This window comes from Schistocerca gregaria, chromosome 7 (assembly GCF_023897955.1).
Source record: "Schistocerca gregaria isolate iqSchGreg1 chromosome 7, iqSchGreg1.2, whole genome shotgun sequence".
NCBI classification, from domain to species: domain Eukaryota; kingdom Metazoa; phylum Arthropoda; class Insecta; order Orthoptera; family Acrididae; genus Schistocerca; species Schistocerca gregaria.
In genome coordinates, this window is record NC_064926.1 from 535840990 (window position 1) to 536335344 (window position 494355).

The 494355-nt window shown below is 44.8% G+C and overlaps 1 protein-coding gene and 1 non-coding gene across 2 annotated transcripts; one reads left to right on the plus strand and one right to left on the minus strand.

The window, feature by feature from the left end:
• The first annotated feature begins 141942 nt into the window (after positions 1-141942).
• Positions 141943-486818, plus strand: LOC126281568 (FMRFamide neuropeptides). Its single transcript, XM_049980641.1, has 4 exons — positions 141943-142000; positions 463229-463537; positions 484650-484786; positions 486012-486818. The coding sequence occupies exons 2-4, from the start codon at positions 463238-463240 to the stop codon at positions 486163-486165; spliced, it is 591 nt and encodes a 196-aa protein (XP_049836598.1). The 5' UTR covers positions 141943-142000; positions 463229-463237; the 3' UTR covers positions 486166-486818.
• Positions 268325-268408, minus strand: Trnas-gga (transfer RNA serine (anticodon GGA)). Its single transcript is given in 2 exon segments — positions 268325-268359; positions 268369-268408. It is a non-coding gene; the product is annotated as a tRNA-Ser (tRNA).
• Positions 486819-494355: the final 7537 nt, after the last annotated feature.

Genomic DNA, 494355 nt, shown 5'->3' on the forward strand with positions numbered 1-494355 from the left:
TTGTGCTTAGCGGGGCGCTCTCTATTGGGAAAGTTGTGTACGCGCTGACTACGCGGAACTATGTACACAACTTTTAGGAATGTGAAAATCTCGCGTACACACGCATGACGCAAGTGACACCCAATCACCAGACCACGTTCGAAGTCCCTGAGTTCCGCGGAGCGTTTTATTCTGCTGTCTCACGATGTCTAATGACTGCTGAGGTCGCTGTTATGGAGTACCTGGCAGTAGGTGGCAGCACAATGCACCTAATATGAAAAACGCATGTTTTTGGGGGTGTCAGGATACTTTTGATCACATACTGTATATGTCTCAATCTTACTGTAAAAGGCGCATGGTACAAAGTTTGTATGTGCTGGGTGTACCAGTGAGAAGAAGATGGTAATACGTTCGTTTCACAACCTGCAACCTCCAGCATATTGTATCAAACGTTAATGGTGGTTTGTATAAAATGTGACTATTTTGCTAACTTATGTAATCAGTATTATGGTCTTACTAAACAGTGATAAGAGTAATGATCTCTTAAATCGAATTTAGTTTCCTGATCGAAATACCGTCGACCCCTTTTGTTGATCATATTACCACCACACTGGCAACCGCTGATTCAGATAGATCAGCAAAGAAACTAAAATAAACTAGTCATTATGTCAGGGTAATATTCTTAGGTGTTAGTTATGTGTTTTCAGACCAGACAAACAGGATAAAGTTGGAGGAGATTCATTACCAGGTAGCGGCTGCTCTGTAGGCATCAGTTAGCCGTCCTCGTGTAGTGGTAGGTAGCAGGTGCTGTGATTGGAGTACCTTGTTACAGAAACATCGTAATCTGTAATATTTTTTCAGTTTTTTATAAATCAATTTCATTTCAACTCTTCCTTCATACATCCTAATCTTAAGTCTACCTGACTGTCGGTCATAACTCAGTTATATCTCAGACTCCGCTTCTCCCTCCCCTCGCAGATCTTCAGACCCTTCGGTTCTGTGTAAGAGTGTAATAGTATAAGTAGTTGGGATTCTAAGGCTGAGACTGTAGCTTCTTCAGCTAAACTTTATGTACGGCGCAGTAGTGAGTAAGGGTGTCTTGTTCCTGAGTTTTGCCAGACTACCAATCCCAGTGGTCCTTCATCCAGATCGTAACCTGTACTTGGCAATAGGACCTTCCACGATCTTAATCGTGCCAAGGCCTGACCAGTTTGGTAAGACATGTGAACTTCTCTGAGTCTCGCCAGAGTGATACTGCTAGCACGCTCAACCCATGTGGATCTTAGAGTATGAGATCAAATCGAACACATACGTTACGTCAATATCATCGTGTAACAATCAGTCTCTGCCTGACAGGCAATACGTTGTAAGACGTGTATATTTCTAATGTCTATTGTCAAACCATAATTTATGAAAGATGTTTATATTTTATTCATAGGATTAAGTAGGAATAATTAATATTTGTCATCTTGGATTATATTGCAGTTGGTGAAATTTTGGAAATAATTGTGGTAGCAGGGAATGTCTATACCAAAGTATTGTTGGCGGGAGAGACTGCACATCGATATAATTTTAAAAAGGGCGGGAGAGACCGCGTATGGATACATTTTAAGAAAAGAGCGGGAAAGACAGCGCATTGATACATTTTGTAATGGTAGCAGAGATTTCCTGCACCAGCATCGTTGGCGGGAGGGAGCGCACTTTAGCATTCGTATGAAGTCAGTAGTAAGCGAGATGTGGAGCGAGTTGGTAGCAGGTCTGAAGCGAGAGGTTGAGAGGAGCGGTGTGCCTGCCAGCCACCAGCTATGATTTACAAGAGATTATAAACGGGTGTACAGAGACATCAGCTAACTATTATCATAAGAGGAACTAATATGATTGAATTAATTTTTTGAGAAACTCAAGACTATTGAAGGTATGTTTGCGCGATGCTAGTTGTGAGATTATTGTAAAAAGTAAGTCCCATATGAACGTTTGTAAAATCATTTCATTACCAACAGCAAATATTTGAAGAATCTTTTTCAGAATATAATTAATTTTTTGCCAGAAATATTGCATTACTGATTATGATCCATCCCAAAACCCATCAACGTAAAACTTTGCAAAATTTTATTGTTGTCAAGAAAAAGTTTAAGTGTGAATTACGTAACTTCAGACAAATTAATTAAAGAATAACGTCAGCTTTGGTAATATATACAGCCACCTATTATGACATCCCACCAGCAGCTGATCAGTATAGTAAATCAGAGTAAGTATATTCACGTCGCAGTTCGATGAGGCAGTCAGATGGCGATCCAGTAACAGTCAAAAAACGGTAAGGAACGGTTTTGGGTTACTGCAGGTAACGACTGAGGGCCACGACGACGACACATTCTATGTTTCGTCGAAATAATCCGAAAATAACTTTTAATAAGCTGCATTTAAATTTGTGTGCGAAGATTGAGAAAGAGAACTAATTTCAAAGGGAAATTTCCTTTTGTTATCATTAAGCAAGAGATAGAAATCCTAAGGGAAGGTGTCATAGGTTATTGTAGAAGGGAAGGTTGCGTAACAAAAGAGATATAGAGGAGACGGGAAGGTTTCAACGTTTAATCCAGAGAGTAGCAGATTTTGACACTTCAAGCTTCCTGCTACATGTTAAAGTGTATTTATTTTTGATAGCTACCTAGATGGCCATCATATGGATACTTATAGTGGCAATGTCATTTTCAATGACTAACCCAGTTTTTTGATTTCTTGTCAAACAGTATAAGGTACAAGCAGTATGTCTCTGGCTTTCTGGCGGATGACGATTCCATTATTCCATGTTTCATTCTTAGTAAAAAAAAGAGCATTACAGGGAAATAAAGATCAAGGTACATTTAATAAGAGTTTGAGGAAAACTGATTATAAAATTTAGTGGTTCAAATGTCTCTGAGCACTATGGGACTCAACATCTAAGGTCATCAGACCCCTAGAACTTAGAACTACTTAAACCTAACTAACCTAAGGACATCACACACATCAATGACGGAGGCAGGATTCGAACCTGCGACCGTAGCAGTCACGCGTCTCCGGACTGAAGTGCCCAGAACCGCACGGCCACCGCGGCCGGCTAAAATTTAGTCACTCAGCGCATGGTTCTGAGTACAGTTAATGGAAACTGACATAGCGAAATGTAAAGAATAATGGTTTCTTAGCAACAAAGTAAAATGCAATACAATGAAACAATTTGTATGCGCCCAAAATAAGAATGATCAAGTCCAAATGAACATCAGCTTGGACAAGTTACGTTACCTTAATTATAATGTATGCACGAAGTTACGGAGTCCCGTGGAGTTTTCCCCATCATTGCCAGTGTCGCTCGTACCGGCGCCAGCACCTGACGATGATAACTGGGTCAGTCAACGAAAACGTGCATAAGGCTTGAAATGTGCCATGTGTACCGAATTTTGTCTCCACTGCAATCTCATTCCTAGTAAAATTTTATGGAAGAACATATTGTTTGTTGTAGGTGACAGTGTTGAAGTGTGCCCAAGACAGACCAGCATTCTCTAGTTGGAGGACGAATAAACGTTCGCTTTCAACGTCACAAGTGGAAGCTGTTCATCACTTCCAAGAAAAATAACAGATCAGTGCCACCAACAGGTAGCTTCCTCTATACTACTTAAAATTCATGCATTTAATGAATACTGGAAAACTGCCTAGATTTGATTTTAACGTAGGAAATCGGTACAGAGAAGGTTATTGATTATCCGATTACACAAACGCTGAAAATGAAATAATCAGTAATCCTAAGAGATCGTACTGATAGCTCGGTATCAAACTATTCATCAATGTCGAACCTCTCCTTCTGATTCGACTAATTAAATTAATTAAGATGGAAAACAACAAGGGCCGCCAATATTACACCAGCACAAAAATTCAGCATAAAAAGATGTCATTAATTAATTTATCTCTATTTAGCACTCCTGTAACAACTATAGTTAAACGTATGATTTACAAACATGTATTATCACTTAAAATAGTTCCATCACAGAATTTAGCTACTCAAACTGATGGCACTAACGTGCTCTTCGTGCAACTGTTTCAGCATCATGATGGCCCTCATCTTAATGCTGGCGTGTTAAGATGTGGCTGGAGAAGGCACTGATGACGGAGGGCATGGCTCAGATTGCAGTGGTGCCAGTTGAGTCTATCCGTAGATCGGGTTTCACTAGGCATGGCCTGCACCTCAATAGGTACGGGAATGGGAGGCTGGCTAAGCTTATAGGTGACAGTGTAGTGGGTGGTGGTGGGATCACTCATGGAAAAAAATTCCTATGGTAGTCAGTGTCAGAGCTGCACCTGTTTTAGATTTTAGTCATCTCATAGGCACACCAACTTAAAGGAAGTGCCTCTAACAAGGGAATCACCTCCACAAGAGGTCAGGTATCCAAGTAGAGAAGAAATTAGCATATTTCTTCAAAATATTAGACGTATTAGAGATAGTGAACTGCTTAAGGATGTTGACTCTGACATTATTGGTGTATCGGAGCACCACTTAAATAATTTGACAATCCCAAGGCTTCCCTTACCAGGATGCAGATTAGGTGTCTGCTTTTGAAGGAATTCTTGGCGGAGTGGAGGAGTGGCCATGTACGTAAAAACAGTATTCCATTTGAGTCCGTGGACGTGTCACGCCACTGCACTGAACAGGTATTTGAATGTTGTGCAGGGGCAGTTGAATTTAGCGAAAGTAAACTTCTAATTGTTGTTGTTTATAGGTATCGTAACTCTGACTTCAGAACATTTCTGCTCAAGCTAGAGAGGATTCTTGGTCCACTTTATAGGAAGTACCAAAAATTAGTTATATGTGGTGACTTCAATATTAATTTTGTGTATGATTGTGCAAAGGAAAGGATGCTGGTAGATCTCCTAAACTAGTATAATTTGATATAGACTTGCAGACTGTTTTTCCAACCAGGGTGTAGGAGAACAGTAGCGCAACCATAGACATTATTTTTAATCATTCTTCATTATTAGATGGGCACTCTGTTAGTAAAAGGTTGAAAGACCTTTCAGATCATGATGCTCAAATGTTAACATTAAAAGCCTTTTTTACACAAACAAATGTTACATATAACTAGAAACAATATAGGAAAGCTAATCCAACGGTAAAAGATAGTTTTTAAACCTCGTTTAGGTACAAGAGTGATAGGATGTTTTTAGAGCCGATAACGTAGATGACAAATATAATGCTTTCCTTAACACATTTCTCATGCTCTGAAACATGCTTTCTATTAGAACGTTCTAAACAGGGTACTAGCAGTAAAAGGCAGCTGGATGGCAGACTACTGGGATAAGAACATCATGTAGAACAAAGTGGGAATTATATCAAAATATTAGAAATACTCACAATCAAGCTACTGTAGCCCATTACAAACAGTACTGTAAGGTAATTAAAAATGTTATTAGGAAGGCAGAGAGTATGTGGTACGCAAATAGAACATCTAATTCACAGGATAAAATTAAAATCATATGGTCAGTTGTAAAGGAAGTGTCTGCTCAGCAGCACAAGGTCGACGATGTAAAGTCAGTTCTTTGTCAAGATATTTCTGTTACTGATAAATCAGATATATGCACAGTATTTAATAATCATTTTCTGAGCATTGCTGGTGAATTAAATAAAAACGTAGTTTCTACAGAGAATCATGTAACTCTCTTGGAAAATGCCTTTCCGAGATTGATGTCTGAAATACTCGTCTGTGATACTGACAAGGCGGAGACTGAGTCAATTATTACATTATTGAAGCCCAAGGACTCGCATAGATACGGTGGAGTGCCTAGCAGAATATTAAATTATTGTGTTGCACATGTTAACCCTGTACTGAGCCATACCTGTAATTTTTCCTTTAAGAATGGTCAATTTCCTGAACCTTTAAAGTATTTGGTAGTAAAGGTTTGCTAAAGTTATTGAAAAGTCTGTGTATGTAAGTATAATTGATCATTTTATATCACACGATTTGCTAACAAATGTACAGTTCGGCCTTAGAAGTGGTTTAACAATTGAAAATGCTATATTCTCTTTTCTCTGTGAGGTACTGCATGGATTAAACTAAAACTTTCGAACGGTAGGTATCTTTTTTGATTTAACTACGGCGTTTGATTGTGTTGAGCGCAAAATATAGGTCCAGAAGTTGGACCATCATGCAATTCGAGCAGTGGCTCACAATTGGTTCATCTCTTACTTTAACAACAGACAACAAAATGTCATTATTCACAGTGTTGAGAATGACTGTGTTCTGGGCTCTGAGTGGGCCACAGTCAAATGCGGAGGGGGGGGGGGGTGCACTCCTGGTCCTTATTTACATAAATGACATGCCCTCTAGTATTACAGGCAACTAATTCTAAAATATTTGAGTTTGTTGATGACACTAGCTTCGTAGTAAGGGATGTTGTGTGCAACGTTGACTCTGTTTCAAATAGTGGCGTTCATGACATAAGTTCATGGCTAGAAGAAAATAAACTAACGTTAAATCACAGGAAGACTCAGTTTTTACAGTTTCTAACACACAATTCAACAAAACCCAATGTTTTAATTTCACGGAAAGGGCATATGCTTAATGAACCAACGTTTTAATTTCACAGAAGGGGCATATGATTAGTGAAACTGAACAGTTCAAATTTCTAGGTGTTCAGGTAGATAGTAAACTGTCATGGAAAGCCGACGTTCATGGTCTTGTTCAAAGACTTAATGCAGCCATTTTAACTATTCGAACGATATCTGAAGTAAGTGTTAGTTCGACAGCAAAAGTAGTCTACTTTATTTATTTTCATTCGCTTATGTCGTATGGTATTTTATTTTGGGTTAACTCTTGCCATTCTCAAAGGACATTTTTTGCTCAGAAATGGGCAGTTCGGGCAATCAGTGATGTAAGATTGTCGACTCCTGATCCCCCTCGCGCTACGTGACGTCACTCGGTCCCGCGACGAGCCGGAGCTGCTACGAGCTGCTCAACTTGCCTTCCGCGCATGCATCCGTTTTGGCCCTCGCTCATCGGTGCCAGCGGCCTTAGGCATAGGTATATAAGCGTGAAATAGTGCCAGCCACGGCTCTCCCATCGTCCTCCCTATGCCACCATTCACAATACCAATTTCCGTACCTTCTACCTTACTGTAGGTGTGCCCCAGGGTTCCATACTTCATCCTCCCCTCTATATCCAGTACACAGCTAATATGCCCAAACCATCGCCACCCGTCCATCTCCTTCAATATGCTGATGACACCGCTTTCCTTGCCCTATATCCTACCCTTCAACACTCCCAGCACTCCCTCGAAACCCACCTAAAACAGTTTGCCACTTGGTGCAACTAGTGGCTACTAAGAATCAATCCTTCCAAAATCCAGGTAATCATTATAGGACGAACCCGCCCTCCTTCCGGCTCCATAATTTCTACCTCACTAACTTACCCCACTTTGAAATACCTTGGCCTCACCCTAGGCTGTCACCTCACTTGGATTCCCCAACTCCTTACCACCCAACATAAAGCAAACGGTCCTGTCTGTCCGAACATGGAGCTTGTACCATCCTTCATACCTACAAATCCTTAATCCATCCTATCCTTAGTTACGCCTGTGTTGCCTGGATCTCCACCCCTCCTAAATTCTTTAAAGTCCTCCAAATCCTTGAACGCCATGCGCTCCCCATCAATTTCCATATCCGCCTCCCATCCTCCTTGACTTCATCCCATTCCCACATCTCCTCCTTCCTCCTGAAAACATCTGTGTCCCTACACCAACCATCGTCTCGATCCCCCTCACTCCCTGGTGTCTCCATTCCTCTCCGCTCCCCGCCTGCTGCCACGCTTTTACCTATGTTTCTCCCCCTCTCTCCATCTCCACACCCTCCATCTCCTCTCCTAAAGGAACTTATAATGTCACCCTATACCGGATGTCCTTACCCCTGATATGTATCCTTCTTTCCATCTATGACCCTGCTCTTCGACTTCCCTCCTCCCATGGGCTCACTGTCCTTCCACTCTCCCCTCCCCTCTGCTGTTTCCTCCCTCCTCCCCCCTTGTCCTTGTCACTTATCCTTTCTCAATCCTTGAGCTCCCTCCCTATTTACTGTCCCTTGGTGTGCTACTGCCTGCATCTGTTCCCTCTCCCCTCCTCCGTTAACCACCCATCTCTCTTTTCTCTTTCCCTCGTCTCCGACCTCCCCTCAGGCTCTTCAAATTTTAATGCAATTGCTTTATCATGTTTTAGTGCTCGCTGTGTAAGTAACATCAGTGCACTGTGTGCTCAGTATCATCATCCCATACTGTGAACATCGTTATTAATTGTGGTATTCGTGCCACCAGCGGTTATGTGCTATATCTTTATCGAGTACCATTTTAGCTGTATGTGGATTTTATGTAAATGTGCCTCGTCCAACTCCCCCCCCTCCTTTGGGTATTTTACCTCCAATTTCTTCCCCCTTCTCATGTGTACATTTCATCTCCTATTCCCATATTTTGCATATGTGATGTTCTCCTGTGTTATTTTATGTATCTTTTGGCTGAAGAGTGGTGAATTGTGCCACCGCCAGCCTACTCCCTGGCCTCATGGGGCAGGGAATGAAATGACAATAAAGGAAAAGAAAACCAGGCCCGGTAGTCAGTAGTTTTACTACTGACGACGATGGCGGAGCTAGCCTTCAAAAGCTCGAGCATTTTATTGGAATTGGCGCTCCTTCAAAACCGGTATTTTATCCAGAAACTCCATTCGTTTGCAATATCACATATTCCACGGTAAAAAAAGCCCTTGTTCTCTCCCAAGAGGAAAGACAGTGCACTCCATTAAAGTACGACATAAACCGTTCTAAAAATATAGAGCATATTACTCACCATGAAATTCTATACCTAAGGAATTATCGTTGTACTCCAAATAGAAAAAAATAATTCAAATGGCTCTGAGCACTATGGGACTTAACAGCTGTGGTTCTCAGTCCCCTAGAACTTACAACTACTTGCAGCTAACTAACCTAACGACGTCACACACATCCATGCCCAAGGCAGGATTCAAACCTGCGACGGTAGCGGTCACGCGGTTCCAGACTGAAGCGCCTACAACCGCACGGCCACACCAGCCGGCTCCAAATAGAACATTAACGTAAATACGCTATACAGCATTTACGTCTAGAACTTGAAATATTCACAAGTCTCTTGGCTAACAGTGTTAGAAACTGCATGAAATGACAAAAAGTACCTATGGCGGTCTCTAGCGCGCATCCCTACATGTGATTCTAAAACCAGTCACTAGGCTATAATACTGAATAAAAAAAAACCATTACATGTTCGTAGCTGCACTTTCGTCTAGGTGTAACACTCTCCACTACATGGTTTCCAGGTAACAGCTAATGGAAAACGGAGCCCCGTATCTCTGAAGTGCTGTCTTTATTACGCTGAGATTTACACACGTGGGATAAAGTCCTTACAAAAATTTTTTAGACCTCTATACAAGTACTGTTGTGTGTAGTGCATTTATCACGAAATAAGAGGTAAAGGAGGGAATAAACACGGAATACTTTCGTGTTTCAGAAAAAAACGAATAGTGAATTCTGAAGCTATAATGCACTTCACATTTGATACAGGGATATACAAGGTGTACATAAATTATCTTTAATTACTTTAAATCTATAGTAGTATAACTTTAAAGTTTTTCTACAAAATTGAACTTGAAGCCCTGATAAAATCTGAACGCCAACGAAGAAAACTCTGTGTGTGGGCTGGTTCATATAGACGACGTCGGATGCGCATCTGAAAAAAAAAAAAAATAATTTCGAACACGGTATGGAAAGAACCACCGTCCCGACCAACTATTCTTACTTCGCATATTTCACTTACGGAAACAGGTAGTGTTCTTCACAAAAAGGGGCCGGGTTGCCCATCTGTTTCAGACGCCAACGTGGAAGATGTAGGACAGGCTTTTACAAGAGTCCGATAAAACCGGTGGATACGACGGTCAGAGACTTGGAAATAAGAAGATCAACAGCGCACAATATTTTACTTAAGAGATTACGGCTATGCTCGTACAAAATGAGGTATCTTCAGGCTTTAAGGCAGATGGCCAAACCTCATCGCCATCAGTGCAACATTGACGCAAACAATGACTTTTGGGAAAAGATTTGTTTCTCCGAAGGGGCATCGTTTCTTGTATCCGGCAAGCTGGTGTTCACAGCATCCTTATGTTACACGTGAAAAGGAGAGACACAGTCAATGTTTGGTGCGGACTGATGCAGAGTTGCTTTCATTGACCTATTCTTTAACACAGATTGTGCTGTAAACGATGGTGTTTACCTGGACATGTTACAAGAGTTCCCTGTGGCACAATTGGAACACCTACAACCTGATGCCATATGCCAGCAGGATAACCCACTGGTTCCTAAATGTCCATCAGTTTCTAGATGGTAAGTTTCCGGATGGATGGATTGGACGAAATCGTCCAATTCTATGACTGCTTCGGTCCCCTGATCTCACAACACACGCATTCTTCCTGTGGGGTTTTGTAAAGGGCCTGGTGTAGTGAACCAAGACCTACAGGACTTGAAGGGACGCCTACATCAGTCTTGTTAATGAATCAACTACATTTGTAAATAAGGCTTTTGAAATGAATTAACGTAGGAATAAAATACACATAAGCAAAATAACTGCTTATCGCAATTAGGTGAACGAATTAAATACTGTTATCATCATATTCACCTTGTTTCGGAAAGTATTTTGCGCAGTTCTGGCGTTGAAGTGACGGAAACGCCGCGGGACCCGCGGAGCGGCCCGCGAACAACAACACACCGGGAGAGGACGGAGAGAGCAACGAAGGACCTTAAGAACAACAAAAAGAACGGACAACATAGTCAAGAAAACCAAACAGGACAACCACGTAAAGAAAACACGAAAGTAAATACGCTGTCGAATGCGAGGCGATATGTCCTGAGACGTACGCAAGGTTAGACTGGCAGGATGAGCTTTTTTCTCTTTTTTTTTCTTTACTGAGTTTCGATTCCCCCCGAAGGGCAGCAGCTTAGTATGCCTCTCTTCACCCTACAGACTTTGTTTTAAAAAGAGGAAGATAAGAAACAATAAAAACTGGCGATAAAATCGGAGACTTAAATGGTAACATGGTGGAAGAAATCGTGGAACTTAAAACATAGAAACAAAGGGATCATGATGGTAATAAAATACATATGAAGCAGACAGATAAAATAATAGACAGACAATTAAAAAACACGGCGACAGTCTGGTTTCTGTTTGCAAGAGACATAAATTTCACGCCCAGCGACAGCATGATTTCTGTTCACAACACTTTGGAGAGATGAACACACTGAACATTCACTTGAACACTGCACTAAAAAGTTGGCAAATATGACATACCACAGCAGAGGGCAGGTGGGGGGAAACTGGACAGGGGGGGAAAGGACCCGATGGAGGAGGAGGACCCATAAGAAGGGTGCAGGCTGAGCTTTCTTTCCTTTATTGTCATTTGTACACCTTATACAAAGGTGGGCTGGCAGCGGAAACAACTACTCCACTCTTCAGCCACAAGAATTACAATAATAGAGAAAACAGAGACAGAAAAGTAACAAATCGGTGGTTAAAAAACATGAGATAAAATAAAAAAAACATGAAGCCGTTCACACTCGACGAAAACACACTAAAAACTGTCGGCACTGCACACACTGACGAATGAGACGGTACAAGTGAACGAGGAGCGTGGCGGCGAAAAACAGTAACTCACAATCACGACGGCACAAACTCTAAAATGATGGCGATGATCTCCGGCGCGCGAATGTCCATTTAGCATGTGCAAGCCCGGGGACCTGCCAAGAGGGGAGGAAGGTGGTGGAGCAGGGAGAGACGAGAGCAGAGATGCCAATGGCAGGGAGTTGGAGGGGCAAGAATGAAGGTAGGAGTGGGGAGAAAGGGAGGAGGGAGGGGAGAGAAGGGAGAGAGGGTGCCCACAGGAACAAACACAGGAAGGGGGAGGGAGGATCAAAGTTGGTAGGAGGGGTAGATGGAGGAGGGCATCATTAGGGAGGGGGAGCTGGCGGAAGCCACCTTGGGAGAGGGTATGGAGAGTGGAGAGATGGAGAGCAGGTGGGATGTGGAAATACAGGCGTGGCAGCGGACAGGGACGGGAGAGGATGGGAGAGACCAGCAGGTGAGGAGGACCGAGTTTACGGGAGGTGTAGAGGATCCATATCTGTTCGAGGAAAAGGAAGAGGTGGGGGAAGGGAATAAGGTCGTACTGGATCGGCTTAGGGAGGGGTGACGGATGCGATAGGCAAGGCGAAGAGCATGGCGCATCTGAAGGGATTTGTAAAATGTAGGGGGAGCAGAGATTCAGGCGGGGAGGGTGTAGCAAAGAATAGGGCGAATGAGGCATTTGTAGGTATGGAGGATGGTGGAGGGGTCCAGACCCCATGTACAACAACAAAGGAGCTTGAGGAGACGGAGTCGGGAGTGTGCCTTGGCTTGGATTGTCCAGAGGTGGGGGGGTCCAGAAGAGGCGACAGTCGAGAGTGACGCCAAAGTACTTAAGGGTGGGGATGAGGGCGATAGGGCGGCCATAGACGGTGATATAGAAATCAAGGAGGCGGAAGGAAGGGGTGGTTTTGCCTACAATGATTGCCTGGGTTTTGGAAGAATTGACCTTAAGGAACCACTGGTTGCACCAAGTGGTGAACCGGTCAAGATGGGATTGTAGAAGGTGTTGGGAGCGCTGCAGGGTGGAGGCAAGGGCAAGGAAGCCGGTGTCATCGGCGTACTGGAGAAGGCGGATGGGGGGTGAAGGCGGCGGCATGTCCGCTCTATACAAAGGTACAGAAGAGGGGAGAGGACGGTACCTTGGTGCACGCCGGCGGAGGGGAAAAAAGTGTAGGAATCAGTGTTATGGATGGTGACGTAGGAAGGACGTTGGGAAAGAAAGGAGGCGATCAGACGGACGTAGTTAATAGGAAGGGCGAAGGTTTGGAGCTTGACAGGCTGAGCGACAGGCAGGCGGTTATTTACTCGATCGGGGACGCCGCTATTGGCCGCTGCAACCACGTGTTCCACTGTGGCGCCCTCACTCTAAATGCGGGCCAGGAGGCGCGCGCCGCCACAGCTTACGGCGCGGTGGTGCAGACACCTCTAGGGGTCTTCGACGTCCATGACGTCTGGCGAGGATTCAAATTCCGCGGCGCGCGCTCCCAGACTTTTTGTCTCACATCGTTGTGCACATAGTGACCTACCCGGACAGCTGAGCGCGTTTACACACCACTTACGGTATTCGGGGAAGAGAGCCTGGCCTGGATCGAATCCGCCTGAGGATTAACGATGAGGAGCGGTGTGCCGTCCAGGCAGGATGTCGTGTTCAGACAGTTTCCCACATACAGATGGGTGCACACCGTGGTCGTTCCCACGTCCCGACTCAGATACGCGCTACGCTAACATTTAGAAAACGCTCTCGCATTTGAACATGTGTTTTACTCCAGACGCAGACAGATGGGGTACAACGACTCCTTTCCAGAGGGAGTGTTCGCGTCAGAAAGGGCACCCGGCCACGAACTGTCAGTAACGTTGCCATAACACGCATTACAAAATGTTTCAAATGGCTATGAGCACCACGGGTTCAAAAAATAGCTGAGAATTATGGGACTAAACTTCTGAGGCCATCAGTCCCCTAGAACTTAGAACTAGTTAAACCTAACTAACCTAAGGACATCACACACATCCATGCTCGAGGCAGGATTCGAACCTGCGATCGTAGCGGTCGCGCGGTTCCAGACTGTAGCACCTAGAACCGCTCGGCCACACCGGCCGGCCAACACGCATTACAGTCCCGACCCATTTGCACAAACTGGAACAAGGAGAAGAACAGGAAGAACGCAACATTGTGGATATAGTGGCTTCTAAAGCCGTATGATTTCCATTGTACGAGTTTCTGGTAATTACGTGATGTGCCATCGATGGCTACCACCTTCCGTTAGATTAACCCCGATATGGAAGAAGCGTTGTCACACATGGACCTGGTTGCTGTGATTCTGATTGTGCTCGAGATCCAGTTGTCTACATACAACTCTGGTTTACGTAGCTGAGACTGAGGGCACTTCTCGTGGTAGCATTAATTGAAGTATTCAAACATTTCTAAAATTATTGTGGTGAGATTTAAGAAACATATGCGCTAAGTAGCCCCAATACCATATTTAAACTTTTACTGTCTAGACCAGTCGTCGACAAAGATTTTTACTCCAGAGCCAATATAAAGACGTGACAAAAGTGACTGGACACCTCCTAATATCGTGTCGCATCTACTGTTCCCTGACGTAATGCAGCAGCTCGACATGACATGGGCTCAACATGTCGTTTTAAGTCCCACGCAGAAATGCATTCGTCGTACGTACTTGCTACATTGATATCTGCGGTTACTTCACGCAGTGTTGCTTTTGTGTTAGCACCAACAACTCCACGCAACCACAGCTGCTCTCGGTCGTTAAGCGAAGGCCGTCAGCCACTTCGTTGTCAGTGGTGCCAGGTAATGAGAGAAATTTGATGATCTCAGCATATTCTTGACACTGTGGACATCGGACTACTGAATTTCTTAACAATGTCCCATGCGTCTAGCTGGAACTACCATGCCAAAGTTCAAAGTCTGTTAATTCCCTCATGCGGTCATAATCTCAGTCGGAAAGCATCTGAGTACAAATAAAATCTCCGCCAATGCGCTGCCCTTTTATACCTTGTGTACGCGACACTACCGCCGTCTGTATTATGTGCACATCGCTATTCCATGACATTTGCCACCCTAATGTAACGACATTGTATAGAGCGGAATCTCGGCCCGTATTTGTACTGATCTTAATATTGACTTGGAACCCACATAGATTAGAATTTTATGGGCTCCTAAAAGATCAGCTACAGCAAGGCCATGATCAGTTGGCCGCCAGCAACTAAGTACTGATCGTTAGACCTCGGCACAGTTTGTAATACTTCGTGTCGACTTTTCTCTCTTTCAGGTTTCTGCCGCCCGCAGGGACCTCAAAGATATGACAGTAACTGACTGAAGAGGTGGTGCCATGTTGTCTGTGTGAGCGGATGGTAACTGATTAATAGTAGTAATTCATTTAAATGAATAATGCAATATGAGACACGGTTAATAATGTTTACATGTTTCGAATGTCATATTGCTTCTGCTCACTACACAGTTTACAACAGCCTAAATTTAATTTCATATTCCTTGCTTCAGAAATGTACCGAATTTGAAGGTGACCATCTCCGTAATGTGCATTATCGAATCTACACTTTGTGATCAAAAGTATCCGGACACCCCCAAAAACATACGTTTTTCAAATTAGGTGCATTGTGCTGCCACCTCCTGCCAGGTACTCAATAACAGCGACCTCAGGAGTCGTAGAATAGGGCGCTCTGCGGAGCTCACGGACTTCGACCGTGGTCAGGTGAGTAGGTGTCACTTGTGTCACCCGTCTGTAGGTGAGATTTCCACACTCCTAAACAACCCTAGGTACACTGTTTCCGATGTGACAGTGAAGTAGAAACGTGAAGCGACACGTACAGCACAAAAGCGTGCAGGCCGATCTAGTCTTTAGACTGACGGAGACCCCCGACAATTGAAAAGGGTCGTAATGTTTAATAGGCAGACAGCTATCCAAACCATCACACAAGAATTCCAAACTGCATCAGGATCCACAGCAAGTACTATGACAGGAAGGTGAGAAAACTTGGATTTCATGGTTTAGCGGCTGTTCATAAACCACACATCACGCCGGTAAATGCCAAACAACGCATGTAAGGAGCGTAAACATTGGACGATTGAACTGTGGAAAAACATTGTGTGGAGTGACGAATCACGGTACACAATGTGGCAATCCGATGGCAGGGTGTGGGTAGGGCAAATGCCCGGTGAACGTCACCTGACAGCGTGTGTAGTGCCAACAGTAAAATTCCGAGGCGGTGGTGTTATGGTGTGGTCGTGGTTTTGATGGACGGGGCTTGCACCCCTTGTTGTTTTGCGTGGCACTATCACATCACAGGCCTACAGTGATGTTTTAAGAACCTTATTGCTTCCCACTGTTGAAGAGCAATTCGGGGATGGCAGTTGCATCTGTCAACACGATGGAGCACCTGTTCATAGTGCATGGCCTGTGGCGGAGTGGTTACACGACAATAATAGCCCTATAATGGACTGGCCTGCACAGAGTCCTGACTGAATCCTACAGTACACCTCTGGGTTGTTTTGGATTGCCGACTTCGTGCCAGGGCTCATCAACCGACATCGATACCTCCCCTCGTGAAGCACTCCGTGAAGAATGGACTGCCATTCCTCAAGAAACCTTCCAGCACCTGACTGAACGTATGCCTGCGAGAGTGGAAGCTGTCATCAAGGCTAAGAGTGGACCAACACCATACTGAATTCCAGCATTACCGATGGAGGCTGTAAGTCATTTTCAACCAGGTGTCCGGATACTTTTGATCACATAGTGTACATCAGCTAAGATTAATAATATGTCATGTAGGTAGTTTCTGCATCTACATAAATATTTTCCAAACAACCTTGAGCCCATTGACATTAAATACATCTTAAAATATTAGTGTCTATGTAAGTATCTATGTTTGCTACTGAGTAGGAAAACTACACTCATAAGAAGCTCTTAACGTTGGCTGACTTTGTGCATTCGACTGTCTCTTGCTAGATGCATCTGTATGTGAACCTGTAAATATACAAAAATTTACGTGTTCGTTTGTGTGTGTGTGGGGGGGGGGGGGGGGTTGTGCTCCACATATTCTGCTAAGCGAATGGATCCTTTTCAACCTCATTGACAGAGAGATGGGGAGAAGGAGATAAAGGGGGAGAAATGGGGAGGAGGAGATGGACAGAGAGAAGTGGAGAGGAGGTAGAGAGAGCAGTGAAGGAAGAGATGGTTTGGGAGAGGGAAGAGATGGTTCGGGAGAGAGGAGGCAAGGATTGAATGGAGGGAGAAAGAGATGAGGAGGGATAGGACTGAAAGGCTCTGGGAGGACCTGAGCAGAAGGAGAAGGAGGAGGAGATGGCTTAGGAGAGATGAGGAGAAATGAAATGGACAGAGAGATGGGGGGAGGGAGATGGGCAGAGAGGAGAAGGACGTCCATAAGAAGAGAAACCACATTTGTGTAGTCAAGGTGAGGACAGCCAATGATCCTTTCAGTGCGGATGCCAGTTCTTATGGGAGTCATCTAAATACCACAAGTAATGAGGATAATTGGTAAGGGGCATTACATTAGTAGTGGCTGGGTAAGTTGAGAATTTGGGCCTGACAGCATGTGTGCTAGGGTAGTCAGTGGAGATATGATGACAGCTGTGTCCAGATGGGTTAGTAACAGGAGATCCGAGATACCCGGGTTCGAATCCCATTCTGATTCAAATTTTCAACTTTCCCCATTGATTTAAATCAATGGACACTTCTGCCGATGTCTGTAATTCCTTTGTGTCTTAATTCATAGTAACTGCTGTGTCAATACTCATATCAAAAAATAGTTTTGCATTACCTCGGTTAAGAGAGTTCCAGAACCTGTACAGAAATTTGTAATAGAGATCAAACATCATTTCCGCCCTTGTTATTGCTCATGAAAACCACACATTGCATGTTATATCATCATACAGCGAGACCTTTAGAGGTGGTGATCTAGATTGCTGTACACACCGGTACCTCTAATACCCAGTAGCACGTCTTCTTGCACTGATGCATGCCTGCATTCATCGTGGCATACTATCCACAAGTTCATCAAGGCACTGTTGGTCCGTACTGTCCCACTCCTCAACGTCGATTCGGCGTAGATCCCTGAGATTGATTGGTGGGTCACGTCGTCCATAAACAGTCTTTTCAATCTATCCCAGGCATGTTCGGTAGGGTTCATGTCTGGAGAATATGCTGGCCACTCTAGTCGAGCGATGTCGTTATCCTGAAGGAAGTCATAGGGGTTTCTAATTGTCGTCCTTTAAGACGAATTCCTCGCCAATATGCTACCGATATGGTTGCGCTACTGGTCGGAGGATGGCATTCACGTATCGTACAACCGTTATGGCGCCTTCCATGACCATCGTTGGCGTACATCAGCCCCACATAATAGCACCCCAAAATAGGAGGGGACCTCCACCTTTCAGCACCCTCTGGGCAGTGTGTCTAAGGCGTTCAGTCTGACCGTGTTGCCTCCAAACACGTCTCCGACGATTGTCTGCTTGAAGACAACGTGATGCCAATCCTGAGCGGTCCGTACGGCATGTTGTTGGGCCCATCTGTACCACGCTGCATGGTGTCGTGGTTGCAAAGATGCACCTCGCCATGCACGTCGCGAGTGAAGTCGTAACACGACGTCCTGTGGCTGCACGAAAAGCATTATTCAACATGGTGGCGTTGCTATCCGGGTTCGCAAGAGTCACAGTCTGTAGGCAGCGGTCATCCACTGCAGCAGTAGCCCTTCGGCGGCATGAGCGAGGCATGTCATCGACAGTTCCTGTCTCTCTATATCTCCTCCATGTCCGAACAACATCGGTTTGATTTATTTCGCGAAGCCTGGACACTTCCTTTATTGAGAGCTGTACCTGGCACAAAGTAACAATGCGGACGCGATCGAACCACGGTATGGACCATCTAGGCATGGTTGAACTGCAGACAACACGAGCCGTGTACCTCCTTCCTGGTGGAATAACTGGAACTGATCGGTTGTCGGACCCCCTCCGTGTAATAGGCGCTGCTCACGCCTGGTTGTTTACATTTTAGTGCGGATTTAGTGACATGTCTGAACAAAGGGCCTATGTCTGTGATACAATATGTTCAGGAGTCCGGGAAACTGGGGGTGATGCAACAATTTTTTGATTTGTGTGTAACATATGTGAGTCGTTTTCACATTTACTCCTAAACTACTGGATCGATTTCAACTACTGTGGGGAACTACGTGCCTGAGTGTAGGACTGACAAGAGGGAGACATGAGCAGAGAGGGGGAGGAGGGGGACGAGTGGGGGTAGGAGTGAGGGGACAAGTACGGGAAAAGTGAGAGGAGGAGTAGGATATGGACATAGAGCTGAGGGTGAGGGATGTGTGTGCCGAAGGAGGGGGAGGAGGAGGCGGACAGAGAAAGGGTGAGAAAGAGATGGACAGAGGCAGGGGAAGGAAGGAGATGGTCACAGAAAGGGGACAGGGGGGGGGGCTGAGGGGACAAATACGGGAACAGAGAGAGGGGGAGTAGGATATGGACATAGAGCTGAGGGTGAGGGATCTGTGTGCCGAAGGAGGGGGAGGAGGAGGCGGACAGAGAAAGGGTGAGAAAGAGATGGACAGAGGCAGGGGAAGGAAGGAGATGGTCACAGAAAGGGGACGGGGGGGGGTGAGGGGACAAGTACGGGAGCAGAGAGAGGGGGAGTAGGATATGGACATAGAGCTGAGGGTGAGGGATGTGTGTACCGAAGGAGGGGGAGGAGGAGGCGGACAGAGAAAGGGTGAGAAAGAGACGGACAGAGGCAGGGGAAGGAAGGAGATGGTCACAGAAAGGGGACGGGGGGGGGGGGTGAGGGGACAAGTACGGGAACAGAGAGAGGGGGAGTAGGATATGGACATAGTGCTAAGGGTGAGGGATGTGTGTACTGAAGGAGGGGGAGGAGGAGGTGGACAGAGAAAGGATGAGAAAGACATGGACAGGGGCAGGGGAAGGAAGGAGATGGTCACAGAAAGGGGGGGTGAGGGGACAAGTGCGGGAACAGAGAGAGGGGGAGTAGGATATGGACATAGAGCTGAGGGTGAGGGATGTGTGTGCCGAAGGAGGGGGAGCAGGAGGCGGACAGAGAAAGGGTGAGAAAGAGATGGACAGAGGCAGGGGAAGGAAGGAGATGGTCACAGAAAGGGAACGGGGGGGTGGTGAGGGGACAAGTACGGAACCAGAGAGAGGGGGATTGGGATATGGACATAGAGCTGAGGGTGAGGGATGTGTGTGCCGAAAGGAGGTGGAGGAGGAGGCGGACAGAGAAAGGGTGAGAAAGAGATGGACAGAGGCAGGGGAAGGAAGGAGATGGTCACAGAAAGGGAACGAGGGGGGGTGAGGGGACAGGTACGGGAACAGAGAGAGGGGGAGTAGGATATGGACATAGAGCTGAGGGTGACGGATGTGTGTGCCGAAGGAGGTGGAGGAGGAGGCGGATAGAGAAAGGGTAAGAAAGAGATGGACAGAGGCAGGAGAAGGAAGGAGATGGTCACAGAAAGGGGACGGGGGGGGGGGGGGTGAGGGGACAGGTACGGGAGCAGAGAGAGGGGGAGTAGGATATGGACATAGAGCTAAGGGTGAGGGATGTGTGTGCCGAAGGAGGGGGAGGAGGAGGTATACAGAGAAAGGGAGAGAAAGAGATGGACAGAGGCAGCGGAAGGAAGGAGATGGTCACAGAGAGGGGACAGGGGGGGTGAGGGGAGAAGTACGGGAACAGAGAGAGGGGGAGTAGGATATGAACATAGAGCTGAGGTTGAGGGATGTGTGTGCCGAAGGAGGTGGAGGAGGAGGCGGACAGAGAAAGGGTGAGAAAGAGATGCACAGAGGCAGGGGAACGAAGGAGATGGTTACAGAAAGGGGACGGGGGGGTGGTGAGGGGACAAGTATGGGAGCAGAGAGAGGGGGAGTATGATATGGACGAAGAGCTGAGGGTGAGGGATGTGTGTGCCGAAGGAGGTGGAGGAAAAGGCGGACAGAGAAAGGGTGAGAAAGAGATGGACTGAGGCAGGGGAAGGAAGGAGATGGTCACAGATAGGGGTCGGGGGGGTGAGGGGACAGGTACGGGAGCAGAGAGAGGGGGAGTAGGATATGGACATAGAGCTGAGGGTAAGGGATGTGTGTGCCGAAGGAGGTGGAGGAGGAGGCGGATAGAGAAAGGGTGAGAAAGAGATGGACAGAGGCAGGGGAAGAAAGGAGATGGTCACAGAAAGGGGACGGGGGGGGGGGGTGAGGGGACAAGTACGGGTGCTGAGAGAGGGGGAGTAGGATATGGACATAGAGCTGAGGGTAAGGGATGTGTGTGCCAAAGGATGGGGAGGAGGAGGCGGACAGAGAAAGGGTGAGAAAGACATGGACAAAGGCAGGGGAAGGAAGGAGGTGGTCACAGAAAGGGGACGGGGGGGGGGGGGTGAGGGGACAAGTACGGGAACAGAGAGAGGGGGAGTAGGATATGGACATAGAGCTGAGGGTGAGGGATGTGTGTGCCAAAGGAGGGGGAGGAAGAGGCGGACAGAGGAATGGTGAGAAAGAGATGGACAGAGGCAGGGGAAGGAAGGAGATCGTCACAGAAAGGGAACGGGGGGGGTGAGGGGACAAGTACGGGAACAGAGAGAGGGGGAGTAGGTTATGGACATAGAGCTGAGGGTGAGGGATGTGTGTACCGAAGAAGGGGGAGGAGGAGGCGGACAGAGAAAGGGTGAGAAAGAGATGGACAGAGGCAGGGGAAGGAAGGAGATGGTCACAGAAAGGGGACGGGGGGGGGGGGAGGGGACAAGTACGGGAACAGAGAGAGGGGGAGTAGGATATGGACATAGAGCTGAGGGTGAGGGATGTGTGTGCCGAAGGTGGGGGAGGAGGAGGCGGACAGAGAAAGGGTGAGAAAGAGATGGACAGAGGCAGGGGAAGGAAGGAGATGGTCACAGAAAGGGGAAGGGGGGGTGAGGGGACAAGTACAGGAGCAGATAGAGGGGGAGTAGGATATGGACATAGAGCTGAGGGTGAGGGATGTGTGTGCCGAAGGAGGGGGAGGAGGAGGCGGACAGAGAAAGGGTGAGAAAGAGATGGACAGAGGCAGGGGAAGGAAGGAGATGGTCACAGAATGGGGAGGGGGGGGGTGAGGGGACAAGTATGGGAACAGAGAGAGGGGGAGTAGGATATGGACATAGAGCTGAGGGTGAGGGATGTGTGTGCCAAAGGAGGGGGAGGAAGAGGCGGACGGAGGAATGGTGAGAAAGAGATGGACAGAGGCAGGGGAAGGAAGGAGATTGTCACAGAAAGGGGACGGGGGGGTGAGGGGACAAGTACGGGAACAGAGAGAGGGGGAGTAGGTTATGGGCATAGAGCTGAGGGTGAGGGATGTGTGTACCGAAGGTGGGGGAGGAGGAGGCGGACAGAGAAAGGGTGAGAAAGAGATGGACAGAGGCAGGGGAAGGAAGGAGATGGTCACAGAAAGGGGACGGGGGGGGGGAGGGGACAAGTACGGGAACAGAGAGAGGGGGAGTAGGATATGGACATAGAGCTGAGGGTGAGGGATGTGTGTGCCGAAGGTGGGGGAGGAGGAGGCGGACAGAGAAAGGGTGAGAAAGAGATGGACAGAGGCAGGGGAAGGAAGGAGATGGTCACAGAAAGGGGACGGGGGGGGGGGGGGTGAGGGGACAAGTACGGAAACAGAGAGAGGTGGAGGAGGATATGGACATAGAGGTGAGGGTGAGGGATGTGTGTGCCGAAGGAGGGGGAGGAGGAGGCGGACAGAGAAAGGGTGAGAAAGAGATGGACAGAGGCAGGGGAAGGAAGGAGATGGTCACAGAAAGGGGAAGGGGGGGGTGAGGGGACAAGTACAGGAGCAGAGAGAGGGGGAGTAGGATATGGACATAGAGCTGAGGGTGAGGGATGTGTGTGCCGAAGGAGGGGGAGGAGGAGGCGGACAGAGAAAGGGTGAGAAAGAGATGGACAGAGGCAGGGGAAGGAAGGAGATGGTCACAGAATAGGGAGGGGGGGTGAGGGGACAAGTATGGGAACAGAGAGAGGGGGAGTAGGATATGGACATAGAGCTGAGGGTGAGGGATGTGTGTGCCGAAGGAGGGGGAGGAGTAGGCGGACAGAGAACGGGTGAGAAAGAGATGGACAGAGGCAGGGGAAGGAAGGAGATGGTCACAAAAAGGGGACGGGGGGGGGGGGGTGAGGGGACAAGTATGGGAACAGAGAGAGGGGGAGTAGGATATGGACATAGAGCTGAGGGTGAGGGATCTGTGTGCCGAAGGAGGGGGAGGAGGAGGCGGACAGAGAAAGGGTGAGAAAGAGATGGACAGAGGCAGGGGAAGGAAGGATATGGTCACAGAAAGGGGACGGGGGGGGTGAGGGGACAAGTACGGGAGCAGAGAGAGGGGGAGTAGGATATGGACATAGAGCTGAGGGTGAGGGATGTGTGTACCGAAGGAGGGGGAGGAGGAGGCGGACAGAGAAAGGGTGAGAAAGAGACGGACAGAGGCAGGGGAAGGAAGGAGATGGTCACAGAAAGGGGACGGGGGGGGTGAGGGGTACAAGTACGGGAGCAGAGAGAGGGGGAGTAGGATATGGACATAGAGCTGAGGGTGAGGGATGTGTGTGCCGAAGGAGGGGGAGCAGGAGGCGGACAGAGAAAGGGTGAGAAAGAGATGGACAGAGGCAGGGGAAGGAAGGAGATGCTCACAGAAAGGGGACGGGGGGGGGGGGTGAGGGCACAAGTACGGGTGCTGAGAGAGGGGGAGTAGGATATGGACATAGAGCTGAGGGTAAGGGATGTGTGTGCCAAAGGATGGGGAGGAGGAGGCGGACAGAGAAAGGGTGAGAAAGACATGGACAAAGGCAGGGGAAGGAAGGAGGTGGTCACAGAAAGGGGACGGGGGGGGTGAGGGGACAAGTACGGGAACAGAGAGAGGGGGAGTAGGATGTGGACATAGAGCTGAGGGTGAGGGATGTGTGTGCCAAAGGAGGGGGAGGAAGAGGCGGACAGAGGAATGGTGAGAAAGAGATGGACAGAGGCAGGGGAAGGAAGGAGATCGTCACAGAAAGGGGACGGGGGGGTGAGGGGACAAGTACGGGAACAGAGAGAGGGGGAGTAGGTTATGGACATAGAGCTGAGGGTGAGGGATGTGTGTACCGAAGAAGGGGGAGGAGGAGGCGGACAGAGAAAGGGTGAGAAAGAGATGGACAGAGGCAGGGGAAGGAAGGAGATGGTCACAGAAAGGGGACGGGGGGGAGGGGACAAGTACGGGAACAGAGAGAGGGGGAGTAGGATATGGACATAGAGCTGAGGGTGAGGGATGTGTGTGCCGAAGGTGGGGGAGGAGGAGGCGGACAGAGAAAGGGTGAGAAAGAGATGGACAGAGACAGGGGAACGAAGGAGATGGTCACAGAAAGGGGACGGGGGGGGGGGGGGGTGAGGGGACAAATACGGGAACAGAGAGAGGTGGAGGAGGATATGGACATAGAGCTGAGGGTGAGGGATGTGTGTGCCGAAGGAGGGGGAGGAGGGGGCGGACAGAGAAAGGGTGAGAAAGAGATGGACAGAGGCAGGGGAAGGAAGGAGATGGTCACAGCAAGGGGAAGGGGGGGTGAGGGGACAAGTACAGGAGCAGAGAGAGGGGGAGTAGGATATGGACATAGAGCTGAGGGTGAGGGATGTGTGTGCCGAAGGAGGGGGAGGAGGAGGCGGAGAGAGAAAGGGTGAGAAAGAGATGGACAGAGGCAGGGGAAGGAAGGAGATGGTCACAGAATGGGGAGGGGGGGGGGGGTGAGGGGACAAGTATGGGAACAGAGAGAGGGGGAGTAGGATATGGACATAGAGCTGAGGGTGAGGGATGTGTGTGCCGAAGGAGGGGGAGGAGGAGACGGACAGAGAAATGGTGAGAAAGAGATGGACAGAGGCAGGGGAAGGAAGGAGATGGTCACAGAAAGGGGACGGGGGGGGTGAGGGGACAAGTATGGGAACAGAGAGAGGGGGAGTAGGATATGGACATAGAGCAGAGGGTGAGGGATGTGTGTGCCGAAGGAGGGGGAGGAGGAGGCGGACAGAGAAAGGGTGAGAAAGACATGGACAGAGGCAGGGGAAGGAAGGAGATGGTCACAGAAAGGGGACGGGGGGGGGGGTGAGGGGACAAGTACGGGAACAGAGAGAGGGGGAGTAGGATATGGACATAGAGCTAAGGGTGAGGGATGAGTGTGCCGAAGGAGGTGGGTGAGGAGGCGGACAGAGAAAGGGTGAGAAAGACATGGACAGAGGAAGGGAAGGAAGGAGATGGTCACAGAGAGGGGACAGGGGGGGTGAGGGGAGAAGTACGGGAACAGAGAGAGGGGGAGTAGGATATGAACATAGAGCTGAGGGTGACGGATGTGTGTGCCGAAGGAGGTGGAGGAGGAGGCGGACAGAGAAAGGGTGAGAAAGAGATGGACAGAGACAGGGGAACGAAGGAGATGGTTACAGAAAGGGGACGGGGGGGTGGTGAGGGGACAAGTATGGGAGCAGAGAGAGGGGGAGTATGATAAGGACGAAGAGCTGAGGGTGAGGGATGTGTGTGCCGAAGGAGGTGGAGGAAAAGGCGGACAGAGAAAGGGTGAGAAAGAGATGGACTGAGGCAGGGGAAGGAAGGAGATGGTCACAGAAAGGGGTCGGGGGGGTGAGGGGACAGGTACGGGAGCAGAGAGAGGGGGAGTAGGATATGGACATAGAGCTGAGGGTGAGAGATGTGTGTGCCGAAGGAGGTGGAGGAGGAGGCGGATAGAGAAAGGGTGAGAAAGAGATGGACAGAGGCAGGGGAAGGAAGGAGATGGTCACAGAAAGGGGACGGGGGGGAGGTGAGGGGACAAGTACGGGTGCTGAGAGAGGGAGAGTAGGATATGGACATAGAGCTGAGGGTAAGGGATGTGTGTGCCAAAGGATGGGGAGGAGGAGGCGGACAGAGAAAGGGTGAGAAAGACATGGACAAAGGCAGGGGAAGGAAGGAGGTGGTCACAGAAAGGGGACGGGGGGGGGTGATGGGACAAGTACGGGAACAGAGAGAGGGGGAGTAGGATATGGACATAGAGCTGAGGGTGAGGGATGTGTGTGCCAAAGGAGGGGGAGGAAGAGGCGGACGGAGGAATGGTGAGAAAGAGATGGACAGAGGCAGGGGAAGGAAGGAGATTGTCACAGAAAGGGGATGGGGGGGTGAGGGGACAAGTACGGGAACAGAGAGAGGGGGAGTAGGTTATGGACATAGAGCTGAGGGTGAGGGATGTGTGTAGCGAAGAAGGGGGAGGAGGAGGCGGACAGAGAAAGGGTGAGAAAGAGATGGACAGAGGCAGGGGAAGGAAGGAGATGGTCACAGAAAGGGGACGGGGGGGGGAGGGGACAAGTACGGGAACAGAGAGAGGGGGAGTAGGATATGGACATAGAGCTGAGGGCGAGGGATGTGTGTGCCGAAGGTGGGGGAGGAGGAGGCGGACAGAGAAAGGGTGAGAAAGAGATGGACAGAGGCAGGGGAAGGAAGGAGATGGTCACAGAAAGGGGACGGGGGGGGGTGAGAGGACAAGTACGGAAACAGAGAGAGGTGGAGGAGGATATGGACATAGAGGTGAGGGTGAGGGATGTGTGTGCCGAAGGTGGGGGAGGAGGAGGCGGACAGAGAAAGGGTGAGAAAGAGATGGACAGAGGCAGGGGAAGGAAGGAGATGGTCACAGAAAGGGGAAGGGGGGGTGAGGGGACAAGTACAGGAGCAGAGAGAGGGGGAGTAGGATATGGACATAGAGCTGAGGGTGAGGGATGTGTGTGCCGAAGGAGGGGGAGGAGGAGGCGGACAGAGAAAGGGTTAGAAAGAGATGGACAGAGGCAGGGGAAGGAAGGAGATGGTCACAGAATGGGGAGAGGGGGTGAGGGGACAAGTATGGGAACAGAGAGAGGGGAAGTAGGATATGGACATAGAGCTGAGGGTGAGGGATGTGTGTGCCGAAGGAGGGGGAGGAGTAGGCGGACAGAGAAAGGGTGAGAAAGAGATGGACAGAGGCAGGGGAAGGAAGGAGATGGTCACAAAAAGGGGACGGGGGGTGAGGGGACAAGTATGGGAACAGAGAGAGGGGGAGTAGGATATGGACATAGAGCAGAGGGTGAGGGATATGTGTGCCGAAGGAGGGGGAGGAGGAGGCGGACAGAGAAAGGGTGAGAAAGACATGGACAGAGGCAGGGGAAGGAAGGAGATGGTCACAGAAAGGGGACGGGGGGGGGGTGAGGGGACAAGTACGGGAACAGAGAGAGGGGGAGTAGGATATGGACATAGAGCTGAGGGTGAGGGATGTGTGTGCCGAAGGAGGTGGGGGAGGAGGCGGACAGAGAAAGGGTGAGAAAGACATGGACAGAGGCAGGGGAAGGAAGGAGATGGCCACAGAAAGGGCGCGGGGGGGGGGGGTGAAGGGACAAGTACGGGAACAGAGAGAGGGGGAGTAGGATTTGGACATAGAGCTGAGGGTGAGGGATGTGTGTGCCGAATTAGGGGGAGAAGGAGGCGGGCAGAGAAATGGTGAGAAAGAGATGGACAGAGGCAGGGGAAGGAAGGAGATGGTCACAGAAAGGGAACGAGGGGGGGTGAGGGGACAGGTACGGGAACAGAGAGAGGGGGAGTAGGATATGGACATAGAGCTGAGGGTGACGGATGTGTGTGCCGAAGGAGGTGGAGGAGGAGGCGGATAGAGAAAGGGTAAGAAAGAGATGGACAGAGGCAGGAGAAGGAAGGAGATGGTCACAGAAAGGGGACGGGGGGGGGGGGTGAGGGGACAGGTACGGGAGCAGAGAGAGGGGGAGTAGGATATGGACATAGAGCTGAGGGTGAGGGATGTGTGTGCCGAAGGAGGGGGAGGAGGAGGTATACAGAGAAAGGGAGAGAAAGAGATGGACAGAGGCAGCGGAAGGAAGGAGATGGTCACAGAGAGGGGACAGGGGGGGTGAGGGGAGAAGTACGGGAACAGAGAGAGGGGGAGTAGGATATGAACATAGAGCTGAGGTTGAGGGATGTGTGTGCCGAAGGAGGTGGAGGAGGAGGCGGACAGAGAAAGGGTGAGAAAGAGATGCACAGAGGCAGGGGAACGAAGGAGATGGTTACAGAAAGGGGACGGGGGGGTGGTGAGGGGACAAGTATGGGAGCAGAGAGAGGGGGAGTATGATATGGACGAAGAGCTGAGGGTGAGGGATGTGTGTGCCAAAGGAGGTGGAGGAAAAGGCGGACAGAGAAAGGGTGAGAAAGAGATGGACTGAGGCAGGGGAAGGAAGGAGATGGTCACAGATAGGGGTCGGGGGGGTGAGGGGACAGGTACGGGAACAGAGAGAGGGGGAGTAGGATATGGACATAGAGCTGAGGGTAAGGGATGTGTGTGCCGAAGGAGGTGGAGGAGGAGGCGGATAGAGAAAGGGTGAGAAAGAGATGGACAGAGGCAGGGGAAGGAAGGAGATGGTCACAGAAAGGGGACGGGGGGGGGGGGGTGAGGGGACAAGTACGGGTGCTGAGAGAGTGGGAGTAGGATATGGACATAGAGCTGAGGGTAAGGGATGTGTGTGCCAAAGGATGGGGAGGAGGAGGCGGACAGAGAAAGGGTGAGAAAGACATGGACAAAGGCAGGGGAAGGAAGGAGGTGGTCACAGAAAGGGGCCGGGGGGTAGGTGAGGGGGACAAGTACGGGAACAGAGAGAGGGGGAGTAGGATATGGACATAGAGCTGAGGGTGAGGGATGTGTGTGCCAAAGGAGGGGGAGGAAGAGGCGGACAGAGGAATGGTGAGAAAGAGATGGACAGAGGCAGGGGAAGGAAGGAGATCGTCACAGAAAGGGGACAGGGGGGTGAGGGGACAAGTACGGGAACAGAGAGAGGGGGAGTAGGTTATGGACATAGAGCTGAGGGTGAGGGATGTGTGTACCGAAGAAGGGGGAGGAGGAGGCGGACAGAGAAAGGGTGAGAAAGAGATGGACAGAGGCAGGGGAAGGAAGGAGATGGTCAGAGAAAGGGGACGGGGGGGGTGAGGGGACAAGTACGGGAACAGAGAGAGGGGGAGTAGGATATGGACATAGAGCTGAGGGTGAGGGATGTGTGTGCCGAAGGTGGGACACTAGATCGCGTGTTGAGAAAGGGTGAGAAAGAGATGGACAGAGGCAGGGGAAGGAAGGAGATGGTCACAGAAAGGGGAAGGGGGGGTGAGGGGACAAGTACAGGAGCAGAGAGAGGGGGAGTAGGATATGGACATAGAGCTGAGGGTGAGGGATGTGTGTGCCGAAGGAGGGGGAGGAGGAGGCGGACAGAGAAAGGCTGAGAAAGAGATGGACAGAGGCAGGGGAAGGAAGGAGATGGTCACAGAATGGGGAGGGGGGGGGGTGAGGGGACAAGTATGGGAACAGAGAGAGGGGGAGTAGGATATGGACATAGAGCTGAGGGTGAGGGATGTGTGTGCCGAAGGAGGGGGAGGAGGAGACGGACAGAGAAAGGGTGAGAAAGAGATGGACAGAGGTAGGGGAAGGAAGGAGATGGTCACAGAAAGGGGACGGGGGGGGGGGTGAGGGGACAAGTATGGGAACTGAGAGAGGGGGAGTAGGATATGGACATAGAGCAGAGGGTGAGGGATGTGTGTGCCGAAGGAGGGGGAGGAGGAGGCGGACAGAGAAAGGGTGAGAAAGACATGGACAGAGGCAGGGGAAGGAAGGAGATGGTCACAGAAAGGGGACGGGGGGGGTGAGGGGACAAGTACGGGACAGAGAGAGGGGGAGTAGGATATGGACATAGAGCTAAGGGTGAGGGATGAGTGTGCCGAAGGAGGTGGGGGAGGAGGCGGACAGAGAAAGGGTGAGAAAGACATGGACAGAGGCAGGGGAAGGAAGGAGATGGTCACAGAGAGGGGACAGGGGGGGTGAGGGGAGAAGTACGGGAACAGAGAGAGGGGGAGTAGGATATGAACATAGAGCTGAGGGTGACGGATGTGTGTGCCGAAGGAGGTGGAGGAGGAGGCGGACAGAGAAAGGGTGAGAAAGAGATGGACAGAGACAGGGGAACGAAGGAGATGGTTACAGAAAGGGGACGGGGGGGTGGTGAGGGGACAAGTATGGGAGCAGAGAGAGGGGGAGTATGATAAGGACGAAGAGCTGAGGGTGAGGGATGTGTGTGCCGAAGGAGGTGGAGGAAAAGGCGGACAGAGAAAGGGTGAGAAAGAGATGGACTGAGGCAGGGGAAGGAAGGAGATTGTCACAGAAAGGGGTCGGGGGGGTGAGGGGACAGGTACGGGAGCAGAGAGAGGGGGAGTAGGATATGGACATAGAGCTGAGGGTGAGGGATGTGAGTGCCGAAGGAGGTGGAGGAGGAGGCGGATAGAGAAAGGGTGAGAAAGAGATGGACAGAGGCAGGGGAAGGAAGGAGATGGTCACAGAAAGGGGACGGGGGGGAGGTGAGGGGACAAGTACGGGTGCTGAGAGAGGGAGAGTAGGATATGGACATAGAGCTGAGGGTAAGGGATGTGTGTGCCAAAGGATGGGGAGGAGGAGGCGGACAGAGAAAGGGTGAGAAAGACATGGACAAAGGCAGGGGAAGGAAGGAGGTGGTCACAGAAAGGGGACGGGGGGGGGGTGATGGGACAAGTACGGGAACAGAGAGAGGGGGAGTAGGATATGGACATAGAGCTGAGGGTGAGGGATGTGTGTGCCAAAGGAGGGGGAGGAAGAGGCGGACGGAGGAATGGTGAGAAAGAGATGGACAGAGGCAGGGGAAGGAAGGAGATTGTCACAGAAAGGGGATGGGGGGGTGAGGGGACAAGTACGGGAACAGAGAGAGGGGGAGTAGGTTATGGACATAGAGCTGAGGGTGAGGGATGTGTGTAGCGAAGAAGGGGGAGGAGGAGGCGGACAGAGAAAGGGTGAGAAAGAGATGGACAGAGGCAGGGGAAGGAAGGAGATGGTCACAGAAAGGGGACGGGGGGGGGGAGGGGACAAGTACGGGAACAGAGAGAGGGGGAGTAGGATATGGACATAGAGCTGAGGGCGAGGGATGTGTGTGCCGAAGGTGGGGGAGGAGGAGGCGGACAGAGAAAGGGTGAGAAAGAGATGGACAGAGGCAGGGGAAGGAAGGAGATGGTCACAGAAAGGGGACGGGGGGGGGTGAGGGGACAAGTACGGAAACAGAGAGAGGTGGAGGAGGATATGGACATAGAGGTGAGGGTGAGGGATGTGTGTGCCGAAGGAGGGGGAGGAGGAGGCGGACAGAGAAAGGGTGAGAAAGAGATGGACAGAGGCAGGGGAAGGAAGGAGATGGTCACAGAAAGGGGAAGGGGGGGTGAGGGGACAAGTACAGGAGCAGAGAGAGGGGGAGTAGGATATGGACATAGAGCTGAGGGTGAGGGATGTGTGTGCCGAAGGAGGGGGAGGAGGAGGCGGACAGAGAAAGGGTTAGAAAGAGATGGACAGAGGCAGGGGAAGGAAGGAGATGGTCACAGAATGGGGAGAGGGGGTGAGGGGACAAGTATGGGAACAGAGAGAGGGGAAGTAGGATATGGACATAGAGCTGAGGGTGAGGGATGTGTGTGCCGAAGGAGGGGGAGGAGTAGGCGGACAGAGAAAGGGTGAGAAAGAGATGGACAGAGACAGGGGAACGAAGGAGATGGTCACAGAATGGGGAGGGGGGGGGGGTGAGGGGACAAGTATGGGAACAGAGAGAGGGGGAGTAGGATATGGACATAGAGCTGAGGGTGAGGGATGTGTGTGCCGAAGGAGGGGGAGGAGGAGACGGACAGAGAAATGGTGAGAAAGAGATGGAGAGAGGCAGGGGAAGGAAGGAGATGGTCACAGAAAGGGGACGGGGGGGTGAGGGGACAAGTATGGGAACAGAGAGAGGGGGAGTAGGATATGGACATAGAGCAGAGGGTGAGGGATGTGTGTGCCGAAGGAGGGGGAGGAGGAGGCGGACAGAGAAAGGGTGAGAAAGACATGGACAGAGGCAGAGGAAGGAAGGAGATGGTCACAGAAAGGGGACGGGGGGGGGTGAGGGGACAAGTACGGGAACAGAGGGAGGGGGAGTAGGATATGGACATAGAGCTAAGGGTGAGGGATGAGTGTGCCGAAGGAGGTGGGTGAGGAGGCGGACAGAGAAAGGGTGAGAAAGACATGGACAGAGGAAGGGAAGGAAGGAGATGGTCACAGAGAGGGGACAGGGGGGGTGAGGGGAGAAGTACGGGAACAGAGAGAGGGGGAGTAGGATATGAACATAGAGCTGAGGGTGACGGATGTGTGTGCCGAAGGAGGTGGAGGAGGAGGCGGACAGAGAAAGGGTGAGAAAGAGATGGACAGAGACAGGGGAACGAAGGAGATGGTTACAGAAAGGGGACGGGGGGGTGGTGAGGGGACAAGTATGGGAGCAGAGAGAGGGGGAGTATGATAAGGACGAAGAGCTGAGGGTGAGGGATGTGTGTGCCGAAGGAGGTGGAGGAAAAGGCGGACAGAGAAAGGGTGAGAAAGAGATGGACTGAGGCAGGGGAAGGAAGGAGATGGTCACAGAAAGGGGTCGGGGGGGTGAGGGGACAGGTACGGGAGCAGAGAGAGGGGGAGTAGGATATGGACATAGAGCTGAGGGTGAGAGATGTGTGTGCCGAAGGAGGTGGAGGAGGAGGCGGATAGAGAAAGGGTGAGAAAGAGATGGACAGAGGCAGGGGAAGGAAGGAGATGGTCACAGAAAGGGGACGGGGGGGAGGTGAGGGGACAAGTACGGGTGCTGAGAGAGGGAGAGTAGGATATGGACATAGAGCTGAGGGTAAGGGATGTGTGTGCCAAAGGATGGGGAGGAGGAGGCGGACAGAGAAAGGGTGAGAAAGACATGGACAAAGGCAGGGGAAGGAAGGAGGTGGTCACAGAAAGGGGACGGGGGGGGGGTGATGGGACAAGTACGGGAACAGAGAGAGGGGGAGTAGGATATGGACATAGAGCTGAGGGTGAGGGATGTGTGTGCCAAAGGAGGGGGAGGAAGAGGCGGACGGAGGAATGGTGAGAAAGAGATGGACAGAGGCAGGGGAAGGAAGGAGATTGTCACAGAAAGGGGATGGGGGGGTGAGGGGACAAGTACGGGAACAGAGAGAGGGGGAGTAGGTTATGGACATAGAGCTGAGGGTGAGGGATGTGTGTAGCGAAGAAGGGGGAGGAGGAGGCGGACAGAGAAAGGGTGAGAAAGAGATGGACAGAGGCAGGGGAAGGAAGGAGATGGTCACAGAAAGGGGACGGGGGGGGGAGGGGACAAGTACGGGAACAGAGAGAGGGGGAGTAGGATATGGACATAGAGCTGAGGGCGAGGGATGTGTGTGCCGAAGGTGGGGGAGGAGGAGGCGGACAGAGAAAGGGTGAGAAAGAGATGGACAGAGGCAGGGGAAGGAAGGAGATGGTCACAGAAAGGGGACGGGGGGGGTGAGGGGACAAGTACGGAAACAGAGAGAGGTGGAGGAGGATATGGACATAGAGGTGAGGGTGAGGGATGTGTGTGCCGAAGGAGGGGGAGGAGGAGGCGGACAGAGAAAGGGTGAGAAAGAGATGGACAGAGGCAGGGGAAGGAAGGAGATGGTCACAGTAAGGGGAAGGGGGGGTGAGGGGACAAGTACAGGAGCAGAGAGAGGGGGAGTAGGATATGGACATAGAGCTGAGGGTGAGGGATGTGTGTGCCGAAGGAGGGGGAGGAGGAGGCGGACAGAGAAAGGGTTAGAAAGAGATGGACAGAGGCAGGGGAAGGAAGGAGATGGTCACAGAATGGGGAGAGGGGGTGAGGGGACAAGTATGGGAACAGAGAGAGGGGAAGTAGGATATGGACATAGAGCTGAGGGTGAGGGATGTGTGTGCCGAAGGAGGGGGAGGAGTAGGCGGACAGAGAAAGGGTGAGAAAGAGATGGACAGAGACAGGGGAACGAAGGAGATGGTCACAGAATGGGGAGGGGGGGGGGTGAGGGGACAAGTATGGGAACAGAGAGAGGGGGAGTAGGATATGGACATAGAGCTGAGGGTGAGGGATGTGTGTGCCGAAGGAGGGGGAGGAGGAGACGGACAGAGAAATGGTGAGAAAGAGATGGAGAGAGGCAGGGGAAGGAAGGAGATGGTCACAGAAAGGGGACGGGGGGGGTGAGGGGACAAGTATGGGAACAGAGAGAGGGGGAGTAGGATATGGACATAGAGCAGAGGGTGAGGGATGTGTGTGCCGAAGGAGGGGGAGGAGGAGGCGGACAGAGAAAGGGTGAGAAAGACATGGACAGAGGCAGAGGAAGGAAGGAGATGGTCACAGAAAGGGGACGGGGGGGGGTGAGGGGACAAGTACGGGAACAGAGAGAGGGGGAGTAGGATATGGACATAGAGCTAAGGGTGAGGGATGAGTGTGCCGAAGGAGGTGGGTGAGGAGGCGGACAGAGAAAGGGTGAGAAAGACATGGACAGAGGAAGGGAAGGAAGGAGATGGTCACAGAGAGGGGACAGGGGGGGTGAGGGGAGAAGTACGGGAACAGAGAGAGGGGGAGTAGGATATGAACATAGAGCTGAGGGTGACGGATGTGTGTGCCGAAGGAGGTGGAGGAGGAGGCGGACAGAGAAAGGGTGAGAAAGAGATGGACAGAGACAGGGGAACGAAGGAGATGGTCACAGAAAGGGGACGGGGGGGTGGTGAGGGGACAAGTATGGGAGCAGAGAGAGGGGGAGTATGATAAGGACGAAGAGCTGAGGGTGAGGGATGTGTGTGCCGAAGGAGGTGGAGGAAAAGGCGGACAGAGAAAGGGTGAGAAAGAGATGGACTGAGGCAGGGGAAGGAAGGAGATGGTCACAGAAAGGGGTCGGGGGGGTGAGGGGACAGGTACGGGAGCAGAGAGAGGGGGAGTAGGATATGGACATAGAGCTGAGGTTGAGGGATGTGTGTGCCGAAGGAGGTGGAGGAGGAGGCGGACAGAGAAAGGGTGAGAAAGAGATGCACAGAGGCAGGGGAACGAAGGAGATGGTTACAGAAAGGGGACGGGGGGGTGGTGAGGGGACAAGTATGGGAGCAGAGAGAGGGGGAGTATGATATGGACGAAGAGCTGAGGGTGAGGGATGTGTGTGCCGAAGGAGGTGGAGGAAAAGGCGGACAGAGAAAGGGTGAGAAAGAGATGGACTGAGGCAGGGGAAGGAAGGAGATGGTCACAGATAGGGGTCGGGGGGGTGAGGGGACAGGTACGGGAACAGAGAGAGGGGGAGTAGGATATGGACATAGAGCTGAGGGTAAGGGATGTGTGTGCCGAAGGAGGTGGAGGAGGAGGCGGATAGAGAAAGGGTGAGAAAGAGATGGACTGAGGCAGGGGAAGGAAGGAGATGGTCACAGAAAGGGGACGGGGGGGGGGTGAGGGGACAAGTACGGGTGCTGAGAGAGTGGGAGTAGGATATGGACATAGAGCTGAGGGTAAGGGATGTGTGTGCCAAAGGATGGGGAGGAGGAGGCGGACAGAGAAAGGGTGAGAAAGACATGGACAAAGGCAGGGGAAGGAAGGAGGTGGTCACAGAAAGGGGACGGGGGGGGGTGAGGGGACAAGTACGGGAACAGAGAGAGGGGGAGTAGGATATGGACATAGAGCTGAGGGTGAGGGATGTGTGTGCCAAAGGAGGGGGAGGAAGAGGCGGACAGAGGAATGGTGAGAAAGAGATGGACAGAGGCAGGGGAAGGAAGGAGATCGTCACAGAAAGGGGACAGGGGGGTGAGGGGACAAGTACGGGAACAGAGAGAGGGGGAGTAGGTTATGGACATAGAGCTGAGGGTGAGGGATGTGTGTACCGAAGAAGGGGGAGGAGGAGGCGGACAGAGAAAGGGTGAGAAAGAGATGGACAGAGGCAGGGGAAGGAAGGAGATGGTCAGAGAAAGGGGACGGGGGGGGGGAGGGGACAAGTACGGGAACAGAGAGAGGGGGAGTAGGATATGGACATAGAGCTGAGGGTGAGGGATGTGTGTGCCGAAGGTGGGGGAGGAGGAGGCGGACAGAGAAAGGGTGAGAAAGAGATGGACAGAGGCAGGGGAAGGAAGGAGATGGTCACAGAAAGGGGAAGGGGGGGTGAGGGGACAAGTACAGGAGCAGAGAGAGGGGGAGTAGGATATGGACATAGAGCTGAGGGTGAGGGATGTGTGTGCCGAAGGAGGGGGAGGAGGAGGCGGACAGAGAAAGGCTGAGAAAGAGATGGACAGAGGCAGGGGAAGGAAGGAGATGGTCACAGAATGGGGAGGGGGGGGGTGAGGGGACAAGTATGGGAACAGAGAGAGGGGGAGTAGGATATGGACATAGAGCTGAGGGTGAGGGATGTGTGTGCCGAAGGAGGGGGAGGAGGAGACGGACAGAGAAAGGGTGAGAAAGAGATGGACAGAGGCAGGGGAAGGAAGGAGATGGTCACAGAAAGGGGACGGGGGGGGGGGGTGAGGGGACAAGTATGGGAACTGAGAGAGGGGGAGTAGGATATGGACATAGAGCAGAGGGTGAGGGATGTGTGTGCCGAAGGAGGGGGAGGAGGAGGCGGACAGAGAAAGGGTGAGAAAGACATGGACAGAGGCAGGGGAAGGAAGGAGATGGTCACAGAAAGGGGACGGGGGGGGTGAGGGGACAAGTACGGGACAGAGAGAGGGGGAGTAGGATATGGACATAGAGCTAAGGGTGAGGGATGAGTGTGCCGAAGGAGGTGGGGGAGGAGGCGGACAGAGAAAGGGTGAGAAAGACATGGACAGAGGCAGGGGAAGGAAGGAGATGGTCACAGAGAGGGGACAGGGGGGGTGAGGGGAGAAGTACGGGAACAGAGAGAGGGGGAGTAGGATATGAACATAGAGCTGAGGGTGACGGATGTGTGTGCCGAAGGAGGTGGAGGAGGAGGCGGACAGAGAAAGGGTGAGAAAGAGATGGACAGAGACAGGGGAACGAAGGAGATGGTTACAGAAAGGGGACGGGGGGGTGGTGAGGGGACAGGTATGGGAGCAGAGAGAGGGGGAGTATGATAAGGACGAAGAGCTGAGGGTGAGGGATGTGTGTGCCGAAGGAGGTGGAGGAAAAGGCGGACAGAGAAAGGGTGAGAAAGAGATGGACTGAGGCAGGGGAAGGAAGGAGATTGTCACAGAAAGGGGTCGGGGGGGTGAGGGGACAGGTACGGGAGCAGAGAGAGGGGGAGTAGGATATGGACATAGAGCTGAGGGTGAGGGATGTGAGTGCCGAAGGAGGTGGAGGAGGAGGCGGATAGAGAAAGGGTGAGAAAGAGATGGACAGAGGCAGGGGAAGGAAGGAGATGGTCACAGAAAGGGGACGGGGGGGAGGTGAGGGGACAAGTACGGGTGCTGAGAGAGGGGGAGTAGGATATGGACATAGAGCTGAGGGTAAGGGATGTGTGTGCCAAAGGATGGGGAGGAGGAGGCGGACAGAGAAAGGGTGAGAAAGACATGGACAAAGGCAGGGGAAGGAAGGAGGTGGTCACAGAAAGGGGACGGGGGGGTGAGGGGACAAGTACGGGAACAGAGAGAGGGGGAGTAGGATATGGACATAGAGCTGAGGGTGAGGGATGTGTGTGCCAAAGGAGGGGGAGGAAGAGGCGGACGGAGGAATGGTGAGAAAGAGATGGACAGAGGCAGGGGAAGGAAGGAGATTGTCACAGAAAGGGGACGGGGGGGTGAGGGGGCAAGTACGGGAACAGAGAGAGGGGGAGTAGGTTATGGACATAGAGCTGAGGGTGAGGGATGTGTGTACCGAAGGTGGGGGAGGAGGAGGCGGACAGAGAAAGGGTGAGAAAGAGATGGACAGAGGCAGGGGAAGGAAGGAGATGGTCACAGAAAGGGGACGGGGGGGGGGGGTGAGGGGACAAGTACGGAAACAGAGAGAGGTGGAGGAGGATATGGACATAGAGGTGAGGGTGAGGGATGTGTGTGCCGAAGGAGGGGGAGGAGGAGGCGGACAGAGAAAGGGTGAGAAAGAGATGGACAGAGGCAGGGGAAGGAAGGAGATGGTCACAGAATAGGGAGGGGGGGTGAGGGGACAAGTATGGGAACAGAGAGAGGGGGAGTAGGATATGGACGTAGAGCTGAGCGTGAGGGATGTGTGTGCCGAAGGAGGGGGAGGAGTAGGCGGACAGAGAAAGGGTGAGAAAGAGATGGACAGAGGCAGGGGAAGGAAGGAGATGGTCACAAAAAGGGGACGGGGGGGGTGAGGGGACAAGTATGGGAACAGAGAGAGGGGGAGTAGGATATGGACATAGAGCTGAGGGTGAGGGATCTGTGTGCCGAAGGAGGGGGAGGAGGAGGCGGACAGAGAAAGGGTGAGAAAGAGATGGACAGAGGCAGGGGAAGGAAGGAGATGGTCACAGAAAGGGGACGGGGGGGATGAGGGGACAAGTACGGGAGCAGAGAGAGGGGGAGTAGGATATGGACATAGAGCTGAGGGTGAGGGATGTGTGTACCGAAGGAGGGGGAGGAGGAGGCGGACAGAGAAAGGGTGAGAAAGAGACGGACAGAGGCAGGGGAAGGAAGGAGATGGTCACAGAAAGGGGACGGGGGGGTGAGGGGACAAGTACGGGAACAGAGAGAGGGGGAGTAGGTTATGGACATAGAGCTGAGGGTGAGGGATGTGTGTAGCGAAGAAGGGGGAGGAGGAGGCGGACAGAGAAAGGGTGAGAAAGAGATGGACAGAGGCAGGGGAAGGAAGGAGATGGTCACAGAAAGGGGACGGGGGGGGGGGGAGGGGACAAGTACGGGAACAGAGAGAGGGGGAGTAGGATATGGACATAGAGGTGAGGGTGAGGGATGTGTGTGCCGAAGGAGGGGGAGGAGGAGGCGGACAGAGAAAGGGTGAGAAAGAGATGGACAGAGGCAGGGGAAGGAAGGAGATGGTCACAGCATAGGGAGGGGGGGTGAGGGGACAAGTATGGGAACAGAGAGAGGGGGAGTAGGATATGGACGTAGAGCTGAGCGTGAGGGATGTGTGTGCCGAAGGAGGGGGAGGAGTAGGCGGACAGAGAAAGGGTGAGAAAGAGATGGACAGAGGCAGGGGAAGGAAGGAGATGGTCACAAAAAGGGGACGGGGGGGGTGAGGGGACAAGTATGGGAACAGAGAGAGGGGGAGTAGGATATGGACATAGAGCTGAGGGTGAGGGATCTGTGTGCCGAAGGAGGGGGAGGAGGAGGCGGACAGAGAAAGGGTGAGAAAGAGATGGACAGAGGCAGGGGAAGGAAGGAGATGGTCACAGAAAGGGGACGGGGGGGATGAGGGGACAAGTACGGGAGCAGAGAGAGGGGGAGTAGGATATGGACATAGAGCTGAGGGTGAGGGATGTGTGTACCGAAGGAGGGGGAGGAGGAGGCGGACAGAGAAAGGGTGAGAAAGAGACGGACAGAGGCAGGGGAAGGAAGGAGATGGTCACAGAAAGGGGACGGGGGGGGTGAGGGGACAAGTACGGGAGCAGAGAGAGGGGGAGTAGGATATGGACATAGAGCTGAGGGTGAGGGATGTGTGTGCCGAAGGAGGGGGAGCAGGAGGCGGACAGAGAAAGGGTGAGAAAGAGATGGGCAGAGGCAGGGGAAGGAAGGAGATGGTCACAGAAAGGGAACGGGGGGGTGGTGAGGGGACAAGTACGGGACCAGAGAGAGGGGGATTGGGATATGGACATAGAGCTGAGGGTGAGGGATGTGTGTGCCGAAAGGAGGTGGAGGAGGAGGCGGACAGAGAAAGGGTGAGAAAGAGATGGACAGAGCCAGGGGAAGGAAGGAGATGGTCACAGAAAGGGGACGGGGGGGTGAGGGGACAGGTACGGGAGCAGAGAGTGGGGTAGGATATGGACATAGAGCTGAGGGTGAGGGATGTGTGTGCCGAAGGAGGGGGAGGAGGAGGTATACAGAGAAAGGGAGAGAAAGAGATGGACAGAGGCAGCGGAAGGAAGGAGATGGACACAGAGAGGGGACAGGGGGGGTGAGGGGAGAAGTACGGGAACAGAGAGAGGGGGAGTAGGATATGAACATAGAGCTGAGGGTGAGGGATGTGTGTGCCGAAGGAGGTGGAGGAGGAGGCGGACAGAGAAAGGGTGAGAAAGAGATGCACAGAGGCAGGGGAACGAAGGAGATGGTTACAGAAAGGGGACGGGGGGGTGGTGAGGAGACAAGTATGGGAGCAGAGAGAGGGGGAGTATGATATGGACGAAGAGCTGAGTTTGAGGGATGTGTGTGCCGAAGGAGGTGGAGGAAAAGGCGGACAGAGAAAGGGTGAGAAAGAGATGGACTGAGGCAGGGGAAGGAAGGAGATGGTCACTGAAAGGGGTCGGGGGGGTGAGGGGACAGGTACGGGAGCAGAGAGAGGGGGAGTAGGATATGGACATAGAGCTGAGGGTGAGGGATGTGTGTGCCGAAGGAGGTGGAGGAGGAGGCGGATAGAGAAAGGGTGAGAAAGAGATGGACAGAGGCAGGGGAAGGAAGGAGATGGTCACAGAAAGGGGACGGGGGGGGGGGGTGAGGGGACAAGTACGGGTGCTGAGAGAGGGGGAGTAGGATATGGACATAGAGCTGAGGGTAAGGGATGTGTGTGCCAAAGGATGGGGAGGAGGAGGCGGACAGAGAAAGGGTGAGAAAGACATGGACAAAGGCAGGGGAAGGAAGGAGGTGGTCACAGAAAGGGGACGGGGGGGGGGTGAGGGGACAAGTACGGGAACAGAGAGAGGGGGAGTAGGATATGGACATAGAGCTGAGGGTGAGGGATGTGTGTGCCAAAGGAGGGGGAGGAAGAGGCGGACAGAGGAATGGTGAGAAAGAGATGGACAGAGGCAGGGGAAGGAAGGAGATCGTCACAGAAAGGGGACGGGGGGGTGAGGGGACAAGTACGGGAACAGAGAGAGGGGGAGTAGGTTATGGACATAGAGCTGAGGGTGAGGGATGTGTGTACCGAAGAAGGGGGAGGAGGAGGCGGACAGAGAAAGGGTGAGAAAGAGATGGACAGAGGCAGGGGAAGGAAGGAGATGGTCACAGAAAGGGGACGTGGGGGAGGGGACAAGTACGGGAACAGAGAGAGGGGGAGTAGGATATGGACATAGAGCTGAGGGTGAGGGATGTGTGTGCCGAAGGTGGGGGAGGAGGAGGCGGACAGAGAAAGGGTGAGAAAGAGATGGACAGAGGCAGGGGAAGGAAGGAGATGGTCACAGAAAGGGGACGGGGGGGGTGAGGGGACAAGTACGGGAACAGAGAGAGGTGGAGGAGGATATGGACATAGAGCTGAGGGTGAGGGATGTGTGTGCCGAAGGAGGGGGAGGAGGGGGCGGACAGAGAAAGGGTGAGAAAGAGATGGACAGAGGCAGGGGAAGGAAGGAGATGGTCACAGCAAAGGGAAGGGGGGGGTGAGGGGACAAGTACAGGAGCAGAGAGAGGGGGAGTAGGATATGGACATAGAGCTGAGGGTGAGGGATGTGTGTGCCGAAGGAGGGGGAGGAGGAGGCGGACAGAGAAAGGGTGAGAAAGAGATGGACAGAGGCAGGGGAAGGAAGGAGATGGTCACAGAATGGGGAGGGGGGGGTGAGGGGACAAGTATGGGAACAGAGAGAGGGGGAGTAGGATATGGACATAGAGCTGAGGGTGAGGGATGTGTGTGCCGAAGGAGGGGGAGGAGGAGACGGACAGAGAGAGGGTGAGAAAGAGATGGAGAGAGGCAGGGGAAGGAAGGAGATGGTCACAGAAAGGGGACGGGGGGGGTGAGGGGACAAGTATGGGAACAGAGAGAGGGGGAGTAGGATATGGACATAGAGCAGAGGGTGAGGGATGTGTGTGCCGAAGGAGGGGGAGGAGGAGGCGGACAGAGAAAGGGTGAGAAAGACATGGACAGAGGCAGGGGAAGGAAGGAGATGGTCACAGAAAGGGGACGGGGGGGGTCGAGGGGACAAGTACGGGAACAGAGAGAGGGGGAGTAGGATATGGACATAGAGCTAAGGGTGAGGGATGAGTGTGCCGAAGGAGGTGGGGGAGGAGGCGGACAGAGAAAGGGTGAGAAAGACATGGACAGAGGCAGGGGAAGGAAGGAGATGGTCACAGAGAGGGGACAGGGGGGGTGAGGGGAGAAGTACGGGAACAGAGAGAGGGGGAGTAGGATATGAACATAGAGCTGAGGGTGACGGATGTGTGTGCCGAAGGAAGTGGAGGAGGAGGCGGACAGAGAAAGGGTGAGAAAGAGATGGACAGAGACAGGGGAACGAAGGAGATGGTTACAGAAAGGGGACGGGGGGGGTGGTGAGGGGACAAGTATGGGAGCAGAGAGAGGGGGAGTATGATAAGGACGAAGAGCTGAGGGTGAGGGATGTGTGTGCCGAAGGAGGTGGAGGAAAAGGCGGACAGAGAAAGGGTGAGAAAGAGATGGACTGAGGCAGGGGAAGGAAGGAGATGGTCACAGAAAGGGGTCGGGGGGGTGAGGGGACAGGTACGGGAGCAGAGAGAGGGGGAGTAGGATATGGACATAGAGCTGAGGGTGAGGGATGTGTGTGCCGAAGTAGGTGGAGGAGGAGGCGGATAGAGAAAGGGTGAGAAAGAGATGGACAGAGGCAGGGGAAGGAAGGAGATGGTCACAGAAAGGGGACGGGGGGGAGGTGAGGGGACAAGTACGGGTGCTGAGAGAGGGGGAGTAGGATATGGACATAGAGCTGAGGGTAAGGGATGTGTGTGCCAAAGGATGGGGAGGAGGAGGCGGACAGAGAAAGGGTGAGAAAGACATGGACAAAGGCAGGGGAAGGAAGGAGGTGGTCACAGAAAGGGGACCGGGGGGGTGATGGGACAAGTACGGGAACAGAGAGAGGGGAGTAGGATATGGACATAGAGCTGAGGGTGAGGGATGTGTGTGCCAAAGGAGGGGGAGGAAGAGGCGGACGGAGGAATGGTGAGAAAGAGATGGACAGAGGCAGGGGAAGGAAGGAGATTGTCACAGAAAGGGGACGGGGGGGGTGAGGGGACAAGTACGGGAACAGAGAGAGGGGGAGTAGGTTATGGACATAGAGCTGAGGGTGAGGGATGTGTGTAGCGAAGAAGGGGGAGGAGGAGGCGGACAGAGAAAGGGTGAGAAAGAGATGGACAGAGGCAGGGGAAGGAAGGAGATGGTCACAGAAAGGGGACGGGGGGGGGGGGAGGGGACAAGTACGGGAACAGAGAGAGGGGGAGTAGGATATGGACATAGAGCTGAGGGCGAGGGATGTGTGTGCCGAAGGTGGGGGAGGAGGAGGCGGACAGAGAAAGGGTGAGAAAGAGATGGACAGAGGCAGGGGAAGGAAGGAGATGGTCACAGAAAGGGGACGGGGGGGGGGTGAGGGGACAAGTACGGAAACAGAGAGAGGTGGAGGAGGATATGTACATAGAGGTGAGGGTGAGGGATGTGTGTGCCGAAGGAGGGGGAGGAGGAGGCGGACAGAGAAAGGGTGAGAAAGAGATGGACAGAGGCAGGGGAAGGAAGGAGATGGTCACAGAAAGGGGAAGGGGGGGGGTGAGGGGACAAGTACAGGAGCAGAGAGAGGGGGAGTAGGATATGGACATAGAGCTGAGGGTGAGGGATGTGTGTGCCGAAGGAGGGGGAGGAGGAGGCGGACAGAGAAAGGGTGAGAAAGAGATGGACAGAGGCAGGGGAAGGAAGGAGATGGTCACAGAATGGGGAGGGGGGGTGAGGGGACAAGTATGGGAACAGAGAGAGGGGAAGTAGGATATGGACATAGAGCTGAGGGTGAGGGATGTGTGTGCCGAAGGAGGGGGAGGAGTGGGCGGACAGAGAAAGGGTGAGAAAGAGATGGACAGAGGCAGGGGAAGGAAGGAGATGGTCACAAAAAGGGGACGGGGGGGGTGAGGGGACAAGTATGGGAACAGAGAGAGGGGGAGTAGGATATGGACATAGAGCAGAGGGTGAGGGATATGTGTGCCGAAGGAGGGGGAGGAGGAGGCGGACAGAGAAAGTGTGAGAAAGACATGGACAGAGGCAGGGGAAGGAAGGAGATGGTCACAGAAAGGGGTCGGGGGGGGGGTGAGGGGACAAGTACGGGAACAGAGAGAGGGGGAGTAGGATTTGGACATAGAGCTGAGGGTGAGGGATGTGTGTGCCGAATTAGGGGGAGAAAAAGGCGGGCAGAGAAATGGTGAGAAAGAGATGGACTGAGGCAGGGGAAGGAAGGAGATGGTCACAGAAAGGGGCCGGGGGTTGAGGGGACAAGTACGGGAACAGAGAGAGGGGGAGTAGGTTATGGACATAGAGCTGAGGGTGAGGGATGTGTGTACCGAAGGAGGGGGAGGAGGAGGCGGACAGAGAAAGGGTGAGAAAGAGATGGACAGAGGCAGGGGAAGGAAGGAGATGGTCACAGAAAGGGGACGGGGGGGGGGGAGGGTACAAGTAGGGGAACAGAGAGAGGGGGGGTAGGATATGGACATAGAGCTGAGGGTGAGGGATGAGTGTGCCTAAGGAGGGGGAGGAGGAGGCCGACAGAGAAAGGGTGAGAAAGAGATGGACAGAGGCAGGGGAAGGAAGGAGATGGTCACAGAAAGGGGATGAGGGGAGGTGAGGGGACAAGTACGGGAAAAGAGAGAGGGGGAGTAGGATATGGAGATAGAGCTGAGGGTGAGGGATGTGTGTGCCGAAGGAGGGGGAGGAGGAGGCCGAGAGAGAAAGGGTGAGAAAGATATGGACAGAGGCAGGGGAAGGAAGGAGATGGTCACAGAAAGGGGACGGGGGGGGGGGGTGAGGGGACAAGTACTGGAGCAGAGAGAGGGGGAGTAGGATATGGACATAGAGCTGAGGGTGAGGGATGTGTGTGCCGAAGGAGGGGTAGGAGGAGGCGGACAGAGAAAGGGTGAGAAACAGATGGACAGAGGCAGGGGAAGGAAGGAGATGGTCACAGAATAGGGACGGGGGGGTGAGGCGACAAGTATGGCAACAGAGAGAGGGGGAGTAGGATATGGACATAGAGCTGAGGGTGAGGGATGTGTGTGCTGAAGGAGGGGGAGGAGGAGGCAGACAGAGAAAGGGTGAGAAAGACATGGACAGAAGCAGGGGAAGGAAGCAGATGGTCACAGAAAAGGGGATGGGGGGGTGAGGGGACAAGTACAGGAACAGAGAGAGGGGGAGTAGGATATGGACATAGAGCTGAGGATGAGGGATGTGTGTGCCGAAGGAGGTGGGGGAGGAGGCGGACAGAGAAAGGGTGAGAAAGAGATGGACAGAGGCAGGGGAAGGAAGGAAATGGTCACAGAAAGGGGACGGGGGGGAGAAGGGACAAGTACGGGAACAGAGAGAGGGGGAGTAGGATATGGACATAGAGCTGACGGTGAGGGATGTGTGTGCCGAATATGAGGGAGGAGGAGGCGGGCAGAGAAAGGGTGAGAAAGAGATGGACAGAGGCAGGGGAAGGAAGGAGATGGTCACAGAAAGGGGACGGGGGGGGGGGGTGAGGGGACAAGTACGAGAGCAGAGAGAGGGGGAGTAGGATATGGACATAGAGCTGAGGGTGAGGGATGTGTGTGCAGAAGGAGGGGAAGGAGGAGGCGGACAGAGAAAGGGTGAGAAAGAGATGGACAGAGGCAGGGGAAGGAAGGAGGTGGTCACAGAAAGGGGACGGGGGGGTGAGGGGACAAGTACGGGAGCAGAGAGAGGGGGAGTAGGATATGGACATAGAGCTGAGGGTGAGGGATGTGTGTGCCGAAGGAGATGGAGGAGGAGGCGGACAGAGAAAGGGTGAGAAAGAGATGGACAGAGGCAGGGGAAGGAAGGAGATGGTCACAGAAAGGGGACGGGGTGGGGTGAGGGGACAAGTACGGGAACAGAGAGAGGGGGAGTAGGATATGGACATAGACCTGAGGGTTTGGGATGTGTGTGCCGAAGGAGGGGGAGGAGGAGGCCGACAGAGAAAGGGTGAGAAAGACATGGACAGAAGCAAGGGAAGGAAGGAGATGGTCACAGAAAGGGGACGGGGGGGGGGGGGTGAAGGGACAAGTACAGGAACAGAGAGAGGGGGAGTAGGATATGGACATAGAGCTGACGGTGAGGGATGTGTGTGCCGAATTAGGGGGAGGAGGAGGCGGGCAAAGAAAGGGTGAGAAAGAGATGGACAGAGGCAGGGGAAGGAAGGAGATGGTCACAGAAAGGGGACGGGGGGGGTGAGGGGACAAGTACGGGAGCAGAGAGAGGGGGAGTAGGATATGGACATAGAGCTGAGGGTGAGGGATGTGTGTGCCGAAGGAGGTGGAGGAGGAGGCGGACAGAGAAAGGGTGAGAAAGAGATGGACAGAGGCAGGGGAAGAAAGGAGATGGTCACAGAAAGGGGTTGGGGGGGTGAGGGGACAAGTACGGGATCAGAGAGAGGGGGAGTAGGATATGGACATAGACCTGAGGGTGAGGGATGTGTGTGCCGAAGGAGTTGCAGGAGGAGGTGGACAGAGAAAGGGTGAGAAAGAGATGGACAGAGGCAGGGGAAGGAAGGAGATTGTCACAGAAAGGGGACGGGGGGGGGGTGAGGGACAAGTATGGGAACAGAGAGAGGGGGAGTAGGATATGGACATAGAGCTGAGGGTGAGGGATGTGTGTGCAGAAGGAGGGGGAGGAGGAGGCGGACAGAGGAAGGGTGAGAAAGACATGGACAGAGGCACGGGAAGGAAGGAGATGGTCACAGAAAGGAGACAGGGGGGGTGAGGGGACAAGTACGGGAGCAGAGAGAGGGGGAGTAGGATATGGACATAGAGCTGAGGGTGAGGGATGTTTGTGCCGAAGGAGGGGGAGGAGGAGGCGGACAGAGAAAGGGTGAGAAAGAGATGGACAGAGGCAGGGGAAGGAAGGAGATGGTCACAGAATGGGGACTGGGGGGTAGAGGGGACAAGTATGGGAACAGAGAGAGGGGGAGTAGGATATGGACATAGAGCTGAGGGTGAGGGATGTGTGTGCCGAAGGAGGTGGAGCAGGAGGCGGACAGAGAAAGGGTGAGAAAGAGATGGACAGAGGCAGGGGAAGGAAGGAGATGGTCACAGAAAGGGGACGGGGGGGGTGAGGGGACAAGTATGGGAACAGAGAGAGGGGGAGTAGGATATGGACATAGAGCTGAGGATGAGGGATGTGTGTACCGAAGGAGGGGGAGGAGGAGGCGGACAGAGAAAGGGTGAGAAAGACATGGACAGAGGAAGGGGAAGGAAGGAGATGGTCACAGTAAGGGGACGGGGGGGGGGGGGGTGAAGGGACAAGTACGGGAACAGAGAGAGGGGGAGTAGGATTTGGACATAGAGCTGAGGGTGAGGGATGTGTGTGCCGAAGGAGGGGGAGGAGGAGGCCGAGAGAGAAAGGGTGAGAAAGACATGGACAGAAGAGGGGAAGGAAGGAGATGGTCACAGAAAAGGGGATAGGGGGTGAGGGGACAAGTACAGGAACAGAGAGAGGGGGAGTAGGATATGGACATAGAGCTGAGGGTGAGGGATGTGTGTGCCGAAGAAGGTGGGGGAGGAGGCGGACAGAGAAAGGGTGAGAAAGAGATGGACAGAGGCAGGGGAAGGAAGGAAATGGTCACAGAAAGGGGTCGGGGGGGGGGTGAGGGGACAAGTACGGGAACAGAGAGAGGGGGAGTAGGATATGGACATAGAGCTGAGGGTGAGGGATGTGTGTGCCGAAGGAGGTGGGGGAGGAGGCGGACAGAGAAAGGGTGAGAAAGACATGGACAGAGGCAGGGGAAGGAAGGAGATGGTCACAGAAAGGGCGCGGGGGGGGGGGGTGAAGGGACAAGTACGGGAACAGAGAGAGGGGGAGTAGGATTTGGACATAGAGCTGAGGGTGAGGGATGTGTGTGCCGAATTAGGGGGAGAAAAAGGCGGGCAGAGAAATGGTGAGAAAGAGATGGACTGAGGCAGGGGAAGGAAGGAGATGGTCACAGAAAGGGGCCGGGGGTTGAGGGGACAAGTACGGGAACAGAGAGAGGGGGAGTAGGTTATGGACATAGAGCTGAGGGTGAGGGATGTGTGTACCGAAGGAGGGGGAGGAGGAGGCGGACAGAGAAAGGGTGAGAAAGAGATGGACAGAGGAAGGGGAAGGAAGGAGATGGTCACAGAAAGGGGACGGGGGGGGGGAGGGTACAAGTAGGGGAACAGAGAGAGGGGGGGTAGGATATGGACATAGAGCTGAGGGTGAGGGATGAGTGTGCCGAAGGAGGGGGAGGAGGAGGCCGACAGAGAAAGGGTGAGAAAGAGATGGACAGAGGCAGGGGAAGGAAGGAGATGGTCACAGAAAGGGGATGAGGGGAGGTGAGGGGACAAGTACGGGAAAAGAGAGAGGGGGAGTAGGATATGGAGATAGAGCTGAGGGTGAGGGATGTGTGTGCCGAAGGAGGGGGAGGAGGAGGCCGAGAGAGAAAGGGTGAGAAAGATATGGACAGAGGCAGGGGAAGGAAGGAGATGGTCACAGAAAGGGGACGGGGGGGGGGTGAGGGGACAAGTACTGGAGCAGAGAGAGGGGGAGTAGGATATGGACATAGAGCTGAGGGTGAGGGATGTGTGTGCCGAAGGAGGGGTAGGAGGAGGCGGACAGAGAAAGGGTGAGAAACAGATGGACAGAGGCAGGGGAAGGAAGGAGATGGTCACAGAATAGGGACGGGGGGGGGTGAGGGGACAAGTATGGGAACAGATAGAGGGGGACTAGGATATGGACAAAGAGCTGAGGGTGAGGGATGTGTGTGGCGAAGGAGGTGCAGGAGGAGGCGGACAGAGAAAGGGTGAGAAAGAGGTGGACAGAGGCAGGGGAAGGAAGGAGATGGTCACAGAAAGGGGATGGGGGGGGTGAGGGGACAAGTATGGAAACAGAGAGAGGGGGAGTAGGATATGGACATAGAGCTGAGGGTGAGGGATGTGTGTGCAGAAGGAGGGGGAGGAGGAGGCGGACAGAGGAAGGGTGAGAAAGACATGGACAGAGGCACGGGAAGGAAGGAGATGGTCACAGAAATGAGACAGGGGGGGTGAGGGGACAACTACGGGAACAGAGAGAGGGGGAGTAGGATATGGACATAGAGCTGAGGGTGAGGGATGTGTGTACCGAAGGAGGTGGAGGAGGAGGCGGACAGAGAAAGGGTGAGAAAGACATGGACAGAGGCAGGGGAAGGAAGGAGATGGTCACAGAAAGGGGACGGGGGGTGAGGGGACAAGTACGGGAACAGAGAGAGGGGGAGTAGGATATGGACATAGAGCTGAGGGTGAGGGATGTGTGTACCGAAGGAGGTGGAGGAGGAGGCGGACAGAGAAATGGTGAGAAAGAGATGGACAGAGGCAGGGGAAGGAAGGAGATGGTCACAGAAAGGGGACGGGGGGGTGAGGGGACAAGTACGGGAACAGAGAGAGGGGGAGTAGGATATGGATATAGAGCTGAGGGTGAGGGATGTGTGTGCCGAAGGAGGGGGAGGAGGAGGCGGACAGAGAAAGTGTGAGAAAGATATGGACAGAGGCAGGGAAAGGAAGGAGATGGTCACAGAAAGGTGACGGGGGGGGTGAGGGGACAAGTACGGGAACAGAGAGAGGGGGAGTAGGATATGGACATAGAGCTGAGGGTGAGGGATGTGTGTACCGTAGGAGGGCGAGGAGGAGGCGGACAGAGAAAGGGTGAGAAAGACATGGACAGAGGCAGGGGAAGGAAGGAGATGGTCACAGAAAGGGGTCGGGGTCGTGAGGGGACAAGTACGGGAGCAGAGAGAGGGGGAGTAGGATATGGACATAGAGCTGAGATTGAGGGATGTGTGTGCCGAAGGAGGTGGAGGAGGAGGTTGACAGAGAAAGGGTGAGAAAGAGAAGGACAGACTCAGGGGAAGGAAGGAGATGGTCACAGAAAGGGGACGGGGGGGTGGGGTGAGGGGACAAGTACGGGAGCAGAGAGGGGGGGAGTAGGATATGGACATAGAGCTGAGGGTGAGGGATGTGTGCACCGAAGGAGGTGGAGGAGGAGGTTGACAGAGAAAGGGTGAGAAAGAGATGGACAGAGGCAGGGGAAGGAAGGAGATGGTCACAGAAAGGGGACGGGGTAGTGAGGGGACAAGTACGGGAGCAGAGAGAGGGGGATATGGACATAGAGCTGAGGGTGAGGGATGTGTGTGCCGAAGAGGGGGAGGTGGAGGCGGACAGAGAAAGGGTGAGAAAGAGATGGACAGAGGCAGGGGAAGGAAGGAGATGGTCACAGAAAGGGAACGGGGGGGGGGGGTGAGGGGACAAGTACGGGAGCAGAGAGGGGGGAGTAGGATATGGACATAGAGCTGAGGGTGAGGGATGTGTGCACCGAAGGAGGTGGAGGAGGAAGTTGACAGAGAAAGGGTGAGAAAGAGATGGACAGAGGCAGGGGAAGGAAGGAGATGGTCACAGAAAGGGGACGGGGTAGTGAGGGGACAAGTACGGGAGCAGAGAGAGGGGGAGTAGGATATGGACATAGAGCTGAGGGTGAGGGATGTGTGTGCCGAAAGAGGTGGAGGACGAGGCGGACAGAGAAAGGGTGAGAAAGACATGGACAGACGCAGGGGAAGGAAGGAGATGGTCACAGAAAGGGGATGGGAGGGGGTGATGGGACAAGTACGGGAACAGAGAGAGGGGGAGTAGGATATGGACATAGAGCTGAGGGTGAGGGATGTGTGTACCGTAAGAGGGGGAGGAGGAGGCGGACAGAGAAAGGGTGAGAAAGACATGGACAGAGCCAGGGGAAGGAAGGAGGTGGTCACAGAAAGGGGACGGGCGGGGGGATGAGGGGACAAGTACGGGAACAGAGAGAGGGGGAGTAGGATATGGACATAGAGCTGAGGGTGAGGGATGTGTGTGCCGAAGGAAGTGGAGGAGGATGCGGACAGAGAAAGGGTGAGAAAGAGATGGACAGAGGCAGGGGAAGTAAGGAGATGGTCACAGAAAGGGGACGGGTGGGTCAGGGGAAAGGAAGGGAACAGAGAGAGGGGGAGTAGGATATGGACATAGAGCTGAGGGTGAGGGATGTGTGTGCCGAAGGAGGTGGAGGATGAGGCGGACAGACAAAGGGTGAGAAAGAGATGGACAGAGGCAGGGGAAGGAAGGAGATGGTCACAGAAAGAAGACGGGGGATGGGTGAGGGGACAAGTACGGGAGCAGAGAGAGGGGGAGTAGGATATGGACATAGAGCTGAGGGTGAGGGATGTGTGTGCCGAAGGAGGGGGAGGAAGGGGCGGACAGAGAAAGGGTGAGAAAGAGATGGACAGAGGCAGGGGAAGGAAGGAGATGGTCACAGAAAAGGGATGGTGGGGGGTGAGGGGACATGTACGGGATCAGAGAGAGGGGGAGTAGGATATGGACATAGAGCTGAGGGTGAGGGATGTGTGTGCCGAAGGAGGGGGAGGAGGAGGCGGACAGAGAATGAGTGAGAAAGAGATGGACAGAGGCAGGGGAAGGAAGGAGATGGTCACAGAAAGGGGACGGATGGGTGAGGGGACAAGTACGGGAACAGAGAGAGGGGGAATAGGATATGGACATAGAGCTGAGGGTGAGGGATGTGTGTGCCGAAGAGGGGGAGGAGGAGGCGGACAGAGAAAGTGTGAGAAAGAGATTGACAGAGGCATAGGAAGGAAGGAGATGGTCACAGAAAGGGGACGGGGGGGGAGGGGACAAGTACGGGAGCAGAGAGAGGGGGAGTAGGATATGGACATAGAGCTGAGGGTGAGGGATGTGTGTGCCGAAGGAGGTGGAGGAGGAGGCGGACAGACAAAGGGTGAGAAAGAGATGGACAGAGGCAGGGGAAGGAAGGAGATGGTCACAGAAAGAAGACGGGGGATGGGTGAGGGGACAAGGACGGGAGCAGAGAGAGGGGGAGTAGGATATGGACATAGAGCTGAGGGTGAGGGATGTGTGTGCCGAAGGAGGGGGAGGAAGGGGCGGACAGAGAAAGGGTGAGAAAGAGATGGACAGAGGCAGGGGAAGGAAGGAGATGGTCACAGAAAAGGGATGGTGGGGGGTGAGGGGACATGTACGGGAACAGAGAGAGGGGGAGTAGGATATGGACATAGAGCTGAGGGTGAGGGATGTGTGTGCCGAAGGAGGGGGAGGAGGAGGCGGACAGAGAATGAGTGAGAAAGAGATGGACAGAGGCAGGGGAAGGAAAGAGATGGTCACAGAAAGGGGACGGATGGGTGAGGGGACAAGTACGGGAACAGAGAGAGGGGGAATAGGATATGGACATAGAGCTGAGGGTGAGGGATATGTGTGCCGAAGAGGGGGAGGAGGAGGCGGACAGAGAAAGTGTGAGAAAGAGATGGACAGAGGCATAGGAAGGAAGGAGATGGTCACAGAAAGGGGACGGGGGGGGAGGGGACAAGTACGGGAACAGAGAGAGGGGGAGTAGGATATGGACATAGAGCTGAGGGTGAGGGATGTGTGTACCGAAGGAGGGGGAGGAGGAGGCGGACAGAGAAAGGGTGAGAAAGAGATGGACAGAGGCAGGGGAAGGAAGGAGATGGTCACAGAAAGGGGACGGGGGGTGGGGTGAGGGGACAAGTACGGGAGCAGAGAGAGGGGGAGTAGGATATGGACATAGAGCTGCGGGTGAGGGATGTGTATGCCGAAGGAGGGGGAGGAGGAGGCGGACAGAGAAAGGGTGAGAAAGACATGGACAGAGGAGGGGGAAGGAAGGAGATGGTCACAGAAAGGGGACGGGCGGGGGGATGAGGGGACAAGTACGGGAACAGAGAGAGGGGGAGTAGGATATGGACATAGAGCTGAGGGTGAGGGATGTGTGTGCCGAAGGAGGTGGAGGAGGAGGCGGACAGAGAAAGGGTGAGAAAGAGATGGACAGAGGCAGGGGAAGTAAGGAGATGGTCACAGAAAGGGGACGGGTGGGTGAGGGGACAAGTACGGGAACAGAGAGAGGGGGAGTAGGATATGGACATAGAGCGGAGGGTGAGGGAAGTGTGTACCGAAGGAGGGGGAGGAGGAGGCGGACAGAGAAAGGGTGAGAAAGACATGGACAGAGGCAGGGGAAGGAAGGAGATGGTCACAGAAAGGGTCCGGGGGGGGTGAGGGGACAAGTACGGGAACAGAGAGAGGGGGAGTAGGATATGGACATAGAGCTGAGGGTGAGGGATGTGTGTTCCGAAGGAGGTGGAGGAGGAGGCGGACTGAGAAAGGGTGAGAAAGAGATGGACAGAGGCAGGGGAAGTAAGGAGATGGTCACAGGAAGGGGACGGGGGGGTGAAGGGACAAGTACGGGAACAAGGAGAGGGGGAGTAGGATATGGACATAGAGCTGAGGGTGAGGGATGTGTGTGCCGAAGGAGGTGGAGGAAGAGGCGGGCAGAGAAAGGGTGTGAAAGACATGGACTGAGGCAGGGGAAGGAAGGAGATGGTCACAGTAAGGGGACGGGGGGGGGGGGTGAGGGGACAAGTACGGGAACAGAGAGAGGGGGACTAGGATATGGACATAGAGCTGAGGGTGAGGGATGTGTGTGCCGAAGGACGTGGAGGAGGAGGCGGCCAGAGAAAGGGTGAGAAAGACATGGACAGAAGCAGGGGAAGGAAGGAGATGGTCACAGAAAGGGGACGGGGGAGGGTGAGGGGACAAGTACGGGAACAGAGAGAGGGGGAGTAGGATATGGACATAGAGCTGAGGGTGAGGGATGTGTGTACCGAAGGAGGTGGAGGAGGAGGCCGACAGAGAAAGGGTGAGAAAGACATGGACAGAGGGAGGGGAAGGAAGGAGATGGTCACAGAAAAGGGATGGGGGGGGGTGAGGGGACATGTACGGGAACAGAGAGAGGGGGAGTAGGATATGGACATAGTGCTAAGGGTGAGGGATGTGTGTACCGAAGGAGGGGGAGGAGGAGGCGGAGAGAGAAAGGATGAGAAAGACATGGACAGAGGCAGGGGAAGGAAGGAGATGGTCACAGAAAGGGGGGGTGAGGGGACAAGTACGGGAACAGAGAGAGGGGGAGTAGGATATGGACATAGAGCTGAGGGTGAGGGATGTGTGTACCGAAGGAGGGGGAGGAGGAGGCGGGCAGAGAAAGGGTGAGAAAGAGATGGACAGAGGCAGGGGAAGGAAGGAGATGGTCACAGAAAGGGGACGGGGGGGGTGAGAGGACAAGTACGGGAGCAGAGAGAGGGGGAGTAGGATATGGACATAGAGCTGAGGGTGAGGGATGTGTGTGCCGAAGGAGGTGGAGGAGGAGGCGGACAGACAAAGGGTGAGAAAGAGATGGACAGAGGCAGGGGAAGGAAGGAGATGGTCACAGAAAGAAGACGGGGGGGATGAGGGGACAAGTACGGGAGCAGAGAGAGGGGGAGTAGGATATGGACATAGAGCTGAGGGTGAGGGATGTGTGTGCCGAAAGAGGGGGAGGAAGAGGCGGACAGAGAAAGGGTGAGAAAGAGATGGACAGAGGCAGGGGAAGGAAGGAGATGGTCACAGAAAAGGGATGGTGGGGGGTGAGGGGACATGTACGGGAACAGAGAGAGGGGGAGTAGGATATGGACATAGAGCTGAGGGTGAGGGATGTGTGTGCCGAAGGAGGGGGAGGAGGAGGCGGACAGAGAAAGGGTGAGAAAGAGATGGACAGAGGCAGGGGAAGGAAGGAGATGGTCACAGAAAGGGAACGGATGGGTGAGGGGACAAGTACGGGAACAGAGAGAGGGGGAATAGGATATGGACGTAGAGCTGAGGGTGAGGGATGTGTGTGCCGAAGAGGGGGAGGAGGAGGCGGACAGAGAAAGTGTGAGAAAGAGATGGACAGAGGCATAGGAAGGAAGGAGATGGTCACAGAAAGGGGACGGGGGGGGGGAGGGGACAAGTACGGGAACAGAAATAGGGGGAGTAGGATATGGACATAGAGCTGAGGGTGAGGGATGTGTGTACCGAAGGAGGGGGAGGAGGAGGCGGACAGAGAAAGGGTGAGAAAGAGATGGACAGAGGCAGGGGAAGGAAGGAGATGGTCACAGAAAGGGGACGGGGGGTGGGGTGAGGGGACAAGTACGGGAGCAGAGAGAGGGGGAGTAGGATATGGACATAGAGCTGAGGGTGAGGGATGTGTGTGCCGAAGGAGGGGGAGGAGGAGGCGGACAGAGAAAGGGTGAGAAAGACATGGACAGAGGAGGGGGAAGGGAGGAGATGGTCACAGAAAGGGGACGGGGGGTGAGGGGACAAGTACGGGAGCAGAGAGAGGGGGAGCACGATATGGACACAGAGCTGAGGGTGAGGGATGTGTGTGCCAAAGGAGGGGGAGGAGGAGGCGGACAGAGAAACGGTGAGAAAGAGATAGACAGAGGCAGGGGAAGGAAGGATATGGTCACAGAAAGGGGTCGGTTGGGTGAGGGGACAAGTATGGGAACAGAGAGAGGGGGAGTAGGATATGGACATAGAGCTGAGGGTGAGGGATGTGTGTGCTGAAGGAGGGGGAGGAGGAGGCGGACAGAGAAAGGGTGAGAAAGAGATGGACAGAGGCAGGGGAAGGAAGGAGATGGTCACAGAAGGGGGACGGGGGGTGTGAGGGGACAAGTACGGGAGCAGAGAGAGGGGGAGTAGGATATGGACATAGAGCTGAGGGTGAGGGATGTGTGTACCGTAGGAGGGCGAGGAGGAGGCGGACAGAGACAGGGTGAGAAAGACATGGACAGAGGCAGGGGAAGGAAGGAGATGGTCACAGAAAGGGGTCGGGGTCGTGAGGGGACAAGTACGGGAACAGTGAGAGGGGGACTAGGATATGGACATAGAGCTGAGGGTGAGGGATGTGTGTGCCGAAGGAGGTGGAGGAGGAGGCGGACAGAGAAAGGGTGAGAAAGAGATGGACAGAGGCAGGGGAAGGAAGGAGATGGTCACAGAAAGGGGACGGGGGGGTGAGGGGACAAGTACGGGAACAGAGAGAGGGGGAGTAGGATATGGACATAGAGCTGAGGGTGAGGGATGTGTGCGCCGAAGGAGGTGGAGGAGGAGGCGGACAGAGAAAGGGTGAGAAAGAGATGGACAGAGGCAGGGGAAGGAAGGATATGGTCACAGAAAGGGGTCGGGGGGGTGAGGGGACAAGTACGGGAGCAGAGAGGGGAGGAGTAGGATATGGACATAGAGCTGAGGGTGAGGGATGTGTGCACCGAAGGAGGTGGAGGAGGAGGTTGACAGAGAAAGGGTGAGAAAGAGATGGACAGAGGCAGGGGAAGGAAGGAGATGGTCACAGAAAGGGGACGGGGTAGTGAGGGGACAAGTACGGGAGCAGAGAGAGGGGGAGTGGGATATGGACATAGAGCTGAGGGTGAGGGATGTGTGTGCCGAAGGAGGTGGAGGAGGAGGCGGACAGAGAAAGGGTGAGAAAGACATGGACAGACGCAGGGGAAGGAAGGAGATGGTCACAGAAAGGGGGGGTGAGGGGACAAGTACGGGAACAGAGAGAGGGGGAGTAGGATATGGACATAGAGCTGAGGGTGAGGGATGTGTGTACCGAAGGAGGGGGCGGAGGAGGCGGACAGAGAAAGGGTGAGAAAGACATGGACAGAGGCAGGGGAAGGAAGGAGATGGTCACAGAAATGGTCCGGGGTGGGTGAGGGGACAAGTACGGGAACAGAGAGAGGGGGAGTATGATATGGACATAGAGCTGAGGGTGAGGGATGTGTGTGCCGAAGGAGGTGGAGGAGGAGGCGGACAGAGAAAGGGTGAGAAAGAGATGGACAGAGGCAGGGGAAGTAAGGAGATGGTCACAGGAAGGGGACGGGGGGGTGAGGGGACAGGTACGGGAACAGAGAGAGGGGGAGTAGGATATGGACATAGAGCTGAGTGTGAGGGATGTGTGTGCCGAAGGAGGTGGAGGAAGAGGCGGACAGAGAAAGGGTGTGAAAGACATGGACTGAGGCAGGGGAAGGAAGGAGATGGTCACAGAAAGGGGTCGGGGGGGATGAGGGGACAAGTACAGGAACAGAGAGAGGGGGAGTAGGATATGGACATAGTGCTAAGGGTGAGGGATGTGTGTACCGAAGGAGGGGGAGGAGGAGGCGGACAGAGGAAGGATGAGAAAGACATGGACAGAGGCAGGGGAAGGAAGGAGATGGTCACAGAAAGTGGTCGGGGGTTGGATGAGGGGACAAGTACGGGAACAGAGAGAGGGGGAGTAGGATATGGACATAGAGCTGGGGGTGAGGGATGTGTGTGCGAAGGAGGGGTAGGAGGAGGCGGACAGAGAAAGGGTGAGAAAGAGATGGACAGAGGCAGGGGAAGGAAGGAGATGGTCACAGAAAGGGGACGGGGGGGTGAGGGGACAAGTACGGGAACAGAGGGGGAGTAGGATATGGACATAGTGCTAAGGGTGAGGGATGTGTGTACCGAAGGAGGGGGAGGAGGAGGCGGACAGAGAAAAGATGAGAAAGACATGGACAGAGGCAGGGGAAGGAAGGAGATGGTCACAGAAATGGGTCGGGGGGGGATGAGGGGACAAGTACGGGAACAGAGAGAGGGGGAGTAGGATATGGACATAGAGCTGAGGGTGAGGGATGTGTGTGCCGAAGGAGGGGTGGGAGGAGGCGGACAGAGAAAGGGTGAGAAAGAGATGGACAGAGGCAGGGGAAGGAAGGAGATGGTCACAGAAAGGGGACGGGGGGGGGGGGTGAGGGTACAAGTACGGGAACAGAGAGAGAGGGAGTAGGATATGGACATAGTGCTAAGGGTGAGGGATGTGTGTACCGAAGGAGGGGGAGGAGGAGGCGGACAGAGAAAGGGTAGGAAAGAGATGGGCAGCGGCAGGGGAAGGAAGGAGATGGTCACAGAAAGGGGACGGGGGGGTGAGGGGAAGAGTACGGGAACAGAGAGAGGGGGAGTAGGATATGGACATAGTGCTAAGGGTGAGGGATGTGTGTACCGAAGGAGGGGGAGGAGGAGGCGGACAGAGAAAGGATGAGAAAGACATGGACAGAGGCAGGGGAAGGAAGGAGATGGTCACAGAAAGGGGTCGGGGGGGGGGATGAGGGGACAAGTACGGGAACAGAGAGAGGGGGAGTAGGATATGGACATAGAGCTGAGGGTGAGGGATGTGTGTGCCGAAGGTGGGGTAGGAGGAGGCGGACAGAGAAAGGGTGAGAAAGACATGGACAGAGGCAGGGGAAAGAAGGAGATGGTCACAGAAAGGGGACGGGGGGGTGAGGGGACAAGTACGGGAACAGAGAGAGGGGGAGTAGGATATGGACATAGTGCTAAGGGTGAGGGATGTGTGTACCGAAGGAGGGGGAGGAGGAGGCGGCCAGAGAAAGGGTGAGAAAGACAGGGACAGAGGCAGGGGAAGGAAGGAGATGGTCACAGAAAGGGGTCGGGGGGGATGAGGGGACAAGTACGGGAACAGAGAGAGGAAGAGTAGGATATGGACATAGAGCTGAGGGTGAGGGATGTGTGTGCCGAAGGAGGGGTAGGAGGAGGCGGACAGAGAAAAGGTGAGCAAGAGATGGACAGAGGCAGGGGAAGGAAGGAGATGGTCACAGAAAGGGGACGGGGGGGGGGTGAGGGGACAAGTACGGGAACAGAGAGAGGGGGAGTAGGATATGGACATAGTGCTAAGGGTGAGGGATGTGTACCAAAGGAGGGGGAGGAGGAGGCGGACAGAGAAAGGGTAGGAAAGAGATGGGCAGCGGCAGGGGAAGGAAGGAGATGGTCACAGAAAGAAGACGGGGGGGGGGGGGTGAGGGGACAAGTACGGGAACAGAGAGAGGGGGAGTAGGATATGGACATGGTGCTAAGGGTGAGGGATGTGTGTACCGAAGGAGGGGGAGGAGGAGGCGGACAGAGAAAGGATGAGAAAGACATGGACAGAGGCAGGGGAAGGAAGGAGATGGTCACAGAAAGGGGTCGGGGGGGGGGATGAGGGGACAAGTACGGGAACAGAGAGAGGGGGTGTAGGATATGGACATAGAGCTGAGGGTGAGGGATGTGTGTGCCGAAGGAGGGGTAGGAGGAGGCGGACAGAGAAAGGGTGAGAAAGACAGGGACAGAGGCAGGGGAAGGAAGGAGATGGTCACAGAAAGGGGTCGGGGGGGGGATGAGGGGACAAGTACGGGAACAGAGAGAGGAAGAGTAGGATATGGACATAGAGCTGAGGGTGAGGGATGTGTGTGCCGAAGGAGGGGTAGGAGGAGGCGGACAGAGAAAGGGTGAGATAGAGATGGACAGAGGCAGGGGAAGGAAGGAGATGGTCACAGAAAGGGGTCGGGGGGCGGGTGAGGGGACAAGTACGGGAACAGAGAGAGGGGGAGTAGGATATGGACATAGTGCTAAGGGTGAGGGATGTGTGTACTGAAGGAGGGGGAGGAGGAGGCGGACAGAGAAAGGATGAGAAAGACATGGACAGGGGCAGGGGAAGGAAGGAGATGGTCACAGAAAGGGGGGGTGAGGGGACAAGTGCGGGAACAGAGAGAGGGGGAGTAGGATATGGACATAGAGCTGACGGTGAGGGATGTGTGTGCCGAAGGAGGGGGAGGAGGAGGCGGACAGAGAAAGGGTGAGAAAGAGATGGACAGAGGCAGGGGAAGGAAGGATATGGTCACAGAAAGGGGACGGGGGGGTGAGGGGACAAGTACGGGAACAGAGGGAGGGGGAGTAGGATATGGACATAGAGCTGAGGGTGAGGGATGTGTGTGCCGAAGGAGGGGTAGGAGGAGGCGGACAGAGAAAGGGTGAGAAAGAGATGGACAGAGGCAGGGGAAGGAAGGAGATGGTCACAGAAAGGGGACGGGGGGGGGGTGAGGGGACAAGTACGGGAACAGAGAGAGGGGGAGTAGGATATGGACATAGTGCTAAGGGTGAGGGATGTGTGTACCGAAGGAGGGGGAGGAGGAGGCGGACAGAGAAGGGATGGGAAAGACATGGACAGAGGCAGGGGAAGGAAGGAGATGGTCACAGAAAGGGGGGGTGAGGGGACAAGTACGGGAACAGAGAGAGGGGGAGTAGGATATGGACATAGTGCTAAGGGTGAGGGATGCGTGTACTGAAGGAGGGGGAGGAGGAGGCGGACAGAGAAAGGTAGAGAAAGACATGGACAGGGGCAGGGGAAGGAAGGAGATGGTCACAGAAAGGGGGGTTGAGGGGACAAGTACGGGAACAGAGAGAAGGGGAGTAGGATATGGACATAGAGCTGAGGGTGAGGGATGTGTGTGCCGAAGGAAGGGGAGGAGGAGGCGGACAGAGAAAGTGTGAGAAAGAGATGGACAGCGGCAGGGGAAGGAAGGAGATGGTCACAGAAAGGGGACGGGGGAGTGAGGGGACAAGTACGGGAACAGAGAGAGGGGGAGTAGGATATGGACATAGAGCTGAGGGTGAGGGATGTGTGTGCCGAAGGAGGGGGAGGAAGAGGCGGACAGAGAAAGGGTGAGAAAGAGATGGACAGAGGCAGGTGAAGGAAGGAGATGGTCACAGAAAGGGGACGGGGGGGGGGGGTGAGGGGACAAGTACGGGAGCAGAGAGGGGGGGAGTAGGATATGGACATAGAGCTGAGGGTGAGGGATGTGTGTACCGAAGGAGGTGGAGGAGGAGGTTGACAGAGAAAGGGTGAGAAAGAGATGGACAGAGGCAGGGGAAGGAAGGAGATGGTCACAGAAAGGGGCCGGGGGGGTGAGTGGACAAGTACAGGAGCAGAGAGAGGGGGAGTAGGATATGGACATAGAGCTGAGGGTGAGGGATGTGTGTGCCGAAGGAGGTGGAGGAGGAGGCGGACAGAGAAAGGGTGAGAAAGACATGGACAGACGCAGGGGAAGGAAGGAGATGGTCACAGAAAAGGGACGGGGAGGGTGAGGGGACAAGTACGGGAACAGAGAGAGGGGGAGTAGGATATGGACATAGAGCTGAGGGTGAGGGATGTGTGTACCGAAGGAGGGGGAGGAGGAGGCGGACAGAGAAAGGGTGAGAAAGACATGGACAGAGGCAGGGGAAGGAAGGAGATGGTCACAGAAAGGGGACGGGGGGGGGGGGGTGAGGGGACAAGTACGGGAACAGAGAGAGGGGGAGTAGGATATGGACATAGAGCTGAGGGTGAGGGATGTGTGTGCCGAAGGAGGTGGAGGAGGAGGCGGACAGAGAAAGGGTGAGAAATAGATGGACAGAGGCAGGGGAAGTAAGGAGATGGTCACAGAAAGGGGACGGGTGGGTGAGGGGACAAGTACGGGAACAGAGAGAGGGGGAGTAGGATATGGACATAGAGCTGAGGGTGAGGGATTTGTGTACCGAAGGAGGTGGAGGAGGAGGCGGACAGAGAAAGGGTGAGAAAGAGATGGACAGAGGCAGGGGAAGGAAGGAGATGGTCACAGAAAGGGGACGGGGGAGGGTGAGGGGACAAGTACGGGAACAGAGAGAGGGGGAGTAGGATATGGACATAGAGCTGAGGGTGAGGGATGTGTGTACCGAAGGAGGTGGACGAGGAGGCCGACAGAGAAAGGGTGAGAAAGACATGGACAGAGGCAGGGGTAGGAAGGAGATGGTCACAGAAAGGGGACGGGGGGGGGGGGGGTGAGGGGACAAGTACGGGAACAGAGAGAGGGGGAGTAGGATATGGACATAGAGCTGAGGGTGAGGGATGTGTGTGCCGAAGGAGGGGGAGGAGGAGGCGGACAGAGAAAGGGTGAGAAAGAGATGGACAGAGGCAGGGGAAGGAAGGAGATGGTCACAGAAAGGGGATGGGGGAGGGTGAGGGGACAAGTACGGGAACAGAGAGAGGGGGGAGTAGGATATGGACATAGAGCTGAGGGTGAGGGATGTGTGTGCCGAAGGAGGGGTAGGAGGAGGCGGACAGAGAAAGGGTTAGAAAGAGATGGACAGAGGCAGGGGAAGGAAGGAGATGGTCACAGAAAGGGGACGGGGGGAGGGAGTGAGGGGACAAGTACGGGAACAGAGAGAGGGGGAGTAGGATATGGACATAGTGCTAAGGGTGAGGGATGTGTGTACCGAAGGAGGGGGAGGAGGAGGCGGACAGAGAAAGGATGAGAAAGACATGGACAGAGTCAGGGGAAGGAAGGAGATGGTCACAGAAAGGGGTGTGAGGGGACAAGTACGGGAACAGAGAGAGGGGGAGTAGGATATGGACATAGAGCTGAGGGTGAGGGATGTGTGTGCCGAAGGAGGGGGAGGAGGAGGCGGACAGAGAAAGGGTGAGAAAGAGATGGACAGCGGCAGGGGAAGGAAGGAGATGGTCACAGAAAGGGGACGTGGGGGTGAGGGGACCAGTACGGGAACAGAGAGAGGGGGAGTAGGATATGGACATAGAGCTGAGGGTGAGGGATGTGTGTGCCGAAGGAGGGGGAGGAGGAGGCGGACAGAGAAAGGGTGAGAAAGAGATGGACAGACGCAGGGGAAGGAAGGAGATGGTCACAGAAAGGGGACGGGGGGGTGAGGGGACAAGTACGGGAGCAGAGAGGGGGGGAGTAGGATATGGACATAGAGCTGAGGGTGAGGGATGTGTGTACCGAAGGAGGTGGAGGAGGAGGTTGACAGAGAAAGGGTGAGAAAGAGATGGACAGAGGCAGGGGAAGGAAGGAGATGGTCACAGAAAGGGGACGGGGGGGGGGTGAGGGGACAAGTACGGGAACAGAGAGAGGGGGAGTAGGATATGGACATAGTGCTAAGGGTGAGGGATGTGTGTACCGAAGGAGGGGGAGGAGGAGGCGGACAGAGAAAGGATGAGAAAGACATGGACAGAGGCAGGGGAAGGAAGGAGATGGTCACAGATAGGGGGGGTGAGGGGACAAGTACGGGAACAGAGAGAGGGGGAGTAGGATATGGACATAGAGCTGAGGGTGAGGGATGTGTGTGCCGAAGGAGGGGGAGGAGGAGGCGGACAGAGAAAGGGTGAGAAAGAGATGGACAGAGGCAGGGGAAGGAAAGAGATGGTCACAGAAAGGGGACGGGGGGGTGAGGGGACAAGTACGGGAACAGAGAGAGGGGGAGTAGGATATGGACATAGAGCTGAGGGTGAGGGATGTGTGTGCCGAAGGAGGGGTAGGAGGAGGTGGACAGAGAAAGGGTGAGAAAGAGATGGACAGAGGCAGGGGAAGGAAGGAGATGGTCACAGAAAGGGGACGGGGGGGGGGGGTGAGGGGACAAGTACTGGAACAGAGAGAGGGGGAGTAGGATATGGACATAGTGCTAAGGGTGAGGTATGTGTGTACCGAAGGAGGGGGAGGAGGAGGCGGACAGAGAAGGGATGGGAAAGACATGGACAGAGGAGGGGGAAGGAAGGAGATGGTCACAGAAAGGGGGGGTGAGGGGACAAGTACGGGAACAGAGAGAGGGGGAGTAGGATATGGACATAGAGCTAAGGGTGAGGGATGTGTGTACCGAAGGAGGGGGAGGAGGAGGCGGCCAGAGAAAGGGTGAGAAAGACATGGACAGAGGCAGGGGAAGGAAGGAGATGGTCACAGAAAGGCGTCGGGGGGGATGAGGGGACAAGTACGGGAACAGAGAGAGGAAGAGTAGGATATGGACATAGAGCTGAGGGTGAGGGATGTGTGTACCGAAGGAGGGGGAGGAGGAGGCGGACAGAGAAAGGGTGAGAAAGACATGGACAGAGGCAGGGGAAGGAAGGAGATGGTCACAGAAAGGGGACGGGGGGGGGGGTGAGGGGATAAGTACGGGAACAGAGAGAGGGGGAGTAGGATATGGACATAGAGCTGAGGGTGAGGGATGTGTGTGCCGAAGGAGGAGGAGGAAGAGGCGGACAGAGAAAGGGTGAGAAAGAGATGGACAGAGGCAGGTGAAGGAAGGAGATGGTCACAGAAAGGGGACGGGGGGGGGGTGAGGGGACAAGTACGGGAACAGAGAGAGGGGGAGTAGGATATGGACATAGTGCTAAGGGTGAGGGATGTGTGTACCGAAGGAGGGGGAGGAGGAGGCGGACAGAGAAGGGATGGGAAAGACATGGACAGAGGCAGGGGAAGGAAGGAGATGGTCACAGAAAGGGGGGGTGAGGGGACAAGTACGGGAACAGAGAGAGGGGGAGTAGGATATGGACATAGTGCTAAGGGTGAGGGATGCGTGTACTGAAGGAGGGGGAGGAGGAGGCGGACAGAGAAAGGTAGAGAAAGACATGGACAGGGGCAGGGGAAGGAAGGAGATGGTCACAGAAAGGGGGGTTGAGGGGACAAGTACGGGAACAGAGAGAAGGGGAGTAGGATATGGACATAGAGCTGAGGGTGAGGGATGTGTGTGCCGAAGGAAGGGGAGGAGGAGGCGGACAGAGAAAGTGTGAGAAAGAGATGGACAGCGGCAGGGGAAGGAAGGAGATGGTCACAGAAAGGGGACGGGGGAGTGAGGGGACAAGTACGGGAACAGAGAGAGGGGGAGTAGGATATGGACATAGAGCTGAGGGTGAGGGATGTGTGTGCCGAAGGAGGGGGAGGAAGAGGCGGACAGAGAAAGGGTGAGAAAGAGATGGACAGAGGCAGGTGAAGGAAGGAGATGGTCACAGAAAGGGGACGGGGGGGGGGGGGGTGAGGGGACAAGTACGGGAGCAGAGAGGGGGGGAGTAGGATATGGACATAGAGCTGAGGGTGAGGGATGTGTGTACCGAAGGAGGTGGAGGATGAGGTTGACAGAGAAAGGGTGAGAAAGAGATGGCCAGAGGCAGGGGAAGGAAGGAGATGGTCACAGAAAGGGGCCGGGGGGGTGAGTGGACAAGTACAGGAGCAGAGAGAGGGGGAGTAGGATATGGACATAGAGCTGAGGGTGAGGGATGTGTGTGCCGAAGGAGGTGGAGGAGGAGGCGGACAGAGAAAGGGTGAGAAAGACATGGACAGACGCAGGGGAAGGAAGGAGATGGTCACAGAAAAGGGACGGGGAGGGTGAGGGGACAAGTACGGGAACAGAGAGAGGGGGAGTAGGATATGGACATAGAGCTGAGGGTGAGGGATGTGTGTACCGAAGGAGGGGGAGGAGGAGGCGGACAGAGAAAGGGTGAGAAAGACATGGACAGAGGCAGGGGAAGGAAGGAGATGGTCACAGAAAGGGGACGGGGGGGGGGTGAGGGGACAAGTACGGGAACAGAGAGAGGGGGAGTAGGATATGGACATAGAGCTGAGGGTGAGGGATGTGTGTGCCGAAGGAGGTGGAGGAGGAGGCGGACAGAGAAAGGGTGAGAAATAGATGGACAGAGGCAGGGGAAGTAAGGAGATGGTCACAGAAAGGGGACGGGTGGGTGAGGGGACAAGTACGGGAACAGAGAGAGGGGGAGTAGGATATGGACATAGAGCTGAGGGTGAGGGATTTGTGTACCGAAGGAGGTGGAGGAGGAGGCGGACAGAGAAAGGGTGAGAAAGAGATGGACAGAGGCAGGGGAAGGAAGGAGATGGTCACAGAAAGGGGACGGGGGAGGGTGAGGGGACAAGTACGGGAACAGAGAGAGGGGGAGTAGGATATGGACATAGAGCTGAGGGTGAGGGATGTGTGTACCGAAGGAGGTGGACGAGGAGGCCGACAGAGAAAGGGTGAGAAAGACATGGACAGAGGCAGGGGTAGGAAGGAGATGGTCACAGAAAGGGGACGGGGGGGGGGGTGAGGGGACAAGTACGGGAACAGAGAGAGGGGGAGTAGGATATGGACATAGAGCTGAGGGTGAGGGATGTGTGTGCCGAAGGAGGGGGAGGAGGAGGCGGACAGAGAAAGGGTGAGAAAGAGATGGACAGAGGCAGGGGAAGGAAGGAGATGGTCACAGAAAGGGGATGGGGGAGGGTGAGGGGACAAGTACGGGAACAGAGAGAGGGGGGAGTAGGATATGGACATAGAGCTGAGGGTGAGGGATGTGTGTGCCGAAGGAGGGGGAGGAGGAGGCGGACAGAGAAAGGGTGAGAAAGAGATGGACAGCGGCAGGGGAAGGAAGGAGATGGTCACAGAAAGGGGACGGGGGGGTGAGGGGACCAGTACGGGAGCAGAGAGGGGGGGAGTAGGATATGGACATAGAGCTGAGGGTGAGGGATGTGTGTGCCGAAGGAGGGGTAGGAGGAGGCGGACAGAGAAAGGGTTAGAAAGAGATGGACAGAGGCAGGGGAAGGAAGGAGATGGTCACAGAAAGGGGACGGGGGGAGGGAGTGAGGGGACAAGTACGGGAACAGAGAGAGGGGGAGTAGGATATGGACATAGTGCTAAGGGTGAGTGATGTGTGTACCGAAGGAGGGGGAGGAGGAGGCGGACAGAGAAAGGATGAGAAAGACATGGACAGAGTCAGGGGAAGGAAGGAGATGGTCACAGAAAGGGGTGTGAGGGGACAAGTACGGGAACAGAGAGAGGGGGAGTAGGATATGGACATAGACCTGAGGGTGAGGGATGTGTGTGCCGAAGGAGGGGGAGGAGGAGGCGGACAGAGAAAGGGTGAGAAAGAGATGGACAGCGGCAGGGGAAGGAAGGAGATGGTCACAGAAAGGGGACGGGGGGGTGAGGGGACCAGTACGGGAACAGAGAGAGGGGGAGTAGGATATGGACATAGAGCTGAGGGTGAGGGATGTGTGTGCCGAAGGAGGGGGAGGAGGAGGCGGACAGAGAAAGGGTGAGAAAGAGATGGACAGAGGCAGGGGAAGGAAGGAGATGGTCACAGAAAGGGGACGGGGGGGTGAGGGGACAAGTACGGGAGCAGAGAGGGGGGGAGTAGGATATGGACATAGAGCTGAGGGTGAGGGATGTGTGTACCGAAGGAGGTGGAGGAGGAGGTTGACAGAGAAAGGGTGAGAAAGAGATGGACAGAGGCAGGGGAAGGAAGGAGATGGTCACAGAAAGGGGACGGGGGGGGGGTGAGGGGACAAGTACGGGAACAGAGAGAGGGGGAGTAGGATATGGACATAGTGCTAAGGGTGAGGGATGTGTGTACCGAAGGAGGGGGAGGAGGAGGCGGACAGAGAAAGGATGAGAAAGACATGGACAGAGGCAGGGGAAGGAAGGAGATGGTCACAGATAGGGGGGGGGTGAGGGGACAAGTACGGGAACAGAGAGAGGGGGAGTAGGATATGGACATAGAGCTGAGGGTGAGGGATGTGTGTGCCGAAGGAGGGGGAGGAGGAGGCGGACAGAGAAAGGGTGAGAAAGAGATGGACAGAGGCAGGGGAAGGAAAGAGATGGTCACAGAAAGGGGACGGGGGGGTGAGGGGACAAGTACGGGAACAGAGAGAGGGGGAGTAGGATATGGACATAGAGCTGAGAGTGAGGGATGTGTGTGCCGAAGGAGGGGTAGGAGGAGGTGGACAGAGAAAGGGTGAGAAAGAGATGGACAGAGGCAGGGGAAGGAAGGAGATGGTCACAGAAAGGGGACGGGGGGGGGGGTGAGGGGACAAGTACTGGAACTGAGAGAGGGGGAGTAGGATATGGACATAGTGCTAAGGGTGAGGTATGTGTGTACCGAAGGAGGGGGAGGAGGAGGCGGACAGAGAAGGGATGGGAAAGACATGGACAGAGGAGGGGGAAGGAAGGAGATGGTCACAGAAAAGGGGGGTGAGGGGACAAGTACGGGAACAGAGAGAGGGGGAGTAGGATATGGACATAGAGCTAAGGGTGAGGGATGTGTGTACCGAAGGAGGGGGAGGAGGAGGCGGCCAGAGAAAGGGTGAGAAAGACATGGACAGAGGCAGGGGAAGGAAGGAGATGGTCACAGAAAGGCGTCGGGGGGGATGAGGGGACAAGTACGGGAACAGAGAGAGGAAGAGTAGGATATGGACATAGAGCTGAGGGTGAGGGATGTGTGTACCGAAGGAGGGGGAGGAGGAGGCGGACAGAGAAAGGGTGAGAAAGACATGGACAGAGGCAGGGGAAGGAAGGAGATGGTCACAGAAAGGGGACGGGGGGGGGGTGAGGGGATAAGTACGGGAACAGAGAGAGGGGGAGTAGGATATGGACATAGAGCTGAGGGTGAGGGATGTGTGTGCCGAAGGAGGTGGAGGAGGAGGCGGACAGAGAAAGGGTGAGAAAGAGATGGACAGAGGCAGGGGAAGTAAGGAGATGGTCACAGAAAGAGGACGGGTGGGTGAGGGGACAAGTACGGGAACAGAGAGAGGGGGAGTAGGATATGGACATAGAGCTGAGGGTGAGGGATGTGTGTGCCAAAGGAGGTGGAGGAGGAGGCGGACAGAGAAAGGGTGAGAAAGAGATGGACAGAGGCAGGGGAAGGAAGGAGATGGTCACAGAAAGGGGACGGGGGAGGGTGAGGGGACAAGTACGGGAACAGAGAGAGGGGGAGTAGGATATGGACATAGAGCTGAGGGTGAGGGATGTGTGTACCGAAGGAGGTGGACGAGGAGGCCGACAGAGAAAGGGTGAGAAAGACATGGACAGAGGCAGGGGTAGGAAGGAGATGGTCACAGAAAGGGGACGGGGGGGGGGGGGTGAGGGGACAAGTACGGGAACAGAGAGAGGGGGAGTAGGATATGGACATAGAGCTGAGGGTGAGGGATGTGTGTGCCGAAGGAGGGGTAGGAGGAGGCGGACAGAGAAAGGGTTAGAAAGAGATGGATAGAGGCAGGGGAAGGAAGGAGATGGTCACAGAAAGGGGACGGGGGGGGGGGAGTGAGGGGACAAGTACGAAAACAGAGAGAGGGGGAGTAGGATATGGACATAGTGCTAAGGGTGAGGGATGTGTGTACCGAAGGAGGGGGAGGAGGAGGCGGACAGAGAAAGGATGAGAAAGACATGGACAGAGTCAGGGGAAGGAAGGAGATGGTCACAGAAAGGGGGGTGAGGGGACAAGTACGGGAACAGAGAGAGGGGGAGTAGGATATGGACATAGAGCTGAGGGTGAGGGATGTGTGTGCCGAAGGAAGGGTAGGAGGAGGCGGACTGAGAAAGGGTGAGAAAGAGATGGACAGCGGCAAGGGAAGGAAGGAGATGGTCACAGAAAGGGGACGGGGGGGTGAGGGGACCAGTACGGGAACAGAGAGGGGGGGAGTAGGATATGGACATAGAGCTGAGGGTGAGGGATGTGTGTGCCGAAGGAGGGGGAGGAGGAGGCGGACAGAGAAAGGGTGAGAAAGAGATGGACAGAGACAGGGGAAGGAAGGAGATGGTCACAGAAAGGGGACGGGGGGGGGTGAGGGGACAAGTACGGGAGCAGAGAGAGGGGGAGTAGGATATGGACATAGAGCTGAGGGTGAGGGATGTGTGTACCGAAGGAGGGGGAGGAGGAGGCGGACAGAGAAAGGGTGAGAAAGACATGGACAGAGGCAGGGGAAGGAAGGAGATGGTCACAGAAAGGGGACGGGGGGGGGGGGTTGAGGGGACAAGTACGGGAACAGAGAGAGGGGGAGTAGGATATGGACATAGAGCTGAGGGTGAGGGATGTTTGTGCCGAAGGAGGTGGAGGAGGAGGCGGACAGAGAAAGGGTGAGAAAGAGATGGACAGAGGCAGGGGAAGTAAGGAGATGGTCACAGAAAGGGGACGGGGGGGTGACGGGACAAGTACGGGAACAGAGAGAGGGGGAGTAGGATATGGAGATAGAGCTGAGGGTGAGGGATGTGTGTGCCAAAGGAGGTGGAGGAGGAGGTGGACAGAGAAAGGGTGAGAAAGAGATGGACAGAGGCAGGGGAGGGAAGGAGATGGTCACAGAAAGGGGACGGGGGGGGGTGAGGGGACAAGTACGGGAGCAGAGAGAGGGGGAGTAGGATATGGACATAGAGCTGAGGGTGAGGGATGTGTGTACCGAAGGAGGGGGAGGAGGAGGCGGACAGAGAAAGGGTGAGAAAGACATGGACAGAGGCAGGGGAAGGAAGGAGATGGTCACAGAAAGGGGACGGGGGGGGGTGTGGGGATAAGTACGGGAACAGAGAGAGGGGGAGTAGGATATGGACATAGAGCTGAGGGTGAGGGATGTGTGTGCCGAAGGAGGTGGAGGAGGAGGCGGACAGAGAAAGGGTGAGAAAGAGATGGACAGAGGCAGGGGAAGTAAGGAGATGGTCACAGAAAGAGGACGGGTGGGTGAGGGGACAAGTACGGGAACAGAGAGAGGGGGAGTAGGATATGGACATAGAGCTGAGGGTGAGGGATGTGTGTGCCAAAGGAGGTGGAGGAGGAGGCGGACAGAGAAAGGGTGAGAAAGAGATGGACAGAGGCAGGGGAAGGAAGGAGATGGTCACAGAAAGGGGACGGGGGAGGGTGAGGGGACAAGTACGGGAACAGAGAGAGGGGGAGTAGGATATGGACATAGAGCTGAGGGTGAGGGATGTGTGTACCGAAGGAGGTGGACGAGGAGGCCGACAGAGAAAGGGTGAGAAAGACATGGACAGAGGCAGGGGTAGGAAGGAGATGGTCACAGAAAGGGGACGGGGGGGGGGTGAGGGGACAAGTACGGGAACAGAGAGAGGGGGAGTAGGATATGGACATAGAGCTGAGGGTGAGGGATGTGTGTGCCGAAGGAGGGGTAGGAGGAGGCGGACAGAGAAAGGGTTAGAAAGAGATGGATAGAGGCAGGGGAAGGAAGGAGATGGTCACAGAAAGGGGACGGGGGGGGGGGGAGTGAGGGGACAAGTACGGGAACAGAGAGAGGGGGAGTAGGATATGGACATAGTGCTAAGGGTGAGGGATGTGTGTACCGAAGGAGGGGGAGGAGGAGGCGGACAGAGAAAGGATGAGAAAGACATGGACAGAGTCAGGGGAAGGAAGGAGATGGTCACAGAAAGGGGGGTGAGGGGACAAGTACGGGAACAGAGAGAGGGGGAGTAGGATGTGGACATAGAGCTGAGGGTGAGGGATGTGTGTGCCGAAGGAGGTGGAGGAGGAGGCCGACAGAGAAAGGGTGAGAAAGACATGGACAGAGGCAGGGGTAGAAAGGAGATGGTCACAGTAAGGGGACGGGGGTGGTGAGGGGACAAGTACGGGAACAGAGAGAGAGGGAGTAGGATATGGACATAGAGCTGAGGGTGAGGGATGTGTGTACCGAAGGAGGGGGAGGAGGAGGCGGACAGAGAAAGGGTGAGAAAGAGATGGACAGAGGCAGGGGAAGGAAGGAGATGGTCACAGTAAGGGGACGGGGGGGGGGGTGAGGGGACAAGTACGGGAACAGAGAGAGGGGGAGTAGGATATGGACATAGAGCTGAGGGTGAGAGATGTGTGTACCGAAGGAGGGGGAGGAGGAGGCGGACAGAGAAAGGGTGAGAAAGATATGGACAGAGGCAGGGGAAGGAAGGAGATGGTCACAGTAAGGGGACGGGGGGAGGGGGGTGAGGGGACAAGTACGGGAACAGAGAGAGGGGGAGTAGGATATGGACATAGAGCTGAGGGTGAGGGATGTGTGTGCCGAAGGAGGGGGAGGAGGAGGCGGACAGAGAAAGGGTGAGAAAGAGATGGACAGAGGCAGGGGTAGGAAGGAGATGGTCACAGTAAGGGGACGGGGGGGGGGTGAGGGGACAAGTACGGGAACAGAGAGAGGGGGAGTAGGATATGGACATAGAGCTGAGGGTGAGGGATGTGTGTGCCGAAGGAGGGGGAGGAGGAGGCGGACAGAGAAAGGGTGAGAAAGAGATGGACAGAGGCAGGGGAAGGAAGGAGATGGTCACAGAAAGGTGACGGGGGGGGGGGGTGAGGGGACAAGTACGGGAACAAGGAGAGGGGGAGTAGGATATGGACATAGAGCTGAGGGTGAGGGATGTGTGTGCCGAAGGAGGGGGAGGAGGAGGCGGACAGAGAAAGGGTGAGAAAGAGATGGACAGAGGCAGGGTAAGGAAGGAGATGGTCACAGAATGTGGACGGGGGGGGGTGAGGGGACAAGTACGGGAACAGAGAGAGGGGGAGTAGGATATGGACATAGAGCTGAGGGTGAGGGATGTGTGTACCGAAAGAGGGGGAGGAGGACGCGGACAGAGAAAGGGTGAGAAAGAGATGGACAGAGGCAGGGGAAGGAAGGAGATGGTCACAGTAAGGGGACGGGGGGGTGAGGGGACAAGTACGGGAACAGAGAGAGGGGGAGTAGGATATGGACATAGAGCTGAGGGTGAGGGATGTGTGTGCCGAAGGAGGGGGAGGAGGAGGCGGACAGAGAAAGGGTGAGAAAGAGATGGACAGAGGCAGGGGTAGGAAGGAGATGGTCACAGTAAGGGGACGGGGGGGGGGGTGAGCGGACAAGTACGGGAACAGAGAGAGGGGGAGTAGGATATGGACATAGAGCTGAGGGTGAGGGATGTGTGTGCCGAAGGAGGGGGAGGAGGACGCGGACAGAGGAAGGGTGAGAAGACATGGACAGAGGCAGGGGAAGGAAGGAGATGGTCACAGAAAGGGGATGGGCTGGTGAGGGGACAAGTACGGGAACAGAGAGAGGGGGAGTAGGATATGGACATAGAGCTGAGGGTGAGGGATGTGTGTGCCGAAGGAGGGGGAGGAGGAGGCGGACAGAGAAAGGGTGAGAAAGAGATGGACAGAGGCAGGGGAAGGAAGGAGATGGTCACAGAAACGGGGACGGGGGGGGGGGGTGAGGGGACAAGTACGGGAACAGAGACAGGGGGAGTAGGATATGGACATAGAGCTGAGGGTGAGGGATGTGTGTGCCGAAGGAGGGGGAGGAGGAGGCGGACAGAGAAAGGGTGAGAAAGAGATGGACAGAGGCAGCGGAAGGAAGGAGATGGTCACAGAAAGGGGACGGGGGGGGTGAGGGGACAAGTACGGGAACAGAGAGAGGGGGAGTAGGATATGGACATAGAGCTGAGGGTGAGGGATGTGTGTACCGAAGGAGGGGGAGGAGGACGCGGACAGAGAAAGGGTGAGAAAGACATGGACAGAGGCAGGGGAAGGAAGGAGATGGTCACAGAAAGGGGATGGGGGGGGGTGAGGGGACAAGTACGGGAACAGAGAGAGGGGGAGTAGGATATGGACATAGAGCTGAGGGTGAGGGATGTGTGTGCCGAAGGAGGTGGAGGAGGAGGCGGACAGAGAAAGGGTGAGAAAGAGATGGACAGAGGCAGGGTTAGGAAGGAGATGGTCACAGTAAGGGGACGGGGGGGGGGGGTGAGGGGACAAGTACGGGAACAGAGAGAGGGGGAGTAGGATATGGACATAGAGCTGAGGGTGAGGGATGTGTGTGCCGAAGGAGGGGGAGGAGGAGGCGGACAGAGAAAGGGTGAGAAAGAGATGGACAGAGGCAGGGGAAGGAAGGAGATGGTCACAGTAAGGGGACGGGGGGGGGGGGGGATGAGGGGACAAGTACGGGAACAGAGAGAGGGGGAGTATGATATGGACATAGAGCTGAGGGTGAGGGATGTGTGTACCGAAGGAGGGGGAGGAGGAGGTGGACAGAGAAAGGGTGAGAAAGAGATGGACAGAGGCAGGGGTAGGAAGGAGATGGTCACAGTATGGGGACGGGGGGGGGGTGAGGGGACAAGTACGGGGAACAGAGAGAGGGGGAGTAGGATATGGACATAGAGCTGAGGGTGAGGGATGTGTGTACCGAAGGAGGTGGAGGAGGAGGTTGACAGAGAAAGGGTGAGAAAGAGATGGACAGAGGCAGGGGAAGGAAGGAGATGGTCACAGAAAGGGGCCGGGGGGGTGAGTGGACAAGTACAGGAGCAGAGAGAGGGGGAGTAGGATATGGACATAGAGCTGAGGGTGAGGGATGTGTGTGCCGAAGGAGGTGGAGGAGGAGGCGGACAGAGAAAGGGTGAGAAAGACATGGACAGACGCAGGGGAAGGAAGGAGATGGTCACAGAAAAGGGACGGGGAGGGTGAGGGGACAAGTACGGGAACAGAGAGAGGGGGAGTAGGATATGGACATAGAGCTGAGGGTGAGGGATGTGTGTACCGAAGGAGGGGGAGGAGGAGGCGGACAGAGAAAGGGTGAGAAAGACATGGACAGAGGCAGGGGAAGGAAGGAGATGGTCACAGAAAGGGGACGGGGGGGGGGGTGAGGGGACAAGTACGGGAACAGAGAGAGGGGGAGTAGGATATGGACATAGAGCTGAGGGTGAGGGATGTGTGTGCCGAAGGAGGTGGAGGAGGAGGCGGAAAGAGAAAGGGTGAGAAATAGATGGACAGAGGCAGGGGAAGTAAGGAGATGGTCACAGAAAGGGGACGGGTGGGTGAGGGGACAAGTACGGGAACAGAGAGAGGGGGAGTAGGATATGGACATAGAGCTGAGGGTGAGGGATTTGTGTACCGAAGGAGGTGGAGGAGGAGGCGGACAGAGAAAGGGTGAGAAAGAGATGGACAGAGGCAGGGGAAGGAAGGAGATGGTCACAGAAAGGGGACGGGGGAGGGTGAGGGGACAAGTACGGGAACAGAGAGAGGGGGAGTAGGATATGGACATAGAGCTGAGGGTGAGGGATGTGTGTACTGAAGGAGGTGGACGAGGAGGCCGACAGAGAAAGGGTGAGAAAGACATGGACAGAGGCAGGGGTAGGAAGGAGATGGTCACAGAAATGGGGACGGGGGGGGGGTGAGGGGACAAGTACGGGAACAGAGAGAGGGGGAGTAGGATATGGACATAGAGCTGAGGGTGAGGGATGTGTGTGCCGAAGGAGGGGGAGGAGGAGGCGGACAGAGAAAGGGTGAGAAAGAGATGGACAGAGGCAGGGGAAGGAAGGAGATGGTCACAGAAAGGGGATGGGGGAGGGTGAGGGGACAAGTACGGGAACAGAGAGAGGGGGGAGTAGGATATGGACATAGAGCTGAGGGTGAGGGATGTGTGTGCCGAAGGAGGGGTAGGAGGAGGCGGACAGAGAAAGGGTTAGAAAGAGATGGACAGAGGCAGGGGAAGGAAGGAGATGGTCACAGAAAGGGGACGGGGGGAGGGAGTGAGGGGACAAGTACGGGAACAGAGAGAGGGGGAGTAGGATATGGACATAGTGCTAAGGGTGAGGGATGTGTGTACCGAAGGAGGGGGAGGAGGAGGCGGACAGAGAAAGGATGAGAAAGACATGGACAGAGTCAGGGGAAGGAAGGAGATGGTCACAGAAAGGGGTGTGAGGGGACAAGTACGGGAACAGAGAGAGGGGGAGTAGGATATGGACATAGAGCTGAGGGTGAGGGATGTGTGTGCCGAAGGAGGGGGAGGAGGAGGCGGACAGAGAAAGGGTGAGAAAGAGATGGACAGCGGCAGGGGAAGGAAGGAGATGGTCACAGAAAGGGGACGGGGGGGTGAGGGGACCAGTACGGGAACAGAGAGAGGGGGAGTAGGATATGGACATAGAGCTGAGGGTGAGGGATGTGTGTGCCGAAGGAGGGGGAGGAGGAGGCGGACAGAGAAAGGGTGAGAAAGAGATGGACAGAGGCAGGGGAAGGAAGGAGATGGTCACAGAAAGGGGACGGGGGGGTGAGGGGACAAGTACGGGAGCAGAGAGGGGGGGAGTAGGATATGGACATAGAGCTGAGGGTGAGGGATGTGTGTACCGAAGGAGGTGGAGGAGGAGGTTGACAGAGAAAGGGTGAGAAAGAGATGGACAGAGGCAGGGGAAGGAAGGAGATGGTCACAGAAAGGGGACGGGGGGGGTGAGGGGACAAGTACGGGAACAGAGAGAGGGGGAGTAGGATATGGACGTAGTGCTAAGGGTGAGGGATGTGTGTACCGAAGGAGGGGGAGGAGGAGGCGGACAGAGAAAGGATGAGAAAGACATGGACAGAGGCAGGGGAAGGAAGGAGATGGTCACAGATAGGGGGGGTGAGGGGACAAGTACGGGAACAGAGAGAGAGGGAGTAGGATATGGACATAGAGCTGAGGGTGAGGGATGTGTGTGCCGAAGGAGGGGGAGGAGGAGGCGGACAGAGAAAGGGTGAGAAAGAGATGGACAGAGGCAGGGGAAGGAAGGAGATGGTCACAGAAAGGGGACGGGGGGGTGAGGGGACAAGTACGGGAACAGAGAGAGGGGGAGTAGGATATGGACATAGAGCTGAGGGTGAGGGATGTGTGTGCCGAAGGAGGGGTAGGAGGAGGTGGACAGAGAAAGGGTGAGAAAGAGATGGACAGAGGCAGGGGAAGGAAGGAGATGGTCACAGAAAGGGGACGGGGGGGGTGAGGGGACAAGTACTGGAACAGAGAGAGGGGGAGTAGGATATGGACATAGTGCTAAGGGTGAGGTATGTGTGTACCGAAAGAGGGGGAGGAGGAGGCGGACAGAGAAGGGATGGGAAAGACATGGACAGAGGAGGGGGAAGGAAGGAGATGGTCACTGAAAGGGGGGGTGAGGGGACAAGTACGGGAACAGAGAGAGGGGGAGTAGGATATGGACATAGAGCTAAGGGTGAGGGATGTGTGTACCGAAGGAGGGGGAGGAGGAGGCGGCCAGAGAAAGGGTGAGAAAGACATGGACAGAGGCAGGGGAAGGAAGGAGATGGTCACAGAAAGGCGTCGGGGGGGATGAGGGGACAAGTACGGGAACAGAGAGAGGAAGAGTAGGATATGGACATAGAGCTGAGGGTGAGGGATGTGTGTACCGAAGGAGGGGGAGGAGGAGGCGGACAGAGAAAGGGTGAGAAAGACATGGACAGAGGCAGGGGAAGGAAGGAGATGGTCACAGAAAGGGGACGGGGGGGGTGAGGGGATAAGTACGGGAACAGAGAGAGGGGGAGTAGGATATGGACATAGAGCTGAGGGTGAGGGATGTGTGTGCCGAAGGAGGTGGAGGAGGAGGCGGACAGAGGAAGGGTGAGAAAGAGATGGACAGAGGCAGGGGAAGTAAGGAGATGGTCACAGAAAGAGGACGGGTGGGTGAGGGGACAAGTACGGGAACAGAGAGAGGGGGAGTAGGATATGGACATAGAGCTGAGGGTGAGGGATGTGTGTGCCAAAGGAGGTGGAGGAGGAGGCGGACAGAGAAAGGGTGAGAAAGAGATGGACAGAGGCAGGGGAAGGAAGGAGATGGTCACAGAAAGGGGACGGGGGAGGGTGAGGGGACAAGTACGGGAACAGAGAGAGGGGGAGTAGGATATGGACATAGAGCTGAGGGTGAGGGATGTGTGTACCGAAGGAGGTGGACGAGGAGGCCGACAGAGAAAGGGTGAGAAAGACATGGACAGAGGCAGGGGTAGGAAGGAGATGGTCACAGAAAGGGGACGGGGGGGGGGTGAGGGGACAAGTACGGGAACAGAGAGAGGGGGAGTAGGATATGGACATAGAGCTGAGGGTGAGGGATGTGTGTGCCGAAGGAGGGGGAGGAGGAGGTGGACAGAGAAAGGGTGAGAAAGAGATGGACAGAGGCAGGGGAAGGAAGGAGATGGTCACAGAAAGTGGACGGGGGAGGGTGAGGGGACAAGTACGGGAACAGAGAGAGGGGGGAGTAGGATATGGACATAGAGCTTAGGGTGAGGGATGTGTGTGCCGAAGGAGGGGTAGGAGGAGGCGGACAGAGAAAGGGTTAGAAAGAGATGGACAGAGGCAGGGGAAGGAAGGAGATGGTCACAGAAAGGGGCCGGGGGGGGGGAGTGAGGGGACAAGTACGGGAACAGAGAGAGGGGGAGTAGGATATGGACATAGTGCTAAGGGTGAGGGATGTGTGTACCGAAGGAGGGGGAGGAGGAGGCGGACAGAGAAAGGATGAGAAAGACATGGACAGAGTCAGGGGAAGGAAGGAGATGGTCACAGAAAGGGGGGTGAGGGGACAAGTACGGGAAAAGAGAGAGGGGGAGTAGGATATGGACATAGAGCTGAGGGTGAGGGATGTGTGTGCCGAAGGAAGGGTAGGAGGAGGCGGACTGAGAAAGGGTGAGAAAGAGATGGACAGCGGCAGGGGAAGGAAGGAGATGGTCACAGAAAGGGGACGGGGGGGTGAGGGGACCAGTACGGGAACAGAGAGGGGGGGAGTAGGATATGGACATAGAGCTGAGGGTGAGGGATGTGTGTGCCGAAGGAGGGGGAGGAGGAGGCGGACAGAGAAAGGGTGAGAAAGAGATGGACAGAGGCAGGGGAAGGAAGGAGATGGTCACAGAAAGGGGACGGGGGGGGGGGGGTGAGGGGACAAGTACGGGAGCAGAGAGAGGGGGAGTAGGATATGGACATAGAGCTGAGGGTGAGGGATGTGTGTACCGAAGGAGGGGGAGGAGGAGGCGGACAGAGAAAGGGTGAGAAAGACATGGACAGAGGCAGGGGAAGGAAGGAGATGGTCACAGAAAGGGGACGGGGGGGGGGTTGAGGGGACAAGTACGGGAACAGAGAGAGGGGGAGTAGGATATGGACATAGAGCTGAGGGTGAGGGATGTTTGTGCCGATGGAGGTGGAGGAGGAGGCGGACAGAGAAAGGGTGAGAAAGAGATGGACAGAGGCAGGGGAAGGAAGGAGATGGTCACAGAAAGGGGACGGGGGGGTGAGGGGACAAGTACGGGAACAGAGAGAGGGGGAGTAGGATATGGACATAGAGCTGAGGGTGAGGGATGTGTGTGCCGAAGGAGGGGTAGGAGGAGGTGGATAGAGAAAGGGTGAGAAAGAGATGGACAGAGGCAGGGGAAGGAAGGAGATGGTCACAGAAAGGGGACGGGGGGGGGTGAGGGGACAAGTACTGGAACAGAGAGAGGGGGAGTAGGATATGGACATAGTGCTAAGGGTGAGGTATGTGTGTACCGAAAGAGGGGGAGGAGGAGGCGGACAGAGAAGGGATGGGAAAGACATGGACAGAGGAGGGGGAAGGAAGGAGATGGTCACAGAAAGGGGGGGTGAGGGGACAAGTACGGGAGCAGAGAGAGGGGGAGTAGGATGTGGACATAGAGCTGAGGGTGAGGGATGTGTGTGCCGAAGGAGGTGGAGGAGGAGGCCGACAGAGAAAGGGTGAGAAAGACATGGACAGAGGCAGGGGTAGAAAGGAGATGGTCACAGTAAGGGGACGGGGGGGGGGGGTGAGGGGACAAGTACGGGAACAGAGAGAGAGGGAGTAGGATATGGACATAGAGCTGAGGGTGAGGGATGTGTGTACCGAAGGAGGGGGAGGAGGAGGCGGACAGAGAAAGGGTGAGAAAGAGATGGACAGAGGCAGGGGAAGGAAGGAGATGGTCACAGTAAGGGGACGGGGGGGGGGTGAGGGGACAAGTACGGGAACAGAGAGAGGGGGAGTAGGATATGGACATAGAGCTGAGGGTGAGGGATGTGTGTACCGAAGGAAGGGGAGGAGGAGGCGGACAGAGAAAGGGTGAGAAAGAGATGGACAGAGGCAGGGGAAGGAAGGAGATGGTCACAGTAAGGGGACGGGGGGGGGGGGTGAGGGGACAAGTACGGGAACAGAGAGAGGGGGAGTAGGATATGGACATAGAGCTGAGGGTGAGGGATGTGTGTGCCGAAGGAGGGGGAGGAGGAGGCGGACAGAGAAAGGGTGAGAAAGAGATGGACAGAGGCAGGGGTAGGAAGGAGATGGTCACAGTAAGGGGACGGGGGGGGGGGTGAGGGGACAAGTACGGGAACAGAGAGAGGGGGAGTAGGATATGGACATAGAGCTGAGGGTGAGGGATGTGTGTGCCGAAGGAGGGGGAGGAGGAGGCGGACAGAGAAAGGGTGAGAAAGAGATGGACAGAGGCAGGGGAAGGAAGGAGATCGTCACAGAAAGGGGACGGGGGGGGTGAGGGGACAAGTACGGGAACAGAGAGAGGGGGAGTAGGATATGGACATAGAGCTGAGGGTGAGGGATGTGTGTGCCGAAGGAGGGGGAGGAGGAGGCGGACAGAGAAAGGGTGAGAAAGAGATGGACAGAGGCAGGGTAAGGAAGGAGATGGTCACAGAATGTGGGGGGGGGGGGGTGAGGGGACAAGTACGGGAACAGAGAGAGGGGGAGTAGGATATGGACATAGAGCTGAGGGTGAGGGATGTGTGTACCGAAAGAGGGGGAGGAGGACGCGGACAGAGAAAGGGTGAGAAAGAGATGGACAGAGGCAGGGGAAGGAAGGAGATGGTCACAGTAAGGGGACGGGGGGGTGAGGGGACAAGTACGGGAACAGAGAGAGGGGGAGTAGGATATGGACATAGAGCTGAGGGTGAGGGATGTGTGTGCCGAAGGAGGGGGAGGAGGAGGCGGACAGAGAAAGGGTGAGAAAGAGATGGACAGAGGCAGGGGTAGGAAGGAGATGGTCACAGTAAGGGGACGGGGGGGGGGTGAGGGGACAAGTACGGGAACAGAGAGAGGGGGAGTAGGATATGGACATAGAGCTGAGGGTGAGGGATGTGTGTGCCGAAGGAGGGGGAGGAGGACGCGGGCAGAGGAAGGGTGAGAAAGACATGGACAGAGGCAGGGGAAGGAAGGAGATGGTCACAGAAAGGGGATGGGCTGGTGAGGGGACAAGTACGGGAACAGAGAGAGGGGGAGAAAGATATGGACATAGAGCTGAGGGTGAGGGATGTGTGTGCCGAAGGAGGGGGAGGAGGAGGCGGACAGAGAAAGGGTGAGAAAGAGATGGACAGAGCCAGGGTAAGGAAGGAGATGGTCACAGAATGTGGACGGGGGGGGGGGGTGAGGGGACAAGTACGGGAACAGAGAGAGGGGGAGTAGGATATGGACATAGAGCTGAGGGTGAGGGATGTGTGTACCGAAGGAGGGGGAGGAGGACGCGGACAGAGAAAGGGTGAGAAAGACATGGACAGAGGCAGGGGAAGGAATGAGATGGTCACAGAAAGGGGATGGGGGGGGTGAGGGGACAAGTACGGGAACAGAGAGAGAGGGAGTAGGATATGGACATAGAGCTGAGGGTGAGGGATGTTTGTGCCGAAGGAGGTGGAGGAGGAGGCGGACAGAGAAAGGGTGAGAAAGAGATGGACAGAGGCAGGGGAAGTAAGGAGATGGTCACAGAAAGGGGACGGGGGGGTGAGGGGACAAGTACGGGAACAGAGAGAGGGGGAGTAGGATATGGAGATAGAGCTGAGGGTGAGGGATGTGTGTGCCAAAGGAGGTGGAGGAGGAGGTGGACAGAGAAAGGGTGAGAAAGAGATGGACAGAGGCAGGGGAAGGAAGGAGATGGTCACAGAAAGGGGACGGGGGGGGGTGAGGGGACAAGTACGGGAGCGGAGAGAGGGGGAGTAGGATATGGACATAGAGCTGAGGGTGAGGGATGTGTGTACCGAAGGAGGGCGAGGAGGGGGCTGACAGAGAAAGGGTGAGAAAGACATGGACAGAGGCAGGGGTAGGAAGGAGATGGTCACAGTAAGGGGACGGGGGGGGGTGAGGGGACAAGTACGGGAACAGAGAGAGGGGGAGTAGGATATGGACATAGAGCTGAGGGTGAGGGATGTGTGTGCCGAAGGAGGGGGAGGAGGAGGCGGACAGAGAAAGGGTGAGAAAGAGATGGACAGAGGCAGGGGTAGGAAGGAGATGGTCACAGTAAGGGGACGGGGGGGGGGTGAGGGGACAAGTACGGGAAGAGAGAGAGGGGGAGTAGGATATGGACATAGAGCTGAGGGTGAGGGATGTGTGTGCCGAAGGAGGGGGAGGAGGAGGCGGACAGAGAAAGGGTGAGAAAGAGATGGACAGAGGCAGGGGAAGGAAGGAGATGGTCACAGAAACGGGGACGGGGGGGGGGGTGAGGGGACAAGTACGGGAACAGAGAGAGGGGGAGTAGGATATGGACATAGAGCTGAGGGTAAGGGATGTGTGTGCCGAAGGAGGGGGAGGAGGAGGCGGACAGAGAAAGGGTGAGAAAGAGATGGACAGAGGCAGGGGAAGGAAGGAGATGGTCACAGAAAGGGGACGGGGGGGGGTGAGGGGACAAGTACGGGAACAGAGAGAGGGGGAGTAGGATATGGACATAGAGCTGAGGGTGAGGGATGTGTGTACCGAAGGAGGGGGAGGAGGACGCGGACAGAGAAAGGGTGAGAAAGACATGGACAGAGGCAGGGGAAGGAAGGAGATGGTCACAGAAAGGGGATGGGGGGATGAGGGGACAAGTACGGGAACAGAGAGAGGGGGAGTAGGATATGGACATAGAGCTGAGGGTGAGGGATGTGTGTGCCGAAGGAGGTGGAGGAGGAGGCGGACAGAGAAAGGGTGAGAAAGAGATGGACAGAGGCAGGGGTAGGAAGGAGATGGTCACAGTAAGGGGACGGGGGGGGGTGAGGGGACAAGTACGGGAACAGAGAGAGGGGAGTAGGATATGGACATAGAGCTGAGGGTGAGGGATGTGTGTGCCGAAGGAGGGGGAGGAGGAGGCGGACAGAGAAAGGGTGAGAAAGAGATGGACAGAGGCAGGGGAAGGAAGGAGATGGTCACAGTAAGGGGACGGGGGGGGGGGGGTGAGGGGACAAGTACGGGAACAGAGAGAGGGGAGTAGGATATGGACATAGAGCTGAGGGTGAGGGATGTGTGTGCCGAAGGAGGGGGAGGAGGAGGCGGACAGAGAAAGGGTGAGAAAGAGATGGACAGAGGCAGGGGAAGGAAGGAGATGGTCACAGAAAGGGGACGGGGGGGGGTGAGGGGACAAGTACGGGAGCAGAGAGAGGGGGAGTAGGATATGGACATAGAGCTGAGGGTGAGGGATGTGTGTACCGAAGGAGGGGGAGGAGGACGCGGACAGAGGAAGGGTGAGAAAGACATGGACAGAGGCAGGGAAGGAAGGAGATGGTCACAGAAAGGGGATGGGCTGGTGAGGGGACAAGTACGGGAACAGAGAGAGGGGGAGTAGGATATGGACATAGAGCTGAGGGTGAGGGATGTGTGTACCGAAGGAGGGGGAGGAGGACGCGGACAGAGAAAGGGTGAGAAAGACATGGACAGAGGCAGGGGAAGGAAGGAGATGGTCACAGAAAGGGGATGGGGGGGGGGTGAGGGGACAAGTACGGGAACAGAGAGAGGGGGAGTAGGATATGGACATAGAGCTGAGGGTGAGGGATGTGTGTGCCGAAGGAGGTGGAGGAGGAGGCGGACAGAGAAAGGGTGAGAAAGAGATGGACAGAGGCAGGGTTAGGAAGGAGATGGTCACAGTAAGGGGACGGGGGGGGGGGTGAGGGGACAAGTACGGGAACAGAGAGAGGGGGAGTAAGATATGGACATAGAGCTGAGGGTGAGGGATGTGTGTGCCGAAGGAGGGGGAGGAGGAGGCGGACAGAGAAAGGGTGAGAAAGAGATGGACAGAGGCAGGGGAAGGAAGGAGATGGTCACAGTAAGGGGACGGGGGGGGGGTGAGGGGACAAGTACGGGAACAGAGAGAGGGGGAGTATGATATGGACATAGAGCTGAGGGTGAGGGATGTGTGTACCGAAGGAGGGGGAGGAGGAGGCGGACAGAGAAAGGGTGAGAAAGAGATGGACAGAGGCAGGGGTAGGAAGGAGATGGTCACAGTATGGGGACGGGGGGGGGGTGAGGGGACAAGTACGGGGAACAGAGAGAGGGGGAGTAGGATATGGACATAGAGCTGAGGGTGAGGGATGTGTGTGCCGAAGGAGGAGGAGGAGGAGGCGGACAGAGAAAGGGTGAGAAAGAGATGGACAGAGGCAGGGGAAGGAAGGAGATGGTCACAGAAAGGGGATGGGGGGGGGGTGAGGGGACAAATACGGGAACAGAAAGAGGGGGAGTAGGATATGGACATAGAGCTGAGGGTGAGGGATGTGTGTGCCGAAGGACGGGGAGGAGGAGGCGGACAGAGAAAGGGTGAGAAAGAGATGGACAGAGGCAGGGGAAGGAAGGAGATGGTCACAGAAAGGGGACGGGGGGGCTGAGGGGACAAGTACGGGAGCAGAGAGAGGGGGAGTAGGATATGGACATAGAGCTGAGGGTGAGGGATGTGTGTACCGAAGGAGGGGGAGGAGGACGCGGACAGAGGAAGGGTGAGAAAGACATGGACAGAGGCAGGGGAAGGAAGGAGATGGTCACAGAAAGGGGATGGGGGGGGGGGGTGAGGGGACAAGTACGGGAACAGAGAGAGGGGGAGTAGGATATGGACATAGAGCTGAGGGTGAGGGATGTGTGTGCCGAAGGAGGTGGAGGAGGAGGCGGACAGAGAAAGGGTGAGAAAGAGATGGACAGAGGCAGGGGAAGGAAGGAGATGGTCACAGAAAGGGGACGGGGGGGGGGGGGGGGTGAGGGGACAATTACGGGAACAGAGAGAGGGGGAGTAGGATATGGACATAGAGCTGAGGGTGAGGGATGTGTGTGCCGAAGGAGGGGGAGGAGGAGGCGGACAGAGAAAGGGTGAGAAAGAGATGGACAGAAGCAGGGGAAGGAAGGAGATGGTCACAGAAAGGGGACGGGGGGGGGTGAGGGGACAAGTACGGGAACAGAGAGAGGGGGAGTAGGATATGGACATAGAGCTGAGGGTGAGGGATGTGTGTGCCGAAGGAGGGGGAGGAGGAGGCGGACAGAGAAAGGGTGATAAAGAGATGGACAGAGGCAGGGGAAGGAAGGAGATGGTCACAGAATGGGGTCGGGGGGGGTGAGGGGACAAGTACGGGAGCAGAGAGAGGGGGAGTAGGATATGGACATAGAGCTGAGGGTGAGGGATGTGTGTACCGAAGGAGGGGGAGGAGGACGCGGACAGAGAAAGGGTGAGAAAGACATGGACAGAGGCAGGGGAAGGAAGGAGATGGTCACAGAAAGGGGATGGGGGGGGTGAGGGGACAAGTACGGGAACAGAGAGAGGGGGAGTAGGATGTGGACATAGAGCTGAGGATGAGGGATGTGTGTGCCGAAGGAGGTGGAGGAGGAGGCGGACAGAGAAAGGGTGAGAAAGAGATGGACAGAGGCAGGGGAAGGAAAGAGATGGTCACAGAAAGGGGACGGGGGGGTGAGGGGACAAGTACGGGAACGGAGAGAGGGGAAGTAGGATATGGACATAGAGCTGAGGGTGAGGGATGTGTGTGCCGAAGGAGGTGGAGGAGGAGGCGGACAGAGAAAGGGTGAGAAAGAGATGGTCAGAGGCAGGGGAAGGAAGGAGATGGTCACAGAAAGGGGACGGGGGGGGGGGGGGTGAGGGGACAAGTACGGGAACAGAGAGAGGGGGAGTAGGATATGGACATAGAGCTGAGGGTGAGGGATGTTGTTGTTCTTGTCTTCAGTCCTGACACTGGTTTGATGCATCTCTCCATGCTACTCTATCCTGTGCAAGCTGCTTCATCTCCCAGTACCGACTGCAACCTACATCCGTCTGAATCTGCTTAGTGTACTCATCTCTCGGTCTCCCTCTACGATTTTTACCCTCCACGCTACCCTCCAACGCTAAATTTGTGATCCCTTGATGCCTCAAAACATGTCCTACCAACCGATCCCTTCTTCTAGTCAAGTTGTGCCACAAACTTCTCTTCTCCCCAATCCTATTCAATACCTCCTCATTAGTTACGTGATCTATCCACCTTATCTTCAGTACTCTTCTGTAGCACCACATTTCGAAAGCTTCTATTCTCTTCTTGTCCAAACTAGTTATCGTCCATGTTTCACTTCCATACATGGCTACACTCCAAACAAATACTTTCAGAAACGACTTCCTGATACATAAATCTATATTCGATGTTAACAAATTTCTCTTCTTCAGAAACGCTTTCCTTGTCATTGCCAGTCTACATTTTATATCCTCTCTACTTCGACCATCATCAGTTATTTTACTTCCTAAATAGCAATACTCCTTTACTACTTTAAGTGTCTCATTTCCTAATCTAATTCCCTCAGCATCACCCGATTTAATTTGACTACATTCCATTATCCTCGTTTTGCTTTTGTTGATGTTCTTCTTATATCCTCCTTTCAAGACACTGTCCATTCCGTTCAACTGCTCTTCCAAGTCCTTTGCCGTCTCTGACAGAATTACAATGTCATCGGCGAACCTCAAAGTTTTTACTTCGTCTCCATGAATTTTAATACCTACTCCGAATTTTTCTTTTGTTTCCTTTACTGTTTGCTCAATATACAGATTGAATAACATCGGAGATAGGCTACAATCCTTTCTCACTCCCTTCCCAACCACTGCTTCCCTTTATGCCCCTCAATTCTTATTACTGCCGTCTGGTTTCTGTACAAATTGTAAATAGCCTTTCGCTCCCTGTATTTTACCCCTGCCACCTTTAGAATTTGAAGAAGAGTATTCCAGTCAACATTGTCAAAAGCTTTCTCTAAGTCTACAAATGCTAGAAACGTAGGTTTGCCTTTTCTTAATCTTTCTTCTAAGATAAGTCGTAAGGTCAGTATTGCCTCACGTTTTCCAACATTTCGACGGAATCCAAACTGATCTTCCCCGAGGTCTGCATCTACCAGTTTTTCCATTCGTCTGTAAAGAATTCGTGTTAGTATTTTGAGGCTGTGACTTATTAAACTGATAGTTCGGTAATTTTCACATCTGTCAGCACCTGCTTTCTTTGGGATTGGAATTATTATATTCTTCTTAAAGTCTGAGGGTATTTCGCCTGTCTCATACATCTTGCTCACCAGCTGGTAGAGTTTTGTCATGACTGGCTCTCCCAAGGCTGTCAGTAGTTCTAATGGAATGTTGTCTACTCCGGGGGCCTTGTTTCGACTCAGGTCTTTCAGTGCTCTGTCAAACTCTTCACGCAGTATCGTATCTCCCATTTCGTCTTCATCTACATCCTCTTCCATTTCCATAATATTGTCCTCAAGTACATCACCCTTGTATAAACCTTCTATATACTCCTTCCACCTTTCTGCCTTCCCTTCTTTGCTTAGAACTGGGTTGCCATCTGAGCTCTTGATAATCATACAAGTGGATCTCTTCTCTCCAAAGGTCTCTTTAATTTTCCTGTAGGCAGTATCTATCTTACCCCTAGTGAGATAAGCTGCTACATCCTTACATTTGTCCTCTAGCCATCCCTGTTTAGCCATTTTGCACTTCCTGTCGATCTCATTTTTGAGACGTCTGTATTCCTTTTTGCCTGCTTCATTTACTGCATTTTTATATTTTCTCCTTTCATCAATTAAATTCAACATTTCTTCTGTAACCCAAGGATTTCTAGCAGCCCTTGTCTTTTTACCTACTTTATCCTCTGCTGCCATCACTACTTCATCCCTCAGAGCTACCCATTCTTCTTCTACTGTATTTCTTTCCCCTATTCCTGTCAATTGTTTCCTTATGCTCTCCCTGAAACTCTGTACAACCTCTGGTTCTTTCAGTTTATCCAGGTCCCATCTCCTTAATTTCCCACATTTTTGCAGTTTCTTCAGTTTTATTCTACAGGTCATAACCAATAGATTGTGGTCAGAGTCCACATCTGCCCCTGGAAATGTCTTACAACTTAAAACCTGGTTCCTAAATCTCTGTCTTACCATTATATAATCTATTTGATACCTTTTAGTATCTCCAGGGTTCTTCCACGTATACAACCTTCTTTCATGATTCTTAAACCAAGTGTTAGCTATGATTAAGTTGTGCTCTGTGAAAAATTCTACTAGGCGGCTTCCTCTTTCATTTCTTAGCCCCAATCCATATTCACCTACTATGTTTCCTTCTCTCCCTTTTCCTACACTCGAATTCCAGTCACCCATTACTATTAAATTTTCGTCTCCCTTCACTATCTGAACAATTTCTTTTATTTCATCGTACATTTCTTCAATTTCTTCATCATCTGCAGAGCTAGTTGGCATATAAACTTGTACTACTGTAGTAGGTGTGGGCTTCGTATCTATCTTGGCCACAATAATGCGTTCACTATGCTGTTTGTAGTAGCTTACCCGCATTCCTATTTTCCTATTCATTATTAAACTTACTCCTGCATTACCCCTATTCGATTTTGTGTTTATAACCCTGTAGTCACCTGACCAGAAGTCTTGTTCCTCCTGCCACCGAACTTCACTAATTCCCACTATATCTAACTTTAACCTATCAATTTCCCTTTTTAAATTTTCTAACCTACCTGCCCAATTAAGGGATCTGACATTCCACGCTCCGATCCGTAGAACGCCAGTTTTCTTCCTCCTGATAACGACATCCTCCTGAGTAGTCCCCGCCCGGAGATCCGAATGGGGGACTATTTTACCTCCGGAATATTTTACCCAAGAGGATGCCATCATCATTTAATCATACAGTAAAGCTGCATGTCCTCGGGAAAAATTACGGCTGTAGTTTCCCCTTGCTTTCAGCCGTTCGCAGTACCAGCACAGCAAGGCCGTTTTGGTTAATGTTGCAAGGCCAGATCAGTCAATCATCCAGACTGTTGCCCCTGCAACTACTGAAAAGGCTGCTGCCCCTCTTCAGGAACCACATGTTTGTCTGGCCTCTCAACAGATACCCCTCCGTTGTGGTTGCACCTACGGTACGGCCATCTGTATCGCTGAGGCACGCAAGCCTCCCCACCAACGGCAAGGTCCATGGTTCATGGGGGAGGGGGGTGAGGGATGTGTGTACCGAAAGAGGGGGAGGAGGAGGTGGACAGAGAAAGGATGAGAAAGAGATGGACAGAGGCAGGGGAAGGAAGGAGATGGTCACAGAAATGGTCGGGAGGGGGGTGTGAGGGATAGCAAGGTGGTAGTGGGCAAGTGGGAAAGAACGCGGGAAACTAAACTATGCGGATAAACGGGCTATCGGCACGTGCTGCGCAACTTTACTCAAGACCCTGACGGAAACGTACGAACTGTGTCTAGTAATACACAGATATTCGGAAACCTAACTACCGAAGCGCTCAGGTGAAACTAAATAATTTGCCCCTGATTAGGAACTTGCAATATGTCACAATATCGGTTTACTTTCCGATGCAAACGAAAACGCAGAAACTCAAGAAACTAAACTGTTAAAGCATACAGATGATACAATAAAATTCGCTCCCGGTTAGGAACTCGTAAATGACACAAAAGCGGTTACTTCCCTGTTGCTGCGTCTGTCTCGGTTGGCTACTGCTGCCTGACTCTGCCTGACAATCTCTTTGTTGTCAACCTCTGATCCTTTCTGAGAGTGCTTACCTAAAAAATGGTTCGAATGGCTCTGAGCACTACGGAACTTAACATGTGAGGTCATCAGTTTCCTAGAGCGTAGAACTACTTAAACCTAACTGACCTAAAGACATCACACACATCCATGCCCGAGGTAGGATTCGAAACTGCGACCTTAGCAGTCAAGCGGTTCCGGACTGAAGTGTCTAGAACCGCTCAGCCAGTGGTTACTTCAATTACTCACACTTTTGGCCGGTACTGTTTCATTGTCGTTGGATACATGATGTACATTACTCTTCCCTGCTTGTACACCTCACATATTATAATACATCTCAATTTCAACCTCACAAAAGTTGTAATCCTTGAGGATTTCTATGAGAATCATTCCAGAATAGTACTTACTATCTTCGAAAGTTAAATCTTTATTTGGAACGAGTCCATTTTCTTTAATCTGAAAGTGGAATTATTTCTTCTTCGGTATTCGTCTTTACTATAAGTTATATTACTCCCTCACACCTTTTTGTAATTGGATCAGATAGAACGTTTATCAGATCTCTACCTTCATTCTTTATTCTCTCCTCCTTCTTATTTTACTATTCACCGGAACCGTCACACAAATGACCAAGTTCATTAAACAAACATCAACATTTAAGAACACGTTTTCCTGATACATTCTATTGCCACAAGAAGCTGCATCATGTTCCTCCTTCGGTACCATCAAACTAGTTCTACAGTATCATTAATTTTTCTTCTCGTCATATCATCCTCCTCATGTTCCGAGCGGTAACCTGTATCTAAATTACCTTTCTGTACGATTATAGCTGTACTTGGTGCTGTGTGCGTCGGTGTAAAGAGGTGGCTCTAGAATACATCAAATACACTAGTGGCCTTTAAAATTGCTACACCAAGAAGAAATGCAGATGATAAACGGATATTCATTGGGCAAATATACTAGAACTGAAATGTGATTACATTTTCACGCAATTTGGGTGCATAGATCCTGAGAAATCAGTACCCGGAACAAACACCTCTGGCCGTAATAACGGCCTTGATACGCCTGGGCATTGCGTCAAACAGAGCTTGGATGGCGTGTACAGGTACAGCTGCTCATGCAACTTCAGCACGATACCACAGTTCATCAAGAGCAGTGACTGGCGTATTGTGGCGAGCCAGTTGCTCGGCCACCGTTAACCAGACGTTTTCAATTGGTGAGAGATCTGGAGAATGTCCTGGCCAGGGCAGCAGTCACACATTTTCTGTATCCAGAAAGGCCCATACAGGACCTGGACATGCGGTCGTGTATTATCCTGCTGAAATGTAGGGTTCCACAGGGATCGAATGAAGGGTAGAGCCACGGGTCGCAACACATGTGAAATGTAACGTACACTGTTCAAAGTGCCGTCAATGCGAACAAGAGGTGACCGAGACGTGTAACCAATGGCACCCCATACCATCACGCCGGGTGATACGCCAGTATGGCGATGACGAATACACGTTTCCAATGTGCGTTCACCGAGATGTCGCCAAACACCGACGCTACCACCATCATGCTGTAAACAGAACCTGGATTCATCCGAAAAAATGACATTTTGCCATTCGTGCACCCAGGTTCGTTGTTGATACGATAAACCGCAATCGCTATAGGCTACAATCCGACGTTTATCAAAGCCGGAAACATGATGGTACGCATTTCTCCTTCTTACACGAGGCATCACAACAACGTTTCACCAGGCAACGCCGGTCAACTGCTGTTTGTGTATGAGAAATCGGTTGGAAACCTTCCTCATGTCAGCACGTTGTAGGTATCGCCACCGGCGCCAACCTTGTGTGAGTGCTCTGAAAAGCTAATCATTTGCATATCACAGCATCTTCTTCCTGTCGTTAAATTTAGCGTCTGTAGCACGTCATCTTCGTGGTGTAGAAATTTTAATGGCCAGTAGCGTACATGTATCTTTGACTGTCTAAGCAGTCTCTCTGTCTGTCTGTCTGTCTCTCTCTCTCTCTCTCTCTCTCTCTCTCTGTTCCGTTTGCCCTGGATTTCAACATTCACTAGCAGTTGTAGTAGCACTAGAGACGTAGAGTCGTGCTAGATTCGTGAAGCTCTCACTCACCCTGGGTGTAACAACACACTACGTGTATGCAAAGTAACGCTATTCTGTTATACACTGATTTGACAAAAGTCATGAGATGCTTCCTAATATCGTGTCGGCCCGCCTATTTCCGGACGTAGTGCAGCAGACTCAGCAAGCTGTTGAGAGTACCCTGCGGAAACGTTCAGTCATGTTGCCTCTACAGCCTTCCATAATTGCGAATGTTGCCAGTTCAGGATTTGTGCACGACCTAACCTTTCGTTTATGTCACCATTAATGTTCGATGGGATTTATGTGTGGTGATCTGGGTGACCAAATCATTCCCTCGAGTTCTCCAGAATGTTCTTCAAAGCAATCGGGAAAAAATGTGGCGTGGTGACATGGCGCATTGTCATCCATAAAAATCCCACCGTTGTTTGGGAACATGAAGTTCACCAATGGCTGTGAATGGTCTCCAACTATCAGAACGTAGCCATTTGCAGCCAGTGATCGCTTCAGTGGGACAATAGAACCCAGTCCATTCCATGAAAACACAGCCCACACCATTATGGAGCCATCCAGCTTGTACGGTGCCTCGTTGACATGTTGGATCTGAGGCTTTGTCGGTCCTGCGTTAGACTCGAACCGTACCATCTGCTCTTACTAACTCAGATTGGGACTCATATGACCAGGCCACGATTTTCCAGCCGTATTGGGTCCAACCGATTTGGTAACGAGCCTAGGAGAGGCGCTTCAGACGATCTCGTGCTGTTAACGAAGACATTCGCGTCGGTCGTCTGCTGCAGTGGTCCATTAACGCCGAATTTCGCCCCTCTGTCCAAACGGATACTTTCGTCGTACACCCCACATTGATGTCCACTCCGCGATTATTTCAAGAAGTGTTGCTAGTCTGTCAGCACTGATTACGCAAACGCCACTGCTTTCGGTCGTTAAGTGAAGACCGCGGCCACAGCGTTGTCCGTGGTGAGTGGTAATGACTGAACTGTGATATTCTCGGCACACTCTTGAATACTGAATTCTCTAACGATATATGAAATGGAATGTCCCATTCGCCAGCTACCACTCCGTGTTCAAAGTCTGTTGATTACCGTCATGCGCCCATAATCCCGTCGGAAACTTTTTCACATGAATCAGTTGAATGTAGACAACAGCTCCGCCAGTTCACTGCCCTTATACGTTGTGTACGCGTTACTACCGCCATCTCTACATGTGCTTATGGGTCTCCAGTGACTTTTGTCACCTGCGTGTACGTTGCCAGTGACAAATGATTGGCCCTCGCCCCAATCAGTGCACCAGCTATCAAATACAAATCTAAGGAGTGTTAAAACATAGGATTAAGAATAAACTCTGTCACTGCTTTGGAGAAACATTTTGAGGTCAAACACAATTTGTAACTGTGGATTATTTTACCTACTTCAGCACAGCTTCGCGTAAAGTTTTCACGCAAATTTTCTAGTTACGCGAACAATGTGTGGATGCCATTGTTGCCAAGTAATTTCAGTACTGTGTGGTCTGTTACACTGGGGACGAAGAGAGCCGGTTCGTCGCAAGCGCTGTAACCGAATTACATGCTTCAGCGTTACAGCGCGTGTGGTGGACACATCAAAGGGGATACCCTAAGTATACTGCAATGTATGCGTGACCATGCCTCAGCGGTTTCCTGTGAAGGCAGTAGATGAATGTGGACAGCACGGAACGGCTGTACTTTTGCGTTGTATTTTGGCATGACGTAGCTAAAGGAATATAGCACACTCTAGAAACGATCGTATTGGACTCGTCAGGCTGGAAAAGAAGGAAAAAGAAGGATATAAAAAACCGATTTACTACAGGCCGCACCCCCCCCCCCCTCCGCGTCCACGACTCAAAAAAATCCCGTGGTCTGATCTGCAAGCATTTGCGCGGATTTACTTGAATAATAAAACATTAAAATGCAGTGCAGTTGTATTTCAAGAAACTTTGTTCTGTTTTGAATAACATGGGCAACAGAATAATTATCGGAAAACGTACAGTTGCAAAGTAAGCCAAAGCCACAGCACACGCGTAAACATAGGGAGCCAAGTTTTCTTGTTCTGCCTTTTATATTTGTGGTCTGCAGTTGCAGAAGCAAAGGGGTAATTCAAAAATGTTAGTAAAGCTTCTCTAATAGTACATTTTTTTAAGCAATGTGAATTCGCGAACTCCTGTAGAGTTTACGTTAGAAAAAGTGCCTTACCGTATCTATTTCTGGAACAATAATTAAATTTGGTGAACGGCATATTCAGCTGGATAAAGCACACTAGCCCCCATACTGCCATAACCTATTTTTGTTGATCCTCGTGCATTTTTAACAATCGCAGATGGATTTTGTCACACAGAGTTCTAATACGCGTGATGCGTGGAAAGGTTTCTGGTTTGCCCATCCATAACCTGACTGAAAAAGACAACCATTAATTTTTGGACTAAAAAGTTATTTCAGGAGCTGCTTAGAAATATCCCAACCTGAAAACTATTCTCTTAAATTTCATTGTATGAATAATTCACAGGATACTAATAAAAAACAATATAAAAAAGAAATGCTGTAGCATGCGCAAAGAGAGAAACTTTCGAAAATACAAGAAACAAGTCTTGTTCCATATGACAGAAGATTCCGAACTTCTATTTCAAAATCTGAACATCTTCACTCACATTTTTCATTTGTTTTGCAAGCATTCTGCAAATGGAACCTGCAGAATTGTGCATACTGTTCTATGCACAGGTTAAGGAAGTACACCGGCGTGCAAAACTTAAAGTTAAATAGCTCTATAAAATTTAGACCGTACATAGAAAGGACTGGACAGTATAGTACAGAAGGTAATTGAAAGAAAGACGCAGTGAGATGAACAGGAATGACACTTTTATTCAAACACTTTATTACACTGAAGTCACTTCTATTAATGATGGCTCTTTGGACGTTACAAACGGTGGGACATGGTTATTAACAGGTTGCGTGATCACCGTGGTCGGAAGTGCATGATTTGGCGTGTGCTCCCATACTGGCGATGAGATTGACAAGGAATTCCTCCACCAGAGTGATTGATGGTTGTTGGATGGTGGTTGGTGCATGGGATATCCTCTCTCTCCAAGAAGTCCGGTCCTGAACTCTCACCCATAAAAATGACGTCAGAACGGAAGGCACCGCTTGAAAAGTCTCAATTGGGGAAGGAGTACAGTCTCACAATAGCGTTTAGAGATGAGCGTACCGTGTTCAGAGATGTGGAGATCAGTACCTGCATGGAACATTATGCTGCCACAAGCCATAACACGTGGACCTCCAAGACGATCATATTCGACAATGCTGGACATACCGTCATACGGCGAGAGGCGGGAAGACGTAACGCGCCCAGGAACACAGTCGAACATGCTCGTTATAGTAGTTCTGGTGTTATGAAGTGGGGAGGCATAGCATTGCGTGTGCGGACTTCCCTCCAATTCTTTTAACACGGTACACTGATCAGTCAACGTTATTGTGCCTCTGTACTCCTTCCCAATATGCGTCTTTGGGGTGCATTCGGCCCTGAGTCGATTTTAGTGGATGAGAATTCGCGACCACATGGAACAGCGCTCGTGGAAGAGCTCTTGGAACGAAAGGACATTCGGCGAATGGACTGGCCTGCCAGTTCCCTTACTTACATCCCATGGAGCACATGTGGAACGTGTTGGAGAGGTGAACTGCAGCATGTCCACATGTACCAACGACTATCCACCAGTTGTCAACCGCGCTTGTGGACGCCCCACCACAAGAAATCCTTACCAACCTTGTGGCTAGCTCGGGTGCACGTTACAGAACACGGACCGCTGACCGTTGTAATAACAATCCAATTAAGAACCATTTGCTGCGTTTTGCAGTGCCCAAAGCACCATCATAAATCACGGTTACTACTGTGCCATAAATATCTTTGAACAAAAGAGATATTTCTGTTTGTCTCAATGCGTATTTGTTTTAGTTACCTTCTTTACTAGACTGTACCAGTTCTTTCTATGCATGGTCCAAGTTTTAGCAAGCTATGTTGTCAAGTAAATTGGGGGTGAGGGGCCACTTGTACGTATGTGTTGGTTGCGACGATGACTCGTTTAGAGGATGCAGTTCGATTGCAGCTGAGATAAACAATGTCAAAAGTAAAATACATTATTATAGCTTATGTCAGTACACTCATAGAGTCACGTAGTGGTAGTCACACCTCTCCCGGCACCTGGTGGCGTTAATATGCTGCTCCGGCGAGCTGTTGGCCGGAAGGCCGTGATGTCTGGCTCCAGGAAGGCTGACTCGAGGAGTTTGTGCATCGAAAAGCGCTCCATTTAGACATAGCACAGCTGATCACCGATGGTGCCGTTAGCGCAGAATGCTGCCGGAATGAGATTTTCACTCTGCAGCGGAGTGTGCGCTGATATGAAACTTGCTGGCAGATTAAAATTGTGTGCCGGATCGAGACTCGAACTCGGGACCTTTGCCTTTCGCGAGCAAGTGCTCTACCAACTGAGCTACCCAAGCACGACTCAGTCCCCGTCCTCACAGCACACACAGGACAGGGCCTGAGTCGTGCTTGGGTAGCTCAGTTGGTAGAACACTTGCCCGCGAAAGGCAAAGGTCCCGAGTTCGAGTCTCGGTCCGGCACACAGTTTTAATCTGACAGCAAGTTTCACGACTGCCTGAATACTTGCTGTGGATACCAGCCTCTGGTGTTGCAACTTATCCCTGCGACTGGCGGCGTAACACTGCAGAAAGGTGAGCGGCTGTACTAGCCCAGTCTCGATCGGAAACCCTCGAGGGCATCAACCTGGCTGCTGTGGCGTGAATCCGGAGGTGGTTCACCAGTGGAAAGGCACCAAACCCAAGAAGGAGGAACTAGCAGCGTGTCTACGCTGTAACAAACCGCTCCGGCATCTAGCGTAGCCTCTCTTCGTGATAAGCACTGCTGCTGATATCTCTGCTAAAATTGACAGTTATTTATACGGCATAGTGGCCCATTTGTTGTGGCGACGACGTGCTTCCAGTCGCATTCGGGACAACAAATCCGTGTCTGGGCGACGTCCTGCAAGACCCTCGTCTTAACTGTATATTTTGGGATAAAAGGCATCGCAGACAACGGGGTAGGAAAGAGATAGGAAGAAAATAACTGCTTCTAGTCGCATAGAGCATTGCGCACTGCAACGGCGAGAGTTGAAAATTTGAGGTGGACCGGGTCTCCAACCCGGATGATCCGCTTCTCTAGAACTGTTGCGTGAATCGCCGGTCGGACACACAGTCCGTCAGACACAAATTCCCAACTTCCGGTTGGTCGTACCGCAAGGACCTTCTCCCGTAACTCCCTACTCCCAGATGTCCGATTCCCGTAGGATTTCGTATGTTGGTTGTGCATCCCCACCGAATCTTTTTCATCAAACACACATAACGCACATACTATTACAGACATGAGTTGTATCTGTTCTGTCGGACAATGGGCGGGGGCCGTTGTGGTGCGACGTTCGGAAAGATGGGAGCTGGGTCTGACGGACATCGTCTCCAGGTGGTTGAGACGGTAAGGCAACCGTCCTAGAGAAGCAAAGCACCCGTGTTCGTACAAATTTTCAACTCTCTACGTTGCGTTGCCGCGTTGATCTGTGAAGCTGGAAGCCATTATTTCCTCCTCATCTCTTTCTTATCATATTTCCTCTTATTTCTTTCACCTCTAAATATGCACTGAGGTCACAAAAACCATGGGATGGCGATATGCACTTATAGAGATGACGGTAGCATGGGGTACACGAGGTATAAAAGGGTATCAGATTGGCGCAGCTGTCACGTGTACTCAGGTGATGCGAAAAGGTTTCCGACATGATTGTGACCGCACGACGGGAATTAATAGATTGTGAACGCGGTTTGGTTGCTGGAGCTAGACGCATGCGAGATTCCATTCCGGAAATCGTTTGGGGATTCAGTATTCTAAGATCCACAGTATCAAGAGTGTGCAGAGAGTATCAGATCTCAAGAATTACCTCTCACCACGGACACGCAGTGGGCTACAGCATTCACTTAACGACCGAGAGCAGTGGCGTTTGCGTTGTGTTGTCAGTGCTAACAAACAAGCAACACTGCATGAGATAACCGCAGAAACGAATGAGGGTCGTCCGACGAACGTATCCGTTAGGACAGAGCGGCAAAATCTGTCATTAACGGGCTGTGGCAGCAGACGACCGACGCGAATACCTTTGGCAACAGCACGACATCCCCTGCAGCGAACCTTCTGGGCTCCCGAGCTTACCGGTCGCACACTAGACTACTGGAAAACAATGGCCTCTTCAGACGCGTCCCGACTTTAGTTGGTGTGAGCTGTTGGTAGGGTTCGAGTGTGGCGCAGATCACACGAAGCCGTGGGCCCCAGTTGTCAACAAGGAACTCTGCAAGCTCTATTAGGGTGTGGGCTGTGTTTACATGGATCATTGACTGGAAGTGATTATGTGTCGCTGCTTAGAGAACGCAGGGATTCATCGACTTCAAATTCCCAAACAACGACCGAATTTTTATGGATGACAATACACCATGTCATCGCGCCACAATTGTTCGAGATTGGTTCGAAGAACGTACTAGACAATTCGAAAGAATGATTTGGCTAGATCGCCCGACGTGGATCCCATCGAACATTTATGGGTCATAATCGATCGGTCAGTTCGTACACAAAATCGTGGATCGGAAGAAATTTTTGAATTATGAACGGCTGTACAGGCAGCATGGCTCAATATTTCTGCAGGGGACTTCCAACGTATTGTTGAGTCCACGCCACGTCAAGTTACTGACGTACGCCGGGAGAAAGGAGTTGTTGTTGTTGTGGTCTGGAGTCCTGAGACTGGTTCGATGCAGCTGTCCATGCTACTCTATCCAGTGCAAGCTTCTTCATCTCCCAGTACCTAGTGCAACCTACATCCCTCTGAATCCGCTTAGTGTATTTATCTCATGGTCCCCCTCTACGATTTTTACCCTCCACGCTGCTCTCCCAACCGATCCCTTCTTCTAGTCAAATGGTGCCACAAGCTTCTCTTCTCCCCAATACTGTTCAGTACCTCCTCATTAGTTATGTGATCTACCCATCTAATCTTGAGCATTCTTCATCTACATCCTCTTCCATTTCCATAATATTGCCCTCAAGTACATCGCCCTTCTATAGACCCTCTAAATACTTCTTCCACCTTTCTGCTTTCCCTTCTTTGTTTAGAACTGGGTTTCCATCTGAGCTCTTAATATTCATACAAGTGGATCTCTTTTCTCCAACGGTCTCTTTAATTTTCCTGTACGCAGTATCTATCTTACCCCTAGTGAGGTAAGCCTCTATATACTTACATTTGTCCTCTAGCCATCCCTGCTTAGCCATTTTGAACTTCCTGTCGGTCTCATTTTAGAGACGTTTGTATTCCTTTTTGCCTACTTCATTTACTGCATTTTTATATTTTCTCCTTTCATCAATTAAATTCAATATTTCTTCTGTTACCCAAGGATTTCTACTAGCCCTCGTCTTTTTACCTACTTGATTCTCTGCTGCCTTCAGTACTTCGTCCCTCAAAGCTACCCATTCTTCTTCTACTGTATTTCTTTCCCCCATTCCTGTCAATTGTTCCCTTATAATCTCTCTGAAACTCTGTACAACCTCTGGTTTGGTCAGTTTATCCAGGTCCCATCTCCTTAAATTCCCACCTTTTTGCAGTTTCTTCAGTTTTAATCAACAGTTTATAACCAATAGAATGTGGTCAGAGTCCACATCTTCCCCTGGAAATGTCTTACAATTTAAAACCTGGTTTCTAAATCTCTGTCTCACCATTATATAATCTATCTGATACCTTCTAGTATCTCCAGGCTTCTTCCAGGTATACAACCTTCTTTCATGATTCTTAAACCAAGCGTTAGCTATGATTAAATTGTGCACTGTGCAAAATTCTACCAGGCGGCTTCCTCTTTCATTTCTTAGCCCCAATCCATTTTCACCTACTACGTTTCCTTCTCTCCCTTTTCCTACACTCGAATTCCAGTCACCCATGACTATTAAATTTTCGTCTCCCTTCACTATCTGAATAATTTCTTTTATTTCGTCATACATTTCTTCAATTTCTTCCTCATCCGCAGAGTTAGTAGGCGTGGGCTTCGTGTCTATCTTGGCCAAAATAATGCGTTCACTATGCTGCTTGTAGTAGCTTACCCCCACTCCTATTTTTTATTCATTATGAAACCTACTCCTGCATTACCCCTATTTGATTTTGTATTTATAACCCTGTAGCCACCTGACCAAAAGTCTTATTCCTTCTGCCACCCAACCTCACTAATTCCCACTATATCTAACTTACCTATCCATTACCGTTTTTAAATTTTCTAACCTACCTGCCCGATTATGGGATCTGACATTCCACGCTCCGATCCGTAGAACGCCAATTTTCGTTCTCCAGATAACGTCATCCTCTGGAGTAGTCCCGACACAATATCAGAAGCTATCACTTGACTGTTTTCCCCTCAGTGTGTTTTTCCAGCTGCTTCATCGCGGGTGTCGTCTGTTCTGTCAGGCATATCTGACGGAACAGACTCCATTAACGTCTGTCACCCGTCTTACTGCTGCGTTGGCAACATTACGTTGCTTGGCCTAGCCCGCTCGGAATGTATGAATGGCCCTGTTGCTGCAACCAGCATGACGACACATTAGCGTCCGCCGCCCCCTATGGCTTCTTCAGCTGCTCCAGTTTACCTGCTGGTTCCCGCAGCAACGCCCTAAAAAGTTGTGGCGGTGCTGCAGTTACTTGGCAGTGACACAGTCTGCGAAAGTTACTTCCGTCCTTAAGTTTGTCATACGTGTATATTACAGCACAAATCGTTTATCGATGTGGTGTTACTGTCTGAATTTTATAACCAAACATCCTGGGAGGGAGTCTGTTGTGTGTGTTAACGCGGCAAGGTTAGAATTTCGGATGTCTGATCCATGGTACGCAGAAGGTCTACATCTACGTCTATATCTACATCCATACTCCGCAAGCCACATGACGGTGTGTGGCGGAGGGTACTTTGAGTAGCTCTATCGGTTCTCCCTTCTATGCCAGTCTCGTATTGTTCGTGGAAAGAAGGATTGTCGATATGCCTCTGTGTGGGCTCTACTCTCTCTGATTTTATCCTCATGGTCTCTTCGAGAGATATACGTAGGAGGGAGCAGTATACTGCTTGACTCCTCAGTGAAGGTACGTTCTCGAAACTTCAACAAAAGCCTGTACCGAGTTACTGAGCGTCTCTCTTGTAGAGTCTTCCACTGAAGTTTATCTCTCCGTAACGCTTTCGCGATTACTAAATGATCCTGTAACGAAGCACTCCGCTCTCCGTTGGGTCTTCTCTATCTCCTCTATCAACCCTATCTGGCATGGATCCCACACCGGTGAGCAGTATTCAAGCAGTGGGCTAACAAGTGTACTGTAACCTACTTCCTTTGTTTTCGGATAGCATTTGCTTAGGATTCTTCCAATGAATCTCAGTCTGGCATCCGCTTTACCGACGATCAGCTTTATATGATCGTTCCGTTTTAAATTACTCCCAGATAATTTATGGAATTAACTGCTTCCACTTGCTCATCTGGTATATTGTAACTAAATGATAAAGGATCTATCTTTCTATGTATTCGCAGCACATTACGCTTGTCTACATTGAGATTCAATTGCCATTCCCTGCACCATGCGTAAATTCGCTGCAGATCCTCCTGCATTTCAGAACAATTTTACATTGTTACAACCTCTCGATATACTGCAGCATCATCCGCAAAAAGCCATTGTGTACTTACGACGTTATCCACAATGTCATTTATGTATATTGTGAATAGCAACGGTCCTGACAGATGTGAAAATTACCGAACTATCAGTTTAATAAGTCACAGCTGCAAAATACTAACGCGAATTCTTTACAGACGAATGGAAAAACTGGTAGATGCGGACCTAGGGGAAGATCAGTTTGGATTCCGTAGAAATGTTGGAACACGTGAGGCAATACTGACCTTACGACTTATCTTAGAAGAAAGATCAAGAAAAGGCAAACCTACGTTTCTAGCATTTGTAGACTTACAGAAAGCTTTTGACAATGTTGACTGGAATACTCTCTTTCAAATTCTAAAGGTGGCAGGGGTAAAATACAGGGAGCGAAAGGCTATTTACAATTTTGTACAGAAACCAGATGGCAGTCGTAAGAGTCGAGGGGCATGAAAGGGAAGCAGTGGTTGGGAAAGGAGTGAGACAGGGTTGTAGCCTCTCCCCGATGTTATTCAATCTGTATATTGAGCAAGCAGTAAAGGAAACAAAAGAAAAATTCGGAGTAGGTATTAAAATTCATGGAGAAGAAGTAAAAACTTTGAGGTTCGACGGTGACATTGTAATTCTGGAAGAGCAGTTGAACGGAATGGACAGTGTCTTGAAAGGAGGGTATAAGATGAACATCAACAAAAGCAAAACGAGGATAATGGAATGTAGTCAAATTAAATCGGGTGATGCTGAGGGAATTTGATTAGGAAATGAGACACTTAAAGTAGTAAAAGAGTTTTGCTATTTAGGAAGTAAAATAACTGATGATGGTCGAAGTAGAGAGGATATAAAATGTAGACTGGCAATGGCAAAGAAAGCGTTTCTGAAGAAGAGAAATTTGTTAATATCGAATATAGATTTACGTATCAGGAAGTCGTTTCTAAAAGTATTTGTATGGAGTGTAGCCATGTATGGAAGTGAAACATGGACGATAACTAGTTTGGACAAGAAGAGAATAGAAGCTTTCGAAGTGTGGTGCTACAGAAGAATGCTGAAGATAAGGTGGATAGATCATGTAACTAATGAGGAGGTATTGAATAGGATTGGGGAGAAGAGAAATTTGTAGCACAACTTGACTAGAAGAAGTGATCGGTTGGTAGGACATGTTTTGAGGCATCAAGGTATCACAAATTTAGCATTGGAGGGCAGCGTGGAGGGTAAAAATCGTAGAGGGAGACCAAGAGATGAATACACTAAGCAGATTCAGAAGGATGTAGATTGCAGTAGGTACTGGGAGATGAAGAAGCTTGCACAAGATAGAGTAGCATGGAGAGCTGCATCAAACCAGTCTCAGGACTGAAGACAACAACAACAACGGTCCTATGACACTCCCCTGCGGCACACCTGAAAACACACTTATTTAGGAAGACTTCTCTCCATTGAGAATGACATGCTGCGTTCTGTTATCTAGGAACTCTTCAATCCAATCACACAATTGGTCTGATGTTCGATATCTCTTACTTTGTTCATTAAAGTTCTACGTGAACTAGCGCTACAAAACGTACTGCTGGACTTTTTCTCTGTCAAGAATGTCCTTCTTGAATGCGAAGAGCTAATCGAATAATGAGACGCAAGTATATTTACTTATCTTACGTATCGCTGAGAATTGTGTACCATAGATTCATTTCTATTGGGTCATATGTTGCTGTTGTGGTCTTCAGTACGAAGTTGGTTTGATGCAACTCTCTATGCTATTCTATCCTGTGCAAGCTGCTTCATCTCCCAGTAACTACTGCAGCCTACATCCTTCTGAATCTGCTTAGTGTATTCATCTCTTTGCCTCCCTCTACGATTTTCACAACACACACTTCCCTCCAATACTAAACTGGTGATCCCATGTTGTTTCAGAACGTAACCTATCAACCGATCCCTTCTTTTGGTCAAGTTGTGCCACAAATTTCTAGTCTCCCCCTTAGTTCTATTCAGTACCTCCTCATTAGTTTCATGATATACCCATCTAAACTTCAGCATTTTTCTGTAGCATCACATTTCAAAATCTTCTATTCTCTTTTTGTCTAAGCTCTTTATCGTCCATGTTTCACATCCATACATGGCTACACTCCGTACAAATACTTTCAGAAAATATTTCCTGACACTTAATTCTATACTCGATGCTAACTAATTTCTGTTCTTCAGAAATGCTTTTCTTCTCATTCCCAATCTACATTTTATATCTTCTCTACTTCGACCATCAAGAGTTATTTTGCTACCCAAATAGCAAACTCATCTACTACTTTAAGTATCTCATTTCCCAATCTAATTCCCTAAGTGTCATGTGTTTTAATTCGTCTACATCGCAGTATCCGCGTTTTGCTTTTGTTGATGTTTATCTTGTATCCTTCTTTCAAGACACCGTCCATTCCGTTCAACTGCTTTTCCAAGTCCTTTGCTGTCTCTGACAGAATCACAATGTTATCGGAAAACTCCAAAGTTTCTATTTATTCTCCCTGGACTTTAATTCTTATGCCAAATTTTCTTTTTTCTTATTGCTTGCTCAATATACAGATTGAAAAACATCGCGGATGGGCTACAACCCAGTCTCACTCCATTCTCAACCTCTGCTTCCCCTTAATGCTCCTCGACTCTAACTGCCGTTTTGTTTCTGTACAAGTTGTTAATAGCCTTTCGCTCCCTGTATTTTACCTCTGCTACTTTCAGAATTTCAAAGACAGTATTTCAGGCAACATTGTCACAACCTTTCTCTAAGTCTACAAATGCTATAAACGTAGGTTTGTCTTTCCTTAACGTATCTTCTAAGATAAGTTCTAGGGGCAGTATTGCCTCGCACGTTCCTACGTGTCCGTAATCCAAACTGATCTTCCCTATGGTCGGGTTATTCCAGTTATTCCATTTTTCTGTAAAGAATTCGTGTTAGTATTTTGCAGCCATGACGTATTACTCAGTGTGAAGAATGGTAATGGACCCACATATAGTAACACTAGTCTCACATACGACGTAAGAAAACTGGTACACCGTCTTGTTCGTTGAGAAGTGTCGTTGTCCAGTAGTTCACATAAGCACAGCAACCCACCTAATGCTGTAGCCACGAATGAATCTTTATTATCGTTTCATTACATTTTTATTTGTATTAAATGACTGAGTCCCTCTGCGATTTATTCAGCCTTCACTTCAGGGATGTGAAATAAGTAACTTTACATTTCATTATATGAAGTTCCCCTCTTCATTCGTGGCATCACGTAATACATTTTCAAGATGCCACTGAAAATCATCACAAAAACAGTAAACTCCTCTCCATACGTATTTGGGACATACAAAATGTCATTAAAGTGTCTGTTAGTTTCTCCCCATCCAGAACAGCGATGCGACTTGTGTTTGTGAAAATATCCTCACTTTAATCGCAACATCTTCCCGAGGAAACATCATACACTGAATACAACGTAGAGAATTGCAACTTCCGGCGACATTCTTTGTTCCTGCACTCGTCGAACTGGCGAGTGGTGTTAATCCTAGATTGCTAAAGCCTCGTGAAATTTACGATTGCAATTTGTACCAATTCGCGATTCCATTCAATCTGGTATTGTCAGTATTGGATGTAGAGAAGGACATTTTGTACTTATTTTGTATGTGACATACCACTGGCGATCTTATGATTGTAGTTAACTAGTGCATAAACTGTAAATTACGACTTACCTTGAATAAAGTATGAAATAAGATTTGTTTGGTAACAGTGTGACATTTTCCCTCTTTAGTGTTCCAGGGTTAAAGCGTGAACGCTCCCTGCCCTGGAGATTTTTCCCACTACCACATCCGTGTGTTTATGGTGTACACAGTTCACTTTAGATGGAACCATACGGTCTCTGTATTGACAGAGTTTTTGTAACGTATAGATATTTGAAAATTTCCCAGTACAGTTCACGTTAAGTATGCCGCCTTAAATGTATTATTCACTTTGGGTATATGGATGCTGTACTGTTGATCGAGGCATTCTGCTTTAACGTGCACATCAAAACATAGGCAAGCTATTCCTCTACCGCACTCACGCTTTATTTTGAAATTTATATCCTTATGCGGTTCCGGAAAGCCCTATCTGTCCAATGTTAAAATAGCGCTTATAAATTACGTGTTTTCTCAGAAAGTATTTGAGCTAGGAAATTGAACATTTTACAGGTTACTTATTGGAATATTGGATACAACTTAACACAGGGATTTTTAAATATTTGAAATAAGTTGTCAGAAATTAATATTTTCTTATACAATGAAAATTCCCTTCTTTCTGTGCCATTTATTGTTTATAAATTCAACAATATAAATGTTTTTGGAAAAAGGCTGTGTTAAGATACTCAGAAGGGACTGTGTAACATTTCCTGAAAATTTGAAGCAAAATGGTTAAGTAGATCCTGAGAAAACATGTAATTAGTATGAAAAAGTAAAACTTTCGGGTATGGAGCGACAAAGTTTTTATGCATTTTAATACATTCCACGTGCATAGGATGGATTATCTTCATCTTCTGCAAATTGCTCCTCCAGCATCCTCTTTGATCTCCTCCTGTATACTCTGTCTTGTGTTATTAGGCTATTTACAGCCCTTATCAGCAGCCCGAAGACGTTCCTTATCTAAAGCAAGCATTCTTCGTACCATGTTGAAACCTACCTACATTCCCATATTTTGAAATACTTTGCACCTCAGAAGTTGGAATCACTGAAAATAGCAATAACATCATACACAACAAAGTGAAGTGTTTCTGTTCCAGCAAACACAGTCCTGGGGATTCTTGACTATATAACACTATTTACATTTTCATTGGAGTTTTGAGTTTTTCCATGAATATACTTTTTCAAGAGTTCATTTGCTGCTAAGTCTCTGAAAACAGACTTTATTACCTCCAATACCGCATTAAGCAGACTATGTTTACAAGTGTACACTTCAGCAGCTATCAATCCCTTGTTGTACTTACACCACTTGTTTTTTGAAATGTTTCAAATGGTTCTGAGCACTATGGGACTTAACATCTGAGGTCATCAGTCCCCTAGAACTTAGAACTACTTAAACCTAACTAACCTAAGGACATCACACACATCCATGCCCGAGGCAGGATTCGAACCTGCGACCGTAGTGCTCGCACGGATCCAGACTGAAGCGCCTAGAACACTTGTTTTTTACTTTGGGACACAAATAACGATAGGAACTTTCATCGGCTGAAAAAGTATGAAAAAAAGAGCCCAAACAGCCGTCTTCTTTTCATCGACACTGTATGTGTTTTGCCTAAAAGCCATTCCAAAACAGTTCTGTATTTTGTCAATTACGCTGTCAGTTAACGTTCCCCTCCCATCTAACCCTTTACCATCATTGAGTTTTTGTTTTTTGCAAGAAGCTTTCAGTCGTCGAAATCTTGATCCCATTCGTTTTCTGTATGTGTCCAATACACTGAGATTTCTGCGCTACAACATCATCACCATAAGACTTCAGTTCTTGAATATGTCTGAAATTTTTAGAATCATCGTCACGAAGGTAATTCGCACATCACACTTTATCACACACAACACCGGTCACTTCCATTCCTCCACTACTGCCAGTATAGTTAACTGTGCAATTATTTCCATGTCGGCCTTTATTTTTTTTGTGGAAACCTACAATATTTAGATATTATTGCTACATCTAAAACTTTCCCTGTATATCTACTGGTGGCAGATACGACGCCATGTGGAGGTGGGTGTCCCCGTTTATGCCAGGTACCATGGAATGCTGCAGTCAAGTCTCTGTTACCGAAGTTTTCTATTACTGTCTCTTCTACAGCTTCCTGCGTGGATTCTATTCCGTCATTTACTTTAGACCTAATAAATCTGGACTGGGGGATTAATCATACCACAGGAAACGGCACCTGCAGTAGCACCATTACCAACTGCACACAAGGCATAAAAAAACCTAATTTTGTGTTCATAGATTATGCTACCATTTTTCTTCACTTGGAGCTACTGCAACACTGTTCCAAAAGGTGGTCACATATGAACACTTACCATACTTCAGTTATATTTTACAAGTCCTACGTGATTTATTTTTATAGAGAGTTCCATACCGACTTCACTACACTGAATATGTCTTCCACTGGTTGCAAAAATTCCGTTGAGAACTGACTTGTCAGATATTTCATTTACATCCGATTCGCCCATAAAAGGTTCATGCAATTCACTAACTGAACCAAGCTTCCTCCGCGAAGTACGGGTACTTTCTTTCTAACTCTCATTACAATGGGCAGGTGTACCAGCAAGGTTCGGTTTACACACTCGGTTATCGTCTTTATTGTTTACGGTAATATCATCTACCTTTGACTTCCCAATAGCTCGCGTTTTCTTAACAGCCTTCAGACGATTTCTAATCTCTTTACGTTTATCCATGTTTATCCTTCAATAAAAGAGAGACTTCAGTGAATAGAATTCAGTACGAATATTTTCAGGTTTACAAAAGAGTAAATAAACATGAAACACATCACAATCGATCGAGCGATAAATGTTTAACTATCACAGGTTAGTGACAACACTTATTTTGTAACCCTTATTTTCTCTCACATCACTGAAATGTACATGATGAGCATGTAGAGTCATGAGTACAACAGCAGTGAAACAGCGCTACAGTGGGTCACGCCCATGCATAACACATTTCAAAAATATTTTAAAAATGGTTGTAGTCTTCTGAACTGAATAAATTATGTATCAATTGAAAGGGGGAAGTCTGTGATTTTGAAAATGTGAAAAAGTAAAAATTGAACATTTCATAATTTTGAACCTTTTCGGAACCTCTTAACCAACATCGTAAATTATGATTTGGGAATGAATGGATAGTCTTTGTGATCCTGCAACAGTATCGCCGTTACAGCGCCCAGGGTATGTCTAATGAATATTCTGTACCAATGCCTGTTAGCAAGAACCGCTAAGGCAAAAAACGAAGATTCTGTACTGTTTGCCGCAGGAACATCCTGCGGTACTTCGGTAACAGAATCTACAGGTAAGTCTGTGGTAACTACAGATACATTTGCAGAAATTCCTGATATTGTACTCCTCCAAGAAAAGTCCATAATAATTGGGGTAATGGTAACAATGCCGTCACGCACGTCAATTGAGACACGACACTTCTGCTGTGAAGGTTAGTGACAAGTTTTTCAGCCACAGTCTTTGAGAGTTGCGATTATTATTATTTTGCAAAATACTTTCTATATGTATGAGTATTTCACTCTCCAGGGGAGCCGAGCGGGTTAGCCGCGCGGTCTCAGGCGCCTTGTCACGGTCCGCGAGGCTCTCCCCGTCAGAGGTTCGAGTCCTCCCTCGGGCATGGGTGTGTGTGTTGTCCTTAGTTAAGTTAGTTTAAGTCAGATTAAATAGTGCGTAAGCTTAAGGGCCTATGACCTCAGCAGTTTGGTCCCATAAGACCTTACCACAAATTTCCAATTTTTCTCTATGAGAATGTATGCCATTCTGAAACTTAATGGCAGATTACGACTGTGTGCTGGACTGGAACTTGAACCCGGGACCTTGCCATTTGCAAGAAATGATCTTACCGACTGACCTATCCAGGTACGCCTTAAGACCAGCCCTCACAGCTTCACATCTGCCAGTAACTACCTTCTACCTTCCAAACTCCAGAGCAGCTTTCCTGCATACATTGCTGGAAAGCACTGTCGGAAGAAACTGCGGGGAAATGGCCTAGCTATAAACAAGGGACTTGTTACCAGAATGGAAATTTAATTTGCTGTCGCTAGAGCACACTCAGACAAATGCAGACATCTCGAAGTTTCACAAATTACAATCTAAGTTTCAGGTAATGGACCATAACTCTCTACAAAATTTTCCATCATGCCAGAGAGCAACGACAGTGTTGCATATATTCTACTTGGGATATTACGAGATAGATTCGCATTCTACAACTATGCGTTGACATCAGCTGTTTGCGACACATGGAAATTTGTGCCGGACCGAGACTCGAAGCTGAATTTGCTGCTCATCTCGAGCGGTCACCTAAAAGCACTTCTTCGGCTATCGGAGCACACTTCATTGATGATTATAATATGTATGTTGATACGGTGTCTATATCTTTACAATGCGTGCATATCTGAAGGAACGGACATTGCGACCGTCAATGGTGTATAAAAGAAAGTTGTATACATGGAAGAATCCTGGAGATACTAAAAAGTATCGGACAGATTATATAATGGTAAGACAGAGATTTAGGAATCAGGTTTTAAATTGTAGGACATTTCCAGGGGAAGATGTGGACTCTGACCACAATCTATTGATTATGACCCGTAGATTAAAACTGAAGAAACTGCAAAAAGGTGGGAATTTAAGGACATGGGATCTGGATAAGCTGAAAGAACCAGAGGTTGTACAGAGGTTCAAGGTGAGCATAAGGGAACAATGGGGCAAAGAAACACAGTAGAAGAAGAATGAGTAGCTCTGAGGGATGAAGAAGTGAAGGCAGCAGAGGATAAAGTAGGTAAAAATACGAGGGCTGCTAGAAATCCTTGGGTAACAGAAGAAATATTGAATTTAATTGATGAACGGAGAAAATATAAAAATGCAGTAAATGAAGCAGGCAAAAAGGAATACAAACGTCTCAAAAATGAGATCGACAGGAAGTGCAAAATGGCTAAGCAGGGATGGCTAGAGGACAAATGTAAGGATGTAGAGGCTTATCTCACTAGGGGTAAGGTAGATACTACCTACAGAAAAATTAAAGAGACCTTTGGAGATAAGAGAACCACTTGTATGAACATCAAGAGCTCAGATGGAAACCCAATTCAAAACAAAGAAGGGAAAGCAGAAAGATGGAAGGAGTATATAGAGGGTCTATACAAGGGCGATTTTCTTGAGGACAATATTATGGAAATGGAAGAGGATGTAGATGAAGATGAAATGGGAGATACGATACTGCGTGAAGAGTTTGACAGAGCACTGAAAGAGCTGAGTCGAAACAAGGCCCCCAGAGTAGACAACATTCCATTGGAACTACTGACGGCCTTGGGAGAGCCAGTCCTGACAAAACTCTACCATCTGGTGAGCAAGATGTATGAGACAGGCGAAATACCCGCGGACTTCAAGAAGAATATAAGAATTCCAATCCCAAAGAAAGCAGGTGTTGACAGATGTGAAAGTTACCGAACTATCATTTTAATAAGTCACAGCTGCAAAATACGATTGCGAATTCTTTACAGACAAATGGAAAAACTGGTAGATGCGGACCTCGGGGAGGATCAGTTTGGATTCCGTAGAAATGTTGGAACACGTGAGGCAATAGTGACCTTACGACTTATCTTAGAAGAAAGATTAAGGAAAGGCAAACCTACGTTTCTAGCATTTGTAGACTTGGAGAAAGCTTTTGACAATGTGGGCTGGAATACTCTCTTTCAAATTCTGAAGGTGGCAGGGGTAAAATACAGGGAGCGAAAGGCTATTTACAATTTGTACATAAACCAGATGGCAGTCATAAGAGTCGAGGGGCATGAAAGGGAAGCAGTGGTTGGGAAAGGAGTGAGATAGGGTTGTAGCCTCTCCCCGATGTTGTTCAATCTGTATATTGAGCAAGCAGTGAAGAAAACAAAAGAAAAATTCGGAGTAGGTATTAAATTTCATGGAGAAGAAGTAAAAACTTTGAGGTTCGCCGATGACATTGTAATTCTGTCAGAGACAGCAAAGGACTTGGAAGAGCAGTTGAACGAAATGGACAGTGTCTTGAAAGGAGGGTATAAGATGAACATCAACAAAAGCAAAACGAGCATAATGGAACGTAGTCAAATTAAATCGGGTGATGCTGAGGGAATTAGATTAGGAAATGAGACACTTAAAGTAGTAAAGGAGTTTTGCTATTTAGGAAGTAAAATAACTGATGATTGTCGAAGTAGAGAGGATATAAAATGTAGACTGGCAATGGCAAGGAAAGCGCTTCTGAAGAAGAGAAATTTGTTAACATGGAATATAGATTTATGTATCAGGAAGTCGTTTCTGAAAGTATTTGTATGGAGTGTAGCCATGTATGGAAGTGAAACATGGACGATAACTAGTTTGGACAAGAAGAGAATAGAAGCATTCGAAATGTGGTGCTACAGAAGAATGCTGAAGATAAGGTGGATAGATCACGTAACTAATGAGGAGGTATTGAATAGGATTGGGGAGAAGAGAAGTTTGTGGCACAACTTGACTCGAAGAAGGGATCGGTTGGTAGGACATGTCCTGAGGCATCAAGGGATCACAAATTTAGCATTGGAGGGCAGCGTGGAGGGTAAAAATCGTAGAGGGAGACCAAGAGATGAATACACTAAGCAGATTCAGAAGGATGTAGGTTGCAGTAGGTACTGGGAGATGAAGAAGCTTGCACAGGACAGAGTAGCATGGAGAGCTGCATCAAACCAGTCTCAGGACTGAAGACAACAACAACAACTACATGGTGTATCCAAGGCTCGAGAGACTAAAATTATATAAAATTTGTCATGCTGTGGGGGAACTACGAATTGTGGGAGCGTAAGGGTTGTGACTATGTCAGATACGGAAGTTTTGATCGGTCCAGGAAGCATGCTCGGATAGCCGAAGTGGTTAAGGCGAAAGTGGAAAATTCGATTTCGAGTCCCGGCCAGGCACAAATTTTCATGTGCCGCATGCAGCTGACATCAATACATAGTAGCAGAACGCGAATCTATTTGGTAAGGTTTACCACAGCTGTGATTGTCAATAACATAGTCTGATCCGTCAGACAAGCGTGCTTGTATTTTTAAGATACGGACACTGTGTGAACACAGACATGGTAATCATCAATGACGCATACTTGAGATATGTAGCACTTGTTTTTAGGTCATTGTGTTCTTCGCAGCAGCACAGCCATGATAATTATTACTTTTCGTTTGAGATAAAAATACAGACTCACACATTTTACGCTGGTTTCGGTATCAGCCACAACGATGGAATCGAAGGAAGTTTTCCTTTGCCTGCACTCGTCAGTGTAGTAGGTCCACCAGAAGTTTGGTCACGTTCCCTTGTTCTTACCAACTCAGAAGAACATGGCTAATGAGGAGTGTATCCTGTAAATTAGCTATTCCATTTGCATACCACATACTCTTATCGTTCCTAATAACATCTTAAGCACCTTGCAATACTGTTTGTAATGGGCTACTGTAGCTTGATTGTGACTACTTCTAACATTTTGATATAATTCCCACTTTGTTCTACATGATATCCTTATCCCGCTAATCAGTCACCCAGGCTACCTATTACTGCTAGTGCCATGTTTAGAACTTTCTAATGGAAAGCAACTCTCAAAGAGCAAGAGAAATGTGTTAAGGACCGCATTATATTTATCATCTATGTTATCGGCACTATAAATATCCTGCCACTCTTAAAAAAACTCTCTGTTGCTGTTGGATTAACTTTCATACACAGTTTGTAATTATATGTGACATTTGTTTGAATACAAATGCTTTTTAGTGTTAAAAGTTTTGCATCATGGTCTGAAAGACCATACACCCTTTTACTAACAAATGAATTAAAATATTGTCTATAGCTGTGCTACTGTTCCCCTGCACCCTAGTTGGAAAAAAACTGCATCAGATCATATGAATTTAGGAGATCTACTAACATCCTTTTCCTTGCACCATCATACACAAAATTATATTGAAGTCACCACATATAACTAACTTTTGGCATTTCCTACAAAGTGAATCAAGAACTCTCTCTAGTTTGAGCAAAAATTCTCTGAAGTCAGAGTTAGGGGTTCTATAAACAAGAACAATTAGAAGTGTAATTTCACTAAATTCAACTGCCCCTTGCTCAACATTCAAACAATAGAAAATACGCGCCAATTAAAATATTGACGTGTGAATACTTGGCAAAAAGAATGGGACAGAAGTGATAAGGGCCGTCGAGTCTATTCATTTTTCCCCAGTACCTGTGAGCTACGACCGGGAAAAGCTCCTTCAAGAAGGGGACAAACCGTGACTCAAAATACTTCAACGTGACAGAAGCGCAATCATTCCGCAAATTGCTGCAGATTACAGTGCTGGGCCATCAACAAGTGTCAGCGCGCGAACCATTCAACAAAGCCCACTCGTGTGCCCTTGATGACTGCACGACACAAAGCTTTACACCTCACCTGGACCCGTCAACAATGACACTGGACTGCTGATGACGGGTAAGGAGACAACCTTAGGAATCCATGGACCATGCATGTCAGCAGGGGACTATTCGAAATGGTGGAGGCTCTGTAACGGTGTGGGGCGTGTGTAGGAAGCGATATGGGACCCCTGATCCTTCTAGATACGACTCTCACAGGTCAGGCGTACGTAAGCATCTTGTCTGAACTCCTACATCCATTCATGTCCTTTGTGCATTCCGACTGACTTGGGCAATTCCAGCGGGACAATGCGACACCCCAAACGTCCATGGTTGCTACAGAACTGCTCCAGGAACACGTTTCTGAGTTTAAACACTTCCGCTGACCACTCAACTCCCCATACATGAACATTATTGATCATATCTGGGATGCCTTGCAATGTGCTGTTCGAAAGAGATCTCCACCCCCTCCCACTGTTGCGGATTTATGGGCAGCCCTGCAGGATTCATGGAATCAGTTCCCTCCAGTACTACTTCAGACATTAGGCGAGTCCATTCCACGTCGTGCTGCGGCACTTCTGCATGATCGGGGAGGTCCTACACGACGTCAGACAGGTATACCAGTTTCCTTCGTTCCTCAGTGTGCGTCTACCGTTTCCGGCTTTCTTTTGTTCTTTTCCTGAAATATGCGATAAATTTATAATTTCCTAATTTCAAATTACCGTATTTTTCTTGAAAAAATAAGTGTATTTGCTGTAAGTAAATAGAAGATAATCTCAAGGAGCAGACAAAAGAACTCCACGCAGCCCCACCTCCACCTGGTGCTGTATGGGCGACAGTAATCTCAGCCTCAACTGTGAAGCCTAATTCTGCTTTGCGGCAGTGCCTCAGAGGTCTATGTGGAGCCCTAAGGCCTGCGTAAAGCAATAAGATGGTAGTCCGTAGTAGTCGTAACGCAACTTGAAAACATGGACCTTGATACATATTAGTACTGAGTTAAAACCGTGTACCAATCTGAGATGCGGACCAGTACCCCTGAATTACAAGGGCAGTACACTAACAGCGTTGTTTTGCGCGAAGGGTTCGGATACACGCTTCACATTACCAAACTCAGCCACGGTGATGACTTCAAACTTAGAAATGCCCCGATACCTTTAACGAGATAGTGGTACGTGCTCTGCTTCGTATGGAAGAAGTCTCTTGTTACCGGAAGGCCAAATAAGAATATAAACCATATTTCCTGACAGGCAGTGAATCATTACTTTATTGGTCACATATCATCGTTGGCTTTGGTTAATCTGTGATCGCAGGAGTACTGCTATATCACAAGAAAGGTTGGGAACCGGCGAGCTAAGGAATCGACAAAGCACTCTAGGAGTAGGGAACTAGAGGGATGGAAATTGGTCGTGTCCTTTTCAAGGGAATCGTCCTACATTTGCCTTAAGCAGTGTGGGGAAACCACGGAGAACCTAACTGGAAGTGGCATCCAACCGAATGCGCTAACTGTGTCTAAACCACATCGCCATCTCGCTCGGTGTTTATACACTGTAACATTTCTGGCTCTGTTAGCCATTACATTCACTCCCACACCTCACTTTGTAAATGAGAAAGTAAATTTCAGCTTATGTGTGACGTCAGAGATGGAGTGAGATCCAGACAAACTTGCGTTTATTAATATTTCTTTGATACTGTAAGTAGGCTGTTTAGGTTTTTATGTTGGTAACGCCACGTAGCGCTCTGTATGAAAATCACTGGCTGTGCTGTGTGCAGTCTGTGGCTGGTTTGCATTGTTGGAATATTCACTATTGTAGTGTTGGGCAGGTTGATGTTAACAGCGCGTAGCGCTGAGCAGTTGGCGGTTGGCGGTGAGCCGCCAGCAAAGGTGGATGTGGGGAGAGAAATGGCGGAGTTTTGAGAGCGGATGATCTGGACGAGTGTCCATCAGAGACAGTGAAATTAATGACTTTTGAACACTATTAAGGTAAATACATTGTTTGTTCTTTATCAAAATCTTTCATTTGCTAACTATGCCTATCAATAGTTAGTGACTTCAGTAGTTAGAATCTTTTATTTAGCTCGCAGTATTGGCGCTCGCTGTATTGCAGTAGTTTGAGAAACGAAGATTTTTGTGAGGCAAGTGATTCATGAAAGGTATAGGTTAATGTTAGTCAGGGTCATTCTTTTGTAGGGATTATTGAAAGTCAGATTGCGTTGCGCTAAAAATATTGTGTGTCAGTTTAGTGTTGATTAGAATAAGTAAAGAGAGTAATGTCTGAGAACTTTCAGTTTTGCTCAGCTGTTTGAAAAGCAAATAATGAAGAGGTTTATCAGGATAGTCATTTATAAATTTTTCTAAGGGGACGTTTCAATATTTAATTTAGATTTTATTGGCAACCGGTGGGGGTGCTCAGCTTCGCTCAGGGAGTTGGTATGAGACTGTATGGACGTTTTTATATTTTGAAGAACAAAATGTAAAAATTCGTACGGGGGTGCTTCCGGAGGCGGTAATCGGATTTTTCGATTCATGCAACAGTATCCTGTTGTTTCTCTCCTGAATTTTTTCACGTTGCAAAATAGGCAGATGTTCATCCATTGTTCCGATTTCGCCGTGTTAGTGTTTGTTATATTCTTTCGTCGGGGCGTAGTGGAATGCTTTATTTGTTAGTTTGTACTGATTACTTGTCCTCTTCCGTGCTTCTCGTACAGTGACATTTTCATGTCTGCCTTGAGTAAGCAGTATTTTATTGTAAGATTGTGTCGCGACTCTTGATTGCTCAATCCGTTCATTTCGTTATTCTTTGGTTTCTTTGCTTCTTACGGTTCTTATTTTCTTTCGTTAGGAAACGAAACGTGCTTGGCGCTATTCGTCTGTTTCGTTTTTCCGCTGTTCTTTTTGTTTCACAGTTTTGCTTCAGAACTGAAAGGATCTCCTGCTCGTTTACGTTTGGGCTTTGACTAAAATGTAGGGTAAGTCAGGGTGATATAGCGAATCGGGTGAAATGGTGAATTGCTTTAATTCTTTACTGGTTAAACAGATGTCACTGCACGTCTGCATGCCAACAGCCTCTGATCATCAGTGCAGTGTGCACATATTGAAAACCAGCTCCGTTTTAAAAACCGTAAGTACTTTGTACAGAACTGTTTTCGATGCTAAATAATTTTTATATGCTGCATGCATTTGTAGATGTTACTTCAGGTAGCGTAGTCCGCGGGGTATTTTTTGATATATTCTGCCTTCTTATACTGCTATGTACTACATAACCTAGAAATCGTTGCGTCAAGTGTTTTGAACTTCTTGCCGTGCTGTTCACCGTTTCACCCATAGCAAATGGGAGAAATGGTGAACTCGGGCAGGGATGATACGGTGAAGGACTTTTCTTATGTGTAAAGTGTAAAGCTTTTATTTAGGTACATCCGAACCAGGGTTTTTGACAAGTCATGAAATGTTAGCGTTTCCTATCCCATGCGAGAGTTTTATTTTATTTTATCCGACGTCTCAATACAATCGTTCATTTAGAAATTAGTTTTTATATGTTTTTGCGAGTACAATTTGGTTTGTCAGTGATTGAAAAAGTAAATGTTCTAACCACGCCATTGTTCTAGGCAAAGATGCCTACATTTTACAAAAGACAAAAAGGATCCAGCCATGCTGATTGGACAGAGGAGCAAATTAACGATGCCGTAAAAGCTGTGCAAAATGGAATGAACCTGAATAGAGCCTCAAAGGAGTTTCAAGTTCCATGGTCAATGCTGAAGAGACGATTAGCAAACGGGTCCTTTACGAAAAAACCTTTGGGTGGGCCAGCTGTACTAACACAAGAATGTGAGAAAAAGTTGGTAAAACATATCATAAAATTACAAACTTCGGATTTGCACCGACAAGGACAGAAGTACGTACCATAGTACATAAACTAGCTGCGAAATATAACCAACATCACGAATTTAACTGAGAAAAGGAAATTTCTGGAATGGACTGGCTACATTTATTCTTAAAAAGAAATCCGGAACTCTCAATCCGCAGATCGGAAGGAGTTTCACAAGCATGGTCAAGGGGTTTAAGTATGAAAAACCTTTCAGAATATTTCTCATTGCTGCAGAACACCTTGGTAGAGCATAACCTCCTTGATAAGCCGGGAAATATATTCAACGTAGATGAGTCCGGACTTCAGCTGAATAATAGACCAGGTTACGTGTTTGCAGCAAAGGGGTCCAAGAACGTTCCAGCTATAATATCCGGTGAAAAGGGTGAAACCATATCTGTAGTAGCTTGCTGCAATGGAGAGGGCATGTTTTTATCCCCAGCTTGTGTTTCGAAAGGAAAAAATGAAAAGGCCGAGTACAAGAACGATATTACGCCGGGTTCCACGATTTTCATGTCACAAAAGACGGCGCACGTAACAACTGATATTTTTATTCTGTGGCTAAGGACCCATTTTGCACCGAGGAAGCCTGAGGGAACAGTCGTGCTCATTTTGGATAGAAATAGCTCTCATTGCAGCAGCGTGGATACATTAGAGTTTGCAGAAGAAAAAAACATAATTTTGCTCCGTCTACCCAGCCACACCACACACTATCTGCAGCCGCTAGACAGGGCATTTTTTAAAGCTCTGAAATCCTGTTATTACAGTGCTTGCAATTCGTACATTAAAATGAATCCAAATAGGAAAATTTCCAGGCTAGTGTTCGGAGGACTGCTCACAAAGGCATGGGTACAAGCAGCTACGACAGAGAATGCAATATCGGGGTTCAGAAGCACAGGAATCATCCCGTTTAATCCGGATGTCATTCCCGAATACGCGTTTTTAACATCAGCTTCAGATCAACATCAGGAAAACAACGAACTTCATGAAAACAGACCTACTTCACCTCAAACCAGTTGTTCGCACTGGCAGGAGATACCTAATCCCTCGGAAGAAGCAACTGCAGACGTAGATAACGATCAGGGACCTGAACACATACAAGCTTCACCACAACTTGGCTGTTCGCAACGGGCGGAAAATCCACAGGAAAACATGCAATCTTCATCAGAAGCAACAGATATGACGTCGACAGTGGCAACAGAAGAATCTCGGATAACCCCTGGCAAACTCTTGGACCATATTGCGCAGATACCTATCCTAGATAAAGTTGCATCGGGAAGGAAGAAGTCCAGAGCTTTAGCTGAGGTTTTGACTTCTCCAGAAAACATCGAAAACCTGCGAAACAGAAAACGACAAACTGAGTCAGTGAATAGTTGAGCAAATGCTAAAAAGAGGACCAAAGGAGAAACCGTAACCAAAGGAGAAACTGTAACCAAAGGAAAAACCGAAACCAAAGAGACTACCAAAGGAATTGTCAAAAAGAAGCAGCCTAATAAACGAAAAGCGTCCACCACTGACACCGAATCCGACTCGTCGCTGGATATCCAATTGCAAGACGATGATGACGATAAGGATGATGAAGAGCGTTGTTGTGTAGGGTGCGGTGAACTGTACAGTTGCACCAAAAAGGATGTGGATTGGATCAAATGTATTAGCTGCCAACATTGGCTGCATGAAGACTGTTCAATATATGAGTCTATGTGTGACGAATGCGGCAAAAAGCAAGGGAAATAAGTTTACCATTTCACCCAAAGGGCATTCGCAATTTCACCCATATACATGGGCGAAATGGTGAATTTGATAAAAATAAGCATTTTTTAAAAACTTTTCTAGTGCCTTAAAGAGGATGTGATATTGTTAATTTGTTACTAATGGATTTTGTGAAAGGAGAGTGTTTTTATTTTGTTTAAATAAACAATTTCTTGGCTTCTCTCGAGGCCCAAATTTTTTGTTCACCATATCACCCTGATTTATCCTAAACCAAAATAACTTTTTATTAATCAATACACTAAGTCCACTTTACACACTTTATTTTCGATTTGCATTCAGTCACTGTTTTACATTGACTGTCCACACTTCACTGTTTGTTTTTACTCACTCATTGCACTAGTTTATCGGTTTCTCCCTTCGTCACTCATAAGAAATTGACGTTCGAATCCACGACGGGTCTTGCTTTATACACCCCCAACTAATAGGTAGCATCACCAGCGGCGGATTCCAGAACTTACGAAAAAGTCTTGGAATGGTACACAACGTTCCTGAACATTCCACAACATTCGAGTGAATTCTCGAATGTTACACAATGATCTTGGATATTCTGGGATGTTTCCAAACATTCTGGAATCTTCCTGAATATTCCAGACTTTTCCCGAACATTTCAGAACATCCCGGATCATTGTGAAACATTGTGTAATGTTGTGGAATACATTCGAATACTCTCCAATGTTCTGGAATGTTCTCGAATACTTTAGAATTTTCTGAAATGTTGTAGAAGTTTCTAGAGGACGAAACTTCCTAGTCCTTAAATCTTCAAAAGCGTGCACTTCAGGTATAAACGGGAACCTTATTCCTGGATAGAGGTTAGAGGGCTACTACACCACCTAACTCCCTTGATCGTAGTGGCACTCGTTTCTGAGTTCTAGCGGCACTCACGTTGTACACTTACTTTTGTAATATATAGTTACACACAATACCGACATTCTTTTAGTAACTATATTTCTTTAATTATTTTAGTATTACAAAATGCAGGCGAAGCAGTTCGTGTTTGGCTCGCCCCACAACAAATCGGACGAGGCGTTTCGGGCTGACCATAGTACAAGGCTACTCTAAATGACTTATTCTTTTTTAAAGTTCTGTGTTTTTACACGTACAAATATTATTGATGAGTGAACAGAAACGTAAACCCACCAAGTTGGCACCTCGTGCCCACCAGTTTGCGTTATGAGTTGCAGTATTTTGACAAAATGGCGACGAAGAAAGAAAAGGATTTTTGTGTGTTGGAGTATATGAGATGTTTATTACAACAGTGCAGCGTGTGTTCTGAAGGAATTATGGAAAAGAACGACCACTCAAACAGAGCATTTTGAGTTGGTATCGACAATACAGGGCAGTGATTGTCTGTGCAACAGAAAAGTAACAAACGACCAAGTGTGCCACATGCAACCGAAGAGAGGGTGAGGGAGAGTTTCGTACGCACTCCAAATATATCAACGATCAGTGGAAGTCACGAAATTGGAATACTGCAACAAACTGTGTAGAAGATTTTGACGGCAGCTACATTTCAAATAGTAACGTCCTTAAAACTGAAAGATTATGGCTGGCGCCTTCAGCTTTGTGTCACAACGGAAATTTGTGGTAAGTTCCTGTGGGACCAAACTGCTGATGTCATCGATCCCTAGAATTACACACAACTTAACCTAACTTAAATTAGCTTACACTAAGGACAACGCACATACCTATGCCCTAGGAAGGACTCGAACCTCCGACAGGAGGAGCCGCACGAACCGTGACAAGGCGCACAACCGCTCGGCTACCCCGCGCGACCGTCACAATGCAGGAAGCACTTGAGGATGCACATTTCACCTCCAAGCTGACATTAAGCGATGAAGCGACCTTTCATTTATTTGCAGTAGTTAATCGCCACAATATGAGAGTGTGGGGTACTGAAAATCCTCATGAAGCTGTGGCGCATGAACGAGTTTCGTCGAAGATGAATGTTTTCTGGGCAGTGTCACAGATGTAGCTGTAAAAACCATTTATTTTCTGGGAGAAGACTGTGACGGGGAACTCTTGTGTGTGGTTTTTCCCACAACCGAATGCTGATTCCGAGAATCTCATCGTTCGACAAGGCGGGGCACCACCTCATTGGAGCATCGATGTTGATCGCTGTCTAAACGACAGACATCCGCTTTGCTGGAGTGGATGTAGTGTTGAAGATGATATGGTTTCGTCCTTTTTCCCTACAGGTCGCCTTGTGACGTTTCCCTTATGGGGTGTTTACGTACCGCCCCCCCCCCCCCCCTTTGGCACACAGTGCCAAGAACACTCAAACAGCTTAGACAACGCATCAATGCTGCTGTGTTGACTATTGACACGATGTTGCTACGTAACGTAAGGACAAACTTCGCTAACTCTTGGACGTGTGAAGTGTGACTAGAGGGCCACTCATAGAACATGAGTAGAGCGCAAAAAGCAAAATAGGTGAGTTTCTGGTTCTATTCATGCATCAGTAGTGCAGCCTGAAAAACTGAAGTTTAAAATTTCATATATTCGCAAGGCCTATGTTGTGTATTTAAATATAAAAAACACACTAATTTTATTAAAAAAATACTTTCAGAGGTTGCTCAATGGCATACAGATCTTATGGTGCAAGGAAAAAAATCACTCTTGAGGAATTTGCAGATTCTGCCATAAGAGATGCTTCTGAAGAAGTTCTTTTCGACATTTGGATATAATGTTAAGAAGAAATTGTTTCTGCTCCTGATCTATCGTCAATATTTCATTGTACTTTTGGATCAGACTGATAGCGCATTCAGCTGTGTCATTTACTGCTTTAGTCTGAGAGCATCGATGACGATTTCTTAGATTAGCGGATAATTTGGCAGTTGTGTAGGAGGTAGCTGTAGGACAGACGCTGATTTTATTCTTCCTTCTTCAGCTAATGTATCGAAAAAAAAGTACTCTTTTCTGACAAATGGCTCTGAGGACTATGGGACTCAACATCTGAGGTCATCAGTCCCCTAGAACTTAGAACTACTCAAACCTAAATAACCTAAGGACATCACAAACATCCATGCCCGAGGAAGGATTCGAAGCTGCGATCGTAGCGGTAGCGAGGTTCCAGACTGAAGCGCCTAGAGCCGCTCGACCACAGTGGCCGGCACACTTTTCTGACAAGATTCTCTAATTACAGTTCTTCCAGCTCTGGCAGTTGATTCATTATCCTGAGTAAACGTGGAGTACCAGATATTCGGGTGCGCTGCGGTTTTTCTCCGTTTTCTATGCTTTCTGTTTCTATTCTGTCATCAGAGAAGACTAGGACAACCAAGTGCTCAAAGAGAAACCAAAGATACCTGCAAAGAATCACATATGCTTTATTAGCTACAGTCTTGCTGGGATAATTCTTGAAGATATCATTGATATCATTGTAAGGACGTCTGATACTAATAAGTACTATATTCAACAAGAGTGACAGATAAGGCCAAGTCAGTTAAGTTTTGGACATCTTGTTGTGTTAGTTTAAACCGATATTTGAAGAGAAAATATTTTCAGTGCTCAAAAGCCTTTCGCCATCCAGTGAGCATGATGTGTTGGACCAGTAGGTCGAAACGACTCGCTAGTCGACCTACACCTTCCACCACTAAGGACCAATATGTTACGGCGTAAAGTCAGCGCCAGCACAACAGTCGTCGGGAACGACAGAGAAGAGAAGGCTGTGAGAAGAGGTCAGCCAATCGCATGCTGACCGACCTCCTTCCAGGACGACAACGCGACATCAGCGGCCCCTTGGTGAAGACGACATAAGCACAGCGCACGGCTTGTGGCAGCCAAGTTCGATAGCAGCTTCAACGTTAGAGTTGTGTCTGTCTATTCTGAAGAAAGCTGATTATTTTGTATGTCGCCCTTCGCTTGCGACAAATCTATCGAAGTTAAGAAATGTACTTGTCTTGTTGTACTAAAACTCATTAATACGAGTTGTTTGATTGTTTGTCTAGAGAACTGAGTATGCAGGATTCAGAGACACAACATAACAAGGATAATTCTAAGAATTATATATAATGATTTCTTGGTTGTTGAACTCGTAGAACATGATGACGGCAAGCAGTCCCCACCAACTTTGTACCGAAAGTTTCCTGGATCTTTGTAGATGCTCCTTTGTGAAGCACTATGTTACTAGCTGTAATATCGAACACACGTCCTTCGACTTTTGACATCAGATTCCACTCTTTCCTTAAATTTTTGCAAGCCTGAGTCTGAGATTCACCAGTTCCTCGTTCTATTTTTATAACTCCTAGAAACTTTTCTTTTCCATTTCCAGTAACAAAGACAGGAATTCGGTCAATCTTTTTCTTCCGATCAGTAATATCTGGAAGCTTTTTGCCATACAAATGTGAAAGAAGAGGAACAACCACATTATTACATTTCTCTTCCTCTTCTGCAAGTGCTGGCCTCGTTTTCCTTCTCGGCTTCCTGATCAAGGTTCTAGAGATATTTAAATCAGAAAAATTATGACCTAGTGCCCGTGCAATGGATCCATCTACAAATACTGCTCCACGATCTTGAAGAAAGCACTAACAACTTTAGGTGAGTCAAACATATACGACTCACCTAAAGTACATTTGGTGGTATGGAGGGAACATCTTCAGCAGATGATGCTGAAGGTGAACTTAATGATTTGCAGGATCGATATTCTTCCTTGTCATCATCTACAGTGGGTGATGAACATGATTACGAAGTAGAAGAAAGGATGATTGCAACTCCTTTCAAGGATTAACTCATTTCTTGTTTATACCCATCTCGCTTTAGTCTGTCTCTTTTCTCTCACTCCCTGATCTTATGTCTGTTGCTGCAATCTTCAGATTAGCTGCTGCCTTACTGCAAGGACAGACATGTTCTCTTGATTTTGAAGAAACTACTTCTCACAGTAATGTCAAATATCTTGTTCAGATCTCTTTTGAATATATTTGGTTTCACTTTTTCCACGTTTATCTGCCTATTTGTCTTTTTCTTTAAGTTCAGATACTACTCATATAGTTTAGATAGCTTTCTAACACATGAATTTATTCGCCGTGTTGGAATCTTTCCACCCTTCGATATTGAAACTGCAGTTTCACAGGTCCGTTTGTAATTGCTTGGGGTGCCATGTGTTCCTGTAAGTGGCCGAACTTGACACACCTGAGCTTGTCAAATGCACGAGGCAAGCTTGCTGTTGACACCAGAGATAATGGCTTCCCAAGGTGCCAGTTCGCAGAAGCATCTCTCACAGCAGTAGCAGCAGTAGCCATATTCAGTTATTCATTCGCCTGAAATTAAAAAAGGGCACGAGTGACCTCTAAATGTAATTTCATGAAGCTTAAATTTTATATAGCAAATACAGCACTCTGGAGGACAAAAATAAGGTATGTGAAGCAAAGATGGGAACAATTTCAGTTTTTACCATACTATTGTCGACCACACAAATGCATCAGTTACATATGGCTGCGCATCTACTATTTTGGAAACTATAGACCTCTAAGGCGAATGAATCATTTATAGCAGTCCTGCAGCACAGCCTGGAGAGTCATCTCGAGCGTGTGCGGCCGTGTAGGGGCCGCTGGAGGGGGCGCTTGTGGGCGGAAGGACGCAACTCCAACGTCCTAGCTGCACGCCCTACCTGTAATTCATTACCGTAATGAGTCAGGTCTCTGCGAGCGATGTAGAGTAGAGCGTAAATAGGAAGTTTATTTTGCTATTCGAGTTCTGCAATGCATGTTACGTACATTCTAATCGTTACGGACTTCAACTGTATTTGTGACATTGTAGACGTCTCGTTATTACGTAATTTTGTTAGCAGTTTGTGGTTTTGTCTGCTAGGTGATCCGTTGGTAAAAATCCGTTGGCGTCCCTGGTTATTTCGTAGCGTAGAGAACCTTAGTCAACTCACTAGACGGATCCTTACAGCCTCACATCAGGAAACGAGAATCAACGACCTGAGGGTTTTCTGAGCGAGCACATCTGCAGAAGACATCAGGTGGGCTGACAATTAGAAGCTGTGTGTTCTGCCGTAATGAAGCGGAGTTTAAATAAGCCTCTTGCACCTTCTGCCGTCACAATATTAGCGTGGACAGGAGCGCGTTATCTATTGTAAGACATAAGATGGAGTACACAGGATTCAAAGAGCACTGAACGAGTGAACCTTGCTTCCATTCGGTTGCAAATGTTAATTTATTATTTTACAAACGGCTCTCCCTGTGGTATTGTTTCGCCACAACATATCATTTACCTGATGTCTTTGACATCAATTGCTTTTCTGACGCAGATTGTGGAGGATATTGTCGAAAGCTTAGAATTTTATCCAAAGTTGACACGAAAAATTGTACGACAGCATTCCTTATAGCCCAGCTGTTGAAAACCAAGCAACAGAACAATGTGACTTGGTCCGAAGAGCCTGCATTAGAATGTTTCCCATCTCAATATATGTACACGGAAGGGATGTGTGCCTTCCGCTCGGCCATTTAACTGTGAGGCTTGGTGAAACTTCTTTAATACTCTCGATGATAACATAAAGTAAAACTTACTCTCTATTTTGTTTCCATCGCCGTACAGTTTCGGATGTGAAGTCGTTTTCAAATTTATACGCGTGTACAACCAGCACCTCCTAAAAGAAAGACAGCGCGTGCACTACTCAGTGACATCAATGCGAGTAGTACGAGCCGGTGACAACGCAGCCCGTTTGGTAAAGGGACCCGGAAGTAAGAAATTCGTGAAAAAATCGATCTAATTCTCTGAAGCCTTATGGAACGGCTTTGAAATGACATATTTATTTATTGTGACATATTGCTGAATACTAAATGGTTTAGAAACAAAATGATGTAATAATTTATTTGCATAGCCATCTCCTGCAGTTGATCTTGTGTACCAGTTACTATTGTATATTCTCCGTCTTAAGCTTATTTCAATTTGCTTTTATTTACAAATTTATATTTATTGTTTTTTCCCATGTTAAGTTTACTGCAATTTAAAAGAATCTTTCGCCAGAAGTGTTCCGCACATGTAACCATTGCTGTTTTTTCCTCACGTTTACATGTTTCACAGTCCTTCGTTGTTATCGGTGGTTGGTTTCGGGAAAAAAACATCTTTGCACAATTGCTGAGTGTGGAACAGGTGAAACTTTAGTTTGAATGGCTATGAGCACTATGGGACTTAACTTCTGAGGTCATCAGTCCCCAATAACTTAGAACAACTTAAACCTAACTAACCTAAGGACATCAACCACATCCATGCTCGAGGCAGGTTTCGAAACTGCGACCGTAGCGGTCGCGCGGTCCCAGACTGTAGCGCCTACAACCGCTCGGCCATCCCGGCCGGCAAACTACAGTTCGATTCCTATGAAAACAGTTTCTGTGAAGTTCACAAAAGTGAAGTACAACGCAAAAATTTTCAAATCCCACAAAAGAAATAGGAGTTTCTATAAGTTGAGAAATCGTGAAAGACATATGTGCAGCCGTGTTTTTATCTACTTCAACCTCCGCTATCAGCGAAGGAAAAAGCAGCGGATGTTAAGAAATGTAAACAAGAGGAAGAGGCACCAGTGAACACAGAAGATGCTTTGTAAACATAAGAGAAACGCTTCTGGTGAAAGACTTAGCTTCAACTGCTGTAGAGGGAAGACGGGAAAACACAACAATAATTGCAAATAACGAAGTGATTGTTCCCATAGTTCACATTGCTTCCCCCTTCAAATGTCCTACTTATTGAAGACTCCCTGTTCTGCGCTCATAGTACACGTCCACGGCGGTGCTCGGGGGCCACAGCACATTTGCGACACCTGAGGATGGCCGTATGAGAGCCCGAAACCGATCGAGATAATAAAAGAAATTTACAACTGAAGCGGTATTCTCAACCTCTAGTATTCAAGATGAGTATATCCGTTGTTGCCAGAAAGGTGCAAGGAAACTACTTTATAAATTTCCTGGAATGCGCTTTTGTCTGTTAGTTGACTGTACTTCACTTAGTATCTTCAAATGTTGCCTTGTTTCAAATTACGGCTCATCAATAAAAATTTCACTGCTATAGATCTAATAGTTAGGAAAAGACAATGTTTTCTTTTTCTTAATGCTCACATAGTAAAAAATAAGGGAAATAATGAGTAGATTTATATTGTTCTAATTTTAGTTATGATGTATTGTTTGTTGACATGAGCAAATAATGTTCATTAAAAGCGTTCTTCATTACTGAAGTGTCTCTCACACTAAGGGTCGAGAAGGAATCACGTATTTGTTACAAATCAGTGACTGAGGAGATACCGTTTTCACAAAAACACCTTTACAGCACGTGGCTGCATTTAATTCAGAATTAGGTCAAAAGTAGCAACTAGAAAGTAACATTTAAGCACTATAATATTGAACACCCTGTGCCCTCTGTTGACTGACGTTCATACTTCGTTGTAACTTTGTGTCTCACACTGAGACTGAAATGTGATAATTTAGGTAGAGAGATGGAGAAGCCAATGAATGTGAATGTCAAATGAAGGTTGTGGTAACAGATTGACCTATAGCGTAGCCTAATCCGTACGTTCGCACCATGTTTAAACACACTGTACACCACAAAAACTGAAACTGCTAGGTAAATTCAGAAAACGTTTATTAGGTAATGGACAGACGAAAAACGCTTCTGTGTTCCTCACAAACGACACTAAACTGATGTTAAAATAAATTATGCCACCTATAACTTATAAAAATAACAAATGTGTGCCATTTCATTAAAAAAATTACAAAAATCTCGAGTTGTTCTTGTGTGAATCCGCAATGCGGTATCGAAGGGTTAATGAAATTTAGCATCTCAGCTGGACTGCACCGACCAAAAATTCAGCCGAAATATAAACGTATCCTACATTTGAAGAGGAGCTTACAGGTCTTGAAATGAACTGCTTTTTATAAGTTAAATGTATATTGTGATTGTTGGCGGCGTTATTTGATTCCTGATAGTGTGCAGTCATTGTTGAAATATATGACAATGGACAAACTGAAGATGCTTTTCTTGTGAATGACTAGGCACACAGGCATGTAATTTTTCCTTCAGATCTTATGGGCCAAATAGAAAATAAAAAAAGTCTGTACAGGCTGTATCGATTTCAAGGAACCTCATAAACAACACGGTAGGTTGCATATAAAGTCGGTTTTCAGAGATCAGTCGGAGACAGACCTTTAACAGAGGTACCTGCATTATCGGAAATGAATTCAAAATAAAAGTGCAAATAATGAAATGGAAGAGACAAGCCAATTAATCATGAAATAAATAAAAATGAAGCATTGGGAGGAAATATCTAGTGACTCTGAAAAGCTAGTTCATTCAAAAGGGTAATAATATTAAATACATGGCAAACACTGTGAGGTTTATCTTCATTGCTTTAGTTTTCATATATCAGCAGATTTTTTCAGTAAACATGGAAGCTAAAGACTCAATTTTTGGTTATTTTACTTACACAATGTCAAAATGTGATTTATAGCATAGTCATTTATAACTAGGTATTCAGAACTAGAAGGTAAAATAATAGAAATAATGTAACTTTCTTTACATTGAAAAGTGTCACTCAAAGCTGTTAAATATTATGACACAAAGAATGTAATATACTAAGCAAATAAACCTGAAGTAAAGCACCAGGTGTGGAAGTATTTTTATTTTTACATTTTATTTTTTGACTCCTTACCCTCTTGCATAAAGCAATGCAAAATAAAAGCCTGTATACTGAACGGTATGCAGACAGGCAACATTACAACTGCAAATCAACGGTTTATCTATCAATCTGTACCACCTGCATAGCAGAAAATATTTCGAAATAAAATGTGCTTCATTGCTTCTGAACTGAAGCTGAAAGCATCACCTTAGTATTTTTAGTTAGACAGACTGTACTGCTGTGGTACTGCTTGGTGTTTGTATTCAAGCCTCAGCATTTTTTGTTTTGGGCCTTCACATCACCTGTCTTGTTTTGAGAAGTGGGAAAAACTGTCTGAGAATAACAATGAAACTGCACCTGGCATCAAACGTGATTTTTGGAGGGGCAGTTAATAATTGTCCTGTCATCTCATCCCAGATTTGTGTTTACCAAAGAACATCATCGTTCTGAGTCTGGATATCACACACACACACACACACACACACACACACTCAAAACTCACAATCTCTGACAGTTGACACATACAGATATCTTCCACAGGTGCTGTCGTAAAAGAAGTAATGTAATTACAACTAGTGGGATTATGCAGCTATTAAAACGGTTGTTTATCTTATTTAACTATACACTGTTTTAAATAATACTGTGTTTCATGAAATATCTGGGAGGTTCTTTTACATTTTTGTTTTTCAACTATTATTTCGACGTCAGTGTCTTAATTCATACACAAAAACTGACATGGTGGAGAAAGTTAAAACATTACATCTTATGTGCTGCATGTTATTTATACCGAAATACATATGCACAGTAATTTTCGAACATTTTAATTATGTACTTATGAAGGAAGCGTAGGGCACTTACATATAACTTCAATTCAGTCCCGCAATTAAGACAGTTTGCAGAAAGAACTGATAAGATACACCAGCAACTTTTTACTCATTTGTTCACAGATATTTTTGTTTTTATCTGCTTCCGGCCTATAAATACCTGAAAATAAGAAAAAGGTTCCTGTACCTCCATCTGCTGTATTCACCTACTCATGCATTTTTCCCTTTCGTGGAACAGTATTGCTAGTTTTAAAGAAAAATGGGCAGTCTATTTGAGTATTAAAGATCAGAAGCATTTTTCGCTCATGGTGCTGTGCATTGAATTACTGACGTGGATCTTGAACATCAGATTGTTACAGGTAGCCTAATGTATGGGAGATGTACTAATATGGTAGCTACTCTCAATTTAATTTTCGTTTACTGGTTAGATCTATGCGAAATTTCTTGTTTCTCACCAGGAAACTTACTGAAAGTTTTTGTAGCAGAAAACAGAAATGGGTACTACAACCAAGCCGATCTGTATTATTAGCATCAAATACTCATTAGGAAATGTAGTGCCGTGTGAAAGTAAGGAAGCTAACACTCTAGAAGAAGCATGAGCATTGCAGTACAGTTAGAATCACTATAAACTGTGTCTTCGTCGTTAAAATTAACTTCTTTTAAGAACTTACACAAAACAAGAATTCACCCTCGAATCTGAACAAGGATTAAAGTTATTCCTGCGAATCCTTGATAAACATTTCTTCCTCTCTGCTCCATCCACCAAAAATAATTTTTAGGCCTCCTTCGTAATTTCTTAAGTGGAAATGGCATTTTGACAGTACAAAGAAGATCATAGTTCAATAAAACACACACAGATCTTCCAATCTAGTGCACAGAAAGCAAGTTACACTCATGAACGAGCTCAGTTACGATAAATGCTAATGTTCCTATGTTGCCTACGTACGACGCCATATTGTGACGTCATACACTACGTGCACAGGTTTTCTTTTCCTCAGAAGGTGTTGCTACGACCCACCAGAATGGCCATATTTGGGCCAGAGTTTAATGACTCATCAGTTTGTATATGTAATTGTGTAATAGCAGTAGGCTGGTTAAATTTTCCTGCGATTATACAATTACGTATGGAAATTGATACGTTCTTTGGACTCTGACCAAAGTGCAACCATTCTAATTGGGTGTACATGTGGATATGTTTGAAAACGGTTTCATAGCCGAAACTTGTGCCACCAGCAAGAAAAATTATTAATAAAATTAACAGGAGTAACTGACGATTCACAGATGAACAGCGTCTTCTTCTTCTGTTCTATGCACTATATCTTCTACATATATTGTGAAGTCTCCTGCGGCGATTTCTGCCTATGTGTTTGTGTTAATCTCAGGACCTACTGTAGAGATTTAGGTAAGATTTTTAATACTAGATCACCTGATTCACGAGGAAGGTTTTGATGTATAATTTATTACTGCTATGAAATAATCAGTGTGTATCATAGTATATTTATTTGTCCCATATTTAACTGAGGTTTTTAGTGACGTCTCTTGCCAGTGTCGGGAAATACAAGCTAATCAGCTGGAGAAAAGATGGTATATGGCGGGAAAAGCAGTAAAGTAACAGCCGCCCAGCCGCCGCATATCAACAGAGCAGGGAGACGTCTGATCTGGTGGTCTAGCGGTTACGTTTGTGCCTAGTACTGGGAGATGAAGAAGCTTGCACAGGATAGAGTAGCATGGAGAGCTGCATCAAACCAGTCTCAGGACTGAAGACCACAACAACAAAAACATAGGACTGAAAGGTAGCGACAACGAATTCTAGTTGGACAACAGGTTTTCAGTCTGTCTTTTAACTTCATGTGGGGATTCACCACGAACGACACGTTGTTCGGATTCCATGAAAACTGTAGGCCCTCTTCTCCCAGCTGGATAGCTGGGGTAATTTAGGGACACGAAGGTGTCGAAGAGGCCTACAGTTAAAGTACTTGAACCAGATAATTGACCAGACGTAATTATTATTGGAATCTATACATATCTTGTTCTTCAACACATACCTTATACAAAACAGTTAGGAGAACACGTATCAACGTCCGGTATGTTAAATATACTTTGATACAAGCGGTACTTGTGGTCTTATTGCATTGCCTGAGAGCTTTGATTTCATTGTAGGCAACAACTAAAATAATTCGCCAACTGTTAGCTGTGCTATGTATAACACTGTCAGGCGGTTCCTCAGAAGGAAATGAGTATCGGTGTCTCAGTGTTTTCTAGTCAGATACTCAGATAGCAGTTGTTATTTGTGGGCGTTGTACTTAACCATACACAGGCAATGGGACATCTTAATTCAGTGGAAATTGCAAAAAGGATGGACTTCCGACATGTTCCGGTAGATCCCAATGTCTCCCACTGTGTCATCCATAGGTTGTGGATATGTTTCAGGTAGACAGCTCAGTACATAATGCGAGTGGGACAAGGTTACCGACGTATTACAACCCAACGTAAATCTCAATGTTTGGCCGTCTCTGAGAAATGGCGTCGTACGTACGCTGCCAGAGCATTGCAAGACGATTTCAAAAGTGCCATGTAGCCGCTGTGTCCGATGAGACTGTAATGAACATGTTACGAGAAAGGACCTTACAACCTAGAGATGCTGTTTGAGTACCCCGCTTGACAAGAAATGATCCTGCAAGTCGCCTTCAGTTCTGCAGTCCCCATGTCAACTGGAAACTTCGACATTGGTGAAACGCGTTGTTCGCATACGGGTCTAGCTATCCCTTGATGCAAGGTGATGGTCACGTTAATGTGCAGAGACCCATGATGAGCGGAACCTACCAAAGGTTGCCCAGAAATCCATAGATTTCCCAGGTTCTGTGATGTTAGGAGGCTTCAGTATTGTCGTTGTCCATGGTCGGACAAATCCTGGAAGTCCAAGTGGTTGCTGCTTCGTACGGTGGCAGCCTTGAATTCCTTCTAAAGCCAGGACCTATTTAGAGGGCGTCGGGATGGTTTTGAGAAACCTGGACATTTAAATAATGGAATGGCCGGCGCTGAGTCCCAACCTAAACACCATCGTGCAATATGTGGGACATTCTTGACAGACGCTCTCCTTGTCGTCCTGTTCTAAGAACTCTCATGGGACCTGTGGATACGGCGTATACCGCGTAGGCTTCTGGCAGTGATAAACGCTCACGGAGGGCATACACTTTATTGAAGCTCTCAGAGTGCAATAAAAAGGACCCAGGATGAAGGGATGATTGATTGTATCCACTTTGTTTTCGACGCCTGTGGGACATTTCAATTCTTTTTATGTAAACGATCGAGGATAATGATGTTTTGTTGTTTACTTACTTTGTGAAAGATGAATCTATAACTCATTAACATACCCAGTGCTCAATTATTGCTCGGCAGAGTATGGCAGATGCCCAAAGACATATTCCCCTACTTCTTTAGAGCAGTTTATTATAAGTCAAAGTCCATCGCCGCGTTTTTATGTCTATGTTAGAAGGCTAATCTCAGGAAATACTGTAGGGGTTTTTATTTTTCACTCACAGGCAGACTGAATGACGAGGAAAGTTTGTGTATATAATATAACACTGCTAAGCCAGACAGATCTTCAGGCGGTAGATACGCAGTGTTTAACCATGCGAAGCCAGGGCGGATCGCTACTTAAAGATAAAGAAATGTACTTTGTTTATGCTACTGAAATATGTTTACCATTTAGATAAAAACACAATTACCTTCAAAAGAACACTGAGTCGGTAACAATCATCTGATGTACAGATCGTCTTGTGTAGCTGCTGTCAACGTGAGTCCTTGGTGTACGATACGTTCTGCAACTAACTAAATAAGTTACTTGTAAAATGGCAATTTTAGACTCCTCCCCGTCTTGGATAAGCTTCTGGGGACTGGCGCGGATTTCAAAAGTGTCGTTGTGGAAGGCATAGTTGTGAATAATTGAAGGGCTTATTTCAATAGTGGTACAAGTCAATTTTTGTTCATTTTGAGCTATAGAGTCCTAAAGTTAGATGAGCGCTGAAAAATCTGCAGTTGAGATACTAGAAATATTCAAGCATATCGCTTCTTCCTAGAGATGAACCTTTCATGTTTGTTTGGATCATTAATTTCAGAAGCATTATAGGCAAAAATGTGGAGGTAAAGGACTTGTACCACTATTGAAATAAGCCCTTCAATTGCTGTAGGGAACCAGTAAACTAAGTTTATATTGGGTGTGTCAGTTGCCCCTACAATTGTCGTTTTATGCAACCCGCAACGTTATTGCTGGCCTTCATATACCACACTCGAATTATTTATCCTACACAGAACACGGACATTGTTGGAAATTTAATGTAGTAAATTTTGTACTAGGATTGCTGGGTGCCATAGTTTCGAGTTATTAAAAAAAAGTACGAAGTTCAGCTGCATCTGCTCTCCAACACAAAGACCCCACTGGTCAGGATTTCTGGAATGTACCACTGTACCACTGTACGAACTGTTTCACACATTCGACTTTTTTTCTTCTTCATTAACTAGACTTGTTACCCCACCAGCCTAGACGAGAACCTACAAATTGTAAAATTGACGTTTGTGTAAATGTTGACTAATAATGTTGTGAACTTTGACATCATAAAGAAATGAAATGAGCGTGCGGCATTGTTGGCCGGGAGGCCCTATCTGGGGAAGTTCGGCCGCCGAGTGCAAGTCTTATTTCAGTCGATGGCACATTGGGCGACTTGCTCGCCGGTTTTTATTTAATCGTATGGTGATTTTATACAATATACAGTTTATACAAGGTAAGTGATTTTATACGATATACATATTATATAAGACAAGATTAAACCTCGAAGTCCCTGTTTTTAAACCAATTAATTAAGCTGGGTGTGAGAGTGAGCAAGTCGTCGGGAATTCCAGGGTATGAATGAAGTGGACAGCGTTGGACTAAATGTTCAGTTGTCTGCTCTTCTTGATTACATTCACACATTGGTGAACTGATCTAGCCCCATCTGTACCTGAAGTACCTACAACAACCATGTCCAGTGCTTAACCTGTTGAGGCCGCACCAGAGGTTCCTCGGTAGGTCAAAACCTTTTGGCTTCTTTGTGGGATCAAGGTGATGGGCTCTTGTTCCCAATGCTTTTGTTGTCCATTCATGCTTACAGCTTTCATTTAGATCAAAACCATCCGCAATGAGTTGTTCTGCAGTAACACTTGCTGGTCTTCTTGATCGCAGTCCTTGCTGTCGCGGATGACAGAATTCCTGGTGCAGTGGTAGAGAAGGTGATGCAGAGATTTTCTTGGCCTCCCTCAGTAGAGCTCGTTACCGCCTTAAGTGAGGTGGAGGGATGTGACTCAGTACAGGTAACCAGTCGCATGGGGTTGATTTGATGGAACCAATAATGCAGCGCATTGTTCGTTAAGTTTTGTGCCTACCTTCTTCACACGTACACTTTGCAACCAGACAGGTGCGCAGTACTCAGCAGCAGAGTACACAGGACTGATGCCAGTTAAACGCAGACAGACACCAGAGGTTCCTCAGGTTGTACCACTGAGCTTATGTAGTATGTTGTACCTTGCAGCAACTTTATGAGGCAGCTTGGTGGAGTGCTCTTTGTAGCTCAGGGTTCTATCTAGAGTGATTCCGAGGTATTTTGGGAAAGGATTGTACCTCAACGTTTCTCCATGGCGCAGAACTCTTGGTTTGTAGTTCGCAGCACGATTCGCTAGATGGAAACGAGAGACATCAGTTTTTGATGTGCTTGGGATCAATCTCCAGGTCTTAAAGAAAGTTGACATCTTCTCCAGATCCTCCGTAAGAATTCGTTCAACATCTTCTAAATTACTGCTCTGTGCTACCAGTGCGGTGTCATCAGTATAGATGAATTTAGTTGATATTGTGGTTGGTAAATCATTAATGTATAAATTGAATAGTGATGGGCTAAAACAGATCCCTGAGGTAGTCCATTATTTAGTTTCCGTTTGTGGCTTTTAGAGCTGCCTAGAAACACTTCAAATTGCCTTTCACTAAGCATGCTGGGTATTAGATCCACAATTTCTCGACTTGGTACAACTTGCAGCAGCTTGTAGATCAGTCCCTGTCGCCATACAGTGTCATACGCGGCTGTCAGTTCGGTGAAGAGAGCTAATAATTTCAGATGGCTTTGTAAACCTGCTTCAATATGGGTAGTTAGGGCAAGAACTTGATCGGTGCAGCTGCGTCCTTGTCTGAAGCCAGGAGGGGTAGTAGCCTCGACGAACGGTGCTATTCTGGTTAGGAGGACTCGTTCCAAAAGTCTGAATGTACAAGTGAGCAGTGCTATAGGGCAGTAGCTTTCAGGGCTGTCTTCAGGCATTCCAGGTTTAAGAGTGGCTATAACTTTCGACAGTTTAACTTGTCTGGGAAGCTTGTTCTCTTTGAGTATGTAAGTAAAGATCGAAGTGAGCCAGCGTATGCAGTGTTGGCCCGTGTTCTTAATAAATCCATTATAGATGTTGTCAGGACCAGCAGCCTTACTGACTTTCAGTTGCATGACAGCACTTTCCACTTCCGCTATGGAGAAGGGCCAGGAAAGCGGCTCGTTTCTTGGGGCACTGCGCTTGGGGTTAGAGAGTTTACATTTTACTGCTCTAGTATGTTTCTTGTCTCTCTTTGCACTTGTGAGGTCTGCGATCCTGTTGGCAATGAGGTCGGGACTCAATTTAGGATACGGCTTTTTGAGGTGTTCTTACCAGTTAGCCCATTCAAGACTCTCCATGCTTTCCTACTTGACTTGGCAAAGTTCATTTCTTTGAGTGATGCTTCCCATTTCTCTCGTCTGTTCTTGTATAAAGAGTGGAGTAGCTGTGATCCCACTGTTTGATTTCTAGAACTTTGGTATTCTTGATATAAAGCCTTACTTTCTTGGTACCAGCCAGGAACATATTCCTTTCTGTAACCCCTAGGAATGTTTGACTTAGCAGCTTTGATAACTAGTCTAACGAATTCATTGTAATTGTTTGCTGTAGCCTGTAAGTTCGTTATGCAGTCACGGTCTTTTGAGAATCCATCCCAGTTAGCTCGTTGCAAATTCCATCTGGGTAGGGGCATTGAGTTTACAAGGGGAATTTTTAAACCAATTTCTGTCAGAACAGGACGATGTTGGCAGTTTGGGAAGATAGACAGAACAGTACGAGTGGCGTTAAGTGGTTGATCTAGCTGATCTTTGGACACAAATACCAAGTCTGGGTTGTAATCCTTATTCCAGCGTGCAGAGTGGAAGGTTCCCTTGTCTTTCACATCGCCGGTGATGAGGACAACACAACACCCAGTCCACGGGCGGAGAAAATCTCCATCCCGGCCGGAAATCGAACCCGGACCCGCTGCATGGGAGGCAAGTATATAACCACTCAATTAAACAGGCGGACATAAAATAGATAATTACATCTTTGCATTTGTCTCGGTTTTTGGACTACTAAAGTACTGTGCTAGTAAGGATTAAGTTTGGATTGAATTGTCAACGTAATTAATGTTAGTGTAGCGTTTAAACAAGTTGTTTTTCGTTCATTACCCTCTCGGGTCCGTTTAAATTGTTAATGTTAAGGAAGTAGCAGCCTACTTTGGTGGCGTAGTAGCTCAATCAATGGAGAACGAAATAGGTCAAATATCGGAAATAGTTGGTGTAGCCGGAAATTGTTGTACAGTGGTAGGAGTGTCCCACGAAAAACATGCTAGAAATCCTGACTGGTGAGGGATGAGTGTAGGGTAGATCAACGTTTTAGTTTTACTTTTGTACGTTTTTCTTGAATACCTTGAAAATTGCCGGCCGCGGTGGTCTCGCGGTTCTAGGCGCGCAGTCCGGAACCGTGCGACTGCTACGGTCGCAGGTTCGAATCCTGCCTCGGGTATGGATGTGTGTGATGTCCTTAGGTTAGTTAGGTTTAAGTAGTTCTAAGTTCTAGGGGACTGATGACCACATCAGTTGAGTGCCATAGTGCTCAGAGCCATTTGAACCATTTTCAACCTTGAAAACTATGGCATCCAGAAAAAACGTATTCCACTACACAAATTAACTACATCAAAATTCCTACGAAACGGTCCGCCCCCGGTAGCTGAGTGGTCAGCGAGACAGACTGTCAATCTTAAGGGCCCGGGTTCGATTCCCGGCTGGGACGGAGATTTTCTCCACTCAGGGACTGGGTGTTGATCCCCATCGACGCGCAAGTCGCCGACGTGGCGTCAAATCGAAAGACTTGCACCAGGCGAGCGGTCTACCCGACGGGAGGCCCTCGCACACGACATTTCATTTCTTTTTCCTACGAAACGAAACTTCTTTTTTTGTCGAATTAATAGTTTGTGTGTAGCGAGCGAGAGAACATAAAAATATCGCGCGTGGATTATGAATGCCAGGTGTAACACTGCGGGCTGCATGAAACGACAGCGGCAGGGGCAGGTGACTGATACTAGCCAAAAGTAGGCAGGCGAGTAGTATTGGTAGAACTGGTAGGGAAAGAAACATAAGTGAGTGTTTAAGAGAGAAAATTGGAGCTGACGGCTTATCTTTGTTTCTATGTTTGTTTGGTTATCTGTATTGCTCATAATTAGAACTGCACATTATTCGGTGTTAGTTCACTGTATAAATTATATCCACACAGAATATACAGTAAACTGCGTTTTACAAGTAATAAATTTAACTGTTGTTGCTATTTTTTACTCTACATCTAAATTTATACTCCGCAAGCCACCCAACGGTGTGTGGCGGACGGCACTTTACGTGCCACTGTCATTACCTCCCTTTCCTGTTCCAGTCGCGTATGGTTACCGGGAAGAACGACTGCCGGAAAGCCTCTGTGCGAGCTCGAATCTGTCTAATTTTTCAGTCGTGATCTCCTTGGGGGGCATAAGTAAGGGGAAGCAATATATTCGATACCCCATCCAGAAATGCACCCTCTCGAAACCTGGACAGCAAGCTACACCGCGATGCAGAGCGCCTCTCTTGCAGAGTCTGCCACTTGAAGTTGCTAAACATCTCCGTAACATCTCCATAGCGCCAGCTCTGTCAATCCAGATTCGATGTTAATCCAGTTGCGTTTGTAAGACACCTTCGTTGATGGACTTCATTTTCTAAGGACTCTCCCAATGAATCTCAACCTGGCACCCTGTGGGGCGGCGGATGGAATAATAGATTAAATGTTTTGTATTTATGTTGTTTGCCGTTCTCAACACTGGCTCTCTAACTACAATTTTGGCAATCAGAAAGTGATTAGCAAAACGTGAAGCCTGTAATTAGAATTCCCACTGCCCACTTCATCTGAGAAATACATTTATAGCTACAGCTTACTGTTCTGACGAATTAGGAGGTTGTCTGGGATTCATAATTAAAAACCATTCTCTCTAAAATGTTCACTATATTCTGAAAGCCACAGACCAAAATGAATCCACACAATCCAACTACCAGAGGAGTTCAGAGTTTAATGCGCTGATGCAACTATAACTGTTCAAATTAAATGTTTAAGTGAATGCTCGCCATAATTTGATGATAGTGTTCATCAAACGCCACGCTAAATAATGGTAGAATGTCTGTCCTGGGGCGGCACGTGAAAATACGACATACGCAAACTAAAGATTGATCATTAACGTCATCCCAAAATTAACACTTCACTCGAAAACGATTTCATGGTTACGCGTATCCCAAGTAACTTATTACTGCATCCGAGGCTGTTTATATCAACGATACGGACGCGACGCGACTCCCGGCACAGGCGGTGCGCTAATCAGCTTCTGGAGAGAACTGGGGCCTTCTTTCCTTGCGCAGCGTTCTTACACATAAGGCCGCAGTGCGGAAGGCTAAGGGAACGCCTGATCAAATCTGCTCGCCCGACTATCCGCTGGGCTAGTAATGCACCACTTTAAGTTATCGAATAAATCATTGATTCCTTTGCTGAAGGCCGATGGAGCTTACAATTTAATTGTGCAATCAGCACGCAAGTAAGTAATCATAATAAAAGTCTGACATCGCTAAGTCAAATATTTTGGGAGAGAGAATTAATTTGATTACACTACACGCAGTAGACGATCTCTGAACTTGCTCTTTGGAGACACGCTATAGCTATAGTTTTATAGTTATTCTGTTGAAACTACTCACATTTTTATGATTATAGCGGATCTCCCTTCTACTTAAATTTAAACATCCTAGCTTTATTTATTCGCCTACTTAATCAATCTTGCTTCCTTAATTTCTAAGACAAAAACCAGAAAATCATGAATTTCAACTAAAATTTTAATTTGTGAGATCCAGAATACTGTTTCTACTAAATTATTATGCAAAAGGAATCTAAATATAAATTTTTAAGTTTCTAGCTCTTTTCTGTTGCGCCAATGATTTTTACAGAAAAACGTCCAAATTTCGAAAATGGTTAAAGTTATTGAACTGATATTAAACACACTATGATTTAGTATTCCTCCTGACATGCTAGAAACGTTTCAGGTTATTTACTTGATTTTTAAAGTATTCCGCAATATTTATGAAGTCAGAGCTAGTTACAGCGGACTGGCTGGCACACAATGGAAAGACTAATGTGAATTTTATAAGGCGTGAGTAGGCTGCTTCCCTGCAACCCACCTTTCCAACAATTAATTTTATATGATCATTCCACTTTAAATCGTTCCTTACGCATACTCCCGGATATTTTACAGAAGTAAATGCTACCAGTGTTTGTTGCGCTATCATATAATGATACAATAAAGGATCCTTCTTTCTATGTATTCACAATACATTATATTTGTCTATGTTATGGATCAGTTGCCACTCGCTGCACCGAGTACCTATCTGCTGCAGATCTTCCTGCATTTCGCTGTAATTTTCTAATGCTGCAACTTCTCTGTATACTACAGCATCATCCGCGAAAAGCCGCATGGAACTTCCGACACTATCTACTAGGTCATTTATATATATTGTGAAAAGCAATGGTCCCAAACACTCCCCTGTGGCACGCAAGAGGTTACTTTAACGTCTGTAGACGTCACTCCATGGAGAACAACATTCTGTGTTCTGTTTGCTAAAAACTCTTTAATCCAGCCACACAGCTGGTCTGATATTCCGTAGGCTCTTACTTTGTTTATCAGGCGACAGTGCGGAACTCTATCGAACTCCTTCCGGAAGACAAGGAAAATGGCATTTTCCTGAGAGCCTATATCTAATATTTTCTGGGTCTCGTGAACAAATAAAGCGACTTGTCTCTCACACGATCGCTGTTTCCGGAATCCATGCGTTACTCAATACTCAATGGAACATTCTTCATCATGATAAAAAGCAAGAGTTTCATGTTAGTATTGACAAACGCAGAATTTGTTTATGAACAACAACAAAAATGGCTCTGAGCACTATGGGCTTAACTTCTTAGGTCATCAGTCCCCTAGAACGTAGAAGTACTTAAACCTAACTAACCTAAGGACATCACACACATCCATGCCTGAGGCAGGATTCGAACCTGCGACCGCAGCGGTCACGCGTTTCCAGACTGTAGCGCCTCGAACCGCTCGGCCACTCCGGCCGGCTATGAACAACAGAAATATATTTTATGTAACTACGATGAATTATGGAAATGATGGTTAATGTACTTTTATTTCGCAGTTTTTCCTCTGTTACCTTTTTGTTGAGGAAATTGCTTTCCTGAGCTGTGTATAATAAATCTGTACTGTATTATTGGTCTCTTTCACATTTGGAGTAAAAAATTTTCGAATAAAACCGGAATCAAATATTTACAATTTCAATGTTGCTATAAGTATTGTTTAATCTTAAGTAACTGACAGGATAACTACGTAGAAAAAAGATGGACCGTGGGTTTCCGGCACTTTATACGTTCTCAGTCGGTTTCTATAAGATTCACCAGTTCCTTTTCAGGGGAATTTAGAAAGACACTGATCGCATACGTAAAAAATGCGATAGTTATTAAGTAACTCTGATAGGTATGCAGCACACTTAATGCACACGTAATGCAGGTGCAACCATAACTGAGCGAAGGTACTAGGAAAACTAACATAGTCTACAGTTACTTATGGTAGACTACAGTAATTTTACAACTCTACCCTTTACACATACATCGTGCTATCACTTACAACAGTTGGTGGACAAGTGTAATTACCATGTTGTAGACACGTCATGAACAGTAAGTGAATGCTTTGTTTGTGTGTCATACATGATCAGCTGTAAGCTGTCTCGCTTAAAAGCTTCATCTCCAAACAACTAAATAAACATTTTCCTGGAGACATATAAGTCTCTACTTTATCTTCGGTAGGGAAAATAACTGAACCTATTAATAAAAATTTTTGACACAACTGGGACTTGAATCCAGGTCTTCTGGTTACGAGGCAGATGTAGTAACCATTATATCACTTAGAATTGTGGCTACCATAGTTGCACTGACTACCTTAATCCAATAAATGCCCTCGCCAACACAAACTTCAGTTTACCTATTCAGCCCATTTTCCTTTTCTTAAATCTTCAGTATTGATGAGGCTCTCTGACATTGGAATAGCGCCCCAGGTTTGTGCGCAACGGGGAAATCCTGCCAATATTTTAGTCTTAGGTGTTCTATTGATATGACGTATTAAAATTTCATGGAGACATACGAAACAACTTTCTCTTCGATAAGGATAGAAGCTGAAGTAACGAAACAAAATTTGTGCCATTGCTGGGAGTTGAACCTAGGCGTCCTGCTTACTAGGCAGATGTACTAACCGCAACTCACCGTAGAATTATGGATACCACAGTAGTTCAGTGCCGTACCCTAAACAAACTTCAATTAACATCTTAAGTCCATTTTGCATTTCCTTAATCGTCACTGTTGCCGAGACTCTCCTACATTACAATAGCATCCCAGCTTTGTACGTAATGGGGAAATCCTGCCAGTACCTCAGACACAGGTTTTCAAAAAAATGTACAAATGTGTGTGAAATATTATGGGACTTCACTGCTAAGGTCATCAGTCCCTAAGCTTACACACTACTTAACCTTGTACTTAGGATTAAGGACAAACACACACACCCATGCCCGAGGGAGGACTCGATACTCAGCTGGGACCAGCCGCACAGTCCATGACTGCAGCGCCTTAGACTGCTCGGATAATCCCGCCCGGCAGACATAGGTGATCTACTGACTTGATGAAATAACATTTCCTGGAATCTCAATTTATCTTCGGTAAGGATTAAAGCAGTAGACCCAGGTTCAAGTCTCGACCGTGGTACAAATTTTAATTAATTGATTCAGCTTCTATCCTTATGGAGAACTAAATAAACTATGTAAATACGTCAGATTCAAAAGCGAGAGTTTATACGGATAAGCCGTGGGCGTCAGTGGCAGTGGCGGCGTCGCGTCGCTAATTGACGCCCGGGCAGAGCACTCGCTCATTACGGGTGTCATTTGCGCGGCATTACCAGAAGCCGACACCCGGCGGCCGGCCGGAGCTTTTGATTTACGCAGCGGCGGACCCGCGCAGACGGCGGCGGTGGCGGCGGCGGTGGCGGCGGCGGCGGCGGGGGCGTGCGCCCTGGCGGCGGCGGCGGCGGCGGCGGCGGCGGCGGCGGCGGAGGCGGCGCGGGGCTGGCGGGTATATAGCGGCGCGCGCGGCCCAGCCACAACAGGTAGCGCCTGCCACGCGCGCAACACGCAACTCGCCTCTGCCCGCTCCACACACCCTCCACAGGTGAGTCGCGTCCAGCATCCGGCCGTCTGACTTTTGTGTTCCCGCTTAGCTACTTCCCAAACTGCAGCCCTCTACCGTGCACTTTACTTGTCACAGCCGGTGTGGTTTCTACTCCTTTTCATTATACTCGCATATTCCAGGTTCAGGTCGCACAGATTGTATCATACCGGTGGCGACTTACTACCATGTCTTCATCAGATGACGTATTTAAAAAGGAGAACATGGGGGAGGGGAGAAGACAAAGTTACCACGAAACCAAATTAAGTGCTCACTCGCCCGCACACACACACACACACACACACACACACACACACACATATACACACACACATACTGAGAAAGAGAGAAAGAGACAGAGAAACAGTTGTGAAATGTACAGAACGGTTCCCGTAAAAAAAAAGCTTTTTTCGAAGTATTTTCCGATCTATCACGAAGTCTCTCCGCTTTTTGCCTTTCTCATTTGTTGGACTATTTTTTCTTTCAGCTTACTCTTGTCTATTCCTAGCTTGAGATCGGCCGTTTAGCGTACACTTGCGACCACCATCTGCGAGTTTGCTACTCGCTGCAGGCATGCGTCATCTATCCCGCCTCCAGTACACCTCTATCTTATTTACACCACTATTAAAGTAATTTTGTTTACTGGTTTTCATTTTGGGAAGGCTATCTCACTATTAGCGTTACATTACACATATTTTTGTTATTTTATTTGCCATTTAAGACTTACCAACTGCACATTATACTTAATTAACCGTAGCCTTCTTTTCGAATAACCAGAGCGCAGAGATGTTGGGATTGTGACCGTCAGTCCGGGGCTCTTGAGCAGATAAATTACTGTGTACCGTATTCAGTTACGACTAGTTGTGTTATAAGTTCGATTTCTAATTTACTTCTCTAGTAATGTACATCATCCTTTTTCCTTACCTTTGTAATATATCATCATATGATGACTTTCTAGTAATTCGTGATTGGTAACGATACCATTTATGAGATCTCAGCCGGAAAAAGTTTAAAAATTACGAGGTAGTCACTGTATTTTCCTACTCTCTGTGAGTGCGGTTCTCTTGCATGTTGTGAACGAATAGTGTATAGAGTTTACTTTATTCTTCCATTTAGAATTTTTTATGCCATTTAAGAAGTCAGGTCTTGAGGTTAGATCCACCTCCACGTGTAACGTGGCACAGCACTTCCTCTGAGCTGTATCAAACAATGACGGACGGTTTAACCGAAAATCGTCTTTTCCTGCCTCCATGTTCAATATGTGGCCGCTCAATACTTTGTCTTTAAGTTTATCAGTAGTTATTGCTTGCCTGCATGAGGTTTCTACTACTGTTACTAGATAAAAGTTATACATAGATGTTGAGCAGTGTCCTGATGAATAAAGTGTGGTGGAAATTACTTTAATGAAATGCTAAACAGGCATCATTAATTTAAATGATCTACGAAAGTATTATTTACTCAAAATGTTGGGAAAGCTGATTTGGATATACATGAATACGACAAGCAGGATCTTGTCAGTTACACAGGAGTTACTCTCTGCGTACACAGCTTACGACGGACTTTTGCATAGCATGCCGCTAGGAATTCGTTTCACGCATGTGGTGGAAAAGTGTTTAAAACTATATAATACGAAAAATAGTATATCGATTACCTAACAGTATCGCAGTGATGTTTTTCACGTATGTTTGACATTAATTATTATCGAAAAGATGTAATAATGTGTTGAAAGAACATTACATACTAATGTTCATAAGTGTAGTATTTCGCAGGTGGAAGAGTGCGTCAACCAGTTACCTTTCTTATTGATCACAAACCCTTTGAACATCCAGAATGAATTTTCGCTCTTCAGCAAAGCGAGCGCCGAATAGAAAATTCCTGGAAAATTAGAAATGTACGCCTGACGGCGACTCGATATCTTAAAGGCAAAGGAACCAGTTTGGAGTCTCGATGGGGCACGCAGCTTTAATCTACGAGAAAGTAGCTTTTAGTATCCTCTCCCAAGCTTCTAAAAAAGCACGAGACATCAGAGTCAAAAGTCTTTCCTTTCCCTTATCTGTATCTTAGAGGGCGGTGACAAAAATTTCACATCGATTGAGAGCCTACCTACGCTCTTTTAATTTACCGGCTGTGCTACAAATTGTATATTGAATGTTACCCTGGAGGCTTTCATGGCCACTTCAACATGCATCCTGAGGTCATATTGCTTGGACTCTTGGCCGACGATTGTCTGACTCATCACATGACTTTCAGCAGTTCGAGTAGCTGCCATTCTGAAAGAATTATCCTCCGTTGTTCGTACTGGACCAAAGTCTGGTGAAGGTTATACGTCATTGTGGGGATACTGTCAGAGCGGCTTTTCGTGATAATCTAAAGTGTGCCTTCCCTCTTGTTATCCTGTGGTCGTCGCTCTCTCCAATACAGAAACCTAGCATTTAGTTAGCCACTTATTGAAGCTGTTATCGTGAGTGTAAATCTGAAAGGATACTCGGAACAAACTGGTATGGTAATCCATTTTTACAGAGGATGTTTTCCGGCGTTTCGTATCACTCATCGGGTGGTACACTGCGTGGTTTAAGGGCCTGATGTAAGTCTTTTAATTGGCGATTTGCGTATCCCGAACCTACCCCAGTGACACCACCGGAGAAAAGTGGATGCACAGTTTAGCGTGAAATTCGAAATCATGTGGTTCCTGTAATCCCTGGTGAATCTTCACATCCGTGAGGAGGGAAAGGTGGGTTACGACCTGGCTGAAAATTCCTTGCTCCCACGGGGGGTCGATTTTGTGACCTTTCGCTTTCCAGGCGCCACTACACTCGGCCCTACTTTGCATTCGACATATCTCTGACGGCGGTGACGGCTCCCGCCTGTCCCAGGCAGTTAGTGATGTTCATGGTCGGTCTGTGTTTGTGCCGCGCTTATCGAGTATACGACCAATTCTGCCCGTCACAATGGGGATTTACGACAAAAATGACGTACCTAGAATTTCTTGGGTAAAGTTATAATTTTTCCGGCTGTTGGATTTTATGACACGTTCGAAGGCCTTTGTGGAATATCTACCGGTCCTCAGGACAAAATCCAAGTGTTCTATCTCGCGCCATATATGCCGGTTCTCTCACATTAATTTCTTTTAACCCGGATGACGATTCGAAGGCTTATGTAAACACCGACTGTCGCGCGGAGGTGTGCGTTACATCGTAGGAAAAAGTTTTCGCCTTTACTTGTAACTGGTCCGCCAACGAAGGGTTCCGCTTTGTCGTTTCCTACGTGTTTAGTACACCGGATGTTGGGATAGAGAATGCTGCTATCAGAGGTTCCATTTTGGTTCATGAAGTCTAAACGTTCAGCGCGTTTCAATACAAGTCTCGACTAGAATCTGGATGCGATTCGTGTGCTGCTGATACAGATTTCTCGGAGCTCATAAGTCTTGGCTGCTTTTCTCTTAACACCCTGACTCACTGTGGTCGTGTATTTCCTTTTGAAGTATACGCGCCCAATTAGAAGTAGGGATGTTAGCCTTAGGGGTACCTCCGCATATTTCCTGAATGTGATTCTCGGTTGTGTTTTTTTTTATTTTTATGCCCCATTTGTACACTAAGCATTGCGCTTTATCGCGGCTCTAGATCCAGCAACATCAGTTTTACGTTTTATTCTTTATGCCGTATCGGAATGTGTTAAAAACTAACTCGTGAAGGGAAATCGCAACAAGCCACAGTCTTTGGTTTGTCAATGGTGCAGAACTGTTTTCGTCTTGTACTAGTTTTTCCTCTCTCCATAATACCACATCCCACACACTCGGTACCTTTCTTTACAAATTCCTTTCTGTGGCTACCCTCACTAAGATTGACACTCCTCTTTCTCCTGTTGCCGGATAACGGACTGCCATTGACTTGACACATAGCTTTACCTCAATTTGGTAAACGTTTCCCGTATTTTTCTTTCGTTGCCTCTGCTGTCTCTTTATGCTGCTGTCTGTCCACTTAATTTTTAACCTTATTTTGCAGCATCACAGTCCAAAGGCTTTGAATTTGTCTGCTTTTTCCATGTTCTCACGTTATCTCTAATGTAATGGGACTTTCGGTTTCAGATTTTCGGTCCTTTTCGCACACCAGTATCCGGGGCAAACATAAAGAAAGTCTTCTAATATTTACCTTGTTTCATACATCTTGTGTAATGTTGCTTTCTACACAGAAAGATTCTTTCAGCTCTCCGTTGACATTTTTCCTAACTATTCACGTTTCTACCTGTTTTCACCAAATTAATGTATTTATGCGTAATCATGATGTTGTTTCTGTATGGCTATAATCTGTTGAGCTCGTTCAGTTTTGCAGTAAATCAACCAGCCGCAACTCGTAAGCAGTTAACCTTAAGTACGTATGGAAGGGATGAAGAAATTGAAACAAATGTTTCAACAAGAGATTTTTATCTACCAGCAGTTTAAAGGAGTTTTAAACTTTTTAGCGATTTTTACGCCTTGAAAAGAAGGGGGAGAACTGTACAATTATCTCCAGTAAAGGACGGAAAACGAAGATAAACGCTGCTGGCACAGGGCTACTGTACATCCATTGTCACGAAAACATCGACAAACTAAAAGCGTTCTATGCTATGATGCCTGTTTGACTTTCACATTTAGAACAATACACACTTCTTAGTCCAGGAGGTTTCAACGAAAACCACAAAAAAGTGTCACATCCGTATTCATCTGTTTCAAGGGTTGTCCAACACTGTCAGAAAATCGCACATTTTCATTAAAGAGGTACTTTTGTTTCAACATGTCGCTAGATAGATCTAGCTATCACGAAGTATTCAGCTAAATTTCCATCATTCGGCGTACTATCACACTTTCAACATGTCGCTAGATAGATTTAGCTATCACGAAGTATTAAGCTAAATGTCCATCGTTCGGCGTACTATCACCCTTTCGTCATCACCGGCCTAGGATATATACATGCCAAGTTCGGAAACGTGCTGTTTGAGTGTGATACAAGTCTGAAGATGGGATGACTTCCAGATCTCCCGCATTACACCAAGTGCGCTGCAGAGACAGTGAACTGTGGACCCTGCGCTCTTCAGAAGACCATGGCATGGGCGATATTTCGGGCACTCGCCTTTGGATTCTCTTCTGCGCGAAGAGGGACTTTCTACTCAGAGTCGACTGTGCGGTGCGTCCGTGGAGCACCCCTCATCGTTGTGGATATACCAGTTTCTGGCAGCACATTCGTATTCGGAGCAAAATTGTGTATGAGGTCATAATTGGTCGTTCATTGAACCCTCTGCCAAGCACTTTATTGTGCATAGAAGAGTAAGTCACATAGAGGTAGATGTAATTACAGCAGTGATTTACGACAGTACCAGCTTCTCATTTTGTGTGCGTACCGCGGAGCGAAAGTGATCTCATCTTCAAACTTATTTTATATCCAAGCTGTGCATGTACGGACATGGGTTTCTTACCAGCATTTTATCTACTGTGTCCCTGTACAGCTCTCAGAAGTCTGTAACAGATGTTGCGAAACACCCTGCGTGAAGAAAACGATCTACGAAATTCATCTTGCGTACCTAATAATTTGCTGAAGCACTCTGCGTATCTTGTTTTCTTATTAGTACAGCTATTACTAGCAACTGAACATATACCAAGATTTACAAACAACAGTTCTTCAGGAAAGACTCTGCGTATCTTGTTTTCTTATTAGTACAGCTATTACTAGCAACTGAACATATACCAAGATTTACAAACAACAGTTCTTCAGGAAAGACTCTGCGTATCTTGTTTTTTTATTAGTACAGCTATTACTAGCAACTGAACATATACCAAGATTTACAAACAACAATTCTTCAGGAAAGACTCTGCGTATCTTGTTTTCTTATTAGTACAGCTATTACTAGCAACTGAACATATACCAAGATTTACAAACAACAGTTCTTCAGGAAAGACTCTGCGTATCTTGTTTTTTTATTAGTACAGCTATTACTAGCAACTGAACATATACCAAGATTTACAAACAACAATTCTTCAGGAAAGACTCTGCGTATCTTGTTTTCTTATTAGTACAGCTATTACTAGCAACTGAACATATACCAAGATTTAGAAACAACAATTCTTCAGGAAAGACTCTGCGTATCTTGTTTTCTTATTAGTATAGCTATTACTAGCAACTGAACATATACCAAGATTTAGAAACAACAATTCTTCAGGAAAGACTCTGCGTATCTTGTTTTCTTATTAGTACAGCTATAACTAGCAACTGAACATATACCAAGATTTACAAACAACAATTCTTCAGGAAAGACTCTGCGTATCTTGTTTTCTTATTAGTACAGCTATTACTAGCAACTGAACATATACCAGGATTTAGAAACAACAATTCTTCAGGAAAGACTCTGCGTATCTTGTTTTCTTATTAGTACAGCTATAACTAGCAACTGAACATATACCAAGATTTACAAACAACAATTCTTCAGGAAAGAGTTGAAAAACAATAAGCAGTCTACACTATTACGCTATTTCTCAGCAGTAATTCCGAGAACGTGTTGGGGCGCGGGGATTGTCACGCAGTTTATTTAATGCGCCTCGAATACATCTGATAAACTTGAAGCACACGTAATGAAATTAAGTTAAGATATCGTTGTTACAAGTAAATTCATCACTACTTTGGCTAACGTTAACTAATACAAGGGCTTTTCGGAAAGCAAGGTCCGATCGGTTGCGAAATGGAAATCAGTGTAAAAACCAAAAATATTTTATTTGCAACTGTTAGCTACACCTTCCAGCTATTTCTCTAATGGTCGGAGCCTCGACGTACACATTTGTGGTGGCTTTGTGCCAACAACCCAATACCCTGTGCTTTCCACCAGTTCCGCTCGCCGGTGTGCAGCTCGTTGTCTGTGCCAAAATGTTGCCTTCACAGCGAGCCTTTCATGTGACCAGAGATGAAACTGAGGGGGAGCCAATTGCGGTCTGTATTGTGGGTGCTCAAACAGTTCCCATCGACAACGCTGCAAGAGCAATACTTGCTGAGTGCGGGCGAAAATTGTCATGAAGAAGGAAATGCATGACGGTTATGTTATATGGGCTACATGACATCAAGCAACGTCTCATCAGGCCATCATACTTAGTGAGAGACAATACTTATTTAGACTACTTTATGTGCTCACTGGTACGATCGACGGGCTTACTAGGGACACTGCCCAACACATATGTGCAAAGCTTCATCGGATTTTCACTGTGGTTTCCATTTCGCGCCCGATAGGTCCTTTCCTTCCGAAGAGCCTACGTAGACTACTTTCTTGCAATCTGCTCGGTTAGATATGCTATCCAATGAAATCTATTCAAGTTGTTGTTTTACAGGCGTAACACCATACCGATCAGTTCGTCTCTCTTCAACGAACTGCCATAATAAAGTTCTCAGCATGCTTTTAATGTAAATACACCGAAGTGTCACGGGAATTCGCTGACTGTGAATTAACTGGAGAGCCAGACTACTCCATCTGAATTTCGGAATCTGTTGCCGACGCTTGTGTACGGTTAAGCAAGGCGAATGTTGTCTGAATGAATTTAGAACTCACATTGGTATGTGATCTGGTGTTCGTTTCAATAACACCTTAGAGTAAGTAACCTTCATAAAGCGAATCCTGTCAACGTATGGTATTTATTTTTCTTGTAATATGTAATATAAAGATATGAATAATATCGTGCTGCTATAAACTGGACAAAAGTATTCTTGTAAGGAATAAAAAGATAAGCTATCAATGTAGATTAGAGAAACTGAGAACTACACAAACTTTCTCATTTGTATTGGAAGGGTAGAAAATTCAAAATACTGCATACCTTTCTACACGATAGTCAAGATAATGATATATACCAGTGCAAATTACTTTTCAGTATAAGCGTAGTGTTCACCAAGTGAATGTTGCAGGTGTGTTTGAACGAGCCTATTTCATAATCAACGAATCCCATGGGGACGTGACATGCAGGGATGGAAGCTCGAGTAGTATGAGACGCGCTGACTACTGTCTTCACGAAGACTATGAAACGAGACCTCAGATCATTTCGATCGCAGCTTTCTCAGTTAAAAGCATTCTTTGCGAATACACGGCATTACCTCAAAATGAGCTGTCCCTGCGTAAAGCAAGATGAAGTCGTTGAAGTTAATAAGATATCTAGTTTCAATGCCTGTGACTCTACGGAGGTTCTTATAGTGAAGATGTGGTTTACACGCAGAGCGTCCGTGAAACACGTCTGGATGAAAAACTGTAGTATACAGAGCAACACTCGTGGTCCTTAGAGCCATATCTCGTTTCCCTGCTTGTGCGGTTAGCGTTAGGGCCGAGAGGAGAGAATGAGCTGTTACATTTGCTGCAGTCACATGGGAAATAACGCCTTCACCTTCTGGGGGGAAAGCGCCCTACTTGGTGCGTGATGCACGGCAAGAGGGCGTCAGGGCGCTTCCAATATTCGGCGGGCAGGCAGGCGGATAAATGGTGGAGAGGAGACAGCTGTACTTATAGATAAGTGGACTCGTGCCGTGTGTGGCGGTTTATTCTGCGTGTCTTCTTTAATCTGTAAAAGTTTGTTGGGATGTTCTGATGGTGACAGAATGCGTGAGTGGTGCAGCAACTTCCAAGCGTTGCAATTACGTCTCCAGTCAAGCGTAAGACACAAAATAGTAAACCCAAATAACTTTAATTATCGACCTACTCTTGCGAAGACTTGTCAGCGTTTCTTAACACGTGCATTTTTGTTAAAAACACAGGATGAACCCGATCTTCTGGGGTTACTCCGGGATACTTTCTCAGTGTTTTGATACACTACTGGCCATTAAAATTGCTACGCCAACAAGAAATACAGATGATAAACGGGTATTCATTGGACAAATATATTATACTAGAACTGACATGTGACTACATTTTTACGCATTTGGGTGCATAGGTCCTGAGAAATCAGTACCGAGAACAACCACCTCTGGCAGTAATAACGGCCTTGATACGCCTGGGTAGTGAGTCAAACAAAACTTGGATGGCGTGTACAGGTACAGCTGCCACTGCAGCTTCAACACGACACCACAGTTCATCAAGAGTAGTGACTGGCGTATTGTGATGAGCCAGTTGCTCGGCCACCATTGACCAGACGTTTTCAATTGGAGAGAGATTTCGAGAATGTGCTGTCCAGGGCAGCAGTCTGTATCCAGAAAGGCCCGTACAGGACCTGCAACATGCGGTCGTGCGTTATCCTGCTGAAATGTAGGATTTCGCAGGGATCGAATGAAGGGTAGACGCGTGGGTCGTAACACATCTGAAATGTAACGTCCACAGTTCAAAGCGCCGTCAGTCCCAACAAAAGGTGACCGAGATGTATAACCAATGGCACCCCATATCATCACGCCGGGTGACACGGCAGTATGGCGATGACGAATACAAGCTTCCAATTTGGGAACCGCGATATCGCCAAACACGGTTGCGACCATCATGATGCTGTAAATAGAACCTGTATTCATCCAAAAAAATAACGTTTTGTCATTCGTGCACCCAGGTTCGTCACTGAGTACACCATCGCATGCGCTCCAGTCTACGATGCAGCGTCAAGGGTAACCGTAGCCATGGTCTCCGAGCTGATAGTCCATGCTGCTGCAAACGTCGTCGAACTGTTCGTGCAGATGGTTATTGTCTTGGAAACGTCACCATCTGTTGACTCAGGGATCGAGACGTGGCTGCACGATCCGTTACAGCCATACGGATAAGATGCCTGTCATCTCGACTGCTAGTGATACTAGGCCGTTGGGATCCAGCACGGCGTTCCGTATTACCCTCGTGAACCCACCGATTCCATGTTCTGCTAACAGTCATTGGATCTCGATCAACGCGAGCAGTAATGTCGCGATACGGTAAACCGCAATAGCGATAGGCTACAATTCGAACTTTATCAAAGTCGGAAACGGGATGGTACTCATTTCTCCTCCTTACACGAGGCATCACAACAACGTTTCACCAGGCAACACCGGTCAACTGCTGTTTTTGTATGAGAAATCGGTTGGAAACTTTTTTCATGTCAGCACGTTGTAGGTGTCGCCACCGGCACTAACCTTGTGTGAATGCTGTGAAAGGCTAATCATTTGCATATCACAGCATCTTCTTCCTGGCGGTTAAATTTCGAATCTGTAGCACGTCATTTTCTTGGTGTAGCAATTTTAATGGCCAGTAGTGTATAAGTGACCCGTGGTATTCCGTGGCTTGATACACACTAATTTCACTCTGTTTGATTTCTGACCTCACTAAACTCTGCGTCTGTATTGCCCTAAAAACATTTGCACAGCAGTGGAAATGTCGACAACAGCTTCTGTGCCTCTTGTTTGGAAATAATCTTGTTCTGTCCATTCACGGTTATTAATGTTGCAAACAGTGCTGCCCCTTTACGCTTCGCCTTCAAATTTCTGTTCAGTACCCCTCGGTTCTGGCTCGTGTTTGATTTCCCTGCAGTGTTCGCTATCGTTAACAGTCGCCGTATCCTGTGTCACGATCATGGTGGTTGACATTTTGCATTTGTCACGTTCTGTACTGCGCACTGACGCAAAAGTTGAACGCTGCGTGTTTAGTCTGTGGATTGTTGCATTGCTGTGCGTTTTGTCTTGTACGCTTTATTTATAGCATGTTACAGGAATTTTTACTGTTGTAAAAGTATTTCCACAGAAAAACGGGTAACTGGAGCAACAAAATTAATAAATCATTGTGTCGCTATTACTCTGTAACGAGCTATAGCTAGTAAATTAAAATAAAGTATGGTCTTTTGGCCAGAGGAACGTGGTTACATTTTTCCATACATAACTACTCTCATTCTATCACGAATTCACTAGAGACGCTAGCGGAGTGCCATTCCGGTCGAAGCCCCGTTTGGAGTCGTAGTTCTCGCAGGTTCTTGTCTTACATTGTAACGCGGCGCGAGGCGTCACGAAGAGTGGGGACGGACCACACACTTGATGGTGGCCTTCCATCACTACAGTAACCCCACCACTACTATTGTAATTTAGTATTCTTTTACCTAAATAACAGAAATCCTTGTTTCTATGTTGCCACGTATAACTCTCTTACTAAATTTAGTTTAGTTTCCAAATAAAGTACGCTATGAAAGGATAGTCCTCTTAATAGGAAAAGCTAATCAATAGAATTACCCTTTTTCTAGGATTTGATGGAGTGTTGTATCTATGTTGTTGTTGTGGTATTCAGTCCTGAGACTGGTTTGATGCAGCTCTCCATGCTACTCTATCCTGTGCAAGCTTCTTCATCTCCCAGTACTTACTGCAACCTACATTCTTCTGAATCTGCTTACTGTAGTCATCTCTTGGTCTCCCTCTACGATTTATACCCTCCACGCTGCCCTCCAATGCTAAATTGGTGATCCCTTGATGCCTCAGAACATGTCCTACCAACCGATCCCTTCTTCTGGTCAAGTTGTGCCACAAACTCCTCCCCAATCCTATTCAATACTTCCTCATTAGTTATGTGATCTACCCATCTAATCTTCAGCATTCTTCTGTAGCACCACATTTCCAAAGCTGCTATTCTCTTATTGTCCAAACTAGTTATCGTCCATGTTTCACTTCCATACATGGCCACACTCCATACAAATACTTTCAGAAATGACTTCCTGACACTTAAATCTATACTCGATGTTAACAAATTTCTCTTCTTCAGAAACGCTTTCCTTGCCATTGCCAGTCTACATATTTATATCCTCTCTACTTCATCAGTTATTTTGCTCCCCAAATAGCAAACCTCCTTTACTACTTTAATTGTCTCATTTCCTAATCTAATTTCCTCAGCATCACCCGACTTTATTCGACTACATTCCATTATCCTCGTTTTGCTTTTGTTGATGTTCATCTTATATCCTCCTTTAAAGACACTATCCATTCCGTTCAACTGCTCTTCCAAGTCCTTTGCTGTCTCTGACAGAATTACGATGTCATCGGCGAACCTCAACATTTTTATTTCTTCTCCATGGATTTTAATACCTACTCCGAATTTTTCTTTTGTTTCCTTTACTGCTTGCTCAATATACATATTGAATAACAATGGGGAGAGGCTACAACCCTGTCTTACTCCCTTCCAAACCACTGCTTCCCTTTCATGTCCCTCGACTCTTATAACTGCCATCTGGTTTCTGTACAAATTGTAAATAGCCTTTCGCTCCCTGTATTTTACCCCAGCTACCTTCAGGATTTGAAAGAGAGTATTCCAATCAACATTGTGAAAAGCTTTCTCTAAGTCTACAAATGCTAGAAAGTTAGGTTTGCCCTTCCTTAATCTAGCTTCTAAGATAAGTCGTAGGGACAGTATTGCCTCACGTGTTCCAACATTTCTACGGAATCCAAACTGATCTTCCCCGAGGTCGGCTTCTACTAGTTTTTCCATTCGTCTGTAAAGAATTCGCGTTAGAATTTTGCAGCAGTGACTTATTACACTGATAGTTCGGTTTGTACATCTACCAACACCTGCTTTGTTTGTGATTGGAATTATTATATTCTTCTTGAAGTCTGAGGGTATTTCGCCTGTCTCATACATCTTGCTCACCAGATGGTAGAGTTTTGTCAGGACTGGCTCTCCCAAGGCCGTCAGTAGTTCCAATGGAATGTTGTCTACTCCGGGGGCCTTGTTTCGACAAGGTCTTTCAGTGCTCTGTCAAACTGTTCACGCAGTATCGTGTCTCTCATTTCATCTTCATCTACATCCTCTTCCATTTCCATAATATTGTCCTCAAGTACATCGCCCTTGTATAGACCCTCTATATACTCCTTCCACCTTTCTGCTTTCCCTTCTTTGCTTAGAATTGGGTTTCCATCTGAGCTCTTTATGTTCATACAAGTGGTTCTCTTATCTCCAAAGGTCTCTTTAATTTTCCTGTAGGCAGTATCTACCTTACCCCTAGTGAGATAAGCCTCTACATCCTTACATTTGTCCTCTAGCTATCCCTGCTTAGCCATTTTGCACTTCCCGTCGATCGCATTTCTGAGACGTTTGTATTCCTTTTTGCCTGCTTCATTTACTGCATTTTTATATTTTCTCTTTTCATCAATTAAATTCAATATTTCTTCTGTTACCCAAGTATTTCTAATGTATAAGAAAATCAGGCTATTCATTTATTTTCCTAAGATCTTATCCATCGGTTAGATAGAAACGCAATTTGAATAATATTATATTGAAGAACTCAGTTTCAATTTTATTTAGTGGTTGAAAACATGTACTAATGGTCGCCAGCTTATCCAGGCAATGACACAGCGAAGTATTGGAAAAGCAGAAGTATGAATTTTGCCTACTTTCTTACTACTGTTTAATTTGGTTCTTCAAATAAATATTACTCCACTTAAACACTGTTCAAACGGTTTAAATGGCTCTGAGCACTATGGGACTTAACAGCTGAGGTCATCAGTCCCCTAGAACTTAGAACTATTTAAACCTAATTAACCTAAGGACATCACACACATCCATGCCCGAGGCAGGATTCGAACCTGCGACCGTAGCGGTCGTGCGGAAACAATGTTCGACTACAGCCTTTTACATTATGTTTTTAAAAGAAACCGTGCCGCGCGACCTGGAACACGTACAGGAGAACTATGTGGTAGTAAATAGTAACCGTGACTCGCGGTGTGGCCGGGCGGTTTGAGTACCCATGTCACGGATTACGCGGACCCTCCCTCTGGAGGTTCGAGTCCTCCCTCGGGCATGGGTGTTTGTGTTGTTCCTAGCGTAAGTTAGCTTAAGTAGTAGACATCAGCAACTTGGTCTCTTAGGAATTCACACACATTTTCTAGCCGTGAGTACCGAAGCCGTACACGACCCAACTGCAGGCGTAGTACGAAATAGACATGAGACCGGTGAACTGTTTAAAGAGGAAAAGCGAGAGGTAACAGCAGAAAGAAAATGGAACCATCATAAAATTGAGAGGGAGCACGACCTGTGCAATTAAAATACACAAATAAATAAAATAAAGGAAAGAACAAAAAAATATTACGGTGTATCAACACTTTTATCTGCCTGGACACTTTCATTATTAACTTAAATATTTTTATTGATTGGTGACTCCATGGAGTGTTCTGTGCCCTACGACCAGATAATGAATATAATTGGAAGGAGAAACAGCATTGGTCGTATTTTTTGTTTTGTTTTATTATCCGCAAAATTCGATTTTTCGGTCACTTAGTGACCATCCACATATACAATTAAAATCACAAACTATGTGGTATCTCTAAGCTTGTTGATACCAGTACCCACTAATTTTATTGTATATTACAGCACTGAGGATGGTCAGTAAGTGACCGAAAAATCGATTTTTACGGATAATACAAAAAAAACCAATGCTGTTTCTCCTTCCCATTATATAAAATATTTTTGTGATACAAGTTTGTTTAATTGAGAGGATGGGTATTAAAACTTCTCAATATTTCAATTTCTTCTAGAACATTGAGTATCCGAACCATTCTCTGCGATGTGTAAGACAGTAAAGGTATCGCTAAGCTGTTGCAGTTGACGCTGGTTGTCAATGAATTGCATAGTCAGAACTGACCTGGAATTGGCCAGATCTTTATGTTCTTTAAATCTCGTACAAAAATTCATGCCCGTCCGGCCAATGTATCTGCTCTTACGCACAAAAATATTTTAGTTAATTATGACATTATCCAGGCAGATTAAAGTGTCCATATAACGTAATATTTTTCGTTGTCGTGTTAATTTTTTTTGTACATACAGGTCCTCCTCCTGCTTTCTGCTGTCACTTGCCACTTTTCTACTTCAGACAGCTCACAAATCTCATTTCTGTCCAGTACCGTGCCTGCGCTTGGGTCGTGTGTGGCTTCAGTACTCACGGCCAGTATTTGCCATTACACAGTTCTCCTATTCGTGTACCCGGTCGCGCAGCACGGGGGAACGATTGTTACGAATTTTTGTAAGTAGTTCCACGCAATATGTGATTTCTGCCCCATCCCCCCGTTTTTATTCCATTTTAAATGTTTCATTATTTAAGTAACTTTTAGTGTCCAGTCGTGATGTAAGTTTTTCCAGTTTTTTTAGGCCTCTTTTACCCTTCTGACACGGAAACTTTGTTTCCACAACAACTATGAGATGAGGATGACCTCAGATGATTTAGCGATTTTATTTGTAAGTCAAGTCATGTTCGCTCTTTTAATTTGTTTTAATTTAGAAGTTGTAGCCGCAAAGTTCCTTATCTGATATTTCAGACTTGAGGATCCCGTCCCATTCGCGTGTAAGAGAATATTCTTATTATTATAGTTTACACCAAATGATCGAGCTTTAAGTGTTCCGAAATCGGACATGTACATAGTAAAAGATTGTGGATCAAGCAACGATCCTGGGGGTTCTTCATTTTTCAAAATATGTGTTTTCCTTTTTCCAGTCTCTTATATTTGCTACTCCTTTATTATGAACACTTAATACTCCCAGAACATTTGCAAACAGATATGATTTGTAACTTTAGGGGTTGAGTTTTGTCAAATAACACATTGTGACCTTTACGATCATAGGAAAGCGAAAATATTATTATCTTGGCAACTTATCCCCTTTCCGAAAAGTGCCTTATGTTTTTGTTAACCTTGAAGGGAAACAATTGAAGACGTAGTGTGCATAGGCTTCGGCGTGGCTGCCTCCGCAAATCGAGCAGTAAGTCAGGATGAAGGAATCGCGTTTTTGTGACTATGGAAGCCATCTGGTACGACTAGCCGGGACATGAAATCCATTTAAGTGTAGCGTCTTGGCGACTGTAGTACCCAGCCGGGTGCGAACAGCCTGGAGGTGGGAACAAAGTGCTGCTGCAGATGGCTGTGGCTTCACACTCTCTTTCCGGGATTGGCACTCGGAGCGAGTAAACGGCGCTGTTTGAGTGGAAGCAGAGACGGCGGGCCGTGCTCCAGACCAGTTGCTCTGCGCGTCGTGTTTGTTTTTCTGAAACACGATCGTCAGGACCCAAAACGGACCGAGGGGTCTCCCTTTTCCATCGCAACCATTCACGCTGCTCGGTTTACGATTAATTTTTAGCACTACGAAGACTAAAAATAGAGCCTCAAGGAAACAGATACTGCATCTAGGAGACCACGAAATTAGTGACATGTGACCGAGACTATCCTATATAATTGTAACACGCCCGGGAATACGAATGGGTACGAATGGGGGGGGGGGGGGGGGGGGTACCTTTAAACTGGTTGTCGTTTCTGATGTTCTGGACCGTGCGCCCTGTCCACAGCACGTACCTGGTAATCCCGCGGCGGTCGTACTCTTCTGCTGCACACTGCTGCTGGATTGCCTGATATTATTTATTGAAATATGCAAGCGAATAAGGGGAGCCACTCAAAGCTAAGCACAACAGTGTCCTACGTCTGGTATGAACATCTATATTCTGAGACGATATGGAAATCACAGGTTGCACTGTTTACACTACAAGTCGGAAATGTTTATCCCACCTGACAGTCTTGATGATTATCTGTCCATTTGGACGACCGTACGCGTACCGAACACGGCGCGGGTGATTGTTGACGATGCGGAAGCCGAAAGGTCGCACAAAAGTTGTTACGCTCGTCACACATACAGATATCTGGTAATAGTCCTCCTTCACACTAGTAATGATACAACACTGTTCGTAAAGTTAGTTTTTGAGTTCACAGTTCTCACTTGGACGAGCGTGAGCGTAACCGTAGCGCCGCGAATGATTGTTGATGATGCGGAACGCGATGATCGAACGCACGTTCCCACGCTCGCTACAAGACACTGGCACTTGACTGCACTCTTTTGTAAAAAATAGTATTACTGATTCACATTAGTTCATTCCTTATATTCACGGTACACTCGTGAAATATTTGTACGGGAAAATTCCCACTTCATCGCTACCTCTGAGATGCTGTGTTCCATCGCTCGTGCTCTGGTTATAACACCACGTTCAAACTCTCTTAAATCCTGATGACCGCCCCCATCGTGGCAGCAGGAAGCGATCTAACAACTGAGCCAGACACTTGTTGTCTTATACAGGCGTTGCTGACCGCAGCGCGGTATTCTGCCTGTTTACATATCTGTGTATTTGAATTCGCATGTCTGTACCAATTGCATTGGCGCTTCAGTGGAGATTTTACTAATAACTGATTCTGAAAGGTTTCGTGCACTAAACATGCGATGCAACCCGTGCCATTTAACCTAACCAGTACATCAACAGCAAAGTACATCAGTTTCTATGTAACCAAAAGTGTAATCACTGAAGCTAAGAGGAACCAGAGTTATCAGAATATCAGCTTACAGCTGATCGAAGTACCGCCTCTCTAGTCACACGGAAAACACATTTGCTTTCGGTACTCGCAGTAAGGCAGGTTGTCCAATACGTCAGAAGTTAAATCCTCGGCTTCCCACACAACACCAGGAGCCACACATTCCAGACGCCAGTTGTGTGCCCCGACCGCTGCTGGGCTTTGCACTGCGCAGTCGACAGGGCATTCCTCTCGGCTCACAACGAAGCCAACCGTCCACCATACGGGGCCACGAGGTATAACTGTTCCCGCCAGAGGGAGCAAACACCTTCTCTACCCACTGACTGAAGGAACCACAGTCGCCGGCCGTGGTGGCCGAGCGGTTCTAGGCACTACAATCTGGAACCGCGGGACTTCTACGGTCGCAGGTTCTAATCCTGCCTCGGGCATGGATGTGTGTGATGCCCTTAGGTCAGTTAGGTTTAAGTAGTTCTAAGTTCTAGGGGACTGATGACCTCAGAATTTAAGTCACATAGTGCTCAGAGCCATTTTGAACCACAGTCGCGCTAATCCTGTTATTAACAACAAGAAAATATTGCCACCCTTAGTGCACCGCCGATGTGCCCTTTCTTATACGGGACTCCCTGCTTTCTGTCGTTGTTCCAGAACAACTGAGCCTACCACTTCGGCGTTCCAACGCTAATGATGCCTAAGCCACCACAAGAGCTGCGCCCTGCCAAAACTACTCTGTTCGGTAGTTTTGGTACAGTACGTAAATGACGTAGTAAATGGTAGGATTACCGGGAGTGTTGGTAACATTGACAGGGAAAGAAACGCAGCCGAATGTGTGAGAGAGCAACTGGGAGACGATGACTTTTCTTTGTTTTAGGTTTGCTTTGCACATAATTAGAACCGCACGTCCTTCAGTATATGTCAGCTGTGTATTTTATATCCTTAAAAATATAAATTGTATTTTTTAAATAATAAAGGTCGCTGCTCGCGTAACTTGTGCGCTTTTATGAAGCCAAATCAATTAAGTTTCATGCAAGTACAGTTTACATCCCCAAACAAAAGAACCTTTACAATTATTGTTGTAATTTTGTAGTCAACAGAACGTTCTTCATCATGTTCAAAGGCAAGATTTTCCTATTATAATTAATAGGTGCAAAATTTGTTTGGAAAAGATAGAAACACGTTTTATACAAGCTTGACGAAGTATTGCAACGATGTTTCATATATTTTTGTTTTGAACTTTTTAAATGCTTACCTTTTTTAGGAAATTGCGTTTTATAGCGCTGTGTGATAATCGTGTATTTTTTGTACTACAACATCCCTCCATTTGACCTTACAAATCAATAATTTTTCAATCAAACCTAAATTAAACAATGACAGTTTCGATTCTGATACAAATACTATTTTTAAATAACAGACAGGAGGATAACTATGTATAACGAAAATGTTCCATAGGTTCCGCGGTCCTTTGTATATCCATACTCAGTTTACAAACGGTTCACTGCTTCCGGTTTCTAGTGGATACAAATGAAGTGCTCACCGGTAGGTATGCAACAACCTAACGTAGAGGAAATGCGGTTACATCTTTACTGACTAAAGCTACGTGGAAAACTACCACAGTCTTCACTTGCTTAGTATAGTCTACGGTGGCTTATGGTAGTTTTGCAACTCTAGTCAAGACCATCTGTCACTTGTGGATTGCATGAACAATCTCCACTACCGGTTCGCGTAGCTACCACAGCGTATGCGGATCGATACGATATGAATCGTGGCCCGCCGAGGTAACATAAACGACACGTTGAGTACGTTCACACGTTGAGCGCCTCTAAGAGCCCCTTCAGTTGACGAGCTACTCTGTGACGCATTCGAGTACGTATGTTTGCCTATAGAGTTTGATTTGCAAACTCATTTCCTAATACTCCTCCCCCACTGGGCCACCTCTCTTTGGACTCGCACAAGGTGGCAGCAGGTTTCAGATGCTCGCCACTCATTTCAGGCGATTCCGATTCACAATTTCCGCGCTTTCTTTAACCCGTCTCCGGTCAACGCCGAAACGGTTCTTAGAAAAAGAGTACGGCTGATGTCTTGCGCTATTCTTACCCATATGCACTTCCACCTTTCTAGGAATCTGACGTTTTTACTTTCAATCCTTTTTGTTAACCCATAGACTCCCAACGATATAAGGAAAATTAATTATAAATTTTTTCAAAAAAATTAAGATTTTACGCAAGATTACCGTTTATTATTACAGTAGGCAACGAATACAAGAAAAAATTGACAAGAAGTAAACAGTCAATTGTTTTAAAGTTGTGATTTCACATTGCATCAATGGGACATGCAATTTTCAACCACCAATCATTTCATGAGATATACTTGAAAACAATCTGTGTTTCTGCTGGACACAATTCAACATATCGAAATTTTCACGAACTCATAATGCCTAAAACAAATTGCATTCCTAAATAAGAAGCAAAAATTGGCTTAAAATTGAATAAATTTATAGCAAAAGTACATACCGCTCATTTAGAAACCACTCACAAACTGAAGTTCACGTTACAGTAAATTCAGATACAGCTACGTTCACTGTCAAAGATCCACTCAATATGATTGTTACATTAAGAAAAAAAATAACCAACGCATATCACAGTCTCCTACGATCACACAGAACAATCTTCGGGCCGGCTGTTACTTTGAGCGCTGTGACAGTAGAAGTAGCTCAGTTTACCACTAGATGTCTCTGTCTTGCAACAGCATCGGTGATTTCATGAGAAAGACAGGGGTACTTAAAAAAATTGTAAAATGGTGATCTCAACCAGAAACCATTGGTACTCAAATGATTAAGAGAATTTCGTACACCGTTTGCGTCTACATATTTCAACTATTTCACAAAAAAACCTGTTTTGCGACAGTAAGCCTCACAATATATATATTCACTTATGAAATTTGTTGTTAACAATCCGAACGAATTCAAAAGTAATAGCAGTGTACATAGCTACAACACTAGGAAAGGATTATCTTCACTACTCAAGGTTAAATCTAACTTTGGCTCAGAAGCGGGTAAATTGTGCTGCCACAAAAGTCTCTCGGTCACTTACCTAATAGCATCAAAAGTCTGACAGATAGCCATATAGCATTTAAAAGGAAATTAAATGAATTTCTTAATGGCATCTCCTTCTACTCATTAGATGAATTTTTGGATATAGTAAGTGGGTAATTTCCCCAACCCCCACAAAAAAATTAAGTGTCATGTAATATTTTGTGAAATGTAATGTCATGTTTAGAACCTTTTATTAACCTGGCACTTTCCACATCATTACGAAGCGTCGTATTCATGATCTATGGAACAAGTACTAATCTAATCTAAGTTGGTTGGTTGGTTGGATGATGTAGGGAAGGGGTCCAAACAGCAAAGTCACCGGTTCCATCGGGTTAGGGAAGGATAGGGAAGGAAGTCGGTCGTCCTCTTGAAAGAAACCATCCCGGTATTTGCCTGAAGTGATTTAGGGAAATAACGGAACACCTAAATCAGAACGTCCGGTTTGAACCGTCGTCCTCCCGAATGCGAGTCCAGCGTGTTAACCACTGCGCCACTTCGCTCTCTGCTGTCAATAATAAGTAAACGATATAATTTTTCTAAAACGTAGACCTTAAGTGAATGTGAAGTAATGTTATACAACGCAGTTAACCAGACACAGAAACGCACAAACGGATACGTGTCTGTCAGTGTAGTGCGCGTTGTCCACTAGTGACGATAATTTGACTCACCTAAAATTGAATAGCGGCTGCGGAGCAATCTACTGTGTGGCGCTGCGTGTACCACAACAAGATGTGTCGGAAATTAATCTTCCTTCCATCTCGCACCGGAATCACCCTATACTGATACTGTGCACTCTATCGGGAGTAGAACCCGTACCCTTTGCGAGAAATGCCAGTATCCGATGAGCTATGCAACCGCCCAATAATCGATATGCCAGTAAAGTGTCATTCTACAGACAGCTCGCTGACAATGAGATGCTGCGTACTGCGATAGAGCAGGTGGCGGCAGCAGTGTCCGATGCAGGCAACGATTCTGGTTAGACTTCCCCTCCGGCATACTCAGAAATTATCTCTGGAGAACAGAACACACGAAGAGCTATGATGTTTATACTGTGCTCCAGCTATCCTTGCGTCGATATGGCACGTACTGTCGACTCACAAATGTTGTGCAGCCTCATCACCTTGCATAAATGAATGTTTGTTCCTACTCAAAGTGAATGACCTACCAGCAGTCTGATGGACTCACTATGGGCAACCCTTTAGCCGGTCTCCTCGCCGACATCTTTATCAATTCCTTGAAAAAAAAAAAAGCTATTTAACCGTGTCTCAGTCGCTTCACTAGGCATCCTTTCCTACACAAGATAAATTGATGATATTCTAGTCATCTGTAACAGACCCGCCGATAGAATTGATCATATATTAATGACCTCCATGAAAAAATTTCTTTCACTATTGAACTCGAAAACGATAACCGCCAGTTAAATTATTTAGACACGACGCTTACAATAGAAGACAATAACATCACTTTCAATATTTTTCGAAAAGAAACGTATACTGACCAAATGGTGCGTGCTTCCTCTCTTCATCCACAGCCCCAAAAAATGGCCTTTTTTCACTCTGCCGTCCACCGAGCCACCTCCATACCACTTTCAACAGAAAAATTGAATGAGGAGATTAATTTACTTAAAACCATAGCAGTCAATAATGAATATTCGCCTAACATAGTGGACGATATCCTAAAAAAGAAAACTGCAAGAACTACCACGCTCAACACCTCTTGCACTGAAATTAAACCCAAAAAACGTTTTTCTATTCCTTTCGTAGGACCCATTTCGTACCAGATTCAGCGCATGCTTCGCAACAAATACAACGGCAATGTTGCCTTCTCTACTACTAATAATCTGAAGAGAAATTTCATTCATAATTTGAAATCCATTCGTTCCCCTACAGAAAATTCTGGTGTTTATAAGATCATCTGCGATACCTGCTCCTCCTATTATATAGGACAAACCGGACGTGCTGTCACCGTCAGATGTAAAGAACATCTTTTGAGAAAGAACGGCACCAGTCCCCTAAATTCATCATTTGCTGATCACCTCTTAATTACTGGACACGTACCTAAAGCCATAGGCGATAACAATATTCTGCATACCGAAAAGAAGGCGCGTAGGTTAGATGTTTTAGAGGAATTGGAGGTTTTCAAACACCTCTCTCGTCATGATGGCCTCATTCTCAACGAACAGCTGCAGCTGCGAAATAAAAACTTTTTTGACTGTATAAAGCCATTGCTTGATCTTTGATTCAGATTTCCTCGTGCAGTTTACCGAAATGTAGTTTTCCTGTCACATCTTTGCTGTTTTCTTATATGTCATGACTAACGTTTTTACCTTACAAAATATCTCTCTATTTAAAGCAGATAAATATGTAACTTCATCCTGTTATTGTTAATGCTTACGTTATGCCTGAATCAGGTGCATCACAGTTTCATGTGTCTAATTTTGAATGTACAGCAGCCTAGTTGTTTCTGCGGCTACTAGATGGCGCTCGTAGCAGCACCATGTTTACTTGCCCACTCTTGCCACCTCAGTCTTGTTGCAACCCTTGTCAACAGTACGAGCAGCCCTTAGCGGCTCGCCATCGCACAAGTGTTCATGACGTCGCCTTTCCGGCTGAGATCTTTTTTAATATGTGCCTTGTAAGTACTGCATCTCTTAGAGTCAGTACAAACTTTAATTTTATTAATGTACTATATACCTAATGTTTTAGGACAGTTAGTCTAATTCTGAAGACGACGCTCATAGTAGCGTCGAAACCAGGTCAATTTTGACTTAATATTTGTGACCGAGGGCTCATTTGTTACAATATACCTACAAAAATGTTTGAAGGGCTCCTCCTAATATTGGTGCACTATACTGACTCTTGTTCAATGTCGTGTTTATTGGTGACAATTTCGCTCCCGTACTTAACGGCACACTACTGGAGTACAGGTTAATAAAGACGCTAGTGCTGTTTACCTTTTCTCACGTAACACCCCCGTCAGTGATATGACAGACATGTAATTGTGACACAGCAGCGGAGGAAGAGAGACCCGTAGTGAAGTTGAGGTGAGCTTTAACGTCTAGAGATGACTCTCCGAAACGTTCATTTTTCAGCAGTAAATGGAGGTAATTATCTACGAGTAGATAAGTGTTCTGAGTGGTGAACAAAAACCTTGTAATCGAATGAGGCTGGCCATTCACAAGAGCGCTGAGAGGGCTATTGCAATGTGAGCCGTTTCCCTACATTACTCGGAGCCGGTGCTGAAATAGCTTCCTCGTTATCCTTTTCGAGGAGCTTATTAGCTTTCTTTACTTTTTTTTCCCCCAGCAAGTCTGCTTTTTTTTACATTGTGGTGTCTTCCTGAATCCGTTCTCTATTCCTTACGTCCTTCCCTGGTTTCCCTTAAACTTACCTACTTTAAAACCGATATTTAAAAGGTTTTAGGCTAGATTATCCATCTAGGTATATCTGACATGGTTTGTACAGAAATTAATTACAGTGTTGCCGTAACAAATCGGAGATATGCTGCTCTAGCAGTAGGTTTTCATGTTTTCATATCAGGCACTGTCAGTAATTATGCAGTCACATCATACTAATGTAAATTGACAGAATACAGTAAAGTAACAGTACTTGCAGGTGAAGTAATCGTCTACAGACTGTTCCCTAGAAACTATTTCATTTTGTGCATTGTGCATGGTTCAGATCAGGTCGGTGAGTTTGATACGAATCGCAATTTACAGAATTTAAAAAATATTTATCCTATACTGGGGGTCTCAGGAGAAATGGCCAGGATTCTGGGGTATGACAGCAACGATATTTCGAAACCAAACGTATAGTAAACGTGGATAAGTTTACTGGACTATTTTTGGTCCCGACTACCGCCTCTCAAAGTATGGAAGGTAAAAGGGTTGCAATAGAAGAGATTTCTTTCACAGTGGCAATTGTATAGAAATGCAGGAGGATCTGCACGAATTGACGCATGGTGCAGGGAATGGCAATTGAATCTCAATGTAGACAAGTGATATGTGCTGCAAATACATAGAAAGAAAGATCCTTTATCATTTAGCTACAATTTAGCAGGTCAGCAACTGGAAGCAGTTAATTTCGTAAATTATCTGGGAGTAGGCATTAGGAGTGATTTAAAATGGAATGATCATACAAAGTTGATCATCGGTAAAGCAGATGCCAGACTGAGATTCATTGGAAGAATCCTAAGGAGATGCAATCCGAAAACAAAGGAAGTAAGTTACAGTACACGTGTTCACCCACTGCTTGAATATAGCTCACCAGTGTGGGATCCGTACCAGATGCGGTTGATAGAAGAGAGAGTGAAGATCCAACGAAGAGCAGCGCGATTCGTTACAGGATCATTTAGTAATCGCGAAAACGTTACGGAGATGATAGATAAACTCCAGTGGAAGACTCTGCAAGAGAGACGCTCAGTAGCTCGGTACGGGCTTTTGTTGAAGTTTCGAGAACATGCCTTCACCGTGGAGTCAAGCAGTATATTGCTCTCTCCTACGTATATCTCGCGAAGAGACCATGAGGATAAAATCAGAGAGATTACAGCCCCACCTACAATCTTTCTTTCCACGATCAATACGAGACTGGAATAGAAGAGAGAACAGATAGAGGTACTCAAAGTACCCTCCGCCACACACCGTCACGTGGCTTGCGGAGTATGGATGTAGATGTAGATGTATATGTATATGTCGGAAACGAAGAAATGCTCATAGCTCTTAAGGTATTCATTTTAAAGCCCATGTTTTCTGGACTTTTTGTTCCGAAATATCTTTGCTGTCATATCCCTGACTACTAGGCATTCCTCCTGGAATTCGTCGCATGAACAGGCTGGCTAGGACCCGTATCTGAGTCTCATGCGGATTACGGAGCTGGACTGATGTTTACTACATCAAATACGGCGTTGAGGATAATTGTGGTTGTATCACTGCCAAGTCTGAGTTTTTGTGCTGAAGAGACTCTGCTGTGCGAGGCTGCAGTCATGACAAGAACATTTATGAATCTCATGTGATCAGCATTATCTGGAAATGACCTCCCAAAACTAACTTCTTCACCGACTAATCAGCTGCTTCATGATGACTTTTATCTATAAATGTAAATGGCTTGTTTTATGACAGCAAGAATTTTAATTTTGTTGAAGTTTTGGTCTAACAATCGCTTTCATTTATGAATTTAAATTTTTGATTTTTTTCAGTACATACATTATCAAGTACATGTTACTTCTCCTTCTATCTAAACACAGTTTGATATCAATAGAAGTATTTTAGCGCTGATGATCTGAGATTATGATGTTGGTATAATCCAAAACACCTAAACTTGTATACTACACGCAAATAAAAACCTATAAAGAGAGAAAATTTAACTAATATATTTCTACCTTACTTCATACTTTCGAAAATTTAGTTAAGGTGTTGCTACCTTGTTTCATAGGTCTCTTTTCTCGATTTTCTGATTCGTAGTTTTATTGTTGATGCAATGGATAGCCATTTTTAATTGATGATGCGATGTATCAGTAATATTTCTCATAGTTTCTTCCTGAATATAGTTTCTCACTTCTGGCGTTTTATAACATATCCTCTTTATTGGCGTGCAAATATAACACCAAGTTTTGTTACTGTTCTCTATCTTTTACAACGATTTAGCTTTCATCCAATACTTTATTATGCTTCCAGCACATATAAAAGATAAGCTATCACGCGTAAAGAAGTATTTCCTAACATTAACATGGCGTAAGTTCAGCACTACCTGGCTTTTTACGGCTATCGGTTGTGTCTTCAGTTGTTGAATTTCTTACGTTGTTACTTTTTTTTCAAAAAATTTTCATCATTTTCTGCTGTTGTTGTTCTTGTCCTGGTGACCAAGCTTTGAAGATCCATTTCTTACTGCGATACACGCACGTTCTTCCTATTATCTCGTACGTTATCGTTTTTTGTATGTTTTACTTCCCAGGTTCAGCGCAATGGCTGGTTGATTTGTATAAATGTTTTTATGTGGTAATGTCTAAGCGTTTATTCGTGGGTAGCGCGGTTCCAGACAGCAGCGCCTAGAACCGCTCGGCCATCACGGTCGGCTGTAAGTCGATCAGAGACAGCAAAAGAGTTGGTGGAGTAGCTGAACGGAATAGACAGTGCCTTGAAAGGAGGACATAAGATGATCATCAACGAAAGCAAAACGAGGATAATGGAATGTAGTGGAATTAAATCAGGTGATGCTGAGGGTATTAGATTAGAAAATGAGACACATAAAGTAGTAAACGACTTTTGTTATTTGCGGAGCAAAATAACTGATGATAGTCAGAGTCGAGAGGATAGGAAATGTAAACTGGCTATGGCAAGGAAAAAATTTCTGAAGAAGAGAAATTTGTTAACAGCGAATATAGATTTAAGTGTCAGGAAGTCTTTTCTGAAAGTATTTGTGTGCAATGTAGTCATGTATGGAAGTGAAACATGGACGATAAACTGTTTAGACAAGAAGAGAATTGAAGATTTTGAAAAGTGGTGCTACAAAAGAACACTGACGATTAGATGGGTAGATCATGTAACTAATGAGGAGGTACTGAGTAGAATTGGGGAGAAGAGGAATTTGTGGCACAACTTGACAAGAAGAAAGGATTGGTTGGTAGGATACGTTCTGAGGCCTCAAGGGATCACTAATTTAGTACTGGAGGGAAGCGTGGAGGGTCAAAATCGTAGAGGGGGACCAGGAGATGAATACCGTAAGCAGAATCAGAAGGATGTAGTTTGCAGTAGTTATTTGGAGATGAAGAGGCTTGCACAGGATAAAGTAGCATGGAGAGCTGCATCAAACCAGTCTCTGGACTGAAGACCACAACAACAACAACAACAACAACAACAACAACAACAACTGCTACTACAACTACACATTTCAGCGGTCAGAACTGTGTGTGGAAGGCAGGAACGAGGGAGACCGGACAGGTTGTTGTAATGATGACAAAGCTCTCGCCCAACGACTCACCGTGCTCCTTTTTATTTCCCGGTCCCCGTAGACATTCTGGAAGCGTCTATGAATATCTGCGATACTCTTGTTTAGCGCCAAAAGAAACTAAATGACTGCTCATTGCTTAGAACGCACCTCCGTTACGAACGCCATTTGGAAGGCTACGTATAGTGCCGCTAGCTACTGTAACTTCAGGAAACTATAGGGCCTGAAGCTGGAACATTCCATGACGCCCCACAACAAATTTCGCATTTTTCCAAGCGAAATTGGCCGAGAAAGAAGTGTAGCATTACTTATAAAGCGTCCCTCGTTCTTGATAGTTGCGTAGTAGTGATTTGGCACAAACCTTGATGGTTGCTACATTGTTGTATGATGGTCTCGTCACGAAGACGTAATAGGGCAGAGGGATTGTTGTGATAGGCGTGACCGTCCACAGAGAATGGGACAAGACCCAGAAGTCTCAGAGACGTACCTGAAGTGGGTGTCGCGCAAGCACGGTGTCCTTGAGCGTACAGAGTGGTTGCAATAAATCTAAATCCCTGGTAGTATATCCAGGGTTTGGTGCACAACATTTTCACTCAAAAGCCACTTTTCTCACAATCGGTCTACATACACATCTACATCTGCTCTTCTGAGGCCATCGCAAAGCGTGCGATAAAGAGACAGCTAAAAGAGGTAATCCCAAATACATGCACAACGAGTAAACACGCTACATGAACAAAAGTATTCGGAGACCTATATGTACTGTGGGATTGAGCACCTCATGTCACGAGAAGTGGAGCCGCAAGTATAAAAGGAGACGTGGAGTATTGTGTTGTCAGTAGAAAAAGAAGCAACAGCAGAGTGGGTTGATCAGGACGGTTCTGTGTCTCCGATCGTTGACTAGTTATTGACATGAGTAATAGAAATCCGTCAGGAACATTCAAACCCTTCTACAACCGTCCAAGTCGATTGCTGGTGATGTGACTGTCAAGTGGAATTGCGAAGTAACAGCCACAAGTAAATCAGAATCAGGCAGTAGTCATGTTCTTACAGACAGGGACTGCTGGACATTGCAGAGGGTGGTCATAAAAATCGCACAAACCAGCGGAAGGAATCACTCAAGAGTTCAAAAGTGCTACCAACAGTCCAGGTGGCACAGTGACTCTGCGCAGGGAATGAAAAAGAATGAGACACACTCTCCCACCAGCTCTTCACGAGGCACGCACACACTGGTGCAGTCTGTGCTGAGTATCGCTTGGGGTGATGTAGCGAGCGACCCCACGGGTCAATGGATGATGGTAAACGACTGATTTGGAGCAACGCATCACGTTGCACCCTGTGGCAAACCGATGGATAGCTTTGGATTTGGTGAATACCTTGAAAACTTTATTTGCCATCATGTATAGCCCTGATACTGAAATACTGTGGACGTACGATGGCTATTCGGAAAGTGAGGTCGCGAAATGGAAACCACTGTGAAAATACGACGAGGTTTTTCACAGACGTTTTGGGCAGTGTCTCTAGTATGCCCGTCGATCGCATCAAGACGCCCTTTTCCGCTGTGAGCGAGTAAAGGTGCCTAGAACGACAATGTGTTCTGCCAAGTTGGAGGGCCCGCTGACAAGCTTCGCCTTCATGAATGCAGCCCACCTAACACAACTGCCACGCACTTCCTTCTTCGTGGCAATAATCAGCCGCACTCTGCAGGGGCACTGAAGACGCTCCTGCAGCCATTTCGATGGGAAGTGTTCGGTCACTCACAACACAGCCCTAACTGGCTCGTCCTGAGTATCATCTCTGTTGAGATGAAACGCTGGATACGAAGACAACACCTGGACATAAGCTACGCGCTGTAGACCAGCGTAGGGCATTATCGGAAAGCACAGGCGGCTGCCTTCTATGACGATGGTGTTGGAAATTTGGTATAACACTCCGACAAATGCCTAAGTCGGAGCGGCGACTATGTAGAGAACTACCTGGAAGGTGTAGCTAAATGTGCAAAGAAAACAGTTTTCATTTTCACTGTGGTTTCCATTTCGCGATCCATCGTCCCTTACTTTCCTAATAGACCTCGTATTATTACGGTATGAGTGTGTTTTTCGTACCTAGAGTGCGCTGCCCTCTTGATATTTAACAAAGAGCTAAATCAAGAAGAATATGGACACATTTTACAGACCCGTGTGCCGTCTACAGGAGAAGAACAGTTCGGAGACGATGAGAGTTTGTATCGGAATGACAATGCATCCTCTCATAAAGCAGCATCTCTGAAGCAGTGTGGATAGAAATATCTCTGAAGTGAACTGACCCTCCCAGAGCGACAACCTCAACCCAAAGGGACTCCTTTGGGATGTGTTAGAATGTCGACTTCGCTCCCAATCCCAGTGTCCAACATCTCTCCCTTCTCTGACTTCGCCTGTTGAGGAAGAATGTGCTGTCTGTCCTCCACGCATCAAGACACTTCATTGAAAGTGTGCCTAGCAAAGTTCAGGCCGCCATAAAGGCGAAGGTTGGACACATCCTACATTAAATTCAGCTAACAAATGTCCCAGTTCGTTTGGTCATACACAGTATTCGGAGGTGCACTTTTATTGAAGTTATAGCGAACAATGAGGCACAGTTTGTGATGTACGCTGGCGAATATAATATTTACAGCTGAAGACTACAACGGTTGCCGAATTATGACGCCGACACTTTTTAACTGAACTATATAACTCTACGATATAAAATGCAAATAGCATCAAGACAAAAGCGCCGCAAGTCACTCTCCTGTCGACAGTTTAAGAGCCTCCCCCCCCTCCTCCCTATCGTTTCCTTTACTGCACCAGATGTAAGCGAACAAATAACTCAGGTACGGTTCCTGCATTAATTAGTATGTCGTGTCAGCTGCTCAAAGTACTGACATTGTATACTGATATACGCTGCAAGCGATTCTGGACTGAGAATATGATCCATTGAATTTCATGTGGATTTATCGTGGGATAGGTCTTTTTATAAGGTGTTTCATGGCGTGAGCTGTTGGTGTTTTCTTGTAGACTACCTGTTTTAATTTTCCCCAGTGATAAAAGTCCAGAGGTATCAAATCCAATGAGCATGTAAGTAATTTTGATTTCAGAGGAAGACCGGTCCAACTATCTCCAGATGTTCTGTTATGGTTTGCATCCAGAATAAATTTTCATTCTGCAGCGAAGTGTGAGCTGATTAAAATTATCTGCCCAATCGTGAGTCTCACCTGGGACCTCGGCCTTCCTTGGGCAAGTGCTCTATCGTCAGCGTTACGCAAACACGACTAACGATCATTCCTTAGTTTCACTTCTGCCAGCACTGCATCTCCTACCTTACAAGTTTCACAGAATTTTTCCAGCAAAACCTGTGGGACTAGCTATCACTCCTGGAAGAAATGATATTTCGAAGACGTGGCTTGGCCTCAGCCTGAAGGATTTTTTTCCTGAATGAATTTTTCACTCTGCATCGAAACCTGCGCTGATATTGAACTTCCTGGCAGATATTATAACTGTGTGCTGGACGGAGAGTCGAACACAGGCAGCGTACACACTGCTGTAGAGTGAAAATTCGTTCTGGAAACAATCTTCCAGCCAGCGGTTAAGCCATGTCTCTGTAACATCCTTTATCCCATGAGCCCTAGGCCCTAAAGTTATGTAGGAGAACGTCTGTGAAGTTTGGAAGGTAGGAGATGAGGCACTGCCCCAAGTGAATATAACAACACGGATCAGGAGGTTTGCATGGATGGCTCAGTCGGTGCAGCAATTGCCAGCAAAGGCAATGATCACAGATTCAAGTATCAGTCGAGCAAACGGTGTTAATCTGCCAGGAAGTGACAGGAAGGTCCATAGTTACTGGTATGGACAACCATCACGTTGTTACCACATGGATTAAATTATATCCAGTGGGCAGTTATCCTGTAAATGTGGATATGTTAGTAACTGTAGGTACTTATGGCTACTCAGAGTACTATCAATAAAACGGGGATCTATTATGCGAATCTTGAAAATCACACACCCAAGCTGACAGATCGCGGTCATTGTTTATCCACTACACTCGTTCAACGTGGATTACTCAACTGATCAATAGCACACATTCCCAAGATTGATTTTCCCAGTTTTGGTGAGGATTCTTCATCTACACACAAATACTTGTATATAAACGCCACATTGCTTTGCAGTATCTGTAGTTACCATTCGGATAACTGTAATCAAATGTTTAAGGATAGCCTTAAAGCTGTTGATGTAGCGAAATGGTGAAAAGATGAAATGCATTGGAATATTGTATTCGTACAGAAAACTGCTTTGACAGCCATCACTCGCTCAGTCAAGCTCAATTTTTAGCATATAACTGCACTGCCGCTCTTGACCAGATTCACGAGCAAGTCGTCTGTCTGATCACTGATCACTACAACAGTAGGGCACAGACTGATGGTCTTCGAGGGCACACATTAACAAACAAACGCTACCTCAAGTTTTTGCTTACTTTTATTTCAATAGGGCAGGAGTTGATGAAGCCGCTTCTCGTGTCGGCGGGACAGTGGTTTGCCTCATTCTCATATTATTATTATTATTATTATTATTATCATTATTATTTGATCATGTGCCACACACCTTATTTCGCTGAAATCCATATCAATATTATAAATGCGAAAGTAACTCTGTCTGTTACGCTTTCAGCATCGAATCGCTGAGCCGATTTATAATAAAATTTGGTATCGAGATAGCTTGAACGCTGAGAAAGAACATTGGTTACCATAGCAACTGTGTAGTACAACATATTAATTGGTTTGAAGAATATAACATGAAATAGATGACAATAATTACTCTTTGAAAAAGCTATACTCGTTTACCTTTGAAGTTTACCATCTTTGTGAAAATTTTATTGGGTAATACGTTGTACGTAATGTGACCCAACGTAATCAGTACAATGCTTATTCAGTTCTCAGCGTGTTTAATGTAATATTCCATACTAATACCAGTATTATTAATTGCGAAACTAATTCACGTTTTCACGACTCTACCGCTGAACCGATTCCAATGATATTTGCTATGGAGTCAGTTGGATCCTTGAGGATAGACACTAGGGTACTTTAGAAAGTTGTTTCTTTTTGAGTATTATTAACATTTTTAGATATGGTGCAAGAGAGCGGCATGCAGATGACGCCGACGCGATGGTTGGCGACTCTTAGTGTCTATAGATTATTGAGCGACAGTCCAGGTGCAACGTTATTGTGCGTGTGGTTTATGCTATTGAGTTCCTACACCACCTGGCATGGCTGGAGAGTTCTGAGGGAGGTAAGCCCAAGTACCATATTTATAACTATGACTATAAGCCTCGAAACGTAAGTCTGATTTTGCGCATCGTGTTAAGACAGCTCAGGCTGCGAAAGTTACTCGAATCCAACAAACCTCAGATTAGACTCTTGTCTGCCGGAACTTGGATGCAGAACGTCAGGCGGAAGTGAGAGCTACAGAGGCACCAGAACACTCGAAAGACCATCCCTTTTTAGATTTTGAGTGTCACGCATCTCTTATAACTTGCAAGATGCTTTAAGACTCGCAACGACGGCGTCATTTAAGGGCTGTGCGACATACAGAGAGTCGTACCTTTACATACGGTATGTGGCAGGCTTTCGGTTTCGGCAGCGCGGCTTCTTCCGTCCATTACCTGCACCTGCATGTGATCTCGTGCAGCAGATCGCCGCTAGGAAAGCCGAGCAGAGACCTTCCGTACTGCAACTCGCGCCAGGCTGTATACAACTTAACTATTCCAAGAATAGGGAAAAGGTCTTAATTTTGAAAGAAATGTGGAAATACTGGCAAAACGTCGGTATATCCTGAACCTTGATAATGTAGACGTCCACTGCCATGTCCGTGCTAATCTTAACAAAGTCATGCACAAACCCTTTCATTCACGTAAGCAAGTTTATGGTAACGTATTTCCCGAAATCTGACCAGCTGCTAAGCACGGATTGTTCTTAAATGAAAACACTGGCCATGCTATTAAGTTTGTCGGTGTCAAGTTTTTAGTCACCGATCTGCTCAATATGCCACACGGAATTACTGTCTTTTATCGTACACAAAATTACTTAAAGAACCTGTACTTCCTAAAAGACACACCGGAATAAATACGCTTTTACTTGAAAACACTTTTGAACCATGTAGCACAACTGAAACCGGCAAATTAGAACTTACTTCGGAGCTCACACTACACACGCACACGGCCGTAGCATTGAAAGGCTGTCTCCGAATCCTTAAAAAAATGGTTCAAATGGTTCTGAGCACTATGGGACTTAACATCTTAGGTCATCAGTCCCCTAGAACTTAGAACTACTTAAACCTAACTAACCTAAGGACAGCACACACATCCATGCCCGAGGCAGGATTCGAACCTGCGACCGTAGCAGTCCCGCGGTTCCGGACTGCAGCGTCTAGAACCGCACGACCACCGCGGCCGGCTCCGACTCCTTAGACTGCTGCAAATATTCTATATCTCCAAGAGAAAAGACGCGCGAAGAATACTCCGTTCTGACTGGTCAGTGTTCTTTAAGGCCAATAGAAGAATATTATTTTCCCGAGTCAGTCCGCGCTTTTCATGACTAACCAATCAACAAATAACACACTTTCGAACTGTACTTTTTCCCGAAATAAATATTTAACATTCTGATGTTTTGTTTATACTTCACGTATTAACTATTTTCATTGCCACTCGAATTGGCTTTCATTTTACCATACATTTACTTAACATATTATTATACAAAATTCCCTGTCGCACAACGCTCATCAGTAGAACAGTGATCTACAGATTTACTTTAGACCACACTAACGCATCATTCACACTACTAAAAGCACACACAAAACTGTACAAGCATAATAAACAAAAAAAGCCTTCAAGAAATAAACCGAACAATTCACAAAAACATCCTCTTGACTCGTTTCTTGAATGTCTCTTTGCACCAGTGGACTCTGATGGATGGAAATTAGAAGTACGTACCCGACTGACCATCTGTCACTGTGCATGCATGAGTCATTCTCCCTATACACAGGCTCTAGACAGGAGCGCTATTAGGCTTCACGCTTCACGGTGAGGCTGAGTTTGATCATTCTCTGTTAACCGACTATGTTAATCATAAATCAATCACCATAGAGGGTTGGATCAAAAATGTTGGCACCACAACTCATTAAAATGGACGGGGAAAACGGCTGGTATGTTTTCTGTGGTCGCAAAATGTCACATCCAGTGCTAAGTGAGCCAGAGAAACTCCTGAAAACTCTACTTCTGCTTGAATGTAATGAGTCGAGGCGTTTTTTAAAAAAAAATAATTAGAAAATGTAACGCATGCTTTCAAATTCGGCATAATGTACAATAATAGAAACACATTCATTACGTACCTACATGCTTGCACTTCATGCGTTTTTATACATACGTCTCTACACGAATATATACATAGACATCTCGCTAAATTAGTCTCTTTATTACTCACCACAATTCATCATAACATAACTACTGACATGCGAGCGAAGCAGCGAGTAACAGCCAGAATTCTTATAAGGATCTTTCGAGTGCCACAGACGGGGTGTAAATTTGCATTTAACAAAGTTGTATCGTCATTTGACAGCTATAAACGTTAAAATTACTTGCGCACGTCCCAAAATTCGCCGCATTCCCGCCATAGCGTAGCGAAAACTGAATCTCGATATGTTTAATCGTTCTATATGCATTTGGGTGACTTGAAATGCCTCGCCGAATGTGGTGTATCAGCAACGTTCTAAATCCTCCCTATTCTATTCGCGAACTGTGTGCGCTAATAGTGACAGTCGGTATCGCTCTGGCTCTGATTTTACTGTCGCGGGTCACATGTTTTTGTGGGAGGAAGTAAAATCTTCCTTCGTTCGTGTTTGGATGTACATTCTAGGAATTTGAGACTGAGTCTTCGCGACGCATGTCGTCTGTATTGTAACCTTTATCAAAGGAATTTTTTGGGTATTTCCACGACGCTCTTGCAAGAGGTGACGAATCGTATGGATCTTTGAATTTTCTGTTATTCCGTTGTTCCAACTTGATAAGGGTCAAATAATGGCGAATGATATTATTATTTGCAGATATGGTTCCTGAGCTGCCAGTTCAATGTTTATCTCGAAGATATATTGCATATGAATTTCATTTTTTAAAGCAAACATGTTTCGTTTAATGCTTAGGCGGTTATTAGGTACTCAGTCTACATGTTATACCTTCCGAAGTCTTAAAAAATCGCGAATATGCAACAGACCCTCTTTTATCTTGGCCAGACTGGTAGAAGCTTTAGCATAAGATGGTGTGAACACATAGATACCTGTAGACTAAAGAATTTAAGTAAATCAGCTGTGGTCATAAATACGTTTTCTATAAAATTAAAGGAAACTGACAGGTATTGCGTACCATTAACAAAGGCAAGAAATAGGCCCTCCTAGAAGAATTAGAAATACGAATTCACACCCTAAGTTCAACCAGACACAATCTAAGTGAGCAGCTAGAGCAAGCTAAGAAACAATTTCTACACAAATCTCTTGGATGTTCACACAGAATAAACACAACATGCGCTCCCAATAGTCGGAAATCTGAACAATAATATCCTCACAACTAGAGTAGGAGGAAAGGAACAGAGAACAAAATCAACACACAAAATAGACCTCAGAGTAGCGTACTAACAAATGTTGTAAATTTTTAACAGTTCACAAAACACATTTTAATTATAGCTTGTGTATCTGTGTTTGGAGGTAACCTGTTTATGGTTTCAGAATACAGTTAATTGAATCTAAACTCTACTATTGAGCAAATGTGTTGCCCTCTCCACCCCCCAACTTTTTAATTTTGTATTACCCCCAGTTACCTTATATAGTACAATGATGACCCATTTGTTATAATTTGCGCTGTTAGTTGTTCAGGAAAAAATTTATCCTGAAATAATTTGTGCTGCAGAGCTTAAAAAGTAAGTTCATTCGCAAGATACACGCTGTTGTTTTTATTAACATATTTCACTTTCCACATATTTTCTTTTCTTAGTTTGGACCTAGTGCTCAATAGAAAGTGAATGCAAACAAAAAAAATCGAATGTAAAACTCCTGTCTGAGACTGAAACTGACAGCAAGAGTATTGTGAAGTGTTTGTGTGCCACAGTGATTTATTTAGAAAGTGTGTGATGTCTGCACTGCTACAGTTTATACACTGTTCTGAAGAAGCATTGGGAGCATATCGGGAGAAAGCGCCGTGTAGTGGAACAAGTGGAACATTTTCAATTGTATACAACCGTTTCAACTTGCACGTAATAAAATGCATGCACATTATCATGATTTAATTATAAAAGCATCGTATGAAATGGTGCAGTACAGGAGAGGACGACATGCCGATGACGAAAACATCAGTGCAGTCGGAACGTGGGTGTGCTACACCGGAACCGGTTATGGAACTGAAATGAAAGCACTTTTAAAAGCAGTTGCAGCTGTTTTTCAGAATGAAATTAGGTTGTTAGCTGCAAATATATTTATATATATTTGCAACAACGACTGAATTGTATTCTGAAAAATATACACTACAGTTACTGAAAATTACATCCATGAGTAAAATAATATTTGTAGTTGGTTGCGTTGATCACCAATAGTTCTTAATTGCCGCGGAGGTCATGAGAAGCAACGTAGATAAAATAACACAAAATAAAATATTTAAAGTTACGAAAATGATTATTACAACAATAATTCGATTTTAGACCACTGAATATAACTAATAATTAGCACAAAAAGAAAAAGCAAATTAAGTTGCAGGCATGAGTAATAGTCGTCCCAGACCATAAGGAAAACAGCGCTGCCGAACGGTGCTTCGGAAGTGATGGAACGAGAGTTTTGTGTGTCACTTAGCACATGACTGAATTAATCTTGGCTAACATTCTTCGAGCAAATGTGTCTAGGTTCCTCATTTCCATTTCTAGTAAGTACAGTAAATGGCCCCAGCTGCTGACTGTTGAATATTGCGGCTGTCTTCAGTGGTTAGTCTGCTGTGATACAACCAAACGATGTCGTTTTTTTTCTATGTTCACATGAACCGTATCACATCTAATTGTGTCGAGAGTCATCTGGCAGTCTCTGCAATTAGTCTTCGTCGCCTTCAGGTCTCGTTGCATTTTGCAACAATTTTATACTGCGAATAACTGCGTCGCACGCTAGTACGTTCGCAGAGCTGCAGACGTTATCTATCAGGAAAATTGTTCAAAACGTATTGTGATGGGAAATGTTTAGTTCTGTAAACTATGTCATCTAATAATCGCTTATGTCTTTTTATGTGATAATCAATCACCTTAAGCCCAAGGCTGCTGTACGTTGGATGTGTAGCAGTAACGGCGTACTACTATAATGGACTTCAGTTTCTATTCGTATGACGTAATTTTTTATATTTCTGCTAATGTCAATAGTATACCTGTTTCGTAAGCTCTTCAGATTTTATGTGTGGAGAACTGACCGATATAATGGGAAACTTATGGTTAATGTGTGTGTGTGTGTGTGTGTGTGTGTGTGTGTGTGTGTGTGTGTGTGTGTGTGTGATTCATTTTACAGGTAATTAACGCATTGATGACATGTATTGTTTCTTTCTTTGTGTGGCTCAGTTAGGTATAGGAGTTGTAAAAAGTATTTAGCAAGCCGCATATATCGTTTGGGGCGAAAAGAATTGTCTTGAAATGAGAGCGGTAGATTGTTCGAAACCCAGCAGCACCGTTACGTCTGTTACCGATTTTCTGATAAATCTGCCCCTTTGTCAACATAAAAAGTTTTGCGGGGATGACGTGTTTTCCTTACCTGAGAACAGATTTCACCGCAAGCCTCGCGTATTAATATATATTTTTCATAATACTCGCGTTGAGTGATGTAGTTGGGCAGCTGACGTAACCTGAGGTCTGCAGCGGTTGCAGTTATTTACTTGCATTCACCTCAGTGGCAGGGATGTCCGCATCAATTGACGCTACACAATCAGTTTGCCCGTAATGGACAGCCCTGTGCGACCAGCGGTGCACGTAACAAAGCCCAACGGATGTAGTATTCTGAGCGAGTCACACACCTGTCATCTGTCGCGTCCAATAAGCGTTGCGATGTTCGCACGCTAACCACCAGCACGGTTTACATGTCTCCCACGTCTCACCAGTCTTAGTGACGCAAAGTTCTTTCACGTGGTTGTCTGGTGTCACATTGTGAAACATGACATGTACGTTCCGCTAAATTAGTCATGTTATGTCCCAAGGTAAACGCTTAGTCCGTACAGGAGGTGTGCTGGAGGTTGAAATAATTGTTTTATTTGTGTTTGGCACGATATTTCTTTTGAAAAGATAAATACGAGTTTAGTGACTTGGTCGATGCTAAATTTTCGATCAACAGTTGCACTATACTTAAATGGAACATTTAGAGGGTGTTTATAACTAAAGTGCAGTTATTCAGGGATGTCCAATGTGGGCCGTAATTATCTTACGGAAACGAAACTTGGTGGATATACTACTGCGTTAATGTGGAACGATTTTCGGTGGAAAAAGAATAGTTCCATTTGTGGCCACAAGGTGCAAATCTGGCGCTGTAGACTGTATCACGATATGATATCCACGCTGTCGTTAGACAAGCCATAAGACGTGAGTGAACTGTATGGCTATCGATGGGGGAGAGAGTGCGCTTTATAGTGCTACACTGAGAGAGTGTCAACAACTGAAAGTTCTGAGGAGTGGCTCGATGTCATTAAATGGATTAAAGAAGATGGCAATGAGAATAAATTTCCTTATTTCACGGCTGTGATCGCAACCCTGTTATGTCCTCAGACTACCGGTTTCGGCCAGCAGTGGCCATCTTCAGATCTATTTTAAAAAGGTTACGCAATATAATGGAGCCATTGGGGCATCGTCAAATGAGAAACACAAAATCAGCTGGCCCTGACCGAAAAAAATGGCTCTGAGCACTATGGGACTTAACATCTATGGTCATCGGTCCCCTAGAACTTAGAACTACTTAAACCTAACTAACCTAAGCACATCACACAACACCCAGCCATCCCTTCCGGGAATCGAACCCGAGTGCGCTGACCGAAACTGGTGGTCTGATAACCTAATACGGTTTTGATCATAGACGTGAATGTATTCTACACTTTATGGATCACTTTTCCATTCGCGACAATGTCGGAGCTTCTGGAGGTGATAAAGAAATTCAAAAATACGGGTGACATCTGGAAGGAGACGCCGTCCTATCCCGGTGGAAGGTATTGACGAGACTGATGTTACCACGAGGGTTGTCCAGAAAGTAATTTCCGATCGGTAGCGAAATGGATACCACAGGGAAAATCCGGTAAAGCTTTGCACAGATGTGTTGGGCAGTGTCTCTAGTAAGCTCGTCGATCGTGTCGCGTCGCCCTTTTTCAATTTTGAGTGAACAGTGAACACGTAGAGATGGGTAGGGAATAGCATCTCCAGCCAAATATGAGAGCCTGGTTAGAGATTTCGCCTGTGTCATGCAGCCCACATAACACAACTGTCGAGCAGTTCCTTTTTCATGCCAATTCTCTGCCGCATACTGCAGGGGCGATGAAGACGCTCCTGCAGAGTTTCCGATGAGAAGTGTTTGATCACCCACAATACAGTCCTTAATTTGCTCCCCTCATCTCTGCTCACAAGAACCGCTGTCTAAGAAGACAAAATTTTTCACCAGACAACAAACTGCAGACCAGTGCAGATAAGCGGCCGAAAGCGCAGGCGGCTGCTTTCTATGAGGATATTGGAAAGCTGATACAACACTATAACAGAACTCGAAGTTGGAGCGGCGACTATGTAGAGACGTAGGTGGAAATAAAACGTTTCTAATTTTCACTGTAGTTTTCATTTCGCGCCCGATCGGTACTCACTTTCATCTACATCTACATACTTCCTCCCCAATCCAACATACAGTGCGAGGCGGAGGGTACCTCGTACCACAACTAGCATCTTCTCTCCCTGTTCCACTCCCAAACAGAACGAGGGAAAAATGACTGCCTATATGCCTCTGTACGAGGCCTAATCTTTCTTATCATATCTTTGTGGTCTTTCCGCGAAATATAAGTTGGCGGCAGTAAAATTGTACTGCAGTCAGCCTCAAATGCTGGTTCTCTAAATTTCGTCAGAAGCGATTCACGAAAAGAAAGCCTCCTTTCCGCCAGAGACTCCCACTCGAGTTCCTGAAGCATTTCAGTAACACTCGCGTGATGATCAAACCTACTAATAACAAATCTAACAGCTCGCCTCTGAATTGCTTCTATGTCCTCCCTCAATCCGACCTGATAGCGATCCCAAAAGTTCGAGCAATACTCAAGAATAGGTCATATTAGTGTTATATTTAGCGGTCTCCTTTACAGATAATAATGGCGTGTGACGAAAGCCTCCCGTCGGGTAGACCGCTCGCCTGGTGCAAATCTTTCGATTTGATGGCTCTTCGGCTACTTGCGCGTCGATGGGGATGAAATGATGATGATTAGGACAACTCAACATCCAGTCCAAGAGCGGATAAAATCTCCGACACAGCCAGTAATCGAACCCGGGCCCTTAGGATTGACAGTCCGTCGCGCTGACCACTTAGCTACCGGGGCGGAGTTCTTTACAGACGAACCACATCTTCCCAAAATTCTACCACTGAACCGAAGACGACCATCCGCCTTCCCCACAAATGCCATTACATGCTTGTCCCACTTTATATCGCTCTGTAATGTTACGCCCAAACATTTAATCGACGTGTCTGTGTCAAGCGCTACACTACTAATGGAATATTGAAACATTACGGGATTCTTTTCGCTATTCATCTGCATTAATTTACATTTATCTAAATTTAGAGTTAGCTGCTATTCTGTACACCAATCACAAATGCTGTCCAAGTCATCTTGTATGCACTCAACGACGACACCTTCCCGTACACCACAGCATCATCAGCAAACAGCCGCACATTTCTATCATTTATGTAGATAGAAAACAACAGCGGACCTACCATACTTCCCTGGGGCACTCCAGATGATACCCTCACCTCCAATGAACACTCACCATCGAGGACAACGTACTGGGTACTTTCTGGACAGCCCTCGTATAACTGACGACGCAGCACGTGCCCCTGATGGAGCTAGTGATCGTGCCGTGTTACGAGGATTGTCCATTTCGTGGTCAACGGTATGGAAAGTTTTTCTGTCTATTTTACACAGGTACCCGTACAAGATCCAGACGGCGCAGCAACTGAAACCTTATGAGCCACTGCAACGTTCTGAATTTGCTCCTCAGTTTTTGATGAAAGTTTATGTGGCCGTGCGTTATTCTATACAGTGACGAGACACATTTTATACTTTTGGGTGCAGTGATGCACAGAACTGCCGAATTTGGGGTACTCTTAAACCACGTGTTGTACACGAAGAGCCATTGCACTCGCCGTATGTGACTGTGTGGTGTGGATTCACAAACACCTCTATTCTCGTTCCGTTCTTCTTTGAAGAGAATCCACCCAGAGGTGTACCGTGACGTGTGCATGTTATCGATACCTCCTTGAACAGCAAGTGATTCCTGCTTCCGAACAGTGCAATTTTATGGAAACCAATGTTTTCACTTAACACAAGGCAACACATCATGTGGCTCGCCCAGTGAAAGATCCGTTTAATGCTATATTCCTGTTATCTCCAGAGATTTTCCAGATGCATTGCGGCCTGCGCTGTCACCTGTTCTCAATTCGTGACTTTTGGCTTTAGGGACATCGAAAAGAACGGGTTTTCCAGAGACACATTAGGTATATACCTGGTCTGAAGGCCAGTATACAGAAGCACGTTGCTCAGATTCCAGCGGAACTGTTGCGCCCTACTGGCGATCAGTTCGTTTTACGGATACAATATCTCTTCAATGTCCCCGTTCCTCACACTGGACAAACTATGTAAGCGGAGGTTAGTAATAAAATCAACATTATGCCTTTCTCACTTGTTTGACTTTTTATGCCCAGACCCGCTCCTGATCCATTATACTGAGTTCGCAGTGACAGATTTACACATGGTGGCCGAAACTTAAACTATTTTCTTCAACGTGAATCTGTTCCGCATTAACGCAGTAGAATATCTATCAATGTTCACTGCTCCACGATAACTACAGTCAGCACTGCACCTCTGTGAGTAGCTGCAGTTGAATTATAGACACTTGGTATATCCGTCTGAAATCACGTATCGTACTCGTTACGCGTTCACGTTTTATAATATAATACACTACTGGCCATTAAAATTACTACATCAAGAAGAAATGCAGATGATAAACGGGTATTCGTTGGACGAATATATTATACTAGAAATGACATGTGATTACATTTTCACGCAGTTTGGGTGCATAGATCCTGAGAAATCAGTTCCCAGAACAATCACTTCTGGCCGTAATAACGGCCTTGATACGCCTGGGCATACGAGTCAGAGCTTGGATGGCGTGTACAGGTACAGCTGCCCATGCAGCTTCAACACGATACCACAGTTCATCAAGAGTAGTGACTGGCGTATTGTGACGAGCCAGCTGCTCGGCCACCATTGATTAGATGTTTTCAGTTGGTGAGAGATCTGGAGAATATGCCGGCCAGGGCAGCAGTCGAACATTTTCTGATCCAGAAATGCCCGTACAGCATCTGCAACATGCAGCCGGGCATTATCCTGCTGAAATGTAGGGTTTCGCAGGGATCGAATGAATGGTATAGCTCCGGGTCGTAACACATATGAAATGTCCACTGTTCAAAGTGTCCTCAATGCGAACAAGAGGTGACAGAGACGTGTAACCAATGGCACCCCATAGCATAACGTCGGATGATACGCCAGTATGGCGATGACCAATAGACGCTTCCAATGTGCGTTCACCGCGATGTTGCTAAACACCGATACGACCATCTTGATGCTGTAAACAGAACCTGGATTCATCCGAAAAAATGAGGTTTTGCCATTCGTGCACGCAGGTTCGTCGTTGAGTACACCATCACAGGCGCTCCTGTCTGTGATGCAGCGTCAAGGGTAACCGCAGCCATGGTCTCTGAGCTGATAGTCCATGCTGCTGCAAACGTCGTCGAACTGTTCGTGCAGATGGTTGTTGTCTTGCAAACATCCCCAACTGCCTCCTGAACCCAACGATTCCATATCCTGCTAACAGTCATCGGATCTCGACCAACGTGAGCAGCAATGTCGCGATACGATAAACCGCAATTGCGATAGGCTACAATCAGACCTTTATCAAAGTCGGAAACGTGATGGTACGCATTTCTCCTCCTTACACGTGGCATCACAACAACATTTCACCTGGCTACGCTGGTCAACTGCTGTTTGTGTATGAGAAATCGGTTGGAAACTTTCCTCATGTCAGCACGTTGTAGGTGTCGCGACCGGTTCCAACCTCGTGTGAATCCTCTGAAAAGCTAATCATTTGCATATCACAACATCTTCTTCCTGTCGGTTAAATTTCGCGTCTGTAGCACGTCATGTTCGTGGTGTAGCAATTTTAATGGCCAGTAGTGTACCTGTGGATCGCCTCGTAGGAGACGTGTCCTGTGTGTAGCGGACGATGAAGGACCTGTGTGAATGCCGACTGTACCGGTGGATACTAATGACGAAAAACACTCGGATTTCCATCTGGGAGGCAGTGTTGAGACGCCGCGGTGTCTCGCTTACAACACCAGTTGATGGCCTGTGTCGTGGCCTATATGTTCTGTACCTTGATAAGTAGTCGTACGCGATGTCAGTGTTAAATTGTTTTTAATTTTGCCGAAAAGAGGATGAGATATCATAGGACCACGTCAGGGCAGATCCTCGGGGTACGGATTCTGCTTGCCTTTCCTGCAGTTTTGGCGAGAATCGGTGCATACATAGTCCCACATTGAGATCGGCCGACTTCCGATGTTACTTTGTGATAAGGTGCTCTTCGAATTCTATTTTACATGTTCTCTAGTGATGTCCTCCATTTTTTGTTATTTCTTACATCGAATAAGTAGCTTTGTCAACTAATTTACGGGAAAAATAGACAGTGTGACAATGTAATTCTATCCCACTTCTTGTTACATTCGAGAGTGGCTTACAGCCTTCTGTTCTCTGATTTTACTTTGACACTCATAGCATGAAATTATTGCGGAGGAAGAAATATTCCTGTTGACTCGTTTTTAAAAGTAAAAAAAAAAAGGAAGTTTGTGGTAAGGACTATGGGACCAAACTCTTGAGGTCATCGGTTCCTAGGCTTTCACCCTTATTAAACCAACTTAATCTAACTTTCGCTTGGCAGAACACGCACACCCATGCCCGAGGGAGGACTCGAACCTCCGACGGAGGCAGCCTCACGAACCTTGACAAGACGCCCTAGACCGCAAGGCTACTTCGCGTGGCTCAAAAGTAGTATCGTTGAATTACAACAGTGACCTTTTATCATGAACAAGGATTTCCAAGCGATACGTTTCTTAATCTGTTGTGCGAGAAACTGAGAATAGGTGGAACATCCTGGCGGTGGAGGGGGGGGGGGGGGGGGGGAAGGTTGGGGGGGGGGGGGAGGGGACAATTCCTAAAACACAAGAAAAGTCTTCCATGCGGGGTCGACCTCTTAAGTTTTTGTTGGAGGCATTTGTTGTTGGAAACTGCTGAACAGGAAACGTCAGAGGCGCACTTCACTAAGTGGAATAGCAATTCTTCTCGCTAAAGTTCTACAGAATAAAACTGCATTTCGACCCTATTGGTTGAACGTTGCAAATTATTTTCGTTACAAAAGAAAATTTCATTTTTCACTGAATAACCTACATTCTGCGTGCACGGAATATGAGCTTGTTGGATTATCGGATCGATGTGTTTGATGGCTTTGGTTCGGCTTTCAAAAAAAGGTTATTACGCGCTGATAAGATCGGAATCTTTCACAACAAGCAGAGGTAAAATTTTCCACTTTATGACAACACGTGTCTTCGTCTTCCGTGCCTTCAGAGTTATTCTTGCCTGTATTAGAAATTCGGAGCTACTGTGGGAAATACTGAAAGGCAAGTTAGCATTTACTGTGTCAGTTATAAATTATATCATTCGTGACTTATGAATTACATAAGAGCTATGGAGCGCCATACATCTTAAATGTTGTAACAGTTGTAATGTTAATAAACTTAAGTATAAAAATATCTTTACAAACGCTAATAACTCTTGAGATGGCTGCTGATACTTATCACATTCTACAGGAAAATGTATTTTAAACATGTGCCTACCTATTTTCTGTCAGAATTAGCTTTCTTAATTTTAAAGAATGTCTGTCATCTTAGAAAAGACAAGTACCTTCTTCAAAGAGCTTTAAGGGAATGTTATTGTTTGGTATTCTGGTATATTCCGAGTAGGAAGTTTTCCTGAGTAACGAATCACAGATAAGACTTGCAACTTCGAGTTTCTGACAACATGCTCTTATTTATATGTCAAGCAACTGTAAGCAGAATACGAGTGTTACAGAAAATTTATCTTAATTTTGAAAGTCAATCCTTCATTTCTTAGCAGATTGAGTGGTAGACTAACCTCATATTCTTTCGAAACCTCTTTAATTTATTTCTCTGGTCAGGGCTGCCAGTGATAAGTGACAGAATACAGGCAAGTAATAAGGAGTTTCTGTGAGAAAATATGACCGATACACTATAATAACGAGTTAGTGGTGTTTCGAACTTCTTGGAAAATACATTGTGAGAGTTAGTGGGGCTTAGTTCAATAAGGAATAAATAGTGTACCTAATCTCACGCATTTCAAATGACATTAGTGAAGGTTTTGCAGTTGTAGGTATGTATATTCAGAGGATGAAAATCAAAACACCAGGTAAATTTTTTTGCGCGAAGTACTGGTGTTTTATTTCTCGTGGTTAGCTGTCATGTGCTGAGGAAATAATGTTTCGGCGTGGGCAGCAAACAATGGAACAACAAACCGTCAGACTCCAAGCAGAATATGTTAATTTCATGGTAAAATCAATATAAACTGAAAAATAGAATTGTTCAAATGGCTCTAAGCACTATGGGACTTAACATCTGAAGTCGTCAGTTCTCTAGACTTAGGACTACTTAAACCTAACTAACGCAAGGACATCATACACATCCATGCCCTAGGCAGGATTCGAACCTGCGACCATAGCAGTAGCGCTGTTCCGGGCTGAAGTACCTTGAACCGCTCGGCCACAGCGACCAGCTGAAACATATATAGGGACAAGCTAATTTGATGTAGACCACGATAAAGAATCATGTGCTCGTGAGCTATTTACTATTGGGCAATATAATATTTGTTACTGATGTAATACACAAGTGTCCGCAGAGTGATTGGAAAATTTTGAGGAATAATTCTGATGGATTACTGTACTATCTGTCGGACAAGAGGAGGGGACTATTGATTTGTAATACCAGTAATGTAAATGTCTGGAAGGAATCTGACAGGAAAAGTGATTCCCGGCTATGATTAGCAATGTAAGTTCTAGTGCATGTTATAAATTTTCTTGCTTTCTCAAGAGAGTAGTATACTGATAGATAATGTATATATGCAAAACAAAAAGAAGTGAAGCAAATACCTACTCTTCACTAAATGTAATGTCGTATAATGACGCATCGATAGTCCACTACATAACTTTACTACATGAACACTACAGGAACACTGAACAAAAGCAGTTAAGGTGATAAAAGTGTAGAAGAAGGAAAGGTTTTATAGAAAGCTTAAAAGTGTTGACCTTGATAATTCCAACTCTAAATTCAACTTATGTCATAATAAGTTTGTAATAATTTCTGAAAGAAGTTTGAAAGAAAATAAATACAATACTAAACCTTCAAAGAAAACTTCTTTCACTACACATATTAAAATATCTTCACAACGAAACATGCAACTCTATAAAATACAGAACAAAATCTTTCTATGCTGTTACATTTTATTTAATTATATTAATTTCTGGTTGATCGTGTTTCGTAATCCACATAAAAATCATGGAGGCTATGGTAATGAGCTTAGGCTGGGAACTTGTCATCAAGTAGTAAATAAAACCAATATTCCAGCTTGGACGGTTCTCTGTAATTTATTGCATAATTTGGTAGAATCATCTCCGGCCGTCAAGGAATGTCGGTAAATATAATTTTACACTGTCTCTGCTTCTATCCAAGCTTGCTTCTCTGATCTGGGAATTAATTTCAAAATATTGTTGCAGGTTCGTTTATCAACACGAGTGAAACTAGCTGGTAGGAGGAAAACAGAGGCAACGACAGTGATTGATTTCTTTCAAATATGCTGCCATCAATTAACTCAAATACGTAAAAATGTGATTAAAATCAAGTTGAATTCAATAACAATTTTCCTTGCGTCTGCCTCTAACTTTGAAGCAGGCTAAATTACAAACTTTTATTCGTACTTTGACTCAACAACCTCCCGTCCATAACTGAACAGACTGTATATATCACAGAACAATGAAATGTATGTCACATCAACATTAGAGAAAATATAATAGATCTTCCGGTACAATACAGAATGGAACGTCCCAGGACAATATCTGCACTCTTCTGTCAGCAGCGATGGTTCGAACAATTTGCGGCTGGTCGCCAGGTACCCAGCACAGTTCGGATTTCTGAAGCCTCGCGTATTGTCCTAATGATCAGCAGTTACATAAAAAAATCAACAGGATACAGTTTTTGTGATATATTAATCATAGGAGATATATTAATCATGGTATTCCTGAGACATATTCAATCTCACCTTTATTGGTCCTAATGATGTAGGCGAAAGGCATGAATTAAAATTTGTACCGGTACCAGGACTCAAACCGAGGTGTCCTGCTTACTGCCTAGTGAGACGCACTGTGTCTCAGGAATACCAACTGTATGTGATTAATATATCACCTATGGGTGCCTGAAGTACGGGTAGGATTAACCCATTTCACACATATCAATGTGTGGTGCTATTCCAATACCGGAGAGCTTGGCAATACTGATGTGAGTTTAGGGGGGGATTAGCAATGGGCTGAGATATGAGTCGGAATTTGTACCGGTGAGGGAGGCGTATTAAGGTAGTGTGCGCAGCTGCGGTGTCTCTAATACCAGTACAGCATAACGGATAGCACGTTTGCCTAATACGCAGGAGACACAGGTTCGAATCCAATACCGGTACAAATTTTAATTCACTGCTTTGGCCTACATCATTAACAGAGACAATTGTTTGGCAACGTCTACATTAAAACATAATAAACCTTAAAATCCGTGATACATACATTTTGTCGGCTGAAAAGGAGAAAGATTGCCACAAATGAGTTTGTGGCACTTCTCGTACACTTTATAATGAAAGCTGTACTGTAGTACTGTGATTTTTTTTAAAAAAAGTTGTGAAGACCTGTAGGAGTGTACACACCTTGCCAAAAGTATGCAGATCAAACAGTAAAATCAGTCAATATGTAACATTAGAAAAAAGAGAATGGAACCATTACGAAAGAAAATTTAAATGTAACAGATACTTTTAACAATTTAGTTTTAATAGTAGATGAGAAAATCAGTTGAAGAAGCTCATAAGAGAAAGAAAACCAGTAAACTGAAGAATCAAAACGGACAAGATCAATATGACCCTCAAATCTAAAAGTTTGTATGGCGTTGATAAAACCTCCATAACCCACTGAAATGTTGGGTCGTTATACCTTGTTATATTCTCATTCACGTGTATAATACATGATTGGTTCAGGATATTTTCCAGACAGATTAAAATATGTCATTTTTAGGTCTTTGCATTAGAAGTCAGTAACTATTGGGCTGTGATAGGAGGCTTTCCCGGCGTATATGTTGTTTCCAGGGCTCTCGGGTGTCCAGCCAGATGCGATCGTTGGGACTTCAGTGATCGCATCCGGCTGGACACCCGAGAGCCCTGGAAACAACTACTGGACTGTCTCACTTCTTACACCAGTTTCCAGAATTTTAGAGGAGGGAAAGTACTCAAGGATTGTCACCGACCTGAGTAGCAATGGATCATTTAGTCGATCAATCACAGTTTGGGTTCGAAAAGGGTTGCTCCATTGAGGAAGCTATTTATACCTACACCAGTTCATAATATATATTTTAAATGATAAAATGTCACAAGCTGGGAGCTTCTGTGGCATATCAAGGGCATTTGAATGCATCAGCCATAATATTCTATTAGAGAAATTAAGTTTTTTGGGATGCATAGTCCAGCTCATGCATTATTTAGTTCCTGTTTGTGAAACAGAATGCACGACGTTACATTGGGGTATCTCAGTAACATATTCAGGGACGCCATATCACCTGAGTGGGGAGAAATCACGATGGGTGTTCCACAGGGTTCGATATTACTGCTCTTGCTCTATATTAATAATCTAAGCAGGAGGCATGTTTTTATTGAAGTTATTGACTGATTTTATACGATATGACTAGTTTCCAAAATTGGAGGAAAATCTCCCCCAGTTCTGTGCTGTCAAATACCCAAACTACTATGAATGTAGCTTACTAATGAGAAGTGATGAGTAGGGTAGATAGTTGTAATTTCTTATTTGTGGTTACTGATAAAAACTTAAAGAGGGAAAAGGATGTAGTAGGCCTGAAAAAAACGTGTAGGTTCCGGTACTTTTGCTATAAGAAAGTATCTACTTTGGGGTCATAGAAATAAATATTTAACATATTTTTCATTTTTTCATTAGCTGATGTCCAATTGGGATAATATTCTGGGTAATTCTTCACTTAGGCAAAAGGTACTCACCATATAAGAGAAAGAAATTAGAATTATATATGGAATTCATACATGGACATCTTACAGGCATCTATTTAAACAGCTGGGAGCGTTAGCAACATCCTTGCACCACGTTTATTCATTCATTACATATGTTGCCAAAAATCTACTGCAGTTGGATAGTAAGAGATATATTCACCAGTACAGTTGTAAGACTGCGACGTAAGCCCAGGGTCGGAGTATTAAACTGAATGCAGGAGAGTGCGCAATTAGTGGGAGGGGGAGGGTGGCTGACCCCTCAAGAGGACTCACTTTGACAGTGGACACCGGGGACCAGAGGCCGTCTTGGAGAAACTGGAACGGGGATATCCAGAACCAGAGTCCAGTTATCTATTCACTAGACCACCATGGCCCTCACCAGTACAATATTAGTATTCTGCACTTCCCTCCAGTGAATCTAACTTTGGCTCACAAAAGGGTACAATACCCACATCGATGATGATGATGTTTGGTTTGTGGGGTGATAGCGATGATAGTGAAATGATGAGGACAACACAAACACCCAGTCCCCGGGCAGAGAAAATCCCCAACCCGGCAGGGAATCGAACCCAGGACACCGTGATCCAGATGCAGCAACGCTAGCCACTAGACCACGACCTGCAGACTACCCAAATCGAACCTCTTCAATAACCTGTCTACTGAAGTAAAATATCTGACAGAGAGAACGAGTGTTTTCAAATGTGAATTAATTTTTTTTGCTTTGTATACCAGAGGAAGTTCTTGAATAGAAATAGTCAACTGCAGACCTGTAAAAGGCCAGTATGTAGGCATGTTAATAATATATGTAATAAACGCTTCTGAAATCTTTTGTTCAGCTGAGAAGTTCCACGTCGTATCGTTTATCGTGAATATAATCTACGGAACATGGAGGTAACTACACTTAACATTTGAGAAAGGTATCTAATTCGTGAAACTTCATTCAGTGTAACAATTTTCTTCTTTGTGGCCCTGTGGTACAGTATAATTCCGATGGCACAGTAGCGATTGAGGCACTCGGAAGGAAGAGCTTCACCTACGCCGAACTCAGCTGTGGTTCCTTCAGGTAGTAACCAACAAATTTCTGTCTCCCATTTCTTTCCATTTAAAGCAGTTAACACGAATAAAATGTAATATTTAGAGAATGTGACTTGTGGTATGGTATAGATGAAGACATTGCTCTTAGAAATTTCATGGAGGTCAACCGCGATAAATGCCATGAAGGTACGAGGTTGGAGGGATAAGGGGCAATATAAATAGACCACTATTATCAAGGGAAGAGGGCGGGGGAGGGGGGGGGGGTCGGTCCTGGATCTGTTTCATCGATGAGTGGGAGATGGAACAGATGGAGCAATGATGGGTTTATGGTGGTGAGGAGGCTGGTAGGACTATTGGAGTATTGACAGGAGGAGAGGATGTGCGGACTATGGTTGTAGCTGGTAGCATAAGTAAATGACAAGACGGGCTTCCGCGTTAGGATGATGGATCCTGTTGAATTTTCTTAGGATGTGGAGGGTGAATGAAGACGTAGATGAGACAGGTGAGGAGAGGGGGCACGTTGGTCAGCAGCAACGCAGGATTCTAGAAGATTAGAGAGACAACAAGGTTTTGACCGTAGAGTTCATGGGATGTTTAGGATTTGAGGAGAAGCCAAAATATAACAAGCTGGTAGAGGAGACACATGAGAGAGGGAAGGTGCGTAAGGGTAGGTGGACTGTAGGACTTACCAGCAGTACTAAATTCTTGGAAATTAGGCTGCAAGAGCCAAGTTGGGGGATACATAGATGCGTCAAAAAAGGATTTTGTAGGTTTAGAGAATAATCGAAGGGTGTAATTCTCAAAAACGACTCTTTAATAGTACTTTTATTGCTTTGTGTGCTTTTTTTTTTTGAATGGGTAGTAGCTAGGAATACCAGTATAGTTTGCGGTTAGGTGGTGATCCAATACAGTCTGGCTTGTTGGTAAACACTGGTGGTATGTTTATGGGTGGTGAGTTCGAAGGCAGAGGGCCGGAAACGACGAGCATTTCATCAAATGATTATTGAACGGGTTGTTTTGATAACATTGAGTTAACTCAGGCTACTCCAGGGGGCGCAGTTGTTGATGTGAATTCGAAGGGATACAGTTAAAAGGTTATGTAAAGGAAAAGGAAGGCGGTGTTGTCGGCATATTGGTGCAAGTGATAAGGGCAGGTAGCTGGCGCATGTTAGCAGTGTAGCGATAGAGGACAGGGGAGGAACAGGGGCTTGATGTCTGCGATGTTATGTGCTCCATCATCCCCGTTGGAACGTGCACAACGTCGGCAGCACGCTTCCATGCATCACCACGCATTTCGTCCTGGAAACTTACTCCGATTTAGTGAGTCTAGAAGACTGGGAATTGTACAAGTCGTAGGAATGTCGTCTTCCTAAGTTTCAAGTAAAGCAGCTAGAATGGGATGATTGGACTACGGGCTGACGAATGTGGCTGAACGACTGTCATCGCTCATCAAAATGGCACGTTCCCTGGCTACATGAAGAGCACTGCTCCAACGGGGTGCCACGATGAGTACGCTAGGACACGAACCCGACGCTTCTGGCCACAATGCATGCTAAACTTAGCCGACAAAGCTTTTTATGCGTGGCGTACCTAGGAGGAACCGTCTTGGCACAGAAGACTGAACGTCACCCTGGGACGAGCCATTTATCATTTACGACATGCCGGTGACGCACAACAGAGAAACTGGAATATGAAGGCGTGGCTTTCGGACGACCCGATATACACCAGTCGATTCAGTGAGGTTGTTTTTAGCAGACATTCAGAAAAAAATGAGTAACCTATGAAGAGTGAGGGGAAGCTTAAATTAAGAGCCTTGTTGTTTAAATGTGTGAAAAAAGTGGTATAGTTACGCAACAGCTGACGCTCAGCTTGTTATCCAGAATTAGACAAGACTTCGGAACTTTTACGAGCAGACACTGCCAGCTCGGCCGCCGTGTATGGCTTTCTGAAGCAGTTGGCCTGAGGAACTATCACAACGCAATCGTGTAATCGTGCTGTGGCCTTGCTTTATTAATAGTGCATATTGAAGCACAGACTGCGGCCAATTGCTTCAGAATGATCGATGAATACCCTGAAATTTCAAACACGGAATAACTGCATTAAACCGTCGAAGTCAAAGTGAGCTTGGTAGTGGAACTAGCTGGCGGGTACAGTGATCTGGAACACAGACTACCTAGGGAGGTTTAGTGTAGGATGAGGGGCTACAAAGACTGGCTCCGATTCCTCATCGCGTTACGCAGTTGCGGCTGCAGCTGCAGAAACAAACAGCGCCAGCCCGCGGGTAGTATTTACAGGCGGAAGCTGCTGACGTGCGCTCCGCTCCCTGTGATATGAGTCCACCTGCTAGCACGGTGGCCTTAAGCACATTCTGCGCGCACATGTAGTTGTGTTCCTTATTTAGTGACAGCAGCGCGGAGGCAGCACTAAACCTGCCAAGTAATACTAACATTATTTTACTTACCTAAAGAAAAAATTCATTGAATGCTAAAGAAGACTGAAATGGCGAATCATTGTGTTCGCCTTTGATTTCCGAGTCGCATACGAATGAAGAACGCTGACAGTAATACCGTGTACTATTAGCAACCTAGTCCATTACCACTATCATACACTAAGCTGAACATTGTTTTTCACTCCTGAATGCGTTTCATACAGTGAGGTGTTGATAAATGTGACTGAAACATATACCGATAAAAATACACAGATAAGTGTTCTGAATACGAGATTTCATAACAAATTGCACTTGCAAAACTACAAATTACGGACTTCACTAACCAGATGGACTTTTATTCCATTAAGGAAAACAAATAAATAAATTCTCCTTTTAGTCGTCCATTTTATTAACATTTAGAAATCGTTAAGTTTCTAGGCTTGCGTGCCTCAACGATACAGGTAGTCCTACCACAAGTGCAACCACAATGAAGGGGTACCTGTTAAGAGGCCACACAAAAGTGTGGTGACTGAGGAAAGCATCAGTCTTTTCAGTGGTTGACCGATCTGGCCTTGTAACATCAACCAAAACAGCTTTGCTTTGCTGGTATTGCGAACGGCTGAGAAACTACAACCATAATTTTTCCCGTGGATTTGCAGCATTACTGTATGGTTAAATGATGATGGTATCCTCTTGGGTAAAATATTACGGAGGTAAAGTAATCCCCCATTCGGATCTGCGGGTGGACTACTCAGCAGGACGTCGTTATCAGGAGAAAGGAAACGCGTGGAATGTCAGATCCCCTAGTCAGGTAGGTACGTTACAAAATTTGAAAAGGGAAATGGATATGTTAAAGTTAGATGTAGTGGGACTTAGTGAAGTACGGTGGCAGGAGGAACAAGACTTCTGGTCAGGTGACTACAGGGTTATAAATACAAAATCAAATAGGGGTAATGCAGGAGTAGGTTTAATAATCAATAGGAAAATAGGAATGCAGTTAGGCTACTACAAACAGCATAGTGAACGTATTACTGTGGCCACGATAGATACGAAGCCCACGCCTACCACAGGAGTACAATTTTATATGCCGACTAGCTCCGCAGTTGACGAAGAGATTAATGAAATGTATGATGAGATAAAAAAATTATTCAGATAGTGAAGAGAGACGACAATTTAATAGTCACGGGTGACTGGAATTCGATAGTAGAAGGAAGAGAAGGTAACGTAGTAGGTGAATATGGAATGGGAGCAAGGAATGAAAGATGAAGCTGTCTGCTAGAATTTTGCACAGAGCATAACTTAATCATAGCTAACACTTGGAATCATGAAAGAAGGTTGTATACATGGAAGAAGCCTGGAGATACTGGAAGCTCTCAGATAGATGGTACCAGGTTTTTAATTGTAGGACATTTCCAGGGGCATTAAAACTGAAGAAACTGCAAAAAGTTGGGAATTTGAGAAGATAGGACCTATATAAACTGAAAGGAGCAGAGGTTGTAGAGAGTTTCAGGGAGAGCATTAGGGAACGATTGACAAGAATGGGGGAAAGAAATACAGTAGAAGAAGAATGGGTAGCTTTGAGGGATGAAATAGTGAAGGCAGTAGAGGATCAAGTTGGTAAGAAGACGAGGGATAGTATAAATTCTTGGGTAAGAGAAGAGATATTAAATTTAACTGATGAGAAGAGAAAATATAAAAATGCAGTAAATGAAGCAGACAGAAAGGAATACAAATGTCTCAAAAATGAGATCGACAGTACGTGTAAAATGGTTAAGCAGGGATGGCTAGAGAACAGACATAAGGGTGTAAAACCATGTGTCAGTGGGGGTAAGATAGATGCTGCCTTGGAGACCTTTGGAGAAACGAGCACCACCTATCAGAGTATCGAGAGCTCACATGGAAAACCAGTCCTAAGCAAAGAAGGGAAAACGGAAAGGTGGTAGGAGTATACAGAGGGTCTATACAAGGCAGATGTACTTGAGGGCAATATTATGGAAATGGAAGAGGACGTAGATGAAGACGAGAAGGGAGATATAATACTGAGTGAAGAGTTTGACGGAGCACTGAAAGGCTTATGTCGATACAAGGATCCAGGAGTAGACGATATTCCGTCAGAACTACTGATAGCTTTGGGAGAGCCAGCCATGACAAAGCTTTTCCATCTGGTGAGCAAGATTAATGAGACAGGCGAAATACCCTGATACTTCAAGAAGAATGTAATAATTCCAAATCCAAAGAAAGCAAGTGCTGACAGGTGTGAAAATTACTATCAGTTTAATAAGCCACGGCTGCAAAATACTAACACAAATTCTTTACAAAAGAGTGGAAAAACTGGCAGAAGGCGACCTCGGCGAAAGATCAGTTTGGATTCAGGAGAAATGTAGGAACACGAGGATCAATACTGACCTTACTTCTCATAGAAGATTGGTTAAGGAAGGGCAAATTTACGTTTATTGCATTTGTAGACTTAGAGAAAGCTTTTGAGAATGATGACTGGAAAAGTGTCTTTGAAATTATGAAGGCGGTAGTAGTAAAATACAGGGAAGGAAATGGTATTTACAATTTTTACAGAAACCAGATGGCAGATACAAGAGTTGAGGGGCACCAAACGGAATCAGTGGTTGAGAAGAGTTAGACAGAGTTGTAGCCAGCCCTGATGTTATTCAATCTGCATATTGAGCAAGCAGTAAAGGAAACAAAAGGCCTCTGGCAGGTGGTCGCATTAATGTGACTGGACAGCGTATGCTTGTGAAGTGGAAAAGCGAAGGAACAATCACAGCTGAACTTAAAGAAGGCAGAGGGCAGAGTCTGGCGGACAGGGACCGCCGAGCGCCGCGGTCGGTGCTTGATAAAAATCGCGTGAGATCTGCGGAAGAAATTTTTGGAAATTCGTGGTTAGTTCCTATGTAACCAAACTGCTGAGGTCATTGGTCCCTAGGCTTACACACTACTTAATCTAACTTAAACTAACTTACGCTAAGGACAACACACACACCCATTCCCGAGGGAGGACTCTAAACTCCGACAGGGGCAGCCGCACGAACCGTGGCAAGGCGCAGTAGACCGCGCAGCTATTCCGCGCAGCGTCTGTGGAAGGAATCAGTGTTGAGTGCCATGGTGATACCAACAGTCCACATAGCACAATGACTGTGAATAGAAATATAAACAAAGAACGGGATACAGTGGGCGAGCAGCTTCTCGTAAGCTACACAAGGCTGGAAACGAGGGATTCGGACTGATGAACCACGCTGTATCCTGTGACATTCTGATGAAAGGGATTGTGTTTGGCGAATGGCTGGAAACACCACCTGGCGTCGTGCGTAGTAGTGAAGCACGGAGAAGGTGGTGATACGGTAAGGGGAGTATTTCCTGGTCGTCTTGTCGTCCCCTAAATGCGGAAGTGTATGAACATTTTTTACAGCATCGTGCACAGCGGACAGAGGAGGACAGCTCGGAGACCATGACTGTGTCGGCATGACAGTTGACTGTCTGCAGCTCTGAGGTAGTGGTTTGTGGACAATAACATTCCTGCAGTAGACTGGCCTTCCCAGAGTGCCGACCTAAACATAATGAAACACATTTGGAATGAGATGGAACGTCGACGTCGCTCTAGACCTCAGCCTCCGACATCACTACATTCTACGTCTTTGACTGTTGAGGAATAATTGGCTGCCATTCCTCTACAGACATTTAGGCACCCCACTGAAAGTCTACCCAGTAGAGTTCAAGCCATCATGAAGGCAAAGGGTGAACACATCACTTATTAATGTTCACTAATAGGTGTCCAGATAGTTTTGCTCAGATAGTGTACCTGCGATCTATGAGGGTTGGCCAGAAAGTAATGCACCACTTTTTTTTCTTCAATAATTCTTTACTGAACATAATGAGAATTACACATACGAAAGAATGGTGTTTTATCTACACACCCTATTTTTCTACGTAATCTCCTTCCCGTTCTGTGGCCTTCCTCCAGGTCGAAACAAGGGCGTCTATGCGCTGTCGGTATCAATCCTTGTATTGGTGGTGGAATCAGTACTTCACTGTGTGAATCACCTCCTCATCGTCCTCAATATGTCTTCCACGAATGGCATCCTTTAATGGCACCAACAAGTGGAAATCAAAGAGGGCTAGGTCAGGTGTGTCAGGTTTAACAGCCATGGATGGTTTCCCTGTCCGCAGCTCATGGTCGCGCGGTAGCGTTCTCGCGTCCCGCGCCCGGGTTCCCAGGTTCGATTCCCGGCGGGGTCGGGGATTTTTTTTTTCTGCCTCGTGATGACTGGATGTTGTGTGACGTCTTTAGGTCAGTTAGGTTTAAGTAGTTCTAGGGGACTGATGACCACAGATGTTAAGTCCCATAGTGCTCAGAGCCATTTGAACCAGTTTTTGAAACAAAAACATAGTCGAATAACCCGGCAAATCGTGGCGCTCCGCCGAACTGCCTTCTGATGACCTCGCCCTTCGTGCCCTGCGACTAACTGTACTTCTATCGACAGCAGGTGCTCCATAGACTTTGCACAGGCACTTGTGAATATTCCCCACAGTTTTTTTCTGCAGTGAGGAATTCAATTATGGCACTTTGCTTGTAACGTACATCACCTACAGACGCCATTTTGAAACTCTCCTGCAGCTGCGCTATCTGTCGGAAGTGACGGAAACTTGGCGCGTACACTCAGGAGGCTTCAAATAGTACAGGGCTTCCCATCCTTTTCAGCTGGCGGACCCCTTCTTCAGTCGAAAATCCATGGCGGACCCCTTGTCAGTCAAGAGCACAGTAACTTTAAATTTCAGAGCGAAACTCATGGGAACTGAAAGCTTCTTATGCAGGTGCCATGTTCCCAATGAACACCCCCCCCCCCCCCCCGTACCGAAGTATAAATAGTCTTTGTTTTAGAGATGAATGAAAACAACTTCAAACTAACGATCCAATTCGAATTCCCACTGTATCCAGACACTTACTAGTGGTTTTACTCCCTTTGTTCAACAGACAATAGCCTGATTAAAATTACTTGGTAATTGAAATTTCACACGATGGAGCTTTCTTCCTCCAAGGGCAATCAACGTCATGTCCGAACTGTTCGCTGTTGACAAGCTGCCGCTTATGGTCTGTTCACTTACACTATTTGGCTACTGTCGTGTAAGGAGCATGCATATTTCGTAATAGTCGTGTGTGTGTGTGTGTGTGTGTGTGTGTGTGTGAGTGTGTGTGTGTGTGTGTGTGTGTGTGAAATCCGAAGAAAAATGTTCAGATGTATGTAAAGCCTTCCTTTGGTCGTCCTCCCTCCTCATTCATTTCAACTGGAAACTTCCCTTGTTGTGAAGGCGATGGAGAAACTGCAGCCTTCTTCAATGATCCTGACTTCAGTCACCGATCCATGTTCGCAGTAATAAACTGGTCAAAAATCGGCCGACCGCGGTGGCCGTGCGGTTCTGGCGCTGCAGTCCGGAACCGCGGGGCTGCTACGGTCGCAGGTTCGAATCCTACCTCGGGCATGGGTGTGTGTGATGTCCTTAGGTTAGTTAGGTTTAAGTAGTTCTAAGTTCTAGGGGACTTATGACCTAAGATGTTGAGTCCCATAGTGCTCAGAGCCATTTGAACCATTTTCGTCAAAAATCGACTTATGAAACAGGTAGTACATAAGGCAAGTTTAACGTTGAATGATGCCTGGGACCGCATACGTGTCAGCGAGCGCTGTGATTGGTCGACAAAGCTCGCTCCGCGCATGCGTAAAAAAGGTTTCAGCGCATCTAGCGCCGTGAGCCAGCGCACAAACGACCCCCGTATTGTTGCTAAACAGTCGATCAGAGAAACCGCATTCTCCGGCAACTGTGTATACTTTCTCACTTAGGAACCGTAAAGGCTGCTTCGGGATACGACCTGAAGTAAAAGTATAGATGTTTTTCACACGAACAAAAAAAGTAAGGGGTCCGCGGAGCACACCTTGGGAAGCCCTGAAACGGTACATACGCAACGTTTCCCATTCTTAGCATTGTTTTCGGCTGAGAGAAGAAAGTGCGGTGCATTACTGTCTGGGCAACCCTCATCCTTAACTGAGAGAGTATAGTTTTGTCGTGAGCCAAGTAACTTTCAGATACATGCGAATACTTTCTGTTTTACGATTTTTAGCAGGTTGTGGCTCTGGCTGCGACTAGTTCTCCGCTCGGCTGTTTACGGTTTCCCTGTTAGCGCGGCCAGGCCAGTAACACGGTAGTTACAGCCAGGATCCTATTTCCCCTGTTGCATAAAGTGCGGCTCGGCGCCTTTTTTCCTTAAACAACATATGGTGGAAGAGTACATTAGTTCTGCTACTCATTTTTGTATGCCAGAAAATGGAATTACATTGTTCTGCATAAAAAATATTATTCCGTAAACAGAAAAAGAGAGAAAAATACTGGTTCATTAACTGTTGCACTTTCTTCATTTCGTGAAAAAGAGAAAATGAACATCACGAATTCAACAGAATACGTTACTGAAAAGTTTTGGAACGCTGAGCTATGAGACTTTTTCTGTTGCAAGGAGCATAGCGGCGAACGCCGAAATAGTTCTGCCATTTCACGAAATATAATATTGTGTGGACTTGCTGCGAGTCAATACGCATTACATGTTCCGACTTTCTTGAAACGGATACCGATCCTAACAGGTCATGTATATTCTGCAGGAAACATATTTGGTCACTTGTTTACCTATTGTGGCACTGGTCAATCATAAATTGGTGAAAAATCATCAAAATAGTTTTAAGGCAAAAACTCACATGTCGGATGACAGAAATGCGGCCAAAGTGTCACACACATTGTAACACTGGAAGAAAACAGTTCCAGGCAAAGTGTTAGATGTTTCAACACACAACTTGTTTGAAATGCAAACAAGGGAATTGTTCACTTGGTGCAAAGTTATTACCCTGCAAATCACATAAAGCGACGTGCGATACCGTTAATAATGATTGTGGCTGGGTTTTTAGAGTCGAGTGCCTTTGTCCTTCTAAACTAGATGTCGGCATGACCTTGCGGGCATATTGCGGGCACTACTAACCTTTGATAGCAGGTAGTATAGTAGATGAAAACCAAACAGGAAAATGAAAAACGAGGACGGGTTATTACTGGTTCGTTGTATAACCTAGTATCAAATCTAACGAATCGTTTGGAACACCAGCACAGCTAATTCACAGAGTGGTGCATGCAGGTATGCTTCCAAGTAAGTACTTGCGACACATTAGATTTCATGGAATTTGCTAAGCAGCTTGGCGATAGAGTTTTGCGACTCCGAATTCGGACGCTTTGCGTTATGTGGTCATCGGGAGCACAGCTGCTGCCGCATTGCGCTTTGGTCCTCTGCCGCATTTAATTGAGGCAGAAATTGCGGTTGCAACAATTTATGGCCAACGTAACCCCCAAAATTAGATCAAGCGAACACTGTTTCTCTGTCATACACTGGAGCAAATGGTAAGTTCGACACCAATCGAAACACCGCAGCATCTCAACACTGCCTCCCAGATGGAAATCCGAGTGTTTTTCATTATTAGTGTGCACCGGTGCAGTCGGAATTCACACAGGTCCTTCATCGTCCACTACACACAGGACACTTCTCCTACGAGGCTTTTTATCTTTTATTATATTTTAAAGAAAGGCGGAAAGAGTAGATACGCATTGTCATTGGGTGGAAAACGTAGCCACTTTATGGTACTAAACAAATAAAAATGTGTTATGATAATACCACAAAGTTCCGCTGATTCGTGTTACGTAAAGAAAAGTTTTCTACTTTCCCAAAAGTAGCAACAGTGTAATCCGCATTACACACTACTGGACGTTAAAATTGCTACACCACGAAGATGACGTGCTACAGACGCGAAATTTAAGCGACAGGAAGAAGATGCTGTGATATGCAAATTATTAGATTTAAAGTGCTTTCACACAAGGTTGGCACCGGTGGCGACTCCTACAACGTGCTGACATGAGGAAAGTTTCCAATCGATTTCTCATACACAAACAGCGGTTGACCGCCGTTGCCTGGTGAAACGTCGTAGTGATGCTTCGTTTAAGCAGGAGAAATGCGTACCATCACGTTTCCGATTTTGATAAAGGTCGGATTGTAGCCTATCGCGATTGCGGTTTCTCGTATCGCGACATTGCTGCTCGCGTTGGTCGAGATCCAATGACTATTAGCAGAATATGGAATCGGTGGATTCAGGAGGGAAATACGGAATGCCGTGCAGGATCCCAACGGCCTCGTATCACTAGCAGTCAAGATGACAGGCATCTTATCCGCATGGCTGTAACGGATCGTGCAGTCGCGTCTCGATCCCAGAGTCAACAGTTGTGGACGTTTGCAAGACAACAACCATTTGCACGAACAGTTCGACGACTTTTGCAGCAGCATGGACTATCAGCTCGGAGACCATGGCTGCGGTTACCCTTGACGCTGCATCACAGACAGGAGCGCCTGTGATGGGGTACTCAACTACGAACCTGGGTGCACGAATGGCAAAACGTCATTTTTTGGGATGAATCCAGGTTCTGTTTACAGCATTATGATGGTCGCATCCGTGTTTGGCGACATCGCGGTGAACGCACATTGAAAGCGTATCACCCGGTGTCATGGTGTGCGGTGCTATTGGTTACACGTCTCGGTCACCTCTTGTTCGCACTGATGGCGCTTTGAATAGTGGACGTCTCATTTCAGATGTGTTACGACCCGTGGCTCTACCCTTCATTCGATCCCTGCGAAACCCTACATTTCAGCAGGATAATACACTACCGCATGTTGCAGGTTTTGTACGGGCATTTCTGGATACAGAAAATGTTCGACTGCTGCCTTGGCAGTACATTCTCCAGATCTCTCACCCATTGAAGACGTGTGGTCAATGGTGGTCGAGCAACTGGCTTGTCACAATACGCCAATCACTACTCTTGATGAACTGTGGTATCGTGTTGAAGCTGCATTGGCAGCTGTACCTGTACACGCCATCCAAGCTCTGACTCAAATTGCCCAAGCGTATCAAGGCCGTTATTACGGCCAGAGGTTGTTGTTCTGGGTACTGATTTCTCAGGATCTATGCACCCAAATTACGTGAAAATGTAATCACATGTCAGTTCTAGTATAATATATTTCTCCAATGAATATCCGTTTATCAGCTGCATTTCTTCTTGGTGTAGCAATTTTAATGGCCAGTAGTGTATTTTCAATTTGTTTCTTCTTTGTGTAGCTGGAGCCATCGCAATCAGATGTCGCTCGTGACGTGTTTCACGCGACCCCTAGGGTCAACGGAAAGCGTCGGTTTGTTTCCCGTTGCAAACAAAACGGTTTTTAAAGCGGAATTTTATGTGCCCATTCGATAGAGAGGTCCCGTATTGGTCTAGTGCGCTATTTGTTTTACTGGCATGTACTAACAGGGACAGTAAAACACGAAGAACAACCAGCACCCCAGCAGCGGCTGCTAGCGAAAAGAATGCAGCACTATTGAGTTGCTGCTGGATTGCTTTTTATTCTTCGTGGTTTACTGTTAATACTTATCGACAAAACAAATATCGCACTAGTCTAATATGGGACCGATGTATCGAATGGTCACTTAAAATTCCGGTTAAAAAAATTTATTTGTAAAAGGAAACTTACTGAAGCTTTCCGTCGCATGAAACATGTGACGAGCAGTATTTGCTTCGGCCGACTCCATTTACACTCTGCAGAAACGATGTTTCAGGTATCTGCCGAAACACCACAGAAAATGAGCCCGATGACTCCTAGGTGAGACAGCCTGTACATGAATGACCTAGTCAGTGCATAAAGTCTACTAGGCTGTTCATGAATGATACTATTGTATAAAGAGGTTGCTAAGCTACAAGATATTAACGCAGTGAAGGACGACATACAGAGGATCTACTCTTCGTGCTGATATTGGGAGGTGATCGTCAACACAAACAAATGTAGTGTATTCTGTAGAAATAGGCGCAAAGACCGGTTATTGTGTGGTTACAGGATTGACGAACAACATGTTGAAACACTAGAGAAAGTTACATACTTTGCATATCAGCGTTTGCGTACAGAGCTATTTAAAGTGCAACGACTGAATGAAACTAATTTTAGGAAAGAGCAGATTGCACACATTGGAAGCATCAGCAACCAGTGCACCCACAAAAGAGGTGGCTTACAAACTCGACAAAAACATTGCTCTTATCTATAGGATCCTTGTCACATAGGATAGACAGAGAAAATGGACAGTATCACAGTAGGAGCAGCGTGTTTCGTCACAGATTAGTTTGGTAAATGTTGTGGTGTGTCGGAGGTGATCTTCTGCCACTCCATGATTATGCTTTATAGTCTTTCCGCTCTCACCATCTCGTCTGCGGCCTTTCCACACTACTTCTTCCAACAGGATTGTGTTCTATCGCTTCTCGTAGGTTTCTCCGAGGTGACACATACTGTTTCTAAACCTGCTGTCGTTGGATTACTTTTTCAGGTAATGGATGTATCCCCAGTTCTTCCCTTAGTTGAACGATGTTTGTTTCCTTATTTACGCTTCTTCAAAAGTTGTTTCACATCCTAGGCACAGAAAGTGGGACAACTGTCCTAGTGTCGTGTTACTGATAATCATCTTACTTCTTTTGGAGTATTTTCCTAAAACGAATATTGTTTTTCTTTTGTTGTTGATATTTTCAGGTGATAATTTAGGATAATACTGTTTAAACTTTGTGTTCCTATTTCTAATTTGTCTTCACTGTCCTTTACGATTACCTGGTCGTCGGCAAAATGCGATGTATTTCGAAACTTATCTGTCCCAATCCTTATAACTTGAGGAATACATTTCTTCATGCACTCCCTGATTGGATTGTTGATGTAGATGTTTAACGGTGTTGGTGACATACCATAGTCTTGTATAACTCCATGGTTTATTTCTGGTGTCAGCTCTTTGCCAGTATTTTTCATTATTTCAGTGTGTATACAAAAACCTTGGCATAATTTTATCAGATGCCTGGGGAAACCTCTTTTCTCCATCACTCACCAGATATTTTTATCTATGAATGTGCTCAAATGCTTTTTGATAGTGAAGAAATGATATGTGTGTTTGCAAACCGAATTCTCGTCTTTGTATAATTTGATTGAAAACATCGTCGGACAGGGTCTTCTTTAACGGATACCTGCTTGCTATTCTACTAAAATTAATTAGTTTTCTGTAGATTTTATAAGCAATATTCTCATACCTCATTTCTCTGTAATTAGTTGCGTTACTTTTCTTTTCTCAACAGTGAAATAAATTTAGCGCATCTCCATTCTTCTGGTATTTCACATGTACGCTACACGTGTTGTAAAGATGGTGCATTCCCAATTCCTGCAGATTTCCTATTTTTTTGTTTTTCTTCAAAGGCTCTTTTAATTCTAACAAATCTATTAGATCTACTCCTTCCTCTGCTTTTCCTTCAGTTTGCTTTTCTGGATCCAGATTACACCTTAATTTCTTGTAGTGATTTATCCAGTTTTCTGAAGGACTGATGTTTATATCGGCAGAGTCTTCGTCTATTCTTTTTTGTTGTCTGAACAGTTTATTGCTGTCTATTTCAATGTCATGATCAACACTGCTTGTAAATGTATCCCACGAAAATCAATGTGCCTTGCTATTTCCGTGGTTTGATTCCTGGTTGCCTTATATGTTTTTTTAGTTTCCTCAGTTTGTTTCAGCAATAACTCCGTATTTGCGTTATTTTTATTTTTTAGGGCTTCTTCCATATCATCTTTTCAAATTTTACGTCCCCCGTATCCTTTTCAGATTCGATGTAAGTTTTTCACCTAGTACCTCTTTAGCGAACTGTGTTGTGATATTATGTCTGCCCTTTCTTCAGTTGGATCTTCACTTGATGCCAGTTGTTAGAGCATCGAGGTTACCTAACCCGCAATAAAACAGATTCCTTAAATTCTCCTCTTGGAGGAGGTGCACCTTAATAGTTTTGTTTGGATTTCTCTCGTTTCCGTACTCACACTTCTCCTCCTGTAGAGTGTGGTCCGGCAGCCTCTGCCAGTGTCGTTTCATGCAGCCCGCAATGGTATATCTGGCCTTTGAAAACCATGTGCGAGGCTTTCATATTTTGTCGTCTGCTACGCGCGAAGTATTAGTCTCACAGAGTCTACAAATGCTGCCCTCCGTAAAAGTCACGCCGTAACCGCTGATACATGGAGATAATCGGCGAATGAACCTACAGCAGTAAGGTTTAACAAGGTCGCCCATACCCAAGGACAACGGAGAGCCACGGTCCCTCCTCCTTCTCTCCCCCCCCCCCCCCCACTAACTGAAAAGGTAAAACATAGTTTGCCATTTTCCTTTCAAGAGGTGATTTAAAAATCGACATTATACAGGACGCTTTTGTAGGAAATTTAATATAGTTGAGTTTTTTAGTGGGATATGCATTCGCTAGAAACCTTAGTTTTCGAGTTATTCACGAAAAAAATTATCCCCAGCCCACACACTCAGTCCCCACAGATCAGGATTTCTAGTTTGTTGTTGAAGATGCTGCCGCCTGCCTCTGTGCAAAAATTACAAATGGTAAAACTGTCGTTTGTATAAATATTACCTGACGATTTTGTTAATTTTAATAGCATACATAAGATAATAGTTTAGACAAGAAGAGAATATAACCTTTCGAAATGTGGTGCTACAGAAGAATGCTGAAGATAAGGTGGATAGATCACGTAACTAATGAGGAGGTATTGAATAGGATTGGGGAGAAGATAAGTTTGTGGCACAATTTGACTAGAAGAAGGGATCGGTTGGTAGGACATGTTCTGAGTCATCAAGGGATCACCACTTTAGTACTGGAGGGTAGCGTGGAGGGTAAAAATCGTTGAGGGAGACCAAGAGATGAATACACTAAGCAGATTCAGAAGGATGTAGGCTGCAGTAGGTACTGGTAGGTGAAGAAGCTTGCACAGGATAGAGTAGCATGGGGAGCTGCATCAAACCAGTCTCTGTACTGAAGACCACAACAACAACAACGTAAAATAAAGAATTACATCGTGGTAGCAGTCAGGCCTACCGACTATAAAAATACTGTGCTTTTACGGGGTAGTCTTGGATCGAACTGACAACTGAATTACTTTTACCGTAACGTTTACGAAAGTAGTTTTTCTTTCGTTATCCTCAATGGCTCCTTTAAATTAGTAACAGACGACTATGCTGGTGGCGTAATATCTCAATCAGTACAGAAAGAAAAAGGCCAAACAAAGGGGATAATTGGTGTAGTCAAAAATGTTTGGTACAGTGGTAAGTGGGCGTGCCACTGATCCTGATAAATGAGGCTTAAGACTGGGCGTGGATGTGCGTTTGAAGGTCACTTCTGTACGATTTTACTTGAATTACCCGAAAACCGTGGCCTCCAGCCAAACCTGGTCTCGGTACAAAATGTAACTACATTAAATTTCCTACATAGAGGTCCTGTTCATTTTCTCTGCAGGACAAATAGTTTTATCGTAGCGAGAGAGAGAATATGAAAATTTCGCGGGTGGTTTTTGAAGGCCAGCTTGAACATTGCGGGTTGTATAAAACGACCTCGGTAGGGGGTATGTGAATCTCACTGTCTACTTGGTCGTCTATCGTCCTTGAAGCTAGATTTTCATTTGCTATAATGTAACCAATAAGAGATCTTAAGTCTCTTGCAGACCATGTGTGGCAGAAATGCTCATCCATTTCCAGTAGCGGAAGCTACAATAGAGGTTGACTGTTAAAGTTCTAAGAACGGACGTTCCCGTCTGTTAGCTGCCGTTTTTATTATTTGAAACCGAACGGAAAATTCGTCCACCTTCGGATCGTTTCTCGTAGCTACAAGGTAACCAGTCTTAACGGAGCTATCAGTTTCAAATGGGCGACACTATCCGAAGTCGGCCAGTGCAGCAACTCGGCGTGGCATGAACTCAACAAGAAGTTGGAAGTCCCCTGGAGAAATATTGAACCATGATGACTCTATAGCCGTCCATATTTGCGGAAGTGTTGCCGGTTCAGAATTTTGTACACGAACTGTCTGTCGATTATGTACGATAAATTTTCGATGGGATTCATGTTGGGCAGTCTGGGTGGGCAAATCATTCTCTCGAACTGTCGAGAATTCTCTTCAAACCAGTTGCCGACAATTGTGACCTGGTAGCAGTTCCACCGCTGTATGAGAATATGAATGGTATCCAGGCAGCCGAACATAACCATTTCTAGTCAATGATCGGTTTAGATCAGCGACAGCCCACACCATTATGGAACCACAACCAACTTGCACAGTGCCTTGATGACAACTTGGGTCCATGCTTTCGTGAGGTCTGTGTCACAGTCGAACCCTACCATCAGGTCTTACCAACTGGAATCGAGACCAGACCACCGTTTTACAGTCGTCTGGGGTCCAACCGAAATGGTCACGAGCCCAGGAGAGACACTGCAGCCATGTCACGCTGTCAGCAAAGGCATTCGCGTCGTTCGTCTGCTGCCGTAGCCCATTAGCGCCAAATTCCGCCGCTCTGTCCTAACGGACAAGTTCTTCGTACGCCCCACATTGATTTCTGCGGTTATTTCACGTAGTGCTGCTTGTCTGTTAGCACTGACAACTCTATAGAAACGCCGCTGCTCTCGGTCGTTAAGCGGAGGCCGTCGGCCAGTGCGTTGTCCGTGGTGAGAGGCACTGCCTGATGTGGTATTCTCGTCGAACTCTTGACTCTGAGGATCCCTAGCCTTTTACAGAATGGAACGTCCCATGAGTCTAGCTCCAGCTACAATTTTTCGTCAAGGTCTGTTAATTCGCATAATCGCTCCGGAAATTTTTTCACGTGAATAACCTGAGTACAAATCACAGCTCCGCCATCAGTATATGTGCATACCGCTGTCTCGTGACTCCTGTCGTCTCACTGTAGAGGGGGGGTGGTAGTGTTAGATGGAGATTCAAGCGGCCGGCTGGCCCCTGACGGTTTATGCAGCACTGCCGGCGAGTTGCGGGCCTCACCCGCGAGATGGCACCGCCAGGCCGCGGCGAGTCGGGTCGGAGCTCGGGACCTGTTGCAGCTCCGCGGGCCGCGCCGGGCTGGAACAGGTAGGTGCGCGCGGCGCAACCGCCGGCACCGCACGCTCGCATTGTCGCCGGCCGCGCTTTATTCAGAATTATCGTGCGTCCGCAGTCGACCGGCAGCCGCTCGATATGCCGCGACTGCTGGCAGCTGTCTAGCAGTTTTACACCCTCACTTCAATACGGCTGACACTTTTCGTAAAAAAGTATGCAGTACAGGCTACTGTGCGCCGACTAACACTGATTCTGAAGTAGGTGCGTCTATTAGTTAAACGCTGTGAGCTGGAACCGCCCCAAAAGATAGAGCAATATTACTTTACAGAATTTAAACTAATAGGTCCAACGTTTCTTGCGCGGATTTAAATAATAACAGCCAACGTATTTAGAACTGTTTGTGTTGAGTGTTACGAGTATTTTTCAAGGACGTAGAAGCTAGCAAGGGCGCTCTTAGGGTACTTTGTAGAGGTGGGGAACGCTAGATCCGTGGCTACAGAGTATTTTTAATATTGTAGAAGACTAACGGCGATTTGTAGGTAACCATAAAAAGTTTCTGTTAGAACCTTGTTAGAAACGTGCTTAATGCCACTTTTACATCACTCCTTGAAAGAAAAATGCCTGACTATGTTTTTCCTATCCCTGGGGGCTGGTGGAAGAGGTGTGGGGATAGCGGCGGAGGGGTGACTGCACCACGTTCTTCCTGGGTGCGGGCGATCTTTTTAATTAGCTTTGCTGCTGCGTCTTCATGCGCCCGTTATCCCCATGTATCAGGGGCCCAGGGCGTGACTTTCACGGACGACAGCATTTGTAGACTATAGGCGGCTCAACAAATGGAACTAACGCACCAGCCACCTAATTTTCAGTTTACGCTGCTTACAGTGACGTGTAGTCGATCTCCTTGATCGATATTCAATATTAATCTTTCGATAACGTTATAGATGCTCTTCTGTCTTTAGCATTGACAGTTTTATCCATTGCAAAAGAAGCCATGTTTCGCTAAAATGTACGAGAATACTACAATGAAGCGCTGAGGAAAGTGGTATAGGCATGTGTATTCAAAAACAGGCAGATTACGTCGCACGAGCGGTGGGACACAGCATATCTGAGGTAGCGATGAAGTGGGGTTTTTCGCGTACGACCATTTCACGATTATACCGTGAATATCAGGTATCCGGTAAAACATCAAATCTCCGACATCGCTCCGGTCGGAAGAAGATCCTGCAAGGACGGAACCAACAACGACTGAAGTGAATTGTTCAACGTGACAGAAGGGCAGCCCTGCCGCAAATTGTTGCAGATTTCACTGCTGGGCTATCAGCAAGTGTCAGAGTGTGAACCACTCAACGAATCATCATTGATATGGACCTTTGGAGCCGAAGATCCATTCGTGTATTGTAGATGACTGCACGCCCGTCAACATCGACATTGGATTGTTGATGACTGGAAACATGCTGCCTGCTCGGATAAGTCTCGTTTCAAATTGTATCGAGTTTATGGACGTGTACAGGTATGGAGACAACCTTCTGAATCGATGGACCCTGCATGTCAGCAGGCGACTGTTCACGCTGGTGAAGGCTATGTAATGGTGGGGGTACGTGCAGATGCAGTGATATGTGACCACTGATACGTCTAGATACGACTCTGAAAGGTTACACGTAAGCAAGCATCCTGTCTGACTACCTGCATCCATTCATGTCCATTGTGCATTCCGACAGACTTGTGCAATTTCAGCAGACAATGCGACACCCCACACGTCCAGAATTGCAACAGAGTGGTTCCATGAACACTCTTCTGAGTTTAAGCACTTCCGCTGGCCACCGAACTCCCCGAACATGAATATTATTGAGCATATCTGGGATGACTTGCAACGTGCTGTTCAGAAGAGATCTCCACCCGCTCGTATATTTATTTACTCGGATTTATGGACAGTCCTGCAGGATTAATGGTGTCAGTTCCCTCCAGCACTACTTCAGACATTAGTCGAGTCCATGCCACGTCGTGTTGCGGCACTTGAACCTGCTCGCGGGGGCCCTACACGATATTAGGCACGTGTACTACTTTCTTTGGATCTTCAGTCTATAACGTAACTGTCACTATGTAGCGACTACGGAACTAACGACTAAATGAAAAACGGCGCGAAACAGACAACTTCCAGTTTCTAGCAAGTTCCCCACCTAGTTGACGATGTTTTGATTTCAAAAAATCTTTTTGTTTATTGAGGTGCATTTTGACGATTCTCGGAACATATGCGTTAGAACTGCATAAACATGTACACTATGTGATCAAAAGTATACGGACACATATCCGGACACATGGCTGAAGAGGACTTACAAGTAGTGGCGCCCTCCATCGGTAATGCTGGATTTCAGTATGGTGTTGGCCCACCCTTAGCCTTGTTGGCAGCTTCCACTCTCCCAGACAAACCTTCAATCAGCTTGTGGAAGGTTTCTTGGGGAATGGCAGCCCATTCTTCACGGAGCGCTGCACTGAGGAGAGATATCGATGTCGGTCAGTGAGGGCTGGCACGAAGTCGACATTCCAAAATATCTCAAAGGTGTTCTACAGGATTCAGGTCAGGACTCTGTGCAGGCCAGTCCATTACAAGGATGTTATTTCCATGTAACCACTCCGCCACAGGCCGTACATTATGAGGAGGTGCTCGATCGTGTTGAAGGATGCAATCGCCCTACGGTCGCAGGTTCGAATCCTGTCTCGGGCATGGATGTGTGTGATGTCCTTAGGTTAGTTAGGTTTAAGTAGTTCTGAGTTCTAGGGGACTGATGACCTAAGCAGTTGAGTCCCATAGTGCTCAGAGCCATTTGAACCATTTTTTGCAATCGCCATCCTCGAATTGCTCTTCAACAGTGGGAAGCAAGAAGATGATTAAAACATCAATGTAGGCCTGTGCCACGCAAAAAAACAAGGGGTACAAGCCCCTACATGAAAAACACGACCACACCATAACACCATCGCCTCCGAATTTTACTTTTGACACTACACACGCTGTCAGATGACGTTCACCGGGCATTCGCCTTACCCACACCCTGCCATCGGAACGCCACATTGTGTACCGTCGTTCATCACTCCACACTACGTTTTTCCACTGTTCAATCATCTAATGTTTATTCTCTTTACAACAAGCGAGGCGTCGTTTGACATTCACCTGCGTGATTTGTAGCGTTTGAGCAACCGCTCGACCATGAAATCCAAGTTTTCTCACCTCCCGCCTAACTGTCATAGTACTTGCAGTGGATCCTGATGCAGTCTGGAATTCCCGTGTGATGGTCTGGATAGATGTTTGCCTGTTGCGGGCTTTCGAATAAAATGATGAGGTGTTGTGGTGTGGGTGGCCTTCAACTACGCACCCTCTGACTCAGAGTAGAAATATTGGAAGTTTCGGCTGGTTTCGAGGTCTAGGGGCTGGGATATGTAGTTGCCGCATTAGAAGCCAAATACTGCTGAGTCTACAGTATACATATGAATATAGACATGATTCGATGGTCGAAGGTTCCTATCACTCAGCTATTGCGGATTTTGAATGTGACATAGAAATTTATAAATGAAAGATTGCAATTAAATAAAACCTACAGGTACTGTTTTTAACAACTTTAAATGACGAGTGCGATAGCAGAAGTATCTTTAAGAATGCCGTTTATTACTGCAAAACACTTGTTGCTGTCGATGGTTCAGAAATAAAATGTAAGTTGAATAACAGGGAAACGATAACTTCACGTAATTAGTTATGAACAACAACATAGCTCGTATGATATTCGCTTCTAAATGCATACTAAGTCTTCACTGCAAATGCCACGGAAATCTCTCAAGAGCATAAGTCGGCACTACGAAATATTTCTCTCTCTCCAAGTCTTTCCCGCGACTGTCCCTCGAGCCGCACCGTCCAGAACTGCCCGTGTCCACTCCAGAAACGATGCTCCTCCCCAACCTCCATACGTCTCTCCACGTGTACTATTTGGAAACGAACTCTGTGATTGCCGGCCTGGGTGGCCGAGCGGTTCTAGACGCTACAGTTTGGAACCGCGCTACCGCTGCGGTCGCAGGCTCGAATCCTGCCTCGGGCATGGATGTGTGTGATGTCCTTAGCTTAGTTAGGTTTAACTAGTTCTAAGTTCTAGGGGACTGATGACCACAGATGTTAAGTCCCATAGTGCTCAGAGCCATTTGCACCATTTTTTGAAACAAAGCCATAGTCGAATAAATATGTTTATAAGGATGCTGCTACCGTTTTTTCGTGTAACTGTGGAGTACTTATGGCCTGACGCGATCGATAGTAATCGGCCACTTTCACCTCCAATAACTCATATACTATTCAAGTTACATGCCTGTAATTTATAAGAATTTAGAGTTACACTGATAGCTTTCTAAATACACGTCGATCGACAAAATCGGATGAACCGTTTAGATTTTGGAAATTCGTTGCTGGGTGTTACTTGTATAATTTACAGTCAGATACTAAACTTTACACTTATAAAGACATTGAAAATCTGTTTACACCATCAGAATCATCGTGCAAGTAATGGTAATGTACATGTTTATTCTTAAGCTATCATGATTCCTCTGGCTATTATTAATTCCTACATGAGCAGTGTAACGTCTGCCACCATCGTTTCACGAAGTCCGCCATCTTCGGCACTCCACGACATACAAACCTCCTTCATCCACACAAACCCCATTCCGCGACACAGTGTTAACATGGAATTCCAGCCACGTGGTCGGCATGGACCACGCACTGGGGCTACCCCTCTTGCTCCGGCTAACGTACGGCACCGCTCGGTCGCTGACGGGAGGCCATGCCAACTCCGAACCTAGAATATTTTCAGGGCGCCACAGCTCGAACGTTACCTCTCACACCCCTCCACTTATTAACATTCCACAACAACATCCGCACAGAAGAAGATGGTCAAACGGCCGGCCGGTCAGCCAGTAACTGTTCTTTCGGACATACCATCTTCATATATATAACTAAGGCTCACAGGCCATTTGACCATCATCTTCTGTGCTCTTACGGGAATCGGCACTAAAGCCGCGAGTAATGAGTATAATGGGGCACTATAAACATCGTCCTGGATAATAAGTTGCGAATGTGGGTCTCACTGGAAGCGTGGCAGAGATAAGTTCCTGTAGTCGCACTATCCTATCGATGGCTCAGATGGATACAGCGTCTGCCATCTAGCAGAAGATCCCCGGTTCGATTTTTCAACTGCCCCCGTTGACTTATATCAACGCCTGTATGCAGCTAAGGGTGTTCATTTAATTGTAATTTCATTCTGACGAGCTGCATCGTCACCGATTGTATCTTCCCTTTCGGACATGTCTGAAAGAACAGATACCATCTTCGTATACATATTCTTATTAGTGTCGTATTGCGAAACTGTCGAATGCTATTTACATGTCAATGGCACGTTAGATAGATATGCCATATTCCGGGAATATTTACTATTTGCACGATATACGAGGGAGATTTGTCAGAACATGTGCTTCGATAAGTGCGGAAATGATAAGGAATACCACTCAATCCATGATAAGAAGACTGCAGCACAGCATTGATACCAATGCTCATCACTTCCAACACCTAAATGGACTTTCATGCCACCTTATTGACCTTCGTTGCCCTTCAAAGACCGTACTGTTACACATCATTGGATTTGTCTCGATAGCCGCTATAGCATTACAATAAAAAAAAGTAGACCTTCATATCTCTGACGCGACCCCACCTAGCAACTAAAAACCAACGTCATGTCATCTTATGGCCCCCGTTGTCCAATGCTACATTTGTCCCAAAGACTTTCCAGCTACTGTCATACTTTCGGAGTTATTCTAGGTGGCAATAGTTAGTGACTCACCCTGGAAATCAGCAAGAGAACATCGAATATAAATCTAAGTTTCTATTTTACAGCGTTTTCAGACATGCATGCATGCATGCATGCAATAACGTACAGACAGTGTGGAACACAGACATTGTAAAATCAGATTGAAAACATGCTCCTATCACAGATCAAAAAATGGTAATATGTGTAAGAAAATAACTAACTTTTCGACTTATCTGGCAGCTTCAAAGATATTTAAATCAAAATATCTTGGCACATTCACATTTTCTACTTTTTAGTATCAGTATCTATGTCATGTAACATAATTCATCGTGTCAAGTAAAGTAACATGACACATGATATCAAATAGTAAAACATGAGACGTGGGATCATATCATGTTTACCATGGTTGGTGAATCTTCTGGATTTTGGGCGCAGGATCAGGAACTTTATAAATTGCATGATGCATTCTTGCCACACATTGCAGCTAAGAAACATCACTGTGCAGGGGAAATAGACTTAAGTAGTCAAAAAGCGCGAATGTGTCAAGATACTTTGATTAAAACGGCTTTGAAGCTGCCACAATAGTCGACAAGCTATTTCCCTTCTTTTAAATACTTGACTCTGAGCAGGATATATTCACCTTCTTTTGCTATGATAGGAGCAATTTCATTCTGGCTCCCAACTTTTAGTCCACCATAATTTTGACGTTAGACCGCCACAGCTTAGCAAACAATGTAGATTTTTGTTGACTCGGACGACAACTGATGCGACATAGGATGTCTTGTCTTTCGAAACATATTGCTTAGGTCATGGCAACGGATGAAGCTTTCACAAAACAGGACCACCATAAATTGCATGTTTTTGTCTATCTTATTACAAAATGTGAACCGATTCGCACAAGTTTGGAACAAGGAATGGCATGTAAAAAAAGGAAATCGCGTATTTTTAACGTAAAATCCGAATGAAGCTAGATTTTTAAAAGCGAATTTTCAATTTTGTCGTAGGCGTCCGTTTTTATTTATTTGATTCACTTTCAACCGTTCCTGCATTTTCAGTTCACATGATAAGGAATTTTAGTTGCTGCATTTAGTCCGACTTTAAATCGTCATATCTCGACAGCGGATAAAGATTATTGGAAAAAAATCGTTTTTACTTTATCCATTTATCTATCTTCGTGCAAAGTCTGAAACGATTCATACAAGTTGAAAGTATAGAAATGGTGTCTTTCAAAAGCCTTCCAGAAAAATGTCTTTGAAAGTTTTTGCACGTAAAATCCCTGACAAGAAGATAGATCTAGATGTGTTATCAGCCACTTATAATCTACTGTCTCATAAATTTCCCTACCCAAGTTTCTCAAGATATTAGTACCCTTATAGAGAATGTATTGATATGCAGAAATTAAAGAAACACATGCCTATCCTGTTGTTAATGATTTGTCAGGTAATAATGCACTTGGTTGCATTACATAACTTAGTCCCGTGTACAGACCAAAAACACACAATAAAGTTAGCGAGACTGATTAATGACAAAACTACTAAATATTTTACAGAAAATTTAAAAAATATTGACTGGAGTGAAGTATACAGTGAGCCTAATACCAGCTCCAAAATCAAATTACTTCTTAATGAGTTTATATACAGTTTTGAAAGAAGTTATCCTAAAAAGATAGTTGAGTGTAATAAATGGAAATCATTGAATCAGAGCCACTCCACAACAAAAAATGGACATATATCAAATAGCCACTAGAAGAACTTTTATATTATAAACAGTACAGTAACCAGTTAAGAAAAGTCAAACATCCAGGGGTATGCATATCTTGCCTGAAATTGGTAGCTCAGACAATAAGATAAAATCAGTGTGGAATATTGTTAAAAGAAGGACAGAGAAAAAGCCATGGAAGATGACATTTCTTCTGTTAGAGGGAGTGAGAGCATTGTGAAAGACAGTTCATGTATAGCAGATATTTTTGATAAATACTTTCCAATAGTATATGAAAAATTGGTGTAAATAGTTCAGAAGAGGAATCAAAACAGTACACCAAAAAAGCAATACAGAGGCCATTTGGTGAGGTAAAAATCTCCCATCTCCATCTGAAATGTAGTAGGTCATTGTGGTCAATCATGTAAGGGTGTTTTCCCAGGTAAATTGAAATGTGCCATTGTTAGACTTCTCTATAAAGAAGACTGACTCCATGCCTGTCAGTAACTGGGTAGTTCCATGAGCAACAGAATGACACTAAGTGATTATTTTTGCACTTTAAGCATAGAAAAAACTAAGAATCATGATAAGAGACAAAAAAATTAATATTGTATTTTCTACATAAGCAAAGAAACGCAATTTATTTAATTTAATAGTTTAAGTTTCATTCATATAGTGAGACTTACGAAAAAAAAACTTTCTGGTAACGGAATGACATAGCTCAGAGATGCAGATTGTTCTCATTTGTAATTCAACAATAATTCAGCTCACCCATTTCCTATAAAAATTCAAAAAAAAAAAAATTATATTGTGAAGAGAAATAAATGGGAAGCAAAATGGCATAGATGATGCATGTATTAAACTAATATTTTACTATTGTTGTTGTGGTCTTCAGTCCTGAGACTGGTTTGATGCAGCTCTCCATGCTACTCTTTCCTGTGCAAGCTTCTTCATCTCCCACTACCGACTGCAACCTACATCCTTCTGAATCTGCTTACTGTATTCATCTCTTGGTCTCCCTCTACGATTGTTACCCTCCACACTGCCCTCCAATACTAAATTGGTGATCCCTTGATGCCTCAGAACATGTCCTACCAACCGGTCCCTTCTTCTGGTCAAGTTGTGCCACAAACTTCTCTTCTCCCCAATCCTATTCAATACTTCCTCATTATTTATGTGATTCTGGTAATAGAATGACACTTAATAGTAATGGAATGACACTTTCACTTGAAAATTACGTTTTATTCTGCACTGCTGACTGGGTAGGGCAAATGTTCTTATTCCTCTGATATTTAGAAGGTGCAGCTAGTTCCTCTACAATTTGGTACTTTTTTACCCAACATTTATCTTCCTTTGAGGGAAATGTAAATATCTTTCCATTTGCATCATTCTTTCTAAGAAATGAAATTTTCTTACCGTCTTCAACATAAATCTTCTAAACTAGAGTAAACTCCTCCCGAAAAGGCCATGGAGGCCCAACGGCACCGACAGGCCGCCGTGTCATCCTCAGCCCATAGGGGTCACTGGATGCAGGTATGGAGGGGCACGTGGTCAGCACACCGCTCTCCCGGTCATATGTCAGTTTACGAGACTGGAGCTGCTACTTCTCGATCAAGTAGCTCCTCAGTTTGCCTCACAAGGGCTGAGTGCACCTCGCTTGCAGACAGCGCTCGGCAGACCGGATGGTCACCCATCCAAGTGCTAGCACAGCCCGACAGTGCTTAACTTCGGTGATCTGACAGGAACCAGTGTTAGCACTGCGGCAAGGCCGTTTGCACATAAATCATCTACCCCACAAAAAGTCTTGATCTGTTTCTTCCAGCATAGGAAACCAGAGCAAAATCCCCTTGATGCAAGGCTGGTGTAATAGCACTGATGGTTTTGTTCTGGTCTGTTGGAACTATTACCATCCACATTTGATCTAATTCATCCTTATTCTCTTCAGTTTGCAAGGCAGAGATATGTAAAATGTGTATGCCACAACATCTTTCACATGCAAATAGTATTTGTTTCCCAGCTTTGCAGATATTGCAGACTGCACGCTTTACAGTTCCACCAATCCCATCCATGAAACATTTGCCGTGTGATGTGACTACGAAGTGTCATGAAATATTTATTCCATAGCGTTCTCTGGAATATGTCAAGTTGGCAAACAGGAAGCGCTGCTTAAATTGACTGGCTCCACCATCACAGATTCTACTTCTGAGTTCATAAAAATGGTACCATAAGCTGAGCGTTAATTTCAGCCCAATTAAAAAATGTTGTAAAATGAATTAATCGATTTCCAAAATTTGCCTGGGCGACAGTTCTGGTTCGTCGTTCAAACCTTGCTTAAAATACTGTAACGTAGCTATAGCAAGACAGATCTTCAAATCACTTGCAAATGCTCGCTGGTCCGGGCAAAACCAAGAACTTTTTACCTCATTTTCCTAGCTCAAATGGGAACCGAGAACCAAGACCCCCTACCCCCGAACCGCGATTGTGCGTTCAGCCTTTTCAGATATATTTCTCACAACGCTTCCGCGGTGTAACGGCACAAGCTGTATTACATGCCTAGACAGGCCACAACGATTATAATAACATTCCTGTTGCAGCAGCCACATAAACTGCGAGCATTAGTAGATATGGGCAGTGGGGCGTAGGGATGTTTCAGTTGAGGCCACCGCTTGCGATAAGTCCGGGTTCGAGTCCCAATACAACAGAAATTTTCATTTGTGACTAATAAATAGTAGTACAGTTAACTCCAAGCTGATTTCGCAATCTCCGAATCAGTTCCGCATTAATTTAAGAGTTAAATCGTCTCGACGGAGGTATTTTTGTGGAGTGTAGCCTTGTAGGGAAGTGTGACATAGATTGCGAGACAGCTCAGACATGAAAAGAATACTATCTTTTGAAATGTGATGCCACAGAAGAATACTCAAGATTAGACGGGTTGACCGAATAACTATTGTAGAAGCACTGACTCCAATGTGAGGAAAAAAATTATGTTAATTGATTAAAAGTAGCGATCAGTTCGCAGCGGCGCGGTTTTCTTCTTTCTTCTAACTAATATAGAAAGTACTTACCTTAGTGATTTGAGAATTATGGCCTGCCCTCTAGTAAAGGCCCCCACACACGCCACTGCATGCTTGACAGTCACGCTTGCGCAAGAGCGCTTGTGAAAGCTTGCTTGACCGTGTGCAGGGTAAATTAGCGCAAGCATCAGACTTGCACAAGCAGCTTGACGCTTGACCGAATTTCGATTATGCGTGCTTGTGCAAGCTTCCGAGCGTGTCCACGCTTGCTGGTGTGTGCCTAGAGTAGGGAGGCTCGAACAAGCACACATCTGCCATTCGGACACAGACTGTGGAGAGCGCGCGTTTATTTGGATTTTGTGTCGTTTCCTTCTTCGTTATGATGTAGGGCTGGGAAGTGCAGGAGGAATTTATTAGGTGCTACGAAAGACACCCATCCTTATCGAACATTAAAAATAAAGAATATCACGATAAAATGAAAAGAGACGCGGCATGTGAGGTGCTTCTCACGAAGAACAAAGAAATAGAGCCATGAGCAACTAAAGATGCTGTTATTAAGAAAATTAATACATTACGAACAAATTACAGACGAGAAAAAAGGAAACGTGACAGCATTTACTAATCAGGGGCTGCAGCAGACCAAGTTTACAGATTTGTTCTGTGGTATTTTGATTCTTTCCGCTTTTTAATTGAACAGGAAACACCAAGATGTTCTCCGAGTAATTTACAAGCAATAGAGGTAAGTGAGATAGGTTGGTAGTGGTATTTAGTTACAGCAGCACTGTTACAATTAAGATATATGCGAATGTTTTTTTTATACTTTACTGCAATACACATTGTTTTCTTTTACATTTCTCTTTACTGCTAATATACAAAATTATTTTGCCAAGGAACTTGTCATTCACTCAGAAAGTAGTTCATAAATTCCTCTCTCACGTGTTTGGCATCAAGTGTAATGTTTCCTGCAGTAGACCTTTGCAATGGTAGGATATTAGTAACCTCTTTCGTTAAGCCATTATGGAACAAGCCATGTTCTATGTCCTCCAAATCAAGAGAATCACGTGGGACATAAGTTTGATTCACAGTAGTCAATAAATAATTATGTAAAGCAACTGTTGCTTTTACCACCTTATCGATACGGCCGACTTCCAAATTAATAGCTGTGTGGAAAACCCTAAAGCGTGCTCCCAAGATCCCAAAAATATTGTCAACAATGCGCCGAGCTCTGCATAATCTGTAGTTGTAAACTTTCTTTTCCAAGTAGTTCAAGTCACTCTGACGGAATTGTTTCAGCATATCAGTCCTCAAAGGAAATCCATCATCTCCCATAAATACATATGGTAGTTTTCGTGAACTGTTTGCTACTTTTTTCTCTTTTGGGATGTTGAGGTTGTTACTTTGTAGTCTCCTAAAAAATTCAGTATTCCGAAGAACACCGCCATAAGATATTCTGCCATTTGTGCCAAAATCGAACAGAATAAATCTGTAATTTGCATCAGCTATTGCAAGTACGACCATACTGTGTGTATGTTTGTAACTGAAATAAAATGATCCACTTCCAGCTGGAGGTACAATCTCTACATGCTTGTCATCTATACTTCCCAAACAGTGTGGAAAATTGCACCTCCTTTCAAAATCCTCTGCAATGCTGGCCCATTCATTCACTGTTTCAGGAACCTGAAAAATGAAAAACCCCAGTTTAAAACATGTTAGCCTAAAATTACATTATTATGAAAAGTACTGTATAGTATTCTTACATCTATTAAATTTTTTGGGTGCCATAAACACATCTATGTGACCTCTCCCCCCACCCTCACCCTCCCCCGCATGAAACATGTTTACCTACATGAAGGTAAAATTTGTCTCTGTTACTATATTTACATTATAATTATAAACTCGTTTGATTTCCAACACTGCATGCACTGTTCTTTACTGCTTTATAAAAAAGATTATTTTGTGTAATGTAGCTACTTCTTTGCATTTTCAATGTGCAATATTCATGAGTGGTCAATATTATTTGTAGAATGAAATTACCACAGTAGCACTGCCCATATTACAGCGTATGGAGGAAGAGTTGGAGGAGGAAGTAGAGACTGTGCCTCATTCACAGCAATATGAAATTTCCAGTGTCCCATCTACTTGTGATGGTGGGTTACTAGAAGTTGTTCTTGCAAAAAGTAAACAGAGTAGACCAAATAGTAAAAGAAGGGGTACTGAAATGGACTCTGTTCTGGGTGTTATTATCGAACACTTAAAGACAAAAAGAAACGAAAGATGAGGACCACCATGAAGTTTTTGTGAAATCGGTTGCTGCTAAAATGAGAAACATATTGGACCACAAAAAAAGACTGGTGGCAGAAAAAATTATAAATGATACGCTATTCATGGCTGAAATGGGCCAGTTGGAGCCCATCCACACATTTTGCGATGTGAGTGCAGACTCCGCTTTTTGCTGTACAGCAATTATTGTGCAACAGTGGGCAGAAGCAGTTCAGAGTCACTTGCATCATTTGTGAGTAATACCAGTGACAATTAATATGTGAAGTTATTCATTTTGTAATAAAAAATTAAAATAAAATGCTATTTTTCATTGAATACAAGGTCGTTTGTGCTTTTAGAGTAAAATTTAAATTTTAACAATTTTAGAAAGTTACATTGTCCTTCTGTTTAGCTTTAACCCAGTCTTAAAACATTATTTTTCTTATATGTAATGATTTGCGTAACTGCAGGCAGTGCCAAAAGAAAAACGAGTGTTCATAATAAGTAAAGACCTACTGTATTATTTCAGTATTCAAGATTCGCTTTGAAATGTCAAGATATTTGAAGTAAATGACGTGCAACTTTCCAGTTAAATTCACTCTCATCAAAGGCGTACCAAATAAAGTAATGTTGTTAGCTACCACAAAAACCATTTCAATCTAAAGCAAAAGGTACAGAGACAGCTGTCATCGAATTCCCATTAAATAAAACTATGCTGTATGCTACTACAACAACCATTTGAAACAAAAGCAAGAGGTACACAGATAGCTGACTGATAAAATGTTCGCCATGAATGTACAGATAAAAAATAGTTTGCTAGCATATGAAATGTTTTCATTTCAAGTCCAAAACATGTGCAGTAATTTGGGGTGAATAAGTATTACAATACTTATAGAGTAGGGACTGTAAATGCTATGGGCTCAATAAGGTACTACCCCCAAGACGTAGAAGTACACAAACCAAAAATACATTCAGTGGCCAGAGAAAAACTTCACAATGAGAAAACAGTGTTTCACTAACTTTTAAGAAATTACTTTTGAGCACCTCATAGATAGCATGGCAGTGCCTGTGGTGCCTGTGGTGAAATTACTGACGTGTATTTGAGGTCTTCATAACTCCTTCCTGTCGTGAGAAATCATAATGTTGGTGTTAACCTTTCGTGTGGTGTTATAGCCTCCCTCATGACTGTATCCTGCTTCTTAATCAAAGTCGTCACGAGGGACAAAAGATTCAAATACGTTTCCTCATTCATCCTGAGGTAATTATGCCAATCACAAGAATATATCTTCAATTCACTCAGTAAATTTATGTGAGAATGCGATTTTCTTTTTTTAAGTCACTCTTTACTCCACATATCGCGTTTCTTCTTTTGTTTTTTCCGTAAAACAAGCAAAAAGGCTGCAACAGTAAGAGCATCGTCGTCTGTGATCGACATTTTCCAATGTAAACAAACTGATGCTTGTACGTGCGTGCTTGAGTCGTGTGGGGCCGCGAGAAATTTGTGTACGCTTGCCCAAGTTTGACTGTCAAGCATGCCCTAGCGTGTGTGGAGGCCTTAACATACAATCTTCGTAAGCCGAAAAAAACCGTGAAAATTAGCAGCACTACACATGTCAAGAGGATGTACAGGTGAATTCAACTGTATTATACTGTTAGTTAATTTTACCAGGTCTGGCTGTAACTACTAAATGAAAAATAATCCGTGCATTAAAACATATGTTCTGTACTTTTACATTTTATGCACAAATTTGCTATCAAGTGCGTCCTAGAATACGATCTCAGAAATGAATGAACGAAAACACCTACAGAATGTGCTGATCATTTCACATCTACAGCAGAGACAAGCCACGTTGAAGTTTTAACTCAATCTAATACTGCACTTTTCATCAGTTAATAAATAATTTGTAATTGCACACCGTCCTTAATGATTCTGAATGCTCGCCCAAATGCTATGCAGGTTATCTCTTCTGGACATTGAAACTTTGATGTTATGATTTCCCGGCACTCCACGCGGAATTAGTGACCTGTGAAAGAAAGCCGCAGTTCATACTAAGGAATCCGAAATTGTCATAGACGTCATCATCCAAGAATGATCATAAACTACTACCAATAAATCAGTTCTCCAAGAGACACTATAACTCATTGTTAACGGATAAGCCTCGAAAACGGGACTGAGCATGGACCCCTCTCGACATGCGCAAAATTCCTGCCAGTACCAAAGCTCGCGAAATATCTTTTCTCTGATTGGCCGAATAATACAGCAGATAATCAGCTTCATGTTTCGATTCATTCAGATTGTTGCTCTCCCTCTTTGGACCAATCCAGTTTCGAAACCAATTTACAGGAAATTACAAAATAACGATCCCAAGAAGCAAATAAAAACAAATTAACACCATCTTTAATCGTCTGAAGCACTGAAATATGTTTCACATACTAAAAAACTGAAAAGTTGTTTCTTTAAAATCACCATTTCCCTCCATGTGTGTGCCTCACCTCAAATCAAGGCCGCACAGTCTGATTCCCATGTTCCCTCACAGTTATCCACAATGATTCCATACATCACATACCTGCTGCAATATTCTCTCATTCACTCAAGCAACAAAATAAATGGAAATAACGTAGTCCAGTAAATGAAATAATAGTAGCACTATAAAACTGAAACCATCCCGCTTCCGGCCGTCCAAATTTAGGTTTTCTGCGATTTTTCTAAAACGCTCCAGGCAAATGCCGGGATGGTTCCTTCGAAAGGGCACCATCCGAGCTTGTGCTTCGTCTCTGATGACCTCTATGTCGACGAGACGTTGAACGTAATCTTCCTTCCTTACTTCCTAAAACTGAAACTTGCGTAAATTTTAAGTATTTTCATCAAAATATTATTTACTTTCTTATTTAAGGACCAAGTGTTTAGTTTGCATTCCTCACTGACTTCTACCCAAAACACGTTAACATATCTGCACGCTAGTTATCAAGTAAGGTCATAAAATCTTTCTTCGATTAATTTTTGTATAACAGAAGTTACTTTGACAAAGTATCACAACAGTTGGGCTGTTAGCAATGCATGTAATTTGCGATCACTGTCCAGTGCACGCACACGTGTTGGGGAACCGGCTGATTCGCGTGTAACCATGTTACTTCCAGCGTGCGAAAACGTTCTCTTTGCTGATGGCCGATTGCGTGTGACAAGGAAGCCCTAAAGAGGGTGTATATTGCCTACCCTCAGGTTCAGAGGACATATCCAGAGCCATCAAGGAGTCGTCAATTTTATAATGGATGGAAGTTCAAAATGGTTCAAATGGCTCCGAGCTCTATGGGACTTAGCTTCAGAGGTCATCAGTCCCCTAGAACTTAGAGCTACTGAAACCTAACTAACCTAAGGACATCACACACATCCACGCCCGAGGCAGCATTCGAACCTTCGACCGTAGCGGTCGTGCGGTGCCAGACTGTAGCGCCTAGAACCGCTCGGCCATTCCGGCCGGCTGGATGGAAGTGTGGAGGATAAATATTATAGAGGGAGACAAATGTTTCAGTACAGCAGACACGTTCAGGCGATTGTAAACTGCAGTAGTTAGGCAGATCTGAAGAGACTTTTTCTCGAGAGACTAAAGTGATACTGTACGAAACCAGCCATCGAACTGAAGACAACAACAACATGGATCAATGGCTAAAGAAGAATGATCATCAGTTCAGGGAGTGACAGACAACCCAAAGGATAAAGAAATAAATGTATTGCAAATAAATACGCACAAAGACTCATTACTGTTTGATTAAATGGTAAAAGTCATAATATATTCTGTACAGGTGGTACCTCAGGTCTCAAAACCATGTGGAAAAGCCAAGAGTTACTGCTAAATATACCTTAATTGACTACGATTTTAGTTCAATTGATCATCATAAAATTCTAGGCAACAGTAAGTAAGGCAACATAATGGCGTAAAAAGAAAAAGAAAAATACCATCCCGGGTTACTATTGATAGCAGTCACGCAGGATGCGTTTTCTTTCATTTGATGCCTCAGCAAGAACTAAAGTTTTATTTGTGAGACATCCACAACTGTTCAGCAACATGTTAAGGGTAAAAAAAAATCCACCACAATCGTAAAATACATTTGTTGACCGGAGTCTAGCTCGACAGAGGTGGCTATACACTGCCACGGTTTCGGTGTCTTAGCCCCATCATCAGATATATCTGAAATCTAGCAGTAGTAGGATGTCTTGTTCATGCTTAAACAACTAGTAGGGAAACATCAGCTGGAGGTCGACCGTCAAATTACACCCCTAATTGTGGCTGCAACCAACTATCCTACAGTACAGCAAACTGCCGGAAGCATAGAAGTAGCGACAAGTAACTTGAGGTGTGACATCAGCTCGAGGAAGAGGCCTGTGAAAATGACTCGAGGAGACTTATGCCAATGCTGAATGGGTGGCTAGTGAGAAGGTCATTCTAGCGACATATTCAGCACTGGCATATGTCTTCTCAAGTGTAGCGACAAGTGTTTCAGTTATCGGAGTGAAAGTGCGGCAACTGCTGGAGGCACGTATCTGCAGCTACAGATCTCGTGGCAATGGCTGAATGCGTGTCGTGCCTTATTTGCACGCCTAACTACTTTCTTCGCAGTTATTAACAATAAATAATTTTGAACAGAGTATAGGGTCAATTTGAAGCAGAGATGCCTGGTTTTAATAAGTAGGTGTTTTTCTTTTTTCTTTTATTTTGTTTTAAAGAAAGGCGGAAAGAGTAAAACTGAAATATGTATTGTCAGTGGGTGGAAAAAGTTGCCACATTATGGTACTAAACAAATAAAAATATGTTATGATAACGCAGATTCGTGTTACGTAAAGAAACGTTTTCTGCTTTCCCAAAAGTAGCGACTGTGTAATCCACATTATACACTACTGGCCACTAAAATTGCTACACCAAGAAGAAATGCAGATGATGAACGGGTATTCATTGGACAATAATATTATACTAGAACTGACATGTGATTACATTTACACGCATTTTGGGTGCATAGATCCTGAGAAATCAGTATCCAGAACAACCACCTCTGGCCGTAATAACGGCCTCGATACGCCTGGGCATTGAGTGAAACAGAGTTTGGCTTGCGTGTGCAGGTACAGCTGCCCATGCAGGTTCAACACGATACCACACAGTTCATCAAGAGTAGTGGCTGGCGTATTGTGACGAGCCAGTTGCTCGGCCACCATTGACCACACGTTTTCAATTGGTGAGACATCTGGAGAATGTCCTGGCCAGGGCAGCAGTCGAACATTTTCTATATCAAGAAAGGCCCGTACAGGACCTGCAACATGCGGTCGTGCATTGTTGTTGTTGTTGTTGTTGTTGTCGTCCTCAGTCCTGAGACTGGTTTGATGCAGCTCTCCATGCTACTCTATCCTGTGCAAGCTTCTTCATCTCCCAGTACCTACTGCAACCTACATCCTTCTGAATCTGCTTAGTGTACTCATCTCTCGGTCTCACTCTACGATTTTTACCCTCCACGCTGCCCTACGACGCTAAATTTGTGATCCCTTGATGCCTCAAAACATGTCCTACCAACCGATCCCTTCTTCTAGTCAAGTTGTGCCACAAACTTCTCTTCTCCCCAATCCTATTCAATACCTCCTCATTAGTTACGTGATCTATCCACCTTATCTTCAGTCGTGCATTATCCTACTGAAATGTAGGGTTTCGCAGGGATCGAATGAAGGGTAGAGCCACGGGTCGTAACACATCTGAAATGTAACGTCCACTGTTCAAAGATCCGTCAATGCGAACAAGAGGTGACCGATACGTGTAACCAGTGACACCCCATACCACCACGCCGGGTGATACGCCAGTATGGCGATGACGAATAGATGCTTCCAATGTGAGTTCACGGCGATGTCGCCAAACACGGATGCGACCATCATGATGCTGTAAACAGAACCTGGATTCAACCGAAAAAATGACATTTTGCCATTCGTGCACTCAGGTTCGTTGTTGAGTACACCATCGCAGGCGCTCCTGTCTGCGATGCAGCGTCAAGGGTAACCGCAGCCACGGTCTCCGAGCTGATAGTCCATGCTGCTGCAAACAACGTCAAACTGTTCGTGCAGATGGTTGTTGTCTTGGAAACGTCCCCATCTGTTGACTCAGGGATCGAGACGTGGCTGCACCATCCGTTACAGCCATGCCGATTAGATACCTGTCATCTCGACTGTTAGTGAATCGAGGTCTTTGGGATCCATCACGGCGTTCCGTATTACCCTCCTGATCGCGATAGGCTACAATCGGACCTTTATCAAAGCCGGAAGCGTGATGGTACGCATTTCTCCTCCTTACACAAGGCATCACAATAACGTTTCACCAGGCAACACCGGTCAACTGCTGTTTGTGTATGAGAAATCGGTTGGAAACTTTTCTCAAATCAGTACGTTGTAGGGCGCCAGCCTTGTGTAAATGGTCTGAAAAGCTAATCATCTGCATTTCACAGCATCTTCTTTCTGTCTGTTATATTTCGCGTCTTTAGCACGTCATCTTTGTGGTGTAGCAATTTTAATGGCGAGTAGTGTATAATGACACCATGAGCCAACCAATATGTTGCGCTATTTTGTCAATTTTCTTGGCGAATTTCTACGTGGCCTGTGCCCTGCTGCACCACCTCTGATGTTTTCTTCCACGGATCGGATGTTGAAACCTTAGCGAAAACAGCGGTGTTTACGCCGAGGACTCGCTGTATAAAGTCGGCGTGTGCTAACGAGGGTAGGCATAGAGACAAGACGCTCAATTACTCGGTCGCTTCCGGTGCTTGGGTTTACCGGCGAACGTCGCCCCGGGAGCTTAGGGGGAGCAAGCGGTGTCTAGGAACTGGAAGCTGGAAGCTGGAGGCTGGAAGCCGGCTGATCCTCGCGCTGACAGCCCGGCCTCGGCTGCGGCGGAAGCGAACGTCACTCGCGACAGTGGCGCAAGCGGGGGCGGGCGGGGGCGGCGGGGCGGGCGGCAGCGGCCCCCAGCCCGGCGGGCCGTGCGGCTGCAGGCGGGGGCGGCAGCGGCTGCGGTTATCTGTCTGCCGCGCCGAGCCATCCCGTGCGACGCTGCTGTTGTGGCACCGCCGCTCGTTCGTCTTCACGGCCTCAGCGTCTACACTCGCTGTCTAGACACTCTATGAACCAATCTTAGGTTAAATCTACACGGTCGTTTTTTAACCCAACAATCCTACAGAAATTCCGCAGACATGTGGCTATACCATATGTTAAACAATGCAACGTTTTATGTGGTAAATGACGCACATTTAGGAGCACGCCGGCTACACGATGTGGTGTTGACGTATTAGTTTGGTGCACAAGTTAGTAGCGTTTACGTGTTGCATGTTGGTATTCCGGTTGCTATGGGCTTGCTTATCGATGATCATTTTTTATTTGTATTTCACTGTCAGTATTTGGAAAAAAAACCTCCGTCTACAGGCCACGAGTGGCCCATCGGAACAATCCAAACGCCGTGTCATCCTTAGTGGAGGATGGAGATAGGAGCGCTACTATTCGTTCGAGTAGCTCCTCAATTGGCCGAGTGGAGCCCGAAAAATGGCAACAGCGCATGGCGGCCTGGATGGTCACCTATCCAAGTGCCGATCACGTCCGGCAGCGCTTAACTTCGGTGACCTCACGGGAACCGATGTATCAACTGCGACAAGGCCGTTGCCCTACTGTCGGTATTTGAGTTTACAAATTGTCATTTTGTCATTTGGAGCTGTGGAAGCTAGAAAAGGAGTGCCGGGTGGAGAAATTGGAACTCTGAACGCATGGGGCATTCCATTTCGGAAATCGTTAGGGAATTTAGTATTCCGAGTTCCACAATGTCAAGAGTGTGTCGAGAATACCGAATTTCACGCAATACCTCTCACCACTTACAACGCAATGGCCGATGGCCATCTCTTAACGACTGAGAGCAGCTGCGTTTACGTGGAATTGTCAGTGCTAACAGACAAGCAACACTACGTGACATAACTGCAGAATGTAATGAGAGACGTAAGACGCAAGTTTCCGTTAGGACGTGCTAGGCTCCACTAAGGAAAAGATGGATGCATTACACACTGAAGGCGTTTACAAGGTGGAATGCGAATGTGGAGTATGATACATCGGCGAGACTGGTAGGCCAATAGCAACGCGCATTCGGGAACACAAGCGTTATATTCATCTAGGGCAACACAGCAGCAGCAAGACAGCGGAAAAGAAATAAAATTCAGCGAGACCTGTGTGTTGGCCAAGTAGCCAGTTATGACGAAACGCAAATTCAGAGATGCCATCAAAATACTTAAACACCCTAATAACATGAGCAGGGAGGATGGACTCAGGCTTGCCCCATCTTGGCTGCCAGCAGTCAGAGCCCAACAGACCCCACTGTCAACACGAGGCAGGAGAGCTGCCGGCGAGTAACTGCCGCCGTCTAGCAGTTGGTAAACAGCAGCCGACCTCTCATTCGACGGTGACCACCAATCATCGTACGTAACACAAGAGCCAATAGACAACTGAGGTCACGTTCTCCCTCCAGCGCAATAACCTATTAAAGTAAAGTTCCCTCTCCTTCTTCCGTAAGTGACCAATGAAATTAACTACCTTTTTAAAAGTATGACGTAATGGCATGCGCAGTGAACAGTAACAACAAAAAATAAAGGACACTGCATAGCTAGAAGCACCATTAGACCCAGAAGAAAGCCGCTGCAACAGTGGCCGAAACGTTGGTTTTCTTCTCCAGCATCAGTAGTTTTTTACATTATGACGCGGTGCCATACCCAGAAAACTTTTATGTCGACTGACTCTGGCCGCGGAAGCCTACGCAGTTACATTCCAATGACCTGTTGAGTCCATGGTACGTCTCGTTGTTCCACTACGCGGGGATAAAGGAGACCCTAAACGGTATTAGGGGGCAGGACATTTGTCAACAAGGCTCACCTATTTCATTTCATTCTTCTTCTTCCACATGTCCCCATCGATCTCCGACGACCCTTTGATATACATTCGCCCATGCATACCGTTTCTTATAACGACTTTTACAATCTGTGTCGCGAGCATCCTAGAAGCATTTTTACTTTTCATTTTCTGGTTTAAGCACTTCAGTACCAAAAAAACTTGAGAATGCAGAACAACGCTCTACAACCGCGGCTAGCAGTAGCTGTTGGTCACAACACTGCGTTATTTGAACGCGCGAGTAGCCGCTACCGCTTGCATCTTCTGACGCAATGAAACGGATTGGTAGTGTCGCTGCACTTGGAACATACCGGACAGTCAGATCCCAGCAAGATCACGCGACCTTTGTGCGGTTTTAATCAGCCTGCTCACAGTCAAACACGCAGTCGCACTGGCTTTTCTTTGGCTAGCCCGCAGCACGACAAAGCGTTTAACTTGACGTGTGCCTTCCAAGTTCGTCAAAGACTGCGATACTTGCAGTGACTGGCTGCTTCGTGGAAAAAAATCTTTGCAGTATGTCCTCGATTTAGAGTACGCGGAAGATAGAACAGTTCTGAAAGTTTTCATAGTGACAGAGCTTTCACCTTTAAATCCATTTTTGCAAAATATAAGCCACCATCTAATTAGACATTAATTCGTCTGGTTTCGCATAGGATGCGAATCTATTATTGATTGCGCATTGAGAGTGGCCTTAAATCACTGTATTCTCAGTTTGGCATTACCTGTTGTAGAACAAAGGTTGGCATAGAGCACGTGTTCTTCTTCGCTACTGTGAAACACATCCCTCGTGCTGAACAAGTGCCCACACTTCCTAAGGTATGCATTTTAGAGCCCATGTTTGCTAGACTTTGTTTTGGTCCATACTACCATTTCTGAAAGTTGAATACCCCGCGATCTTAGCAACAACAGTACCAGATCATGTATTGCACTCTTATTCCAATGTCAGAGGTGTGAGAACGATTTTCCCTTATAAGTTTCGGCTCGCGTTTCCAACCATGGTCTCTTACCTCAAAGCGGTACATTTACCCTTCATCATCACTGAAACTTTGTAACACGACCACAGAATCACGCTGCGTAACTCCCTTCTGTTTGAGGCCAACTAGCCCTTTCGCTTCTGTGGACCTGCAAACGCGTCTTAATATGGCGCGCCCCAGTACTCTGGACGTGGATACGTGCGCCGCTTCGGTTTCACTACAGCGCTATGGGCGTCTGTATGTGCCCTGAGTTGTCCATCTCTGACTGCTGCGAACGAATTACTTCCATATCTAAATGAATAAATAAGTTTCGGGTATTTACCATTCAACATATGTGCTTCATTACTTTCTATCGGTTGGATAAAAAAACCTAGTTTCGTTTCAATATCTTAAACCTTTTATGAGAGATATGATTCGTAATGTCCGAGGATGTGAATGGGTGCATTGCGTGCCACCATCCGCCGGATATAGAACCCAATAAGTTGAGAACGAAATGAGATACCGTTCTGCACTCAATATTAAATTTTAAATTTCGATGTTCTAACAATACCACAACTTGCAAAGTAGGTTAGAAATCAGATTAATAATATTGCTCCCGTAGCATATGTTCGCTTTATCGGGCAACAACAAAGTTATTGACTGTGGATGGTATCGTCAGAATGGAAACAATGAAGTCACTGTAAAAAAAGTCATTAATTTTGGCACTTATCTTGAATGGATTCCCATGTAGATTTCGTCGAAATTGTTATGGCTCATCTTGTTGATTCTAGGGTCATTCCACGTTGACTGCTAGAAGGTCCAGATCTGTATTTTTGAAATATTTGAAGACCAAACAAAGGTGTTTTTCAGGGAATTCTTAATGATCAAACAATCCCATATCAGAACAATGGTACGGTAGAAATAATTTTTGAGTTGGTGTTCACGATCCACATTTTTATTAAACTTCTTGTAAATTCACATATATTTCTTCTTAATTGTCAGATCATCAAGAAAACAGTTTTGCATCAATCTTCATATACTTAATTTCCACTTTAACGAGACACAAGACTTGACTGTTCTTTTACAAAGCAAAATAACAACTTAACTTCTGGAAAGTGAAAGAAAGACTGCTCTGTGCACATTCGATCCAAAACGGTTAGTCAAAGATTATGACACTCTCACAGAAATTAATACACACAAGAACCATATCACTGTAATATATCGATACATCAGAGTACCTATGCATTAATAAAACCAAATGAGAATATTGTCAAAAAAATATGTCTTTTACTTCGCAGAAAAGTAGTACAATATTTCTTGTATCAAGAACTGGCGCTGTAGTGCCGTAATGGTCAAGTAAATAAAGAACCATTACAATGTCTTATCTACATTTATTTACTACAATGTGTGATCTAAAAGTAACGTTACAGAACCTTTATGCAGCGCATTTTTACCTCTGCAGTTTCCTTAAAATTTCGTGCAATGTTTTACTTAATTTGGTTCAAATGGTTCAAATGGCTCTGAGCACTATGGGACCTAACATCTGAGGTCACCAGTCCCCTAGAACTTAGCACTGCTTAAACCTAACTAACCTAAGGACATCACACATATCCATGCCCGAGGCAGGATTCGAACCTGCGACCGTAGCTGTGACGGATAAAGAACATAAATTCAGTTCTGTATCAAGTGAAGATATAAGATTGTAAGGTGGACAAAAATAAAATTTTTAACCCAATAATTTTCGTAAAATCGGATGACAAGTATTTCATGTCGGGCAGAAGGCCGTCTCCGAGCACAGTCACCAGCATTTGGTGGCTGGTCCCGGCGGGGGTTCGAGTCCTCCCTCGGGCACTGGTGTGTGTGTGTGTGTGTGTGTGTGTGTGTGTTTGTCCTTAGGGTAATTTAGGTTAAGTAGTGTGTCAGCTTAGGGACTGATGACCTCAGCAGTTAAGTCCCATAAGATTTCACACACATTTGAACATTTTGTCCAGTTTTCAGTTTCACTACCGTTGTGTTCTCCAGCAAATTTTTATTTAAATACTCGCCCCACGTGTTCCAAAATCAATTGAGTCAGTCTCGAGTAGAAACACAACTTAATACACAAATATGGCAATATCAAGAAATAGATGGGTTTATCCCAAGCAACATTAAGAAATTTGCAATTTAAACGCACCAATTTTAACAAAGTCTAATTTCATAATAATTTGGTCAGAACTTTAATAAAATGATCGATGACAGTGGATACTGTGCCACACACTATGAAGCAAATTAAGAATTATTCACAGTAGACACCTGGCACATGATGATATTCTCTGAAGTATTTCAAATCACAAAATGTTGGCTACAAGTACCAACCACATAATAAAGTAATGATCATTAAATATAATAAAAGTATATGAAAATTTCGGCCTTAGCCAGGTGACGAGAACCACACCAATGCAGTTTCCTGTTACGCTCGAGTGCTAGGCCCAACAAACAACAGCTGGCCATGAAGAACCACGATGAGCAAGCGAGCATTCCGTCCTCCCCACATGATCGCAAACAGCCACACTCATCGCAGTCCTTAATCGGCAGGCAATTCTTGACTCCCCGCCGCTTCCGTCCTGTTCCATCTTCCGACCGAGCCGTTCACCAAAACTGTAGCTTCGCGCACCAGCGCCAACAGCGCTCAGCGACCACGCCCCCTATCGCTGCGGCGAAAACAAGTGAAATAATCTCGCGGGTAAATCAAATGAGCTAAGCGGTGACACGGCTCAAAATTAGAGAAACTTGAAGATTAAATAGTACGTTGTTTACTCGGAGTATCACAGGTAAAAGTGTATTATTAGGTGAGAAGACAGCGTTCACTTCATTTCTCAAACTTTTTTTCCCGTTTTAGGAAATTTTGGTAGAAAGCTTTCCCAGCGATACCACAAAAGGTTTTCTGCCGTACGCTGCCAACGGCAAACTGAGTAGCCGCCCACGCTCCGCATGCGGCAAGACGGAGTCCGGTCCTGTCGCACTGTTATGAAGCTGGACACGGCGAAAGATCGGAGCAGGTGTCGCGTCGGGGGAGGGGTGGGGGGGGGGGGGGGAGGAGTGCGCGCCCGGAGATCAGCGCCGGACGGACGAGCCGTCAGCGGTGCTGCGGGGGCGGCGGGGGCGGCGCCACTTTTCTTCGTTGCGGCGGGCGCAGTGTTTATGAGCGGGCATTTGTCCGGCCGCGCCGCCGCGACCTCGCCCTGCCCCGCTCAGCGCCGCTAACTGCGACTTACTGCTCACTGTCCTGCCCAACTCGCGGCCCTAACGCCGCCTCGCTCGACACTTCCTTTGTGGACGCGTCTTCTCTGAATGGAAGAGTGACGACGGCGATGTTGCTGTTTCGGAGTTCTCTCACAGAGGCGAACATTAATATAGGGCTGCTACCTAGAAAAGCCGCAGCACAATGAAGTTAAAACTCAAGCTTTCCTCACCATATACGAGGGTAGTAGCTTAAATAGTAGCGACACTGCCGTAGAGACACAAAACAACGAAAACAAATTACGTGGCCTACCCCACACATTAGTTATTAGCTTGGTGGATAAGTTCCTAGCGTTTTTCCATGTGGTTTATAAACTTAACAGATACACCTAACAGAGTCTCTAGTCATGAATAATATATTCTCCTTCGCTATTTACAACAGTCTGCCAACGCAATGGTAGCTTTTTGGTTGCACTTGGTTACGTGTTGATAAATGCGCGTTTCTTCTATCCTTAGTGAAACGAGTTTTACACTGAAGATCCAAAGAAACTGGTACATCTGCCTTGTGTAGGGCCCCCGCGACCACGCAGAAGTGCCACCACACGACGTGATATAGGCCCTACTAATAATGTCTTGAAGGCCCGCCCTGTTGGCCGTGCGGTCTAACGCACGACTTTCCGCGTGGGAAGGAGCGCCTGGTCCCGGGCACGAATTCGCCCGGCGGATTTGCGTCTAGGTCCGGTGAACCGGCCAGTCTGTGGATGGTTTTTAGGCGGTTTTCCATCTGCCTCTTTGAATGCGGGCTGGTGCCCCTTATTCGGTCTCAGTTACACTGTATCGGCGACTGCTGCGTAAACAAGTTCTCCACGCACGCGTACACCACCATTACTCTACCACGCAAACATAGGGGTTACACTCGTCTGGTGTGAGACGTTCCCTGGGGGGTCCACCGGGGGCCGAACCGCACAATAACCCTGGGTTCGGTGTGGGGCGGCGGAGGGGCTAAGTGGACTGTGGTAGTCATGCGATTGTGGACCACTGCGGCTGCGGCGGGGACGCAGCCTCTCTGTCGTTTATAGGTCTCCGGCTAACATACAATACAATACATAGAATGTCTTGAAGTAGTGCTGGAGGGAACTGACACCATGAATCCTGCAGCGCTGTCCATAAATCCGTAAGAGTATGAGAGGCTGGAGACCTCTTCTGAACACCACTTTGCATGGCATCCCAGATATGCTCAATGATGTTCATATCAGGGGAGATTTGTGGCCAGCGGAAGTCTTTAAACTCGGAAGAGTATTCCTGGAGCCACTCCGTAGTAATCCTGAACGTGTGGGGTGTCGCATTGTCCTGCTGGAATCGCCAAGTCCGTCGGAATGCACAATGGACATGAATGCATGCAGCTGACCAGACAGGATGCGTGCGCACATGCACCTGTTAGAGTCGTATCTAGACGTATCAGGGGTCCCATATCACTCCAACTGCACACGCCCCGCACCATTACAGACCCTCCACCAACTTGAACAGTCCCCTGCTCTCATGCAGGGTCCATGCATTCATAAAGTTGTCTCCATACCCGTACACGTCTATCCGCTCGATACAATATGAAACGAGACTCATCCGATCAGCCAACTTGTTTCCAGTCATAAACAGTCCAATTTCGGTGCTGACCTGCCCAAGGCAGACGTAAAGCTTTGTGTCACGCAGTCATCAAAGGTACACGAGTCAGCTCCGGCATCGATAGCACACATCGTTGATGTTTTGTTCAATGGTACGCACGGCGACACTTGTAGATGGCCCAGCATTCATATCTGCGGAATGGTTGCACTTCCATCATGTCGAACGATTACCTTCAGTCGTCATTGCTCCCGTTCTTACAGGATCTTTTTACGGCCGCAGCGATATCGGACGTTTGATGTTTTATCGGATTTCTAATATTCACGGTACACTCGTGAAATGGTCGCACGTGAAAATCCCCACTTCACCTTTCGTGCGTCGACTATAACACCAGTTACATCTTGATAACCTGCCATTGCAGCACCAGTAACAGATCTAAAAACTGTCCCAGACATTTGACGTCTTATATACACTACTGGCTATTAAAATTGCTACACCATGCAGATGACGTGCTACAGACGCGAAATTTAACCGACACGGAGAAGGTGCTGTGATATGCAAATGATTAGCTTTTCAGAGCATTCACACAAGGTTGGCGCCGGTAGTGACACCTACAACGTGCTGACATGAGGAAAGTTTCCAACCGATTTCTCATACACAAACAGCACTTGACCGGCGTTGCCTGGTGAAACGTTATTGTGATGCCTCGTGTAAGGACTTTGATAAAGGTCGGATTGACGCCTATCGCGATTGCCGTTTATCGTATCGCGACATTGCTGCTCGCGTTGGTCGAGATACAATGACTGTTAGCAGAATATGGAATCGGTGGGTTCACGAGGGTAATACGGAACCCCGTGCTCGATCCCAACGGCCTCGTATCACTAGCACTCGAGATGACAGGCATCTTATCCGCATAGCTGTAACGAATCGTGCAGCCACGTCTAGACCCCTGGGTCAACAGATGGGAACGTTTGCAAGACAACAACCATCTGCACGAACAGTTCGACGACGTTAGCAGCAGCATTTACTATCAGCTCGGAGACAGTGGTTGCGGTTACCCTTGACGCTGCATCACAGACAGGAGCGCCTGCATCACTCAACGACGAAACTGGGCGCACGAATGGCAAAACGTCATTTTGTGGAATGAATCCAGCTTCTGTTTACAGCATCATGATGGTCACATCCGTGTTTGGTGATATCGCGGTGGACGCACATTGGAAGCGTGTATTCGTCATCACCTAGCTTTCGTATCATCCGGCGTGATGGTATGGGTTGCCATTGGTTACACGTCTCGGTCACTTCTTGTTCGCATTGACGGCATTTGAACAGTGGACGTAACATTTCATATGTGTTACGACCTGTGGCTCTACCCTTCATTCGATACCTGCGAAACCCTACATTTCAGCAGGTTAATTCACGACCGCATTTTGCAGGTCCAGTTCGGGCCTTTCTGGATACAGAAAATGTTCGACTGCTGCCCTGGCCAACACATTCTCCAGATCTCTCACCAACTGAAAACGTTTGGTCAATGGTGGCCAAGCAACTGGCTCTTCACAATACGCCAGTCACTACTCTTGATGAACCGTGGTATCGTGTTGAAGCTGCATGGGCAGCTGTACCTGTACACGCCATCCAAGCTCTGTTTGACTCAATGCCCAGGCGTATCAAGACCATTATTACGGCCAGAAGTGGTTGTTCTGGGTACTGAGTTCTTAGGATCTATGCACCCAAATTGCGTGAAAATGTAATCACATGTCAGTTCTAGTATAATATAAATACCCGTTCATCATCTGCATTTTTTCTTGGTGCAGTAATTTTCATGACCAGTAGTGTAGGTGTTGCAGACCATAACGTCGAAATCTGCCAGTTTACATGTCTCCGTATCTGTATAGCATACCTATACCAGTTTATTTGGCACTTCAGTGTATATTCTCCTTCACTATTTACTACAGTTTGCCAACCCAGGGGATAACTTTGACTGCGCGTTGTACGTGTCTATAAATGCGCATCTTGTCTAAGCGTATGCTCAGTGACACGTGTTTTATGTTTGACCCGACGGTCCACTATTATTCAGTTGCCAGTTGTCACATGTTATCTTACAAACAGCAGAGTGTAAATACGTGTTCTTTCACTGTGAGATGTTATGACGAACCCTTTGTCCCAATGTAATCGCGGAAAATACGATATACGTATTGCACTTCATGACAAGCAGTGTTATGCAAGAGAATAATAAATGTAGGAAAGATGTGATCATCAGTTAAAAAGTATTTACTTTTAATAAATCTTGAACCTTAAATCAGTGACTATCATTTGCTTTATTGGGGTATTAGAAATCCAATCATCAAGTTTCTTCTGCTATACCGATGTGGGCTGCCTACTGCGCTGCAAGGTCCTTAAATAATTCCGGAATTCAAAGAAGATCTGTGCCAATTCCTAAGAATTAAAAATCAAAACACAAGCCTGTTTCTGTCATCATAGGTTTGCGAAACTTCAGTCCTGACATGATCTACAGTTAAAACAGCGAGGAAAAAATGAGATCGTTACGATAATGTGTGGCCAGAGCTCCCAATTACAGAAAAAAACGAAGTTTGTTTCATTACTGAAAAAGAAACAGTGAAATTTATAATGAATCGTACCATGATCATATTAATTTCATTATACCCTTGAGTATTGTGTATAATGTACTAAACGTGAAAAATTGTTGAAGTCTACAAAAAACCAAATATTTTATTTTTATGTGTAACATACAAAACAGAAGAAAACGCAAGTAACCTCAAAAATACCAGGAAAAAGTTCACAGTACTTATCAGACAAACCAAGAGACAGTCACAGAAAGATCTAATCGACTCAATAAAAGAAAATTACCATAAAACCAATTCCAAAGACTTTCACAAAATATTTGGAAGACAGTTACAAAAATTTGTGCCTCCCACGTTAATGATGAAAAGGGAAGATGGAAAAATGGAATTAATGATAAGGAAAATGCCGAAATCACGGCAAAAGCATTTAGTAAACTTTTGAATTGTGAAGAACCCCAGGAAGTTTTAGCAATTAATACAGACACACCCATCAAGACTCCACCTGATCTCATAAATCCTCAAACTATCCAAGAGGTGGAAACGGCATACAGAGAGATCAAAAATTATGAGGCATGTGGAGAGGACCAAGTTTTTGCAGAAATGTGGAAATATGCCAGTGATACAGTTCGAACATCCTTACACATAGCCCAAACAAAAGTCTGGATAACAGAAAAGTTTCCCGAACATTGGACCATAGCCATAATCCACACACCCCACAATAAAGGAGATGAAAGCAATCCAGACATTTACAGAGGTATTTCTCTCTTAGACTGCACATACAAGATTTTCTCCAGAATCCTATACAAGAGGATGAAAGAGCAATTAGAGGAAGAATTAGGTGAATACCAAGGAGGCATCGAGACATTGGAGAAGCTGTGCAGAACACTTCACTATTAGCCATAGCTTATCACTAGAAACGAAATAAACCTCTTGTAATAACCTCGGTGGGCTTTAAAAAAGCATATAACTGTATCGATAGGCCTTCAATGTTAAAAATCTTAAGAAATTTCAGGCTCCATACAAAATTAATCAGACTGATAGAACTCACCTTATCCAACAGTGTATGAAAAGTACAGTTCAGGCGGGACTCTCTGAGCCATTCATCATAAAAACAGGATTAAGATATGGAGAGTGCTTGGCACCCATGCTGTTCAACTGTGCTTTAGAATATATAATGAGAGAATGCTACGAGATTAACCCAAAGAACATCCAAATTGGAAGACCCAAAGACAACATAAGTTTTAATTGTCTAGGATTTGATGATGACCTGTCTCTCTTGTCCACAACTATTCAGGAAACCAAACAACATGTTATCGCACTACAGGAAATAGAACAGAAAGTTGGTCTTGGAATATCCTATGAAAAAACAGTCATCATGTTAACTGACCCACCATTCATAAACAAAATTGCCATAGGAAACCAAAAATTAAAATTGTAGATAATTTTAAATATCCGGGAGAAATAATAATATGTAACGTCAATGAAAAGCCTACAAGTCATAACAGAATAAACAAATTGACTAGGGCACAATATATCACCAAGAACTCCTACAAAAAATATAGCCTGTCAACAGCAACAGAATTAGAACACTACAATAGAGTCACTCAACCAGAAATAACATACGTAAGTGAAACCATCTTCAAGGTAACTAACACTGCACAAACAGACGCAATACTCAAAATAGAGAGAAGAATCATCAGAAAGTGCATCAACAAATCGTACCAGAAATATGGACAATGGAGAGTAGCTAGAAATGAACCAGTCTACAAGAAATAGAACTGGCAATGAGTACAATCAGGAAGAAACGAATTTCATTTTTCGGGCATCTAATCATAACACCAGAGAACAGGATCATCAGGAGAAAAATAGAAAAATTGTGGAGTAGTAAGTGCAACATTAAGTGGATTACAAAAATCAAGGAAGATGACATTGGAAGACCTAAGACACAAAACTAACAAAATCCGGAAACACACAGACTGCAAACGAGAATCCACAAACAGACAATAGGAAGGGTGATTTCCGATGAAGAAAGAAGGATGAGGTCCGAGAAAATGAAGAAGAACTGGGCTGAAGGGAAACTGAAAAATTCTTTGTATAAAGTTGGCTAGAGTGTTCCAATGAAGGCCATAAAATGTAAATAAATGAGTATATAAACTTGATTCTGATTTCTTGCGTGAATCAGAATGAGAATATTCCGTTTCGCCCCACGACACCGAAATATATTTGCTATCAAGCTCCAATATTTTCAAACAATCCTGGGACACCGATGAAGAAACATGTCAGTTCTTAGAAATTAAAAAGAAAACAGAAGTCTGTTATTTGACGACATGAAGTTGGACGATTTATCGTTCGTGGCTAATATAACAGAACGTTTGATCGATTTGAATACAAACTGTAAGGAACAGATTTGATCATTAAGGACATATGTGAAAAAGTTAAAACATTCAAATGTAAACTATTCATGCAAGAAAAAGGTGAAGACCTCAAATATGCAACACCAATAAATCCGATTCAAGCAAACTAACGCGAGCAAAAAATTATAAAAGTGTGAACTGAACTTGAAACTAATGATAAAGATTCTAAAATTCCGGAGGAAAAGTATTATTTTTTCAATACATATTGGATTAATGTCTAACCATTGGCATATAAAGATAATTGAGTTCCCCGATTTATAATGTGAAGCAAAATACAGGGAGATGGGTGTGTCTGGTTTCTACGAAAATGTATGGGACTATAGCAGCGCTACCATGAGGACAATGCGACCAACAATTTGCGCACAGAATCCGCAGAAGACACCCAGTCCATGAGAGACGCTAGGTGTCCCGAGTACGGGGCGACAGCACTCCAGACGGAAGTCACTCTTTCTCAGCAAATTACAGAGTGGGTATAGGGGCAATATAAAATTAATATAGCTATTACAGACTGTTGACAAAAATGTGAGGCACCCACAGCGGGAAGAGGAGACGAAATGAAAAGTCATAGTTCGAGAGAGTATATGATATTATTTTTGTGAATACAAAATCGAGTCAAATTTACGAATAACACAACAGTATGAGCCCACGTTTCACTGCCACTGGCCTGGATGTACGCTCTGGTTCGGTTGGGCAGTGCGGCACGAAGCCTGAGACCAGCTGGCCAATACCAGTTGATACTGATGCTTGGTAGCCTGGACAATGGCGCTAGGACGAAGCTGACGCCAGAGCTGACCTGGTCCCGCACGTGATCTTCGGGGATCCTGGGGGCTTCCTGCCTGCAGGAGTACTTAAACACGACACAGGCAGCTAACAGAGACACGTGCCATGTGCTGACGAGCATTGTCCTGTTGAAAAATAGCACCACGAGATGTCACGTGAGAGGCAATACATGAGGAGGAAGGATCTCTGTGTCCCATCAGAATCCCGAAGCTGAAGTCACACCCGACGGCTCCCCACACCCCGACGTCGCAAGTACGTCGCCGCGACTCTCTGAAACATTGAAAGAATGACGCCTGCCCCTGTGTCGTCCCATATTCGCCGCTAATGGTGAAGCGGGGTAGCGCAGAACCACGATCCATCGCTGAACACAACGCGACGCCACTGATTGGCAGTCCAGGCTTCCGGTCGATCCACCACTCCAAACGGTGCCGTTGTTGGTGTCGTGGTGACGGCGCTCCGCACGTGGGAAGGCAATTCCCCAGTGCCAGTGGGATGGTCAGAGTGTTTCAGGGAGTCCATTACTTATTGTTGACCGGCAGGGTCAGATGTCGAGGTGTTAAAATGTGCCTGACGCACAATACATCGACCCTCTCTTGTGGTGAATTACAGTTTATTTACTTTCAGTAATGAAACAAAGACGATGATTTTATTTTACTCAAATACGAACAGTTAAATATCACAGTTAAGTGCGTTTCGTCCAGTATTAGTGTTACAGTTCCAATTATTCCTCAAAAAATTCGTATCACACGCACGAAAAATATCGTTCGTCTCCATTGTCCTACTCTCGTCACAAACATTTTTAAAATTTTCGGTCGAGATGATTTTACTCCGACCCAGATACTTGAATTTGATTTGAATATTTAAGGAGTTTGCAGTTTTGTTCGTGGCAGTACAGAATGAACCCAGTTATCCTATTCACCTACGGCAAAATAATTCCAGTTATATCCTCAAACAAACAGTTCAAAGTACTGTTTTTGGTACCGGCTTGCACTATTGTTAGCAGCACTAGAAAATGCACTTGAAAGAGAAAAACCGTAATTTACCTTCTTCTGATAAGTATACGGAAGCCGAGATGAACTTTTAACGCCATGTGTCAACGAATTTAAACTATACTATAGTTACAAAAATGCCCTGAAGTATGTAATGTTTCACCAGTTACCAAGAGATGATTAAAACAGTTATTTACTTCTTATTTACATCTTTTTTTTAACAGGTAACTAATGTTAAGCATAGTACGTACTACTTGCTTCATTCGTTATTCTCCGTTATGACAAACTTAACCATCATCAAGGACACCACCGCACTAAAGCGAGTTCAAAACTTTCGCACGTAATATTAAATTTGTGTAAATACCAACTCCAGCTGCATTAATTGTTTTTATTGCCAGAAATCTCGGTAGTTTATTATGAAGCGATCGGTAGTTAATTAGTCTATATATAAAGATGTACGACAACTATCTTAAAACTAGACAGCATCAGTTACACACAGTGTAATTATGAATTACATCGACCAACATCTCGTCAGTATGTTCTAATAAACTATATAATAATAGCTACATATGTTAACATTATGAATAACGTATAACAACTCGTCATAATTTTATAATACGTTATTTTACAACTTTATGTCGCGTTCTTCTGCAACATTATCCATACTTATACTGTAACTACTTCTACCTTGTTTTAAGGTACTTGTTGTGTGTCTTTATATTCAGGTTAACGAATCACTAATCACTCGAGATTGCTGTCACAGTAAATATGATTTAATGTAGGAGTAGCTTCTATTTATTGACACTGATACTAACATATGCGAATATCCCCTGTCCAATCTGACGTGTTCTTGGACATAGTAATAATTTCAGTTTACACAGAGAAAACTGACAGCGTCCACCACGAAACGTAGAAAAGGGTGCGATTGTGATGTACGTCGATTAAACTCACTACTAAAGTTGTGGGCTAAGGTCTGTCGCTCTGAGAAGCCGGCCAGCGCAGGAGAGGAGAAGAGAGGAGAGGAGAGAAGAGGAGGAGGGGGGGGGGGGGGGGGGGGAGGCGGAACGTCGCCGCAGTTCGGCCGCGCTCGGACGCCGCCGCCGATTCTGTTAGCTGACCGCCAGGCGACGGCCAAATCGAAAGGACATCGAATTTGTCCTTCCCCCTGACCGGTGCAGCTGGTATTCACTCCCAAACTTTGTTTGCGTCTCCACATAACCTGTTTTCTTCAAACTCTCTCGGATTGTAGCAAGGTGTGAAAAGCTCGTTATCCAGCATCTTCACCGCAGCTGTAGCAAATAATTTTATTTTCCAGCAACCGTTAGCAATGTTTTTTGAGACTCAGAGGAGATAATAAGTCATAGTTGAAGGTTGTAGTTCAAAGATACCCTGTCCCAAGTTTTGTTCGTCGCTCCCCGCTGCTAATTGCAGCATAGGGGTAAGACGTTACGTTGGGTACAAGTTACATGGAACGAGGTGATAAGGGGACGAGGTGATAAGGGGACGAGGTGATAAGGGGACGAGGTGATAAGGGGACGAGGTGATAAGGGGACGAGGTGATAAGGGGACGAGGTGATAAGGGGACTAGGTTAGGCTTCAGAGGAGGAGGATCAGACCAGTGTTTAATGTCCCGTAGATAATGAGGCTATTAGACACTCAGCACAAGCTGGGACTAGGGAAGGATGGGGAAGGAAATCAGCCATGCCCTTTCAAAGGAACCACCCTGGCATTTGCCTAAACCGATTTAGGGAAATCACGGGAAACCTAAATCAGGGTGGCAGATGGCGGGTTTGAACAGTCGTCCTCCCGAATTCTCGTCTAGTGTGCTAACCACTGCTCCACCTCGCTCGGTAATGTCTTCAGAGTGTCCGTAGGGATGGTACAGAACAACACCTGTTACATCCACTTAGAGAAAGGCCTGTGCGATGGACTCACGGAAGGCAAACAATAACTTACAGTGGATGGAGGGAGATACGTGATTGAAAGATTGCGTTCTTTTCACATGATAGCCATCGTAAAAGTATTTTATTTTACTTTTTAATTTTACGCGTCTAGTTCCGTAGGACCAAATTGAGGAGAAAATCTCCGAGGCCATGGAACGTCTCAGTACACGACATTACAACATAAAAGTAATAATAACAGATAAAATAAAATGTTGATGAACCAAAAAAAGACGTCATAAGTTTAAGTAATCGCAATCAACAATATAACACATGAATCAGCTTAATTTTTCCGAGTACTCCTCGACAGAATAGAAGGAGTGACTCGTGAGGAAACTTCAATTTCGATTTGAAAGCGCATGGGTTACACGTAATATGTTTGAATTCTGGCGGTAGCTGACTGACAATGGATGCAGCAGTATATTGCAAACCCTTCTGCACAAGAGTCATGGATGTGCGATCCAAATGCAGACCGGATTTTTGGGTACTATTAACTGAGTGAAAGCTGCTAATTGTTGGAAGAAAGATGATATTGTTGACAAGAAGCGACAGTAATGAATATATATATTAAGAGGACAATATCAGAACACCCAGACTAATAAACAGGGGTCAACAATAGGTTAGCGAACAATACTCCACTTACTACCCGAACCGGCCGTTTATGAGCCAAGAATATCCTTTGAGAATGGGAAGAGTTACCCCAAAATGTCATTTACTTCAGACCCCGTTCGAATAGTAAAAATGGCTCCATTAAGTCTTTGAAAAAGATCCTGAACGTGGGCTTTCCACGACAGTGTGCTGTCCATCCGGACACCTAGAAATTTAAACTGTACAATTTCACTTATCATATGCCCATTTTGTCAAATTAAATCTTCAGGTTTTATTGAATTGTGTGTTAGAAACCGTAAAAACTGAGTCTTACTGTGATTTAGCGTTAGTTTATTTACTACAAGCCACGAACTACGTCATGAACTGCACTATTTGAAACAGTGCCAATGTCGCACAGAACATCCTTCACTACCAACCTAGTGTCACCAGCAAACAGAAATATCTTAAAGAGTTTCCTTTAATACTTGAGGGCACATCATTTATATAAATAAGGAACAGGAGTGGACCCAACTCTGAACCCTGGAGAAACCCCCTCTCCCCCCCCCCCCCCCCCCCCCGACCCCCACCCCTCAGTTAACCGCATCCCGCTCAGTAGACAGCAACTGCGGATAACGACCTTCAGCTGTCTGTTGTTAAAGTAAGAGGCGAACCAGTTGATACTCCTCGTATTCCATAATGGTCCAACTTCTGGAGCATTATTTTGTGATCAACGCAACCAAACGCCTTAGTTTAAAAAAATGCCTAGCCTTAAAAACCTTTCGTTTAATCCATCCAGTACCTGACAGAGAAGAGAGAGTATAGCATTTTATGTTGTTCAAACCATTTCTAGAACTATACTGTACATTTGATAGCAAATTATGTGAAATAAAATAATTAATTATCCTTACACATACACAGACTTCTCAGTAACTTTAGCAGCACTGATGGCATAGAAATAGGTCTGTAATTGTCTACATTTTCCCCTTCTCCCTTTTTATAGGGCGGCTTTAACAATTGAGTACTTTAATCAATCAGGAAACTGACTATTCTTAAACGAAAAGTTACAAATGTGGCTAAGTACAGGGCTAATAAGTGCAGCACAGGACTTCAGTATTCTGCTAGGTACTCCATCATATTTATGAGTGACCTTAGTCTTCAGTTATTTGGTTACTGACTCAATCTCCCCCTTGTCACTATCACAGAGGAGTACTCGTATTGTAGACGTCTCGGAAATGCATTTTCCAGAAGAGTTATATGACTCCCTGGAGAAATTAAGTTTTTATTTAATTTACCAGCAATGCTCAGAAAGTGATTGTTAAATACTGCAGGTATATCTGACTTACCAGTAACGAAAGTATTTTTACTATGAACTGAATTTATATTGTCGACCTTGCGCTGCTGACCAAATTTTTCCTTCACCACTGACCATATGGCTCTAACCTTATCCTGTGAGTTCCCACTTTGTTCTGCATGATATCCTTATCCCATTAGTCTTTCACCTGGAACGTTCTAATGGAAAGCAACCTTCAAAGAGCATGAGACATGTATTATATTTGTCATCTATGTTATCGGCAATATAAACATCCTGCCACTCTTGTTTCTTAACGAGGGTTAAAAAACTCTCTACTGCTGGTGGATTAGCTTTTCTAGACAGTTTGTAATTATATCTAACATTCGTTTGAGTACAAAAACCTTTTAGCGTTAAAATTCGTGCATTATGGTCTGAAAGGCCATTCACCCTTTTACTAACAAAATGACCATCTAGTAATGAAGAATGAATAAAAATATTGTCTATGGCTGTGCTGCTGTTCCCCTGCACACAGTCTGCACTAGATCACATGAATTTAGAGATCTTTCAACATTCTATTTCTTGCACATACAAAATTAATATTGAAGTCACCACATATTTCTAATTTTTAGTACTTTCTATAACGTGAACAACAAACCTTCTCTAGGTTGAGCAGAAATGATCTTAAGTCAAAGTTAGGGGACCTATAAACAACAAAAATTAGAAATTTAGATTCACTAAATTCAGCTGCCCCTGCACAACATTGAAATATCTGTTGAGCACAGTGCCGTGATACAGCTATGGACTCAAATGGAATACTGTTTTTTATGTACATGCCCACTCCCCCAACCAGCAAGGAACTCCTTGAAAAACAGCAGCTAATCTGTATCCTGGTAAATGAATCTGAAACGTCCCCTTAGAAAAATTATACACGACTGTGCTTAAACTGACACACAATATTTTTTTAGCGCAACGCAATCTGACTTTCAAAAATCCCTACGAAAGAATGGCCCTGACTAACATTAACCTATACCTTTCACAAACCACTTACCTCACCAAAAATCTTTGTTACTCTAACTACTGCAATACAGCGAGCACCACTACTGCCAGCTAAATAAAAGATTCAAACTACGGAAGGCACTAACTACTGATAGGTATAGTTAGCAAATGAAAGATTTTAATAGAGAACAAACAATGTATTTACCTTAATAGTCATAATATATGTATCAGTTCATGACATCCAGTCTTACAAATTTCAAAACTCCGCCATCTCTCTCCCCACGTCCACCACCGCTGGTGGCTCACCTCCAACTGCGCAACGCTACGCGCTGTTGGCATCCAGCTGCCGCTGCCCAACACTACAATGGCAGACAACAATGCAAACCAGCCACAGACTGCACACGGCAGAGCCAGTGATTTTTATACAGAGCGCTACGTGGCGGCGGCGTTACCAATAAAAAAACCTAAACAGCCTACTTACAAATCTTCTGAATTGTCAAATTAATCAAGTGGTGCTCCGATATACCAATAATTTCAGAGTCAACATCTATAAGCAGTTCACAAACTTTATCTCTAGTACCTCCTATATTTTGATGAAGTATGCTATTTCCTTCTCTAATTGGAAACATGGCATGCCCTGAAGGTGAGCCCTTAGTTACAGGGACTTCCTTTAAGCAGGAATACATATCAGCTGACTTCAGTCTAAAAAAGGTGGAGCTCCAACACCAAGTACTACAGGAATTTTTCCATGAGTGAATACAGGAATTTTTCCATGAGTGATCCCATCACCACCCACTACACTGTCACCTATAAGGTTTGCCAGCCTCCCCTTCCCACACCTATTGAGGTGCAGGCCAGGTCTAGTGAAACCCGATCTATAGATAGACTCAGTTGGCACCACTGAAATATGACCAGTGCCCTCTGCCATCAGTATCTTTTCAAGCCCCATGTTGTCGCGCCTGACAGCCGCATTAATATGAGGCCGACCATGACGCTGGAACAACTGCACGAAGTGCACATTAGCGCCGCCAGTTTCAGTAGCTTTCTTTACCAGTTCACCACCTACATGGTACTCTCTGTCCCTATCAGGACTCTTCCCTGTTCCACCCACAGTCATACCTGATTGTCTTTCGTAAAATTCGTACAAAACTCCCCTATGCTGTCAGTCACCTGAGCTAACCCTGCACTAGGCTTCACTATGTTGGCGACCTGGTACTCACTCCCCAACACTTCGCCAGCAACTGCTGTCCCACACCTCTGGCATGCGAACTACCTGACCGCAGAACCTACTTCCTTCTGTTAGAATTTGCAACTGATTTAAACTCCCTGCTGAGTATTACTGCATGTTTCGTACACCTACAGCTACAAGAGAAGTAATCGCTATCGACCAGCCAGTGGTCATCAAAATGTCCCTACGTAAAAAAAAAAAAAAAAAAAAAAAAAAAAAAAAAAAAAAAAAAAAAAACGATGTGGGGTCGATAAAGCCTTCCCTGTAACTATGTACGTAAAGATGAAAAAACACACGCAAAGGCACACGCTTCATTCACTCTGTGTTGTCAACTTAAGTCATAGTCGGCATCCATGGTCTCCGAGCTGCTGCAAACGTCGTCGAACTGTTCGTGCAGATGGTTCTTGTCTTGCAAATGCCCCCATCTGTTGACTCAGGGGTCGAGACGTGGCTGCACGATCCATTACAGCCATGCTGATAAGATGCCTGTCATCTCGACTGCTAGTGATACGAGGCCGTTGGGATCGAGCACGGCGTTCCGTATTACCCTCCTGAACCCACCGATCGCATATTCTGCTAACAGTCATTGGATCTCGACGATCGCGAGCAGCAATGTCGCGATACGATAAATCGCAATCGCGATAGGCTACAATCCGACCTTTATCAAAGTCTAAAACGCGATGGTACGCATTTCTCCTCCTTACACGAGGCATCACAACAAAGTTTCACCAGGCAACGCCGGTCAACTACTGTTTGTGTATGAGAAATCGGTTGGAAACGTTCGTCATGTCAGCACGTTGTAGGTGTCGCCGCCGGCGGCAACCTTGTGTGAATGATCTGAAAAGCTAATCATTTGCATATCACAGCGTCTTCTTCCTGTCGATTAAATTTCGCGTCTGTAGCACGTCATCTTCGTGGTGTAGCAATTTTAATGGTCAGTAGTGTAACAAAAGTAAAAAAAAAACGTTGTTACACTTTGGTTTTTAATAAGAAAGTACGGAGTAGAAATGTATTTAAAATTGAATTATTCCATTCTTGTGGTGGGTTATGTCTCTTTCAACGGCAAAACGCTTTGTCAGTATAGCTGTTCGATCAATAATTGTATATTAACGTTTGGTATATTTCAATGAACTACGGTGTTGTAAACGTCTACACGGATTAGGGCCTATAGAGACCCTGTGGAAAAGTATCCTGCACGAACGGCATGTGGTATTATTGGAGGCAGCCATCTTGTCAGCTGCGCGCTGTCTGCAAAGTTTTAAAAGGGAATGGCTGCGACACTTCGGCCGGTGGTTCGCGATCGCGGTATGACAGCCAGTTGACCGTAAATGGAAATAGCCAGAGGTTTATACGGCCTCCAGTAAAGATGCTATCGCCAAATGGAGCTGCGCCGGACATGGCGCGCAGCCTCTGGACCCGAGGCTGTCTGGCGTCTGACCGAGGCCAGTGACGTCACACACCCAGGCGGATTGCCTTCGGCACATCGCGCGGGCCGTAACAGGTGGATGGATCAGAAGCGCCGCGGCAAGAAACCGGTCGTAGCCGTAACTAATGAATATTTTCGATCTGCAAATGTGGTACTGCGCATTTGTGAGAGACATTAATCTGAATGAACTCGTTTAGAAGGGGCGATTCAGCCGTTTGCATGTGTGCGCAATGATTTCTTCTTTGTTTACGAGGGAGCATAAAGCAGTGTGGTAGGAATGCAACGTGACACTTTACACATTTATGAGTGGTCAGGTCACAGGGACAACTGAAATTCCGTGCGCTCTGATCCGGAATGTGAAATTACATGCAGTTTAAATCCAATAACAAGGACAATATCGTCCTTGGGATAAGAGAAGTTACAAATGAATAGGTGCACTTGGTAAAACGGTGCCAATTTAAACGCAACGGAGCGTGTGCTTTGTCTCACTTCGTCTTGATACATCACGTTATACTTGGAGTATTTTCTACAGCTGCGATTAGAAACATACCACATTCGAGTGAAAATGCAAAGTAGCTTATGTTGTAGGTACGAGTGACAATTAAAATAATGAAGCATGGAAGTGTGCGACGGGCAAGCTGAAAAATTCGAAAAGTGTTTACCGCGTAGTGAAGTACCCAGAGGGATTGAAAACAATGGAGACACGCCAGTGAGCAAGACTGAGAAATCTCTGGAACATTGTAGACCTTCGACTCAAAACATAAGTCTTGGATAGCTTCCAGATAATGTTAGTCGTGCAAAACAGCAGTAAAACGATTTAGATAACTGTGATAAACTTATTAATAAGATGGCGTTTAAAAAATGCTGATTTCTTCTAGGGATCGACCCATGTGCTGTCTAAAAGGTGATGCACACGCCACTGTTCGTAGCTAACTATCTGTCCCAACACACTGAGAGATGCTGTTTCACAGTAAACGGTGCATACTTGTTTTCTTGTTATGGAACACAATGGTGGATTTCCTGTGATCCTTCAGGTCTGGAAAGAGACCTTATTTAGTGTCCATGCTCACTTAACCTGTCGTCTTCGCCGTTACATCTCCGATGTTACGGGAAAGATAATGAGTCTCGATAGTGTATGAGACTTTTTGGGAGGTTAAACGTAGTTCGTCACTTTGCTAATGAAGATGAGAGGCAGGAGAAGATGTGTCTTTCTTACAGTCTGACATTGGAAGGCGTCTGTAGCAACATTGCGGCACTTTGATACTTATTCAGGTATTGTTGTAGTTTAAGCTCAACTGTCTGGAAATTTTCAGTCCGTTACGTGTATTCAATCGCCCTTTGTAGCCAGAGCCATTGACGGTTCAATGTCATGTTTCGGTGAACTTTGTGGAGCGCTGGACCGGACAAACACAGCTACGGTGAGATGTGCTATAAACTCTCAGTACAGACCTCTGCTAGGCGTTTTATCGGAATTCAACGCGAATAAATCTATCTGGCCGTAATCTGGGTATATCCAGTCTACATAGGACTGTTTAGTTGGAAATTTAAAAGAAAGAAACACATCTATCGCAGAACAAAAATGAAAAAAGAAAAATGAAACGTCTAACGAAATATACAATTCAATCAGCTGGGCTTCCTGCATTATACTATGAGGCAATTAAAGCGGTAAGGACTGCATCAGTTTTATAATAGTGAGAATGTAAATTATTCTCCCTACAGAATGGCAAAGAATTGAGTAATGTAAAGATGTAACAAAGAATAAAAATAATTATTGCAAGAGTTATGTCAAGAGGGATTTTGCGAATTTTTGCACAAACAATTTTTCTAGCTAAATTTCAAGAACAATTGCACACAAACAATAGGATCTTTTTATGATTCTAATTCCATACATGTTACATGTTCTTCGTACGCTAAAAGTTGTTAATTTTTTTATCATCAGTACTTCATAAAGACGGACAATTTAAAGCAAAAGGTATAATTTTGATATTCTGATGCCGTAAGTTTTGTAATTTCAAAACTTTGCACAGACTTATGGCTCAGACTCTTTCGTGCACTAAAACTTTCTTGGCCGGCAATCGGTGTTCTACTCTACATCACCTTCACCTGCACTTGCCATGTTCTTTTCTTCCTCGATTCGTTTGACATTTGTCGAGCAACAAACTGCTTGATATACGCAAACTACATCTGGATCTCGTGGTCTGTATTCTGCCCTCATCTCAGCCCTCCCCATAATATTCAGTCTTTGAGTCGTCCCTTCATTAAAGTCTACTACAGCGTTACAAAGTACTGCAGAGGATGAACAAAAATTTGGAAACGCATCAAACAAAAAGTATTACCGTACATAGTACAGCGCAGGGAATCCGTAGGCATTCAAAACGCGCTTCGGTCGTCTCGGAATGCATAAATACTGGTCCTCTGTCCGTTTCTTGCTGCAAAATAGGGAAAACTTCGGGAACGATGATGGATGTGGATGGCGAAAACGCACCCTTCTCTTCAAAGTAGACTACAAAGGCTCAATGATATTAAGAAGTGGTGATCGTCATGAGCAGGGGAGATAAGATTATTCATCCTCGTGTTCACAAAACCACTCCTCGACGATGCGAGCCGTGTGAACAGGGACCGTGTATGCTTGGAACACTGGAGAAAACACGTTATAAAATGGGACGGACGTGATCAGCCAAAATGGTCAGGTAATACAGGGTGATAATGTGACTGCACAGAGAAAGTAATACCGAAGTATGCCTAGACAAATTACCAACGAACCGCGCCATGTCTCTCTCTTGTATGGTAAGCTGGGTCGGAAGTTGGAAACAATGTGCAACAGGACTCATCCAAGCAAATGACTTTTTTCTATTGCTCCACAGCCCAGGTTTCATGGTTTCAGCGCCAGGTTATGCTGCTACTGGCATTTTCATCACTGATAGGTTTTGGGATTCCAGCTCGCCGTACGATGCCTAGCATCTGGAGCTCTTTTCGTATTGTTGTGGTGCTGGCAGTGTTCGTGAGTGTGACATTCAGTACTGCAGTGACTTTTACGGCTGCCGTCCTGTTATATTTCATCACAATTCTCCCCAGTGAGCGTCCGTCATGACCACTCAACGCAACTTTTGTCCGCGTTGTAACTTAGCGGATGAATTTTTTCCGTCTTCCTTGTTTGTGATATAAATCTACTGTACGGTGCCTCTTGCAACATCAATCGCTTCGGCTACCTTGCTTACGAAAGAATCCAGCATACGTGCACCGACAAATTGAGGATTAACTTAGCTTTGGCATAATGCACTTACGACTGTACAGCACATTGTTGCGGCCACGACTGACACTTGAATCGCACTTCGGACACTGCATAGCTTCACTTCGTGGTCAAATACAACATCGCAACCTACAGGTCCGGCTAGAATCTATATTTATGTACGAGCATGCATTTCTCGCCATGTTTCCGTATTTTTGTCCTCAGAGACTTAGGCCAACAAAAACGTTTTCAGGCACACCTACCATATAACATTTTTGAAGGGCTGATTCATATCTTCGTTCTTATGATTCAAATATTTTAGTAACTCTTGATTTTCCAAATCTTTGAATGTAGGTTTCATTGCTTCCATTATTGCCAAGGGAAAATAACAGTTACGTGTAAATTCATCAAGGTTCAAAAATGGTTCAAATGGCTCTGAGCACTATGGGACTTAACATCTGAGGTCATCAGTCCCCTAGAACTTAGAACTACTTAAACCTAACTAACCTAAGGACATCACACACATCCATGACCGAGGCAGGATTCAAAACTGTGACCGTAGCGGTCGCGCGGTTCCAGACTGAAGCGCCTAGAACCGCTCAGCCACAGCGGCCGGCCGAATCAAGGATATCAGATATTATTAGAATAGGACAATCGTTAACTGAAATAGGTCTCATACGATTTACTCACTTGCATGCATGCAACGGAAACTACAACTTGTTAAAATCAAGTTGTTATCGATGTTGCTGTTGTAGTAGTAGTTGTAGTCTACAGTCCGAGGACTAGTTTGATGCAGTCTCACCGCTAGTCTGTCTATCCCTTGCAATTTTCTTCATTTCCGAATAACTGCTGCATCCCACAACCATTTGAACCTGCATACTGTGATCATGTCTACAGTTTTTACCCAACTTCCCTGTCTCCCTCCAGTACTAAACTGACATTTCCTTGATGTTTGCAGAACGTGTCCTATCAATTAATCTCTGTGTCATAAATTTCTTTTCTCCATATTTCGGCTCAGTGCCTTCTCATTACTTTCGGTATCTTATCTTCAGCAATCTTTTACAGCACAACATTTTAAACGCTTCTTTTCTTTTCTTATTTGAACTAGTACTTTGCGTTTCCGTACAAGACTTCACTCCCAAATATCTTCAGAAAAAGAATTTCTGACACTTAAATTTATGTTTTAACAAATTTCTCTTTCAGAAATGCTTTCCTTACTATAGCCCATGTGCATTTCGGACATCACCAGCTTGTTTGCTGCCGAAACAGTAAAACTCATCTACTGGTTGCAGCCTCTCATTTTCTAATCTAATACCTTTGCTTTACATTTGTTAATTTTCATCTTATAACTTCTTTTCAAGACACTTTCCATTCCGTTTAGCAGTTTTTCAATTCCTTCGCTATCTCTAACAGAAGTAAAATGGCACTTGAAAATCTCAAAGTTTTTTTTTTCTTCTTCCTGAACTTCTTCTTCGTTTCCTTTACTGCTTGCTCAATAAACAGATTGAATAACGCCTTGGAATAGGCTGCAGCCCTGTCTCAATCCCTTCTCGACTTCTCGTTTCCTTTTATGGCCTTCCACTCCCATAACTGAGGATTGGTCTCCATGCAAGCTGATTATCGATGTACAAGCTCGTTATTGCTCTATATATAAAAATATAATCTATTATTAAGGCGTCAATGTCAAAAAGAAAATGAATACGAAAGAAGTTGATGATTCAGATAATGATGATGGGAACTGTAAGGATCAAGTAAAGTAAAACAGATAAAAACGGAAGAAAGGAAAGGGAACAAAACAGAAAATATTCATGAGCATGCCGTTGACGTACACGCAAGACACTGTAACTATTACGCTCTAAGAAAAAAAAGCATACGCACCTCGAAGGAATTATAAGAATGTAATGGAGATCGGTAGATGTGACGCACATGTACAGACAAACAAAAGATTACAATTACAGAAAAATTGGATGACTTATTTGAATAGCTTGAGGAAGTCAGTAACGCGCTAGTCCACCTCTGGCCCCTATGCAAACAGTTATCCGGATGGGCGTTCGGTGATAGAGTTGTTGGATCTCCTGAGGGATATCGTGGCAAATTTTGAGCGATTAGTACGTTAGGTCGTAAAAATCCAGAGCTCGTTGGAGGGCCCTGCCAATAATACTCCAAACATTCTCAGTTGAGCAGAAATCGTGCGACGTTGTTGGCCAAGTTAAAGTTTGACAAGCAGGAAAACAAGCAGCAGAAGCTCTCGCCGTATGCGTGCGGGCATTATCTTGCTGAAATATAAACCTAGGATGACTTGCTACGAAATGCATCAAAACGGGGCATAGAATATCGTTGACGTACAGCTGTGCTGTAAGGGTGTCACAGATAACAGCCAAAGGTGTCCAACTATGAAAAGAAATGACACTCCACTATGTCACTCTTTGTTTTCGGGTCATTTGGCGGGTGACAGTCACCCGCCGGTGTCTGGGGCGTCTCATTGATTGGAGTAGTATTGTCTTCAGTGATGAGTCTTTTTGCAAACTGAGTCGCAATGACCAGTCAAGACGTGCGTAAAGGTGTCCCGGACAGCAGTGGGATGCTAACCTGAGAGCAGCGGCCCGGATCGCTTACAACACGGCAGTACGACGTCGATATTCCACGCCCCGTTTTGTTGCCCTTCATGGCAAGGGGTCCTGGGCTCACATTTCAGTAAGACAAAGCCCACTGGCACACAGCGGGAGTTTCCGCTGTTTGCCTTAGTGCTTGCCAAACCCTATCTTGGCCATATAGGTCGCAGTATCTCTCAGCAATTGACAAAGTTTGGGGCATTAGGGGCACGGCTCGCCAATAAGATTGGGATTTTGGCAATCTAATGCACAGAATTTGGCATCATATCCCTCACGAGGACACTCAAAACTATCAATGAGTGCCAAGCCGAATAACTGCTTGCTCAGTTTATGGAGCTCTTTCTCTTGAATATATCACCCAATTTTTCTGAAACTGTAGCCATTTGTTTATCTACACATACACATTTCCGTCCCATTCAAATAATTCCTGCGTGGCGAGTGTCTTTTTCATAGAGTGCATTTCTACTTTTCCTTATCTTTCTACATTATACTGATATTTCTCACTGTACAGCGAGGATGATTATACTCACTATTACAGATATAAAACTAGACTAAACTCTACCTCTTTTCATTTGTTTCTAGTATCAATCAGTAGTCCAGTTTATATTCTAATATATTTCGTCTGGAAATATAGGAAACAAAAGAAAAGTTCGGAGTAGGTATTAAAATCCATGGAGAAGAAATAAAAACTTTCAGGTTCGCCGATGACATTGTAATTCAGTCAGAGACAGCAAAGGACTTGGAAGAGCAGCTGAACGGAATGGACAGTGCTTCAAAAGGAGGGTATAAGATGAACATCAACAAAAGTAAAACGAGGATAATGGAATGTAGTCGAATTAAGTCTTGTGATGCTGACGGAATTAGATTAGGAAATGAGACACTTAAAGTAGTAAAGGAGTTTTGCTATTTGGGGAGCAAAATAACTGATGATGGCCGAAGTAGAAAGGATATAAAATGTAGAATGGCAATGGCAAGGAAAGCATTTCTGAATAAGAAAAATTTGTGAACATCGAGTATAGATTTAAATGTCAGGAAGTCGTTTCTAAAAGTATTTGTACAGAGTGTAGCCATGTATGGAAGTGAAACATGGACGATAAATGGTTTAGACAAGAAGAGAATAGAAGCTTTCGAAATGTGGTGCCACAGAAGAATACTGAAGATTAGATGGGTAGATCACATAACTAATGAGGAGGTTTTGAACAGAATTGAGGAGAAGAGGAGCTTGTGGCACAACTTGACTAGGAGAAGGGATCGGTTGGTCGGACATGTTGTGAGACATCGAGGGATCACCAATTTAGTGTTGGAGGGCAGCGTGGAGGATAAAAATCGTAGAGGGAGACCAAGAGATGAATACACTAAGCAGATTCAGAAGGATGTAGGCTGCAGTAGGTACTGGGAGATGAAGAAGCTTGCACAGGATAGAGTAGCATGGAGAGCTGCATCAAACCAGTCTCAGGACTAAAGACCACAACAACAACAACAACATATTTCGTCTGAGGTTTCATTTTCTTCTTTTCATATTTTTTTTTCTGAGACAGCAGAGCTATTTCTTGTAAGCTTTCAACTAAGCTACGGTGAACGAGGTGGAAAGTATATACCTAGATAACGGTGACGTAGGCCTAGACGTATCAGATTTAATGTGATGACAGTTGTAACTAGGGTTTGTTGTGAGTGACTGAGTACCCACAGCTCTACATCCCATCTTAAGCGGAACAGAAATAAAGGTCACAATCATTTAAAAAATTAAGGAAAGAATGTAGTTCGAGACACGGAGACGGAGCACATTCTAGATGTGCAAGGAAGTAGGTCGTGTTTTCTTCCGAGTAACCACTGGTCTCAGTTGGTTTAGAGGGACCACCGAAAACGTAAGTGCGCGGAATTTGGAGCCTGTTCCTTCCTAATTACCGCAGCGCCCCCTCGATCGGTCACACTCCATCTAATTTATGTCACAACGGCCAATTTGAAATTTGGAAAGAAAGTATAAACTTGTTTGTTGGACCTTCATATAGTGCAACTGTGGCGTTAATACAACGTGTATTTACAGAAGGCGTATCCAGCACTCAAATAGATCACTGGAACTATCAGAGCGAAACGAATTTATAGAGGAAACTTAGGACAGAATACTGTAAGCAATGTCGTTGTATCCCGTAGTTTTTACTGTGATGTCTCCATTTAGTAATGCCATCAGCTACGTTCGGCTATTCTAACGTGACATTATGTAAAAGAACGTATAATCTCCAGAAGATCGTCGTGCGCGCACAAAACTCAGCGGTTCAACCTGCTTACGTCGCCACAGTGATATTCGTCACAGACGTAATCTCTCTCTAATCCAGAACAAGCTTCTTTGTAAGAGCGAGAACAACCGGAACACGGCACGGATTAATGTGCTGCATATTCTTTGGTCTCTGGCGGCGGGCGAAGTTTTGTTTTCTGCAAAGCTCTACCCATCTCCATATGAAACAATGCAACACAAAAATAAGTGTATTTTCGTTTAGCCTTAGAGTAAAACATCGTGTTCTTGTTGACATTGAATAAGTATTCTTTTTAATCTTATAATGTTAATAATAAGATCTGCTTCCTATTTTAAGTACAGTTCTATGCTAGATGTACAGATACTTCATTTCACTGTTACAAATTTTCCTAAAAGACTATTATACAAGACGAACAGACTACAGCATGCTGCAGATAATTCAGGGCATTACAGTTCAAAGTACTATAAATATGATTCCCTTCTCATTTTCCTACAACTGGCAAATAGACCGTGATACCATGTTATGTCCTGTAGATAACGTCGCTGTAGAGATGTATCAAATTTCAATTTGCCGGTGAAATGAGGTCTCAAGGTTTCTGGTTTCCACCTCTGTATTGATCCCTTCTTGAAGCAATATCTCTGAACTATATTGCTTGATGTGTTCTAGTGACCAAGAAGCACCACGAGGCTGTTTGAGCACGATGCCCCTGTGCTCGCACACGGATCAAATGTGTTCGGACACCCCCAAGTAACGAGGATTTGATCACCAGAAGAAGGGGGGGGGGGGAGTATTGTGTTGTCAGTAGAGGAGCTGTAAGAGCGGAATCGGTCGATCAGGACAAGTCAATGACTTGGACGAGTGATTGGATGCCACCTAACTAGGGAAACTCCCCATAACTCTCCCATCAGATTTAGTGGTAAAAACGCCCAGTGGATAGCCCTTCAAAACCTGAACCCAGATGAAGCATGAAAACAAGAATATGTACTGAACTGTGAAGAAAAGCAGCGTAGAAACAGTGAACGGTCAAAACTCGAGAGTTGAAAGTAATGCGCCGTCGTGATTGACTGGCCACGGTGTTGGGACTACGAAGAGGGTGATCTCTGATCAAATTTCCCTCGTGCCCAACTTTTTTTTCTTTTTACACAAAAGTTACAAAGTATCAATCCTGTCATTGACTTGTCTCAGCTTCTTTTGTAGTCTCGTCAATTTTAATACTGTAGATTGGTAACACACAGAAGAGCCAAATAAACTGGTAGACCTGCAAAATATCGTGTAGGGCCCCTGAGAGCACGCAGAAGTGCCTCAGTACGACGTGACATGGACTCACGTGTCAAGTAGTGCCGGAGGGAACTGACACCATGAATACTGCAGGGTTGTCCATAAATCCGTAAGAGTACGAGGGGTGGAGATCTCTTATGGACAGCACGTTGCAAGGAATCCTAGACATGTTCAATAATGTTCATGTCTGTGGAACTTGGTGGCCAGCGGAGGTGTTTATACTCAGAAGAGTGTTCCTGGAGCCACTCTGTAGCAATTATGAACGAGTGAGGTGTCGCATTGTCCTGTTGGAATTGCCCAAATCCGTCGGAATGCATAATGGTCATGAATGGATGTAGGTGATCAGACACGGTGCTTACGTATGTGTAACCAAAGCCAATATCGATGATGTTTTGTTGAATGGGTCGCACGCTGACACTTTTTGACGGCTCAGCATTAAAATCTGCAGCGGTTTGCGGATGGGTTGCACTTTTGTCACGTTGAACGATTCGCTTCAGTCGTCGTTGGTCTCGTTCTTGCAGGATCTTTTACCGGCCGCAGCGATGTCGGGGATTTGATATTTTACCGGATTCCTGATATTCACGGTACACACGTGAAATTCGTCGTACTGGAAAATCCCCACTTCATCGCTACCTGGAGATGCTGTGTCCCATTTCTCGTACGGCGGCTATAACACAACGTTGAGACTCACTTAAATCTTGATAACCTGCCATTGCAGCAGCCGTAACCAATCTAACAACTGCACGAGAGAATTGTTGTCTTATGTAGGCGTTGCCTACCACAGTGCCCTATTGTGCCTGTTTACATTATCTGTATTTGAATACGCGTTCCTATACCAGTTTCTTTGGCGCTTCAGTGTAGTCATATGGTAAGAATATATTACCGTCGCAAGTAAAAGTGATGAATAGTGAGAGAAGGTGAGACCTCTCACAGAAACAAAGGAATTCAAGTGTCTGTGCTCCGAAAACGGAACAAAAGAGTCATTACGTGTGTTACTTCTGTAGAAGGAATAGGAGGTATATACATCCTCGCCGTTGCAAACGAAGGTTGCACTCCGTCTTCAGGCCACGAGTAGCCTACCGGGACCATCCGACAGCCAGTGGAGGATGCGGATAGAATGGCTCTGAGCTCTATGGGACTTAACTTCTGAGGTCATCAGTCCCCTAGAACTTAGAACAACCCTAACTAACCTAAGGACATCACACACATCCATGCCCGAGGCAGGATTCGAACCTGCGACCGTTGGGGCATGGGGTCAGCACACCGCTCTCCCGGTCGTTATGATGGTATTCTTGACCGAAGTCGCTACTGGTCGCTCGATCAGCTCCTGAATTGGCATCACGAGGCTGAGTGCACCCCGAAAAATGGCAACAGTCCATGGCGGCCTGGATGGTTACCCATCCAAGTGCCGGCTACGCCCGACAGTGCTTAACTTCGGTGATCTGACGAGAGCCAGTGTATCCACTGCGGCAAGGCCGTTGCCAAACGAACGTTACACCACGACGCAAATTTGCATACAGCGAACAGACACGTCAATGACAGCTGTTGAGTACACCTTATTCCTGTTTTCATGCTTGATCTGGGTTCAGTTTTTCACTGGCTGTCCACTGGGCCATCTCACCGCAAAATCTGGGAGGTGAGGGATTTCTATGGGAGAGCTCCCCACAAGCCACACATTTCTGTGGTCAGCGCTGAATGACATTCGTTAAAGAGCGACTCCATCGGACAGTGGATTGTTAGAGACGAGCAACATGGGGGCGATGAGTCACGCCATACCATGTGGCAATCCAGTGGAAGGGTTCGGGTCTGGCGAATGCGTAGTGTGCTACGTTACGTGCCGTCACGTGCAGGCCAAAAGTACGGTGGAAGTGGTGTTACGTTATGGCGGTCCCCTTATTACTCTTAAGAAAACTGCGGAAAGCTAAAGAATAAATTTTGCAGCACTGTGTACTGCGTGTATTGTAGTAGGGGAACAGTTCGGAGACGAAGATCGTATCACCGTGATAGTTCATCATATTGTCAAGCTGAATCTGTGAGGTAACAATTTTTAGCAATGAGACTGCCGAAATGGACTGGCCTACCCTGAGTCACGATCTCATCGCAATGGAACACCTTTGGGACGAGATAGAACTATGACTTCGCTCCAGATCATAGCGTCTATCATCATCACTAAAACTTCTTGAGAAATAATGGGCTGCAGTTCTTCTGTAGATACTGAGACACCTCACTGAGAGTATCTTCATCAGAGTTCAAGCCGGTATAAAGGCGGAGAGTACAAATGCCCAGTCTTAATGTCCACTAATAGGTGTCCGGAAGGTTTTCTCCAGATAGTGTGTACAGGAAAGACACAATGGCAGAAAACTGTAGGGAGATGTAGTAGGAGCTGCAGAGAATTGACGTTTGCTACAGGGACAGGCAGCAGCCCGTCAACACAATTTTAAAACTTTGAGCTTAAACAGGCGCAAAAGGTCAATTGTGATCGATTACACGATTAGTGATCCGTCACTGGTAAGGGTGACTGCCATAAAATAGCTAGGATCACTTGTGGGAAGCGACGTAAGGTGTAACGGCACCATAAAACTAGCTGTAGGGAAATCAGAAGTGAGTCAGATTCATTTGAAGAAGGGGTTTTACCCTCGAAACAGGCAGCTTCCTTGTCAGACCAATTCTTCAATACTATTTCCCAATCTAGGCTACTTACCAGGCAAAATTAATAGAGAAGGTAGGGCAGATCCAAAGGAGAGCGGCATGATTCGTCATACGACTTGCATGGATAGCACGTGATCGTCACGAAGAGATTCATCAAATTCCAGTAGCGGACTCTACAAGAGAGACGTTGTCCTGCACAGAGGGATCAATGTTCGGATTCAGAGATCGTACATTCAAAGAAGAGACAGACATCCGGAACTGACCGTGATGGAAGAGTCAAGGAACTTTGAATTCATACGGGGGTTTAGCGACTGTCGCTCTTCCAGCATACGATGCGCGTATTGAGCTGAATAGGAGGAAAATGATAGTGAAGCCAAAAAAACACTCGGTTGGCGGTCTATATACACCGGTGTATACGTAGAACACCAGAAGTGATGTCCAAGTTCAGCTTGTATTTCTTTACTTTATAAAGACTGCGTGGAGTGTTAACGTCACAGATTTGTTAGGATAGCTACAAAATGTGTGTAACACTTGTTATATACATTACTTAAGGGGAGACAGAAAACGTTAAATTTCTTCGAATTTGACTTAAAGTTTCTATCCCATAATGTACTTCAGACTCTCCTGAACATTTTGGGATATGGTTAATTAAAAACTAACAATGTTAATACCTTCAGACAGATATTTTAAAATATGCCGTGTGCATGGCAATTTTCTTCAACCTGAATACACCGTCACTGTTGAACAGTTATATCTTCGGAGTCAAGTAGTCTAGAATGCAGCAGATCGTCTTATTTTGGTACCTCTATTACTTATCAGATATTGGTATTACAAGCAGACAAATTATTATTCTGTTTTTGGCTCTATTTTTCTTGAAACCGGTGTCGTCATCAGATATTATTATATTGTAATTCCGTATTTTGTTCTTTTACATGTGTATAAAATTAACTGGCGTAAAGACATGTTTAAGAATCGCAAATACATAGATAACACGTTTGTTAGACCTGAATTTTCATTTTGATGGTAAATTCATGGATATTTGAGAAAATATCTTTATACATTGTCAAATCATCGTTTCTGACACTGTGCTAAATTGAATTTATCTCTCTTTGTGGTGGAAGAAGAGCAACTTAATGAAAATCTTTGCGCATGAAGATATTCGATGCTGAAATTGAGTATTAACTGGCAAAACTGTAAACTAGTTTGAGTTGTGTATATTGACAAGAATATGAATTATCGGATAATGAGAGAGGATACATCGAAAACTCTGTTAGATTGTGGGTAACAAGGTTTGATAACTTCAAGTGACAACGGTGACAAGGTGGAAGTCGGCAAGGTCCACGAGTGTGGTGGACTTCTGCTCTCACTGATCGTAGTCGGATACTAAAGCGAAATTTCTTATAGCGCGAAGGGACAGAAGCGCGCTCTGTGCATTATCCAAATTGAAAAGCCCCGTCTCCGTTGATTGCTCTATCTGCTAATGGTTCCCACTACTTCCGTGACTGCCGAATGGAAACTAATGTAGGCTGAGGAATCGCTGAGCACTCGCTGCGGGCCCAAAACTGCATCGAATAAGCATTTGATGTACAAAGTGGCCAAGCGTCTCAACACGCTTGTGTGTGTGTGCGTGCGTGTGTGTGTGTGTGTGTGTGTGTGCGTGTGCGTGTGTGCGCTGTAGCTGCGCTCAACGTTGAGGTTACCAGCAATCATACGAAAATCAATAGAAACCAATGTGGTTAAAATGTGGAAAATACTATAAAAATAATAGAAAATCTGAGATAAAATCTCATTCACTCTCTCCTAATCCCACCCACGATCACTCGCTCGGTCACAGTAGCGCACGATATGGAAAAGAAGGTGAAAAATGATGCTCGAAAACAGTGAATTAAAACACAGGTAAGACTAGAGGAAAACTACTTACAAAAGACGCGGATGAGTCAGCCGCCTGAAAATACATTAAAATTGTCGCCCTAAAATTTTAGGGAATAAGTCGAACATTGCATGAATCTTAAAGACATACCACATTCGTGCTACTGTCACTTAAAGTACATGCCAAATCGGTTAACAAATGAAGTGCTTGTCTGTATACAAAATACAGTCTACTAAATTGTGGCGCTCAGTGATTTACACGCTACAAACACCACACACTGGAGAGTGCTCTCGGTGGAGCAAGAAGCTGTGCGTTAGAGGGTCGTGTGCTTCACGAAGACTAGTCAGAGGATCTAGTCCCGTCTGCGTGGCTGGAGGCACGTACGCCATGGCCGCGTCATCAACTTTACCAGACTCAGTCAGGCATTCTGGAGGATACCAGTGCAGTAGCGACGCCTCAATGTACTCATTGCTGGCGAGTAAAATAACAGCATGAAGGCATCGTGCAATAAACGTGAAACCGGCACGCAGCATACCACATGCTTGGATATACAAATGACTGGTACTTCATGTAGCCCGATGGGAATGTTAGTGGAGACTATACGCCCTCCTATTCCCTGCTGCCTACGTGATATGAAGCTGTCTGAAGAATATGAAAAGTGAACTTACAAATAAATACAAAGAAAAATGAGTAGATAGTGTGCAATGAAGGAAAGCGCGATTCACATGCTGAGAATTCCAGCATTAAATGTTACTCTTCTTTTAAATATGTAGCGCCCACAGGTGTGGCAAGTGTATGACACACCAAAAGAATGATTCAGTGGAGGAAATTATTTACACGCTCGTTTTACTGCTAAGTCGTTGAGCCAGGCGCCGTCGTGGAATTTGCAGTCATCCCTAACGAGATTCCTCTGTCTACTGCTGTCTTCGGCCACTTGTCACAGGTTGTACTGAATGAGCGGTTTTTCAAAGCACAGCAGGTCTTCCAGGTGTCTCTTGGCATGTGCTGTCTCAATAAGCAGTGAACGTTGGGGAAGATGTGAGTGGTCGATACCACGTAACATGTGTAACTATACCGGGGAATAAAAGATATCAGAAATAAAATTGCATAAAGGACAGATGTTATTCCTTAATTGAACTTAATCGTTTGAATTAATAAACAAATCGCAAGTAAAATAACTGAAGATTGCGTACGTAATAACTACAAAAATCAAGCGCATATACGGCTCCGAATTTTAGGAAATAAGATGGAGAGTGAGAGGTAAACGGCTGTACGTGGAAATGGATTGCTGGAGACGAAATTCTTAGACCGCATAAGAAAGGAAAAAAAAATCAGAAAAGTGATCGAGAGTGAAGACAATATAAAGGAACTCATTGAGAGGAAATGGCTTGACCACTTAGAACCGATAACAATGGACAGTCGAAAAAGCTCTAAATGGTGGGTCCGAGAGGAAAAAAGGAAACGAGGTCGAAAGCGCAGAAGACTAGAGACAGATGGCTACGAAGGTATGGACTCCCAAATCTCCAGCAGGGGGATTGGGAAGATCGTAAACTTCGGAGGCTGAGAAACGAGAAACGGCATTAGCTGTAAACAACAACTCGCACTTCAGCACGCCTACACTAACTGGGTAGCACTATCGCTTATACATTCTGGATTTGTAGAAAGATTACCTAAAAATTTTCAGATTTAGGTATCAGATCTGGATGTTTATCGTTTGTGGCAAGATTTTCTTATGCCTCGTGTAAGGCGAAAAAACGTCTGCCAGAACGAACGGAATGGATCAGCAGTAAGACCCTCGGGACTGAGGTTCATTGTTCTGTGAGACTGCTTCTTGCGCTAGTCAGACCGGCACAGCCGCCACACAAATATCGAATCGATGGTTCAGGAAGGCCACAGTGAACGCCACGCTGGTCCTGAACGGCTCCACGTGACTTGCGGCCGAGAGCGCAAACATATTGTTTGCTCAGCTAAACAGAATCATAGCCCATAGCCATGTTTTGTCAACATAAACCCAATTTGTGGACAAGCCTCCGGGTCGCGCTGTTGTATTTCACCACGAACGATAGCTGCGCAGTACGTCGCAAGTTCAAAATGGCTCAAATGGCTCTGAGCATTATGGGACTAAGCTTCTGAGTTCATCAGTCCCCTAGAACTACTTAAACCTAACTAACCTAAGGACATCACACACATCCATGCCCGAGGCAGGATTCGAACCTGCGACCGCAGCGGTCGCGCGGTTCCAGACTGTAGCGCCTAGAACCGCTCGGCCACTCAGGCCGGCGCGTCGCGAGCGTAAGCTGCAGACCGGTGTACTCGAACGTGGGCAAACTGCTGGTGGTCGCATGGTGGGTGCTTTAGTAACCAAGGTAACCGAAGTGTTTGGTATTGCAAGAGGCACCGCATGGCAGAGTGAAATGGCGTACAGGGAGAGCGAAAGAACGTTATCCGCTAAGTCAACAATGTGTGTTGATGATGATGTTGATGAGGATGAGTTGGGTTGAGGGAACTCTCGACGTCACGGTCATCAGCGCCCTGACGGAAAGTCAACATGAAATCTCATGCGTGCGGACGAAGGCTGTCCCCACCAAAGTCTGCCGCCCTTCCCCACCAGTTTAGGGATGAGGCCTGATAGTTCACAAAATTTCACCACTCTGTTAACACCGGTATCGGTATCTGCGAGGCCGGTGGACACATCTCCAGCGAAACCAAGGTCTGCCCTCTTATCAGTACACAGGACACACGTAGTCACAATACGCTGAACTGAAGGCGGCACATAACAAACTTCACAGAAAGGTAGATCCTCCCCCCGGAGGAGGAAGCCACTTGTAAAAGGGCTATCCCCTATACGCAGTCTGGTAAGCAAAACTCCTTCCAGGGGCGAGGCTCACACGAAGTCCGCCAAGCTTTTGTGGTCGGTTTGAGCGACCGCAGTTTGTTGTCCAACACCTGCATCCATTCAGTCTCCCACTGACGCATGAAGCATCTGTCAGAAAATGACATAATGGCGTGCAACTGGTGGGACATTGATGGACAGCAGCATCATAACATGCTTCCTTGGCAGCTTTATCAGCCATGCCGTTACCCTGTATCCCAACGTGGCCAGGTAGCCACCAAAAGATCACCTCATTGCCACGGCGTTGGAGCTGCTATAAGGAGTCATGGATGAGCTGAATCGGCGGGTCTACCGGATACATTTGGTGAAGCGCTTGCAGTGCACTAAGAGAGTCGGAACAGACGAGAAATCTCGTACGGTGATGTCTGTGAACCTTCTCCAGTGGCATTAGAATGACATATAACTACACATCACAATTTGTAAATTGTTCTAGAAGACGCACTTTAAGAACCCTGTCAGGGAGAACCACAGAACAACCGAGAGCATTCCCCTGCTGGGATCCATCTGTGTTAGCGATAAAACTATGGTACGTACTTAAAATAGACGAAAAGAAAGTTGTAAAAACCATATATGGAGTGCAATTTATCGAGTACTGCGTCAAGCTTAAAATCACTTTGGGCCTCCGAAGACACCAAGGCGGCACTGCGTTTCATCCCTGGGTGTATATTTTCATGTCCGAGAGATCCAGGTCCTTGAGACAGGCCGTAGCACGTATGGATGGGTCGCTTGGAGACGATTCCTGAATAGTCGTTCGAAGGCGGTTTGGATCACCGAACTAAATGCCAACGACTGGGGTGACACTGAGACTTTCAGCGCCTGTCGAGCCAAACGGATAAGTCGCCGAGTCCAGAGTGTTGGTTCACCAGCCTCTGCACACAGACCCTGAAATGGGCTCGTCCGAAAGGCTCCAGTCGATATCCGAATGCCCGCATGGTGGGCAGCATCTAACATCCGGAGGTAGGAAGGACGGTCCGATCCATAGATCACGCTGACACAGTCTAAGCGTGATCCACCAAATTTCCTGTAAAACTGTATGAGCCAGACCCTTCAGCTGCCCTTGTTTTTCCGCCAAGGCATTTCAAAATATTCAACAACCGGAAGCCCTTTGTTCGTAGATCTTTCAGGTGTGGGAGCCGTGTTAATTTCGAGTCAAATAATAAACTCAAAAAGCGCACTGTGTCTTGAAAATGTGTGTTGAGTGATCGTCGTTGAAGAGGATGGTTCAAATGGCTCTGAGTACTATGGGACTTAACGTCTGAGGTCACAAGTCGCCTAGAACTTAGAACTAATTAAACCTAACTAGCCTAAGGACATCACACACATCTGTGCCCGAGGCAGGAGTAGAACCTGCGACCGTAGCGGTCGCGGGGTTCCAGAATGAAGCGCCAAGAACCGCTCGACTACCACGGCCGTCGAAGAGGACTGTGGCGGAAAATAATAGGACGAAACTGCAGAGCTAAAAGTCGAACTTGCGAACCCGTTCACCACCAAACCACACGAAGGGAGCTCCATAAGCAGGGAATTTCAGGAGGAGGCGGAATACCAAAACCACCAATTAGTGATACAAGTGGCTGTAACAGGACATGCTCGGTGGCTGTTTGCTATATTCAAATGGCTCTGAGCGCTATGGGACTTAAAATCTGAGATCACCAGTCCGTAAAACCTGGACTGTAGAGCAATGGAAGAAATTCGTACGGTCGGATGAGTCTTGTTACACACCGTTTACAACTTCTGACCGTGTTTACGCCCAAAGAGTGAGTGAAACTTGGCGGAAGATTTGTAGATGATTTTGGCAGCAACATTGTGGCGTGGTATCAAATGGCCCTCACTAGTACTGTGTATGGTCGCATTACTACCAAGCATTATGCGACGATTTTCGCTTATCGGTTGTGTCGCATGGTACGATGTTTGTTCACCATTCGCGATGCTCTCTGAGTTGCGAGACGAACGCACTGCGCTGGCCTCACAGGACTGGTCCTTTGAGCACGAGGTTGAATTGTCGCATCTCCTCTCGTGACCACAGTCACGTGATCCCAGTCTCACTGAGCCATTGCGGCCTACTTCGCGAAGAACGGTGAATGATCGCTATCCACTTCCACCATCGTTGCCTGAACTAGCTACTGTTTTGCAGGAAGAATGGTCTAAGATTCTCTTTAAAACTGTTAATGACCTGTATTATCCATTCCGCGACGACTGAAAGATGTTTTGAATGCCGGCGGTTTTCCTACACTGTACGATGCATGGTAATGTTCTGTACTTGTGAGGTTTACATAATTTTGCTCACCCATCTGTCTTTAGTCAGGAAATATGCTTGCTTGCAGAAAGACATCCACACGCAATGCGACGAATTTTGCGCCCAATGTCGCCGGACACAGCAGTGGTACTCTTTCATATTGTCAGATGGGTCACTGTTATGCATCAGGAAGAGCGTATTCGCGTGTGAAGGCTCCTGTTGCTCCTATTTCATTCGCCGTTGCCCTATAGGGCCAGAACATGGCATGGTGATATGGAGAATCACTTCGTACACAGCTAGATCGCCTCTGTTTTGCATAGCCATCTGACAAGCTCGGTGGCTGTTCGCTATTTTCGAGATATCTATGACGCCTAACTGCGTGTTGCCCAGTCTGTCTTGACACACCTGCCTAAAGAGGATTCCCTACTGTTGATCAGGTCGGCCCGTTCTACAGATCTCTCAAACATTGAACACATCTGGTAGATCCTAGAGACTGGTACGCTTCACCTGCCAGACACTACGGCAGATGAACTAAGGGACAGAGTTGAAGCAGCATTATTCATCGTGTTTGATCAAAGCAAAACACAGTAGTCAACAGTGGAAGTGCGGTGTTAATTCGAAATTGTTCGTTTAACGCCGAGAACTGGCCATCTAGACCAACTAGTAAGCACAATGCCACACTGCCAATTACAAACTAATAAGGTCACAAACCGCCACTGAAGTTGCTCTACAAAAAGAATAGAAGAATACAGAAGCAACTAAGCAACTGCAGAATACACATGAAATGACAGTTTTTAATTGGTTTGATTAATCTATCGATACAAAATAAATGCTATAGATTTCTCCAGAATCCAATTGCAACAACGACTGGAAAATTCACAAATTATTTATTTGTCCATTACTGCTTGAATGCATAATTTTTCCTGAAGATGTCTTGTTAAAGATGTACCTCTTACTTTCTTTCTGTAAACAGTGACAGAGTTCTTCTCAACTCACACTGTTTAATAAATAATTGATTTTTAAGACTCGGGCATTTCAACATGTCTTGGTCATTCCTAACATATTACGAATAGTTAAAGAGAGCGAACCAAGATTTTACAGACGTGATAGTTACACTGCCTTATCTAACACTGTGTTTTGAACTGTTCATGGTTTAATTGAATTATCCATCGGTACTCAACGGAACGTGACAATAATATTAAAAAGGAACATAATATTAAAAGGGAACACTTTTCTGATGTTTTGAACATATTATTTATTTGATCACGATCCGGCCGAAAGCCGGCTGGTTGCCGAAAAAAATAGCATTTGGAGAGCATCAAACAAGTATTTACCTTTTAATTCTATAGCCATAGTCTATTAAATGAAACTGCGGATCGTTATTAACTGCGTTCGATAATTATCACACACAAGAGGATACCTTTGTGACACTTTCTGAAATTCGCACTATAGCATCTAACAAAAAAGTCGTATTGAACATGAGGCTACCGAGACGCTTTCCGTCATTTTTGAAACAATAAACACAAGAGTAATTGTAAAACTGGAAGATATATAAAAATCAAGTTCTGTAAAACTATAACGATACCATCCCTGTTTCATGGAATAGAGTTTTAGATCATTAAAAATGAAGACGACGGCAAAACAGGATAAGCAGGAGTGACATTCTTGATGAGAAGGCAAACACAGGAAGAAATCTGATCAAAATGAAAACATCGTAAAGTATTGAATGTTAATATTGTTAATGAGGAAAGAGATAAATAGAGATATAGGTGCAAAAAATCATGTGCCTGGAATGACAGACGGAAGACTACCCTATAAACCCCTTAATTACAACCCGAAAGGATTCTAAGGTACCGGCAAGCAACTTTCTATAACACAGATGACCAGTAACAAATGAATGGAATATAAAGTGGGCACAATCTTCGAAATCAAAAAGTCAACCTTATGCGTGTATATTACCAATAATACCAAGTATACCTTGTTACAGGACGATTTGTTACGACACAAAGTTTGCACAGATATATCCACTACAGCACGACTGAGCGTCAGCCGTGCATGTTTCCGACAGCATCTATATAGCCTTCGCGTTGGGACTCTGCTGATTCGTGCTCGTGGAAGCAGGAAGGAGTGAATCGCTATCGAAGACAACAATCCGCGACTTTTATTCGACGCCTGATAGCTGCTTCCAATATCTGCGCACACGCTCTTGGAGAAAGCAACTACAGGGCATCAAAGGAATTATTCCTCTTCCTGTGTGAATAAAAATTTAATATGTAATATAGTTGAATGCAGTCTGATGAATCGCTCTTACACTGAGATAGAAGAAGCTTATAAATATAAATTTGCCCGTTAAAGTGACTCTTCAGGAACCTATGCAGCAAGTATATTGGATAATACTTCCAATAGTAAAGTAAATCTATTGCTATGTACTTAAGTAGTCTGTACCTTCCATTAAGGTTTTATATCTCTTTATTTTACAATGTGTTTACTGCTCTAACGCAATTGACATACTATTCAATTCGGAGCCTTCGTTTCTAACTGGTCTTATCTCGTCGTGTACTTAACCAAAAATGTTTATCTGACCTACTTAAACTTGTTAAAACATGCTACACTACTGGCCATGAAAATTGCTACACCAGGAAGATGGCGTGCTACAGACACGAAAGTTAACGGACAGGAAGAAGGTGCTGTAATACGCAAATGATTAGCTTTTCAGAACACTCACACAAAGTTGGCGCCGGTGGCGACACCTACAACGTGCTGACATGAGGAAAGTTAACAACCGATTTCTCATACACAAACAGCTGTTGACGGGCGTTGCCTGGTGAAACGTTGTTGTGACGCCTCGTGTAAGGAGGAGAAATGCGTACCATCACGTTTCCGACTTCGATAAAGGTCGGATTGTAGCCTATCGCGATTGCGGTTTATCGTATCGCGACATTGCTACTCGCGTTAGTCGAGATCCAATGACTGTCAGCAGAGTATACAATCGGTGGGTTCAGGAGGGTAATACGGAACGCCATGCTGGATGCCAACGGCCTCGTATCACTGGCAGTCGAGATGACAGCATCTTATCCGCATTGCTGTAATGGGTCGTGCAGCCGCGTCTCGTTCCCTGAGTCAACAGATGGGGACGTTTGTAAGAAAACAACCATCTGCACGAAGAGTTCGACGACGTTTGCATCAGCATGGAATATCAGCTAGGAGACCATGGCTGCGGTTACCCTTGACACTGCATCACAGACAGGAGCGCCTGAGATAGTGTACTCAACGACGAACTTGGGTGCACGAATGGCAACTGGTCATTTTTTCGGGTGAATCCAGGTTTTGTTTACAGCATCATGATGGTCGGATCCCTGTTTGGCGACATCGCGGTGAACGCACATCGGAAAGCCGTATTCGTCATCGCTATACTGGCGTATCAACCGGCAGTGATGGTATGAGGTGCCATTGGTTACACGTCTCGGTCACCTCTTGTTAGCATTGACGGCACTTTGAACAGTGGACGTTACATTTCAGATGTGTTACGAGCCGTGGCTCTACCCTTCATTCGATCGCTGCGAAACCCTACATTTCAGCAGGATAATGCACGACCGCATGTTGCAGGTCCTGTACGGGCCTTTCTGGATACAGAAAATGTTGGACTGCTGCCCTGGCCAGGACATTCTCCAGATGTCTCACCAACTGAAAACGTCTGGTCAATGGTGGCCGAGCAACTGGCTCGTCACAATACGCCAGCCACAACTCTTGATGAACTGTGGTATCGTGTTGATGCTGCATGGGCAGCTGTACCTGTAGACGCCATCGAAGCTCTGTTTGACTCAATGCCCAGGCATATCAAGGCCGTTATTACGGCCAGAGGTGGTTGTTCTGGGTACTGATTTATCAGGATCTATGCACCTAAATTGCGTGAAAATGTAATCACGTGTCAGTTCTAGTATAATATATTTGTGCAATGAATACCAGTTTATCAACTGCATTTCTTTTTGGTGTCGAAATTTTTATGGCCAGTGGTGTATAAAGTTCTAAGAATTAAATAGTACAGTTTTGAAATAGAATGCATGTGGTTGTAAGTGCAGAGACCGAAAAGCTAATAAACAATTTTTTTTAAAAAATAAAAAGAAAACTAAAGGAAGGATAGGCGTACGTCGAACTAGGAAACGATTGACTTAAGTTTTGTGAAGGCGGTACACGGAACAGGAATATCCTGCATGTAAGGTGACGACCATGAATGAAGCGCACTCTAGATCACGTACTTTCATTTTGGTGACCGGCCTTCGCCGAATTAAACCAGCGTCTGATCTGAAACACAGAGAGGATGGTAGCTATCACTGGCAATGGCTAGAGATAGCTATCATAATCTCGTGTTTCCTGTCTGAAGAATAAATACTGCATGATTTGCACTGTTCGTTCTTCATAAAACTATATTTGTCCTTCACAGACTGACATCGGCCGTGCTGCCGTAGTGCCCGCGCTCTGGACCCTGACCGGTCCGGACGTGGCTCGGCTTTGCCACGTCGCCCTTCCCGCCGGTGCCCGGGCCACCAGTTCTGGCGCTGTGCCGTTTTAAGCTAATTGGCCACTTAGCCCCTGGCGTAAACTGTTTTCCGTTGCTACCCCGCCTGGCGATTCTCTAAATCTCGCTACGCCAATACAGTCCGATTGCTGTGTTTGAAAACACGTCTGTAGAACACACCACGTGTTTCCTCTGCCAGTAACAGGGCGCGTTTTGCTTTGTGCTTTTTTCTCAAACTGCGCGCAACTGGAGTAGCTTGCATGCTCATTCCCATTGAAGTCAAACGGAAATACAGTTCACGCCCCAGCAGTGCAGCCCGTTTGTGGGGCGTAGTCTCGTTCATCGCCTGCCCGACGTTCTAATATGGCGTGCTCCGTATTCCCGATGTAGATCAATGTTGGACATGGACGGGAATTGTCAGGACGCGCCATATTAAGACTCGTCCGAGTTTTCCAAGTTATTTATTATTTCCAGCTACAGTGCCCCCGTTCCTCTCGGAAGCGTCACCGGGTCCCGCAATGCTCAGGACATCACTTCTACATCTGCATCCACATCTACATCCATACTCCGCAAGCCACCTGACGGTGTGTGGCGGAGGGTACCTTGAGTACCTCTATCAGTTCTTCCTTCTATTCCAGTCTCGTATTGTTCGTGGAAAAAAGGATTGACAGTATGCTTCTGTGTGAGCTCTAATCTCTCTGATTTTATCCTCATGGTCTCTTCGCGACATATACGTAGGAGGGAGCAATATAGTGCTTGAGTCTTCTTTGAAGGTATGTTCTTGAAACTTGAACAAAATCCCGTACCGAGCGACTGAGCGTCTCTCCTGCAGAGTCTTCCACTGGAGTTTATCTATCATCTCCGTAACACTTTCGCGATTACTAAATGATCCTGTAACGAAGCGCGCTTCCCTCCGTTGGGGATCTTCTCTATCTCTTCGATCAACCCTATCTGGTACGGATCCCGCACTGCTGAGCAGTATTCAAACAGTGGGCGAACAAGCGTACTGTAACCTACTTCCTTTGTTTTCTGATTGCGTTTTCTTAGAATTCTTCCAATGAACCTCAGTCTGGCATCTGCTTTACCGACGATCAACTTTATATCCTCATTCCATTTTAAATCACTCCTAATGCGTACTCCGAGATAATTTATGGATTTAACTGCTTCCAGTTGCTGACCTGCTATTTTGTAGCTAAATGATAAGGGATCTATCTTTCTATGTATTCGCAGCAGATTACACTTCGCTGTCTGCGAAACGGCTTGGCGCGGAATGGCTGCCTCAGCCATATTTACTACTACTATTAGAAAATTTATATGTGATCTAGTCCTCTTAAAACACATGTCATGAGGCAAAATGTAAAAATTCCTTACTGGATGACCACTCCACTAAATGCTCGCCCAGCCCATTACCTACTCGTCTTACGCCCTCGGTATACAGTCCACTGGGATTTAGACTACCGTCGGTTCCCTATTGGAATTGGCTCTCTACCTGATCAGAATGAAAACAACACACAACAAAGTTAAGGCTGCGATGGCACATGGCACAGAGGTGCTCAATACGATCGTCACTTGTCGTTGCCTTTCCGTATGTGGAGTGGCATGCTGCATAAGCTGCTCGGCTGACGTGCGCCCCTCTTGCTCTGAAATTAACTGGTTTACGGATCACAACAGACCTGGCTCCAGACTTCAAAAAGGTCAGATTCTGCCTTGGCAAAACTTTTAAGTTGCTTCTGGCCAGCACAGCTGTGGCTGTGTAACATTCAGCTGCGTGACTCCTGAAATTGACGCTGGCAGATGGAAGGTTGGTCCTATTATGTTACAAGCAGTTCCACTGATTAAAATTCCGCTCCCCTCGAGGTCTATACGTTTAGCTTCTGCAAATACTCCCTACTCAAAACAACTTGCTACTCCTATCAAATTTTCGTAGGTGGAGAAGATCCAATGCATTCCGATCTGTCCCAAGCTCAATTTTGGTTCCACGATGTCCCTTGGACAGTCTATTTCTTCCTCCTGGCTAAAATTAATTGCTCCGTGCACGTGTCCGCATTGGTATTTATCACCTTGGCTGGACATACCGTTACCTTCCCTCTATGACAGCTCGGTGATTCCTCCCTTGTCATCTCGGCGTACCGGCTGTTAACTGCCGAGGTCAGCAATAGCTCTTCAGCTTTTACTTCTACAAGCTTCCTCAACGCACCCCACTTCACTGTGGACCGTGTAACATTGAAACCTTGCGTTTTCCCCCATAACTGAGAATTGAATCAGAGTACATACAGGTGCGAGGGCGGTTGTTACTTTTACTATTGCAACATGGTAGAAAAACGGCAAATTTCGCTCACTGGGCTCCATTATTAAATATAACCGTCAATGGTTGTTCTTTCTGCGCCTTGCGCAACCCTCGTAAATATTGGACCGGCTGTAACAAATCGGTACTTATCTGGCCTCGCAAAGCGCCCTACACACTGTCAGCTACACCCTGCAGGAGTCTAATTAACAGCACCCGGCTATCTAGGACTTGCAGACGCCCCTGTAAGGTCCCCAGGTTACGATTTATTACGTCTTATGACGCCTTATCGTATTCCATTACCTGCCCTGCTAATGAACGGAGTAGCCATGTGTTATTGAGGACTTCCCGTTCCAATGTACCTGTCTGGGCTACGCGCCAAGCTTCCGCTGCTCTGTTCCCCTCTGCAAGCTGCCTCACAGCTTCCACAGTGTTGTCCATCTCCTTTATATCGCTTTCGTCGGCGGTTCCAAAGACCGTTTACAATATTTCCATCCTGCATTCAGCCACCCTCGTTTCCGTCTTACCAATGGCACCGCTTCCTCCATCCGTCCTACTTGCTTCCCTATATCTACATCTACATCTGCATGATTACTCTGCAATCCACATTTAAGTGCTTGGTAGAGGGTTCATCGAACCAAAATCATACTATCTCTCTACTATTCCACTCCCGAACAGTGCGCGTGAAAAACGAACACTTAAACCTTTCTGTTCGAGTTATGATTTCTCTTATTTTATTTTGATGATCATTCCTACCTATGTAGGTTGGGCTCAACAAAATATTTTAGCATTCGGAAGAGAAATTTGGTGACTGAAATTTCGTAAATAGATCTCGCCGCGACGAAAAACACGAAAAACGTCTTTGCTTCAATGATTTCCATTCCAACTCGCATATCGTATCTGCCACACTCTCTCACCTATTACGTGACAATACAAAACGAGCTGCCCTTTTTCCCACCCTTTCGATGTCATCCGTCAATTCCACCTGGTAAGGATCCCACACCGCTTAGCAATATTCTAACAGAGAACGAACGAGTGTAGTGTGAGCTGTGTCTTTAGTGGACTTGTTGCATCTTCTAAGTGTCCTGCCAATGAAACGCAACCTTTGGCTCGCTTTCTCACAATATTATCTATGTGGTCTCATATGACTCCTGCAATTTCTTATATTTCTTATACCCCCCAGCTACTTCCTTCAGCATTCCCTTGCTCTCTGCACATTGCCTAAGTTCCTAAAACACTTCCTCAAGCCTCCTTACTTCATTCCGCATTTCCCATACGTTCCATACCAACGTTAATGCCCACTGGCGACTCGACACCTCCTCATCTTCCTGCCTCGAGTACACCACACCTCCATCCAGGTGCTGCACCCGCAAGGCGTCTACCCCGATGATGAAGAGATGGATTACCTCCAACACTCCCCTTCTTAGTGACCTGAGGGCAGGGATCACCATCACCCTTCCTCCCTCCTCTAAAAGACTGGTGTCCCTAGCAGGCTCACAATACTCGAAAACACATGTTGTTGTGGTCTTCAGTCCTGAGACTGATTTGATGCAGCTCTCCATGCTACTCTATCCTATGCAAGCTTCTTCATCTCCCAGTACCTACTGCAGCCTACATCCTTCTGAATCTGCTTAGTTTATTCATCTCTTGGTCTCCCTCTACGATTTTTATCCTCCATTCTGCCCTCCAGTACCAAATTGGTGATCCCTTGATGCCTCAGAACATGTCCTACCGATCCCTTGTTCTAGTCAAGTTGTGCCACAAACTCCTCTTCTGCTCAATTCTATTCAATACCTCCTTATTAGTTATGTGATCTACCCATCTAACGTTCAGCATTCTTATGTAGCACCACATGTTGAAAGCTTCTATTCTCTTCTTGTCTAAACTATTTATCGTCCATGTTACACTTCCATACATGGCTATACTCCAAACAAATACTTTCAGAAACGACTTCCTGACATTTAAATCTAAACTCGATGTTAACAAATTTCTCTTCTTCAGAAACGCTTTCCTTGCCATTACCAGTCTACATTTTATATCATCTCTACTTCGAACATCATAAGTTATTTTGCTCAGCAAACAGCAAAACTCCTTTACTACTTTACGTGTCTCAAAATGGTTCAAATGGCTCTGAGCACTATGGCACTCAACTGCTGTGGTCATTAGTCCCCTAGAACTCAGAACTACTTAAACCTAACTAACCTAAGGACATCACACACATCCATGCCCGAGGCAGGATTCGAACCTGCGACCGTAGCAGTCGCACGGTTCCGGACTACGTGTCTCATTTCCTAATCTAATTCCCTCATCATCACCTGACTTAATTCGACAACATTCCATTTTCCTCGTTTTTATTTTGTTGATGTTCATCTTATACCCTCCTTTCAAGACACTGTCCATTTGGTTCAAGTGCTCTTCCATGTCATCGGCAAACCTCAAAGTTTATATTTCTTCTCCATGGATTTTAATACCTGCTCCGTATTTTTATTTCCCTTACTGCTTGCTCAATATACAGATTGAATAACATCGGGGAGAGGCTACAACCCTGCCTCACTCCCATCCCTACCACAGCTTCCCTTTCATGCGCCTCGACTCTTATAACTGCCATCTGGTTTCTGTACAAATTGTAAATAGCCTTTCGCTCCCTGTATTTTACCCCTGCCACCTTCAGAATTTGAAAGAGAGTATTCCAGTCAACATTGTCAAAAGCTTTCTCTAAGTCTACAAATACTAGAAACGTAGGTTTGCCTTTCCTTAATCTTTCTTCTAAGATAATTCGTAAGGTTACTATTGCCTCACGTGTTCCAACATTTCTACGGAATCCAAACAGATATTCCCCGAGGTCGGCTTCTACCAGTTTTTCCATTCGTCTGTAAATAATTCGTGTTAGTACTTTGCAGCTGTGACTTATTAAACTCATAGTTCGGTAATTTTAACATCTGTCAACACCTGCTTTCTTTGGGATTGGAATTATTATATTCTTCTTGACGTCTGAGGGTATTTCGCCTGTCTCGTACATCTTGCTCACCAGATGGTAGTTTTGTCAGGACTGGCTCTCCCAAGGCCGTCAGTAGTTCCAATGGAATGATGTCTACTCCGGGGGCCTTGTTTCGACTCAGATCTTTCAGTGCTCTGTCAAACTCTTCACGCAGTATCGTATCTTCCATTTCGTCTTCATCTACATCCTCTTCCATTTCCATAATATTGTCCTCAAGTACATCACCCTTGTATAAACCTTCTATATACTCCTTCCACCTTTCTGCCTTCCCTTCTTTGCTTAGAACTGGGTTGCCATCTGAGCTCTTGATATTCATACACGTGGTTCTCTTCTCTCCAAAGGTCTCTTTAATTTTCCTGTAGGCAGTATCTATCTTTCCCCTGAAGAGATAAGTCTCCACATCCTTACATTTGTCCTCTAGCCATGCCTGCGTAGCCATGTTGCGCTTCCTGTCGATCTCATTTTTGAGACGTTTGTATTCCTTGTTGCCTGCTTCATTTACTGCATTTTATACGCTCCTGGAAATGGAAAAAAGAACACATTGACACCGGTGTGTCAGACCCACCATACTTGATCCGGACACTGCGAGAGGGCTGTACAAGCAATGACCACACGCACGGCACGGCACGCTAGCTGCGCAGCATTTGTGCACCACCGCCGTCAGTGTCAACTAGTTTGCCGTGGCATACGGAGCTCAATCGCAGTCTTTAACACTGGTAGCATGCCGCGAAGCGTGGACGTGAACCGTATGTGCAGTTGACGGACTTTGAGCGAGAGCGTATAGTGGGCATGCGGGAGGCCGGGTGGACATACCGCCGAATTGCTCAACACGTGGGGCGTGAGGTCTCCACAGTACATCGATGTTGTCACCAGTGGTCACGGAAGGTGCACGTGCCCGTCGACCTGGGACCGGACCGCAGCGACGCACGGATGCACGCCAAGACCGTAGGATCCGACGCAGTGCCGTAGGGGACCGCACCGCCACTTCCCAGCAAATTAGGGACACTGTTGCTCCTGGGGTATCGGCGAGGACCATTCGCAACCGTCTCCATGAATCTGGGCTACGGTCCCGCACACCGTTAGGCCGCCTTCCGCTCACGCCCCAACATCGTGCAGCTGCCTCCAGTGGTGTCACGACAGGCGTGAATGGAGGGACGAATGGAGACGCGTCGTCTTCAGCGATGAGAGTCGCTTCTGCCTTGGTGACAATGATGGTCGTATGCGTGTTTGGCGCCGTGCACGTGAGCGCCACAATCATGACTGCATACGACCGAGGCACACAGGGCCAACACCCGGCATCATGGTGTGGGGAGCGATCTCCTACACTGGCCGTACACCTCTGGTGATCGTCGAGGGGACACTGAATAGTGCACGGTACATCCAAACCGTCATCTAACCCATCGTTCTACCATTCCTAGACCAACAAATGAACTTGCTGTTCCAACAGGACAATGCACGTCCGCATGTATCCCGTGCCACCCAACGTGCTCTAGAAGGTGTAAGTCAACTATCCTAGCCAGCAAGATCTCCGGATCTGTCCCCCACTGAGCATGTTTGGTACTGGATGAAGCGTCGTCTCACGCGGTCTGCACGTCCAGCACGAACGCTGGTCCAACTGAGGCGCCAGGTGCAAATGGCATGGCAAGCCGTTCCACAGGACTACATCCAGCATCTCTACGATCGTCTCCATGGGAGAATAGCAGCCTGCATTGCTGCGAAAGGTGGATATACACTGTACTAGTGCCGACATTGTGCGTGCTCTGTTGCCTGTGTCTATGTGCCTGTGGTTCTGTCAGTGTGATCATGTGATGTATCTGACCCCAGGAATGTGTCAATAAAGTTTCCCCTTCCTGGGAAAATCAATTCACGGTGTTCTTATTTCAATTTCCAGGAGTGTATTTTCTCCTTTCATCAATTAAATTCAATTTTTCTTGTGTTAATTAAGGATTTCTACTAGCCCTCGTCTTTTTACCTACTAGATCCTCTGATGCCTTCACTACTTCATCCCTCAGAGCTACCCATTCGTCTTCTATTGTATATCTTTTCCCCATTCCTGTCAATTCTTCCCTTATGCCCTCCCTGAATCTCTGTACAACCTCTGGTTTAGCCGGTTTATCCAGGTCCCGCCTCCTTAAATTCTCACGTTTCTGCAATTTCTTCAGTTATTATCTACAGGTCATAACTAATAGATTGTGGTCAGATTCCACATCTGCCCCTGGAAATGTCTTACAATTTAAAACCTTGTTCCTAAATCTCTGTCTTACCATTATATAATCTATCTGATACCTTCCAGTATCTCCAGGACTCTTCCATGTATACAACCTTCTTTTATGATTCTTGAACCAAGTGTTAGCTATGATTAAGTTATGCTCTGTGCAAAATTCTAACAGAAAGCTTCCTCTTTCATTTCTTAGCCCCAATCCATATCCACCTACTATGTTTCTTTCTCTCCCTTTTCCTACTGTCGAATTCTAGTCACCCATGACCATTAAATTTTTGTCTCCCTTCCCTACCTGAATAATTTCTTTTATCTCATCATACATTTCTTCAATTTCTTCGTCATCTGCAGAGCTAGTTGGCATATAAGCTTCTATTACTGTAGTAGGCATGGGCTTCGTGTCTATCTTGGCCACTATAATACGTTCACTATGCTGTTTGTAGTAGCTTATCCGCACTCCTATTTTTTATTTATTATAAAACCTACTCCTGCATTACCCCTATTTGATTTTGTATTTATAACCCTGTATTCACCTGACCAAAAGTCTTGTTCCTCCTGCCACCGAACTTCAATAGTTCCCACTATATCTAACTTTAACCATTTCCCTTTTTAAATTTTCTAACCTACCTACCTGATTAAGGAATCTGACATTCCACGCTCCGATCCGTAGAACGCCAGTTTTCTTTCTCCTGATAACGACGTCCTCCTGAGTAGTCCCCGCCCGCATATCCGAATGGGGGACTATTTTACCTCCGGAATATTTTACCCAAGAGGACGCCATCATCATGTAACCATACAGTAAAGCTGCATGCCCTCGGGAAAAATTACGGCTGTAGTTTCCTCTTGCTTTCAGCCGTTCGCAGTACCACAACAGCCGTTTTGGTTAATGTTACAAGGCCAGATCCGTCAATCATCCAGACTGTTGCCCCTGCAACTACTGAAAAGGCTGCTGCCCCTCTTCAGGAACCACACGTTTGTCTGGCCTCTCAACAGATACCCCTCCGTTGTGGTTGCACCTACGGTACGGCTATTTGTATTGTTGAGCCACGCAAGCCTCCCCACCAACGGCAAGGTCCCTGGTTCATGAGGCGAGGTATACACATACAACATATGAAAATACAATGCCTTATTAATCTGTGCAAACCCAGTGATACGAAACAAGAAAACAAGAAAACAAAAAAAAAAAAAAACTACAAATACTCCACTGCTTTATGGATGGCAAAGCACACGGTACATCATGCTGCAGTCTATCTTCATGGTTTCCTCTGCGCTGAACACCTTTCTTCACTCTTTCTTCCTTCCTCTTCCCTTCCTGTGACATGCCTGGAGGTACATCCGGACGAACCTTACGTGGCCGCAACCGCCCAACGTGTACTGTCGTTGTTCTCGTTGGCAACTGAAGCTTAATATTAACTTGTGATGTGGTTTTAAATACTTGGTATGGCCATTGATACCTCGTGACGAACTTCTTCGTTTTCCTTTTTGGCGTATAGGGGCTGGATAGCATTACCTATTGCCCTACTCTATACTGCGGTAAACTTCCGCTTCACTGCATCTTCCTGCCTTTCCCAAGCCTTCGTATTCGGCTTTTGTACCCGTTTCCAAACATCCCAAATAGTTCTCGCGAATTTACATACAGATTACCCGGTCCTTCCTTTCTGTAGCTTCACAAAATCAAACGGTGACAACATTTTTCGCCCGTACACTACCTCAAAGGGAGACAAACCGGTATTTGTATGGACTTTTGCATTGAGTGCGCATACAGTATGCTTCAAATACTCGCCCCACTGATGGTGATAAAAATCCACATAAAAACTCAGCATCTTCCCAATTGTTCTGTGTACCCGTTCTGTCCTTCTGTTCGCCTGTGGATGCAACGCACTCGTCCTTAACTTCTTTATGTTCAACAATTTACACAGTGCCTTCATTAAATCTGACATGAAATTGGTCCCTTGGTCAGTAATTATTGTCTCCGGTACACCAAACTTCAAAATCCAGTTGTTTATTAATGCTTGCACGACCATTGCTGCCTGTTGATTTGGCATAGCCACCATTTCCACATACCACGAAAAATGGTCTATTATTGTCAGAACGAATGTGTTCCCTGACGGTGTTCGGCTAAAGGTCCTAAGACATCAATTCCCAACAACAATTCCAGCAATCGTTGCAGCTTTATCAGTTTCCGACTCAAATCTGCTCTCTGCGCACATGGCATACAATTCTTGACATACTGATCCACATCTGCTTTCCTACCTCTCCACTAATGCCTCTTCACCACTCTCCTATTCGTCGCTCTACTCCCACCATGACCAGATAACATGTGATCGTGTGCTTCCTTTAAAACCTCATCTCTCAGTTTCGCTGGCACTACTACCCTTGGTTTTAACTTCGTTTCCCTGCATAGAAGACCGTCGTGCATATTAAATTGCGGCTGTGTCCGATACACTTTACAATCGTTGTCAGCGTCCTGTAATTCTTGCCATACTGCTAGATCACAGGCTATGACTTCTGCTTTTGCCACCTTTCTACTCAGTGAATCCGCATTACCGCGCTTCTACCCAGGAGTGTGCACTACTTTGTAGTCGAATTCACCAAGCCTCACAGCCCACCTAAAGAGTCTAGTGGACGGAGCCTTCAACCCCAACAACCACTTCAATGCAGCATGATCTGTCACTGCCCGAAATCTTCTCCCATATAAATAACATTTAAAATATGTGATTCCATGGATTACGCTAAGCATCTCACTCTCAGTTGTTGAGTAATTCATCTGTACTGCATTCAACTGCCTAGACGTATAGCTACAGGATGTTCTTTCTCATGAATTTCCTGACTAAGAACACACCCTAATACTTGATTCGATGCATCGCATGCTAGTATAAACTCCTTTTCAAAATCTGGAAACACAAGAACCGAACTTGATGTCAACACTTCTTTCAGTTTGTCAAACGCTTTCTGACACTTTTCCGTACATTCAAATTTCACCCCCTTCTGTAACAATCGCGTCAATGACTGTACTAAATCTGCAAAACCCTTCACGAACTTTCAATAGAAACTGCAGATGCCAATGAATGACTGCACTTCCTCAACTGTTTTCAGCTACCGAAAATCCCTTACAGCCTGTACCAGCCTCGGATCTGTTCGCACTTCATCCTTACTGATGACATTACTTAAATATTTCACTTCCTCCAATGCAAAATGACACTTTTCCAGTTTCGACGTTAAATGAACAGCTCTCATCTTCATAAAGACTTCCCTTAACCGCTGTCTATGCTGCTCCATACTTGAAAACATTCTAAACTCATCCAAATAGACAAGACACGGCTGTGGTTTAAAACCCCTCAACACGCTGTTTAGCAATCTCTCAAACGTTGCTGGAGCGTTTTTCAAACCGAATGGCATTCTGATGTGCTGCTAACGGTCTCCAGAAGTAGAGAAAACAGTTTTTGGACGATCCTCTGGAGCCATCTCTAACTGATGATAACCACCTGTCAAATCCACCGTAGAAAAGTTCTGGCACTGTCCTAAGTGATCCAAAGTCTCTGATATGTTTGGAGAGGGGTATGCGTCCATTACGGTCTTACCATTGAGGTATCGGTAGTCACAACAGAACCTGTATTTCTTAGTTCCATTCTTAGATTTTTAGGCACAACAACAATTCCCTCTCCTCAGCAACTATTACTATGCTCTAAAATACCGTCCGCAAGCTGCTGATCAAAGAAATCTTCCACAATCCGCTGCAAATACCTCAGTATTATGTATGGTTTACAGTACACAGGTGTTTCGTTCCCTGTTGGTATCCTATGTTAAACTAATGGAGTTGCTGGTAACGGCTCTCCCGGATAAAACAAATCCTTAAATTCCCACAACAATTCTTCGATATGCTCTTTTTCTCCTCCTTTCAAATGCTTAACTTTGTTACGGAATGCAGTTCTATAGGCAGTTAGTGGCTGATCGCTACGCCTACCTCTAAAACACCAGTCTTTGTCATCTGGTACATCCAAATTCGCCACTGAAACTCCTTTTCCCAAATTCGAGTCTGCAGCGCTAAAATTATCTACGTTCACGGGGCCTACTCACCCGTCATTTCTCTCTTGTACGCATACAATACTTCGATTCACAAAACAACCTTATGGATCCAAAACTTCATTATCCTCCAATGGTTCAATAACACATACCGTACCCACCCTTAGACTTGACTCTACACTTACCCAAAGCGACTTCCCGGTGCCACTAGACACACACTCATGCGAATTAAGCCTTAACGCTAATGTACGCTGTTAAATTGGTTTGTTCATTACGTTGAACGCCCCTCGTGACAGCTCTGCATCGACAAAAGTTTGCCTTAGCTGAAATAACATTCCACCAAGTTCCACAGTTCGTTATCCAAATTCAATTTTGGCATGGTGTCGATGCAAGAAATCTACTCTTAGGACCATGTCGTAGCCCTCGCTTACCCATGGTACTACCTCCATGCCAGCATCAAATCGGACTTCCTCTATGCGAAAGGCAACTGTCACTGACCCCAAAGGTGTGACCTCCTTATCCCCCCAGTCCACACAACCTATAACATGGTGGGTCTAACTTCCTTCATCCCATTAAACTCTTAGTATCCACTGACACTTGCGTCCCTGTGCCCAACAAAATCTTAAGCGTTTTAGTTCCCGTGGATCCTGCCACTGAATATTCCACCTCTGCATATGTATTTGTACCATTGAAAATTAACGGGAGCTCCCTTAGGTGAGTCTTGGGCCTCCTCTGCCATTTACCGATTGTCCACCTCTACTAACTCAACTTCTCCATCCTCCACGCTGCTGATTTCCGCCCCCTTCCTCTATTCCTTGGTGACTGGCTACATTGTCTCTGCACGTGTCCCATATGACCACACTTATTTTATACCCGCTGTAAACACTGCTTGTCTATCATGTAATCCCGTTGCCACGTCTATTTCCTCACGTTGAATTGTCAGCTGAATTGCTGAATACAAATCTTTCGGAGTCCCTTCACGCATTTTGGGAAATATATGTGCTGCTAACCCCCTCAAAAATCCATCACGTGCCCTTTACTCGGCCTCCTGCAACGGAACACCATTTGCTTCAAAATGTTTAAATGTGTGTGAAATATTATGGGACTTAACTGCTAAGGCCATTAGTCCCTAAGCTTACACACTACTTAACCTAAATTATTCTAAGGACAAACACACACCCATGCCCGAGAGAGGACTCGAACCTCTGCCGGGATCAGCGGCACAGTCCATGACTGCAGCGCCCAAGACCGCTCGGCTAATCCCGAAGCGGCCCATTTGCTTCATCGCTCAGCCCCAACTCGTAAGTATACTCGTTAATTTCTCTTGTCCTGTCCGCAAATTTCTCTACCATCTCCCCCTGCCTCTTCGTCATTGAACTCAACCTCTCCCTAAAATGCCGAGCGCTATTCTCTTTGTTGTACCTCTGTAAGAGCTCCTACTTCAACTGCTTAAACTTCCCCGCCTTCCATAACGCCTCAGAACACCTTGCATATGTCTTCACTTAACCCGTTAATCTAATCTTGGCTACATGTAACAACTGTTCATAACACCAACCATTCATCACAGCTGAAGATTTCATGTCTTCCACAAACAAATGCGCACCCTCAGATGCCGTGCCAGAAAACAGAATAATCAGACTCGCGGCAGCAGGATCAATTTCCTGCTGCGGCAACAACGACTGATCAGATGCTGTTTCCCGCTCACTCCTAGATGTTAATTCACTTCTCAACTGCGTATTGTCCGCTGTCAGTTGCGCTACCTTTTCCAACAAAATCCGTACCGCTTCTGATTCCTACACTCCTTGCATCTCTGACTCCTACTGGTACAAGAAAACTCCTCTGTTTTTTAACAACTGAAAATCAAAAATACCTGACGGTAGGCATAGGCTCTATGATGGGCTACCGCTTCATCTTTTCTCTTTGCCTTTAAAGAAGACGAAAACGTAAAGGAAATGCAAAAGGTTTATCACATATGCCATTGTGTTGCTTTCATTCCCAGTTAGTCCCAAAACAAAACATTTAAGTACAAGAATAACCTGACTTACTACAGCTCTGTATCATCATACTCAGTATCATCATACACCAATACAAAAGTAATCAAATGCCATGAAAAAGTACATCTTACGGCCCCAAACACACTACGACTTATTCTGATAAAAAAAATAATTTGCCTATGTAAAACATCTAAAACGGCCTGCCAGGAGCCATACTCAAAACACAAACAGAAAAAGAAAGAAAATATCCAACACTCAAAAAGAAAATTGGTCAACACTCACCATATTTTCTGACTGTAATGCAGGCGGTGGGCTCGAACGTCATACTGTGCAGACGATGTCCACTATTCTGACACCAAATGGAGAGGAATGGTGGATGTGGATGGAAACTGTCAGGATCCGCCATATTAAAACGAGTTTCCCAAGTGATTTATTATTTCCAGCTGCAGTGACCCCATTCCTCTCGGTCTGTGTCACTGGGTCCTGTAATGCTGAGGACACCACTTCGCTGTCTGCGAAACGGCTTGGCACGGAATGGCTGCTTCAGCTACCCATGCTACACCTTGTGGCGTGTCGGCCTTCTACGGCCGCAGAGTTGTGACATCATCAGAACGCGCTGGCAGTCAACTCAGCGGTCTCCGTCCCTGCCGCGTGCTGGGAGCTGCAAGGCAGCCCTCGGCGTGCTTCCTTGTCAGCGTGGCTAAGACCGCGGTGACAACAAACACCCGTGATCCGTTGTCCGAATCTGCAGCCCTCGCCTCAGGATGCCTCTGGTGTGTGTTGGGAGCCAACAAGGCTGCTCTCTCGAGTGATGTCGTACAGCAATCATCTTGTAACACATCTGCTATTAAATGCAACTTAGAAAGTGCCAAGTTTAACGAACTCTTTTTTTCTGAATGGAAATTAGTAAGTGCCATGATTGTGTGTTAAAGCAATCGGACTGTAGCTTCGATCCTGGGATTCGAACCAAGGAATATTATTTGAGCAGGTAAACAAAACACCCAGAAAAAATGTAAGCTCTTAATACTGGAATTAAGCGATAACACGTTAGGAACATAAGACACTCAACTTCTGGGAAGTTCCCTACTTGTAAGCATGAACGCAGTAATAAGACTTTTCACATGCTGACGCTTACTTACTGATCAGCTTACTAAAAAAAGTACCTCTTTGATGAAGTTAATCTGTCACTGATCAAAGTAATTTGTAACACATTGGAACCCTAGAACTGTGTTACTATTGAGCAACAGTTCTAAAAACATTTTTCGAACACAGAAACAAATAGCACTCGTGTCATATATTATTAATTTCAGCAAAAGTAATTTCCACTAAAATGAAAATTAAAACCAATTAAATATTGAATTTCATATTACATGGAGCAACCTATGAACTGATTATTCAACTCGTTTTTGAACACGTCAGTTATTAACTTTAGTAAAATCCTAAGCATTTAACTTTACTTTCATGGATACTCTGAAGCTTTCAGGACCAAGTAGAGGACTCTAACACAGATAGCATGACTTCGGCCAATAAAATTCTTCACGGATGAATGTAGGACATATACTGACGCATGTAAAGCTGTGAAGACAAGTCGTGAGTCGCTATCGGGTAGCTCAGTTGGCAGAGCAGTTGCCTGAGAAAGGCAAGTGTCCCAGGTTCGAGGTCCAGTCCTGCATCATGCACCGATACATGTCCAAATAATCTCTATCTTGCCTGAAGATATCGAAAAAATGGCCTGCTAAGGCGATAGCATCAAAAAGTATTACGCAATCCTGCCTGTTCGTGCGAATTGCGCTATTAAATTTCTTTTTATCACTGTCAATACTTTAGCTCATTCACATGATGTCACATTTCGATATGCTGACAGCATTTATATCTTAAGCTATTTTTTGTCGATTTGGAAGTAACTTTGCCTTACGTTCCACTCCAGAATGTTCACGGCTTCGGTGCTAATTACTGACAGACCGCAGTAATCTTGGCGCACTGACTTAGCACTCTCAAGTTTCTTTGGCGCGCCAACACCTCCAAGGCATAGATGGACTTACCTTCACCTTTTCTTTCCTAACCAGTACAGTTCTGATTCCCTAAGCATGCATCAACGAGATTACAAAATTGTCTTCTGCAATTGGATGATACAGGAAATAGATCGCATAACAACAATCAGCGGAATGAATACATACATCTGACAACAAGAGATAATAATAACTCATCAATATTTACTTAGGTCGAATAAAAGCGTTAGTGTTACAACACTAGTGGCATAGCGTATTGGTGTTACATCCTGAAAAAGAGATCCATGACGAACGTTTGCACTGGCTCAGGTGGGGCAATAGTTATCGTCGAGTCGCATTCAGGAGAACGACAGTTAAAAACACACGAGGCCACCCTGATTTAGGCTTTCCGTGATTTCCATAAATCGCACCAGGAAAATGCCAGGATGGTTCCTTTGAAATGGCAGAGCCGGTTTCTTTCTCCGTCCTTTTAACAATGCGGGCTTGTCCTCCGTCTCTAATGGCGTATATGTCGACTGGACGTTGCACTAAAAACTTCCTTTCTTCGTTCTCAAACATTTGGAGAATTTGCTTCCCACTTTGTTCAGTATCACACAACACACACTGAACAATAAAAAGAGTAACTAAAATAACAAAATGACGAATTCTCAAGGTAGTAAACTGTCTGCACCTGAACCGGAGTACAGGGGGAAGTGAAATATTGAGGGTGGAGGTTTGGCAACAGCGCCTAGTACTGCGGCTACAGCTCTCCTGGGTTTGGCCGAATGCACACAGTCAGTTCCGCGTATCGCTCATCCTACTACTTTCGTTGTAGCTGTTAGTACTAAATAAACTTTTAAATGAAATGTTGTGTGTGGCGAGGGCCCCCCTAACGGTATATCGGTCGGCTTGTCACGACTTTTTCGTCAACGGCACCTCGGCGACTTGCTTGTCGGTGAGGATTTTATGGTGATGAAGACATCAAAACACCCAGTCTCGGAGTGAAGAAATCCTCCAACCCGCCGGGAATCGAACTCGGACACCTCACATGGCATTCTGCCGAACTGATTACATTTTTTTTTTCAGAGTGACTTGATACTATCATGAAACTTCAGTATATCATAGTCAAATCATCATGTAATATAAGTTGTAAATGGGAGAAAAAATTAACTATGATAAGAGTAATTAATAAAAAGAGAAAGGAAAAAACCGAGAACAGAGGTGACAAACCACTACCAAATTCTCATGATATGTAACAACAATTTTTCTTTATATAGTTCTTTGTATTTTACTATTTTTTTAAAATTTGAACTTATTCTGTATTTTTATATTTTGTTAGGTTTTATACAGAATCCAAAAGCAGAAGAAGAATAGCAAAGTAAGCCTTCCGTCTAGGGAAAAATTCCAATTTTATTGCTAGGATTGCATAAGCTCATTTGTACACATACTTCATCCAAACACATTTTACAATAAAACTGAAGCGATACTGAGTCAAAATACAAAATAAAAGCCGGCCAGAGTGGCCAAGCGGTTCTAGGCGCTTCAGTCTGGAACCGCGCGACCGCTACGGTCGCAGGTTCGAATCCTGCCTCGGGCATGGATGTGTGTGACTTCCTTAGGTTAGTTAGGTTTAAGTAGTTCTAAGTTCTAGGGGACTGATGACCTCAGATGTAAAGTCTCATAGTGTTCAGAGCAATGTGAACCATTTTTGAACAAACCGAAACGAGGAGGAAAATTTGGAGAGGACAAGCCGAAGCAAATCGGATGGGAACATACATAAGAAAGAAAACACCTATCACCAGAAAAATGAAAGTAACCAACACCTTACCAACGGAAAACGAGATTCAACATGTTGGCGACGAGTTCTCGATATCGAGGCATTCGCAAGCATGTCCACCAAGCCGTGATCATGTGCTTCATGATGTTCTTATGATCTTCCCCCTCGTGTTCTTCGACGTATTTAACGAAGTTTCCCAGCAACCACATAACGGTATGGGTTTTCGACCTTGGTAAGAAGGAAGAATCTGGGCGCAATATGATGCCCGTAATGTATACAGTCTCAGAAGATCGAGTAAGGAAGGCCAATTGTGTCCTAATGCACGACTAATTTGCCATATGACCGCCACAAGTAAAGAGATGACGTATAGTGTCTGTAGACGTACAACGACTACATAATTCCGTGTCGCTAAGCCAAATACGGAAAAGTCACTCGTTCATTGAATCAAGTTATTTACTATTTTATATTACGAGGACGCTACGCACATCGGAGAAATCGGAAGGCTGAGATTGAGGCAAACTGCCGCCCAAGTTGTTTGCGGCTATTCTCTTCCAACGTGATTCAGACAAAGGACTGCGTCCCAACGAGTCTTTAGGAATTTCATAGTTGGGACTGGTTTTCATAAAAGGTCAGCCCCTAAATAACTTACCGCAAGACATAAGTCACGAATGTGGTCTAAGTGAATTTGGGAGTTTATTGAGTAATCGTCAAAACAGCACGTCGCACATATAGTATCTGCGTCTTCCTTCGTATATCAGCCCCCCCCCCCCCCCCCCACAAAGGAACAAGGCTTCGTGACCACCTCATACCATCAGCGAAATATGTCTTTTCAATTATTGTAGATTCTTTGCCATCATCGAGGGAAGCGGATAAACTTGGACCACGTAATAAGCTTTGCATAAGACATACGTATCCAGTATTCGGACTTCCTGAGGCAGAGTAAGAGAGCGCCTTTCAACTACTTGTGTCGCTCCCTGAATTTTTTAATTTTTATCGTAACAGACTTCCAGTTGAGTGCCGCCATTTTAAGCGCATAACGATCAGTGATGATACCGAGAGACGTATGCCGATCCACAACAGCAGCTCATGGGACAACGGCGTCATCAGGTAGGAAGCCTGCACTTATTAAGTAGTGCACCTCAACTCCGACAATATTCATCGATTACAGCCTTCAGTCGAGGTATCTCCGCAGAATTGCGGAGTAGAACCATCACGTCATCCGCGTATGCACGAACAGCTGCAGTCCCTCTGGAAAGCGTCCAACCTTTCAGCTGACAAGCTAGCATCCGAAGTAGGAGCTCCAGAGACAATACCAATAAAGTCATTGACAGCAGGCTTCCTTGAGGCACTCCCTGACAGATATTTATCGGGAGTGTGAGTTGGCCATTAACAACCACAGAAGCTGAAATTTCCGTCAACAGGTTTGAGAGCATTCGCGATGTGTCAACAGAAAAACCAACTGCCTCCAGAATCCGAACAAAAAAGACGTCATTAACTCTATAAAATCCCTTATCAATGACTAGAAAACCGAGGGTTCAAGGGCGGACGTTACAGCAGCAACCGAAGCCACGTCACGACACTCGACTTCAGGGTTAAGAATGAGACGGCCACGTACGCAGCTTTGACGTTTTTCAGCAATCAACTCCATCAGAGCCGATATCCTACTATTAACTGCCCTCGCCATACTCTTATATTCAAAGTATAACAAAGTAATTGGGTGAGAACTATCAGGGGTAGCTGGTCCAGGTGGTTTCGGGATTAAAACAATTTTTTCCACTTTGAATGAGATTGACACTACTTTATTCTATAACACTTCGTTTAAAAGGGACATACAGGTAGCAAACAGCATCAGCCAAAAGCGCACTTAAAATTCCTTAGGGAGTCCGTTCAGATCCGGGGACTTTTGAGAAGGTCATCACACAGTAAGTCTGTAAACCTCCTTAGGCTGAAAGGTAGCTAAGAGAGTTTCATTATGTTGAGTAGTAGGTCGTAAAAGGTTTGACTGGACTCATTGACGTCGTAGATGTCTGCATAGTATTGGTGTGAGACACGCACTATATCAGCTTGCCCCATTACGGTACTTCCATTGTTTGTCGGGAGACAATGAATACAAGCACGTCGGCGACGGGTGTGATGCCGATGCAGATGATATAAGGAATGCAGTTCTTCCATCACCAATGAACGTGGCTTGAAACGCTTTTTCAAACCTACCATTTGTATATCCTTTAAGGTCAACAATTTTGCCTGTACACGCCTAACATACACAATTCACACAGGGGCGTGATCTGCAGCACCATAAAATTCATGCAGAATGGAATAGTAATATCCGTAAGTCTCGCGTTGGCATCACAGAAAACAGAGTTTGACTGAGCCTCGGTTTTTACAGCTGTGTCCACCAGTCAACGATGGAAGAGTACTTCCCGATGGACCGTAGAGTACGCTCGCACACGGCTCGCATTACGTCACCCAGAGAGAAAGGTCAGCTAGGTGAGCGACGTTTAAGGCCCACGGAGTGCGAAACAACTTCACTGGTTGCCGTCCAAGACTGAGAGTTGTAGCCACAGCATAGGGACCCAAAAAAGAGGCTAGAATACTATCGCGCAGGAGTCTGATAAGTAAAGCCTATCGAACCTGCCACTATAAGTCGCAGTAAAGTGGGTAAAAATTAACTAACGTCGGGTATTTACATATCCAGACGTCTTTCAGGCATAAGGAGCGGACCATTTCATGTAATTCACGAGAGAAATTAAAATCTGGAGATTGATCTGCAGGATGCAACACAAAATTAAAATCACTACCCAAAAGAATACCCAGTGAACTCTTACGCAAACAGATAAACAATTACCTGTTTATAAAAAGGCTAACGACGGACTGTGTGACCAGTGCCAGGAAGGGCGTATAAAAGAACCCAGGTGAAAATGGTTCAAATGGCTCTAAGCACGACGGGACTTAACATCTGAGGTCATCAGTCCCCTAGACTTAGAACTACTTAAACCAACTGACCTAAGGACACCACACACATCCGTGCCAGAGGCAGGATTCGAACCTGCGACTGTAGCAGCAGCGCGGTTCCGGACTGAAGCAACCAAGGTAAGATTGAAAAGTTGACAACCTATATTGCTGCCAGAATCCAACATTTCCACCTCAGCAATAGCACTGCCTTCGCGAAAGAATAAGGCGGTCCCCGTAGAATATTCGGGTGTTACATTAAAGATCACAAGAAAACCAGGTAAGGAGAAATGCCAAAATAACACCTCCTGTAAGAATATTATATCCGAACATGAATCACAAATGAACTGAAGCAACGAAGCCAATCGCATTTCTGATTCTACACGATTAACATTTAAGGAAAGGAATGTGTAGACTTGGGCCATTTATCTCAGTTATACAGGGATGCAAGGAATGTACCGAGCAGAAGTAGGTGGACAGCTGAGTGTCAAGGTCCATTGCGGGGACCACAGATGAATCACACATCGGGGGACCAGAAACCCCGTCATCGAAACTTTTATTCTTAGATTTCGCACGCGCCACCGCACGGTCAGGTTGTATACGCTGCTTCTGTCGGTTGCATGGCATGGCGGCTTTTGCAGACGGAGGTGTAGGAGGGATCATAGGCACAGCTTCCTGCCCCTCAGAACAAGGGTCATGCAATGCAGGTCCAGTAACTAACGCCGAAGCATACTGTGGAACTACCAACGCAACAGATAAAACTTAGTCGTTAATTTGATTATCCTCGGGAGTCGCTGTAGACGGCAAATTCAGGAAACCATCAGCGCCTGAAGAAGGTTGGTTCAAATGGCTCTGAGCACTATGGAACTTAACTTCTAAGGTCATCAGTCGCCTAGAACTTAGAACTAGTTAGAACTAATTAACCTAAGGACATCACACACATCCATGCCCGAGGCAGGATTCGAACCTGCGAACGTAGTAGTGTCGAGGTTCCAGACTGTAGCGCCTAGAACCGCTCGGCCACTCCGGCCGGCGCTGAAGAAGGAACAGGAGGAAATTGCATCGGCTATGACTATAACGGGGTAGACAAAGACGAAGGGGGGGGGGGGGGGATTGGACGCCGGACACCCCTCCCTCTCTACACACAGACAGCTCACGAGGAGCCACTCAGGGAGCAGGACGGATACGGGAGACAACCACTTCGTCATACTCCGTACCACGGACGGGAGGTATCACAGTGTCGAGAGGAACAGGGGACACAATCGATGCGGAAGGGATTGAGGCAGAAGGCACAGCCAAACCCCCACTCTCACCATCTTGAGTGCAAGGTCCGTTTCTCGTCACTGGCCGGCCGGAGCGGCCGTGCGGTTCTAGGCGCTACAGTCTGGAGCCGAGCGACCGCTCCGATCTCTGGTTCGAATCCTGCCTCGGGCATGGATGTGTGTGATGTCCTTAGGTTGGTTAGGTTTAATTAGTTCTAAGTTCTAGGCGACTGATGACCTTAGAAGTTAAGTTGCATAGTGCTCAGAGCCATTTGAACCATTTTTTTGCTTGTCACTGTTACAGGTTCCATCCTGGGGGCAACAGAATTCTGAACCTTGCGCGGAGGTAAAGGCGGAAATTCATTAACTTGATTGCCAGTACTGACATTTTGTTCATCACAGTCCGCAGCAGAAATAGGTCGGACGTTGGGAGTGGAAGGAACAAGATCAGCAACCGTCAATTTGCGACGGTCGACTAATGACCGAAAGAATCCACTTTCATTACATAGGAAGCACGTTTACTCTTGATGAGCATACAAACACGAATGCGGTAACAAAACACTTGTAGACGTGATGGAGTATTCCATTTGACATGCATTTCTACGGAACAAATTCATTTTAACACTGTTCAGCAGACCAGCGTTCACGACGGACGTTTTTCACGTTACCATAAGGATTCAATACGTCCTTTAGGAAGTTGTCATCAACCTCCGGCGGCTAGTTGAGCACTCGGACATTGGTATAGTCAATTCCAGCATCAGCAAATGACACCATATGAACAGAAGTATCATGAATTAAGAAACGTGTCGTGACAGTAATCTTTCAACGTCGAAGGGAGCCATAAATTTCACGTAAAATACGCACTCGTCTGCGTCAAAATAAGCGATGAGGACCTGATCAGAGTTCAGATGAATTGCATCCACAAACCAGTCGTGGATTTCTAGAGACCGGGGATGCACGTGTCGCGTTGTTTTATCGAAAGTAAAGCTCACAGTACCTTTCCGTGGAAAGCACGTGGAAACCATGGTGGCCATAGAGGAGCGAAGCGTCGGTGCAAGTAGACGAAAACAAACAGACAGTAAGGCGGAGCGAAGGCACTATTCCTCACTCGGCAGACAAAACAACACTAACGAGGAAAACTTCACACAAGAGATGCTGCGGCAAGCGAAATAAACAAGAACCTTTCCGCTCTGCGCTCAAAGCGGAACTGCCAATCAGCTACGGAGGCGGACGAAGAAAATTTGAACAGGCTGGATACACCGTGAATGATAACTGCCGCCGGACAGCAGCTTTATTTATTCTCGCTCATACTTGCTCATCGCCAATACAGATCTGCTCCAACCCCGGCACGGTGTCTCCTATTTCCATCGACGGCTGATACCTGGCCTGTTTCTTAAGGTGGAGCCTGAGGACCGTAAGCGATATGCAGAACTGGCCACGAGATGTAAAGACAGACGGACCCTCCAGTGTAAAATAAGGCGGAGAGTAGCGAACCTGTAACGGCGGAATTGGCCGCTCAGGAGACCTCAATGATTTCGGACGTGGACTAGTCATTCGATGTTACCTGAGTGACAAGTCCATCAGGAATATTTTAACCCTCGTCAAGAAGCAAAAGTCGATTGTTGGTGATGTGACTGTGAAGTGGAACCGTGAAGAAACAAGCACGGCCTAACCAAGATTAGGCGGATCTCACATAGTGACGCAACGGATGGCCAGGGACCGATAAGTCTTTCGAATGGTAATCGTAAAAGATCGCATGAAGTCAGCGGAAGGAGTCACTCGTGAATCTGCAGAGTAGTACCAGCAGTACGGCCAGCGCAGAGACTGATCGTTGTTGTTGATGTTGCGGTCTTCAGTCCTGAGATTGGTTTGATGCAGCTCTCCACGCTACTCTATCCTGTGCAAGATTCTTCACCTCCCAGTGCCTATTACAGCCTACATCCTTCGGAATCTCCTTAGTGTATTCATCTCTTGGTCTCCCTCTACGATTTTTACCCTCCACGCTGCCCTCCAGTACTAAATTGGTGATCCCTTGATGACTCAGATTATACCCTACCAACCGATCCCTTCTTCTAGTCAATTTGTGCCACAAACTCCTCCCCAATTCCATTCAGTACCTCCTCATTAGTTATGTGATCTACCCATCTAATCTTCAGCATTCTTCTGTAGCACCACACTTCGAAAACTTTTATTCTCTCCTTGTCTAAACTATTTATCGTCCATGTTTCACTTCCATACATGGCTACACTCCATACAAACACTTACAGAAACGACTTCCTGACATTTATATATAAACTCAATGTTAACAAATATCTCTTCCTTAGAAACTCTTTCTTTGTCATTGCCAGTCTACATTTTATGTCCTCTCTGCTTCGACCATCATCAGTTATTCTGCTCCCGAAATAGCGAAACTCCTTTACTACTTTAAGTGTCTCATTTCCTAATCTAATTCCGGAAGCATCACCCGACTTAATTCGATTACATTCCATTATCCTCATTTTGATTTTGTTGATGTTCACCTTATATTCTCCTTTCAAGACATTGCCCATTTCGTTCAACTGCTCTTCCAGGCCCTTTTCTGTCTCTTACAGAATTACAATGTCATCGGCGAACCTCAAAGTTTTTATTTCTTCTCCATGGATTTTAATACCTACTCCAAATTTTTCTTTTGTTTCCTTTACTGCTTGCTCAATATACAGATTGAATAACATCGGGGAGAGGCTACAGCCCTGTCTCACTCCCTTCCCAACCGCTACTTCCCTTTCATGCTCCTCGACTGTTATAACTGACATCTGGTTTCTGTACAAATTGTAAATAGCCTTTCGCTCCCTGTATTTTACCCCTGCCACCTTAAGAATTTGAAAGATAGTATTCCAGTCAACATTGTCAAAACCTTTCTCTAAGTCTACAAATGCTAGAAATGTAGGTTTGCCTGTCCTTAGTGTTTCTTCTAAGATATGTCGTAGGGTCACGTGTTCCAACATTTCTACGGAATCCAAACTGATCTTCCCCGAGGTCGGCTTCTACCAGTTTTTCCATTCGTCTGTAAAGAATTCGTGTTAGTACTTTGCAGCTGTGACTTATTAAACTGATAAGTCGGTAATTTTCACATCTGTCAACACCTGGAATTATTACATTCTTCTTGAAGTCTGAGGGAATTTCGCCTGTCTCATACATCTTGCTCACCAGGTGGTAGAGTTTTGTCGGGACTGGCTCTCCCAAGGCTGTCAGTAGTTCCAATGGAATGTTGTCTACTCCCGGGGCCTTGTTTCGAGTTACGTCTTTCAGTATTCTGTCAAACTGTTCACGCAGTATCATATCTCCCATTTCATCTTCAAGTACATCCTCTTCCATTTCCATAATATAGTCCTCAAGAACATCACCCCTGTATAGACCCTGTATATACTCCTTCCACCTTTCTGCTTTCCCTTCTTTGCTTAGCACTGGGTTTCCATCTGAGCTCTTGATATTCATGCAAGTGGTTCTCTTTTCTCCAAAGGTCTCTTTAATTCTCCTGTAGGCAATATCTATCTTACCCCACCTGAGATAAGCCTCTACATCCTTACATTTGCCCTCTAGCCATCCCTGCTTAGCCATTTTGCACTTCCTTTCGATCTCATTTTTGAGACGTTTTTATTCCTGATCGTAGAGCAGCTACTAATAAGTCATAAATTTCTGTAGCCAGTGCTAAGCGGCGTTTGAGGTGGAATAAACAGCGGCACCACTGTCCAGTGGAAACGACTGATCTGAAGTGATGGCTCTCGCTTTACCCTGTGACAATCTGAAGGAGGGGTCTGGGTTTGGCGAATAGCTGGAGAGCGTTACCTGCTACCATCTGTGGTAGTACCACCAGTGAACTACGATGGTGGTGGTATTACGGTACGAGAGAGTTTCTCGTGTTTAGGGTCTGGACCGCTTATTGCTCTTTAAAAAACGCTAGTGTGGAAGGATATGAACACATTACAACATTTGAAACGTCCCTTCAAACAGCCGAGCAAAACTGAATGTACTCAGACATTTCTCTCTTTACTTATTCTGATCATCACTAAATTGACACAATATTTTTAGCGCAACGCAATCTGACTTTCAATAATCCCTACAAGAGAATGGCCCTGACTAACAATAACCTATACCTTTCATGAATCATTTACCTCACAAAAATCTTCGTTACTCGAACTACTGCAATACAGCGAGCACCAATACTGCCAGCTAAATAAAAGATTCTAACTACTGAAGGCACTAACTACTGATGGGTATAATTAGAAAATGAAAGATTTTGATAGAGAACAACTGCTGTTTAAGTTTTGATGTTGATAACACCACGTAGCGCTCTGTATGAAAAATCACTGGCTGTGCTGTGTGCAGTCTGTGGCTGGTTTGCATTGTTGAAATATTCGCTATTGTAGTGTTGATCAGTTGGATGTGAACAGTGCATAGCGTTGCGCAGTTGGAGGTTAGCCGCCAGCAGTGGTGGATGTGGGAAGAGAGATGGCGGAGTTTTGGGAGCGGATGATCTGGTTCAAAAATGGTTCAAATGGCTCTGAGCACTATGGGACTCAACTGCTGTGGTCATTAGTCCCCTAGAACTTAGAACTACTTAAACCTAACTAACCTAAGGACATCACACACATCCATGCCCGAGGCAGGATTTGAACCTGCGACCGTAGCAGTCGCACGGTTCCGGACTGCGCGCCTAGAACCGCGAGACCACCGCGGCCGGCGCGGATGATCTGAACGTGTGTCCATGAGAGAGAGTAAATTTGTAAGTACGCTGTTTAGGTTTTTATGTTGGTAACACCACGTAGCGCTCTGTATGAAAATCACTGACTGTGCTGTGTGCAGCCGGCCGGAGTGGCCGTGCGGTTGTAGGCGCTACAGTCTGGAACCGCGCTACCACTACGGTCGCAGGTTCGAATCCTGTCTTGGGCAGGGATGTGTGTGATGTCCCTAGGTTAGTAAGGTTTAATTAGTTCTAAATTCTAGGCGACTGATGACCTCAGAAGTTAAGTCGCATAGTGCTCAGAGTCATGTGAACCATTTTGTTTGTGCTGTGTGCAGTCTGTCGCTGGTTGGCATTGTTGAAATATTGGCTATTGTAGTGTTGGGCAGTCTGGACGTGTGTCTGCTCTTAAAATTCTGCCATCTCTCTCCCCACATCTACGACTGCTGGCGGCTCACCTCCAACTGCGCAACGCTACGCGCTGTTCACATCTAACTGCCCAACACTACACTAGCGAATATTTCAACAATACCAACCAGCCACAGACTGCACAGAGCACAGTCAGTGGTTTTCATACAGAGCGCTACGTGGTGTTACCAACATAAAAACCTAAACAGCCTACTTACACATTCTGCTCTGCGTACGAGGAACACTTCGGATACGATAATTATGTCACCATGACAATGTACCCTGTCAGAAAACATCATGGCAGTAACATCTGGGACCTGTTTAGAATCCCGACCTGAACGCAATGGAACATCGTTGCGTCGTTTTCAATCCTGCCTCCAGCACCCAGCGCCACTACCTTTTGTGGTTTAGGCTCTTGAGGAAGAATGGATTGCCATTTTTCCGTAGACGTTCAGACGGAAAAATATCCCTATAAGATTTCAACTCATCATAAAGATGAAGGGAGGACACACGCCATATTGATGTCAGTGACAGCTAACGGGGATTAGCCACTCGACGTCACCTGAGTAACAAAACCATCACGGAAATTTCAACCCTTCCAAAGATGCCAATTTCCAGATAGTTTTGATCAGGTAGTGTATGTCAAGAACATCACGTGGTTCAGATTCCACGTTAAACTTTAGTTCCCATTTCCCCTTCAGGATCATTGATGTAGTTTAAGGGCACTCGAGTCATTGAAGTGGCGTCCAATTGGAAGGACTTGCGAACAGGCGTCTGAACGTCTTTCTGCCACTATGTATTTCCTTTCGTGTCTGATAAGGACTTCAAACACTGAAACAGCCCCCTAGGATTGGTCATATAGAGTCTTTATGCAGTTTCGTTAATAGATTCTTAAAAATTTTCCACCAAGTTTAGACCTTCCATTCCCCGTCCTTACTAATGATTTTCTAGATTATTTGCTTTTCATGTATCCTATTAGTACTAACCACAGTGATTTAAACAATACCACTAATCCTAGACGTTTACAAATAATATCTGTAGCTTGTAACAGAAGGCAGACAGTAAAAAAGAAATTTCGATATACTTGGAGCGAAACAATAACTTATAACCCAATTTGTATAGCCTTTTGCTATTCCTAGTTCCGATCACATACTTTTATTAATATAGCCTTTGCTATTCCTAGTTCCGATCACATACTTTTATTAATAAACAGCTGAGAATTTGGTATATTTTGGTTGCAAAGGCAAGGATTTTCTTTATCCTACAACATTTAAAACTTGCATGGTGTTTTGATTGTGACATAAAATACTAAGAAAATCTCCACATAGCGATATTTTTGTCCAGAATGTTGTACCTCTCCTGACGAGCTTCGTATTTCACCCACGTTGCTGGTTGGAAGAACATGGACCGAAATATTGTAGTAGCGAATTTATGACTTTTTTTCAAATAATTTATGTATCCATCTTTCTCCATATTGCTAATGAAATAGTAAGCTGACAGTTTTTGTTCCTTAACATTCGACAGTTCTATTCTAGTATTTAAACATTCTTCACGCAGGTACAGCATGTCGATCAGTTTTCCATTTTTTAATTCACTGAAGCAAACAAAATAACAATTTAGTTTTCAAGGCTCTAATGTTCTCGCTCATGTTACTGCAGATACTCTCTCATTTTCTTTATTTATAGTTAAATCACTTTATTAACTAAGGAAGACACTTCTTATATGGGCCTGTGATCATTCTGTATGTCAAACTGTACTTTCCATCTAGACTGCAAAGTAAGTTTCACGCCGTTCACTGCATGATTCGGTTTATGTCATCTCCTGATGCAATCCTTCGAACAAAAAGATACACAGCTAAAGACTTAACTTACTATTGTTAGAAGATAATTTTATTCTAAATTACTCATGTAAATAACAATTACAAGATACGGCGGAAACACAAGTTTTCCTTTGCGGGCGTTGCTGCAGAGGATATGTAGCACAGCGCGACTCTGATGCGGGTGTATAAGCATTGAATATAGGCCGGGGATTAGTGTGGCTTTCGAGAGGAAACTTTTTGATCGCCCCTTATATATATATATTGAAATAGAAATAATTTTTTTGTATGTCCGTACTTCAGACTGAAGGTTTGAGGCAGTTCAGCCGTTACTCAAGTAATAAAATGGAACACCTACAGCCGTCCTTGCGATGTTATTTATTATATGGTTACCAGTTAATAGATGATGACCACTGATGGAAACGTGTATACGATTGGATTAACCCTTCAGCGTTAGTTAAGGTCTGTAGATGGTGTACTGAATCACCGAAATTGGTAGGCAAATAATAAAAAATATCTAAAGGGTGGCGGTAGGTGTTACATTTTATTACATAAGAAGAACTGGTTTCTTCTTAACTCATAGTTTGACATAAGAAGCTGAATCAAATACAAGCCGAACCTACGAAATAAAACAAGGTCTTAAGATAAACTTATTTCACAAACTTCTCCTTTGCTTTTGATTTAAGCTTGGACATTCCAATTTTTCATTTCACGTACTTTTTTCAGAAGCAGCTGTTTTTCATCGTCCCGTAGTGTGGCTAAATGGAAGCATAATATATTTTTACGCGTTTTCTGCATCTTTAACAGTTGGTCGAGTTAGATTCCGGAAACGCTTACGAGCATAATTTCGACATCCCTGTAGTCATTTTCGTTCTACTCGCCGACATTTAGAAAATATAAAAGGCATAGCCACCATTTAATGAGTCTCACTTCTGCGATATAATTTCCTTAGGCCTTACTTAAGCATTGGAGCTTATTAAATCGATTAGGTAATTATATCTTGAGAATTGTATCGAGCCAAAATTAATCTTTGCAATGCAGGTATGCAGAACGCATTTTAAGATACTCAAGTTTACGGTGAATAAAGCCAGAGATAATTATTTCAAATTCTGTTACAGATAAGTAATTGAATCTTCTTTTCTTGACTTGCTTTTTTGCAAATTTTATGTTTCGCAATGTCTGAGTCGGAGCCAGGACAGTAGTTCTAAACTATTTCTCAGGTTTCATCAGCATTATTTTTCAGACTCACGAGCTGGACTAAACATACTTGCTTTGAGGACGGTTCGTGCATTCACTTGTCACCTGAAAGCCGCATCTGACAACTTCCAAGTTAGTCATGAATTTAATCAAATGCATGCAAGTTTGGTTCTGGTCTGAGTTGCACAGGCTGACACTCGTTCCGTAAATAATGTCCCCCCCCCCCTCCCCCTCCGCTCCTTCTTCTCCAGATCAGAGCATGTTTATCATACAGTGTTAGAAATTGGTGACAATATTTATCGCCAGTTGTTTTGAGAAGTTGTGAAACAAAATGTATTCCTTGTTGGTGAGCGTTTTTGTCCTGTGCTCGCAGCCATGCTTTCGATGCGTGACGGGACGCCACGAACATGGTCGACTATGGGACTTAGTTGTTCTCTTTATACATCGCCAAACAGTATTCATATCAGCTGATTCGTTACCATACAGTGCACAAAAAACTTTATAAGTGTTCACCATGGGTTTTTTTCTGCAAGCAAGAATTCAATTACAGCACACAACACAGTTCTTGTAATGGGTGTCTCGTGCAGACGTAATTAATGGCTACGATGGCTCTGCCATCTGCTGGAATCGCTCGAAGCACATCGCACACATGCAGGTGATGAATCAAATTTGAATCGGTGTGTGTTATTGAGCCTCAAACAACAGAAATCGTCTGTAATCTATAGCGTGAAAATAATGAATTCTATGACCATTATGAATCTGAAATCTAGAAATGTATCAAAAACGTTGTGACGGTAAGTAATGCTCAGAAACTGAGACATCTTGCATGCTTGATCCGTGATATTAATGCACATTCATGGTCTCCACGCACCTGCTCAGCATCCTGTGCATTAGTACAGCAGTGCTTCTAAATAATTGAGGCTTCCCATTGATCGAACGACGAAGCGACTTCGTAATACGTGAAATCGACACAGTCACCATGTGAAGAGGTTGCTCAAAGAGATTATATAGATCAAACGGATCTGAGTATAGCAGATAAATGTAAAGTATTTCAAATTGGAGAATGACGATATAATAAGAGGACTGCTACGGTCGCAGGTTCGAATGCTGCTTCGGGCATGGATGGGTGTGATGTCCTTAGGTTAGTTAGGTTTAAGTAGTTCTAAGTTCTAGGAGACTGATGACCTCAGATGTTAAGTCCCATTGTGCTCAGAGCCATTTGAACAATTTTTTTGAATGCCTGTAACCGTCCTGCCTGCCCCAGTATATTCATGCAGCAAGTTTCGGCAGAAACACCAGCAGTATGACGAAAAGTCCGCCGCCAGCACGGCTGTGGTAATAGGATGCCAGATACTAGGGAACTGATAACACACACTACGTCGGTGAAATAAGCTTCCCTGTAAAGGAAAGTACAGTTTTGGAAAGGGTAATCCATCAAAAGCATTCTAAGATGATTTTTTTCTTCTGTTGCTTTTTTCTCTTACCCATCCATTCATTTACTTCGGCAGCCTTAAATAGCAAACCTCATCACCAATTTACTGACTTCATTTTAATTTGTATTATTTTACTTTTCTTGTGTTGATTATACAAGGGCTGTTCGGAAAGTAAGGTCTGTTCGGTCGCGAAATGAAAACCACAGTGAAAATCAATTTTTTTTTTACAGTTAGCCACACCTTTCAGCTACCCCTCTAAATAATCACCGCTCCGACTTACACATTTGTCGTGTCGTTGTACATACTTTGCAGTACCCTCGTCACAGAAACCAACCGTGTGTGCTTTCCGACAATTCTCTACGCTGGTATGCCTTTCGTTATTTGTGACAAAATGTTTTCTTCGTAGGCAGCGATTGATGTGAGCAGAGATGAACAACGGAGGGAGCCAGCTAAGGGCTGTATTGTGGGTGACCGAACACTTTCCATCGAAAATGCCGCAGGAGCATCTTCATTGCCCCTGCTGAAAATGGTAATGAAGAAATAAACGATGACATTTTGTTATGTTGGCTGCATAGCTTCGGGCGAAATCCCTCACCAGATCCACATAAATGGCGGGAGACACTGTTGTTTTAGGCATTTCTACGTGATTACTTTTCGCTCTGAACTGAAAAGAACGACGTGAAGCGATCGAGAGACACACTAAAGACACTGCCCAACACGTCTGTGTACAAAGTTCCATCGGGTTTTCACAGTGGTTTCCGTTTCGCGCCTAATCCGACCTTACTTCCCGAGCACGCTCCGTACATTATTTTGTCGTTATATTCCAATTTCCTGTAGAAGTCTTGATTTTAAAATCCAACAAATATCCTTACCAGATTGCCTGTTTGCAGTAATAGTGATAAAAGCTGTTTTAAATAGCCTTAAGTTGTCCATAGTCTAACGTCGTTAGTTTCAATTTCCACTTTACGGTCTGGAAATATTTAACGCTGCTTGGGTGGGTTATTTTATGCCTCGAAAGAGGTAATAGCAGTGTACCACATTTTTTCAGTATTACAGTTTGTTACTTTTATTACAATTACGATGATTTAATTGTAATTCAAGAATCAATTTCGGGATGAGAAACTCGGTACTTTCACATTTAGTGTGTCCTTGGCCAGCATTAAACAAAATTACTTCACTGTCAATTCCAGTTATCGGTTAACTGCATGTACAGGGTTACAGCTCGACGTGACGCGCGCTTGAACCAACTGACGGCTACCACGTTGCTCTCTCTGCATTAACACAATCACCACGTTTATACCTACATAATTCGCAGACTTCCGGGCTGAGCTCCGCAAGCATTACTCTTGACCGCGCGAATCGATCTCATCATGCAGACTTACCGCCACCGTAGAGATCTGCGTTGTCAAGGGCACTATAGCGCATCTTTTGAAGTCATATTGTACACGTGCGAGTATACAACGTTACCATTATTTGTTTTTATGGAACTGGTAATCTTGAAACATTAATTAGGTAGTTTATGGCATTATAAACTTTTGAAATATGGTGCTATAGATGAATGCTGAAGATTAGGTGGATAGAATAGATAATTAATGAAGAGGTACTGAACTGAATTAGGAATAAAAGAAATTTATGGCACGACTTGACTAAAAGAAGGGATTGTACTCGTATAACAAGGCACAACCTGAGTTCGCAAGCAGTAGTCACTTTTGTAACGGAGGGAAGTGATGGGTGAGAGGTGAAATTGCAGAGCGAGACCAAAGTTTCGTTACAGCAGTCAGGTTCAAATGGTGGCAGGTTTCAGTAGTTATGAGAAGATTTGCGCAGGAAGTTCTACCGCGGAGAACTGCATCACACTGGTCTTCGGACTAAAGACAAGAACATCTACAACAAACAATTAATCAATGTGATTTATTTCTTCGTCTGAAATTTGTTGAATTTGATACGGATTTTCACTGTTATTCGATATAATAGGCGTTGAAGCAAGAAACAAATCTCCGAATCTGCATACATCTATTTATGCAACAACATCTACAGTAAAGCTACAGCTCAAGTTACATAGATAGCAGACAGCTCTGAACGGATGCTAAGCAAGTTCTGATTCGACAACACTGTAGGTTCCTAACTGAGGTACGAGCATACGGGATTGGTTCCCAAGTATGTGAGTGGCTTGAAGACTTCTTAAGTAATAGAACCCAGTACGTTGTCCTCGACGGTGCGTGTTCATCGAAGGTCAGCGTATCATCTTGAGTGCCCTAGGGAAGTGTGGTAGGTATGCTGTTGTTTTCTATCTACATAAATGATCTTTTGGATAGGGTGGATAGCAATGTGCGGCTGTTTGCTCATGATGCTGTGGTGTACGGGAAGGTGTCGTCGTTGAGTGACTGTAGGAGGATACAAGATGACTTGGACAGTATTTGTGATTGGTGTCAAAAATGGCAGCTGACTTTAAATGTAGATAAATGTAAATTAAATCAGATGAATAGGAAAAAGAATCCTGTAATGTTTGAATACTCCATTAGTAGTGTAGCGCTTGACACAGTCATGTCGATTAAATATTTGGGCGTAACATTGCAGAGCGATATGAAGTGGGACAAGCATGTAATGGCAGTTGTGGGGAAGGCGGATAGTCGTATTCGGTTCATTGGTAGATTTTTGGGAAGGTGTGGTTCATCTGTAAAGGAGGCCGCTTATAAAACACTATTACGACCTATTCTTGAGTACTGATCGAGCGTTTGGGATCCCTATCGGGTCGGATTGGGGGAGGACATAGAAGCAATTCAGAGGCGGGATGCTAAATTTGTTACTGGTAAGTTTTACACCACGCGAGTGTTAAGGAAATGCTTCAGGAACTCGGGTGGGAGTCTCTAGAGGAAAGGAGGCGTTCTTTTCGTGAATCGCTACTGAGGAAATTTAGAGAAGCAGCATTTGAGGCTGACTGCAGTACAATTTTACTGCCGCCAACTTATATTTCGCGGAAAGACCACAAAGATAAGATAAGAGAGATTAGGGCTCGTACGAAGGCGTATAGGCAGTCATTTTTCCCTGTTCTGTTTGGGCTTGAAACAGGGAGAAGAGATGCTAGTTGTGGTACGAGATACCCTCCGCCACACACCGTATGGCGGATTGCGGAGTATGTATGTACATGTAGATTTGTTGATGACGAAGTTTCGACTACATTAACAGCAGGAGGAAATTTTTAAAAAAGATGTATTACAGCTCTACGGAGTGGGCTCGCACATTAAGACACATAAATAGGTAGACACGTGTAAGGTCTGCGACTAAGGCCTCTGATATTCATTAGATGGACAGACACCTTTTTAGGCTCATGTATATAAATGCTGGATAAACACCTTAAGCGCAGGAATGACCGTCTGTACAATGCTGGTAGTTTGTAAATACTTATCTTTATGCTCCATTACATAGTTAAGGGTCCTAAATTTGTAAGATCACGATTTGAAAATTACTGTAGATGACACCTCGTTAATTGAGAAACCCAGTTAAGTTATACTTTCTTAATTTGTCAACTAGAGAAACAAACGTCAATCCAGCTTGCACTGAATACGGCCGACCTTTTACCAGCCTTAATGCCATTTTTATTCCTTGCTGACGACAAAAACTGACATTATCGTTCGTAAGAAAGCTCAGAATCAACTCTTCCCTGCTTCTGAAGACGGAATGCAGCGCTAGCTACGTTGTAATTTACGGCAAAAAAGCCATTTCAAGCAACACTGTCGTCAGTTGAAGAGCAAAATAAAATATAAATTGGTTGATAATTTAAATTTTTCCCTTGGAAAACACTATTTCTGATAGTATGGAATCATTTACAACTATTTGACTGAATCGAATAAGGAAAGTTGGTAACATTTAAGAATAAAAATATTTACGTTTCCTACGGAATTTTGATTTTTGTCGAACCAATTGCATACGAATGTTTCTACCGAAGCAGTTCGACTCTCTACATCGTCTGAAAAAGCACAATCACTCTCATGTGAAATCAAATCAAAATAACGCAATACGATTTATAAACTACATATGTGGTGTGACGTATGAGTTTGCTGAACGTCTAGGACAAAGAGTAACATGGTGTGTGCACAAAACGGAGAACCGAAAGTGCGAGCGGAATTCATTTACAGATGTCGACACAAGTAAACTTTCTATCAAATTAATAGTAGAACTACAAGGAAAATTAAGGTGTTTTCTGATCTATGTGTTATGTACTATCGATATTAAATGATAAACTGTAATACTTAAGTGGGCACTAATAGCCTCGACATTCAGCACACAGAATTCAAACCAACCAAGTAGCACCTTGCATTTCGTTGACTTTGGTTTCGATTATTGTTGATTTTACCCATTAATAATTTGTGCCAGGTTTCGCCGCTCGTCTAGGATTTCGTCGGCTTACCCACGTGACGTACATGCCAATTTTGAGGAAGCAAAAGACGACGAACGAGTTATTCTGTTCACTGTGGTTTTGCTTCTGTCTGTCTTGTCATCGCCCCGGGCGTCTAGCCAAATTGGTTAAAGATGCTTGTTTACAACTATATTAATATTTTATAATCATTTTATATTACTTTCTTTATTCTTTTTAGTATTAAACATTATATTTATTCTCTATAAAAAGTATTTTTGTCATGTAGTTTGGTATAAATGTAACGGACTAATTGGATTTATGATTCGTATGCAAATAATTACCTTGACTTTCGTCGGTCTCATATTTAGCAAGTTGTTTTCGAAGTTTTATAGTCATAAAAGTCTCTAAACTATGTAGTAGAGTGTAACTTGAGTTTGTAATATTTCTGATCATGTATCCTCCCGTAATCAAAACTTAAAACCTGCCTGATTCTTGATATACTGCGTACAATATGCTTCTTATGCAGAGAGACGCAAATGATGTACGCCGTCGACGATTCAATTTAGTGTCGGAGCACATTAAGGCGTCGTACGACTTTTTGTATCAGATGTAGCAATGCTATTGCTTTTAATATATCTGATTGTTTTTTCTTAACTTCTCGTAACTATGCAGGTTCGGCTCATTTGAGCGTACATGCTGTAGAAAGAACGGAACTATTATTACAACTTTCAGAAGCTGTGGTAAATTCAGCTGCTGGTCTAATAACCACATTAATGTTGAGCTAGATGTTCAAGATTATCAGTGAAGCGTTAATTACTGTTTCACTACAGCTCAAATTTTCTCATCAGACATTCAGTCAGAGAAGCTCCAGTCTATCTGCGGAACGTGTTTTTCATCAAATTAGAATGCGCGATAATGTATTTTCCTCCGATAAACCCACTCTATGCCTTAATGAATGTAAAACGTCATAACATTTTTCCAGTCTATCTGCGAAACGTGCTTTTCATCAGACTAGAATGCGCGATAATATACTTTCCTCCGATAAACCAGTCTATGCTTTAATGAACTTAAGTCGTCATTTTTTTCATCAGGGATTTTACATTTTCGATAATTTTCAAATAAATTTAGAATATTCAAGCAAATTTTATTCCTCCACTAATCGCGGTAAAGGCTATTTGTCTTTTCATGGGAACGAAGCAACATACATTACCAGTTGTTTATCAAGTTTCAATAAAACATGCGAACACTATTTATACAGTGAACTTTCTACATGAACTTGCCCTCTTAATAAAATTCAAAGAATTGTTACACATAAAAGGCAAGATTAGGCTTCACAGAATAAACGCCTACTGAATAAATGACTCAAAAAGAAAGTGAATACAATTTCAGAATCATACATTGTGCTCAATAACAATTTATTTTTCATGTTGGCATATCACATCAGTCAGTTATCCACCGTGCAAGTGCAACTTTCCTTTTACTCGTGAAACTGGTAGATAAGTGGAGTTACATCAAGGGATATCATTGCTACTTGAACTAAAACGGGTTAGACCTAATACCTCTTCGGGTTTCTTGAAGATGAGTGTATGATAGCATCAAAAATGAGGAACTAAGGCCCGTAAATTTGAATGTTTTAATGTGAGGGAAAGTCTGAAGGGCTTTATTCAATGCTGAGTGGCCACGAACTCTCTTCTGATATGGACGAGACCATTGCTACGTAGACGATACCAAAACCATTTTTAAGATTTTCGTCACATTAATAAACATTTCAGTCCTCCTTTATTACCATAATAATCCGAAAAATAACAATTTCTTTCTACAATACAATAACATTGAAGGCTACCGGTTCCAACGTATCAACGTTGTTAATGTGTGGAAGACTGTCAAGAAGACATTTCTGTACGCACAGTCCCTGCCACTGTATGCAAATGGTTGGTATCTCTCTGACAGTGCTGTGGATCATAGTTTGAAACCGACTTTTCTTTTTACTTTATTAGTTTCTTTTCTTGTATACGCTGGGATCATTGGAGCAAATGTTACTTGGTCATAGAAGCCGTAGAATCAGTCCATATGTATTTTCCAAGTTCACTGTTCGACTGAAGACAGTGCGGAAAAATGCCTCGAACAAATATGAAGATCTCACGTACAGAAAGAAAACTGTATAGCCCAACGAAGTCACTGAACATGAATTCGAAAACTTGTTATCAGTCACTCTTATTTGTTTTCTTGCTTGAAGTTTATTTTGCTACTGAGTAGTTTACTCCACCTTGTATTTCTTATCTGAGGTGATTTGTGTTTTCTGACCAGTGTTCAGCGAGTGCCGAAACAATTCTAACTACTGGCACGCAAGTTGCTGCTTCTTCAGGTCGAAAAGTTATAAGTATTTAATCTATATATCGCCTTTCACATATAACATGAACTGTTCTGGCTGTTGAAATTCTCGTTTGTCATCTTAAAAACTGCACTGGCAGCACCAGTGGAGTACGGACACAGGGACAAGACAAATCCTAACGAAAACTCTGACCTCAGCTCACTTGACCGCCAAGGGGTGCCAAATTCCCGATGGACGCGTACCGCTCCCTTCCAACCTAAGTTGCGCCGCCTGTCAGCTGAAAACAAAACTCGCAGAGGAAGCGTTCAAGCTACCTCAAATTACAGTGACTGTAACATTCTAGTCAAAGGACAAAGTTATGAATTATTAACTTGCACAGTTTTCCGTTATGTAAATTGAACTACATCCGCATCTATATTCCTGATGTGTTGATCTTTAACAGTTTATTTGCTTTCTTTTATCCTTAAGGAATCATGTACTGTATTTTGTATTACAACTTCAATGTTGTTCCATTGTTCACCGACGTCTTCTGCTACTCTCTACGTTATCTATATATGTAAAAGGCAATGCCCTTATTGACCGACTCATCATCACCCGGATCAAACGGCTAACGACAGAAATTTGTTATTTATGCAAGATGTTGATCTTATACTGTGGGCATCGTTTAAGAAGTATTTTTTCGAAATTCCACACCATAGAGGGTAAAATGGAGATGAAAGATTTTTTGAAGGTATGTCGCTATTAAGACAATTTTGAAGTTTGAACTACGAAAAATAGTATTTGGTTCGTGGGTCAGAAATATGTGTTGGAGAATGAAAGTTTATATGGAATCATCTCAACAAGAGGTTAAATGGTAGCATTACCAAAGACCTCCGACGCATGCTACCAGATTCGGAAAACCCCATGCTAGCGTGAAAAGTTTAGAAGACGTTGTAATTTGTGAACAGCGTAACAATTCGGTTAAAGAGAAAAAAATCTGTGCAGAACATATAGGCTTACGCGAGCGAAGGAGCTGATGCTAAGCTTGTCTATGTATTGTAGCTCATTCTTGATTGTTTCGCTGTTGATTACATTCATAGTGGTTTCATTGACTTCTGGATGCAGGAATCGAAAGTAGTATTATAACCTGTTTTGACTTCTATGCAAGTCAGAATCACATGAAACTAACCAAAATATTTCATTTCGGCCCGTATCAGGATCTGGTCCTAGTTTATATCAACGTAAATGTGGGCATTTCACGTTTAAAAAGTGCTACGCCTTTACCGTAAGTTAGAATATCGTGTAACGTCCATTAATATCAACTTACAGATACGATTGCGAGTAGAGTTGGCGAAATGCTGAAAAAAACTTAAATGTTTAATATCTACTATTTACTTCAATTGCCATCTGGATAAGGAGAATCGCCTCCGTTTCATAAATCGTAGAAGCCAAAGAATATATATATATAGGGTGGTACATTGATAGTGACCGGGCCAAATATCTCACGAAATAAGCGTCAAACGAAAAAACTACAAAGAACGAAACTTGTCTAGGTTGAAGGGGGAAACTAGACGCCGCTATCGTTGGCCCGCTAGGTAGCGCTGCCATAGGTCAAGCGGATATCAACTACGTTTTTTAAAATAGGAACCTCCATTTTTATTACATATTCGTGTAGTGCATAAAAAAATATGAATGTTTTATAGTTGTATCACTTTTTTCGCTTTGTGATAGATGGCACTGTAATAGTCACATATGGCTGCCAATTTTAGTCGAACAGTTGGTACCAGATAGGTCTTTTAAATTAAAATACAGAACGTAGGTACGTTTGAACATTTTATTTCGGTTGTTCCAATGTGATGCATGTACCTTTGTGAACTTATCATTTCTGAGAAAGCATGCTGTTACAGCGTGATTACCTGTAAATACCACATTAATGCAATAAAGGCTCAAGATGATGTCCGTCAACCGCAAAGCATTTGGCAACGCGTGTAACGACATTTCTCTCAAAAGCGAGTAGTTCGCTTTCCGCAATGTTCGTACATGCATTGACAATGCGCTGACGCATGTTGTCAGGCGTTGTTCGTGGATCACGACAGCAAATATCCTTCAACCTTCCCCACAGAAGGAAATCCGGGACGTCAGATTTGGTGAACGTGCGGGTCATGGCATGGTGCTTCGACGGCCAGTCCACCAGTCATCAAATATGGTATTCAGTACCACTTCAAAACCGCACGAGAGCTATGTGGAAGTACATCGCCATTCTGTCATGCGGTGAAACAATTTTCAGTAACATCGGTAGAATACTACGTAGGAAATCAGCACTATTTAGATTGCCATCGATAAAATGGGGGCCAATTATCCTTCCTCCCATAATGCCGCACCATACATTAACCCTCCAAGGTCGCTGATGTTCCACTTGTCGCAGCCATCGCGGATTTTCCGTTGCCCAGTAGTGCATATTAGGCCGGTTTATGTTATCGTTGTTGGTGAATGACGCTTCGTCGCTAAATAGAAAATGTGCAAACAATCTGTCATCATCCCGTAATTTCTCTTGTAACCAGTGGTAGACCTGTATACGACGTTCAAAGTCGTCGCCATGCAATTCCTGGTGTATAGAAATATGGTGCGGGCGCTATCGATGTTGGTGTAGCATTCTCAACACCGACACTTTTGAGATTCCCGATTCTCGCGCAATTTGTCTGCTACTGATGTGCGGATTAGCCGTGACAGCAGCTAAAACAACTACTTGGGCATCATCAGTTGTTGCATGTCGTGGCTGACGTTTCACATGTGGCTGAACACTTCCTGTTTCCTTAAATAACGTAGCTAATGGGCTAACGGTCCGGACACTTGGATGATGTCGTCCAGGATACCGAGCAGCATGCATAGCACACGTTCGTTGGGCATTTTCATCACAGTAGCCATACACCGACACGATATCGACCTTTTCCACAATTGGTAAACGGTCCATTTTAACATGGGTAATGTATCACGAAGCAAATACCGTCCGGACTGGCGGAATGTTACGTGATACCACGTACTTATACGTTTGTGACTATTACACCGCCATCTATCACAAAGCGAAAAAAGTGGTCCAACTCAAACATTCATATATCTTTACGTACTACACTGATCTGTGATAAAAACGGGGGGTTCCTATTTTAAAAAAACGCAGTTGATATCTGTTTGACCTATGGCAACACCATCTAGAGGGCCAACCAAAGCGCCATCTGGTTTCCCCCTTCAAGCTAGACAAGTTTCGTTCTTTGTCGTTTTTTCGTTTGACGCTTATTTCGTGAGATAATTGGCCCGATTACTATCAATGGACCACCCTGTATATATTTAAGTCTATTTACCATTAAGACAGACCTTGAAACTATGCCTGAAAATATTGGTTTGGGCGAGAATTAAAACTATAGCTGTATTGCAGAGAATAAATGTTTTCCAGCATTACGCGCATTCCAACGTGAGTGCTGGCTGACATAAGCTTTTCTCTCTGCGTTCTGCGCTTCGCCTTGGCCACGGCACGTACCGATAATGTATGAAGAGTGGGTCCTTGAGCTGCCCGCTGTGAGGTAATTAGCCAAGACAAAGTACTGCGCCCGCCGCCAGGGACCCGCCAGCTGCTGGCGAGGCTGGCCGAGGGGGAGAGGAGAGAAGAGACCACACTCTGCTGGCGAACGAAACTCACTGCTGCTCCCCGCCGGGAGATGTGGCACGAAAATACGACCTCAGAAATTTACTGCTAGCTGACTGGAACAGCTAGTAATTGCTTTCAAGTTGTTCAATGTAGGAGATAATTTTTGGAGACTAAAATTAAGAGTATCCAGTTACGATACACGAGACAAAAATATTGAATGACCAGTGTTACCTGCTACTCCCTGCAGCTACAATGTTCAAAATGGGCCACGTAACGCACTCACAGTTGTACACTACTGGCCATTAAAACTGCTATACCAAGAACAAATGCAGATGATAAACGGGTATTCATTGGACAAATATATTATACTAGAACTGACATTTGATTACATTTTCACGCAATTTGGATGCATAGATCCTGAGAGATCAGTACCCGGAACAACCAACTCTGGCTGTAATAACGGCCTTGCTACACCTGGGCACTGAGTCAAATCAAACAGAGCTTGGATGGCGTGTACATGTACAGCTTCCCATGCAGCTTCAACACCATACCACAGTTCATCAAGAGTAGTGACTGGCGGATTGTGACGAGCCAGTTGCTCGGCCACCATTGACCAGACGTTTTCAATTGGTGAGAGATCTGGAGGACGTGCTGGCCAGGGCAGCAGTTGAACATTTTCTGTATCCAGAAATGCCCGTACAGGACCTGCAACATGCGGTCGTACATTATCCTGCTGAAAAGTAGGGTATCCCAGGGATCTAATGAAGGGTATAGCCACGGGTCGTAACACGTCTGAAATGTAACGTCCACTGTTCAAACTGCCGTCAATGCGTACAAGAGGTGTCCGAGACGTGTAACCAATGGCACCCCACACCATCACGCCACGTGATACGCCAGTATGGCTATGATGAATACACGCTTCCATCGTGCGTTCATTGCGATGTCGCCGAACACGGATGTGACCATCATGATGCTGTAAACAGAAGTTGGATTCATCTGAAAAAAGGACTTTTTGCCATTTATGCACCCAGGTTTGTCTTTGGGTAGACCATCGCAGGCGCTCCTGCCTGTGATGCAGAGTCAAGGGTAGCCGCAGTCATGGTCTCCGAGCTGATAGTCCATGCTGCTGCAAACGTCGTCAAACTGTTTCTGCAGATGGTTGTTGTCTTGCAAACGTCCCCACCTGTTGACTCAGGGATCGAGACGTGGCTGCACGATCTGTTACAGCCATATCGATAAGATGCCTGAAATCTCGACTGCTAGTCATACGAGGCAGTTGGGACCCAGCACGGCGTTCCGTATTACCCCCCTGAACCCACCGACTCCATATTCTGCCAACAGTCATTGGATCTAGACCAACGCGAGCAGCAATGTCGCGATTCGATAAACCGCAATCGCGATAGGCTACAATCTGACCTTTATCAAAGTCGGAAGCGTGATGGTACGCATTTCCCCTCCTTGCACGAGGCATCACAACAACGTTTCACCAGGCAACGCCGGTCAGCTGCTGTTTGTGTATGAGGAATCGGTTGGAAACTTTCCCTCGTGTCAGCACGTTGTAGGTGTCGCCACCGGCGCCAGCCTTGTGTGAATGCTCTGAAAAGCTAATCATTTGCATATCACAGCATCTTCCTGCTGTCGGTTAAATTTCGCGTCTGTAGCAGTTTTAATGGCCAGTTGTGTATAACCCCGACGGTAGTTCCTTCTGCGCCTTGCGCAACGCTCGTAAATATTGGACCGACTGTAACAAATCGATACTTATCTGGCCTCGCAAAGCGCCCCACATACAGTCAGCTACCCATTTCATGAGTCTAGTTAACACCACCCGGCTATTTTGAGTCTGTAGCACGTCATCTTCGTGGTGTAGCAATTTTAATGGTCAGTAGTGTAGTTAGGTCACACAAGATGCTAAACCAAGGCCGACATTACGATCAAACTGTAACTGTGGAATAAATTACTTGTACAAGAAGACAATGCTGCTGAAACTTTCGCCTGGCTCTTCGTTGTGCTGAATTTAAACATGGACGCAGAAGTGAGCCGTTAAAAGAATTGCAATATAGAATTTAATGTCACAGAAGTATGTTAAAAATGTAATTGGACACAGATTATGACTAGATGAAAGTGTTTTCCCGGAAAACACTTCGTCAGATAAAAAGACATGTGAGTACCTTTACGCTGAAGAGGCCCGTGGAACGGTTATAACTGGGATACATAATTAAATACTGAAGATATTGTGTGTAGCAATAATCATATCTGAATGACTAGGAAAGATTAGAAAGATATATGGTGGCAAACTATCACTCACAAGATTGCTGGCGTTTCCTCTACTCAAGAATTTTAAAAAGTTTCCACACGGTCGTACACTGTTCTGTTTCATAGCAACTATAAGTTTTTCAAAAAATTAGAATGCTATACGACCCCATGGGAACAAGAAGAATGAGCAAGGTACATCGGCTTTCTGAATGATATTGTCGTCCATAGCGCTCTATGGCTCTGCATAGTGGGGCGATGTGGTCTGAATTAGACCCCAGAGACGAAAAAAATGGCCCACAACGCTTTCCTTTTAGAACTTACTGCGGAGGTGACAGCCAGGTGTAACCTCAGTAACGCATCAAGTTATTCCACGAACTCAGAGAGCAAGAAATTCGTCGAGATGCAATTTGTGAATGATGGAAGGATGCGAGTAATAGCGCTAGAAGAGAAGATAAAATGGACTCCTTTTAATTGTACTATAGCTTAGGTTATGTTTATGGTGAATCCTCGGACAAACAAGTCTATTTTGTGGTTTGTACTTGACTGAAGGTACTTCAAGGCAGGATGATATCGAGTGACTCTTAATGGCTACCTTACATAAAGAAAGACTATGACACGCCTTGTCATCCATCTACCACACCTTTTGTTGTGACAGGTCGAACTAATCGCTGTCTACTGAGTATATGAATGGTGACGTCTTGCAAACGTACAACATGCAACCGAAAATTTTAATGCAGTTGGATTCTTCCTCATAGGTGTCATCTGTGTGATGAATATGTGGATGGCATCTGTGTAGCAGGCCAATCTATATGAGTATACTGAACAGCAAACGGAAGAGCATACGTCACTGACTGAAAGACATAAGCATATGGTGAGAGGCTATTTGGTTGTAATTAATGGAAGTGCAGTACGCATGGTCACTCTACGCACTGCTTCTCGAATTACCTCGCGATGTTGAAAATTATAGACACTCAAGTGGATCACCTTCGCAACTACTAGTGCAACGCAGTTGGATAGGAAAGTACAGCAAATAGTGTCATAGGCATAGCACCGACCGTTGAAGGCTTTTAAAGACCTGGAATCAATAGTAAGTGAGAAAGATGGAAGTAAATTTCAGAGACGAGGATTGTTTTAGCTTGTCTATATTTAGTCGGTAAAATTTCACATATAATACATTATAAAAGAATGGATGATGAAAGATTGTGTAGATATCATCGGCCGTACGGGAATGAGGTTCAAACACATTTGCAGATCACCGAGATCCAGCTCATACGAGCCATTAATAAATAATTGCATTTATCATGTGTGAGAGGTCATAGGATGTGGAATGACTTGTGATAAGTTAATGCAGAAACTTATAATATCAACACATTTATTTATGTGCAAGAGCATCGTGCGGTCTCACCAGTTAAAGCAGCAAGCGGCTCCACCTAGATCTGCGTCCAACCAATTCAGAAACTCGATCACAAGCGTCTAAACCAAAATCCAGCCCTTTCTAACTGTCGCTGGCCTGGCCTTGGTTGTACGGGGCTGAAATTAACGAAGGGGTTCCGGCAACACGACCCTGGTTCCCTGCCAGGCCACATGGAGCACTGAAAATATATCAGTCCTAAGTCATATCATTGTATTATTGGGTGATTTTGCTCGAGGTTCACCGATGACATTGTAATTTTGTCAGAGACAGGAAAGGACCTGGAAGAGCACATGAACGGAATGGACAGCTCTTGAAAGGAGGATATAAGATGAACATCAACAAAAGCAAACTAGATAGGACAATGGAATGTCGGGTGATGCTGAGGTAATTATATTAGGAAATGAGACGCTTAAAATAGTAAATGAGTTTTGCTATTTGGGGAGAAAAATAGCTGACACTGGTCTAAGTAGAGAGGATACAATATGTAGACTGGCAATGGCAACGAAAACGATTCTGAAGAAGAGAAATTTGTTAACATCTAGTATAGATTTAGGTGTCAGGAAGTCGTTTCTAAAAGTATTTGTACGGAGTGTAGCCATATATGGAAGTGAAACGTTGACGATAAATAGTTTAGACAAGAAGAGAATAGGAGCTTTCGAAATGTGGTGCTATAGAAGAATGCTGAAGATTGGATGGGTAGATCACATAACTAATGAGGAGGTATTGAATAGAATTGGAGAGAATATAAATTTGTGGCACTAGTTGACTAGAAGAAGGGATCGTTTGGTAGGATATATTCTGAGTCATCAAGGGATCACCAATTTAGTATTGAAGGGCAGCATGAAGGGTAAAAATCGTAGAGGGAGACCAAGAGATGAATACACTAAACAGATTCAGAAGCATGTAGGTTGCAGTAGGTACTGGGAGATGAAGAAGTTTGGACAGGATAGAGCAGCATGGAGAGCTGCATCAAACCAGTCTCTGGACTGAAGACCACAACAAGAACATCAACATTGGGTGATTTTAAGTCTTTTAGGGAGCGGTCGTGAGGACCCACTGTCAAGAAACGGCATGGCAGAGGAGCCCCTCAGTGCAACACGTCGTGACTGACAGGAAGCGCCGCCGGCAACAAATGATCTGAGAGCTCGTCACTCGCGGGAGGGTCATGCCACGAATCAGGCAAATATCGTGGCTGGCTTTGTGGAACACTTACGACACATTTAAAAGAGTATGAGCAACATGATGTTGCTGATTTGGAGCCAGTTTTGCCCCACGTCACTTGCACCATCTCGCGTGTGAAGGCAGAAACCCTGATAGAGGACGTTGTTTGTGAATACGGCGCGGATGCGACCGCGTGGTGTTGGTGGTCTCCCTGTGGAGTTTTACTGGGCTTTCCACGACATGGTGGCGCCAAGATTGATCTCGATGTTCCAAGAACTGTTGATGCCAGCTACCACGGTTCGTCCAGAATTTGTCGAAAGCATTATTATTCCACTACGTAAGCCGATCAGCATACTATGTTTACCCATTTCCGCCCACTAACCTTACTCTCTGCCAACTGCGAGATATTTGCACGTATGTTGGCAGCACATTGCTGTCAGATCTTTTCAGATGTAATATCCACCGAACAAACTACTCTGGGTGGATCCGTCAATGCCCAGACGGCCATTGGTGAATGTCGAGATCTGATCGCTGTGGTGGCTTCTCCGTGTGACATTCATGGCCGTCCATGTTGACTGATCAGCCTTCTGTTACAACAGAGATGCTCGCCACCGATGCTCCTCTACGATCTCGCCCTGGAGCCTCTTGTAGGGAGTCTCACGATGCCCTTGTCAGGCTTCACCCTGCGGCAACAAACGTTCTTATGTCGTCCCTATGCAGACGACCTATTTCTGGTGGTGTGGTCATGGGAAGAGACCACGTGAGTACTTCATCCGATCTCCACGTACAGAAACGTGGCGCGCAATGCTTTGGGTGCGGTCAAATAATACTACAGTGCCAAGTGGTCACGGACTCACACGAGAAGAATTGGTACCTCTACCCTGCCTTCAGAGCTTCCGCTATCTTGGCATCATCTTTACGTCCAGCACCACCCACACTGCATGGGTCAACTTCCTGCGTGCCCTCAGAGTACACGCGAGACCTTTCAGCAACATCGCCACCGTTGCCTTGTTGCATTGCAACGTCTGGAATGTCTGAACGTCCGCGTTGTTTGCTAGCCTGCCTTTGTAGCACAGGTCCGGCCATGGGAAGAGACCACATGAGTACTTGATCCGATCTGCACAAATAGAAACGTGGTGCGCAATGCTTTGGGTACGGCCAAATCCTGCTGCAGTGCCAAGTGGTCACGGGCTCACACAAGAAGAATATTGGTACCTCTACCCTGCCTTCAGAGCTTTCGCTATCTTGGCATGATCTTCACGTCCAGCACTACTCACACCGCACGCGTCAACTTCCTGCGTGCCCTCAAAGTCACCCGCGAGACCTTTCAGCAACATCGCCACCGTTGCATTGATGCATCGCAACGCGTGGAATGTCTGAACGTTCATGTAGTTTACAGGTCTGCCTATGTAGCGCAGGTCCTTTCAATGTCACCGGCGATTGGTCGCAGTCTACAGTTACTTCTTGACGACTGATGACATTTTTAAGATCCAATACGACGCACTGACCCATTCCCAGAAGGCAGGCGGGTACTGGGCTCGCCAGTGTCCGGTGCCACGCGAGGCTTCATATCTGAACGCCACGAGCGAACGGTGGTCAGGCAGGCACAGGGAACCCACTAGTGTCGCAGCTCTTGCAAACTTACACGCAGACCTCCATTTCCCTGCCGGTGTCGGTAGGACACGCTGCGCCTCTAGTCACGCACGTGCCGTTCTCCCTCTTGGACCTTAGCTGCGTGTATGCTGGCCTCCCATTCAGGCGCCCCCAAGCTCGAAAGATGTCTTCATTCAATTATTGCATGGTGTACCTTGCAACAACGTTGAGATCAAATATTTGTTGGCGAGGTGAATTGTGGTATGGCACAGCCTTCATCATCTGTACCTCCGACATCAGTATGAGTGACATTGTATCACGCCGCCTATGGAAAATCCATCGCTAACCTACGTTTACAAACACTTGGTTTGAAGGACACTCCTTTATAGTCCACTTGTCACTCGGTTGGCGATGACGCCTATGACTAGACCTGCACCCGTGTTCATGAAGTCTGCGTGCTAGGGCGGAAAATGGTCACCTGTTTCAAAAATGTTCAAAGGTGTGTGAAATCTTATGGAACTTAACTGCTAAGTTCATCAGTCCCTAAGCTTACACACTACTTAACCTAAATTATCCAAATGTGCAGTCCGTGACTGCAGCGCCTGAGGCCGCTCGGCTAATCCCACGCGGCTCACCTGTTTCCTTTGTGCCCTTACATCCGTGATCGAAGAGTAGATTTTTATCCACCTCCAGCACGTGTGTTTCTGCAGCGAAGACATATGCGACACTCTGAGTGGAATGGACGGTCGCCTACCTTTATGGAGACGGGGTCAAACCGCGGCTCGCTCTTTGGACCTTCCTACAGAAAGTACATGCGGTGATTGGGCGACAGCCACACGCGACCCTCCTCTCAGCTGGAGTGCACGCTTGGCAGGCCTTGTGCGCTCGACCTCTCCCCAATCCGCCACTCCGCTCTGCCATCGAGGTTGAGGCGTCCCGCAACACTCGTATCCCTCTCTCCATACAACCTTTTCGCTTCGAAGAAACGTTCATTTTTTTTCTCCATTTGCATTTTCTGATCTTATCTGATGTGCTTTTTGCAAATAAAGCTTTCCCCTCTCATGTTCGCTTAAAAAAATTGAAAAAATTCTACATCTACATCTACATACATACTCCGCCATCCTCCATACGGTGCCAGGCGGAGGGTACCTCGTACCACAACTAGCATCTTCTCTCCCTGTACCACTCCCAAACAGTACTAGGGAAAAAAGACTGCCTGTATGCCTCTGTACGAGCCCTAATCTCTCTTATCTTTGTGGTCTTTTCGCGAAATATAAGTTGGCAGCAGTAGAATTGTACTGCAGTCAGCCTCAAATGCTGCTTCTCTAAATTTCCTCAGTAGCGATTCACGAAAAGAACGCCTCCTTTCCTCTAGAGACTCCCACCCGAGTTCCTGAAGCATTTCCGTAACACTCGCGTGATGATCAAACCTACCACTAACAAATTTAGCAGCCCGCCTCTGAATTGCTTCTATGTCCTCCCCCAATCCGATCTGATAGGGATCCCAAACGCTCGATCAGTAGTCAAGAATAGGTCGTATTTGTGTTTTATAAGCGGTCTAATTTACATCTTCCCAAAATTCTACCAATGAACCGAAGACTACTATCCGCCTTCCCCACAACTGCCATTACATGCTTGTCCCACTTCATATCGCTCTGCAAAGTTACGCCCAAATATTTAATCGACGTGACTGTGTCAAGCGCTACACTACTAATGGAGTATTCAAACATTACATGATTCTTTTTTCTAGTCATCTGCATTAATTTAGATTTATCTGTATTTAGAGTTAGCTTCTATTCTTTACACTAATCACAAATCCTGTCCAAGTCATCTTGTATCCTCCTACAGTCACTCAACGACGACACTTTCCCGTACACCATAGCAACATGAGCAAACAGCCGCACATTGCTATCCACTCTATCCAAAAGGTCATTTATGTAGATAGAAAACAACAGCGGACCTACCATACTTCCGGGGGGCACTCCAGATGATACCCTCACCTCCGATGAACACTCACCATCGAGGACAACGTACTGGGTTCTATTACTTAAGAAGTCTTCGAGCCACTCACATACTTGGGAACCAATGCCATATGCTCGTACCTTAGTGAGGAGTCTGCAATGGGGCACCGAGTCAAACGCATAGTGACAGCACAGCTGATTGTCTTCGGAGGGCCCTTGTTCGATTCCCGGTAGAGTGGGAGATTTTATCCGCTCGGATAATGGTTGTTGTATTGTCCTCATCACTGTTTCATCACCGACGTGCAAGTCGTAGTCAAATAAAAAGATTTTCACTAGGCGGACGAACAACCTCAGATAGAAACTTCCTGGCAGATTAATACTGTGTTCCCGACCGAGACTCGAACTCGGGACCTATGCCTTTAGCGGGCAAGTGCTCTACCATCTGAGCTACCGAAGCGCGACTCACGCCCGGTCCTCACAGCTTTACTTCTGCCAGTATCTCGTCTCCTACCTTCCAAACTTTACAGAAGCTCTCCTGCGAACCTTGCAGAACTAGCACTCCCGAAAGAAAGGATACTGCGGAGACATGGCTTAGCCACAGCCTGGGGGATGTTTCCAGAATGAAATCTCATTCTGGAAACCTCAGATAGGGTGTCCCGGGCAGTAATTCCGTAGTTCATTTCATTTCCTGCAGAATGCAAGTCCACAGTCCTAACCCGTGAGCTCATCCATCTCCAGTGCAGATTCTACAACAAAGGCGTTGACCATCACAGTATGGTTCTACAAAACTGCAACCAGTCACTTTTTTTTATAATTATATTTTATTCCATGAACCAGATTTCGAATATTTTCAGGTTCATTTTCAGATGGTTTCAGGATGTTACATCAGTATTGCTAGCTTAATGCTGGGTGCTGTCTCTATGACAAAAAGATGGAACACACTTTAATGTATCGCCATGTCTGTCAAGATCTTTGTTACAAGCAACAGTTGTAAAGCGCATGTTGGATACTGGGAAAGTCTCGCTGTCAGAATATAAATTAATATAGTTTGTGTGGAAGTGTGTGTAGTGATATATGAACTAGACATCAAAATGGAGGCAGACAGATGGGCACTAACCGAAAAAAAGCCGCCTATACCGTCGCAGTAAGTAAAAAAACTAATTTTACATCCATATTGACAGATAAGCTATAGTCATGGCGATACATTAAAGTGTGTTCCATCTTTTTGTCATAGAGACAGCACCCAGCATTAAGCGAGCAATACTGATGTAACTTCCTGAAACCGTATGAAGATGAACCTGAAAATGTTCGAAATCTGGTTCATGGAATAAAACATAATGGTTCAAAACAGTGACTGGTTGCAGTTTTGTATAACTTATTTACAATCAATATACAGTCACGGTTCTAAAATATCCGTAATGGGTAAGTGTAAAGACTATGCTTTACTGTTAAACGCCTGCGAGCGTACTTTCCAAAAAGATTCAAGCCATATACTGCTTCACGGTAAGTCCGTGAATATAAAAGTAGAGAGATTAGAGCTCATACAGAGACTCACCAACAATTGTTCTTCCTGCGTGCCAGTGGCGGCTGAAACACTGGCGCACAAAATACTCTCCGCCATAGCTCATAAGACGAGGTGTAGCTGCTCATGTACGTCTCTAGCCCTCTGGTCTCTGATACAAGATAAATCAGTTTCCTATCCTGTGTCAAATAACGGGCGCGAGTTATTTGTCGGAACTCCAGAAGCTCCCAATTAACAATTCCAGAAAACTGCTTGGACACTTTGCTGCGTAACACAGGAGCCAAGCTGCTGTGCTCTGGAGGACACGGCGAACAAAATAAACTCTGAGATGAATTCGCGGCTGTTTGGCGCTGTTCTGTTCACGTTTCGAAAGATAACTTTGTTGTTCTCGTATCATGCCAGATAATACAGCTTTTGTTCTCGTTCTGTACCTCAAAGTGATTTTGCAGTTTGAAATGAAATTTATTTCTATACATATTTCTTTTCTCTCTATTCGTATTTTCATCTGTTTGCTGCGCTTCGTTTAGCTTTATTGATACTGCGAGGCGTGTTGTTTTGGAAGTGTACCGTTAATGGAATTTCCATTCAAGTTTGGCTCCTCATATTCACACGAGTCAGTAAAGGGTAGAAACAGCCGTCCGCATTGGGTATACTGTATAATAAATCTCCTTCCCTCCTCGTGGATGTATGTAACGTAAGTTTGACATGTCGATGGAATAAAGCAATGAACTATTGCAACGAGGAAAAGTTGCTTCATAATTGTTTAGTTGCAGTTCGGGGGCTCTATGAGCGACGTGCACTGGTAATAAAAATTATTGTCCACCAGTCATTCTTGTATGATACACTCCTTTTAATATGTGACGATTTGGTATATTTCTCACGTAGTTTATAAGACTTCACGACGTTCAGAATTCGTAACTTGAGTTGTTAAAATTTTTGATGAAACTGTTAGTGAATTGATCACATTTGAAGATGGCAATCAGCTGTTGAAACCTGCAGCGAAGAGTGTTGTACTCTGGAACATTTTTAGAATTTCACCTCTAGCCGGCCATGTAATATGTTTAATATATTTTCTTATTTCATTTTGAAATGACAACATTCACTCTGAGTGTGCTGCAGTGTAGGTAATACTTCATAATGCTCTTTGGAACAAATATTCTTCTGTCATTTAAATGTGTTGCATTCAAAAACACTTGTCAATATTGTATGTAATAGTGTACGTGTTACATTGTTAGACTATATCAAAAACGAGTTAAAAGTTAAAAACATTTAAAATATAAGTTATTGGCAACTAACACAAAATTTGCATTTTCAAGACAGGGAAAATGCTTAATATACTGAAGTTCATTTGAAAATATCACTTGTTCCTTGGTAAACAGACATCCGTTTCATATTACAAAACCGAGCACGACTAACTAAGTATGGCTTAGGCGCCCACGCATTGTTTAGTTAGTGTTTGAAAATATGCAAAATTTTACTCACCACAAAACTCTGTAACTGAAAGATTGAAAATATCCTCAAAATACTGTTAATATAATTTGCAGCTCTTAAATATCTACAACTCGTAATACAGGGTCGTTCAATAAGTAATGCCCCACATTTTTTTCCTAGAACATATATATTATTAAGAGTCAGAATTTGGTGACAATATAAATCAGCATTTCAACTCCATGTCGTATTTTTCTACGTAGTCTCCATCACGTTCTATGGCCGTACGGCAACGTTGTGGAAGAGCATGTATGCCCTGCTGGTAACAATTCTTGTCCTGTAGGCGTAGCCGTGCTTTCACTGCATGACTGACACTCTCGTCACCTTCAATGTGTGTTCCCCATACAGAATCTTTAAGCGGCCCAAAGAGATGGACGTCCGATGATGCCAGATCTGGACTGTAGGGTGGACGAGGCAGTGAGGTCCAACCCAGTTCGGCGATGTGTTCCCTGGTGGGGGTCCATTACCGAGAGAATTCTTCGATCGAAGATGTCGGAAGCGGTTCTTGAGTTTATTCAGAGTCTTCACTCATGCTTCTGAATTGATGGCTGACCCTCCTGGCATCACATCCACGAGAATGATGCCATCACAATCCCAGAAGATTGTCACCATGGCTTTTCCGACAAGGGGGGGGGGGGGGGGTGTTCTCTTGAATTTCTTCTTTTATGGTGAATGAGGATGATGTCACTCCATGGACTGACTTTTTGTTTCCGGCGCAAGGCGTTGCCCCCAGCTTTCTTCCGCCGTGACTATCCGTGGCAGAAAGGCCTCTCCATCGGCCTCGAAACGCTCCAATAATTCAGATGAAATGGCCTTTCTTTGAATCTCGTGGACCGTTGTAAGCATTCGTGGAACCGATCGTGAGCACCTCTTTGAATATCCTAGAGACTCTATTATTGCAAACGCACTTCCAAAGCTGACCGGCAACTGTGGAGCCAATTGGAGAGTTGTGATGCGCCGGTTGGCACGAATAATGGCATCTGCACGATTCAGCATGCCTGGAGCAGTACCTGTGACAGGACGTCCAGAGAGTGGCTGATTATGGAGCTGTTTCTGCATTTTCTGAGGCTGTAACTTTCCTCGCCCAACTATACTCCTATCAACTGCAACGTCGTCGTACACCAACGTCTATGGATATTCAACATCGTTTCTTATTGTGCACACAAGAATATAATAACAGCACGCTGCTTGTACAATGAGTCGCATGTAGAGGCCATTTTGACACAGTACCACTGCTCTGCCACCTGCGAGAACGGTTAGAAACTTCGCCGGCGCACAGAAAAAAAACATCAAATGTGAAGCACCAATAAGGACGTTTGTCTATTTATGTAAGGGCTTTTAAAAAAATATATATATGGCAATACTTACTGAATAACCGTCGTATTTACAAGCACTGCACAAAGCACAACTCCATCTGCCACAACGAAAACAGCAGAATCTGCCGGAAACTGATTATGGCGGTCTCTAATTCGCATTCCTTCATGTTGTTCTGAACTCCGTCACTAGATGGAACACCGAGCACGAAACATCGTATGTCCCTAAATACTCAATCCTGGAAGTAAACGCATTCCTCTGCATTGAACACTGTAATTTTTAAGCGATCTTGGGGGTAATAAATTATTTTACCTACACTTCTTATTTCAGGAAGATACAATCTTCCTGCAGAGGGTCAAATAAAAATAATTCGTTGTAGGACTCTGAAAACTTTCCGCGGGATCGTTGGCATAGAGTCGTCCAGCGAATTTTTCTCCAGCGGCATCATTAACTCTCAGAGACACACGTAGAAATATTATCCGTTCTTAAAAGAAATAGCACCCATTGTTAAAAGAAATAACAAACACTTTCTTTACATGCATAGGCAAAGCATTTCATCACTTTGTTGTGTATTCAGAAATTGTTACACGCGTTATTGAAGAAATTACGCTGCAGAGCATGGTGCCTTCCATGAAGAAAAAAGAAACTCACAGTCAGGTATTGGTTGATTTTCCATTTTTCGCTTATAGGTTACAAATGCCGAACGTAATGACCTCTCTTTCCCTGCGTACTCCAATGCTCTTGCTTTTCTTTAATTTTAATTTTAAATCGATGTTCTGTACTCAGTAAACTGGTCATTCGACAAGCCCTATAACAGACCCTCACTTTCACAACGGGTAGTAATGTCATCAATGAATCTTATCACTGATATCCTCTCGTCCTGAATTTTTATCGCACTTCTCAAACAGTATTCTATGTCTTAAAGTGTTTCTTAATTATATAGGTTGAGCAATGAAGATGAATGATTGTTTATCTGTCTCATACATTTTTATTCTTTGTTATTTATTCTTCATTATTTGTCTTCCATTTTTATTGTTTCTCCTAATCTCTTGAACATATTATTTATTACCCGTCTTTCCCTATAACTTTTATTCCGTTAATCTTTTGTATTTGTCTTCCATTCTTGTTGTTTCTCCTAATCGCTTGAACATATTGTTTATTACCCGTCTTTCCCTATAATTTATACCCATTTTCCGAGATTTTCAAACATTTTGCACTGTATTACGTGGCCGAATTCTTTTCTTAGCTTGTCTACTTCTACGAAAGTAGATTTTTCTTAAGTCTTGCTTCAATTAACAAGTGCTACGTCAGAAGATCCTCTCTAACACATTTACGTTTCCTTCAGCTAAACGGATCACCACCTAACAGACCCTACATCTTCTTTTTCCATTCTTCTGTGTGTTATTCCGGTCAGCAGCCTGGAAGCATTATGAAACAGTTATCGTATTTAATTGCCCTTCATGTCTTCGCAATTTGGTAGGTGACATTTTTTCAAATGTCCTATGATTTGTCCTCAGACTTATAGACTCTGTACATAATTTTCAATATTCCTTTGGTTGTTTCCTCCCCTGACGATTTTAAAAATTCTAAAGAAAAATTATCTGTCCGTTATCACCTGCTTGACTGCATGTCTTCCAGATCTTTGCCAAGAATGAACTGTAATACTGGATCCCCCAATCTTTCAAATATACACCCATTCCTTCTTTCATCACAGACGGTTTTTCCCACTAGTGGAGTCCCTCGGTGTATTCTTTCCACCTGTCTGCTCTCTTGTATATTTTTCAGTCCAGTTTCTATCTTCTTATTGAGTTGAACGACTGATCCACAGCTTCTGCTATTGTTTCTAAAGCCTAAGAAAACATCTAACGCACATCATCAGCGTTCTGCAAAAGATATCTTCACAATTAAAGTAAACGACAGTGTTGTGAATGATAATTCACAAGTTGCGAGTATTTTTAACAATGGCCTCCTAATGTAGGAGGAATAGATGAAAAGGGTTCAGCTGAAACAGTGAAAGACCATGCCAGAATTGTTAGACAAAACGTGAGGCAAATAGAACCAGCATCAAACCAAAATTCATAAATTTATAAATGTTCTAGAAAAATTATTGTGTTGATGTAATTTCAGAGAGTATTCTGAAGAGCTGTTCTAACTTAGTAAATATTGTCATTAGTAATTGTTAATCTCTTTATAAGAAATGTGACAAGGAATCCCTAAAAAACTGTGTCCAGTTTGCTTACTTACGTCTTTTCCCAAGGGATTCGAAAAGCAATGTCTCACATTTAAGTAGAAACAAGTTATTTAGCACATCACACTTAGGATCCCAGAAGGTTTGCTAGACTGAGAATGCTATTTGTACATTCACTCACCAAATATTACAATCGTTAAATAATAAAATACAATCAGGTGGTGTTTCATATTAGCGTTTCAACGCGTTTCGCCGAGTGAGTTATATTACTGTCTAAGTAAAACGTAAGTTTATGGAATTGATGGTTTTACAAATAATTGGTTTCAGTCATAAGGCATAAACAGAATGGAAAAAAGGTGTGCTGAATAATCCAGACAGTATTGAACCTTTTAGTGACTGGTGAGAGATCACGAAGCGAGTCCCACGGGCTTTAATTTTGGGTCCACTTCTACTCATCATATATGTGGATGAACTACCACTCAGCTTCCATCAAGCAGAGTTGGTACCTATTTTTTCCACTGATAGTACCGTTACAGTAAACCTCATTACAGAGAAAGCAACAGAAGGATTTTAATGATGTTTTTCAAAGAATTTATAAAGTGATTGTAGGGATACCGTGATTGCTATCCTTGCCGGCGAGTTACCTATCAACATGCTCTAGACAATGTTGGGGCGAAGTCGGTCGTGTGAGCATCCACTGAAAGAGTCGGGAGGCAGAAATACGCGCTTTTAAAGTTAAAGTTGTTTTTTAGTTGTACTGAGTGGCGTAATTAATTGATAGAGGAAGCCTGTGGCTTTTCGATGTGAATGGTTTTCTTCGACGTGAATGAGTGAGCTATGGTTAGGCGTGTTTCTGTTGCTGGAAGTTGAATGAAATACGTAAAAAACATATTTTATTGGAGGAGAACCTTACCATCATTTATTATTAATACGAGGGTTGGAACTTAAATACTGGCAATTATTTAATCACAACCGACACAAAAGAACAGCTCTGAAGCGAAAGCCACGAAGTGGTTTCTTCATCTTCGGAATCAAATCAAAGTTACAAGGACTTAAGTTGTATTACTGTTCGTATTTGGAGCATCGCCTGCGACCCGAAAGAAGCGGTGACACTTTCTGCGAAACCCATCCATCATTTTGCACGAAAATACGCTGGCGCATACAGCACAAGCTGTGGCTGCTCTGTTCGGTCGATGGGTCTGGGAAGTACTGTACCATCCACCATACTCTCCGGACGTAAGTTCTTGTGATTTTGATTTGATTCAGAAGATGAAGGAACCACTTCGTGGCATTCGCTTCAGAAGTGTTCTAGAGATTCGACAGGCAGTAGACCGCTCCATTCGCACCATCAACAGAACAGACCCTTCTAACGGTGTACTACGCCTTCCACATAGCTGGCAACGGGCTCTACACAACGCTGGTGGTTACTCTGAAGGACAGTAACAGGTGCGAACGTGTAACTCTTTGTATCGGTTGTGAATAAATATTTGCCACTACTTAAGGTCCAATCCTCGTATTTATGGAGATAATTACAGAAACGTCACGCACAGATATGCTACAGTTTACTTTCTATGTGTAAGTCTGTCGCTTAAAGGTCCGGTAGCCAAGCCATGGGAATCCAGTACTTGAGTTAGAATTGCTGAGGGAGAACATATAGTTTTCTGAAGACGGACTCTTGATATATTTTGAGAAAACAAGCTATATTCAGTTCTCCACAACAAACGTCAAACCAACAACGTATGCTCCACTTGAACAGGAGTCAGTAGGCAGGGCATAGTGCTACAAATTTTGATGAAAACTTGAGCTGGAAGAAGCATATTACTGAGTTACTCAAATAGTTGGGTTCAGTTACTATTTCTCTTCGTAAATTTGTTGGTGATAGAAATAAATTAATCTATATCCTAACATATTTTGAACATTTGCATTCAATAACATCTTATGCAATGCTTTGCTGTGGTGTCTTATCATTTAGAAAGAAAATACTGATTTTCCATAATCGAGTAGTAGACTGATATTATATCTTATCCACGATTATGTTGTAAGAACATTTCCAAGGAGACTGGAATTTTAACCGTCTTATCAAACAACATGTATTCTCAGATGAAATTCCTCATAATTACTTCCTTATAATTTGATATAAATTTTGATGCCCATATATACAGTATTAGAGAAAAAAATGTCCTCCATTACATATTATTAACGCTTTCAGTAGCTCAGAAATGATTTCAGTGTGCAGGAGAAAAATATTTGTTATCTCTCACGTGTGGAAAAGCAAGTTTAAATTTAAAATAAATTTTTTTTCTGGACTCCTCCTTCTATTGTATGCTTGAATTTTTATTTAAATAGTGGAAACCTGTAAAAATCAAACTATTGTTAAGTGCAATTCCATGAGTAGGACTGAAAAATAATATCCTCATTAATTTTAAAACTAATCACGAATACATGTGTTTTATACTGACTCTTTCCTCATCATTTCTATAGAAGGAATAGTTCAAATGACCCATGGAAACGTAACTAACTAAATAAGTTACTAACTTAACTGCACCTGATTCATCTCAGCGATTCCCTTAAACTTCTGCCTACCTTTTCTCTAAATCCAACTACCGCAACCATATTCACACGTAACTCTGCTGTGTTTCTTCAGTGTTCCAGTACCCCATTATTGTCACATTTCATCGTGCTTGATACTCTGAGCTGTCCGTATAATTCCCTGATACACTCTCCCCTATCACGTCTACTTGTGACGTCGGTATGTATACCTGATAAGAATGATAAGAATATGCTGAGGCTGATCTGTCCACTGTAGCTAAATCTTTGCCAAGCTTTCCTATCCATAACGAATGTAGCTATCGTTTTATGAATTTCAGATTTTTTTTTATTAATGTTAGCCGATACTCACTTTTTCAAACATCTACATCTTTCCGTTTCACTTCGCTGAAGCCTAGTATATTGTGTTTCAGCTTGATGTTTCCATATCAGATTTCCTGTATTCCTTAGTATATTTAGACTTCTGAGGTTTCACGCTTCGAGTTATCGAATGTTGGCCTTACGTAGATTTTTCTGTGTTTTCCTCATTGTTTCATCCTGTTCGATAGTCCCTGAAGATAGCAATGGAGGACTAATTCAGAATCTTTTTCGGACGGAGAGATAATCGTGACAGTTTCAATTAGAAGCCGTATTTCCTGCGGCTCCACTTTCCGCGTCCTTAACGTATTTTTTAGAGCTGCCGTTTGCATCTTCACGCTGTCGATCGCCGCTGTTCTTCCGCCTTTAGGAACAGCTTCCCACTCGAAGGGCAAGAGGGTGCACTCCACCATAATCTACTCAACTACCAGTTCTTGATTAGTGTGAGAGTCACCCGTAACATCGGAAACCTTCGGCCACCATATTTGATGATTTTTGTTCAAACTCAAAACAGTGACTGGGACCAAAATCGTTTTTTATAAATTTTTATTGATATCTTGAAGCTAACTAATACATCAGTTCAAAATAAAGGCGCTGAAAAACCTCGCGTACAGTAATAGCAACGGAAACAATTCGAGAGATATCGACAGTATTAAGAATTTACAGACTCAACCAATTTCCTTTCCTATCTTCACTTATTTCCAGCCAGTGTAACGACTCTAGTGACCTAGGCCTCTGTAGCATGTTAAATCCTAGTCTTCCTTTAGAATTTTCTTTTTGAACCAAAAATAATTACGCGACCACAAAAAAGTACGGGAATTAGAATTACAAAACTACGCTGACTGCTCAAGGTAAACAGTTCATCTGTATTCCCGCTAAATCTACTTAGCAGCCGGCCGCGGTGGCCTAGCGGTTCTAGACGCTTCAGTCTGGAACCGCGCGACTGCTAGGGTCGCAGGTTCGAATCCTGCTTCGGGCATGGATGTGTGTGATGTCCTTAGGTTAGTTAGGTTTAAGTAGTTCTAAGTTCTAGGAGACTGATGGCCTCAGATGTTAAGTCCCATAGTGCTCAGAGCCATTTGAACCTTTTCTACTTAACATGAGGCCGTATAACAACTAAGCACGAGTCAGTTTTTAGTATCTTCGTCACATAAGTTATGCAGCGCTTCATCGTTACACGAATAATTTTTCAAATTAATAGCAGATTGTGATTATGCTTACATCCTAGAAACTACTTGCTACTTCAGACTTACAACAAAATATCTTGTAGTGCAAGAGGAAAGAAGACTGAACGTGGCATGAGTATCAAGAACATGAAAAAGTAACCGAGGAGTACACGAATAGCGACAATGGGTGATCATCTTGAAAAGGATGGTCAGTAAGAAGGAAAATTACACGTTTGGTCAGCACAACCCACTGCCGTTCGCTACACCATAAGCGGATTTAAAAGTAAAGATGATTCACTATCTCGAAGTGGCCAGCCACAAGAACTTACAGAAATATTTATCAAACAATGGAAACTCCAGGTAGGAATATCAACAACATAGGAAAAGATAGATTGCTGCTTACCGTAAAGATAACACGCTAACTTGCAGATATCCACAGTTAAAAGACAGTTACACAATGCATTGTGGCCCGAGCTGCCGAAGCTGGTGGTTCTGTGTGCCTGAGATATGCTTGCTTGGGTGACTGAATGGTGTGGGTTTCTCTTTTTTCGACGAAGGCTGGGGCGAAAGCTCTTGTGTAAGTGTCTCTTAATTGTGCTTCCTTGAAGCTTAGCGTGTTATCTTTACTGCAAGTAGAAATATATCTATCCTTATATGGAAAAAGGGCACGGAAAATGTGGCTAATGACCACTAGGAGAGAGCTGGGTCGGTAAAGCTACGTATTTCTGGGAGGAAGAAAAATTAATGTTTACATTTGAATTGGTAGGGTGCATACGTGGTTGAGGGCATAAATTCATCTGAAAAATCTCAAGGCTGTAGTAAACTTCGGAGGGTGTCAGCGGGGCAGTTTTCGGGAGAGATGATTCAGCATAGGTTGACTGACCGCTCTATAACTGAAGACTACCTATTTTAAGTGAGTGTTCACCCAAGTATTCTGAAAATCCGGGCTACAGATTAATGTCAAATTTAGCTGATAGGTAGGCACAGATATTACGCCGGTGGTAATGTATGACAACACCAAAGCTGAAGAAACGCCTATACTTCCCCGGTCTCAGTCCTATTGAGACCAAATAGAAGAACTGGGCACACAACATTTTTAAAAAAGGCCCTTTTCCTTCTATATAATTGTTCAAAAGGAGTATGTAGAAATCACAGCTGAATGTATCAGAGGAATTACGATAACCAAGCAGGAACGCTTAAAAGTACCTGATACCAAATAATAAGGCATTTGGAAGCAGGTTTTTCCCTGTAAGTATATTTGGTCGCGGTTAGAAGGCTGAATATTAAAGTGGCAACGATTCATATAATTTTTGTTTGTTGTGTTTGATCATTTATGTTTGTTTACATTTCTCACAATTAGTAACAGCGAAAGGACGAAAAAATGCAAGAGTAGGTGGTACAATTTTGGGCTTGTGTTTTTTAAAATGTTCTTTGAATATAAATATATTGTCGTAATACTGGTACTCAGACATTAAGGAGAGGCAGTAAGAAAGTAATTGCTGGAAAGAAGATGTTTATAACTGTGTGATCGTGTTATTTTTGTAGGCCCTCAGTGTGTATTAATTCATTTTCATTAACCTATCATATGTGATATTCGTATACTTAGCAAATTATGTATAAGAGCAAAATGGAAGAAAGATACTACTCATAGAATTGTATTATTGACTTCTCCTTGGAATATCCTTACTCATTTGCCAAAGATATATTTGATACATGACTGGGGCGACCAGAAACCATTTATTTGCGATGCAACGTCAAAAATAGTTTTAATTCTATAAATGTGGATTTTTGACTCCGTTATGCATTTTTACATTCCCTACAATCATCGAAATGAAATACTGTGTCACTGAGAGCCGACAAACTTACATGTGCGGCACACGACCCCAGGGATTCCCACAGCCCTGCTTGCACAACGAGAAAACCATTTTTCATCTTTTAGAGAAAAAACGAAAATATTGTTGATTTTACCTGTGAGATCTCATAAAGGGCCAATATTGCACCGAGCATTCGATTCGTGTGAGCTGTTTATGTCAGTTTCTCACTACTAAACTACCACTCCTCGGTGGACAAAAATTTCGGCTCTTTACCTTAGGGCGTTACAGTTAGACGAACAGAAATCCCACAGTGAAGTTTGTGTCTTGTCTTATCTTATACTCGTGTCATGTATTATCTAATACTGATTTTACAAATGCATAACATCTCTGAGACTTTTATTCTTTCTTTTATCTTATAAACGAGTTAAGATACGTGGCAGGTTGCTGTTGTTGCGCACACGGCCCGCAGCTACGCCACAAATGTCACATCAGACGCCTGTCAATTAGATACGCTACTAATACTTCTATTTAGTCTTAAGTCATACTCTTCTGCCCATGGTGAATACAGGACATTGGCGGTAGAGGAGAGGAACTGCAGATAGAAGACATGTCTCGGGTGCTGAGGAGTACTCAGACGTCTCAGCTGATGAGAGGGATAGCGACCCACAGAGGCTTGTGGCTCGAGTCGCAGTCCCATGCATATTTTTAATTCGAACAGAAGTTTGGTTGGTTGATTTGGGGGAGGAGACCAGACAGCAAGCTCATCGGTCCCATCCTATTAGGGAAGAATGGGGAAGGAGGTCCACCGTGCCCTTTGAAAACATCCATCCCGGAATTTGCCTGAATAAACTTAGGGAAATCACGGAAAAGCTAAATCAGGATGGTCAGACGCGGGTTTGAACAAACGTCCTCCCCAATGGGAGTCCAGTGTGCTAAGCACTGCGCAACCTCCCTCAGTGTGAACAGAAGTTTCAACGAGGGAGAAACGTTTTGTTCCAGAGTAGGTGGGGAGTGTGTCTTAATTGCTGCCGAATTCGTCACTGAGCACACTTACCCGTATCAAATACCTTTACAACAGTAATTTTTTGCAACTGGAATGACTGGATTCTATATTTAGCTGTCACATTATGAGCAGCGCTTGTTGTTGTTGTTGTTGCGGTCTTCAGTCCTGAGACTGGTTTGATGCAGCTCTCCATGCTACTCTATCCTGTGCAAGCTTCTTCATCTCCCAGTACCTACAGCACCTACATCCTTTTGAATCTGCTTAGTGTATTCATCTCTTGGTCTCCCTCTACGATTTTTACCCTCCACGCTGCCCTCCAATACCAAATTGGTGATCCCTTGATGCCTCAGAACATGTCCTACCAACCGATCCCTTCTTCCGGTCAAGTTGTGTCACAAACTTCCTTTCTCTCCACTTCTAATCAGTACCTCCTGATTAGTTATGCGATCTACCCATCCAAACTTTAGCATTCTTCTGTAGCACCACATTTCGAAAGTTTCTATTTTCTTCTTGTCGAAACTACTTATCGTCCATGCTTCCCTTCCACACATGGCTACACTCCATACAAATACTTTCAGAAATGACTTCATGACACTTAAATCTATACTCGATGTTAACAAATTTTTCTTATTCAGAAACGCTTTCCTTGCCATTGCCAGTCTACATTTTATATCCTCTCTACTTCGACCATCATCAGTTATTTTGCTCCCCAAATAGCAAAACTCCTTTACTACTTTAAGTGTCTCATTTCCTAATCTAATTCCCTCAGCATCACCCGACTTAATTCGACTAAATTCCATTATCCTGGTTTTGCTTTTGTTGATGTTCATCTTATATCCTCCTTTCAAGACACTGTCCATTCCATTCAACTGGTCTTCCAAGTCCTTTGCTGTCTCTGACAGAATTACAATGTCATCGGCAAACCTTAGATTTTTTATTTCTTCTCCGTGAATTTTAATACCTACTCCGAATTTTTCTTTTGTTTCCTTTACTTCTTGCTCAATATACAGATTGAATAACATCGGGGAGAGGTTACAACCCTGTCTTACTCCCTTCCCGACCACTGCTTCAATTTCATGCCCCTCGACTCTAATAACTGCCATCTGGTTTCTGCGCAAATTGTAAATAGCCTTTCGCTCCCTGTATTTTACCCCTGCCAATTTTAGAATCTGAAAGAGAGTACTCCAGTCAACATTGTCAAAAGTTTGCTCTAAGTCTACAAATGCTAGAAACGTAGGTTTGCCTTTCCTTAATCTTTCTTCTAAGATAAGTCGTAGGGTCAGTATTGCCTCACGTGTACCAGTGTTTCTACGGAATCCAAACTGATCTTCCCCGAGGTCGGCTTCTACTAGTTTTTCGATTCGTCTGTAAAGAATTCGTGTTAGTATTTTGCAGCTGTGACCTATTAAACTGATTGTTCGGTAATTTTCATATCTGTTAACACCTGCTTTCTCTGGGATTGGAATTATTTTTCTCTTCTTGAAGTCTGAGGGTATTTCGCCTGTCTCATACATCTTGCTCACCAGATGGTAGAGTTTTGTCAGGACTGGCTCCCCCAAGGCCGTCAGTAGTTCCAATGGAATGTTGTCTACTCCGGGGGCCTTGTTTCGACTCAGGTCTTTCAGTGCTCTGTCAAACTCTTCACGCAATATCATATATCCCATTTCATCTTCATCTACATCCTCTTCCATTTCCATAATATTGTCCTCAAGTGCATCGCCCTTGTATAGACCCTCTATATACTCCTTCCACCTTTCTGCTTTCCCTTCTTTGCTTAGAACTGGGTTTCCATCTGAGCTCTTGATGTTCATACATGTGGTTCTCTTATCTCCAAAGGTCTCTGTAATTTTCCTATAGGCCTAGTGAGAAGAGCCTCTACATCCTTACATTTGTCCTGTAGCCATCCCTGCTTAGCCATTTTGCACTTCCTGTTGATCTCATTTTTGAGACGTCTGTATTCCTTGTTGCCTGCTTCATTTACTGCATTTTTATATTTTCTCCTTTCATCAATTAAATTCAATATTTCTTCTGTTAACCAAGGATTTCTACTAGCCCTCGTCTTTTTACCTACTTGATCCTCTGCTGCCTTCACTACTTCTTCCCTCAAAGTCACCCATTCTTCTTCTACTGTATTTCTTTCCCCCATTCCTGTCAATTGTTCCCTTATGCTCTCCCTGAAACTCTGTACAACCTCTGTTTCTTTCAGTTTATCCAGGTCCCATCTCCTTAATTTCCCACCTTTTTGCAGTTTCTTCAGTTTTAATCTACAGGTCATAACCAATAGATTGTGGTCAGAGTCCACATCTACCCCTGGAAATGTCTTACAATTTAAAACCTGGTTCCTAAATCTCTGTCTTACCATCTATCTGATACCTTTTAGTATCTCCAAGGTTCTTCCATGTATACAACCTTCTTTCATGATTCTTAAACCAAGTGTTAGCTATGATTAAGTTGTGCTCTGTGCAAAATTCTACCAGGCGGCATCGCCTTTCATTTCTTAGCTCCAACCCATATTCACCTACTATGTTTCCTTCTCTCCCTTTTCGTACACTCGAATTCAAGTCACCCATGACTATTAAATTCGTCTCCCTTCACTATCTGAATAATTTCTTTTATTTCATCATCCATTTCTTCAATTTCTTCGTCATCTGCAGAGCTAGTTGGCATATAAACTTGTACTACTGTAGTAGGTGTGGGCTTCGTATCTATCTTTGCCTCAATAATGCGTTCACTATGCTGTTTGTAGTAGCTTACCCGCATTCCTATTTTCCTATTCATTATTAAACCGACTCCTGCATTACCCGTATTTGATTTTGTGTTTATAACCCTGTAGTCATTTGACCAGAAGTCTTGTTCCTCCTGCCACCGAACTTCACTAATTCCCACTATATCTAACCTTAACCTATCCACTAGAGCTTACATGTATGTATTTCTTATTACTTCGGTAGAATAGTTAGGTAAGTTATTTTGAAACGAAAACGGTGAATACAGCTTTTCTTTAGAAAGGGATGAAGCAATAACATTCTGTAGCGTTATAAAATTCCTTCCGAGAATTAATTTTTTCTTCATTTTGTTCTCTGAATAATTAGTAACTTCGTTAACTTTTCAGTTCGTTGTTTGTAATTTTTAAAGTTATTCATTGTTCCCTGTAGCGAATCACGAGGTCGCAAGTAATAAGTAATGAATATCGCCTTTCAGACTTTGCAGCAGAATGAATAAGAACTGTTCTCCAGCCAAGCGGTTGTTGTTCTCATACATTAACGGGTCAGATGTTGTTAAATACAAAGTAAAGAAGACACTTCGAGGAAATACGAAGGTTCATACAAGTGGGATACTACAATATCCTGTTTTCCTGTAACCGACATCAGATGGCAGCTTAAAACGCTGTGGATCTCAAAGTCGTAAATACTGCCTTAAGAGTTCACACAGAGGGCTAGTTATCTTTCTGTGAGTGTAATGTGTAACTGCTACTGGGTAATGAAAATGGAAATTTATTCCCAGCGGAAAACTGTACCCCCAACCCTTCCCCCCACTCATTAACAGACAGCCCTTTAAATAGATCAACCGTGGTCATGCATGAAACGCCTATTCGGTAACACAGTACGTGTCGCGCGCACATCAGCGTTTTTTGTTACAGGAAACGCTTCGTAGGTTCGATAATTAATTACGCGTCGACATTCGTCAATGCAGATTAGAGACAGAAAATGTTGATACGGTATTGTTTAACTGCAGAGCTTTTAATGAGATCTCACCTCATGGTAATATTTTTCACCCAATAACACCAACACAAATCTCGTAGAAAGCAAGTGGGTAACAGTGAAAGAACTCTGATGACAAGATTACAGATTTCAAAATGAAATAAGCTAAATGAAAGGAAGCGTCAAAGGTGTGACGCTTTTATATATTCCTTGTCTCAGGAGCTCAATGTTTCAGAGAAAAAGTGGAGGTTAAATTTTAAATTTTCTGATCATGCTACAGTAGCGTGGAGGGGGAGGGTGGTTTGGATTTCAAGTCGTCACATACAGAAACGGAGAGCCACGCCGTTAAATAGATGTCAGGAGTAGTATTAGTGTGAAATTATTGTAAACATCTTTCTTGAAAATCAATCAGCTTAAGAAAGTAACAGTCACGGCTGGTAACGGTGGAATAGAATTATGTATTATAATTTTTTTGCATGACTCTTTTTCTCTTAGGTGTAATATAACGTTCTTGTTGTTATGAAAGCAAGCGCAACGTCTTTGTTATCGAACTTGGATCTTCGCTGAATATTTTGGCGCCGAAACCCGAGAAAGGATCACCTCAGAGACACGTCGAAAAACTTCCGCGAGCAACACTTCCTCCAACACTAATGAGGAGAGATAACCACGCAATCGCATTAAGTTATGATGTGCAAAATTACATTCACGCTCGCGGAAAGGAACTGTTTCACGCCTGGTATGTAAACCGCCTTCATCTGCCTTTCTAGAAAATTACAAACCCGCTACAAGCCAATTACTGCTATGGGACGTTTACAGATTTAGGTGTATTGAAGATCGACTTGGCTCGCAACGATTGATTTTCGAGCTGCTTAAGCCTCCAGCTTTTGTTTACTTGCTGCTGCCGTATGTTTGATTTATGGACAACTACTGACTGTCTTGTCAGAAGATTATTAAGTTCAGGCAGCACTCTAGATATTTCGACAGAAGAACCACATATTCTGAAAACAAGGCGAACTCATCAGAGATCGAATATTACTTGATTTGTCACCGCTGCCGGAGAATTCTCAGCTTAGACGCCGTTCTCCGAATTTAGACACTAATTTGGAGGACATGCTGTCAGTTTTTGTGCTGCAGCACGATCAAATACGCGAACGTTTGTCAGAGAAGGATTACGGTATTGATATAAGTGAATGTGAGATTATACTGATAAAACCTTATCGTCGTGTGCCGCGACACCGGAAGGAAACTATATAAGCCCATGTCATTTTCAAGCACGATTAGTGTGGTCCATCCAGCCAAAGCAGTTAAAGCCGTTACTATGACAGTCAAATTACTGTCTACTAAATTACATCCGTTGTCTGGAGGCAAGGTGCGATGACTTAGATATTGGGAACAATCTGAAAGATCGATTGATAGCAGCATCGTCTCTCTGTCCACTGTTGATAATCTCGTTTCCCTCGAAGGTGAACCTAAGACGCTTCTCGATGCTATCGCGGCAACCACGTCCACTTAGGAGGATACATAGGAAATCCTGTGGGATCGGTATGGACATAGTAGTAAAATCATTCAGGCGCACTTAGCTTGTTTGGAAGAAATTGCGCCTATTCTGTTCGTATGGCCGGAAAACCTAAATTTAATAATCGTAGAGATTAACCTAACAATGCAGGCATTAAAATTGTTAGGGTAAGACGCCAATGCCTATGGCAGTGTCTTAGACCCTAAAATATTGCCCGCCTTCTCAGACGAAATCTGTCGTCGCTAGATAATCGGAGGAAAAGACACAATTTTTCCGAAGGAGACATTTCAAAGTTAATGGAGCGTCTAGTGGAAGAAGTAGACGGAGCGCTCATAGCTCAGACGATCCGCGGAGAGGTACAATCAAATTCAAACGCGCTACCCTCGGTCTCAGTTCTTAATATACAGTCCAAACAAACACGCTCTAAAAGCAATAATAAGTAGACGTTAGAACGGTACTGCGTGTTCTCCACACAAGACGGTGCAAGAACGTCCCAAGATGTTGAAGCAGTGTAACCGTTGTTTCCTTTGCCTCAAGCAAGGCCATACTTTTGGAATCTGTGTCAGGAAAGGCGAGGATGTCTGCTCATTATGTAGAGCCAACCATCACAAATCTATCTTCCACCGTAAAACATCTACATCTCTTGTATAAAATAAAGGATGGGTAAGAAAAGGGAAATGATGCGTGTGAATTCGTGACATCCAACCGCACATAGCACTGTGGTAATGCAATCGCGAAAGTTGAAAATTTGTGTTGGACTGGAACTTGAACCCAGATGCTCCGCTTCTGTAGGACGGTTGCCTTAATCACCTCTGCGATTCGGACACGCGTTTCGTCCGACCCAATACTCAACTTATCGCACGCTGCAATGAAGCGTCCCTCATGGATTAAACCCCTACTCGCAAATTATGGATTCTCGTAGGAGTTGGGCGATACTTGCGCTTCCGCACTGAAACGAATGTGAACGAGCCCACCTTCTAGAGCGCAGACGAGTTCTAGTTCACTGGAAAATGTAAACACATGAGTCCCCGGCTTCACGCACCCGCAGACAGCACGTGTTTATGTGACAAGACTCACTCAAGGAAAAATTTATACTTTGTATTCTGGACGCTGACAACAGGTCTTTGACGGTAAGCCTCAATTTACAAGTGACCGACATTCAGAAGCATTTGAGTCCACGGTATCACTCGGACTTGTCTGTCTGATTCAGACTTCAACAAAAGTGTTATAGGCCCTCTATTGTTCCTGATCTATATTAACGATATAGAAGACTAAGTAGCTCTCTCAGATTGTTAGCAGATAATGCTGTCATTTATCGTCTTGTAAAGTCATCAGATGACCAAAACGAATTGCAAAACGATTTAGATAAGATACCTGTATGGTACGAAAAGTGGCAATTGACCCTGAATAAAGAAAAGTGTGACGTGATTCACACGAATACTAGAAGAAATCCGCTATCTTTCGATTACGCGATAAGTCACGCAAATCTGAAGGCTGTAAATTCAACTAAATAGTTAGGCATTACAATTACAAATACCCTAAACTGGAACGATCACACAGATAATGTTGTGGGTAGAGCAAACCAAGGACTGAGATTCATTCACAGAACACTTAGAAGGTGCAACAGGTCTATTAAAGAGACTGCTTACACCACGCTCGTCCACCCTGTTCTGGAGCATTGCTGTGCGGTGTAGGATCCGCATCAGATGGGACTGACGGATGACATCGAAAAAGTTCAAAGAAGGGCAGCTCGTTTTTTATTATCTCGAAATAGGGGAGATAGTTCCACAGACATGATACGTGAATTGGAGAGGCAAGTATTAAAACAAAGGTGTTTTTCGTTGCGACGCGATCTTCTCATGTAATTTCAATCACCAGTTTTCTCCTCCGATTGCGGAAACATTCTGTTGGCACCCACCTAAATAGGGAGAAATGATTATCATGATAAAATAAGAGAAATCAGTGCTCGCGAAGAAAAATTTAAGTGCTCGTTTTTCCCGCTCGCCGTTCGGTAATGGAACGGTAGAGACAGCTTGAAGGTGGTTTATTGAACCCTTCGCCAGGTACTTTATTGTGAATAGCAGAGTAATCACGTAGATGTAGATGTAGATGAAGAAGAATATGACGAGCACATTAGTATCAACAACTCTGAGAGTTCACATTCCTTCAGCAGCCAGCGGTCTGCATCACCAGATACTACAATTATGCAACACGAATGTAACCTGTCACTGGCCTATCGCATTGACAAGCGTACAGAAGTTCCCATTGACCTACTTATGGGAGCCGAGCAGTACTGGCAAATTGTTCATAACATAACGCCCATACCAATATCTGCGTCTGAAATGTTATTTCATAAATGAGTAAAAAAGTAGTCCCAATTTGAATTAACACCTGAAAATATAATAAATAATTTTACATATATATTAATTTGTATATTAATTGTAAGAAACGATTTATTAATGATTTGATGTATTTCTAATTACTCATGAATTTTTCTGTAAAAAAGTATCTATGAGTAAAATGTGTAAAGAAAACATCGTGAACAAAACGTAGCAAATACCTTCGTTTGTCTATTGAGATAAGAAAGCGTAATTAGCTCGTTCTCTTCTCTCGCTTTTGTCCTCCGCTATCGAGATAAGCTGTGCAAGTGTTACTTGTGCGCTTTGTTTGCATAACTATGTTAATTTGATGTTAAGTAGTCGTGTTTCATTTGAAGATTCCTTTCATTACTATTCACGTTATATGTGATTTTATTATTAGTCCAGTTTCAGACTGCATCGAAGAGAAGTTGCTGGCGCATTGTTTCGTGGTCACGGACGAACGCTGTTAGTGTTCATTCGCAGCTTAGTCAATTACGCAATGACATCATTTTTATCGATGTTTTTCTCTCAAAATCCGGGGAATGTCATTAAGCGAACCGCGTAATATTCAGATCGGTCATTGGCCTCCAAACGCACCCGCCAGTCTGATGTAAGGACGATGCTGGAAGGCAGAGTTGAGCTTAATTAGAAAAGGGAGTAAAATTTTTCTGTGCCATGTTTTATCATTTCAATAACATTGCCTCCAGCAAATCAAGAAACATTCATGTAGTGTTCTCAATTAGTGCTTACCGTTTATTCAATCCTTTCAAAAAAAAGTCTTATTTACTAGCAGAGATAAAATCCATTGATAACTCCATTTAAATTAATTCATAGCTATCTAACCAATATCAATAATATAAAATACATATATTTTATTCTTTACTTTTTTAAATTGAGGAACGCAACGCGTCTCTAGTATTAATGTCCTCGAAGCTTGGCTTGATACTTAGGGGAAATCGACCAGACGTTTCTGCAGGGCACACGGCCATTAACCGTATTAACTTCGCGTCACAAGAGTCAACGGATGAGAACATCAAGAGTTGTTCGGATCTGAAATCAGCATGAATTAGCTCTGAGCAAGAACCATCAATGAGCGCAAGAGACGCGGCAATTTTGGAAGAGTTGAATGCATCTTACCTTATCCAAGTTGGACGATGGGTAGTCCGTCTTACATGTAAGTCCACATTTGTTTTTCTTAATATCTTCCGGAAAACTAAAAGGCGTTTTGCTGCATTACAAAAATTTCTACTAAAAACAACGAACTCAGGCACGTATACGATACTCAAGTGTTAGAATACATCAGACAAGAAGCTGTTGACGTAGTTCCTCCTGAAACAAATACAACACATTTTATGTGGCACATCACAAAGTCAGGAAAGAAAGACAAGGAAATATAGAACGGTTGGTTGTTTTGACGAATTCGTTCATGAAGAAGGCACACCATCGCCTAATAACGTTTTAATATTGGTCCCAACCTTCTACTAGAAGTAATGGCTGCTCTTCTGCGATTGTACCTGCGACGTTTCGCCGTTACAGCTTACATGATTCAAGCTATCGTTCAGTTTGCTCTTCAGTCGCACTACCGGGTTCTCAAGACATTCCTATGGTGTAAGGTCGACGTCATGGAAATTTTACAATCAAGTCAGACAAGAGAGGTATACTATTTCATCCAGTCGGGTTGTACACTCAGAGTCATTTGACTCAGTAAAAGAATTCAAGGTCCGACAGAGAGACATCTGGAATCAATTGATCAGTGACTGCTTACTGATAGGAGTTTTTATCAAGTTCAGAACGTTGGTTGAAGACTAGCATCGACGACATCGGCCTTCTCCAAGCAGACGTATTGCCCCAACATATGTGTAGAAGGGCGAAGGTAAAGGACTTACGAACTGGCTTTGACGCAGTTTATTGGAATGTTATTCTCATAGCATTTGTGGACTTAGAGAAAGCTTTTGACAATGTTGACTGGAATACTCTCTTTCAAATTCTGAAGGTGGCAGGGGTAAAATACAGGGAGCGAAAGACTATTTACAATTTGTATTGGTAAGAGTCGAGGGACATGAAAGGGAAGCAGTGGTTGGGAAGGGAGTGAGACAAGGCTGTAGCCTCTCCCCGATGTTATTCAATCTGTATATTGAGCAAGCAGTAAAGGAAACAAAAGAAAAATTGGGAGTAGGTATTAAAATCCAGGGAGAAGAAATAAAAATTTTTAAGTTCGCCGTGTAGGAAAAGGACTCGGTGACAGAAAGACCCTCGTAGCGCCTCTTACTAGAACAAGTGCAACAAGAACAGGACTCAGGTGACTGAGTATCAAGGTTCAGATATACACTTGCCGAGAATTTTTACAAGGAATGGAAACTGCTCCTCGGTTCAGTAACCGTGTCAGAGAACTGCTATGAAAACAAAGAGAACATTACAAATTTGAATGAAATCATAACTTGGTTCAATAACTAACGAATTAAAATGAGCGTTAAGCATAGCAATGCGAGAATTTCAGTGATTTCTAAAGGAAAATTCTATAACTGATCTAAATAAAACTTACAAGAAATTATACTATCTATATCCGGATCCCGCTCCAGCTGCTGCCGGGTCTGGATGCTGACGAGTCCTCTCCATTTAGCTCAGTCTTCCCACCACTTTTCTTCCTCCACTTGCTGCCAGGTCACACCTCTCCTTTCCACAGATATTCTCACTCTCATTTTCCACCGTGTTCTTGGGTGCCCTGTAGGTCTTTTCCCAACCATCTTTCGTTGTTCCATAATTTTGGAGAGTCTCTGCCCATGCATCCTCTTAACATGCCCCTACCATCTTAATCTCTTTCTTTCAATTTCTTCTCTCATACTTTCCTGTTTAAGGTCCTTTCTAATCTCTACATTCCTTACTCTGTCCATTCTTGTTTTTCCCTTCAGTGCTCTGAGAAATTTCATTTCCCCTTCTTGCAGTCTGCTCCAGTCCCTTTCTGTCATTGTCCATATTTCTCCACCATAGGTGACAATAGGGAAGTAACAATTCTTATACGTAAGGAATTTTACTTTTTCTGACATTTCCTTATTCCAAATCATGTGTTTTATTGTTTGGTAGAAATTGCCTCCTACCTGTAACCTCCCATTAATTTAGTTACTTATTCATCCATCCCTAGATTTTTCACTCTCTAAAGAAGTTAAACTTTCTACCACTTTCTACATCTATATCCATACTCCGCAAGCCACCTGACGGTGTGTGGCGGAGAGTACTTTGAGTACCTCTTTCAGTTCTCCCTTCTATTCCAGTCCCTGTACTGTTCGTGGAAAGAAAGACTGTCGGTATGCCTCTATGTGGGCTCTAATCTTTCTGATTTTATCCTTATGGTCTCTTCGCGAGATATACGTAGGAGGGAGCAATACACTGCTTGACTCCTCGGTGAAGGTATGTTCTCGAAACTTCAACCAAAGCCCGTACGGAGCGACTGAGCGTCTCTCCTGCAAAGTCTTCCACTGGAGTTTATCTATCATCTCCGTAACACTTTAGCGATTACTAAATGATCCTGTAACGAAACGCGCTGCTCTCCGTTGGATCTTCTCTATCTCTTCTATCAACCCTATCTGGTACGGATCCCAAGCTGGTGAGCAATATTCAAGCAGTGGTGGAACAAGTGTACTGTAACCTACTTCCTTTGTTTTCGGAGGTGTTCTCAATTCAAGGTAATATTTCCGTTGATCCCTTTCTCTCTTCCAAATATCATTACTTCACTCTTATCTTTATTTATTTTTAATCCATACATTTTCATTATTTCCTTCCACGCATCAAGTTGCAACTGTACATCTACCTCTTTATCACCCCATATTACCATATCATCTGCAAAAATCATTTTTTGTCTTTTTCTTTTATTATGTCTTTAACTGCCCTATTAATTCCCTCCATCACAACGTTCAAAAGTGCAGGAGATAGAATACTTCCTTACTTAAGTCCTGGTCTTATTTCGAAATATTCAGAGTTCCCCAATGGTGTTCTAATTCTAGAATTGTGTCCTCTGTACATTGTCTTTATTACATTAATGTATCCATCTTCTATATCTATCTTCTTCATTTCTTCCCAGAGTCTTTCCCTGTTAACTGAGTCATATGTCTTTTCTATGTCTATAAAAACCATTATCACCCTTTTGTTATACTCCCAGCTTTTTGCCATCAGTTTTCCAGAAGTTATACTGATATTACATATCTATGCTAGTAGGCATTTCAGTGATTATAATAGCACAGAAAAGGAGATTGATGCATTGAATGTCGAAGTAATGAATTCCGTTTTCTCAAATTATTTCACCGAGGAAGATTATACTGTTGTTCATCCTGCCAATCATCGTAAGAATGTCGAAGTGACGTTAACATATGTGTCAGTGGAATAGTCAAGTTAACTAAAAAGATTTAATAAAGGAAAAGCCGCTGGAGCTACACGGTTCTATAAACTTTATGTGAAAGAAATCGCTCGCTTTATAGCAGCAATTTATCGCAGATCAATGAAACATATAAATGTTTCAAGATATAAAAAATGAAGCACAGGACGTTTTCAAGAAGAGTCGTTGGACAGTTGCGCGAAACTATACTTTTTTTACGGTTATACCAATGACGTCAGGCGCTAGTAGAATTATCAAACACGTTTCATGTTTTATGATTGTGTATTATAACACATTTCTTCTTCTTCTGTAGTTGCCCATTACAGCTCGCATCTCTTCCTTGGCCTTTCCAGACTTCTGTGGCCTACCGGATTATAATTTCCGACGTTGTAAGGAAGTCTGCCGCAGTTCATTCGGTTGAAATATTCTCTCCATTTCCTTCTGTAATCTTCAGTTTCCTTTCTTACGTTAAGTATGTTTAATTCCTTTCGAATGGTACTCTTTCTCAATTTTTGTATTTCGTTACAGCCGTTCACAGCCCTAAGAAACCACATTTAAGTTATCTGTAACGTACTTCGACGTCCTCTGTAATTGACCCACGCGTCAGTTTCATGGAGTAATGAGGGGTCTAATTGACCCACGCGCCAGTTTCATAGAGTAATGAGGAGTCAGCCCTTTTTTATAAAGTACTTTTTATTGTTCCATGTTGTTGTTGTTGTTCTTGTTGTTGTGGTCTTCAGTCCAAAGACTGGTTTGATGCAGACCTACATGCTACTCTATCTTGTGCAAGCCCTTCCGTATCCAAATAACTACTGCAACTTACATCCCTCTGAAACTGCTTACTTTATTTACCTCTTGGTCTCCCTCTACGACTCTTATCCCACACTCTTCCCTCCACTACTAAGTTGGTGATCCCTTGATGCCTCAGAATGTGTCCTATTCACCTATTCCTTCTTTTACTCAGGTTGTACTACAAATTTCTCTTCTCTCCAATTCTATTCAGTACCTCCTCATTAGCTACATGATCTAACCATCTAATCTTGAGAATTCTTCTGTAGCATCACATTTCAAAAGCTTCTATTCTCTTCTTGCGTAAACTATTTATTGTCCATGTTTCACATCCATACATTGCTACACTCCATACTAATACTTTCACGAAGATCTTCCTGACACTTAAACCTACACTTGATGTTAACAAATTTCTCTTCTTCAGATATGCCTTTTTGCCAATCTATATTTTATATCCTCCGTAATTCGATCATCATCAATTATTTTGCTTCCCAAACATCAAAACTCATTTACTACTTTAAGTGCCTCATTTACTACTCTTATTCCCTCAGCATCACTTGATTTAATTTGACTACATTCCGTTATCCTCGTTTTGCTTTTGTTGATATTCATCTTATAACCTCCTTTCAAGATATTGTCCATTCCGTTCAGCTGCTCTTCTAAGTCCTTTACTGTCTGACAAAATTGTAATGTCATCGGCATACTTCAAAATCTTTATTTCCTCTCCCTGGATTCTAATTCCTACTCCGAATCGTTCCTTTGTTTCAAACATTTTATACTTGTATAAGGGCCAATCAAAAAGTTTCCGTTCGAGGGGATTGCTGCAGCGTGTATGCTCCGATGTATGCTTGCATTTCCCCAGAGAGTGAATAAACTCTCTGTATCTAAATGAATTATAAATAGTGTGTTCCTTGTTCACCTTGAGCTATATTCAGCTCGGGTAGGTCAGAACAAGTGCAAGCCATGTAAAATCCAGTACACCTGGTATTTTTAGCTAAAGACAATTCTAGAAGTAAACTTAGAGGCATTCAGTATTTTGAGGAAAGAAATTGCATCCTTATTGCAGTCTACATTTCCTTTCCTACATAGAGCTAGCAAGACACATTGTGAACAGCTAATTTGTTGTCACGTTTTTAAAGATATATTTTAATCTTATAAGAACAAGAAAGGGAAAAACACTAGTATGTACCAACTTGTGGAGACAATTCTTTCTTGTGTTTTCACCAGCTCACAGAAATTTCTTTCTAACATGTATCTTCCACGACCATTTAGAATTTGGACATCTCTTGTGTAATACAGAAGCACATTCGATAGTCTTGCGTTCAACCAGGCGTCTCAAAAAGTATTTAAAGAAAGTTTAGCATTATTATTTCAAACATAATTTAGAGCTTTCAGCAGCAGCAAGATATAGTGACAAATACCAACAGTTAGAATGTAGGAATGCCGTTTTGAATTAGTTCGCCATGACTTTAATCTACTATTAACGCAGAACTATTACAGGGCCCATATCAGGGACTCCTTATTTTATAACATACGTGGGATGAAGAAAATTAAAAACTGTATGATTTCTTGTAACTCTAGGGGATAAAAAAGACAAAATGCATGTCATCACACAGTCGAACATCATCATACAAGGAAACAATTAGGAAACAGCTGATCTTTTTGTATATAGAATCCTGGATTGTGTAGACGGGGTGCTATTTGATGGTGTAGGTTGTACAGCATGCACTAGCATCGCTACCGTTGCTAATATTCAAGTTATGATTACGAATTGCTTCATTAATACTACAAGCGCTTTTCTTTGACCAAGCGAATTCCGTTGCATTAAATAAAATATTGTCAGCGGTCTGGAAATCACGAACAAATTACAATTACATAAAATATGTGCAACTGCCAATCTTTTGATGCTGTTTTAACTGAATAAAACAAAACGCGTATTGCGGCAGAAGTTGTATACACAGCCATTATGGATGCCATTGCTAGAAAAATAAAATAAAAAATATTTATCAGTGCTAAAGCGAGAGACTATTGGCGTGACTTTCAACTCGACCATTCGTTTTATTTGTATTAGATATAACTATTGTGACACTTAGTAATCGTAATCCATCACAGATTATGCGTCTGTTCTGTCCCCATATTCTCTGTGTATTTTGGGCTACAATGAAGACAAATCCTATGTCAGTCTAAGATAATCCCTGGATGAATAAATAAATTAAAGTTAATCTACAGACACCATAGCGGTAAAAAGTGACAAATTTCTACCTTAAAATCTCGAAATAACTAGAATAATTTTGCCAGTTTTATTTACAGGTGACGCATACTAAAATTAAATACTACGATGTTCACAACGGTAAACAACATCAGCGACACCGCGAGCGATTTATGTTTGAGATGGGTCGTCATGGTGACCAAAGAGAGCAAAGTCAAGGTACGATGTAGGCAAATCAAACAGTGTCTCATTCCGTCCGTACTGTGTTCACTAAAAGCGCATGTCCTCTATGAGTCTATACAGAACAAGGAAAATCATAATACATTAAAAATACTTCTGAAAATGGACCAAATTGAAATGGATTCCTTAATACCTTTTCTTTGAGTGTTTTTCGTTATTTCTTCGTTTATATCTGACATAATTTCTTGTTAACTGCAAAATAATTAACAGTTTACTTTAGTGTAATTAGCTGGTTCCGACGATTAATCATTCATTCCACATTAATGGGGAGTGCAAACAATAAAGGCAGCGTAAGAAATAAATGTAAAAACGTATTTAAAAGCAGTAAGGAGGCTGTGTGTAACGTAAGAAGAGTAAGGAGAATCAGATTATTAGCACATACTGCCGAGGGGTTCCGGTCCCGATGAATCATATATATTATTTCTCAAGTCAGCATCCCTTTTCCTCAACACACACTAATGGTACAGGGGTGCATGATGTATCGTTGTAAAGGTTTTATAACCTGCTTCTGATGTTGCATACCGATCTTGCGCTAAAACGTACTGTTTGCGGAAAATTTTAACGTAAAAGAGACTTTTAACTTCATAGGCGAAAGGGCATTATAAATGCCCCACTTCATACAAATATTTAACGAAGTTAACCTATTATTATAAATACCATTTCATTTGTGTTAAAGTAGTTATTTACTGCATACTTTGAATACAGAATTGTCACAGATAATAACACTGACCACTGCGGTAGTCCATTATCCATGTCCGTCATACAAGCTGACTTTTCGAAACGAATATACTTTCCGAGACAACAAATATATTTGACACTGTAATATTGTACCGTGATTTACCTATCGCTCCTACGGCATAACGTGCTTACGTACGAAGGGCACTTAAAATCTCAATATACAGTTAGACGTATTGTGACCTTACTGATATATGATACCACGCAAGAAGCGAATGCTACGTTGTTGGCTATACATTTCTCATTTATGGACTCCTTCGTATTTTATTTCCGTAATTCTCATTAAGCTTCTCTTCAACAACAGGTAAAGCTAAATATTACGGTCAAAAGTTAGAAATTACAAGCATTAGTGCTTGTGAAAGTGGATATATGCTAGGACGTATCATAAACTCATAATTATTTCTCGTCCTTCGGTTCATTTTTGAAGACGTTTTCTCTACATTCTCAGAGCTACCGTTATCCCAACGAATACACTTATCCCAAATATCGTCATTTCTAAAACTATAAAAGTGCGAAAGTTTCGTACGGGTTCCCTGGTTTATGTTACAAGCCATATGCTCACAAGAAACTAACCGTCCCAGACTGAAGAGGGCATTGCGCTACAGACGACTTCACCACGTGTGCATTTTTTTTATTTCAGTCAAATACCAAGCGTGCTGGTAGCGGGCCAGAAGTAGAAGGATGGCCATTAAAATTGCAACACCAAGAAGATGACGTGCTACAGACGCGAAATTTAACCGACAGGAAGAAGATGCTGTGATATGCAAACGATTAGCTTTTCATAGCATCACACAAGGTTGGCGCCTATGGCGACACCTACAACGTGCTGACATGAGGAAACTTTCCAACCGATTTCTCATACACGAACAGCAGTAGACCGGCGTTGCCTGGTGAAACGTTGTTGTGATACCTTGTGTAAGGAGAAGCAATGCGTACCATCAGGTTTCCAACTTTGATAAAGGTCGGATTGTAGCCTATCGCGATTGCGGTTTATCGTATCGCGACATTGTTGCTCGCTTTGGTCGAGATCCAATGACTGTTAGCAGAATATGGAATCGGTGGATTCAGAAGGGTAAAACGGAACGCCGCGGTGGATCCCAACTCGTATCACTAGCAGTCGAGATGACATGCATCTTATCCGCATAGCTGAAACGGATCGTCCTGCCACGACCGGATCCTTGAGTCAACAGATTGGGACGTCTGCAAGACGACAACCATCTGTATGAACAGTCGACGACGTTTTCAGCAGCACGGACTGTCAGCTCGGAGACCTTCGCTGCGGTTACCCTTGAAGCTGCATCACAGATTGGAGCATCTGCGATGGTGTACTTAACGACGAAACTGGATGCACGAATGGTAAAACGTCACTTTTTCGGATGAATCCAGGTTCTGTTTACTGCATCACGATGGTCCCATCAGTGTTTGGCTACATTGCGGTGAACGCACATTGGAAGCGTGAATTCGTCGTCACCATACTGGCATATCAGCCGGCGTGATGGTATTGGCTGCCATTGGTTGCACGTCTTGATCACCTCTTTTTCGCATTGATGGCACTTTGAACATTGGACGTTACATTTCAGACGTGGCTGTACCCTTCATTCGATCCCTGCGAAACCGTACATTTCAGCAGGACAATGCACGACCGCATGTTGCAGGTCCTACATGGGCCTTTCTGGATACAGAAAATGTTCGACTGCTGCCCTGGCCAGCACATTCTCCAGATCTCTCACCAATAGAAAACATCTGGTCAATGGTGGCCGAGCAACTGGCTCGTCCCAATACCGCAGTCACTACTCTTGATGAACTGTGGTATCGTGTTGAAGCTGCATGGGCAGCTGTACCTGTACATACTATCCAAGTTCTGTTGGACTCAATGCCCAGGCGTATCAAGGCCGTTATTACGGCGAGAGGTAGTTGTTCTGCATACTGATTTCTCAGGATCTGTGCAACCAAATTGCGGGGAAATGTACTCACATGTCAATTCTAGTGTAATATATTTGTTCAATGAATACCCGTTTATCATCTGCATTTCTTCTTTGTGTAGCAATTTTAATGGCCAGTAGTGTATATGCTTCCGTATGAGTCCTAATTTGTCGTATCCTCGATGTCTTAACTCGAAAGGAATGTTGGTGGCAGCAGGGTCGTTGTGCTCTCAGCTTCAAATACTGGTTCTCTAAATTGTTTTGAGTAGCGTTCCTCGAAAAGAACGTCGTCTCCTCTGCAGGGACTCCCATTTAAGTTCCCGTAGCATCTCCGCAATATTCTCGCGTTTTTCGAAACTACCTGTAACGAATCTAGCAACAGGCCTCTGAAATGCTTCGGCATGATACGTGTCTCAAACATTTCAGCTGTACTCAAGAATATGTTGTTCTAGCGTCCTTTATGAGGTCTCCTTTATAGATGAACCGAACTTACCTAAATTTCTCCCAATAAACCGAAGAAATTTCTGCCAATAAACCGAAGTCAACCACTCACCTTTCCTAACACAGTCCTCACACGCTCGATTCAAAAAAATGTTCAAATGTGTGTGAAATCTTATGGGACTTAACTGCTAAGGTCATCAGTTTCTAAGCTTACACACTATTTAACCTAAATTATCCTAAGGACAAAGTCACACACCCATGCCCAAGGGAGGACTCGAACCTCCGCCGGGACCAGCCGCACATTCCATGACTGTAGCGCATCAAACCGCTCGGCTAATCCCGCGCTGCCACGCTCGATTCTATTCATGCCGCTTTGCAAAGCCGCCCCAAGACATTTAAATGACGTGAGTGCGTCAAGTAGCATTCATTGATGCTGTATTCGAATATTAAGGATTAATTTTTATTACTTATTCGCATTAAATTAAATTTTCCCCGTCTCTACGCTAGCTTGAGCCATCTGAGGCCGACTGATCGAAACCCAGGCTCCTAGAACATCACTACTGTAGAGATGCTGTACAAATAAGGATCTATTTCAATGACGTAGTGCGGTGTGAAGTAAAAATACCTGCCGTCGGCGCCTGCTGGTTCGTCGTTAGCGGGTTAGATGGCTCGGCGGACCGCCAGCGCCTGCGGCCGCTGCTGGCCGGATGTCGTATTGGCTGTTACAGCGGCGCGGCAGGGACGCCGCAGCTCGCTGGAGATGGGAGCGGCGATTGCGGCGCGAAGCGTGCGTGTGAGCGGACCGCCAGCCCCGGGTCCCGGCGCCGAAGCCGCCGCGATAAGCCGCGCCCGACAACAAAAGCAATACAGCGGCGCGCACTTCGTTACGCGGGGGCGCAGATCAGCCCGCCACCAGTGGGCTTGCTCGCGCCGTACGCAGCCCATTCCGCGCCGTGTAACCTCGTACACCGCCCTCTGTTCTCTGCGTCATCCGCTTCCTTTCTGCTTTTTTTGTTTCGCCAACCGAGTTTTTTCCGTGATTTCCTCGCGACGAGATCTGTATAGAGATAGGTCGTGTCGACCAAACAGCAGTTTTCGGTTGGTGCCGCAGAGATAGACGTCGAACGCTAATCTTCTTGTGCTTGCATTTTTAAAGTACTTTTTTCGGCGTTATAAAGCTACGCAAGAGTGTTAAAAATCAACAGTGCGACATGAAAGAGTGTTAAAATAATAATCTGTAAGACAAAAAGGAGACGCTACACGAAAGACTTATTCGAACAGGACGGAAATCGGGAGAAGTGTTGTACATGTACAGACAAACAAATAATTAAAATTTCAGAATATTGCGTGATTTATTCTGCCGCGCGGGATTAGCAGAGCGGTTTGAGGCGCTGCAGTCATGGACTGTGCGGCTGGTCCCAGCGGAGATTCGAGTCCTCCCTCAGGCATGGATGTGTGTGTTGGTCCTTAGGATAATTTAGGTTAAGTAGTGTGTACGCTTAGGGACTGGTGACCTTAGCAGTTGGGTCCCACAGGATTTCACACACATTTGAACATTTGAACAATAACGCTTTGGTGGTCCTCTGGCCCTTATGCAAGCAGTTATTGGGCTTGGCATTTATTGATACAATTATTGCATGTCGTCCTGAGGGGTACCGTGTGTAATTGAGAGAGCGCCGGAACGAAAACCAATCAGAGAGTGCACACCTGTTTGTTGGCAGGAGTGGTCAGAGATGATGGTACCACTGAGCGGACACACACGCTGTGGAGTGCCGCCAGAGTTGTGCTAGGAGAAGCGGGCCGTGTTACCGTAAAACGTACACAGAAAACAGCACAGTGTGTGCGTGCCACAGCATTTTACCTCTTTGGATGTCCACCTAGAGGCGTCAAAGAAAATATTTATTTATTGCTGTCTGTAGACTTACTGTTTCCGTCTGTACAGGAAGAGACGGCTACGGCAGCCCAGTGCAGACGTATCAACAACAACCGAATTTATCGAGGTGCTGTTTTTGCTAAATTACGGCGGTTGCATGTGGCGAATCGTAGGACATAGCCACCTAATTATGACACCGATTCTTTTTTTGTTTTTAATGCAGCAGAATAGTTTTCTCTGTGGCAGAGCAAAGAACCTTCGAAGTCAATTTGAACATAGTAACGTGTATGAAACTTGATTAAAGTAGCAATAAGATAACAGCGTCATGAACTGCTGCCTCCCAACAAGATAGACGTCTGCTCTGCTGTACCTAATTTAAGGAAACGTGTAACTTAGATGCGGTTCGTGTGTTTACCTGCGGGTCTTTAGCCCATCAGTCTGTGCTCTCCTGCCATAGCCATTACATAAGTTACTCCTGTAGTTATACGATAGCCGAAAAAGTGGATATGGTTTTCGTTCATGGTGAACGTCACCAAACTGTTAGAGTAGCGGTGTGACTGTAGACTGAATTGGGGAAAAGTCATGGGATAGTGATATTCGCAGACACAGATGTCGGTATAGAGGGGCAGGGCATTGGTGGAGCTGTCACTAGTACTCGGGCGATTCACGCGAGAAGATTTCCGACGCTCTTATGGCCTCACAACCGAAATTGACAGACTTTTAACACGGAATGGTAGGTGGGTAGATGGCTGGGACATTCCATTTTGGAAATACTTAGGAAATCCCGAGATTCACAGTGCCAAAGTTTAGGCATCACCTCTCGCCACGGACAACGCAGTGGCCGACGGCCTTCACTTAATGACCGACAGCAGCGGCATTTGCATACAGCTGTCACTGCTAACAGACATGCAACCCTGCGTCAAATAACCGCGGAAATCAATGTATTCGTTACGAAAACCCTGCGACATTAGGCGTTAATGATCTGACAGCGGATGACTGACGCGAGTTCCTTTGGTAAAAGCATATCACCTGCAGCGCCTCTCCTTGGCCGTTGGGGACATCGCTTAGACTGCAGACGACTGGAAAACCATGTCCTGGTCAAATGAGTCCCGATTTCAGTTATGGAAGAAGTCGACGCCTCACCTGCAGACGCCAGGAGCTGAAGAACTACCACCTGGACACAGCGAGAGCTGGCTGGTGTGGAAATCTTTAAACGCATTACGATCAGGAGTTGTCCAGAGACAACCTGAAGAGATGGGGCTTCATAACAGAAGATACATCCTGTGATTGTGGACAAGAACAAACCACAAGCCACATGCTACAGTGCCTTTTGTGCCCTACATCCTGCACGAAGATTGATCTCCTGCAAGCCACTCCAAGCGCCTTGGAGGTTGCAAAGTACTGGGCAAATGTAATATAAGTACAATTTGTATATATACATGTACATATTTATTGATGTGTATGGCTACTGTAAATTTGTATGTGTCTGACTCTAGAATTAAAAAAAAGTTGGTAAGAGCTGATGGTAGGGTTCGAGTGTGGCACAGACACATGGATCCAAGTTCTCAACAAGGCACTGTGCGATATGGTGCCGACTCCATATTGGTGTGGGCTGAGTTTACATGGAATAGAGTGAGTCATCTGGTTATGTTCGACTGCTTGGAGACCATTTGCAGCCATTCATGTTTCCAAACAACGATGGAATTTTTATGGATGGCTCTAATGACTCTAAGCATTATGGGACTTAACATCTGAGGTCATTAGTCCCCTAGACATGTAACTACTTAAACCTAACTAACCTAAGGACATTACACACATCCATGCCCGAGCCAGGATTCGAACCTACGACAGTAGGTCTGAAGCGCCTAGAATCGCTCGTCCATAGCGGCCGGCTTTTATGGACGGCAATGCACCATTTCACCGGTCCACCTTTGTTCACGATGTGTTCAATAACGTTTCGGACAATTCGAAGAAATGATTTGGCCATCGATCGAGCATTTATGGGGCAAAGTAGAGAGGTCAGTTCATGCGCAGAATCCTGCACTGGCAACACTGTCCCAATTATGAATGACTGTAGAGAGGGCTCAGTACTTATACACATGACTTTCAACGACTTGTTGAGTCCATGCCACGTCGAGCTGATGCAAATGTAGATCATCACGATGTTTGGTGGCATCGCCTGACTTTTGCCACCTCAGTGTATGGTGCAGCGTATCCTGATCGTGTAAAGCTTTCGAGATCTGTCTTTTCAAACAGTATAAGAAATCCCAGAAAGAGAATTGTAAAGAATAACATACGCCAAGAGTTGTAGCTGAGGAGAGAAATGCATCTAACATTTGATCACACACAAAATACACATCACTACGAGGCAGCTTCAACTCACCACTGGAATTACCCAAAGCAGTTTTCAGCAAATACTAAATACGAATGGATGTCATCGTTTCTACACTTCGCTCCAACAACGGCTTTATGGCTATGACTTTGTAATCTGTTGGAATTCTCCGGGAGTTTTTAGGAGATGATAACTACTTGTCACCCATTGTGGCTAATCTTTTTATGGAAGACTTCGAGGAGAGAACACTCCAGTCGTCGGATTTGAAACCTACGTGTTTTTGGCGGTATGTGGACGACACCTTTGTTATCTGGCCTCCCGGCACTGCATCGCTGAATGTATTTCTTGGGCATCTCAACTCGCTTCATCCCAACATCAAGTTCACTGTGAAGATGGATGTGTTGGTACGGAGAAAAGAAGATGGCACATTAGGTCACGCATTGTACCGTAAACCAACACACACGGACTTATACTTGCAGGCCACCAGTTGTCACCATCCTTCCAACGAAGTGGCGTACTTAGGACGTTGGTTCACAGAGCACGAGCCATATCAGACTAAGACAGCTTATCCAATTAGCTGCTCCATCTGCGTACCACTTTCCAACAAAATGGATATTCCGAACGGGAGATTCGCCATCCGTTACACCCGAAGCGGGTTACCCAACGTGAGGAACCGGGAGAAGGCGAAGAACGAAGGGAAATGGCCATCGTGCTGTACATCGGCGGTGTCTCTTCAAAAATAGGAAGATTATTGAAGAGGCATAAAGTTAAATGTGTCTTTCGCCCGCCGGCAAAACTCAGAGCTCTCTTTGGCTCATCTAAGCACAGTCTTGGCCTAAGAAGACCCGGTGTCTACGAGATTCCTTGTAGCTGCGGCAGGTCGTACATCGGACAAACTTGTTGCACTGTAGAAGAGAGATGTACTGAACACCGACGCTACACTCGTCTGGAGCAACCAGAAAAGTGTGCACTGGCCGAGCATTGTCTCAGTACAGGCCATTCTATGAACTATCAACGTACCAAAATTCTCGCGTGGACGAGTTCGTGCTGGGACAGTGTTACTAAGGAAGCAGTGGAAATACGTAGCTCGACGAATCTTGTAAACAGAGACACAGGCTTTCAGCTCAGTACAGCTTGTGATCTAGCAGTGGCCATATTGAAGTCGCATCGAGCAGAGAATAGTACTATTGGTCATACGACGGATAACGATTCGCCAGCAACTTAAATATTCTGTTGACGACGGGAGGATAATCAAGGTGCCTACGCGGACGCGCATTTTTGATTGCGGTTTCCGACAGAGGTCGCTGGGGCGGACGATGGCAGCGCAGAGCAGCAGCGGCAGCGGCAGCCTCCGAGAGGGTGCCGAAGTCTCTGGTTCTTCACCCTGTAAGTGGCGTTGCTGTCCTTCCAGCTATCGTTTGATATCGTCGCTATTGGCCATCGAATTTTGGAGCCTCCAAGCATGCGCACTTCCTGCCTAAGATTGGCATAAATAGGGAGCTCTAATCATGCCTTAGTGTCCCCCTAGCCTCCATCTCTACACCCTTCATCTACTTTGCCAAGGTAGCTTCTATCAACTCCCCCTCCCAGATGATGCCCTCTCTCCCTCCATCTATCCCTCCCACTAACTGTGATCCTCACCCCACCTCCTTTCCTCTGTCCTTTCCCTGGGTTCCCTCTTCCCCCCTTCCATTCTGCGTTTCTCCCCACCAAACCCCTCCCTCCCTCCCTTCTCCTCACTCCCTGAGTCCTTTTGTATTCCCCACCTCTGCCTTCCCCACTCCCTGTCGCGTCTCCCCCTACCCCTCTTATGGGTCCTCATCCTCCATCGGCTCCTCTCCCGCCTCCCTCCCCCCCTTCGCTTTTACTCTCCTTCCCCCCTTTTTTATTTTCCCATCATCTGTCCTGTTTCCTTCACCTGCTCTCGCCTGTGGTATGTCACATTTGCTAACCTTTTAGTGCAGTGTTCCAGTGGTTTTTCAGTGTTGTTCGTCTTTCTCGTGTTTCGAACATAAATCATGCTGTCGCTGGGTGTGAATTTTATGTCTTTTGCGAACAGGAATCAGACTGTCGCCGTGTTTTTTAATTGTCTCTCTATTGTTTTACCTGTCTGCTTCGTATGAATTTTATTAGCATCATCATCCCTTTGACCTATGTTTTAAGTTCCACGATTTTTTTCGTCATGTGACTATTTCATTCTCCTATTTTGGCGCCTGGTTGTATTATTCATTCTCTCCATCACAAAAAGAAAAAAAAGAAGAAGAACATGCCTTCGCAGTGTGTTCGTCGCACCTGAAGATGATGGCCAGTTGTGCTGATGAAATATTGTGGAATTTTTTATTATGACATCCGACGTCTCGCCCGAGAACCATATATACAACATGTCCGTCGGCAAAGCCTCAAGCAACACATCCGAAAACTTCATAGTTAGCAACTTCATTACGAAGGCGTCCTCACAGATTATTCCGGAGGAGCTACCGTGAAATCTGCAGCGCTGGTTACAGAGAACGGGTGCAGGAGTCGTGCGTGTCCCTAGACGGGCGGAGTAATTTGTAGCGGCCTGCAACACGTGCAGCCGCTGTTGCGGGGCGTGGGTGGCGCCAGAGCCCTGTGGACGGCACGGCCGTCGCTGAGGGAGCGCCTGCCTCCCCCGCAGTGTACGCAGCCGGTACGGACTGCACACGACGTGTCGGCAGCAGGCAGCTCTGCGGTAGCGCCCGCAACAACCTGCCGTGCTCTCTGCGGGGGCAGGGCGCCCAGTGGACCGCGTCCCCTGGCCTCTGTCTGGGTCGCGGCCAGCACCGGCCAACGTACAGCGAGGCGCATAAGTACTGATGCTGATGCAAACCTCACACGAGTGCTCCTGGCGGCAAGAGTGAACCATAAATTAAACGGCGGCTCACAAACAACAACTCAGGTACACATGTTATCCCAAAAACGTTATCTTGGAAGTAGGTTACAGGAGGTGCTGGTGAAATAACACACACTGCTAAGGTTATCTTTTTATTGTAAAGACTTTCTCAGTAATAAATTTTTGAGTCTGGCATTAAAAAAAATTCCAAACCAATTTCGAATAGCTGACAAATTTTCTTTATGAGAAGGAGATGCCAGCTATGACGTTAACAACTTTCCAGTATTAGATTAATATATATATATATACATATATATATATATATATATATATATATATATATATATATATATAACAACAATTAAAAAATTATCTCTATGTAAAGGATATTACAGGGTATGACGTTAACAACAATTCCTTAAAGAAACACCTTTAAGTAGCTAGTTTATACGAAAGCTAAAATAGTTGTCTCTCGCCAGTTAAATAACTTTTATTGCACCTGTCAGTAATTTCAAGATAAACGTGAATAAGCCAGAACACAAACCTTCGCATTAAAGGCAGTTCCCAAAAAAAACTTTTCCTTAGCTCGGTGAGGGAGTGACACGTGTAAAAGGCCCAAATCACAATAGGCGGAATAGTTACTGGTAGCCTACAGGGCCACAGCAGATCAGCCCCAAAACATCCATTACAAGCGAGCACCCCCCAAAACCAGAAGATGTAGCAAGGGCGGAGCCTGCACAGACACACAGACCACAGAGACCCGCGACACCGACCCTAAATCACCCAATCGAGGTGTGACTGAAACGGCCCGACCAAGAAGCAATCACCACATTCCTGCTGACAGGCAAACGAAAGCTGTGGTGGGACGACCCCAACAAAACCACTGGTGAAGTACTCAACTTCTCACACTCCACCACAGCGCCGGGAACACGTTGCACTTCCAAAGGTACGTCAGAGCCAACCGCTGCCAGTGGTTTCAACGGCCGATAAGAAGACGTACGGTCCCACGAAATGATCTCCTGCACCACGGCGTCTAAGCCCCATAAGCCACGTACATGCGGGTAAGGCAGACTTAGCCTCTGACAGCCAAGAGGTCGGCCAAAGCACGTGGCGAGCAGCTGACGACCCCTAACACGACGGCCCCGCTCGCGCCACCACCTCTCTCGGTCACAGCCCAGTACCTACTCCTCGATCGTCACGCGACCGTACACTTGCTCCACCTCCAGCCAGAGGGCGGTAGAGATCCAAACGGCGCGCCAAACCGAAAGCATCACTGCAAACACTAGACGCGAAGCGAAAGCACTCCACCTGGCGTGCTTTTCGAACAGCTGGGCACAACTACGGCTCAAAGAGCACAGGGTAGAAGTATATCATCATACTGTCCAACACAATACCCTCTCTCGAAACGAGCCGTTAATGTTCGTAATGGAACATTTAACTCTGATGCTGACTGTGTACCGTTTACAGACTGAAATCTTGAAACTGGATTGAGACTCCAAACCGGAACGTTACCATTCGAAGAAAATGTTTTTACTTATCCAGTTACCAACGCAAGACTCACGACCCGCTCTCACAGCTTAATTTCTGCTAGTATCGCTCTTCTACTGTCACAACCCAACAAAATCTCCCCTCCAGACTCTGTTGGACTAGATTATTGGAAGAAATAATAGATATGCTCAATGATGTTCATGTCAGGGGAGTTTAGTGGCCAGTGGCACTGTTTAAACTCGGAAGAGTGTTCCTGGAGCCACTCTGTAGCAATTCTGAACGGGTGGGGTGTTGCATTGTCCTGCTGGAATTGCCCAAGTCCGTCGGAATACACAATGCATGCAGGTGATCAGACAGGATGCTTACGCACATGTGATATCTAGACGTAATAGGGGTCACATATCACTCCAACTGCACACGCCCGACACCATTTCAGAGCCTCCACCGTTTAAGGCACTGCAGTCATGGACTGTGCAGCTGGTCCCGGCGGAGGTTCGAGTCCTCCCTCGGGCATGGGTGTGTGCGTTTGTCCTTAAGATAATTTAGGTTAAGTAGTGTGTAAGCTTAGGGACTGATAACCTTAGCAGTTAAGTCCGATAGGATTTCACACACATTTGCACACAGCCTCCGCCACCTTGAACACTCAACTGTTGATATGCAGGGTCCATGGATTTATGAGATTGTCTCTATACCCGAAAACGTCTATCCGCTCGATACAATATGAAACGAGACTCGTCCGACCATGCAACATACTTCCAGTCAGTCCAATGTCGGTGTTGACGGGCAGATACGATGAGTAAATCATTGTGACGTGCAGTCATCAAGGGCATACGAGTGGGCCTTTGGCTCCTAAAGCTCATATCGATGATGTTTCGTTTAATACGCCGATACTTGCTGACGGTCCAGCATTGAAATCTGCAGCAATTTGCGGAAGGGTTGAACTTCTGTCATGTTGAACTGTTCTCTGGCTTTGTCGTTGGTCCCTTTTTCGCAGATTTTTTTTTTCCGGCCGCAGCGATGTCGGAGATTTGAGGTTTTACCGGATTCCTGATATTCACGGTACACTCGTGAAATTGTCGTACCGGAAAATCCCAAACTTCATCGCTACCCCGGAGATGCCGTACCCCATCGCTCGTGCGCCCACTGTAACGCCGTGTTTAGACTCATTTAAATCTTGATAAGCTGCCATTGGAGCAACCGATCGCAGCGCCGTATTCTGCCTGTTTGCGTATCTCTGCGTTTGAATACGCATGCCTATACCAGTTTCTTCGGCGCATCAATGTACTTTAACCTCTGAGTTCATAAAAGAATATGACCCAAGTTTTTAATACCCTGAAACATTCCATCTCATATGAAATCTGACCTATAAATAAACTAATGCAATGTGGCTAACTCGTTTCAGATTTCATACCGACAAGACAAGGAATACTAACATGAGGATGTATCATAAGTCAAACCACTAGAAAACTGAAGCTATAATGCTTACTACAGATTTCATACATCCACTCAGTATCGATGTCTCTGAATTACACTTCGTAGCTGTAATTCGTGTACTGCAAATTTATACGCGCTCTACATCCTGCGAGCCGGCCGGGGTGGCCTAGTGGTTCTAGGCGCTTCAGTCTGGAACAGCGCGATCGCTACGGTCGCAGGTTCGAATCCTGCCTCGGGTATGGATGTGTGTGATGTCCTTAAGTTAGTTAGGTTTAAGTAGTTCTAAGTTCTAGGGGACTGATGACCTCAGATGTTAAGTCCCATAGTGCTCAGAGCCGACAGAGCCTTGATCAACATTCCTCTTCTCCGGTTCTGAATTGCCCGTTTGAGTTTTTTCAGAGTCTCACAGTACCTGTGAGCGTTAATTGTGGTCCCAGCGATTCAGCTCCGACTATGAGGTGAACGAAGAGGTTCATAACTTTCTAAACAGCATGGCGGCGAATTGGTATGACATGGGCATACAAAAACTGCCACAGCGTCTACAAAAATGCATCGACAGGAAAGGTGATTATGTCGAATGTCGAATGATGTAAACCATTGTAGAAATAAACAGGTCTATGTACTTATAAAAATAGAAGATCTTAGTTTTGGAATTACCCTCGTACATACTATACGTAACAAGTTAAAACAAAATAAAACCCACTTTGACTGAAGGACGTCAGCCCTGCTTTCCGTACCTGGCATCCAGTAAATTTGATGCAGATGTTGGCAATTGAAATATTTTGTGGGTCTTGGTAAACTGACACTAAGACCAGGATGAATAACGCTTAATAAGATCTTAACATAGCACTATAGCAGTTTTAAACACACTACCAAATGAAGATGAGTTGCAACAATGGCCGAAACATTGATCGATAAAAGAACAGGATGACGCGGTCACGAACCCGGAAAATATATTCTGAAAAAATTCTTTGTTGCGAAACGTGTGGTCCTGTTAACAGCCACGCCGGATCTGTTCCCATACATCACTACAGGATTTATGCTACCTCACACAAATTTAAGATGAATTAAATGCACGGGAACAAAATAAATGTCTCGATGAGAATGAAAGTAATGAAGATGCAGCGACATCAAATGACATCGGTGCAAAACATCCTAATACACTGTACATGCGGTGTAAGGCATATGGATGAATGTTAGTGCTAAGCCAGATCTCGAATTAGAATTTTCTGCTTTTCATTAGCAGTCTCTACAACAGTTAGACTACATGAGAATTCAAATGTTCAAATGTGCATGAAATCTTATGGGACTTAACTGTCAAGGTCATCAGTCCTTAAGCTTACACACTACTTAACCTAAATTATCCTAAGGACAAACACACACACCCAAGCCCGAGGGAAACTCGAACCTCCGCCAGGACCAGCCACACAGTCAATCACTACAGCGCTTTAGACCGCTCGGCTAATCCCACGCGGCATGAGAATTCCTCCGGGCCTCATTCAAATCAGCAAAAAGCCTTTGCACGTGCACCATTGAGTACAAATGACAGCTCCGGCAATGAACTGCCTGCCCTTTTATACCTTGTGTAGGCGATACCACCGCCTACGTCCGTGTCACAATATGGCACAAATTTCAAGTGTCACGATATATTAATTACACACAAACTTCACGGCTACATGACGTGTCACATGTCAACGAACTACAAGCAGCGTTCAATAGGTAATGCAATACATTATTTTCTGGAGCATTTTCGCTTGAAAAAAAATCGGAATTTGTTGTGGGACATAGTGGAATATTATCGCTTCAATTTAAAAATAACAGCAGCCTCAGCTGCAATGTTTACCTAGATTTACCTAGGTTTCAGTTGGGATAACCAAACCTTCTTCAGAAAAACAGGAAACTACGATTTGTCCATAAAGGATAACGTCAAAAACTGAAAACTGTAATATAGTAATACATCGACATATTGCAACAACTTATCTGGGAAACAGCCTCGTCCCCACTTCGCGGCCGCAGTACGGCAGCAACGGATATTGTACTGGAACTTGCTGTTGGCTATCTCTATATTACTAACAAAAAATTGAAATTGTAACTCATTCAAGAATATATCGGAAAGAATCCCTGCTAGCGGAGAAAATATAGTTCTATGCGAGATACGTGGATGATATTCTGTTGGTAATTGACGGGTCCCAAGAAGATATAGGATACTTCTAGTATTTAACGATCTGCACGAGAAAATTATTTTTACTCTTGAAAACGAGTTACCCAGCAGGACGTTGAACTACTTAGATCTTACGTTATCTATAGTAGATGATCAGATAGAATATGACATCTCAGGAAGCGTACGTTTTCTGACAATGTCATACCCGCTGATTCTACACACCCGCTAGCGCATAAAATGGCATTTTTTTCATTCTAGTATACGTATAACGATATCCATTCCCCTATCTGCAGAAGACTTGGAACACGAACTGGTGACCCTTGAAAATATAGCCCGAAATAACGTGCGAGCCTGGAATGGTGAGACGGGTCTTTAACAAGAAAGTAAATAACAATAGAACCACGACACGTTCCACGGTAGGTACCATGCCGGAGGTTAGTCCATCTGTCATAATACCTATTCCATTCATAGGTAAAGTTTCATATAAAATAGGGCGTCTTCTAAAGAACCAGGGGTTCAAGACAATTTTTTCTAATAATAGCCTGCAGGAGAACCTATTTCACACTTTAAAAAAGCCTAAAGATAAATTGTCATTATCCGGAGTTTACAAGATTACATGTGACAATTGTCCGAAATTTTATATCGACCAAACAGGACGAGCATTACAAACAAGATACAGGGAACATATCCCTACTAAAGTTGGAGATGTCACGCGTGGTTCGACATTCGCTGAACACTTGGTGCAAACAGTTCACTTACCCAACCCTCCGGATAACACTCAGCTCTTGCATTGCGAAGTGAAAGGTCCGAGATTGGATATTTTGAAAGAAATGCAAATTATTAAACACTTACTATATGACAAAAATAACCTTCTTAACGACCAGCTGCAGTTGCGAAACAAAAACTTTTTTGAACGTTTTCAACCGTCATTCTATCCTCCATAATTTTAGGGAATAATTATTATACCCTTACCAACAGGTTTTTAGCACTCCCGTATGGTGAGTAGCTGGAACCATCTGGTATTTCAGACCCGTAGTTATACTCATGCGGTCACGTTCGATGATTAGCCCGAATGTGCTAGGTTGGCTTAAAATAGTAAACGCATTGCTCCCTTCACTTTCGACGTCCATCAAATTATTACAAATGTTAAAACAGTCGATATATCTTTGTTCCTTATAGGATAACGTATACGTCAATTTCGTTAGCCACACCTGGTTATTCAAAAAGTTTTATGTTTAGGTGTACATATTGGTACCAGTGTTAACAAGTTATAATTTTAATTAATGTTGTGTTTATACTGGTTGCTGGTGAGGAGGAAAGTTAGTTATTAGAATTTGATTAATGATCTCATTCATAAGCAGCCATTTCACAGTCATCACAGTCGCTCAAGAAATTTATAATTAAGCTTTACTTGTTTAATCAGAATCGGACGATGAGTCTCCTTGTACGCAGTCTCGATGATTGAAGCGATCTGAAATCCTGTGTAAATAAAATGTCTTGGTTTTCTTGCGTTGCGTAGTCAGTCGAGAAACCTCAGATGAAGCGGAAAGTTTGCTTTGATAGAGTTTAATAATCCGATGCAATACTGGAGCTCTTGCATCTAGTAGTTAAGGTTCGTTTCCAATTCATCGGAAGTTCCCTTCTGATTACCAACGAAACGACACCTCCGTGCAAATTTCCAGTTAGAGAATACATATTTAAGGAAATTCCTTACACACCTTTGATGTAAATGCTCAGTATATATTTTCTTGAGTAGCATACAATATATTTTCAATCCCTTTCTTCCAGTAATCTCGATAGCAAAATTACAATTATTAAATGCGGCTATTCGGCACCGAGAAGATCCTAGAAGTCCTCTCAACACACCAGAGAGAATATTACAAAGAGTAATTATCCGCTCATGGAATAGTAATAGTAGTGTACTACTTTGCGCATTGATTCTGCGAGTATATAGATGGTCAAGTAGGAAACGTAATTCACTCATAGAATTGTGCAGGGATAATTAGTAGAATATAAAGGGATATTACGCGTGACTCAGTATCGCGCATGCGCTCTCGAGGCTGCAGCCAGTTCCAGTACAGCATCCGTTGCTGCCGTACTGCGGTCGCGAAGTGGCGACGAGCCTGTTTCCCAGATAAGTTGTTGCAATATGACGGTGTATTACTATATTATAGTTTTTAGTTTCTGACGTCGTCCATTATGGACAAATCGTAGTTCCTTTTATTCTAAAGAAGATTGGGTTATCCCAACTGAACCCTAGGTAAATCTAGGTAAACGTTGCAACTGAGTCTGTTGTTAATTTAAAATTAATATTTATAGAGTTCCTGACAGGGCCGCGAAATGTTGGAAAGATTACAATTATCGCTTCAGCCCCTATTGTTTCAGGAAATTGTGACACGCTCCAACGCTATAGGCATCTTTCAAATTGGCATCTGTAACAGAGGTGCGTTTCAGGCAGAGAGTTGTCATTGAGTTTTTTTTTTTTTTTTTGGCGGAAAGCCAGAGTATATCCGATATTCATATGCATTTGTAGAATGTCTAGGAGCTCTGACAGGGACTGAAGCACATTGAATCTTTGGGCGCGGTGTCTGCCATGGTCGAAACAAGGTCGCTTAAACCTGTCGGATTACCCGCGTGCCGACCGGCCGCTCAAAGCTGTGACTCCGGCAGTGCTGGAACGTGCGGACAGTCTCGTTCGAGCTGATCGACGGGTCACAAGCAATCACTTCGCTGCTCAGTTGGACGTCATTGTTGATAGCGCTGACAGACTCGCCCACCAGTTGGGTACTGACAAAACTTCATTGCTCTGTTCTTCCTCATCCAGCCGACACACTAGATCTTGCACCTTCCGGCTTCCGCATGTTTGGCCTAGTGGAGACACTCGGCGGGAAGTAGTACGTGGATGATGAGGAGATTATTGATGCAGTAAGACGTTGGATCCGACGTCGGTTATTAGAGTGGTGTCATGCGGGTATTCAGGCCCTCCCAGTAAGGTGGCGTAAGGTCGTCACACTCAGTGAAGGTTATGCTGGAGAATAGGTTTTGTAGACAAAAGAGGGATGAATAATATGGTACGTTGGAATCGTAAATACAAAAACGTGGTTTCAGAAAAAAAGTGAAGCGTTACTTAACGCCCCTCATATTACTTTTAAAAAAGTGTTTTCGGACCATTTATTTATGTATTCCTGTTCATCCTTCCCACAATTTTCAGTATTACCTACACGACACACTTGACGAATCTGCCAATAACAGTGAGCAGAGAATTTCACCAATTCGCAGAAAGACGGCGAAACGTACTTTTACAAAGGGACGTTTTCTCTTTTTATTATGTTGAACAAAGTGATTGTGAGCGTCAAGCATGGAGTGTCATACATTCCGTTCAATTAATTGCTGAAGATCTGGTATCGATTTTTTGAACCATGCACCAAATTTTACGTTACTCTAGTGCAAATTCCATATTTCTATATTTCCATTAAGAATTCGACATTGTACTTGACAGTTAAAAACGGTCCGAATATACTGAATACATTCTGAAATATGTGGTTGCTTAAAGTCTTAATGAGAAATAAAAACGAGTCCTGTACTTGGACTGTTCTTCAAAGACAGAGGTAAGCCTAGAGGTGGTTCAGGGAAGTATGACAGGACCAGCTCTGTTCTTGATAAAAATTACGTAAACTATTTGTCGGGTGGGATGGGCAGTAATCTGAGAGTGCTGCTGTGTACGGGAATGTGTCATCTTTGAGTGGCAGTAGGACTACTCTGAGTGATTTTGACAGATTTCCCCTTTGGGGTTATGATTGGTAACTTGCTTTAAATGTGGATTAGCGTTAACCTCATGTGAATGGTGGGATAAGTATTCGAATAATTTATGAATGTACGCTGTCTGACTCCCAAGGAGAGCACGCCTCCAACAGATCACTGATATTGCCCACATCTCCACGGTTGTAGGGCGCACTTACTCACAAATTCTGCTGAGGTTCAAAGTTGTACAAGTCTCTCGAATTTTGTACGAGCAACGCAGTTAGCGCAGCCAGCAGTCGCGATTGGCTATGCATCTACTCTCGGTGCATTCAAGACTACCCATTTTGTTGTTTCTGCTCTTGCTCCAATTACTTCTATCGCTACAACGAACAAATTTCTTAGGAAAGAACAATAATAATTATGATAATCATAGCAGTACATTTGTGGCGAAATATGATATGGATCGTGAAGAAAATAACATTTATTTATCGATATATTTTTGCATATATCACAAATATAGGTTATTTTATTCAAAACAAGCATAGCCCGGTGTGACTTCTCGGTGTTGGGCGCAAGAGCGTACCTGTAAGCAAATGTTCATCATAGTTTCTTATTCATCTGGATCATCCCTTGCCAAAAATGAACGACAATGATTACCATTACTATCATTCTTCCTTTTCAAAGAAACATGAATTGTCACAGAGAAACGAGTGTTTCGTGGACAGAAAACAACTGACTTGAGTCGAACGCAACGCAGACTTACAGTCTGCCATCTTTGGCGATTACGCTAGCATCGCTACCCTCAAGCTACCTCTCCTGCAGGCAATTCAACAGGTTTGTAAAATTTTGAACCTCGATTTCTCAGAAACGCTGAAGATATCCTACATATAATTCCCTAGAGAATAAATATACTACTTCATGCCGGCTAAGTAGGTCAAGAATATCTTCAAACAGCGAATTTCCTGAGTAATAATGGCGCTGAACTTCGATTGGATTATGCAGGGCTCAAACTCCTGACAGACATGTAGATTCAGTCTTTCTGTGACCCCGCTTCGGTACCCAGCAAAACTTGTGTAACACAGTTTCGTACATTACCAAGTAGCGTCTATCAAAACATAATTTACACAGTAACTGGTTTCGACATGACTCATCACTATAAGCTTTAAGAGTGCAAATATCTGCACTGTACATAAAATAGGAAATTAGAGCTATGGAATTACAGGGGTTGGACAAAAACGTGGAAACACCGCTAGAAGTGCGTACTGGAACATAAACGTAGGCGCTACGCAGGCCTGCAGCTTGTGCTGTTGTCTTTGTCCTGTGATACGTCCTCAATACATTGTGTCACCCGTGGTCGGAAGAGCGTTCCGTGTAGTTGCGAGTGCATTACGTCGAACCTATGTGGATTCGAACGTGGCCGAGTTGTTGGTGCTCGTGTTGTATGTGCTTCTGTGAGGCAAGGTAGCTTAAGTGTTTGGTTTTGCGAAGATTCATACCTCACACAGGTAAAGCGGGGAAACGCCAGATGCTACGTCACAACGCAGACTAAACTGTGTCTGAGTGATCGTGGCAGACCGTCATAGAAGAGGACGACAACTGCAATAGTCACTGCAGAACTAAACGTAGCACTCGCGAGTCCTGTCAGCACCAAAACAATGGTATGAGAGCTCCATAAGCAGGAATTGCAGGGCGAGCTGAAATTACAAATCCACTCATCCGTGACGCAGATGCTCTTAACTGGAAAAAAAAAAACACATCAACGTGATGCCGAAGCCCTATACCTGGACTCTGGAGAAAGTCATTTGGTCGGACGAGTCTCGTGTCACGTCGTGGTATTCCACGGGCCCCATGGTTACTCTGCAAGATCGCTTTACTGCCAGGGTCTATGTGACTATTTCAGCTGATCAGGTTCATCCCATGCTACGACGTTTGCTCCCAGTGGTGATGCTGTGTTCCAAGGTGACCTGTTCATACAGCTCTCATCGTTCAGGAATGGTTTTGTGAGCACGAAGATGAATTGTGGCATCTCCTGTGACCACCACATCACTAGATCTCAATATTATTCACCCTTTGCGGTCTACTTTGGAGAGACCAGTGCGTGATCTCTGTTTAGCTCCATCATAGTTACAAGAACCTGACACTACTTTGCAAGAGCAGTGGTATTAGATACGTTTGAAAACCATACAGGACCTATATTTATCCATGCCGAGACGACTGGAAGTTCCCTTGAATGTCAACGGGTTTCCTACACTGTATTAAGTTGTATTTTTATCATACTTTTGTCGAACCCCTATAAATGGGTCTGGAATAAGGCAGACAAAGTGACCTGTGTTATGTAGTTCTGTGATATCTCTCATATGTCCAACCACCAGAACAAGAATTCTTGGCAGCCAAGTGCCTCCACACTACGAACATATCATCTGACGCAAGTTACATTCATTTTCATTAAAAAATCTATGTTAAAATTTTTTTAACATTCAACATTTCTTCACTAGAATGGTTTTCCATGATTTGTGGCATCGTACTGTGTGTTCTATACTTTGACAATGTCCAATCTCATTCTAATACATTGAGTTACAGATGTTTTTGTCATTTACTCAATACAACGTACTTTCGAATTCAGTTAACCATTCCTTGCCACAGTGAAATGCAAATGTAGAGGGAAATGCGAGCGGATGCAAAATAAAGGTTTCCACTTGATTACATCATGCACTGACAATCAAAATTATAGCTCTAAATTCGTATTTTTCGTGTTCGGCATGATATATGTCTGCGACGAAAGAGATTTTTATCGATCGGGTACGGCTAGGTTACCGCAAACTTTGGAAGGCGCCGAAATGGTCAGACCGAAACTTCAATCGAAACCAAAGAACGAACCCCCCGAGTGCGTGAGAATTTTCTAGAGTAGCCGTGGCTTGTGAAAGTAACGCAGCGTTGAACGATCGATCTAGTTAAGTGTTAACTTGCTCCCTAGGCCAAAGGGTACTTTTAAGTACCTTGCGGAGGATTTATCTCTCTTCCGTGGTAGTTTCACGGAGGAGAAAAACCCTTTGCAAATCAGTGGTATTAAAGGCTGCGGGAGCTGCAATTGAGCAGAATAATGCCGTTTCTGCTGCAGGTATTTTTAGCGCATAATCTACTTAGCGGTCGCAAATGTAGCGCCGTTTGTTGTGGCTGCAGCGTTTTGCACCAGCTAAGCCTCTGCCGTCTTCCACAGAACCAGTTGAAAATGGTGAAACATCTGTGTACAGTCCCTTGTTGTGGTTTCTTGTACTCGCAGTTTGAGTCTTCTTCTCGATGATTACACAATATGCCACTAGAAAAAGTAAGTCGCGAATGTACGTTCGACCGCTGCGCCAACTTCTGTCAAAGGACTCAATTTCGACGTACGTAGTGACCTGTGGGGCGTTAACGATAACATTCTGAACGAAAAGTTCGGCTTACGCTTTAAGTAGCCAGTTTTCTTCAGACCCTCCGGTTCAGTAGGTGGTGGGTACCTTATCATCACTCAAGTACCGAGATATGCATGTTACAGTGCTATTGTCGTTTGTATTTTCTTAAGTGGTAAACATCAAGCAGTAGTTGTAGGACCGCTGACAAAAAGCTCATCGCATTATATGCAATGAACCCTTATGACAAGCAACTATCGGCCAAAAATTTATACCTCGGAAAAAAAAAAGTTTTAGAACCATGGTATTGGGAAAGAAATGACAGATGAAATCAAGATCCATATCAGTGAATCATCTAGAAAGGCTTAAATAGAAATCATGATTATTTCGAGAGTGAATCTTTCACTTGGCAGCAGAGCGTGCGTTCTTTTGAAGGACCATCAGAACTGTGTGCCAAACAGAGGCTGGAACCCGGAACCCTGCCTTTCGTGGGCAAAGGTTGTACCGACTGAGCTTTCCAGTGATGACTCCTTACATCTTAACTTGTGCCAGTATCTATCTCCTACACTACTATTTATGAAAATTGCACCGCCGAAAAGGAGACATGTTAGTACAATCTAATTGATTCCACATATTGGGGACATGACAACACACAAATGATCAGAATTACGAAACTGCACATGCACTGTGACACAGAAAACTGAGTGAAGCCACCACGTGGTGCAATCAGGACCTCCAGAGGTCATGGCGTGGAACTACAGAGGGCGCGGCTATGCTGGGGAAGAGACTGCCACGTGGATTGCAGGTGCGTCCACAAAGCGTCGAGAGCAGCTGCTGGAGGCCCAGCACGAACACGTTGCGAGCCGAGCATGTCCTAGACATGTCCGGTGGGCGAGATGTAAGGTGAAGGTGCGGACCAGGGAATCTATGGTCCCCGCGGCTCTTCAGAAGAGGCCTGCGCATTGTTCACCACGTGTGGCCGGACATAGTCCTGCTAATATGTGAGACTTGGAGCTACCTGCGGAAGGGGCACTCAACCGTAAAATTAGTACTGGTTCACCAAAGGTTATTAATCACAATTAATACACAAAATGTAAAGTGGAATTAGGTGCCAAAGAATAACTGATGAAATTACACACAATTTCCTGTAACACTCTTTATTCAAATTTGGTGCAAGACTTTACGATATTTTTTTTAAAAAAACAATCATTTAACGAATAAGTCACAATTTACGATGAGAAAGGACTTTTAACTTATTATAAAAAGTTTCACGCCAGTAAAAGGCAAGTACAGTCAAGTAATTTTACGTATACATCGCGACGCTGTATAATATATCAAGCTAAGCTAAATTACAGGCGAATTTCACTCCATTAATAAATGAATACAATTTGAATATATGGCTTCAGTTTTGGGCAGACAAATTTCCCAATTGCTTACAACAGCCGTAGCTACAGCCGCCCACAACACCCTCCCTCAGGCTCATTAAATGGCGCAGAATCTAACTTGTCTGCAACATATAAGGACAATCCTGTTTACAAAAGTCCTCAAAAAAGAAAAACCAAAACGCATGAATCATGCACACGGGGGGGAAGGGCTCACAGTTAATACCATTAACATTTTCAAACTACATACAAAAACAAATTTTACAAATTTCTGCCAGTTGACTTACGGCAAACACACACGCTCGCAAGGTAGGACTTGAGAACCTTTATAACATTTTCCTTTCAAGGCAACATATTTGTACCCGTAATTGGTTCAAATGGCTCTGAGCAATATGGGACTAAACATCTGAGGTCATCAGTCCCCTAGAACTTAGAACTACTTAAACCTAACTAACCTAAGGACATCACACACATCCATGCCCGAGGCAGGATTCGAACCTGCGACCGTAGCGGTCGCGTGGATCCAGACTGAAGCGCCTAGGACCGCTCGGCCACAAGGGCCGTCTCTACCCACAATGAAATAGCAAACTTTTGCACGGCAAGAAACACACTAATAACAAAATTCATGTATAAAACACATAAACAGAGTAAAAGCCATAAAGGTACTAAATTGGAAAGACACACAACGGTTTTTGCTCACTAGAAACAACATAAAAAAATCCACTACGGCGTACATTAACCTTGCTTGATTATAGCCAAATATACATAAACACAAATTTACGTAAGTTACAGCTTCCAGACGAGCATGAATTCGTTATACAATGGACTACTTCTTACCACGAGGCAAAAGGGATATTTCTTCATTCTTAAAGTACCTTTTACACGTGAGTCTAGTAATACTAGGTATGGCAGGCGAGAGAATGGATCAGGTCTTAATGCCTTGTATTTTAAACAGTACAGCCATTGGTGCCTTAGACTTCCACAGACATGGCAGAGGCTAACAGTCGAGTAAACCCGTAGGTAAGCTGGGAGGGGAAAGAAGCAATCCGAACCACAGATTTACTCTGACTCCACCCCTTTCGTCCCCAAAAGGGGACAAACGGACCACCCTTTCTAATATTACCACCTTCCCACCGGTGGGCAGACGAGAATGAATGGTGGGAAACCCCCAAAATATACGGCTTGTATAATCAACAAGAATAAGTATATTGAATTCAATTAAACTTCATAAAATCTGTTAACAATCATTACTCAACTTCTGGTGCGACTCCCAGGACTGAACCAACGCAGCACGTGCAAATCCTCTGCCGAGCCGCCCGCTGCCAGCCGTTTCAACGGACACGGGAAGGCGCGCCGATTTTCAGAACCTCCTCGCCGGTCGACAGCATACGGCCGAACTGCAAGTTAGGCCCCTCGCGGACCCACGCTCAGGAGGAATCCTTTGGCGATGAGCAGTTAACGCCTCATACCACGGAGCCAATGCTCGCGTCGCTTACGCTGATGCCGCGGTCTGCGTGCTGTCCCTCTAGCACCGGCAGAGAAGTCGCTTCTCGATGCCCCGACTGCCCACTCTCCACGAGAGCCCATACAGCCACCTCTTAAACCCACGCGAACAGCCCACTTTTCCCCTTTCCCGCTAGAGGGAGACACCGAAGCCTTCAATTGCGGCAACGGCGCCACCGCCAGAAAACGGAGGGCGACTGCTTCACGCTACGCGCTGCGGCACGCTTTTCAAAGCTAACTTTACTACGGCTCAGGCAGTGTCTCGGGCTCTGAAACCTCACCGATATAGCAATAGCTGTTCATATTTCCCTCAAGACGAAGGAGGCGAGGTCACATGTTGTTAGCCAGTGCCGCCACAAACCATCGGACTCACCGTTTGTCGGCTAAGCCTCTTGGCAATGGAGCCCCACGGATTGCATTCACCACGGTAACGTATAACGCGTATGTGGCTATCACTGCACCACTCGTTGAATCAGGACACGTCTAAAAATACCACATTTATTCCACTCAGCACGCTAATGACGGCATTCTCGTGCCCATTTCAATCAGAGACGTTGGCTGCTTCTGGTCAATGGAAGTTTGCGCAATACCATGTGTGGTATCAGTCCAACCCTTAGCTAACAGCGACGAACCGTTTACTCCGACGAGCCCTGAGGAAACGGCGTCGAACGGTTTGAAACATCCCCTTAGAAAAAATTATGTATTACTGTGTTGATAAACCTCTTAGATTATTTGATTTTCAAACAGCCGAGCAACACTGAACGTACTCAGACATTTCTCTCTTTACTTATTCTGATCAACACTAAACTGGCCCACAATATTTTTAGCGCAATGCACTCTGACTTTCAATAATCCCTACAAAAGAATGGCCCTGACTAACAACAACCTATACCTTTCATGAATCACTTACCTCACAAAAATCTTCGGTACTCGAAATACTGCAATAAAGCGAGAGCCAATACTGCCAGCTAAACAAAAGATTCTAACTGCTGAAGACACTAACTACTGATAGACATAGTTAGCAAATGAAAGTTTTTGATAGAGAACAAACAATGTATTCACTTTAATAATATTCAAAAGTCATCATATAAATATCAGTTCATGATATACAATATTACAAATTTACTCTTTCTGATGGACACATGTCCAGATCGTCCGCTCTCAAAATTCTACCATCTCTCTCCCCACATCCACCACTGCTGGCGGCTCACCTGCAACTGCGCAACGCTACGCGCTATTCACATCCAACTGCTCATCACTGCAATAGCGAATATTCCAACAATGCCAACCAGCCACAGGCTGCACACAGCACAGTCAGTGATTATCATACAGAGTGCTACGTGGTTTTACCAACATAAAAACCTGTGTGTGCAGTCTGTGGCTGGTTGGCATTGTTGGAATACTCACTATTGTAGTGTTGGGCAGTTGGGTGTGAGTAGCGCGTAGCTTTGCGCAGTTGGAGGTGAGCCGTCAGCAGTGGTGTATGTGGTGAGAGAGATGACAGAATTTTGAGAGCGGACGATCTGGACGTGTCTCTATCAGAAAGAGTAAATTTGTAATACTTTATATCATGATCAGATATATATGTGATGACTTTTTAATATTATTAAGGTAAATATAATGTTTGTTCTCTGTCAAAATCTTTCAGTTGCTAACTATGCCTATTAGTAGTTATTGCCTTCAGTAGTTAGAATCTTTTATTTAGGTGGCAGTATTGGCGCTCGCTGTATTGCAGTAGTTCGAGTAACGAAGATTTTTCTGAGGTAAGTGATTCACGAAAGGTATAGGTTGTTGTTAGTCAGGGTCATTCTTTTGTGGGGATTATTGAAAGTCAGATTGCATTGCGTTAAAAATATTGTGTGTCAGTTTAGTGTTGACCAGAGTAAGTAAAGAGAGAAATGTCTGAGTACGTTCAGTTCTGCTCAGCTGTTTGAAAATCAAATAACGTAAGAGGTTTATCACCACAGTAATTCATTAAATTTTCTAAGGGGATGTTTCAGCTTGACTCAGACAAATGGACATCCGCTGGAGTGCTCCAACATCGAATCTCTCCTGTCAGTTACGGCTGTGCTGACAAGACGGTGTTCATACGGCATTATAGTCACATCGTTTGGTCCGGCATCCGCTAGTTTCTGTGTACAACCCTCTCCTGTCCACTGGTTTCACACACGCATCACAGTCGATGCAGCATGTCCCGTAGGAGTCGTAGCGCCATGATGAGACAAAGCCGTTACCCAGAAACCAATCATTCTGCTCTGCTCGAATTAACTAGCAAACGGGTAATGCGCCCTTTGATGTAGATGAGCCACACTTGTACTTGTTTGCACGTTTCCCCCTCATCTGACGGCTCTGCGCCGACTGTGGGTGGTATAACACTGACGTGTCCGATGACACGAAAGAGGACGCAGCTGCCCCTACGTGCACGCCATCTCTCCACAGTGTCAACCACTCGTAACGTTTCCTGTATTCTACTCCTCCGATTTTGGAGTGAGAACTTTCAGCATTGCGGCGAGTCAGCAATCGTAAGTATCGAAATAATTATGAAAAATCCCCCTCGATTGCACTAGCTACCTGGTGTTTGCCTAGGTTTCAGCGTGGGTAACCACGCCTTCTTCTGAACAAATATAAAACAGCTTGCCTAATAGGCATAGTCAAAAGCTAAAATCAACATCTACAGCGGCAAGACCCCATAAAAATTTTTTTACAAGTACACGGTACATATGTGCCAAGTCAATAATATTACTTCTCTCAAACCTGTGTGTGCTGCCTCGCCCCAGCCAAAGTACGATCATGGAAGGGGTTCACATTAACACGCTGCGCTATCGGGCAGGTTTTCAAGTTGTTAAATCTACATATATATCTACTGACTGCAATACAATACGTGGGGAGGGTACACTGAACCAATATTATCGGTTTTCTTTCATATTACATTCATATACTGTGTCTCCGTACGCGCCCTAACGATCATAATGGTCGCAAATTTTCTAATACGTATTTTCTAAATTTATTTAACAGGCCTACAGAATTTGTCCGTACACATAACGGGACTAGCAGTCCTGATGAGAAGTCCAGTCGTACTGGAAAGTAGTACACGGAGACTGGAAGAAGTGAATCTGTCAGTAAAGCCCGTGGATAGCTCAGTAGTAAGAGCATTGCTTGCAGGAGGCAGCGTTATGGTTTCGAGTCCCGGCCCGGAAAACACTTCAATGTGCCAGAATTGTTCAGTGCCTAAGCACCTTATAATAAACAAATACGTTCTCAGGGCTGTGCAAACTGCTACGTGACCTGCAGACTTCCCAGCGACAAGTTCACCGCTCTGAATGATCTGCGGTGGAAGTATCGTTTAGCGGGAAATGCATTCGCAAGTGCGAATATGAACCACCATCGGCTATGTATTGGAATGACGACAACGAAAAATTGGTACCGGACCAGGACTCAAACCCTGATTTCCATGTTTACGCTAGCGGTTCTCTTCATCTCTTCGGTTAGACGTGTACGAATCACGGATAGACCCAAACTTCCGTAAGTCGTTATCTGTGTGTCACAAGCTGCACTCGTACGTTGCGTAATTTTCGTCCAGGAAGGACACATCTGTTGAGAGTCGAGGCTTCCCGTGTTATTAATTAGTACGATGCAATGTTACCTTGGACACGCCTACAGCCCTCAAGAAATACTGGAAATCTTCTGGCAATTACGAATTTTCATTGTTATCATTCCAATATAGGGCCGATGGTGGACCATATTAGCTCCAAGCGACGCTACCTGGTCTCTTCGGCGAGACATTCAACTCCATTTCATCATTACGGGGTCGCCCTATGTAGATAAGGTAAATCGCCAATTGGTGTTCTTGAACAGGATAGGCCCGATGTCGTCCCAAATTCTTGACCAATTGGAACTTCACGCTTTCTCTAATCAAGTCTTCGACGACTGGATGTTAACGAACAGTGTTCACCAACAGTGGGAACCTCAAAAACATTATATGTGACAGCTAATACGATAACTGAAACGATGTCAGAGTGTGCGATATAATATTACTCCGGCGCAGGAGACGCGGTACCTCTGCCGTCTCGGCGTCGTCCTAGGGAGGGGCCGCGTGCTGTTGGCTGACGTCTTCTTCACAGCCCGGTCCTCACCATCGTGCCGGCGCCTCACTTTTACGCCGGAACACACGGAATACATAAACGGACAGCTACGTAATCGCTTTGCCACAGCTGTCTCATTCTCTCATCACTGGCCTTTTTACTTTTTTTTTTATTCCTTTCAATGGGAGCGTTGTTCTCTCTTGTGTTTTCTACACATCTGAGCCTGTTTACGAGTCAAGCAAGTTGCTATCTTTATTTTATAATTTTCAGTTTAATGCCAATTACGAGTTCTATTCAGGCCAATATTTTTATTGTTTCAGATTGGGTCCTAGTGGCGCCCACAGACTTCTCACAGTGACAAACGCATAAACGTCCTAGCTAAATGCGTTTCACGCTACACCAGTTTATTACATTACACAAAGCTAATTCGTAGCAGTCACGGGAAGGTGCCTACACTGGTACGATGACATCACAGCCAAAAGAAATACTGCGCGACAAACATTTACAGACATGATCTATTTGTTGTGAGTTCAACCATTGTCTCGGGTATAGCTCTATGAAGTGTTCGCATGATGAGGTTGCAAACGTTCAGAGATGATAGAGAAGGGAAAATGTATCAATTGGAGGTAAGGGACCCTAGTCTGGGAACGACACTTTCGAAAGGATTAAGCCAAAATCTACTCAAGTTCCGTCTTATCCATGCGCAGAGCGTTCCGATCGTCACACCCTGCTTAATTTACAGAGTACAGAATTCCTGCTTAATACGTCAGATAATTCTACATTTTGTGGACTACTAATGGCGAATGTTAATTTGCTGTCAAACACACTAAATGCCCTGTCAACGGTACAATAATAATGAATTCCATTTACCAGCACAAGCTTCACAAGCTGCTACATTTACAAAAGTTGTTCAAAATGGCGTTCCCCAGCGTCAGTGCAAATATTAAGGCATTTTCGTGCCATTCTAATATTCACGGTATCATCTGAATCGTGTCGCATGCAGAGAGGATTATTGTCAGGAGATATTCTTCAGTTTCGACACACATCGCGTAAAACAAGACTTTTCACATGACCACACAAGAATAACACGGTGGGGGGGGGGGGGGGGGGGGGCTTCATCATGTTGGACGGACATCCGTTGTCCAATTACGGTTGTGATATGTTGCCTACCCTACAGCCTTAGCAGCAACAGTACTGGTACATGCATTTCACTGACAGGGATATCAAAACGATTTTCATTTATAATTTTCAGTTCGGTCGCTTCCGGACCAGTGTCCCTTACCGCAAATTGATAAACATATACTTCTCAATCACCCATGAAAGTTTTTATCATCATCAGGGAAGCACGCTTTATAGCCATTATTAGTCTCGTAGTTACTCACGTTTCTCTCGATGGGACTTCCACAACTGTCGATATTCATCACCAATGGTAAAATCAACTACAGTTGTAAAAAATTATTCATTTGCGAAATGTAAAGCAGTGCCCGGTTTCAGGACATGTGTTCCATCTTCAGGAGGATCTGAAAAATTTTTGAATGAACAGTTACGTCTACCCAGAAGGTTAAGACAATGATAGCTAAACAGAACCATAAAAATTCTTAGAAACGCCACCTGTACGTACATTAAAATGTGAATCCACAAAGGATGCATAACTATGGTTAAAATAGGGTAAAATATGTTAAAATAGTTTATCCGCGGCACATAGCATGAAGCAGGATATCCTCTTCAATCGCAGGCCTTACTGAAAGGTTTTTGCAGAGGAGGACCTACATAAAAGGATTTCCAAGGAAAAGAGCTTTCCGTTAAATGAAATATAATGAACTAAGAGCCCAATGCCCACTACAAAACTTGCAACCTTCGGGACTTAAGCGCTTCCCCATGCCGATAGACGGTCTCTCGAACATTTAACGTCCAAAAAAATGAGGTTATAAAGACTATACACCTGCAGGATTTTGTGAGAACATTGTTCGACCTTCTGGATAAAATCTGCGACTCATCCGTGCAGCACACACACCCATCAGACACGTACCAAGCACAACACAAAGTTAAAATTCCGGCGGGAGCGACCGTGTACCTGTAAATGGTAGTTTGTGGTTCCTTAGACGTGTTGTTGGCGGTTTTCATTATTTCAGATTCTGGCCGTTAGAGAAACTGGCAGACGGTCGCTGCCGCCGGCATTTCAGCTTTGGGATGTGCTTTGTACAGGTGTGATGGAAGTTATGCAGTCTGCTGAGTCGCAAATTTTACTCAGTGGGCTACATTGTGTTTCCACACATGACTGCAGTTCCATAGTCTATGTTGTTGTTGTTGTTGTGGTCTTCAGTCCTGAGACTGGTTTGATGCAGCTCTCCATGCTACTCTATCCTGTGCAAGCTTCTTCATCTCCCAGTACTTACTGCAACCTACATCCTTCTGAATCTGCTAAGTGTATTCGTCTCCTGATCTCCCTCTACGATTTTTACCCTCCACGCTGCCCTCCAATATTAAATTTGTGATCCCTTGACGCCTCAGAACATGTCCTACCAACCGGTCCCTTCTTCTTGTCGTGCCACATTTCCTCTTCTCCCCAAGCCTATTCAATACCTCCTCATTAGTTATCTAATCTACTCATATAATCTTCAGCATTCTTCTGTAGCACCACATTTCGAAAGCTTCTAATCTCTTATCCATAGTCTATATAACCTCCTTTTATTGGAAACTTCAGTGCTCGGAAGACCGCCCATCTATGTGCATGCTGATCCATATGTGGCACTCCATTAAACCCAGACCGTTGTAAGTTCTGCAATGGGGATTTGGGATGACGGGTCGTTAATACTTTTTATTTGATTCAACGGTGGGTTACTATTTTTTAATGTCGACCTTTGCCCTTTTATGGAGGTCCCGTCCTGCGAGAGGCGTTGTGGCAGGCCTATAACTGAAAAATACCGGGTGATCAAAAACTCAGTATAAAGTTGAAAATTGAATAAATCACGGAATAGTGTAAATAGAGAGGTAAAAATTGACACACATGCTTGGAATGACATGGGGTCTTACTAGAACCAAAAAACAAACGTTCAAAAAATGTCCGTCAGATGGCGCTTCATCTGATCAGAATAGCAATAATTAGAATAACAAAGTAAGACAAAGCAAAGATGATGATGTTTACAGGAAATGCTCAATATATCCACTATCGTTCCTCAACAATAGCTGTAGTCGAGGAAGAATGTTGTGAACATCACTGTAAAGCATGTCCGGAGTTATGGTGAGGCATTGGCGTCGGATGTTGTGTTTCAGCATCCCTAGAGATGTCGGTCGATCACGATACACTTGCGACTTCAGGTAACCCCAAAGCAAATAATCACACGGACTGGGGTCTGGGGACCTGGGAGGCCAAGCATGACGAAAATGGCGGCTGAGCACACGATCATCGCCAAACGATGCGCGCAAGAGATCTTTCACGCGTCTAGCACTACTTTGTTGCATTTTTTTTGGTTCTAATAAAACCCCATGTCATTCCAAGTATGTGTGTCAATGTTTACCTATCTATCTACATTATTCCGTGGTTTATTAAGTTTTCAAATTTATACTGACTATTTGATCACCCTTTGTACCCTGTTTCATGCGATGTCCCGAAGTTGCACTATTTTAAGATATTTTTTTGAACCTCACTTGCGGATCCTGTATGGACTCATATTTTCATGTATGTACAGCTGTTTTCTCAAAGAATCCTTCTTGTTTCTGTTTAGCTTTTCATATTTTACAATGTGGTCGGTGTTACTATCGATTAGTAGCTTTGCAGGTGCACTTAAAGATGGGACACAGGTCCTGAAACCGAGTTGTGCTCCCGATTTTAAAAATAAATAGTTTTTTGCAACTGTAGCGGATTTTAGCGTTGATGAGTCTCACCGTTACCTGCGATTCAAATATGACGGCATTCTGTAACACGAAAAAGTTGGACCGACGAACGAATAAACTTTTTCACGTCAAAAATCGTACTGAATAGGTAGCTCAGCAACAGAACTAGCAACAGCAGTGGACCTATCCACGGCGACATGGCCGCGTGGTATTTCTGTGGGGGCAGCAGCGGGGTCGGTCCAGGGAAGGGCAGGGCAGACGTGACGGCAGAGTGCGCGCTAATCCCGGCAGAGGCTGCATCAGTCAGCCGGCCTTTGTGTTTGAGACATAAAGCTGGGGGCGCTGCTCCGTGTCAGCAGTCGAGCTGCATCCCTCCCCCACCTTTCACCCTGCCTCAGCCGGCTAGTCGCTGCTACACCACCGATGGCCACGCCACACTCCCCTTCCACCCACATTTTCCTCAATCTCCACTTCAACTCCATTCACTTATCCACTCGCACTTCCCTTTACTTTTGTAAGAAACGAAGTTAACCTTTTAATACACTACTGGCCATTAAAATTGCTACAGCAAGAAGAAATGCAGATGATAAACGGGTATTCATTGTACAAATGTATTATACTAGAACTGACATATGATTACATGGATGCATAGATCCTGACAAATAAGTGTCCAGAAAAACCACCTCTGGCTGTAATAACGGCCTTGATACGCCTGGGCATTGAGTCAAACAAAGCTTGGATGCTGTGTACAGGTACAGTTGCCCATGCAGCGTCAACACGATACCACACTTCATCAAGAGTAGTGACTGGCATATTGTGATGAGCCAGTTGCTCGGCCACCATTCACTGGACGTTTTCAATTGGTAAGAGATCTGGAGAATGTGCTGCCCACGGCAGCAGTCGAACATTTTCTGTATCCAGATAGTACCGTACATGACCTGCAACATGCAGTCGTGCATTATCCTGCTGAAACGTAGGGTTTCGCAGGGATCGAATGAAGGGTAGAGCCTCGCGTCGTAACACATCTGAAATGTAACGTCCACTGTTCAAAGTGCCGTCAGTGCGAACAAGAGGTGACCGAGACGTGTAACCAGTGGCACCCCATACCATCACGCCTGGTGATATGCCAGTATGGCGATAACGAATACACGCTTCCAATGTGCGTTCACCGCGATGTCGCCAAACACGGATGCGAGCATCATGATGCTGTAAACAGAACCTGCATTCATCCGAAAAAATGACGTTTTGCCATTTGTGCACCCAAGTTCGTCGTTGAGTACATCGTTGCAGGCGCTCCTTTCAGTGATGCAGCGTCAAGAGTAACCGCAGCCACGGTCTCCTAGCTGATAGTCCATGCTGCTGCAAACGTCGTCGAACTCTTCGTGCAGATGGTTGTTGTCTTGCAAAAGTCCCCATCTGTTGACTCAGGGATCGAGACGTGGCTGCACGATCCGTTACAGCCATGCGCATAAGATGCCTGTCATCTCGACTGCTAGTGATACGAGGGCGTTGGGATCCAGCACGGCGTACCGTATTACCCTCCTGAACCCATCGATTCCATATTCTGCTAACAGTCATTGGATCTCGACCAACGCGAGCAGCAATGTCGCGATACGATAAACCGCAATCACGATAGGCTACAGTCCGACCTTTATCGAAGTCTGAAACGTGATGGTTCGCGTTTCTCCTCCTGACAAGAGCCATCGCACCAACGTTTCACCAGGCAACGCCGGTCAACTGCTGTTTGTGTATGAGAAATCTGATGGAAACTTCCCTCATGTCAGCACGTTCTAGGTGTCGCCACCGGCGCCGAACTTGCTTGAATGCTCTGAACAGCTAATCATTTGCATATCACAGCATCTTCCTCCTGTCGGTAAATTTCGTGTCCGTAGCACGTCATCTTCGTGGTGTAGCAATCTTAATGGCCGGTAGTGTATTACGTGAAGTGTCTGTTCTAACGGACATGTCCGATAGAAAAGAACCACTGTTTTCCATACAGCGGCCGTGGATACCAGTATTTAGAGGGTGGACCCGACGTCAGCTGGAATTGGGCTTTGAAATAACGCAATGGCGATAGTTGGAAATTTGTGCCAGGTCCGTGACTCGAAACAAGATTTTCCACTTCATGCAAGCAGTCATTTTCACAGCTTCAGCTTTCCAAGTCTGCAGGCTTTCGTGGCGGTTGTCATTAAAGTTCAAAACTTCTCGGTTGTTAGGCCGGCTTATATTTCCTTCTAAAATAACTGACGTTTCGACCCCTCTTGGAATTTCTTTGGGATGTTTCGGTGTCCACTACTGCTAGAGCACTGTTAGAGACAAGTGTCGCGTTGGTAGGCCATCGTCTTTAGCGCGGCGATGTTAGCCCATGACGGTGGCCCACCAATGGTAGCCACAAGAACTCTAACCGATACTCCCAGTTCTCCAGCACGAACGCCGGAAAACTACCCACTATAACAGAACGCGACACTCGTCTCTGAGAGTTCTAGCAGGAGTGGACACGAAAACATCCTGAAGAAGATCCCAACACAGGGCTCGAAATGTCGATATTTTAAAAGGAAGTAGGAGGCGGCCTAACAACCCAGAAGATTTTAACTTCAGTATCCAAGTATACTTTCTGTTCGACCCAAATCCTTAATTTTCCACCCCACCCAAACTCTTATCTTTCGCCATTGATTTAGTTCAGTACCCAATTGTGGCCGACGTTGGTACCTCCTTCTAAATATTATCCTTTAACTTCACGTCGGCGACGTTGCAACATCTTCATCATTGGTCCCTTCTTTATTTTCTTTAGAAAACTATGGTAATGTTGTATCCTATGGTAATCGGTTGCCATGGCCCATGTCAGGAACATCATATGCATCTGGCCATACAGAGAACGTCATGTAGTCACTTCATACAGCGTTAGCCATCAAATATGTGCACAGCTACATTGTGAGTTGGGTTGGCGTCGAACTGGGAGCTTATGCTTGTCTGACATTATGTAAAGGTTGTAACGAATCACATGCAATAAAAGGTCACGCCACGGTTGACAGACCGAGCTACAGATGTATGTCATTTTGCGGAGTTTTAAAAGTGAACACGCTCACATTACACAGTGTTTGTATCTGGTACTTGGGTGGTTTTGTATGAGAATGTTGGATTTTGTAGTCTCCGGAGTATGATTGTAGCCTCCAGAGTTTTCTGTAGGAAAAATCAGAAACCCGTGAAAGTTCAGTGGATCACCAACTACGAAATAATACATTTTCACATTTATTCCTTCTCTATCCTAGTTGTCAAAAATAACTTTCATCTGCTCCCGTACGTTACAAACTCCAACTAAACGCAAAACAGGTACGTCCTTTATAGAAGCCGCAATACAACTCTCAATTACAATTACTCTTCCTGCTAACCGAGAGAGAACAGCGATTAAATTTGTAGACAAACGATCGAATTATTTACATCGCTGGCAAAGGGAGTATTTAATTGAAATATATTCTTTACATAAAGGTTAACAGAATTAATTGGTGATGCCTTAAATAATTTTATAAAATTTGCAGTATATCTCCATTCACATCGAATGTAAGCAGTAACGCAAATAATACGTTTACATACAAGTAGTTTCGTATGAAGTTATTGTCTTGCAAATGAAATCAGCGATACCCAACAGTATCAGAGATTTCATAATGTGCCTTAGGTTGATTATTTCACAATGTGTAGGGAGTCTATATAAATAACTTTTACTTTTTATCATTTTCTTTCATTTATTGTGTTTAGCGATAAGTGCTAATACACTCAGATGTCACAAGAACATAAATGCTTCACAGTACCTATAAATGTTTTTGCTGTAAGAGCAGTGGCTGCTGATGACCGTGTGCTAATGTGCTACAGCACTCTTTAAATATCATACTAAATTTCTGCCATTTTTCCTTGAATGCGAGCCGGGAATGCACTAAAATTACGCCATTTCTCTTCAGATGTTTCTGGCGCATCGAAGATTTATCAGGAACACGTCATCATTGGTACCATTTTGTATAATTAAATGTCAGTTAATGACGCATTGGCGGCAAAAGCATTCAGAAGATCGTAACACTACTTATAACAATATTTTTAAAAGTTGTGTGTCTTCAGTATACCTAGGAACCTAGAGCTATGGGACGGAAGGAACTGCGTTCGCATCTTATTGCATGCAAATATGTTTGATCCCTTCTTCGCGTCTGAAATAGATTCTCGGATCAGCAATGACATTTGCACTCTTCCTCGTCACGATTATTTACTCGTTTTACCGGAATATGTCGTTAATTCCGAGGATGCGGTTAGGCAGAAGAGCTGAGAAGAATATGATAACCAACATTCAAGGTTTAAACTCCAAAAATATAGATAAATCCTGCAGAAGATAACAGCGAAGTATGGGATTTTTCGTCACTGAGTGAGCAGTACTTTTGTTTTAATATGCTCGTATATTTGTTTTCTATTTATTTTTGTAATATTGTAGCATACTGCTATAGTTTCACGTGAGCCGCCACTGTGTAAGAGAACGTGTCTTCGAGTATCCACATTGAACAAGCGAGTGAAGGGTGGTGACGTAGGGATGCTGATGTCTGAATTGTGACGTCCCTGATGTGTTTCTTTCCGTTCGTATAGAAGCAGATAAAACATTAAAATCGATACGTCCACTCGTGTACAACATATGAAGTCTTAATTTTATTAATCAACTGAGGTGTGATAAAAATCTCTTCCAACTGTCGTGGAATGACCTGTAAAAATGCATACCAGGGAACAAAGGTTTTTGTCCTTATTTATTTGTGATGTATACAGTTTTGTTTTCAACCGACCTCTCCTCGTATGTTTCTGGACACAGATGTTAATGTTGCACCCCCATGTGATCAAGCCACAAGAGGCCAGAAAACACAAGGGAAACGTAAATAACCTTCGCTGTTTCGGATCGTGTTCAGATTTCAGTGAAAGATTCTAATCGGTGCCTACTGGTTCCGCCTTCTACACCAGAGCATAAATTGCTGTCGCACTGCACTACAAAGGGGTGCGACCGAGTTCAATGGGCCCAATAACATACTTCAAGAAGATTTGAAACGCCCAAAGGTGTTGGCAGTGTCGACGATTGTCGAGAACATCCTCATGTGGCTCACCGCACTGAGAGCTGTCGTTTTTGACGGCGAAATGTGTGGGCATCGACGCCCACCGGAACGGGGTGGTTTCATAAACGCCCTCTGTGCCATTGTCTGATGCTTTTTTGGTTTCGATTCTGAGCGGCATTGCGTCTGAATCGTTTTCATCGGCTACCCATAAGAAAGCAGCAGGATTTCGACGCTGGGTGTCGCGGTTCTGAGCATGTTCACGTTTAAAGTTCCGGTAACTGACATACATCTCTAGCTCGTTCTGTCAACGGTGGTGTGACCTTTTATTGCAGGTGCTACGTTGCAACCCTTACAGTATGTCAGACAAGCCTTAGCTCCCAATTCAACGCCAATCCAACTCATAATGTAGCTGCACACACATTTGATGGCTAACGCTGTATGAAGTGAGTACATGACGTTCTCTGCATGGTCAGATGCATATGATGTTCTTGACATGAGCCATGGCATCTGACGTGACTAATTACTATAGGATACAGACATTACCATAGTCTTCCAATGATAATAAAGACGAACCCAATGACGAAAATATTGCAACGTCGTCGACGTGAAGTTAAAAGATAATATTTCGAGGGAGGTACCAACGTCAGCCGCTATTGGGTACTGAAATAATTCAGTGGCGGCGTCAAAAGAAACGTCCACGGTGGCGTTGGGCAGCATTTTGGTGAAATCTGTTGCCAACGTAACAACCTTACTGCTCGTGTTAACTTCTGAGTTCTGGCACTGTTTTCTCACGTGTGTCGACAGCTTTCTGTTTGAAGCAGGGCGCCACGAGTTTGCATTGCCACAGAGGAGAGTTGTAAGCATTTTTGAGGTAAAGTTCATTCTTATGAATCGCAATGGGAGATAATTGCGGGTTTCGAAAATGTGATCCTTTAATCTCTTTGCTCACCGTAGGTACTACTGCAGCTTAGTCAGTGGCTAATTGAAGGGTTGGCTTGCAACATTTATCCCATTCCTGATTAATATTTATTCCAAACCACTTCGGATGCACACATGGTTGATTTAAGATTTAATTATGTTATTATGTACCTCAATCAGACACTAATTTTTGCTTTCACTTACACAGAATCTACAATTTGCCTAGAATTAATTTTGCAAAGACTTCTCAAAAAATTGATTGCATATAAGAAATTAGAAATGATATTCCTTAGTGATATTCAAATCATCCCAAATAAACGTTAACAAAATCAGAGGTTGTTTTATTCATTACGACAAAAGCATGTACCTTCTTGCCTCACAGACCTTGGCGATCTGCTTGAAAACGTAACTTTGTCAGTTTCCCTGCCATATCCTAAATAATTCTGCTTCTGTTTTTGCAAAGGGGTGGCATGCCTGTTTTTATTTCAGAGTATTAGTAGTTTTGTTGAACCATGTGCTCTGCATATACTAAACGAGTATGTTCACTTTCTGCTATTCTGTTATGCTCTTTGTACTGGATATTACATTTTCTGGCAATCATACCAATGTTTGTAGAGTCAATGCTGTACATTTTATTTAACATATTATTAAGTTATTATAGTGGTTTCTATCCTTTTGTTGCCATTCTTATTTGCTTTTGAATTTTATTATTTATTTTGAAGAAAATTTTTTAAATAAGTTACTGTTGCTTGTGATCTGGTTGTGATAAGATGCAGTACATCGTCTTCCGCTTTCGATGTGGGCTGTGTTTTCCGGTGCAAGAGTGTTCTGTGTGCTGAGGGTGCACAAGCAACGTGTTTTTATTTTTTCTGTCCTACGACTACAAGTTTACTTTTTTCTGTTGTTGTTGTCTAATTGCGTTGCCATTATAGCTACTGTTTTGTTTTAGCAATAATAATGTCCGGATCTTCTTTATAGCTAGTTTTTGTTTAAAGATATTATATGGAAGCATGGGTACCACGAGCTGATAGCTGCCTGTTTTTGAGAAAATGCGACAATTTATTTCATGTACATTAATATTTATTTCTTGATTTATTTTGTTAAGATATTGAAGGAAGAGATGTAGATCGGTTTCGTGACATAGCTTCAAACTAGGGTACTGTTCTTTCACTTTCAATTCCGTGCCCTGTATGTTGTGATGAATACTCTTCATATGCATGTGTAAACTGTTCGTTGTTCCCATTTTTGTGTAAGATAACCGTATTCCCTTTGTTACACAACTTACTACAAAATGAAAGAAAAAAATGTAATACACACACATACGCATACACTTTAATATTACAACAAGAGTGTCCTCAACTCCACATCTCATCTCCCCAAATTGACATCCTATTCCACTGCTTCTCGCTCTACGGGCCATAACTTCCCTTTATCTCTCAGTAAGCCTTTCAGCAAGGTTAACTGCAGTGAATGGTAACCCAGTACACAGGAAACCCTTATACAGGAATGGCTCAGTACTTTGAATCCGAAAGAGCAAACAAAACAACCAACTGGTTCTTGTAAAAAGAAATTGGTAAGGTAAAATTTAGTGCTAAGTCTTAACACATCATTCATACAGTAAGAGTTAACCTACTGCTTTTGTTATAAGTTGCTACACATCAATACTACTTGACAACCAGACATTTAAAACAATCAATAAGAACAACGTTAAGAAAATCATTTCCTTTGTGGTCCACTGAACTACTCTAAAATAATTACATGGAACGAGTATGACTGTTAAACAAAATTAAACTCAGCTGTAAAAGACGTATCTTAGTTACTGTTATTTAAAAAAATGTATAGAGCATTTCTCAAAGAATTTTTATGTGTCAGTTACGTTACTCAACAATGGAATTAAAATCAAACACCTATTCAATTAGTAATCGCTGAGGATAGATTGGTAATCGCCCAGCATTATGTTTCTATTGGTTCGCCATTACCCGTCATCCAATCTCTACGAAATATCGAGCGTGTAAATGTGTAATGTGGATCTCTCCGCAACACTATACGCCTTTGTTTTAATAATTTCCACCGCAGATCACGTATCATATCTGTGTCATACCCTCCACTATTTCTTGATAGTACCTACATTTACGTCTACATGACTACTCTGCAATTCACATTTAAGTGCTTGGCAGAGGGTTCATCGAACCACAATCATACTATCTCTCTACTATACCACTCCCGAACAGCGAGCGGGAAAAACGGACACCTAAACCTTTCTGTTCGAGCTCTGATTTCTCTTATTTTATTTTGATGATCATTCCTACCTATGTAGGTTGGGCTCAACAAAATATTTTCGCATTCGGAAGAGAAAGTTGGTGACTGAAATTTCGTAAAAAGGTCTCGCCGCGACGAAAAACGTCTATGCTGTAATGACTTCCATCCCAACTCGTGTATCATATCTGCCACACTCTCTCCCCTGTAACGTGATAATACAAAACGAGCTGCCCTTTTTGGCACCCTTTCGATGTCCTCCGTCAATCCCACCTGGTAAGGGTCCCACACCGCGCAGCAATATTCTAACAGAGGACGAACGAGTGTAATGTAAGCTGTCTCTTTAGTGGACTTGTTGCATCTTCTAAGTGTCCTGCCAATGAAACGCAACCTTTGGCTCGCCTTCCCGACAATATTATCTATGTGGTCCTTCCAACTGAAGTTGTTCGTAATTTTAACACCCACGTACTTAGTTGAATTGACAGGCCTGAGAATTGTACTACTTATCCAGTAATCGAATTCCAACGGATTTCTTTTGGAACTCATGTGGATCACCTCACACTTTTCGTTATTTAGCGTCAACTGCCACCTGCCACACCAAACAGCAATCTTTTCTAAATCGCTTTGCAACTGTACCAAATTAGCTGCTCTTCTCTGAACTTCTTCGATGTCCTCCGCCAATCTAATCTGCCAATTATTCAATACCGCACAGCAGTACGCTAAGGGAGGACGGACAAGCGTAGTACATGTGGTCTCTTTAGTGTCTCTTTTAAGCGTTCTGCCAATAAATCGCAGTCTTTGGTTTGACTCGAATACTCTCTGTCAAATTCTGAAGGTGGCAGGGGTAAAATACAGGGAAAGGCTATTTACAATTTGTACAGAAACCAGATGGCAGTTATAAGAGTCGAGGGACATGAAAGGGAAGCAGTGGTTGGGAAGGGAGTGAGACAGGGTTGTAGCCTCTCCCCGATGTTATTCAATCTGTATATTGAGCAAGCAGTAAAGAACAGAAAAGAAAAATTCGGAGTAGATATTAAAATACATGAAGAAGAAATAAAAACTTTAAGATTCGCCGATGGCATTGTAATTATGTCAGAGACAGCAAAGGACTTCGAAAAGCAGTTGAAGGAGTGGACAGTGTCTTGAAAGGAGGATACAAGATGAACATCAAGAAAAGCAAAACGAGGATAATGGAAAGTAGTCGAGTTATCTTGGGTGATGCTGAGGGAATTGGATTAGGAAATGAGACACTTAAAGTAGTAAAGGAGTTCTGCTATTTGTGAAGCAAAACAACTGATGATGGTCGGAGTAGAGAGGATATAAAATGTAGACTGGCAATGTTCAGGGAAGCGTTTCTGAAGAAGAGAAATTTGTTAACATCAACTATAGATTTAAATGTCGGGTAGTCGTTTCTGAAAGTATTTGTATGGAGTGTAGCCATGTATGGAAGGGAAGCATGGACGATAAGTAGTTTCGACAGGAAGAAAATAGAAACTTTGGAAATGTGGTGCTACAGAAGAATGCTAAAGTTCGGATGGGTAGATCGCATAACTAATCAGGAGGTACTGAATAGAAGTGGAGAGAAAGGAAATTTGTGACACAACTTGACGAAAAGAAGGGATCGGTTGGTAGGGCATATTCTGAGGCATCAAGGGATCACCAATTTGGTATTGGAGGGCAGTGTGGAGGGTAAAAATCGTAGAGGGAGACCAAGAAATGAATACACTAAGCACATTCAGAAGGATGTAGGCTGCAGCACGTACTGGGAGATGAAACAGCTTGCACAGGATAGAGTTGTATGGAGAGCTGCATCAAACCAGTCTCAAAACTGAAGACCACAACAACAAGAATTTAGTCGAATTTGCAGCCTTTACTTTTGTGTGATTTATTGTGTAACCAAAATGTAATGGATTTATTTCAGTAGACATATGCATGTTGTCAATGTTTATCTTCAGTTCCCACTTTTCGCACCATAAATCGTTTTGCTATTTGTTTTGATCTGCTGCTAAATCTAATAGTGGATAAATAACAGCATCATCTGTAGAAATTCTAAGAGGGCTGCTTGTATTGTCTCCTAAATAATATTTATTTAAGGAACGCCATATATGAAGTGTAGTAACAAGAAAAATTCATGATTAAATCTGTAGGTGATTTGGGGGTATACAGCTCGAAATTCGGTGCACAGAGGTGCCACCTGTATAAGCAGCAATGTCTCTAACAAGACTGAGCATCGAGTGGGACTGGGATGGGACGAAAGAATCCGGAACCTCATTCCGTACTACTTCGACTACTCTACGAACTTATCAGTCGAAGTGGTTGCCGAAAAGCGTCTTGCTAGTGTCTCTGCAGCCTCCAATAAGGTGTTTTCAACGGTATCGTGGTATTCCGTGGGCCCCATGGATACACTGCAAGGCTAAGTTACCACCAAGCATTATGTGACCATTTTGGCTGATCAGGCCGAAACCATGGTACAATGTTTGTTCATCAATGATGATGGTGTGTTCCGAGAGGACAAGGCCCCAGTTCACACAGCTCGAATGGTTCAGATAGCTCTGAGCACTATGGGACTTAAACATTTGAGTTCATCAGTCCCCTAGAACTTACAACTACTTAAACCTAACTAACCAAAGGACATCACACACATCCATGCCGGAGACAGGATTCGAACCTCCGACTGTAGCGGTCGCGCGGTTCCAATACGTAGCGCCTAGAACCGCTCGGCCACACCGACCGGAACACACAGCTCTCGTTGCCCAGGAGTGGCTGGTTTTGATAATACGAGGATGAATTTTCAAATCTCCCACGGCCGTAAGTGACCAGTGAAGCCCCTCTTATACGTCCATAAGACATGATTTTCAATAATTTCTTTACTATTTTTTGTGTAATTGTCGATTACTTAACAACAACATGTAGTCGTAATAAGCTACAGTTACGTCAACTTTTATTTTGTTAAAGTCTATAAATAGTCGAGAGAATAGTGTCTCGATCTCATTTTGTCATTTTGTCAGTTATATCAGCTCATGTTGTCTCACGTTATCTTTGGGTTAGCTCATGTGAGCGTCTATTTGAAAATATATAGTGTGGAAGTATTTGAAGCTTCAATTTGAAAAGTACCTTCCATCTTATCTGAAAGTAATTATCTTGGTGAGACAGAAAAGTTTTATTATTAAAAAGAAATGAGAATTAATTTTTTCATGTGAATTCAGGGAAATGAGATAGGGTGCTTCAGCGGCCAAAATTAATTCATAGCTCAAATTGTGAGAACTTTAATTGTTTTCGATCGCTGCGTCACGCAGCCCAGAGCGGCAATCGTTAATTGTTGCAATAAAATCGAACGAAAAATTAAGTTAGGCATAGAATCTCTGAGTGGAAGCATTACTGAACACTGACCCGCAAAAGGAACTTTCCACGTGAATTTAACATAATTGCAAGAGAGTGAAATTAATCTGGATGGGACTTCCTTAAAGATTATCGTCTTTATTCACCGATTAATGTGTCAAATGTGACAGAGGAAGATCCTTTGAAATATCCAGTTCTACTATGTACGATGTTTTACAACAAATTTTCAAGACAATAATTTGTGGCGTCTTCTAGCAATGAAAATAACAATTACCACGCCCTGAGACCAGAAAGAATACGACATTAACGACGACTAGCCACTACCAACAAGTCAAGGAATATCAAGATCACGGGAGCCGTCGCACCGGATCTCAATATTATTGAGCCTGGGTGGTCTACTGTGCAGAGAAGGGTGCTTGATCGCTATCCACCACCAACATCGATACCAGAAGTAGCCACTATTTTACAGGAAGATGATACAGGATTCACTTGAATACCATACAGGACCTGAACGACTGGAAGCTGTTTGGTTTCCTACACCGTATTAGGCATGGTAATGCGGTGTGCTTTTTGTGTTTCCCTATTTTTGTCCAATCCCCGTGGATGGCATTACTCCTAGGTACTTTCTGTTCTCCCGCTGATCTACATCTACATCTACATGGATACTCTGCAAATCACATTTAAGTGCCTGGCAGAGGGTTCATCGAACCACCTTCACAATTCCACATTATTCCAATCTCGTATAGAGCGCGGAAAGAATGAACACCTATATCTTTCAGTACGAGCACTGATTTCCCAGTTTTTATCGTGGTGATCGTTCCGCCCTATGTAGGTCGGTGTCAACAAATTATTTTTGCCTTCGGTGGAGAAAGTTGGTGATTGGAATTACGTTAGAAGATTCCGTCGCAACAAACAACGCCATTCTTTTAATGATTTCCAGCCCAAATCCTGTATCATTTCTGTGACACTCTCTCCCATATTTCGCGATAATACGAAACGTGCTGCCTTTCTTTGAACTTTTTCGATGTACTCCGTCAGTGCTACCTGGTAAGGATCCCACACCGCGCAGCAATATTCTAAAAGAGGACGGACAAGCGTAGTGTAGGCAGTCTCCTTAGTAGATCTGTTACATTTTCTAAGTGTCCTGCCAGTAAAACGCAGCCTTTGGTTAGCCTTCCCCACAACATTATCTATGTGTTCTTTCCGATGTAAGTTATTCTTAAATGTAATATCTAGGTATTTAGTTAAATTTACGGCTTTTAGATTAGACTGATTTATCGTGTAACCAGTTCCTTTTCGCACTCATGTGGATGACCTCACACTTTTCGTTATTTAGGGTCAACTGCCACTTTTCGCACCATTCAGACATCTTTTCTAAATGGTTTTGCAGTTTGTTTTGATCTTCTGATGACTTTATTAGTCGATAAACGGCAGCGTCACCTGCAAGTAACCGAAGACGGCTGCTCAGATAGTCTCCCAAATCGTTTATACAGATAAGGAACAGCAAAGGGCCTATAACACTACCTCGGGGAACGCTAGAAATCACTTCTGTTTTACTTGATGACTTTCCGTCAGTTACTACTAACTGTGACTTCCCTGACAGGAAATGTCAAATCCAGTCACATAATTGAGACGATATTTCACAAGCACGTAATTTTACTACGAGCTGCTTGTGTGGTACAGTGTCGATAGACTTCCGGATATCCAGAAATACGGAATCGATCTGAAATCCCTAGCCAATAGCACTCAGCACTTCATGTGAATAAAGAGCTAGTTGTGTTTCACAGGAACGATATTTTCTAAACCCATGTTGACTGCGTGTCAATAGACCGTTTCCTTCGAGGTAATTCATAATGTTTGAACACAGTATATGTTCTAAAATCCTGATGCATATCGACGTTAACGATATGGGCCTGTAATTTAGTGGATTAATCATATTACCTTTCTAGAAAATTGGTGTGAACTGTGCACCTTTCCACTCTCTGAGTACGGATCTTTCTACGAGCGAACGGTTGTATATGATTGTTAAGAGCCGGTCGCGGTGGTCTGGCGGTTCTAGGCGCTCAGTCCGGAGCCGCGAGACTGCTACGGTCGCAGGTTCGAATCCTGCCTCGGGCATCGATGTGTGTGATGTCCTTAGGTTAGTTAGGTTCAAGTAGTTATAAGTTCTAGGGGACTTATGACCTCAGCAGTTGAGTCCCATAGTGCTCAGAGCCATTTGAACTATTTTTTTGATTGTTAAGTATGGAGCTAATTCATCAGCATACTCCGAAAGGAACGTAATTGTTATATAGTCTGGACCAGAAGACTTGCTTTTATTAAGTGATTTGAGTTGCTTCACTACTCCGAGGATATTTACTTCTACGTTACTCATGTTGGCAGCTGTTCTCGACTTGAATTCTGGAATATTTACATTGTCTTCTTTTGTGAAGGCATTTACAGGGTGTTTCAAAAATGACCGGTATATTTGAAACGGCAATACAAACTTAACGAGCAGCGATAGAAATACACCGTTTGTTGCAATATGCTTGGGACAACAGTACATTTTCAGGCAGACAAACTTTCGAAATTACAGTAGTTACAATTGTCAACAACAGATGGCGCTGCGGTCTGGGAAACTCTATAGTACGATATTTTCCACATATCCACAATGCGTAGCAATAATATGGCGTAGTCTCTGAATCAAATTACCCGAAACCTTTGACAACGTGTCTGGCGGAATGGCTTCACATGAAGATGAGATGTACTGCTTCAGCTGATCAATTCTTTCTGGATTCTGGCGGTACACCTGGTCTTTCAAGTGTCCCCACAGAAAGAAGTCACAGGGGTTCATGTCTGGCTAATAGGTAGGCCAATCCACGCCGCCTCCTGCATGTTTCAGATAGCCCAAAGCAATCACACGATCATCGAAATATTCATTCAGGAAATTAAAGACGTCGGCCGTGCGATGTGGCCGGGCACCATCTTGTATAAACCACGAGGTGTTCGCAGTGTCGTCTAAGGCAGTTTGTACCGCCACAAATTCACGAAGAATGTCCAGATAGCGTGATGCAGTAATCGTTTCGGATCTCAAAAATGGGCCAACGATTCCTTTGGAAGAAATGGCGGCCCAGACCAGTACTTTTTGAGGATGCAGGGACGATGGGACTGCAACATGGGGCTTTTCGGTTCCCCATATGCGCCAGTTCTGTTTATTGACGAAGCCGTCCAGGTAAAAATAAGCTTCGTCAGTAAACCAAATGCTGCCCACATGCATACCGCCGTCATCAATCCTGTGCACTATATCGTTAGCGAATGTCTCTCGTGCAGCAATGGTAGCGGCGCTGAGGGGTTGCCACGTTTGAATTTTGTATGGATAGAGGTGTAAATTCTGCCGCATGAGACGATACGTGGACGTTGGCGTCATTTGGACCGCAGCTGCAACACGGCGAACGGAAACCCGAGGCTGCGGTTGGATCACCTGCTGCACTAGCTGCGCGTTGCCCTCTGTGGTTGCCGTACGTGGTCGCCCTACCTTTCCAGCACGTTCATTCGTCACGTTCCCATTCCGTTGAAATTTTCCAAACAGATCCTTTATTGTATCGTTTTTCGGTCCTTTGGTTACATTAAACCTCCGTTGAAAACTTCGTCTTGTTGCAACAACACTGTGTTCAAGGCGGTGGAATTACAACACCAGAAAAATCCTCTGTCCTAAGGAATAAACCATGTTGTCCACAGCACGCTTGCACGTTGTGAACACCACACGCTTACAGCAGAAAGGCGACGTACAGAATGGCGCACCCACAGACTGCGTTGTCTTCTATATCTTGCACATCACTTGCAGCGTCATCTGTTGTTGAAAATTGTAACTACTGCAACTTCGAAAGTTTGTCTGCCTGAAAAATGTACTGTTGTCCCAAGCATATTGCAACAAACGGTGTATTTCTATCGCTGCTCGTTTAGTTTGTATTGCCGTTTCAAATATACCGGTCATTTTTGAAACACCCTGTACATGCTAACATTTGCTTTTTAGGTGTGTAGTGCACGTCACGCCAGTGTATTTGTTGCATGCCGCCCTTCTGGAGTTGCAGTGGTTTTAATGGACATCAGTGCACATCATGGCAAATGGTAAATGAGTCAGTAACGCGGCGCTCCGTCGCAGCGTCGTGCTCGCCACAGCATTAAAGATGGGCAAACTCGTTCATCCTCGGGAACTAGTTCACTGCTGATCGTTATTTTTTGGGAACCGTTCATTTTTACTCGTTCATCGTTCATTTGTGGTTGGTGTATGGTTCTTATGAAAAACTGAAAACTAGTAGTGTAGGTGACTGAAAGACGGAGGGCACCAAGAGGGGGCACTTGCCTCCCCCCTGGGGTATAGAGTTTTTATTCATTACAGAATTCTTACACACTTTTAGAAGTAATTCTGCAGAAACTCTCGTTTAGCCAACCTTAGCCTTGTGGCTGATCGCAGGGAAATAATATAGGGTGTCGCACGGAAAACCGGCCCCGAGTACAGACTGCTCGCTAGTTACGGACGATGTGTTGCCCGTTACGAGCAGATACAACAAACAGACAAACATGTAATAATTAGGCAGTGAAGAAATAACAAGATAATGCAAACAACAATTGCGAAACAATCGATGAGGATTTGTAGAGAGCTGGAGAAGAGAACATGAAAATCTCACGCGAAGCGCATGGGCTATAGCTCATGTAGTCTTTTAAACCTGTTGGCGGCTGTTTCCCAAACTTAATAGACCAGAAGTGTCTTGTATAAAATTCTTCGTTTCGACTTATACTACATAGCTATGCTACGTAAACAATAATCGTTTACACCCTATACATACTTCACGTTGTCTCTGAGTTCGTAGGCGAAGTAGAGACTTTATGGAAGCATAAAATAAAATGTGGTTTTCTCATACTTCCGTCACACCCTTAGTAAAAATTAGGTTTTAATGTTGTATTATTGAAGTTAATGCAGCAATAATAACAATAATTAAGATCTCAGTAATAAAGATTTTGGTTTGAAAGCTCCTTCTGAAGAAATGTTTTTGAGATAATATGTAAGAACCAGAGGTTGTACAGAATTTCAGGGAGAGCATGAGGGAGAAATTGACAGGAATGGGGGAAAGAAATAAGTAGAAGAAGAATGGGTAGCTTTGAGGGATGAAGTAGTGAAGGCAGCAGAGGATCAAGTAGGTAAAATGACGAGGGCAAGTAGAAATCCTTGGGTAACAGAAGAAATATTGAATTCAATTGATGAAAGGAGAACATATAAAAATGCAGTAAATGAAGCAGGCAAACAGGAATACAGAAGACTCACAATGAGATCGACAGGAAGTGCAAAATGGGTAAGCAGGCATGGCTAGAGGACAAATGTAAGGATGTAGAGGCTTATCTCACTATGGGTAAGATAGATACTGCCTACAGGAAAATTAAAGAGACCTTTGGAAATAAGAGAACCACTTGTATGAACATCAAGAATTCAGATGGAAACCCAGTTCTAAGCAAAGAAGGGAAAGCAGAAAGGTGGAAGGAGTATATAGAGGGTGCATACAAGGGCGATGTACTTCAGGACACTATTATGGAAATGGAAGAGGATGTAGATGAAGATGAAATATGAGATACGATACTGCGTGAAGAGTCTGACAGAGCACTGAAAGACCTGAGTCGAAACAAGGCCCCCGGAATAGATAACATTCCATTGGAACTACTGACGGCCTTGGGAGAGCCAGTCCTGACAAAACTCTACCATCTGGTGCGCAAGATGTATGAGACAGGCGAAATACCCTCAGACTTCAAGAAGAATAAAATAATTCCAATCCCAAAGAAAGCAGGTGCTAACAGATATGAAAATTACCGAACAATCAGTTTAATAAGCCACAGCTGCAAAATACTAACACGAATTCTTTACAGACGAATCGAAAAACTAGTAGAAGCCGAACTCGGGGAAGATCAGTTTGGATTCAGTAGAAATGTTGGAACACGTGATGCAGCAATACTGACCCTACGGCTTATCTTAGAAGCTAGGTTAAGGAAGGGCAAACCTACGTTTCTAGCATTTGTAGACTTAGAGAAAGCTTTTGACAATGTTGACTGGAATACTCTCTTTCAAATTCTGAAGGTGGCATGGGTAAAATACAGGGAGCTAAAGGCTATTTACAATTTGTACAGAAACCAGATGGCAGTTATTAGAGTCGAGGGACATGAAAGGGAGGCAGTGGTTGGGAAGGGAGTGAGACAGGGTTGTAGCCTCTCCCCGATTTTATTCAATCTTTATATTGAGCAAGCAGTGAAGGAAACAAAAGAAAAATTCGGAGTAGATATTAAAATCCATGGAGAAGAAATAAAAACCTTGAGGTTCACCGATGACATCGTAATTCTGTCAGAGACAGCAAAGGACTTGGAAGAGCGGTTGAAAGGAATGGATAGTGTCTTGAAAGGAGGGTATAAGATGAACATCAACAAAAGCAAAACGAGGATAATGGAATGTAGTCGAATTAAGTTTGGTGATGCTGAGAGAATTTGTTTAGGAATTGAGACACTTAAAGTAGTAAAGGAGTTTTGCTATTTGGGAAGCAAAAAACTGATGATGGTCGAAGTAGAGAGGATATAAAATGTAGACTGGCAATGGCAAGGAAAGCGTTTCTGAAGAAGAGAAATTTGTTAACATCGAGTATAGATTTAAGTGTCAGGAAGTCATTTCTGAAAGTATTTGTATGGAGTGTAGCCATGTATGGAAGTGAATCATGGACGATAAGTAGTTTGGACAAGAAGAGAATAGAAGCTTTCGAAATGTGGTGCTACAGAAGAATACTGAAGATTAGATGGGTAGATCACATTACTAATGAGGAAGTATTGAATCGGATTGGGGAGAAGAGAAGTTTGTGGCACAACTTGACCAGAAGAAGGGATCGGTTGGTAGGACATGTTCTGAGGCCTCAAGGGGTCACCAATTTAGTATTGGAGGGTAGAGTGGGGGGTAAAAATCGTAGAGGGAGACCAAGAGATCACTACACTAAGCAGATTCAGAAGGATGTAGGTTGCAGTAGGTACTGGGAGATGAAGAAGCTTGCACAGGATAGAGTAGGATGGAGAACTGCATCAAACCAGTCTCAGGACTGAAGACCACAACAACAACATGTAAATACGATTTTATGACAATCTGTGTCTTTGCAAATGGAGATGCACCGTTTTTCCTACCCAGTCAAAATGACCCACTTTTTTTTTTCAAATTAACTTAACTAGCAGGTAATGCAGATTGGAAACAACCAAACTTAAAAATAATTAGAGCCTTCCTAAATGTGATGTTTTGTATATGAAAGATACACGAAAATCGTTTTATATGAATTATCTGACACTAAAAATTATGCTAATTATTGAAAGTTAGCTGCTAAATCAAGTAGATGAAACCAAAAAATATATGAATAACAAAAAAACTGCCTTGTTATAAGTATGTCTTCTGCTGTTCATTGATATAATGAAGTGGGCTGATATGCCTTTTTGTTGCCTGAAAAGACGTACCTACTACATACAACGTAATTTTTATGTAATTTACGTAACTGTAAAACACTTTTTGATTACCGGATGTAGACGCTGAATAGCCAGAACCAAGTGCAAGAACAGTTTGGAACACTTGTAAAATAGGCGAGCGCAGTGAACGAAACGAACAACTGGATACTGAACTAACTAGGAGCAGTCGGCAGTGGAACTGAGACAGGTGGTCGTGCGAAGAACGACGAGTGCGGCCGAGGGAGGCCGAGACTGAGACGAGCACGCGACCGAGGCTCGAACGAGAACTGCCGAAGTGACCGCCGCGACCGAAGTGAACTAGTGAACTATGAACCGATCGTTCCTCGTTCTCGGGAACTATAAGTAGAGTGCCGCGACCGAAGTGAACTATGAACCGATCGTTCCTCGTTCCCGGGAACTATAAGTAGACCACCGCGACCGAAGTGAACTATGAATCGATCGTTCCCTGGAATTCGTTCCTCGGTTCTTTCGTTCATCTTGGTGAACCGTTCCTTTGCACCCGTTCGTTCGCGAACTACCCATCTCTACACAGCAGTGGTCGCTGCCACGCAGCCTCCTGCAGCAGCCTGCGAGCTTGTGACCCCAGCTGAGCCGAGGCGCTGCGCCTGCGTGTAACTGCTGGCTGCACGCGCCCAAAGCCGTGCCGCGCCGTGAATGCTACCTGGAGTCGTTACTTGGAGAAAAGAGACCGAGTCGCCGACAGGGTGGCTTAATAGCTCTCGTGCTGAACAGCTAAGAGCAATTACGGGTTTCTGTGAAAATGCGGGCATTCGCTTTCTTTCCACCCAGTCCTTCCGCTCCTTACGTTCTCCTCCGAAAGAGGAAGGGTCCCGATTCTCACGGTCGTGCGTCCGTATTTAGTCAGCCCCTACGTACCACTTTGCTCCTTTTGAAAAGCTCCCTGTACTCCTCACTATACACGCAAATTGTATGAACACATCCTGCTGAGAGACACACGTACTTACATTCTCTTTTTATAATTTCAGTGTCTTAATCTACTGCTTACAGCAGACAGAAGATCAGCACTGAAGAGTTTATTTGTCCTGTACTCTAGGACAAATTCATTTGCGTACACTTTATCTGAAAGGAATGAAGAGAACAATTAAAACTAAACAAAAATCTTTTAAATACGAGGGTTGCCCAGGAAGTAACACATCGCACTTTTTTTTTGTCAGACGAAAACAATGCTTCAATGCGAAACGTTACGTATGTATTATTTGAAGTCCCTTGTGTGAGCGCGCCAAGTTTTCGTCACTTCTGACAGATAGTGCACGTGCAGAACAGTTCCAAAATGGCGTATGTAAGTAGCGTACGTTACAAGACACGTTCCGTCGTTGAATTCCTCACTGGAGAGAAAGAAATTGTGAGGAATATTGACAAACGCTTGTGCAAAGTCTATGGAGCGTCTGTTGTCGACAGAAGGACAGTTAGACTCTGGGCTCAGAGGGTGAGGGTATCAGAAGGCGGCTCGGCTGAGCTGCACGATTTGCAGCGGTCGCGCAGACCGTCCACTGCTGTCGCACCTGACAGCCCTCACCTAGCCCCCTCCGATTTCGATTTATTTCGGCCGTAAATGATCTCATTCGTGGAAGACATTTTGAGGACGATAAATAGGTGATTGACACAGTGAAGCACTGACTCCGCCACCAGGACAAGGTTTGGTACCGACAGGGAACACACGCCCCTGTTTCGCGCTGGACGAAGGCCACAGAACGGGTTGGAGATTACTTGGGAAAATAGGGTGTGTAGATAAAACACTATTCTTTCGTGTGTGTAATTCTCATTATGTTCAATAAAGTACTGTTGGGGAAAAAATGCGGTGCGTTATTTTCTGAACAACCGTCGTATATTATACAAAGCATTTAAGTTCAGAGTGAACAAACTAACATAACTAAAGATAACAAGGAACGGCTGAACGAGAGTAACAGTCAGTTAAGTAACTCACTCTAAAAAATGAAAAAACCGGCGCACCAAGGAGTTATGCAACTTGGTAACAAATTGATATCCATATGGGTATCGAAAGAAAATGCAAAGTTGTAATCTTTGGCGGCCATCGTGTGAATGTGTAACGTTGCAATGCAGTTTCACCGCGCATCTTGCAAGGACAGTTACGCCGATGAACCAAAATATTGTGACTATCTGTTTAATAGTGTTGTATTTCATCTTTCAAACAAAGTACGACAGAGAGTCTGCATAGCATGGATTCTACAAGTCCCTGACACGATTCTAGAAGTGACACGAGATCTCTACGCACACGCAGTTCCCGCAAATTACTGCATGGTGATTTCTGGCACGAAGCTGGCACCTGATATGTATTCCAGTGGGTACAGATAAGGCACATTTTCTGGCCAAGGCATCACTGTGAGTTCACTATAATGTCCCTCGAACCACTGTAACAAGATTCTGACCTTGCAACATGGACAGTTATCCTGATGGAAGACGTTATAGCGTTAGAGGGAGACATCAAGCATGAAGAGATGCAGGCAGTGTTCAATTATGTTCACGTAGCAGTCACGATGTCTTCGATTACCACCACAGATCTCATGGAAGCTCATCTCACTGTAAGCCATAGCATGATTCTGCTCTTACCACTCTGTATCTGAGGCGCGGTGCATGTTTCCTGCAGCCATTCGCCTGGAAGTCGGCGTGTAGGGACACAACCATCGACCTGGTGTGACAATAAATCCGATTCATTAGGCAGATGACTGAGCCGTGGTAAAATTTGCTGTTTTGAAGAGCGCGCCGCAGCGCGTAGTGTGAAGCAGTCGCCCTCCGTTTCTGGGGGAAGATCAGTTTGGATTCAGTAGAAATGTTGGAACACGTGAGGCAATACTGACCCTACGACTTATCTTAGAAGAAAGGTTAAGAAAAGGCAAACCTACGTTTCTTGCATTTGTAGACTTAGTTGACAATGTTGACTGGAATACTCTCTTTCAAATTCTAAAGGTGGCAGGGGTAAAATACAGGGAGCGAAAGCCTATTTCCAATTTATTCGGAAACCAGATGGCAGTTATAAGAGTCGAGGGAAACGAAAGGGAAGCAGTGAGTGAGGCAGGGTTGTAGCCTATCCCCGATGTTATTCAATCTGTATATTGAGCAAGCAGTAAAGGAAACAAAAGAAAAATGCGGAGTAGGTATTAAAATCCATGTAGAACAAATAAAAACTTTAAGATTCGCCGATGACATTGTAATTCTGTCGGAGACGGCGAGGGACTTGGAAGAGCAGTTGAACGGAATGGACAGTGTCTTGAAAGGAGGGTATAAGATGAACATCAACAAAAGCAAAACGAGGATATTGGAAATTGGTCGACTTAACTCGGATGATGCTGAGGGAATTAGATTAGGAAATGAGACACTTGAAGTAGTAAAGGAGTTTTGCTGTTTGGGAAACAAAGTAACTGATGATGGTCGAAGTAGAGAGGATATAAAATGTAGACTGGCAATGGCAAGGAAAACGTTTCTGAAGAAGAGAAATTTCTTAACATCAAGTATAAATTTAAGTGTCAGGAAGTCGTTTCTGAAAGTATTTGTATGGAGTGTAGCCATGTATGGAAGTGAATCATGGACGATAAGTAGTTTGGACAAGAAGAGAATAGAAGCTTTCGAAATGTGGTGCTACAGAAGAATACTGAAGATTAGATGGGTAGATCACATTACTAATGAGGAAGTATTGAATCGGATTGGGGAGAAGAGAAGTTTGTGGCACAACTTGACCAGAAGAAGGGATCGGTTGGTAGGACATGTTCTGAGGCCTCAAGGGGTCACCAATTTAGTATTGGAGGGTAGAGTGGGGGGTAAAAATCGTAGAGGGAGACCAAGAGATCACTACACTAAGCAGATTCAGAAGGATGTAGGTTGCAGTAGGTACTGGGAGATGAAGAAGCTTGCACAGGATAGAGTAGGATGGAGAACTGCATCAAACCAGTCTCAGGACTGAAGACCACAACAACAACATGTAAATACGATTTTATGACAATCTGTGTCTTTGCAAATGGAGAGGCACCGTTTTTACTACCCAGTCAAAATGACCCACTTTTTTTTTCAAATTAACTTAACTAGCAGGTAATGCAGATTGGAAACAACCAAACTTAAAAATAATTAGAGCCTTCCTAAATGTGATGTTTTGTATATGAAAGATACACGAAAATCGTTTTATATGAATTATCTGACACTAAAAATTATGCTAATTATTGAAAGTTAGCTGCTAAATCAAGTAGATGAAACCAAAAAATATATGAATAACAAAAAAACTGCCTTGTTATAAGTATGTCTTCTGCTGTTCATTGATATAATGAAGTGGGCTGATATGCCTTTTTGTTGCCTGAAAAGACGTACCTACTACATACAACGTAATTTTTATGTAATTTACGTAACTGTAAAACACTTTTTGATTACCGGATGTAGACGCTGAATAGCCAGAACCAAGTGCAAGAACAGTTTGGAACACTTGTAAAATAGGCGAGCGCAGTGAACGAAACGAACAACTGGATACTGAACTAACTAGGAGCAGTCGGCAGTGGAACTGAGACAGGTGGTCGTGCGAAGAACGACGAGTGCGGCCGAGGGAGGCCGAGACTGAGACGAGCACGCGACCGAGGCTCGAACGAGAACTGCCGAAGTGACCGCCGCGACCGAAGTGAACTAGTGAACTATGAACCGATCGTTCCTCGTTCTCGGGAACTATAAGTAGAGTGCCGCGACCGAAGTGAACTATGAACCGATCGTTCCTCGTTCCCGGGAACTATAAGTAGACCACCGCGACCGAAGTGAACTATGAATCGATCGTTCCCTGGAATTCGTTCCTCGGTTCTTTCGTTCATCTTGGTGAACCGTTCCTTTGCACCCGTTCGTTCGCGAACTACCCATCTCTACACAGCAGTGGTCGCTGCCACGCAGCCTCCTGCAGCAGCCTGCGAGCTTGTGACCCCAGCTGAGCCGAGGCGCTGCGCCTGCGTGTAACTGCTGGCTGCACGCGCCCAAAGCCGTGCCGCGCCGTGAATGCTACCTGGAGTCGTTACTTGGAGAAAAGAGACCGAGTCGCCGACAGGGTGGCTTAATAGCTCTCGTGCTGAACAGCTAAGAGCAATTACGGGTTTCTGTGAAAATGCGGGCATTCGCTTTCTTTCCACCCAGTCCTTCCGCTCCTTACGTTCTCCTCCGAAAGAGGAAGGGTCCCGATTCTCACGGTCGTGCGTCCGTATTTAGTCAGCCCCTACGTACCACTTTGCTCCTTTTGAAAAGCTCCCTGTACTCCTCACTATACACGCAAATTGTATGAACACATCCTGCTGAGAGACACACGTACTTACATTCTCTTTTTATAATTTCAGTGTCTTAATCTACTGCTTACAGCAGACAGAAGATCAGCACTGAAGAGTTTATTTGTCCTGTACTCTAGGACAAATTCATTTGCGTACACTTTATCTGAAAGGAATGAAGAGAACAATTAAAACTAAACAAAAATCTTTTAAATACGAGGGTTGCCCAGGAAGTAACACATCGCACTTTTTTTTTGTCAGACGAAAACAATGCTTCAATGCGAAACGTTACGTATGTATTATTTGAAGTCCCTTGTGTGAGCGCGCCAAGTTTTCGTCACTTCTGACAGATAGTGCACGTGCAGAACAGTTCCAAAATGGCGTATGTAAGTAGCGTACGTTACAAGACACGTTCCGTCGTTGAATTCCTCACTGGAGAGAAAGAAATTGTGAGGAATATTGACAAACGCTTGTGCAAAGTCTATGGAGCGTCTGTTGTCGACAGAAGGACAGTTAGACTCTGGGCTCAGGGGGTGAGGGTATCAGAAGGCGGCTCGGCTGAGCTGCACGATTTGCAGCGGTCGCGCAGACCGTCCACTGCTGTCGCACCTGACAGCCTTCACCTAGCCCCCTCCGATTTCGATTTATTTCGGCCGTAAATGATCTCATTCGTGGAAGACATTTTGAGGACGATAAATAGGTGATTGACACAGTGAAGCACTGACTCCGCCACCAGGACAAGGTTTGGTACCGACAGGGAACACACGCCCCTGTTTCGCGCTGGACGAAGGCCACAGAACGGGTTGGAGATTACTTGGGAAAATAGGGTGTGTAGATAAAACACTATTCTTTCGTGTGTGTAATTCTCATTATGTTCAATAAAGTACTGTTGGGGAAAAAATGCGGTGCGTTATTTTCTGAACAACCGTCGTATATTATACAAAGCATTTAAGTTCAGAGTGAACAAACTAACATAACTAAAGATAACAAGGAACGGCTGAACGAGAGTAACAGTCAGTTAAGTAACTCACTCTAAAAAATGAAAAAACCGGCGCACCAAGGAGTTATGCAACTTGGTAACAAATTGATATCCATATGGGTATCGAAAGAAAATGCAAAGTTGTAATCTTTGGCGGCCATCGTGTGAATGTGTAACGTTGCAATGCAGTTTCACCGCGCATCTTGCAAGGACAGTTACGCCGATGAACCAAAATATTGTGACTATCTGTTTAATAGTGTTGTATTTCATCTTTCAAACAAAGTACGACAGAGAGTCTGCATAGCATGGATTCTACAAGTCCCTGACACGATTCTAGAAGTGACACGAGATCTCTACGCACACGCAGTTCCCGCAAATTACTGCATGGTGATTTCTGGCACGAAGCTGGCACCTGATATGTATTCCAGTGGGTACAGATAAGGCACATTTTCTGGCCAAGGCATCACTGTGAGTTCACTATAATGTCCCTCGAACCACTGTAACAAGATTCTGACCTTGCAACATGGACAGTTATCCTGATGGAAGACGTTATAGCGTTAGAGGGAGACATCAAGCATGAAGAGATGCAGGCAGTGTTCAATTATGTTCACGTAGCAGTCACGATGTCTTCGATTACCACCACAGATCTCATGGAAGCTCATCTCACTGTAAGCCATAGCATGATTCTGCTCTTACCACTCTGTATCTGAGGCGCGGTGCATGTTTCCTGCAGCCATTCGCCTGGAAGTCGGCGTGTAGGGACACAACCATCGACCTGGTGTGACAATAAATCCGATTCATTAGGCAGATGACTGAGCCGTGGTAAAATTTGCTGTTTTGAAGAGCGCGCCGCAGCGCGTAGTGTGAAGCAGTCGCCCTCCGTTTCTGGGGGAAGATCAGTTTGGATTCAGTAGAAATGTTGGAACACGTGAGGCAATACTGACCCTACGACTTATCTTAGAAGAAAGGTTAAGAAAAGGCAAACCTACGTTTCTTGCATTTGTAGACTTAGTTGACAATGTTGACTGGAATACTCTCTTTCAAATTCTAAAGGTGGCAGGGGTAAAATACAGGGAGCGAAAGCCTATTTCCAATTTATTCGGAAACCAGATGGCAGTTATAAGAGTCGAGGGAAACGAAAGGGAAGCAGTGAGTGAGGCAGGGTTGTAGCCTATCCCCGATGTTATTCAATCTGTATATTGAGCAAGCAGTAAAGGAAACAAAAGAAAAATGCGGAGTAGGTATTAAAATCCATGTAGAACAAATAAAAACTTTAAGATTCGCCGATGACATTGTAATTCTGTCGGAGACGGCGAGGGACTTGGAAGAGCAGTTGAACGGAATGGACAGTGTCTTGAAAGGAGGGTATAAGATGAACATCAACAAAAGCAAAACGAGGATATTGGAAATTGGTCGACTTAACTCGGATGATGCTGAGGGAATTAGATTAGGAAATGAGACACTTGAAGTAGTAAAGGAGTTTTGCTGTTTGGGAAACAAAGTAACTGATGATGGTCGAAGTAGAGAGGATATAAAATGTAGACTGGCAATGGCAAGGAAAACGTTTCTGAAGAAGAGAAATTTCTTAACATCAAGTATAAATTTAAGTGTCAGGAAGTCGTTTCTGAAAGTATTTGTATGGAGTGTAGCCATGTATGGAAGTGAAACATGGACAATAAATACTTTACTCGAGAAGAGAATAGAGGCTTTCGAAATTTGGTGCTACAGAAGAATGTTGAAGAGTAGGTGGGTAGATCACGTAACTAATGAGGAGGTATTGAATAGGATTGGGGAGAAGAAACGTTTGGCAGAACTTGACTACAAGAAGGGATCGGTTGGTAGGACATGTCCTGGGGCATCAAGGGATCACAAATTTTTTATTGGAGGGCAGCGTGGAGGGTAAGAATCGTAGAGGAAGACCAAGAGATGAATACACTACAGCAGATTGAGAAGGATGTAGGCTGCAGTACGTACTGGGAGATGAAGCAGCTTGCACAGGATAGAGTAGCATAGAGAGCTGCATCAAACCATCTCAGGACTGAAGACCACATCAAGAATACCCTACAGTAACGGCGACACTATCTGCTCCTTGTCTTCCTGCCTGCAAAACCCTTTCTTTTCCAACAAGGCCGCTGGATCTCTCCCCAATTGAGAACGTTTGGAGCATTATGAGACATGATCCTCGAACCACCTCGAGATTTCACGATTTAACGCTTCATTGGACAGAAATAGGCACCATATCCCTCTAGAGAACATGTGTCATTGGGTTAATTCCTTGGTGGTGCGTCTTTTTTTTCTTTTTCTTCCTTTGAGTGCATGTGAAATACATTGCCCCACAATCGCCTGCCACATGTGAAGAAAACTCTTTTAGGAATGCAGCTGCTGACCCAGTTTTAAGGGAAAGTATTTCCACAGAGTTTGTTTGATATGCTTAATTGTTCATACGGAGAGTAAAGTCTGAAAGTCGTGTGTCTGGAGAGAAGTCACCGTCTGCTATGGAGCGGCCAGTGTGAACCTATAGTGCGATGGAGAAAACGTTGCAGTTGTGTGCCATCAGTTCCGTATTTGTTTTGGCAGAGTAATCCGGAGGTGTTCAGATCCTCACTCGCCCAAGCAAATTTAAGATTGCTTTAGTTTTTCTAACTCATTGATTTGGTATGAGAGAATTTTTTTTTCTGAGGTCCAATGATTGAGTTAACTATCCGTAATCCTGCGTCTCACATGTCTCATCGTCAACGGAGAGTTAAAACCTGTACTTCTTATTATCGTTTCTGTTTAGTAATGTTACATTTTTAGAACCATTTTCCTTCACCGGATATTTTCATTTATCGGTCAGTAGAATACTTGAGACAAATAAGTAAGAAAATAACAAGACAATTCAGAGCGTGAGGCGGGGTCTGGGTGAGGCCCGTGTCCCCGCACTGACATGAAATGTTTTCTTCATTGATACGAGTAAATTGGAAACCTCCTGCGGTAACGAAACTGGAAATTTTTACATGGTAGGCTTGTTTCAGCGCCCTGAAAGTGATGAGAAGTTTGTAATTGTGGATACGAAGATAATGTGTTTACCGGGCAACATGCTACAAGCAATAAATAGCCTTTGTGGTAAGCATTAATTCTCGTAGCTAATGCAGACATTAAATTCTTTACAACATACATTCCTGTCTCTATATAATAAATTTCTGATTATTTTTCTTATTTTTATTGTTTTCGGTTATTTGGTTACCAAATTTCCGTTTAACTTCTCGCAGCTTACCGAAGTCATTTACGAAGAGTCTTTTTTTAGCGTGTTCTATCGGCTTCCATTATGGTCGCTTTCTTTTTACCTGCTGCGTATATGCACAAGTACATCGCGTAAGACGTAATTCTTTTTTTTACTTCGTGGTCATTTCAAGTCATCGAAATGTAGTTTTCGGCAATCGCTGCTGCGAGCTCCAGAGCCGGTACAATCTACTGTGTATATGTGTGTGTGTGTGTGAGTGTGTGCGTGTGTGTGTGTTAAAGTCTTACTCAGTCCTGTCACGGAAGTCAGACAGAACGAAGTTTACCCTTGTGTGAAATGTGTATGTGAAGGATAAATAATTACGATCGGCATTAGTTCCGATTATTAGAATAACCGTATTTCTTCGTCGTTTCAGGCTACTTTAGTCTGCATCTTACTCTGCCCTGATTGCTGAATTGTTTTCTCACTTTTAGAGAACTGCTAAATGATGTAAACCATTTCTCCAAAAACGCTCATACGAGAATGAGTCAAATGAAAACCTTAAATTTGTAATAACACATCGAAATTTCGCGCCGTTATCCTGCAAGTTGGTGAGCGCGCTACAAACGGCGTGCAGAATGGCCTGTAGGTGGCAGCGTAGTGCATATGCACACATGCCGTCACAGTGTCAGTATAAAGATGGCCGCCCCACTTGCGACTTGCACCGAGGAAGAACAGCGTTCTGTTATCCGGTTTTGACGTAGTGAAGGTGTAAAACCTACAGAAATTCATCGACGAATGTAGCTTCAGTACGGTGATGCATGTTTATCATAGCAGCAAGTCTATGAATGGAGTAGGAAGTTCGCTAATGGTGTGACTTCAGTGGAAGGTGCTCCTCGTCCAGGTCAGGCAAAACGAATTGTAACTCCACAGAATATTGCAGCAGTTGAAGCCATTGTAAAGGAAAACCGTCGAGTGACACTGAATTACACTGCACCATGTTTACAGATTAGTCATGGGTCAGCACACCACATTCTGCATGATGGGCTCCAGTTTCACAAAGTGGCTGCAAGATGGCTGCCATGGGAGCTGACTTCTGAAATGAGACAACGACGTGTTGATGCTTGTGAAGAACTTCTTTGGCTCTTTGAACGAGAAGGTGATGGCTTCCTTGCAAGAATCGTTACTGGGTACGAAACCTGGGTTCACTTCCACCAACCGGAAACGAAGAGAGCGAGGAAGGAATGGCACCACTCCTCATCACCAAAACCTAAGAACTTTCGAACAGAACCATGAGCAGAGAATGTTATGCTGACTCTCTTTCGGGACGAAAAAGGCGTCATTTTGGAGCATTACACGCCTAGAGGGACCACTGTCACCAGTGCAACATACACAGGTCTCCTAAAAAATCATCTGCGGCCTGCAATCAAATCAAAGCGACAGGGATTGCTGTCAGCAGGTGTCCTTCTACAACATGACATTGCAAGGCCCCTCATCGCCCATACAACAGTTGCGACAATCACAGATCTGCATTTTGAGTGTCTTCCTCATCCACCATAATCACCAGACCTTGCCCTAAGTGATTTCCATATGTTTGGACCACTCAAAGACGCAATGGGAGGAAAGAAGTTTCCTTCTGATGAAGAGGTACGCCACGCGCTGCGTGAATAGTTGCGCGGACTACAAAAAAAAAAAAAATCTTCTAAAGGAATTTATGCACTTTATAAGTGCTGGGGGACTTGCATTGAGCGTGAGGGAGATTATGTTGAAAAGTGATGCGGCTTTGTACCATTTCTGCCAAATAACTAATATTTAAAAAAATACTTAAGGTTGTCATTTCACTCGCCCTCGCATATTGACTCTTCTCTATAACCGCGGAACAGTTCGTAACAATTCGCACCAGCAGATGCGTTGCAGTATCACATCCATTCGTTTCGACATGAGTGGCAGATCTCTCGAATCTTAATGACAGTTCAGCTTCTTATCTTGTTGCCGCCAGACGTAATGCCGGCTGTCGCGGTACTCGTCACTCTAAGGTGCGCGGCGCATCTGCAAGCGGAGACGAGACCGCATGGAACGAACCTCCCAGGCCAGCAGGTTGTAAACCGGCAGTTGTTGCACCGCCTTTCAGAAACGCTGCGTCCGCCCACACCAGATTCCATGCCCAAACAGGTAAAAACTGGCAGACGGAGTACAAGCCTCGACCGGCTATTCAAAGCAAAGCAAAACAATACAAAAATATTTTCGTGGTTGCTATCATCATTTGTCGGTAGACCACGCAGGTTTTTGCATATTTCTGCTGACTCTGTTCCGCTTCTGCTTGTAAACAATGTGATTTTCAGGCGTGGGGCATAGTTTGCACGGCCAATATCAGCGTCTCTGAGATTCGTGAGCTGTTTGACTTCTTCACTCAGCTATGATGCACGCTTTCTTATTTTTTTGCTCTTTTGGGGAACGTATTTGCGTATAGTTGTTCACGTTTGTTAGAAAATCTATGAAAATTTTTGTTTATGTCCTAGACACAAAAAGAAGACATCTCCCGAACTATTTCTTGCGGCTCAGTGGCCATTTCACATAATATAATGCGTCTGAAGTCTCGTTGTGTAGTCTGTCGCAGTTTCTTTCTGGCCATTCTGGGAGTACGTCATGAAACTTACGTGATGGGCGAAAATGACAGGTGCAGATATTTAAGAAGTACGAATTAGTCTCTCGGGGATACCATTGCAATAAGACGATATTTGTTTTATCGATGTGTGCTGTTAAAACGGACAGAACATACAAAGAATAGCCGGTACTCCAGTAGTGACTGAGCAGCGCTGCTGTGGGGACCATGGCGGTGCTACCTAGCTAGACTAATTTGGCACCGCAATATCGAATAGGTGCGTATAATCTCGCTTCTAAAATAATTTTTATTGCAAAGGAAGGCAAACAGACGCTTTCCACGGGCAATGGGCGTCACATGAAATACGAGATGAGCACAATTTGGGTCGCCTCCAGTTACACATTGCGGTACTCAAGTACCTGTCGAAACAGCAGACAAAAGGCGCGTGACGACTCTTAGTAGAGGTACCCTGCGTTTAATATACATGGTCCAGTCACTGTAATGTGACCACCGCCTGTGTTCGACATCAACGTACAATAACCACTCACAGACGGCAGACTGGAGCACTAGCTGTGGAGCGTACGTTTGTGAAATATACCCGTGCCGCCAAGTTTAAGGTATACCGTGCATGTCATAGTCGCGCTATCCAAAAGTGGTGCCGAGGCAACTGCACCGCACCACGGGCCTTAGATGATAGAGGTGGTGGACGACAACTTGGGGGGGGGGGGGGGGGGGGGGGGTGCGTATACGGGCCAATAAACGTGCAACCGTCAAGCAACTGAGCGCCGAGGTGAACCGAGGGGCTACCAACAATGTCTACTCAACCACCGTCCAGCGAGCATTGCTGCGTATGGCTCTCTGTAACAGACGCCTGGTCCGTGCACCCACGCTGGCTGGTGTTCATCGGCGACGAAGCCTGGAACTTGCAGAGCAGTACCGCAACTGGACGTTTCATGCTAAATTGGACAGATGTCCTTTGACGTACGGCGTCAAACGTCTGAAGGCAAACACACATGCAACAATTGTGGAAGGTTCTAGGACGGAGGATATTCTCTGGGTGATCTCGTAATTCTGAAAGCCACAGTGGATCAACACAAGCAGGCACCTATCCTTGGAAATGTATCCTCCCCTACATTTTTCGTCGGCAGGTTGGCATCAATCAGCGGAACAACGCAACAACGCAACGTGTCACATCTCCCAATTTACGCGTGTGACTCGAACAGCATCAGCATATGAGTTTACCGTACTCTCCTGGCCACCGAACTCTGAGGATTTAAGCCCAATCGATAATCTGAGGGACCACCTCGATCGAGGTGTTCTTGCTCGCTATGGATCCTCAACTGAGAGACCTGGTGCAGCTGGCCACTGCATCCCCATCGCTACCTTCCAGAATCTGACTGACTCTCTTCCTGCAAATCTCAGAGATGTCCGCGGTGCAAAAGTTTGTTATTAAGGCTATTGGCAGATAGTCACATTAACATGATTGGAGAGTGTATGTACACTGACACAAAAATATCCCAGTACCGAGGAGGAACTGTGCGAGATGAACGTAAGTTGGTAGGCCTGTTTCTACGTCTGAAAGATGATGTCCATTCAAACCTTGCGCTAGTCGCATAAGAGTGGCGCTGGTGGCGCCATTATGAGGATACGACTCACGTTTGCTTCAAATACTCGTTGTAACGACCGTGAGTCCTAGCTACCTTTGACATTGGACGTAGTGACTTGACGTTAATCACGAAGACGAAGACGGCGTTGTCAACAGCTCGCTGAGTTTGAACGAGGTCGTGTTAATAGAGCTACGAGAAGCTGGATGTTCCTTTCACGATACAGTTGAAAGACCTGGCAGGAATGTAGCCACTGTAGATGATTACAGGCAGCGGTGGTCGCGAGAATGTACGGTCGCAAGAAGACCGGGCTCCAGACGGCCACGCGGCACTAGCGATAAGAAAGGCCGTCGTGTTCGTCGTGTGGGTGTGGCGCTTCGCACTGCATCTGCAGCAGTGATTTTAGCAGCAGTTAACACCACAGTGAGACAACGGTTACTAGGTAGTTAGTTAGTTGATTGCGCGTTCCATTGGTCATTCTCACGGTACGGTAGCCGTTATGATGTGGAACGTGTCAAGTGCACAAGAAATGCACATCTGAAACAAAGTGTTTTAAATATGTATTTATATATTACAATACAGAGTTAAAGATTAATATTTCTATTATTTACCCCATTCCCTTAAAAGGCACAAAATGCATGTACTATATTTATAGATTTATTTATTCCTATTCAAGGATTCATCTACGGTATAGAAGGAGTTGTCAAGGAGATATGATTTCAATTTATTTCAGAAGCTATTACTGCTGTCCGTCAGATACCTTATTCCATCTGGTAATTTGTCGAAAATTTTTGTAGCAGCATAGTTTATCACTTTCTGTGCCAAAGGTAGGTTGAGCATAGGATAGCGTAAGTCTTTTTTATTCTGGTATTATAATTATGACTGCCACTGTTGTTTTTAAACTGGTCCTTTTTGTGACAATGGCATATTTTAACCTGTCTGGGAAAATACCTTGAGTTAGTGATGCATTAGATATGTGACTCAGAACATCAGGTGTAATTGCCCCACATTGTTTTAATGTCTTATTAGGGATGTCATATGCTCCAACAGAACATTTATTTTTCGGAGATTTAATAGTTTTACTTACTTCACAAGAGGTTGTTAGGTGAAACTTATTCTGGCTAATTTTTTTTCAAAACAGACTCTTTGATGTACTGCCTAGCTTTTGCTTTTGAACTGTTCTAACCAATTTTTTCTCCAACAAGAAATGGTTCTTAAATACATTAGCTACGTGTGTACTGTTGGTTAGGACGGACTCGTTCTCTTTAACAGTAATACTACCTACCCCAGTAGTTACTTCAAGGACTGTTTGCGCCTTCATTGGAGTCAAGTGAGAGCTCGTTGGAGGGTAGGTTGAAGACCTATTGTGTTTTCTGATGAAAGCCGGTACTGCCTCGGTGTCAATAATGGCCGCGTGTATCTTAGAAGAACGCCAGGAGAGCGCCTGTAATCAACCTATTAGCGGTGTAGACACACTGCACCTACACATGGAGTTATGGTCCGGAAAAGTGCGAATTCATATGGCAGTAGGCTCGTGGTAATCCGACTCACCCTGACTGTAAATTTGTTCGTCGGTCTGGTGCTTCCACATTCCGTGCCGCCATTCGTGAACAGCGTTCAAGGAAGTGTTTTCCAACAGTTTAACGCTCGTCCACATACCACTGTTGTAACCCAAAATGCTGTACAGTGTCGCCTTTGCCTGCGCGATCACCAGATCAGTCGAGCACGTATGGGACACCATGGGACGAGAACTCCAGCGTCATCCACAACCAGCATTAACCGTCCCTGCAACACGTGCACCGGGCATGGAACAGGAATGGAACTCCATACCACGATCTGACCCCCGGCGCACAATGCATCCACGTCTGCATGCTTGCATTCAACAATATGGCTGTTACACAGGTTATTAATGTACCAGCATTTCACTTTTGCAGTGTCTTTCTCGCACTTACATTAACGCGTGATCCTGCAATGTTAATCACGTAAATATACTACTGGCCATTAAAATTGCTAGACCACGAAGACGACGTGCTGCAGACGCTAAATTTAACCGACAGGAAGAAGATGCTGTCATATGCAAATGATTAGCTTTTCAGAGAATTCACACAATGTTGGCGCCAATGGCGACACCTACAACGTGCTGACATGAGGAAAGTTTCCAGCAAATTTCTCGTACAAAAACAGCAGTTGACCGGCGTTGCCTGGTGAAACGTTGTTGTGAGGACTCGTGTAAGGAGGAGGAATGTGTACAATCACGTTTTCGACTATGATAAAGGTCGAATTGTAGCCTATCGAGATAGCGGTTTATGGTATCTCGACATTGCTGCTCGCATTGGTCGAGATCCAATGACTGTTAGCAGAATATGGAATCGGTGGTTTCAGGAGGGTAATACGGAACGCCATGCTGGATCCCAACGGCCTCGTATCACTAGCAGTCGAGATGACAGGCATCTTATCCGCATGGCTGTAACGGATCGTGCAGCCACGTCCCAATGCCTGAGTCAACAGATGGGGACGTTTGAAAGACGACAACCATCTGCACCAACAGTTCGACGACGTTTGCTGCAGCATGGAGACGTTCGCTGCTGTTAGCCTTGACGCTGCATCACAGGCAGGAGCGCCTGCGATGGTGTACTCAACGACGAACTTTGGTGCACGAATGGCAAAACGTCATTTTTTCGGATGAATCCAGCTTCTGTTTACAGCATTATGATGGTCGCATCCGTGTTTGGCGACATCGCGGTGAACTCACATTCGTCATCGCCATGCTGGCGTATCACCCAGCGTGATGGTATCGGGTAACATTGGGTACACGTCTCGGTCACCTCTTGTTCGTATTGACGGCAATTTGAACAGTGAACGTTACATTTCAGATGTGTTACGACCGTGGCTCTCCCTTCATTCGATCCCTGCGAAACCCTATATTTCAGCAGGATAATGCACGACCACATGTTGCAGGTCCTGCACGGGCCTTTCTGGATACAGAGAATGTTCGACTGCTACCCTGGCCAGCACATTCTCGAGATCTCTCACCAATTGAAAACGTGTGGTCAATGGTGGCCGAGCAACTGGCTCGTCCCAATACGCCAGTCACTACTCTCGATGAACTGTGGTATCGTGTTGAAGCTGCATGGGCAGCTGCACGTGTACACGCCATCCAAGCTGTGTATGACTCAATGCCCAGGCGTATAAAGGGAGTTATTACGGCCAGAGGTGCTTGTTCTGGGTACTGATTTCACAGGATCTATGCATCCAAATTGCGTTAAAATGTATTCACATGTCAGTTCTAGTATATTTGTCCCATGAATACCCGTTTATCATCTGTATTTCGTCTCGGTGTAGCAATTTTAATGGGGAGTAGTGTATGTCACCTAAGTTACTCTGCATTAATTACATCCTGATGTTGGGATCTTTTGTCTTTAATGTGTATTTCATTTTCTACTTAATGCTGCTAATTTTAAGTTTTGCCAAGTACTATTCCGTATTGCAAATTACATCTTCGGATTGGAAATAAGCGATAGAGCACAAGAACGCCGGGTTTGCTGAAATACAGGAAAAAAGTTATCCAGGAGGACAAAATTGAGGAACCTAATCCCGTCCGAGTACTTGTCGGTCCTAAAGAGCCTGTGAACGCGGCCTGGAGTGGCGGGTCGCGCGCACGTCGAGTCGCGTCGCTGACGCCGCCGCCGTGGCCTGTGTGGAGCGCAGACAGGCAAGACAGCTCGCCCCTTTACATATAGATGGCCCGGCGCGGCAAACTGCTTTATTCTCTACCTGCCACAGCCGGGTGTCGCGTCTGCTGCTGCCCCCAAAGGCGGCCGGGCAGGCGTCTTTCCCGCGGAGAGAAGTTCGTCAACACTGGCGCCAAGCAGCGAGTGAGCGGTTGCCACAAATTCGAGAGACCGCATCAAAAGCAGATGAGGCCGCTTTGTGACACGAGCCAAATTGGCTCTCCTCGAGGCGTCCTTCCGCTTCTTACGACGTATTCATAGTCACGCCTCTATTTTATTTCATTGACACATATCTTTAGTAGACAAAAGCAGCTTGGAGACTTTCGTGTGTGATGTAAATTTGAACAATTTTAACGGAACTAAAAATACGGTTCTTTCTTTAATCGATCAGCGATAGAAAATATTAGAAAATACAGTTTCTGTGACGTAAAATACTAATTCTGTTTGCCGGCCGTTGTGGCCGAGCGGTTCTAGGCAATTCAGTCTGGAACCGCGCGATCACTGCGGTCGCAGGTTCGAATCCTGCCTCGGGCATCGATGTCTGTGATGTCCTTAGCTTAGTTAGGTTTAAGTAGTTCTAAGTTCTAGGGCCTGATGACCTCAGATATTAAGTCCCATATTGTTCAGAGCCATTTGAACCATTTTGAACTACTTCTGTTTAATGTAACTCTTTGTCAGACAATATAATATTTTAAATGGAGTCTGGGCAGGTTGGTAAACCCTATCTTAAATACTATAAAACTCATTCATATGGAAGGTATGTGTCATCAGAAAATATTGGGAATAAAAGTTTGTAAAATAATTTTGGATTTTAGGTTACACGTTTCTAAACAGTTTAACAGAGAACTTTCTAAGAATATTTATTAGTTTTTCGTAAAAAGTGAATATCAAAATAAGAAATTGTCTACATTTTTCTATGTACCCAAGTAAGGCTCTAACTTCTTTGCGATTGACAAAGTAGTAAAACCCTTATGTCAAAATATGCTCAATACTGAAATTCTATTCTGCAATTTTGAGCAAATTATGGCAAGTAGAAACTGAGAAAAAGTACACTTTATTCTTACAGCCCGCCGCTGTAGCAGCAAGATACTTGTTGTCTTAATTAATCGTTGCCGACCGCAGCGCCATATTCTACCAGTTTACATATCTCTGTACTCGAATACGCATGCCTATACTTGTTTCTTTGGCGCTTCAGTGTGAAAACAAAGTTACACTTTGAAAGCAGCTTTTATCAGAAAAAGTATAGCAAGAAGTATAACATTTTACCAAGTGATGTAAATTGTTGGCAACAACGGTAGGAATAGGTTAGATGTGAAGGTCGAGTGAAAACTATGTTCAAATGTTCAAATGTGTGTGAAATCTTGTAGGACTTAAATGCTAAGGTCATCAGTCCCGAAGCTACTTAAATGCTAAGGTCATCAGTCCCGAAGCTTAGACACTACTTAACCGAAATTATCCTAAGGACAACCGCACACACACATGCCCGAGGGAGAACTCGAACCTCCGCCGGGACCAGCCGCACAGTCCATGACTGCAGCGCCTGAGACCGCACGGCTAATCCCGCGCGGAAGTGGAAACTATGATTACTGCTCATACCAACAGCAAAAGACAAGAGCCGACTTGTCGGAGCTATCTTACGCAATTCATATGGCACGAATTATTCTCGCCAAAGGTTTTAATAACGTAAGCGGCATATGGACACTGAAATGAAGCAATGGTAAGAGGTGAAATTTGTGTCTGTCAGGGACTGTAACCCGGATTTCCTGCTTAACAGCGGTCGACTTAATCGCTTTAGCTGTCCGAGCACGCTTCCAATAGGACCCAAATATTCTTCAGAGTCAGACAAAATCTGTCCCTGGGTGCAAAGGTCCTACCCGATGTCTCCACGATTTACACCCCACTTCCAGTACCAATCTACACCTGAACGTAGGAGCAACTTGGCTCGGTGCCTAGCAAATCTTTACCTGACTCTGCATTCTAGACTACACAAATCACTCGTCTCAACGTTTTCGTAAACCGAATAATACGTTTATCCTCGCTGCCTTTACACATTTAGAACAGCTAGCACTGGAACTCTCTGGTCCTGGCGGAGGTTCGAGTCCTCCCTGGGGCAAGGGTGTGTGTGTTTGTCCTTAGGATAATCTAGGTTAAGTAGAGTGAAAGCTCAAGGACTGATGACCTTAGCAGTTAAGTCCCATAAGATTTCACAGACATTTTTTAGCTGGAACTGTCACTCCCTGCAACAACAAGTTCGCTCATCGTATATCTCAACACCCTCAAACCATCTGCCCGGTTTCAACCACCCACAAACACTGGCAACAGGTGATTTGTAGCCAGTGTAGTCTCCTGCACATCATCACCTGAGCACATCTACATTATCACCGGCTACAAACTAACACGATTGGTTTTATTTGTATTATCCCTGTTACTTTAGAACATTGTGCCTGTAGACAGAGTAGAACAAAATGGTATCGACAGACTTCAACAGGAGGATCACGTTGAGGACAGGAATCTATGTCCGAAAACTTCACCCGAAGACACTAGAGTGTGTCCAAGCCGTAAGGACCAGCGACTTCCGTAGGAGTTCCACCTGTAGCTGTTGGCATACAAAGTTGCGTTTGCTGCAGAAAATGCAACCTCGCGTCAGGTGTTTGCCCTTATGACGAGGACGCCCTGTAGAGTCTCTGGTTGATATTTCCGTACAGCGGTCCCCGTCCTCAGTTTGCTCCTCAAGACATCCTCTGCTTTCTCGCGTTGTCGGGATCGTCTCCTTACCCCTTGGTATGGCTGAAGTACAACAACGCATTTCCTGAGAGCTCTCTCTTTTAATAAGGAAGAAGTAAGAAACAATAAAGAAACCGGTAATGTCTGCTTCTCCTGAAGAGTGGTTCTTATTTTCTTTCTTCATCAATAACATTTTCCACTCGCACTCTTCTTCATCCTTACTCTTCACCATAATGTCTTTCAAGCTCTGCTTCTGACAAGTTTTTATATTTCTCTCTAATAGCCGGTTTCCTCTGTGTGTGCTGTCATAACCCATGTAGTAAATAAAATTCTTCTAAATTAAGTTTACAAGTCTTACAGCGCATGATATGTCGATTTTGGTGCTATGTGTGTATGGGGCCTATAAGCATATTGTCCACAGTGTCCGTCGCATTTTTTGTAACCTGATTTGCCACGACTGGTTTAGAAGAGCATGCAGAGAACTTTAGAGTTACAATGTTAATATTCCACAATGGGGGTATGTAACAAAACTGGGTGATAAAACGTATCCTAACAGAGTGTGAAATATGAGCTATCATACTGAAAGAACACAACAGAGATTGGCTCTGATTTTCTTTTTCCATTTTAAGTATTACAGGCTACATGGATCGTGTAAGATACCCGCAAAAAAAAAAAAATGGCTGTGTAGAGAGCAGCACACTCTTGATTTATTTTCAGGGACGTATTTACATGTAACAAAAACAAACGTAAAAAAAGAATTCCGCTGCTGTACGTCTAATGGGCGCAGTAGATGCGCAGCCGATGAGTAAAGGCTTCAGGAGAAATCGTATGTCATAATTACGTTCAAACATGTGTCAAACGTGCATCTCAAGCCATCGCGTGAATTACTTTTGAACACATTATCCGAAAACTGTCTTGAGCAGCTAAATCGACAGCCAACGCGTAATGGAAATATTTTGGATCTGGTACCCACGAACAGACCAGACCTCATAGACGGTGTCAGTGTTGAGACAGGGATTAGTGATCATGATGTTGTCAGTACGACTATGGTTACGAAAGTTAAAAAGTCGGTCAAGAAGGCTAGGAGAGTATTATTACTAGAAAGAGCAGACAAGCAGTTGTTAGCATCCCACTTAGTAAATGAATCGACTTCATTTACTTCCGGTACGATGGACGTGGAAGAATTATGGGCAAATTTTAAACACATTGTAAAGCACGCATCGGACAAGTATGTGCCGAAAAGGTGGGTTACGGACGGAAAATACCCGCCGTGCATTAACAGCGCAATTCGGAGACTGCCCAGGAAGCAAAGACAGTTGCACTCGCGGTACAAGAAAGATCGGGAGAATGAGGACAGGCAAAAGGTGGTAGAGAATCGTGCTGCTGTAGAAAGAGCAATGCGCGAAACATACAACCACTACCACCGTCATACCTTAGCAAAAGATCTTGCTGGGAACCCAAGGAAATTCTGATCGTACGTAAAATCGGTAAGCGGGTCGAAGGCTTCCATCCAGTCACTCACTGATCAGTCTGGCCTGGCAACGGAAGACAGCAAAACGAAAGCTGAAATTTTAAATTTATCATTTGAGAAATCCTTCACGCAGGAGGATCGTACAAACATACCGCCGTTCGAGTCTCGTACAGATTCCCGTAACGAGGACATAGTGATAGACATCCCTCGAGGTTGTGAAGCAGCTGAATTTGTTGAAAATAAATAGATCGCCAGGTCCTGGTGGGATTCCAGCTCGGTTTTACAGAGAGTACTCTACTGCATTGGCTTCTTAGCTTGCATTTATCGCGAATCTCTTGCCCAACGTAAAGTCCCGAGCGAGTGGAAAAAGCGCAGGTGACGCCTGTATATAAGAAGGATAGAAGGACGGATCCTCAAAATCACAGACCAATATCCTTAACATCGGTTTGTTGCAGGAGTCTCGAACATATTCTCAGTTCGAATATAATGAATTTCCTTGAGACAGAAAAGTTTCTGTCCATGAATCAGCACGGCTTTAGAAGGCATCGCTCCTCCGAAACGCAACTCGCCCTTTTCTCACATGATATCTTGTAAACCATAGATGAAGGGTATGAGACGGATGCCATATTCCTAGACTTCCGGAAAGCATTTGACTCGGTGCCCCATTGCAGACTCCTCACTAAGGTACGAGCATATGGGATTGGTTCCCAAACATGTGAGTGGCTCGAAGACTTCTTAAGTAATAGAGCCCAGTAAGTTGTCCTCGATGGTGAGTGTTCATCGGAGGTGAGGGTATCATCTGCAGTGTCCCAGGGAAGTGTGCTAGGTCCGCTGTTGTTTTCTATCTCCATAAATAATCTTTTAGATAGGGTGGATAGCAATGTGCGGCTGTTTGCTGATGATGCTGTGGTGTACGGCAAGGTGTCGTCGTTGAGTGACTGTAGGAGGACACAAGATGACTTGGACAGGATTTGTGATTGGTGTAAAGAATGGCAGCTAATTCTAAATATAGATAAATGTAAATTAATGCAGATGAATAGGAAAAAGAATCTTATAATGTTTGAATACTCCATTAGTATTGTAGCGCTTGACACAGCCACGTCGATTAAAATTTGGGCTTAACATTGCAGAGCGATATGAAGTGGGACAAGCATGCAATGGCGGTTGTGGGGAAGGCAGATAGTCGTCTTCGGTTCATTGGTAGAATTTTGGGAAGATGTGGTTCATCTATAAAGCAGACCGCTTATAAATTACTAATACGACATATTCTTTAGTACTTCTCCAGAGTCTGGGATCCCTATCAGGTCGGATTGAGGGAGGACATAGAAGCAATTCAGAGGCGGGCTGCTACATTTGTTACTGGTAGGTTTGGTCATCACGCGATAGTTACGAAAATGCTTCAGGAACTCGGGTGGGTGTCTCTAGAGGAAAGGAGGCGTTCTTTTCGTGAATCGCTACTGAGGAAATTTAGAGAACCAGCATTTGAGGCTGACTGCAGTACAATTTTAGTGCCACCAACTTACATTTCGCGGAAAGACTACAAAGATAAGATATATTAGGGCTCGTACAGAGGCATATAGGCAGTCATTTTTCCCTCGTTCTGTTTGGGAGTGGAACAGGGAGAGAAGATGCTAGTTTTGGTACGAGGTACCCTCCGCCATGCACCGTATGGTTGATTGCGGAGAATGTGTGTAGATGTAGATACAGAGTAAACATCAAGTTTTAGTTTGCACCATTATACCACATTAAATGAACAAGCATGTCAATAAATACGGCTGTACCCAACAGTATTTAACTTCGGTCGTGAAAAATAAATATGTTAATTAAAAGATTGAAGTATTCGCAACGAGCTATGATTTAAAAAATGCAATCAAGTTATTGGCTCCACAGTGAAAAGTTTAAACTGGGCTGTTTATTGCTGAAACTTTTCTTATTAGTTTCGATAATGAATAGCTAATGTATAATTATGAAACTTTAAATACCCATATAGACCGCGTGTCTCTTGGAAGACTCTTCAGTCGCATTTTATGTGGCGTTTCGGCACATGTGTCAACTTACGTTTCTGTATCGCGTAGCTGGAGTCAGCCCAAACAGTTACTGCTCGCCATGTCTTTTATGTGACGCCCATTGTCAACAGAAAACGTTTGTTTCCCATTATAAACAAATTTTTTTAATTGGAATTTTACGTGCCCATTCCATATAGCGCTCCCAAATAAGTCTAGTTTGATATTCGTCTTATCCATATGTATTAACAGTGGAAGTAAACCACTAATGGAAACAGCAATCTAGCAGCGCTTAGGTAGCGCGGCACGTCAGGCGGTAGCAATCGGCGCGGCCCGGGGCGGTGCTGGAGTGCTGGCTATTCTTTGAATTTTGCTGTCCCCGACCTACAGTGGGACTAGACTCATCTAGGACCGCTCTATCGATTGGGCACTTAAAATTCGCTTTAAAAAGACGTGGCCTGCGGTATTTGTTTGAGGTGACTCCAGCTACGCAATACAAATTACTGCAAGATTCCTTACTTTTAACCTCTTTTATTACTTTTACTGCTCGTTTTTTTATTATTTTTAAACGTTTATTCTGCAAATCAACATCTCCTCGTAACAGTACAACACACTATAAAGCTATAAAGCATATAGTATGGTTTTGGAGTTACAGTAGTCCCTTAGTTATCTTAGTGGGTATCAGTCACTCAGACTTTATTTCTAAAATGAAAAGAAACATAACTTCTTGCTTCCTGTGCAACTACACTTACTCTCTACTACTACTCACAGAACGTAGGCTGTGTGTCGTATTATAAAGTTCTGATGCTCTCCAAGTTGGGTGGGAACTGGAGCTCGTTACCTCAGCATATGCAGTGGGCTCTGACTTGTCTTTCTAGGTTTGTGGCGCTGTCCGCTCTTTCGATTGGCACTGTTTTCGCGGTGCTGAGCTGGTCGGTGTGCAGTCTATGTGCTAGGACTGCACAGTATGTGAGGAAAGTCTTAAATTTGTGTCTTCCTTTAATATACTGAATCTGTTCTGACTGTTTTTAGACAAATATGGTTGAAAACAGACGCAGTGTATTTCATGACTATCTTTTTATAGTAATCATAACTTTATCTTTGTTTTACAATCACAGCTAGGCTATTGTTGAAAGTGTCCACTAATGGAGGAACAACAGTTTCATTTTATGTCTGGTTTATAATTTCGAAATCCCAGTTTTATAAACTTTGAGGTATTAAAACAATGTATTCGTTATCTTGTACTGTATACAACACTCCACATAAGCAGGGTTGTTCTTTTATGTTCCTTTTATATTGTTAGTAAAAAGCGTCTGGGGAAGCGATATGGGGCTGCATTTCTTGACAGTCGTATCCTTCTTCACGTGACGTCAGTCATGTGGAACAGAATTGTCCATTAACACTTTTGGAGTCCTTTCATGCTATTTGGTGCCTTATATACGTTTCACCTTTATTGTTAATAACATACACATGTTTACTGTAATTTAATATACAAACTACTTGTAACTTCCTGCCAGATTAAAACTGTGTGCCAGACCGAGACTGGAACTCAGGACCTTTGCCTTTCGCGGGCAAGTGCTCAACCAACTGAGCTTCCCAAGGACTGACGATCCGTCCTCACAGCTTCAATTCCAACAGTACCTCGTCTCCTACCTTCCTACTGGTGGAATCGAAGCTGCGATGACGGATCGTGAGCCGTGCTTGGGAAGCTCAGTTGGTTGAGCACTTGCCCGCGAAAGGCAAAGGTCCTTAGTTCGAGTCTCGGTCCACCACACAGTTTTAATCTGTCAGGAAGTTTCATATCAGCGTACACACCGCTGCAGAGTAGAAATCTCATTCTAAAAACAATTTATTTATTGTTCCTTTTCTTTCAGAATGTTTATTTCTACCACGTGTTCATATTATAGTAGCACAGCTATTGCTAGAAGTGCTCTCCTGAAACCCTCTGAGCACGAACACCTGTCAATGTTCCTGACCCGAACTCAGTTCGAGAAACGAAAGCAAAAAGACTGCACATCCTCTCGTCAAACTCGGAGGAAATCGTCCCAGTGAGAGCTTCAGTGCAGTGTTTGATAGTGCCTTCACTTGTCACAATATACTGCGCTAAGACCACAACACAATAAATAGTACACCGACTTAGTCGTGCGGTCATTTGTTATAATAAAAAGGACTGAAAACATAGTGTTATAACATCAGTCCTATTCAGATATGACAGATGCGGCATTAAACTTCACCCCTATTTGTAATCAAGACATTCTAGGATTTAGGGGCACTGTTTTACGTTTCTAGAGTGGTGTCTTGTTGCTTCCTTTGGATCCGCTGTCTCTCACAAAGCCTGGTTAGTACTTTTGTCTTCTTCAGGCAATTAAACACCTAGGAAAAGTTTGATGTACACCAGTAGGACAGTAAAGAGAGCGGTATGGCAAGTAAATAATCATCTTTTCGTAATTTCAAATAACTATCAAGGAGCGATGTCCATGCTTTTCGAATCTAATCAGGCAGGGAATCAGTAAGATACAATTACCAATGAGCTATAGTGAGGTGAGGTTCAGTACACCTTCAAGCGTCTGTGTCCACAAGTAAAGTTGATACGAATCTCTTTCTGCAGGAGGGAAAGAAGAATGCCGCATACTGTTGCGGACTTGGTCCAGTATCTCTGTCCAGACAGGATAACGTATTTTTCTGAAGAAGAATGGCACTGTTTTCGTAAATAATAAAACATATTTTTTTAAAGGTCAATGGCGAAAATATTAGCTGAAAAGGAAAGAAAAAATAATTCCTAAAGTTTAAGAGACATTTATTAGGCTCTAATTATTAGACTAAGAAGGACAGTGGTAAGTTTGATAGCTAGAACCTTGCACCTCCTGTTTCGCTACGTCTGTCAAGTACCAAAGAGAAATGGTTCGTCAATTTTAGGATCTTCATTCGACATTCGTCCGGAACATGAATATTCTACACGGGGCTATTACCCGAAACCCATCACTGTCACGCGGCGATACGTTGACAAATAGCGCAGCCAGGATACACTACAGTTGCTGTCGTTGATTTCCTTTTTCCGGAATGCCATTACTCGAAACGCGCGGAGGTCCTGCCTGCAGAGGGTCTGCTCACGGCTTCTCCCGTTGGCAGTTTATGCAAAACTGTGGCTCGTTCTGCTGCTGCTGCGGTCGCGTGCGAATTATTCATCGCGCCTGGCCGCCCGCCGCCCGCCGTCGTAACGAATGTGGCTGCGCGCCCCACCGCCCCCACCACCCCCGCCCCTGGACGGCCCACCCCCAGCGGACCAGTAGCGTAATTGCCGCCGCCAACTGGCTTCCTCCAATGCGGAGTGACGCCTCGTGTCGCAATGATTTCTGCTGTGAGGCAGGCGTATTTTGTGCGCGTCAGTCACGGTGGACCGGTTGTCTGTTGTTAAAGCCGCGAATGTTAGGATCGTTTTCAACGCGTTTGACAGCATATAACACAGTTTATATCGCGGACGATGCAAGCTTTGCGTATGGATCAATACCAGGCAGGCAATCAACCGAAAGACTGTTATTTCGTACTAGACAATGCAAAACCACGATGATAGCGTCAGGTTCCTCACCGCTTTTTACTATCATGGTTTGCTAACGTTGACGTAAGAGATTGATTGACGAATGTCGGGGCTCTCATCCGTAGATTGCATTTGTTGTTAACAATGACGATGTACCTAAACGATAGCATCATGATTAAATGCCCTGTATTAAATCGTATCTTAAATTACAGAAATGAGAAACGAAAGTTTTAACATTGAACTTCACAATTGTTTGAATTTATTTTCAAATACTTGGTTAATATACATCCGTTCGAAGACATCTCCAATCTACAAAGCTCATTAATAGACGTATCACATTATAAGTCCTCTCAAAGTAAGTATAACGTGATTTCACTTTGCTACTCCTGCCCCTCGATTTCTAAAGACTTTGAAGTCAGAGAATTAAAGGGGTAAACCATAGTGACACTCGATTTTGGAACAGACATTCATGATCCTTTTTCAATAAAATATTGAACGAAATAAAAAAGTGATTTAAGACCTTTATTTGGCACCCTTAAGTTTGTATTGTGTACCTTTTAAGCAAAAAAACTATGGCCCAGAGGACACTACAGGATATCGATGAAAAACATTTGCGGAGAGCGAGGGCGGTTGGTGAAAACTTTGAACGCCGCAATTTTCAGTGTAGAACAAAATTTCAAAAACTACTTTGTAACATGATATTATCTAACGTAGTACGTAGGGATATTCAAAAAATAAACAAATAAAAAACGACGACTTTAACAAAATGAGACACTCTGAAAAAAAGTAAAGTTTTTCGACAAAAACGTCATTATAAAAACGTGTACCGAAAATGGAAATCGAAATAAATCGCAAAATTACTACGAACTACAATAGAGACAAACGCTGACTCACAAGTTACAATGAGGTATAATGTAATTGTATTTGCGTTCCATGCGTTATACCTTCTGCCAACTTCAAAATGTTGTTTTGAAAAGAAAACCATAGTTTAAAGTTTAAGCTTGAGTTTTTTAATATTTAAATTGAATGCCAGCATTCCACAGCTGGGCTTCTTTCGCTGATGTCGAAACACTCGCATCTTGATGACATAATATCGATTAACTCGTTTCTGCTTTTTTGAACGATTGGGATTACTTTTCATATCTTCATGTCTTTTCTACCCATTTAATACGTTTGTTTACGTTTTCAAGCACTCACATTTTACTTCGTATAAAAAACCAGTGAAATGACAAATAAGAAGACGTGTTACAAGCACGTGCTTTCAGACTGTTTACCATACACGAATCATGTTACCAAGAGAAATCGTCTTGAGAACAATAATTTAGTTTATACTAATGCCCTATCAGAAACTAGCAGGATCCCTTTTATAGAATTACATCGGCTGCATTAGAGCGTTCGAACGCGCCACACCCCCATTCAGTAAACGGCGGTTTTAACGTATTTTAATATTGACAGCACGGTATTTTAATATTGACAGCACGGTTTATATAAATCAGTCTCAAAAATAGAACCACTGAGGAGCTTTTGAAGCCAATACGAAATTAGGCCAAAGGCAATTTCTACACTGCTTTACCTCCTTAAGTAAGTAAGTAAAATAGTAAGAGGATGAGAGACAGAAAAGTCTCTATTGCGTCGCGGTGCTCAAGCACAAAGAAATATCAACATGAGCCAGCCGCTAGGCGAAAACTTTCCGACACGAGTAGTGTGTCACCAACAGCGTGATATCAACACATCGGTGTGTAAGTGCGAGCGAGCTCAGCGGAAAAGTGTAACACGACTGCAGACCGACCTGCCTCCGTTACTCCCGTAATGTTATACATGAAGCACTAAGCAGGACGCAAAAGCACCTACCAGGGATTTGCCGAAGCAGTTATGATATTGAAACAAATTTGTCAAGAATACAGCAGAAAGGAAGACTGCTGACGACTCGTAATGAGTGAAACCGATTCGGTCATTACGAATCCCGTCGTATAACAGAGCCAATCCTCGACGGTCCACCAGACCCGTTGGTCAGGATCAGCGTTCAACACGACATCGCGGTCCATCTGATGGGATAACATGGGCAGTGAGCCGAGAGAGATAGGTTACTCTCATCCGTAGTTGACCAGCCGATGGGTAGCGCCGAAGGGAGGCAACCCGCCACGCTCAGAGCCCCGGCCAGCGCTCTGAGCTGATGCAGTGGTCTTCGGTAGCCCTGTCCGCCTCTGGATTCAGCAGACTGCACTCCGCCTTACGAAGCCAACCGGGCGCCGCGGAAGAAACGGTGACAGGATGTATTATGAGGAGTAAAAGAAGCAATACTTAATCCTGTTTAATTGCGTCTGACGACGCTACACAGGTTCCTCGATCTCCATCCTGACGAAAGATTAGGGGTTTTCAGCCCGGGAGTGGGTGAACTGTTCAGTATGTTCAACAGTAACTGTATCGTCATTGTAAATACTCAACCACAAATGATTAATTTCAGTTAAAACTGCTGAAAACCAGACTATTTTCAATAATTTTCAATAGCTCGAATTTTCGTGCATTTCAAGTCAACCTAATACAAGGTCTCACTGAAGACTAAATCATTACGAAAATACCAGCTGCTTATTCCATGACTCTTGTTGAATCATCAGTCTTCTGACTAGTTGGATGCGACCTGCCACTTATTCCTCTGTTCCAGAGAATCTCTTCATTCCTCATCTTACCAGCCCGTCTAATTTCACAGCATAACACCCCAAACGCTCATAAATAGTAAAGTGAGGTGACAAAAGTCATGGGCTGCCTCCTAATATCGTTTACCGTAGTGCGGAGCAACTCGACAAATCGTTGGAAAACCCCTGAAGAAAAATTGAGCTACGCTGCGTCTACAGCCATCCATAACTGCGCAAGTGTTGCTGGCGCAGGGTTTTCTGCCTGAAATGACCTCTCGATTATGTCCCTTAAATGTTCCTTGGAAATCATATTGGACTACCTGGGAGGCCAAACCATTTTCTTGAATTGTCTCGATTTGTTATTTGAAACGATCGCGAATAACTGGTGACCGGTACAATAGCGGATAGTCATATGTAAAAATTCCTTCTTTGTTTGGGAACATGAGGTCCGTGAATGGCTGCAGATGGTCTCCAAGTAGCCGAGCATAGCCATCTCGTCAATGATGGGTTCAGTTTGACCAGAGGACCCAGTCCATCCTATGTAATTGCCTCGGGCTTGGATGTGTGTGATGTCCTTAGGTTAGTTAGGTTTAATTAGTTCTAAGTTCTAGGCGACTGATAACCTCAGAAGTTAAGTCGCATAGTGCTCAGAGCCATTTGAACCATCCTATGTAAACACGGTCCATACCATTATGGAGCCACATCCATCTTGAACAGTGCCTTGTTTACACTGGGATCGCCTGAAATTTGTTATTCTCGGCACATTGTTGATACTCTGGTACTCGGAATTTTGAATTTCCTAACGATTTCCAAAATGGGTTGTACCATGTGTCTAGCTTCAACTACAATTCCGCGTTGGAAGTCTGTTAGTTTCCATTGTGGGTCGTAATGGCGTAGGAAACCATTTCACATGTATCACCTGAGTACAAATGACAATTCCGCCAATGCACTGCCTTTATACCTTGCGATACTACTGCCATATGTAAATGTGCACATCACTATCCCGTGACTTTAGTTACCTCGGTGTTTAACAACCACTTGGTAGACACTCTGCTACAAGGCAACCATACATCTCGCTCTCAGAAGTTAATATTTTGCGTGACGTATCACAATACCAAGATTACCATCAGCTGAAGGAAAGGTATACCACACCAAATAAGCGTACTCACTACAATTACAGTAGGGAGTGTTATATCAGCAAATTATAGCAACTATTCTACTAGCAAAACCACGTCGTAAAACTCCTACAGAAGTAACTGCGTCGTTTTCTCTTACGTTGTAATGCATGAAATAACTGTAGATCTTTTCCTTAGTTCTCAGTACTGTCAAAAGATCTGTCCCATAATTCGTGCTGCTCTGACTGCACATCACACTCCTGTTTTCAGATCATGCGAAGGCCCTTGATGCTACTGGCGAGGATTTTCAGAACTCCAACTTCGACTGTTGTGTGAATTCACGTTCCCCGTTAAATGCAGACATGCCTCATCGGAAGAAAGCGTCAGCCTCCCGTTTATCCACATACTAAAATGGCCGGTTGCAGGACTGGTGTCGAGAAACAGTACCTGAACTGCTACTGTGATGGTCTGCCATTACTTTTTAATGTTTCAGTTTGAGTTTGAGCACGTCTCAATGAGCAGACGTGTAAGGAAAGCAATGAGAGAAGCTTTCTGTGACTTTGACAGTAACGTTATATTAACCGATCTGAGTAAAACCCTAAAAGATTTTGATCTTATGTAATATCAGTTCAAAATATTCAGATGTGTGTGAAACCTTATGGGACTTAACATGCCAAATAATCCACCACAAATGTAGCTGAAAGAGCAAACCATACAGATGTGATAATAAAACGTAAAAGAAACTAATTCCGCAACTGTTTCTACGTCTGAGACACAAAGACAAGAATCTTCAACATTTTCGTTTTTGAAGGAAAGTAATTACTATTACAAGATACTCGCATATGAGAAAGTCGAGTGAAGTGTAAGAATATTAGAATCATTAGAACTCATACAAAACTGTTACGACTCAAAGATGTGGCTATCATAATACGAACAGAAAACAATAGGAATACATGCTCCTCATGCATGAAATATGTGTTTATATTCTCTTGCTTTCAGCGGAGTAAGCTGCAATTATACACATAATCGAAAGCATTGTTTCATGGGTAAGTTGTAGCTTATGTCACTGATGTCTGAGGAACGATTGTTTTCACATTTTTTTTATGGATCATTCGCGCCTCTTTATAAGTTACTACTGCTTGGAATGCAAAAATGTAATAATTATTTCGTTAGTTACCAGAAGAATAATTAAAAACAAATATTACACTTACGGCTGACTTTCTCGCTTCTTGGGGCGTTAGTTTCGTTTCCAAAGCCAGACGGTAGCAATTTTCATAGCAGTCGTGTAAGACTGTTATGCTATGCTCATTCCATAGGTCATCCGTCCCTAAGCTTACACACTACTTAACCTAAATTATCCTAAGGACAAACACACACACCAGTGCCCGAGGGAGGACTCGAACCTCCGCCGAGTACATAGCGATTCGAAATCATCTATTCATTCACTCAGAGGCCACACTGGCACCGAAACGAAAGATAACAGAGAGAAGGCCGAAATACTGAATTACAAAATATACAAAAATTAACATACATCTTTTTAAAATTCTGCCGGAAATTTTTGATTTTCAAATCAGTTTTTTCATTTAAGTTGCACTCTCGATGTTTATTAAAAGCGGCATAAATTTACATCTCTTTATGGATGTACATTAAACTTCCCTTATTAGTCCTATGTAAAACTTCTAATGAATTAGGGACATTTGCAGTACGTAAGAGATTGCCGAATAGGATTTTTTACCGGTGAAATATTCTGATGTCCTCTCAACCTTGTTACAAAGCTTCTCCTCGTCTGCCACTCATAGCATTTTTCACAATCATCATAACTGTGATGTCTATTCCGTAATGAATAGTAACTGAGTACACTGGCAGGCATACCTCTGTTTTTATTTTATTTATTGTCTAATTTTATATCTACCACGGCTGTTACTTATAGGTTTAGGCATACATTAATGGGAAAATATCATTTGTTTTTATGTATAACACGGCTCTTTCTTAAATAAAATGTAGTGCGTGTACATTTACTATAATTAATTTTATAAATGACAAACACGTCGATGATGCAAACATGAGTTATAACGTATGGGCGCTTTTTACATGAAATATTTCATACAACTTGTTTTTATTTTATGAGTTACCTTTACTGCACTGTATAAGTACAAATTTCAACAACTTCGTTTGTCTATAAGTAGTCTAAGCCCAAATACAAAATGCACGAATAAGTATTCTTCTTTTAATGACTCACCAATTGGATGAATAGCGTGAAAGATACAGAGCACGTGTTCTAAATTACTGACAACAGACTTTAGACTGGAATACGGATAAAATGAAATGATCGTATGGTATTGTTGGCCGTGAGGTCCCATTCGGGTCTTGTTTCAGTCGATGCCACATTTTCTTTTCTTTTCACACCATGTATCATACTAATTTATTAATTTATTTGCATTTGTTGAGATCACATAGGACGCCCTCCAGGTGAAAAATAATTATGTGTCATTACCATCAATAATGAACAAAATAAAAAAGGAACTATAGAAACTAGAGAAAACGTCCTTTTGTCAGAACCGACAAAATGGCATCCGTGTCCCGCCAAATTGTGGGTAGACGCATACTGAATCCCAAGGCAGTCAGGCATGTTCCAGGCACGTTTTCACGAAGAAGATTGCATTGTGCCGGCACATTGGACCGAGTCCTGGAATTACACAGTCTCACTGAAATCACTTTCTCATACCTGGGACACCCCAGCTACAGGGGGGAGGGGGGGGGGGGGGGAAATCGAAGAAGGAACCACCCAAATAGTTGGCATAGTACTGACGGTATCACGGAATGGTGCACGAGAAAAATATAGCGATCTTGCAGGACCGTCCAAAAATCAAGGACACTCTTATCACCTTCATAGAACAAATATGAGATCGAAAGGCCTTTTATCAGATCACAGCGTTGGTCTTCGTATAAGGGAAATACGTCTCATCTGTGAACAGATGAGATTTCAGTGTAATGGCGTGGAGAGCCGTACGTAGAAGAAAGGTAAACATCTTCTGAAACAGCTGCCACACCTATGCATAAGCCCATCAAGCGTGTGACAACGAGGACACAGCGACGAATCTGTCATTTTATAGCAAGTAGACGAAGCTGTGTCATATATTTTCCATTAACGACCGGATACCAGGTCCCACGAGCACTCGTGTCGAGGAGGATATGATGCGCAGAACACCAAACCACGGGCCATGCGATCGTAGCATATCTGTTTTCCACAACATTCCGAGTATGATGTCTCATCATTATGTGGTAAACATCACGTGTCGTTGGATTTCTGGAACTAAGCAAGTCGGCATGAACATAAATAACTGTATTCGATGCAAAAGGTCCTGACACGTGAGAGAGAGGAAGAAGTATAGGCTACTGCAACGGGTGCCACTCGAGAGGAAGGGGCAAGTTCGTGAAACAGGCTTTCTGATAATCAGCTTCGGCGGCGGGTCCACGATTTAACCATCGTACTTACACAAAGGGCAGCTGCTCTCGCTTGGACGTTGACAAGGCCGAGGCCGCCATCTCGAGGAGGAAGTGTCAGCGTGTCGTAGCGGACTTTGAAGACAAGACTCACGCTTGCAAAGTAGCCGAACACTGCCTGAAGTCTGCGTGCCATTGCCTTTGGCATCGGTAAAACCTGTACTAAATGGGTTACTCGCAAGACTATCCGAGTGTTAACAAAAACCACCCTTTGCAACATGTCCAGTGCTCTCAGGAGGTTGCCACGAACGTTCGTGCAGATAGCTTGAAGGAGGCGTTTATAGTTAAATGAGATCGTGTGCTGTATATCACGCGTGAAGGTGATCCCCAAACATTTGAGCTTGTCCACTAATGGCAATGGAGCCACACTCTCTGCCGGAAGACCTCTACCGACGGACACTTCATCCCCCCGATAGAACCAAGAACACCACGTCATCTGCATAGGCGTGGCAGATGAAAGCATTCCCCCTCATTGTTATCCCTGTGAGCCGGCTCCCCAAACCGTGTAACAGTGGCTCAAGGGCAATGGCGGAAAGCAGCATCGACAGCGGACATCCTTGACGGACCGACCGCACGACATTAATAGGGCCACCACACGGCCACTGACCAGCACACGCGACGTGGCATCTCGGAGGAGCCGCAAGTCGATGTGTATAAACCTGTGGGGAAAGGCCGTCCGTCGGAGTACGTTTTCTAGAAAGGCATGGCTCACTCTATCAGAGGCGTGGTCGAAGTCCACTGTCACTAAGGCACCGCGACCGCGGCAGGTCGTGGCCAGGGCTATGACGTCACGGTAATCGCTGAGTGCCGTCTGAATGTTACTGTCACCACCGAAGCACGTTTGATCCAGAGAGATGACTTGAGGGATAACTGAGGTCCCCTGTGGATATTTTTTGTGCGTATGTTCCGGCTACTCTCAGGAGCTACTGTAGGGATTTTGATATGGTTTTCACTAATAGAGAGACTGGTTCAGGAGTAAGGTTTTTGTGTAGAATTTATTACCGCTACTACAGACACGTCTTCCGGCTATAAATCCTTAGTGTTGTCTGTGCGATGCCGGGCGGGTCGTTAGTTCAATATAAAATTAAATGTTTGGAAATCTTTTCTGAAAGCATTTGTCTCGAGTGTAGCTTTGTATGGAAGTCAAGATTTTATGATAAATAGTTGAGGTAATAAGAGAATAGAAGCTTTTGAAATGTGGTACTACAGAAAAAAGCTAATAATTAAATGGATAGATCGAAAAACTAATGAGGAAATACTGAATGAAACTGGGTAAAAAAGAAATCTGTGGCACCATCTAGCTAAAAGGAAGGACCGATTGGTAGGACATGTAGATGCGAAAAGTCAGTATAAGGAATTCAAACTCGCTGTTACTAAATTGTTACCAGAAGTTAATTAAGTTTACTGCAATCGGACGGTTTAATTAGTAGTAGAGCTCGCTAATGATATTCGTCTTCTAAAAATCATGACTGTGTGCCTTATCAGTACGACCATGGTCCAAGTTGTTATTATTATTAGTATGCAGTAATACTGACTGGGAAAACAGTGAAAGATAACAATACAAAAAGGAGGAGGAGGAGAAGGAGGGTATTAGTGTTTAACGTCCCTTCGACGACGAGCTCATTAGAGACGGAGCACAAGCTCGGATTAGGGAAGGATGAGGAAGGATATCGGCCGTGCCCTTTCGCGGAACCATCCAAGCATTTGCCTGAAGCGAGTTAGGGAAGTCACTGAGAAACCAAATCAGGATGGCCTGACACGGGTTTGAACCGTAGTCATCCCGAATGCGTGGGCTGACCACTGTTCCACGTCGCTCCGTCTTTCACGGCCACTTTTCAATTCTGTGTCTCTAGCGACAGAGATTTTGATGATACGCCAGACTCTAACGTCCGCTCATCCTGAAGTCCACCTGCTCCATAACAAGTAGAATTTTTCTTTGTCTGGACATCACATATATTTATTGTGAAGTTGATTGCTACACAGGAGATTCTTTAGACGAATAGTGCGACGAATTTTTCGTGAAGGAGGAGTGCAAACCTTCCTCCGGCGATTTTACCTAACGATGTGGTGCACTATTGAAGGCAATGGACTACGGACTTTTCTTAAGCTTTCTGTAGAGTCCCTAATTCGATGAAGAGGAATAACGTAGTGGTTGCTTTGTTTAGGACGCGGCCTCTCCCCTTCTTCGTCTTCGTTGAATCTGAGCAATAGATTTTTCATTAATAGCGACGTCGAGCAAGAGACGTCAAAACGTAATCTTCCTGTTTCTAGAGACGTTGCTCACGACGAGGTGATAAGCCCTAATAACACGAGTTTTCATGATTTGTAATGGTTATGGAAAATCAAATGACATTAAAGTACGGAACTGGAGAGTATTAAGAGAGAGAAGGAAGAAGAATTTGTCTGCTACGGATGACACGAATCATTGTGAGCCCAGGAAAATGCAATGTGTGTGTCAGTTCTTACACGGTCGAGAATTTCCGGTAGTGGAAATCATGGCACTGGTGCCGAATAACCGTAAGGCGAGATGATTCCAAACAGCAACTACATAAACAATTTTCAGATTCAGGGGGAACAGTCACTAAACGAGATTCTATACCACTGCTTTCTGCTTCTTATAAAGGGCGCTTTAGGAAAAAACTCAATACATCTGTGAAACTTTTTGCACGTATCACTTTTAAGAGGAAACATCACAAAAAGATGCCATTTCTGATTTATGGATGTCTCAAACAAGCTGTATCTTTTCATGTTGTCCATCTGAGAGCGCATATAATCCTATGGTGTAGAGTTTTATTGGAGACATTTCTCACGGAGCGTCGCCTGCAAGCAGGAAGTGTAGACATAAGGGGAACTTCTTGGTTCTTGAACATTGAGCATGCATTACAGGAGGAGGCTGTCACCAGTTCTGCTCAATAACGCAGAAAGTGACTGATGAAACAGCACTGCATGTAACGTTCTGTCAATTTACTACTGTCGGCAATGCTACAGTTTCTGACGGTTTCAAACAACTGTGACCCGCAAATATTTTTCTCCCCGTGTTCATTGTTGCTGTCACTGACTTAGTAACATATGGCCATGGTGACCTCCAGAAAGACAACAGTATATCTACGTGCTTTGCGCAAACATACTTCAACGCTGAAGTGTTCGGTTTCTTGCTCCATGTAGCCGCCTCGTTCGAAGAGTCGCACGTAATGCTGAATACGACGTGCTGACGTGCTGACATTATGGTTCGAGGTAAGCGGAAGAGGACGCAGGTGGGCATATATCGCCAATATTTACTTTGCTCCGACTGACACCTCGGTCCGAAATGAAACAAATTCCTCTGAAAAATAAAAGTTATCTGTTGACTCGGGATTTCGTGCAAAAAACAAGCCTACTTATAACGTGTACCAACTACTCCATAAATTTGGCTAAAGACTCTCATGTCATGTGCCTCTTGCTAAATTCTGATGAATTGCTGTGACAGACGGCTTCTACCAGTTTTGCGACAAAGATTGGGGGGGGGGGGGGGGGGGGGGAGAGGGAGAGGAGAGAGAGAGAGAGAGAGAGAGAGATATGTTTCCTGAATCCAGGGAGACAATCTGCCTCGGTACATAAGCTGCTTGGTTAAGTTATATGTACAATCACCTTAAAATGTATACGAACTAAGGATCTGTCACTAGCAAAACCGTGTATTGGCAACAGGTTTCTTTCCGAAGTATAAGATAATGTACTAAAGCACTTTTTTATTCTTACTGGGTGTAATGCTTCAAATCTGGAAATATTATGACGGCCTATGTTGTGACTACCAATAACAGTTTCACAAAAGCCACAACTTTTATTTCTGTCACAGTGCATACAGTTGCAGAATCGGAATGTGAAGTACACAAGTACGCAAATGTCACATGGGCACAAACTACAAACATAATATCAAATGCTGACTTCTAATTCTACTCCGAACTATAGGATTTAATGGGCCACTTCCACACTAAATCAAAAAACAAACAAAAGTTAGTAGATGATGAGCTGGATAGTTTATCGATGATTTTCCTACGATCGCTACTTGTTTGGTGGCTGAACTCAGTGATACTCGCTGATTAGGTTAGAATAGATTAGATTTACTTTCATTCCAATTGATCCGTAGTGAGGAGGTCCTCCAGAATGTAGAACATGTCAGAAAAACAACAATACATGACAAATAATTACAACTCAAACAAATAAGCTAATGTACCATTCCAAAGGTCCCAAGTGGAATGCTCGTCAACTTTTAATGAACACTACATGATTCGGTGGCAGGAGGAACAAGACTTCTGGTCAGGTGAATACAGGGTTATAAATACAAAATCAAATAGGGGTAATGAGGAAGTGGGTTTAATAATGAATAAAAAATAGGAATGCGGGTAAGCTACTACAAACAGCATAGTGAACGTATTATAGTGGCCAAGATAGACACGAAGCCCATGCCTACTACAGTAGTACAAGTTTATATGCCAACTAGCTCTGCAGATGACGAAGAAATTGAATAAATGTATGATGAGATAAAAGAAATTATTCAGGTAGTGAAGGGAGACGAAAATTTAATGGTCATGGGTGACTGGAATTCGACAGTAGGAAGAGGGAGAGAAGGAAACATAGTAGGTGAATATGGATTGGGGCTAAAAAATGAAAGAGGAAGCCGTCTGTTAGAATTTTGCACAGAGCATAAGTTAATCATAGCTAACACTTGGTTCAAGAATCATAAAAGAAGGTTGTATACATACAAGAGTCCTGGAGATACTAAACGGTATCAGACAGATTATATAATGGTAAGACAGAGATTTAGGAACAAGGTTTTAAATTGTAAGACATTTCCAGGGGCAGATGTGGAATCTGACCACAATCTTTTGGTTATGAACTGTAGATTAAAACTGAAGAAATTGCAAAAAGGTGGGAATTTAAGGAGATGGGACCTGGATAAACTGACTAAACCAGAGGTTATACAAAGTTTCAGAGAAAGCATAAGGTAAGAATTGACAGGAATAGGATAAAGAAATACAATACAGGACGAATGGGTAGCTCTGAGGGATGAAGTAGTGAAGGCAGCAGAGGATCAAGTAGGTAAAAAGACGAGGGCAAGCAGAAATCCTTGTGTAACAGAAGAAATATGGAATTTAATTGATGAAAGGAGAAAATATAAAAATGCAGTAAATGAAGCAGGCGAAAAGGAATACAAACCTCTCAAAAATGAGATCGACAGGAAGTGCAAAATGGGTAAGCAGGCATGGCTAGAGAACAAATGTAAGGATGCAGAGGCTTATCTCACTAGGGGTAAGATAGATACAGCCTACAGGAAAATTAAAGAGACCTTTGGAGAAAAGAGAGCAACTTGTATGAATATCAAGAGCTCAGATGGAAACCCAGTTCTAAGCAAAGAGGGGAAAGCAGAAAGATGGAAGGAGTATATGGAGGGTCTACACAAGGGCCATGTACTTGAGGACAATATGGAAATGGAAGAGGATGTAGATGAAGATGAAATGGGAGAAACGATACTGCGTGAAGAGTTTGCCAGAGCAGTGAAAGACCTGAGACGAAACAAGGCCCCAGGAGTAGACAACATTCCATTAGAACTTGTGACGGCCTTGGGAGAGCCAGTCCTGACAAAACTCTACCATCTGGTGAGCAAGATACATGAGGCAGGCGAAATACCCTCAGACTTCAAGAATAATATAATAATTCCAATCCTAAAGAAAGCAGGTGTTGACAGATGTGAAAATTACCGAACTATCAGTTTAATAAGTCACAGCTGCAAAATACTAACACGAATTATTTACAGACGAATGGAAAACCTGGTAGAAGCCGACCTCGGGGAAGATCAGTTTGGATTCCATAGAAATGTTGGAACATGTGAGGCAATATTTACCTTACGACTTATCTTAGAAGAAAGATTAAGGAAAGGCAAACCTACGTTTCTAGCATTTGTAGACTTAGAGAAAGCTTTTGACAATGTTGACTGGAATACTCTCTTTCAAATTCTAAAAGCGGCAGGGGTAAATACAGGGAGCGTAAGGCTATTTACAATTTGTACAGAAACCAGATGGCAGTTATAAGAGTCGAGGGACATGAAAGGGAAGCAGTGGTTGGGAAGGGAGTGAGACAGGGTTGTAACCTCTCCCCGATGTTATTCAGTCTGTATATGGAGCAAGCAGTAAAGGAAACAAAAGAAAAATTTGGAGTAGGTATTAAAACCCAGGGAGCAGAAATAAAAACTTTGACGTTCGCCTATGACATTGTAATTCTGTCAGAGACAGCAATGGACTTGGAAGAGCAGTTGAATGGAATGGACAATGTCTTGAAAGGAGGATATAAGATGAACATCAACAAAAGCAAAACAAGGATAATGGAATGTAGTCGAATTAAGTCGGGTGATGCTGAGGGAATTAGATTAGGAAATGAGACAGTGACAGTAGTAAAGGAGTTTTGCTATTTGAGAGCAAAATAACTGATGATGGACGAAGTAGAGAGGATATACACTCCTGGAAATTGAAATAAGAACACCGTGAATTCATTGTCCCAGGAAGGGGAAACTTTATTGACACATTCCTGGGGTCAGATACATCACATGATCACACTGACAGAACCACAGGCACATAGACACAGGCAACAGAGCACGCACAATGTCGGCACGAGTACAATGTATATCCACCTTTCGCAGCAATGCAGGCTGCTATTCTCCCATGGAGACGATCGTAGAGATGCTGGATGTAGTCCTGTGGAACGGCTTGCCATGCCATTTCCACCTGGCGCCTCAGTTGGACCAGCGTTCGTGCTGGACGTGCAGACCGCGTGAGACGACGCTTCATCCAGTCCCAAACATGCTCAATGGGGGACAGATCCGGAGATCTTGCTGGCCAGGGTAGTTGACTTACACCTTCTAGAGCACGTTGGGTGGCACGGGATACATGCGGACGTGCATTGTTCTGTTGGAACAGCAAGTTCCCTTGCCGGTCTAGGAATGGTAGAACGATGGGTTCGATGACGGTTTGGATGTACCGTGCACTATTCAGTGTCCCCTCGACGATCACCACAGGTGTACGGCCAGTGTAGGAGATCGCTCCCCACACCATGTGTACGGGTGTTGGCCCTGTGTGCCTCGGTCGTATGCAGTCCTGATTGTGGCGCTCACCTGCACGGCTCCAAACACGCATACGACCATCATTGGCACCAAGGCAGAAGCGACTCTCATCGCTGAAGACGACACGTCTCCATTCGTCCCGCCATTCACGCCTGTCGCGACACCACTGGAGGCGAGCTGCACGATGTTGGGGCGCGAGCGGAAGACGGCTTAACAGTGTGCGGGACCGTAGCCCAGCTTCATGGAGACGGTTGCTAATGGTCCTCACCGATACCCCAGGAGCAACAGTGTCCCTAATTTGCTGGGAAGTGGCGGTGCGGTCCCCTACGGCTCTGCGTAGGATCCTACAGTCTTGGCGTGCGTCGCTGCGGTCCGGTCCCAGGTCGACGGGCACGTGCACCTTCCGCCGACCACTGGCGACAACATCGATGTACTGTGGAGACCTCACGCCCCACGTGTTGAGCAATTCGGCGGTACGTCCACCCGGCCTCCCGCGTGGCCACTATACGCCCTCGCTCAAAGTCCGTCAACTGCACATATGGTTCACGTCTACGCTGTCGCGGCATGCTACACGTGTTAAAGACTGCGATGGAACTCCGTATGCCACGGCAAACTGGCTGACACTGACGGCGGCGGCGCACAAATGCTGCGCAGCTAGCGCCATTCGACGGCCAACACCGCGGTTCCTGGTGTGTCTGCTGTGCCGTGCGTGTGATCATTGCTTGTATAGCCCTATCGCAGTGTCCGGAGCAAGTATGGTGGGTCTGACACACCGGTGTCAATGTGCTCTTTTTTCCATTTCCAGGAGTGTAAAATGTAGACTGGCAATGGCAAGGAAAGCGTTTCTGAAGAAGAGAAATTTGTTAACATCGAGTATAGATTTAAGTGTCAGGAAGTCGTTTCTGAAAGCATTTGTATGGAGTGTAGCCACGTGTGGAAGTGAAACATGAACAATAAATAGTTTAGACAAGAAGAGAATAGAAGCTTTCGAAATTTGGTGCTACAGAAGAATGTTGAAGATTAGATGGGTACATCACTTAACTAATGAGGATGTATTGAATAGGATTGGGGAGAGGAAACGTTTGTGGCAGAAGTTGACTAGAAGAAGGGATCGGTTGGTAGGACATGTCCTGAGGCATCAAGGGATCACAAATTTTGCATTGGAGGGCAACGTGGAGGGTAAAAATCGTAGAGGGAGACCAATAGATGAATACACTAAGCAGATTCAGAAGGATGTAGGTTGCAGTAGGTACTGGGAGATGAAACAGCTTGCACAGGATAGATTAGCATGGAGAGCTGCATGAAACCAGTCTCATGACTGAAGACCACAACAATAACAACATGATAGGTTCATTTTACAAATACTAATGCACTGATTTTAAAATAAAAATGTTTTATATTAATTTATAAGGTACTAAACATGTAATACAACTACTCTAATACTTATTTACAATGAACACATTACTGCACTGAAATGGTGCAGAAGTTAGATTGTACTTACAGAGACACATACATACATACATATACATATACACATACACATACACACACACACACACACACACACACACACACACACACACACACACACACACACGCACACTTATGTAGAATGAACACATTACTGCACTGAAATTGTGCAGAAGTTATATTATATACACATATCATTTGGTTCTACTGAGAAATTCGTCAATGGAGTAGAAAAAGTTGGCCAACAATAAATCCTTTAGGCTTCTCTTAAACTGAATTTCATTGGTTGTTAAGCTTTTTATGGCTGCTGGCAAGTTTTTGAAAATGTGTGTTCCTGAATAATGCACACCTTTTTGTACAAGACTAAGTGACTTTAAACCCTTGTGAAGATTGTTTTTATTTCTAGTATTGATTGCAGGAATGGAGCTGTTGGTTTGAAAAAGTGGTATATTTTGAATGAGAAATTTCATTAAAGAATAAATATATTGGGAAGCAGTAGTTATTATCCCTACTTCCCTAAACAGGCTTGTGCAGGATGTTCTTGAGTTCACACCACATATAACTCCTGCACGTTTTTGTGCTCCGAAAACTTTAGCTTGGTTTCATGAATTACCCCAAACAATAATCCCATATGACATTATGGAATGAAAGTAAGCATAGTATGCCAGCTTTTTCATTTTTATATCCCCTGTGACACATAGGGGATGTCTGGAGCGATGTGTGAGCCGAACTGGCTCCAGAACTGGAACGGCTCACTTGACGATTGTCTAGCACTGTCTCTTAAATACTGGCAGAGCGGGAGAATATGTGTCCCGCTGATTTGTGAATTGCAGTATACGTGGCCCGAGGATACAACAGTTTGTATGAATGCGGTCTATTTATTGATAAATACACTGCGCAACAAAATTAAAGGACCACTTTTTCGAAAGCCCTAAACTGTCTCCCATTAGAACGCACGAGTTTAAATTGTCACTCAGAAGTACCTACGACCTTTCTCTGTAATTTGCACAAAGGGTCCCCCCCCCCTCCCCAGCCCCCTGCCCCCCCCCCCCCCCGACGTCACAATCGGGCTCTGTGACGCTTCAGACAACAAGGTATCCACACATGCGAGAAAAAAAAGGGAAGGAAGCCACAGAAGTCCGTGTGAGTTCTAAGGTGAGTTAATTACGTTACGTTGTCACCGTATTGCACCACAGTTATGCCCAACGCCACCGTCGACGTGTCCCTCGATAAAAAGGTCGCCACAAACCCCTCTTACCCACGTTTCACCAGTTTCTTCGACGTCTCTGCTATGGAGGACGGAACCACGACACGCAGCTGTGAAATCACGTCTTTTTCGTACATCTATATCTACATGATTACTCTACAATTCACATTCAAGTGCTTGGCAGAGGGTTCATCGAACCACAATCACACTATCCCTCTACCGTTCCACTCCCGAACAGCGCGCGGGAAAAACGAACACCTAAACCTTTCTGTTAGAGCTGTGATTTCTCTTATTTTATTCTGATGATGATTCCTACCTATGCAGGTTGGGCTCAACAAAATATTTTCTAATTCGGAAGAGAAAGTTGGCCACTGAAATTTCGTAAATAGATCTCGCAGCGATGAAAAACGCTTTGCTTTAATGACTTCCATTCCAACTCATGTATCATATCTGCCACCCCCTCTCCCCTATTACGTGATAATACAAAACGAGCTACCCTTTTTTGCACCCTATGGGTGACCGAGGGAAACATTTCATACAAATCTTTCCTGGGCACGTTAAAAATATACCTGTTAGAATCTTCGACACCAATCAACCGCGAGGCTGCTGTAATGCCTTAGCGTTAGGCAACCCCTTCCACACACTTTAGCATAGTTTGCCTACCTTCAGGAGGTAGAGCAGCCGCAAGGCTGAACTGGTGTCGATGTTCCAGACAGGGACATTTTTAAAGTGCTCAGAAGAGGTGCATGGGTGGCACCAACGGTGTTGCCGAACTAGGCGGTCTTCGAGGGACACTTTGCCGTTTTATTCACTAATGTATCGATTCTAAATCCTCCCACATTCGCGCCACGGGAAGGGAGGGGGTTTGGGGTGGGAGGGATTCTGAAGCATACAATCAAGTTACTATTTCGGACTGCGTTCAAATTTCGTCTAATAGTTTTGAACAGTCCCTAGTTGTTCCACCGTGTATAGCATAGCAAAACCTGTTGTCACGCTCAATGGGGTTTCAGCCCAACAATGTCCTGAGACAAATGTTAAAACATCCTAGGGAGTCAGCAGTGGTCAGATTTGTGAATAATGGAGTCCGGTTGCTCAGCGCACTGCAGAACTGTCGTTTACGACAGCGAAATGTGTGGGAATCACAGCGCCAACGGAACGGGTGATTTCATTGACACCCCTTATGCCAACCGTTGAGAAACTGTTCATATCGACAGTGAGCAGCGGTGTGCCTGAAATTTTCTCCTCGGTCATCTACACGAAAACAACGTGATTTCAGCGCTGGGTGTCGCGGTTCTGACCGCAGGCACGTCGAAAGAAGGGGTGACATGTATTTAAGAGGGCGTTTGACAACCTTTTCATCGTGTGACACGCCCACACTGGCGCTGGGAAGAATTGTGGTGAAATTTGTGGCCAATGTGGCATCATTAGGCCACCTCAGAACTCACCTGGTCTTCTGGGCAGTGACTTAGTTTTCGCGTGTGTGGACACCTCGCGTTTTGAACCGTCGCCGAGACGATGGCTGAAGCCACATAGCCTTCACTCCATTGTGGAGGAACGTTGTAGGCATCTCTGGACCAAATTTCAGACTTATGAGTCGCAATGCGAGACAACTGCGGAGTTTCGAGTAAATAATCCTGTAATTTTGTTACGCAATGTAGAGTAATTCACTTTATATTCACAGTTATTAACGAGAATGTTACACGTGACGAACACAAGCCACAACTACCAGTGTTACTGGTATTTCTGAATAGAGTACATAATTCTGCTGCATAGTGCAACAATGCCTGTCACACCATTTTATTTTACGTTAAGTACTAGGCACGATGTGTAGAAAACTAAAGCAAGCCATGATTATCAATAGTTCTTACTGGGAAACAGTTGCATATTAATCGTGTTTCAAATTACAATATGAATTAGGATGAACATGATGATAATGGGTAGATCAGTTTGGATTCCGTAGAAATGTTGGAACACGTGAGGCAATACTGACCTTACGACTTACCTTAGAAAATAGATTAAGGAAAGGCAAACCTACGTTTCTACCTTTTTTAGACTTAGAGAAAGCTTTTGACAATGTTGACTGGAATACTCTCTTTAAAATTCTGAAGGTGGCAGGGGTAAAATACAGGGAGCGAAAAGTTATTTACAATTTGGACAGAAACCAGATGGCAGTTATAAGAGTCAAGGGTCACGAAAGGGAAGCAGTGGTTGGGAAGGGAATGAGACAGGGTTGTAGCCAATCCCCGATGTTATTCAATCTGGTTCGTCGGTGAAATTGTAAATCTGTCAGGGACAGCAAAGGACCTGGAAGAGTAGCTGAACGGAATGGAACGTGTCTTGAAAGGAGGATATAAGACGAACATCAACAAAAGCAAAACGAGAATAATGGAATGTAGTCGAATTAAAAGCCGGGTGAAGTGGCCGTGCGGTTCTAGGCGCTGCAGTCTGGAACCGCGGGACCGCTACGGTCGCAGGTTCGAATGCTGCCTCGGGCATGGATGTGTGTGATGTCCTCAGGTTAGTTAGGTTTAACTAGTTCTAAGTTCTAGGGGACTAATGACCTCAGCAGTTGAGTTCCATAGTGCTCAGAGCCATTTTTTTCGAATTAAATCGGGTGATGCTGCAGGAATTAGATTAGGAAATGAGACGCTTAAAGTAGTAAATGAGTTTTGCTATTTGGGGAGCAAAATAACTCATGTTGGTCGAAGCAGAGGGGATACAAATGTAGACTGGCAATGGCAAGGAAGAGAGAAATTTGTTAACATCGAGTATGGATTTAAGTGTCAGGAAGTCTTTTTTGAAAGTACAGATTTAAGTGTCACAAAGTCGTTTCTAAAAGTATTTGTATGGAGTGTGGTCATGTATGGAAGTGAAACGTGGACGATAAATAGTTCAGACAATAAGAGAATAGAAGCTTTCGAAATGTGGTGCTACAGAAGAATGCTGAAGATTAGATGGGCAGATCACATAACTAATGAAGAGGTATTGAATAGAATTGGGGAGAAGAGGAGTTTGTGGCACAACTTGACTAGAAGAAGGGACCTGTTGGTACGGCATATTCTGAAGCATCAAGGGATCAGCAATTTAGTACTGGAGGGCAGCGTGGAGGGTCAAAATCGTAGAGGGAGACCAAGAGATGAATACACAAAGCAGATTCAGAAGGATGTAGGCTGCAGTAGGTACTGGGAGATGAAGAAGCTTGCACAGTATAGAGTAGCATGGAGAGCTGAATCAAACCAGTCTCTGGACTGAAGACCACAACAAGAACAACATGATGATAATAACGGAAATGGAGGATAAAAGTGCGGTGAAAAAGAAACTTTTTTAAGCTTTGGGTCACTACCGCCATATTTTGTTTGGTCTTGAAATGTAAATAAAATCCTAGGGCTTATTAGCAACCTAATTATATCTACTTGTGTCTACGACAAATAGCGAGAATGGTAAAGACAGTTTTACTAATCAGGGACACTTATTTCATAGCCCTTGCTGCCCCACCGGAGTTCGTCACTATTTCCACTCGTACTGCAGTAACACCGTAGTTCTCTGACAGTTTACGTTAAGTTCTTCACCCGCGATCTTAGGATCACCCGTCTCTGCAGCAGGATAGCTAAGATTCTCCGATGCAGAGCCATTTGATTGGGGAAGTAACAGGTTCAAATCCTGATGGAAGAATTTTTCATCACTGGTATTTGGCCAGAATGTGGAGAAGAGGTGCTAGCTTACAGTCCCTTTTGCGACAGTACCCTGGTATCCTGGATTACATTCGAGACCTCTCCGCAATATCTGATGGAATGGTGATGTATAACATCGTTGATCCGTCCGTTGGATGGAGACTTTAAGCTCGGAGGCTCATTAGTGGTACCCGAGAGGGTCAGGTAAAGTGCCGGTACAGCGTTTCGCGCTCGCCCTTCCCTAAATCTATTGCAACGCAAACAAACGCTATACTGTGCAGGCATTCTTCATGGTCATCCACACAACGCAAATACACATTTGACACTAAACGAAGCTGTACTTTGCGGCGCGAGACCTAAACATGATCTGTAGCACAGATTGAAACCAGTAGTCCGTAATAGGTAGTTCCGATCCAGATGGTGCTTGTTTATTTACGAAATAGCACTTGGCAGGCAGAATCTGCGAATCACCTCCACTACGACTTCGGCCATCCCGGCAACGCGGAATTCCTCCATCTGCCCCCGACGTTCGTTTTCTTAGTTCGTCATCACCATAAGCTTCTTTTAGTGAATAATTTTGTGCTAACGACTAGTTTCCGTAGGAAGTATCATTTTCAAGACAACATAAAAATACACTTCGCAACGCAATTGAAGGATCACTTTTACGAAATTCCGTAATTATCTCCCACTATCGAAGTTTGGAATTCGACTCAAAGGTGCCTACAGACTTCCTCTGTAATAGTGCAATAGATGGCTTCCTGCGTCGTCAGCCTAGGGCTCAGCGACGCTTCAAACAGCAAGTTGTCGACGCGTGTCAGGAAAGGCCAGAGCTCAGGGCACTGTGCGGTTCCATCCCCATTACACGTCGTCGCATCCCTTTGGAATGCAACGCGACCGACTCTTTTACTATCCTGTACGGCTTGGGATCAATAGGGACGGTCGAAACCATTCGAAGACATTTGAACGTGATACGCTAAAGTAACATCCACAAGCAGCTGTGTTAGAATAATCGGCTTACGTGAGGGGGATGGGAGGTGGAGCAGGGCTCCATTCCCAGTGGATTCAAATTTTTAAACAATGATGCATGTTCTATGGGCATTTCCGTGAAGCGTAAATAATGAAAAACGAGAATAAATCTGGTAGGTTCTTTAATTTACACCACCTATATTAACAATGGGAATTTACATTTGCAACAAAAACAGGGTTTTCGTCTGCAAAACGTGATTAGAATTAAGAATATGTGCATATTTCATTAAAATGGCAAGGAGATTCGTGTTAATTATCATAATTTTTTATGAATTTTACGTTTGAACGACGTAGGTATTCGAAATAAATGGAAAAAAACGATAGAAACGAGACTCGATCTAGCGATTATCAGCTTCGAGTGCAGCCGATTCCTTTTTTTACCATATTTGTATGATTCAAGCAAATGCTCGCAGATCACGCAACATTGTTTAAAATTCGGAATCCGCTGGAAGTCGAGACCAGCCATCACCCTCCCCCTTCCCCCCCTCCCTACCCCATATTTGGCAAGCTAGCACTCTACCGCAAGAGTCGAAAAAACGATCTTAACTATATACAGCGTGTCAAAGATGCTCAGTGAACTTCAAAGTCGATTTTTCTGGAGAATTTTTGAGAAAAGCATCGAGATGCATTGCAGACTGGTGTTTGAGTTCTGAGCTTCATGTATCACATTGATAAAAAATTACAAGAAACAGATTTCCGTGTGGTCTTCCTTGTTAGGCTTAGAACTTAGCACAATATAACTCTGAAATCTGGCACAGAGTTCCTAGCCTCCTGTGCTGCCAAGAGAATTTCGCCACTCCCGTGCTATATGGTGCTTCAGGGTAGTGCCAACAGCCTTTAGGCCATGGGTATTTGTTGCTAACAATATTCCGTCTTTAGTTACAACAATTTTATTTTCTAATTACTGTCCAGTTACATATGCTCCAGTTTTTCTCAGTACCAAAATGCCGCAGTTGTTAGTTATGGCGGCATCAATGAGGGAAAGAGAGTACTGTAAAATATTGCCTTAGTTTGACCACAGAACATTGGACTTGGGCATTGGCGAAAAACTTCCACATTTGCACTTATATTTTAAACAGTTAGGATCGTTATGGCATTAGTAAATGATTCGAACGACCCATTTACACCAATGTCACGGAGTACAGAATTTCGTATTACTTCCGTTTACACTTTTTGACGAAAGAAAAGAAAACGATAGTTAGAGGAATGACATTTAAAAAAAAATTATTTTACATTCTTACGTGTTCAACACGAGATTATCATGCTTACTGTCATGAAGAGCTTCTGAAATCCTCGTTACAATTTACTGCTTCTATTATAATTTATATCTGTTGACATTGTAACATAGTGATAGTGCCACATTATTTTAGTTTATATATACACACGAAATGAAACAACTTACTACAAAAAGACTGTGAGTGAGAGAAAGAAAGAGAGAGGAAGAGGAAAAGGAGAAAGAGAGAAGAGAGAGAGAGAGAGAGAGAGAGAGAGAGAGAGAGAGAGAGAGAACAATGTAATTGGAATAAGATGGATATGAGAGACTGTATTCACGTTTAAGTCAGGGATACGGACATTTTGTTCATTGACCTCTTGTGAGACGGTTGTGTTAAGAGACAGTCAAAACACAGAAAGTAATCTGATGCGTAATTATGTCAGTAACAGAATAAAAATTTAACGCTTTTCATATTACGCAAGGCACTCAGCAGTATTCGGTAATATTCAAATAAAAGTTGCAAACGGTTGGTTGTCTTTTGTGGTAAATTTATCCACATTTTATTAGGAACACGAGCTCCACAACGTCATTTTAACTATGTTGTGTCAGGTTTTATTGGCGTGTGGAGTGCTTGTGAAATTTTGTCTGTGATGGTATTTAGTTCTAATCAGTCATTCGGCTTATCCTTTGTCGTATGTCATTGTCGTGCTGTTGTCGTCGTATTAACACTATCCTTGCTACTGTTATACCATAATTTCAAAGACTGGAGGCAGTACGTATAATGAAACTATGTTGTTAATCCAATTATGGCATTTAGAATCAGTGCAATGTTACCCTCTGAAAGGAATTTTGTTGTTTTGACTGTGATATGCCTAAACGAGGTCGCCTATTGGACGTGAAAATCAGAATTACGCAATTATACAACAAGTAACAGATAATGCTTTACCTATCTAAATTTTTCAAATGATAAAGGAAAACGGTCGCCAGCCTAATTAGGCATCAGAATGTGTAACATTCCTGTTCAAAAAATGGATTTAAGTAACTTGAATGGGTAGACACGGCCTGTACTTTCCCACACGAGAGTGCAATGATCCCAGTTACAAGCATATGTTAACGTTAAAAAGAGTGCTGACAGTTACAGTATAACAAACCTATATGCATAAGCAGAACATATAATGACACACACTTTTGGATTCAGGGCTTAGTCAAACCAAATAGTTTCAATGATATTAGTATTAAAGTTTACTGTAGAATTTATAAAATTTGGCATGCATTTAGTCCCTCTTTTCGAAATATTTTTCTACCTGACATCAAATTTAAATAGAGTTCACTAGCAAACAATTTCTCACAGTCCTCTGAAGAAAAGAAGTTACCATTTTTGTAGGTAAATCTCTTTCTGTTAATGATTTTCTATCAGTGACCACAAAAAACAGAATATGAATCCTGTTAAACTGGCAATATATTCTTTAACACACATAGGGAACAAAAATTTAGCAAATATGAATATATAACTTTCAACAGTGATAGTTTTTAACTTTTACTGGACTGGTACACAAACTGGCATAATTGTAAGACAATTACTCACCTTTTTTGCATTTTTCAACAGGTTGCGCTATGATTCTTTACTATGCAAAACACTATGAGCCACAGTTTTGAAAACACTTACTTTTGAAACTGACAGCAAATTGGTTTGATGTCTGTTTGTACTATTTCATTACTTTAAAATCAGTTATTCACTGTATGCTTCTTGAAAGACCACAAACATTGTAATAAGCAGTTTCAGTTCCAAAAATACCTAAATACCTTCAGCAAACATCATTTACTACCTCACACACTTTTGCCACATAAACTTTGAATTTAATTACTTTCTTCTTACTATATTTAAGTGACATTATGTAGTTGACAACTTTGTTTTGATTTTTTTTTTCAACGTGGACACTCGGTAAGCATTTTTAGCCTGGAAAGTATCCTAAGTGATAATGTGACTGGGAATAATTCAAAGTAAGATTTCAAAGTATAGTTTTTGGTTTACCTTATTACTGGAAACAAATAAAACCTCCACATAAACTGATCCTTCACTTAACATTTTTACAGCTCCTTATTTCTGTTGCAGTTATTGCGCAACGTGGTGGCGAGTACGTCCTGGCAGGTGGATCAGCAGTTGATAATGATAAAGCTCTGTCATTCCTGGGTAGATCCCATTTCCAAAACAGAGCTAGCGTATTAATCCATCCATCTGAGGCTTTGGCACATTAGAAAACGGCACAAAAAGCCTCTCTCGCCACCAGCACAATCCACTGTTGTTACATGAGCTGTTGGCGGTTCAGCAGTACGTGCCCGACTAAGTCTTGGTTCCACCTCTTCCTTCATGCCAGCCACATTTTGCGCGAACTGCATGATTCCGTTTCCGAGGGGAACCACAACACGTTTTACACATATAAAGAACTAAGAACCCTAAGTGAGGATCACCAAATACAAAGTAGCAAACAAACATTTTGAACAAAACAGATCAATTACACACATTTACATTTCTACAAAAAAAATTTCACACAAAAATTACAATTATATACAGTAAGTTTCGTCTCCCTCCAAATGAGGCAAAGTTTTCAACTGATAGAGACACTACCTTGCATAGGATCAAACTATGACATCAAAGTTTTTAACAGAGAAATGAATAAACACTCTTATGGTATCGATAGAGTCAAATATATTTACAACAGTTTAACTACAGAATGTTAATAAAACAAAAAGGCAAAATAAATTAATAGAGCCTTAGAACTCTGGTGTTATAGTCGTAAGTGTATAAACATGTCACAATGTAATGTGATGTGTTCCGCTGTGCCGACTTCTCCACATGTGCATATGTCTGTGTCGTTTAGTCCAACGCGATGGAGATGTTGTGGGTGCGGTCCATTACCTAAGAAAGTGGACGATATCACGTGGCGGATCTACATATTTCATGCTCATTCTTTCTTTGATGTACGGAATGAATTTGTGTACTCTGCGACCTTTGTTTGCTGTGTCCCATTCAGTCTGCCAGGTGTCATTTCGACACTCAGTGAGTTGTTCTTGTCGGTTATTTGTTGACTTATAATTTCCTGTACTTTGTCCGGTCTTCTATTTTTTCATCCAGTATGCTGCAGCTCTGAAAAATACGGTAATGTCTATTGGGTGCATACCCAGGACGACGCGTAATGCCTCTATAGATTTTGTCCCAAACGCTCCTCACATTCTCTGTAGGCATCGTACTATGTTCGATGTGAGGCTGAGACGATGGGCACATGTGCTGGCTGAAAAGTTCAGAATGGACTCAGACAAGGCGATACGGTAGATTCGTATCGTCTATAGTGGTAATGTAAACTGTGCAGTGTTGAGTCTGGTCAGTGCATGCATTAGTTTCGTCGCTTTAACAGTCGTGAGTTTTGCATGGTCATTGAATGAAAGTTTCCCGTCAACAGATACTCCAAAGTGTCTTGTCGTACGTTTTCCTCGTGTCGTGGTATTGTGAAGTCTGATTGATTTCTTTGTAATGCTCCCTTTGACAGTCGGGAGACAGTTTTGTTGACTACTAGTTGAAGTTTGTTGTTGTTGCTCCAGTTATATACTTCTTACAGTATCTGTGCTGCCTTTAGATCAAGATCTGCTCTTGAGTTGGCCAATGTTTACCGTTACGTCGTGTGCATAAGCAGTCACTCCTGTCAATTCTGTTCTCCTCGTCAAGGGTGTTTAAGCTATGTCCCAGAATACGGGACCGCATATAGACCTCTGTGCGCAGCCTTTCGTAATTCTTTTGACGACCCTATGATGGCCTGCGCGTCATTCTACATCTCTGTTGTTGCAATATTCTACGAGACTGTAATATAACGATGTCGGTATCTGCGTTTCCCTGAATCTTGCAAGTAGAGCAGGCCACTAGAGGTTATCAAAGGCGCCGGCTATGTCAATTAGGGTCGCAACTACATATTTGTCTTGTGTCTTTTGTATTGTCTGCAGCGCATTGTTAATGGGGCCATCTATATATTTCTCAGTCCGCATCTCGTGGTCTCGCCGTCACGTTCTCGCTTCCCGAGCACGAGGTCGCGTGTTCGATTCCCGTCGGGGTCAGAGATTTTCACCTGCCTCTTTTCATCTGCCTCGAGATGACTGGGTGTTTGTGTTGTTCTCATCATTTCATCATCATTCATAACAGTGGCGAGATTGGGCTGCACAAAGGCTGGGACATTGTACGGGCGCTGATAACCGCGCAGTTGAGCGCCCCACAAACGAATCATCATCATCATATATATTTCTGAGGTCTAAACGCAAATTGGTGGTGGATAAGGCCGAATAGCTGTCTGTGCGACTCAAGTCAAGCGCACAGAAATCTTTCCTGAAACTTAGTCAACGTCTTTATCAAGCGAATTGGTCTGTAAGTCTTCCGATCCGTTTGGTCTCTCACCTCAGTCTTCTTGAAGGTTACTGCATCGGCAGATTTCTACGTTGTGGGTATCCCGGTTTGTTGTAAGGCGTCATTCAGTAATTCGGTCAGAAATGGTATGATATGCTATGCTGTATTCCTGATAGTTTCTGTGTGAATTCTGTCAAGCCTGAGACTTTTTTTGGTTTGAATTTGTTTATTTCCAGGGCAACGTCCTCCTGAGTGAAGAGGATGACTACTTGGCCAACAGCGTAGTTGATTTTTATTAGTCGGCGAAGATTGATGTGTTGTTGTTGGTCGTAAGCCGGGCCGTCGTCCAGGAGAAGGTTTTGTGGAAGGTATGCTGCAGAATTTCCCAGCCTGACGTCTCAGTGCGGAGTGTACATGTGATGATTTGATTTTGTCAGTCTGCAGTTCGTACGATTCTGCCCAAGTATTTTTTTTTCTAACTGAGACCGCACGAAGTTGTCTCAGTGAACCTGTCTTGTTATGTTTATTTTTGTACCTGTCTTTAGCATCGTGATCATTTGGAGTCTAATTTACCGTTCTTGTGCCGTTTTTTACCTTTGGTACTGTCGCCTTTTATCTCATGAGTCTTCCTGGTGTCAGTCCGCGTTTTGGGCCATAGCGTCGTCCCCTGCTTGCGTTTTTCGTTCGCTACTGGTATGGCAGCTAATTGGGATTTTTGTAGTGTGCTAGTGTGCAAACTCTTAAATCAATGCCACCTTGTGTAGCATAAAGGCGTGAGTTTCCTAGTTTGCCTTGGATAGCAGCAACCATGGATGATGTGTCGTGTGTGACTTTGTGTCAGTAGTCATTGCTCTGTTTGTGACTGTTATGTTGTGATCTCTGTGTCCAACTTTGTCAAGGATATACCAATTGTTCCACTTGCATATCCACTGAAGGTCGTTGGTTGTCCTGCTTTATTCAGTACGAAAAGGTTAGATTCTTTTATTGTGTCTACAACGCCCTGCCCTTTGGCGTCCATTCTGTCGGCATGCCAGACGGCATAAGTAAGCGTCTGCCTGTGGCGAACTTTGTTGCCTCCCTTATTTTATTTGCGAATGCTTCTATACCGATATTCGCTGAAACGTACATTCTCTTAGCATTTCCCAGTTGTACTGCTCGTGATGACCGGCGAGATCTTAATAGATTGAGTGCCGGGACCGAAAGCTTGTTTAAATTTAAACCTCCGTCCCTGTTTATCAGATTTTCCGACAACTCGGCTGTATTCCTGAGAACACTCAATTGTTCATTTTAACTCTCACACCACATGATTTATAACCACTTTATACTGTAGAAAATAGCGTACAGTTTCGTGGGAATCATAGGAAATTAATACCGAATGGTGGAAAACAGACTGTTCTTCGGCGAGTAAACTGTTTGACATATCTGAGCGATGGTCGGAGCGTAGCACGCGCTGTGTTCCCAGCAGCAGGCTGCTTGACCAGGGGAGGTAATGCCGCTGGAGACGCGTACAACGCTGATTTCATGAGGATGGAGAAATGGAACATCTTCCCCAACATCCAGAATTTTCAGTTGGAATATTAAATGAAGCTATGTGGTGCCAGATACTTTTTGAGGTCTCAAACATCTGTCATTTACATATGCACACTGAAGAGACGAATGAAAATGGGTATCAAAGCCGAGATTGGAACCTCACTAGACAGATGCTCTAACAGTTATGCCACCGTACTACAATGACTTTGTCCAACTGCATAGAATACCCTAGCTCCCCTCTCAATCCAAATTCCCCTTCACGCCTCAGCCGAATTCGTATTCCACCTACTCTAGTACAACATCGCAGAGACTCTCGAACTGTACTTGAACAGGATCTCATCTCAACATCGAACTAAATGGGGGGCAGGGGGGGGGGGGGGGCTGATAGCCAACCATAGGTGCTTCAATCAAATGAAATTATATGCTGTTAGTGCTTGGGTGTAATACGAAGTGCGCTGAGGCATCAGTGGGAATTTGGATTGAGGAAGGAGTCGTGCCAGTGCATTTTATGCTGTTTCTGAAAGCCACTGTGTCAGGGTGGCGTAGTGGTTAGTGCATTTACCTAGGGAGCAGGAGACCTGTGTTCGAATCCCGGCTTTGGTACAAATTTTCATTCTTTTCTTCAGTCTGCATATGTACTTCATAAATTTGAATATTGGTAAGACCGCGTGATCTTCACTGGAGAAATAACTAAAGATCCGTAAGACCATTCAAAATTTGATAAGGAACTAGAGCAGTTTATTTGTGGATCGGTCCTGTTAAGGATTCAGCCTTCCTCTCAGTTTGCAGGGGAAGGCTGAGCTCAATTTCGTTTTAGGCACACTGTGGCCATGAAGACTCATTGTCTTGCTGGAACAAGCAGAAAGTACCGCAGCTGGGAGGGTGTCGGTGGTGCCGGCAGGTTCCCGGGATGACGCCGCCGGCGCTGCTGCTGCTCCTGCTTCTGATGGCCGCGGGCGGCGCGCTGCAGTCCCGCGCCGACGCCGACGCCGAGGCGGCCGCCGTGGACGACGAGGGCGCCGGCGGAGACGGCGACGGCGAGCTGGGGCTGGTGCAGACGACGCCACGCAGCAACTTCCTGCGCCTGGGCCGGGCCGGCGGCGCGCACTCCGCCTTCCTGCGGCTAGGCAGGGACAGGGCCTCCTCGGGCTTCCTGCGGCTGGGCCGCGGCTCCGAGCGCAACTTCCTGCGCTTCGGCAGGTCCCGGCAGGCGAGTGCAGCGCGCAGCTCGCGAGGAGAACGCGACCAGTGCTGGGAGCCGATTCACGACAGACTTCGCTCAGCCGAAGAGCGAACACGTGTCTCGGCCTATCCGTAGATATCGGAACGTTGGTGGAAAACGTTTGGTACTCTGTGAGCCTTTTCGCGGGTAAATACACTACTGGACATTAAAATTGCTACACCAAGAAGAAATGAGGATGATAAACGGGTACTCATTGGACAAATATATTATACTACAACTGACATGTGATTACATTTTCAAGCAATTTGGGGGCATAGATCCTGAGAAATCAGTACCCATAACAACCACCTCTGGCCGTAATAACGGCGTTGATACGCCTGGGCACTGAGTCAAACAGAGCTTGGATGGCGTGTACAGGAACAGCTGCCTGTGCAGCTTCAACACGATACCACAGTTCATCAAGATTAGTGACTGGCGTATGGTGACAGGCCAGTTGCTCGGCCACCATTGACCAGATGTTTTCAATTGCTGAGAGATCTGGAGAATGTGCTGGCCAGGGCAGCAATCGAACATTTTCTGTATCCAGAAAGGCCCGTGCAGGACCTGCAACATGCGGTCGTGCATTATCCTGCTGAAATCTAGGGTTTCGCAGGGATCGAGTGAAGGGTAGAGTCACGGGTCGTAACACATCTGAAATGTAACGTCCACTGTTGAAAGTGTCGTCAATGCGACCAAGGGGTGACCGAGACGTGTAACTAATGGCACCCCATACCATCACGCCGGGTGATACGCCAGTATGGCGATAACGAATACGCGGTTCCAATGTGCGTTCACCGCGATGTCGGCTAACACGGATGCGACCATCGTGATGATGTAAACAGAACCTGGATTCATCCGAGAAAATGACGTTTTGCCATTCGTGCACCCAGGTTCGTCGTTGAGTACATCATCGCAGGCGCTTCTATCTGTATTGCAGCGTCAAGGGTAACGCAGCCACGGTCTCAGAGCTGATAGTCCATGCTCATGCAAACGTCGCCGAACTGTTCGTGCAGATGGTTGTTGTCTTGCAAACGTCCCCATCTGTTGAGTCAGGGATCGAGACGTGGCTGCACGATCCGTTACAGCCATGCGGATAAGATGCCTGTCATCTCGACTGCTAGTGATACGAGGCCGTTGAGATCCAGCACGGCGTTCCGTATTACCCTCCTGAACCCACCGATTTCATATTCTGCTAACAGTCATTGGATCTCGACCAACGCGAGCAGCAACGTCGCGATACGGTAAACCGTAATCACGATACGCTACAATCCGACCTTTATAAAAGTTGGAAACGTGATGGTACGCATTTCTCCTCCTTACACGAGGCATCACAAGAACGTTTCACCAGGCAACGCCGATCAACTGCTGTTTGTTTATGAGAAATCGGTTGGAAAGTTTCCTCATGTCAGCGCCAACCTTGTATGAATGCTCTGAAAAGCTAATCATTTGCATATCACAGCATCTTCTTCCTGTAGGTTAAATTTCGCATCTCTAGCACATCATCTTCGTGGTGTAGCAATTTTAGTGGCAAGTAGTGTATTTGAAATCCTTTTTGGTGAGATTCCTCTAGTGTATCTTCATTCACAAGCGACAACTTTCGCAAAATCTTAGTTTGCTACTAAATTATTGTCAACGCGTGAAATATTCAGCAATACTAACGACGCTTCTTTCCCGAGGGCGATTCGTACAAAGAAATGCCTGTTTGGCAAACCTGCTTTTGCTGAATTCTCGGGGCACCCGGAATTCCTATATTTCTGACGTTCCTATGATCAGTGCAATAGAAGCACCAGATATTCCTAAAGAATAAACATCTGAACGAATTATAGTAATTAAGAACTGATATAATAATGAAGTTTTTAACGCCTGAATATGCCATACACACTTATAAAACAAATGTATGACCCTTTTTCTGAAACCCAGCTGTAATTTTACAGTTTATATAGAGTCCTTGTATCCTGTAACTGGAAGGAAGCATTCAAGTTTTCACTTTTGCTACCCATTATGCGACAAGTTCGGCTCAGCTTATCGCTCGCTAAAAGGCATTTAAATTACGTGGAGAACTTTGACGGTCGTTTTCTCAGGAACGGTCAAATATCTACGGATCAGTCGAGACTCGTGTTCTGTTATTTCGGCTCCACTTCCACCGAGTGAAGTTCCTGGGAAATCGGGTTATGGCACTTGCCGTGTTCTCGTCAGAAGCAGAAAATACTCGACGTTCAGATCCATTTCTACTGCGGCTACGTAACCCCTGGCAATCCTCGGCTATTTACTCTCAACCAAGGGTCACATCTCACAAATGTAGTTGGATTGTTTGGGGGAGGACACCAGACAGCCAGGTCGTCTGTCACATCGGATTAGGGAAGGATGGGGAAGGAAGTCGGGAGTGCCCTTTCAAAGGAACCATCGGGGCATTTGCCTGGAGCGATTTAGGGAAATCACGGAAAACCTAAATCACGATGGTCGTATGCGGGATTGAACCGTCTTCCTCCCGAATGCAAGACCAGTGTGCTGTCCACTGCGCCACCTCGCTCGGTCACAAATGGACTTTCTAGCTGCGGCAACATCAAAGTTCACCTAAGTATCGAATGCCTGTAAAGTTGAACACACGAAGGAAGCAGGTTACCTCCCTCGTGGAGGCCAGCGTGAGCTGGCTTGAAGGAAGTCCCAGCGTTGCGTAACGAGGCAGCACTTAAGTGACTGCCAGCACCGAACGCATGGGGCACGCACCAGCTGGCTAGTCGGAACGAAAGAAAAATTCTTTGCCCGCTCCGTGTGGCAGATGGCCGATATACAACAAGGCAGGTTTAGTAGCAAGAGTAAGCTGGCTGTTCTGAAACCGCTCTCACACGATTTTAGAGGAACTATGTAATTTAAAAAATCGTTTCTTTCACGTGTTGCAGCTTCATTCGTCAAATTTTACAGTGAAGTGCCTCTAATTTCGTTAATGGTAATAATTATTGTGGTAGTTCACAAGTAACAACGTACTGCATGAAATTCGAACAGACTCCAGTGAAAGCTAGGACCTTGTGTAAGTTTACGTGTGGTGTATATTAGATGTTACATTGCTATATACTAAATGTAGCTTTCAATTAGGGAAGAGAAATATACACAGTGTTCCAGGGGGAATTGTCAATATTCAGGCCTGTGGTAGGAACGATTGTTCGCTGCAAAAAAACCTAACAAACTTGGGCTCCAAAATGCGTACCTTAACAGTTACGAGCATTTCTAATCCTCGAGGGTATGAAACACATTTCTACTGCGGACTCCATCCTTCCCGTACTTTGAGAGGTGTTAGTGAGAGCCAAAACAACAATAACCGTCCGGTAAATGCCGCGCGGGGTGGCCGCGCGGTCTGGGGCGTCTAGCACGGTCCGCGCGGCTCCTCCCGTCGGAGGTTCGAGTCCTCCCTCGGGCGTGGATGTGTGTGTTGTCCTTAGCGTAAGTTACTTTAAGTTAGAGTAAGTAGTGCCTAAGCTTAGGGACCGATGACCTCAGCACATTGGTCCCGTAAGATCTTACCACAAATTTCCAATTTCCGTCTAGTAAACATGAGCTCTAAAGTTCACACCTTAAGAACTGTGAGCAATTGTTCACCTCCACTGATGTGAAATTCATCTCTTCTACATAGCTCTTAAGTATATATTTTGAAGCCCATGTATACTAGACATTTTTTCTTCGAATAATCATGGCTGTCATCTCCTTAAATATTGACCCTCCACTTGAGACACATTGTATTTATTTGCTACCTCGCTTCCGAATACATTTGTCTTGTCATCATGTTAAAATTTGCTTCCTTTACCCAAACACAGCGAAGTTTACACAATGTCGCCTCAATTACATGCTAATGACGTTGCAGTGAAACAGAGCCGTGAACCAATAGGTTTGTTAAATGAGGAATGAGGATAATAGAGGCAACTAGCTAATGAAAGGTAAAGCCACATCATTTCTCATTTCACCAGCTATGAACGGTTCTTAAATATTACATTACTCAATTGGAAAAGTCTGTAGGTACTCATATACCGTAGCAAGTGAGAAAGTTCTGCATGTTTTTAACTCATGGAAAAATACTCTCCTCTTTGTGTGCCATGATTTGTCAAGAAGTCATTTCGATATATGGAACCGTTTGTGATATACAATGGACGTTACGAAATTTCAGCTCCTGTATTATTAAGATGCAAAAGCGTTACTAAACGCATTACATAGTTTCCATATTTTTGCGACTTGAAGTACATACAGATCGCCTCCCACGTTTACAGGAACATTCAATATGTTAGCGAAATTTCATACTCAGCAACATATGACCTAGTATGGACCAAACGTAAAGTCAGTGACTCCTATTTTTCATTGCATGCTATTTCGAATTTCAAGCAGTGTTTTACTTCATTGCAAAATATAACAAAAACTATGACAATTAACTAAATGGTGTACAGGTCTATAAGATGCGAAAAATCAATTCCTTTTACCGAATAGTCTGTTTAAAGTCCTGTGGGGAAAGACTGCAGAGCAGCCGAAGTATGCACGGCGTTCTGCTCATAGTGGTACCGCATTACCTTCGCCAGCGGGTAATCGGCGTTCTCTTTGTGCCCCTGTAATTGCTTATAACTGTGCTGGACAGCGCTGTGAGCCAGCTCGCAAATTACCGCCTTTATATTTGTTCCCACATTAGCACTACCGTTTGGTTTCGATAACGTCACTGTTCTTTTGCACAAAGGAGTTCCAGACCAATAACACGTACCTTGATTTTTCTGGCTTTACCTTCGATAAAGTGCCACAAAACTGTCTCTTGACTGTGGCCGCAACAATTATTTGTCAATAATATTTCCCTTTTTTATCATATTCTGCTAAATTCAGTAACATAAAGATTCCACAAACGTAACGGAAAGTTATTTGTAAGACAAACACACGACCCCATATGTAATCAACTGGATCCTTAGCGTCCCAACTGATGCCACAGATTGTAAATCTGAAATCCCCACAAAAACTATTCGCTCCTGACAACAGTCCAACCTACGAACACCACTACTTTAACCTTCTATCCAAGGCGCTTCAGCGCTCACGTTACCCTGTGGCGCCTGCCGCTTGATGAGTCACGAACTAACACTTGCTATATTCGTACCACTGCTCTACATAAGCGTGAGCAATGAGTGCCTCACCTTCGTTAATAATGATGAAAGGCGACCTTCTTGCGAATTCGAGTCTGACTGACATACGAGGATTGGAACTTTAATAGAGGCAACTATTTATTTACAGCTCGTACAAAATAGATACGTGTTTCAAAGTTTTGCTGACCTTAAACGTAGTCACCAGCATTGTGTATAAACAGTTGCCAGCGTTGTGGAAGTCGTAGGATACTCTTGGCAGTGCCAGTTATGTTGACAGTTCGAGCGGCGTGGTCAATTGCCCGACGAATTTGTAGCACTTCTGATGCGAATGCCATGAAGTGTTTCCTTCAGTTTAGATATCGAGTTGAATTGACGAAGGCATAAGTCAGGGGAGTGCTGAAGGTGGTACAGCATTTAGCAGCCCCATCAGTCAAACAAATCAGTAACAGTTTGCACTGTACGTGCTCGAGCATTGTCCTGCAAAATGATGGACAGGTCCTGCAGAAAGTTTCATCACTTCTGCCTCTAAGCTGGTCGTAGTTTGTGTTCCAAAAATGAACAGCATAGAGACAGAAATGATGACACTTTCTGCAGGACCTGACCATCATTTTGTGGGACAATGCTGAAGCACGTTATAATGGTCGCCTTTTCGTAGATATTGCTATAATCGCACTATTTCACTCCCATTTACGGAGCTTGTTAGCACTTGATGTTAGGTTGGCGCCATTAACATTCATTGTAGTAATCGCCGCTGCTTGCTGGATCGCTGCTTTGTCTCGATGCTAATGCTGGCTCTAAATCTGGTTGTCTAGGTGTAAAAAGATGAGGTCCCGTGTTTCTGATGTGCTTGTGATGATAAATAATGAGCGGAAACCAACAAATATTTAAACTTCAAATATTTATTACTCTGGTGACCATCTTAATTCCACTGTCCACCAAAGACAATGACACAACACAAAGTAGCACTTCTTTTACATGTTTTTTGCGATGTTTATCCACCTCGAACAATAACACACATACACTTTACCAAAGTGACATTCAGACTCTTCTCCCGACCCTTCTTGCTGCTTGTATTTATAACATTGTCAAAAAAATGGCTCTGAGCACTATAGGACTCAACTGCTGTGGTTATCAGTCCCCTAGAACTTAGAACTACTTAAACCTAACTAACCTAAGGACATCACACACATCCATGCCCGAGGCAGGATTCGAACCTGCGACCGTAGCATAACATTGTCAAAGAAATACTAAAAAGAGATATAGTTTATAAGTCACATGTACATCTGTTATCGTAATTTGTGCAGAAAAGTTATTAATTTATATCGAGTGACATAATTTAACAGGTTATTAAGATGACAGACAGATTTGTTGACTTGACAGAATAATTCTTTGTTACAAAAAGGCCGTTATTTAGATTTTGTCAATTGACTTCTCTAATTTGCATAAATCAGTAAATAACATGAATTATTAAGAATTACATTGGTTTTCGTCTAAAATAGGAGTGTTTACGTGAATACTGAGTGAAAACGGCCCTAGTGAACAAATATGTTTCACTGGGTGATTTTTATTTGAGGAGATCCAAAATACGTAAGTTGGACACTATTTTTGTACTTCATATTAATTATTGAATTAATGAACTTAGTGTTTTTACATGATGACATTTGCTGTATCAGTGATCAAGTGATATTACCTTTTGTGTGGGTCAGTTATTCAGTATAATTTAATGGGTTGACTGTTGATGGAGACATGCTATGCGCTGGCCGCGGTGGTCTCGCGGCTCTAGGCGCTCAGTCCGGAACCGCGCAACTGCTACGGTCGCAGGTTCGAATCCTGCCTCGGGCATGGATGTGTGTGATGTCCTTAGGTTAGTTAGGTTTAATTAGTTCTAAGTTCTAAGGGACTGATGACCTAAGATGTTAAGTCCCATAGTGCTCAGAGCCATTTGAACATGCTATGCAATCAGTGTTCACATATACAATAACTTTTCTATAATCATAAATACTCGTTAAACTGGTTGAATGGGAGGGTATCGCATACTTCGGTAAAGTAAAGCCTTTAATAGGTTCCGTTACAACGAACAGTGCAAGCTGTTTGTTTGACTGATGGGGCTGCTAAGTAAGTGCTATACCACCCACTGCACTCCCCTGATTTAAGCCCTCGTCAATTCAACTCGATTTCTAAACTGAAGGAAACACTTCGTGGCATTCACTTCAGAACTACTACAAATTCTTCGGGCGATAGACCGCGCCGCTCGAACTGTGAACACAACTGGCACTGCTAAGAGTATCCTACGACTTCCACATGGCTGGAAACGGGTTATGCACGTTTCTGGTGACTACTCTGAAGGTCAGTAAAACTTTGAAAACACGTATCTATTTTGTGCGAGCTGTAAATAAATAGTTGCTCCGTATGAACAAGATGTAAATATTCACTACTAAGATTAGTAATGGTCATCTGCACCAATGAAAGGTTGTAGAAAATTATGAGTTCCAGCAGTATTTTGTATAATCGTAGTGACAGGGATAATTAAGCTAAAAAGACATATAGCGATTATTAAGGTAATTTGTTCGCTGTTCTAGCTGGTCACAGCCTTATAAGCAAGTTTTAGTTCAATTATTTTGCGACGTCTTCGTGGTATTGTGTTCGGTGAGTTTATCCCAACAGACTCCCTACTTGCACTGTAATTTTTCCCGACTGTTTTTCTGATAAGAATGTTGGTACGGGGCTCCCAGGAGTGCAACTTGTGAAGTCAGTAACGGCAATGGGCGACACGTCAGTAATGTAATGCCCCATACATTTTTAGCGAAGATATGTATTTAACAAATGTATATGTATTTAGCAAATATCATAAGATAGGGGAACGGAGCTCTGCACCATCTCTATAATTCCGTGGGCAGTCGAAGAATTTATCTGGGCACGTTTTCAATTTGTGGTAGTCTCTTCCTTCTGTGCAGTATATCAAACGGCAGCTTTCTTATCTTTGAAACTAACACTTATCTAATTGTTATATCCTCGTTATGAGCTGGAATAACTCATAGTTTGAGACGGAGTCTGTGAGAAAGCCTAACGAGAGAAATTCTGCAGGCGACCCCATGAGCTATGGCAGGCGACACCTCCTACCGGTGGTGGTGGAGCTGCCATTCTGATGGTTGTCCCCTCGGATCGCTAATCTTACATGTGTCCTGTCAACCTTCAGACTTCGATAAAGAGGCCTTATCCATCGTCTGTTCCGCCACTCTGACATTCTAGGTGCCCGTTCTACCTGTCACAGACAAAATCAACTCTGGTCATTTTATTACCAGGCAATAGTGTGTGATTTGTACGAAGACGCATTGAGATCCGACCACACATTTTGGATGCTTCACTTTTTGTGTCAGAAAGTATAAATAATTATGCTCTATAAAAATGAATCTCACTGACATCTGTGTTCACAGAGCTTTTGTTTCAGAAATTGTGGCGTTTTAATCGTCTAGATTCGACGCTGATTTTGCAATTATCGTAGGCCAGTTAGTGACACGGCAGTTTCAAAAATGGTTCAAATGGCTCTGAGCACTATGGGACTTAACTGCTGAGGTCATTAGTCCCCTAGAACGTAGAACTACTTAAACCTAACTAACCTAAGGACATCACACACATTCAGGCCCGTAGGAGGATTCGAACCTGCGACCGTAGCGGTCGCGTGGTTCCACACTGTAGCGCCTAGAACCGCATGGCCACTCCGGCCGGCACAATGCAGGTCACGTTGTTCTCACTGACGGCCAAAATCCTCTACATTGCAAGTCACGTTGTTCATACTGCCGGCCAAAATCATCCACAGCTTTGGTTACTTATAGCGCTGGGAAAATCACCACAGTCATGTCTCCGAGCTACCTGCCCATGCAATCCACTGTCAGCTGCAGCTGTCAACACAGCTCTGCCTTCAAGTCACACCTGCCGAGGGCCGTGCCTCCGCCTGTTATCCTGTGGCACCCTCCATACCCTCGTCATTTGTGACTCGAGTTATATGTGTGGGTTGAACAATCTGACAGTTCTTCTCATCTCACAAACCATAGCTCATTTAGGGGACAGCTGGCTTGCAACACTCCTCGATATCTCTCTATATATAATCGGCAAAACGCACCTCATGAATCGGCAGACAATGGCGCCTTATAAATACACTTTGCCCACATTTTCCTTCAGTGTGATGTTGATAGGCATAACCACATTTATTAGGTTGAAAAGTTCGTATATAATATGCATCCTCACATCTAATAGTCAATATTTGATCAATGATACAACTGAAATTTCCTGGCAAATTAAAACTGCATGCCGAACCGAGATTCGAACTGGAGACCTTTGCCTTTCGTGAGCAAGTGCTCTAGCAACTAAGGTATCCACGTCCTACTGATCAGTTGTCCTCACAGTTTCACTTCCAAGAGAACCTCATCTCCTACCTTCCAAACTTTAAAGAAGTTCACCATCGAAACTTCTGAAACTAGCACTAATGGAAGAAAGGAAGTGTGGAGACGTGGTACTGGTGGAAGTAAAGCTGTGAGGACTGCCCGTTAGTCCTCCTTGGGTAGGTCATTTGTTAGAACACTTGCTCGCGAAAGGCAAAGGTCCCGAGATCGAGTCTCGCTCCGTCACACAGTTTCATATTCGCGCACACCCTGTTGCAGAGTGAAAAAATCATTCTGGAATGTTACAATACATTATTCCTTGCTATTAATTTAAGCAGTTTCCTTCATACTTCTTTCTTAGAATTCGTTGTCCATAACTTCCTTTTTGTTTTTGTTATTATTAAAACTTTTATTACATCCTAGTTAATGCAGTGGTGATTATTGTATTGAATATGAAATCTATGTAACTATTTCTGAATGAGATGAACTTAAACTAGTTCGAAAGATATTAACATACCAGTTCGTGTCATAACAATTATTATTTATGGTATTACAGCCGCTGCTATTATATAATTGAACTGCAATGTAAAAGTTTTTCATGTGTTAAATACTGATCTAATTTATGAGATATCCTGGAGGCCTGACTCTGATAAGTTTCAATGAGAAAATACATATAAGCAATACCGTGTGTTTCTTTTTTGTGTGCAAATATCGCACATTAAAAAAAAAGAAAGTAACTTGATACATTACAGAGGCTGTTGTTTTTGAGAGACAGTATTTGGCAGCGACTAACATTAACTCACACAGAGGAAAGGAATACAGTACAAAGTGAATACATAGAAGTCAAATAAAGAAAATAACAAATTAAAATGTAGTCAAGAAGATAACATCCAATAGGAATTCTTGGATAACACACAATATATTCAATTTAATAGATGAAAGAAGAAAATATAAAAGAGCAAGAAACGACACAGTCAAAAAGAAAAGTAGCAGGAATGGCTAGAGAAGAAATGAAAAGCTGTCGAAACATGCATATAGCTATGTGACTGACTGACGCCGCTATTAGATAAACATCTGGAAAAAATAGAACCAGCTGCATGAACATCAAGAAATCAGATAGCAACCCAGTGCCATCCAACGAAGAGACAGCTGCAAGATGGAAGAAATCTACCCAGGAGCTACAAAATAAACTTTTAGGCGTTGTTATGGGAACGAAAGAGGGAGTCGGTGTAGATTAGATTCATGATGTGATACTGCAAGACAAATTTGACAGTACATTGAAAGATCCGAGAGAAAACTTGGGGTGGACGACATAAAATTGTCAACATCTGTGTGAGAATCAACTTTTGCACGTGATATGTAGGATATTTGTCACAGAGTGATATTCCCAGACTTCAAAAAGAGTGTAATAATACCAACACCAAATAAAGAAGGTGCTGACTTGTGTACTGTCAGCCCTCACTTTAATAAGTCCGGCTGTAAAACTTAACCTTAACAGTTAAGTCCCACAAGATTTCACACACATTTTTTGTAAAACTTAAACATTTTATTACCTATAACGGAATGGCTCTACTGGTAGACGGCGACCTGGAGGCATTACAGTTTGGGTTCTGAAGAAACGTACAAACACACGAGGACCTGCTACTTATTGGAAGCAATTTGTTGCTAGCCCCTTGTTGAGTTATTTTATGTCATGAATTTTTGGAGGCTAAATATGTTGACAAAGCTTTATTACGTCTCCCGCATGAGAATCTAATTTACGTTAATTGTATTCCTCAATTATAAAATTTGTACTTGAGCTTGGCAATTGAGAGTAAGAAAAAAATTAATTATGCATCTCAGTTGTAGGACAGTAATCAATAGCTTTAATTCCCACAAAATGTATCTTATATTAGACCACGGCTGATTTGCTTGCAGTTACTCTTAACAACATGTAAACAAATTCCATTACAAAACAAATAACAATTTAATATGATGCCCGCTGTACAGAAACTATCTCAGTGTCGGTTTGCCGAATCACAGGCATTACGTGGAGATAAACTAAACATAGACAGGAAAAATTAACTATAGTAATTTATTGCATCTCGTTAACAATTAGATACTGATTTGTTAATGACAAATGATGCACACCTGTCCCGTCTCTCTTGACCATTGCATTGGCTCCAGGGTCGTCTCGAGAGTCATAGCTTCGGGAAATGTTTTTTTTTTTCTCTCATTACGTCTTTGGGGCAAAGTTTGGTTTTGGAAGTGTGTGCTAAGTTCCTATAGGACCAAACAGGTGAGGTCATCGGCCCCTGGGCTTACACACGACTTAATGTAACTTAAACTAACTTACGCTAAGGACAACAGACACACCCATGCCCGGGGGAGGTCTCGAGCATCTGATGGGAGAAACCGTGCGAACCGTAGCAGGGCGCCCAAGACCGGGGCTTTGAAACATTGACGTTAATATAAATAATATACAGTAAGCGGAACGTTATCTATGAAGTTTTTCAGAGAATAGACTTTAGCTATACGAGTCAAGCGTTACGAAACGGACGTAGCTGTTGAGAAGGGAATGTGACAGGTTGTACCCATCCTAAGAATTTCTCGTTCTGTAGATAGATCAAGCACTAACTGAAAAGTAAGGAAACTCTTAGAAAATTAATTAAAATATAAGAAGAGAATTTTCACAGGGCTACCGAAAATGACTCACCAGTCAAATAAGTTTAGGCAATAAGAAATATGCATAAGCATTTTTCTAGAATAAACTTTATTTTTTTAAAGGCTACTGGTATTAAACTTGCTGTAAGCGCTGGACGACTCTAGTATCTGTTTCCAAAATAAAAAAAATAAAAAAAACAACAGGTAACTCCAGCTGTTCATTTCTTTGTGACAACATACTTCTTTTTTAAATATTCAGCTTATCCTAAATTCTGCAACGCAGTGCATAAGCTGTATGCTCAAGCGTGCAGAGGGAAAATTATTGTCAATGTGTTGAGCCTACGTTACGTGCGGGCCGTTTGTCAAACATTGTTTCATAAACAATTTTGCCAGCTTTGCTAAAAGCTTTCCGTTTACTTAGGGTTTAACGTTACGTCGACGTTGTGACTATAATGGCTCTAATAAACTACATGTCTGGGAGGGTGGCATTACTCCAACATACGACCTAGAGCGCATAAACATTTATACAAGGCTCTGTCGTTTTAACTTTTTCTAGTGGCACCTGTAATCATTTGCAAACTATGTATAATATGTCAGCTAACAGTCTACCTGTCTAGTGGTCACGTAACCAGTTAATGGTTTGTAGAGACAAGTTTTTCGGGGCCGATTATTTCAATCATCGGAAAATCTGATGCGCTGTAATCCTTTCAAGTATTTTTTTGAAAACGAGCCAGTTTGCGCAGAGGTTATGACGATACGTTCAAATTCGCAAAGACTAGGGTTCAAATCCCTTTATGACCATCCTCTTTTAGGTTAGACGTTGGCTCCATGCTACGATAGTATAGCGGCTGACCACTGATCCAAAAGTCGGGAGTTAGATACCGAAACCGATAGAAACGTGAGCATTGTCGAGTTGTACCGTGGTTCGGAATCCACGTTAAACTGTAGGTCTCCCTGTAATTCGCTGGTTACGTCTGTTCAAATGTGGGATTAAGGCAACGGTATACACGTCAAAATCTTCCTAAATTGTTAGAGTGAATTTGGGACTGGCCGATTTCCTTCCTCTTCTTCCCTAACATAAGTCTGTGTTCCATCTCTGATACTTTATATCGTAATCTCCCTTCTTTCTTCGTTCCTTCACTGACGTTCCTTTTTATCTTGAAAAACTTTGAGTTAATTTGCTCATCATCATCACCATCGTCATTTAAGACTGATTATGCCTTTCAGCGTTCAGTCTGGAGCATAGCCCCCTTATAAAATTCCTCCATGATCCCCTATTCAGTGCTAACATGGGTGCCTCTTCTGATGTTAAACCTATTACTTCAAAATCATTTTTAACCGAATCCAGGTACCTTCTCCTTGGTCTGCCCCGACTCCTCCTACCCTCTACTGCAGAACCCATGAGTCTCTTGGGTAACCTTGCTTCTCCCATGCGTATAACATGACCCCACCATCTAAGCCTGTTCATCCTGACTGCTACATCTATAGAGGTCATTCCCAGATGAAACATTTTGAAAGTAAAAAATCTGATGTGTGGAGGGCACCGGGTATTGTGTGGCCACTCCGGACGACCACAGTTTGGGGTAAAACCGTGGGCGAATTCGTATACCGATCACATATTAAAATAAACCTGCGTGAGGAAATGCGGTCTCTTGGCCAAAAGAGATTGTCAACAGTGTGTTAATCAGTATGTAGGTTGAGTCACCTGAAATTTACACCGCAAATAATGCGGTAATGGAAAGTGCTGTTGATGTACTGTTTTCACAGAATGCTTTAGTAATGAATGGGTCGCAATGATAGCCAACAAGCAGATTGTAATAATACATATAAAGTGTATTTTTTGTGCAAAAGACAGTTATTTAAATGGAATAATATCTGTTAACATTAACAGACTAAAAGTAGGGTAAATTATAATGTCAACGGTGTTTCTTGCGGGAATCTAGTGCGACTCGTTTACGAGATAACGAGATACAGTATTTTGAAAATTGCCCACAGCGACACTTGTAAAGTATCTGTACTGGCACACACTAAAGAACAGCACAGGCGTCATATCCGGGGACCAGGACGTCCAAGGTGCAGGTACTCTGCATTCAAACCGACGATTGGGAAACAATTCGTGAAGACCTGTTGTGGTAGTTCGTGCACAATCGTCTGCACTGTACAGCCACCATGTTGGTACCACCGGCACCTCCTAGACTGCAGAGGACCATCGTCTAGCATCCGCGGAAGAAAGTTAGCAGGCTGTAATACTTGCGCGTGTTCACTGTTCCGTCTATGAAACACGGGCCTATGAGCTGATGGTTCGCTATCCCACACCACACGGTTATACTCCATGGACGCTGACGTTCGACCTGACGAAGCTAACGGGGCTTGTCGATAGACCAGCAGTACATGTTTCGGCCGTTTACCTGGCCATGACTGGCAAATATGGCATCATCACTAAACAAGATACACTCCTGGAAATGGAAAATAGAACACGTTGACATCGGTGTGTCAGACCCACCATACTTGCTCCGGGCACTGCGAGAGGGCTGTACAAGCAATGATCACACGCACGGCACAGCGGACACACCAGGAACCGCGGTGTTGGCCGTCGAATGGCTCTAGCTGCGCAGCATTTGTGCACCGCCGCCGTCAGTGTCAGCCAGTTTGCCGTGGCATACGGAGCTCCATCGCAGTCTTTAACACTGGTAGCATGCCGCGACAGCGTGGACGTGAACCGTATGTGCAGTTGACGGACTTTGAGCGAGGGCGTATAGTGGGCATGCGGGAGGCCGGGTGGACGTACCGCCGAATTGCTCAACACGTGGGGCGTGAGGTCTCCACAGTACATCGATGTTGTCGCCAGTGGTCGGCGGAAGGTGCACGTGCCCGTCGACCTGGGACCGGACCGCAGCGACGCACGGATGCACGCCAAGATCGTAGGATCCTACGCAGTGCCACAGGGGACCGCACCGCCACTTCCCAGCAAATTAGGGACACTGTTGCTCCTGGGGTATCGGCGAGGACCATTCGCAACCGTCTCCATGAAGCTGGGCTACGGTCCCTCACACAGCTAGGCCGTCTTCCGCTCACATCGTGCAGCCCGCCTCCAGTGGTGTCGCGACAGGCGTGAATGGAGGGACGAATGGAGACGTGTCGTCTTCAGCGATGAGAGTCGCTTCTGCCTTGGTGCCAATGATGGTCGTATGCGTGTTTGGCGCCGTGCAGGTGAGCGCCACAATTAGGACTGCATACGACCGAGGCACACAGGGCGATCGTCGAGGGGACACTGAATAGTGCGCGGTACATCCAAACCGTCATCGAACCCATCGTTCTACCATTCCTAGACCGGCAAGGGAACTTGCTGTTCCAACAGGACAATGCACGTCCGCATGTATCCCGTGCCACCCAACGTGCTCTAGAAGGTGTAAGTCAACTACCCTGGCCAACAAGATCTCCGGATCTGTCCCCCATTGAGCATGTTTGGGACTGGATGAAGCGTCGACTCACGCGGTCTGCACGTCCAGCACGAACGCTGGTCCAACTGAGGCGCCAGGTGGAAATGGCATGGCAAGCCGTTCCAGAGGACTACATCCAGCATCTCTACGATCGTCTCCATGGGAGAATAGCAGCCTGCATTGCTGCGAAAGGTGGATATACACTGTACTAGTGCCGACATTGTGCATGCTATGTTGCCTGTGTCTATGTGCCTATGGTTCTGTCAGTGTGATCATGTGATGTATCTGACCCCAGGAATGTGTCAATAAAGTTTCCCCTTCCTGGGACAATGAATTCACGGTGTTCTTATTTCAATTTCCAGGAGTGTACATCTGGGGTATCCTGTCTTATTGCTCATTCTCCGTCGATAAGGGTACCGCCCCTATAACGTCTCTCTCCATCGAGAGCTGCATGGAAATGATTGTGAGAACCGTGCTAACTTCTTTGTGGCACAGCAAACTATTGTAACATGTCCAGGTAAACACCCCCGCTGACGGCAGGCTCGTTGAAAAATAATGGACCTGTGATGCAACTGTGCGTCACTTCTCACGAAACATTGACGTTAGGACTGTCTCTTTCCATTTCACGTATAACGTGAGGACTCTAGCAATCCATACACGAACGTTACAATGATTTAATTTGCCGGATATATGAAACGTTGCCATATGGGAGAAACAATTTTTTTCAGAAAGTTATTGTTTGTGTCGACCTTGCCTAGCATAACCACTCAAGACTGTTTGCGTTGAGGTTTGTCTGTAAGCTTTAAGCAGCTGCTCCTTGCAGGGATGTAGCCGTGACCTCTTACGCAAGACACTGTGCACTGTTGATGGTCTCATTTCCAACTCTCTGGCTGCCTTAGGCACCGATTTCGTCGGTCTCCTTGCAAATGTTGACGTACATTGTCCACGTTGGCGTCTGAAACATATGCACCCCCTCCCCTCTCCAACTCCTCTCATTTCTGTCAAGGATACTACATGTTTCCGTAAATCACGTATGCAAAACCCGAATAGTTGGTCAGGACGTCTGTTGCCTTCCACGTCGTGTTCGAAAGCTTCGTTCGACTTGGGTATCGACCGTCGTCTGAATGAACCAGGTCACACACTGAGATTTCTCCTGTGACGTAGACATTTTATCAGGTTTTTAAATTCAAATCTGCGTCAAAACTGTATCACATGGAAGATATAAATAAAAAAATAAAAGAAACACTATATGTGTTATCATACGTTCAAAACCATTTGTTAATGTCTAGTAGAGTTTTAAAGTTATTAAACTCTAAAGCTGTAAAGATAATTTACGGACACTCTGCCATCATTTGTTAAAGGCACCTTGATATGGCAACAAATCGGATTACTTCATTCACGCTGCAATTAGGGGCTCCTCCAAATGCAATAACTCCTTTCTGGTATTCTGTCAGATCTCTTCATCGACCCGTTTTAACGGCGCTGATGCCACACAAGCGAGCGGCACATAGACTCCACTTCAGTGCCGTAGCCTATGTACCTACGTCATCGGCGTTGGATCACGTGACCCCTATCAGCCGTTAAATACTAGTAGTAGTGGCAGTAGTAGCAGTTTTATTCGCCCGTAGATAACTTTTGCAAGGGTACTGGACATGTCTTGCTATTACAATTTAAGAATAACAAAAATAACGTACGTTACATATATAGGCCTTTACATACTTACAGATCTGACCGGACAAGGACTTATATATGCGAACCATCTCGACATCTGCCTGAAGTAATTTATGGTAACCACAGAAAACCTAGATCAGGATGGCCGGATGAATATCGTAGCTTCCACCGTCCCGAATACGATGCCAGTCAATTTGAAACAGTGCTGTCTCGTTCGAGTTATCCGTAGTATATAATACTGGTTTACGAATAGGTTATTTAATAATTAAATAGTGCTGCACTATTCATTCATTTTTTACTTTTTTTCACTGCACACGCTTCCACACAATACACACATTGTTTCACAATGTAACGCTACACACGCTACAAGCTGACTTGAGGACCGTAGAAACAATGTTTGGTTTCCATTTCCTGTGCAGCTACTTAACATTTGCTAGTCTGACAAATGAGTGACATTTCGAGCTCAAAAAGAGGATAAGGTGTTAGTATTATACACTGCATTGCTTTCTGATTAATATTTTCTCAAAAAGAAGGAAAAAACCATAGAGTGAAAGAGTTAAGTGAAACGATAGACGTTTTACTATCATTACTATTATTTATAAGAGTTAGATTATTTACCAAGCCCATAACCTGTACTATCTACGTAATCCTTCAACATATGGACTTTATTACTTGACAGGTACTTTTAGCTGCCTTTTTAAATAAGTTTCTTTTAGTAACCTCTTTTATCTCCCTGAGAAAATTATTGTATAGTTATGCTGTTTAGAATTTTATATTTATTATTTCTTGGTAAATATAAGCTGAGACTAGAACTAGAACAGAGCTGCTTAATCAGTAACCACCAACGCTATTTTCGATGGTGTACAACTCACTGGTAAAGGTACTCTCGTGCCGATTACTCCATCCACAGCACCCCAGAGCATCCAGTGCACTCTTTTAATGGTGTTACTAATATTTATCAGGTGAGCTTCTGATGTACCGTGTTCTGATTATTGTTACGTATCATATACCGGGTGTACCTCCTACGAAAGGACAGGTACAATTTGATTCATGTTTTGGCAGATATTTGGAATTTTTTTCTGCAGTGTGTAGCTCATAATATCTTTTCTGCTACACCCTACGTTGACGAAAAACACTGTTTATTTCCAGTCAGAAACAAAATAATTGTTAAGGGGGAATTTTTGGTGTCCATTCGACAGGGCAGTCAAAAATTACTCTAGTGCGAAAACGCGGCACGCCACGAATTCCTGTCCTGTGCCAAGTTTTTCATCTCAAAGTAGCATTTTCACACTACATCCTCAACTATTTACTGGATATATTTCAGTCTCTGTCTTTCTCTACAGTTTTTAACCTCTACAGCTCCATCTAGTACCAAGTATCACCTGGTACCTTAACAGATGTTTTATTATGCTGTCCCTTCCCCCTGTCAGTGTTTTCCAAGTTCCTTTCCTCGTCGATTCTGCTGAGAACCTCCTCATTCCCTTCCTTATCACTCCACCTAATTTTCAAAATTCTCTTGTAGCACCAGATCTCAAATTCTTCGAGTGTCTGCTGTTGCGATTTCCCACAGTCCATGTCTCACTACCATACAACGCTGTACTCCTAACGTACATTTCTTCCTCAAGTTAAGACCGATGTTTGATACCAGCAGACTTCGCTTCGCCAGTGCTAGTCTGCTTTTTGTGTCCTCCTTGCTCCGTCCATCATGCTTTAATTTGCTGCCTAGGTAGCAGAATTCCTTAACTTCGTGTACTTCCTGATCCCCAGCTGTAATGTTAAGTTACTGGCTGTTCCCTTTTCTACTACTTCTCATTACTTTGGTCTTTCTTCGATTTACTCATTAGCCTGTTTATTCTATTCAGCACACCCTGAAATTCTTCTTCATTTTCACTGAGGATAGTATTGTCATCAGCAAATCTTATCATTGATATCCCGTCAACCTGAATTTTAATCCCACTCTTGAATCTTCTTTCTCTCTTACACCCTTTTTAATTGAGCACTTCTTTCTTGATCTTCCACTCTTATTGTTTCCTCTAAGTTTATGTACTTACTGTACACTCACAACAAAAAGTTTTGCATGACCTCGGTTCCGAGAGTTCCGGAACCTGTACAGAATATTGGAATAATGATCAACATAAACATCATTTCCGCCCTTTTTATTGCTCATAAAAACCGCAGATTGCATGTTGTACCACCATACAGAGAGACCTTCAGGGGTGGTGGCCCAGATTGCTGTACACACAGGTACCTCTAATACCCAGTAACATGTCCTCCTGCAATTGATGCATACCTGTATTCGTCGTGGCATACTATTCACAAGTTCACCAAGGCACTGTTGGTCCAGATTATCCCACTCCTCAATGGAGATTCGGTGTAGATCCCTCAGAGTCGTTGGTGGGTCACCTCGTCCATAAACAGCCCTTTTCAATCTATTCCAGACATGTTCGATAGTCTTCATGTCTGCAGAACATGCTGGCCACTCTATTCGAGCGATGCCGTTATCCTGAAGGAAGTCATTCACAAGATTTGCACGATGGGGCCACGAATTGTCGTCCATGAAGACGATTGCCTCGCCAATATGCTGCCGATATGGTTGCCTTCCATGACCACCAGTGGCGTGCGTCGGCCCCACATAATGCCACCCCAAAACAGCAGGGAAACTGCACTTTGCATCACTCACTAGGCAGTGTGTCTAAGGCGTTCACCTTGACGGGGTTGCCTCCCAACGCGCTTCCGACGTCTGTCTGGTTGAAGGCATATGCGACACTCATCGGCGAAGAGAAACCGATGCCAATCCTGAGCGGACCATTCGACATGTTGTTGGGGCCATCTGTGCAGCGCTGCATGCAAAAAAGAGAGCTGCATGAAAAAAAAGGGTTGAAATGGCTCTGAGCACTATGGGATTTAACATCTGAGTGAGGTCATCAGTCCCTTAGTACTTAGGACTGCTAAAACCTAACTAACCTAAGGACATCACACACAACGATGCCCGAGGCAGAATTCGAACCTGCGACCATAACGTCGTGGTTACAAAGATGGACCTCGCCATGGACGACGGGACTTAAGTTGCGCATCATGGAGCCTATTGCGCACAGTTTGAGCCGTAACAAGACGTCCTGTGGCTGCACGAAAAGCGTTAATCAACATGGTAGCCTTGCTGTAAGGGTTCCTCCGAACCATAATCCGTAGGTAGCAGTCACCCACTGCAGTAGTAGCCTTTGGGCGGCCTGAGTGAGGCATGTCATCGACAGTTTCTGTCTCTCTGTATCTCCTCCATGTCAGTACAACATTGCTTATGTTCAGTCCGAGACGCCTGGACATTTTATTAGTTGAGAGCCCTTCCTGGCACAAATCAACAGTGCAGACGCGATCGAACCGCGGTATTGACCGTCTAGGTGTAACTGATCGGCCGTTGGACCCCGTCCGTCTAATAGGCGCTGCTCATGCATGGTTGTTTACATCTTTGGACGAGTTTCGTGACATCTCTGAACAGTCAAAAGGACTCTGTCTGAGATACAATATCCACGGTGAACGTCTGTCTTCAGGAGCTCTAGGAAACGGGGTGATACAAAACTTTTTAGTGTGTGTATATTATCCGCATTTCCCTGTAGCCCACCCCTATTTTTCTCAGAATTATTTCGAAAATCTAGCTCCTGACTCCAGCTACATATTGCGAAACGAAATTGCAAGTGTCTGCGGAAACACCTGGCGATTCGGAGGTACAATTAATCTGATGCCAAGAAACACAAGACGCTCTGCCGGGCCCCTCCACCACGAGGGCGCGCATCCTCAGCGGAGCCGCCCACTGCCTGCGACGCTGGAGGGCTGTGGACAGTGACGGCGGCGCGGTCGGTGCTGTTTGCAGGACGGGGAGCAGGTGGCCGAGGACGACGAGCTGCTGTCCAGGGCGGGCCGCTCCGGCATGGCGGACCCTCTGACGCGCCACGACCGCAACTTCATCCGCTTCGGGCGCTCGGGGCGCTCCGGGACCGCGCAGCAGCAGTAAGTGGCGCACCAGACCGACTCATCTCCCAGGCTTGACGGCGTGCTGTAAGAGGAACATCCCGTCTCACTGGACATTACTGGTTTCTTTGTTCTCTTATGTTTCTTGTTTAACCATCTTATTCGTTTTTCTCCCAGCCCATCCTACACTACTGGCCATTAAAATTGCTACACCAAGAAGAAATGCACATGATAAACGGGTATTCATTGGACAGATATATTACACTAGAACTGACATGTGATTATATTTTCGCGCAATTTGGGTGCATAGATCCTGAGAAATTAGTAGCCAGAAAAACCACCTCTGGCCTAACAACGTCCTTGATGCGCCTGGTCATTCAAACAGGGCTTGGATCGCGTGTGCAGGTACATGCACCTTCAACACGATAACACAGTTCATCAAGAGTAGTGACTAGCGTATTGTGGCGAGCCAGTTGCTCGGCCACCATTGACCAGACGTTTTCAGTTGGTAAGAGAGCTAGGGAATGTATCCAGAAAGACCCGTCTCGGTTGTGAGCTCTGCAAGATCCATGTACTAATTTATATTTACGTGACAAACCCTAATTCTAGGGCTATATTTCATTTTGACAAATGGATCTATGCCGACATTTCTAAAAACGGCGATGGCACATTAGTCCTTTCTAATGCAAAATTGCCACCTTCTGAAGAAGACAAATTTATATTTGTCGAAACCTAGGTAAAGAATTCTTTATCCATTGCAACTGGTCGGCTGTTTACAATTTTATTACATGGAACCATTGCTGTTGTGCAGCTATGTTTAAAACACTAGAATGTATATGGTAATACACGTAATTATTCCTGGCATTTACGCTGAAATAATTTATATAGCTGAGCAAGTGGTACGGAGCTTTCTGATTTGACGTTTGTTGATCCCACCTTCAAGGCACTGTAGTTTTGATGGTCAACAGTGTATTGGTATCAAGGGCAAGTGCTGGAATAGTTGATGATAGAGGAACAGACTTTTCCTTAGTTTGCCCCCTGTGCATTCATAAATACTTTGCCTGATCGTAGAGCAATCATTATTACCAACACTTTGCATAAAATTCAGATAATGCAATGTAAAAGACTTTACTGTATCGTATAGCCAGTTCACATTCCGTTAAGTATGTAGTTTTCGATGTGTACAACCTCCGCTACTCGTTGCCTTGCAATCCCACTTCCCTACGCACAGCGGTGCGCCGCAGTGTAGCCTATTCTGCCGCAGGGCAGGCGCCGAGCCAGCTCTGTGGGCGGCGCTGCTGGACCCGCGACTGGCCGTGCTGCCCGCGCCAGCGGGCGCCGACGACGCCGACGTGGACGGCGCCGCCGGCAGCGGCAGGGGCCGCGTCTCCACCAGGAGCTTCCTCCGGCTGGGCTAGGCCGCCCTCTCGCCCTCGTCCTCTTCAGAGCACCACACAGGAAAGCGGTGGCGCACACCGTTCAAAGAAAATTAATTCCTATGTCGTCTTCATTTGCGACCAGTTCGTTTCTATAAAAATTTTCGTAGCATCTCTTTGTTGGTTACCACACAACAGGTGGCAATTTCATGTTGATGAAGTTTCACTTAGTAATTATTTATGTTCGTGAAGATTCATTGTTATTTATTTGAAAATTCATAAATACTTTGCCTGATCGTAGAGCAATGATTATTGCCAACACTTGGCATAAAATTCAGATAATGCAATGTAAAAACTTTACTGGATCGTGTAGCCAGTTTGCATTCCTTTAATTATGTGTTTAATTATTTAGTCTTAAAGTTTGATAATGTAAAATGGTATTAAGGAATAAATTCTCATAATTTAATTGCTGTTGATTCCCTGGAGAGGACGAATTGAGATTGTGAGGCCTTTAAATACCTAATGTACTCTGAAGTTTCTATTATTCTTATTACTACCTTCGTCACTGTTTATTTCAAAATTTAACGTAGCGCACAATGTAACGTTCTGTACCCTGTGTAGCTAAGGACTTTCATTGTTCTAACAATTGTTATTCACTTCTGTGCATGTGACTAATAAAGTTTTACTTTCATTGATATGGCAAGTTAAACGCAGTGCTAATTACCAGAAAATGACTCCTGGTGTCTATTTTTGAATAAAGAGACATATGTTCTACTACACTCGAACTTATTCCCTACCTGTCCCAACCTTTTATGGTTTATTATCCAAATAAGATAAATAAATATAGTAACGCTAGCATACATTTTCGAAGCTCACTGTGTGTCTATATGTGCTGGCTGCGAAAGTCTGACGACTACATTTAAAACGAATATAATTACTTATGACCATACTCTGCGGTGCTATTAATGGTAACATGGGTCTCATTTCGATATATTCCCAGAATCAACTTTTCTATTGTATCCATAATTTATTCGTGTTATGATACAACATTCTGACGTCCCGAGACACATCTCTCTCTCTTTCCATCTCATTCATTCCTAATAATACATTGATCCACGTCTTCAGTCGTTTTGCTGAGCACTTTCCGCCACCACAGCTGATGTTTCCTAAACTCCTCACAATTCAAAGCGTAGCATTTTAAAATCAGGAATTATTTTTCCACAGGTATACTTAATTCCTTTCTTTATTTAGGCACAACTGGGTTTCAGGACGGAGTCTCACAACCAAGTCCGTGTACTCGTTGAAGCTAGGCACAAGTTGTCATAGCATCACTTCCTACATCCCTCACTGGTCACAAGCAGAGATTCATTGCCTCCTGCCTGCTCTATTTAGCTAGCTAGACGATTCTGAGTTTGATAACTGACTACCTCTTTATAGCTTCTGGGGATATCCCCCGGAGTAGAAGGAGTATTATTGACGACATAATGCCAATAAAACTGTCTTCAAGGACATAACGCCATCCGTGCAAGTCTATACTTTATGATCGATCCAAGACTATTCATACCAAGGTAACCTGAGCGCAAATTACGGTCCAGAACGCTTTATCACAAGAGCACGCCAGGTGGTAGAGCATGTCATGGAAACGCTTAGTATCTTTCCGTCTACAGGTAAAGTGGCTTTCACGCGGTATGTTCATAGATCTAAGAAAATAAGCGATATTTCCGAAGAAAGTATAAATAAGATCCATTAAGCCTAATGTCCGTAAAACAGATGTCACTAAGCACATAGTATGGAATTGCTCTGAATGCAGCTCCACTACTCCACAGCTCCACCTATGCAGCTCGCTCAACAAGAATTGGGTTATCTGTTTTAGCAAAAATTTTATTTACTGACAATTATGGGATCTGATAGTTTGCTGGTCTTTCCCCGGTGATGTTAGTTCCTTTGCGTGATGCATCGGCTTGCTGATGCATACATGGAAATATGGTCGTGATCTGCATGTAATGAATTTCTTCTGCATTTTGGCCATAGTCTATTGATGCATCACAACTAGAGGCTAAAATTCACACCAAACTATTCTACGATAATCTAGATACACTCTTAATCGCGAACATCAACTTCATTTTGTCATTTTTCATCGAGTTCAGTTCACCGCTTTGGCCACTGTACATCAACAAGTCTCTTTGAACAAATTTCGGCAACGACCGCATACGATCTGACATTTGGCGTCCAATTTATCACCTCCATGTAGCTCAGTGTATACTCTCCTCACCTGAAAGGAAGAGTACGCCTCTATGATCGCGTTTATCATGGTTTCTTTCACGAATACAGAATGGTTTTTATCTCACTACAACATCTATAATGAACAAAGCAATCGTTCCATCATTTCAGCATATTGGACTAGTCATTTGAATGGACTATGTACGTTTGAACTTGCAGACCACAGTATACTGCAGACCACTGTGACATCCATTTTTTCAAGGAACTGTGAAGGGGACCATTGTCATTCAGCATACAAAATCGTGTATCAGTGATGATGACTTATTTCTGAAGAAGTAAGACAGCGTCGCTTTTGGATTAATGACTGCAAGGCCATGAACTGTAAGCAGAATCGAGGTGGTGTAGACTGGTAATTTGAAAGTACAAGTAAGCGGAAACAATCTGTTGTACGCTAGGAACACGAAGGAATTTGGGTTGAGCGGAATATCACTGCAACTGAGAAGAACCTACGTGGTGTACACTCAGGTGACCGAAGTCACGTGACACCTCCTAATATCGTGTCGTATCGCCATTTTCCCGGCGTAGTGCAGCAGCTCAAACTGGCAAGGACTCAGCAAGTAGTTTGGATGTACGCAACAGAAACACTGAGCCATGCTGCCTCTCTAGCCGTCCATAATTGCGAAAGTGTTGCTGTTGCAGGATTTTGTACCCGAAAGAACCTCTCGATTATGTGCCATAAATTTTCGATGGGGCTCATTTTGGGCTATCTGGGTGACCAGACCATTCGCATAAATTGTCGAGAATGTTGTTCGAACAATTGTAGCCCAGTGACATGTTTGGGAACATGAGTTCCACGAATGGCTGCAAATGGACTCCAAGTAGCCGTAGTCGCACATACCCGTTTCCAGTCAATGATCGGTTCATTTGGATCAGAGGACCCAGTCCATTCCATGTCAACAAGCCTACACCTTTATGGAGCCACCTCCAGTGTCCACAGTGCCTTGTTCACAACCTGAGCCCATGGCTTCGTGGGGTCTGTGGCATGTTCGAATCCCATCATCAACTCCTACCGACTGAAATCGGAGCTCATCTGACCAGTCCACGGTTTTCCAGTCTAGGGTCCAACCGATGTGGGCAAGAGCCCAGGAGAGGCGCTACAGGCGATGTCGCGGTGTTAGCAGCGGCACTTGCGTTGTTCGTCTACGACCATTGCGCATTAACGCCAATTTTTGCTACACTGTCCCGTCGTACGTCCCACGTTGGTTTCTGCTTTATTTCACTCAGTGCTGCATCTCTGTTAACACTGACAAATCTATGCAATCGCCGACGTTCTTGAGTCGTTAAGTGAAGACCGTCGGCCACTGCGTTGTCCGTGTTGAGCGGTAATGCCTGAAATGTGGTATTCTCCGCATAATCTCGGCACTGTAGGTCTCGGAATACTGAATTCCCTAAGGATTTCCGAAATGGAATGTCCCATACGTCTAGCTGTAACTACCATTCCTCTTTCAAATCCTGTTAATTCACGTCGTGTAGCCATGATCACGTAGGAATCCTTTTCACGTGAATCACGTAAGTACAAATGACAGTCTGCCAATGCACGCAGTGCTGCCAGCATCTGCACATGTGCCTGTCGCTATCCTGTGACTTTTGTCACCTTAGTGTGTCGATGTGGGATACTAATGTGAGCATACATACAGGTATGATCAAAGATTTTCTTAAATCTTGATTGTGAAAAATGTGGAAGAAATAAACTGCTTCTACAAGAAAGCTGTCCTGCTACAATTAACACCAGACAAGAAAGTCACACAAACTGTGAAAAGCTCTGTCAAAACATACGACAAGAATCTGCGACTTACAACTTCTACTAAGAGCAAAGTAATGCAAAACGTTGCTGATTCTTACAGTCGACGCGAAGCAGTGAAACAAGCTTCCAGAATGATGAAATAGATAACTGTACTACGGTACATGTATCGTGATGTAAAAAAAAAAGTGTACAAATCATGACTGACGATTTTTTTGTTAAAAGGTAATTTGAAGTATTATTCATATACCGATACCCAGTGCTTAAATGGTTCTCACCATAAAGAGAACATCAAAACAGAGCAAAGAATGAGGTCGTATCTTGTTAACACTATGATTAATGGAGCCATAACTAAATTTCTGCACAGGTCTCAACGAGGGTTGATCAGTAGAAACGGAGAATAATACAAAAACAATCACCATACAAAGCACACAATATTCACGAATAATAGCATATTCTAAAATTCATGTAAAAAATTATATGACACAGTGTGATTAGCTTCTCTTAGCATACTACGTATAAGTAAATAAAGGTATTTTGAACGTTATTATATGGTAAGTTCGGTTGTGGTATCTGGGTACTAGTCTACAGCACTGCTCATGGCATGAGAACGGGAAATAACTTTACTAGTCCATTCTTTTTGGTAAAATAACACAGACAGCAGTTTTGATTCACGTGTCGCCTACGTCACTATGATTGCTGCATATCACATTACGCACTAATATGACCAACAGTTCTTTAATTAGAATTCAATTCACTATGAAATGATACGTAAAACAGCTTTCTTCGTCATTGCCTCTTCGATTATATAATACTACATTGATTTTAGATTATAGAAACGGCGAAGCATTCTTGTATAATTTGGCATCTACACGCAACAGACATTTTCAATTAATAATGAATGAAAGTTCAACGGTATAAATGGGAAAATAGCTTGGAAATTTTATATCGACTTCTGTAAGCCTTTAAAAATTCCAAAATCATACTCAGCTTTGAAGAACAAATTGATACTATATTGCTCTTCTTATAATCGTTGAAAATTAGGAAAGATACATATTTGTTTATTATTACAGTAATTTTCAATAACTATGGTCCAATATCGGCAGTTTATTTCTTTTTGTATCAAGTGTTCCGTGAAGTGATAGAAACATTATTATTTTATTCAGTTTTTAGCTTCATGCAATATAAAAAGAAAATACTGATTATTAAAAACTGGACCGTAAATAGATGCCAAGGCAACTAATTACGATCACTGTCCACCTCACACTTATGATGAAGGATTACAGTAATCATTCTCGTGTCAATTTCTTTGAGTCATAAATGAACGAAAAACGTAATTTAACGCATTTGTTTCGCCATTAATGAAATTTAAAAACCAAACACAAGACAATAAGTGACACGGTTGTTCATTTGCACCATATGCCTTCGAGCTCTTTCGGAGAATATAAATTTCTTTTGTTGGAGACCTTAAATGGCCTTGAATTTACGTAAGATTCTTTGTACACCGAAAGATTCTTTTCTTTTAGCCAAATCCACATATTTCCACGTTTTGTCATGCAATTCACTTTTCCTCCAGTTTTGCAAATTTTAATGACTGCTTGCCTGCTGTGCCCTGATATTCGACAATGAAAAAATATTTTGGTGTAGACACTTCCCTCTGACTGACCTATCTTTCAAGTATTTCCCTTAAACATAAGTCCGTTGATGTTGAGCTTAAGAGCTATAGGGTCTCTCACCTCTTTCCTTTTACGTTTGCTGTTCTATAGCTTCAAAATTGTATTAAAAAGAGATGTTTAAATTCCAAGTGCTTTAACACTGCAACAGGAGCGTAAAATGGCTTCACGTGAATACCCCTTGGATATCAATTTTGGACCATGGTTACATCTCAAGTATGATTTTTTTATAAAGTATCGTCAAAGTAAATTTATTAAAAATATCTGGGACTGGTCCTTACTAAATAATGACATATTTATGATCACACAAAAATGTTTGCAACAAAATCAAAATTACGTTCACATCTCCAGAAAGCAACTGATGCATTCCAGGTATGCCAGTATAGTAATTTCACGGCTTCTCAGAATGCAGAATGTAACAGACTTCAAATGCTGCTCAAAATAAATGCAGACAACAATTGCTTAGGTCTACCCAACAATGTAATTCGTGACTGACAGCTTGGACCAGTATTGCATGCTTTGATCATACTTATGGAAAATTGAGTTACATTGGACTAATGTAAGGAGCGTTGTGCACTCAAATACAATAAAGGCAAAAATATGGTTTACAGTACGTAAAGAACATGAAGTTACAGTGATCAGCCAGAGCATTTTGACAACCTGCTTAATAGGAAGTATGTCCACCTTGGCACGGATAACAGAGGCGTCGCGTCGTGGCATGGAAGCAATGAGAGCTTGGAAGACCGCTGGAACAAAATGGAACCCAGCACAACGAACTTACAGAACACTAGTGATGCATTACAAGAGCTGCTCGATGTGGCGACACCAACGTTGTTACAGACACTGCGCCTACGAAGCATGTTCTAGTACAAGCTCTCCATCCCACCTGGTGTCTCTTAAATTTTTAATACAACGTCCAGATTTCCTGCCAGTAGATTGTCCTCAGTCTTCAAAGGACTCACGCAGCAAATCAGACATCAGGTAGCCGTCTAACGTAGCACACTACATCCTGTCTGCACCACTGCATTCCAGGACAAGCCACTATGAAACTTTCCTCTTCCCCCCAGCAGATGTTCACGCGTTACATATCTGAATCGAAACAATCGTGGAACGGAAACGGTACGTTTCCGGGGACGGGTTGTTATTGAAAATATCATGTACTCACTCCCCTGTACTAGTCCTAGATGTTTGTAATAGGAATTTCCGAACACACTGTGCGAGGGGCGTTCAAGAAGTAATGCTACATATTTCTTTTCTGAAAGCAGATTGGCTTTATTCGAGATTCCAATCCACTATATTACTTCCTAGTCTTTTGGCACAAAACTCTATTTTTCAATGCAAACTCCACTCAATGCCACGGTCTGACGCCACCTTACTGGGAGGGCCTGTGTGCCCGCCTGTCACCACTCCGCTGGTCGACGTCGAATCCAGCGTCCTGCTGCATAAACAACCCCCCTATCATCCGCATACTGCTTCCCGCGGAGTGCAGCTTTCAAATGTTCAAATGTGTGTGAAATCTTATGGGACTTAACTGCTAAGGCCATCAGTCCCTAAGCTTATAGACTGCTTAACCTGAATTATCCTTAGGCCAAACACACACAGCCATGTCCGAGGGAGGACTCGAACCTCCGCAGAGGACCAGCCGCACAGTCCACGACTGCAGCGCCGAGACCGCTCGGCTAATCCCGCGATTTGTGAGCTCCTATCTGGTGTGCAGACTTCTGCAGTCCTTGCGTTGTCATGGAGAAGCAGAAGTTGGTTTGTATTTTTGTGGCGACGAACATGCTGTCGCCGTTTCTTCAGCTTCCTGAGGGCAGCACAATACACTTCGGAGACGATCTTTGCCCAATGAGGGAGGTAATAAAACAGAACAACACCTTGAAAGACCCAGAAGACCGCCGTCATGAATTAACCGGCTGAGGGTGCGGCTTTCAGGTGAAAACGTGCTGCTTCACTCAATGAATTGCCATTTTGTTTGCGGTTCGAAGAGATGAACTCAGTTTTTATCGCCGGTGGCGTGTTGGACAAAAAATGGTCACGATCAGCTTCATACTGCACAAGCATTTGTGCACAGATGCTGTTTCGTTGCCTTGTATGGTCATCTGTTAGGCGGCGAAGAAGCCAGCGGCACACATCTTTGAGCACCCCAACCGGTGGGCAAGTGTGTCAGCACTACAAAAAGAGACGTTCAGTTGAGCAACGAAGTGTCTGACTGCGAACCGATGTCTTTCTGACATTGCGGAAGTCACAACTGTGTGCGGCTGGCCGATAAGCGGGGGATAGGACAAGTTTGCGTGACCTTGTTGCGATGATGACGGCTCGCCCAACAACTCGCCGTGCTTCTGTTCACTGCCAGGTCTGAGTGTACATTCTGCAAGCGCTTATAAACGTCTGCGACGCTCTGGTTTTCCGCCGGAAGAACCTCAGTGACAACATTTTGCTTGGACCACACCTCCGTTACAGGCGCCACTCTGAAGGCTAAGTATGGCGCCTCCACCTAACGGCACTTCATAAGACTATAGAGGCTGAAGCGGGGAT

Coding starts and splice junctions, on each gene's coding strand:
- LOC126281568 (XM_049980641.1), top strand. CDS start 463,238: ATGACGCCGCCGGCGCTGCTGCTGCTCCTGCTTCTGATGGCCGCGGGC. Junction 463,538..484,649: donor GCTTCGGCAGGTCCCGGCAG/GCGAGTGCAGCG, acceptor TGCTGTTTGCAG/GACGGGGAGCAGGTGGCCGA. Junction 484,787..486,011: donor TCCGGGACCGCGCAGCAGCA/GTAAGTGGCGCA, acceptor ATTCTGCCGCAG/GGCAGGCGCCGAGCCAGCTC.